This window comes from Phacochoerus africanus, chromosome 2, assembly GCF_016906955.1.
Source record: "Phacochoerus africanus isolate WHEZ1 chromosome 2, ROS_Pafr_v1, whole genome shotgun sequence".
Taxonomy (NCBI): Eukaryota; Metazoa; Chordata; class Mammalia; order Artiodactyla; family Suidae; genus Phacochoerus; species Phacochoerus africanus.
In genome coordinates, this window is record NC_062545.1 from 193,795,722 (window position 1) to 194,372,437 (window position 576,716).

At 45.9% G+C, this 576,716-nt stretch overlaps 1 protein-coding gene across 3 annotated transcripts; it reads left to right on the forward strand.

The window, feature by feature from the left end:
* Nucleotides 1-38,979: 38,979 nt before the first annotated feature.
* Nucleotides 38,980-419,290, forward strand: NTRK3 (neurotrophic receptor tyrosine kinase 3). 3 transcript variants are annotated; one of them, XM_047767504.1, is made up of 17 exons: nt 38,980-39,284; nt 108,324-108,398; nt 108,912-108,983; nt 150,737-150,805; nt 161,191-161,348; nt 161,929-162,071; nt 162,954-163,095; nt 163,557-163,853; nt 172,259-172,282; nt 173,710-173,774; nt 174,857-174,959; nt 267,825-268,013; nt 358,447-358,577; nt 368,454-368,626; nt 372,148-372,391; nt 415,020-415,178; nt 418,221-419,290. In XM_047767504.1, the coding sequence occupies exons 1-17, from the start codon at nt 39,037-39,039 to the stop codon at nt 418,404-418,406; spliced, it is 2,478 nt and encodes an 825-aa protein (XP_047623460.1). In that variant the 5' UTR covers nt 38,980-39,036; the 3' UTR covers nt 418,407-419,290. The 3 variants fall into 3 exon arrangements, with proteins under 3 accessions (XP_047623460.1, XP_047623461.1, XP_047623462.1); XM_047767505.1 differs by lacking the exons at nt 358,447-358,577; nt 368,454-368,626; nt 372,148-372,391; nt 415,020-415,178; nt 418,221-419,290 and adding exons at nt 321,106-321,240; nt 322,646-324,748; XM_047767506.1 differs by lacking the exons at nt 358,447-358,577; nt 368,454-368,626; nt 372,148-372,391; nt 415,020-415,178; nt 418,221-419,290 and adding an exon at nt 322,646-324,748.
* Nucleotides 419,291-576,716: the final 157,426 nt, after the last annotated feature.

Here is a 576,716-nt window from a genome sequence, read left to right on the forward strand (position 1 = left end):
CTGGGAAGATTTATTGTGATTTATTTGAAGGTAATCTTGACGAAACCAAGAGCTACACATATCTGGACATCTCCTGGACATGGTTTATAGTGAGTGGGAAGGGTCAGGAGACCATTGTGAAGGTGACCTAAAACACTAACAATATGAATTTACTTTGGATCTCACTTTTCTTACCTTGAAGCAAAGAAGCAGGATTGGAACAGGGATGGCAAAGATCAGGATGAGCAGTTCTAATCAATCCTGAGTGGCTGTGTGGGACCGGCAGGAAAGAGTCCTATGGCCAATTAGCCATGTCTGCAAAAGAGCGCTGGAGGAAAAAGAGGTAGGCTTGGCTGCCATCCTAGAATCTGAGAAGTTTTAAGGTTTCTTCCAGCCCCAAGTGTCTAAGACCCTTGTTAATCAGAGGTTCGTGCAGACCTAGGATACAGTGTTCCCTGATAGTGTCCTGGAGCCCTGTCCCAATCCTGTGACCTTGGATCACCCAGCCCTTGCACAGCTTCTGCTGTTCCTCTCTCTTTGGCTCTTTCCTTGCCAGCACCTTTACCAGGTCCTATGGAAGCCCATTGTAAGTGGCCCTCTCACTGCTAATTAAGGTGTTTCTTCTGAGCTGCATTGTTCAGCAACTCACATTTCTCTTTATCCCACAGCCCCAGGTTCCCACTAGAATCCAACTCCAATTTCATTAAGATTTGCTCTGTTGCCAGTGGCCATCAGCTGAAGATCAGCATTGGGCTGGAACACTGCTGGAGTCCTTTGAAGTTAATCTTCACCACAGATCCAGTGGGGAATATAGGGGGTAGATTTTTATCTCTTCTTCTCCTTCTTTTTTTTTTTTTTTTTGAAGAGTGATCCTTGTATGTATATGTATGTTTTTTCAAAGAAAGCATTTCAAATGCTCATTAGGCAAAAATATCTATTTTACATACACTGTAATTGTCCTACCTAAGATGAAATATGTTATTTTTCTTAAGTAAAGCTACAGGCAGTTTATTAGCAGAGCTAATTAACCCACAATCAGAAACTAGCTCACCTCTAATCACAACCTGCTTGCATTCTTCGCAGGCAATGTGGTGGTGCTACAGCACTTATATTTATAAATATGTGCAATGCAATATGAACTATATTTATGCAGACAGCATCCATTTTTTAGCCACCAAATCTGACCTACCTAAAACAATGGTGAGAGAACTGGACCGCAGATCTGGGGCTAGAGGCTGAGGTCCCTCATCTCTTTAGCCAGAGTCCTTTTTTAACCTTTCAGCCTGTTAGGTGCCTTTTCCTGGGTGAAGGGTTGTCTTGTGTATTGTTATTGCAAGGTGGCTGTCTCCTTGTGGGTTAGTGTCAGCCTCTCCCACACCTCCCTCAGTTTCTACTGCAGAAAATGAATAGAGGCATCCTGGACAAGGGAGGTTAGTGGAGGAAAGTGGACAGGTTGGCTGGGGCTTGAGCAAAGGTCAAGCCTGAAGGAATTCCTCCAAGCATCCAAGGAACACGGCAGGCCAGGCAGAAGTGTCCTGTTGGTGCCTGACAGCACACATGAGGTTAGAGTTTGATGGTGTATCTGCCAGAGCCCCAGGGAATGCTCATCTTATGACTTGACAGCTGTCCTTTTACAGGATTTTAAGATAACGAATGTGAGTACAGAACTAAAGGGGCTGAAGAAGCACTTTATGATGCTGGACTGATGCTGGGCTCTATGGTAAAGAATATGCCCTAAAGCCCATACGCACATCTTAGGTGTCTACTGGCTGTGGCCAGCTGAACAGAGACAGGCATTGAAGGGAGTCATAGGAGGGGCCCTACATAAGACTTGAGGGAAGAGAGAGAGGAGTGAGAACTCATAACCTCTAAACACACAGTGGCTCAGTGCATGTGAGCCAACCGATGCTCTACATCTGGACCAATCAGATATATCTCTTTCTGGGTAGTGGTGGGGTGGTCATGAGGCCAAGTAGGAAGGAAAATACTGTAGTAGTCTAACAATTCCAGTTAGACTCAGTTATTACTTATTTGAGGCAAAAAAAAAAAAGAGGAATGAAGCAAGGAAGGAAAGAAAGAAGGAGAGGGGAGGAAGAGAGAGAGGAAAGAAAGAAGAAAGTGATATTCAGAGTCTTCGGCCTATCAGGCAATATGTCAAATACTTTTACATTTACCCTTTCACTTACTTCCTCAACCCTTTGAGTAGAACATATTATCCTGATTTTATGGACTTGAATTAAGATAGAAGAACCAAAAAAAAAAAAGAAACATAAACATTTGGATTTGAGTCCATCCAGATCTCTTTGTACTTCTCATTTTTCAAGTGTCCACTTAGGTGGGACGTGTCTGTTTGTTGGATAATGAAACCACGAGTTTCTTCATGTACTTATAACCCAGACTCTTGTTCTTCACATCAGTGGGGCAAAACTTACCTGTCACTTCACTTTGGGGAGTATTATGATCTTGCAGGATTTCTAGTTATATCAGAACTGGCCCTTTGATGAGGCCCGGTTGTAAGTTCCTGGCTAAGCCAAGGGGTGTCCCATAGGGACAGGAGATAGGGTATGGGGATTTCCCTACTCTTGTGCAGTGGGGAGAGACTTCAGTAGAAAGAAATGGGAGCATTGGTAGAATATTTGTACTAGGGTTTCCTACTGTCCCCCATCCCCCCCTGTGGGCCGGGCTTGGGCAGGTGGGCTCTCTGGTCATGTCCATACCCCTTCCCCAGCCTTCGATATTCAAGACTGGGACAGGAAGCAGCTAGGACCCAATGGGGAGTGGGGGCAATGCACGGGGTCAGAGCAAGGGTCTCAGAAAACCATCCAAGGGGATGCTGTGCTAGGGCTGGTGAAGCATCTACAAGGTGCTGGGGACCTGAGACCAAGAGTGGAATCCAAGCTGCAGTAATAACTCACATAGAATCCAGAATAAGCAGTGACTCAAAATGGGTGATCTGGAAAAGTTTCACAAATGGGATGCAGCGTCCTCTGATGGAGTTTATGTGTGTGTCTGTGGTTCGCCTGGTGTGCTTCTCTTGTGGGAGTCTTAGGAACAAAACTCACTTCTTTTTAAGGCCCCATAATCCACTCAGATACGGTTTTATTTTCTGAGGCTGGGACATCACATACTCACCCTGATGATACCTTCTTTAAATCACCATCCTCCAATCTGCTGGAATTTTAGGGTGCTGGACCTAAACTTAGAAAAATAGATTCTCTTCTCTGACCTTCACCTCCCCTAGGTGTGAAATAAAGCAGGTTGGCTGGCCATCTCAGGAAGAACTGAAGCACTGCAGTTAGGTGTCCACAAAAGATCTCAAAAGCTATGTTGCATGGTTGAACCTTAAAAACATACTCAATGAAATAAACCAGTCACAAAAGGACAAATACCATGTGATTCCACTCATATGAGGTACCTAAAATAGTCAAATGCATAGAGACAGAAAGTAGAACAGTGCCAGGGACTGGGGAGTTATTGTTTAATGGGCAAAGATTTTCAGTTTGGGAAGATGAAAAAAGTTCTGGAGATAGATGATGGTGATGGTTGCACAACAATGTAAATGTGCTTCATGCCAGTGATCTGTAAACTTAAAAATGGATTAAATGACAAATGTATGTTTGTATAATCTGCCACCAAAAAAAGCACTGTGTTGCCTACAGTGGACTCACAAGTTCGAGAAACTCACTATGCAGGTCAGACGTGTTAGTAGATAGGTCAACTCCTGACTGAGACAAGGCTCATAATGACCTAAAATGCCACTGATTCTTAAATTTGAAAAATAGAGAAATATTTTTCTTTAAAAAACCAAAACTTGCTTATAGTCCCATTACATTAAACAAACAAGAGAGAGCTCATAACTTAGCAGGGTGATAAGCTAGGCACAGAAGTCACAGTTGCAAAGAGCACAATGGGATCAGCATTTTGTGCTCTAGGGGAGTATACCAAAGGGGAGAGGCCCCGCTGCCACATGATGCTGGATCCCAAACACTCAGAGTCCCACGTTGGAAGGGGAGATAACAGAGCTTTGCACCTACAGCCCTGGTGTGCAGGCTGGGCTTCCATCAAATGTGTCTGTGGCAACAAGGAGGAAAAACCAGGATGTTGTGAGACCTCCCTTGGGGCCTCATCTGCTGGCCCCTTTGGCCTCGGGCAGGATGCTCTGTGGAAGCAGCCTCAGAGATACTCGAGAAAAACTTTCATCTGACTAGTAGACTTTCTGCTTCCCTAATAAGGTACCTGGTTGGCATCAGCTAGAGATGACATCTTCTTTGGTCCTCTTTAATGTACCTGGAGTATCTGGATTAATTAAGACCCTTTGGTTTGCAAGTGACAGAAACCAAACCCAGAGTGGCTTAAACCCAATAAGATGCATTGGCTTGTATAACTGAAAGTTTGGGTAGAGCTGGTGCTAGGGGTACAAATCATGCCATGAACTCTCTCTTCTCTCTCTCACTCCATGACTTCTCTTCCATTTGTCCACTTCTGTCTCAGTCAGGCCCTCTCCACGTGGTGGGCCCTTGGTAGCAATAGGCTCAGGTCATGCTCTGTGGCTTGATGAAGTCCGTTTTTCTCAGCAGGGTTTACTCTCAGGCCCATCAGTGAGCTACTGTCATGGCCAGGGGGATGGAATACTCTTATTGGCCAGGACTGAGTCACTGGCCCACCTCTGAGGCCAGATGTGGAGTCAGCATCCACATCCCCATCCCCCGCCCTGGTCACTGGCTAAACCTGGGGAGGAGTTGGTCCTGAAGGAGAAGCGAGCACTGTTACCAGAACAAGGAGTGAAATCAGACCAGGCAGTGACAACAGACCCACCTTTAAAAGCCCACTCATGATGACTGATGTGTGTGAGGTGAGCTGGAGAAGTTACCCTGGGCTCAGGATTTCTCCCAGCTGTGTCTACCCCCTTCTCCTGCACAACCCTACCACAGGCAGGTCTCACCCAGCTTCTGTGCCTCATTTTGGCTCTTCTCCTGGGTTCCTCTCTAACCCGGGGTTCAGTGACCCTATTTCAGATAGTCTAGTCTGGCCCATAGCTGACCACCCTCTAGACTGGACTTCAGGTGTCCCCCTCTGCACCCAAGGCTGCCCAACCAGACTGCTGGCCTGGGAGTGTGGTCCAGCCCCAGGCCGCAGGGAGCTTGCCCTTTGGAGACCTCAGGCTCGCCTTCCTTGCCCTGCCAAGTCTCGGAGCCTTAAACTTTTTCTCCCAATTCCAAGTTATTTTCTTCATTTGTCAGTGTTGTGATGTGTGGCATTTGTGGTTGGGTGGTGTTGGTTTGTTATTTTCACTCTGCTCTGTGCACTGACACTTCCCAGAGGTGTGGGCACATCCTAAAATAACGATCTCTCCATGGTCAGGAGAACCTGGCCCTCAGCAGGGACTGGAACGGGTCTGGTCTGGTCTTCATCTGGCCCCTGCCCCTTGGGGAGGGGCTAGGATAGGAGAGAAGGCCCTAGGGTGAAGATATACCGGGGCTGGAAGGTGGAGGGGTGGAGTATAATGGGTCCAGATGCTGGGTCTTAGACATGCTGGTCTGTGGGGACACCATCTGGTACCCTCAGGTGAGCTCAAGGCCATCAAGGGCACTGGGCCCTGAGGAATTGTACTCACAAAATCTCTTCTCACCAGCTGCTCCTGAATAGTGAGTCTGATTTACCCTGGAGGATCTGAGCAGGGCAGGACCAGAGTCCCAGATCAGGAAGGTTCACAGGTGAGCCCCTGTCTTGCTAGTCTCAAGGTTCAAGGGATTACTCTATGACTCAAAAGTGGCCCAGAGTTGGTGCTGATGGCATCCGCTCTGCCAGATCCAGCTCTTGTGAACAGGTTCCTGACCCCAGGGGGTCCCAAGTCCTTGCAGGCATTTCCACGGTCACCAGGGAAGGGCCTTTCTCCATGGTAGGCCCTGTGCCTGCCATTCCTGGCCCTTTGAAAACAGTCCCCACCCCCCATTCTTCCTCCCTCTGCCAGCTCTCCACAGGCCTCCCTCCTCTGGCTGGTTCTGGGCATGGCAGTTTGCTCCATTTATAACTCAGTGGCATCTTGTTTAACATACTACAAGTCCCAAGTTTAAGATGAGGCTTCTTGGATTATAATAAAAGATGATATAGTGTCAGGACGAGGATGGACATGAGTGTGAGTTGAATGTGGTCACCAGTCCTGGCTTTACCCCACAGGTTGAGTGGCCTGAGTTATTTAGCTTCTACAGTCCTTAACTTTTTCATCGGCACATTGTGATGACAGATCTGTCTTCTTTTGAGGGCTGTTGCAAGATTAAATAAAGCAAACATTTATTCCCTAGATAAGCATTTACAGAGTGCCTAGTACATGTTGGGCACTGTTTTAGCTCTTTGCAGCACTGAAAATACAAAAAAACAGTTTTAGTGGCTGTAATGTATGTAAAGAACATGAATGACTTGCAGAGCAGCAGATCCTTGATGAAAGAAAGAGGGGTGCCGTGATCCCACCACTCTGCAGGCCATTGCTTTTGGGAGGGTTTCCACTGTGGTGAAAACTGTTGGAGACCCTGCTGCATCCCACCCAGAGGCTGGATGGGACAGGCTGCCAGTAGGTGTGGGACAGGGTCTGCAGCCCCTCACTCCAGTGTGCAGGCAGCCCTGGCCAACCAGAGGGCTGGCTCCCCAGGACTCCCTGAACACCTGTCTCTCAAGCCTATGGGATCTTATTTTTCTAACCAAAGCCAGTGAAGACGATGGCATGTACCCATCAGCTCATGTATGGGTGCCTTCTCTTCCAAGAAGCAGGCTAAGGGTGACTCCTGTAGCTTGATGTGTGGATATATGCATGCACACACGTGCACACACACACCACCCCCCAGTATGGTCCTCTCTGTGGATGTAGCACTGACCATGATCTCACAGCTTAGCCAAGCATGGCTGGCTCAGGTACCCCCGACACTGGCCTGGGATTGTGGGGAGAGGTGAGTGGATGCGAGGGGCCTCCAAATTCAGAGAGAAAAAGAACTAGGTGACTAAATCTTAAAGATTTCTTTGGCGTTCAAACCAATGGATCAGGGATTGGGATGCAGCCTTCTCCTTGGGCCCTGCAGGTGGAGGTAATGCCCTGTTTCAGGCTCACAACTGCTTGCCTGGGTGTCTCCACCTCCAAGGCCTTACTTTGGAGGCAGAGTCTCTGAACCCACCCTCCCCACATTCCCATTAGGAAGGGAGCTGAGATACTAAGGCTGAAGGAGAAACGAAAGATGTGAGGTGCCAGTGGGGGGGCCTGGCAGGAGAGCACTGTCTCCTGGGATGGGATTTTCCTGTTCCTTTCATGTGCCTCCCTAGGAAGCAGGGGGCAGCCTTCTGACCCCGGAGCACTGGGCTCCTCCTGCAGAGACCAGGCCTTTCCCTGCCCTGGCTTGTGCCCCTGCCGTGGTCAGAAATTTGGTTGGCAAAGATTTCCCAGGTCTGGGCTCTGGCTCCTTGGCCTTGTTTCTTTGGCTACAGCTGAAACTGGCCCCTCCCTTCCCTATCTCCTTGCAGATTTCTTGGATGAAATTGATTCTCTTTAAGCTTCTCACCCTGGTGCAGCTCAGAGCAGTGGGGCCAGTGAGCATTCTCCTCATCTGATGAGCAGCGTCTATTAAACCTCAAATGGGGTATGTGTGGGTGTATGCACATGTGCGCGTGTGATGCTGTGTATGAGGGGTAGGAAGGGGCACAGCTCTCTTAAAGAGGTGAATGTGGTGCCTCCAAAGCCAGCTTCTTTCCCTCTGGGACTGGCCAGTGAAGGACATATCAGCAAGCTCTCCCGTGGTCAGCCGCATGGCTTCCCTTTCCCCCTGGAAAACAATGGAGGCAGGCAGAGGAATTGCCATACTCAGAAGACCAGGAATGGATATTTCTAGTCAAAACTCAGGCTTGAAATGTTAAATTCCTCTTCAATTCTCCCCTCTCTATCCCTCAGAGGTTGTTGAAGGGGTATTTCTAATGACTGTGCTATTGGTGTCTTTTTGGCTTCCATGGCTACGAGCATCTTACCTAGTACTGCAGGAACCCACATGCAGTTCCTCTTCTCTTATATCCTGAAATCCTCCAGCCACCTAGAGTTTCTAGAACCTGCCATGACCATGCTTACCTGTGCCTTTACTCACACCACCCTCCAGTGTCCCCTGTCCTTCCTGCATGTCTATCTTCATTCAAGGTGCTGCTAAAATTGTATCCTCTCCATGAGGTCTCTGTTCCTGGTGGTCTAGTGGTTAGGATTTGGTGTTCTCTCCATGAAGTCTCTGGACCGCCCTCTCCCTCAAGCTCTCTACTAATAATTTGCCTCGAGTATCATTTCTCCAATGAGATTGTAAAGCTCTCAGGAGCAGCCTCTGGGTCCTATTTTATCCTAGGGTTCCCAGAGTCTAGCACAAAGCTTCCTAGAGAGAATGCTATGGACAGAATATTTGGACTAATTGGGAGGTGAGGCCTTTGAGGGTGGAGCCCCTGTGCATGGGATTAGTGCCCTTACAAAAGAGATGCCTCAGACCTCAGCCTCCAGAATGATACATAAATATTTGTTGTCTAAGCCACCCAGTCTGTGGTAATTTGTTATAGCAGCCTGAGCTAAGATGGTAAGTGTTCAGTTAAGTGTGATTTGCAGACTTAGGTCTAGCTCCTTCCTACCTTTCTGGGATTTTCTCTCACCAGTTCCTCTTTTCTTCCTAACACTAACCATCCTGAACTCTCTACTGTCCTTCTAGAGCAAATTTCTCAGCTTCTCATCCTGGCATTTTGGGCTGGATTATTCTTTGCTTGGGGATGGGGGTGCTGTCCTGTGTATTGAAAGATGTTTAGGGGAGCTCCCGTCATGGTTCAGTGGTAACAAACCTGACTAGTATCCATGAGGATGTGGGTTCGATTCCTGGCCTTGCTCAGTGGGTTAAGGACCTGGGGTGGCCATGGACTGTGGTGTAGGTTGCAGACATGGCTTGGATCCCATGTTGGTATGGCTGTGGGGTAGACCGGCAGCTGTAGCTCCAATTCGACCCATAGCCTGGGAACTTCTATATGCCGCAGGTACGTCCCTAAAAAAGAAAAAAAAAAAAAAAAAAGAAAGATGTTTAGCAGCATCCCTGGCCCCTACTCACTGGATGCTAGTGACATCTTGAAGTTATGACAGTCAAAAATGTCTCCATACATAGCCAGATATCCTCTCAATGGCAAAATCACCACTAGTTGAGAATTGCTGATTTAAAGCTTTGTCTTTGCTCATATTTTTATGCAACATTTGCAGTTGCCTTTGCTTAGCATTGATTTACCTTGTTCCACCTACCAAATACCCAGTCATCTAGGCCAGATGTACTTTCCTGGGAGGTCTCATATCATCATTCTGATCCCCACAGAGGCCCTCTGCCCTCCTTCCAAACCCCACGTCTCTCCCACTATGCCATACCTCATCATCCCCCATTGCAGTTGTCTATTTTTGCATCACGCTCTTATCCATTGTAATGAGACCTCTTCAAAGCAGAATCTGTGATTTTTTTCACCCTTTTTTCTTCAGCACGTAATATAGGGTCTGGAATATAGTAGGTGGTCAAAATGTGTTGAGTGAGTGAATGGAAGACTTGATGAATGCCTGGGTGATTTGATAGACGGGTGGGTGAGTGAGTTGATAGATATACACTTGTAGGTGGGTGGATGGGAGAGTAGTTGCATGGAAAGGTAAATTGGTAGATAGAAGGACAGATGAGATTTCTGAATAAATTAATAGATAGATAAATAAATAGGTGTGTTGTTTGATGAATGGATGGGAGGGTAGATAGATGAATGGGTGCTTGGAGAGATGACTGGGTGGATAAGTGGGTGGGCGATTAGAGAGATGGGTAAACAGATGAATGGCTGGGTGGATGAATAGGTGGAGATTGGTCTATGTGGGTGAATGGATGTCTAGCTGGTAGATGGGTGGAAGGATGGATAAAATTTATGAGTCAATGAATGGATAATGAATAGGTGCATGGTTTGATGAACAGAGGGGAGGATATATAGATGAATCAGTGAATGGGTAGATGGGGTGTAGATGAATTGGATAGTGGGTAGATAGATGGGTGTGCAGATGAATGGATGTATAGGTGGATGCATAGGTAGATGTTTAAATGAATTAATCTAAAGGATAAAAGGAGTCTATGAATGGGTGGATGCATGGATGGAATGAGAATATGTGAATGAGTCAATGTGAATGGGAGAGGCCATCCCGCCCCCCCCCCACCCCCGGTACTTGTCCCCTCATTTGGACACCTCATTTGGAGGGAGAAGCTGAATCAGTGAGGAAACCTCACAATATAAAATTCCATGTTATATGTATAGGCAGCCTTTCCATATAGAATCTCCTTGAGTTTCCTCTCTTTATAATCCCTTGTATGTTGGGTTAAGACAGACCATTTTAAGGAGGGTTCTTTTGTTCCACTTTGGAGATGGGAACTGAGCCACAGAGCAGGTCAAAGCCACTGGATGTAGATTCCAGATCTCTAACTCCCAGGCTACTACATCTGGAAAAAGATGCCTTGCCTTCTGCTTTGGGGGCTGAAGGCAACCTGGCCAGGGACTGGCCAAATCCTTTATGTACAGTAGGGAAGGGCCAGGAATCGTGGCCAAGAGCACAGTTTCTGAAGTCAGAGAGCTTGGGGGTGATTCCTGGCTCCACTAATATCTTGCTGTGCCATCCTGGGTAAGATGCAAAGCATCTCTGAGCCTCAGTTTCCTCATCTGTAAAATAGGAGCAGTACTGGCTCTCAGAGGATTGATGTGAGAGTAAAATAGAGAATCTGTGTAAAACACAGCACAATGCCTGGCATGTAACACACTCTCAATAAATGTTAGTTCTTCTTTTCTGAATATTATTATTAATATCATTAGCATCTTGGACGTGATCATGTTCATGATCACCCCTTTGTATAAAGGCTCTGTGGCCCAATGTTGAATGATAGAACAGGATGAGGGCATGAGTGGCCATCTGGTCCAGCCTTTCCTATAATGCAGACCCCACAGCTTAGAGGTGAAAGGATCCATCAGGACCCATGCAGGACCCATGCAGCACATGCCTGAGATTCTGCAGTTTCTTTCCTATACCCCTATTGCCTCCCCCGAGAGCCCAAGCTATGCCATCCTGGGATGAGTAACTACTCTGGTTAGGGTGGTCCTGAACTGCAATTCTCCCTTCCTGTGGGATTTCCATGGAGCTGTAGAATAAGTCTCATCCTGCTCATCTCCAGAACTTCCCTCTGTTTTCCAGGATTCAGGACTCAGCTGCTCTTTCTTCTTCTTCTTCTTCTTTTTTTTTTTTTTTTTTTTTGGCTGCCCCACAGCATATGAAGTTCCTAGACCAGGGATCAGATCCAAGCTGCAGTTGTGACCTAAGCTGCAGCTGTGGCAACACCACATCCTTGACCCACTGTGCCAGGCTGGGGATGGAACCCGCATCCCAGCACTCTAGAGATGCCACTGATTCTGTTGCGGCCATAGCAAGAACTCCTCAGTTGCTCTTTATTACTGAGCTGAATGAGGCCTAGTAAATGGATAGGGGCACAGGTGACTTGCTGAATCTATCAGAACCTCAATTTCCTTATCTGTGAAATGGCAACAAGGATATTTCTCAGGGTTGCCTTGAGAGAGACTCTAGCATAGCCCCTGGCACATGGAAGCCACTCAGCAAATGTTAGTTCCCTTTGCTCTTCTGAGAGGCTGGGGATTCAAAGGGGATAGAAGCTTTGGGGCTCAAGGCTGAGCACCCAGAGACCGAGAAATGAAGAAAAAGATTCTGAAAAGTCAGTGGCAAAGAACGGGCCAGCAACAGGGAGCCTGAACCTGGTACTAGACCCTCTGATGACCGGTCTGCTGGCCTAGCCAGGCTCTGTCCAGTCCAGGAGTGAAGGTGTTAATGAATCTGCCTGAATCAGCCACAGGACTTAGATCCATATGCTAGGCTCAAGGCTCCCAGGAACCAGATGAGGAGGAGGCTTCCTAAATTAGAATCAGAGTGCAATGCTGGGGTCACACCTCAGAGCAAGGGTCAAATGGTGGAGCTGCTTCAGGCTGCAGGCGGGCGGCTCGCTCAGGCTGCTATACGCGGCCACCTTTGCCTCTGTTTACAGAAAACAGACTAGAGACCTGTGACCCAGAGGCCACATGTGGCTCAGCCAGGGAACCTCACTCCCACCCACCCCACCCTCAAGGGCTCCTGGGGCCTGGAGCAGAGGCCTTTTTAGTTTCTGGCAGAGCAGGAGAGGGGGAAGGAGGGAAGCCGGGAGGGGACTGACAATTAGGCAGCCTGAGGTGCCAGCAGCCAAGATGCAGGTCCTCACTCCCACTCTGCGCAGAGAGGACCCTTCATTAGCTGCTGGGCTGTTGTGCATCACCTGGGTGCCGCTGGGGAGGCAGGGAGGGACCAGCCTCAGGTGGCACATTAATAAAAACATACTCCATGTAGCCCAGCTGTCTTCTCCAGACATCCCAGGCCCCTTGGCGCCTTCTGCCAATGCTCTGTTCCTGCTGGAGTCCAGTCTCCTGCCCAAGTCAGCTCCCACCCTCCCCGCAACCTTGGGCCAGAACCTGAGGCACCTGGGAGGGCTCTGCACCCTGGTGAGCAGGCAGGATTTGAGGAAGAAAAAGGAGCCCCCAAAGTTATGGTTTCGGTTCCACAACAAACAATGCTGTTTGGAGGGATCTGTTTGAGAAGTGAGGACAGTTTTGATTTTATAGTCTCTATTTTAGGGGATATTCAGGTTCATCACTTTTGTGCATGGATGCATGGTTTACTATTTTTTTGGCAATGAAGTTTAAAGGATATTAATAGAGGCCTCTGCTTGGTGCCTGGGTGGTATGATAGTCTGGGTCCAGGAATATGGCCTCCTTTGTTTCCTTTTATCATCCACCCTGAACCTGAACACAAGGACTGGTCACTTGAAGGGGTGAAAAGAAACCTCGCATGATCCCAGGGAGCCTGGATGTTCTGGAATGGGGGTGGTTGCTCTAGTTCCTGGGCAAATTTAACTGGAGTTTAAACTGCACTTTCACATGTTGGAGGACAGGGGACACTCTCTGTGGACAGATCTGAAGATGAAATGTCCTCCCGGCCCCCGAGGGAGGGGATGTGAGAGGCTGAGGTGCCAGCTCCCCTCAGAGGCGTGGCTGCATGGCCTGTCTCTCCAGACCTCTGGGTCTTCCTCTCCATGTTATAAACATGGACATCTGATACGGAAAAGAACCTAGCAGAGCCCAATGCAGAGAAAAACCTTATGGTGATACTGAGGTCTTTAGGCGAGCCAGGAACCCCTGAAAACAGAGTACAGCATTCTCATGGGTATGTGCATTTCCCGGAGCTAGAGAGCTGTCTGTGCCTTTGTAAGAAGCCTGCATGCAGGACTGTTCAGAGCGGCTGATTTAACAGTGGACCTCTGTCTAATGGGGGCAGGGGTCTGAGGTGCCCACCCGCACAAGATGGGGTGGGAGGGCACCTGCTGCCTGTAGGAGAGTGAAAGGGGACTGGGTCGGGGGAGGGGGGTGGAGGGAGGAGGTGGACACAGCCCCCTCTGGTGAGAGGGCCCCCCCCATCCCAAACAGCACTCCACCCCTGTTGTCCCTCCCCCTCCCACCCCTTGCAGAAATGTAAGGTCCCAATTGATGAGCTGCCTTTGTGGCCAGACCAGAGCCCTTTTGTTAAGCAAACACAGCAGCCCTCCATTTAGCAGAAATAGCTCTGGAGCAAAGAGAGAGGGAGTGTGTCCACAAACCCATTTGCTGTTTAGGTGTCAGAAATAAATTTTACCACTGGAGTCTGTAGCATCTGATTAGTGAATTATTCAGTTGGGATATTGCGTTCCCTCTGACCTCATTAGTAACCCTGAGGTGAGAGGGATGCATTAGAGTAACCACCAGGCTGTCACGGAGGAGCAGAGTGGGGGCATTAAAGTGGATTAAAGTGCTTTACCAAGAACTACAGCACAACTCATAAAAACAGCTCATTGTTAAACCAGGGCTCAGCAAATAAACAGGCAGACGCCACGGGGAGGAAGAGGGGGGACAGCAGGGGGGAGGGGAAGCTTCATAGCCATGTTGGCAGTTCTGCCTCTCTGGCTGATGGTGCTGGGGACTGGTGTCTGGGGACAGTGTCCTCTCCCAGCCCAGCTGAATTTTGTATTTGCATTGAGCCCCTTCTCAAAGCACTTGACTCCTTCTATGGTCACCCTTTTTGCCTATGGGTCTGAAAGTGCTGGAGAGCTGACAAATTCAGAACGAGACCTTAGTGAACATCTACTAGGTTCTGACCTATAACCAGGAGTTTTCCATTTCAGCAAACCTCCTGCCCAGTCCAGGTGACAGACAGTCAGCTGGCAGAACCAGGAGGCTGGGCCAGGACTCCCGGGGTGCCAGCTTTCTTATTTACCTCCAAAGTGGGGAGACCCCAGTCCCCAGGGCTGTGTCTGTTATGTGTCATCAGAGGTCTGGCTGGTCCATGGATTGAAAGGGTGCACTGGGTGGGAATGGGTGGGCCTTATCTTTGCTCCTTCTGAGAAATTCCAGTCCTCTTTAGGAGTTCCTTGGGCATCTATGTGTTCAAAACCCCACTCTTAGCTCTCAAACCCAGCCAAGTTGAGCAGACCTCTGGGTCCTGGACTCTCCAGAGGGACTGGCTCATGGAAGGGAGCATTGGAGGACCAGCCCCAAGTCTCTTTCTCTAAATCAAGGGCTCCCCAAGCCTTCTGACCTTTGTTTCAGGGGATGGAACATGTTCCCTAATCCTTAACACAGAGGAGCCGTGCCTGCTCCCAACATGGGAAGCCTAAGCAATGGATGGATTGGGTTAAACAGGACCTGATTCTGAAAGCTGATATCCAAACCATTGTTACTAAGACAGCAGAACCCAGCAACTCATCTCTATTTATGTCAGAGCATTGCTCACAGACCCGAAGATGTTGGGGGCTCCTTGGAAGGGCCAAGGACAGCAACATAAGTGAGCAAAGGCAAGGAGCTGCAGGGCTTCAGTGTTCAGGCCTGGGTCTAGCTGCAGGGCCCAAGATGGGCTGCTGAGGGCACATCCGCCCTCCTTTGTTTGGCTATGGGGCTCTGGGCTGGAGTTCAAGGCTGTCTCAGGGGACCCAAGCCCCAGTTAGTGACCGGTGTGTTTGTACTTGTTTGTTCAGCAGCAGTCGCAAATGGATGCTAAAAGGCTTTGTGGTTCATTGATGGTCATGCTCCTCTGCAGCCCATTCTTCATCCATTTCTTGGGTGAGCCACAAGCCCTCCACCTTCAGCCCCCACTGCTGCTCTCGCCTGGCGCTGGGTCCTAAGTCCTGCCTCTCATGGCCCTCCGTGCCAGCGGCCCTAGGGGGTAGAGTCCTCCAGGCGCGGGTTTTGCAGACCCTCAACAAGGCTGGGTCTTGCTGGCTTTCCCTTCAGCTTTTGGCCTTCCATCTGAGCTCATGATAACCAGCGGGGCAAGTCCATGTGGGAGCACACAGGCCCCAGTGTAGGAAGTAGTTCATTCAAGGTGCCTCTGAGGCTCTCGATCATATAGGGCAAGAGGCCAGAGAGACAGGCTGTTGGGAGCTCCATTATCACTTTGCTTTGGAGGGTGGCCCCCAAATTTGGGATCTCAATGCCAGTTCCACTGAAGAAGTCATATGTGGCATGACTGTGTGGGTGAAGGCAGTACCTCCTTTTCACACGCTGAGAGCTTATTCCCCACAATTGGGGTCAGAAGTGAGGGAAGCTGGATGGGCATCTTTGGCTTAATGATACCTTGGATGTTATTGACACAGATGAACCTTGAAACTCTTATGCTAAGTGAAAGAAGCTGGTCATAAAGGACCACGTATTGTACAATTCCACTTATGCGAGATATCCAGAATCCAAAAATCTTTAGAGACAGAAAGATTGCTGGCCCAGGCACTGGGAGGCATTGGGGACTAAGCGGTGATAGCTAAGGGTCTGGGGTTTCTTTTTTTGGGTGGCGATGTGTTCTAAAATTGACTGTAGTGACAGGTTCACAACTCTGTAACTACAACAAAAGTCACTAAATGGGATACTTTAAATGGACGAATTGTATGCTATATGAACTACATGCTAATAAAGCTGTTAGGAAGAATCCTTGCACTTTTTTCTCCTCCTAGTGGGTGTTTTCCCCTTTCTCTTCTCCCATTGACATAGGTCCCTAGCTCTGAGCTCCCGCCCATGGGGGAGAAATGGTGGGAAATGGAAAAAGCCTGCAAGTCTCATGGACTTTTATGCTTCCAAAGGCTGAACCCTTAGCAAAGTTAGATGAGTTATGGAGACATGGAAAAAGATGGAAGAGATGCTTAAGGACAAAGAGTCTTGGAGAAGCAAAATGGAAAGCAAGACTTTTCACCCTTCATCCTGGACTGGAAAGAGATCTCCAGGCAGTAGAGAGAAGGAGACAGGCATGAAAGTTCCAGAGCAGTGGGGACTCATGCCCTGTTCCCAAGAGAACCCCAGGGAGAAGGCAAGACCCCAGACAAGTATGTCTGCATGTTGATGCACCTGGTGGCTCCACCACCCTCTCTTGATACATAACAAACCACTCTGAATGTTGTAAAACAACCATTTGGTTATGCTCACTGACTTTGGAGGTCAGCAACACAGAAAGAGCACATCAGGAATGGTTGTCCATGTTGCACGATGTCTGGGGAGAGTTGAAGGCTGGGGGTGACTTGCTGGCAGGGGAGCTGGAACCCCCTGGAGTCTCTTGACTCTGTGTCCAGTTGTTACTCCTGGCTGTCGGCTGGGGTCTCAGCTGGGACTAGTGGCTAGAACACCAACATGTGTCTTCTTTATGTGGCTGCTTGGCCTTCCTCCTAGCATGGTGGCTTAGGTTCCGAGAACAAGCATCCCAAGAGAACCAAGTGAGGCTCTCCCTCCCTTGAGGGTCCCCCACCTCTTGATGGGAGGAGTTTCAAAGTTGCACTGTAAGAAGAGCATGCAGGATGGAAGATGGTGATGAGTCCTCTGTGGAAAATATAGCCTGCCGTGTGGGATTGTATGCAGCCTTGAGAAACTGTCCTTGTCTCAAGTGCTGCGCTGGAAAAGTTGTGAGCCATCCCCGCAGTGTGCCCTACAGAGAGTGATGGGGAGTGATCTGACGGGGGTCATCTGAGCAGAGAGGTGGCTGAGAGCCTCCCTCACACTACCTAGCCCCCCTAATGTCATGACATAGCTAAAGTCCCAGAAGCCTTGACCTAACGCCAGGGACTTTGGTGAGCAGGAAAGCCTCAAGATGGACCAAGATGACATTTCTCCCAGCCAGAACAGAAGGGGCTCAAGACTGGGAATCATGTAGAGTGTTAGAATCAATGTTCACAAATAGCACACTTAGAGTTTGCAACATAAGCTTTCTTCTTGCTCTGCATTCATTCATATCCACAAAGAAGTAACCAAGGGGACAAGGGACAGATGCCCAAATGAGGAGGTAGGATAAGGGCCCAATCAGCCTTTTTACCCCAGGTCTCAACCCCCCATGTGACATTCCATGCTGTGCGACACATAGCACCTCCGTGTCCAAAACATGATGAAGCTCAGTGAACATGCGCCCCTGTCACATCACTATCCTACATCCCAAGCTGGGAGGTGTCCCCTCTTGAGTCTGAGAGAGTTGTTGGTATTCCTTTCCCAGAGCCTCAGAAGATTGGTCCAGCACTACCAGTCTCTGGCCCCACGCAAACAAGCTGCCCACGGTCAAATCAGTGGTTCTCAAAGAGGGGTGATTTTGCTCCCTAGGGGACACTTGGCAAGGTCTAGAGATGTTTTTCATTGTCATAACTGGGAGGGTAGCTACTGGGGTCTGGTGGGTTGATCTCAGAGATGCTGCTAAACACCTGCAGTGCAGGCCAGCCCCTCAACAAAGACTGGCCCAGCCCCCCATGCCCATCATACCACAACCTGGGGCCAGGGATTCCCACAAGAAATAGATCTGAAAGGAAATTTTGGAAACCCTTGTTGGCGTTTCCTCTCCCTATCAAAAAGGCATCCGTACCCTCTCCCCAAGGTGGTGACAAGTTTTTCACCAATTTCCAGAAGGAAGCCCGGTCAGGCAAAGTTCCTCAGAAGTATGAAAGTTGAGTCAGTGGGTGATTTCTTTTTGCCTTTTGCAATTCTTCTTATGCTAAATATAATTTTTTATTTTTAAGGCATCATGAAATCTGCCTTCGTTATAGACCAAAACGTTTTCCAAGGTAACAGTGAGTTTTATAGATGGGAAGCTGTGGTTGCTTGACAAGAAAAAGGATGGCAGGACCAGAGTCCAGGTTACTTTACCTTGAGATCAGGAATAAGGAGTTTGGAGATACTGAAAGGAAAAACCTGGTGTGAGTCATTGATTCTGGTTGTAGGGATTTCCAGGAAGGCATGCTCAGAAGAGGCTTAAGGAGTGGGTAGACAGAGGAAAGAAGGGCCAGCTGGAGGGAGGGTGGGCGGGGCTGTTCCTAGGCCACGTGCCAAAGGGGAGACGGGTCCTGGGAACTGTGGGGACCAGAGGCGCAGGGGTAGCTTTGTGAAGCTTAGAGTGGACCAGAACTTGGGAATGGTCTTGGCTTTCTTGGGTATCCTAGAAGGATCCTAGATGAAAAAAGAACAGTAGAGAAAGAAAGATGAAGGAGAGGCAGAGACAGAGGGTGCTGTCTGGAGATGGGGCGGGTGCAAAGGGGGAAAGTGGTGAGTGGGGCCTGTGGATATTCCACATTTCTGTACATCTGGCCAAGGAGCTTTGTCCCAGACAGGCTGCCAGGGGGTGTGTCTGCTTGGCAGGATCCCTAAAGAAGCAAAGACCGAGGTCAGGGTTGGGACACTGGGAAGAGAGCTTCAAGACCCCAGAAGTGTGGGTGTACTCAGGGGTGCAGCAGGGCTTCTGTGTGAAAGACACAGGGCAGAACCCACAGAGTGCCCTCCCCTCCTCCTGGGGAGCCATAGTCAGAGCCTCCTGGGGAAAGCGGGAGGGGGAGGGAGGCAGGGGTGCAGGGGGAGCCAGGCTGGGGGCAGGGAAGTGGCACTCCTCCCTGGTGCTTGCTATTTTGGACCTATTGAAAGTCTGTTCCTCCTGGGTCTCCCTCAGACTCGAGTGACAAGCCTCTTCACTGTAGCGGTCTCTGTGCTTAACCCCTGTCGCTGGGCCTTCTATTCAGAACTCTGATGTGTGCTTCTCCTCCAAGCCATTGCCCATTATTCAGACTCCTCGCCTGGCACAGACTCCGGGCTTCGTGGCTGGCCCTGCACCACAGGGTAAAACCCAGCCACTTGCTCATGTCCCAAGGGACAGGGATACTGGTGGGCCTGTGGGTGAGCCGGTCACAGCTGAGCAAAGAAATACTAGAGGCCTGGATCCCTGCTCAGCCTCCCTTCAGATCTTAGCTGGGGTCTCACTGCCATCTGGTCCTGAAGCTGGCTTAAAAATGTCTCTCCTTGGAGTTCCCATCATGGCACAGTGGAAATGAATCCGACTAGGAACCATGAGGTTTCGGGTTCAATCCCTGGCCTTACTTATTGGGTTTAGGATCTGGCGTTGCCGTGAGCTGTAGTGTAGGTTGCAGACGCGGCTTGGATCCCGCGTTGCTGTGGCTCTGGTGTAGGCTGGCAGCTACAGCTCTGATTGGACCCCTAGCCTGGGAACCTCCATATGCCGCAGGTGTGGCCCTAAAAAGACAAAAGAAAAAAGACAAAAAAAAAAAATTCTCTCCTTGGAGTTCCTCCTGTGGCACAGTAGGTTAAGAATCTGACTGGAGCAGCTCGGTTGCTGAGGAGGCACAGGTTCCATCCCCGGCCCTGTGGTTAAAGGATCGAGTGTTGCTGCATCTATGGCTTAGGATTCGATGCCTGGCCTGGGAACTTCCATATGCCATGGGTGTGGCCATAAAAAAAAGACCCTCCTCTTAGTTACTGCATTGCCCTGTATTCCTCAGTCACGGTCAGCAGAAAGCTGGGGCTTTTCACATCACACTCCAGTCTTGCTGGAGAGGCTTTGAGGGGCATGGCTTCTTCAAGCTCCAGTAGTCTACTCCTCACCGGGGTCTTAGACATACACTGACCATTGTCTCCCTCAGAGTCCCATTGTCCCATCATCAGGAGAGGCTTCCTAGGGAAGCAATGTAGAACTTTCTCCTGCCATGGGAATGTTCTGTTTCTGCCCAACGTGGCATCTGCTAGCCACATGTGGCAACTGAATCCTGAAATGTGGCCAGTGGGACTGAGCAATATTTAAGTTGAATTAAATTTAATTAAATTTTAACTGACTGAAATAGCATCAGAGCCACGGCCATAAACTTTGGAACTTACTAAAAAGACAGAATCTTGGGCCCTACCCCTGACCTCCTGGGTCAGAATCTCTGGGGGTCATCTGAGGCCAGTGCTGACCCACCCTCCAGGAGGCGCCTGTGCACAGAGGTTTGGGAAGCCCAGGTCATCTCTGAGTACCCCCTACCCCAAGTCACCTGGACCTTGGGAGCCAGCATTCTGGAAGCCAGTGTTCTGCACTTTGGGCTTGTACACTGGGTTTGCTGTCCACACTGCAGGCAGAGAAGGCAAAACTGGCCTCAGCTGGGGCTTCTCACATATACCCAGAGCAGGCACTGGGCCGTGGGAAGTTCTGAATAATGAATGAAGCAGAGAGGGGTGCTGGCTTCTTCTGTTCGCTTGCTGAGCGCCTTTCCCCGTGGGTGAGGTATGCAGTCATCACCCACCCGGGAGCAGTCTTCCCTGTGAGAACAGGCCTGGCCCCCGCCTTTCCTTCCTCACCCCCAGGAAGCTAGGAGCTGGCCAGGGGAGGCTTCCAGCCCTGCCTGATGACCCTAACAAGGGGCTCCAGGGTGCTCAGTGACAAAGTGGCAGGGGATGTGGGGGGGGGGGGGTCGCCTTCTTGTTCCTTTTCTCTAGCTAATCATCCCTGTTTATTATGCTAGGTGGTTGGTAGCCTTACCCTTTACAACAGTCTTGTTTCTTAGAGGAGACTCCTGGGGCTCAGAGAGATTAAGTGACTTGCCCAAGGTCAATAGCTGGCCTGTCTGATTCCAAAGCCTGAGCTTTTACCTGCAGCCCCATATGCCCCCATAGGCAGCAGTTTGGGGTCAACACCTCTCCGGATCCCCAGGAAGAGGAAGGTGTGGGGACCAGCAGGGGTGTCACTTCTGTTAGTGCCCAGGAAGCTCTCTTCTCAGCAGAAATCCCTGAACAGTGATTCAAACCTGAAGGATATTGACTTGAAAATTCATCTTCCACTAAGAACTTTATATATGATTCGTTTAATATCAGATTGTGTGGAAACCCTCACCTGTTCCTTCTCCCTCTGTCTCTTGTCTCTTTCCAAGTTTCATTGCCATCTGCCACCCAATAAAAGTGGGAGATGGACACCAAGAAGGCTCTTCCTGACTTCAGAGGGGTCCCAGGAGCAGTCCAGGCAAGTGCAGGCCCACTTGAAATTAGAGGTTGGGAGGCGCTATCCAGAAAGTCTGGGACAAGAGAAGGGACATTGTCTAGCATGAGGATGCTTTTGGTACCGGGTCTGTGGTGCCCAGAATGTGACCCCTTCTTGGGAACTCAGAGTCCCCAGGAGAGCTCAGTCCTCCTTAACCAGGAAGACCTCACAGAACCCCCATCATATCTGGTTCTAAGCTCTCCTGGGGATGCTGACGTCCCAGGAAGGGGTCACATTCCTGCTTTCCTTTTGCCCTTTACCAGCTCCCTGCTCTGCCCTCTGCCTCATTTCCCCCGCCCTCCTGGACACGGACTATCCTGGGTCTGAGGGCTCCAGATGTCCCTGTGGCCTCCTGTTTTCTCCAGAGTGTCTGTGTCACCTTCACAGGTTGCCTCCTGCCCTTAGGTTGGAGGATAGTGGTCCTGGAGGATCAGGATGAGAAGTGGGTGTGACAGCCAGGTTACCAGTGACTTCAAGGAGCTTTTCCCTCTGTGGCCAGTAGGTGGTGCTAGATGCCAGCCGAGGCCCCACTGGAGTCGTGACTAGCAAACCTCAGCGGCCCTGGCTTCCCAGAAAGGGCCCTGCCTGCCCACCAGCCCTTCTGGGTGGGATGGAGGCCCCTGGGCTGGATCTGGGCGGGATGCAAGGCTCTAGGGCTGGATCCAGGTGGGGTTCTGTGTCTAGATCCGGGTGGGACAGAGGCACCCAGGGCTGGATCCTGGTGGGATGTGAGGCACCGGGGCTGGATGGCTGATTCAGGACACTGGAGGGGCCAGGAGAGTGCAATTGCTTCCCTCCACCCACCCGTGCCCCTTACAGGCTGATCTCTGCTCAAGGAATTAGAAAGGAGTTAAAAGAACCTGCCCCTCCTTTTCTTCCCCAAGGAGGTAAGAACAAGTGGGATCCAGGAACCTGCCTCTAGGCTAGCTGAGTGGTCACTTCATCTGAGTGGGGGCATGCTCCCTCCCCAGGAGCTCACAGCAAGCTTTATTTCACACAGGGCAAAAATGAGCTGTTTCCACAGCTCCCTTCCCAGGGCTGTCAGCTCCTGGGGGTCATTTCTAGTCACCACTGTATCTACAGCCCCTACCCAGCCCAGCACACAGCACACACTCAGAAGGTGGTACCTGACTGAGGGAGTGCGTTGGCGGCTGCCAGAGGCTGTACTTCCTTCCTGCCCCAGGTCTTTAGAACACGGGCCATCCCCCTACCTGGGACGGTGGGAGGGAGGTGGAGGGCAATAGCCTAGTGGGGAAGCAGTGGGAAGGAGGCCTTGGCAGTCCTGGAAGTCAACACCTGTCTCTGGACTTCGCACACATACACTTCTGATGAATAAACTTTATTTCCTTCATCTGATGAACATGTCTCTAAGCAAAGACGCCCCCTCAACAAGAGAAAGGGTAGGGAGCCTGGGCACTGGGCTCCAGGACTTGGGTCTTAACCCTTCAGGAGCATAGACCTTGGGGTTGCTGGATACGGGGGCTGGGCAATTGGAAGATAGAAAAGGAGGTTATCCTTGGGAGGACCTGGGCTGATGGGCTCACGTGCACAGCCAGCATGCAGAGGGAGGGGGCACTGCCTGGGCAGAAGGAGGGGACACTGGGCAGAGGGAAGGGACACTATCTAGGCAGAGAGAGGGGGCACTGTCTGGGAAGGGGGAGGAGACTCTGGACAAAGGGAAGGGGCACCATCTGGGCAGGGACATGAACAAGGACTGAAGTGATCTCAGTGGGTGCTGGCTCCTCACACAAATTTCTTTCTCTCCTTCTTTCTTTCCTTCCTTCCCTTTTTCTTTTTGGCCACTCCCATAGCATGTGGAAATTCCCGGGGCAGGTATGGAACCTGTGCCACAGTAGTGACTAGAGCCTCTGCAGCGACAGTGTGGATCCTTAACCTGAGGCACCACAAGGGCAATCTCTCACACAAATTTCTTTTTCTCTGAGACTCAAACTCTGCAGAATGTCCAGTGTTATTGGAGGCATAGACAAAGTAGGCCAAACAGACTTGTCACTGAGCTGAAATGAGGAAGGGAAAGGTGATTCTCTGGCTCTGCAGAGAGCTGGATAGACAAGAAGGGAAGGATAGATCTATGAGGTGTGAAATAACAAGGGTAAAAATCAAGTTCTTCACTCTGAAGCCAACTGGATGCAGGAAGCCTGGCTTCTGAGTTGCCTGCACGAAGGCTTTGGTGCTTCTAATTAATGGGATTCGGCAGCAAAGCTGAATTCGTGTTGGGAGAATGTTGAGAGTGAAGATCTGAGCACCTGTCTGCTCTGGTCAAGTGCTCTTGGGATGTTCCACTCAGTTCTAGGGAAATTTCCATGTGATCCATTTCATACCAGGTCATGTTGAACCCTCCCCTCTGTTCCTCCTCCCTTTGTCCCATTCAAGGCTTTATTACTATCTTCCACCAAGAGGGGCCAGAGCTGTGTTTTTAAAAATATGTGATGCACTGAAGCAGGCACCAAGGGGTGCAAAACAGGACAGGGAGACTCAAACCACTGAAGGCAGCCGAGCTCTTCGTCATGGAGAGAATCGGGCCTGGGGGCATGAAGCAGTGCAGCCAGGCTGTGTGGGTTGTGATGACCGCTGAGAAGACTGTCAGCAGGAGGGGCTGAGTTCCCTGGAGGTTTGCAAGCTCAGGATGAGGTTGAGTTCGAAACCCCTGAATGTCCCTCTGGGGTGCAGGGACTAAGCCAGTCTCTCTCCATCCCTTTCACCCCAGCACTGCCTTGGGGCCACTTAGCAACAATCTGAAGCAGCTGGAAAGGTCAGTGGCCTCACAGCTCTGCCTCTCTCTTGGCCCTGTGGCTGCACCCAGGGCCAAGAGACTGGGACTTCTAATTGCCATGAATTCCCTGGGGTTTTGGGATAAGGACAGGGGCCATCAGCAGAGCTCATGTGCTCCTGGGTCCCAGAGGCGCGATGGCTCAGATATGAAGTCTTCTGCTGCTCCCTTCTTGCTCCCTTCCCAACGAGGTTTCAAATTCTGGCTCAGTGATCCTGACCAAGTCAGTTGACAGGTACTGGCTGGCCAGGTGGCATTGGCCATCGCTAGAACTCTCCACCTCCCATACTGGAGTATGAGGCCCCTCCCCAGAGACCACTGGGTCCTGGCCTAACCATATCTGCTGGGCTAGGTCAGGTGAGCACCCTGCCTGGTCCACTGTAGAAGGGGGGCTCCTTGGATGCAGGACTCTCAGTGCTAAAACCTGAGAAATCCCAGGCGGAGCCTGACCAGTTGGTTCCATTACCTGGAGCAAGTGATGCTCTGAAGGACAGCTCAGGGATGAGGACCTGTGCTCTGTCTCTGTCTTCAGCTCTGCCTGAAATCCCCCTGCAGCTCAGGAGCTGAGGGCAGCACCTAATGTAGTACAGGTTTGCCCTCCCTTTCTTACTTTTCAACCATTCATTTTGCCCAAGGAATGTCTGATGCACCTTGAAATGAACCTGTTCTTGCCCCTGGTCATCCCATCCCCGGAACAGGTGCCTTGGGCTGTCCGCTGCTGGTAGGAGGAGGGGGAAGGAGGAACTGCTCGCTCAGGCCGACCTTGCGAGGGGACAGCAGCCTCTGCTTTCTGTAGCCCTGTAAACATTCATGGCCAGTGGCCTCTAGAAGCCCGGATCTACTTCTGCCAAACACCCGTTCTTCCAGGACAGACAAAGTAGACCTTGGGCTCAGTACCTGACTTTCCTTGGAGCCAGGAAATCATTGTGGTCACTGGCTCCATTCTCAGATTCTTTGATGTAGGTCGTCCAGAGGTCCTACAGGAACATGAGGCCACTCTCCTGGTGTCTGAGAGATCCCACAGCACTGAGGTCCCTTCTGTAGAAGCACAGACTCTAACCTCACCTCACCCTTCAATTTAACTTCAACTTAAAACTCTGTCCCAAGACCACATTGCCCAGCTTCCAAGTTTTTTCTCTGGGACCCCAAGAAAGGTTCTGCAGGATGGAAGGTGGCAGAAGGGAAAGAATGGGTAGCATTATTTTCTGGTTTAATTTTCTAGTTTAATTCAATGCATATTAGATCAACACAGGTGCTGGGCTCTGTGTGAATACAACAGGCCTGGTTTCAGGGCATCTAGAGTTTGGGGAGGGAGGCAGAAAGACACACGGCCACCTCTGAGCAGGGGGAGCTCTGATCTAGAGCCACTGAACAGAAGGTCCAACCTGGAGGGGGCGGGGTCCTTGCACCCACCTACTCTGCTCCTGTGACAGGCTTACTTCTTGCTTCTCCCCACCAGCAATCCCCTCCCTCTTCTAAACACCTCAGCTGCAACTTCCTTCCACTCCCCCTTATCCTGACAGCTGGGACATTCCTCCCTGCTCTCATCCCTCCGTCCACTAGATCCCACTGTCCTTGGCCTTGGGAGGCAGGACCTTGAAGTCAAACTGAGCTGAGATTGTGCCCATCCTCACTTTGAAACCTCAGTCTCGACCTCTCACAGCTCTGCTTCCTCCTCTGCGGAACTGGATAACCAGAGCGAGCTGCCCTTGTGGGATGATGCTGGCTTTTCAACTGTCTCCCTCACAGGTAACAAGGGTATATTTGGGGGAGCTGTCAGTGTTCATTTCCATCCTGGGGTGCAGGGTGTCTATCCCAGCAAGGTTCTAGCCCATCTGAAGAGGACCAGGCATGGAGGACCACAGGCCAAGGCTGCAGGGGTCATTCCAGGCCAGAGCAAGGCCCCAGGGGACTCCGACTTGTGTCCATCCCCCTGACACACCTGACTGGCCCATATCGTTCCTGGTCAGAAACAATGAGCTACAGACAGGTGGAGACTAGAACCTTCTCCCCAGAATGCCAGGCTTCTGAGCTGAGACCTAGGCTTGCCAGGGGCTGTCTCTGAGGGAGGGTCTTTTGTGAGGACCCTTGGGAAGTGAGAGCTGTCCCTTCTGCTTCTCCTTCTAGGGACTGGGAGGGACCAGAAGCAAGGCTAACTCTCAGAGTCAGCAGGGATAACCAGGGGCACCACAGAACTGCAGGACTTGCCAGGAGAGCTCTGAACTTCAGCTGGGACCCAGCTAGCTGGGTGGCTTAGCATGGAGGAGTTTGTGAAATCCCGCAGTTGCAACCTACCCACGTTACAGATAAGGAAGAGGAGACCAGACTTGGTGACCAGCATCTTATTCCTGCAGCAGCTGTCAAAGGATCTCAGGACCCAGGACTGTGCCCAGCAAACAGATGAATGAATGAATATAAACCAAGGGCAGAACAACTCTCCCCACTCAGAATGAGCCTCTTCCTTACACCCCCTGCTGCCTGCTCTGCTTGTTTTCATCACAGGTGACAGTCTGCTGTCCTCCCTGGCTATGCTGGCAGACCTTGAGAACAGAGCCCAAGTCTGACCTTCCCACCATCCTGCCTGGCCTGTGGCTGGCCCTCCGTAAAGTCTCCAGATCATCCAAGGTTCTTCTCTCTCCTTACTAGATTTCTGTGAGGTGAGAGATGCTGGGAGTGAGAGGAAATTCCCATCCTGCCCCACTTCAGCCCAGGAGTCAGCTGGAGAGAAACAGGCACCTTTCTGCTCACTGGCCCCCAGCACAGAGTCAGCAAATCGGCCATCCTTAGGAAAGGTCAGCTGAATCAGCCCCCCTGCCACAAACGTGCTTGGTATTTTTAGAAGCTTTTCAAGCCTGTGCTCCTGAGCTCAGCAGGAGACACTCAGAGCCTTTCCCATCCAACCCCAGCCCTTGCCCCGGCCCCTGCCTATCTCAGCCCAGCCCCCTGGTATCATAGCTCAGGTTAGTGAAGGTAGCTGCCTCTGCACAGGAGCTGATAGGATCATTCAGTGGGGGTGGGGGAGTGAGTAAATCCTGACCTCCTTCAAACTGTATAGTAGGAGTCCGAGATCCCATCTGCGAGTCACTGCCCCGAATCTATCATGTGACCTTGAGAAAGTCATGCTCCTGTATTATTCCCATCTGAACAATGAGACGTCATTATATTTACCAGCAAATGCATTTTGGAAAGGAGGCTGGATAAATAGGAATCCAATAAACACTGAAAATTGCTGGATTCTGCTGAGTTCTGAGAGATTGTTGTAAGGCCTGAGGAAGGTGGGGTTGGAGAAATTTGTGTTCCTTGGAGAAGGATGCTTAGAGAGATGATGTCATAAAATGCCATGGTGCTAAAAAGGTAGCTTTCCATTTGGGGAGAGAGGTGTGTGGTCCTGGGGGTTGGGGCTGGCTGTGTTGAGACATGAGGTTCTGAGTGCTCCAGAGCAGAATTGGTTTTTATTGTTGTTTTTGGTTTGTTGTTTGTTTATTGTTTGTTTGGGGTTTGTTTGGCAGAGTGGATGCCTTAGAATAGAAGACTTTAGCTCTGGTCCTAACTAGCTGTGTGGGCTTGGGGCTATAACTTAGTCATTGTGGGTCTTATTTTTCTACCTATAAAATGATAGGAATGGGGAAAAGGGGTTTGGATTAAATATGTACTTCTTAAAGTGGTGAGTTTCAGTGTTCCACTGTGGTGCAGTGAGTTAGAAATCTGACTGTAGCGGCTCAGGTCGCTGCAGAGGTGCGGGTTCCATCCCTGGCCTGGCACAGTGAGTTAAGGTATCTGTTGTAAGTTGCAGCTGCAGCTCAGATTCAGTCCCTGGCCTGGGAACTTCAATCCCTGGCCCAGGAAATTCCATATGCTATGGGTGTGGCCATGGAAAGAAAAAAATATATAAAGTGCTAAGTTTCCACTGAAGGTTTTATGTTAAAATCCCAGGGGTCTGTGAGGGCATAGGAATAATACACATGACAGGCATCTTCCAGGGTCACCCATTCTACTCCTCGGAGAGATTTGAAAACATGAATTCACACCAAAACATACACAGACATATTCTGCAATAGAATGACACACTGGCTCAGATTTTAAAAATAACATGTGGGAGTTCCCATCGTGGCTCAGCAGTTAATGAACCCGATTAGCATCCATGAGGACGTGGGTTCGATTCCTGGCCTTGCTCAGTGGGTTAAGGATCCGGCATTGCCGTGAACTGTGGTGTAGGTTGCAGATGCACAGCTCAGATCCCACATTGCTGTGGCTGTGGTATAGGCGGGTAGCTACAGCTCTAATGCAAGCCCTAGCCTGGGACCCTCCATATGCTGTGGGTGCGGCTCTAAAAAGACCAAAAAAAATTTTTTTTTAAATTAAAAAATAAAAATAGCATGTGAAACTTCAAGGAATTTTCCTGCCTGCTGCAGCCCTTCCCCCACTTCCTCCTTTCCCTCCCCCAACCCATGGTGGGGAGGGGTCATTCTCCTCTGGGCTTGGGGGTTCTGGTTAATCTAAGGTTTTTTTTTTTTTTTTTTTCGGATATTAGCATTTAATAATTACACTGTCTGCTGTATTATTATGGTTATCATTTCGGGTATGTGTCGCAGGGTTGGGGGGGGTGAGGTGAGGTTCATGATAAGCTTACCTTATGAAAGATGATTATTTTCTTGCTTCTCCCTAGAGTTCCAGGACTGGAAATTTCTGGTGGACTAAGTTGAAGAGAAAGAACTGGCTTCCTTAGGCGGCAGGGAGTGATGGGAGAGAAAAGTGGGAGTCAGGATGGAGGGTTGATATTTAAAATGTTCTCATCTGCAGTCTTCCTATCTGAGGACTAACAGAGGAAAAGCATGGTTTCTAACCCAATCAGGCACAAGGGATGAAGATTCCCTGAACACCCCTTATTAAGCAGCCTCATTGCCCTCTCCCCCCACCCCAGCAACTGCCTTTACTATCTATCCACCCACGCACCCAGCCCCTGCCTCACCCCACTCCTCATTCCCGCACACATATGTGTGCACCCAGCAATAGTCTAAATGCTCACCCACCCACCACCCACTCCCCCATGTTCACCTGCACAGCCTGGCACCCACAGATGCCCCTGTGGGCTGAGGCTCCTGCCTTGGGTTGAGAGGCCACTCCCACCCACCCCTCCTGGACCCCTCTTTCCGCTGCCTCCCCCAGCCCCACCCAGGCTTTGAGCACACGCTCATTCACCTCATGAAAGATCAAAAATTAGCTCTCTCTGGAAACTGTTCAAAGGCTAATGTGCATCCTCTCTTAATTATTGATTTGTTTATTACAGATGCTTGGGTAGGACATTCAATGTGGCCACTGTGCCAAAGGGTGCACCTCTAGAACTTCTACCTTTGCCAGGAGAAAGCTGAGACAGTGCTCTCCTCTTGGGAAGGGGCTAGTTTGGCATTAGGTGAACCCAGCCTCTAGGCAGGTTGTATACTAACCATTCCCCCCACAGAGCCCACCTGAGCCCCGGCCCAGCTCAGTGACCACAACAGAATCTTCCTCCCCTCGTCTCCTCCCTGTTACCAGGAGAAGAGAAGTGATAGGCAGAGGGCTGTTGAGAGGCAAAAGGGCAGGTGGTCCCTCTCCCTTTCCACATGGCCTCCCTGGGGCCCAGTTTAATGTAGGAGGTGGTTTGGAGCAGTGGGTGTGTGGCTAGTGTTTAAAACTGTGCTCATATCACAGGCCAGCTGGTTGACCCTGGACAAGGAATTTACCCTCTCTGGTTCCGTGTCCTCATCTGTAAAATGGCATTTGTGAGGATTCAGTGAAATTGTTCATGCAAAGAGCACAGAGGAATGTCACACACAGAAGCCAAAGCGTGGTGGTTGCAGTTGTCACCATCTTCATGGCCAGTGTCGCTCTGCTTGTCTTCATCCCTGAAACCCCAGGATCACAGGAGGTGGCCTGATTGGGTCCAGGGTGAAGCTCCCCTTTCAGCACGTGGATACAGCCTCTGGATGGCCCCTGCTACATCTCAGCACAGTGAGGCCCAGACATTAACTCTGTAGGAAGAGACTGGATCCTTCTGACCAGCATGCTGGGGAAGGCTGCCCAGCCCTGGGCGGAGAGAGAGCAGAGCTGTCACTGTGTGCTGAGAAATCAGAGCCTCAGGCACACCAGAAAGGGTCACTGCCATCCAGCCACAGAGTTGGGCTCCTGGGCTCTCTTCCTTGGAGTCCTGAGGGTGGTTCTAGAACTGGACACCAGGAAGAGGGCATCTGGGGGGAATACCAAGCATGCCTGCCTTTTGAGGATCACCTGGCTTTTACCAGTTGGATGAACTCACAATGTCTCTCAGGTCTGCCTCCAGACCATGTTTCTGGGACCTGTCCCCAACGCTGCATCCTCATCTGCATAGCTCGGCCAGGGCTCCCCAGGGCTGGGTGCACCGTCCCCCCACTGTCACCTTCATTCAGTGTCCCACCCCCATCCTGGAACTCCCTGGGCTGGGCTTTTGTTTCCTCGGTTCCCAGGCAGTGCAGCTGGTGCTGTGGGCTGGGGAGGGGGTGGAGGACATGGCAGAAAGCCTGTGGGAGGGAGCTGTCTCCGAGTTCCAAAGGCAAGCATGGCTCCTCAGCCCCCCCCATTATAATGTCCCCCCACCCCGATTCCCACACTGGTATTTCAGCAAAAAAGATTAATTTTCTCTCTCTTTTTTTTTTCCACTTGCTCTTGATCCTTACTTAAATGTGTGTGCTGTTCTCAGCAGTTGTCAGCACCAGAGGACATTGGAACCAGGGTGGTAGTTCTTGCTTTGGGCCCCTGTGTGCTGGCTCTCTCCTCCTCCGAGCCCAGGGTCATTGGGGCCTCACCTCTTCAGCTCTCTGAGCTGCTGGAAGTCTGTGTGCTTTAAAGTTAGAGAAGCCAGGAGGGTTTCCGCAAACACGGAGGGCAGAATTTGTGAGTACCCTAATATGGGGGCTGAACCATCTGCTAAAGGTCGGACCCTCTAAGGAAGGTGAGAAAGAGAAAGAAGGGAGAGAGAGTTACAATATGCCCAACCCTGGGCCAGGTGGCCTCACCCACATTTTATGATTGCATCCTCAACATGACATCACAGGGGAGATATCTCTGAACAATATCCAAGGGTGTGTTTCTCAGGTGAGGAGGAGGAGGAGGCTCAGCAAGGTGACAGAATATGCCCAGGTCTCCAGGTAGTAGGTGCTGGAGCTGCAGTCAGAACTGGATTTGCCTGGGCCGCTCATGTTTTAGCTGCTGATTTGAAGAGGGGATGTAACGCGTAGTGTGGATAGAAGCTGTTGCCTCACGTTTCCTTCTCTCTGAGTTCATCTGGTTGATATCTGCAGGTGAGTCCCTCATGAAATGCTGATGGAATGTGCAAGGGTCCTGGGATCCACTGCCTGGTTAGCAGGAACCAGTGTCTGTTATTTGTGCAGTGTTCAATGTTCACAAGATGTTTTATTTGATCTTTGGGATCCTTGCTGCAGAGGGGTAAGTGGAGGATCAGAGTTAAGTATGCCCAAGGTGATATAGCCCAATAGGCATTTGATACTGCATGAGCCAAGCAGTCCAGAACTAGGTCTGAAAGCCAGCATTATTTGAGCCTGAGCCTGAGCTGGGGAGGGGAAGGTGGGACCTAAGCTTCTTTGGTGAGAAGCAGGTATAGAAAAGGGTGCTGCAGAAAGCCACACCCTTCTCCCCAGCTCCTGGGCCCTCACTACACCCTATTTTTTCTTTTAGCCAATCCAGCGCATTTCCATTCAGCCCCTAGGCTTTGGCTCTGCCTCCAGCACCTCCCATAATACCCACTATGATGATGGGCGATAGGGCCACTGGATCTGGGGGAGGGGGCCTGGTGAGGGCCCAGGAAGTCAGGCATTGACCTGGAAGCTGCAGTTGCCAACCTTCTCTGGACTTTGGACCTGAGAACAGGAGCTACTCATCTTTCTGTTCCAGAAGCCCCTTGATCTTCGCTCTGCCAGGGACAAGTCCATAGCAGCAAGTGTAACTGGGCTGTGGAGGAAGTGGTCAGCTCGAAACACCCACTTCTGTCCCAAACTTCTCTTGGGGACACACATGGCATTTTGGGCAGAATAAGGGCTCATTAAATCGCTCCCTAAATGTGGTGTCCACCCTTGAGCTGACATTGAGGTGGGTCTGGCTCTCTCGGTGCTTACAGTCCAGGGGGAAATAGACACAAGTCCTTTATTTACAATGTATTGAATAGTTCAAAAGTGCAGGAGGGGGGGGTTGTTTAATAAATATGTACAGAGCGTCTATTATGTTTTCAGTATCATTTCAGGGGTTGACAGATCAGGAAATAAAAAGGCAAGGTCCTTGTCTTCAAGGAACTTACATTTTAAAAGCTGGTAAGAGGAAGAACGTTCCCGTGGGAATCAGAAAGGAGCCCAGATGTCTCTGCCCCACCTTGTCAGTGGCAGCTCGCCCCTCTGCCAAAGGAAGGCCAAGGCCCCCGGCTGCCCTCTGGTCAGTAAATAGGTAAATGGCTGGTGTTGTGCAGAGCGGGGTGTGATGTAAGTTCCTGCAGGAGAGCATAAATGGGAAGGTGCGAGGGCTGTGTTTGTGATGAAGGGTAGAGTGTGGGTGTGTCCTAAGGGTGTGGGATGTGGTCTTCCCGCTAGTGGCCAGCAATGCTGGCAAAGCCTTTTCTGATTGCTTTCACATACTTACCTCTCTGGCTCCCTCAATACCTGTCGATTCCTGACACTTTCTATTCTTGAATCCCTGTCTGCTTTGGCCCCTGCTCTCTGCAGGATGTGCAGCGGCCCTGCCCTGGGAACCCCCATGTGCCAAGACTGGTGCCACACTGAATTCCCAGCCTGGCCCAGATGCTCACAGCCCCTGGTTATTTGGCAGGGGTTATCCCCCTCCACAGGCAGACCAAAGCCAGCACCCCACCCTGGCCCCACTCCAGAAGGAGCCCCAGCTGGCCAGGGAACTGGGGGAGGGGAAGTTCCTTCTCAGTGGAGAGGCTCCCCAGTTTGGCCTCGTGCTTCTTCCGCAGGGACCTGGGATTGGGACCCTCCCTTGCCCCTCATGACTCTGGGGTCTAGGAGTCTGGCCAAGAGCATCCACGGGCAGGGCTGAGCCACTCCCCTCCACTCATTGTAATGCAGGACCTTGCCAGGTGAGCTCTTTGGGGCTGTGAACTTGGCTGTGAATGGACAGCTGGTCCTAAGAAGTGGAAAACTCCAGTTAACCTACCGAATATTTGCTGTGTGTCAGGTATAGCTCAAAGTGCTTTACTGTATGATCTCACAATAACCTTGCGAGTTGGATACTGTTCAACCTATGTTCTGCAGATGGGGAAACCAAGGCACAGATAGTGAAGCACGTTGCTCAGGCTCACACACTGCTGGAGGGTAAAGTGGGTTCAGAAGGTCTATTACATGACACCCTATTTAGTCCCCTTAGAGCTGCTGACTCTCTTGGCCCCAAAGTCAGAGCCTCTGTGGTCTGTATGATCTGGAGCCACTCTAAAGGGTGAGTGGGGAAGGACCAGGAGGCTGGGCTCTTTAAGTATGGGGCAGGAACTGGGGATGTTCTGCTCAGAGAAGAGATATGGGCAGCCTCCTGACTGGCCTGCAGAACAGAGGTAAGATTTTCCCTGGCTTCTAGGTGGCAGCACTCATGCCAAAGGTAGACACCTCAGAGAGGCTTCATTATTTTAAACTGAAGGCTGTTCAAGGAATAAAGCTGCTTGAAGACAGGGTGGGAGGCCTTAGGGGGTATGAGCTTCCTGTCCCCGAAGGTGTTCAAGCAGGAACAGGGGTTCGTGGGGATGTTGAGGAAGGGATTTCTGCATCAGGTGGGGTTGCTGGTCTTTGGCCTTGGGAGTCCTTTCCAGCCCAGAGACTCTATGAATCTGTCATCGCGGGTCAGTAGGACACTTAGAGAATCATCTGGACAGCAGCACTGCTGAGGTCCCTTAAGCCCCTCCAGACACGCCCACCAGGACAGGACAGGAGATTCTAGGTGTTCCACAGGGACAGGAGTGAGCAATAGGGGGCTCCAACTCCTGGCAGGTAGCTCCAGCCCCCTGGCAGGTGTGTGCCTAAGATCCTGGCACTTAAGTCAGGTCCTTGAGCTTGGACCTCCTATGCTTAGATTTTCCTGCTTCCTTGGACCATCTTGGTGCTGGCTGTCCCTCTTCATGGGGGGCTTTCATTCTCCTTGGATGGTTGTGATTCCTTCCCTGGATACCATTACATGTTCCCAGACTCCAATTAGCCCTGCCTTTGCCCTTGCATCTTGAGCATGGGCCACCCTGGAAACAGGACCTCCTCAGACCCAAGTTCAAGCCTGTCAGCTCAGGATTCTCTTTGGAACAACAAATTCTTCAAGGCTCAGTTTTCCCTTTGTTCCCCCGCCCTCCTAGTTACTACCCAGTACCACTGTTCCTTTTCCCACTCAGTTAAAGTGGTGGGCCCCATTTCTGCTCAAACTAGAAAGACCTGTAGCCCAGCTCCTGGATTTAGGGTGATATCATATGGGTAGGGTATGGTGGGTAAATCGGAAATGGCTGGGGTCTGGCCTGCATCCCAGTAATGTGGCCACTGACTCGGAGGTCTGAGTTCATTGGGAAAGGGGATGTGGCTGGGTTAGAAAGGCAGATGTGTGGGCAGCAGGCCAGCAGGGGTCTGTAGTAGTGGAGGGCGGAATGTGCAAGGAAGTGATGATTCCCTGGGCAGCATCTTATTTGTATGTTTCCTGAGTCTCCACTCCCTTCTTCTTTTTCTAGGTGGCAGAAATCTTGGCTTTGGGGATAGCTTATAAACAAATAGTAAAGAAGAAATGGCAGGTGTACACACAGTTGGTATATGCCCTTCAGGATGACACAGGTTCAATTTCTTGAGATGTCAGGATGGCTGGACCAGGGTGCTCTGGAAGGCAGCTCCCATTCTGCCTGACTGGTGGGAGAGCACATCAGAATCTTAGGAATGTGATACCAGACAGCAACTGCTCGGCTGTAAACATTTTCTAAAGCTTTATTGTTCACAAAACTTTGCCAGTTCCTGCCTCTTATCGATGAGCATGGGATCCATTGGTCAGTTTCCTGATTTCTAAGTTTGATGCTGGCTGCAAGAGATGGGAGGGATTGTCTGCTGATTGGAAGGATGCCAAGTTGGGTCATGATGGCTCCAGGACCCAGCAACGGGCTGGAGACTCGGAATCACGATGATGTGATAACCATTCTTCCTTGTCAATCAGGAGTTTTTTTTTTTTGGCCCCGCCCACAGCATGCAGAAGTTCCTGGGCCAGGGATGGAACCCATGACAGCTGTAACCATAACTACAGCAGTGTCAATGTCGGATCCTTAACTGGCTGAACGACAGGGGAACCAGGATATTCTTGCCAAGCAGACAAGACACCCCAAATGCTCTATACCCCTACTGACCAAGAGAGGATATCTATGCCTGACACCTTCTCCTGCTTCTTCATCCAAATCTGGCTGCTCTCAGCATTAAGAATTAATGAAGCATGAGTATATTTCCCTTGCACTTGCAGTGACTTCACAGGTCTGTTTTGGACAGGCCCAGGTATCTGAAACACCCAGTTTATTTCATCCTAACTGAATAATATTCTGAGAATCCACACCACGTAGCCTCCTTTTTTCTCACCAGTCCCTCCCACCCAGGTCCATGCAGAAGCAAAGGCTATTCAAGCTGGAAGGGACTTTGGGAGTCATCTCAGTACTTCTCAGACTGTGATGTGCTTATGAATCACCTGGGGAGCTTGTTAAAAGGGATATTCTGGTTTAGTAGGTCTGGTGTGGGGCCTCAGATGCTGCATTTTTCTAATAAGCTTCCAGATGCTATGGATGCTATTGGACAGAGGGCAAGGCTTTGGGCAGCAAGGACCAATCTAGTCATTTTACATACATGAAAGCTGAGGCCCAGAAGCTTAAGCGATTTACCTATGGTCTGAAATAGAACTCTGCTCCCCTGACTCCTGGGCCCATCATCTGCTTTAAAAAGGATCTTCCTCCTTGTAAATTGCCACTTCCTGTTCAGGCCCAGAGATCTAACATAAACAGAATGTTCCATCTTAATCCTATTTCACCGTCAGGATGAAAGACCTCTTGTCCCATCATGATCCCTTGCTTCATAGCCTGCATCTGTACCGTCTCCAAAGGGGTTTTAAAAGTTTTTTTAAAAATTTGTTCTGACTTAGAGATGCCTTCCCTTGTCTGCTGGAAGTGTTAAGAATTATTCTCTTTCTCAAAAAAAAAAAAAAAAATGGGTCAGGTACCTTTAAGACACAACCATCTTAGTTCTGGGCTGGAAAACTGATGCTGCATCCATATGGTGGTGTTTCCTGCTTATCCTTGTAGTGGTCAAGAAAGGACCTCTGTCTTTCTCTGCCACCACCTGCCACCTCCTGAAAAAGGCCAAGTGAGGGCTTTGACAATGCCTCAATTTCCCTGGTTCTCAAATATTCCAGAGCCAACTACAGACTGGGCCTTGTGGTATCCTAAGGGCGATTCCCAGTGGACTAAGGCTATCAGAGATGGCCTAGGGCCAGTAGGAACTGTGTTTGAGAGTCTAAGGAGGTCTTCACTCTCTGTCCCCTCCTGCTGGTGGGAAGGCAAAATGCCAGTCTGGCCACAAGGCCACACTGGCAACTGGGGTAACGCTCTCACTGGGGCCAAGGGAAGGTGGGATGTAGGGGGGAGTTGGGAAAACTGCCTTTTATAGACACGTTCTTTTCTTCTTTTTTTTCCTTACAAGTTTACTCACGGCGACAGTGACACTCCCAGGAGACCAGCCGGTCTGTAATTGCGCGCAGGGTAGGCCAGTGGCACCGCATACCCCTTCCCCCATCTTGCCCGCAAGTTGCATGACCTGCATCGGAATCCACAGGGGGCGGGGGAAGAGTCCTTTCAGAGGCTGGATGCAGTTGAATTCAGCGTGCTCGCTTCCTCGCCCGCCCTCCTCCGAGTCAGCGAGGAGAGCTGTGCTTTCTTTGCGTGTGAATGCTGTAGTGTCTGCCGGCTCGGACTCCCCTAACCCTTTCTTCTCCTTTCCAACAGCGAATGCTCGCATTTTCCCAGCAAACGCCTCACACTTGGCATTCTGACGTTTTATTAAAAAGAAAAATCTCTCCCAAGGCAAAAAGCAGGCACCCTCCTCGTTCCGAGGGGACCCGAGTTCGCGTCGAGGGCTGCACCTGCTCTGCGCCCCTACCAGGAAGGGGTGATCGTGTGGGAGGGAAGGAGGAGGTCCTGCGCCCCCGAATCCGGAGAAGGCAGCCCGCCCGCCCCCTCGCCCGGCAGCCAGCGCAGCGCGCCCGAGAGCCGAGCGGAGGAGCTGGCCCCTGACGGTATTGGCCTGGTGCTTGCCCAAAAATGCCCCTTGCATCTCAATTTCCCTGGCCGTTTCTCTCACACGCACAGCTCGCCCGGGGCCACCTCGGATCTCCAGCGCAGCCCTTTCGGCGCTAGTTCCTGCCTCACCCGCTCCCTGTCTGCCCAAGGACGCAAAACTCACCTCCCAGAAGGGATCGGGGCTCGGGGGCACCAATCCAGCGGTGCTCCGCAGTCCCTTCCCAGGCCAGCCCGGCTCCCGGGGACCCTCGGTCATGAAAATGAGTGTTATTTAGACTGAGCGCCGCGCGTCCGCAGCCCCAGTTCCAGGCTCTGGGTGCCTCTCTGGGGTTCCAGCGCTCTCCCGCACCCCCGGTCGCCGCCTTCGAGCCCGTGTCCCCGACCCAGGTTCGGGAGCGTTCCCCGTCACCTCTGCCGCGTTCATTTCACTTCCTTTCGCGGTCCGGATTGCAGCAAAACCGGGCAGCGCGAGGGCCAAAAAGTGGAAAGGAGAGCGCCTTTCCGCGTCACGCCGCCGGCTCGACAAGTCCCTCTCCCCAGTCCAGACCCTCGCAATCCCAACTGCAACTTTTTCCCTTCCGTGTTGCTTTCCCCTTGGCTGCGGCGAGCGGCCGCTAGGCGTGGAGCGAGCGGGCGGGCGGCCGGGCGGCTGCGGGTGGCTGTGCGGGCGAGAGCCGCAAGCCGGCGAGTGGGTGGGTGGGTGGGTGGGGAGAGAGGAGGGGAGAGGACCGGTGCGGTGGGGGGAGAGAGGGGTGTGGGGAGGCGAGTGGGAAAGGGAGGGAGGGGGGAGATTCCGCTCTCCTGCCGCTCCCAGCCCGGGTGGGGGGCGGGGGGGTGGGGTGGGGAGGAGGCCGCCAGGAGGGAGGGGAGGAGAGTGGGGAGGGAGGGAGCCGAGGAAGACGCTCCGATAACCGGTGCGTTTCGTAAGGCTCGGAGCACTTGTACATTTCTGCAGGCGCGCGGCAAGCCATTCGCGGTGGCTGCTGCAGCTCCGACTGCATCTTCCTCCTCCTCCCGGCGCCGGGTGTGTGGATGTGTGAGTGTGTGTGAGTGTGTGTATTTTGCAGGTGTGTCCGTTTTAATTCTGCCCAGTAGGTGGGACTTGGTGACTTTAGCACCATATTTTCCTTTTTCTTTCTTTTCTTTCTTTTTTTTCCCCCTTGCCTTCCCACCGTCTGTTGCAACCCTGCAAAGTCTCGGAGTCGGAGAGCGCGGCTCGCTTTCTGAGCCCTCGGAGCTGGCAAGCCGGCGAGCGCCGAGCCGGCCACCATGCCAGGCAGACCGCGCCACTAGGCGCTCCCCGCGGCTCCCACCCAGCGGCGGCGGCGGCGGCGGCGGCGGCGGCGGCCGCGATGGTTTCAGACGCTGAAGGATTTTGCATCTGATCGCACGGCGTTTCAAAGGCAGAGGCCCCCCCTCCCCCTTCCCCCCTCCCTCGCCGTCTTTGTTTCCTTCCCCCCCAGCTCTCCCCACTCCCCCCACCCCACCCCCCTCTCCTCTCCTCCTCCTCTTTTTTAGAAGCAGCGATCGGAGATGGATGTCTCTCTTTGCCCAGCCAAGTGTAGTTTCTGGCGGATTTTCTTGCTGGGAAGCGTCTGGCTGGACTATGTGGGCTCCGTGCTGGCTTGCCCTGCAAATTGTGTCTGCAGCAAGACTGAGATCAATTGCCGGCGGCCGGACGATGGGAACCTCTTCCCCCTCCTGGAAGGGCAGGATTCAGGGAACAGCAATGGGAATGCCAGCATCAACATCACGGACATCTCAAGGAATATCACTTCCATGTAAGTCAGGCGGCCGTTCCCCAACCCGCCTCCCCGCTCGCTCCGCGTCTCCTTCTTGCCCGCCCGCCGGCCCGCAGCCGGGAGCCGGCCCTCCACCCGCCCCAGCTCGCCGCTGCCGGTCGCCCGCCGGGAGCGCTTCAGGCTCGCTCTGGCTCGGGAGATGCTCTCGGGCTGCGTATTCCAGGTGACTCCGGCCTTGGCGAGGCGTGATCCGGCGCTGCGTGTGTATGCCTCTCCCCGGAGAGGACCCCAGCCCGCTGGAGGCACCCGGGGCCCGGTTCCCACCCCCACCCCCACCTGGCTTGTTTCGAGTGTGCGAATCGGGTTCTTTGCCCCCTACTAAATAGCAACAGTTTGGTCACTCTCAAGTGGAATAAAGTAGACGAGGTTCGATTCCCTGGAAGCCGCGCCGGCAGCGTCAGCGGCGGCGGCAGCGCTTAGTCTGGAGGAAGGGTGACAGATAGGGACTGCTCGCGATCCAGCCGAGAGCTTTAACTATTTCCTTTTGGAAACAGCAAAACACGCTGTCAAGTAAACAAGTTGGGAGCTGGCTGCTCGCAGGGAGACTTTGGACATGTCGAGGCCGTCATGGACGCCTGCCTCTTCCCTTTCCCTCTCGCCCGCCCTCTCCAACCCCATTTTGGGCATTTCCGAGACACCCCCCCACACCTCCTTTCCCACCCTCATCTGCATCTGGGCGCCTCCAGATCCCGTCCCTGTTGGAGCTTTGATAACTGTTTCAGTAATTCAGTCAGGATGGTGAAGGAGGCGAGAAGGCTTGCGCGTTTCTGGGGTGGTGCTTCTTATATGATCGTGCAGATCCATTTATTTGGAAAATTGAACTCTGACCAGCGTTTGCTTGGTTCTGCCCCATCTGAGTGAGAACTGTGGTGGCCTGTCTTTTTTTTTTTTTTTTTTGGCAGGGATGGGGGCAGAAGCATGGGTGGGGAGAGGGAGATTGCCCAGATTTTCTTCTACTGATCCTGGCCAGGAGCGCCCTCCCCATCCAGAGAAGGGTGTGGATAGCACTGGGAGTGCTCAGGGGATAGGTCCCCTCAAGGTCCCCACCCCTTGGAGACCCCTGAAGTGGGTGGGATGATGAGAAGGGTTGGTACTGAAGTCCTGGATGGGGTTTGAGGGGGGCATTTGGGTGGACTCAGGAGGGGCTGGATTCTGCCCTGGGCGCAGCTCTCCCAGCCTTCAGCCCTCCCTTCGACTCAGCGCCATGGGGCTGCAAAGCCAGGAGGAATTGCAGTCCTGCTCCTTCCAAAGCCCTCCAGCCCTCTTGGCTTAATGGAGACTCTGCTCTTGTCCCTGCAGCTTCAGTTTGAGGGGAATGTAGAGCCCAGGAGGTATCCCTGACTCCTGACCCAGGAGACTAGCTTGACCCATATCTTGGCTCCGCCATTCACCCCTTCACCACATTCAACCTGGCTGGCTCAGGGTGACATGATAAACAGCCAAATGTTGGGGTGGGGGGTGGGGGGGAAAGGCGGGAGAAACAGGATGGACTCAAAGCAGCTTCTCCCACCTGCAGGCCACAGCATTCCAGCATCCCCAAGGATGCAGGGAGCAGGGTGGGAGTGATTGTCAGGGAAACTCTGCCTTGGAAGTGAACTGTGGGGCAGGTGTATGTGTGTGTGTGTGGCGGGGGGAGGCTAACAGTGGAGCTGGACCTTGGGGGCTCCAGGGGACAGGACAGGTGGGCCAAGGGCTGGAGAGATGGTGCCCCAGTGCCCAGTGTGGGTCTCTGGGAGCTGGTGAGCCTCATCCAGCTTGTTCTTGGCTCCAAGGAGATGTGTATCAGTAAGAAGCCTGTGGGAGGCAGGAAGGGTCACAATCACAGAGGCTCTTTATGGCCACACAGAGATGTCCCTCATCTGAAAATGAAGCTCGGGCAAGGAGTTTGATAGGAAAGAGTCGGGTTGGTCTTTCCAGGCAGAGGGTCCAAGATGGGGCTGCTGGAATGGTCAGTGATGAGAGGGGATGGGGTGGCTTCTTGTCCCCTTTGCCACTGAAGGACCCCCAAAAGGACATCTGGAGGGACAGAGCCCAGAAGAGATTGGGACTCCCTCTGTGTGTCCCTATCCTTGTTTTAGGACTTGGACACTGCTGGGAAGCTGAGACTTCTTTCCTTAAACCCACCCAATACCTGAGAACCTGGGAACTGGATTCCCACAGGAGCCCTGCCCAGGGGCAGGTGGGGGAAGGTCAGAGGTCATGGGTCAGATGACCCTTCCTCACCCTGTCTTCTCCCCAGTGCCCTGTTTTATGGATGGCTGGTATTGACTGCACTGGGGAGGCCCAGCCTTCCTGCCCAGAGGCTGAGGCCTGGGAGAGAAGGAGGAAAGTCATGCTCGCCCTGGGAAGCTGATGCCACTGCCCATGTCCTACCCCTGAGTGGAGGCTCAGGTGGCACAGTAACTTCTCGGGGCCACACAGCCCCAGCAGTGACCAGGCTTTGCCCTCCGGCTGTCTGACCTTAAAGCCCAGGCCCCTGCTCTGCAGGGCCACCTTGGAGGGCCGGAAGGAGGGCCTGGAGGGCAGAGCAGAGCCCTCTAGGCAGAGGAGGGGTCTCACTTCAGTGGGACCTGGAAGAGGGGCTTCAGTCAGAGGCTGGGCTTTACTGGGAAGGAGTGTGGTCTTCAGATTTCTGATGGTCTCAGAGATGTGGCATCCAGGGTCCTCAGGCTTCCGCCAGCCTGAAGCTCATGGTGCTGGTGTACATCTGATGGTGCAGTTTGGCCAGACTCTGGGGGATGAGGAAGAGGCAAGGGAAACTGGAGTCCAGCAGGCCTCACTCAGGGAACCCCAGTGGCCTCTGCAGAGCCACCCTCCTGTTCGGGGCAGTGGAGACCTGAGGTCCTTCCCTCAGGTGCCTTCACTCAGGTGCCTTCACTCAGGTACTCACAGCTGAGTATTCAGAGGGACAAGAGAGTCCCTGTGATACTTCCTCTCAGGGGTTAGTGTGTGAGGTGGCTCCTGGATACCCATTGGAGGCTGGCTGAGGGCACCTGTGGTGGGTTAGTCTCAGGGGGAATCGGCTACGAGGCATCAGGGTGAGCCTCCCATGGGGCCCTGCCTTTTGGCCTCTTTCTGTTCCCAATGCCCATTCCTCTTCTGTTGGAGCTCTTGCCACACAGTAACCTTACCTAGAAGGGTCCATGTGGGCCGCGCCCAACCAGGCTCTTACGTCACAAAGGCAGAAGGGTGGTGGCTGGGAGGTGGCCATCTAGGCCAGGGCTGCTGGGCTGGGTTGCAATGGTGCATCCTTTGACTGTTAGCAAGAAGGTCTAGTGGGAGAAGATGCATCTCTGGGCTGGGTCCTCTTGGGCTTGTGATGACCATGGGCTGTTGGCTGTGACTGTCAGGTGCCAGGTTCTTGGTGTTTCTTGCTCTCGGGTCCCTTTATCTCCATCTTCCCCACAGGCCCTCCCCTGGCTGGGTGAAGGATTGTTTGGGGCATTGGCTACCGTTCTGACCCCTTGATTCTTAACTTTTCTAAGGATTGAGGGGAGAGCCAGCCTGGACAGTTGCCAGCGGGAGCTGGGTTGCAGGCAGGGGTGAGCACCAGGCCCCAAGAACATTTTGGGGCTCAGCCAGGAGACTGAGGGAGTTGGGCAGAGGATTGAGGAGCCTTTGGGGTGAGATCAGAACAGAGAGTGGTTATAGCTCTTAGGAAAGAGGTACCTCCAGGAGGAAAGCAGGGGACCCTGGACTGCAGAGGCCCTGAGGTTTTGTGTGGAGGCCAGTCTGTTGGTGGGTGGGTCCCAGGTCTTCCTGGAGGGCCTTCCCTGATGCTGGAATCTGCAGCCCAGGGCAGTCTTCTGAGTCACACTCGGGCCCAGGGCACCTGCTCAGCAGCTCCAGGGGACCGGAGCCCACGACACCTTTGGGTAGAACCAGCCCTGCTTGTCCCAGCCCCTGAGGGTTGAGCCCAGAGCCTAGAAGTCAGCCAGCCTCTTGCCAAAGGCCAACCACCCTGCTGCGTGGCTGAAGTGGGTTGCATTGCCGTGAAGGGGGGCACTGATGTACACTTCACGGGAAGCTCTCCACTCTGGCCCTGATGGTCTCTGCCTGCTGCCTCATGCTCTTCAACTGTAGCGGTGGACCAGGTCCCTGCCCTAGTGGCTCTTTGGTGGGAATGTGGGTAGCCCGTGGCCCTCCCTCAGGATGATGGCCTTTGCCAGTATCATGACATTTCTGCTGCTGCTTGGGGTCCCCATGTCCAGTGGCTTATACTGGGATCACAGACACCATCTCTAACCTCCCTCTGGGGCCTCCAGTTGGCCAGTGGCAAGGTAGGATTAGAGAAAGGTATGGGACACGCGGTCTCACCCCAGATCTACCCCTTACCTGCTGTGGGCCACAGAAGATGGTAGCCTTTCTGAGCCTGGGAATGCAATGATGAATTGAGGCCATGGGGCAGTGGCCCTTCCAGCTTGGACCTATGCCAGCCCAGGGCCCAAGAGCCACCCCCAAGAAGGCCACTTGCTAAGGGCACACCTCTGGGATTGGTGCTGACCCTGTGATGCCCCCCGGAGGAGGCCAGTGAGTGCTCCCTCACTGGCCATTGGCCACTGGCCATTTTCCCTCCCTTCCTTCCCTTTCCACCTCTAGAGAATTCTGGATCACCCGGGTTGGAGTAACTGCCCAGACCAAATGCCACCCAGAGCAAGAAGGTGCTGGGTCTTGCCACCTCTCATGAGAAGCCGGACGCCCAGCACTAAGGCCCTCCCCATTTTCCACCATGAGCTCAAGGCAGGAGGTGTCCTTCTGCAAAGCTTTGGTGTGTTGCTGGAGCCGGGGCCTCAGCTGGGTGTGAGAAGAAAACATTAGAACTTTTTTTTTGGATTATTCTTGTCTAGAAAAGGGAATCTTTAATATTTAATGTATGGATTGAAGATGTATAAGCATATAATTTAATAAATATGAGTGTTTTGGGGTTAGAAGATAAATTTTTTATTGCTAAAGCATACATCATCAAAACAGCTTGGGTGGTTGGAAGGGCCTGAGCTGGAGAGGGAGCCAGGCTGATGAGAGGAGAAGTGGTCCTGAAGCCCCCAGCTCTGCCTGGCCTCTGTTCCAGGGAGGGGCTGGTTACTGGGAGGAGGGGTGGGGGCATGTGAGGAGGGAGCAGGCTGGGTGGCAGAGGGAACCAGACCATCTCACTAAAGACTGGCCCGAGTAGCCTTCTGGACCTGTCCTCTGTCCCTTGGAGCAAATTCTTCTTCTCCGTGATCTTCCCCTGTTCATTTCTTCATGTTTTCCAGTTTGCAGTTGTTGCCACAGCTACCTGAAATATGTAAGCAGGGTTGTTGGCCCCATTTTCCCAATTGACAAAACAAAGACTAGAACTTGAGTCTCACAAAAGAAAGATCTGGAATTGTCTCGAGGCTCTTCCTCTGGTGCTCCATGGCCTCTCTGGTTCCCTCCGCTCCATTCTTTGCCAGGCTGTGTCCTGCAGCTGGACACCCTCTGGCCATTGGGAAGGGAGAGGTAGGCTCTTTTCATCTAGAAAGTTCCTTTAGTCCCAAAGGGCAGCATTGTGGGAGCGGCCCCTCTGCAGGGCCTTGTGAAGGGTGGCCGAGTGTCCTGGCAGTTATGCCTCAGCATGGCCTGGGTAGAGGCTGGCCTTGATCACCCAGAGGTATCAGTGACCATCTGAGTCCCCAGCTCAGGTTGTCTGTCATCCCCTGAGCCTCTTGCCTCCACTTGGAGAAGCACAACTGCTTCTGGGGGCTGCATGTGCTGGCAGCTTCCCTCTGATAATCAGGGATGAAGAGTCCAGAAGCTCCATGCCCTGCAAAATGTTCAGAAGCCCCTTGAGCATCCTCACACTTCTGCTATGAGGATCCCAGGAGAGACATGGAGAGGGGCAGGGACTTGAGGCCCCCCGGGCCCCTGGAGGACGTCCCTCCCAGATGCCTGTGCCGACTTCTCCTATTCGGCTGCAATGCCCTTTCTGGGCATTCTGTCAAAGCCAGAGCCTTGCCCATGACTGTCTCCCTCTGGAGCGATGTTTCCAAATCCAGGGTCCCTAGAGGCAGCAACTATGTGAGGCTGGCAGCCCCAGGGCCCCTCTCAGCCTGCAGCTCACGCCAATTAGAATTGTGCTCCATGAGGGCTCTGCAGAGGTTTATTTACAGACAGGGCCGGGCAACTGTGGGCACAGCCAGCTTGGACCCTGTCCTTTCTGGCCTCACCTCTGTCCCTGTCCCCCCATCGAGCTTGTCCCAGTGAAAGTGTCCCTCGTCTGGGTGGTGGAAGATTCAGGATTCTGTCCCCAGACAGTCACCCAGCAGGGAGAGGAAACCAGTGGCTAGTGTCCCCAGCAGCTCCTCTGGACCTGACCTCTTCTGAGCTTTGCTGAGCCCCTTCCCTCCTCTGGGAGGTGAAGATGACAACAGCTACCTTTGAGCAGCACTTTTAGAGTCAGTGACCTGTGTCACACCCAGCAAAGAGAAAGCAGTGGATACATGGTAGCTTATGATGAATAGCATTTACTGAGCACTTCCTATGTTCCAGACTCTGTTCCAAGTACTTAGAGGCACTATACCGCATTATGGCCTCACACCAGCCCTAGGAGATAAGTCTTGTTATTACTCCCCTTTTGTAAATGTAGATGAGGAAGATGAGCCCAGAGATGGAATTAGACTTGCTTCATTTCACACAGCCAATCAATGACAGAGAAGTTTGACATTTAATGTTAAACTCTATTGTCTGTACTCTTGCTATGTTCTTATACTGGCATACACACACACGTTCAGGAATCTACGACCGTCATGTTGAATTAATAAACTAAAAGGGTAGACATGGGAGTCTGGGTGGATCCTTTATTTTAGAACATTCCAGTTCCCTAGGCGAGAATTGCCCTTGCCAATGAGACAATGATGGGTCTGGTGTTGGCCAGGAGCATGGGCCAGCACTGTCACAGATAGGCTTGAATGGTGAGGAGGCTCTGGATCTTCCTGACCTGTTCCTGGCAGCAACCCCCCCCCCCCCCGCCCCCCGGGCTGTGTCTCAGCCAAGCCCTCTCCCCAGGCCTCCTTGACTGACTTGTGGTGGCCTGGCCCCTGAAGTCAGGTCAGGTCCCCCAGGAGACCAGGTACCATCTGAGGCTGATGGAGATTTAGGAAGCTGGCGGCTGGATCCTGGCCAGCTCCACTCTGGGCTGAGACAGGGTCAGCGGGACAGTCTCTGGTTACCCATAGCCAGGAGAGCCTGGATGGAAAAGCAGAGGGCTTTGGGCATTAAGCTGCCCCTGGATACAGAGTGGCAGGGGGCTGTCTGACATGTCCAGCTAGAGCAGGAGGCCGATGTTGAGAGCACCTATCCTGTTCCTCTGGGCCCTTCTCTTGCCTCCTCCTGAAACAAGCAGCCTTTACTCCCCTCTACCCTCCTTTTGCCCCATCTCTCTGTCCCCACTGCTCCGGTAAGCTCCATCTGTCTCTCCATAGGGATGAGCTGTGAGCATGGGAGTGGCTGTCCCCACGGAGAGCTGGGGCACCCAGCACACTGCTTAGATTGCAGGGCAGGGCTTTGTGGAGACATTCCACATGGCTACTTCTTGGCTGGAAGAATTCATCACATCCTAGGGCCTCTGGCCTCAGTTTCCTCTTCTGGGAGTTGAGGTCACCTCTGGGAATTGGCGCCAAGCTCCCTCTGAGGGTCACAGTCAGATCAGGGTGACCACATACCCATGGGCTCTCCAAGCAATAAGGCACCATGTTGGTTATTCCCATTTCTAGACATCTGGGAGTGTTTTTGAATTAGGGAGGAGATCAAGACTTTGAACCATAAATCATCTGACCTGGAAAGGGGCTCAGAAATAAGTAATTGGGGCCAAACCTAGTTTTACAGGGAAGGGACCCGAGGCCCCAGAGAGGTGTATGGACTTGACTCAATCAACCCCCTGAGTTCCTGGCATAGGGAGACCAGGAGGCCGAGGTCGCCTCTTTATCCGGTTTGGCACCTTTCCTGCCCTGTGGCATCTGCTCTGAGGCTGAGGGCCCTGGGCTCTTCCAGAGACGGGAATGGAGCCCTTTGTCTCCTGCAGAGGGAGAAAGGGGATGAAGGCAGCGACTTTAGAATCGCAGTCCTAATCTCGGCAGCCCCCCAGGGTAAACTGGGCTGTGTGCGATCATCTGGCACGTCTTTGCGCACGCACAACTGCATCTCTGTGTTCTGTGCACATCACGACTGAGGTCTCCGTAAACAAGCCCTAAAGCCTTTGGCTTCCTGCCTGCCAAGATCTTCTGCGACTCCACTCCCAGAGGCCACCAGAGGGCAGTGCTGCGCACGAGACCATCTGAGCCTGGTGGCTGCCTTCCACAGGAGCTGGGGGTGTGACTCTAGTCTGGTAAGACGTACACCCGCTGACCTGACTTTCAGAGCCACTCCTGAGCCAGGGCTGAGCAGGGAGGTCAGCTTTCCCCTTGGCGGGGCCTCTCAACAGAGCTAGCTGCGCTGATCCTACCTGCAGCCCAGGCGTGGGCATCTCCTGGACCTGGGTGTCCCAGGAGGCAGCGTCAGAATGCCCTGGGGGGACGCACATCAGCTGGAGTGCCCTCCTTCCCACCAAGTGGGTCTCAGCAGAAGCAGGAGGAGTCATCACATTTGTAGAGGGTAATGGAGATGAATGAACTGAACATAGTTCCTGCCCAGGAAGACCAATCATGATGAGGCACAGAGAACTGGATAGCTGACTACCCTGCAGGTTGGTGTCCTGTGAGAAGGGAGCTTTCTGAACTCCCCCAGCCGACTGTGGAGACATCTCTCCCTGTGCTCACCCCACCCCATGTCAAGCTTGGGAATTGCTTAGACACCAAGTAGCTGCTCAGGCAGTACAGGGTCCTGATGCAATACCAGCTCTCAACTTCTCTAGACCATCTCTGCTCTCAGAGATACCCATCTGAAGTGATGAGTGTCAGAGTGCCTTGCAAACCAGGGTCCTGGGCTCTGCCTGCTCTGGCTGGTTTTGACTGTTTCCATTCTGTGCATGCTTTGGGCTTTTCTCTGGCTGCTCCAGGCCTTCTCGTCTTTGAGCAGGGGCTGTCTTGTTCCATATCACTTAGTCAGGCCAGAAAGGAACCTTGATGCACTAATTAACCAATTATTTTAACTAAATTAACCAATCAGTTTTGGAGATGGGATCCCTCCACTTTTGGGGTGGGTCCTGAGCTCATGGGACTGAGGCCTGCAGCTCTGCCCTGAAGGCCATCCTGTGGCTGCTGGACCTGGAGCTGCAGGTGGGCCCCTTTCTGCTGTGGTCAGTCTTTCCCCACATACTTATTTCTGATATGTTTTTGAGGCTGGTTCCCTGAATAGGATTGATGAAGCTAACATTTGTGGCCGTTGTTTTGGGCTGGAGATTATTTGCACATACAACCTTGCCTATGGATGGCATGTACTACATGAAGCTTGAGTTCAACCTGCCTCTTCCCAGCTGTGTGACCCTGGTCTGGCTGCTTTTTTGATCTCAGTTTCTTCATGGGAAATAATACTGGTACTGCTAGGTTAATTGACGGTTTTGATGAGAACATGCAAGTGTGTATGTGTGTGTGTGTGTGTGTGTGTGTGTTAAACTCTTAATGCTGGCCTCTCCCTCTTCTCATTACCACTGTCCAGAACTTCATCCCCACAGGCATGGATGCTTTTTATGACTCTCCTCTGTTCTTTCTGATTCCAGCCTCTCCTCCTTCTAGCTCATCTTGTATACCCTGGAAGATTGATCTTTTAATCCAAGATCTTCCATTAGAACAAATCCTGGGCCCCAAGATTTTCAATGTTTCTTTTGTTCAGAAGGCAACTCAGTGTTGTGGGAAGAATAGTGACTTCTTTGGCCAGATAACCTTCACTTTAGATCCTGGCTCTGTCCCTCTGTGAGCTTAGGCAAGTTATTTAACCTCTCTGAGCCTCCATTATGTCATCTTAATAACTGGGCTAACTAGATCCATCTTCCTGGAGTAGTTGTGAGGATTAAATGAGATTATAGTAAGTACCTGGCATATGATTGGTGCATAGAGGCCGCACTGGCAAATGGTGCCATAGGAATTGCTCAGAGGTGAGGGCAGGGGGCATTTCTGGATCCTTGAAGAGCAGGACTAGAGGGGGCTATGATCTGGGACAGAGCTGAGGGGGGCAACAGAAGGACCAAGATGGTGTGTATTTGGAAAAGGTGGCAAAGTGGCTGAGACACACATATCCCAGAAGAGCTGGGAGATTCCTACGGTTCCTACTGGGAGCCTCAGCTGGGAAACCAAGTGGCAGTGTCCAAGTAGAACCTTCCTGCTGCCTGCCTCCCCCCTCCCCAGCCTCAGGAGTTTGGATGCCAGGATCCTCCATGCACAATAACTCAGGGGCACCCAGCCCTTTGTGGGTACTGCTCCCTGTGGTTTTACTGCTCTTCTTGCCTTATGTAGCTTCACTGGGTGATTCTCTTCCTAGTGTTGTAATTGGCTAGACCTTTCAGCTACATATGGGGCTCCAGGACCAGCCCTGGGAGAAAGAATTTGAGACTCCAGTGGGAGGGAGGGGACCTCTAAATCGCCCCAATCCACCCTGGAGAGCCTCCTGTACACGTTCATTCCAGTTCTATATTCTGCCACAAGAGGGCACTAGACCATGGTTTCTGCAGGGAGGGAAAGGCTACTTATCCTGCTCTGTTGGGGTTGTGCCTTTGAACAAAACTGCCCATGGTTTCTTCCCAGATGCCGGCATCTCTGAGGGTCATGTCAAACCAACTTGATTTAACCAGAACCATAACGCGGAGTCTGATATCTCAAAGGGAGTCTGGAGTACCTATTGGAAGGTCATGGAATTTGGCATCAAACTCTGGTTTCCAATCCTTGCCCTTGCCCTCCTCATTGAGTGTTTTTTTTTTTGAACCTTGAGTAAGTTACTTAATTTCTCAGGGTCTCATTTTCTTCACCTGCAAAGTAAGATGTTAATGGGAGGTGCTGCTGTGAGTATTAAACTATATATGTGTGGAAGGTGTCCAGAATACAATGGATTCTCCATGATTGACCATCTGTCTTTTGGTGGAAGAAGGAGGGAGTTAGGACATTGTGCAGGAGATATTTATGGAATTCTATGGGCCTGGTGTGGTCATTTTACTTCTCAAGGAGAGCCTGTCCAGTTCCAATTCAGTGGGGCCAGCAGCGACACCAAGTGGCCATAATGGGGAACAACAGTGTAGCCTGGTCTGGTGGGGTGAAGATGGTGGGCAGAGTTGGGGAGTCATTGGCTATTTTTGGGGCAAATGAGACTGAATCTGCATCAGGCTTCAGAGGATCCATCAGTTGAATTCCTCTCCCCTTCAAATACCAGCAGCTAGAGATGATGCTCTGAGAATGTGGGAGTGGTGATGGCCATTGGGAGTGTTTGTTGCCTAGGCCAATGGCAGGAGGCCACCACTGAAGAACACAGCTGTGTAACTGACTGACTTCACTGCAGCTAACCAGTCCTGGCATCTAACAGCCAGATCCTTTCTGGTGTTTTCCTTGGGTGTTACTCTTCTTGAGATACTTTAACCCACACTCTCTATCTGGTTGGCCTCAGCCATGATACTCTGGATCACAGCATGCTTATCTGGAAATCAGGGCTGGTTGACTGGAAGTGCTCTTCCAGCTTGTATTTGAGTGTCAGACATCCTTTTATATTCTTTAGTTGTGTGTGTGTGTTGGGGGGGGGCGGTGGAGGGTTCACATGGGAGGTATTTACTTCAGGCATTGCTGGTGCAGAATTCCAGCCCAGAGAAGGGAGGGGCCTTCCCCTGGCAGAGGCGTGGTGGTGAGGCTGGACTTGGGATGCCTCTCCCTTCTCATCTCGTGTAGCTTCTTTATTATCCACCTGAGATCCAGGAGGGAACCTTGGCAGATGTGCCAGGCTCAGGAAGTTATTTAATATCAGCTTTGCTCCAGATTGTGTTTCTGACTCCTTGCCACCTCTTAAGTGGCAGTCATTTGAACAAATGTGGCGATGAGATACCAAGTGGGAAATAACATGAGAGATGGGGAGGGGGCAAGGCCATGGAGGAGGGTGTAGTTTTATTCCCTTGGCAGGAACCTTGTCTTTGAGGCTGTCAGAGTGAGTGGGGGCCCCTCCTAACCCCTGGCAGTGAAGGGAACAGCTCAGAAAGAAGTGCAGGCTTCGAGGGGTTATGGTCCAGGGCTGAAGCATCCTCCCCTCATCCATGGGAAGGCCCTGTGTCCTCCAGGGGCGCCTGGCTCCTGTCCCTGGAGCAGGTGTAAAGGGGAGGTCCTGCATCCTGTTTTTTCAAAGGACTGTCTTCCAAGTGCATAACAGACAGCTAACGGGGCCGGGCATTGGCAGCATGTGCCCCCCACCCCCACCCCCGCCCTGTCCCGAGGATGCTGAGCTGCATCTGGGCCCAGGCCTTGGGGTGCCCACTGCCTGACCAGGTCCACCCCAGCATCGGAAGGGTGGGCAGAGGCACTAGCTGGACTGGTCCTGTCCTTCCTTTTGCAGGACCACAGGGGAGGGAGTCAACCCCCTTTGGTCCCAGCTCCTGGCTCCAGCCATGTGCCTGGCATGGTGCTAAGTCTTGGGATATAATGCTGCAAAAATAAAAGCCGCATATCCTCCCTCTTGGAGTTTAGAGTGGAGTCAGTGTGGCCAGGATTAGTCAAGGGATCCATAGCTCAAAGCGCTGTCTCAAGACAAGCAGGGGTGGAATTTTAGACAATGTATCTAATGGAAAGTTTAACAAAAATTGGATAGAGATGAAAATGTAGCTTCCCTGAACAGAAGAGGGTGTAGTTTTTTTAAATGGAGATTTAAGAATTTTAGATTTATCTGCTCTCTAGTCCATCTCATTGGGGACAGTGGAGCTGGCATCAGGGCATGGCCTTGGCCATGACCTTGACTCATTAGCCCTGCTGTTTGTCCACAGAGGCCCCATGGTACCTTAAAGGACAGAATGTATCCAAGGCAAGAGAGGAGAACTATGTTTCTTTCCCTGTCACATTCATGGCTATTGTGAGAGGCAAAGATTTGGGGGTCAGTAGTTTGTGGGGATGGTGATTCCCAGAAGCCTGGGGGAGGGGCGGTGAGACAGGGCAGGGGCGGTGGTGGTGGGGGGACCAAGGGACAGCGTGTTCAGGAGTAGATCCCAAGTGTCACTCCCAAGGCACTGGCTGGGTTCTGTGTTTCTGAGTTTATTCTGCAAGTTGGTTGGAGAGCCTCTGATGGGCTGGCCCTTTTGTGAGAGCTGGGAGAACAGCAGCCAGCGGCCCGATGGGCCTGTTCCCCACCTAGTTACAGGATGTGTAAGGTCAAGCCCTTTCTCTTGCCACCTGGTGTCTACCTGCAGGCTGTGGGGAAGGGGATGGTGCTGTCCCCAGGCCATGCTCCTGGAGGATAGTCCTGGCAGAGGTGACTTGCGGGGAAGTCAGCCTTCCTTTCCCATGGGATGGGGGTACGAGTACCAGTGCATGCCCAGTGCCCAGCCCCTGTCTGCCCAGCCAGCTGTGGGCCTGCCCCTGCCCTGGCCTCGTCCCGGATAGGCCCACCCCTTACCCAGCTCAGACCTGGGGTCCCAAGGGAGCCTTGGTGCAGGACAAGTGACCTTATCCCTCCCTGACCTGCATGCATGCAGGTGTCATTGTCCAGGGTCACATCCTGTCTCCATGGAAACGACTGGTCCTTCCCTGTTCCCTGTCCCACCTCCCCCAGTCCTGGGCTGCAAGTTGTGTCCCTATCCAGGTGACTTGCTGGTCCCCTCACCTGGCTTCCTTCTGTCAGTTACTCAGGGTGCTGATGCCCAGCCTCTGGTCATGCATGTTCTGGCCTTAGGACTCCGCTGAGTTACCTTCCCGGGAATCTGGCCTCACCTGCCCGCTGGGTAGCTGGATGGAGGGGGAGGCTCGTTGAGCATCTCAGTCCAGCAGAAACTCTCTGGAGTTGCACCTATGTGCCCTGAGGGGGTCAGGCTCCTGGACATTTTTTTTTTTTGCTGGTGGGTGTGAGGTTTCCAGAAGGCAGGGACTGTTTTATCCAGTAGACAGCATCCTAGAGGCCACCCCTAGAGACCTGTCCACCAGGACCATCTCACTGCTACCAGAATATCTCGCAGACCCACAGCAGATCCTGCATGGAGGCAATACGTACACCTGCACCTGAGTGTGGGGCATCTTGTTGTCCCCACTCCCTGTCCTGTGGGCCTTGGCCTTGCCTCAGCAGAGCAGCTGCAGGAGGAATCTTCTGGGGAGACCTGACTCATCCTAAGGTGAGCAGATGCTGGGCAGTGACTATCCCCAGTGCTGGGCTAAGGACAGTCTGATTTAACCCCTTTCATTCCCAGCACAATGCAGGTTCCATCCTTCTCCTCATTCTATAGATGGGGAAACTGAGTCACAAAGGGGCTATAGCACTTGTCCCAGGTCACCAGCCAGGAAGTGGCAGAGCACCTGATCACACTGCTGTGTCACAGATGCTCCCTCAGCTCCTGCCACCCCCGTCTGCCTTAGTCCTGGGCTCAGCCCTCCTTCCCAGCCCAGCTACTAGGGCACAATTCAGTGCTGTTCTTTTTCTGACAGTGGTGGGAAGAAGGGGTCTAGGGGTCCAGTGGAGTTTGGGATCCCTGAATTTTGTGGGCATGGGTGTTTCTGGCTATATCTCGAGAATGTCCTCTGAATGAGAGCACTCAGACAGGACAGAGTGACCTCTGGGGTCTGTCTTGTCACTGCCACCAACTTACAGGGTGAGTGTGGGCAAGGCCACCTCTGAGCCTTTGTTTTCTCATATTTAAAATCAGGGGCCTGGAGTTCTCTTTGTGGCTCAGTGGTTAACAAACCTGACTAGCATCCATAAGGATGTGGGTTCGATCCCTGGCCTGGTTCAGTGGGTTAAGGGTCCAGAGTTGCTGTGACCTGTGGTGTATGTTGGAGATGCGGCCTGGATCCTGCATTGCTGTGGCTATGGTGTAGATGGGTGGCTATAGCTCCGATTGGACCCCTAGCCTGGGAACCTCCATATGCTGTGAGTGCGGCCCTAAGAAGACCAAAAAAAAAAAAAAAAATCAGGAGCCTGACAAGGCATTCTGGGGGCCCTTTGGGCTCTGACATCTGACCACTGGTATTCCTACGGTGGGGGAAAGTTGTGGGTGAGGGGAAGGCTAGAGAGCGGAGAGCACTGAGGCTGCAGAAGGATATCTCAGGGCCAGGGAGGGGGGTGGGGGGGGTGGCGGTGGTGGATCCTGTGTGGGGGCAGGGCTGTGGGAACTGTCCTGGTGGTCCTTACACTTGCCTTGCATCCCCCTCATAGGGAGGCCTGGCTAAAGCACAGGCCGAGGGGCCCTGCCCCAGTTCCTGATTCTGATTTGCTGGGGGGCCCCTGACCCTGCCAGTCTAGTAATTACCCAGGTGAGGCAGTCCGGGGACTGCACTTGGAGGATATTGTCACATCAGTGACTTTCAAGCCGGGCTCTCTGAAGCAAGGTGAGAGGTGGTGTGGCATTCTGCATAAGACTGTTAGGAGGCTTCCCAGGACAGCACTCACCCAGCCATGGTGCTCTCTCTGTCTGCTTTTTACCTCTTCTCTCTGCACCCACAAAATGGTGCCTGTCTCCATCCTGACCTTGGCTCCCACTCACCTGTCCCCGCAGGGCTGGACTTGACTGAACATGCTCTGGCCTGTGTCACCTGACCTGTAGGTGAGAAATGAAAGCATAGTTGTTTTTTAGAAGGCCCATCCAGACTCAGAGTTGCCTTGAAAAAACTGAAGGGTGGTAGGGAATTTATTCAGTAACTGCCCCTCAAGAGCCTTAGTTGGGTCTGAATTGCTCCCGGGGCTGAGTACAGACTTCTATTTGTGCTCAGGCTGCAGCACCTCTCCCATCACTGCCTCGCTCCCCGTGCCCCCCCTCCCAGGGGTAACTGTCTGCCCCAGCCAAAGTCATTACTGGGCATTCCTGAAACACTCCCCAATATGTCCCACTCTTTGTCTTCTGGTCAGGCTGTTCCCTTGCTGGGAAGCCCTTCATTCTGTCCACCTGAGCCCTACCTGTCACTCCAGCCCCACCTTTGAGATGGTCTTTGTTGTCCAGACCTGCGTCTATTGATAGCTCTGTGTTCCTGGTCCCCGAAGCCCACAGTATAGCAGCTGCTGGTGTTGAGCACTTGCTCTGGGCCAGGTAGTTTAGGTGGCATCTTACTGAGTCCACACAGTCATGAGTGGAGAGCTACTCTCATTTCACAGATGAGGAAATTGAGGCCAAAAGATGCAAGAGCTTGTCTAAGACCATGGCTGTGAATGGTAGGGTTAGGATTCAAAGCCAGGCTGACAGCAGAGCCTACGGTCCCACGTTTAGTGCACAAGGATGGGGGACCAGCTCACATGTCAGCAGCGGGGAGGGACTGAGGAACCCTGAATGCTGATAGGCTGGAATCCTGCAGAGTGGTTGCACTAGCAACCTTGTTCTCTGTATAGTAACAGAGCTAAACTTTCAAAACGTAATGCTGCTGAAAAAAACAGGTTGCAGGGTGACACAACATGTATATAAGATGAAAAACACTGACCAACGTAATGTATTGTTTATATACATAGATGTGTGGTAAAAATGATGAAACTGTGGACTGGATACAAACCAGTTTCGTGAGAGTCTTGGTTGTAGAAAGAGGAGAGGAGGTGAGGGTAAGCCTGGGGCCTTACCTTCCTTTGGGGTGATTTCCTTCTCTTTTTTGAGATCTTAGCCTATGACAGAATGGTAATATGCATTAATTCCAGGGGATGGACACATAAGTTGTTCAATATCCTTTACTTTTTCCTCTATTAGAAGGACACTTTAAAAACTCTAAGCAGGAGTTCCCATCATGGCTCAGTGGAAACGAATCTGATGTATCTATGAGGATGCAGGTTCAGTCCCTGGCCTTACTCAGTGGGTTAAGGATCCCGAGTTGCCATGAGCTGGGGTGTAGGTTGCAGACAAGGCTCGGGTCTGGTGTTGCTGTGGCTGAGGCGCAGGCCAGTGGCTACAGCTCCGATTCGACCTCTAGCCTGGGAACCTCCATATGCTATGGTGCAGCCCCAAAAAGACCAAAAAAATTAATATATATATATATAAAAGGTCTAAGCAATAAAAAGATGATCATACCCACCAGATTTGTAATTTAAAATAAAAACAATGTTAATCACTGTGCACCTTGCCTTTCTTGATCTGCAAATGGCTGTGTCCTCCCTGGTCCTCATGTGGTCCTCCTTCTGTGTCTATGCCCTAAGCTCTTCATTTTATGATATTAGTCATGATGGATGGGAGCCTGATGACCCCATTTTAACTTAATTACCTCTTTAAAGACCTTCTCTCCAAATACAGCCATGTTTGGAGGGGCAGGGGCTTTTAAGACTTCGACTTGGGAGTTTGGAGGGGATACATTTCATCTCAGAACAACCATGAGGCACAAACATTTGCATGTCTGCTGAAATGGAAACAGAGTCTTCTTTAGACTTTCTCAGTGCAGAAACCTGCAGAAGTTCATCCAAGCTGAATTGTCCTCTTTTTTTTTTTGGTGTCTCTAGCTGTTTTGGTGCCTTAAACATATCTGCTTGTTTGGCCCTTGTGAGCCAAGGAGCCCTGCGAGGGAGGCTACACATTTGTAGGAGAAACTGAGGGGGAAGAGAGGGACACACACAAACCAGTGCAGTTTCTAGGAGGGGCCCTAGTATGGTTCTCTGATGGTCCAATGTTGAGGAGATGCAGGTGGAAACCCGAAAACACCTGCATGTCAAATGCACGGTGCACTCTCTCTCTCTCTCGTTTGTCAACTGATCAATTATTTCAACAGTTACCAGTGAGCACTTCATTTGAGTCACCACCAAGTTATACACCCTGTTCCCCCTCAAAGTGACAGAGGGCTGGGACCCCAGGCTATGGGGTGAGCAGTAAGGAAGAACTTCCCAAAGGAATGGGCCATGATACAAGGTTGGCATCTCTTGCCTTGAGACAAGGAAATAAGTGGTATTCTCCCAATTTGGTTCTACCATTTCATTGTGAAAAATTTTAAGCATACAGAAAAGGTGAAAAATGTACAGTGAATAGCCATACACCCTCCTTCTGGATTCTGCAATTAATATTTCACTCTACTCGCTTTATCTCAGGGTCTCTCCTTCTGTCTGTCCCTCTAGCCACTCACATCCACCTTGTTTTTCTGATGCATCTCAGAGGCAATTGTGGATATTTGTTTACTCCCTCTAAATACTGTAGTGTGGATATCATTAAACTGGAGTTGAGTATTTGTTTTCATTGGAGGTGGTATTTCTAGTCAATGAAATGTGTAAATTGCAAGTATACATTCCCTGAGTTTTAACACATGTCTACATCCGTGGAACCCCAGTCCAGCAAGATCCAGAGCATAACCATGTGCCCAGAAAGTTGCCCCGTGCCCCTCCCCAGTCTCTGCCCTCACCTTCCCAGAGGTAGCCATTATTCTGCTATTTTCCCACAATATATCAATTTTTACCTGACCTACAGCTTCGTATAATTGGAATCACACAATATGCTTAGCCCAATGTTTTGGAGATTCATCCGCCCTGTTGCAGATGACAGCTGAGTCTTCTGTTGCTGAGTAGTAGTTCACTTCATGAAATACCTGAGTTTGTTTCATCTCTTACCTGTTGGCACCCCACAGTTCCCAGTTTTGGACTATTATGGCTACATCTGCTCTAAACGTTCATGTACAAGGCTTTTTATGAACACAAGCTTGAATTACTCTTGTGTCTGTCCCCAGGGGTGGAATTTCTGGCTATATGATATTTAACTTTCGAAGCCACTGCCACATCTGTTTCCAAAGTGGTTGTGCCAGTTCAGACAATGGGGCTGCTTTTGGCAGATCTGGGTTTGGGTAGACAAGGGTGTGTGACTCACCAAAACAGGTGCTGTTGTGTCTTTGTCTTGCTGATGAGGAAATTGAGGGGCGCAGGGGTGACAAGACCGCCCAGCTGGGAGGTGGTGGAGCTGGGATCTGATCAAAGCCTGTGGGGCTTCTGTTGCCAAGTGCTGCTTTGCAGAAGCAGGGCTGAAGCTGGCAGAAGAAGCAGGGGGCTGCTTTTGGGGCACCTTGGGCTGGTGTCGACAGCCCAAGGATGTGCCTTCATGGTTCTCTCATGGTGCCCTCATTCCCTCTGGAACAAGGAAGCCCAGGGCCAGGTGGATATCTGGTCCTCTCTGGCCAGCAGTTGACCTGTTTTCTCCCTGTTCTCCATGCTCTCAGGTCATGCGGCATTGGCTGGGCCTTGGGTTGGCTGGGCCCTGTGTGCAATGAGCAGATGAAGGCCAGTCAACACCCCTGGTTCTGTATTTTCCTCCCGAGATGCAAGGATGTAACTGGGAGTCCTGCTTGCTGAGTGCTCAGACCCACCCACCACGTACTCCTTGGTCTGAGATGTTGCTGAGCCCAGGGCTGTGGCCGCCTGGGCGCCCATCTCTCAGAGCCCACAGATGAGTTGGTGCGATGGGTAAGGACACATACAGACTTATGCGAACACAGCATGTTGATGATGTGCTGAGATGCACAAGATAAGAGTTTCTGGCCTGGGAAGTCAGTGGGCAGGGGTTGATACAAGTCACTCAGGTAATGCCAGAGAGCCATAGGTTCTAGGAAGGAACCAAGCACAGCGGTGTGATGGGAGGCCTGACTGGAGGTGGGAGGTGGGGGCTGCTCCTGGGTGAGGCTGCAAGAGGAGATAAAGCTCTCAACTGAATAGTCAGCTGGGAACAGAGCTTTGGGAATAGCCCCGCGGGTAGAGGTTTCCAGCAAACGCAGCTCTTTGGACTTGAGGATGGACTGGATATTTTGAGATAGAAGGGAGGCGGGGGTTGGGTAGGGGATGGAGTGGAGCGAGCAGGGGGTGGGGCGAGGCAGGTGAGGTTGGGGCAGTCTGTGGACCATGGGGAGGGGTTTCAGTTTAAATCTAAATGAGATAGGAGGTTCCGGAAGGCCTATCCTTTTAAACAGGAGATGACTCAGTGTATATCTTAAATGGCCACAATCAGTGTGTTGGAGAAAGCACAGGGGCTTATGGGAGTCCATGACTGGGGCATGTGCAGGAGGTCCCAGAGGAAGGGACTGCTGAGTTGGAACCTGAAGGATGTATTGGCCCCACATGGGCACATGCAATGGATGCCCAGGTAGAGGGAACAGCAGGAAGAGGCCCTGGGAACCTTAGGAGCTTAAGGACATTCGTTCTGGCTGGAGCGGTGGGGAGGGGCCACAGCAGGCCAAGGCGAGGGAAGTGGGCTTCTCCTTGGTCCACTGGGGGCTTGTTGAGGACTGGGGTCCGGTCTTAGCTTTTTCTTTCTAGTGCTCAGCATCTGCCTTGGCTACATAAATGTTGGGGCAACATAGGAATGAATGACTGGATGGGGGGAGCTCATGCAGGGACCTGGAGGCAGTGGGACTTTGTGGAGGTCGGGAGCAGGGGGAGCCTGGGTCCTGAGAGGGCAGATGTGCTCGGTGGGGCTAGAGCCCATCGCCTGGTAATGCTCAGCCCAGGCTGCCTGACCTGCCTGCCTGGGAAGGGCAGTGATCTGGGACCTCACCTGCCAAAATGTTGACAGGCCACAAGGAAGGCCTGGCCTCACCTGAAAGGCCCTGGGTGCCTGATGGTGGGAGGGAGTTCTCTCTCAGGAGTGCCACTTGCTAAAATAAATTTGTTTACTCAGAGATTTAATTAACATGTTTAAATATTAAAGAGTAAACAATGTATGTCTAGTGGGACTCAACATTTACTAACAGTTTTGACTTATTTAATTATTTGTGCTTCCTAAGCCCTAAGAATCCTGTTTCCAGCTTTGCTCAAGGAGGCCCTGTTCTCCCAGGAGGAGGCTGGGAGGCAGGAAGTTGGGGAGGAGGAGCAGGGGGGCGGGGAACGAGGATGGAAGAGGAGGCAGAGGAGGAGGCAGAGGGGATCAGGGGGAGGAGGAGGGAGAGGAGGGAAAGGATGAGGGAAGGAGAGAAGGGAGAACAGGGGAGAAGGAGGAGAAGGGGGAGGAGGAGGGTAGAGAAAGGAAGATGGGGAGGATGGAGAAAGAGGAGAAGGAGCAGGAAGGGAGGAGGGGGAGGGGAGGAGGAAGTGGGGAAGGGTAGAAGGAGGGGAGGGGGAGGAGGAGGGGGGAGGAAGGGGAGAAGGGGAGGAAGGAAGTTTTCTGAAGAGGTGGCACTGTCCAGGCCAAACAACAAGATGCTGGGTTGGCGGTTGGTGCAGAGGAAAGAGAGGAGTTCTGAGTTGCAGGACAGTGACTTAGAGAGTCTTTGAAGGAATCTCTGTAGCTGGGGATCGGAGAGTCATGGGGTTGCCTCGGATTTGTGTGCTGTCATTTATGGGGGCAGCTCTCTCTCACTGTGAGGTCTAAAGGGCCCTGAGCCCAGGTCGGAGCCCTGGGTTCCTGCCTTCACAGCGAGGGAAGGAACCTGTGGATAATAAGCCCCCAACCTCTACTGCAGGTGCAACTCTGAAACCAGAGGTGCTTTCCAAGTGATCTGCATCAGAATATCTCTGCAAATGAAGTCCTGGATGCTGAGAGATTACACTGGGGGTTATTTATTGGCAATGTGCTCTATGGTTTTAATTTTTTCTTTTTGCTTATTCAGGCTTTAGCTCCAGAGGAAAATAGCCTGGGGTGGCTCCGAAATAGATTCTCTCTGCCCCATTAACTTATTCAGTGAGTTTAATGGTCCTTTTTCCCCTCAGCCTTGAAGCCATCATTAAAAGGCAGAGATTTATAAAAGCAAAGACACTGAGCTTTAGTCAGACTTTCACTCTGGGCCAAGGAAGGGCAGGGTGGGTGCAGCCGAATGCCCCCTTGGCCCTTCAGCTGTAGGTGCCGCCCTTGAGGGTCCTAATCCTTAGACCGAGGTGCCAGGAGGGATGGATGAGTCATGGCATCACTCAAAAGGGTGATGGAGTGCCCCCTGGCTTTTCCCAGATCTCACAGGAAGGGGTGCCTTGGGGTGCTTCTGAAGGGCTGGGGGGCCTCTGGATCCATTACATCCCCCTGCTGCTCAATGACTGCTCTGGTCAGTTCACAGAAAAGCAGGTCACTGCATGGAGAGACCCGTTTGTCGGAAGCCAGTCCCTCAAGTCCAAGTGATAGAGGACCAATGGCCCAACTGACCAAGGAGCAAATGGCTGATCATGTTCAATCCTCCATCATGTTCTGTCACAAGTGATTAGCAACCCATTGAAAGCCTTGCTGAATGGTCAGTTTGCCAAATTTCCCAAAACTTTGATTTAAGGAATATGGCCATGTCAAGCCAGGACTGTCCAGTTCAGTTCAATCCAATTCAATCCACTTCACTTCCTCCATTATTGGAGCATCTGTGGTGTGCAAGGCTAGATATGGCAAGGGCTGCAGCAGAGGGAGAAACTGTTCTGGGGGGAGGCCAGACTAGTGTACCCGCTCTTTTAGAGAAGGCAGGTGTGGGGAGGTGGATGGGGTGGAGCCGGGCTTAGGAAAACTTTGAAGCAGCTGATACAGGAATCACCCTTGAATGCAGGTTGGATCTGGATAGGAGAGGAGAGAAAGGGAGGACATTTTGGGCCTAAGGTGAAGCAGAAGTGGCCGGTGTGTTAGATGAAATGCAAGATTCCCATTCCCTTTGGGGGCCTGGTGTATGGAAGGGGCTTGAGAGATGACAGACGCCCTTTGAGACCAGCCTGGGGAGGCCTTCGGATGCTGGGTGGAGGTATCTGGACTGTAATGGGTTAGCAGTTGGAGTCGTTGAAGGTTTAGCAAGGCAATCTTCAATGAAATTCAAATGGCTTTAGAAAATGAAAGTATGTTTGCTAATAGAAAATTAGAAACAGCCAAAAGTAGAAAATAGACAGTGAAGTCACTGATAGGCCAGCAACCTGGAAAAAACCCCCTACTTTGGTATATTTCCTTTGTCTTATAGTAGGGTCAGTTCTAGAGTCTGCATAAGATAAGGTGGAAAGTAACCTCTGAAACTTTAAAAAAAATTTTATTATAGCTGATTTACAATGTTCTGTCAATTTCTGCTGTACAGCAGATTGACCCAGCTATACATCTACATACATTCTTTTTCTCACTTTATCCTCCATCATGTTCCATCACAAGTGATTAGATATAGTTCCCTGTGCTATACAGCAAGATCTCATTGCTTATCCACTCCAAATGCAATAGTTTGCATCTACTAACCCCATACTCCCAGTCTATCCCACTCCCTCACCCTTGGCAACAGCAAGTCTGTTCTCCAGGTCCATGAGTTTGTTTCTTTTCTGTAGATAGGTTCCTTTGTGCCATATATTAGATTCCAGATATGTGATATAGTATTGTATTTGTCTTTCTCTTTCTGACTTACTTCACTAAGTGTGAGAATCTCTAATTGTATCCCTGTTGCTGCGAATGGCATTATTTTGTTCTTTTTTATGGCTGAGTAGTATTACATTGTGTATATATACCACATCTTCTTAATCCATTCCTCTGTTGATGGACATTTAGGTTGTTTCCATGTCTTGGCTGTTGTGAATAGTGCTGCTATGAACATAGGGGTGCATGTATCTTTTTCAAAGAAACTTTGTCTGGATATGTGCCCAGGAGTGGGATAGCTGGATCATATGGTACTTCTATGTTTGGTTTTCTGAGGTACCTCCATAGTGTTTTCCATAATGGTTTTACCAATTTACATTTGCACCAACCATATAAGAGGGTTCCCTTTTCTCCATACCCTTTCCATCATTTGTTATTTGTGAACTTACTAATGACAGCCATTCTGACAGGTGTGAGGTGGTATCTTAATGTAGTTTTGATTTGCATTTCTCTAATAATTAGTGATATTGAGATTTTTTTCATGTGCCTCTTGGCCATCTGTATGTCTTTAGAGAAAGGTCTATTCAGGTCTTTGTGCCCTTGGTAAGAGGTGCTCGGGAGCTGGGGCCAGCTAGGCATGCAGCAGGTGGATTCGGCTTATTCTGATACAGCTCTCATTGAGGGAAATGGGGGCAGAAGCACCAGCATTTTAAAAATAGTTATTATTTTCCTTCTCACTCTTTTTGGGTGCATAAGCTAAATTTGCATAAATTCGATGTATGGAAGAAAGCACACCATTGTGTGTGTATTTACAGGTGCCTGAGCATGACATTTCAATTGGTGTTTTAAGGAGAAGAACCTGGGTGTTCCCTGGTGGCAAAATGGGTTGAGGACCTGGCATTGTCTCTGCTGTGGCTTGGGCAGCTGCTATGATGAGGGTTTAATCCCTGGCTCAGGAACTTCTGTTGGACTGAGGCACAGCCAAAAAGAAGAATCTGAATGCCATGTGTGCCATGGGTTGAGGAAAGGGAGAAGCAGATGGTAGAAAAAGAAGGCAGGAGGCAGTTTCAGGAACTCAGGAATGAGGGATGTGGGCTGGTGAGAGGCAAAGGGGACAGGGAGGGGATTTCAGAGAACTCTGACTGTACCTGCTGAGTGAGAGATGGGGACTTTGGGGGACACTGAGGTCTCCAGAACTGGGGAGAGGGGAGGACATTGCTGCCTTGAGTAGGTGTAGATGAGAGACTGAGATGATGACTTCTGTTTGAGACACTGAGTCCTTGGGACCTGTGAGAGTTGATTAGCATGCAGGTTGGAAACTTCCTATGTCTGATCAGATCCCTTCTCTGTGAAGTCTGACCAACCAGAGAAAACAGTCAGGATGATTGTTAAAGAAGGGGGTGTGGCCAGATTGTTAAAGAAGGGGGTGTGGCCACTGGCCAGCCTTCTTCATGGGTGTCCAACCAACTGGCTTTTCTTCAGGAAAGGGGCTTTTGCCTGGAAGAGCTTTTTTTAAGAAACAGTGGCTCCAGAAACTTTTTACCTTTGTCTTTATTTAGCAGATCCTTTTGGCTTCCCTGCCCCCACCCCCTGATCTTGCCTCACCTCTTGCTTCTGTAGATGGGATCCTGACTCTTACCTCAAACAGGTAAACAAGGTAATAGGAAGAATCCAGATGTTGGCATTTAGGTAGAATAACAAGGAGACTGGTTTCTAGATGATTATTAATAATAGTAAGGGGGGAAATTCAAATGATAATTATTGACTCACACTCAAATGCATTTTCACAATAACCTTTTACTGCTCATGCTATGAGGCCAGGCCATGTTGTACCATTTTCCAGAGAAGGCAAATGATTTGTCCCCAGTTCTCTGTGTGTTCAGAGGGAAAAGAATCCTTTTCACACTTTCCAGTCTTGCCAGGACCATATTCTCTGACTGCAAAATTGGAACATGTGATCATACCTGTGGGAACAGCAGGATCCCATATGTGGACTTGGGGCCATGTTGGAACACTGGGCACCCTCTTCTCCCCTCTTAGCTGAAGGAGTCCTTATAAATGATGGTAATGACAATGATGGCTTTCTTGATAATACATCACCAGAATTGGGTGCTTACTGTGTGCTGGGCACTCTATTGAGCACTTCTCACTCCATGGCTTTGATCCTCACCTGGCTGAATGAGGTAGCATAATATAGTCCCATTTTCTAGATGAGGAAACTGAGGCAATGGGAACTTAGTTCACATGCTCAAGGTCACTCAGCTAGCAATCAGCTAAGTGGGGGAACATAGGATGTCTGAGCCCAGAGCCCCTGCTCCCATGCCCACAACTGTGGATGCCAGCCAAGCTTGTCCCTGGACTCCTGGTCCAGTATACCCCAGGGTGGCTGGACTACCTCCGCCCCAGCCCTGGACCTCAGCAGCTACCTTATAACTTGGTTAGACTTTCCAAACTTGAGCAAATGTTCCTGATGTCAGTTCAGTGAGAAATTCTGCTCCATGCTCCCTGGGCTACATTGATCCATTCACCTCAAATAAAATAACTGTGTGGGGAATGAGATAAAATATTTGTACCATTGATTGCTTCATTTTGTGGGGTTGAGAGGTGGAGTGAGCAAGTGCCTGTGAGAAGGTGAGGGAGGCGGCACCTCCCTGTGTTCAGAGAGCAACTGGGCAGAGCCTGGGCGACTGCCCCCCACCTCCACCCCCTGGGCATTTCCTGGTGCATCCAGATCTTCTCTGATGAGGGACTGTTAACAGCGCTTGTTACAGACCACAGTAGCCACTGACCAGGACACCTTCTTTTGGATGGGGAGTGATCAGGGCACCCAGCTTAGAGAAAATAGAGCCCTTCCCTTCATCTCTAAGGGGTCATACAGAAGGGGGGTTGGCAAGTGCATGCTCTTTTCACTCATTGAGTCACTCAACAAACACTGAAATGCAGCATGGTGAAGCAGGTCAGAAAGAATCTGGGTTGAAGAGTCAGGCAGATTTGATTGACCCACTCATGGGCTCTGGGATGTTGGACAAGTCACATAACCTCTCTAAGTTTCAGACTCTCATGTGACTGTTACAGTTGAATGAGGTCATGTATATGATCTTGCTTCTGGCTACAAGTACCTGAAAACTGACTTGGGTGGTTTAAACACACAGGAGTGAGAGGTTGGGTGCTGATGGTCCAGCAGCTCAGTTATGTCAAAGGCAGTATCTCTGTAAATCTCTTGGCTTTTCTCCCATGGTTGCAGGTTGCTGCCACCAGTGTGTCCTAGAAAAAGTCAGGAGGGTTGGAGGAAGGGTGAGGAGTGTCCACCAGGAAAGCACACAGTTCCCAAATTTACCCCAGACCCAGACCCCTGTGTGTTTTGGACGTGGCCACCCCAGCTGCCGGGGAGGCTGCGTGGGTGAACATGTGGCTTTCGGGCCTCTAGGGAGAAGGGGAAGTTGAGAGGTGTCTTTTGGGAGCCGGTGGACGACGTGTGCCACTGTATCTCGAGGGCTTGCTAGCGTGGAAATGCTTTCGTTTTCCTTTCTGTGCGCTGAGGCATCATGCCAGGTGCTGGGAAGTAATTAAGGGTGACAGTGACGCTCAGTAGACAGCTGCCATCGAGGGAGAAGAGGGCTGGGGATGGGTGTGGTGGGGCTCCGCAGAGGCTCTGGTCCTGCCAGAGGGTCAGGCAGAATTCGAATCTTGAGTCCCCCTGGACAAGAGGAAGTAGGAGGAGCCAGGCAAGCGCTGGTCAAAACCCTCAGGGGACCAGGTGCAGGCTGGGTGGGGAGGGGTTCTCCATGGACCAGAGGCCAGGCCCTGGGGCAGGGATACTGATCTGATAGCAGTTGGGGAGCAGCAGCTCCAGGGGGGTGGAAATCCAAGTTAGAGGACAAAGTCAGGGTGAAATCAGGGAGGGCTTGGGGAGGAGATGGCACGGGGGTCAGACTGGCAGGCTGTGGGCCGAGGGGGCCAAAGGGGCAGGTGAGGAGTCAGAGAGCTGGGGTTTCCACAGCACAGCCTGGGAGAAGAGGCGTGATTGCCAAGAGACGGAGGCCGGTCAGGCAGAGAGTGGATTGGGAAGGATGCCTCTGGTTTCACACATCAGGCTTGGGTTAGCTTGGGAAACCCAGAGGCACACATCTGACTGGTGGTTGGAATTTCAGGGCCGGCCATGGGCTTAGCTGGAGATTTGCAAATTCTGTGCTGAGAGTGAGAGCTGAAGCCAAGGGTGTGAGTGAACAGTTAGAAGGGAGGAGGTCTGGGGCCAGAACCTGGGCCCTCTCCATTGGGGGAGGAAGTAAGAGCAGCTCACAGCTTGCAGGGACGCAGGGAGCGTGTGTGGTGCTTCCGCCAGGGGGACAAAGCCTCCAGGGCCAGCCAAGTCCATGACCAAGTGAGGGAGGATTGAGGGAGCAGGAGACTGGTCAGGGAGGAAACTGGGATGGAGGAATTAAAGTGAGAGAGTGGAGGATACAAATTGAAGCTGTAGGTCCCAGAAGGCTGGACATTGGCTTGTACAGCTGAGTCTGTAGGCCCTTACTCGATGAATAAAGTTACCCTCTTTCTCTGCAAAAGTAGGGAAAGTGCAGAGGATGAATATCCAGATGCATGAATGAAGTGGAGAAAAGGATGAGAAAGCTGAAATCAGACATCCTAGATCTTCCCAGTGAGTTAGGTAACCTCTCTGAGCCTCAGATTCCTCATCTGTAAAGTGGGGATAACAACAGCACCTTCTCAATGAGTTATTGAGGTGATTAAGTAAGGTAATTCCTGTAAAACACTTTAAAAGTTCTGTGTCAAAGTTATGAATTCTACTGGTAGTGAAATAGGAAGTAAGATCCTTTGCTAACATGAGCATGAGCCTAAGGGCAGGGGTTGGATGATTTGCATTAGCCACTGAGAGTAGGAAGCCCTGGGTACTAAGGGTAGGCTTGAGAGCAGCGGGGAGGGGCGTCTGAGGCTGAACATCCCTGGCCTCCAGATCTCCTGTGGTCAGAAGGATGTGGGGCAACTGACACTCTCCAGGAACCTCTGCCTTCCCACTGGTGGCCATGTCTGGAACAGTTTGTGTCCAGACAGTTTTCTGGGGTGAGAATATAGTACAGCTGGTTGTCCACGTACCCCAGTCCCCAGCCTCCTCAGGTGTCTTAAGGCTTCTTCCATCTACCTGGCACTTCCTGCTGCCTACCCTGAGGGTCTTCTTGTGGCTTCAGCTTCTGCAGTGGGGACAGGAGCAGTCTGAGTAATGTGCTCAGGGCGCTGGGGCTCAGGGCTCTGGGGCCAAGGGCCATCTGTCTGGGGTTTGGGGCCTGAGGGGCTCAAGGCCGAGACAGACACAGCTGGGGGCTGTGCACATCCAGGCAGCGAGTGCCCGCTGACCGCAGCACATCAGGCCCAGGATGGCGTCTGGGCTGTGTTGCCCTGGCCCTTCCCTTGCCTTCCATAGTGTGTGGTGAGCTGGGGCCGTCAGGGGTCCTGGCTTTCCTGGAGAAGACTGAAGATCCAGTCTGCTTGCCTCTGGGTGGGAAATACCGTGTCCGGAGGGGAAGTGGGCTGTTCCCACTGGTTCTGATCGCTGTGATCCCTCTTGATGAACTGAAGCTGCGGGATGGCTGAAAGCAGAGCTGTGGAGAGAGAGGCCTTCCCACGCACGGCAGCCCAGCCCGGGCGCCTCCTGCCTCTTTTCCCTTTTTCTCCCCCCCCCACCCCATTCCTCCCTTCACATTTCATTCATCTGCACCTTGCCTGAGGGCCTTCTCTGAACAGCACTGGGGTTCCTCCTCCATTGACTGGAGCACTCCAGGGGTTTGCAGAGGGGAGGCGGGGAAAGGTCTCTGCAGCTCTGACTGGATCAGGCAGAGGTGCAGCCCCTGGTCTTGGGGAGCCCAGTGGAGAACCCACATCTGCCTGAGCCCTATGTATGATGTTTTCTTTGGAGAAATAGCATCTCTTACTCAAGTGAAACCCTGGCCCATATTGGAAAGAAAGTCTGGTTGGAGGGGTAGAGATCCACTGGGGTTTCTCGACGGGGCCCCTCAGCTTCACCTTGAGGTTCCTTCCCTCTGATTGATGGCATTGCTCTTTGGCCCAGGAGCACGGTCCCCTACAGAGCCCCTGTGAGAAACCCCATCTTTCTTGAGTTGTCTTGGTGGTACTGGATGACATTTAAAAGAAAAAAAGAAAAACCCTAAATACTAAGGGAGAATAAATTGGGATAATTGTAGGGGGGAAAAAAAGCAAACATTATCAAAATAGTGTCTCAAAGAAGAGGGCTGCAGTTGTGCACTTGCTAAGCTCTGCCCCCCCCGCGGGGGGCTGGGGGGGTGCTGGGAGGGTGTTCTCCCTGCAGAGCCCCACTCCAACCCTGTTGGCTCCCTCATGGGGTGGGGGTTTTGGAGGATCCTTTGTGTAGCAGGCTCCCTCGCAAGGTGCGGACTCCTCAAGGTCAGGGGCAGGCTGGTCTGAGCAGCAGTTATCTTCTTCCTAGTGGGTGCCTGGGTCTGCATTCCTATTAAAGCGATGGTCCTGAGAGCTCACTAATGTGATCTTAATAGGATCTGGGCCCTGCTACCTGCACTTTACAGAGATGATCTTAGGAAGTTGGAATTAATACTTTCAATTAGCTCCATTTGACAGATGAGGAAACTGAGGTTCAGAGGGGTTTGAAGGCAATGTGCCTGATATCAGCCAGCTGGGAGGAGAGGAGAATCCCTGGACCTGGCTTTGGGACCCTGCTTGGAGGTTCCTAACTACTTGTTGCTGGGGTCTCAGACTCTGACCTCCCAGCCTGCCCCTCCCCCCAGTTCTAGGTCCTGAGCCCTGGTGCCTGACTCAGGGGTGTCCCTCACCTTGTGGGTAGCTCCTCCTCCTCCCTCTCAGGTCCGATGCTCACATGGGGCCTTGTAACAGTGCGCCGTCCACAGGGCAGGGGTCTGGGGCTCTTGTCTCTTCTGGGAGAGGCTGAGTCTGAGACCCATACAAAGGTGGGCACTAGGGGGCCTCCTAGGTGTGTGGATATGTGGGCACTGCCTGTTTCCTGCAGACTCTGCAGCTCCCAGGTACAGAATGAATGCATCCACCTGCTCCATCCTGTCCTTGTCCCCGCCCTGTTGGTCCTTTGTCCGGGGACCTGTCTCCAGTCTATTCTGGGCTGTAACTTTCCCAGCCCACCCCATTAATAACAATAATGACCTTTACCAAGCATGGCTTCATGCCGAGAGCTCTTAGAGTGCAGTATCTCATTTAATACTCCCATGGCCCAAGGGGGCAGATTCTCCTGTGACGGCCACTTTACACGGAGAGAAACAAATGGAGACTTGGGAAGGCTGGCTGCCTGGAGAGCACAGAGCAGTGGAGTGGGGATGCTGCCCTCGTCCCAGCCTGTCTCCACAAGCATCATAGCTGCCTCGGTACACAGGGTCTCCTCGGCTCTGCTTCTGGGTGCCCAGTCACCCCACCACCCCTGGTGCCGCCCTCCGCCTGCCAGCTGCTCCTCTGCTCAGAAGGGGCTCTGGGGAGAAAGGGAGCAGTGAGGCAGCAGGGGCACAGCTGTGACACCAGCCCCCGCCAGCACTCATGCCTGGTGACACAGCCAATGAGCCCTCCTGGGTGGCCTTGCTGTGACACTGTGCCCTAGACAGCTGGTCAAGGACAGCGCACTCGGCTGATTCTGGGGAAGGTCACTGTGTGCCATGGACGTGTGTGCCGGGGGTGGTTCCAGCTGGAGCTGGTGACATCTGCCTTCTGTTGACCAAACCCCGTCCCCTCCCAGGCCTGTGGCTCAGGCTTGAGGCAGATGGGGAGCGAGGGGTTTCTCACCCTGCCACCCACCACTGCCTCTCATCCCTCCCCACAGTGTGCTCTGAGCCTGGGGGCGCTGACTGCAGGGGAAAGGCAGCCCAGTGTCCCCAAAAGACCCCAGAGGCCCCACAGCAACCCTTTAGTCTCACTTGGGATGTTCAGAGGGTCATGCTGGCCCCCGGGCCTCAGTTTCCTTACCTGCTGTTAATAACAGCACTTACCTCTTGGAACCGCAGTGAGAAGGCTGGTGCCTAGCTCCCTGCCTGGCACCTGCCCTCTGGAAGTGGTGCTCAGCTGTCCATTATGGCTCCTTCCTCCAGGAAGAGGTCAATCCCCATCAAAGCACTGCTATTCAGCCACTCTTGGTCCACAGCAACAGCAGTTTTAGACAGTTCAGCCTAGTAGCTGGACTCCCTGACATGGCAGGCAAGTCTGAGCACTAAGCACCTGCCTCGGTTTCCCTACCTATCAAATGAGGATCATGGGACCTCTCAAGACAAGGACTGCAGCTCTGTGTGAAACGACATGTGAATGCCCTCTGTGTATTGAAAGTGAGGAATAGAAGGGGGGGTATCATTATGATTGTTAAAATTACTCTTTCATTATCCAAAGGCCATTGCAGGGGTGAGAGCACAGGCTGGCACCTGCCTGAATTGGAATCCTAGGGCTGCTCTTGGACAGCTCTGCGACCTTGGATGTTATGGAACCTTTCTGTGCCTCAGTTTCCTGGTCTGTAAAATGGGGATTATTGTGGTATCTGTCTCAAAGGCTTCTGGTGAGGTTAGAGCAACCGATTGTATGCTTAACTCAGAGCCAGGCAATCTTGGGGGAACAGGTAGATGTGTGTGTGTGTGTGTGTGTGTGTGTGTGTCAGCTGGAGTTGGGCTCTTGGATCCATACTGATGGCCTGTAACAGAGGATCTCTGGGTCCCAGCAGCTAGCACACAGCCCCTCCCTACAGCTCCATCCTGCATGCACTCAGAAGTCTGCTTTCTGGCTCCTGCTCTGAGGCATGGCTGGCCTCTGTGGTCAAGAGATTCCAGCTGCATTTACAGTCTGCAAGGAACTCCCACTCAGGTTGCTATCTCTTCAGGGTCACATAAGCTGTATTGATAAATTCATCTTATGTTGTTGGAACCAAACAGCCCTGTAATTTTTCTATTGTGCAGCCTAATTGGTTTCCAGGATTGTGTCACGAGCTTATGTTTGTGATTGGGACTCCCTGGGCTGGCCCTTGCAAGCCATCGAACAAGATCCTGGCCTTGCTTCTCCCATTCACCCATCACTGGGGGCTGAACTAGGTGCCTCTTCATCCTGGCCTGGCCTCTTGGGTGAGGTGTGACTGTTGAGGGGTGGGAGAACACAGAAACTCCTTGGGTGGAGTGGGCACAGTGGTAGGTCGTGGTACCTGGGGCCTGGCCCTGCCCTTGGCATTCGTTAGCTATTTACCTTACTTGCTGTGTTTAAAATCTCTCTGCTTTTTCATCTTTATTGATTTCTCCTATGAATTTGTACGACATTATAAAATACTTAACATAAAATCTAAGTGAAGGAAAGCTAGGATTCAAGTTGTCTATGCATAATGACTTGTCTGCCCAAGAATGAGGATGAGCGAGTGCCCCCAATGCCAAGGGCGGTTACCTCTGGGAGATGTGGTTATGAATGACTTTCATTTTCTTATATATTTTCATTGCCCCCCTGCCCCCCCCAAAGAAAAACTTTCCGCAATGAGTCTATATTACTTTACAACCAGGAAAAGAGTAATTGAAATTAATCAGCATTAAGTTCAGACGTGATTGAGTTTCTTCATTTATAAAATGGAAGGGTTGGACCAGATTCCCAGCCCTGGCTGTCTGTGTCCCAGAGTCCACAGAAGAGCTTGATAAATATGCAGAGGACTGAGTACCATCCCAGGCACTGTGACCCCAGAGTTTCAGATGTGTATCTAAGGTTTAGACCCCTGGTGGATTGGTCTCTTGGGCCCTTCCTGCCATGATCATCCATCCCCTAGGAATGCGTTGTGTTAGACTGTGGGGTGGGAATGGGGGTCCTGTGGCCAGCCAGTCCTCTGGCTTGAGGGAGGTGCCTGCTGGGAGGGAGCTGGTTCTGGTGTGCATGGCTGTAAGCTAGAAATGGGGGTCCACAAGCTTTGTGGGCTCCCAGCACTGCCTGGAAGAGGGGGTACCTCTGCTCAGCCAGCATCTCCTAAGAGCTTTTCAGGGCTGGGTCATTTCTCATTTCTGGTCGCATTTCATCCTAAGTAACTCTTGGGGGGTTATTTTCCTCATTTCTCAGGTATGAGGCACAGGAAAGCTAAGTGACTTGTGCAGCGTCATGCAGCTACTAGTGGCAGAGCCCCAATTTGAACCCCTATCTGTACTTGCCCATCTGTGTCTTTTTTTTCTTCTAGCAGGTTACACTGGGAGCAGGCCAAGAGCTCCCTAGCATGGAGGTCTTTGAGGTCCTAATTGTCCCTCTGGGTAGCAGAAACTGGGATTTTATTTTTGGTTTTTCTTGTGGGCTGTCTCCCCTCTCTTTGCCTTCAATAGGACCCCTACCTCAGGCACAATCCCCCACCCCCACCCCAACAAGTGCCTAAGCTGTTTGCTTGCTTGGGAGCTTTTGCAGTGTCTCTCTGTGTGGCACAGAGCCACCATCATTCTCATTGTCATCCCTGCTGCTGGCATTCTTTTTCTTTCTTATCTCATTTATTTTATTTCCTCTTCTTGTATTTTGGTTTGCTGATTACATCTTCTCTCAAACCCAAGCCTGCTAAATTGTAGCCAGATTTACTTGGGGATTTTCTGCAAGTATTTGGAGTTCTTCTCTCCTGGCCCTGTACAGGTTACATTTTAGGTTGGGCTAGGACAGCCAGAGAGGAGGTAAGGACCTTTCTGGGTCTGAATGCAGGTTTCCCAGGGAGAGCTGTGTGACCTTGGGCATGTGGCCCCAGGGATTCTGATTTCATGATAGGTGCAATGGGAATAAGGCCATCCAACTCAGAGGAGTGTGCAGAGTGAGGTCCAAGAGGTGGGTGCTCAGTGCAGGGCCTGGACTTGGAAGTGCTCAGTGTGTGTCACCACCATCAATGTTTTCTAGTCTTGATTTTGGCCTTAATCAACCCTGGAAACCCAGACAAGTCACCACCCCAAGAACTTCGGTTTCTACCAGAATGAACTATGCTGTAAGTGGAGAGGCCCTCACTGAGGGGCTGGTGGAGGCCTGGGCTCCGGTGACCTTGTCCAAAGAGAATGAGGACTTCTTGCAGAGTTCTGCCCAGGGTGAGGGCATTAGGATTGGTTCTAACTCCTGGGCTTCTGCTTGGGTTCTGTTGCTAAAGAGCACTGAAGCCAGGAGGCCAGGCTGGAAGGGCTCTGGGATCCCAACACGGTTGCTGTGTCCTGGCTGTTCCAGCTGCCAACCTGGCCTCTCCTCCCCGCCCTGCTCCGGGCATCAGGGAGCTGTCAGTTACAGCACAGTTATATCTGACCAGTCACACAGCTGGCTGGAGAGGATTAAACTTAATTTGCTGCAGGTCAAAGGGATTTCCAGCCTCCCTTGTGCTTTTCCCATTGATTATTTCCCTTTGATGTTGAAAGGGGAAGTTGGACTTGGCTGATGGGCCTCCCCCTGTGCCCAGGCAGGTGGCGTGCTACACATGTGTGCATCTCTGGTCCTCTGCAGCCCTTCCTCCATACGTGGCTGGTGGTTGTTTACATATTTCCCATCGGTCTGTGTCCAAGAGGTTGTCTCCTGTCATTGTTACTAGGGCTGTTGCTATGGCATCTGTCATCCAGGCTGTGTTGTGAGTGAGACCAGGTGGGTGAGCGCATGCCCTCTTTGCTGTCCTTGCTGCTAGGCTGGAGAAGAGCCCTGATGGGGACACAGGTTGGGTTTATAGGCAGGTGGGTTTGATGAGAATGAGGAACTCTTAGGACAAGGGAGTCTGGGCACGCTAAATCTCCTCCTCTCACAGGGTTGATATAAAAAATCGAACCCTTTGTGACAAGAGCAGACACTGCACCAGTGCTGCTGGTGACATCATCGAGCTACTGGTCCTGGTGTGGGACAGAGATGTAGCAGTCACATGTGGCCTTGAAATGGAGCAGAACCTTCTGGTCCTCCTCACCCCCATGTCCTCTGCCTGCCTTTTGTCTGTGCAAAAACTGTAGCCAAAGAATAAGTTTAATTGAAGAAGTGAGATTATGCAGAAGCAAAAGAGAGCAAATAGGACAAAATAATACTAGTTTAGTCATTAAACACAGTCAAAGACCTTTAGTTCCTCTTCAAGGGCTATAGATAATATTCTGAGCCATGTCCTATGAGCTGTTTTGGAGATAGTGAAACCCCCATGAGATAAAAGAAGTTATCTAGATGATGACCAGACTATAGCCCTGATATAAGCTGCCATGATTCCAAGAAATGGCCTCAAAGAAGTGGGAACAAACTGAACCTGGAACTGAAGACAAACTGTACTTAAAATGATCAAGATGATGCTTATCAGACACCACATAACCAACTACAACATGACTGTCAGAGCTGACTGTGCCATTTCTTCATGTAGCCTCCTCCCCTCCCTCCACTTATAAAAGCTCTTGCCCACTGATTGTCAGTGGGGTGGGTCAGCCTATGGACCTAAGTCTGCCCTCATCCCAGGTTGCTGGCCTCTGAAATAAAGCAGGCTTTCCTTTCCACAAACCTGCCTCTTTTTTGCCTTTAGACTGGCCACCGGCCAGACCCCATTTTCAGTCATAGCCTGAGGGTAACACCCCCAGAGCTCCCAGCCCTGGGGCTGTGAGCCTGAGAGCAGGCACGTGGGGGCTCCAGCTGACAGCACCAGTGGTTAGAACTCAGAGTAAACATCATCACAGCACCACTTACTGGGTGCCTCCTGTGTGCCAGCCACTCAGCAGGAATCATGGCTAATCCTCAGAACAGCTCTAGTTGATAAGCATTACTGTCCCATTTCACAGAGGGGGAAAAAATCTTGGCTTAGAAAGATCCAGAAAGTTGCAGAGGGTCGCAGAGCTAGGAAGTGGTAGGGACAGATTCAGATCAAGCTGTGGCAGGCTCCAGAGCCTAGGGTCTCTGCCACCAGTGACCATGGCCTTGGAGCAAAAGGCCTGGTTCTCTCCCTTGGGGAAGTTTCTATGGAGGCCTTCTAGAAACATCCATACCTGCTTATACCTCGGGCCTGTGATGTTCTGGGTCCCCTTTGGGAGGAGCTGAGACTCCTGTCCTCCCAGTGTCCTCCCAAGACAGTGGCCCCCTATGTGGCCTGGAGGATAGACATAGAGTTTTTTCCTTTTTCAATTGTCGTAAAATACACATAATATAAAACTCACCATTTTCCCCACTTTCAAGTGTAAATCTCAGTAGCACTAAAGACATTCACATTGTTGTGCAATGGATCTCCAGAATTTTTTGTCTTGCAAAACTGAAGTTCTGTCCCCAGTAAACAATAATTTCCTATTTTTCTTTCCACACCCCAGCAATCACCCTTCTGCTTCCCATCTCTATGAATTTGACTACTCTGGGTACCCCATTTAAGTGGAATCATACAATTTTTATCTTTTTATGAAAAAGGTAAAATTTTTATCTTAGTATACCTCAAGTTACATCCATGTTTTAGCATGGGTCAGAATTTCCGTCCTTTTAAAGACTGAATGATATCTCATTCTAGGAGTTCCCGCTGTGGCTCAGCAGGTTAAGAACCCCACATAGTGTCTGTGAGGATGCAGGTTTGATCCCTGGCCTTGCTCAGTGGGTTAAGGATCCACTATTGCCACACATTGCAGTGTAGGTTGCAGATGTGGGTTGGACCTGGCTGTGGTGTAGGCCCTAGGTTGGCAACGTGGATCTGATGCAGCCCTAAAAAGAAAAAAAAAATCCCGTTCTATGTATACACCACATTTTGTTTATCCATTCACCTCTTGATGGACATGAGTTACTCCTGGCTATTGAGAATGTCATGATGAATGTGGCTGTCTGTACAAAGCTCTTTGTGAGACCTTGCTTTCACTGTTTTTTTTTTTTCTATCTATCCCTAGAAGTGGAATTGTTGGCTCATACAGTAATTTTTAACTTTTTGAAGAACAGCCCTCTGCATTTCCATGCTGGTTGCATCATCTTATATTCTTACCAACAATGTACAAGGGTTTTAATTTCTCCACATTCTGGCAGGCATTTATTCCTTCCTGTTTTCTTGACCATAGCCATCCTCATGGTGTGAGGTGTTATCTCATTAAGGTTTTGATGGCCATTTCCCTACTGATTAGTGATACTGAGCATCTCCTCATGTGCTTGTTGGGCACAAGAGTCAGGTTTTTGAAGATCTGTCAACCTCAGAGCCTGAACTGCTGAGGTTGCCTCATTCCACTGGTACTTTGGAGTCACAACCCTATAAAGTTCTTATTCTGAAGGGACTGTGGGTAAAGACAAGTGGGGCCTGAGGCTCCTTCCCAGACAACACAAGTAGGGAGGGATGAGGGAAATTTCTCAAGAGAGGGGCAGATAACAGATTCTGGAATTCTTGGAGCAGGAGGAGGGTGTGCCTTTGAGATGAGCCTGGGATCCTCTAAGAAGGAGGACGGTAATTCCACTAGCAGACAGCCACCCCATTCTGGGTCACCCCGAGGATGTCACACAGAGTCCTGTTCTAGAGGAGGATGGAGGAGGTGGCAGAAGGCACTTCCAACTGCTGAGCTTGGACTAAGGGGACAGCTTTCCCTCTGGCTGTGCCACGTTCTTCAGCCCCTGCCAGGCCTCCCCACCCACTGGGGCTGTGCAGCACTGCTTCCTCTGTGTCCTGGCACCCATGGGCCGGGCACTGAGCTGCACTGTCAGCCCTGAGGAGGCTGTGTGGGTGCACTTAATGCTGCAGCAAAGGATTCTCTCTTTCTTGGGCTCCAGACAGCCAGGCTTCTTCTCTCTGAGCTGGGACAGGTGTCTGGGGCCTCTCCGTGCAGTTTTCATTCCCCAGCCCGAGTGCCTCCAGGCTGTTGGACCTTAAGTCCTGGGGTATGCAAACCAAGGTCAGGGGGCCCTTTTGATCTCCAACAGTTTGTGCCACTGGGGTGTGTGTGTGTGGGGGGTCAGTAGCTCCTGCCCCAGGTGAGCTGGAACATGGCAGCTTACCCCCAGCCCTCCTTTGACCCTGGATTAAATGGGAGTGTTGTGGGGGTGGGGCTGCCAACATCTTTAAGCAGATCTGTGCTTTACATGTGTTTCCTTATTCAAGGCTCATAACCTGATGAGGGCAGGGGATTGATTCCTCCATTTCCTGACGGGACAGCACAGGGTAGGGTTAAGAACAAAGACCCTTTGCATTAATGTTTACACTTTAAAAATTCTGTTTATTCTTAGCACATATCACTCTTTGTGGGTTCAGCATTCACAAGGTACATTGAAAAGTTGCCCTCCCAGCCACCGACTCCTTGAGGCAGCTGATGGCCAGTTCCTCATGAGGAGTGGTCCGTCTTGTGTTCACGTTGCAAATGCCTCTGAGCTTCCTGTTGCATTAGATCCAAAATTTCCCCATCCCTCATTCTGCTGTTCCTCAAGCCTCATCTCTTCTCTTTCATCCCTGCTGTTAGCCTAACTCTGCTGAGAGCTGTCTTTTGACCCTTTTTCTCTCACAGCAGCTCCCTCCCGGCATCCTGGGAGGTGCAGCTGGCACCGAGCATGGCAGGGGGGAGGGTAGGGGCGAGTAAATGATGGTGGAGTGTAGGTGAATGTGTGCACATGGAGTAACTCAAAGAGGGAGCACGTGATGAGGACCGGGAGATGCCACAGGGCCCGCGTTTGCCCTGGAGCTGGTCCCACTGCTCTGGCCCATCCCTGGTGACAGCTGCTCTCCTTTCCGCCCCCCTGGGTGACACTCCGTTTGAATTTGGATTTGTCAGGGAAGCTGTGAACAAACTGGGATGTTTTCCCTGTGATAATCTGCCATCACCGAACTTCCGAGTTGCTTCCTGAGCCTCAGTGCTAGACGAGGGGGTAGACCAGGAAGGGGGGGTGGGGGGGAAGAGGAAGGACTCAGAGAAGCCTTGCTCCCCACCGCTGAGCCCCTGTTGTGTGCCAGGTGCTGCTCTGGACACCTGGACATGAAGGTGAGCCCCAGGGGCCCACCCTTAAGGAGCTCACCTCCCAGTGGAGGGGCAGACCTGTGCCCAGCTGGTAATGAGGATGGGACGGCCAGTCCATTCCAGCTGGGATCCTATGGAGGTGTGCTGGGGAAGCCGGCCTCACCTGGGAAGGTTGCAGAGGGTTCTTTTGGGGCTCATTTTCTGTCTTGCTTCTCTCTGGTTTCATGGGCTTCTTTATATTTTCCTGGCTTAAGGGGATCCTGACTCTAGTTACTCTTCCTTCCAGAAACAGTGTAGCATGGTGGCTCTACAGGGTTGAATAATGTCCTCCCCAAAGTCACATCCACCTGGAAACTCAGAATGTGAACTTACTTGGAAACAGGGGCTTTGCAGGTGTAATTAGTTAAGATAAGGTCATACTGGATTAGAGTGGGCCCTAAGTCCAATGACTGGTGTCCTTAGAAGAAGGCCATGTGCACCGGGAACTGTATTCCATGTCTTATAATGTCCCACCGTGGAAAAGCATCTGAAATATATGTGTATAACTGAATCACTTTGCTGTGCACTTGAATATTGTAGCTTAACTAAACTTCAATAAACAGAATAAAAAAAGTTAAAGGAGAAAAACTATATGTTCCCTTCCCCCTCATAAAAGAAGACGCTGTGAAGACCCAGACATACACAGAGGGAGGAAGGCAGTGAGGGTGGAGCTGAAGATGGAGGGACACAGTGACAAGCCCAGGAGCATGAAAGATTGCTGGCCACCACCAGAAGTTAGATGAGGCAAGCAAGAATCCCCCCTTGGAATTGGTGGTGTCAGATCTTTGGCCTCCAGACCTATGAGAGAATGTATTTCTCTTTGAAGCCACCCAGTATGTAGTACTTTGTTGTAGGAGTCCTAGGAAACTGTGCAACGGCTAAGAGCATGGATGCCCAGGCCGTACCACCTCAATTTGAAACCTGGTTAAGATGTGTGACCTTAGGCAAGTGACCTGGCCCCTCTTGCCTCAGTTTCTTCACTATAAGATGGAGAGTGTATTTATTTCACAGGGTATGTGACAGTGACCATATGTTAATGATTACAATGCATTTAAAATTGTGCCTGACACATATATCCAGAAAAACTGTAATTTGAAAAGGTACATGCACCCACATGTTCATATCAGCACTATTCACAATAGCCAAGACATGGAAACAACCTAAATGTCCAACGACAGATGAATGGGTTAAGAAGATATGGTACATATACACAATAGAATACTATTCAGCTATAAAAAGAATGAAATAATGCCATTTGCAACAACATAGATGAAACTAGAGATTCTCATACTAAGTGAAGTAAGTCAGAAAGAGAAAGACAAATATCATATAATATCACTTATATGTGGAATCTAAAATATGGAACAAATGAATCTACCTACAGAACAGAAACAGACTCACAGACTTAGAGAACAGACTTGTGGTTTCCAAGGGGGAGGGGGAGGGAGTGGGGTGGACTGGGAGTTTGGGGTTAGTCATACAAACTATTACATTTAGAATGAATAAGCAGTATGGTCCCGCTGTACAGCACAGGGAATTATATTCAGTCTCTTGGGATAGAACGTGATGGAAGAAAGCATGAGAAAAAGAATGTATATATATATGTGTGTATGACTGGGTCATTTTGCTGTACAGCAGAAAATGGCACAACATTGTAAATCAACTATACTTTAATAAAATTAAAAAAATAAAATAAAACCGTGGCTGACAGAGAGTAAGCCCCGTGTGCCAGAACGATTGTTTGACGTTCACCTGCACATCTGCTTCTGAACCACAGAGCCCTCCTCACATTCCAAATGGTGCCAAACTGCCTGTCAGCTTTTGCAAGGGAAAGGCCAGGGCAAACTTGAACAGAATCTCAAGTGCGTGTGCAGGCAGCCTGTCCTGTCCCTCTCTCTGTTTCATTCTGATTTCAGGGACAGGAGATGAGGGAACCGAGTTACCCTTAAAAGCAGTTTGTTCCCTTTGTGTGGGACCTGCCAGCCATGGGACTTTGAGCCAGCTGTCCGGTCCTTTTGGGTTCTCGTGTGTCAGACAGGCACGATGCTCTAGACTTAGACCCTGTGAGATTAGGTGAAGTGGGGTTTACTGCCTTGGGTTGTAGGTGGTTGATAAATGTTCCTTGCTGTTCCCTGCATGTCGGAGGAACCACCCAAGTGAGCGAGTCATGGCATATTTTTCCTAGAGTATACACCTGGGGCAGACAGGTGCTCAGGGCAGGCCACCTCCCAGCCCTGTGGAGGCTGGCCATAAGCATCTGTGTGAGGGATGCTTCTGACCCAGGATGGGGTGAGGATGGAGTTGGGCTCCACATTTGGAGGTTTGCCTGTGGCAGCCACAGCAGTGGAACACAGTGCTGACTGTATGGGACCTGGGGTGTGTGTGTGTGTGTGTGTGTGTGTGTGTGGTGTATGTGGTGCAGGATGCAGTAACCAAAGATGGCTTTGATGAAACTTGGACCAGGTTGGGGGGAAAGTGGGAAGAGCAGAGAGAGGGGAGGGTCAGGGGCAGCCAAGCACAGGTCCTAGAAGTAACAGTGCTGGTGTGATGGGGATTCACAGACATAGAAGTGTCTCATTTATACCCCACAGCTGAACGACAGCTTTCCCTCATGCTTGTCTCATGTCTAAGCTTAAGGCGCTCCGTGTAACCAGTTGTATAAAATATCTGCAGCATGAGCATGTGTTAAAGAACCGTGTGTTAAAGAGATGTGTGCTGAAGATACAAACTGTTAGAGACTTTCAGTGGACGCGTCACGGTTCTTTCCTTGGGCTTCTTCACATTTGATTCATGTATTAAATCAGGCATTTAGCAAAAGCAATATGTCTGGGCTGTATTTTCCTAGCTTTCTCCTACAAAATTGGCTTTATTGAATTACAGTTTAAATGTGTTCACGATCCATATAGAGTTGATTAAAAAGAAAGAAACAAAACCACTCATTTGAAGAGCGTTTCTGTCTCTTGCAGAAATACAAAGAATACGTTTTCCACAATGTCACACACAATCTATTATACAGGGATCCATGTTATGGATGCCTTTTTGGATTTAATATCAGGGAAAAAATATTTATCTCTACAAATGACTTTCAGTAACTTGATTTGTTTCCCTTTTCACCTTGCCTGCCAGGAAACCCATGGATTTCATCAGATTTGGTGCCCGATGGTGGAAATTAGCTCATTCTTGGGTTCTCTTAATGTGCACTTCTTTGTTCCATTTTAAGAGTATGTTTTGCTTATATATCCAGATTTGCTATTTTGTATTATGTCTCCATTATCTGTTCAGTCAGATTCTTCGAAAATAAGTGGAATTCTGGTACATACACAAAAGATATTCAGACAAAAACTCAAACCTGAATGTTCATAGCTGCTCTATTTTAAATAGCCCAAAGATGGAAACAACCCAAATGTCCATCAGCTGATAAGTGGATTAACAGAATGTAGTGTATCTTTATAAGGGGTTGTTATTCAGCCACACAAAAAAATGAATTTCTGATACATACTACAACGTGGATGAACCTCAGAAACCTTATGCTAAGTGAAATAAGCCAGATACAGACATCATTATGTATTGTATGATTCCTTTTATATGAAATTTCCAGAACAGGTAAATCCTTAGAGACAGAAAGGAGACAGGTGGTTGCCAGGGGGTAGGGAGAGGGAAGAGTGGGGTGATTGCTTAATAAATATTGGGTCTCTCTTGGGGGTGGTGAAAATGTGTCAGAAGTAGATAGCAGCCATGCTTGCATGACGCTATGAATGTACTAAATGCCACTAAATGATATACTTTAAAGTGGCTAGGAGTTCCCTGGTGGCTCAGTGGGTTAGGGATCTGGCATTGTCACTGTTGTGGCATAAGTTTGATCCCTGGCCTGGGAACTTCTGCATGCCACAGGTGTGGCCGAAATAAAATAAAATAAAATAAAATAAAATAAAATAAAATAAAATAAAATAAAATAAAATAAAAACTGGTTAATTATATGTGATGCAATTTTTTTTCAATAAAAAAGAGAAAGTATTGCACCAAAATTTTTTCCTCAAATCACTTTATTTAAAAATTTTTTAATTTATTTAGTTGAAGTATAGTTGATTTGCAATGTCGTGTTAATCATAGAAAAGTGATTTGGCTATGCATAGACATACTTTCTTTTTCATATTATTTTCCATTATGGTTTACTGCAGCATATTGAATATAGTTCCCTGTGCTATAAAGTAGAACCTTGTTGTTTATCCATTCTATGTATAATAGTTTGCATCTACTAATACCAAACTCCCAATCCATCCCTCTCCTATACCCCCCGACCTTGGCCGCCACAGGTCTGTTCTCTATGTTTGTAAGTCTGTTTCTGTTTTGTAGATAACTTCATTTGTGTAATATTTTAGATTCCACATATGTGACATCACATGATATTTGTCTTTCTCTTTCTGACTGACTTCGCTTAGTATGGGAATCTCTAGCTTCATCCATGTTGCTGCAAATGGCATTATTTCATTCTTTTTTATGGCTGAGTAGTATTCCATTTTGTATATGTACCACATCTTCTTTATCCATTCATCAGTTGTTGGACATTTAGATTGTTTCCATGTCTTGGCTATTTGCATTGAAATTAAAACAAAAAACAAAAAAACAAGTGGGGGTAGAAATGTACCTGGAATGAAAGAGAAGTGTTGGGGCTCAGGATGGAACCTTTGATTCTCTGGGTCAAGGCAAGGGCGTGCCCCCTCCACTCACTGCTCTGTGAGTCTTTCCCGAAGCTGTTTCCTTTGCATATGATGCCACCTGCCCCCCTCCACTTCCTGCTCCCCTGAGTACCCTGTCTCTGGTTAAAGGAGGCACAGTAATGGTTGTACTCATTGCTGTAATCTCAGGACAAGCTTTTATAGCCATTTGCATAATAAGCTAGAAGACTTTGGTGAGATTGATTGTTGTGAGGGTAGGCCTGGGCTTTCTCTGTGAACTTGATAGAGATGAGCTAGAGGAACTTCTAAATAAAACCAGAGGCAAGTGCTTCTGGGGCTCAGTGACCTTCTGGGCTTGAACAGGACCCAGCAGCACCACATTCAGGGGCATCAGCCAGTAATGTGAGTGCTGCTCCAAACTTTCCCCCTGGCCAGTCTGTGCTGTTCCACATTGTCATGTGCAAAGCCAGAAAAAGGATTTAGGGATTGTAAAGAAACAACTGCTCGAGAGGCAAAACATTCCTCAAGGTCCACTTACTTCTTTCAAAACCCAGGGCTGGGGCGGTTTTGGTTTCATTTTGAGGATTTCTAACATCTTCTGGATTCCAGGAAGAAGGCAGGGTGAGCCATCCTTCTGTTTTGGAACCAGCTCCCTCTTGGAATTGCCTTCCTCCCAGGTGGGCCCCGCAGTTCCATGGTTCTGGGCTGCCTAACCTTGACAGGCCCTCCCTGTTGGGGGAGAACTTTCTCATCCTAGATGTGGCCTCCCTCTAATCCCTCTTTCTACTTTTGTGCACATGGCACACTGAGAACTTGATCATATTCTCATAGCACCATGGGGAAAAATGGAGAGAGTGTTTGCAGCTAGAGGCAGCCTGTGTCTCCCCAGATCCCATGTGAACAGTGTCTGCAGGACATTGGCTGGGCAACTGTACTCTAGGCCAAGATGGACTTTTTGTTGTTTTTGGCTGTGCCTGTGGTGTGAAGAAATTCCCTTGCCCAGGGGTTGAACCCACGCTGCAGCAGAGACCTGAGCCACAGCAGTGATAACACCAGATTCTTAACCTACTGAACCACCAGGGAACTCCTAAGATGGAGTTTGAAGTGTAGGGGAAAGGGATGAGGGGAGGGGTCTGCTCACCCCCTGCTCAGCCTGTGTTGGCCAGAAGGCCAGAATGAACCTGTCACTTGTAAATGCTCAGTTTCCTTCCCAACCCTTAGGGCCTGACCCATGAAGGCTACAGCTCCAGGCTGCTTTGCCCATTGGCTCTTGGCTGGGTTTGACCAATGGGAGGCTTTCGTTGAGTCTGGGTCTGGTGAAGGGGCAGAGGGAGAAGGCAGACACCTCAGCCCTGTCTCTGGGCATCATCTTTGCATCTTTAGTAATGGCTGCCTCTCTCAGTAGTTCCTGCTCCTGCTGGGCGGTCCCCACTCTCTCCAGCCCATGCCAGCTGACTCTGAGCCTGGGCTTTGTAACACCACCTCCTCTTTTCATCCCTATAGCCAGTGGGCTTTCTGCTGTGGCTAATCTCTGAGTTTCACAGTGGTTCCCTGTTTGGTTTTTTCAGCCACTCCAATATGCTACTAGTCTCTCCATAAAATTTCCTCTGTCAAGTAGAAGAAGGTGTTGGCTCTGTTTTCCTTATTGGACTCTGGCTTATGTGGTGTCCTGGCTGCTCCCAGTGGCTTCCCAAATAGCGCCAGCCAATGACAAGACATGTGCATTGGATTGACCTTGTACTTGTGCTACACCTTCCTCTTGTGCCTGCTGCAGCAGTAAGCAGCTGGCCCAGAATTCAGGACCTGGGTCCTGGTCAAGCATCACTCGCCTATGACCAGTAATGAGGAAGAACAGAGGTTTGGGACAGCTACTCCCCTTTTCTGCCCAGAAAACTCCTATTCACCCTTTAAGGCCTAAACATCACTACTTCTTGATCTCTGCCTTTCTTCCCTCTCATTTTTCCCCAGGGTGGATCAGTTGTCTCTTTGTCTGTATTCCCCAAACAGCTTATCTGAATATGCCTTCTGTCACCTTTTCCACTAGAGTCATGAATGGACTTGCTTCCCCCATTAGTGGTTGCATTCACGAAGGCAGGGCCCTGGCTTCGCTCAATTCCACATGACAGTGTCTCACACAGTGTGTGACACCTGGTGTGGAGCAGGCAAGGACATGGTTATGCTGAATTCAGTGGGACCCAACCAGGCTGCATATTAGGATCACCTGGAAAACCTTAAAAATGCAAATGTCCAGACTCTACCGTAGACTAGTGGCACCAATGATGTCAGACTTTCTGAAGGTGGGGGTGTGCCTGGCACTGGCTCTTTAAAGGTGATTTGAATGTGCAGCCAGGGGTGCGAGCCATTGGTTTCATTAACTCGAACTTCAGCATATCACTTGCTGTTTGGTTGATGGCAGCGATCATTAACTAACGTTTAACCTAACACATTTTTGAATGCCTGCCTTGCACCAAGCATTGCGTGGACAGATTCTTGCTACTCTAAGTACATCCATGGACCACCGGTGTCTGCCTCACTCAGCACTTGTTGAAAATGCAGAATCTTGGGCCCCACTCCAGACCTGCTGAGTCAGAATCTGCGTCTTCACCAGCTCCCAGCTGGCCTGTGTGCATGTGACAGTCTGAGAAGCAGTGATGGGATATCACACAAATGTCAGGTTGCTTGCTCACTGTGAACTGTGGTTCCTTCTTGTCTCCTCTATCTGGCTTCCCTTTGGACGGGCGTCCCCTTTCACGTTCCTTTTGCCAGCTAAAATGGCCCATCCCCAGGAAATCAAGACCAGGCAGGAATTAATGAGATGAGGGCTCTTCCTGAGGAAGGAGTGGAATGGGTGATCTTTGAGAGCCAGAAGCCTTTCAGGGCATCCTAAGTTCAGGTGGCCTCAGGGTTGGGCAGTTTAGAAGGAATGGCTCCTGTTTCTGCCATGGCCACTTGCCCGGGAATGATCTAGGCACACTGGAGGGATGCTGTGGCTCTACTGGATGGAAGATAGGGTGTTGCTGGGCTGTGGGCAGGAAGTCAGAGTTGGGGTGAAGGGGCCTCTTATGGGCGGCCCATTGTCACGACTGGGACAGCTTCCCGGTACTGTGAAGCAGCACCCTGGGGACAGGTGCTTAGGGATCCCCCAGGGAGCTGAGGCCACTGTCCTAGCACTTGTCCTTCTGTGAAACTATCCTGATTGAGTCAAACAGGTGGACATCTTCATCACAGAGGTTCACAGGCCCCGCAGTTGAGTAGAGTTATACTAAACCAGTAAGTAGGGATTACTCATACATGCTCTGAAGAGGAGCACAGCATTCTGTGATAATGTAGGCCTGGGGGGCCCTATCCTTGTGTTGGGGGATTTGGGAAGATTCCTCTGAGGAAATACAATTCTCCTGAGACCTGAAGGAGCTGACCAGGTGAGCAGGGGTGTGGAGGGTCCTCTCCCAGGAGGTGAGGAGGGAGCATAGAGTCACGAAGCCCTGCATTGGTGAGTGCAGTGTGGGGCAAAGGGCTGAGGGGCAGCAAGGCCCAGCCCTGTCCCGCTTGCCATGGATTATTCTCAGACCCTGGGGTCCCCAATGAAGAGTCTTACCAACGTGTTTCAAGAGCATGTCTAGCTACTGTGGAGAATGGGTAAGGAAGGGGCCAGGCAGGTCCTGGAGGACAAGGTGCAGCCTTTGCAGCTGGACACCCTTAAGCCATCTCTTCCCACGGTGTCCTCTGGTCTCAGGTGGGAGCAAGACTGATCCTCTAGATGCCTCATGGGAGGCCCTGCATACCCCAGACAGGGTCTGGGCAGGCTCAGCCATGGTCAGTCAGGGTTGGGGGAGACCTCGTTATAGCCTGCGTGCCCTCCCATCCCCGAGTCTCCAGGATCCATCTCTTGCAGCCAGGATCACCATTTTATTTATTCAAGGCCTGGAGAAAAGAGTAGGGCTCAGTAGGGTTGTGTGTGGCTGAGTCACATTTTGGGGCTCTGGAAATCAAGGCCTCTGACTGGATACACTTCCTGTTCCCCTGGATGACTGAGCCAGAGCTCATGTCTGTAGAAGTTTGCAGCCTTCTGAGAAGAAATCTGTGGCAGATCAGATAATAAGTGTCCCTGACCTGCTGGGCTCTCCATCCCGACATGGTTTTGGACGGGTACTCACAGGAGGGTCCCCAAAGGCCTCAGTGAAGAGGGGGCAGGGTCTGAGAGTCCAGACCCGCGTTGGCCAGTCTGGACACCAGACACCTCTTGCTGTTGCCCACATGATCCTTGCCCTGATTCTCATATCACACAGATGCTAAGGCATCAAAGCTGCAGTTGAAACGGGTCTGAGAACCTGAATCAGAATCTGCTATGCTCCTGCATGGACGGAATCACGCGCTCAGGCTCAGGGCCGAGAGAGGAAACTCCTCGTCGTGAAGGTCACAGGTCGGCCCTGACTTACTTCCTCCTTTCTGCTAAGTTACACTTATTTCCCTGCAGGAAGGGATGGGAGGTGGTGAGGGGAGGTAACACCTGGGTTTTAAACTTAGTTTTTCATTAACAGTGAAGCTCAGAGCTGCATGATCTCTGCTATCACCACCTCCTCCCTCTCCTCTCATTCCCCATCAAATGGAGCTCAGTGGGCAAACTGAGTTTGATCTGATGGGAGAGGGGCTATGCCTCCCGGGTGGCCCAGGTGGTCCTGCCTACTGAGAGGCAACACCTGACCAATGTGCTGGTGCCAGAGGCTGTACCTGGCAGGTAGAGGTCCTCGGTGGAGATTTGTTCAGTGCCTGCAGCCTGCTTGTCTTTACCAGTTTGTGGACGTGTGCAGTGATAGAACCTGGGCTGTATGGGGTCCCATGGTCGCAACTTCATGCATTGAATCAGTTCACTCGGCAAGGATCTGGTGCCAGCAGGGTGCAGAGAAGGGGCCTCCCTGAGGGGAGATGAGATTCATTCACAAGGATCTCTCCCGTTAACCAGAATGTGATAGGGCTTGACGAAGAAGCCCAGCCAAGGGTTGGGAGATCAAGGCAAGACTGCGGAGTGAGCAGCATTGAAGGATAAGTAGAAATGATCAAAAGATGACATCCCAGCATCCCCATAATATGTTATAGTTTCATATGGTTTTAGATGTTTCTATATTGGTCCTCTTAGTGACTGAGAAACTGGCAGGGCCTGTTTTATTTATTTATTTATTTATTTATTTATTCATTTATTTATTTGTCTTTTTAGGGCTACACCCTTGGCATATGGAGGTTCTCTGGCTAGGGGTTGAATCGGAGCTGTAGCTACTGGCCTACACCAGAGCTCACAGTAATGCTGGATCCTTAACCCACTGAGCGAGGCCAGGAATCGAACCTGCATCCTCATGGATGCTAGTCAGATTCGTTTCTGCTGCACCATGACAGGAACTCCAGGCAAGGTCTGTTTCCAGTAAGGAGGTGTTAGGGGAGCATAGACCAGGGGGAGGGGGGTACAAGGAGTGGCAGAGAATCACCACATTTCTTAACCTTGGGACATTTGGGAAGGTCATCCAACCTCTGGAAGCCTCCATGTCTTCATTTACAAGAATGGTAAAACCTCTTTTTTTTTAAGGTGGTATTGGAATGAAGTTATGAAGGTAAGTGCTGGGTCTAGCACACAGAAAAGACCGGTGTGTTTTTTGTTTGTTTTTAATTAAAAAAATTATTATAGTTGATTTACAGTGTTGTGCCAATTTCTGCTGTATAGCAAAGTGATCCAGTCATTCATATATACATATATATACATCCACTTTCTTTTTTTTTTTTTTCTTTAGGTCTATACCTGCATATGGAAGTTCCCAGGCTAGGGGTTGAATTGGAGCTATAGCTGCTGGCCTACACCACAGTCACAGCACAGCAATGTGGGATCCCAGCTACGTCTGCGACCTACACCATGGCTCATGACAACACCAGATCCTTAACCCACTGAGTGAGGCCAGGGATCGAAACCGCATCCTCATGGATACTAGTCGGGTTCATTACTGCTGAGCCACGATGGAAACTCCCTATATTCCCTTTCTTATACTATCTTCCATCATGGTCTATTCCAAGAGACTCTGGATGTAGTTCCTTGTGCTGTACAGTAGGACCTCATTGCTTAGTGTGATTTTTCCTTCTTTTAAATGGATGGTTGGGATCTGAGTCATGTGGTAGGATGGATAGCTGGAAAGGCAGATATGGATTCAGCTGTTTAGCAGCTGATGGGCAAAAAATAGATGTCTTAGTTAGGGAACCCCTAGAAGTTGACTCAGGGAGAAATAGTCAAAGGCAAGTAGTTTATTTGGGACAAAATCCATTGGAAAGCAAAGTGGGGGGTGGGAAGCTGAAACAGGGGGCCAGAAGAAGGTATGATGCCAAACCAGCACCCACTATGGAATGGCTGGCCTTTAATTCCAGGGGGAGACTCTGGGGAGGTGGTGTAGGGCAGAAGCCTCAGTGTCATCCTACCTGAAGGGGAACAGATGAGAAGTCTTGGCTCTTTGCCCACCATCCCCCCAGGGGTGGGGCTGCTAGGGTGCTAGTCCCCAGAACTTGGGCTGCCCTGAAGGAAGCTCTCAGGCCAAGATGCAGACACTGGCAGCAGCATGAAGTATGGGATGGTCCAGGGACATCAGGGGGCATTGGACACATAGTTTTGCTCTGAAAAGATCACCATGTCTACTCTAGCCCCTGCCTGGCCATATGTCCCTGCCAGCCATTTGCATGTGTATCTTCTAGTCTCCTGTCTTTAAATCTGTGGTCCTGAGCCATGATTGTTCCAGGCCCCCACCTTGGAGCGGAAATCAGGTCCCTGGGACCCACCCAGCCTCTTGGAGACACACATCACCTCCTGAGATCTCTAGCCACCCTGCAGACATGAACTTTCTTCTTGGCAGCCTCCTCTTCCCCAGGAAAACTGCCATGTGAGAAGCTGGGCTGGACTAGTGATACAGAGGTTGCCCCTGGAGGAATTCTGGGGCAGGAACAGTTATGGGGCCCCAGCTAGTCACACCCTGAAGATGAGCCAGGATGGATCTCTTAGCAAAAAGGGCACCTTTAGCTCCCTCCCATGAGAACCCAGAGGAGCCTGCTGAGGGCCTTTTAGAAACACTGACTCACCCTCTGGCTTCTCTGAGGACTCTGCTTTAGAGAATGGGGCGTTCTGTTCATGGCCTCCAAATATGATTTCAGCTGGCACAGATCAGCTGGCTGGGAGAGGAGAGGCATGATTGAAGGGACAGGTAGGAGTGGGAGGCAGGGGGTGTCCTATGGAAGCGAAGTAGGGAGAAGCTGGCGGGGCTGCGGAGGTGCGGGCTGGTGGGGAAGAGAAGCTCTCCTGCCTCCCACCCGAGGTGAGATTAATGAGAGGAGGACCAGGAAGGCTGGAGACCTGGAGGGTGGCTCCTGTAGGTTTAGTGCAAAAGTCCTCACCTGAGAAAAGCCACGAGGGGTGTTTCCGAATGCTAATCTGTGACTGTTTTCAAATGCAGGTAAATTTGCAAATTTCCACCCTAGTGTAGTCCCTTTTCAGGAAGGCAAATCTATTGGAAATGTGTTATCTTTTACAAAGAAAGAAGGAAGGAGGGAATAGAAGAGGTCAGAATAATTCAGAGGATCACTCACATTTATTTCATTAAGCTACTATCCCTAAGAAGGGCTTGGCATGCCCTCTGCAAATGTTTCTCACACAGAAATCTCTTAGGAGCAGACCCAGTGGATCAGACCCTCTTTTCCAAGCAGACAGTTTCCTTGGTGTCCTGTCCTCCTGTTCTGAAGTGTCAGGGTCCCCAGACACCTGCAGGCAATGGCTAACTTCTCATAGATTTAAGCAGGGGACTAGCAGACTCAGTACCTTCTGCTCCTTGGTGGGCTAGCCAAAGCCACCATTCATGTCCGTTCATGTCCAGATTGCGTGAATCATCCAGAGTGTTTGCTTTCCTCGGGCTCATTTGCACCTCGACCCCTCTGCACATACATGGCATCTATCAAGGGCCCAGGAAATCAGAGTTTGGGGCTACATTGTTGCCCCAGGGTTCTGAACTGAGTACTGACCAGTTTTTCACCTTCAGGAAATTCATCAGCAAATGTTGGGCTGGCCTGGGACCTGCATTCTGGAATTGCATGTGGTGGCAAGGCTTGCGTGGCCCCACCAACCTCTTCTACGCCTTTAGGGACAGGGACAGGACCCTGGGACCCGTGGGTAGTAGATGCAGCTCTTGGGCATTTCAAGTTCCCAGTGGTCTGCTGGTGAAGGAAAGGAAGAAAGCCAGGGACAGCTGAGTTCAGGTCTAAGGGAAACTGACACAGCTGATGGGCTGGTCCTCGGACTATAGCCAGCACTGCTATTCTGCTATATCATGATGGAGTAGGGTGCAGGGGTTGGAGTCTGACCTGGGCTGGTATGGCTGACCACAGGCTCTTATATGAGGGTCTGGGCAGCAATGCTGTGGTTAACAGGAACTCATAATTCTGCAGCTCCAAGAGGGGGTGGACAGGAGTCTACATGATTTGAAATTGGGCCTGTTAACTTTTAGCAAGGTGGCAATGAGAAATGGTGAGCAGAACCTTGGCCTGTCCACTGGGAAAAGGAGGCTGACATGGCCTTTCTGGGTTGTTAGGGCCCAGCCCAGTGGCTAAAATTTGGGCAGGACTCCCATCCCAGCATCTCACTGAAGTGATAGCTGGGTCCTATTGATAAGACACTCACAGTGGGCAGGAGTAGGGGTTGCAGCCTGCTGTCACAGGAGGCCTCTCAGGGCACACCAGATGCTGGCAGCTGGTGCACAATGGGCCCTTTAAAAATGAATTCATGCAGTGGAGTTCCTGCCTGCCCTGTGCTGAGGTTTGGCTTTGCTGGACCAGCCTGAGATGAGCCCTGAGATGAGTGGGTAAAGGTGCTCCCAGCAGAGAGTAGGCAGAGCCATCAAGTCCTTCTTACTGGTGAGATCAGCTGTGCATTATCAGCCCAGCAGTAGAAGCTCTGGCCAGTGCTTAGTCACTGTCATCCTCCATTCTGAATGCCATGGGCTTTGCGTTCCTTTCTCCCTGTGCATGGGACTGGCTGATTGGGGCATTCGGGGAAAATCCCATGTATTCTGGCTGTAGTTCCTGCCCCAGCCTGTGGGTTTTCCCTTTCATGTACTCACTGGGCAGCACCACTACTTTCTGTCCTGTGCCATCGTTCCTGGGCATAAGAGCCCAGGGTGCACAGCCTGCTGAACTCCACTCTGGGAGCCAGTGGTTTGGTTCTAAGCCTCATGGCTTCCTGGGCCAACCCCACTGTCAGCAGCTGGGAGAGAAGGGATGTCTGCAGGGGGTGGGGGGCAGGGGTGTGGCACAAGGGCTGGTTGCCCAAGATGGTTCCCCTAGGTGTTGGGGTTGGAGGACCAGACACCATCTTGACTTTGGGGTTTCTAGCACCTCCAACGAGAGGGTCAGTCCCCAGGGGCTGCCTGTGACCAGACTCCCTAATGGAGCCCCATTGTCGTCACTATGGCATTCAGTTTTCCTGTCCCAGGAGGGGGATGGGGTGGGGTGGGGGGGATGGACTCTGCAAATGGTGCCTTGAGCTCCCTTCACTGGTTTAGGCATGTTAAATGCTCTGGCCCCAGGGTGAAGTTGACAGTTCCGGGAAAGAAGGGCTCCTGCCATACCCATGTGCATTTGTTGAGGGTTTTTAGAGCCAGGTGCCTGGCTTGGTGCTCTGGATGCTAAGATAAAAACACAGTCCTTGCTGGCAAGAAGCTCAATGTCTTGTAGGGAGAGAGGCATGTCAGAGGCTATAGGACAGCACTGTGAGTGTCTTGGTGGAAGCACAGATTCTGGGTGGAGCTGATACTTGTCAGCACGTACCAGTTAAGGCAGGAGGTTGTTATAAAGAAGAAGCGCTTCCGTAGCAGTTGTTAAACACCTGCTGCCCTCAGCTCCCTCAGGGGCCACCTCCCCCCGTCCCCCTGCTCCTCCAGGATCCAGGAACTAAGTAAGCATTGGTGCCAACTTAGGAGGAGGCCCTCAGGGCCCTTATCCAGCCCTTTGCCAGAGTTGGTTTTAATCGTAGTCTGTGCTCTGGTAGCTGTAGCCTCTCCGGAGTATGGGTGCCGGTTCTGCCATGGCCAGCACTGCCCAGGTGCTCAGGACCCAGGAGGAGAGGAGTGGCTGCTGAGCTGAGTTTGAATGGAGGATGTCTGAGGAGCAACGGAGCAGTCAGAATCTCTCTTTGGCTCTGTGATTAGTGCTTGTCTGACGCTTGACATTGGACCCTGGCCCTGCCGTGCACCTGAGGCAGCTCTTCTCTACTGCAGGCTGGAGCACACCTGGTCCTAGTTGAAGAAGAAACTTCCAGGAAGCCCTGTGGACTCTGACCACTCAGTGAACACTGAGCCCAGCATGGGGCCAGAGGAGGGCGACTGAAATAAACTGAGTGGAATTTTGCTGTCGAGGAATTTTCAGGCTCCTGCAGGAAGGCAGGCAAACGATGCCTCCACAGGCAGACTGGTGACACCCATACATCAGCAACCACACAGATGCAATTCTCCCCTAATTGGAGGGTGAGGCTGGATTGCTGATCATGGCAACTGGGTGAGGGTGGTTTGATAAAAGTTTAGGGAGGGAGGAAGATTCAGCCTATCAGCATCCCCTAAGAGATGATCAGCTTCATGAACATTCATTTGGTACCCAGGGGCTGGCTGGCGGGGGAGGAGCGGTCGCTCAGAGGAAGCGGGAGGGAACCAGGCCTGGTGGCAGGTGCTTTGTTGGGCCAACTTGTAAAGTGCAGGCTGTCCTCTTCTAGGGGGTGGAGACAGAGGGGAGAGATGGCAAAGAGGGTCTCACATTATGTGCATGTTACAGCCTCAGCCACTGCAGCTACGAGCATGGTCATTCTCCTGGCCATGGGGGCCCCAGTTCCTGACCTCAATTCCTGTACAGTCCAGTGACTGCTTGAAAAGAAAAAACGCACTCTTTTTTCTCTGCTCTGCTGTCAATACAGTACTTCACTTCTGGCCACCCCATGTGCGATTTCCCCCATATCAACCAATCCTCTAATTCTCTGTGGTCACCAAGTGGGTGTCCTATGCTTCAATTAGATTCTGACACCACCTACCTGGAGAGAGTGTCAGATCCCACAGTCAAAGGCTCAGTCCCACAGGACTATGTCACACCACTACTTGAGATGCCAATCCCATATCCACGTTGCCACCTGAGCTCCTTACTGACCTGCCTATAGACTGGAGGTTCCTGGGGCCCCTCCTTGGGTTTGGTGATTTGCTAAGGTGGCTCACTGAATTCAGAAAGACAGTTTACTTACTGTTTATGATTATTGTTTATTATAAAAGGAGTAGCCAGGTGGAAGGGGTGCACAGGGCATGGTGTGGGAAGGGATGTGGAGCTTCACCCTCTTCAGGGGTGCCACCCGCCTAGCACCTCCATGTGCTCACCAACTCGGCGTCTCTCCCAACCCCACTTAGGATTTGCATGGAAGCTTTAATTAATAATTAATTAAATTATTGTCTTTTGATGGTTAATTCAGCTACACTCAGGTGGGGCTGAAAGTCCCAACCCTGTAGGCACCAGGTTGGTTCCCATGGCTACAAGCCCCCATCCTGACCCTCTTCAGGGGCCCCTGTCTTATTAGCAAACAGAATGGCAGGTCACAGACAGACACCGAACTGGAGATTCCAAGAGTTTTAGGAGCTGTGTGCCTGCAAACTGGAGCAAAGACCCAATATCTGTATTTCTTATGATGTCACACTGCTTTTGTTTTCAGAGGGGAAGATGTGCATTCATTGAGCGCTGGCATATTCCAGACAATGTGCTTGGTCTTGTGCAAACCTGTTTTAATTCATCTTTATGAAGTTGGCATCATTATTCCCATTTTATAGATGAAGAAACTGAGCCCATGGGAGGTTCCCCAGCTAGTCCGTGACAGGCTAGAGATTCAAGCTCATTGCTGAAGCCAAAGCCCATGTTTTTTTTTTTGCTGCATCAAACTGCTCCCCAAAGTCTAGAGAAGAATCAGGGAGGAGAAGGGATAATGAAACCTGACAGTCTGGCTTCTCTGTTGAAGTGAGCACACCTCCCAGACAGAGCTTGACTTTTTATTTTCTGTGAGAAGAGGATGACCAGATAGAAGTGAGTTACAAAAGCCATTCACACAAATCCCTCCTTTCCTCTGAATTTTGATTTGGATTTGAGCCTCAGGGAAGCATTTCAGTAGTACAATGGGTAGGACTCGGGAATAGAGAAAAAGTTGCTTCTGTCCTCAAAAGATCTGTGACTCTTTGTACAGCCCCTTCTCAGTTACAGCTTTCTCTGTAGACTGTAGGCTTCCTAAAAGAAGTTCTGATTTGGTGTGAGAGGCATTTGTTAGCCTTTTGAATGTGGGACAAGTTTAGTGTCATCACTGGGAAAGTAGAGCCTAGAACAAGTTAGAAGGTGTAGGCTGGAAGCTGAAAGGCCTGCTCCTGTTGCCAAAACCTGACCTCTGTACTGAATACTGAATTGAATCATGGAGTTTTGGTAAAGTAGAAGAGAATAACTTTATTTCCCTGCCTGGCAAAGGGAACCACAGCAGGCTAGTTTCCTCAAAACTGTCCTGTCCTGGGAGTGAGGAGTCATAGTGTTCAAGGAGCAGGGCCTGATCAGCTTGTGACATTCTGATTGGTTGGTGGTGAGGTAACTGGGAGTCAGCATTAGTAGTCTTCCGGTTCCAACTGGTCTGGTGTCTGCGTGCTTGTGGGCAGCGTACAGTTGTTTTCTTCTACCTGGTGGGGGTTTCAGTATCTGCAAAACAGCTCCAAGGACGTGGCTCAGAATATTCTCTATAGCCCTTGAGGAGGAACTAAAGGTCCTTGACTTTTGTTTTATGGCTAAACTATTATTATTCTATCTTGCTTGAGTGCTGTCATTTCTTCCTGCTGTTCCTCACTTTTCTGATTAAATTTATTCTTTGACTAAAGTTTTTTTTTTTTTTTTCCCCCAAACAAAAGGCAGGTGGAGGACATGGGTGGGGTCTGTTCTGAGAAGGCCCACAGGGTCCTGCTCCATTGCACTACGAGCTTGTTGTCCCCATCTGGATGTGAGGCTCTCTCAGGTAGGGGCTCTGGAATAAAATAAAGAGAGGAGGGGAGTTATCAGAAATATCACAGAGAAGGGGTTAGTAGGACTAGAATCTAAAAAGGAATGCAAGATATCAAGAGTCTTCTTGGATAGATGTGGTTAATACTGTATTTATGTTGTCCTTCTGTATCATGTGCCCATGGCAGACATCTCTAATCAATTACATGTCTTTTCCCAGCTCAACCACAGACTCCTAAACACAACAATCCATGTTAGCTCTCACCAGCCCTGTGGTACTGCACATAAGTTGAAATTTACCCAGCATCTCTGCTCCAATGTTTCAATTCAGGAGGAGTCAGCAGAGGTAATTTGGGAGAATAAGGAAAAAGTGAGCTGTTCTGTCCACATTTTTGCTCTGAGGTATCCAGGGAAATCCATATTGTGAGAACAAGGAGATAGGCTGGTTGGGAGGTTAGGCATTAAGGCTACAGCTATAGCACTGGAATTCCCACCTCTAAATAGGCAGTAATGAAGTCATGTGAATAGAGAGATGCCTTCCAAGAGAGCAAGTACACGGGGAAAGACAAGGTTCACTGCCAGAAGAAAGGAAACATCTCACGATACTGAAGCACGGAAGTGAGAGGAGTTAACAAGAAAAAAAAACTGCCTTTCTTTCCTGGAACGAGGGAGGCCATCTTCCCAGTTCCCTAAATGGAACCTTTGGAACCTTAAGGAACTACAGTGCTGGTTGCCTTACTGGTTATAAAGACCAATACTGTTGACACCTTCCTCTTAGGTCTCAGATATGAGCCAGTGTTTCCTCCAGCAATGATGGTGATGCTCTGAGGGAGTTTGCCTCCCTCCTTGCAGCCTCCCACTCTACATCCCCTTTCCACTTTCCAGTCTCAGCCCAGCCCACCCTTCCTCCTCATCCTGTGACATCTCTCTTCATCTGCATGGCTTGGTCCCATCCCGGCTTGCCTTTCAGAGGGAGGGCTGGGTATCACCACTGTGATCTTGTCTTCCTGATGGTTACCTTGGCTAATCACTTTGACACCTTGGGTTCCAGGGGTAATTATTCCTGCAAAGTCAAGGACTCCCTTTCCTCCCAGTGACCTGGAATTACCCACTTGCAATGAAAACGCCCAGAGCTTTGGAGTGACTTTTCCGCATTAACTCTGAGGCTGAGTTGCAGTGAGGAAATCTACCCTTTTAATAGGGGAAAATATTGCCCTCGTAAGTCTTTATGCAATGCACTTGAGCCTAATGCTCACTTACCAATTTGCCTTTATAACTTCCATATTGAGTGAATTAAGTCCTCCATGTGGGTAGTTATTAAAGAAGTGATAAGTGCTTTATAATTCAGTAAAGGGTGGCCTGGCTGTTTCATATTTTCCTAAGGAAATTGGCCACTCGAAGGGCAGCACTCTCAGGACCCCTGGGGCCAGCTGAGCTTCGGCACAGTGCTTGCACTATTGGATTACTTTCAAGCCAGCTGCTCTGGCCTAGAGCAGACTTTCCTTTTCCCTCATACTTTCTCCTCTGAGGTCCACTGGGGAGAAAGGGTCAAAGCTAATGTGTCTCTCCCTGCCTCAGGCTGTTTTTGCTCTTGATCAAAGACCTCCTCTTTTTCTCCTAGTTCAAAGCTGAGATGTCTAGTAGGGATGGGAGTGTTTAAGATCAACGTGGTTTGACTCTCATCAGTAGACATGAGGGGACTGTCTCCAGAGCCCACGGAGCTCTGCCTCCCTCCCCACCCCCTGGCACAGCTTGCTTCTTCACACCTTTGTCCCTTCAAATAATGGGAGAAAACACTGGTCCCATCAAGACTTTGGGAATCATGGCCTTTCCATGACTTGCTGCCAGGTCCCAGGGTTCTTTTCATTTATTAATTTGTTCATTTAAATCTTCTACACCAGGAACTGGGCTGAGTGCTATGGGTACAAGAGTGAACAAGATGTATAGAATACCTGCTCTCACAAAGTTTGCATTCTGTTATGGGAGAGAGACAATAGACAAGAAAACATATGTGAGGTAATTATAGATTTTTGTCAAATAATGTTTACATTTGACAAGGAAATCACGTTACAAGGAAATCAGTCTTTACCATGGCACTGTGACATTTTGGATTGGATCATTCTTTGTTGTGAGGGGCTGTCCTGTATTGTAGGCTGTTTGGTGACATCCCTGGCCTCTACCCCCTAGATGTCAGCAGCACCTCCTCGATCACGATGACCAAAAATGTCCCCAGATATCGCCAAGTGTTTTTCAGGGAGCAAAATCCATGCCTGCCTTGGGAACTGGTGACCCAGAGGGAGGTGATACAGAATGACTTTAGCCGGGCTGGTCAGGAGAAGGGTGGGGGAGGAGGATGAGATCTGATTCATGTTACAAAAAGTACGTTTGGGCTTCCTTGTGGAGGATAGGTTTTAGTCAGGTCGGAGTGGAAGGAGTGCTTATGTTCTGGAGATGATCTTTGGGAGAGGTGACGGTGGCCTGAGTGGTAAGAGGTGTTAAGAGTGGAGACTGTGGGGAGTGGGCAGAGGTGATTACGTCCTGTGGAGGTGGACTTACTAGGGTATGGATATTGGAGTGATGAGGTTTGACTTGGACAACTGGGTGATCCCAGTGCCACTTACTGAGATGGAGAAGCCATCCTGGCTGGGAGGACAGCTGGGGCTGGGGCTGGTGCTGCATCTGCTGATGTATAGGGAAGAGCCTGGAGCTTGCGGGTGGGCGTTCTGACTAAAGACACCTTTGGATGCTATGAGCACATGGACGGTGTCAGAGCTGAGCACCCGGGTGAGATCCCTTTCGCCTGGTGGGGGTGAGACCTGGAGACCTGAAGATTCCACCCTTGAAGGATCAGACAAAGACCATGGAACCAGTAAAGGAGACTAAGAAGGACCAGCCAGGGGAGTAGAAAGAAACCCCAGAGAGAGTGGGGTTATTTCTAGAGAAGAGAATGCTTTAAGAAAAAGAGAGTGGTAACTGGCTAAAACACTGGCAAGAGACTGGGAGACTAAATGGCAAGGAAGAATCTGTTGGGTTCGCCAATGAGGAAACCATGGGTAGCCTTGACAGTGTAGCTTTTGTGGAGTGGTGGGCACAGAAGACAAATTGAGACAGAGAATCAGAGGGGGTGAGGCAGAAGTCCTGGGATGGACGGTTCTCCTGACAACATTAGCCTTACATGAGGTGGTGGGTAGAGGGAACATGGGGTCCAGGACATTTTCTTTGAAATGGGTTCTCCTAGACTGTGTTTGTTTGCTAATGGAAAAATCTTGGAATGAGTCCTGGAGGTGAGAGTGGGTGAGGGCAGGGGAAGCTCCATGTGGGGAGCTGGTAGAGGGCTCAACACTGAAGTTCTGCTGCTGATAACTTCATACATTCATCCCATCACTCACTCGAATGTCCCTGAGCATTTGTGTGGCACTGTGGACCAAACTCCCAATCAGTGCCCTCAGGAAAGTCACATTTTCGCGAAGGCTGTCATATGTGGGGAAGGGAGAGATGGAAAGAGGCTCAGGTGCCAAGAGCATTACCACTCGTCTGCTCCAATATTTGGCAAGAGGGGGCCTGCCCACTCCCCCCCACCACCACCCTGACCCTGATGGTGGGCAGCACACCTGAGATTTGGTCCTTGGAGGGAAAGCTGGTCCTCCCCAGGCCCCTGGGACCACCCTGCTTTCTGGGCTCTGTAGTGATCTCCGAGTTGCCTGTCTCCTATTGGGACACTGAATGGTGTGCCCTGGGCCACATTCCTCCTCAGAGATCAAGTTCTGGGTTATCCCTATGGTTGTCTGCAGGTGCTGAGCCTGGAGGACCTCTGGCATGAGGTGGGGCACCTGGGTGGCTTCCCAGGTGGGTACTGATCCTGGGGTAACTGCCCCTAACTTAAGATCCTGGAGTTAAGTACACAGTGAATGAGATGGACAGGATTGCTGTTCTCATGTATCTCACTTCTAGAGTCACGACAAACACGTAATCAAATAATCAAATCAGACCATTACAGCTGGTTACTAAGGGCTGTGAAGGACACAAAACAGGGGCTTGTGCCAGAGAGCAGCTGGCGGGGAAAGGGGGGTGGGCTCACCCAGGAGCCGGCTGGCTTCTCTGAGAAGGTGACCGTAGAGTGGAGGCCTGAGGGAAGAAAAGTGGTGAAGGGCGAGTGTTTCATGGAAGTTCCGGTGGGGATAGGGCCTAGAAAACCAGGGGATTATGTTCAGAGAAGCAGCCATGGAAGCAGCGGGCCGTTAGCTCACTTGGGACCTCGTGGGCCAGGGCCTGGGTTTGGGGTTTTATTGGTAGGACCCAGGGAAGCAGTTGGAGGGTCCTGAGCAGCCAGAGTGCGATTGCTCTGGAGGAGAGACTGCTGAAGTGGAAGAGTGAAAGCAGGGAGGCCAATTAGGAGGCAGTGGCTGTTTGTGCTTCAAAGTGGCAGCTCCTGTTGTGCGATGGGAGGGCATGCTGGATGCTGCGCACACCCTGGGAGGCAGCAGGGAAGATGACGAGAAACAGGTAGACTGGTGAGGGGCAGGTATGCTCACAGGTTGAGGGTCGAGCAGGCCAGCTTGGATCCCCCCGGAGTGGCTGAGTCCCAGATGAAATCTAGCTCCTGGAAGTTGGGCCTGTTATAGGGTGGGTTCTCTGTTGGGAGACGCAGCTTTTCAGCACCTGGAGAGCATAGGTGTGCGCAGGAACATTCCCTGCTCCCAACATGAGCTTGGGGACTGATCAGGAAGCTGATACCGATGCTGCTGTCTCCCGTCTGTTCACTGCACAATCTGAATGTTCCTTTCTGCGGTCCCTGTGGTGTCTGTGACACGGGGCTGACTCACCATGGTCCTTGGTGAGAAGCTTCATGCAGAGCTGGTGTGCAGGACTTGCCGGCCCAGGAAGGCTCCCTCCTTATGGCTGTTGAGGGAGGGGCACGGTTGACCTGGTTGGTGTGCTCCTCCCCAGTCCCCTGGGTGCCCAAGCTCCATGGGGCTGTTGCTCCAGACAGTTTGTTTATAAAGCTAAACATATCAGATAATTGAAAGCTAATGCTTCTGTCTGGATCACTAGACATAATACACTGGATAACAAATCAATTTCCTCATTGCCCTCCTAGGCTGGGAAGTCAGACACTCAGCATACTCTTTGTGTTTGTGTGTGTGTGTGTGTGTGTGTGTGTGTGTACACACTCATGCATAGGAGTGCTCTGGTACCGATCTGCTAGGAAATGAAGGTCTACGCTACTTTTGCCAGGTACCCAAAGCCTTATTTCCTTATGGACCTCTGTCTCAGGACAAGATTCAGGCAGGAAGTGATGGGAGCCTCAGGTTTGATGGGAAACAGGACCACCTGGGGCCGGAGGGAATTCTGTACAGCCTTGTTATCTGAAGCTCTTATGTTCTGTTTTAGAGGAGTGGGATCCTCACATACAAAACGTCTCAGAAGCACCCGTTTCAATTATCTCCTGCCAGGATACACCCCCAAGGGTGGATACACTAGTGCCTCGATACTAGTGGTCGAGCCACCAGGAGAATGTGAAGTATGAATTATCCACAAGAATGCTTACTTTCTGGCAATATCAATTATCCAGAAAAGGGATAAGAAACGAAGTGAGGAAACAAGGGTGCATATCTGTCTACCTATATGTGTGTACATGTGTGAATGCATGTCTGTACGTGTTTCTCATAATCCCTTAGAGTCTTATTCAGATTCTCTTGATGCTTACATAATGCACATTTCCAGTTATACTGATGGAACCAGCTAGGCATTGCACCTGTGCTAGGCCTCAGGGTTGAGGGGAGGACCTGGGCCTCACCTTATCGGATCCTCACAACAGCTGGATGTCCTGTTAGGAAAGTGAGGATGGGAGGGACTGGAGTAACTGGCCCAGGGGCTTCTGGCATCTCAGCACCAGAGCTGGGGGTCATCTCCAAGTAAGCCTGCCTCCAGGGTGCCTGCCCTTGACCTCTGTGCTCCAAGGGGCTGCAGGGCAGACTGGTGACAGCCCATCTGAAGGGAGGAAGGGCCCCTGGGAGGGACAGCCCATTACAAAAGGAGCCAGAAAACTATACAAAATGGAGGCAATAGCCACTAGAATTCAGGAGTGATTTCAGGATAGGATGGTTTGGGGTAGGGGCAAGTTCTGTCTACTTCCAGAGCTTCTGAGGGTGTCTGTGTGTTATAGCTCTCGGGCTTGGTAGGTGGTTCACGATAGTCTAGGATCATCAAGAAAATGGTGTTCTGTCTACTCTGCTTCGAAAGCCAAGGAGGGGTGTAATGCATTTTAGGGGAAAAGAGAAACATCTAGCAAGGAAGTTGAACATGCAGAGGTTGTGTATTTAAATTTGGTTGTCTGGAAAATCTGGTTATGTAGAATAGCTCATTGGTGGCAGTGAGGAATCACAGCGAAAGGAACAGCAATCTAACAGCAAGAGAGGAGAGAGAAGAGGTTGGGAAAATGAGGAAGTTCTGGGCTTGACACATCTAAAGGAAGGCTGCTTTCTATCCCACCAGCCAGTCCTTGACTTGTTGGTACCCAGGTGAGGAGGAGAGTCCTGGTGGTAAAGGGTGCTTGCCCCTCTCATGGGCCTCCCCAGCAACCTTGGTCCCTTTGTATTGGATGAACGTCTCAGTGTGCTAGTTTTCTGTGTTTAGGACTTAAATATTGGAGGTATAAAGAACTCCTAAACAAGTCCACATGGCGTGTTTTTAATTAAAATAGGGACCACAGTCTGTACCGTCTAATTTTTATATGCTTGGAGACTGCCAATTCATTACCATATTGGCCCCAGCCAAACAGAAGGAGGAAGAAGCAGTGTCCAAAAGCACAATTGGATTTATTCTAGCACAGAGGATTTTTATCTTCTCTATGCATGTATTAATTCGTATTTCTCTTGTGCCCTGGCTCATTCCTATAGGGGTACAAAGCAGCTATCTGTGGATGGGGTTTACCTGTTCCAGGACTGGGTGCTGGGTGAGCCACTTCCAGTGGCTCCTTTGTCCCCAAGTCCACCTGGCAGTAACATGTTCTTTGACCACGGGGGCCACCGAGACCTCAATGAGGTTTTCTGAGCTGTAGCCCTAAGCCCGGCTCTGGCTCAAGAGCTCAGCCTTGCTTCCTCCCTCTCTCTGGAAGAATACTGGGCCTGGGCAGAGTCCTGGTTCTGTGGTGTCAAGGGCAGTGGTGAGAGGGTGGGGCTGGGGCCTTGAGCTGACTCTCTGTATGGAACATTTCAGATTTCCATGCAGCGAAGAGGCTTTAGAAATGCCAAAGGGAAACTTTCACTGAAGGAAAAGGCAGCAGGCTGTGGATTCCAGCCAGAGCTTGGTCAGAGGGGACCATGATTGCTTCTAGAATGTGTAACCTGGCTGGGGCCATGGTCCAGTGGGCCAAAGACCCCTGATTCCTTCCTCCGTAATGCCCTTGGCATGAGAGTGTCCTGAGAGCCATAGCTTGATTTTCTTCTCTCACCTGGATCCTTTCTCCTAGAGACAAGCTTTTCAATTTTGGCCCCAGGGCCTTTTGGTGTTTCCTGCACAACAGTTATTTTCAAAACTATTATTGTTGGGAGCCTTGAAAACCTTTTTTCAATGGAATCTTAGGTAGAAGCCTTGTAGAATAAAGCAGGCTTTCCCAACCTCCATTCTATGGCCTTTGGGGCTGGGAATTCTTTGTTGTGGGGATGCTTCCCTGTGCAAATGGAAATGTTCAGAAGTATCCCCAGAGATGCCAGTGTCATTCCTTTTCCCCGGTCTTGGCCACCAAATATGTCCCCAGACATTGTCAAATGTCCCCAGGGGGTAAAACTCCCCCAGTTGGGAACCACTGTATTTATGGAGCCACAGTGGAGATCATTTAAAGTCAGAAAGGGAGGCTGGAGTCCACCTCTTTCTTCTCTTCCTCTCCTCTTCCTGGTCCTGGTTGAAGCAAGGAGCACCCAGAGAACAAGGCTGCAGGGCCTGTGCCTAGGTAGACAGACACAGGGCAGGCAGTCCCTCGGACCTATCTTCCTGGCATCGCTCTGAATTCTTCTCTCCCTGTGATGGGGGTGGGGGTGTGGGATGTCTCTGCAGGGCTGGGCTGGGGGAAGCCTGTGGTCCTGGAACTGGGTGATCAGGGGCTGCCCTGCACAGGGTTCAGAGGCCTAAACTTCCTTTGAGAAGAAAAGGTCATTATTGATAGTTTTTCAAATGACAAAATTAAATGCTCCCTGAAAACAACCTGGACAACCCAGAAAAGCATACAAAAAGGAGAAGTCACATGTACAGTCACATGTAAGGCTGAGAGAAGCCCTGCTTACCATGAATGAAAGCAAAGCAGGCTGCTCTCATATTTTATCTTCTTTCTTGTATTTTTAGAGCCTGCCTTTTCCACTTAAACTCATGGTCTCTCTATTAGCACAAAGCAGCCAGCAGAGTCACCACAACTGACCTCCTGGGGCTGGTACCAAGCAGTGAGTCATGGGGAAAAGTTGGCAGGTGCCCTGGCAATGTCATCTGCAAATGTCAGGCTGCACCTTTGCCGCCCTGCTCTTCTCTGTGAACCTGCTCTGCGCTGCTGTCTGTGCAGCCTCTGAACCTGTTTATAATTTCAGCTTGAACGGTTTTCCTGGAGGTCATGAATGACAGGTTTACTACCCCTCCGCCCTGTTGCTACTTGGAGTTATCAATGACGACTGAGAAATGACAACTTCCAGCAGAACCAGGATGCACCGTTTAGCTTGGAAACTGAGAAGACACTGATCAGCCTCTGCAAAGCACAGGGTTAAAAATAATCTTCCTGAAGACTTACTTTGTGACCCCAGCTGCCCAAAGGGCTTTTTAGCTTAGCCTTTCAATTCTCACATTCTTCTTCTGCCAAAGGTGCTTTCTGTTCCCCATTTGGCAGACAAGGTAACTGAGGCCCACAGATGAGGTAACCTGGACAGGGACACATAGAGGGAATGAGGAGACAGGATCTGTACCCTGGCAGCCTGGCTCTAGGCTGGGGTCAGCAGCCTTTTTCTATCAGAGGCCAAAAAGTCAATATTTTAGGCGGGTCTCTGCAGCAGTTACTTACCTCTATCTTTGGGGGCCAAAGGCAGCTGTAGACAAGAGTAAATGGATGGGTATGAAGGCTGACATGTGAATTATATGCACTTTTCACATCTCATGGACTAGGATTCTACTTTTGATTTTTTTTTTTTTCAATGAAAAACTGTTCTTAGCTCCCAGGCAGTACAAAAAAGGGTGATGGGCTGACCTGCCTCTAGCGCCCCAACTCCCAAGCATGCCATTGCATCATGGCTGTAAAAATGCCATTCCTTGGAGTTCCCCTTGTGGCACAATGGGATCAGCAGTGTCTCTGGAGAGCTGGGTTGCAGGTTTGATCACTGGCACCAGCACCAGTGGGTTAGGATCTGGCATTGCCACAGTTGTGGTGTAGGTTACAGCTGCAGCTCGGATCTGATCTGATCTCTGGCCCAGGAACTCCATAGGCCACGAGGTAGCCAAAAAAAAAAAAAAAAAAAAAAAAAGCTACTCCCCAGTATAGGCAAACTTAGACCCAAAAGAGGATGTAGGGGCTATATTCTATTGACCAGGGAGCTCTTTGCACCCAGGATGTCATTCATCGTCCTGCTCTATCTCAGTGTGTTGCCTAGATGGGGAAGGGCCGTTTGTGGGCATAAGGACAGGAAGGCTGAGAAAGGTAAAGTATTAGAACACAATAATGATGGACAGCTCAGCCACAATAAACACACATTTATGCAGTGAATTCTAATGTGGGCTTAGAAAAATGATTTCATTTATTTAAACAATTCAATTGGGAGCAGGTCTTATCTGAAGCCATGCTCCTGTGAAGGAACTGTTGGTTGTAGAAACACCATGATCTGTTTGGTAGTTTACGAGGACCGAGGACCCAGTGGACAGTCTGGGCAGGGCTGTGGCTGGCACAGGTCATTCTTCTCCTTCTGGCCTTCCTCTCCACCTGGCATGGAGCCAGGGTCGCTGCCCTGGCGAGACCAGACCAAGCACACTGTCCTGGGGCTTGTGCGGCTTCCAGGGAGAAGGCTTTGGAGTTGGAATTCAGTACCGACCAGGCCACCTGGTCCCTGTCCCTAGCAGATGCCAGTGTGTCTGGCTGCTTAGCAGGGGCTCCGAGAGAATGTGGTACAGAAGGGGCTCTTGGCACACCTTGTCACTGTGCGCCTCTGAAATGCTTCCAGAGGCCCTGGCCACCGCCCCCCCCCCATGGCCTTTCTGGCTCTGGCTCCGCTCGGTGACAGATGGCAGAGCTGTGGGTGGGGCAGGGCTGGTGAGGAGATGTCTGGGGAGGGTGGCTGCCATTTTTCTGTGCCTCAGGGACCTCTGATCCAGTGTGAGCTGTCACCTCTCTGCACTCCTCACAAGGAGGATGCTTAGACCTCCAGGGCACCGACAAGTGAGTCGATCCCAGAAGGGCGGTGTGGGCAGTGGGAGGCCTTTTCCTGTGGCCCCTTGGCATTCCCTAGGTGGCCTCTCAGACAGCTCTGGAGCTGGAAAGGACCTGGGTCATCACTAGTTCCCAACCTGGACTCCAAAAGCAGTAATGGAGGATGTTTGTCCCTAGTGTTTTATCAACAAAAAAACCCGGCCAAACCAAAGACATAAATCCATACCCATGACAAGCCCTCCCATGCTAACAGTACTTTACAGTTCCTCTGCTTTGGGTTGAAATTTATCCGCTCAGTGTGTTAGCACTGGCTTTTTCCTGTTGATAAAAGGCTCTGGTTAATGGTGATTTATAACTTTGATTAATAAATCTGAGAAGATGAATTAATTATTACTTAATAAATGTGGTGTGCTTGCTCGACATAAACCTCCCTAAACATGAAGTCTCTCGGGAGAAAGTTCTAAAAGGAGATCTTTGTGAAGAGAAGGGGGAGAAACTGCTGATCTAGGGCAACTCTCTCCTTTTACAAATGAAAACACAGAGGCCCAGGAGCTGAAAGTCTTTCCTCAAAACCACAGCTGCTCTAGTCCCAGAGGTGAAGCTGGAAGTGGGTCCTCCTTTGTGGAATTGGTTCTGCCAGATAAAGGTGTGGATGTTCTTGAACTCCAGATGGATTAGGCCATGATGACCCAAAGGGGACCATCAGTGTCTGGCTCCTGGGGGACCCTGAGGTGGTATGTGTTGCTCCTGAGCTTTTCCATCCAAAGCCATGTTCACTGGCAAACTCCCCTCCCCCACCCTTTAACCACATGACTTTCGTTGTCTTTATGGACAGAAATTTAGAAATGAGCCTGTCCTTTAAAAAAATCCTATAAATAAAAAAGAAGGCAGGAGATTGGAAGAAAAGTAAGTCAAAAAGACCCACAGAGGAGTTCCCATTGTGGCTCAGTGGGTTAAGAACCTGAGTAGTATCCATGCAGACGTGGGTTTGATCCCTGGCCTCGCTCAGTGGGTTGAGGATCCAGTGTTACTGTGAGCTGTGGTGTAGGTCATAGAGGTGGCTCAGATCCCTCATTGCTGTGGCTGTGGTATAGGTCGGCGGCTACAGCTCAGATTAGACCCCAAGCCTGGAAACGTCCATATGGCACGGGTGTGGCCCTAAAAAGACACCAGGGAGACTGGGTGTCAGGGTAGTCTTTCTGCAGGCAAGGGGCCATTAGATGCTGTCCATAGGCTGGGCGTCTGGGATCTCACACAAACCCCATTAGCCAGGTGGTATGAATGGCACTACACAGGGAAGGGAATGGGCTCAGAGATATTTGGTGACTTGGTGGAAAGCCTGGCCCTTTGGAGTTCCCGTGGCTGCTCAGTGGTTAACGAACTTGACTAGTATCCATGAAGATGTAGATTTGATCCCTGGCCTCACTCAGTGGGTCAAGGATTCACTGTTGCCATGAGGTGTGGTGTAAATTGCAAATGATTCTCAGATCTGGTGTTACTTTGGCTGTGGCATAGGCTGGCAGCTCAGCTCCAATTGGACCCCTAGCCTGGAACCTCCATATGAGATGGATATGGCCCTAAAAAGACAAAAAAAAAAAAAAAAAAAGCCTGTCTCCTGAGCTGAGGACTTGGACCCAGGTCTCTGGCACTAAAGCCAGTGCCTTTCCCGTGGCCCCTCCTCTGACCTGAACCTGCCTTTTCTCCCCTCCGCAGACACATAGAGAACTGGCGCGGTCTGCACACGCTCAACGCTGTGGACATGGAGCTCTACACCGGCCTCCAGAAGCTGTGAGTGCCCTGGGTCATAGGCCACGGGGAGGGGGTGGGGGAGATGAAGTGGGGGTCAACCCATAGTTGGGTTTCAAGGCAAGATCCGAACCCAGGTCTCCGGAGCTCATGTTCCTTCTGCAGCCCTGTGCTTGACTGATGTTCCCCATGGAGGAAGAATTTTCAAGCTCTCTCCTCTGGACTCAGTGCGAGTGTTTGCAGGGAATTTGGGGTGGGGGATGGGAGGAGGCCCAAAGGGGGCTGTAGCATTGTAGTCGCTGGATCAGCTTCTTACCCACTTGCCAGGATGGGCACATCCCTCACCGTTGCCCAGGTCCTAGAGGGTTGTGAGCCCAGATGCCCCCCACTGGAGCCCCTCAATCGGATGCCCAGTGAAGACCGATGATGAAGAGATGCATTCAGTTCAGGGGGGTGGCTGTGGTCTAGTCTTGGCCTGATTTGCTGTTGGCCTCGGTCCAGAGTGGAGATGTTTCTGTGCCCCAGAAGCTCTGCTGACTCTCTTTTTCTCTCCAGGACCATCAAGAACTCAGGACTTCGGAGCATCCAGCCCAGAGCTTTTGCCAAGAACCCCCACCTGCGCTACATGTGAGTAGAGCTGGGTCCCTGGCTAGGTGGGCAGAAGGCATATGGTAGAGAGAGTCCTGGGCAGTGAAGCCCAATGCCCGAGATCTGGCCCTGGATTTGCCCTTGTGTGCCCCAGGCAAGTCCCTTCGCTTCTCTGGGCCTCAGATTTTACTGCTTAAAATGAGGCTTTGGGGTTTGGTGATCTCCAAGGTTCCTGTGGGAAGGAAAACCTAGGACTAGTGTGGAGAAGGAGGGTATCCTGCTCCCAAGTTCATTGACAACCCATGATGAAATTTTCAAGTTTATAGGAAAGTAAAAGAGAGGAAATTACCCCATATAAGTGTACATGCGATATGAATACTACACTTTAGAGACCATTTGTAGGTCCATGTGCGTGTGCGTGTGCGTGTGTGTGTGTGTGTGTGTGTGTGTGTGTGTATGCATGCACTGGGTTGGGGCCTAGAAGATGGAATGCAGGGCCAGACCTAGTATCATGTCTAAATGGATTCTGGGTTCAATGGACAAGAGCTTCGAAAAGTGGAGACCCCTGTATGTAAGGTCACACAGCTTTGGGATGAGCTGGAAGTCACATGACTCTGGTGGGGTCCTGTCTGTCTGTGCCTCCCTCCTCCCACCGCCCTCCCCCCTGTCTGATGGTGGCAGGGCCTCAGCAGGCTTGCTCTGTCTAGACCTGTGTGGAGGTGCGGTGGAGGGGGGGGAATCATATGAGCTGGGTGCTTGCTCTCTGAGCCCAGCTCTGGGCTTCAGACCCTGGGATTTGATGGGAGGACCACCTCTTCCTTGGGAGAGGTGGGCATGAAAGGAAGCCCAGGGCGAGTGATTAGGACAAGTGCCAACACACTGCACCCATGCTGGAGGGTTCCTGCTGTTTGCTCAAGGGTTCCTTGCAGATGGGGGCCAGATTAGGCATCTACTGGCCATGTTCTCCAAGAGCAGAGACGACATTGGAACCAAGGGGGTGGCGCCTGTTGTGTTCAGGGAAGAAACGGAGGAATGCTGTGTAGACGAGTCTTCTTTGGCCACTCGAGAGCTGCACTGGCCCAGGCACTTTGCATTTGACCACAGAAGGGTGTCCTCGCTGCACAGGAACCTCATAGGAAGAGGCAGCACCTCCAAGGGAAGTGGAGGGAGGGAGACAAAGAGAAGTGATTGTGGAGAATTGTGTTGGGCCAGTTGTTTTTCTTCTGGGCGGTCTTGGCCTCACCCCCCCAGACCTCTGTGTGTTTTCACAAGCATACAGTAAGTGCTTGATAAATATTTTAAAAATCAGATATGGCCACCCCTGCTTTGTGCTGAACTTTCTTTCTTCCCTCTGGATGTAGCACGCCGTGTGGCCATTGCTTAGGGCCTGATGGAATAGCTGTTGGGGACCGGGGCCTCCCGTTCAGCTGTCTCATTTAACTGTTGCCCCCTTGCCCTAGTTGACCCTCTGTGGGGGTTTCTCCTGATATGTGTTCTTTGCAGCTGGGGGTGTAGCTGGGACGAGAGGAGGGCCTTGGACCAGATGTTTCAGGTGTTTATTTTATTGGGGATTTGAGTTTCAGTGCAAACTATCCCAGGGGAAGAAGCTTTTGACTTCTGAGAAGCCTCCTTTTCATACTAATTCATACAAGGGTCACAAAGCCAAATGCCCACAGCGGACCAGGTGGGGACAGTGGAGGCTGGGGACCATGTGTCACCCCTGGCAAGCAATTCCAGCTGACTGCTGCCATGAGGAGGCAGGGCCTCGAGTTGCCTGATTTACTGATTTTTTTTCAAGAAGAGCTGGAGGTCCATTGAAACCTCTCAACTTTTAAATACCAGTAACTAAAAATAAAACCTCTCAACTTCATGGGCCACACAAAACTACTCTGTGGGCAGAATGACATATGGCGTGCCACTTTGTGGTCTCAAGTCTTACTTGGGGGACTGAAGCTGTTGACATTGGAGAGGCTCTGTCCCCTTTGAGGACAGTGGCTTGGCACTCAGAGCCTGGTAAGGCTCTGTGTCTCAGGGAAACTGAGAGACTTCAGGACCTATGGAGTTTCCATGGGCCACAGAGGTGGGGGGAGGGATGTACCTCTGAAGAGATACAAAGGTGCAGGTATCTCTGAAGTGGCTTGTCCTGGAACCTGTCTCTGACTCACCCTTGAGATTCCCAGAGAGGGTGGTAACCCACTATCACTTTTGAGATGATCTGGATCTGCTGGGTGGTGGCAGTGACAAGCTGGTGGGGCTTTGCAAGATTCCCCAAGCTTTGGGAGCAGGAAGGGTCTGGTTGGAGTAGATGATACCAGCGAGCCTGCCCATGATCTTGGGCCCTGTTCCCTCCTGGACACACTGGCCAGCTTTTGCCACAGGACTTGCTCTTGACCACAGAGGGATAGATCAAGAGTAGGAAAGATGGGTCACCATCAGTCCAGCCCACTTCGGGGGAGAGTAGGAGGCTCAGATCGATGGGAAGAGGTCAACCCTGATCCAGGGGATGTGATAGGCATGAGAAGCCTGGAGATCACCAAGAGCAGAGTCAAGAGCTTGAGGCACAGGCCCTGGCTTCATTGATGGGTTTATTTAGTAACTTTTCTCGTTTTCGAAGACACACCCCAAATCCCAACTGAATGACTTTCCCGGCAGCTTCAGGACATTTTCTTCTGGCAAATGGGCCAGGTTTCTCTGCTCTCTCACATCTTCTATTTCTGTCCTCTAAATGCATTTACAAGTCTTCAGGCCCCAGCTGAGCAATCACAAAATGATCACTTACTCCAACACTAATTGCCAGGCCCTGGCGTGGCGGCGTTTTTTATTTTTTATTTTTTTAGGGTGATGGCTCAGAAGTCTTTTCTTCTCCCCTCTGTACAGAATAAGAAGCAGGAAGTGAAATCATTGCCTTCTATACCAATGTCAAGTTATTCAAAGTGTTCTGATTGGTTCAACTGTCTCCCACCTCTATGCTGCTGTTGCATTAGTCAGTGTAATTCTTCCTTGTGCCAGAAAATGAGGTGAAGACCAAGATGTCTGCCACGAAGCCAGCTGCAGCTTAAGACTCACCAGGGTTTAAGAATGATTGGCCATCTCTTCTTGACTGCTTCTATTTTTTATTGGATGTGAAAAGTGAAATACTGATTCATACACATCAAATGAAATCCTTTTTGAGAGACAGGAATATTTTTGACCCTTATATTCTTTCCCTGATCTTCAGGATTTCAGATTAAGAATTCTTAAGGATAAGGATTTTCCAAATGGATAATTGGAATCACTATTTTCTTGTCTGTAAAATGGGTGTAATAATAAGTATCTATTCTAGTGGTGGGATGTGATAAAGATTAAATGATAGGAGGCACATACAGCATTTAGCCCAATGCCTGGTAAATAGAGCTGAGAGATGGAAGCTGCTAATAGTAATGTAATTATTGTTATTAGTAGTGACTGTGGAATCAAAGAGGAGGGATTGGGTGACCTTGATGGCAATTCTGACCACTGCTTTATTCTGGAAAAGCCAGATTTCGGTCCTGCATCTCTCTGGTGACTAGAATACTGCCATCCACTGTCTCTCTGAGGACTGTCTTTCTCGAATGCTGGTGAATAAGTCCTGACAGATGCTCTGCTGTCTCCATTGAGTCCCCCTTGCCTAGACTGTATGCAGACCCTTCATATGGATGTTAGTTTCGGAAAGGAACCAATGGCCATTGATGAGCTTGTTTCCATCTGATTTTGTGGCCATACCAACCAACGCTAGTGAACGTGGATGATGTGTTGAGTGCTCTAACCTCACCCCTGCAGTTGACTCATCTCTTCCTTTCTGGGGTCCCTTTCCTTTGGGGTGGCTCATTCTGGATCTCCACAGCCTCTCTGGTATAGAAGCCAGACTCTGCCTAGGGTCACGGCCATGTCTTCCATGGACTGCACTCAAGTGGTAGTACTGCGTTTCCTCGGCAGAGCACTTCACGGTCTCAGAGCTCTTTTTTCTATGCTATCTCATTTAATCCTTTTGCCATCCTGAGTAGGGGAGTGTGGTAGGAAGCCTTTTTCTTCCTCTTTTTTTTTTTAAAGTTAAACAATTTTTTTTGAGTTCATGTGGCTCAGTGGGTTAAGAACCTGACTAGTATCCATGAGGTTCAATTCCTGGCCTCACTCAGTGGGCTAAGGATCCGGCATTGCTGTGAGCTCTTGTTCAGGTCACAGAGGCAGCCTGGATCTGGTGTTGCTGTGGCTGTGCTGTAGGTTGGCAGCTGCATCTCTAATTTGACCCCTATCCTGGGAACTTACATATGCCATGATGTGGCCATAAAAAATTTTTTTTAATTAAAGCATAGTTGATTTTCAACTATACTATTGTGCCAATTTCTGCTGTAGGGTGAAGTGACTCAGTCATATATATATATATATATATATATATATATATATATATATATACACACACACACATGCATTCCTTTTTATTTTTTATTTTATTTTATTTTATTTTATTTTATTTTATTTTATTTTATTTTATTTTATTTATTTTATTTTTTGTCTTTTTAGGGCTGTAGCCACAGAATATGGAAGTTCCCAGGCTGGGGGTTGAATTGGAGCTACAGCTGCTGGCCTACATCACAGCCACAGCAGCACCAGATCAGAGCCTCATCTGCGACCTGCACCACAGCTCACAGCAAAGCTGGATCCCTTAACCCCCTGAGCAAGGCCAGGGATTGAACCCAAGTCCTCAAGGATACTAGTCGGGTTCATTAGTGCTGAGCCACAATGGGAACTCCATATATTCTTTTTTAAAAAATATTATTTTCCATCATAGTCAATCCCAGGAGACTGAGTGTAGTTCTTTGTGCTGTACAACAGGACCTCATTGCTTATCCATTCTAAGTGTAATAGTTTGCATCTACTCACCCCAAACTCCCAGTCTATCCCACTCCCTCCCCCTTGGCAACCACAAGTCTCTATGTCCATGAATTTGTTTCTGTTCTATAGATAGTATCATTTGTGCCCTATTTAAGATTCCACATGTAAGTGATATCATATGGTATTTGTCCTTCTCTTTCTGATTGACTTGACTTAGTATGAGACTCTCTAATTGCATCACTGTTGCTGCAGATGAAATTATTTCATTCTTTCTTATGGCCGAGTAGTATTCTGTTGTGTATGTCTACTTCATCTTCTTAATCCATTCATCTGTTGATGGACATTTAGGTTGTTTCCATGTCTTGGTTATTGTGAATAGTGCTGCAATGTACATAGTGGTGCATGTATATTTTTGAATTATAGTTTTGCCTGGATATATGCTCAGCAGTGGGATTGCTGGATCATACTGTGGTTCTGTATTCAGGCAGCATTATTTTATAGCTCAGAAGACAGGTCCAGAGAGGGTCTGACTTGTAAGAAGCAGAAGTATAACTGCACTGAGCTCCTCTGATTCTCTTTTCAGGAATCTTTCTACTGTAGCTCATGGACCAGAAGGGACAATGTTTTTCACTGATGCAATTAAAGGCATTTTCTTGGGAGTTCCTGTTGTGGTGCAGCAGAAAAAAATCTAACTAGTAACTATGAGGTTTCTGATTTGATCCCTGGCCTCACTCAGTGGGTTAAGGATCTGGCGTTGCTGTGAGCTGCGGTGTAGGTCACAGACGTGGCTCAGACCCTGCATTGCTGTGGCTATGGCTTAGGCCGAGAGCTACAGTTCCAATTTGACCCCTAGCCTGGGAACCTCCATATGCTGCAGGTGCGGCCCTAAAAAGCAAAAACAAAAAAACAAACATTTCCCCCCAAAAATGCAGGTATCAGAGAAGAGGGAAGGGCTAATACTGACTTAGAACTCACTACGTGCCCAGGACTAGGCCTGTTGCTTTGGCAAATGTGTTCTCACTCCTCACGATATCTGTCAGTTAGGGTTCTCCTCTCCCATTTCATAGATGAGAACAGTGAGGCACGGAAGTCATGACTGAGCTCCCCCAGGGCCACTCAGCAGTTAGTGGAATAGCCGGGATTTGCTCTCTGATCCCTTTGACTCTGAAGTCCATGAACTCTTCTGCTTCTCAGGCAGGTTTTGTTTCTCTCTCTCTCTCCCTCTCTCTCTCTCTCTCTCTCTCTCATTCTCTCTCATTTTCACAGCAAGAATTCCTTATGGGAGGGGCGGGGGGAGGGTGTCTTTAAAGTTTTATTAGAGAGCGCTATTTCCCCCAGGGGATTTAGCACTATCCATCCTCAAAGAGCTCTGTTGAAAGGGCTCTGTTTCATTTCTTTCCCTATTCAGGTCAAATCCTCTAACAACAGCTCCATTACGACCTGAATATCTCTGTTGTAAAAGCTTTAACACTAGCCTGTAGCCCACTTTCTTTCCAGGAGTATGTCACCTAAGGTTCCAGCAAGCCCAAAGAATGTACGTAATCCCTTAGAGTTGTTGTGGCAGGATCTTTCCTGTGTGCAGTTGCCTGCTTTGCCCCCAAAGCTCTGGGCATCACACTGAGTTACTCCTCAGTGTGAGCAGAAGACGTGCACTGGCTCTTCACCCAGGCGAGCCAGCCCTGAGCTGATCTGGGTGGGAGCAGCATGGGGTGGGAGGGGAGAGTGTCCTGGTTTAGGCGTGATTGTGTCAGCAGTGTTAGGTTCCTGGGGAGAGAAAGTCAGCAATGCTGGGCGGGTAGGAAAAGAGGAAGTGGCTGGAGTCCATGCCCTTTCACGACAGGGCTGTGTCCACAGCACATCTCTCCTGAGACCACTGGGGAGAATGCATGGTGAGGTTGATTTATTAAGTACTCAGCATTCTCTCTCCTTGAAATAACCACCCGATCCTGGGTTCCAAGACATTGTGTGGCTCTTCTATCAGTAGACTTTTGCCTCTCTGTCTGCCCCTTACCTCTGCACTGACTTTTCTCCATGTCCCAAGGAGGTGGTAACTGGCACACTTGTCCCCGACCTCCTCTCCACGCGTGCCCGTCCTCCTCTGTTCTCCATGGAGGCTTGAGCCATTGCACCTGTGTAGCTCACAGGCATGTGGGCTTTGGAGACAGAAAGGCCAGGGTTCAAAAGGACACATGTACATGGATGACTGAGTCACTTTGCTGTACAGCAGAAATTGTCACAACATTGTAAAGCAACTATACTTTCACAACAAAAATTTAAAAAATTAAATAAAAAAGGAAGGCCAGGGTTCAAATCCTAGATCTCCCAAGTCCTATTGTGGGACCTTAGCAAGCTGCTGAGCTTCTGTGCGCTTGGAAGGAAATGCAAGGGTTCCTACTTCATGAGATTGTTCTGAGCTTTAAATGAGGTGATGCTTGAAAAGGGCTTAAGACAGTGTTTTACGTAAGACTCAATACTCTTTTGCTGTTATTAATGACTTTCCCCCTGCTCACTGGTCTCTGATTTCAGAGAACCTTAGATAGTTAAAGTTGGAAGGGACTTCAGAGCTAAAGCCCTACATTTATATTCTTAGCCACTCCTTCTGGCCCTTTGGACTCATAAATCAAACTGCCCCGCTGAGATCTCTACTTGGGTGGCTAAGACACAAGTCAGACTTAACTTGGCCAATACAGAATTCTTGATTTCATTCCACATCCTCACTCCACACCCTCAGTGTTTCTTGTTTTTCTGAGTGGTACCATCCACCAAATTGCAGAGGCCAGAACCCTAGGGGTTGTTTTTGACTCTTCCCATTACCTGCCCTCCTCCATCCTGCCATTCACTCCATTGGGTCCCCAAGATACTTCACATCCATCCCCTTTCCTCTCCCTCCTCATGGGCTGTCTTGGTCCCAGCCACCTTCCTGTCTTCTGGCTCTATGATAATGGCCTTCTAACTGGTTTTATTGCCTCCACTTTGTCCCCTACATTTCATTCCCGACGCAGTTTGCCAGAGTGATATTTTAAACACATCAATCTGATCGTGTCATTCTGCTGCTTCAAGCCCTCCAATTACTTCCCGCTTTACTTACAATAAAAGCTAAGCCTCTTACCGTGGCCACGGGATTCGAGTTGATTTGGTTTCCATTTCCCTCTCCACTTCCCTCTCACTCTTCTTCCTGGCTCTCTGCCGCAGCCTAGGAACATTTCTTTCAGTCCCTTGAACAGGCCAAGCTCATTTCCCCCTTGGAGGTTTCGTGCTTGCTGAGCCATCAGACCCAGCCCTAACCCCGGCCCCAGGATCCCTGCAGGGCTGCCTCCTTCTCATCATCCCCTCCCATGTCTTTCTCAGCAAGGCCTGGCCGACTTTCCCGCGTGGGTGGCCTTTCTGCTCCTTGCACACCTGTCACTCTCTGCTTTGTCATGTGTCATGTGGTTCCTCATTTCCTTGGTTCTTCTTCTTTTTTTTTTTTTGGTCTTTTTTTGTCTTTTTAGGGCCGCACCCATGGCATATGGAGGTTCCCAGGCTAGGGGTCTAATTGAAGCCATAGCCGCCGGCCTAGGCCACAGCCACAGCAACTCAGGATCTCCACCACAGCTCACGGCAATGCCAGATCCTTAACCCACTGAGCGAGGCCAGGGATCGAACCTTCGTCCTCATGGATACTAGTCAGGTTCGTTAACCACCGAGCCGTGATGGGAACTCCATTTCCTCTGTTCTTACTACTTTTGATAATCTGAAAGTATGTCGTTCAGCTATTTGTTTACTTGTTTATACTTGTCTCCCCCACTAGAATGTGAACTTCCATGGAGCAGGGACTTGCTGGCCTCTGCCGTGGTGCCTACAGTAATGCCTGCCCCATGGCCAGGGGTTGTTGGCTATTTGCTGAGTATGTCAATGACTCTACCCTGCTATGATCATTCTATGGAATTTCTTCTCATAAAAGACACCCTTCACACACTCACCTGCACAGATCACTTCTCATGCATTTTCAGGGATTTGCAGACCTACTTGGACCCTGGGTTAAGAACCCTTTCCTAAGATGTCCTAGAGAGAGGTCTGTGGTTTTGGGGATGTCTCTCAGGTCTTAGCTATTTAAAAAATTTTATACTAGATATGGAGTTCCTTGGTGACCTAGTGGTTAAAGATCCAGCATTGTCACTGCTGTGGCCTGGGTTCGATCCTGGGCTTGGGAATTTTCACATGCCGCAGGCAGGGCCAAAATAAAAATAAAAAATGTTATACCGGATGTGACAAATGAGATTTACATTATGCCATATTCTCGTGGGCATCAATGAGAGCCTCCATAGTTATAATCTCCAGTATGCTTAAGATAAGTCAGGAATATGCTGGTACAGTTTCTTTGGAGGATGAGAAAATGTTCTAAAGCTGATTAGACTGATGGTTGTACAACTCCGTGACTATACTGAAAACCTGTGAACTGTACACTTAAGTAGGTGACTTTTATGTGAATTCTATATCAATAAAACTGATGAGTGTGTGTGTGTGTCTCATGTCCCTCCTCAGCAGATGCTTTCAGAGCCCGTGTGTGGTCCATTGTGTCCCTTGCCCTCTGCCACGGGACAGAGGATGTTAATGTTCCAGACAGGCTGTTCCATTAGCCTGTGTCTCACTGGGGAGATGATGGAGAAAAGCCACAGCTGACCTTCTGTGGACATGGAGTATGAGAAAAAAAGAAACTTCTGCTGTGGCGCAAAAACAGATAAATCAGGAATAGCGGTGGCTGAAATCGGTGCACGGGGTGGAGTGCGTACTGACTCTGGGTGCCTTAGTTGCCATCCTGCTCCTTTCAATATCCCAGAGAGGGTCTCAGAACACAGGCAGAGGATGCTCCTGCTGGATGGCTTTGTACCGTCTCTAATTTACTCGTATAAAGAAGAAAACGGTAGGCAAGTGATGGTTCTTTATTAGAGCTTGTGGGTTATTGGTGACAGAGGTGGAACAGCCTATGCCTTTGAAACATTGTGTCTTCCCCAGTCTTCAAGGACAAGGCAGTGGAGGGGCCACTGGTTTAGACTGTGAGTGTGATTGCGGATCAGAGGTGGAGTGCCTGAGGGGCTTCACGAGGGAGGTGGTGGGGGGTTGGACGCTGTATGAAGTGTGGGTTTGAACGGGTGGACAGACAGCCTGCTTATGGCACAGGGGCTGCTGCTCACCGTGGGATGAGTCCAGCCTTTTTCCCATCTTGGAATTCCTCCCAGAACTGTGTAGACACATGTTCATGTTCCAGGCCATCAAGTCTGGCCAGCAGGTAAATGCTAAAAGAATTCCCAGGGAACAGGACTTAGAAATGGAGCCATTTGTCAGGGCAGTGAGATTTTTGCAGATCTAATGATACAGGAGGCTTGAGTTAGGACGTCCCACAGGGATGTGTCTGAGTGGTGGTCAGGAGGGGAGAAGATGCTGGACTTGGGTCCACATGAGTTGGGGGGAGCCTGTGTGGCTTTCAGATGCTAGAGGTACTCTTTGGCTGCAAAGGTGCTGGCTGACCACTCCTTACACATCACTTTGTTCTTCCTCTGTGTTACCCATGACCTTGGATAAGCTATGTAACCCATTTAGTCTGTTTCCATATCTGTAAAATGAAGCAGTGTTATAAATGGTCCAGACCTGGCCTCATTGAATTTAGGAAGGATGGCATCTGAGGCAGTCAAAGGCATGGCCAAAGGAAAGCTGTTTTCAGCTTATTTGGGCTCTCCCCTCCCCCCACTGCCCCGGAGTTCTGAGGACATCATGGAGCGCTGACTCTATGTGAGGCATTCATATACGAACATTACGTGTCATTTTATGCTCACGATAGCTAGTGAACACCATTGTAATCTCCATTTTACAGATGGGAAATTAAAGGCACAGAGAGGTTAAGGGACTTGCCTGTTTACACAGCTGCTCAGTGGCAGGAACAGAGGCCAACCCTGGGTGGGCTGCCTCTAGGGCTCCAGAGCCTGTTCTCTACCCACCTCCACTCTGCCAACTGTTGGTGTGGCCAACTCAGGTCCAGCCTGGGCTAGAGTCAGTTCCCTGAACCAGGTCAGAGAGGGAGTGTAGGCAGTCAGCTGCACAACAGCGCTTCTCAGAATGGGGAACATGTAGGGAGAAAGACCTGGGACACTACTGAAGCAGTCCCTAAAACCAAGTCTGCTTTACACCTGGGGACCAAGGCGATGCCCTTTAGCCCATGGTCTGGCACTCGGGAGGGCCATTAGCGATGGTGATGCCAAGAGCATGATCAACATGCTTATGATGTATGGATGTGGGCAGCAGCCTTTCCCTATACCCATTCTCAGGGAGCAGGGGCTACTTTTTGTGTCACCAGCCCTGGCTGTGTTTGGCTTCAGTCCCAGGCAGAACCAGGTCTGTGGGTGGCAGACCCATGACAAGGTCTGGGTATGGGGGTGGGAAAGGAGGGGTCATGGACCAGATTGGATGAACCCCAAGGCTGTGCTCTGCCATCACATGATTTCATGTCCCATTTGCAATGTCATCAGCTGATAACTCCCAAAGTGCCACCGAATGGTATTATTTCTGTAGATGTGCCTTGATCTCTGCATTTTTCCTACAGTCCAGCTCCTGTGACATCTGACTGTTCCAGGCAGAGCCTTTATTGCCCTTTTTTAAACAGATCCTCCTTACTGCTATTGAACCCCAAATGTGTTTTGTACCCTAGAATTCACCAAGCTCCAGATTTTGAACCTGGAATTTCTCCACTCATTTCTCTTTTGACTCCAAAAACAGTCAATTTCCAATCCACTCACACCCTCAGTCTCCTGCGTGACTGCCTCTCCAGGGACCTGCTTCTTGTTCCCTAGTTCCCTAGGCGAGCTTTCTAAGTTGAGTTTCTTTTTTCTCATCCATTTGTGTCTCTCCTCCAGACTCCCTGTAATCTTGGAATTACTCACATCTTCCCTGTTAACTTCTCTCTGTTCAGTTTGTTTTGTAGATAACATCCTGATCCACCCAGAGCCAACCCAAAGCGACCCAAACTGTGTGGCCACACAGCTCGCTTGCTTGCCACTGTCGGCGATATTTATTTTGCAATGGTCGTAGTTACCGTTGACGAACACAGACAATGTTCTTTCTGATTTCGGCTCTCTCCATTATCTAGGATCCTCTGGACTGAACTTGAAGTTTTCTGTAACCTCACCAGCCCTTCCTCGAAAGATTCCACCTAATGCTGAGTAAACACTCTGGGCTGCGTGTCTCCTAGCCTTGGGAATTAGACCATGTTCCTGTACTTTCCAGCCTTGATTATTCTCAGTAGATTTTCTTTTCTTTTTCTCCCCTCCCCTAAGGCTTCATTACTTCCCATTTGTCCACATCTCTTTTCTCCATTTTTTCTTGTTAAGGACAGATTTAGAAAATGAGATTAGTCTCCTGGCTATTTTGAAATCATCATTAATTTTTGTCCCTCTTCATGCCTTAGCAGGCTGGCAGTCTCGTTGTCTCTTTCTGGTTTCTTCCTGATGGCTTTGTGAAAGTTTTATTTCTAGGTTAACCCTTTTGTCTCTTGAGGCTGGCCTTGGTCTTGAGGAGCCTCTGCCTTTTCTCTGTGATGCAGCCGTGATGACTGTTCTGGGTTCAAAGGGCATCCATCTCACAGAGCAGGGCTAGGCCATGTGCTGCCCCCTGGCTGCCAGTAGGGGCTGCTCCCCACACTCGCCTTGAAACCCACCTGAGGAGTCCAGGTTAGACCTGAAACACACCTTTGCAGAGGTATATCTTCCCCTGTGATGTGCAAGCTCTTAGGAGGCAAAGACTAGGTCATATTACATCACATTTAAAAATTTTAAATGCAGGTTTGAAGAACTGAATGAATGAATACACGAGGGAGTGAATGAAGGAGTGAAAACAGCAAGCACTTTGGAGGTAGACACTGAATCTCCAGCTTTGCCAACTTTGTTTTCTTGGCCAAGGGTCTGAGTGTCAGTATCCTTCCCAGAACTATGGGAGCGAGTTCCTGCCCCACAGGCCTTTTTGTGAGGGTTCAGAGTAAACAGACTGCACCTCCCTCAGTGTCTGCACATGGTAGCTGCTCAATAAACAGTCTACCCTGTATCCCGGAAGCTCTTACAGGAGCTCAGAAGTTCAGTCCTTTTTGAAAGCATTTGGAAGCCCAGACTTGGAGCAGCCACATCTTAGGCTTCTCTGGGATTCTTACCCGGCATACAGGAAAACCAAATACTCAAGGAAAAAGGAGTCAGAAAGCCAGGTTAGGAAGCTGGTTGGAACCAGTGAGCCCCTCCTCTACCCCAGTTCTCTGGGGCAGTCTCAAGGCCATGCACCCTTGCTGGCTCAGAGGTCATAGTAAGTGCATTGTTATTGTCAGAGGTCATAGCAAGTGCATTGTTATTGTTATTTATGCATGTTCTATGGCCATTTTCTTTTTTCTTTCTTTCTTTTTTTTCTTTCTAAGTGGCTTTATTATTATTATTTTTATTTCCCCTATACATTATTATTATTTTTTTCTACTGTACAGCATGGTGACCTTTTTTCTCACATTATCATGCTTTGTCATAAGTGACTAGACATAGTTCCCAGTGCTACACAGTAGGATCTCACTGCTAAACCATTCCAAAGGCAATAGTTTGCATCTATTAACCCCAAGTTCCCCATCCTTCCCGCTCCATCCCCCTTCCCCTTGGCAACCACCAGTCTATTCTCCAAGTCCATGATTATGGCCATTTTCAAAGAGGGAATTGAGACAGAAAAAGGGGTGGTAGTGATGTGGAGCCAGATGTGCAGGGAGATGGAAGAGCCAGATTTAGATTGTGTGACTCTCTGGTTCCTAAATCTCAGCCCTGTGTCCCATCCTTTTTCCAGACAGATGTTTCTCCTATGGCTCATCTCTCCACTTCAGAGTTTATACCAGCATTTCTTTAATGTGGTTAAGTCTCTGGCATGCTCTGTGATTCTGAAGCCTTCACCCCTAATAACTTCTGTCCTGTTTGCATTTGGCTAGGGCTAGTTGGTTCAGCCAGAGGGCTGCCTATGCTGGGGGTGTAAGGCACCCCTAGGGCCACCTGTCTCTCTCTCTCTGCAAGATAGTGACTGGCTGGGTGGGGCTGTATCTGTCTTGCCTGAGCTGGGCCTTTGCTAACAACTAGAGTTCTCCAGGGTTGGGGTTTGGGGAGGTCATTTCTGGTCATTTGACGTTACAGTGTGATGAGGGCCCAGGAGTCCTCAGGGACCCTACAGTGGGTCTGTAGGGAGCCTAAACCCAGAGCCCAAGGATGTGAGTACCAGCCTTTTGAGGGCATGGTGGTCTGGCCTTTCTGCTGCTCCCCCATGCCCAGGCGATGGTCAACATGTTATTACAAGGAAGGAGAAATAGTGCAGATCTGTTCTCTTTAGACAGCAAATAGGTGGCCTCTTCCCCCACACCTGTGTCTTTGGGTTCAATCTTGTTGTCTGCATGTCCCCCATAGTATTGGGAAAGGACTTTGCTGAGTGTGGAACCTGAGCATATGACAGATTATTCAAGGGGAGGCGTTGATTCTGGAATTGATTTGCTTGGTTTGGATGATATGGGGTTGTGGTCTCTTTGCCAACCTCCTGGGAGCCTAGGACCGTGAGCAGACGCTGCCGTGGGAGGCGGTGAGGAGACCTCATCAACCCACTGGATTCTGGGAAAACTTGACCAAAACAATTTGTCTCTTTTAGTGTGGCTAAAAATGGAGGCAAAAAAACCTCCAATGTGACTCTCTCTGAGTTTGGAGATCACGTTCTAAAGACTTTGTAAAGAATGTTGCTGATGCAGATGAAATCAGCACCATCCGGAGACAAGCTTCCCCTCCCTGAGCCTGCCATTTAACCATTGAGGTTTTGTGCCTTAGAGTCCCATGAAGTACACTGCCAGTGGCTTGTGGGGTCATGTGATGTTTTCCTGAGTCATGAGTTTTATGAAGTCCCTCCATATACACCTGTTGAGGTCCTACTGTGTCTTAGGCAAAGCTGCCAAGGTGAATTACCTTTACATTTTTGGCTTCTGGGGTGAGCACCAGAGAAGCAAAAGGTAGAGGCAGCTGCTCTTCCATGTGGTGGGGACCAAGGGCTCCTGAAGGACATTTGGTAAAGGCAGGTGTCGCATCTTTGGTGAGGGGGTGATTGCAGCAGAGAATGCCCCCTGGGGTGAGCACAGACATTCAAACCTGACACACCTGATGGGTGTCAGTAGCTTAAAGTAGCTTGGGGGGCTGGGTGGTGGGGTATTGGGCAAGGACTATTCCAGGCAGAGGGAACTTTGCTCTGTACGTCCAGAGGCTTGGCAGTGACAGGGAAGTAGGATGTGTTTGAGGGACCACAGGCTGCCAGTGAACCTGGAATCAGCTGACGGCATCACTCCCGCTCTCATCTTTCCTTACAGCCCCTATGTAGGTGGTCCTCAATGGTCAGAATACATTAGCTCTCCTGTATCCAGGGTGATCCTGTGATCCAGGATCTCTGTCCTAAGGCAGCAGAGCTCTGGGGGGCTGCTCCTGTGAGGAGAGCCAGGGCTGCAGCGGCAGGGGTCAGGGCTGCAGGAGTAGGGAGCCAGGGCTGAAGGAGCAGGGAGTAGGGACTGAAAGAGGGGGGATTCAGGGCTGCAGAGTAGGAGTCAGCTGCTGTGGGGGGAGTCAGGGTTGCAGGGTAGGGGGAGAAGAGCAGGGCATGGGGCCAGGGCTGCAGGACAGCCCCCAACCCACCAAATGCCCCATTTGCTTCCAGACAGCAGGTGTCAGATGCCTCCTTCCAGAGGGAGGGTGTGTCCTTCCCTGGCCTCCAGCCTCTTACACACCAGGGTCCTTAGCGTTCTCCCCATAGCTGCCCTTCCTAACTCCATCCCACATTTGTGTTCCATGCAGCTGGCCATGCATTTCAATCTGATCCTCATGCTTGAGCCTATGATGCTCTTAGGCTCAGAGCCATGTTCCCTGCCTCTGTCCATTGGGTAAGCGTGCAGCCCAGCCAGAGACCGGGGTGAACAGTGCAGAATGGGCCTGGGACCAGCCTTGGGACCCACTCCAAGGGCTCTCCACCCACATCACCCACCCTACCTCTTCTGCTCTCCACTCCTGCTGCACTGGGCTCCCCTCTAAGCTTCCACTGTTCCATGCTACCTCCCCTCACAGCTTTGCCTGCATAGTCCCTCAGGGTGGAAGGCTTTCATCCACTGTCACCATACATACTCTTTAGTTAGTGCCTAAACCCCCAACTCCAGTGTCAGCTCAAGCGTTGTTGAAATCTTTTCATGACACTCCAAGCCCTGCCACAGATACCGTTCCCACCATTTCTCTAAGGCCCTGGTTCTTTTCCTTCCATTGCACTTGTTGCATAAAATATACATTTGAATGTAATAATTATCTTTTAATGATGGGTATTTGTTGTTCCTACTGGCCAAAGGCTTTCTGAAGATGGGCATCCTGCCTCTCTTCTCTACCACCTGATACCTAGTACTTGGCAAGTGCTTGCCTGTGGCAGACAATCAGAGGATGAATGAGAGGGAACTCGATGGAGGGATGGAGGGATCTTGGATGCGTGATCATTGTTTCCCTTTTCTCCTTGGGTAGACCCGAAGCCCCAAGGCATTCAGTGTGTTGGGCACAGCCAGAGGGCAATGCAAAGGAGGCTTCTGTCTTTGAGAGACTGAACAACCTCCCGCGATGCCCCTTGAGGCTGGTTCCGTACCGTGTCAGTGCTGCTCAGAGCCAAGTGCCCCAGAAATGCCTGCTCCACAGGGGAATTAATGGGGATGACCTCACCCAGCCAGCCAGCCACCCCATTGTCTTCCTTTAAGAATGAAAGGGCACCTTAGTCCCTCATCCTCTTCCACATCTGGAGGGCCTGCTGTGGCCCGGGGGCAGCTAGCTCACCCCTCCGAGTGCCAGCTGTCCATTTGTGATCAGCAGCCTCTGCCAAGGCCAGCAAGGGCGGTGTTGGCAAAGAACAGCCATGTGCTCCTTATTTATTGTGTGGAAAAGAAAACAAATTAAGGTCTTGTAATTATACAGTCAGGCATGTTCTTAAATAAAGCTTAAGCAGACAGAACTCCATTTAGAATATTAATAATTGCATTCCCCAGCAGCCGTCTCTCTTCCTACTTTTTCCCTCTCCTCCCATCTTTCCTTAACTCCTATTCCCCTCTGTCTCTCTCACTGGTGTAGACCTTTGCTTGGACCTCAGCAATTTCTGGAAAGCCTCGCTGGCCAGCTGTCACTGGGCCTACTTGAGAGCCCACTCTGGTCTTTTTAAATACCATCAATGGCATGTATTAAGTGCTTTCAAAGGCACGGGGCTGTGCTAGGATTTTCTTGACCGCCCGCACCGCCATTTTGGTTAAGCCTCAAGAAGTGGCGTAATGTTGCATTAGAGAACCGAGGATTGGAGCCTGTCAGAACTGGGCTCCATTCCCAGCTTGACTGCTGACCAGCTGCAAGGCTTTGGTGAAGTTCATCTAAGCTCTTTGAGCTGGTTCTTCCCCTGGTGATAAAATCATCTCCGTCATAGGCTTGTCTTGGGGCTTGGGTGAGAGAATGCATTTGAAGTCCTAACATGTAGCAAGTTCTTTACAGCTATTAGCTCTTGTCTTTTCTGTAGCTCTACATCATGCCAGAATTTTATGGCATTTATTTCTGTGGTCCTGGACCCATGCTTTCACTGATGTGCCTTGAACATACTAGGTACCTCTTAGGCCTCCCTGAGCATCTGTGAAATGAGCGGCTGTGTCTGCTTGGGGTCCTGCAGGTGGACATAGAGGCTGTCACTGTTGTGTGAGGTGTTCTGTTATGAGAGCCCTATAGATGTGCTCCTTCTTATGACTAATGCCCAATCCTTGAATAATATGCTCCCATAACCCACATGGCCACAGTGCTTAATAAACCACTTCTCAAAAGTACCATCTCATTTCATAGGCAGCATTAAGTCGAAGTGCAATTACTGTCACCCTCGTTTTGTTGATGAAGAAACAGAGACTGAACTGCCCAAGGCCACATAGCTAGCAGTAGTGAAGTAGGAATCAGGACCCAGTTCTGACTCCAGGCTCTCTGTCTTTTCTGCTCCACCTGGCTGTTCCTAAGTCATCACTGATCCCTGGGATGGGACTCACCTTGTTTCTAGACCTCAGGGTCCTGATGCTGTTCTTACCATAGATCTGTCAGCACCTTGCTTTTTCCTTCAGTATGCTTTCCTGTGACATGGGAAGCAATCCCAGTGACTGGTTTTACTGGCAATATGATGGTAGCAGGATAATTACCAGAGGCTAACTCCAAAGTGGTTCAAAAACATTCAGATACTGTTACATTCAAAATCTATATTGGGTGATCATATGGATGATGTTGTGAAGGGTCTTGTTAAATGCAGGTAACAGGTGCTCTGAAAATGTCTCCTTGTGGCCAGCACTGTGACATGGGGGGAGGGTGGTGGTGGGAAGAATAGAGGTACTAGGTCCAGGTATAGTTGGTCCAGGTATAGTTGGAATGTTAAGTCTAGTTGGGAAGATAAAATTAGTTTTCTTAGACCAGACATGTTAGGATGCTAACATCTTCTGTTTGGTGCTGACGGTTGGTACCAGGCAGAGAGAGTGTTGTATTGCAAGGATACTGGGGAAGGAGTCAAGAAGGACATGGATCTTAAGTTTGACCTAAAGGAAGATATGCAGTATTACATAGGGAGAGAAAGAAAACTCATGGATTGTGTGTGCGTGCGCGTGTGCGTGTGTGCTTTTTCAAGCAAGCAGGGAACAAAGTCAAGAGAAAGAAAGAAATATTTGTGTTACGCTCTCTACTAGGCACTCTTCCAACAGTAATCCTACTTGAGTAAGGGACATTCTTCCTGTTTACAAATGAGAACGCTAGGGCTCATAGAGGTCATGAACTTGTCCAAGGTCACACGGCTAAAGATATGGACTTATATCTATAAATGTCTGCTTCAGAACTCATGTCCTGTTTGTTTTGTCATGGTGCAAAGGCCAGGTCACCTAACTGAGGGTGGTCAGGAGCCCAACTTTTCCAAAAGGAATAGTGGAAAGTTGTTCTTGGCAGGGAACCTCTATCTCACTACCACTCTTTTTGCTTACCATATTCTCGGCCTCCACGTCCCGCTCCCTGGGGATTCAGCACCATGGCCAGAGCCCCGGGCCTGAGGCAGCCTCTTTATCTTCGCTCTGGCATTATCACAGATGCTGACCTATGTTCTTAAGTGCCACGTGGCATTCAGGAAAAGCCTAGCACATGCTGTGAGCAGGTGGCCTGCCCTCTGCCAGCCTGCCCGGTGGCATCCAGATGTAAGCAGGGGAGGGAACGTGAGAAACACCTCCCCTTCCAGGCTCCTCTCCTCCGAGGCCCAATATGGAGGGAATGAGGACTGTGATTTATGATTGGGGTGCCATGAACTGGGAAATTGTCCAAGACGGTGGACTTGGAAAGGAACTGGGAAGCTGGAATGGGGTTCTTTCCTCCAGGGCATAGCCTCCAGTGTCTGTCATCCAAGAATGCTATGCTCATGGCTTTAGCAAAGGCTGTTCTGTTTCTGCTGCATGGGAGACCCAAGTGAGTGCATCTGTTATGTGCTTTTTCAGAGGGATAGTCAGGGGGACACACTCTGGGAGAAAAACAGCAGAGCTGGCTCTGTTATGGTGCTGGTGGGTATGTCCTTTGTGAGGACGTGCCTTCTTCATTCTTGGAAGGTTTTCACCTGAATGTGCAAATCAGAGTCCAAACTGGAGATCAGGATAACTTCTGGCTGATGTGCGTGTGCATATGAACACACTCCCACAACACACACTCAGCAGTGTGCTGATAAGGGCACGGACTCTGGAATCAGACACAGTGATTCAGGTGATATTTCAACATCACTAGCTTTGTGACCTTGAACTAGCTACCTAACCTCTAAGCCATGGATTTTTTTAATCTATAAAATGAGATCAAATCCTAACAATAACATGGACCACAAAATGTTTGGGGGAAGATTCAGTGGACTGACAGCTTTAATAGTTAATATTTTTCAGTGATTAGTTCCTGACAAGCACTCAATAAATGTTACCTATTGTTTGTATTTCTAAGAAAATTGTTTCTGTATCCCAATTTTCTTTAGTTTATTCACATGATTATTGTTAATGATTCTAGGAAAATTCCCATAGCGGTAAAAATGATTAGCAAGTTAATTAATTGTTTGCACTTGTCTTCAAAACTCATGCTTTAAATTACATTGAGGCCAGCCATAGTAGTGCTAGGATAGGAAAGAATTAGTTGAGTTTGGCACCCTGTTCAATGTAAGATTTGTGCAATTCAGACTATCAGGTGAAATTTACCTGCATGCTCTTATTTAACAATGATTGCAATCAAAGTGCAAACTATGCCTTATGCTCTATGAAAAGTGTTATCGGCATAAACACAGTTCACAAATGCTGGTGTGGATGGTCATCTGCGGGAGTGCCAGCCTTTGCTGGCACAGGCCCAGGCACCATGTTCTCTTTCCCTCAGTTCCCCTCCCTATGTTTCTCTAAGTCTCAATATCAAATGCCTCGTCTCTATAAGCAAATACCCTCTCCTCCCTGTTTAGATTCCATCCTCACGTAGCCTGGGGGAAGGCGAAGAAACAGCTCCTTGGAGGCCGTTCTACTCCATGTGGAACCAAGTGGAGTGGGGGTTGGCCCTGGAGTCCATAAATTCAATGTGAGATAAGAGTTCTTATCTCATCTCTTCCTCGCAGCCATCCCTGTGGACTCTGCCCGGTCTCTGCAGGAGAGAGAGGCCATGGGGAATAGGAACAAACTCTGCTTTTCTCAAACATTTTGCAGAATTGGACAATAGAGACCAAAAGACAGTGCATGGTATAAATTACAGAAAACAGTGGTGTAATGACATTGTTTGGTGAATAAATTAAAGCCCTGAGTCATGAGGCCAATAACAGCGAGTGAACAAGAGGAGAAGTATAATTAAAAGGAGAAAAGAGATGTTTTCAGCTGATATTGGAAATGAAATCAAGATGGGGGTGGGGTGGGTGGTTAGGGGCAGCTGGCCTCTTCCCATGGCTAGAGGATGTGGCTGTTACATGTGGTTAAGGAAGGTGAGAGGAGAGCAGTCATGTGGAGAACTATAGTAGAAGGAGAGCCAGGTGAGCTGTGTGGAACTAAAGATAGCTGCAGGATCCTGAACTCTGCAATGATTTAGAATCAGCTGGGATGGGAGAGGTTTGTGTGAAGACAGATGAGAATGTGGGGAATGAGGAGGGGGAGCAGGATTGGTGTCTTCGGGGTCACAGGAATTCTGGGGACTGTCCTACTGGGTCTCATATGTGTGGCTCTGGACTTTCTGACTTGCCCTATGTAAGGATTAGAAAAAATATATTTGATGCAAGAGGATCTGACACTCTGATTATGGAAATGGGGGCTGTGGTCGGGCTGACTGCACCTTTCTGTTGGGCCAGAAAGGATTTAAGACAATGGGGAAAGTTCGAATTCTGAGCCACAAGGAGACATTTTCAGACAGGTCCCCTTCCCCACATTCCTCTGGAAATGTAGTCAGCGAACAGATTTCCATGGAGAAGTGTGTCTTGTTTACCCCATGCACCAGTGCCTAGCATTGCCTGGTATAGACTAGGGTACCAAATCAGTATGTGCTGAATGATTAAGGGGATGGGGTTTGCCTTTTAACATAGTACAAGCCAGGATGATACTAAAACTCATTTTGCGGAGTTCCCGTTGTGGCTCAGTGGTTAACGAATCCGACTAGGAACCATGAGGTGGTGGGTTCCATCCCTGCCCCTGCTCAGTGGGTTAAGGATCCAGAGTTGCCTTGAGCTGTGGTGTAGGTTGCAGATGTGGCTCGGATCTGGCGCTGCTGTGGCTCTGGTGTAGGCCAGCAGCTACAACTCTGATTCAACCCCTAGCCTGGGAACCTCCATATGCCACTGGTGCAGCCCTAAAAAGACGAAAAAAGACCAAAAACAAAACAAAAACCTCATTTTGCTTAGAGGATTTGCTTATCTCTTTTGCTCTGTGCTGTAAACCAACCTCCAGAAGAGGGAGTGGCACAGAGTATACATTCAGCAAACTCAATGTCCAAACTGGAACCCTTTTGAGAGTGAAAGGGGAACTAACTCTATGGGATTCTGGGACCATGGACAGAACTGAGACTATTTAGGCAAACCTGAGTTTGTGGTCACCTGTCATCAGTACTCACTGAATGAATGAATTATGTATCCTTGCAGATATTTAAGGAAAAGTGAAGCTTTTATGGGTTTCTGCCTCCCCCTTTTAGCTAGATTACTTCCATTTATTCTTGGGGTCATTTAACAAATGTCTGTTGAGCACCTACTAGATGCCAGGTATCTTGCTTGTATCTGGGACACAAAGAGACAGAGGATGCCCAGTGTCTAAGGGGAAGTCAGACTGTTGACAAACATGGTTTGACAGAGTGACAAAGGCTAAGGGAAGGGATGGACAGAATGCTGTGGAGCCTGTGAGTGGGGAAACCAGTCTATGGAGGAGGTAGTGGGCAGGAAGGTGTCCTAGAGGAGGGATATTTCAGTGAGTCTTGAAGGATGATGAGGAATTTAGTAGGCATTCTGGGAGGAGCCAGATGTTAAGGAAGTTCATCCAGGGCAGAGAGCTTACTCTGGATGCTGCAGTGGAACTGTGACTGAGACTGTGGGCCCTTGATCTCACAGATCCTGAGGTAGATCATCATCTGATCCATCAGGACCGTGAAGTGGGGGTGGCGGTGTGAGCTGGGGGCCTGGGGGCCGGCCAGGTGCTGACCCAGGCAGTGCACTAGGGAAGGAGGAGGCATCTGGATACCCACGTGGACTGTGAAGGGGGATGATGTTTCTCTTTCAGTGTCCCCCCCCTCCCATTTGGTGATGTGGGGTGGCTTTCACCCTGCCCTCGTTCCTCTGGTGTTTTTGCTATGCAAACAGAGTGGCCACAGGACTGGGCAGGGCAGCCACTGCTTGTCTGCAAAGGGGGGAGGTCCAGAGGTCTCCCTGGGCTGCCACAGCATCCGGAGGAGGCTGGGTGGGAGGTGGTGGGTCGACAGGAAGCTGGAGCAGGAGATGGGAGCTGGGGTGTTGCCTCTATAGGGCCCATCTGCCTCACCATCCAGAGCTTTTGAATGTAATATTCAAATGTTCCTCATTATTTTCCTTGGATGGGTTTGCTATCCTGATGATATTAATTATTCTTAAAGGTCAACAGCGCTCTTTCGAATCCCCTTCTGTTCTGTCATGTAATCAGTTAATTAATTGGAAAGCATTTAGCAGTGTCTGCTGAGCGAGCGCGTTGTTGGTGTGAGTTGTTTTGTTTTGCTGCTCCTGTGGTGATGGTTCCCTCCAAGTGCCTGTTTTTTTCTAGGGACTTGGGAACTTGAGTGTGGGCCCCACCCTTCACCCCCTCCACCCCCCCCCCCCCGTGGACCCCCCACTCCTTTCACAGTTGCTTCAGAGGTGTCCTGTCATCAGCTTTGTTCCTTGTGTCTGTGCTAGTAATACTAACCCATTTCCATTGAATGCCTGTGTACGATGGGGGCTGTGTGGGCTCTGATGTGTTAGTGTGACTCTTTTCATCTACTGAGGCACAGATTTTGTTCCCATTTTAGAGCTCAGGGTGGTGAAGAGAGCCATCCAGGAACTACACAGTTAGAAAGTGGCTGAGCAAAGATGGAAACTTCTACAAGCCTTCTGTCCTTCTTTGCTAGCATGCTGGTTGGTACTTCAGAGCATCTGGAAGAGGAGACTGGGGTAGCTGCAGTGGCGTCTTGTTTACAATTCTTCATCCCTGGTGCTCCTGGTTCATTACAGGTACAAGCATGTGATTGGAGGCTGGAGCCCTGCTATTTGTTTATTGAACCTCCAATCTACTCGCTGTCTCTAAAACCTGCTCTATGCAAATGGAATTTCTCAGCAGCTTGAGGGCAGAGCAGAAGTGGGAAGCAGTGCTGGTGGGTTGGAACGCCTCCAGCCCCTGAACATGGCCAGCCCAGCAGCACAACACAGTCACACTGAGAGGCTGATCTGTGCTGGAGTCTTTCGCAGGATCTATTGCCCTCACACCTCATGGAGATGGGCTCCAGGATGCCCCAGCCCTGGGGACAGTGTTGTGTGTATGACTCTGCCAGACCCCTCTCTGCCTGGGGTCTGGGCTGCAGCTGAGGGGGGACTACATAGGTCATCTCTGGTTGACGATTCTCCACACCTTTCCCTGATGCTAGAAGCTGGACCTCCAGCCTCTGTGGCTTTTACACATGGTCCCAGTTAGTTCAGGGGACACAATCAGAAATTTGGCTTGAATTCCTCTTTCAGGGATCTGATGTCCCATCCTCCCAGATGGTGGTTTGGGGAAGAGTTTTCAAATCCTATTAAGAACAGTAGGACCCTGGAGTTCCTGTCATGGCACAGTGGAAATGAATCCGAGTAGGAACCATGAGGTTTCAGGTTTGATCCCTGGCCTCGATCAGTGGGTTAAGGATCTGGCGTTGCTGTGAGCTATGGTGTAGGTCACAGAAATGGCTCAGATCTGGCAATGCTGTGGCTGTGGTGTGGGCCAGCATCTGTAGCTCTGATTGGATCCCTAGCGTAAGACCTCCATATGCTATGGGTGCGCCCCCCCCCCAAAAAAAAAGAAAAAAAGGACAGTAGGACCCTGCCCTGGTGGTGGTAACAGTTGAGGGTCATTGGGAGCCCAGGAGGTGAAACCTCAATAGCACAGTTCCTTCTGCGACTGCTGGCAGGTGGTAAAGGACACAATCTTCAGCCAGACTGCTGGGGTTTGATTCCCCGATTCCCCAGGCAGCAGCTGCTTACCCAAGGCCAGCTTCAGACCTCCTTGTTCCATAATCTTCCCTCTGTCAGGCAGAGAGGATGACAAGGATGATGGAGATTTGACAATGACGATGATGATGGTAGCACACTGCTCAGGGAGTTGTTGCAGTTGGATCTTTTTTTTTTTTTTGTCTTTTTGCCTTTTTGCCTTTTCTAGGGCCACTCTGTGGTATATGGAGGTTCCCAGGCTAGGGGTCTAATTGGAGCTGTAGCTGTTGGCCTACACCACAGCCACAGCAATGCAGGATCCGAGCCGAGTCTTCAACCTGTACCACAGCTCCCGGCAATGCTGGATCCTTAACCCACTGAGCAAGGTCAGGGATCGAACCCGCAACCTCGTGGTTCCTAGTCGGATTTGTTAACCACTGAGCCACAACGGGAACTCCTGCAGTTGGATCTTATATGCAAAACCTTTAAAGAATGTGAGGACCACTGTGCATGTTAGGTACTATCATTACTACGCGCCTCCACCCCCCACCTCCCACCAGCCAGGCATTGAGTACCTGCTATGTGCCCAGCTCTTGTTTGGGGCACTCAATTCACCTTACTCCTCAGAGCTGCTCCTTAAGGCTTCTGCTGTGACTTCTGTGGTCAGGACACAGAGACTGAGACCCAGGGATGCTGGTTCAGTAACTTTTTAGGGAAAGCCCCTGGACTCGGGAGGGCCAGGGACAAGTGTCCAGACTGCCTCTCTGGCTGCAGAGTCAGGGCTCTTTATGACTACACCATACTCAAGGTTCTCACACTTGAGCCAGAGACGGCACCACCTGGACAGCTTGATACAGCACAGGCTGCTGGGCCCACCAGGTCTGGGGTGGGGGCCCTGGGAACATGCATTTCCAACAAGTCCCCAGCAGTGCTTCTCTTGCTGGTCTGAGGAACACACTCTGAAAATCTCTGCCTGCCTACTCGCTGTGGCTTTGCGGAACAGTACCACAGGGACATGATGAGGTTCTTCCGTTAGTCACATGCCTGACCTGGCTCTCCCTGCAGTGTTAGCTGCCCATGCACGTTGTCTTATAAATGAATCTGGGGAGTTCCTGTTGTGGCTCAGCAGTAGTGAACCTTACTAGTATCCATGAGGATTCCGGTTGATCTCTGGCCTCACTCAGTGGGTTAAGGCCGGCAGCGGCAGGTCTGATTTGACCTCTAGTCTAGGAACTTCCATGAGCTGCAGTTGCGGCCCTAAAAAGCAAAAAAAAAAAAAAAAAAAGAATCTGTTACCCAGTTACCTGATCTGTTACCTGATCTCTGTGACCCTAAGCACCAGTGGCCTTCATGTGTCCTCCTGGGCTCTGCTGGAAGGGAGGCAGGTAGTGTCCAGCTCTAGCCTTCAGTTCCTCAGACTCTGGTCTGGGAAGAGGGGCAGGGACAGAGGCTCATGAAGTCCTCAGGCCACTGTCAGCAAAGTCATCTCTGCTTCCCCCTGGTCACTCCAGAGGGTGGCCTTGATCTTCTTTTGGCCCTAGTCAATGATACATTGCTCCAAGCTCCTGAAGGGGACCCCTCCCTCCTTGGGCAGGCAGGAGTGTGGCTTCCCTGGGACGGGGGTTAGGGGTGCAAGCAGGTTGTTCTTCCTGGGCAGTGGTTCTGGTCTGCTGTTGCCTGCCCTCCCCTCTCCCTGCCCAGAACCCTGGCTCAGCCTGCACACAGGCAAACCCCTCCACTTGCCAGGCTCCTCGGCCCTGCCTTTGATCACCCCCATCAGTTTGGAGGCTCTGGTCTCAGTATCTTCATCACTCTCTCTCTAATCCTGTCCCATAGGCCTGTTTCTCCTATAGCAGCCTGGACCACCCTCGCTGCCTCTCACTCTCCCTGATTCCTGGTCTTCCTTCATCCTCCAGGCTTTCCAGACATGGGGCTCAAAAAGGCCTCCTTCTCAGAGGGAGCCCCCATGGGTTTCCCTAAAACAGTCTCCAGGTGGTACAGCCAGGCTCTATAGTCAGAACTCCTGCCGAAGAAGGCAGGGGTGGGTAGAGAGCAAACAGATTCATCCCACAAAGTCAGGAAGCACTTGGGCAGCAGGGCCCTACTTTTTCTTTTTAGTCAATTTCCAGCGTGGTGATAGCCCTTCTCCAGACTTCCTAGTGACATCTCCCAACTGGTGACTGTCCGCCAAGTTTCAGGGGCCCTGGGTCCCCTTCCTGGCTATAAACAATGGCATTTGTTCCCAGGAGCCCCTGTAGCAGCCCCTTGGCTCCTGACAATTGTCTCTTTATATCTGGACACATCACTGTTTGTTTTTTTTCTTATATATTTTTAAAATAAAGTACAGTTGATTTACTACACTTTGCCAATTTCTGCTGTATAGCAAAGTGACCCAGTCATAACATACATATACATTTCTTATATTATCTTCCATAATGTTCTATCTCAAGAAACTGGATACATTTCCCTGTGCTATACAGTAGGACCTCATTGCTTGTCCATTCTAAATGTAATAGTTTGCATCTACCAACCCCAAACTCCCAGTCCATTCTTCTTCCTCCCCCTCTGCCTTGGTAACCACAAGTAGACACATGACTGTTTTATTCTCCTATATATGTATGATCATCCAAACTTTCAGGGCAGACGGATTTGACAGGAACCAAAGTAAACTCATTGGGAAAACAACATTTCACTAGATCAGTGATTCTTGAAGTGAGGTCCTCAAGCCAATAACATCAGCATCTCCTGGGAACTGCATAGAAGTGCAAATTCTGGGTCAGACCTACCGAATCAGAAACTCTGGAGGGAGGTGGAGCTTGGCTCTATGGTTTACAAGCCTCTGGGAGATTCTGACACCCAGAGCTGGAGAACATAGTCCTGGATGCTTTCCTCAAATCCATACCTGGCCCCTGATTCCTCAACCACTCATCTTGAAGAAGGGTTGGGATGTGATGTTGGCCTAATCCAATTTCTTTATGCAAAAGCCCAAAGCAGCTTTATGCTCACAATTTTGTGTTTTTGAAGGAGTCATAGATCTTCCTTGAATCCCAGGAGTAGATCTCAGAGGCCAGGTGCCTTGTCCAGCTAAAAAACAATTAGCAGGAATATGCTTCCTGCATCTAGAAGAGGAACATGGCACTCCTGCCCCTGCCCTTCTCCCTGCCCAGCATCCTTCCTGGTCCTGATGGTACCCTCGGCAGCTGCTTGGGGTGTGGCCTGCACCACACTCACCTCTGGTCCCTCCTCCCTCAATAACCCCACTTTGAGTTTGTTCAGTAAGTCTTCCCTCGACATCATCTTGGGGGATTGTTCCCAGGATGCCCGCCAGATACCAGAATCTGAGGGTGCTCAAGTCTTTACATGAAATGGCATGGGACTGTCTGCCCTCCATATTCACAGGTTCTGCCTCTACGGATTCAACCAATGTTGAATTCCAACCATCGGCAGTTGAATATGGGGAGGTGGAACCCACGGCTTCAGAGGGCAGTCTCTTGACTGTGGTGTTTTTATTTTCCCAGAGACGCTCACCCAGATGCTCTCTGCATCTTTGTTTTCCTCTTGTTGTGACAGCTCTTGAGTTCAAGATGAGTGTGATATCTTGGCCATATCCTTATGGAATCCTTCATGGACTGGAACCCTTCTTGAGGCTGTGGGCTCCCTGGGCCATGACGACCACCCTGGCCTCTGAGAGGGCCACTGCTGGGACGTGCATGTCTGTCAGGCTGTGCCTGCCCAGGGCTCCAGAGACAGCTCACATGCTTCAGGGCGATAAGCTTTCAGTTAATTTGAACAGAAACTCCCAGGGAGCAGCCCCCCAGAATAGTCTCCATAACACTCAAGGTCTGGTACAAATCAGGTGGGTGAAGGAACAGAGCTGACTTTATGGGCTTTTCCGGGACTTTTGGCCTGAACACCCAGATGCAGAGGGACCTGTGACCAAATCTCTGCCATGCAGGCCTCAGAGTGAGAGCTGCTTCTCCTCTGGATCTGTGGGGCCTTTGGGATCCAGCACATGAGGGGTAGGCTGTGATGGGCAGGGCATCAGCATCAGCACCTCTCCAAGGGAGGGATGTGCTACCTGTCGTCTCATTAGAATGGCTTTCCTTATTATTTTGTTGAAATGAGATTTTGTTGATACTGAATTAGGGGCATTGCCTGGGCCTCTGGTGTCTGTTTTAATGAGGTTGGCCTGTTGCAGCTTTGGTGTCTGGAGATGAGCAGATAAGGGAAGAGACGCCATCCATGAATAATGATAGATTGTGTTCATTGAGGGCCAGGCCTTGGACCACCTGCTTTCTGCACCCTGTTTGCTCTACCCCATCTAATCCTGGCCACAACTCAAGGACTGAGAAACAGAGAGGTTAAGGGAGTTGTCCAGGGTCACAGAGCATAGAAGTGGCAGAGGTAGGACTGGCTGAAGTTTTGTGGGAATTCAGCTGAACTTGCTGAACATTTATTGATCACTTACTGGATTCCGGGTGCTATAAAGGATGTCCAACTGAAAAGAAATTGTTGCCTTCGAGAAAAGCAGTCTGGGACTTCTCACTGTAGCTCGGTCAGCTAAGGACCTGACGTTGTCTGTGTGAGGATGTAGGTTTGATCCCTGGCCTCATTCAGTGGGTTAAGGGATCCCGTGTTGCCACAAGCTGCAGTTAGGTCACAGATGCAGCTCGGATCCCAAGTTGCCGTGGCTGTGGTGTAGGTCAGCAGCTATAGCTCTGATTTGACCCCTAGCCTGGGAACTTCCATATTTGCAGGTGTGGCCCTAAAAAACGAAAAGAAAGAGAAAAAGAAAGATGGAAGTAAGGAAGAGGGGAAGAAATAAGCAGTCTGATGGGGGAGGCTGACACATGCACAGCTGTCATTTAAAGTGTAGTCTGAGGAGTTTCCATCATGGCACAGTGGTTAACGAATCTGACTAGGAACCATGAGGTTGTGGGTTTGATCCCTGGCCTTGCTCAGTGGATTAAGGATCCGGTGTTGCCGTGACCTGTGGTGTAGGTCCCAGAAGCGGCTTGGATCCCGCATTGCTGTGGCTCTGGTATAGGCTGGTGGCTACAGCTCTGATTAGCCCCCTAGCCTGGGAACCTCCATATGCCACAGGAGCGGCCCTACAAAAAGACAAAAAAATAAATTAAAAAAAATAAAGTGTAGTCTGAGATGTGGCTGTGCTCAAGGCCCAGGCAAGATGCAGTGGGAGAAGGAGGAGGGAAGGAAGGTTTCAGAGTGTATGACACTGGCCATACATAGAGAACCTTCAGGGTGTGAACAAGAGCATGAAGGGTGTGGAAAGCACCAGGGACAGTGGCATAGAGAGAGGACATGTCAGGAAGCTCCACAGCGCAGCCTGCCTGCTGGGTGATACCATTCTGTTTATGGTGGGTCTTTAGGGTTGGTTATGGGGAGAGGGTGAAGGGTGGAGGAAGGGTGTGGGTGGTGAGAGACTATATGGGAGCAGGAGGTTGAGGTCATCGTGGGAAAAGAATTGAACTTCAAGGTGGAATCTGGGCTTGATAAGATGGGCCAAGCATTATGAGAGTCCAGCAATCTGTGCCCAAATTGGTCTCCCATGCATCCTTCTCCAACACATGAGAAGGACTCCTTTCCTTCCTGTTCTATGCTTCTCCAGCCCAAGAGGAGACTGGCAACCACTCAGGGATGTTGCCATGCGCTTGGGGACAACTGGAGTGATTCTTTTCCATATAGAAAGCTACGTGACTGCTAGATTCTGAGTCAGATTGGCACCTGGGGAAGAGACACATGACTGTGGCGAACTTACAGTTATATTTCTCTACCTGCTGGCTTCTCTTTTCTGCTGAGGATCTCAGTCAGCACCTGGGTTTACAGATTCTCTGGGGCTGCCTTTCCAGTATGGTAGCCTTGAACATTCATGGCTATTAAGCCCTTGAATTGTGGCCAGTCCAAATTCAGAAGTACTGTGAATGTTAGATACACATGGATTTCAAAGACACAGTACAAAAAAAAATATGAAATATCTCATTAGTGTTTCTTTTCCTTTCTTTTTTTTTTTTCTATTTTAGGGCCACACCTGCAGCATATGGAGGTTCCCAAGCTAGGGGTCCAATTGGAGCTGCAACCTCCAGCCACAGCCACAGCCACAGCAACTTGGGATCCGAGCTGCATCTTCGAGCTACGCCAGAGCTCACAGCAGTGCTGCATCCTTAACCCACGTGAGCAAGGCCAGGGTGGAACCTACATCCTCATGGATCCTAGTTGGGTTCGTTAATCACTGAGCCATGAAGGGAACTCCCTCATTAGTATTTTTTTATATAGATCACATGAATTGATGGAATTTTATATAGATTGGGTTAAGTAAAATAGATGAACACAACTAATTTCACCTTTTTCTTTTCAAGTATTAAAATGTGACTATGGAAATTTTCAAAAAGTATACGTGGCTCACATTATATTTCTATTGTGCTGGGCTATCCCAGGGGTTGGTATGCTTTTTGTAGAGGGCCACACACTCAATAATTTAGGCTTTGTGGACCATTTGGTCTCTGTCACAACTGCTCAATTCTGCTGCTCTAAGGCAAAATAATCTGTATTCGTTTTCTATTGGGACTGTAACAAATTACTGTAGACGTTGTGTTTCAAAAGCACAAATTGATCGTCTTACACTCTGTAGGTTAGAGGTCTTGCCCAGGTCTCATGGGGCTAAAGTCAAGGTGTGGGCAGGGCAGTGTTCCCTTCTGGAGGCCCCAGGGAAGAATCTGCTTCATTGCATCTTTCATCTGCTAAAGGTCATGTGCATTTCTTAGCCTTTGATGCCCTTCCTCTATTATATCCTTCTGTCCTCTCTTCCATTGTTGCATCTCTTTCTGATCTCTCTTCCTCCCCCTTTCTTTTTTCCCCATTTTTTTTAGTTTTATAGAAGTATAGCTGATTTTTAGTATTGTATCAATTTCTGCTGTGCAATAAAGTGACTTAGTCCTACATGTATACACATGTTCTTTGTCTTATATTATCTTCCATCATTTTCTATCCCAAGAGATTAGATATAGTTCCCCATGCTGTACAGCAAGACCTCATTGCTTATCCATTCTAAACGTAATAGTTTGCATCTACTAACCTCAAACTCCCCATCCATCCCACTCCTTGCCCTCTCCCTCTTGGCAATCACAAGTCTGTTCTCTATGTCTGTGAGTCTGTTTCTGTTTTATAGATAGGTTCATTTGTATCATATTTTAGATTCCGCATAGAAGTGATGTCACCTTGTATTTATCTTTCTCTTTCTGACTTACTTCACTTGTGTAAGAATCTCTAGGTCCATCCTTCTTGCTGTACATGGCATTATTTTCCCCTTTTTAATGGCTGTGTAGTATTCTATTATACATATGTGCCAAATCTTCTCTTTTTTTTTAGGAATTTATTTTATTCATGTGATTAATTTTCTTTTTTTAAAAAATTATTTCCCCAATACAATTTTTTTTTCTATTGTACAGCATGGTGACTCAGTTACACATACATATATATACATTCTATTTTCTGATCATGCTCCATCATAAGTGACTAGATATAGTTCCCAGTGCTACATAGCAAGATCTCATTGCTAATCCATTCCAAAGGCAATAGTTTGCATCTATTAACCCAAAGCTCCCCATCCATCCCACTCCCTCCCCCTCCCTCTTGGCAATGACAAGTCTATTCTCCAAGTCCATGATTTTCTTTTCTGTGGAAAGGTTCATTGTGCCTTATATTAGATTCCAGATGTAAGTGATATCATATGGTATTTGTTTTCTCTTTCTGACTGACTTCACTCAGTATGAGAGTCTCTAGTTCCATCCATGTTGCTGCAGAAGACATTATTATGTTCTTTTTTATGGCTGAGTAGTATTCCATTGTGTATATATACCACATCTTCCTAATCCAATCATCTGTTGATGGACATTTGGGTTGTTTCCATGTCTTGGCTATTGTGAATAGAGCTGCAATGAACATGTGGGTGCATGTGTCTTTTTTAAGGAAAGTTTTGTTCTGATATATTGCTGGGTCATATGGTAGTTCTATGTATAGTTTTCTAAGGTACCTCCATACTGTTCTCCATAGTGTTTATACCAGCTCACATTCCCACCAGCAGTGCAGGAGGGTTCCCTTTTCTCCACACCCTCTCTAGCATTTGTTATTTGTGGACTTATTAATGATGGCCATTCTGACCAGTGTGAGGTGGTATCTCGTGGTAGGTTTTTTTTTTTTTTTTCCCTAGGGCCACACCCATGGCATATGGAAGTTCCCAGGCTAGGGGTCTAATTGGAGCTGTAACCTCCAACCTACACCAGATCCACAGCAACACCAGATCCAAGCCGCGTCTGTGACCTACAACACAGCTCATGGCAACACAAGCTCCTTACCCCACTGAGCCAAGCCAGGGATTGAACCTGCAACCTTATGGTTCCTAGTTGGATTCATTAACCACTGAGCCACAATGGAAACTCCTCGTGATAGTTTTGATTTGCATTTCTCTAATAATCAGTGATGTGGAGCATTTTTTCATGTGCTCATTGGCCATCTGTACATCTTCCTTGGACAAATCTTCTTAATCCATTCATGTTGATAGATATTTAGGTTGTTTCCAAGTCTTGGCTATTGCGAATAGTGCTTCAGTGAACATAGTGGTGCATGTATCTTTTTGAATTGTAGTTTTGTCCAGCTAACTCTTCCATTTTTAAGGACCCCTGTGATTATTTTGGGCCACAAGATAATTAAGGATGATTTCCTCATCTCAAGGCCTGTACTGTTAATCACATCTGCGAAGTCCTTTTTGGTGTAGAAGTTGACCTATTCTCATATCCCAGGGATTAGGCTGTGGACCTCGGTGGAGGGCTGTTATTCCACTCAGACCACAGACATAGGCAAGGTGTGAATAAATGGATGTGACTGTGTTATAATAAAACTGTATTTACAGAAACAGTGGTGTCCCACAGGCCACAGCTTGCTGACCTACCTCAGAACCCAGTGATGAACAATCTGCCCCCAACTCCAGTGAGGGGTTTTTTGCTCCCACAGCAGTAAGAGATCCTGGATGCCATCGGTGTCTCTCAGAACAACTCAATTCTGACTCTCTCTACCCAGAGAGGGTGTCATATCTCACAAGTTAAGCGACCGCATAAGACCACCCTTCACTTCAGATGCCGTTGAAAGTCTATATTGTCACCTGGGCTTCTGACCTACTGGCTATAAATCAGAGGTTCCATGACCCCTTCCTCAGTTTGATTCATTTGCTAGAGCAGCTCATAGATCTTGGGAAACTGGCCTACTCACTAGACTACTGGCGTATTAAATGATTATGAATCAACAGCCAGATGAAGAGATACATAGGGTGAGGTCCTGACCAAAGGAGCCCTTGCCCATGTGGAGTTTGGGGCCTGACATGGTGGCACGTGGGTGTTGTGGTTCCCCAGCCCCCAGTTCTCTCCTTTGGTTTCTATGGGGGCTTCACTCTGTAGGCATGGTTGATGGAATCATTGGCCATTGGTGACTAATTCCCTCATTGGAAACTCTTCATGGTGGGCTCCTCTGGCAATCAGACCCCCTTCTCTGGGGGATTTTTAAAAATCACCTAATTCTCTGAAGTGATTTCAGGAACTGAGGATAGGAGACTAAATGTTAAGAAAAGATGCTCCTGTTGCTCTTATCCTTCAAGAAATCTCAAGGGTTTTGGGAGCTACGAACCAGGAACCATGGACAAAGACCAAATATGTATTTCTGATTACGATGATCATTTCTCTAAGTATTTTGTGCAGGGGGATAGTTTTGCTACAGGATACGGGGAGAAGGTTCTGTGATCCAATGTTTGAGAGACTCCGTGGGTGAGATCCTTCACTTGGTAAAGGCTCTGAGAAGTTCTGCAGTGAATAGGCCTGTTTAGTTTCATTTGGTGCCACCTTTTTCAAGCAATATGACATTTTTCCCCTTGTAATACCCACTAGCATCCGCAGATGTCAGATTCCCAGGAACATTCTCTGGGAAACCCTGGTTTTTCTCAGCACAGGACCTTGTGGGGAAGCTGCCTCCAGTCTCCTGATCTAAGGTCGGGACACCAGTCACGTCACTTGAGATTTGATTAGAGAAAGCATTTGGGCTTCATTAAAGTTCATTAAATGAGCCATCCAGTGTAATTTAGCTGAATAAAGATGGCTCAGATGGCTTTAACCCACACCCCCTTTTACAGCAATTTAATTGAGGGAAAAGCAAATACATCAATGATGTAGAAAAATATTTTTTGGCCTTCACGAGGAACATTGGGCGGCAGCACCTGCTTCCTTGCCACAGGCGCTGAATTTAAGGGGTTGACTCAAGGGACCATGGGGGCTGGCAGCAGACCTTGGTAATGAGATGGCCTGGAGCTTCCTTCCTTCCCACTGGCTCAACCCCAGGAGATTGACGGCAGCCACCCTAACTGCCACTCATGGGGGGCTGCAGGCATCCCTGTGGGGGGCTGATGTGTGCAAAGTCCCAAGCTCAAGGTCATGTGGTGTAAGGTCCATGGCTCTTGGAGAAGCAGGCAGTGGTCATCAGCCTCCTCCTTCTCCATGGTTTGTTCCTTTTCAGCAAACCCTCTGTTGGGTTGGTGCTCCATCAAAGAACTCCCCCTTCTTGACTTCCTCCAGATCCTGTAGCAATGTCAAAGGCATTGCAGTGTGGCATGGCAGGGATTGTATTAGCTATCTCCAAGAAGACCGGGGAGATAGTTCTTTCATGGGGAAAATAGGAAGGGGAGACATAGTGGCCAAGGGGGTGTCGGGTCTTCAGGAAGGAAGGATTGCATCTTTCAAATGCTACCTTTGTGAATGGAGGAAGTAAGGTTTACAATATGAGGGTGGCAGTCTGCAAGCCACAGCCCTGGGAGCCTGTGAGAGTGGGTGGGGCTGAACCTGTGCTCTAGTCTGGGCAGCTGTGCTTGATGCTCTGAGTCTAGACAGGGATTCTTAGAATAGTGGTTTCTCTAAGCAGCAGTGTGGATCCACTAGGGAAAGTCAGAAGCTGAGGCCTTCACCACAAGGACACTGGGCACACCCCTGGGTCTGTGTCCTCTTGAAACCATCTTGTTTTTTGTCTTTTATTTTTTCTTTTTAGGGCCATACCTGTGGCATATGCAAGTTCCCAGGCTAGGGGTCAAATCAGAGCTGTAGTGCCGGCCTACACCACAGCCATGCAACACCAGATTCGAGCCGCGTCTGTGACCTACACCATAGCTCATGGGAACACTGGATCCTCAACCCATTGAGCAAAGCCAGGGATCGAACCCGCAACCTCATGGATACTAGTCAGGTTCATTACTGCTGAGTCACAAAGGGAAATCATCATAACAATCTTTTGAAGGAGACTGATGTCTGCCTGGGGCGGCAGTGGAGGGCGGGGGCTGGCCAAAGGGAAGGAGGCCAGATTGAGTCTTAGTGGCTGGATCCTAATTGGGAAACTGGTTCCCTCGAGTGATAGGACATAGGCAGAGTGAAGGAGGAACAGGACATCGTGACTTGGTGGCTTTCAGGGCTCACAGCTAGGCAGCCACCATGGCTGTCAGGCCTTGGGGCAGAAGAGAGGCTGAGGAAGGGGTACTAGTCTGCCAGGGCAAACATAACAGACACTGAAGACGGGGGACTGAAGCCACAGAGATTACTTCCTCACTGTTCTGGAGGCCAGTAGTCCAAGCTCAAGGTGTTGGCAGGGGTCCCCTCTGAAGCTCTCATCTTGGCTTGTAGAGGTTGACTTTTCCTCCCTGTGCCTTCATGGCATGCCCCTCTGTGCATGTCTGTGTCTTGATATTTTTTTAAAGGACACCTGTCCTATCAGATTAAGGTTCAGCTCAACGGAGTCATTTAACCTTAATCACCTCCATCAAGGCTCTGTCTCTAAATACCAACACATTCTGAGGTCATGAAGGTTCCAGCTTTAATATATGAATCTTGAGGCGAGTGCAGTCCATAGCAGCAGAAGAGAAAACCCAGGTGGCAGAGACCGAGGAGATGCAGAAGTGGAGCTGAGTGGGAGCTGAGCTGCTCGGCAAAGACCTGCAGTGTGGACATGAACAGGGGATGCGGGGCTGAGCAGTGCGGGTGGGGGCAGGGACAGCGTGGCTCACAACCAGGGATGGGCGGGGTCCCCTGCCACCCACAGTCCCTTACCCACTCGGTTCCTAACGCGGCTCATCCCCTGGGCCTGCCTCTGCTGATAGAAGAGAGGGCACTTCCAAGTGTCAGCCACACTCTTGACCTGGGAAATCCACAGAGTCTCCGTCTTCAGGATCACTTTATGGATGGAAACTGGTGTCTCCTTCTCAAGTGCCAGTCCCAGAAGACGGAGGCCCTGTGGCATGTCAGGGCAACAGAGGAGTCCCTGGTTGGCTTCTCTTGGCCGCAGAGCCCTATCCTGGCTGACCCGCTTGTTGGACAGCAGGGTTCAAGGGGCAGAGGGTGACATTCTCCCATCCATGGGGCTCTGTCCTGCTGTGGTGGATGCCCCTTTGGGGGGCTGAGGGACTGCTTACCATGCTCGCCACAGGGCTAATGCACAAGAGGCCATCTCAGCCTGTCCTTCCTCAAGGTCAGAATTTGGCCACCTGTGTGTCTGGCTCCCTGTTTCCAGAGCGCCTGGGAGCTGTGTTATCATTGCTCATTATTCTGCGCCCCCAGTCGAGGCCATTAGGGAGCCGGCAGTGCAGGACAAGGTGAATGGCTTTGTGTGGTATCTCAGATGAGGGATACAGGAGCCATGCATGGAGCTTGATTTGGGGAAAGTGTTTGATGCGTCATCTTGTTCACTGAATTATTTCCAGTGGTCAGGTGCCTTGGAAACTGGCCATCGACTCAAGCAAAAGTCAGAGATGGGTAATAATAGATGTGTTAGGGAGGAGGAGGCTTAGCTGCTTCGGGGCCCAGAGACAGGATGGTTCTTAATTAAACCTTTGTCTGATGAGCAGGGTAACAGGCCCATCAATAACTGATGACAGGTGAATGAATACAGGTGAGGCATCAACTAGAAGGAAAATCAGGGGCAGTGAGTCCGGGAGGTACTTTGGTTAAAGCTAGTGTCTCAGCTTCCAAATTTGCCCTGCATGGTGAGTATTCATAAACGCCTCTGAGGGCAGGGTGGCCAGACATGTACCATGCTTGCCTTGTGGGGGTGTCTGTTTGCCTTACTTGTCTTTTGTGTGTTTGTTTATCCCCAGGGCTGGATGCTTCTACTATGTGTCTCTAGCAGGGAGCTGTGTACAGTTGCCCAGGTTGTACGCACTGCACCCCTCCTGGGACTTGTGCAGCACAGAGTCGCTTTCTCTGGAGACACACTCTGGGTTGTGTGTATGTATATGTGGGTGTGTACATGTCTGTGTATTAGTTGCAAAGGTTCCCGAGTATGCCACCTGTTGCTTCTTGTCAGAGTCTTTATGTTAAAGCTACTCAGAGCTGTTCAGCTTTGGTCAGCAACCTCCGAGCCCCAGTTTCTTCATCTCCCTCATGGAGATAATAGCAATACCTGCCTTGTATGTTGGCTGCAAATATTAAGTGAGGTCATGGACGTAGATGTGCATAACACAGTAGCTGGTGCCTAGTAAACCCTCGGTGAGTGGCAGCTGTTGATTGTGGCAGTGTTGGTGGGAGCCCGGGTGGGACTGAGACAAAGAGAATGTCTGAACAGCAGAAGGATAAGGTGATCTATTCACGTCGGGCAGTCAGGGAGAAGGGGGTGGGCATCATGGACAGAACCGCTCCATCTGGCCAAAGAGCTAGAGGCGTCGGAGGGCCCTTTCTCCTCCAGGAGTGGGGCTTGGCTGTCGGGGGAGGGGGTGTAGCTGCAGATGAGACACACTGGGAGAGCAGGACCCCCCTTACAGGTGTCCCAGACCCCTCCCCTCTAACTTGTAATAAGGAGATAATGCTATTGCTTATTCTTTATTTGCCCAGAATGCCTGTTATTTTCTTTCTTTCAGAATCCAATTTTCTCTTGACATTTCTGCCTAATGTAGCAAAACATGACCTTTGTGAAAGGACGTTGCTGGCAGCCTGCTCCCTGCCTGGGGCCCCCAAGAAGTCCTGGCACACTCCTGGGCTGCTCTTCCCTGAGACATGGGCCTGGGCCCCCACTTCACCTGACGCTCCTGTGTGCCCCGGGGTGGGGGTGGAGGGTGTGTTTCCCAGGGCTCAGTGACCGCCTCTCACAGGAACTGGTGCTCAGCTTTGGAACAGGGGCCTTTGTTCCAGGCAGGACTGGCGTCGGGCAGAGAGCTCCAGGCCCCTGGGCCTTGTCTGATTTCTGCTGCCATTGATGCTATTGTGTGTAGACAGTAAACCAGGAAAAGTCAAACAAAACAGGAAACGTCTACATGGATGGGTCCCTCACCTTTACTGAACCATCATAGAGACACATAGAGCAGTGCCGAAACCTGTGATCCTTGGCCCTGAGTGCCAGCTCTGGGTCCACTCACTGGTGTCAGGTCAGCGACTTTGATGAGGGTGTATGTTTGATCCCCTACTCTTCCCTCCCAAGAGGGAGATGCTTACTGTCCTCAAGTAGCTGTCATTCAGGTCTATCCTCCTTTCCTTCTGATTAATGGGGGGATGAAGCAGTTGGGAATGAGACAGGCAATTGCTAACATTTTATAAACCTCAGCAGACGAATGGCTAGAGGTTGGTAGGTTTTTAGTGGGAGCCTTTGTTGTCACAGCCTTGCAAGGGGAAGAGGGGGATCTCCAGCCTGTGAGGATCTCCAACCCTGCAGGAGGGAGTGGGTGACAGTGCTCTCCTAGAGAGGCTGTGTGGGTGCAAGGACTCTGAAAGGAGAGAGTGTGACAGTAGACCTGGGGGACACCTACCTGGACACCTTCCCTTGCCTCCGGTCCCCAGCACCTTGAGAATGGAGTCTCTTCCCCCACCCCCAGTCATGGGCTGTCACCAGAGATAGAGCTGCAGTAGATGAGGAGGGGCAGCTCCATCCCTTAGGCTGTGCTCAGGTTTGAATGTCTGCTCCTAGGGTGAGCTGTCTACTCTCTGCGATCTCACAGCCTGAACTTTCCCCGTGAGCTCCAAATCCAGGCATCCAATAGGCTGGTTCATTTCTCTCTTTGGAGATTCACAGGCATCTCAGATTTGGTATCTGCTCTTGATCCCCACACTGCTCCCCAGTTGATACCCTTTTGCAGCCTTCCTCTGCTCACTAAAGGACGCTACTCTCCTGGTCACTCAGGTCTCTTTACCTCCTCTGCCCAGTCCTGTACAACAGGACCACACCCAGCTTGAATCCACCCACTTAACTGTCTCTGTTCCCTCTTCTTGCCTGGAATACTGCAACTGCTCCTAATTGTCCTGATGGCTTCCGATCTTGGCTGCCTATTTGAAAAAATGGTAATTAGATTATGCCACGCCCCTGGTTAAAACCATCCCGTGCCCTCTGTTGTTCCTTAAAATAAAATCTGACTTCTTTACATTGGCCAGCAAGGAGGATGTGGTGTCCCCCTCTCCTACTCATCCCAGACTACTCTTCTGCTTCCTTCCTCACTGGCCCCCTTTCCAGCCATTCTCACTCGTCTGGTCTCAGCTCTCACGTTCCCTTCTGGGAGGGCACTTCTGGAAGCATCTTCTCACGTAGTCCTCTCTCTCTCCTGCATCAGTTAACTTGCATCACTTTGGTTACACCCTTCCTTCTGCTCATCACAAACTGCACTTCTCTTGCTTATTCATTTGTCACGTGAACATAAGTTCTGGAGAGATCTTATCTGCCATCCACCCCCTCCTTCCTTGGAGTAGCCTATATTCGGCTCTCAACAAATATTTGTTGTAGAAGTCCTCTAAATATAGGTGTACCTGGAAGCATATGCAAATGTGTATAAATAGGAGTCCATGTTTGCATTGATTACCTACATATTTAATAACCATAAATATACACGTGCTTGTGTGCATGTGGATAGACGTTTACCTAAGTGCAATTCTCACAGCTCTCCGTTGTCCTCAGCAGATGAGTACACGGTTCCTGGGGTGCCACTTCAGCTCTAACGACTCCAACTGCTGCCCTGAAGGGCTGTTATCACATCAAAAGTTGTTTGTTGAGCCTGGCAAAGTAATAACTGTGGGTGTGTTTCTTCTTTTATTCAGAAGACTAATGACTACTCCTTTTCCCCTGTACATCCTAATGAGAACAATTAAATAGCCATTAGGAGGAGAACAGAAGTGTGAACAAAAAGGCTGATATCTTGATCACTGATGGGCAGGTTTGCTCAGTGGAGAGACTGGCTTGAAGGAATTGTAGGTGATCTGCAGAGTTTTGTTCTACTTGTGTCAGTAATAAGAATGTTGGTAACTGGGCACAATAGTTTCATTTATGCAAGGTGAACAAGTCCTCGATATCTACAGGACAGAGTAGCGCATAGTTAACAAGACTGTATTGTACTTAGAAATTTGGGAAGAGGGTGCATCTTATATCAGATGTTATTATCACCAAAAAAAAAAAAATCAAGAGGAAAGAAACTTTTAGAGATGCCAGTTAAGTGTATGACACTGTTTATGGTGATAGATTCACAGATGTGTATTTATCTTCAAACTCATCAAGACATATATATTAAATATGTACAGCTTTTTTGGTATGTTAATTATACCTCAATAATAAAAAAGAGAGGATAAATAAGGAGTTTGGGATTAGCAGATACAAATTACTATATAAAACAGATAAACAGCCAAGTTCTACTGTACAGCACAGGGAACTATATTCAACACCTGTTATAAACCATAATGGAAAAGAATGTGAAAAAGGATATATATATTTCATATATATGAAACTGAATCACTTTGCTGTATACCAGAAACTAACAAAACATTGTAACTCAACTATACTTCAATTTAAAAAAGGGAATACTTGCTGCTTATGCACCCTGAGAGTTCTCTGTCCTCCTATTGGGAGGGTGGCTTTAAAAAGGCTTTCTGAAATTTTATGGTGGTGAGAAGATATGGGAGAATGCACAAGAAAATTTTATTTATTGATTTGATTAGATTTGTAAAAACCTTGCCCTTTAAAAAGTCTCATCATCCTTTCCAAACTTGATCTGTGGCCTTGACAACTGGCAGATACGTTGTTAGCTGAATGGAGCAAAGGAGGAGAACAACGAAGCCAGGATCTTATGAGATGACCACACTCACTCCAGAGAGCATGCATTATGCTAGATCATCCTTTAATTACCTTTTTATTTGTTAATCTTGCAGAAACCTGTCGAGTAACCGGCTCACCACACTCTCATGGCAGCTCTTCCAGACGCTGAGTCTTCGGGAATTGTAAGTTTGGTTTTGGAGACTGTCCAAGTCAGTGGAGTGGTGGTCAGAAGTTGGGTGGAGCCACCTGAGGCTAGGAATATACCTGTATACCTGAAGGGGCTTCTTGGGTTGGATGACATGGGTGTACCATGTTCAGTGAGAGCGAGCTACCAAATTCCTTAATTTCTGTTTTTTTAAATTTTTATGAATATTTTAACTTTATTTATTTATTTGGACACCCATGGCATTTGGAGTTCCCGGGCCAGGGATCACCTGTGACCTATACCACAGCTGTGGCAACACCGAATCCTTTAAACCCACTGTGTGTGTGGGCATGTGTCCCAGTGCTCCAGAGATGTCACTGATCCCATTGCACCACAGTGAGAACTCTGCCCTTGATTTCCGATGCTCTTTCTGGCACAATAATTTCAGAAGACAGCAATCTCATCTCTTAGCAAGACCTAGTTTTGTGATCTATTAGTAATTAGTTATAACCATATATATATTTATAATGATAAAGAATGATTTTCAATTTATAATAAATAACACTTGTAATATATAAATGGATTATTAGGTGTGCTTGCATTTACATGACCTTTGATTTACCACAAGCATCATGAGAGATAGGTATTATTATACCTCCCATATAAAATGTGTCTCTACACTTTGAGGTGAGGGTCCTGAGCTCCAGAAGGGCATGTGAGACACAGCCAAGATGGCATTTCTGGGGATTGGTAGAGCTAGGACTTGACCCCATGCATCTGATTTCAGATTGCATGTCTTTTCTACTCATGATCTGTGTCCACCTATTTGGCTTGGGGGTAGGCATCCCAGAGGGGCTAAGGCCATTTATTTAGCCTTACTACATTCCAAAGCTGATCAATGCACTCCTACCCCAGACAGCCATTTTGCACAAATGCATGTTGTATGGATGAGTGAAAGCTCATGACCACTGTGGAAAAAATAATTCATGTTGATGTGTTAATCATTGGGGTCATCTCTATTCATGAAGGATGGCATATTATGTTAAGGGAATGAATCAAAGAATAAATTAAGAAGAAATTGAGGCATGGATGGAGTTAGGGAGTCAGGATTCCAGAGATACAGCTTATGTGTGCTTCCTGTTACTTGGTGACTCAGATCCAAATCCACTGAATGCGGATTGCTTGCCTATCTTTACCAAGGGTCAGTGATTGGCCTTGGATCCCTGCCTATGCTGTTGGCCTTTTCAACTTGTTCTCCCTCCACCTAGGTAAGATCTGAGTTCAAGGATGAGTCATACCTTTTCTGACCAGTTGGGCAGAGAGGGGAATATTTACATCCCGATGCAGTCTTGTGTATACCCTACTCATCCTCATGGACCCAAGTGCCTGTGGGTCCATGCTTAAATATGATGCTTAAATGGGCCATTCCAGGGATGGGAAGTACAGAGATGGTCTCTTTGACAGCATAGCAGAGTAGAGAACAAGATAGCTGTGGGGTGCTCTCCTTCCTTAGGCTTTAGCCCTGCCCCCACCCCCCAACCAGGCTTCTCTTCTGCTATGAGCACAATAGGTATAGTGACCAGAATTCTTTAGGCATATAGGGCTGCCATCCAGATGTGCACCAATAAAAACTCCTACATGAGCTTGGAGAAAGGTAAATAGACAATTATTTGTTTATAAAACACTGAAAAATTAGACAAGGTCACAGACATTTCCATGTAGACTGTTACCCTTAATGCATGTCTTCATTCCCATCTTTATAGTTGGGAAAGACATTAGAGGTAAATTAACATGACTATTTCAATTATCACTAACACCGATTTCTGTGCCAGGCCCCATGCCAAGCAATCTATTGATTTATGTAGGTTATTTAACTTAATCCTTAAAACAATTCTCTCAGGTCAGAACAACTACTGTCACTGCACATTCAGGGACATGGGGGTACTTAGCAAACTTAAGTATCTTGGTTAAGGTCACCCATTAACTAAGCGGTGGCATAGGGACTCAAGATCTTGATCACTGTGCTCAGTCATCTCTCAACTTTTTCAGTCTGCTTTTAATCCAAGGATCTGTTCTACAATAATTTTCCCAAAAAATGCCTGATGGCAATTTTTTCTTACATTGTCCTAGAACTGACCAGCGGCCCTGCTGCAAGGGAGCTGACTAGGGGCGCTCTTTCTCAGGAGTCTGGCATTTGGTTCTCTAGGGACACCTGCCCCTTCCTTTGCAGGAGGCCAGGGATAGTGTCTCTCTGGGGACCATCTGGGTCTGCACTTGGCTGAGTTATTGAGAAAACGTTCAGTGTTCCTTCTAAAAAAATCACTGGATGAGAAATCAATGGTGTGCTGCCCTGGCGACCTGTTTCATGGAGTTTTAGAAACAGTTGTTTCATGGATATATATTTAAGGAAAATGTCAGATTTCTCCCAGAGGATCATGGGAGTCTGCGTTCGTCTTTGCCAGGATCAATACACCCGTGAGCCAGATGTGACTTACGGGGGAATGAAGACGTTCTCTCCCTGTGAGGCAGTGTGTGAGAGCCACCAGGACCAAGGAGGATTTTATTTCTGTCATATTGTTAAATAAGGAAAAAATTACATTGGAAAATAAAGAAGCCCCCCTCTGAGGAGCAGTTGCCCCAGTAGGGGTCCATTTTTTTGAGGAAGGATTGAATGTTGAGAGTGGAAAATTTATCTTTTGGCCGGAGGGGCCATGCCTTGGCTCTTAGCTGTGACTGTGATTAAAATCCAAACAATCCCGGTTCCTGGCAAATGGAACAGGGGGGAGTATTTTCTTGTCTGACTTCCTGATTAGTCCACATGGCACCATCTGCCATGAGCCCTCGAACCCGCCAGGGATCTGCCCAAAGGAGCCTGTGGCTTGGGGTGTCGGGATGGGGCGGGCATTTCCAGGAAGAAAGAAGTTTGGCATTAGAGGCCAGAGGACAATGGCCCTGCACGCTGTGGCAGCGGACGGTCACAAGGGCAGAAGTGTGAGGCTTCAAGTGACTTTCTGTGGGAACAGAAGGAGCAGACTAGGGCAGTCAGCAATTTCTTAGCATGTTTTGTTCCATTGTTGAGGAGCTCTTGCTGCTCCAACCAGCCCCTGCTCTGATCCTTGCTATAAAAACAATGCTGTTGGGATTCCTCATCAGAAGGGCTGAGTGTCTAGGACTTTTCCAGTGGCAGAGAAGGAGAAGGAAGAGGCATGTACTGAATACCTAATGTATATGATATTCCATCTCTTCTCTCTTCCGCCCTTCCTACAAGGATAGTGTCCTTAAACTCAGACAAAGGGGGGACTGGAGGCTCGGCCAAGTGAAATAACTGGTTCGACATCCCATGGCAAGTAAATGGGAACCAGTATTGTGCTGACCAGCATTATAGCCACCCAGGCCTGCTGCTTTCAAAGACCAACAACACAGCTCAGCAACACAGCCCGCAGGCTTTGCATCTCCTTCCAGAAGCCACTCTCAAGATGGCAGCTCCTCTGAGTGGCATCAAAGGGGAAAAAAAAGATTAGAATCTCAGAGCCTTTGCCACTGGCTGGGACTTCACTGGTTCCTTGTTTACTTTTGTGAGAGAAGAGTATGGTCTTGGCTGAGCATCTGGCCCATTACCTCTCATCCAACTGGGCTGTGTTCCTCTCCCTAGAACTGGAGGGATCTTTTGAGATGCCCTTCGGAGTAGCCAGCACTCTTTCAGTGGCACGGATTTGAAGACATGTGAGTGGGCATTGCACAGTGCTCCCTAAAGTTTCTGGTTATGGCAGGATGGTTTTTCCTTATAGAGAGGACTGGAACTTCAGTGCAAGGATCAAAAAGATTGTCTGAGGGATAAAGAATGAATTAGAAAGAAAAGAAGCTTAGATTTTGAATCCCATGGTATAACTTAGGCAAAGGCAAGAGACACCAGAGGATATGAACTCACAGCACAGAAACCTTCCAGAAATACCCTGAGGACCATTAGTGTATCTTGAACAGGCTTCTCTTAATACCCTGTGCACGCAGAGCAGACATGATTAAAATAGATTGGAATATTTCATTTTCTTAAAGCGAAATGATAATTGCCCCTGGTATAATTTGCAGATTGAATCGACTTGGTAAAATATTAACTAGGTATCAGGGACAGGCTTGGGCTGATCATGGCACTTTCCTTTCCCCATCCTGGCCCTGACCACTGACTCTCAAGGAAATCACTGGACAATCATGATAATAATACTGTTATTAGAATAATCATTTCCGGTCTCTTAATAGCCCCTTTTACTTCACACACCGTATTAATATATATTATCTCTAATCTTCGTGATCACTTTGTGAAGAGGGAAGCTTGAGCACAATCTCCCCCATTTCACAGAAGTGAAAACAGAGCTGTGGAGAATTAAGTTATCTACTGTGTTCATTTCCTAGGGCTCCTTTAAGATATCACCCTGAATTTGGTGGCTTCAAGCAGCAGAAAATGACTCACTGGTCTGGAGGCTGGGAGTCCAAGGTATCAGCAGGCCTGCACGCCCTTCAGAGGTTCTAGGGAGAATCCCTCTTTGCCTCTTCCAGCCTCTGGTGGCTCCTGGGCTCCTTGGCCTGGGGCTGCACCTTCCATTTCTGCCTCCATCTTCACGTGGCTGCCTTCCCTGTCTCTGTCCTTGATCTCCCCCTTCTCTCTCTTAGAAGTATACCAGTCACTGGATTTAGGGTCACCGTAAACCCAGAATGACCTCATCCCGACTTGATTATATCTATTTCCAAATAAGGTCACATTCACAGCTACTAGGCTTAGGACTCTGACACATTTATTTATTTCCTGGGGGTTGGGGAGGACGCTCTTCATCTCCTGTATTCACCCAAGGTGCTATAGCTGGCCCAACTCAGATATTTTGAGTGCATTTTCTCCCCGCCCCACCTTTGTTTTTGCTGTGCCCTCAGCATGTGGAATTTGCCGGGCCAGGGATAGAACCCTCTCTGCAGTTGTGACCTGTGCCACAGCAGTGGTAACTTGGGATCCTTAACCTGCCACGCCACACAGGAGGTTCCTGTTTGGATGCTTTTTCTAGTATTGGACTGTGGGTGTCTCCAGATGCCCTTGGGGCGTGCTTTCTTCTGTGAAACAGACTTGGGTCACTTCCCTATTTGCCACCCCCTGGCCCTGAGGTTGCAGCACCAAAGCTGTGGAGGGAGGAGAAAACCAGCATGACTACTGGCACGGATCAGCATTCTCTAAACCCCCAGGCTTGGCCTCGGCTGTATGCAGAGACTCAGAGGGGCTGAGTTAATCCACTGGGAGCCCCAAGGGCCCTGCGATTAGGCCCTGGGCCATCCTGGGGCCAGGGCTGGGTGTTGGTAAGCTTTGCCCCAAAGCAACTGCTGCTGTATTATTCATGGGGCGCCTGCATTATTGATGGAGCAGGGGAGGGCTTGCCTTAGGCTCCTTGACTCTGCCCCTCAAGCCCTGGCAGAAGGCTCCTCTGCTGAGACCTGATGTGATGAGGAATGGGCAGCATCATCTAGACCTGGGGCTCGTCCTTCTCTGCTTCTGGTCCACCTCACTGTTTGATCCTCTTGCCAGGGTATAAAGGCCATGGTGGATTTGTTCAGTGAGATGCCCAGGCACCAGTGTCCCGAGACTCCAAACACTTTCTTGCCATGTGTGTGTCTTGCTGTCTAGGAGCAAAGGCCAGAGGGCTGGGGAACAACTCAAGGTTCTCCTGCAGTTTCCAGGAGACTCTAGATTGGAGGAAAGGACCAGGTCTTCTTTTGGATCAGGTCCTGGAGGAAAAAGATGGAAGGAAACAAACAAGCCATCAGCGTGCACACGCCTGGCAGGGTCTTAGAAGGGTCCTAAGTGTCTCATCAGATTCTCCCTCCAGGTGTCCCCGGGGACACTGAGCTCTGTCCACCTTTTTGTGGGACCCCTGAGATGCTGGGATACGCAGCCGGGCAGGCTCAGACAAGAGGCAGAACTGAATAAAGCACGTGGTGTAAAGCAGCCCTGCCAGGCCTCTCACTTGTATAGTATTTTCCAGCCAGGTGGATAATTTGTATTTTTACAACTACTTAATAATGAATGACCACATCTTGTCAAGTAAGCATCTGGGAAAATCCAGGCTGACCTGGTTCAGTTTGCATATATTCCAGCATCCAGACCCTCAGGACCTTCCAACTGGGCGGCCAGGCCTTTCCTCGTAGCCCCGCTGCAGGAATCGAGACTGTGGCTCTGCCTCCCTTTCCCCCACATGCGCTGGGCGGTGAATTTGACCTTCTGTGTTTCCTGAGGAAGCCATCGATATCCATTTCCCCACGCCTCCTCCTTGTCCTGAGGGTCAAAGGGAGTGAGGCATGTAAGGCATTCAGCATAGTATTGGATCCAAAGTTAATGCGGTGCAAATATTCTTATCTATCTATATTTTTATTACTTCTCTCTCATTTTCTGCTGTCTACCTTTCCCCTCTCCGTCTTATTCCTCAACTGCAGAGGCATCTTGCCTTAACCCCAGGGCAAATCACTGCAAGGGTCTTGGATCTCATACCTCACTGTCCTGCTCCAGGACCTCACCCCACCCCCACCCCTGGCCCTGCCCTGACCCCGTTCCTAATATATTTACCTTCTTCCCTTCCACTGCTTTCTTCTCTTTGTTTTTAACCAGAGACACTTCTCTCTTCCATTGACTTCCTCTCCCCTGGAATTTAAAAACTTGGGGTCATCTTTTACTTTTTCTTCCTTTTTTTTTTTTTTAAAAAAAGAAGTATAGTTGATTTACAATGTTATGTTAGTTTCGGGTGTATAGCAAATATATATATATATATATATATATACACAATTCATTTTCAGATTCTTTTCCCTTATAGGTTATTACAAAATATTGAGTGTAGTTACCTGTGCTATACAGTAGGACCTTATTGTTTCTCTATTTTATATACAGTAGCGTGTATCTGTTAATTCTAAACTCCTAATTTATCCATCCCTCCCCCTTTCCCCTTTGGTACCCATAAGTTTCTTTTCTTTTTTTGCCTTTTCTAGGGCCGTTCCTGCAGCATATGGAGGTTCCCAGGCTAGGGGTCCAATCAGAGCTGTAGCCACCAGCCTACGCCAGAGCCACAGCTACGCGGGATCCAAGCTGCGTCTGTGACCTACACCACAGCTCACAGCAATGCCAGATCCTTAATCCACTGAGCAAGGCCAGGGATCAAACCCGCAACCTCATGGTTCCTAGTCGGATTCGTTAACCACTGTGCCACGATGGGAACTCCCCATAAGTTTATTTTCTATGTCTGTGGATTTATTTCTGTTTTATAAATAAGTTCATTTGTTTCATTTTTTTAAGATTCCACATATAAGTGATATCATATGGTATTTGTCTTTTTCTGTCTGACTTACTTCACTTAGTATGATAATCTCTAGATCCATTCATGTTGCTGCAAATTCTTTTTAAGGCTGAGTAATAGTCCATTGTATATATGTACCACATCTTCTTTATCCATTCCTCTGTCAATGGACATTTAGGTTGTTTCCATGCCTTGGCTATTGTACATAGTGCTGCTATGGAGTGTGTGTATCTTTGCAAATTAGAGTTTTTCTCCAGCAATGGGATTGCTTGATCATATGGTAGTTCTATTTTTAGCTTTTTAAGGAACCTCCATACTGTTCTCCATAGTGGCTGCACCCATTTACATTCCCACCAAGAGTGTAGGAGGGTTTCCTTTTCTTCTACTTCCAATGAGGCACCAAACACCTCCTATCTTCCTTTATAATGTTGCATCATCTCCAATTTTTACCTCTCTTTTCCAGGCTCTTTTTAACTCAGCTGCAGTTTTCACATGGTAGTCCTGGGTCCCCTGAGGATCTCCAAGATCCTTGGAGGGAGACCACAGGGTTAAATCTATTTTCATAATAACGCTAACACAATATTTGCCTTTTTCACCCCCATGTGCAGTGGAGTTTCCCAGAGGCCATGTGACATATGTTAAAGATCATTCCTATGATGATTGATGGCGTTTGTGCCAATGCATTCTTATGTTTTAAAATTTTTTAGTTTTAATTTCTAATATGATAAATTGTGGTAGTTATATTTCACCTAAACAGTACTTGGAGGCCCTTGGTCATTTTTTAAGAGTGAAAAGGGTTTCTGAGACCACAGTGAGAGCACTGGCCTGGATCCTACCAGGCCAGGTGGTGCCTGTGTGTGAGTGGGTGGACAGAGCCCTGGGCCAGGGGCCAGGTCTAGTCAAGGACTGCAGGCGTGATCCCATCCCTCACTCATCCCTTGGCTGGGTGCTTTGAGACATGTTCAGACCTCACACTGCTCATAGTGTCCCTGTCATTATAAGACTTCCTCACCAGCCTGCCAGTCTCCTGCTCTCCTCCTCCCTGGCTTATCTTGCTCAGCATTGCAGGATTACTCTTCTTACAGCTTTGTTCGCATTATCCTCCAACGACAAGGGCCTCGGTGGTCCCCAGTGTCTCCTGGATGCATTTCAAGCTTCCTGATGTGATAGTAAAAGCCCTGCACCATCTGGCTTCCACTCACCCTTCCAGCTTTATTTCTCAACTTTGTGCTCCTGACACAAACTCTCTGCTGAAGCTCCACCTTTCTTTCCTGTTCCCCAGCCCAGCCCAAGACATCCCCTCTAACTGTCCCCTAGTGTCTCCTTCCTTAGGGCCCGAAGTCTGGGGCCCTGCTTACTTGCTTCCCATGTAGCAATGTCTTGAATGATAGATGGCAGGGAAAGCACATGGATTTTGGAGTCCAACAGGCTGAGGTTTGAAGCCCTGCTTTGTCACACACCAGCAGAGGGTCCCTGAGCATGTGACTTGACCCCACCAAATATAAGAGGGGGTCCCTCATCCTTATGATGACAAGACTGGCTGTCTCCTTGCTTGATAAAGGTTAGTGCCATGTCCTTTGCTGCTTTTGGAATACAAAGAATAGTCACAGGCACTTTTAGAGCAAGAGGATAACATGCAGGGCTATTTGCACATTTGACCAGCGTTGTCCTATTGGCTGAAAAACACGGATTCCTCCCTGAGGGGCCTTACTTTTTTTCTGAAATCTAGTCAGTGCTGATGCATGCTTTACTACTTTGGAATTTTCCAGTTGTCAAAATATTCTGGGTCTTAGTGCAGTTTCCCAAGTGCCCCTCCCTCTGGGCACCAACAGAGTCATCCCCTTCCTGGTCCAGAAAGAGATCTGTGCATTCCAACTTATCAGGTGCCCTTGACATTAGGACTTTCACATCAGGAAATGCCCTCCAGTTATCCGCCTGATGACATAACTTCCTTCTAGAGGGGAGGGGACTTGTTCTAAGTCACCAGGAAACCAAGTGAAAGAGGAGGGCCCTGAACTTGAATCTTTCTCCATCAGACATTCTTCTTCACCAGGACAAGGGCTCCTGGAAAATAGGGACAGATTATTCATTTTTATATCAGCAACACTCAACCCACAGCCAGACATGGGATAGGGGAAGAGTTGTTTATTGAGGATTGTGTTGAATTTATGAAGGAAGAAATTTGGTTCCAAGACGGGCTTTGAGAAGATATTGGAAACAGCTACCCACCTTCTCCCCAGGGAGAATAACTCCTGCCTGCCTTCCTTCTCTCCTTCCTTTTTCCTTTTATTCATTAAGCAGGTATTTATGTGCTAGGCTCAGTTATAGGTACTGGGGTTACAGCATTGAACCTAATAGGCAATGTCTCTGACTTTGATGAAACTAAATTTGTATTTTGGGAGATAAACAAGCAAGCAAATAAATATTTGATGTGATGCTTGGCAGTGACAAATACTTGAAAGGAGAAAATAGGGCAACACACTGGGGAGAGTAGGGCAGGGGTTGGTGGTAGTGTCTTATGGTGTGTGGTGGGGATCGGAGAAAGGACATATGATTCTTTAATGAAGCGATGGAGCCAATCTAGCGGCTCAAATCTAGCGGCTATGTCCTGGGTCAAAACTCTGTGGGAAGAATGGACAACAAGTGCAAAAGTGCTGAGGCAAGAGCTTGCAGGTCCTCCCAGTGAACTTGTTGCACATCGAGGTCAGTTGGCTGAGGAAGAGGAGGGGAGGGTGAGGTAGGCGATGAGGTCAGAGAGGCAGTGGAGGGCGGTGCAGATCCCTCAGGCCTTTGACACTGACTTTCAGTGAGTTGGGAGGCTGCTGGAGCCTTCTGAGAAGAGGAACGTCTCAAGCTGATGTGTTTCAAAGGCCTCTTTGCCAAGCGAGTTCAGCAGAGTTTATTTAAAAAAAAATGACTTTATTAGTTTAAAAACTAAATAAATTCATGGACTTATGTAAGTACTTTCTTCTTCTTTGGAGACCTTGCTAAACCACTTCTCTCCTTTAGTCCCAAGGAGCAGGTGGGGGCCCTTGGCTTCACAGCCTGAGGGGGAGCCTGGTCACCTTCGGCTCAGGAGTTCCCTTCCCTTGCTTCTTGCCCACAGGAGATTGGAGCAGAACTTCTTCAACTGCAGCTGTGACATCCGCTGGATGCAGCTGTGGCAGGAGCAGGGGGAGGCCAAGCTGAACAGCCAGAGCCTCTATTGCATCAGTGCCGATGGCTCCCAGCTCCCCCTCTTCCGCATGAACATTAGCCAGTGTGGTGAGTGAGCCGCCCTCACAGAGGGGCGCACAGAGAATCCCTGACACCTGCAGACGTTGCTGCCATCAGCCCTGAAAACCAGGGCCTGCCTTTCCCCACTGCCCTCCCTCCCTAGAACTCTGCACTGAGGGCAGGTCTGGCTCACCTCTCATTAGTCATCCTGTCCCTTCATGAGCCAGCCGTGGGAAGACTGGTTCCAGGGATGTTGAAAGGGGTTAAGTGGATCAGAGTCCTTTCTTTCTGTGAGTTCCTTGTCAACCAGGCCTGAAGGGTAGTGTATCTACAGGCATGGGCGCTGGATCCTGTCTGGACCTCCTGTATCAGGAGCACCTAAGGTGCTTTGAGAGAAGCAGACATCTGGGCCCAACCACACACTTAACGAGAGAGTAGAATGTCTGGGGATGAGCAGGGAAGTCTGAATTTCTAGAAAGCTCCCTGTAGAAGTCTGAAGCAGACCAAAGTTTTGAGAACCAGTGCCTGAAGTGGAAGATGCACTTGACTTCAGTGCTAGAACTGCGTGAACAAAGTTTTGTTAGTAAGTGTTTGCCTGTCTTTTCACCCACCCTGTCCTCCCTGCCAGACCTTCCTGAGATCAGTGTGAGCCACGTCAATCTGACCGTTCGGGAGGGTGACAATGCTGTTGTCACCTGCAATGGCTCTGGATCACCCCTGCCCGACGTGGACTGGATCGTCACTGGACTGCAGTCCATCAACACCCACCAGGTAGGTGTCCTATGTTTAGGCCCCAACACCTCTCAGTTTTAATGAGTTAAATCATGAATAGAAGCAAGAGGTGTGAACCTAAGGAAGAAGAAGAGGGAAAGTTCATGGTCCTGTCTCTATAGGAATAAACACACAGCCTGGGATTCTACCCAGCTGCAACATTTTCTAGCCAACCTGATCTGAAATATGCTACTAAACATCTCTGTACCTTACTTTCCCTCATCTGTGAAATAGGTATAATGCTACCATTCACCTTATAGGGTCAGTGTAAGTGAAACCTATGTTCTTGACTATAGAGAGCTCAGCCCTTGATCAATGTGCCTTCACTGGAAAGGCCTCCTTCACCTTCTTCGCAGCTTTCCTTTTGTTTGGGGGTTAGGTGGGGGAGCCGCCCTTGCAGAAACTATTTGATTGTCTTTTTTTTTTTTGTACCATCATCTAATTTTTCTTTGTTTATCCTTTTAAAAATTTTCGTCATGATAAAATATACATAACTTAAAATTTACAATCTTTTTTGTTTGTTTTTCCATATGAACCTGCAGCATATGGAAGTTCCCAGGCTAGGTAGGGATCAAATCTGAGCTATGGCCTCTGCCACAGCCACAGGAATAGGGGATCCGAGTTGCATCTGCCACCTACACCATAGCTCACAGCAACGCTGGATCCTTTAACCTACTGAGCAAGGCTGGGGATTGAACCCATGTCCTCATGGATACCAGTTGGGTTCATTATAGCTGAGCCATGATAGGAACTCCAAAATTTATAATCTTAAACATATTTTTTAGTTCTTATCAAATGTTAGCTATATTGTCCATGTTGCACAATACATCCCTGTTGCTTATTTTATGCACATGATTGTTGTCTTTTTTATGGGGCTTTTAGACAAATCTGAATTGGACCAATGTACATGCCATCAACCTGACACTGGTCAATGTGACAAGTGAGGACAACGGCTTCACCCTGACGTGCATTGCAGAGAACGTGGTGGGCATGAGCAATGCCAGCGTCGCCCTCACTGTTCACTGTGAGTGGACACCGTTGTGGAGGGTGGCTGTGGACCTGGGGATGCCAGCAAGGAGGTGGGGGCCAGGTGAAGCCACAGCAATGGGCCTGGTCCACCAGGAGGGGCAGAAAGAGTCTCATAGGGCAGGGCTGAGCAGGTTAGCCCTTGGCTAGTGACCCCAGAAAGGGCATCCCTGTCTCTTAATTTGCCTCCAAGGCAGCGATGCCTTCACTCTGGAGCTGGCCCAAGTCTGCCTTCTGTAATCTCTAAGAGTTCGTGCAAGGCACCCCTGCAGCTGTGGCAGGTTCCGGGAGCCTGGGTGAAGATGGCCATCTCTTCCATTCTTTGGGTTGGTGCTGGGGGAGCTCCATCCTTACTGAGCTGTGTGGGGAAGCTTTGGGATTCCCACTCCAGTTCCTGGAAGGCCACTCTGGGACACAGTGGGCTCTGTGTTCTGGGCTTTAACGGGCCTCTCCCTGCAGACCCCCCACGAGTGGTGAGCCTGGAGGAGCCAGAGCTGCGCCTGGAACACTGCATCGAGTTTGTGGTGCGTGGCAACCCACCGCCCACGCTGCACTGGCTGCACAACGGGCAGCCGCTGCGTGAGTCCAAGATCACCCACGTGGAGTACTACCAGGAGGGCGAGGTCTCCGAGGGCTGCCTGCTCTTCAACAAGCCCACCCACTACAACAATGGCAACTACACACTCATTGCCAAGAACCCCTTGGGCACAGCCAACCAGACCATCAATGGCCACTTCCTCAAGGAGCCTTTTCCAGGTGAGCACAGGGTGTGGTGGCTGATTCCTTCAGGGAGCTCAGGGTGGGTCGGGATGGCTTGAGAGGCACAGAAACATGAATCATGAATCCTCATGGGTAACCACACACACAGGCAGAACACATTCAGCACTGTCAGCCTTTTGGGTAAACTAGACAAAGTCTCTGTTTTTCCATAGCTGTCACAGTGAAAACCAGGAGCCCCTCAAAAACACAGTTGTGCATATAAAGGTGTTATGGTAAAGAAAAGAGGGCTTGAGAGTTGGATGAGAGTGGGAGAGAATCTGGACCCAGGCCTTTATTTGTTGGGAGACTCTGGACATGATCATTGCCTCAATTCCCATCCGTGAAATGGGCATGATTGCACTGCTTCCACGGGAGTTTTTTAAGTGACTCAAAGGAGACAAAGCACATGTCACAGGCTATAGCTCCGATGGTTCGATGACCTTCCATGGCAAGGAGCTTCAGGGCCCATCTGGTTCAACCTCACATTTAACAGATGCATGAACAGAACTTCTTTCTATTTGCCAGACAGTAGCAAGGCCTTTCCTGGGGTCCTGGCTTCCAGGTCTATGGCTCCTTTTCCTCTCTAGCTCTGGGGTGAGCTGGGGGGTGGAGGTACTTGATGCTGTCAGCCTGTGATGCTGCTGAAGTCAAGTGGCTTCAGAAGGTATTCCTTGAAGTAAGAAAGAACTTCGAATATTTGGGAGGGGATCCTTTCTTTCTCTGGGCTGGAATACTTCAGCTACCTTACTGAAGTAGGAGGAGAAGAAAACACCTCAAGAGTTTAGTGGAAGTGGTTGCAGCATTTCTTGGTGGTGGTTTCAGCAGCTGATAAGTTTCGGTCAGTGAAGCCATGTGTCTTTGATGACCTTGGTGATTTCTGCTGGGTATGGGCTGGGTAATCTCTTGGACTTCAATTCTTAGAAATCTGGGGTTCTTCTTTTGAAAGCTTTTATTGGAATATGGTTGAGTTGGAATGTTGTGTTCATTTCAGGTGTACAGCAAAGTGAACCAGTTATACATATACATATGTCCATTCCTTTTCAGCATCTGTGGTTCTAATGAGATAAGGGGGAATATAAAGACTGATATTACACACATTTGCATGCGCGCGCACACACACACACACATGCACATACACACACTCAGAAAGGTGGGGGATAGTGAGAGCCAGCACCATGCAGCCTCCCTTATGTGAAGGAGACTTCATGGCATGCAAATAACCAGGGGGTAGTGGGTCTAAAAGGCCTTTTTAATTGCAGTACAAGGAAACTGGAATCTTTGAGGCTTTGAGAGAATCTCTGGAGAGATGAGTCTCCTGGGAAGCTAAATTCTTGCCACTCTTGCCACTGAGGTCTAGGGGATCCCTCAGGAGAGGCCTGAGAATGTGCTTCCATTTGAGACCCTGAAGTCCCACATGGCCCAGCATTTCCAACATCGTTCCCAGTGTGCCCAGATAAAGGTCTCAGGACATTGCCCACTGTGGGCAACCCTGGGCTTTTTAGGAGCTGGAAGAGTCTTGGCTAGCACTTCAGAAGCAGCAGCTTTTAGATGCAGAGGTACTTTGCTCTGAGGGGTCACGGTCAGGCTAGACCTTGTTGGCATAAGGGCTGGGGTGGCCCTTTGCTCTGCTTGTGCCCATCTGGTGATTAGAGAATGGACTCAGTTTTTAAAGAGGAGACTCTGTCCTCCCTGGTGGGCAAGGAATGAAGGCCCCTGAAGTAATGCTTCTGTTTCTAAAGGGAAGCTCAGGGGTCTGGAGAGAGTGGAGAGCCCTAGGGTGTTTGGGGGGAGGCCCACTGGCCCCTCCAGACAGAGGGCGCCCTGTCCGCGGGGCATCAGGAGCAGTGGGGTGGCACAGCGGGCACGGCTTTTCCTTTGGCCTCCCTCGCCTTGGGAGGGGAGCGGCTTTCCGCATCCTCCCAACCGTACAGTCACCTCCCCCATCCCCAGGAGACACAGCAGCCCTTCCTCCTCATCTCTGAAGACCCGTCACCTTACCAACTCTGCTCAGGACAGTCGTCCTCAGCATGGTTCCCAACCAGTAGCATCAGTGTTGCAGGCTGATTTAGAGCATGAGTTCTTCAGGCCCACCCAGACCCAGTGAATAGGATACCTGGGTTTTCCGGGGCGGTGGGGGGGTGGTACCCAGCAGTCTCGGTTGTAACAAGCCGACGCAGGCGGCAGATGCACCTTCATTTGCCATCTGCTGCAAGTGGGGTAGCGTTTGGCAGAATCCGGCCTGTGGAGGCAGGAGGGAGGGTAGAATCAGTCAGAGGAGCTGGAAGGCGAATGGCCCACCTGAAGGGCATTCCTTAGACCTGTCTATACCCTGCCAGGGCCATCCCTGTGTGCAGGCTTGTTTGCTGTATGAGCTTAAAGGAATCAATGGATGATGAAAAGGCGGTGATAGGGTAAAGACAGGCCAGTTGTGTCAAGTGACAAAATCTGTAGGCATTCAGCAGAGTAAATTGTCCAGAGGAACAGGCAGTAAGCCTTGCACCTGCCGAGCCTTGCTATCTATGGACTCCGCTCTTCTCTTGCTGTGATGGTGTGGGGATGTCATATTTGTCACATGTACCCTGCTCACTCCTGGGCAGCAAAGCATAAAGATAAAGAGCAGCGGTTCTCAGATCAGACAGACTGAGGTGCACATCCCATCTGTGGCCCCACCAGACAAGAGGGCTTGTTTCTGAGAATGCTGCTGAGCATGTGATGGGCATGAGTGAAGGACGATCACTACTCGGTGTCTGTTTCTTCATCTGTGAAATGGGAAAGGTCACTACAGCTCCTGCCTAGATTTCCCTGAGGATGAAGTGATGTCTGAAGTGATGTTTAGCTCTGTGTCCAGCCAGAGGACAGTCTCCTCTGGCATTGGCTCTGACTGGGGTTCTTGAGATGGAGCGATTTGAGCTTAGGAACCCTAGAACCAGGAGTCACTCTGGTTAAGCAAGGGAATTCTGACAGTCTTTATGCCAGGGTAGCAGTTAAAGTCACAGTGCCAGGGTTCAAATTCTCACTCAGTTGCTTATCTGCTCTGTGATTTCAGGCAAATTACTCAATCCCCCACTTCTGCTTTAAAGGTTGTGATGAGGATTAATTCCCATACAGTGGATCAGTCCACCTAAAGTATTTCCCACAGTGTTTGGCACGGAGTAGGCACAGAATTACTCTTTGTTTTTTATTAAAAAGAAATACCTGGGAGTTCCCTTTGCAGCTCAGTGTTCAACGAACTCGACTAATGTCCATGAGGATGCAGGTTTGATCCCTGGCCTTGCTCAGTGGGTTAAGGATCCAGCATTGCTGTGAGCTGTGATATAGTTTGCAGACGTGGCTTGGATCCCCCATTCCTGTGGCTGTGGTTCAGCCCCTAGCCTGGGAACTTATATGTGCCTCAGGTGTGGCCCTAAAAAGCATAAAAAAAAAAAAAAAAAAAAAGCGAAAAGAAAAGAAAGAGAAGAAATGAAAAAGAAACACCTGTGGGCAACTGAAAGGGGATTTGTTTGGGAGTGAAAAAAGCAGAGCTCTGAAGGTGAGGGTATCCTTTCCTGACTATTCATGGGCCTGGAACCCATGGGAGAGATTTAGCTGGACTGAATATATTCAGGGGAGCGGTCTGCACATGTAGAGGCTTCCACCAGAAGGATTTTCTCAGAGCAAGACATTGAAACGAACATGTTCCAGAAAAGCTTTTTGTAAACCTCATGTGCTACACAAGTGATGTTTGCTTCTGCATTTCCAGAGAAGCAGTAGAATGACCAGCACGGCATTCAGCCTTAGTGTGGGACCCAGTTCCTAACAAATTGGTTAGGGAGGTTTGTTCTAGAAGCACTGAGTCCTCTTTGGTGTTCCAGGACCTTAGGGGGCGCTGTCAGAAGGGGTCTGGACCTAAAAACAGTAGCTGTGAGGAGTCAGGGGTCTGAGTGTCGGGGCGGCTGGGGTCCCATCATGGTCCAGGTGGCACCTGGAAGGCCACCATCTGGGGTCCTTAGATGATGATGTGGTAGGAGGAACATTGCCAAGGGCTGTGTGTGTGTGTGTGTGTGTGTGTGTGTGTCTACACCTGTGCAACAAATATCTGAGAATACTTGACAAAATAGTTAGGAATTAGTCAGCTGCCAAAACTCTTGAATTATCTCTCTCTCTTTTTTTCACTTGGCCAGGAAGTCTTTTCAGCATGATCTTTTTTTTTTTTTTTTTATTACTAAAGTATAGTTGACTTTGCAGCATTTTGGCAATTTCTGCTGTACAGCAAAGTCACCCAGTTGTGCATATATATACATTCCTTTTCTTATATTATCTTCTGTCTTAGTATATCCCAAGAGACAGGATATCCCAGTTCCCTGTGCTGTATAGCAGGACCTCACTGCTTATCCCTTCTAAATGTAATAGTTTGCATCATGAATTTTTGACAGTAGAAACCAGAATTCCCTCAGGGCCCTGAGTACAAACAATGGGAAAAACCATTGTCCCAGTGCCTTTAGGTGCATCAAGGCTGATTTCCTTTTTTTTTTTTTGTCTTATCTAGGGCCATTCCCACGGCACATGGAGGTTTCCAGGCTAGGGGTCTAATCGGAGCTATAACCGCCGGCCTCCACCACAGCCACAGCAACGCGAGATCCAAGCCACGTCTGCGACCTACACCACAGCTCAGGGCAACGCTGGATCATTAACCCACTGAGCAAGGCCAGGTATTGAACCCACAACCTCATGGTTCTCGGTGAAATTCGTTAACCACTGCGCCACGACGGGAACTCTAAGGCTGATTTCCTTTCCCTAAGAAACTTGTTGAGACTGGAGTGTGGTCCTAAACTGCTGGAGCTGTGGGGGAGGGGTGGCCTCGTTTCTCTCCACGTTTGGCCATCCAGCAGCTGCTTGTGGCCTTGTGTGGGGGATGGGCAGAGCATGTGGACCCCTGGCGCCGCTCCCTCCTCCCTCCTCACATCTGAAGCCAGGGCATCTCTTCTCGTCATCACTTCTCAGTGCATCTCTCTCTGTCTGGACACAAGCTGCTGCCTGTCTTCTCCCTTCTCTGAACCTCGCTGGATTTTCCCACTGGGCTTTTCTTGAGGAATTTGGGGCCTGGAGGAGACACATGCCTTGTATTCATGCCTGGCCCCCCTTTGGATTCAGTGGCCATTGGGCATCCTGGTCCAGCTGCCCTCCTAGCCTACTGGTGGGGGCAGAGGTGAGGACCACCCCTGGAGTGCCATCCTCTTCCAGGGTGAAGTTCCAAGACCTCCCACAGGTTAGATGAGAACTCAGGGGGTCTGGCTGTTCCCAGGATTGTGTGCTTTCTGAGTGTATGCACGTTCCCAGGCTCCTGCTAAGGAGCTAAGTATTGGTAGGCTAATTGAGAGATTGCAGGGTTCACAGCTTGCCCAAACAATTGGCTGATGTGAGACTATTCTCTAATAAATGAGAGCCTTGTGAGAAATACACAAATTGGTGTTAGTATGAACTGATCTGGTACCTCTCTTTTCTCAGGTTCCAAAGCCCCTCTGAGAGGCTAAGAACCCCTCTCCTCCATCCTCCCTCCAGATCAGACACTTTGCCACCTGAAGTTTAGAAAGGGATGAAGGGTGTGAAGGTCATGCTCAGGAATTTGGAGAAAGCTCTGTTGCTCTCCCCTAAAACAACGCAAGTGAACAATGAACAAGCAATCTATTAACAGTGCATTCCTGTCAATAGGACTTGCGCTAAAGGACTAGCTCTTTATAGAAAGCATCATTTCCCCCACAGGTAGAAAAGAATATTTGCTGATGCATAGTTAATAGAGCTATGACTACAGTGATTGTGAAAGCTTAGCCAAGGGCCTGAAATAGAAATCCACAAGGAAGGAAGGAAGAAAAGAAGGAAGGAAGGGAGGAAAGGAGGGGAGGGAAGAAGGGAGAGAGGAAGGAAGGAATTGTTCTCATCTTTCAGGGTGTGGTAGGCTTGTGGCAGGAAGGGGTGTAGTATCATGCAGTGGTTCTCAAAGGGACTAGGGCCTTTAGCGTCACCTGAAAACTTGTTAGATATGTAAATACTCAAGACCCACCCCAAATCTCTTGAATCAGAAACCTGTGGTGAGGACCAATAATCCATGTTTCATTAACATTTTTAAAAGATTCTTAACTTTTCATCTTGAAATAGTTTGAGATTTGCAAAAAAAAGATGCTGCAAATTAGTACAAAAAGCATCCTTATACCCTTCACCCAGCTTCCCTCACTGTTGCCATCTTACAGAACCCTGGTGCAGGGGTCAAAACACCAAGAGAGTAACACTGATGCAACCTTACTACCTAATCTACAGACTTTAACTCTTATCAGGTGTCCCACTGCTTCTTTTCCTTCTCTAAGATCCCATCCAGGATTATACATTGCATTTAGCTGCCATGCTTCCTTATTCTCTTTGAATCTGGGGCAGTTAGTCTTTCTTTGTCTTTCATGATCTGCACACTTTGGAAGAATCCTCACTAGTTATTTTGGAGACTGTCCCACCATTAAAGTTCGCTTGCTGTTTTCTCACCACTGAATGGCAGTTTATGAATTTTGTCAAGAACACTGCAGAAGTAACACTGTGCCCTTTCAGTAGATTGTGTTGAGCATACAGGATGTCTGTACATCCTATTACCAGTGAGGTTATGTTTCTCATTTGGTCAGGATGGTGTCTGCCAGTTTTCTCCCCTGCAGAGTGATGCTTTTTTCCACCTCTGTAATTAATAAGCACACTATTCTGAAGCTTTGTAAATATCTTGTTTCTTGTCATTCTTTCCCATATTAATTTTAGCATTCACTGATGATTCTTGCCTGAAACAAATATTACTGTGCCATTTGTCAACGGCGATTTTTCTATTTCTATCATTTCCTCTACATTTATTAATTGGAATTCTACTGTAAGGAAGAATGTGATTTTTCTTCCTCATGTGTTGATTAAATTACTTATTTATATCAATGTGGACTCATGAGTATTTATTTTATTGTATGAATTATAATCCATGTATTAATTTGCTAAGGCTGCCATAAGAAAGTGCCAGAGATTGGGTGGCTTAAACAACAGAAATTTATTTTCTCATGGTTCTGGAGACTGGACGTCTGAGATCAAGGTCTTAGTGGGGTTGGCTCCTTGGCTTACAGATGGCCGTCTTATCCCTCTGTACTCACATGGTCCCCCTTCTGGGTGTGTCTGTATCCTAACGTCCCCTTATGAGGACACCAGTCCTATTGGATTAGTGTCTACCCTAATGACTTTATATTAACTTAATTACCTCTTCATGATCCTATCTTTAAATACAGTCAATTCTGAGGTTGTGAGGGTTAGAGCTTTAATATATGGATTTGGGGCAGATGTAATTCAGCTCATAAAAATCCGCGGCTGTCATTATTTGCTTTGTTGGTCAAAGTGTCCCCAGTTTGGCCATTGGAAACTCCTTCACAGTAGCTCCTGTGTCCTTTCTTCATGCCCCCATTAATTTTCAAGCAGTCTCTTACTCTCTCTCACTCCCAGAGCCTCTAGGAATTCCAGGTGTATCTTGCACTTTCTCTGCCCCAGCTCTGGAAGGCATGTGTTGCTCCAGGGAACTCTCATTCTTTTGATCGTAGGATGGTAGCTGTCGTTCCCCAGATGCTTCTGTGGCATGCTGAAGTTGGAGCCTCTCTGACAGAGGGGTTGGGAGCCAAGACTTGGATTTGAATCCAGCTCTGTTGCTTCTAGGACATCCTATTAGTTCCTAATCTCTATGAGCCTGTTAACCTTTTCTGTTAAAAGGGGATAATGCTCCCCACCTCTGAGGGTGGTTGTAAGGATTGAATGATATGTTACATAAAGCATTTTGCATAGCATTTGGCTCATAATCGATGCCCCCAAATGATTGGCTGTCATTATGAGGTGAGACATTCTGAAAGCCAAGATCAAATAATGGGAGTGGGCATATTCTAGGGGGTTTCCCAAGAACAGCTCAGTGACCTATAGAATAAACTCTACATAGCTGCTTGGGGAATTGTTTCTTGATATCATAGCTGGCATTTTCAAGGAAGGTCCAAGGAAGCCCATCCTGTGCCATCTCTTGTTGTTGCCAACATCCCCAACATTCTCAGTACCTGAAGAAGGGAGGGCTGTGGGCAAGGTGAGGAGTCTGGGTTTAATTCCTCATCTCCTGGCTTGGCTTCTAGTCTCCAGGTAGGCTAGCCCACCTCCCTCAAATCCAGGAGTTTTAGCTTTGATCCCTTCTTCATTTGGAAGATCATCTTCTAAAGACATAGTAGGGTGTGGGGGAGGGGTGATGTGACAAGGATTTTATTTTTCAGTTTCTGGGGCAACAGGGGATCAAGGTGAGCAGGAGAGCTCATAGTCATTGGTAAGATAGAGAGTGACTATTCTGGGTTTTACTACGTTTATTAATGATCTCTTTGTCTTTTTTGCAGAGAGCACGGATAACTTTGTCTCTTGTAAGTCTTTTTTACCTTTTGCTTCAAAAGTGATTTATTCTGATACTTTTGGTAACTACTCAATCCAAAGAGCCTCTTGGATTCCTCTTCCACCACCGTTGTCCCTGTTCCCGTGGCAGCTGAGAGCATCTGAGTGAACCGTGCAAGGGAACTGGGGGGAAGAATTACTTCCTGAGCAGATCCAAGCCTGCGCCTCTTGGGCAGTCTGTTGGTGTCTCAGTTTCCTCCAGAGTTTCTAGGGTTGGACCCCATCGTGGCTCTTCCTCCTCAGTCAGAGCAGGGTGGTGTCAGGGAGGATGTGGGTTTCACGGGCCCCACTGGAGCCCATCTCAGCTGTTCTTGCAGAGCGAATGTGGAGCCTCTAAACTTGTTAGTGTTTGTCACCTGCTTCGAGAGCCCGGGAATTTGGCTGGGGCCCACCTGGCAAGCAGCTGTGACGGCCCCTGATAGTCTGGCTTGTCCTCAAATAAGATTATTGAAGCTCAGTTTGTAAGAGATTTGAGGCTAAGAGTAGATGATCCCAAAAAAATTTGCTCATGGGCTGTGGGGAAACCCAGATTTGTTCCTTTTCCTTTTCTCCTGTGTGGGAGAAAACAGTGGCTGTGGAGGCCATTTCTGCTCTCTCTGTGGCCCAAGACGGTAGACTGTCCTATTTAGAACACCCCTTGCTGCTCGGCATAGATCTACACATCTTCTGTCATTCCTTTATGTGTCCTCCATCTCAGAGGACTGATCACCTCTCAGAACGTCCCTCCTGTGCCTAGTGAGCTAGGGCCGTGTCTGGACAGGGAGGCAGTCCTGGATGGAGAACTGTCAGATATTTGGCTTCTCGTCTAGGCCTTGCAGGGAAGAGGTGGCGTCAGAGTCAGATAAACTCGCTGTCTAACCCAGGATGCTGCCATGCTCTGAAATCTGCCTCAGGGGAGCTGAGAGGGGGTGGTTTATGGCGCCACAGCCCTCCTGGATCTCACTGAGAAGTGAAGAGGGGAAGGGGAAGGCCTGGGAGGGCCCAGGACAGGAAGGGAAATGCAGAGAGGAGCCGAATGTCTCAGCAGGTGCCACTGCTGATAGAATGTGCAGAATCCAAACCCCGGCAGTGGTCCCAAACCATTTCCCCTCTTAGCTCTCCAGTAGCCCTGGGCCCACATTGCCCATTGTACATTATTCACTTGGGGGGTGGGGGTGGGGATGGGAGTGAAGGTTCCTTATACCTACAGAGCCTGTCCTTGAGCTGTCAACACCTGCCAGGCATGGGATCCTGGCCTCTGGGGACCCTGCAAAGCCTGGGGAGGTCAGGCAGGCAGAGTCTGGCTTCAAGGTGATGTTCTCAGGCAAGAATTTTTGAGGTGTCTTGGGAAGTGGGCAGGGACTGTGATGGAGGCTCTTCTGGCCAATCAGCTCACTATCTTTTCTCCTTTGGTTTTCAGTCTATGAAGTGAGCCCCACCCCTCCCATCACTGTGACGCACAAGCCAGAGGAAGATACATTTGGGGTGAGTCTCTTTTTGGTCAAGAGGAAAGTGTTTCCTGATGCTGTAGTTTTCAGTAGCTCATTTTTCCAAATACTGCCTGGTTTGGAGTTCCCATTGTGGTGCAGTGGAAATGAAGCTGACTAGGAACTATGAGGTTTTGGGTTCGATCCCTGGCCTTGCTTAGTGGGTTAAGGATCTGGTGTTGCCATGAGCTTTGGTGTAGGTTGCAGACGTGGCTCGGATCTGGCGTTGCTGTGGCTGTGGCGTAGGCTGGCAGCCACAGCTCTGATTAGACCCCTAGCCTGGGAACCTCCATATGCCTCAGGCGTGGCCCTAGAAAAGACAAAAATAAATAAATAAATAAAATAAAACAAACACTGCCTGGTTTGGAACCCCATTATGGGTGGCAGAAAGAAGCCGTGATGAATGACCTCCTTTCAGGTGGTGGAAACCTTACTTGTTTGATGAGAATAATTCATTGTTTGAGGAAGTCTTTGAGGATCTGCTTTAAGCCCAAGGGCTCAGAAGAAAGCAGTTGGAGAATTCCCACTCCCGCCCCAGCTGGGCCTGATTCGAAGGGACTGCAAACAGTACAGCCTTTGACGACAGTCACATTTGCCCAGGGCATCTCCCTCCCACCCACAACAATCTCTGAGAGCCTGAGGTTTCTCTGGGGAGGAGAGGAAACAAATCTTTTTAGAGTCCAGATCTTCTAGAATTTTCTGGAGAAATATATTATGCAAAGAATATCAATGGGATGATGCTTGCTAGTTAAAACCACAAGGAAGCAACAGACAGTGGCCTCTCTAGGCTTCCTCTTGCATCTCTTAGGATGGTTCCCAGATGAGAGGGGCTCAGACATTGAGTCACAGAACTTTCTCTAATCAATTTGAGTAGCTTATTTTTTTGATGTTCTTAGAGTCTCATGAATGACTTCTTCTCAAGGCTTTATCCAGTCTGGGAAGTTCTGGAGTTCACTAACATTCTGAGAGGGGTGCAGTCACTACGTTATAGGACTGTTTTCCTCGGAGCTCGCGTGTCACTTCATGCGGCGCGAGGATTTTCACAACGGTGTCCAACTGTCTGTTTTTGGCTCCTAATAGGTATCCATAGCTGTTGGACTTGCCGCTTTTGCCTGTGTCCTGCTGGTGGTTCTCTTTATCATGATCAACAAGTATGGTCGACGGTCCAAATTTGGAATGAAGGGTAAGGTGGGATTTTTCATTTTCGAGGGTCTCACGGGGAGTCATGGCTCCCTTTGATCAAAAGATGCTATTTTAACCTCTATTTCCTCTCTGAGAGGGCCTCTGGTGGTGGGCTGAGGTGGCCCTGGTGGAAACTCCTGTCTACACCTGTATTATGGATAATGATGGATTGAAGGCAGTGTTGGTATGTGTGAGGACCTAACGGTGGGTCACAAAGTCTTTCTGTGACTGTCAGAAACAGTGCTTAGCTGAGCTGGTACAATGAAGATGATTTGGGAAGGAAACTGGATTTTGAGGGCAAATGAAGAGAACTTAGGTGTCTTTTCATTATTGGTGGTAAGGGGACTCTGAGTAATTTGGTTTATCTATTGTCTGCACCGTTCTTAGAGTTGTAATAAGAAGGTATTAGCATAGCTAGATGTAGGTGGTGGACTTGGGCGTTGAACATTTGCCCCTGCAATGGCATCTTGGCATGTAGCTCTACACAGAGTTCTAGAACGGATGCCATGAGCAATAGGATTGCTAAATCTGCTGGTCAGTTTCCATGACACAGAGCACTCAACCCCATTATAGGCGGGGTGGGGTGTGTGACGTAGCTCTACACTAAGCTTGGATAGGGGACTGGCATGAGAGGGGTTAACATGGTGAATTAGCATCCATCTGCCTGGTTCCAGGATCGATCTAACCAAATGGCTAGAGGGAGGGTGGGGACCAGTTCTTCAACAGAAACTTGAATTTCAAGACACCCTCCCAGCTGGGGTTTCCATTTATGGCTGATGTTCGTAGGAGACAGGTGGGGAGGGAAGGTGAAGGGTTTGGTGGGCCTTGAAGTTCCTGAGATGGGGTCCAGATTGGAGTCTTCTGGTGACATTACAGGGTCCAGAAAGACAAGTTTCTATGATTTGCGCACACGAGCTGGTATCTGTGGTAGGGGTCTTGACCTGGGGGGTCCAGAGCTGAAGGGAGGGGAGCGCATAAATGAGATTCACAGGGGATAGTGGTCCCTTGAACTTATATGCAAATGTTTGAGTGTTTGTACATGGCAGGGGATATGCGGTTGGAAAAGAGCTACTCCATAGCTTCAGTTATAGTCTGAAAAGAGTCTGTGACTTCCCTACAAGTTTAGGATACTGATAGGTAGCAAGAGATAGAAAAAAACTAGAAAGGTAGAAATCAGGGGCAGTCTGCTAAGCTCCCCAGAAACCTCTGCCTCTGCCCTCTCTTTCAGCTCTTGGTTAGGCAGAATAAGTCCGAGCAAGACAAACCAGGTCTTCTGGAAGCATAAGTACTCTGACCAAGAGAAATATGCATATAGGCAAATAATAAAACTTCTATATAGAGAAGTTTGGCCCAAAGCCAGATGACTTAAACAAGAGGCACCCACAGCCAGGCACCTTGGTTGGAGATGTTTAATCTGCCAGTAGCCCATGTGCCAAATAGGGCTTCACAGGTTTGGAAGATCAGCAGCTACCACGTGAGCTCTGAGCCTTCAGTCTTAGCATCAACCATGGGCATCTGACTTTGAGGACCTGGCACTATTACTTGTGCAAATTTTTCCTACTGTGAGAGGAACTTTCCTAGCTCTTCCTCTTTCCACCTAAGAAAATATCAGGGCCTTGACTAAAGGGAAGAATGGGGCATTATTGCTTTCCCCCAGGAGGCATGCCACCAGCTGAGTCCCTGCAACAGGCTTGGCAGCACCATGAGAGCAGGTTTTTCTTATTAGTTGCCATCCGGTTTCTGGAACAGCGTGTCACCATGTCGGATGGATTAGGCAGCAGCCAGGGTGCTGCCTTCCTTCAGCTGTCCTCAGAGCCTCTCCCAGGCAGAGCTGCCTTCCTCGGCCCTGCTTGGGCCCCAAGAACACATCCATGAGGTTGGAAGTGAAACGTCCCTTATTTTCAAGTCGGGCAACCCTTAAGAAATCCAGCCAGAGTGAGAAGAAGGATGAGATGGTGCATCCAAGCTGCCCTTGCTTAGAACTGAGCCTGTATCTTTCTGATCTTTATTATGCCGATTGAATCTGGTCCTCTTCTGAGAATGGAATAGCACATGCCTCAGGCAGCACATACCCTTGATCTTTTATTGCCAGTGGGCATCCCACTCCGGGAAGAACAGCAAAAGTGTGGGCACCAGAAGTCCTCAGCTCTGACCCAGGCGAACCTCCATCTCTTCATAACCACCCCTTTCTTAGCTGTGCATTTTCAAATCTGGGTTATAATCTAAGACCACTTAATTGCTCTTTGTTTCTATCAGAGTTACTTAACTTCTCATGGCCTCTATTCCTCAGGTTCAAAATGATGGAATGATACCTCCTCCCTTGTCAGGTTGCTCTGAGGGCTGGGCTCTGTATGTAATTGACATTTAAAAGGGTCCCTGTGGTTGTAGTTTTCTTTTTCTTTTATTCATATTTAAACCTTTTCAGGCTCCTTTTATTGTCCTTCCCAGGCCTTAATCATGCCTTCTTGTGTCCCATACAATATTTAGCAAAAATGTTTTTATTCTACTCTAATCCTAGTGCATTGTCATTATTTTTCTTGCACGTCATCTGTCCTTTTAGGCCAGGAGTGACTTGTGGCAGAAACCCACGATCTCTCAGCTTGGATTGCCTGAAACATTGCATAGCATTGGACAAATGGTTGTTTAACTTAGAAAAACACAGCTTGTTCATCAGTAATGGGCTAGTTACGGCTCCTGTGGAAATCTGGGATGTCTGGGCAGTGAGAGGTATAGTGGTAATGGTCTGAGAAACTCATAAATAATTTCCACCCTCCATATCGGAGGGCCTGGATCATGGTGTGTGGATGAGGAGGACTTATTAAATGAAGTTCCTTCTGAGAAATAAAAAAATATGGAAAAACATGAAGATTAGTTTCACAAACACTCATTCTTGCCACTCAGAATAAGCTGTTGTTATTTTTTTGTTTTATGTTGCATCTAATGTTTTATTCCTATTACTGATAAAACTAAAATGACCCTACCTGTCGCCTCTATTCCCGTTTCTGCTCCCATTTCTATAGGCAGGTGTTAACCTGAGTTCATTTTACATCTATCAGTCCATGTGCTTTTGTCTCTCTCCCTATATCTCTCTTTCTTTTTAATCAATTTTATTTGGATCAGAGAACTTGTGTCCCAGCAGTTTTAAACAGCATGACTAAAGACTGAAGCACCACCAAGAGTGGTCACATATATGTACAGTATATGAAGAAATATGTACATATGCATTTACATGTATACATGCATGAATACATTTATAAGATTCATTACTTTGTGTACCTTTTAATTTAAACACATGTTTATGCTCTGAGCACCCTTTTGCATCTTGCTTTATTTACTTGTCATGTGTTAGAGATCTCTCCCTGTTGGTATGTACAGGTATTCCACTGAGCACCTATGTTACAGGAGCTATATCAACCAGAACTTATAGAAGTGAACTGAGAAATGCATTGCCTCAAACACTTTTTTACTGTTATCATCTGCCATCCTGTTGATCAAAATTCTGCCTTGGGGAGGGGTTCAGATTTATGCTCGTCTTCTCTTGCAATCACAATGGTTCTAAAATGGGGCCAAGTGTCCAGTGGGATTTCTCCGGACTGTTGACGAAGCCCTAGGCTGTAGAGTGGCAGGGATGATCCTGGAGGTATTTAATGTGGTATGGGCACTGAGCAGTCAGGACAGATGCTAGTCCTCTTGCTGGAGCAGGGACCTGGAGGCTCCCTGCTGTGCCAGGCACTAACTCATGGTCGTGTGGATCTGCGGTGGTGGGGGTAGGTGATAGGGAGGTTCAGGGCAGGGGTCATTTCCTGGGAGGTGCAGGAATGTATAAAAGTATCTCAGTATTTTAACAACTAATTGTATTGTGTCATTGCATTCTGGGCTCAGATTTTATACTATGCTTCTCCTCATGTGATATTTTTTAAGTAGACATCAAATGATAATGCTGATGGTATGGCCAGTCCTTCCACTATTTACAGAAGAGAAAATGAGGCACAGGAGGACCCAGAAAAGAGGTGACTTTGTCTGGTTTCTCTGTCTGGTTAAACTGAGTTGGATCTAGACTCCCCTACTGTGCATTCTCACCACATTTATAGCCACTAGAATGACCTAACTCTTGGGTCGAATCAGAGCTACAGCTGCCAGCCTACACCACAGCTCACAGCTGCACCATATCCCTGATCAGGGCAGGGATCGAACCCATGTCCTCATGGATACTAGTTGGGTTTGTTACCGCTGAGCCACAACAGGAAGTCCACATCTGCCACCTTTATTTCACATGGTTATTAGAACAATAACTGGGTAGAAGATGCTAGTGTGTCTTTAAATAATTAATTGTGTCCTCAAGCTTTCATATAAGGGGACTATCATTATTATTTAATGGAGAAAGAAGCAAATGTGTGGAATTTTTGCAGCCTGTAAAAAGAGTATACATTATTTGGTCTCGCTTACTTGACTACTACTGAAGCATCTTTAATTTCTTCTAGATCAGAGAAACTGTGAGAGTTAGTTTCATCCTCCTTGGCTCCTTCTCCCCCAATAGAGGAAATGGAATAATGGTTTATTAGAGTTGAAACAGACCTTTGACTTATTAGGCCAATGTCCCTATTGTACAGGTGGGGAAACAAACAAGAAATGCCATGCTGAAACACATAGCTCGCTAGAGCAGTGCTGGCTGCTTTGCCACAGACATGGTGTGTGCAGAGAACCCAGAGAGTTTGGATAATGAACAGAGATTGTGAATAAGTCAGCTCCATTCTTCCAATGCTTTATCTTATCCTCTTTGACTGATGTTCCACTTGAATGGGGCTTTCAAAAATGTTTCTTATTAATCTACCTTTCTCAAGTTGGGACACTCCTTGCCTGGAGAAAGATGGGAGCTGATGGAGGAACCTTGCTTCCCAGGTGTGGAGAGCTTCCTTCATCTCTTTCTAGACACATTGGAGACTGCATGGTAAGGCCACTGAAGCCAGAAGGCTGGGAAGGAAGGGAGTCAATATCTTAAGTGCTGCATCTGCTTCCCTTCCATCCTGATGGTTGGACCTGTGCTGGTGCCTCTTACTGGCACTCGGGATTTTTCCATTGCAAATTGGCATCAGTTAATAGGTACTTAAAGTAAAGTGGTTGCCTATTTGATTTTGATTGGGGGTTATTAACATTTTTTTTCAGTAAACAGATGGCCACTGTCTTCTGAGTGGATTATAGAATCATGCCAGAGTCTTGATCTGGAGGGGCTGACTCCTGCCAGAAGACCTTGGGGGCCGACACCCACGCTGAATGGCCTTCTCCCTCTGGTGTCACTGTTTGGTTAAAGGGATGATTATATTGGGGAAGGAGTCACTTCTGTCCCCCATTCTAACCTGGCAACATTAGACTGACAGACATTTCTCACAGCAGGATGGCTGTAGGGCAGGAAGGTACTTCTGGCCTTAGCAATGACCCTGTGCTTGGGATTCCTGGTGAAAGATGATTCTTGGAACATAATCTTGAGAGTGGGGTTATCCTCAGGTCTTTGGATTCTCCAACAAGACTTCTCATGCCAGTTCCCTCTTTTCTGACTCCTTGACAGATCTCCCATCCCCTAGGAATAGTCCTAGCATTTCTTTAGGTCTAAGCAAAATAGATGAGGTGTATGGCCAGTCCACCTGCAGGACATAGTAAGCAAAAGCTGGGAGTGTTCTGCTTCCTTTCTTTTTTCCTTTTTTTTTTTTTTTTTTTTTTAGGGCCACACCCGAGGCATATGCAGGTTCCTAGGCTAGAGGTGGAATCAGAGCTGTTGCCGCTGGCTTATGCTACAGCCACAGCAAAGCCAGATCTGAGACCTACACCACAGCTCTCCGCAACGCCAGATCCTTTAACCCACTGAGCGAGGCCAGGAATCGAACCTGCGTCCTCATGGATGCTAGTCAGATTCGTTTCTGCTGAGCCACGGTGGGAACTTCTACTTCTTTTCTTATGTTTTGGATTTCATTTTGAGTGAGTTTCTGGTTGCAGATGAAGTCCTATCCCACTTGGTGACTGAGTTCTAGAATGTAGTACCTGGAGCTTTGAGAAGGAGGCTGGAGGGCAGTGTGTATTTTTCTGGTGTGCCTTTGCTGCGCTGTCTTTGTGGTTCCTTGCCAGTGTGCAGTGAATGGTCCTCGAAGTGCCCATGCTGTCCCCATTGGTCATGTGAAGGCTGCCCTGCTTCTTTGCTCTCTCAGGGCTCCAGGGAATCAGCTGTTCTCTAGCACCAGCACTTCTATTTGAAGAGAAATCCCTAGAAATCGAGTTTGAAACAAATCTTATTTCTCCTCTGTTGCTAGCTGGCTGTTCTTGGCGGGCTCCTGCCTCCTGTACAACAGGGCCCAGCATGGCCAATATGCTTGGCTCCATAGCCAAAGCCATTGCCTCTCTGATGCATTTGAGTTTGGCAGCAAAAGACAGTTTTTAACCAATCCTTGCCATTGACAAGGTTCCCACAGGGTTAACAACCCTTTGATACCTCAGATTAGAAGTTCTCAGCCTTTTGTCTCCTGCTTCCCATGTGACAGAAGACCATCAGTCATATGCCATGTATACTCCTGCAGATGTCACCAGGCTTTAGGACAAATGTTGGCCCTTGCAGTAGCTTTGTACCTAAGAAAAATATATCTGAATGTAAATTAGCAAATGAGATTTTTAAAACTAGGAATAAAATCAAATCCACACTAATGTTTGCTCTTAAAAAATTCACGAACTTTAGTGTTTTATGATTCATTCAAAGTCCCATTGACACACTCCTGCCCTGGCACAGACATGGAACAGGCAGCCATGGCATTGGGATGGAATGCTGGAGGGGGAGGAGCTGCCAACTGCAGCCTTCTCCCATGTTCCTGGCACAACATGGTTTCACCCCTGCAAAGTCAAACTGCAGAAACAGCTCTAGCAGAATCCCGTCTTCTCACAGTACAGTCTTTCCAGCTCTGCAACTTCTCCTGTTGGTCCTGGGAATTTTCACTTCTCAGAGGAGGAGGCACACTGGGCTTTGACTAATGAGAAGCTTCCACATGGCTACAGCACCTGAGCCCTGGGTTTACATAGCCCATCCTCCTGCGGACTCTACAGAGGCTTCAGGATGTCCAAAGAACGGCCCTCAGAGCCACAGGCAGCAAAGCAGGGAGATCAAAACAACTGTTGATGGGTAAAGGCAACTTTGGACTAGGAGAGAAAAGCCACACAGTGAAAACAACATCAGACAAGGGAATGGCTGCAAATTCCTAGCCTCTTCTCACTCCACTACCCTGCGTGCCCTGCACCCATCCTGGGGAACGAGCTGGACCGGGATGGGGAGGGGTGGAGGAGAAAGGGCATAGAGCTGGGGCTCAGCCCTCAGGGGTGTCTGACACCTGTTCTGGCCAGGAGCTTTCAGAGGAAAGAGGAAGAACTTCCAGTTGGTCTTTTCCTGGCTCTTTCTCTTAGCGAGTCAGTGACACCTGCTTTTCCTCCTTTCCCTAGTATGTTTAGTTTAGAGAGCAATTCACCAAGTCACTCTGGGGCTCACCCCCTTATCTTTTTCTCCTGTATTAATTCTGCTGCCACAAGCTGTAGAGGGATTTGCCCGCATCCCTCCTCCCTGACAGGACCGGCTGCCTCATTTGTGGGACCCAGTGAAAAATGTTCAGAAAGTACTAGAATTTTAAGATGGCTACAGCCGAGAGAATTATACACCAATCGTGGGGCTTTTCTGTGAGTGGAGTCAGGACTCAGGCCTGCGAAGCCAGCTCTGCTCCCTGAATACAAACTCCAATGTGGTTGCAAGCCATAGCGCCTTTGTCTTTTCCTGAATGGTGATGAGAGAAACCGCTATTTCTATGCTTCCTTTTTAGAGGGAAGCTGGGATTTGGGGTAAAGATAAGAATATCAACTGATTTTTTGCTTCTGATCATAGCAAGGGAAAAGAATAGTGGTCTCTGGGCATTTATGGAGTACCTGCCATGTGCCAGCTGCCTAACATACTACGTGATATTTAATCTTCAAAAGTGGATGTTCTCCCCATTGTAAAGATGAGAAAGCTGCCCAGGGAGGGGAAATCGCCTAGTGTCATGTGGCTGGTGAGTAAGAAAATGAGGTCACTCCAAATCAATGGTTCTCAATCTTAGCTGCACATTCCAATCACTTGTTAAAATCGTAAGACTCCCTCAGCCCAGGGTGCACCCCAGACCAATTAAATCCAATTCTAGAGGTTAAACTCAGGCATGGGTGTGCTTTTTGAACACCTCGAGTGATGCAGTCATGCAGCCAAGGTTGAGAACTAGCGGTGTACATCCAAGATGCAGCTCCACGTTTAATTAGATGCCCAGGTCATGTAGTCAGTCTGTAGGGCAGTGCATCTGATTACCTTAGGAGCCTGTGAGATGTGCAGGAGCCTGAGACTCACTCCACACCCACTGAGTCAGACCTAGGGTGACGGGGGCCACAAGCAGTTTCTCTAGGTGCATCTGTCACTCACCAAAGTTTAGGAGCCACCGTCTTAATCCTGTACAGAAACAGCAGCTGAGAATATGGGCTTTTCAAACTTTGACGTACCAGTGAATTTAGGGGGATGCTTGGGATCTTGAGAAAATGCAGGTTCTGATGGAACTGATCTGGAGAGAGCCTTTCTAACAAGCTTCAAGAGGATGCTGTTCTGGGGACCGCTGTTCAGGTAACAGGAAGCTAAGCCACTGGAGAAAACCTCAGGCCTATGACCTGGGAGTGGATGTCACATCTCTGTTTTCCATTTCTTGCTGTGCATCATTAGCAAAATCAGCCTGCCTCAAAGGCTTCCTCCACTAGCTGGAATAATGTGACTTTAAGATTATAAAATAGAACCACTACGTCTGAGCCATTTTAGTTCTACCCTCTTTGGGTAAATTAGCCTCGCTTCTTTCCTAACACAGCTTCTGTAGTGGCTTCCTTGGTTCATACTGACCTGCCATCTCCTTCCATGCAAGGGCAGGATCAGGAAAGCACCATTTCTAGCGCAGAGTTCTTCATGCTGCTAGAGCAGGCCTTCTTCGCCAATTCTAGAAATTTCTGTGCCATGTTTGTTCTTCCTCCCATGCTGATCTTGGAGGTAATGTTGGGGGCTGTAGGAAACTGTAGGAACTTGTTCAGGCCCTAGAGTGGATCAGGGAATGTTCTTTCCTGGAAGAAGCCTCATGGGCTAAATCAGTGGCCACCCAGGCAGGCCCCTGGCCTCAGAGACACTGCCCTTGGTGGTTGGAATTTTGTTCTTCTCAGCCTGCCACTCCAGTGGTCAGTGTTTGCACTGGATGCCTCCCTGCCCTCCTAATTTACCTCGGAGAGTCAGAGGTGGCACAGACTCTAAGAGTTTCCTTATCAGTCCCGGATATGAGTAACCTTCCACCTGACAGGCATATTGAGTTCAGAGGGGCCTCTGTGCAGCCATAGAAACCTGTTCCTAGGTGGGAGAGAAGAATGCCAGTGTCTCTCTCTGCCAGCAGAGCCTGAAAAAGCCCCTAGGAGGGTGTCCAGGTGGTTCTAGGAACTGCCTTTCAAAGTGAATCCTTCCAAATAAACTGAGTTCAGTGGGTTGGCCTTGGACCTGTGGAGGAGTGCCAGTGGGAACCCCATTGCTGTCTCAGCCTTTAAAGAAAGCTGGCAGGAGTTCCCGTCGTGTCGCAGTGGTTAACGAATCCGACTAGGAACCATGAGGTTGCGGGTTTGATCCCTGGCCTTGCTCAGTGGGTTAAGGATCCGGCGTTGCCGTGAGCTGTGGTGTAGGTCACAGACGTGGCTTGGATCTGGCGTTGCTGTGGCTCTGGCGTAGGCTGGTGGCTACAGCTCTGATTCAACTCCTAGCCTGGGAACCTCCATATGCCGCGAGAGCAGCCCAAGAAAATGGCAAAAAGACAAAAAATAAATAAATAAATAAATAAATAAAATTAAATAAAAATAAAAAAAATAAAGAAGGCAGGCAAAGGAATTCCCATGTGGCTTAGTGGTAACGAACCTGACTAGTGTCCATGAGGATGTGGGTTCGATCCCTGGCTTCACTCAGTGAGTTAAGGATCTAGTATTGCTATGATCTGTGGTGTAGGCCACAGACTTGTAGGCTTAGATCTGGTGTTGCTATGGCTGTGGTGTAGGCTGGCAGCTGCAGCTCTGATTTGACCCCTAGTCTGGGAACTTCCATATGGCACAGGTGCGGCCCTAAAAAGAAAAGAAAAGAAGGCAGGATCTGAGTACTATTATTAGCCATCATGGGCAGAAATGGCTCCAACACTACTAGCTGCTGCCTGGGCTTGCTTTGCAGGGCTATCATTAGTAAGTCTACAAATAACAAATGCTGGATAAGGTGTAGAAAAAAGGAAACCCTCCTATATTGTTGGTGAGAATGTAAACTGGTACAACCACTGTGGAAAACAGTATGGATATTCCTCAGAAAACTAAATATAGAACTACTATATGATCCAGCAGTCCCACTCCTGGGCATATATCTGGATAAAACTTTCATTCAAAAAGATACATGTACCCTTGTATTCATTGAAGCACTATTCACAATAGCCAAGACATAGAAAAACCTAAATATCCATTGACAGATGTATGGATTAAGAAGATGTGGTACATATATACAATGGAATACTACTTATCCATAAAAAAGTACAAAATAATGCCATTTGCAGAAACATGGATAAAACCAAAGATTCTCATATAAGTGAAGTAAGTCAGAAAGAGAAAGACAATTACCATATGATATCACTTATATGTGGAATCTAAAATGCAGAATGAACCTATCTACAACAGAACAGAAAGAAATTCATGGACATGGAGAACAGACTGTGGTTACCCAGGGGGAGGGGGAGGGAGTGGGATGGACTGGGAATTTGGGGTTACTAGATGCAAATTATTGCATTTGGAGTGGATAAGTATATAAATGGGTCACTTTACTGTACAGCAGAAATTGACAGAACATTGTAAATCAACTATAATAAATTTTTTTAAAAAAAGAAAAAGAAGGTGAGAGAGAAGATGCCATAAAAGAGGACATTACATTAGGTGACAATCCATTTCAAAAAATAAAAATAATGAAAACACGCAGAAGAAAAAAAAGAAAAAAAGATGCCCATGTCCCAGAAACTCCACTTCTGAGAATTTTACCTGAGATAATAATCTCCTATATTGATGTGTATGGATGTTCATCCCACTGTGACTTATACAGTCAGCTTGATACACCAAGAATGGCTTAAATATCTAATAATAAATGGCTAACTAAGCATATTATGGCTCAAACCTGATGCAATTCAATGAAGACATTAAAAACCACAATTTTTAAAAGCAAGTTTTTAGTGTTCTGAAAAGATATACATGCAAACAGTAAGCAAGCCCAATAATATCAAAGAGAATGCGGTAAAAGTAAGTCCCAATCTGCCGAATTTCTTGCTCCTGGGGCAATAACTATTCAGAGACTCTGTGCTTCTTTGCCAAGAGAGCCAGTGTTATACAAGCAGAGATGTTTCTGTGTTGCTTTTATATAAATGTCATCTTGTAGTCCCATGGTCTGGACCACATTATTTTCAGTAACTATCTTAGAGATGATTTCCTATCAGTTCATGGAGATCACCTGCATTCTTTTTTCCCCTTTATTTCCAGCTTTATTGAGATATGACATACAATGCTGTGTAAGTTTGAGGTGTACTATGTGATGGTTTCATGCATGTGCATATTTTCTGCATTTTTTTAAACAGTTGAGAATTAAGAATAAGTTTTTAGAGCAATACTTTTTGACATGTCAAGATGTTGACAATATATTTTCCAGTGAGTAAAGACTGGAAGCAGCTTCCCATTTGTTTTTGTTGTAATGTAAGGAAAAATATTTTCATATGCATACCTGGAAAAATACCGGGATCATATAAACTGATAGATCACAATGTTAATGGTAGTTACCTTTGGGTGGTGGGATTATGGATGCTTTTTAATTTTATCCTTTGTGATTTTTGTTTTCTTTGTCTTCTGAGTTTTCTGCATTGAAGCTTTAAACAAAGCAAAGCAGACGGCTGCTGGTGAAAGAGGGTGTGGGCTGTCTTTTCTTACTAGATGCAGAGGTCTGACTGTCCCCCACTCAGGTTCCACCTGCCCCTTCTTAGGGACAACCTGGGTGCCAGTGTCATTTAGCAGAGACCAGGGTTCCTCCCAGTGTGTCCTCAGTCCACTTGCATCAGAATCATTGGTGATGGTTGGGTCTGATTAAAATGCAGGTTCTTGGGCCATGTCTCCTGAATCTAGTGCTCTGGTGGTAGGCCTTGGGAATCTATATTCTTAAAAGCACCCTAGGCAGAGTTGTGGTGCAGTAGGTTAAGGATCCGGTGTTGTCACTGCATGGCTTGGGTTGCTGCTGTGGCATAGGTTCAGTCCCTACACTGGGAACTTATATATGCTGCGGGCACAGACTAAAGAAAAAAAAAACAAACCTAGGTGATTATGATGCTCATTAATGTTTGAGAAACTTGGGTGTAATCAGAAATCAGCAAACGTTTTCACTAAAAAGACAGATAGTAAATAATTTAGTCTTTGCTGGCCATATTGTTTCTGTTGAAACCACTCAACTTTGCTGTTGTAGCAGGAAAACAGTCATAGACAATATGTAAATGAATGGGCCTGCCTGTGGTACAATAAAACTTTATTTACAAAAACCCGGCAACAGATTGGATTTCGTCTATGGGCCGAAGTTTCAGACCCCTGCTGTAGACTGACCTCGTACCTTGAAAAATTGATCAAAAGATGGAGGAAACTGCCAAGAGCTCTTTCTGTTTGGAGAAGCAGATCATATTATAAATAGGGACCATTAATAGAGTGCTTATTATACGCCAGACACTTTTCAGACACATGCTAAACCTTAAGACATCTCTGCACAATAGCTATTATCTGTAGTGTACTGACAGAGCAATTAAAAGAATAAGAATGGAAAGAACATGATTAGCCCAAGATCACATGGTCAGTTGTGGCAGGTCTGCAGAGCTGAGGAGGAAAGTTGTAATACTACAGTTGTAGTTCTCTCCAGCCTTTGGGAAAGAATGTTTTGAAAATCTGTTCTCAGCTTCAGATGTCCCCAAGTCCCTCTGAATTCTCCAGCTAAGGAGGGTTAGGCTCGTCTGTGTACTTGGTGATGGTGCAAGCCCTGGGATCGCTCTGCATCTCACAGATGCCATGGTAGAGCAGGGTCCTGAAAAGTCTTGTGAGGGGCTTTCTCCCCCCGCCCCCATCAGCAGGTTTCCAAACAGCTGATGCTAAACGTCCACCTGCTTGGAGCCCCTGGAGAGAGGCTGATGCCAACCAGTCTGCTCAACGAGAGGGAACCACGTTGCTGGCGGGCAGACCAAATGCCATCTGGGCCCCTCTGTCTCCCCAGCCCAGCCTGCCTGAGCACCAGCCACTTCCTTGACTCAAGGGGAAGCGAAATCCTTTTGGGTGGGGTTGGCTTTTGAGGCTGGTGGTTCAGCCTGAAAACCTGGCCAGGTAGTAACATGGGTGGGTTGGTACTCTCTGAGGTTATTCTCATAAAAATACCAATAGCTAGCATTTTGAGAGAGCCCAGTTTGCCTTGATCTCAACATAAAATATTGATGGTTTGGCTTACTCATTGGATGAACTGAAATTGTGTACATAAAACAGAAACTGTAACCTAGAACCCAGGACCCATAGCATAATAACTGCTCAACCAAATAGCTAATTATGTAATTACTGCCATTATTTTGACAATCAGTAATCTTCTGAGGTCAGTATTATCATCCTGATTATATAATAAAACATCCTGATATTTACAGATGAGAAAAATGGAATTTAGGGAATCCTGGTGGGGTCGTTGAGTGTCTGACTCCAAAGTGGTGTGCTCCAGCCGTGACTGTGCATTTGAAAGTCAGGGTGGAAGAGGCTTCAGGGCTGCTGGGAGCTTCGGAGGGTCCCCGTCCCAAAGGACTGCAGCAGCCCCTTTGTTTCCCTCCATCATCTCAGAGCCTCATGCTTGCTCACACACCAGGGACAAGTTCCCCAGTCTAACGGCTCCTGACTTTCCACTTATTATTAATAAGCTACTTATCCTGCCCTGAACCCAGCTGTTTATTCCAAGCCCCCACTGCCTTCTGCTCTCTCTTCCTCTGTCTCTCCAATTGTGCAACTCTCGGAAACAACGTTGCACACCCTGGAAGAAACCCCTTCTCCAGATTCCACCTGAGGTCATGACTTCTGGCCTGAGGGGTACTTGGCCCAGGTTCAAAGGGGTGGCTGAGAGAGGCAAAAAGCAGCAGTCTCCGTAGATGCCTCAGCCATCATGCCTCAAATTGTGCAGAGCAAAACCTTCCCCATCATTTGTGTCTCAGTGAATGTCCCATAAGCTGGAGATGTGGGCATCATCCGTTTCTAGCTCACCTTCCTCTCCTTTCAAGTCCCCGCCTGCCGTCCCCACCCACCCTGCCCTGGTACAGCCTGGGTCCTGTCCAGGTCACTTGCTACATGGCCTCTGAAGCCCCCTCTTTCTTTGCACACTGCCCCCCTCCCCATCTCAGGGGCTCCCACCTTAGTTCTAAGCACACCTCCCATATCCCCCTGGCCCTGGCCCTTTGGTGTGCTTTCCACACTGCAGTCTAAGGATCAGAGTCACACTTTGTGTAGGAAATTTGCTCACGCCCCACTCTCTGCTCTACATGCTCCATGCTCCCTCTGCCCCCACCCCAGAGAGATGCTGACACGTCTGACAGGGCAGCCCAGGCCAGCATGGTCTGGCCCCTCTGCTGCCTCCCTGGCCTTGCCCCACTAGAGTAACAGTGCTGCCAGGGGGCCTTGCTCTCCAGTGTGTTCTGTGCTCCCTAAGATAGCTGTGCCTCTGCCTGGACGGCCTCAAGGGCTCCCACTCTGCAGCTTCTCAGGTCCCAACTGGTCTCGCCCCACCAACCCACCTTGGCTACGGGGAGCTGGGAGCCCCTGTTACTGGCCTGCACAGCCATATGTGCCTTCCTTCCAAAGCACTTGCAGTTATTCAGGGAGGGGGGAATCTGATGAAGGCTCGCCTTTTCCAGCAGGTGGACCATGCTGGGCTATTAATGCCAGTGGGCTGCCTAAGGCAAAGGGCCAGCAAATGCCTTCTGGCCACCTTGGGGCTGGAACCTAGCACTCCTCCTTGACTGCCAGCGCCCCCAGTATTGTAGCTACTGTGATGGAACGAGTGATCTGGTATGTTTTCTTTTGGCCCCTGTTGATGGCCTGTAAGATTGGGATGAGAATATTCTCCTCCAGGGGACAGCTCTTCCCCCACACTTTCCTCCTCCCACTGCATGCACAGCGGCATCTCATGGACTGGACAGGAAGGTGCTACGTGCACCTGCCTTTCCTAAGACCACACTGCACTTACCTCATCCTCTCTTTCCCCCTCTCTTCCTTTAGCTGCCACCTTGTGTCAAATTGGATCAGTTGTATGGCTCCTTCCTCCACCTGCCCTGCTGAAATCTTCATGAGCCACGCACCAGGTGCCCATCACAGCTTAGGGTCAGACAGGCAGTGGGTGGAGGTGTGAATCCCTCCCCTGCTTGGGAGCTGTGGCATTTATGGTGACTTATTAACTATTCTGGACCTCTGTTTCCTCAGTGGGCAAATGAGAGGTATAGTTCTTACTATACAGGGTTTTGTGAGAATTAAATGGAATTATGCATATAAAACAATTAGCTTTGTCCCTGGCCATGTAGTAATCACTAAATTAATGTGGTGAGGGGAAAAATAATTAGGACTTTTGCTCTGTTCAGACAAGCGGTGAGTAATCCACAGATCCCTTAATGGCTGTGGTTTGCAGCCTTGGTCTTACATTAGAATTAACCTGGGGATCTTTTATAAGTTCCAGTGGCCAGGCTGCTCCCCAGACTGATTATGTTAGAATCTCAGTGGATGGAACCCAGATTTTAGTAGTTTCTGAAGCTGCCCAGGTAATTTCAGTGGGCAGCCAAGACTGTGAACCTGCCTGGTGGCCTCCCTTGCCTCTTTCTGATGGAACACAAAGCCTGTGGGACAGAAGGAGATAGGAGGATAGAGGGATGGAGGAATGAAGACATGACAGGAAAGCTCTTGCTTATCAGGCCTGGGCTGTGTCAGGCACTGTGCATGTTTTTCACCATGAACTTGTGACACACGAATTATTGTCCTGCTTCTTGCGTGGGTTTCAGGAAGGATGAGTGGCTTGTTTAAAGTCAGGTATCAGCTGGCTTAAGGATGAAGGCCCCAGAGATTAGAATGACCCAGTTATATATATATGTGTGTATATATATATACCCTTTCTTATATTATCTTCCATCATGTCCTATCCCAAGAGACTGGATATAGTTCCCTGTTCTGTACAGCAGGACCTCATTGCTTATCCATCCTAAATGTAATAGCTTGTGTCTACTAACCCCAAACTCCATGTCCATCCCACTCCCTCCCCCTTGGCAACCACCACTCTCTTCTCTGTTCTGTCTCCTTTGGGTTTGCCCCTTCCCTCCCTCCTTTGGTGAGGTGATAGGGTGCCCTGGTTAGAGCCCCCTGAGTGGGGCTGGCTGCCACACCTCTCCAGCTGCCACACCTGTCCACTTGCAGTGTTTAATGGCCCAGCCCTCTTGTGGCTCCTCAGGGCCCTCGCCAGTGATCTGCCACCTGTTCCTGTGCAATTGGTTCTGCTGTTTGCTTAAAGGAGAGATTTAAGTGCCTTGCGAAGGCTCCCAGTAGGCGAGGAGAGAAGCATCCGCTGACTAGAAATGAGAGCATTGTTGTTGTTTGGTTTTTATTGCCACCAATTTCCAGGCCCTCTCTTGGGCTGGGGACAAGGAAGGAACGGGGTGGGCATGAGAGGGAGGAAGTCTTTCTTGACTGGCTGTAGGCCAGATGAACTCGCTCCTTTGGAGTGTCTCAGACTTTCACGTGCCTCACAAGAGGATCTTGTTAAACCTCAGGCAGTGACTCAGTAGCTCTGGGGCAGGGCCTGAGAGTCTGAATTTCTCACCAGCTCCCAGGCCAGGCTGCTCGTGCTGTTCCGTCAGCCACTTAGCTTAGCAAGGCTCTAGCTTCCAGAGTGGGCGCTCGGGTCTGTTTTCTAACCCCTGTGGTTTTTATTTTGGGAAGTGTCATGGAATAGTTTAGAAACCTGGGTTCTAGAGCTGGCTAGAATTCATTTTGGGGTATTATGTTGGGTATTTATTATCTAGTGTATCTTGGTTATCTTAGGAGCCTCATTTTTCTCCTCCACAACAGGAAGGGTTTGAATTAAGTGGCTTCCAAGGTCCCTCATAGTTGTAACATCCTGTGATTCATCAGTGAATGGAAGAAGGAGGTGAGGCTGGATTAGAGGGAGCGTGGAGTGAGGAGGATGGGGACTCCCTGGGGGAAGGAGTTGAGAGGAGTGTCCATTGCATAAATCGGTTTTTCCGTTGGGATTAGCAGGTCTGAATCATGAGAGATTAGGAGTTGAGGGAAACAACCAATGAACTTTATTTTGTGCTGTGTGTCCACAACCCCAGGGTGGCCTTGAATTCCTGGCAGGTAGGGGTGGTGGCTCTTATTTCCTCACTCATGTGCTTGGCATCTCCGCATGGCAGGAGTGTGTTTGGGGACATCTTCCATTCTGCAGGGCCCATTGAGGACCCTTTCTGTGGGGACACAGATCTAAGCACTGAGGGATGCAGGCATGAGCAAGACACTCTTTGTCCTCACCAAACACAGGGTGTAAGGGATCTGTGTATCTTACAGAACCAGAGTCTCACTCTTTCATTTAGATTAGCATCCCTCTGTCTGATCTATCAGTGATGGGCTGTGTGCCCACCAACTGGGATTTCTTCCATTGGTTATCCTGATGCCATGATGGAGAGCCCCATGGCCAGCACCCCTTGCCTGCTCCCCTCCTCTCTAGGGTACCACCTGCTTGCTGCAAGGGGCTCCTCCCCTAGGCCACACCTGGGATGTTCCAGCTGCTTTCTCTTTTCTACTTAGTTGACCTGCTGTAACCTCAGGTGACCTCTCCCACTGCCAGCTGGGACTTAGTGATGACACTACACTTTATCTGGTGAGTTCAGCTCTCAGATTATGTGATATTTTCATTCACCACTGTATCTACTCTTCCCAACTGGATGTGTCTATCTGCCAGTGGATGGACTGGGCTCCTGTGTCTGTGATTGTTCTTGGCAGACCAGGGAAGGGCTGTGATTGGACCAGGGAGGCTGTCAGGGCTGGTTGTTGTTGCTGCCTGGCTTCCCTAGGGAGCCTGTGAAACTGTGGACCGACTCCTGGTGTGGCAGGATGGCCCCCATTGCCTCTGGAGTCCTGGGCCAACAAATGCTCTGGGAACCAGGGGTCCCATTCATATTGTAGCCTCAGAAAGGCTCACAGTGCTTTTATTTTGTATTTTATATTTTTATTTTTATAAAGGGATTGTAACTAGAAAATCATGGAAAATCTAGAAAATACTGAAAAAAAAAACCCCAGTGGTAATCCTGTTATATGTGAGTACACACACACACACACACACACACACACACACACGCACATGGATCTATATAACTGTTGATCTATGTACCTAAATATCTATAGTCACATTTACATTTTACATATATTCTTATTTTTTGTTTTTGTCTTTTTAGGGCCGCACCTGCTGCATATGGAGGTTCCCAGGCTAGGGGTTGAATCGGAGCTGCTGCCACAACAGCCACAGCAACTCTGGATCTGAGCCGCATCTGTGAGCTACACCACAGCTCACAGTAATACTGGATCATTAACACACTGAACCAGGCCAGAGATCAAACCTGGGTCCTCATGGATGCTAGTCAGATTCATTTCCGCTGAGCCACAATGGGAACCCCATGTTTAAATGAAAAGTCTTGAACAAGTCATACAGTTTTTTTGACCTATTTTTTTCACTCAACAGTATTTCTTAAACATCTTGCCACATGATTCAACAGACCCATGTCTTTAGCTTTTATATTCTCTGCAAAGCTTATTTTTCTTGCTTGCTTTCTTTTTTCCTTTCATGTTGCCTGTATATTATACCATTTCATCTGGTTAATTCAGAATTTAATCTGTTTTCCCTTGGGCTACATGACAAAGGGGCAGAGGCTGCATTTATAAACCGTGGATGAGTGTCAGGAAGACACAGACCAGGCTTTCTTGGTGTCTCATCTCCTCTCAGCTCCCTCTGTGTGTGTTTCAAGCCTGGCTCTGTCCAGGAAGCATCAGGTGTAAGAGGCTTGGCAGAAGCAAAGCTAGCTGTCATTACTCTAAGAGGTGGATCTGAGAAGATTTTGGGGCCGTTTATGTCAGAGAGTGTTTGACCTATGTTTTCCTCTAAGAGTTTTATAGAATCTGGTCTTATATCTAGGTCTTTAATCCATTTTGAGTTTATTTTTGTGTATGGTGTTAGGGAGTGTTCTAATTTCATTCTTTTCCATGTGGCTGTCCAGTTTTCCCAGCACTGCTTATTGAAGGGGCTGTCTTTTCCCCATTCTTGCCTCCTTTGTCATAGATTAGTTGACTGTAGGTATATGGGTTTAATTCTGGGCTTTCTATCCTGTTCCACTGATCTATATTTCTGTCTTTGTGCCAGTACCATACAGTTTTGATGACTGTTTCTTTGTAGTATAGTCTTAAGTTAGGGAGCCTGATTGCTCCATCTCCATTTTTCTTTTTCAGGATGTCTTTGGCTATTCTGGGTCTTTGGTGCTTCCAAAAAAATTTTAATATTTTGTTTGAGTTCTGTGAAAAATGTCCTTGGTAATTTGACAATAAAACCAAAAATAAACAAATGGGACTTAATTAAACTTAAAAGTTTCTGCACTGCAAAGGAAGCCCTAAGTAAAACGAAAAGACAACCCACAGAATGGGAGAAAATCTTTGCAAGTGAATTGACTGACAAGGGATTCATCTCCAAAATTTATAAACACCTCCTAACACTCCATACCAAATAAACAAACAACCCCATCCAAAAATGGGCAGAAGATCTAAACAGACAGTTCTCCAAAGAAGACATACAGATGGCCAAAAATCACATGAAAAGATGTTCAATATCACTCATCATTAGAGAAATGCAAATCAAAACCACTATGTAGTACCACCTTACACCAGCCAGAATGGCCATCACAAAAAGTCTACAAACAATAAGTGCTGGAGAGGGTGTGGAGAAAAAGGAACCCTAGTACACTGTTGGTGGGATTGTAAATTGGTGCAACCATTGTGGAAAACAGAATAGAGATTCCTCAGAAAACTAAAAATAGAATTATCATTTGATCCAGCTATCCCACTCCTGGGCATCTATCCAGAGAAAACCATGACTTGCAAAGACACATGTACTCCAATGTTCATTGCAGCACTATTTACAATAGCCAAGACATGGAAACAACCTAAATGTCCATCGACAGAGGAGTGGATCCAGAAGATGTGGTACATATACACAGTGGAATATTACTCAGCCATTAAAAAGGAATGAAATAAGGGCATTTTTAGCAACATGGATGGACCTAGAAATTATCATGCTAAGTGAAGTCAGTCAGACAATGAGACACCAACATCAAATGCTTTCACTGACATGTGGAATCTGAAAAAAGGACAGACTAAACTTTTTTGCAGAACAGATACTCACTCACAGACTTTGAAAAACTTACGGTTTCCAAAGGAGACAGGTTGGGGGGTGGGGGGATGCACTGGGGGTTTGAGATAGAAATGCTATAAAATTGGGTTGTGATGATCATTGTACAACTATAAATGTAATACATTCATTGAATAATAAAAAAAAGGAGTTCCCGTTGTGGCTTAGTGGTTAACAAATCTGACTAGGAACCGTGAGGTTGCGGGCTTGATCCCTGGCCTCACTCAGTGGGTTAAGGATCCGGCGTTGCCGTGAGCTGTGGTGTAGATCTCAGACGCAGCTTGGGTCTGGCGTTGCTGTGGCTCTGGCATAGTCTGGCAGCTGTAGCTCTGATTTGACCCCTAGCCTGGGAACTTCTATATGCCGAGGGTGAGGCCCTAGAAAACCAAAAAAAAAAAGAAGCCAAGCTAATTTTTTGTGGCTGCGGCAGCCACTAGCCTCAGTCCCCATGGACCCCCTCCCTCTATGGGGCATTTCAAAGGCCTTGAGGGACATGGCCCTCTGTGAGCTGAAGCCAGTGTGGAGGCTGGGGTGTGCGCAAATGAAACATGTCATCTCAGCAGTAGCGTCCTTAATTGTGTGCGCTCATACCCCAGCAAAAGCTGAGGAGTGAGATGTTAGCCGTGGGAAGTGGTGGCTGGGGGCACAAGCTCTGGGCTAAGACTAGACCTGGAGTCCCAGACTTGACACTTGCTGTGTGTCTTAGACTCTCTGAACCTCAGTCATGCTCCTTTGCAAATATGAATGAATCGCACCAACTTGGTAGAGTTTTAAGAGCATTAGCTGGGTTCCACGAGGGCAGTACTTGGTGGGTGCAGTGACTCCCACGTGGCCACTGGCATATTTTTAGGGATCTCAAAGGTGGGAGGAAGGCAGTGCTTCCACATGTGTGTGTGCACACATGTGCTAGTGCTCCCATGCGTGTGCACGCTCATGTGTGTGTCTTTTTCCACTCCTGAGGTCCATTTCTTTCAGTGAGCTTAAAGTACTTTATGGATTTATTTTTCATTCAACCTCAGTATGAAGCACAGGGAAAAGATACAGCCCTGCTCTCATGTTGCACAAAGATGAATTCAGACCCAGGGAAGCAGTAGAGCGTTGGGCCAGAGCTGGTAGAGGAGCATCAGACCAGCACAGGGGGGTGTGGTTCCTCCTCTTGCCTCTGGCGCTGAGTGGCTGTGTAGCCTGGGTGGTCTCTGCTCTCTCTGACTCCTAGTCCATGACCAGAATGAGCCAGTTGGTTGGGCCACCCTATTGCTGAAGCCTCTCCAAGGTCAGCCCTCTGACTCTAAGGCAGCAGTGGCTCAGTAGCAGTCCCTCCTTGAGTGGTTCCCTCATTCTGGGTGGACATTTCTGGGGCACTTAGCGTGGAGGGTCAGGCCAGTGCTAGTGTCAGGAGAGCCATGATGTTTGCCTGGTTTGACATGTCCAGAGTACGCTGGGGAAGCCGTGATGACAGTTGTGTCCACTGCCACCATGGAATGTGCTTTCTCTCTCTAAGGGTAGCTCAGTTTATTTGTGATGCTCCTTCCTAGTCATTTGGGAAGACAAACAAAGGCTCAGTAACCGGAACCTTGGCACAGCCTTCTCTTGGCTAATGTCTATTGGGATGGTCCATCTGGCGCTGCAGGACTGGAGAATTTCAGGCTTGCCCCTGAGTTGGGCAAGAACCAGCAGAGATTTCCCAGCCTAAGTGGTAGCCCAGCCTGCAGAAACAGAGTAAGTTTACACATTGTGGTCTAAATAGAAAAGGGGGGAGTTCCCATCGTGGCTCAGTGGAAATGAATCTGACTAGTGTTCATGACACAGGTTTGATCCCTGGCCTTGCTTAGTGGGTTAAAGATCCAGCATTGCCATGAGCTGTGATATAGGTCTCAGGTGTGGCTTGGATCTTGTGTTGCTGTGGCTGTGGTGTAGGCTGGCAGATATAGCTGCTTTGACCCCTAGCCTGGGAACCTCCATATGCCACAGGTGTGGCCCTCAAAAGACAAAAACAAACAAATGAACAAAAAAAAAAACAGAAAAGGGGGAGTGAGTTGAGAATGGCTCCCTTGGCTCTGGCCTCTTGGCCCCTCCAGGTAAATAACTTCCCTTCCTCCACATTCAACTCCTATCATCTCCCTGCCAATGCCTCAGGGCTGTTGAGAGATGCTTTATCCTCACTCTGCAGCATTCCTGCTCAGAGCAGGGAATTCCAGGAAATGGGAATGATGAGATGACTTGGAGCTTCAGGGCTCAGAGTGCAGAAAGGGCGGGAGAGGGCAGTCAGCCAGCAAAGGAGCGCGCGCGCACACACACACACACTTCAAAGCAGCTGAATCTCTCTGTTGAAGGCTGGGAAGTAGCAACAGCATGAGGCTGGGAAGTGGCAACAGCACGAGGCTGTCAAGGGAAGCTCATGAAAAGTCAAAACATGGTGCTGATGACAGAGTGGGAAGCCAGTAGCTGTAATTGTCATCCTCATGCCAGACTGTTAATGAAGGAACAAGTGACCAAACATTGTGAAGACACCATCTCAGGTGGAAAAGATGGTTCTGAGGAAATGCATATCTTCATTAGAAACAGTAAAATGGATTTCAGAAGGAGGTTAAGAAATATCTTTTACCTATAAACGTAGCCTATCCATGTCTGAGCTTGGAGGAATCTCGTGCAATCCTTCTCTTCCATGTACCTACACGTGACCAAAAGTTATCACCTTTCAGTGTTAAATATGGTGATTTGTGCCTTACCCCTCTCATCAGACCCTGCTGTGTTGAAACTGGCCATATTACGTTAGTGTTATTTGTGGCTGAGACATTCTGTTGGAGGCAGAGTAGGTGTGTTCTTCCAGGTGCGTGACTGGTTGGAGAAGGAGAGTGTCCCTTAGAATAGAAAGACTAGACTGGAGAGGAAATTGGAGCACAGTAAACCTCAGTCAGTAGCCAAGTATGTAGCAGGTGTGTCTGTAGTCTAGAACTGTCCATGGGTGTCCTGTGGCATGGGGTCCCAGCTGTGCTATTCCAGCCAGGGCCTCTGGGATGCCTCTAGAGTCTCTGTTACACTTTGACTCTCAAAGGAGCTGGAGCCCCTTGTCCCTAGTTAGGGTGGGGGCTCTGAGGGAAAGGGGGCTGGGAATGGATTTCTGTGTGCCTGCATCTCTCCCACTGAAGACTTGTGCCCTTTGAAAGTCACTGTCTCCTGCGATTTACCTCCCAGTGGTTTTATCAAGAGTGGATCTCTTACCTGGGTAGATGGGCTTTTGATACAAAGAAGAGAAGAGGTTTTTATCTTTGTATAATCTAAGGTCTTCCTGCTTCTTCAATTCCTGGGCAGTACTGAAGTCTTTTCATCACTTTTTCGAATCAGAAAAATCGCACTCTAATCTGCCTCCTCATGCCAGTAGGTGATTATCTACCTACCTACCTACCTACCTGCCTATCTATCCATCCATCCTTGAACAGCACAAGTTTGAACTGCAAGGGTCCACTGATACTTAAGTTTGTTCAGTGGTAGATACCTTAGTACTATATGGTCCATGATTGGTTGAATTTGTGAATACAGAACCATGTACACGGAGGGCCAACTACAGGTTACATGGGGTTTATTGACTCTGCAGAGGGTTGCCACCATAACCCTGGAGTTGTTCAAGGGTCAACTGTGTATATATTTGTGTGTGTGTGTGTGTGTGTGTGTGTGTGTGTGTGTAGTTATTTTAAGTAATTGACTCACACCATAGAGGGGGCTGACAAGTCTGAAGTCTATAGGGTGGCTGGTAGGCAAGAAACTCAGGAAGGAGTTAGTGATACAGTCTTGGAGCGGAGTTTCTTCTTGGGACACCTCAGTTTTTTCTCTTAGGGTCTTTTGACTGATTGGACAAGACTCACCCACATTATCATGATGTCTGCAAGGTGGCCAACACTGGGGCTTGAAATGGGGACCACGGGGCAGAGAAGAGTAAGGAGTGAGCCTCAGGGAGTTCAATGTTGATCCTCCATCCTCCTCGCTGGAAGAATAATTCACGGGTGCACACAGTTCAGTTAGGCATTGTCCCTTGGGGGATCTTCGGGACGTAGAGTTCTCACAGGACCAGATGAGTGCTCAGTGCTCCTAGTCAGCTCTGTTCTCCCCTCTGCAGATCCTGAAGCCTGTTCAGTGGGTGCTTGTGGCACTAGATTCCATGGCATGAGCTGTCGACAAGTGTGCAGGTCACCCCATTGGAAGGTTCAGTTTCTTGTTTCCATGTTTACTCCCTATTCATATGAACACAACAACTGTTAGATCAACATGTGATAGACTATGAGACAAATGTTTTTAAGTTCTTTCATCCCCTCTTCTTGCAGCAGAATTGGGGACTTGGCAAGAAATAAAGTGACTTCTTGGAGAACAGTGTTGCTTGGAGCAGAGCTAGACTACAACCCAGTCTTTTGACCCTTGACTCTATGTTCCTTCCACTGTAGCAATGTGCACCCCTGTGAACTTAACTTCTGGCCTCCTTGTTTCTTAAGATTTAAGAATTTCAGGAAATACTTGGGAGACTAAGGGATGGGATAAATCAATAAAATGAAGGACTCAAAATTTGAATTCCTGTTCCTCTTTAGAATAGTCACCTCTGAAGTCTTTACTCTCCCTTCTCTCTCTTCTCTGTGGTTATGGACCATGTCATTTCTTAGCAGCCACTGCAGCCAAGGCTCCTTGTCTCTCCCACGTGCTTTCTCCAGATTGTCTTTTTTTTCCCTTTATCAGCTGGGGCATGTTTTTCCCTTCCACTTCCAAGTTTAGTCATGCTTCACACTGTGGCTGCTTTCCCTGGTTCTGTGAACCCCCTCCAAGTTGCTGCCATTTTCTGCTAATAAGCTGCCCAGCATGCTTCTACTGGCCACCTACCCAGAGCCTCTCAGCCCCCTTGATGGTCCTTGGCCCTTATTCTGTAATGTCCAGGGCTTATCTCCCTCAATACATGCTCTGCATTTTCCACCCTGTGTTCTCCAACAGACCTTTGCTCTTACACTTGTCATTCACACAAACCCCTCCCCATTCCTGAGTGTCTTTCAGGATTAAAATTAGGTGTGTGAGATTTGGGGCGCAAAATTTAAGAGAATGCCAAAACCTCCAGTAATCAAGGTTAAAAAAAAAATCAATGGTTTTTGTTTTTGTTTTTGTTTTTTTTGGTAGGTTTTATTTTTTTTTTTGCATTAAGATTTTTTTTTTTAGACTACTCCATTACACTATTATTTCTCTTGATTACTTAGTTTTTGGCACCTCCTGAAATTTTGTGCCTGAGATGAGGGCCTTGTTCATTTCACTCTAGACTAGACCTGTCATTCCCATGCCATCTCACCATGTTCCTTTTCTTTCTAGCCACTTTGTTTTCCTCCTAGCCACTTTCTCCTGTTATCCCTCTAGCTTTCTGGCCCTTACCAACTTATTCCTTGTGAATTAATGTTCTGTTTACATCTTTTTTTTCCAGATGATTAATTAAGATGTTAATTCATTCTCTAGGCCTCCCTCCAGCCTCTCCATAGCCTGCATGCTAGCTGGGGCCTCCACTCCAGAAAAGAAACTGCATTTTGTCATGAGTTCTGTTATTGACCATCTCGTTGTGAGTGTTTCCATCCCACCTGGGTCTCTGTTATCCTCGACCAGGCACCTTCATGCCTTATGTTCCAGCGACTTGCTGAAGCCCCACAAGTGGCTCGAGAGATAAGCCCTTGTAAATAAAGCTTCCGGTCCTTGTGACTTTGGGGAGCTGACAGCATGCATCCTCCAGCCAATTTGGATTAATTTTTCAAGGAAGATTTGGGTAGGGGCCATGTCAATAGCTTCTCAGAGCCAGTCTCCTTGGCTCATTTTGATCAGTCTGGGAAGGACTTGGCTGCTGTGGTCAGGTGTGACTTGTTCTTTACAAACCCAGTTGTTCTCTGCTAAAGTCTGCTGGCCGTACAGCAGAAATCATCACAACATAGTTTATCAACCATATGATAGTTAAAACTTTACAAAATAAAAAAAAAAAATCTCCTGGACGCATATGAAATGTGCTTCTTCTGTCAGCCTGCTTGTTTCAGAAGCAGTTGGAACTAGATTTACCTTTGTTTCTTTTTGTCGGAGGAAATGATAAATTTTATAACATACATTGGCTTTTGCTTATCTTTTGAGAAGGATACTGTCAAATGATACATCCTTTGCAAACAAGCAGACACTTTTAGCAGCTCAGATGTTCAAGAAGTTTGTCATTCTCTTTGTTCTTCCTCAAGTAGAGAATGCCCAGAAAATGAGCTTGGGAAATAGAGAAGAACGTTAAATCCTAACCCTCAAAAATAATCATAGGTTTATATCTTGGCCCATTTCCTTTTTACATATTTATATGCTATAGATACAGTTTTATATCTTTGCTTTTATGTAGCCCAGTATCATAAATAGTCTCCACATGATCATTGTCACCATCATCTTAAAGGATCATCTGCTTTATAATCCATGCAAATCTCTTTTAAAATTTAATCATTTGCCTTTTATCGGTCACTTAGATTATAAACAGTAATGGCTCAGTGGAAACGAAACAGGCTAGTATCCATGAGGATGTGGGTTTGATCCCTGGCCTTGCTCAGTGGGTTAAGGATCTGGTGTTGCCATGAGCTCTGATGTAGGTCACAGACATGGCTCAGATCCTGTTGCTGTGGCTGTGGTGTAGGCCTACAGCTGCAGGTCCAGTTCAACCCCTAGCCTGGGAACTTCCATATGCCTCGGGAATGGCCCTAAAAAGCAAAGCAAAACAAAACAATAATGAAGTGAACATCTTTGTGCATATCATTTTCCTTAGTTAGGATTAATCCCCTAACTTAGATTCCTGATGATGGAATTACTGTATTAAGGGGAAGGATGAACATATTGGTAAAAGGTTTTACCCAGGAGTCTGACCAAGTGACAAAACCACTATCAGCATAAGGGAGAACCTCTTCATCCTGTTCTTTCACTGGGTAAGAATAATTCTATGCATGAGTTACTGTTACCCTAGGAGATCCTCAGCTTGACATAGAGATAATCATGCACCTTTATAGTCCTCTGGTCCATTCATTCTATCATGCTAACAGCATCTATTATGGTAGCATTAAGACCCCAACTGTTAACTGACATATTCCTTCACCAGCAGTGTCTGATAGAAATCCATTCGAGCTGTGTAGATATTGTTAAATGTTCCAGTAGACATGTTAATCAAGGTAAAATCAAACAGGTGAAAGTGATCTTAGCATTCTATTTTATTGAACCTAATATAGTCAAAATCTTCTGAGTTCAGCTTGTGGCCCTAGCCATGTTTCAGGTGTTCCGTAGCCACACAACCTTCGACCAAATAAGCCAAAGTGCTCTGTCCAATTCTCTCTTCTCTATTTTATTTTATTTTATTTATTTATTTGTTTTTCTTTTTTAGGGCAAAATTTAACCCGCATCCTCATGGATCCTAGTTGGGTTTGTTAACTACTGAGCCATGAAGGGAACTCCCCTCTTTCTTATTTTAGGTGGGCTGTTATTGTCTTTTCTGTTTTCTAGCCTTGAGTTCAGGTTTACCCCAAAGCTGACTCTGAGCCAGGGACCTCATGTGCAGGTCATTTATGGGACATGATTCCAGGAAGCAAGTGGGAGGAGATGAGAAAGCCGGGGACGGGCGTGACAATGAGCAGGTCTTGCTGTGGGCACCTGGAATGTAACCCTGCTGGGGACCATCTGAGAATCTGGGAGGGACGAGCCTGGAACCTGCCCCCCCAGTGAAGGTCAAGGGACTGGGCACTTACTCTCTGATCCCTGTCCTCCCTTCATCAATTGTGCTTGTCCCAGGGCTGTTGACTCCCTCACACTTCCGTGTGGTACCTGCTTGAAGCCAAGCATACTTAGAGAAAGCACACAGACAGTGAAGAAAGATGCAGGCTTTTGAGGGGGAGTGGAGACTGTGTGCCAGAATCTCTAGTGAACTCTGGTGGGCCAGGGATGCGGGATGGAGCCTCAGCATCATATGCCCCTGAGTCTACATCAAGGGATGCCGGGATCTTCTTGAATGGGCCCAACCCAAGTCAGGTCATTGCCAGGTAATAGTAATCCTGGGTGATTCAGTCTGTGTTGCTATATACAAGCGACAACAGGTAATTGACGGAAGGGCATTGAAGACTCCCAGGATGTACCAGGACCAAGGAGGAGGATGCTAGCCAGGTTTGGAAATGAAATAAGATTTTGTTCAATGATGAAGTAAGCCGGCAGCATAGTTAACATCCTGTAGCGGAACAGAATGGTTACAGTGTCCTACGGGTTCCTTGATTGTTCTGAGTCGGGGGAGTAAGGTCACTCCGTTTTTTTTTTTTTTTTTTTTCCAGAAGGTCACCATCTAAAATTATCCTCCTGTTTATACCACATACAATGGAAGAAAGATGATGCCCCAATAGGAAATCAAGTTGCTATTAGGGAATAAATCTGGGCAGCTAAAAATGGACAAAGGACACTGCAAAAGGGGATTGGGCTTTTTGGTGAAATCTGAGTGAGGTTGTACCAATCGATTTCCTGGTTTCAAGAATGCACTACGGTTATATGAGATTCACCACTGGGGGAAGCTGGGTGAAGGGTGTGTGGAACCTCTTCTGGACTATTTTTGCAACTTATTGTGGGTCTATAATCATTTCACAATAAAAAGTTAAAAAAAGACAAGGGAAGGGGAATCGACTTGGAAATTTAGATCTTCCTTTGGAGGAAGATTTGGGGACATTAGAGTGACTTAAGGTCACCTTTACTCCCAGCCTCATCCTCAAGGGCACCAAAATCACTGAAGCCAAATATTTAGACCTAAACCTACTCTGCAAGCCTTCTAAACCTGGGGAGACTGAAACACCCATTTATTGGGGGTTCCAGTGGGATTCTTGCCCTAGTCAACTGATTCTGTTTTTTTTTTTTTGAAGTTGAACTTGGAAGATTTGATGTTGACCTACAGTTAACTGAGTAAGCTAGCCAATGGGTCTCAAATAGGACTGAGACTTTACAATGCTGGGTTTGTCTAACTCTGGGTTCTGTGTCCATAAGACGAGCGTGTGGCAAGACCGCTTTTGCTGAGACATTCCTCCAAGGGGCAGGTGATGCTTTATGTGCCTTCCCAGCCAGAGAATATGCTAAGGGGATTGTTAAGTTCTAGAAGGTGACCACTGGTACAAAGACAGTCAACCCCCTAGAGAATGTGAGAGGCTTCAGTTCTTCTTGCTGTGGTCTAATGTCAATGGAATGAGGACATCTGCTGCATCCCATAGGTTTTGGAGTGTCGTTATCTTTGTTGTCATTTGCTGCCAGGAATTTTTTAATTTCCTCTTTGATTTCTTCAGTAATCTATTGGTTGTTTAATAGCATGTTGTTTAGTCTCCACGTGTTCGTGTTTTTTTGCAGTTTTTTTTTTCTTGTTGTTGATTTCCAGTCATATAGCGTTGTGGTTGGAAAAGATGTTTGATATGATTTCAATTTTCCTAAAGTTACTGAGGTTGGATTTGTAGCCCAGGATATGATCAATCTTAGAGAATGTTCCATGTGCACTTGAGAAGAATGTGTATTCTGTTGCTTTTGGATGAAATGTCCTATAAATGTCTATTAAGTCCATCTGGTTTAATGTGTTATTCAGGGCCTGTGTTTCCTTATTGATTTTCTGTCTGGTTGATCTGTCCATTGCTGTAAGTGGGGTGTTAAAGTCCCCCACTATGATTGTGATATTGTCAATTTGTCCTTTTAAGGTTGTTAGCAGTTGCCTTATATATTGTGGTGAACCTAAGTTGGGTGCGTAGATATTTAAAATTGTTATATCATCTTCTTGGATTGATCCTTTGATCATTATGTAATGTCCTTCTTTGTCCCTTAAAATATTCTTCATTTTAAAGTCTATTTTGTCTGATATGAGTATTGCTACTCCAGTTTTCTTTTGATCCCTGTTTGCATGAAATATTTTCTTCCATCCTCTCACTTTCAATTTGTATGTGTCCCTAGAAGTGAAGTGGGTCTCTTGAAGACAGCATATATATGGGTCTTGTTTTTGTATCCATTCAGCCAGTCTATGTCTTTTGGTTGGGGCATTTAGTCCATTCACATTTAAGGCAATTATTGATACGTATGTTCTTATTGCCATTTTATTAATTTGGATTTGTTTTTGCTGCTCTTTTTCCTTTCCTTCTTCTCTTGTTCTTTTCTGCCTAGAGAAGTTCCTTTAATATTTGTTTTAAGGCTGGTTTAGTGTTGCTGAATTCTCTCAGCTTTTGCTTATCTGTGAAGGTTTTGATTTCTCCTTCAAATCTGAATGAGAGCCTTGCTGGGTAAAGTAATCTTGGTTGGAGGTTTTTTCCTTTCATCACATTAAGTATATCATGCCACTCCCTCTGGCCTGCAGAGTTTCTGCTGAAAAATATGCCAATAACCTTATTGGGGTTCCCTTGTATGTTATTTGTTTCTTTTCCCTAGCTGCTTTCAAGATTTTCTCTTTGTCTTTAATTTTGGTCAGTTTGATTAATGTGTCTCGGGGTGTTCCTCCTTGGGTTTATTTTTTATGGTACTCATTGTGCTTCCTGGATTTGAGTGAGTGATTCCTTCCCCATGATAGGGAAGTTTTCGGCTATTATCTCTTGGAGTATTTTTTCTGTCTCCTTCTCTCTCTCTCTCTCCTTCTGGCACCCCTATAATATGGATGTTGGTGTGTTTCACATTGTCCCAGAGTTCTCTGAGACTCTCTTCATTTGTTTTCAATCTTTTTTCTCTTTTCTGTTCTGCATCCATAATTTCCACTAATCTCTCCTCCACCTCGCTTATTTGTTCTCCTGCCTCTTGTATTCTGCTGTTAGCTGCTTCTAGTGAATTTTTTATTTCAGTTATTGTATTTTGCATCTGTTCTTGTTTAAGTTTTATATCTTGTATCTCTTTGGTCAGTGTTTCCTGTAAGTTATCCATCTTTGCCTCCAGTTTATTTCCAATGTCTTTCATCATCTTCAGCATCAACAATCTAAAGTCTTTTTTCTGGAGGCTAAGAATCGCCTCATGGCTTAGCTGTTTTTCTTTTCTCCCTCATCTGAGTTATAGTTCTCTGTCTTTTCATTTTCATAGGTTTTTGGTGTGATGACCCTCTTACAGATAATAGAGTTGTAGCCTCTCTTACTTCTGATGTCTGCCCCCCTGTGGCTGAAGTCAGTATGGGGGCTTGGTGTAGGCTTCCTGATGGGAGGGGCTGATGCCTGCCCCCTGGTAGGAGGAGCCGATTCTAATCCCTCTGGTGGGTGGGGCTTAGTCTCTGGATGGGATTAGAGGCAGCTGTGTGTCTGGGGGGTCTTTAGGTAGCCTATTTACTGAGGGGCGGGGCTGTGATCCCACCTGGGCTGTTGTTTTCCCTGGGGCTTCTCAGCAGCTGACTGACGGGTGGGGGGTGGGGCCAGAGAAAGGCACTGCTGCTGAATATTCCCGAGAGCTTTGCTTTCAATGTCCTTCCCTCACAACAAGCCACATTCACCCCTGTTTTCCCAGGATGACCTACAAGAACTGCAGTCAGGTTTGACCCAGATTCCCTTGGAGACTTTGCTTTGCCCTGGGACTCAGTGCACATGAAAGTCTGTGTGCACCTTTTAAGAATGGGGTCTCCATTTCCCCCAGTCCTGTGGAGCTCCTGTGCCCAAGCCCCATTGGCCTTCAATGCCAGATGCTCTAGGGGCTCTTTCTCCCCGTGCCAGATCCCCACACATGAGAGTTTGATGTGTGGCTCAGAACTCTCACTCCTATAGGTGAGTCTCTGTGAACCAGTTAGTTTCCAGTCTGTGGAGCTTCCCACCCAGGAGGTATGGGGTTGTTTATATCGTGAAATTGCCCTTCCTACCTCTTGATGTGGCCTCCTCTTTTTCTTCTGGAGTAGGGTATCTTTTTTAAGGTTTCTGGTCCATTTGGGTGAAGAGTGCTCAGTCTTTAGTTGTAAATTTTGTTGTTTTTAGGAGAGAAGTTGAGCTTCAGTCCTTCTATTCCGCCATCTTAATCCCATCTCTAGAAGTCTCAACACTCTTTACTTCTCTTCTATCATTTGTCACTCTCAAGCTAATGTTGCAGATTTGGGGGCTTGGGGCTTGATTCTCTGAGGACAGGACCTGTGCTCCACTGGTCTTTGCCTTCACTGGAATGAGGACATCTGGGCCCCTGTAGCAGGTAGTGCTAATGCAGCTCAGGGTGCCATCAATTTCAGTCTCTCTACAACTCGCAGGTAATGAGAGCTGGAAGCCGTTGCTTGTCTAAACAAGATCTAGGAGTCTTCCACCCTCATTTAGCTGTAAAATTTCTACTAATAATTCTATAATAAGCGTTGAGCCAATCAGACATTCCGTTATGATGGGTTTAGACAGATTTAATCTAAGCAATAATAATAACTCATAATGAGAGAAAACACTGAGCCATAATCTTTCCACTGTCTAAGTTATCCCCTGGGAGTCAGTCAAGTGGTGTTTAGGGAGGTGCATTCATGTCTGCAGGGCACTGGGACTTTTCTCAGGCAGCAAGCACAGGGGGTATGGAAGGGCCCCCAGGGCCTGGCCCAGCCTGGGGTAGGATGGGGGCTCACAGTCTCACGTCATCCTTCTTCCCTGGAAGGCAGAGTCTTTTATGGGGATGATCTCAACCCTCCTCCCAGCATGCTCTAGAGGCTGGGCAGGGTCTGCTTTGGGTATGCTGCTGGAAGATTCCTTTCTCCCAAGACCACTTCCACAGCTCACTTTCTTCTGGAGGCTTCAGCAAGAAGAGACCACTTCACCAGCTCTTTCTAAAGGGTTTCCAGGGAGCCACTCAGTATCTCCAAGAGGAATGAACATGCACCCTCTCCTTGTGTCCCTGGGGGTGGGGAGGACTCCGTATGATTCCAGCTCCACCAGGACAGCGGCCTTGCCCTCCCCAGGCCTCAGTTCCCTGTGGGAATACAGAGGATGAACCACCTGGTGCTGTCGAGACAGTCAGTGAATAATTGCTATGCATGCAAGATAAGCAGAGGGCTCATCTTATTGTTAACTTTATAACAAAAAACACTGAAACCCAGAGAAGGTTAAGGGGATCTGTCCCGTCAATAGCAACAGCCCTGCCTTCCAGTCTAGGGTGCCCAAGGAGGGCGATGCCTGTGTTGTCTTGGTTACGGCCCTGGCTCCAGGATCGGAGTGTATGACTGCCCGTATGATGGTCATTTGCATCATCAGAGACAAATAAGCTGTGGTGACTTTTAGATGCAGACAGAGCCTGTCTATTCAAACTCTCATCTTCTGCTTCTGAGCTGTGGGATCTGGGCCAGCCATTTGCCTTTGCAGGGCTGAGCTTCCTCATCCATTAGGTAGAGGAGCAAATGCCCACCTATAAGGCTGAGAAGAAGAGGAAATGCAAATAAAGCACCTAGCAGGCGGCCTGGCCTATAGTAGGTCCTCTGTACATGTCCCTTCTAGATCCTTCCCTTCTCTGCTCCCCAGCCATGCTGCCCATCTGCTGGTGATATGAGAATACCCTTCCTTTCTTCCTCCTTTGTTTCTGATTCCCTCGAGAATTGACTTTTTCCGGAAGAATAGATGTTTGTGATCCAAATAGAGGTTCCTTCTTGCCAGAAAATGCTTCCCCATCTGTTTGTGATTCCTGTTAAGGGGAAAAAGTTATGTTTACACTGAAGTAGAGTGGCATTGGTTTTACCTCGTGTGGTCGGCAGAATGATGCCATCTTCACCCGCCCCCAGCAAAAATATCAGGTCCTTGTCCCTGGAACCTGTCAATGTTACCTTCTAAAAAAAAAAGAGTCTTTCCAGATGTGATTAAATTAAGGGCTTTACGATGAGGAGATGATTCTGGGTTATCCAAGAGGGTTCTAAATGAAGTCAGATGTATCCTTTTAAGAGAGAGGCAGAGAGATTTGACCCCACACAGAAGAGAAGGTGATGGAAGGATGGAGCAGAAAGATATTTGAAGGTGCTGGTCTTGAAGGTTGGAGTGATGTGGTCACAAGCCAAGAAATGCTAGCACCCACTGGACGCTGAGGCCAAGACCAGTTCTCCCCTAGAATCTCAGTAACCAGAGCCATGGTCCAGCCCTCAAAAGTTGACACTACGGGGATTGTTGACAATCCTGCCTCACCTGACCTGCCTGCTCTGATTGCCAGAGACAGGTTGTCTGTCTGTTAAGAAGCTTGAAACTGCTGGGTCTTGGCTGTGGGCAAAGTAGGCAGGGCTGCTCAGGAGGCTGCACCTTGGCTTCCTGCATCTGTGCAAGGACTTCTTAGAGCCATAGTTCCCACTTGCCTCGTTGTGATGTATGATCCACTGTGAGATGGGATGCATATTGTTAGCAATATTAAAACACTGACTTTTGCAGAAGCTTCACTTTGTTCAGTAAGTTGGGGCTGATTCACATTGCCTTCACTCCCTTGTGTTCTGATATGCTCTCTTGAGTATGGCGGAAAGGGATGGAGTTTTAGGTGGCACACTAGTAATTGCTCAGTTTGGGTGACATGCATCTGGTAGGTGAACCATGGAGATTAAAAATAGTCTGAGAGCCATGACTAAAGACCGTTTGCTCCTTTGTCTAGTGCACAAATGTGGGTCAGGTATATCAGCTCCCCACCCTTGTGCTCATGGCAGACATTACTAATTGATCACAGCATTATTAAATTTGGACTCAGGCACCGAATCTTTCTTAACATAGGGCTTTGGTTATCCACTACCGACTGATCAGGATTGACATTTGAGATGATGTACATTTGTCATTCCTGCTAATTCATTCCCCAACATTAAGATGCCATGAATCCATCCTGGTTCCCAGCAGTCATGCTGGTCTTTCCAAAGCCCCCTTTTAGGCATCCATTTAAGAAGTCATCTAACCTCCTTTCTTTGATGAGGATAAGCTGCAGTAGTAAGGCCAGTTTCCAGTTGACTGTGGTTCCCCTTTCGGTGCCATGGCAGATGTCACAGTAGAGATAGTGCCTCTGGCTTTTCTCTGGATCGCAGATGACAGAGGAGGCATGGGGACTAAGTTTAGAAATCGGCAGCTCTTCTGTGATGGGTGTTAGCTGATTTTTTTTTTTTTTTAGGTGAGAATCTTGGTCAGATGCCTTGAGCACTGCTGTGCACAGGCACCCAAAGGGGCAGCGAGAGGAGGGGTGTATTCAGGCTGTCCTGAGAACCAGACTTTCTTTCCCTAGTATCTAGGGCTGGAGGTTGGGGCGGGCTGCCTGAGAGAGGCCATAGGAAGGGACAGCAGTGAGGACCAACCAACCTAGCATTTGCCTTGTTTGCCCCGTGGCTTTGCCAGGGTCTGCTGCCTGGGACTGTGGGTGGGTCAGTGGCTGTGAGATCCGGGGTACGGTGAGAAGGAGAAGGAGAGAAGGACAGTTTGAAGCTAAGCCCTGAAGGTCAGCAGTGGGTTGATTTGTGAACTTGTTTATCTCTTTGGCTCACACCCCTAGGAGTGCCTGGAGAGAGAGATTGCTGTCAGTCATTTCTAAATGGGAAGTGACCTCAGCTGGATTTGCATTAGGGGTTTCCTACCAGGGTTGCCCAGTAATTTTCTAATAGGTTCTGAAAGGATCTTACTCCTTCCCCTTCTTTAGGTAGATACGGATGGAAGAACAATTCTTTGTGTGGCTTGGGGAATCCCCTCCCTCCCGCCTTCCCTCCCCACCTCAGCAGTAAATAACAGTCTCTGCTCTGCTGAATCATATATGCCGTATATGCTCATGGGGAAGGGCAGAGGGACAAAGCATAAACCACAAACACAGAACATGTCAGGTGGTGATAAGGGCTGAAGAGAAGTCTGAAGTTGAGAAGGATGAGCCAGGTGGAGGGGCTGGGCAGCCTCTGGAATAGGGGCCAGCTGAGCAGAGAGGGGACGCATCCTGCAGACAGCCCGGGGAGGAGGGTCCTAGAGAAGAAACAAGAGGAGAGGCCCTGGTGGCTCCAGGCCCCTGAGGTGACAGGAAGTCATCTACAAGGAAGAAACAGGTCTGGGTCAGGAATAGAGCACAAGGACCAGCCTGCACCCCTGGGGGGGTTGGTGGGATGAAGTGGAGTTTTAGCTCTGGAGGAAGGCAGGGACTTTGCTTTGGATTTTACTGTTAAAATGGACATCACTTATCTAAAAAAAGATACAAATGAGAGTTCCCATTGTGGTGCAGCGGAAATGAATCTAACTAGGAACCATGAGGTTGCGGGTTCGATCCTTGGCCTTGCTTCATAGGTTAAGGATCTGGCATTGCCGTGAGCTGTGGTGTAGGTCGCAGACAGGGCTCGGATACTGCATTGCCGTGGTTCTGGCGTAGGCCGGTGGCTACAGCTCCGATTTGACCCCTAACCTGAGAACTTCTATATGCCGTGGGTGCAGCCCTAAAAAGACAAAAAGACAAAAAAAAAAAAGACGCAAATGAACTTATTTACAAAGCAGAAATAGACTTATAGGCAAATAAAGCAAACATAGTTACATGGGCCAAGAGGATGGAAGATGCATAAATAAGGAGTTTTTAGGATTAGCAGATCCAAACTATTATATATAAAATAGATAACAAACAGGGATCCTACTGCATTGCACAGGGAGCTGTATTCAATATCCTGTAGTAAACCACAATGGAAAAGAATACAAAAAAGAACATATATATGTATAACTGCATCACTTTGCTATATACCTGAAACTAACACAATATTGTAACCAACTATATACTTCAGTAAAAGCAGTAGCATCACTTTAGTCTCTTTTGTGATCTCCAAAATGATCCAGACACTGATCCACCTTCCTTAAAGTGCCATGTCTGCCACGGGAAGCTTATATTTGCCACATGGTGAAGTCAACTTGAAATACCCATGGAAAACCAATGCCATGGCTTTTTTTTTTTTTCCCTTTCATTTTAAAGTACATGGTCATGGAGCAGTTTTGGAAAATACTGAAAAGCACAATAAAAGAGTAATAATTCTATGCCTTCCTCCCACTCAAGAAAATTCCTATCAGTGAGTTGCTTTATATAAAATCAATATTGTAGTCTATCATGCCCACTTCATTCATTCAACAGAAATTTATTTAGCACCTGTTATGTACCAAGAACTGCTTTCAGCATTGGGGATAGAGCAGTGACCAAAACAGACCAAAACCAAAACACAAACAAAAACAAAACCCTGCCCTTGGGGATCTTCCTTTAGAGGAGGGGGAAATGGACAAGCCAATAAATAAGCAAAATACATAAAATGTCAAATGGTGATAAGTGCTAAAGAAAACAATAGAGTTGGGGAGGGGGGCAGAGTATGTTGGGGGAGGCTGCTATTTTTGATAGGCTGGATATAGAAAGAAGTCCTGATTGAAAGGATATCATTTGAGGTATTTGAGTAAAAATGACAGAGGTGAGGTAGAGAGCCACCACGTAGGTCTCTGGGGAAGAGCATTTCTGGGAGAAATGCATAGTTCAGAGGGAACTCCCAGAGCAAAGAATACTGTGTTCAAAGAACACTTGGGACAATGTGGCTGGAGAGGAGGGAAGGAGTGGGAGGGTAGTAGAAGATAAATTTGCGGAGTTCCTGTTATAGCACTGTGCCAAACTAACCCAGCTAGTATTCAAGAGGATGTGAGTTCAATGCCTGGCCTCATTTAGTGGGTTAAGGAGCTGGGGTTGCCACGAGCTGTGGTGTAGGCTGAGGATGTGGCTAGAACCTGGTGTGGCTGTGGCTGTGGCCAGCAGCTGTGGCTTTGATTGGACCCCTAGCCTGAGAACTTCCATATGCTGTGGGCGTGCCCCCCCAAAAAAAAAGGAAAAAAAAAAGAGGAGGATGAATTTGCTGAGATGGGCCCACATCACATAGGGTCATAATCTCTTCTGAGCCACTGCAGAGACTCTGACAGCTGTTCTCAGGGAGTACGGGGCTTGTGAGGAGGTAAAGCAGGAGAGAGATGTAAGCTAACTTGTGTTTTAGAAGGGACTTCAGTGTGGGATAAACACTGGGGTCCAGGGTGGAAGCAGGAAGGGCTGCTGTGTCCAGCAGTGCAGATTGCGCCCTGCTCAAGGGCAGAGAGTTGAGGCTGGAGTGGGGTCAAGCAGCAGTGTCCACTAGAGGGGAGCATCTTTCTCGAATTCATCCGAGGTGCCCCAAGACTAATGGTGACTTGGCCAGTTTTGTAAACCACTCTTTCCTCTTAATAAGATGTCACAAGCATTTCCCCTGTGTCTTTAAATGTCTTTGACAACATGGTTTTTTAATGGATGAACAGTATTACATCATTTGGATGTTCCATAATTTAATTAATCTCCTATGTTAGACATTTAAGTTATTCCCAGTTATTCACTATTTTTGAAATGTGCCGATGGACGTCATTGTACATAAATCTCTGATTATTTCCCTAGGCTAAATTTCTAGAAATGAAATGATTGGGTTAAATAATATGCATTTTTAAGGCTCTTGGTTATTAAAGTATTTTTTAGATAATGGAGCAGAGCTCAGAAAGGTTGAGTAACTGGCCTCCAGGCGTGTAGCCAGGAGGTAGTAGAGTGAGATTTGAATGCAGGCATGTTGGTTTCCAAACCATTTTCCTCCAGTCATATCACACTAAGGACAGCTCAGATGTCATTCAGCCCATAGCCAGGGCCCATGTGGCCTCAACCTTGATGATGATGACGGCTGCCGAGGAGATAAAACTGGCCAGCCTTCTTTAATCAACCCTATGCCAAGAACTGTGCTCTGCACAGAATGTGAATGGTCTCACTGGATACTCAGAGAAACCCTACGAGGCAGTAAAATAGATACAGTTCCAGCTTATACTTGGAGACACTGAAGGTCAGAGTAGTGATGCCATCCACCTGGGGTCACACAGATAGAAAGTAGGAAAGCCAGGACAGAGCCCTATCTACTACTTGCACCTTCAACTGTAGAAGGGCCTTCAAGACAGGAACCATGTCCAAGATCCCTGAATGATCAATTCTAGCACATGGGGGCTGCCTGTTCATTTCAAAGCCCACACCTGGCCTGACAGCTTCCATGCTGCTCTAGCTTTAACAGTAAACATCACTGTTATTATTAATATATCACCTTAATTTTATTATTAAATCAAAACAAAATTTTTTATGGCTGTATCTGTGGCATATGGAAGTTCCTGGGCCAGAGATTGAATCTGAGCTGCAGCTGCAGCAGCGCCAGATCCTTTAACCCACTGTGCTGGGCCAGAGATCAGACCACACCTCCGCAGTGACCTGAGCCACTGCAGTCAGCTTCTTAACCTACTGCACCATGGCGGAAACTCCTATTACTAAATTTTGTACTATTATGGGAATACGTTATCTATGCCAATATATGTGTGTGTGCGTGTATATATATGTATGTGTGTATGTATATCATATATATTACATCATATATTAACATTTATATATTTATATTACTATTACTACATGCTCTTACTGTTACTACTGTTGCTATGTTCTTACTCTCGGTACTATATTACTGCTCTCACTATGCTCCATGTTTCTCATTCTGGGGCCCTGACTGAAAGGATGGAACATATTCTTCTCAGGGCAGGTGGCAGGGACACAGGAGGATGAGCAGAAATCTGTCGTTATTGCTCATGGTACTGCTGTACTTATTATTACTATGATAATAATAGTCATTGTTATTATCACTGTACTAAACACAGGAGTTGATGTTGCCAAGTTGGCCAGTGGACTAAGTGTGTCACTGGCTTTCCTCCCAACTACCCCTGGAGGCAGGTACTTTTATTGTCCTTGTTTTACAGCTGGGGAGACAAAGCCCAGAAGGTTTCAGGACTTATCCAAGGTCTCAGGGCTCAGCACTGATATTTTTAAATCTGGAAATACTCACGTGGTGTGATGTGAGGTTTTGACATTGTATGCACTTGTGAAGCTATCGCCATGATCAAGGTCATGACCGTTTCCTGAGTCTGATGGTCCTGGGCTCTGATGATGCTGATGTGGGGTATTTTTTTGGGGGGTGCCCCCATCAGTCCATGTATGTTGCTCACCTTGGGTTATTTAGGGATGTGCCTTTAGCAAGGGGGGGGCTCTGTTGGGGTACAGTGCAAGGAAGATGAGACCCTGGGAGGAGAACGTCCCCTCCCGGGGACTGCCCCTCACCTGAAACTCCCCTGGGGCCATTTGGGGAATAGAAGCGCCCAGGGACTGACCCTGTGAAGCTGGTGAACCTTGCTTCCTCAGTAGGACCAAATCTTTTGCTTTCACATGTGAATGCATTTCCTGACTCCCTGGGGTACACTCTTTGCCTCTGGGGAACTTACTGTGTCCAGTGAATTGTTATATTATCGCCCTTCATGTGGCTTTCAGTTAATATTCAGATGAACCGCTTGGGCAGAATGATTTTAAGGTGTGTGTGTGTGTGTGTGTGTGTGTGTGTTCGTGTGTTCCTCTCTGGAAACCTCTCTGTGACCTAGTAACATGATGTGCTGGGTGTCCTCCGGTGCAGAGGTTAAGAACCATGCAGTCAAGAAGTGCAGGGCTAGAACAGGGGGTCTGGCTCTAGGTTAGCTTAGGCTTGGCCTCTGTAAAACCACTCTCTGGATGGACATGAACATGCTTGAGGGAGACTGGGAAATCAGCCCACCAGGGCCTCAGGCTGAAAGAAAATGGGTTGTATGGGAAGAGCTGTGAGGGGCCAGCTGTCTGCCCTTGAGGACCTAGGATATTGTACTTGTCATGGTTGATGGTGACAAATAGTGACCATATCTGTCTTCCCACTGGGGGGCCATGCCTTTTCCCTGGCATCTTGCTAGAACAGGAGTCCCTGCATTTGTCTGCACATGGAATCACCTAGGGAGTTTTAAAAATGCTGATGCCCAGATGCTTCTCCCTGGCATTTGATTTCATTGGTCTGGGGGGTAGACTCAGCATTAGAATTTTTTTTTTTTTAGGGCCACAACTGCGGCACATGGAGGTTCCCAGGCTAGGGGTTGAACTGGAACTGTAGCTACTGGCCTACACCACAGCCACAGCAACACCAGAACCAAGCTGTATCTGTGACCTATACCACAGCTCATGGCAACCCTGGATCTGTGACCCACTGAGCGAGGCCATGGATCGATCCTGCATCTTCATGGATACTAGTTGGATTTGTTTACACTGAACCACAATGGGAACTCCAGCATTAGAATTTTTAAAAGCTCCCTGGGGGAATTCTCCTCTGCAGCCTCATTTAGGCCTAGAGTCTAGTACAACACCGTCTTATTGAAATATAATGAGAGTCACATATGTACTTTTCAGTTTTCTAATAGCCATATTTTTAAAAAAAAAAAGTGAAAAGAAACAGGTGAAATTAATTCTATTAAGGTATTTTATTGAACCCCATATATCTAAAATATTATCATTTTAACCTATTTCTGATCTTAAATCCCTTTTTTTTTGTACTCAGTCTTTGAAATCCCAGTGTGTTTTTACAATGACAGCATATTGCAGCTCAAACTGGTCACCTTTAAAGTGCTCACTAAAGAAATGGACAGTGCAGGTCTGGCATGTATTAGGTGCTCAAGGCAAAAGTTTTACATACAGGAATGAGAGAAGCAGTCATGGCCAAGTCTATGCTAGAGAACCTGGGCAACTGCTCCAAAGGTTTGAAAAAGTGTTGTTCATTGGCAGAGTCCTCCACAAAGAATAGTCTCCCTTATTTCTTAGGATTCAGGCCTCAGAAGCCAATTGTACAATGAAGCCTTTGCCAATCACCCTTTGTCCCACTCCTGCACTTCACTCCAGACTGTAGGTGGGTGTACCTCTTAGGCTGCAGAGCATCCATATCCTAGGCTTATTCAGTCTTTGCCATTGCCTCTCTTCTCTGTGTGTCTGTCTGTCATATAACCTATAAGCTCCTTGAGGCCGTGGTTGTGTCCTGATTAATCACTGTATTTCCAGTGTCCAGCCTAGTTTGTGGGATGAAGTAATAAACTAATAATAACGTAGATGATGGATTGCCATGGAGACCAGTCTTATGGAGGGACACCGGGCCAGGGCATAGCTTGTATAGAAGGCAGAGTTGACCCAACTGGTCATTAGAGATTATAATCATGTGTCTTAGTGAGCTATTCCTGTGTAATGCTGGGTAACAAACATCTCCAAACTCAGTTGCTTCCATTAGGCATTTATTTCTTATTATGTGAGTTTTCTGGGATTTGGCTAATGCCAGCTGGGCTCAGTTGAGGCTTGCTCTATGCTGTGGGTTAGGTCCTGTTCTGGTCCACAGTTCTTATTCTGCAGTCCTGGGCTGAAGGGGTAGAGCATGTTCTTCTAGTGGCACATGGCAGGAGTGCAAGGAAACATGCTGTTCCTCCTAAAGCCTTGACTTGGAACTGTCACCATCACTTTCCCTGAATGTCACTGCCAAAAGCAAGTCACCCAGAGTCAGTGGGGCAGGGAGGGAGAGGGAAGAGAATATTAATCACCCAGATTACACACACTGTAATAAACTTTCCTTTGTCCCACACCTGCATGTCACTCTAGGCTGTGGGTGATGGCATTCCAGCCTCTAATAACCCCATCCCTTATTTTGCTAATGTTCAGCTTTAAGCCTGTTTCTCAATGTAAGAAGAGAAGAGGTTTAGGAGTTTTATCAGCTGGAGCTTCTCTGCTGCGCTAAAGTTGCCTCTGCTTTATTTGACATTGACTATCTTGTTTTCTACCCTTTTGACCCTATGCATTAGTTAACATCAGAATTCATGCTAAGTTCTCTTCTCGCTCTCTAGGGAAGCAGTTAAGGATTGTCAACCCTGAAATATAGGTTATCCAACTGTGCTGTGTGTGCAGACCATGCACGTGCTGTGGATGCTATGGTCCCCTCGTTGAAGAGAGGATGTGGCTGGCCACGGGCCGGTCAGAGCTTATGGTGGCTCCCAGCACATCCTTCTCAGATTCCTTGCCTCATTTAAAGGCTTTGCTGAGGTTTAAGGAAATCAACCCACTCATTTTCTGTTGCTTTGATAACCTTCGGCTCTGCTGGGCCAGGAAAAGAGGCATCTTTTTGTACGTGAAAACGCAGAGAAGACTTTGGCGAGGTGAGGGGCCACGGGAGGGGGAGGGGAAGCCAGAGCGGTGTGTCGTTCTTCCATCCATCTGGTTTGGACCTGTCAAGTTCACTGCCGTTCCAGAGACCTTGCCAAAGCCCACGACTGAGCTCAGTGCCAGGGGCCCCAGGGTCATTTGCAGAGGAACCTGCTTGTAGGGATTCTGTTTTGAGTAAAGATGCTACTTCTAATGAAGCAGAACGGAACTCCTGGCTGGCTTTCTCTCCCTCCTGCAGCCTGCAGGCCTCTGTGGGCTTGGAGGAGCACAGCCTTGGCTGTGAACACAGCAGTGTGACCCTGACATTGCCCAGGGCCGCTTCTTTATCCCCGCTTCTCCAGGTCTGATTTGGCTGCTTTTAGGATCTCTTTCTCCCCTGGGGAGGGTAAAGGAAGCGAGGGGGCAGCGGACACTCTTCCAGTTGGTTGGAGTCTCCTGGGGAAGCAGCGGCTTTGAACCCAATTTGACCCTTTAAGGGTTCAAGTTCCTGTTCTCTTGGCGCAGGATGATTTCCTGTTTCGAAGAAACAAAACAGGGTTTTAAGAGCTTTTTTTTAAATTTTACTTTTCTTTTCTCTTTTTTTTTAAAGGCACTTGGACACAAAATGGCTCTTACAAAACAACATGTTGATGAATTTAGTATAAATGAATCAGAGACATATGGATTAAATTTCCCTTGCAATCCACAGGGGCTTCAAAATTAGGGAAAGTGTGTTTGTCAAAATGTGTGTCTGTGTCCCACCAGAGTCTGGGGCAGAATCAGACATGGAGGATCGAGCCACGGCCCTTTTGCTCCTCATTGAATTGCTCCCCACACATCCCCCACTCTGCCTTCAATGGGCCCACATCTAAATCCTGCAAAGACCTTGAGCCTGTGGAAGGAAGAGGAATTGACATGAGATGAGCCCCTTTGACATGTAGGATATGGGTGCTGCTCTTGGACTGTGACCATCCCACGCTAGTCCATTCTCCTTATAACCTTCCTTGGCAGCAGAAGTATCTGTTATTGTTCAGAAACATCACCCCTGATGGCCAGGACCTGGGGCCCCATGGTGGGGATGGAGCCAGGGCTGGCAGCTTAGGTCTTAGATTTCCCAGGTACCATCCTTGCTGTGGGAAGAAGGTGGGGGAGGGTCTCATGATAGGAATAAGGGAGGATGGGCTTCTTGAGGGAGATTGGGCTTCTTTTTTCACCTGGAATCATCTGGATACTCCAAGTTGGCCTTGGTGTTTTTAATCTAACTTCTATCTCAATTTTTGACCAAAGAGCAGAGGCACGTGGTGTATTTGGAGAGAACCCAAGCGGCTTCTCTAACAGTGTTGTTGTTGTTTTGCCTCAGAACCCTTTAGGCCAGAAAAATATTAATGGAAGCCTCCCCGTGTAGACCAGATAAATAGCCTCAGCAGAAGGCCAGAGGGTAATGTACTCCCCAGTTGTATCCCTGGCCTCTCCCTTGCCTGATCAGTGGGACTCTTCATTCCCTTTGGAACACTTTTAAAAGCTCAGGCACTGTTCTAGAATAGGAGGCACTTAAATTCTTTGGCCCTTAGTGTCAGCAGTGAAGTTATTAAATATCTCAGGGCTGTCATGTTGAGGGAAAGAAGCCAGACACAAAAGAGAACTTGCTATGAATTCCATGTAGATGAAGTTCAGGAGTAAGCAAAACGAATCAATGCTGATGGAAGTCAAACAGTGGTCATTTCTGGTAGTGACTGGTAGTGACTAGGCATGAAAGAACTTTCCTGGGAAATGTTCTGTATTTAGACTTGGCTGGTAGTGACATAGGCGTACACCTATATAAGAATTTCTTGATCTGTACACATAGGATCTGTGGACTTGAGGCTCTTAATTATATGTATATGACCTGTTAAACTAAAAAGTAAAAAAATCGTCACCTCCCCTCCCCACCCCCGAAAGTTTAGGGGCTCCACTGTCAGGTCCACACACAGCAATTGAGAGTCTGGGCTTGGAGTTCGCTGGTGCAAGGATGAGGGTAGCGCCTCTGTGGGGTGAGACATGGGGAAGGGTCAACTCCAAAAGCACACGCAGGGTCTCCTACTCCAAGCAGGGCCACGTGGTGCGGGGGGAACCCAAGTAGGCTCTGATTGAGTAGCCTCAGCTCAAAGGTGAAAGTCAGAGTGAGGCTGTGAGTGGGGTTGCAAAATGGCCATGCAAGTGGGCCCAGGAGCCAGCCCTGCCTCAGGTGTTCTTGCCAATTTACACGGAGGAATGAGCTTAGCCCCTGTCTTCACCATCTCCATATGCGGAGGACTCTGGGGGCTCTGAGGAAAGGGGTACACTGTCTCCGCAGCCCTCATCACCCCATTCTTTCAGATTCAGAGGTACTTGGTGAGTTGGAGGCATACAGGAGAATAGAGTGTCCACGGCCAGCTGGCCAGGCTCTCAGAAAGGGGCTGTGCCTGTCACAGGCAGTTGGGAGGCTGCTAGAAGAGATGGAATTAGCCTTGTCAGAATAGCGTGTCAGGCTATGGTTTGGAAATTGACCAAACAATTGGTCAGTGGGACTGAGGAATGTGGCCTGGACAAAGTGTAGCGGCATTTGGCATAGGGTCAAGGCCCCGATGGGGACAGGGGGCTCATTGGCCTGGTCCTTGGTCATCCAGCAGGTGTGGGACACTCTCATTACATCCCAGCCAGCCTCACCCCACCTTCTCTCCCTCTGAGCCTCTGCACCCATCATTGGATCCAAGCCCTGAGGCTTTCTGTCTCCTTTTTAGGGTCCATATGTGGAGGCCTGAACCTCTGCCAGGCCAGGCACACTCGTGCAGGGAGGAGATCTCAATTCTTTTTTGGAAAACAGTTTTCCTTCCAACCCAAGCAGCTGCCCTCTGCCAACCCGTGCTAGAAGTGAACTATGTACCACTCTGCTTTAAAATCACCCTCCTGGCTAATTCATCCCAGGCTCTCAGTTTAGTGCTAAGGCAAGGAAACCAAACATGGTAATTCTCCAGGGCTTCCATGTACTGACACTTTCATTCTGGAGACATGAGTACTTTTTTAGAACTTGGCTGGTTGGACCAACTGTGCCAGTTCTATCTGTATGTGCCCACCTCCTTTGCTTTCTATGGAGATACAAAACGCCTGCCACACAGAGGCTACAAGTGCCATGCCTGGGTGTCCTACACAACCTGTTGTGCCGCACCCTGGCTCCAGCTCCTCCCTTCACCAGTCTGGGGTCCTTTGGCCTCCAGGTTGGAAATGCCATGTCAATATGGGGTTTAGCCAAACATCCTGGGACTTTCTATAAGTGATGAGTGGTCCTCAGGCTCAGGATAGCTTTTGCAGTAACTTTTCCTTGTAAATTGCCTTTGGGTCTAATAAGCTCTCAAAAATCAGCATGAAGAATATAAAAAAAAGGAAGGAACAGGCAATTCCCAGAATTATAAAAAAAAAAAGGAAAATGGCTAATAAACATATGGAAATTTGTTCAGCTTAAGTAGGGATCAAAGAAGTACTAATTAAATCAGTCACAAGATTCTTCTTCCCCCTATTTAAATTGGAAAAAATAACAATACGCAGTGGTTTAGCTGCAAAGAAATCGGAGCTTGTGTTCCTGCTCTGGGGATATAAACTGGTACAAATTTTCTGGAAGGCTGTTTGACAATATTTTTTAAAAACTTAAAAATAGATATTCTCTTTGACTCAGCAATTCCGTGTCTTGGCATTTCTCTTACCTTAAGGAAATAATCAGATATCTTCGTGAAAGTTCATGTACAAGGTTGTGTATTGAAGCATTATTTGTAATGATGGAAAATTGGAAATGACTGAAATGTCCAACAATACGGAATGTGTTATGTAAATCATGGTTCATTCAAATAATGAAACACCATGAAACCATTAAAACATGTTGTAGAACAATATTTGATGGCATGAAAAATATTTACAATATTTGCTACATGGAAAAAGTCAGATTGTAAGTCAGTATATTCAGCATGATCCTAATTTTATCTTCAACAACAAAAAATCCATGTAGATGAATAGAAAAAAAGTTGGAAAGATATATACTTGCAAGTTCATTATGGTTATTTCTAGATATGGATATTATGGGTGAATTTTATTTTCTGCTTTGTGGGTTTTTGTTTTTTTTTTTTTAGGGCTGCACCTGTGGCATATGGAGGTTCCCAGGCTAGGGGTTGAATTGGAGTTGAAGCTGCCAGCCTATGCCACAGCCACAGCCATGCCCGATTTGAGCTGTGTCTGTGACCTATACCACAGTTCATGACAATGCCGGATCCTTAACCCACTGAGTGAGGCTAGTGATTGAACCTGCATCCTCATGGATACTAGTTGGATTAATTACTGCTGAGCTACAATGGGAACTGCTTTTTTATTTTTAATTTTGTGCTTTTATTTTGCCATTTTTTTTGTGGCACCCATGACAAGAGGAGGTTCACGGACAGGGATCAAACCCATGCCACAGCAATGACAATGCTGGATCCTTAACCCACTGAGCCACCAGGGGACTCCTCTTTAGCCATTTTAAAATTAGGAATTTAATGCATCCTTGATTGTTTGAAATGTAGATTGTTTCCAGATTTACATTATTGATAATGCTTTGGTGAATGTCCTTTACTTACATATTTTGTAAAGACTTCTGTCAACTCATATAAAGTGGAATTTGAGGAATCAAGTGGCCTGCCCATTAAATTTGTATTACTTCTGTAATTACACACAAAATTAAGTCCGTGGGGGGAAAAAATGGAGTTCCCATTGTGGAGCAGTGGAAACAAATCTGACTAGGAACCATGAAGTTGCGGATTCGATCCCTGGCCTTGCTCAGTGGGTTAAGGATCTGGTATTGCTGTGAGCTGTGGTGTAGGTCGCAGATATGGCTCGGATCTGGTGTTGCTGTGGCTGTGGTATAGACTGGCAGCAGTAGCTTTGATTAGACCCCTAGCCTGAGAACCTCCCTATGCTGCGAGTGCAGCCCTAAAAAGACAAAAAACCAAAAAAAAAAAAAAATCCATGGAGAGTTTTGTGCTAGAATACCCTTGCCCCCTCACCAGCACCTATATCAGCTGGCCTTCCTCTTCTGCTCTCCTTTTAAGCTGTGAGCTGAGCGTCTGTGACTGTCGGTGCCTTGGAGACAGGATCTGGGCTCTTCCACACCCTGCCCCTGGCGGTTTTCTCTGTATCCAAATGTGCCTCCTAGACCCTGGACCCTGGAGCCATTGTGGATGTCCTGCTCCTGGAGCATCTTGACCGCTGGCAGGTGGGGTCAGGAAGGGAGAAAGGCCAGGATGTATATTGAACATCCTTTGTGCTAGGTGCTGGCCAAGATGTTATCCAGACCCTGGATCATCTTTGGCGACTTTCCTCATTCCGCAGCTAACCCAGTCCTCTTAGCTTTGCCTTTAACTGTGTCACGAGTCTCAACGTTTCTCAGCACCTCCAGCTGTGCCACTGGCTCCCACACCATCCCTTCCTGCGACGCAATAGTGATGGCTTCCCCTAGGCCCCTGTGCTCCCCCTCAGCCCCCTGTGCTCCCTGCTTGGCCCTTGTGCCCCCTCCTCAGCCCCGTGCTCCCCCATGCCTCCCCCTTTGCTCCCCCTTGGCCCCTCATGCTCCCTGAATCCTAATCTCTACCCAGCAGCCAGGGGGGCCCTTTGGGAACACACCGCCAAGCTCTTTCTACTCCCCCACATCCACTGTGGTTTCCATTTCAGGCAGCAGAACACCCAAGGCCTCTATGTTCTGACCTAGACGCTGCCCTCCTCCGCCTTGCTTGTCTCTCGGCCGCCCTGGACTGCCTGCTGTTCCTCAAACATCCTGAGAACATCATCCCTGAGGTCCTGCACCCCGTTTCCCCCTCTGTCCCCTCCTCACTTTGTCGGGGTCTCTGTTCTGCGGTCACATGATGGTAGAGACCTTCTCTGACCTTGCTCTCCCCTGACCCTGCTTTATTGTCCCTGTAGTGGCTGTCATGCCTTCCACACCAGATCTTTTCTGTTTCTTCCCAGTTAGAACGGAAGCCCCCTGAGAGAAAAGACTTAGCTGCATTGTCACACTCAACCCTCAGAACCGACCATGGAGTGTAAATTCTCCCAATAGTCCCAGAGCTGCGGGGCTAGGACGACAAAGCTGAGGCCCAGAGATGTTCATAGGTCCACCTGTTCAAGATCACAACCTTAACACGTTGCAGATCTCAGCTCTAACTTTTATGAGAGGTTTTCTCTCTCCTCCCAGAGGCCCAGCCCCTGGGCTGGGGCTGCTCTCCTGGCTGCCTTTCCCATGCAGTGGGGACCCCAGTGGATCCACGCTGGGGTGAGCTCTGAGAGTCCCATCGGTTCTGTCTTTCTCCTTTGCCACCCACCTGAGCCTGGCCTCTGTTGGCATTGCTGTGTGGTTGTTGGTGCTGATGTTTCCACATTATGGATGTCAGGGAAGGACACTTACCTGCTTTTTACCCATTGGAGTAAAGTTTCTTGCCCCCATGTGAGAGTCCGGCCAGGGCTCTGCTTTCAGGGCGCTTTGAGATTCAGACTGAGAATGAAGCCTCACCCCAGCTCTGTGTGCAGGAGGGACATTTTTGCAGAGCTTTACCCCATCTTCCCAGTTGCTGGCTCCTCCCCGGGTGATTTATGACCTGTTGAGTGCCCCTACTGTGTTCAGCGCTCCAGCAGACATAAAGTCCTCGCCCCCTGCCCAAGGCCCTGTGGTCTAGCCAGACAGATGACTCAGGCATAAACCACCCTCCCCGAGAAGCTGCTCACCTCTCAAGGCGCCAGGTTTCTTGAGGTTTTCATTTGCACGTGGCTTTCCAATTTTAAACTCTCTTGGAAGAAAGGGGGACAACTCTGAGGTGAGGGCGAGGATGGGGGAGGCAGGGCCGGGGGGGCAGAGTGGGAAATGTTGTCGGTGAAGGGTTTTTGGAGAACGAATAGCCTTCCAGGAGGCGTTTCCAAGGCAGGCAGTTCGTGACTCCAGACAGCTTTGAGGTGCGGCCAAGACGATGTTGAGAGTCAGAGAAAATGAAGGCAAAACCCCAGTGATCAGGGGCAGGTACGGGATTGAGGGACCAGAGCCCAAGTTTGGTAACTGAACGTTCGGCAAAAATGTTCACATACATCTAACCATCCACTGCTTCCTTCATTCAGCCAATCCTGTGACATATTCTGTCTGAGCTGTAGTCTCTGCTGGGTCATGGAAACTGGCTCTTTGCCTACCCCTCCAGGAACTAAAAATCTACCTGCAGAAAAGCAATTTCGTCCTCCAGTGTCTTAAGACCTGTGATTCTCTGACTGACAAGACTCTGTTAGGTCCTCTCTTGATTCCCTCTTGTGCGCTAGACTCTTCCACCAGCACATTCATCCTTATATTAAAGGATTTTTGGTGTCCAATATATATGCTGTATATATCTGGCTCCCCTTCCATATGCTTCATGAGGATAAGGACCTATCTGTTTTCTTTATGCATCCCTGGACTGAGGGTAGTTTTTAGCATATGTAGGCATTTGATAAATATTAATTGAATCAGGAGTTCCTCCGTGGCTCAGGGAACCATGAGGATGCAGGTTCAATCCCTGGCCTCACTCCGTGGGTTAAGGATCCAGCATTGCCGTGAGCTGTGGTGTAGGTGGCAGACGTGGCTCAGATCTGGCATTGCTGTGGCTCTGGCGTAGGCCGGCAGCTGTAGCTCCAATTAGACCCCTAGCCCAGGAACTTCCTTATGCTGGGTGTGTAGCCCTAAAAAGCCCCCGCAAAAAAATGTAATTGAATCAATGAATCCATGAATGAATGAAGTAAAGAAAGCCTCATATGGTAAAATCAAGGCGATTGTATTGGGGAATGAGGAAGGGACTCAAATGGGGAAACTACTGCTAACTATGCTCTCTGATGCCTCCTGGGTGATAACAGCTATGGCACCCTCAACAACAAAACCCATTTCCACCATATGCCGAGCCAGGCCCTGAGCTAAATTCTTCACATACATGATCTCATGTGAAATGAGTATGACTCTCCCTATTTTGTAGGGATGGAAACCGAGGCCCAAGGAAGGTGAATCATTTGTCCATGGGCACATCAGCAGCAAGGCTGGGACTCCCATAGGACCTCCGCCCCTCCCCACCAAGATGGTCCTCAGTGTCCCTCAGCTTTATTGCCTGTAAATTGGTGTTGACAGTTCTTGCAAACAATTATCACAAGATTGAAGCTAGAGAGATTTAAGCTGGATAGAAGGAGCTCTGGGGTGCATGGGTGCTCTTCAAGAGAGAGGAAGACTTGCCCCTTGGAAACTCTTAAGGAAGTACAGCAGGGCTAGCATCAGTGGTTTGGCTGGGGGACAGAGAGGGGCTGGAGGTTCTCCCGGGGGCCCCTTCAGGGCCGTCTCTCAGGACCACTACATTGCTAATGGAAAGTGACAGCACTTGACATTTGGTAATTAAAACATACACTGACTGATTAATAACTTTTTTTTGACAATCATACTTGTGAAGGCAAAATTAATTTGATTCTAGACATCCTCGTCATGGCCTTGGCTGGACAGTGGCCTGCGTTGTGGGAATGGAGTTGCTGCAGTGGAAGGTCCTGTCAGGTGGCCTCAGCTCAGGACAAGCATGAAGGAGCTGGTGTGGCTCAGGCCTTGTGGGGAGGCCCAGCCCGTGTGGGGAGACCTGGCTGGTTCAGGCAGATGAGAGGGGCAGCTGGGCTGGGGGAGTATACAATTCCTTGTGGATTTTGGGCACTCGCCCTAGAAGGCATTTGGGGAAATGCTGCTTCAGGCAGATATGTGAGGTGCCTTATAATCCATGAATAGCCAGCACCACTCCCTGAAGATGGGAAGCTTCTTAGTCTTAGAGGAATCCTGTAGTGGAATATGGGGTGAGGGGAAAGGGTATAATGTAGGGAGTAGCTTACATCATGCATCTGTGCGTTTCATTCCACTAACCATCAAGGGTTATAATTTTCCCCCATTCTGGCAGATGAGGAGATGGGGCTTCTAAGAATTCAGTAGCTTGCTTAAGGCCATCCTCTCATTTAAGGACTGGGGTTAATTTGTGTTTTTTGTTTGTTTTGTTTGTTTTTCTGTCTTTTTAGGGCCACACCTGCTGCATATGGCGATTTCCAGGGTAGGGGTCCATTAGGAGCTGTAGCTGCCAGCCTATACCACAGCCACAGTGACTTGGGATCTGAGCCACATCTATGACCTACACCACAGCTCACAGCAATGCTTGATCCTTAACCCACTGAGCGAGGCCAGGGATCAAACCTGCGTCCTCACGGATGATAGTCGGGTTCATTAACTGCTGAGCCATGATGGGAACTCCAGGACTGGCCTTAATTTGTGATGAGGACTGGCCAACTCTAATCCTGGGAAACCTTTATGACAAGATGAATTTCTCTAGTGTGACAGAGGGATGCAGGTGGCCTAGGAAAAGAGAGATTTGCTTTGCCAAAGCCATAGGAAAGCCAGGTCTTGAACAGCCATTGACATCATCATACATCAGCAAGAGATACTGGGTTAGAGCAATCTGGGCTAAAGGATTCTTGCTACTCGGGTCTGTGACCAGGGCCAGTGCTAGCATTCTGTCATCACATCTCTCAGAGCTTGAATCATCTAGGGGATAAGGATCAGCCTGCAATCAGAGATGGGATTCATTATCAGTCTAGGTCTGCACCCTCCGATACAATGGCCACTAACCAAGTGTGGTTATTTAAATTGAGTAAATTCAGTACAACTTAAAAGCCAACTTCTCAGTAGCACTGGCCACTCTTGAAGGGCTCAGTAACCACACATGGCCGGTGGCTACCATTACTGACCAAACACTTCCCTTCTTGCAGAAGTTCCCATGGACAGTGTGCACCCTGCTCCTGGCTTACTAGCTGTGAGACTTTGAGTAAAATGCTGCTTTCAGAGTTCCCATCATGGCTCAGTGATAATGAACGGGACTAGTATCCATGAGGACCAGGGTTTAATCTCTGTCCTTGCTCAGTGGGCTAAGAATCCGGCATTGCAGTGAGCTGTAGTGTAGGTCACAGACACAGCTCAAATCAGGCATGGCTTGTGGCTCTGCTATAGGCCAGCGGCGGTGGCAGCTCCAATTTGACCCCTAGCCTGGGAATTTCCATATGCAGCAGGTGTGGCCCTAAAAGACAAAGACAAAAAAAAAAAAAAAAAAAACCCGTTTGCTTGCTTTCTCAGAGCCTCTGTTTCTCCCACTGTGAAATGGGAAGATGGGGCCACCATGAGATAAACTGACTGTGGGTGGAAACCATGCCTGTGGTTCTGGGCATACAGCTGGTTGGTCACGAGAGGCTGGCACTGTCTTCACATCCACAAGAGACAAAGTCCACTCCTTTTGGTCTGGGATGTTTCTTCTACAAACTGATTCCCATTTGGTGAATTTACCTGAGGCCACCCATCTTTCTGCTCTTTAAGCCTAATTGCTTTTGGAATAAATATCACCAAAACAAAAGAAAAAAGAAAAAAATCCACCTCATTGGATGTACTTATTATGTTCTCAGTCTTCTCATGTGTGAGTGTCCCTGTGTCCATCATGCCAAATCCCTTCACTTCTCGTGGCCTCGGCCTCTGGACCTGGCCCTGTGACCTGCATCTTCCGGTTTTTCTCTCTGTCTTCTTGCCCACCTGCCCTCCATGCACCTGTGACGAATTGAAGTATTTCATTCCAGGTGGCTGTTAATTAGTGACAGAATGTCCATTGTTTTGCGCTTGGACAAGCTAAGGATCTCTGCTATTACCCCACTTTACTGATGGGGAAAAGGCAGCAGGAGGGAAAGCACTGAGTGGTTCTCAAACTTGGGTGCATGTTGGAACCACCCTGGAAGGCTTGTTACACTGGTCCCAGTGGGGGGGCCCTGCCCTGAGTTTCAGAGTCAGTAGGCCTGGAGGCAGGGCAGCAAAAGCTCGTATTTCTACAAGTCGCTGGGTAACTGTGATGCTGCTGGTCTGGGATCACCACACTTTGGGAATCACTCTTTTAGGCCACGCTTGCCTGGATGCTGAGTGCCCTTGGAGAAAGACCTATATCAGTATTACCTGGGGGCTTATTAAATACAGATCACTGGGCCCCATCCCCAGAGTTTCAGACTCATTTCTGGGGAGGGATATAGAGGCTGAGAATTGGCATTTTCCCCAAATTCCCAGGTGAGGCTAATACTGCTGGTCTGGAAACCACACTTTGAGAACCGCTGGTGTCTTTATGCCATCATCAGCTCTGGGATCTGTCAGGTATGAAGTCAAGGCCTATCTCTGCCACCCTGTGAGCTAAAGCTCTCTGAGCCTCAGTTTTCCCATCCATCAAATGGAAATAAGGGTTAAGAATCAAACAAACCATTAGTAGGTGCTATATAAATGCTTGATTTCTTCTTCCCTAAATGTGAGCTGTCCTGGCTGGGATGCAGTGAGGCTGCCAGGAAGAGAGCTTTCGTAGCTCTGGATGTGCCCATCTGTGACTTTCTGCTGTCCCCTGGTCAGCACTGCCCTCCCTTCCCTGCACCACCCCACCCCCTGAGCCTGGCAGTTCTCATCAGCCTGTCCCCACACAGCCAGGCTGCCAGATCACTCAGCTGTCAAATGAACACCCCACCTCTGCCTTCTTACTAGCACTTCCTCAGACTTCCCAAACAAATTGTATGTCCCATCAAATTATGCTTTAACTGTGTTACAATAAGAATAAATTGTCTTTATTTCTCGATGACCTGGAGTTTTTGGCTGCCTTGCCTAATTGTAACTAAAAGTGGTTAAAAAGGGGGTGTGTGAGAAAATGGAAACCAACAACAGAAAGTGAAGAAAGTGGTAACTCCAGCCTGATGCAAAGCTCTGGAGACTGGACCCCCATCCCCCTGCAGTAAACTACTTACTGCCTTGCACTGTCCTGCTCTGTAGTGGAGCCAGAGAAAACGTGAAGCATCCTTGAGCTGAGCCCAGCTGGGGCACATGGCCTTTCTCTGAGGCTCCCTGAGAACCCCCTGGGGGAGTGGGAGGTGGAGGGTTGGTTTTGTCCTGGGATCTGAGAGAACCAAGCCATTCTAGGATGCTCCAGGACGGGCTGTTTGCCGGGCTTCTCAGGATCTGAGGCTCAGAGTCAGGATTTGAAAGCCAGGCAGAGGCTGGAGAGTGTGAGGCCTTATAGTAGAGCAAATACAACTGTAAGGATTATATGTCTGCTGACTTCTGCTTATAGCAGAATCCTGGTGCTTTTTGCATAGCTAGTCAATCCATTTTCTCCAACATTCTGTCATCAGGAACATCCGTGCTTTTCAAGCTATGTGATTTGGGGGTACGTAATTTAGTTTTTCCCTGGCTTCTGTTTTCCGAGCTCCAGAATGGGCATAATGGCATCTTAACTTGTAGGGTTGCTCTTCAGACTAAGTGAGAATATTCATAAAGTCAGGCAGCATGGTGCCTTACCCATTGTAGGTGCCTGATAAATATCGGTTCCCTTTTCCTCATCTCAGCTGTCTTGGAAGCCCTGCTCCAGACATTCAGAGATGAAGGTGGTGATCTTGAATGCAATGGTTTGTGCTGACCCACATGCTTCTCTGGCACCCTGGCCTTGGCCAGCTTGGACAGATACAGTGGCACAGAGACCCAAGCAAAAGGGAGGGGTTGGAATCTTCTAAGCAGTGAGCCCTGGGGTTCCCGCAATTCCACCTGCACCACGTGTGCGGGCACAATGGCAGGTGGGCTGGAGATGGTGCCCCAGGAGGGCTGCTGTCTTCGGAATCAGTCAGGAGGAAAACAGCATCCGCCCCTCGCCAGCATCACTAGGGTGGGGTGAGGCCTGGACCATGCAACCCCCAGCTCATCGACCCAGGCTCCATCAGAGCTGCCTTCTGCATGACCGCTATTCATCTTCCGGAGGCAGCTGAGTCTCAGTGAAGATGAGTTAGGACATGAGGAATGTGGTAAGATTGAACCCTAATCAGATCATTACTGCAGCAAGAGAAAAAAATCATGCTTGGCCAAGCTGATGTCTCTTTCTGTGTCTTTTATTTATTTTCTAATAGCCTCTGTGTGTTTTTCTGCTAGAGGGTTAGGAGTCTCCTTCTCCTCCTTTTTCTCTGGCCCTCCTTTCTCTCTCCTTGGCTTTTATTTGTAGCTTTTCTTCTTGGGCCCCAGTTAAGAGTGGTCCTTAGACCCCCGGTTACTAAGAGCATAATATACTGACTTCCAGTTCGGGACAAGGAGACATGTTGCTGCGTCCGTGGCTCAGGATCCTGTTCCCGGCAGCCCCACAGACCTCAAGTGGACTCCGAGTGCACAGGTGGATGGGCTTGGGTCTCATAGGATGGGGAGGAGTGGGGTCCACAGGGAGGGTACTGGTGATTAGGGAGAGAAGCGTCAGGGAATACAGAACTGGAGTTAGAACAGGAAGAACAAAGAATCCTGGGAAAAAAAGGCCATCTGAATTTAAGCATACCCCTCAACAGGACCTCTTTTAACTGCAGGAGGAAAGCAGAAGTTCTCTCTCTGCCTCCCTTGTCACGTTTCTCTGCCCCTTTCACTACATCAGGATCATCTGTGATCATAAATGGCAGCCAGGAGGAGCATCCACAGCTATCTTAATGTCCTTTCCATGAGCACCACACCCCTCCTCGCTCTTCTTCTGGGCTTCAGTTGGTGGATGATGGAGGCAGGACCTGTGTAGTCTGGCACACCTGGCTCAGGTCATCCTAAGGAAGCTGCCCAGGCAGGTGGACCCCAGGGCCCTGAAGACTTCTTCTCCCAGTACTAAGCTTTTCTCCTCCTCCCCCTCCTTTGGACTTCTATTTGGATCAGGGTTCCCCAGGAGAGGCCAGTATTCTGTTGAATTTACCTATGCGGTTTTTATTTTTTCCACTGACAGCTCTGCATCACATGGCAACACTCAGAATGATGGGGAGGGAAGAGGGAAGCGGGACAAAAAAGGCCACAAGGTGGGAAGGGGGCAGCTGAAGCTGGAGTGTGTCTTATGGTAGTGAGTATGGCCCTCATGTCCTGGATTTTTCCAAGATTTCTCTAGATTCTAAACAGCGCCCTATGAATTCCGGCTTCCTGGATAGAAGCCAGAGAGTAGGCACTTTGCATTTCTGAGCTTGTCTGAGTGCTGAGGTTCCTGGCCTTTTCACCAAGCCAACCTCCCTAGGTGAGGTCAGCAAATGTATTTGGATGGGTACCATATAAACAGTGAAATAAAGGAGAGGCTGAAAAGAGGCAGATGGAAAGCTGTAGCTGGCATCTGGCAGTTTGGAAGCAAAATCCTGCATGTTCTGCGCCAGCTTCCTCCATGGCGTGGCCCCATCTGTCTGCCAGCCCTGTTAACATGGGCCTGGGCTACTCTGGGTGCTGAGTGTCAGCATCCTGCTTCTTACTGCTCACCCCTTGCACTGGCGTGACTCCACAGGGAGCAGGCTTCTTCATGGGAGAAGCCTGCCCACCTGGTTCCCTTGATACACCACTGCCGAGTCATTGGAATCCCAGGTGACTGTGTGGCCCTCAGTTCCCTGCCTGGCATGCTAGATTTGGTTAGCACCTTTTAATTTTCCCTCTTCTAGGGAACTTGTGCAGAGTTGAATGTGACTCATAAATGCTGTTGTAACACCAGGATGTGGAGAAATCATCACAGATCCTCAAGATGCTCCACTCTGAGCTCACTGACAGCTCCTTGCCTGGTGCTACCCTCTGGCACAGAACAGACAAGTGGGACAAGTGGGACTTGCCCAGAGGTCATTAGGGTGGATCTCTTTCTTCAAGGTTGTTCTGAAGTCTCACGCTTCTGCTGTAGAGTGGCACTCAAGTTCTGAGGTCGGACACAATGTTGAAGACCCTTGACACTCCTTTTCTCCCCATGTCATTGACCCCTTCCTTGTCAGTGACCTTGACTTCCTCTCAATTTCAGCCTTGCAACAGCAGGACCACTCCTTGGCTGGCCCTATGGCTTATAATCCCCCCCAAGTTCCAGACCTACCTCTACCTCTCCTCTTTCCTTCTTCCACTGTACCTCTCCACTGTACCTTCTCTTTATATCCTACCTTGATGTCCCGTCTCTGGCCCCCTGTGACCTCTGAGTGTTCTTGCTTCCTCATCTAGACCAGGCCTGTGGCCAGACATTCACGGCATCTTCCCAGAACTCTGGGCTTCCTCACCTCTTGTAGGAGCCCTCTTAGTGACATGTCTATCCCCCGACTCAGGAATACGGAAGGTAACAGGCAGACTGTTGCTGTCCTTGCTCAGCCTGCTTTCACAACCCCTATGCTGCTATCCCTATCATGTGATTTTTTTTCCCAGGCCTGAGTTGCTGGGAAGGACAGCACTAGATCCATGCTAAGTGGGTCCACTGCAAATCTAGCATTCAAACCCCAGCAGGACTCCCCACCTCAGTTTTTGGCAGGCCTCTGGTTCAGCTCCTGCTCACCCCCTAGCAGCTGTCCCAGCCTTTGCTCATCCCTTTTAAGCCCCTAGCTCAGCTCCTTAACGCTCAGTGAAATATTTGCATTCTTGGTTGAGCTTGAAGCTGCCCAGGTCTGGCATTTGCACAATTTTTCCTTCCAAACCTCGCTGTTGTTCTGCATCCTCACCTACCCTCTCCTGTATCACTTAGGGAACATGCCAAGGTAGGTTTGTCCATTTATTAAGTGTTTGTCTGTTATCTACTGTATTCCTGAGCTGGGAGTATATGTATCACTAAGTCTCTATCCTGAGACAGTTATAGCCTACAAGGCCTTGATGCTCATAAAAACTACCAAACAAGGCATCACAGCATATTGTGGATAAGAACAATTATTATGAGAGCTATCATTTTTATTAGTGAACATTTAGTCTACATCAAGCCCAGTGTCAAAAACTTTTCATGGGTATCACACTTCATCTTGATCCCAAGCCTATGAGTTAGAGACATACAGGATTCTCATTTTATAAAAGAGAAGATAAGGCTGAGAGCTTAACTAAGAGCTGGAATCGGGATTTGAACCCAGAATGCGCCTCTTCCATCCTTGCCCTCTTCTCTCCCATTCTCCTTCCTTGTGGGTGGGCTCACCCTAGGAGTCTCCAGGGAGGCTGAAGCCCCTCCCACACCCTCTGTGCCCCCTTGGCTTTCTGAGTCTGGGCCTTTCTGCTGAACAAGCACTGCTGCTCTGACCCACCACACATTGAGCTGCTGAGCACGTGTAGAATCACATCGTGCTTTTAACTGCAGGCGAAACCCATCCCCCTGGGAACTGTCCCAGTTTGAGGATTAAAAAAAAAAAAAAAGGCAGTCATGTTAAAATAGAGATAAATACTATAGACAGAGAGAGACATGAAAATAGATCCAGGAGGGCTGGTAGATACCCTATCTAAATAGATCCCAGAGATAAATACATGGAAACCGTAGATAATTATTGCAGGGAGTTGTGCTCCATGGGAGGCTCTATGGATAAATACACAGACCAAGGATAGAGGAATCCTGTAGAGGAAGTGAAATGAAAACAGTGTGTAGGAGTCCGCAGCTCTGAGGCCTGTGTTGAATGGGCCCCAGCCCTTCACTATCACGCCTTCGATGGAGCTGTTCCAAGACCAGATATGAAATCCGTGGGTGACTGCAAACTCCCAGAAGCCATGAGGCATCCTGGGTAGAGTGAGTGATGGGGCTTAACTAAGGGTTGTCTGAAGGGCCGAGAGTAAGGTGGGGGATACTGGGGCAGACTTGGGAGTCAACCAGGGTGGGCCTTGTAAGCTGACATGGGGGAGGCGAAGGCTGCATAGAGCCTGGGAGGTGAGGGATAAGCTGGAAAGGGGAGTGAGACCCAGGCCCTTCCAAGGACCCACCATGTGAGGGTCGGGGCTCCAGACCTTGAGGACGTCCAGAGAGGGGAGCCAGGCCTCCAGGCAGTAGGTGAATCAGCAAAACAGGCTGTCTGCACAAGCCTGGGGTGGGTGTCTGTAACCGCCTCCCAATGTCATAATGGCGCAGAGACACATTCATCCCCGGGTGGCACTGTTCTGGCACTTGACAACTGTGGTTCTCTGATGATTGGATGTGGGCTGGGCTCGGGCTCTGCCCATAGGAAGTCGGGGACATTACGGAAGCTGGGGTGAACTTGGGACAAGCAACCTCTCACATGTTCTCTTTCTCCCCATCCTGGTCCCTGCCTCATCCCCCCTCCATCCACCCACAACTCCAGGGTTTTGTTGGATAAGTAGTCCCGAATGTGCTGTGTGGCTGTAGCATTTCTATTCAAGGTCATAGACAGTGGCCAGGAGAAGTGGCTGTGATTCAGGAAGGCAGGGCAGCGTTCATCTCTTTATGGACATCAGTTGTTTCTCAGGATGACTGACTCAGAAGGAGTCAGCCATCACTAGGTGTGGACTTTCATCCCAGACAGTAATCCCACCTTTCCATCCCACCCTCCTTTTCCATGGAAGGGAAGAAGTGGTTGCCCACTGTCTTTGTGGGGACCTTCCTTGATAGCCAACAGCCCCTTGCTCCCCTGTGCACATCTGCAGTACCCACCACTTATTTCACCTTATTCTGGGGCAGCTTATGGATTATGGAGCATAGGAAGGTGAGGCCCTTACCTTTCAGGAGTCTGACGTCAGAAGAGTTTATGTCAGGAAGCCAAATCCTGGCCCTCTCTGTGCTGAGAAAGAGCCCAGATGCTTGTTTCTTTTACATCAGGAGTTTTGCCTTCTCGGCATGATTTAGCTGCTGCAGTGTTATTTCAAATGTCATAAGGCCCAGATGTCCTTTGTCAGGGATTAGCCCTGACAGTTGGCCATTCTGGCCAAGTCACCTTCCGACTCTGCATCAGGGTCTTGGCCCTGCTGGACAAGAATTACAGTGTGTGAGGGATACACTGGAGAAATCCAGGGAGTCTTAAAGCTGTCCGACTAGAGAGATTTAGTTCAACAAAGAACTTGGGGTACTACCTCTGTTGAGTTAAAATTCCTGCCTGCTTGTGTAGGAGAGAGGCCTGCATAAATAACAAGGGAGTAGCTCCAAGGAGAATTTTTCTAATAGGAGTCTGGCTAATCAAGTCTCTAGCTGCTCTTGTCCCCAGAGAATGCATGAGAATAAAAATTGAGAAGACAGCCATCCAAGTGGATCTGGCAGGAGCGTAGTTTCTGCTACAGTGATATTCTGGGGCGTCTGCCCAGTTCTGGCCGTCTGCAACACCCTTCCCACTGTTCCAGGCAGGGGGGGTCCTAGAGAATGGGCAGCCCCGAGAAGCCATCTGGTCACCAGGCAGAGCCTCAAGCCACCTGACTCGGGGACAGGGACCATATGGGCTCCTCAAGGTTCTCCCTTGCTTACTTTTGACTTTAAAGTCCTCTGAACTGGAAACAAGACTAAAGAGAAAGTTTTCTGCTGGAAAGCCAGATGCTAGGGTTGCCATGGCATTTTCTTTTTCCTGGTCATGGGAGGGGCAGACTGGTTGGCAGAACGATGGTCCAACAGTAGGAGGATAGGAATAGGACTGGAAAAACTGGGCTATTGGCTACTCATCAGTAGTGAGAGGCTGAGATGATACTCCCCTCCTCTACGGGGAGAGGAAATACAAGCACGGAGCTTGAGTCTGTAAATTCATAGATAACACTTAGCTGTGTCATTATAGTAGTCACAGTTATCTAGTTGTCATAGTCCCTTAATTCAGTACAAAATCCTTTATCAAGCATATGCTATGTGCCAGGTGTTGGGGAGACCAAGAAAAACAAGATGAGGTCCTTGCATGTAAACAATCTCTAAAAGATATTTTTTCTCATCCATGACTCCTTCTTGACCCTCAGGAAACCATGCGGTCCACTGCTGTGGGTGAGGGTGAGGGTGAGGGAGACGCCGAGTCCCAAAGTAAGGAGCTACACAGAATCAAGGATGGGATTGGGGTTCAGCAGCAGAAACCCCAGAAGCCTGTTTTAACTAAGTTTTGGTAGGGCTGTGGGGTTCTTGATCTAGACACTGAGTCTCACTGCCATGGAGGGGGCCCAGGAGAAATGATGGCATAGTAGTTAGGAGCATGGAGCCCAGACAGACTTGGGTGGGAGTCCCAACTGTGCGCCGTGGAGCAAATGACTCACCTCCGTAAAACTTAGATCCCTCATCCCTAAAATAGGAATAATGAGAGAACCTACCCCATGAGGCTGTGGGAGTGTTAAAAGAGACAACGCCTGCATCTTCCCTGGCATTTTAAAAAGAAGAAAGGATGAACAGCAGAGGATGTGGAGGTTGTAGATGTGAAGTTTAGAGCGGGAGCAAGGAAGTGGGTGGCCTTCATGGACTGTCTCTAAAATCAGCTGGTTCATGCCTAGGTGACTGGATTGGCCTCCTGGGGCTGACACCACAGATCACCACAAACTTGATGGCTTAAAACCATGGGCATTTATTCTCTCAGAGTTCTGGCGGCCAGAAATCTCAAATCAGGTGTCTTCAGGGCCATGTTCCCTCTGAGGGCTCTGGAGGAGAATCCTTCCTTGTCTCTTTCAGCTTCTGGAGCTCCAGGCACTCCTTGGCCTGTGGCTGTATAAAAACAATGTCAGCCTCTGCTTTCACACAGTCTTTTTCTCTGTGTTTCTGTGTGTCCCTTTCTGTCCCTTATAAAGACACATGTCATTGGATTGAGGGCCCAGCCTAATTCAGTCTGATCTCATCTTGAGCCTTACGCTCATTTCATCTACAGACACTATTTCCAAGTCAGGTTACAATGGGAGGTTCCAGGTGGGTATCTCTCTCCCTCTCTCTCTCTCTCTCTCTCTCTTTGGTGGCAGGGAATGGGAGCACTCCTCAGCCTCACAACAATGACCGAGACAGAAACTAGGGATATTCTTTTTCTTTCCATCCAAGTCATCAGTTTCCTCCCTCAGGACTCCTGGTTACCTGGACTTGCGTGACCAGAGAAAAGAAGCTCTAGGAAGCAGTTCACTCACCATCTGCCCACATCAACAAGTATTTGTTGATCACTGCTGGGTGTGAGAGGGATGCTATGCCAGTCATTGGAGCATGGGAATAAACTAGAAGAACAGCAGTGGGCTGCGAATGATTGGGGGCCAGCCAGGGGCCGCCCTCAGGCTCGGTGCTTGGTGCAGAGCTGAACTCCATGCTCCCCACCCTGCAGGGGGCACTCACAGACTTCAGGGAAGACAGGCAGGTCATGAGTCAAAGACTAGCCAGAGAACTGAGAGCTCTGGCAGCTACCAGCCCAGAGCTCTGGGGGCACAGCAGAGACACCTGGCAGAGCACAGGATCACCGAAAAGGCTTCAGGAGAGGAGTGGCACCCGAATGCAGTCTTCAGGGACATAGCAAATCCGATAGCTGGAGGAGCTCTTTCCAGACAGATTGGAAATCTGCCAAAACAGGAGACTTGAGAGAACAGGTCAGTTCAGAGCCATCGACAGCTCTGTCAGCTCTGTCTGGCTGTAGTGTGCAAGTTGGTGGTAGGGAAGCAAGAGGTGAGGCTGGACAGGTGGGCCTTCTCCTTATCATTGTCATCATATCCTCCTCAACATCACTAATGTTTATGGAACTATGGGACCTGCCTTTGAGCCCCAGTCTAACGGGGCCTTTCCCTGCACCACCCACCCCAAACAGCGGATGCGTGTGTATGAGGGATATGCAAGGTACCAGGTACCCCAATCCTGAAACCCCTTTGTATGGAGCAAGTAAGAGAACAAGGAGTTTTAAATGCCTGAGATTTCTGGCTATGGAGAAGAGGGGGCCTTGGACCTTTGACAAGTACATGGAGAAGGAAAGGGAACCCAGGGCCATCTCTCTGTAGCCCAAAGAAAGGAGGTTCCTTACCTCTCTACCAACAATAGTACTGAGAACAATGATAGTAATGATAATAATGATAGAATTGGTTTGGCTATGAGTAGCAGAAAATCCCCCCAAAATAACAGTGGCTTTTTAAAAATTGACATTTATTTTTCTTTTGTGAAAAAGAAGTCTGGATGTAGGTAGTCCAAGATTGTTACTTTGGGTCTGTGATCCTCAGAATATTTTATCTTGCTGCTTCACTATCATTACTATGTTGCTTCATGGGCTAATTTGGTGGCTAGGGCTCCAGCTATCACATCAGCATTTCAGGGCCAAGAGGGAGAAAGAGCAGACTCCCTAGAACTTGCCACCCAAAACTTCTTTGGCCAAAATGGAGTCACATGTCCATTCCTAGCTGCACAGTTAGCTGGGAAAGATAGTCTTTATGTTGGGAAGAAATTTGCCCAGCTAAAAATAGGATATGCTATGAGCAACTATTAGTTCATGCAGAAACTATTATCATATATGGGATACTTTCAGTACAAAACACCTTCATCTTTACAAGACTGTTCTTTGGAGGTAGTGTTATTATCACTCCCATGTTGTTTATGAGGAATGCGAGGCTCAGAAAGCAAATAGAGTGTGAGGAAGCAGCAGGGCTGAATCTCAAACCCAATCTCAGTGTCTCCAAAGACTGCAGGCTCCCCATCAAGCTCTACTGCATGACAGCCAACTCAGGAAAGTGGTTTGGGTGTGGGGCCTCGAAGGCCTGGAACCAGTCCAGTCTGTGTGAGGTCCACTCTGGCCTGGATTTACCACCCTGCCAGGTGCCAGCTGAAGAAGCAGGAAGTGAGAAGGACTGGCCTTATGGGCCTTGGCCCTGATGGGGAGTAGAGTGAGCAGGCCCTACCCAGGTCTTACCCAACCGGGCATGCCGCCATGGACTTGGGCTGCTCTGGGCCACTCCTCTTAATTGACATCACTTTGTTCTGACCTGTTGTGAGTGCTGAGTGGAGGGCATTTAAGATGCCACAAGCTGACCCTCCATGTGTCCTGGGGAGGGAGGCATGTGTCCCTTTGACCTTTGCAGGTCATGTAGGGGATCTGTCTTTGATGGGGAGGCCTTGGTAGGGCTTTGTTCTCCGAGCCCTGTGATCACTGAGCCTTTAAACTTGACTATGCTATTTTACTGGAGCATGCATTTCATGGTTGGGTAAAAGTTAAATTTATTCATTTTTTAATCTTTATTAAAGGCATCTCTAATGACTTATTGATTTTTTCACTAGTGGGGGGAAAGGGAAGCTCACGTTCTCGGCAAACAAATTGTTACCTGATGCCAGGTTTGAGAGCCGTTAAACAAGGGGTCTATTTTTGAAATATTAAAAGGAATATTTCAACAAAAAAATCAATAAAGGGACATGAAACAATTGAAATGGATGAGCAAATTTAAAAACACCTTCTTTTTTTTTTGTCTTAATGAAGATCATTTTAAATTTAAAAAAAAAAGAAAAGAAAGAAAAGGAAAGAGAAGCATTGCAGTTCCCTGTCTGATGCCGAGATGCGAAAATGGCCCTCTGTGAATATGTTGAGAATAGATGATAACCATGGCCAAAGGTAAATATTCTTCAACAGAGATAACTTTGCACACTTGGGGCCACTCCTGTGGCATATGGAGGTTCCCAGGCTAGGAAGCTGTAGCCGCCAGCCTTCGCCAGAGCCTTAGCAACACGGCATCTGAGCCTCGTCTGCAACCTACACCACAGCTCACGGCAACGCCTGATCCTTAACCCACTGAGCAAGGCCAGGGATCGAACCTGCAACCTCATTGTTCCTAGTCGGATTTGTTAACCACTGCACCATGATGGCAACTCTGAGACAGCCTTTGAATGGAGGCTGATGCCTCGCCTTTTCTTCCTGACCCACAGTCCCTGCACACACAGTGCCCGGGTCATGTGCATGAGGCTCAGGTCCGATAGTGCCAGTCCCCAGTGTTCAGCCCCAGAGGGCTGCTCGCATGTGGAGAACAGAGAACACACTCTTTTCCAAGATCCTCGTGGTCCCGGTGGCCTGGCTCCAGCTGCCCCTCCTCCCGTCTCCCCCCTCACATCCATCACCCATAGCCCTCTGGGCTCTTCCTGATCTTGCAGCAGGGATCCCTGTATGGGAACTCGCTTCCCCAGTTGGGCTCACAGCTCCTCTCTGGCTGCATTCAGGCGTCTGCTCCAATGTCACCTCCTCCGGGAGGCTTCCTGACCACCCTCCATGTCTCCCCTAGGGTGCTATGTGTTCACTCTTTCCTCCAGAGCTGGGTCTCACTGGCTGGAATGCATGCCCAGCCTGGCAGGGACTGGGCTTCTGTGCTCCCAGGGCTATGCACCCAGCACGTGCTCCCTCAGCAGTTGTTCATGACCCAGTGGCTCTATCTCTCCATCTTACCATCTCATGGAACCTCACCGTAACCCTGGGAGGAGGCCAGGACAGACATCATTGTCCCCACTTTTCTGAGGAGGAAACTGAGGCCCATAAGGCAGAAGCTGGATGGCGGGACTAGACCCAGGGTCTCTGATGCTCAGGCTGGCTCTCTTCCTTCGCATCCTGTTTGGGACGTCACACCGGAGACCCAGAATTCCTGCTGTGCCTGCAGCGGCGGTTCAGGGGACAACATGGCTTGTGGGCCATACCCTGGGCCTGACGGGACCTTGCAGGCTCCTGGCTGGCACCAGACATTCCCCAGCACCTCCCAGCATGGAGCCTGGAGGAGCAAACAAATGCAGTCAATATTTGTGTAACTGAATGGAACCTAAATTATCGTTGAGATTAAGTCAGGGGCTTGTGTCCCAGCTCATTGATTAACAGGATTCCCTTAAATCTTTCTGAGCTTCAATTTACTCAACTCTAAAATCAGGATGGTAGCTGTGCTTACTTGTATAAATGGGATTGTTTTGGGCGCTAAGTGGGTTAATGGATCAAAGGTGCTTAGCACAGTCCTGGCACCTTGAATGTTTCAAAAGAGCTAGTCATTTTTGTTATCCTTCTGTGGTCTTTGGATGTTCTCAGATGCTCAGACCTTGCTGCTGAGTTGGGCTCCCATGTGCCATAGCTGTTGTGGAAGTAGCAGCAGGAAAGCTTTGACAGTTCATTCTAGTGGGCAGACCTTTTTAACATCCCTGTGGCCCTTGGTCATTACCATTGAAGACTGGATGGGTCATGATGACAAGTGTCCCTGTGCAGAAGGTGACACACACTTACTGATGCAGGCTGCCCCTCCTCTGTGGTGGCTGTGTAACAGCCCAAACACCAGATCCCACCTGCCTTGGTGTCTTAGTTTGCTAGGTCTGCCGTCATGAAACACCATGGACTGGGTGGTTTAGACAAGAGAAATGTATTTTCTCATAGTCATGGAAGCTGGAAGTCCAAGGTCAAGGCATTGGCAGGTGAGGTTTCTCAGCCTTGCTTATGGTTGGTCATCTTCTCCCTGTGTCCTCACAGGATCTTCCCTGGGGGTGGGTCAGTGTCCTAGGTTATCTTATTGGATTAGGGCCCACACTAATGGCCTCAGTCTAACTGAACTTTCTCTTTAAAGACTGTATTTCAAACACAGTCACATTCTGGTGTGCTGGGGGTAGGACTTCAACAGATTTTGAGGGGACCCAGTTCAGCCCGTAACAGGCTGTGTCTCCTATTTCCTCTGCTCTAGTTTAGAGTGAAGGCAGCTCTCTGCCGATGGGGTGGGTGTTCTGGAATGTGGGTGCAAACATCTGGCATGCTCATTTTTGCCCATTGTTTGGGATGCATTGGGGTGCTCGCCCAGGGTGTGTGTATGTACGGTTGGAGCTATGCACAGAACAGAGAGTGTGTGAAGCATGTGCAGATGTGGGGTACATGTGGGCAGTGTGCATATGGGGCTGTGATGTGCATTCGTCTGGGGCTTATGCGCATCACTCAGGTTTAGGGGCCATTAGAGAAAAAGGAGCGACAGAGTAATGAATGGGTGGAACATGTGTGCTGCTGACCAAGTGAGACCCTGTTTCTCGGGAGACAAAATCTTTCTATTCTGGACTCTTCCCTCCCAGCAGAACTTCCCCTGATCGAGTTACAGAGTCACTGGCACTGACGGGATAGCAGAACCCATTTAAATAAATAGCTCTCTAATTTACATTTTACTAAATAGCTCTCTAATTTATCAAAGGGCTTATTTACACGGCTGGTATCAGACGCTCATCAAATTCTTGGAGTGGTGCAGGCCCCTCTCCTGTCCCTTGACCGGGGCGGCTGGAAGATTTATTTTTTTCCAGGAGCCGAAACAGGTCTCCGATGGAGGGGAGGGCCACGCGTGGGTGAGATAAAGGGCCCGTGCACCTCCCGTGGCCACTTGCTGCAGGCTTGCTGATTCTCTCATAGATCAGTAATCAGTGTGCTGCTCACCACCAAAGTCTGAATCCTTGAGGAGAGGCCAGAGCCCTCACTTCTCTCTGCAGCTCAAAGAAGAGAAGGGAGGGGGTGTTCACTGACAGCCAGACCCTTCTCTTGCCATCCTCCTGCATGAGATTGAGATTTCTGGAATCTGACACCGTGGTTCTGGAGTTGCTCTCTGAACATGACCTCCCTTCCCTTCTCCAGCCCTGTGGGTGGGGTCAGGTCACAGAAGGATGTCATAGTTGGGGATGCTTGTGTCTGAATGCACAGGAAGCCTTCTGCGAGTTAGCTGGCTGGCTGTCTTTTGAAACAGGCACTGGGACATTGTGGAGTTTGGCGATGCCAGGGTTGGTTTGGAGTGAGATTTGGGAGAAAGAGGTAAAAAGCAGCAGTGCTATGGGTCCTTCAGGAAAGCAGGGAGGCTCCAAGACAGAACTCTCCTGTTTGACCTTAGACTTTCACTAACCTCTGACCTTTGGGAGAAAAATGTTCAGTTCCACTTACGATAATAACCTAATAATTATAAACACGTTTCATATATGAATTCATTTAAGGGTGGCTTTGGCTGTCTTATGATTACAATTTGGTAGATGAAAAACCAAGAGAGAAACTAAATTTCCTCCCCAATGCCACTCACCTAGTAAGTGGAGAAAGTGGGATTTGAACCCAAGTTCAAATCTATCTGATGTCAGAGTCCTGGTGCTTAATGGCTGTGCAACCTTTCCCCTTTGCCCAAGGCAACCTAAGTTCCTGCAGACTCACTCTGGACCCTGTCAACATCCAAGGCCCTGGGCTGTGCTCTCTGCCATCTGCTGTCCCTTCCTCTTGCCAGAGGGAGGGATGGGTTTGGAGAGCAGTGAGAATTCACCCAGAGAGAGCAAGCGTTGTCACCCTTGGCTGCTGGGGTCCGAGCATCTGCTTCGTTCTTCATCCCTGGCCCTCCCTTTCCCTTTGCAGATGATTCACTGTGTCAGTGGTGTGTCAGCCCCATGCTGGCAGCAGGCATCTCCCAGCACTTTATCAGAGAAAGAGCAAGATGGAAGAGGTTGATCCTCTTCTTCCGGAAAGATACTTGGAGTTATTTTGAATGGGCTTGAAAAAGGGCTGGGTGGTAGCCTAAAGTTGTCACCTGAGCAAGCTTGGGTGCAGCCCTGGCTTGCTAGAGGCGGGAGTCAAGTTGTGCCTCCCAGGTGCTCTCCTGAAGTTGTAGTTGCCCGCAACATAGAAACAAATTCACTTTTCCTTGAAGGTCACCTGGAGTTTCCTATTCCTCCTCCTTCCAGGACTGGCCAAGAAACTCAAGTACATGCCCTTGGTTAGGACTCACGTCTTTCCGCTTTTGATGGCATTTGAAGGAGGCCACCACTCACAGGGGGCGATAGTCAGAAGGGACTTGGTCCCTCCCGAAGCCCATGAGCCTGGAGGAGAGCCCTCTGCCTTCTGTCTAGAGAGGTCCTACTATGGGAGGATAGCAGGAGAGGAGCCAAGACTCTTCCAATTAGAGATTTTCTGACTGTGAGGATGCATGCTAAGATTTTGCGCAAGTCAGTGCAAGTGAGTTTTGCATTTTCATGAAAATGCTGTCTCGTTGTCATATTTGAAATTTGTGTGAGATTATTTTAATTCTTGAAACAAGAATTCTTCCCAGCTCCAAATTATGATCACGATGTCAGGTTGAAGCAGTGGATTTGTTCCCTAGTGGAACCGAGGCCCTGAGGCAGATGATAAACTATATAAGTATTGCCAACTATAGGTAGAATATTTACCATATTTATTTTTCTAAATTTGGACCGTGAAGAAAAAAAATAGAGAAATGCTATCACCTCCCTTTATCTCCAACCTTATGCCCCCAAAATTTACTTATTATTAATATTTAAGAGCTGTCACTTTGTATGACTCATTGGCTATAAAAAGATATAAATTTCAGTCTATTTCCATTTTATACACATATTTCTTCAACTCTCTACCATATGATGGAGGTTCCACATTAAAAATACATATACAGGAAAAGAGTCTGTGCTTGTAGTGTCTCCCCCACCATGTCTGAACTCATCTCTTCAGTTGAGAAAACTGGGAAGATTTTACCAGTGGAATCAGGTGCTGCCACTCTGTGTTTCTCTCTCTCTCTCTCTCTTTTTTTTTCCTCATCTGCCTACTTTCTCTCAGTTTGACCGTCGGCCATGCCTTAACCTACATTCACTGGCACTCTGCTGCCGGGGCACTTTTCTCTGCTCGTTTCAGGCTTCAGCAGCTTGACTGTTTCATTTCAGTGATGATGGGGAGATGAGATGGGAGCCCTTTTCAATCCTATCTTCCCTTCCGTATCAAGGCAACCTGAATTCAAAATTTCTTCCCACTGCTGGAAGCAGGGACATGTTGACTTAGGATTTAAGGTACTTGGTGGGTATCCCATTTAATGGCTCACCAGTCCTAGGAAGTTTTGCGGATTGGAATCTAAGTGTGGTGGGACCGCAGCTCAGAGATCCTGGCTTCTCATACTGGCTGATTGATGGAGCCATCTTGGACAATCCACTGGGTCTTAGGTTTGTCAGTGGTTAGAAGGGCAGGACCTTACCTGCCTTATTGTCACAGGGTCATTGGGAGAGGGAAGCAAATGAGCCAGCGAGTGTGAAAGTGCCTGGAATCATTAAATGCTGCCCACAGGTAAGGAGACACTGTGATGCAGATCATAATGACAATGATGATGATGCGTCCAGGGGGCATTGGTTTCATATATTTTCTATTTCCAGGAAATATGCTATTTGGTTGTTCTTATAAAGTTGCATTATTAGAATCTGAGCTTGAGCCCAATCCAAAAATGGAGACGTGCTTTCTCTCCCAGAACTGCCACTGATTCCACCAGTGTGCTATTGGCTGGATGTGGTCGCTGAGACGCCACACAGCTCCATCTGCCTACTCCTCCCGCTTTAATTCTTTAAGTGGCACAGATCTCCTTTAATCTCTTTCCTACAGAGAGATGGGGAGGGCTAGAAAAGGCTGGTTGGCAAAGAGCTTTGAGTTGTCTACAGAATTCGGAAGCCCCAGGGCTCTGCTGCGGGGCCTTGGATGTGCATTTAGAGCCAGAATCTAAGCTCACAGAATGCATCACACCCTCAGCCCTTCCACCTTCCCCACCCTCTGCCACCTCACAGCTTTGTAAAGCCCAGGAAGTGTTCAGGCTCAAGGTTAGACATATACACACTGCAGTCCTAGCTCTATGAATTTCCACCTGCTTGATTTGGGGCTAGGGACTGTGTATCTCTGAGCCTCAGCTTTATCATCTGCAAAAAGCTGATATTAATAATACTTAGCTCATAGAATTGTGGGAATCTGGGGTGGGTGTGTGTGGGGTGCCTGCAAAGAGCACAATGCCTAGAACGTAGTATGCTCTGCTATAGTTTCAGAAGCTAGGGGCAGCTCTATGTATCCTACTGACCTAGGAGGAGATGCAGCCCCAGGAGTATCCTGGCTGGACCCCTGCAGTTGCCACTGTAAAGTCAACTACCAGGTACTTTGCAGAAACTCCAGAGCTGAAGGACGAAGTGCCACACTACCTGGCAGTGTCCATTCATTCAATTATTCCTTCTTTCTAACGATATTGGATGCCTGCTGCTGTACTGCTCATTTATGCTCATGGCCATGACTCTCCCTGCTCTGGAGGCCTGTAAAGAAAGGACACATAAAGGCCCTGTCATCAGCAGCAGGGCAGGATGCACTGTGGCCCATACTGGGGCTGGGCATGGATGACAAAGAAGGAGGGGCCCCTTCTGCTGGAGCGGGGCGGGTGAAAGTAGCAAGGCCCTCAGACCAAAACTCACAGGGGAAGGGCTGTGAGCCGGGTCAAGAAGGTGTATAGAACGCCATGCCTGGCTTGTATTAAGTTCTCAACAAATGGTGGCTATTAATGTTATTATTTAATGCTTTGCTCACAACGGGAATTCAATATATATTTTGGATTGACTGACTGCCTCACTGGCAGAACAAACAAATGAGGCAGGGTTTATTATTCCCATTTCTTTTTGCCTGGAAGGGCCTCACGCTTTTACTGAACTGATGCTCCATCAGTCGTGGGGGCGGGGCCTTGGGGATCTCCAGGCATGGGATATTCTCGGCCTGATTTCCCCTCTACAGCAGGGAACATGCCAGCTACCTTGGCACAGAAGGGGGCAAACCTCTGTTCTGTCAACTTCCTGTAGAATCAAATTAAAAAATCAGTGCCCTTCTGCAGAGCCCCGTCTCAGAGAAGAGCACATAGGGCAAGTTGCCAAAAGACATGAAATTCCAATCCTGAGCAGTTCCGTTCATCACAGCCTTTCATCTCAACAAGAGATCCATATCCATACACACATCCACACTTAATAACTCTCTTCATAGCAGTTCATATTTATTTAGCCTCTACTGTATGCCAGGTACTGGGATAAGTATTGTCCAGACATTTCTTCATGTAGTTCTCACCACAGTCTTAGAGGCTTGTAAGGTAGGGGCTATTATTTCTCCTGTTATTTGGGTGGGGATCTGGAGGCAAAGAACAGGACAAAGAGCCTGCTCAGCTAGGTCCAAAGAGCCTGGACTTGAACTTGGAGGAGCCCGTCTGTAGCCCTTAGCCTCAACCAGAGTCCCTACTGGCCTCACTGGATGTTGGGATCGGATTACGACTGACTGGCTTTTGTCAACTCTGGGCGAAAGGCAGGCACCTGGAGTTACAGGTTTCAAGGACTGTTCCTGAAAAGTGCACTTTACACAGATCTCATGTCTCAGCCCCAGGAACCTGCCCAAGCCCCACCTCAGCTCAACACTTCCACTATTTATGAGGTCCCGGGTCACCTGCCTTGCTTACCTGGTGAAGCACCCAGGTGCTGAATGCAGGGCAGGTCCTTTGAATCCCTATCTATAAAGTTAGCTTATATTGCTGCCTGTCTCTTTATGGCTTTCATTCCTATCTGGCATATAGTTACTGGTTTACTCATTCAGGCTGTCACCTTCTCCAGAATGTGAACTCTATCAGAGAGAGGGGCTTTGTTTTGCTCACCTTTGTTTCATTCCCTAGAACAGCACTAGCACATCAGAGATGCTTAATAAATGTCAAATTTGGTGAATGGACCCTCTTAATACCTAGTTTTACCAATGAGGAAACCAAAGCTCAGAGAGGTTAAGCAACTTATCTTAAGCCACACAGCTGACGAGGCTCCCAGATTGTGTCATCTCATACCCTTGAGCCCAAAGTATCTTTTTTTTTTTTTCTTTGCTTTTTAGGACTGCACCTGTGGCATATGGAAGTTCCCAGGCCATGGACTGAATCAGAGCTGCAGCTGCCGGCCTATACAATAGCCACGGCATCGTGTGGTCCCCCCACATCTGCAAGCTACACCACAGCTCACAGCAATGCTGGATACTTAATCCACTGAGTGAGGCGAGGGATGGAACCCGAATCCTCATGGATTCTAGTCGGGTTTGTAATCTGCTGAGCCACGATGGAAACTCCCAACCCAAAGTTTCTTTAATTTCCAGGTCCATGGAGATCAGATACCTGGAGTCTGACAAGCTGTACCATGGGGGAGTGCTTCTGTGGCTGGGATACCTTGGCTGCCGTGTCTCCTGGCAGCTTTCTGCACATAGCCTCCCTCCTTACCGCCCCCACCTGGCTCTGTTGCCCAAAGACTTTTCACTTTCCCTTTTCATTGCTCATTGATTTATTAGCATAAGCCATTTTTAGCTCACGATTATAATAAATCTGTTAATTCCTAGTGATTACAATCAGCCTTGATTACATTTAACTTAGAGTATCATACAATGCTTGGCTGCAGGGGTTCCTAACATGACAGCCCTGAGACTTTTGGCAGCAGAAGCCCAGATGCCCCCTCAGAAGGGCCCATGGCCTTTCATATGTTAGGGTTACAGCTGTCACGTGCCTGACCAGAGACTAGAGGAGTGGTTTTTAAGTCCAACAGATGTGGATTCATTTTGACCTTTCCCCTTTCTAGCCAGGTGTGCTTACCCCCCTGAACCACAGTTCCCTGTCACTGGAGATTATGAGACAGCACTCAGGTTCATTCAGGACATGATATGGGGGGAGGGGTCTCCACCCTGTTCTTTGAGTTATTTCAGGTATTATTAGATCCCCTTACTCCGCACGTCCCCTCTGTGTATGGAAATGAAAGAACAGCAGGCAGCACTGCCTCTCATCATTTATTGCATCCCTACCACATTCCTGGATAGGTGAAGAATCAGGCTGAGTCCATGGGAGCCAAGAAGAAGCAGCCAGTCTCTCCATTCAGATCCTCCCTTCCATCTCGAACAAAGCTCATTTCTTTTTTGTATCATTAAGTACTTTTTCTTTGATCAGAGATGAGAAGCATTGGTTCATTCTAATTCTCTAGCATGCAGTGGGAGACTCTCAGAAATGCAAACACTATCATTAGTGGCCATATTTAAAAAAAAAAAAAGAGGCTCTCAAATTAATAACTAGTGTGCGGGTTAAAAGTATCAACAGCACCATTCTTGAGTTAACTAAGTGCCATTTGTTCTTGTTTTTACTTTATCAGCATTATTATGAACATTTACTGAGCACTTATACCACGGCAAGTGGTTTACATAAATATTTACTTTAACTCTAACAGTAGCATGATGAGGCCGTAACTATTATTAACCTCATTTTACAGATGAGGAAACACATACTTAGAGAGGTTAAGTGACCTTACTAATTTCATAGGAGTTAAGAAAATAGTGGAAATGTGCTCTTGACCTACACAGTGTGATAAGCACTGTTGTCTTTCCTCAGACGAGGAGAATAAAAAGATGGTGTGAGAACCAACCCTCCCTTTTAAAAAGACTTATCCTTGGGGTGCAAAGAATAAGAATCGATAGGAGACAAGAGAGTGACAGGGAAACCTTGGTTTTTAAGAGATGCTGCAAGAATTTTGAGAAGGGAGTTGTGTGGGTGGGATGGGGAGAAAGCAGACAGAGAACAAGTTTCCGGAGAGGCTTCAAGGCAGTGGTGGGAATTGAGCTGGCTCCTGGGTTTGACGGGTGAACTGGAGGCATCGGGGAAGTGACTTGGGCCGGGACACAGGTGTGACAGGGCTAGAAGTGTAGATCGTTTATATGCTGAATAACGAAAGTTGGATTTTTACTCAATAGTAGGAGTTGCGGTCCATAGATAATGATATACTGATGGGCTTTGAGTGTCAAATCTAAATTGCACGTTTATGAATCAAGACACACCTCAATAAAATTAGAGAGTGAATTTGAGGGAAATTCTCCATCAGCCTCAAGGAAAATGCCAATTCTCATTCTTCATATATATTTTAGAAGGTTTTCTTGAAATTATAGTTTGTGGCGGACACAATGTTAGGGGATGAGGTGAGGACCCCTTGGCATGAGGTGGCCTTCAGTTTGAATTCAGCCTCATCATGTATCAGCTGAGGGACTATGGACAAGGTGAAAAATAGCTCCAAGCCCCTGTTTCTTCGTCTATAAAATGGAGATAATCATGGCAAGGTTTTAAGCGTTAAATGAGGCAATATTTGTAAATTGCTTGGGACGATTCTCACCCATTGTAGTCACTCATCCAAGAGTAGATATTAAATGAGAGATGCAGGAAAGCACAGGCCGGCACCTGGAGAGTAGAGGACGCTCCATAAATAACATCTAGTTCATTGGTGTATGGGGTGCAGTATATGTGTGTCTATGTCTACATACCTCTATGTAGTCTCTATGAATCACTCAATCTACCCAGTGAAACTGAAAAGACACATGCATCACATCGGAAGTCAAAAACATTCTACTTCTAGACCCTCTGTAACCCATGGTGTGTCTAACAAAACTTGTTTACTATCTAATATTTTCTGACCATTTTCTTCAGCAGTTCCAGAGGTGATGGGTCATTGATTCTGAACCATCTTTGATTAGTAGAAACTACCAACACTTCAAGCTTCTCTACCCTAGCTCCTCTTTCAGCTGGTTAATGATCTTAAAAGACCCTCTGCTACACCACTGTGCCTTTAAAGGGCCTTCTGTTTAAAGGCACCTTGGGAGGAATCCTCTGATTCACACATTTGCATATTAGGCCAATGTTCTGAGTGTGTATGGGACACCAGCAGTTCCAGGTAATATTGACAACATTGTCCTGCCCAGGGTTGACATTACCCAGCTAAGGCTTACTTCTTATTGGTCTTTCCCATATATCGACTGCTTAGGTCCATGTCAAGATCAGTTAATTCATATTGGTGTTCGCCAACCCCATCAACAAATGTATTCTGAAATGGATGTTTTAATATAAGGTGAATTTTAAATTCCATTGTGAAACACTGTGGGGGTTTTTAATAGAATGTAACAAACAATATTGTTAAACAATTAAAAAATAATAAAGCAAACCTGCTTAAATAGCTATAACCTCACAGGCTCAAAATTATGCCTGTTGCTCTGGGAACAGAAACTCATGAGAACCAGGGGAAGTAAACTCTTAAGCTAGAGGCTTTCAAACAGCCCAGGCACATTAGAGAAGCTGTGGGAGCACCACTTCCATGCTTCTTGCATGAGGTTCACTTGGCAGGAGACAAGACTTGCTTTTCTCTCTCTTCAGTGCCCCCATCCACTGCATCCTCAACTCCAGGGGTGCTTCTTTGCATCTTCTGTCAAACACAGAAAAAATAAAAAGCAATTTATACACATGTTGCCAGGTCTTAAAGAATCTCTGATCCCTCTGTTGCCCTTGGAGCTGATGGCATTTCATGTCCTCACAGAGTTGCAAGGCAGTAGGAGGTTAGGGTTGACCTTACCTGAGGCCTCTGGAGCCCTGAAGAAATGATGTGGCTGGTTCCTGAGTGCAAGCAGTTGTATTCACAGCAAGGCTGGGCTAAGAAGTTGGATTAGAACCTGGACCCGCGTGGCCTCCATCTGCTGCTCTCACCTTCCATGACAAATCTCCTCTTCTGCTAGGATGGTTTGACTTTTACAAGATCTTGATTTCCATTTTAATAATCCCAAGACTTCCCTTGACTCTGCAAAGGAATTAAATTTAAATACGCAGCCTACATTTTATCTTGACATTTTCTTTAGAAGGCAGGAAAAAGAAAAAAGGAAAAACTGGGGCCAGATATTCTGTCTTCCCATCACGAGAGCAAAAACCCTTTTGTTAGAATCGTTTGCTTAGATTCTCTTGGGAGAGGGGTAAGGCCAGGGCTTCTTTGCAAGCCCCCAGGCTTTCTAGTTGCCCCTGGAGACATCAGGAAAACTCTGCATCCAGTGTTCTAATGTCTGTGGGGAACGTACAGTGTCAGCATTAAGTGCTATGGCTTAAAGATAGGCTTGTCAGTCTAATTGATCTTGAGTCATTGCCTTTCCTGTCAGAGCTGTCTGTCTCCTCACCCATAATCCTCATCACTTTGATGGCCCGTCAGGAATATGGGATGTGGCCCAGCCTTGCCTTCATCCAATAACATTATGAAATTGATACTGACACTTCCATTGGCACTAATTTCTCTAAGAGATTGGAGCCAGAGGACAAGTGGTTTAGCTTCATTGCAGTTAAGCTTTCCAAGTAGATCAAGATGGTCTAGATTGATTGACCTATACCCCAGGGCGGGGGGGGGGGTGGGGGACAGAGGGAAGAGGGGATAGAAAAATCAATGGCTGCATCGTCATCATCAAGTGATACTTAGTGACTGCCCAAGAAGGACAGTGTCCTATATGGATATTCTGAGGTTACAGGCCAGGCCCCTCCAAGATGCTTCAGGGAGAGTTTAGAAAGTTAGGAAGGAGTTGGCTGGAGTGGTTCACCGCCCCACCTGTGGTATTGCCCCCTTGTGTCTGGAGTTGAAATAGCAGCTGATTCCACCATGACTGTCTTTTTTCCATCCTCCACTCCCCCACACAGGAGGGCCAAGTTATGTTTGATTAGGGTGACTTATCTTTTATCGTTAAGTGAGGCAATATTAATAATTATGCTTGAACAACAGGTATACATGAGGATTGTCCTAGGAAAATCAGGATGTGTGGTCACCCACCTTCCAATAATAAGAACAAAGCTTATCTGAACTGAATGAGGGGATGTGCCCTTTCTAGCAGGGTTTCAGTCCTTACTGAACCTCCTTTATGCTGATGGATTCATCAGGAAACAAGGTTTTGGTGAGGCAGCCCCATGAAAATGCAAAGTTTCTATGAATTGGGAAGTTTAATAATATTAGCTAATCTGGATGTCAGTACATGAATAACACCTTAAAAGTGATTGCAGGAAGTTATAAAGTTGAAGAGGAATGGGCATTTTCAGCTAAATGGTTAGATCTTTGGATTTATTTTCCTTTGTACCAATCTGGCTCATGTGTCCATCTTTAGAAAAATAAAAGGCTAACTTACTACTATAAGAATCTCCCTCATCACCCCTTTTTGGGGTATTTGGTTTGAGTGTTCAGTGTCCTGGATGTATTATACTTTATTGTGTTATATACATTACCTGGGGAAATATTATGTCTAGCGAGATGGAGAAGAGATGAAATTGTGAAGAAATCAAGACGAATAAGTCTCCTTACACACCTGTTTAATGACCAATAAACTGGTGCTGTTTTATGCATGAGCTCACATGTATTCTTGCTCAGGAGCACACCCAGTGTGTGTGCGTGGGACTTCTGGCATGTTCACGAGGGTCTGGTGGGGAGCATACGAGTGACATTATTGCCTCACCCTCTGTGGCTAAAGGGGCTTCTTAGAGGACAGGGAAGCTGAGTGCTGGCCTGGCCAGGGGAACCCTGCAGGGCCCGGAGGCAAGTGTGTAAACAGGCATGGGTGCTACAGTATATAAAGCGTGCCATGCAGGGGAGGCTATCCAGAGCTGATATGGTATTATTTCGATTGATTTTGATGTCATCTTTATACCTTCACATGCCAGCCGTCAGTGGATCCTCTGCACCCTCCCCAGTGCCTGGGGCAGCTCTGCTCGAATGAAATGCTTTTATCATTTTTATAGCTTGTCTGTGGAAGGAGAGAGTGAGCCAAGAGATGAATAGGGGCTTCGGAGGCCTTTGCTCAGCTGCTGCCCAGGTGTGTGGGGAGGAGAGGCAGTGGCCAAGGTTCAAGGTGTCTTGGAGGTGATGGCCACCAAGCATCTGTAGAGCAGGAAGGAGGCGAGGCCCTGGGAAGGGGCAGTGACTCTCTGTGGGGATGAAGCATGATGGGGCTCCAGGCTAGAGGCTACCATGTTTGAAGGGCTGGGGTCCTTCTCCGGGCTGCCTTCCTTGCTCTCCTGTCCTGATTTACTGTCTCCCATGTGCCACCCCACTGCCATGGGCACATTTGTATCATGGTTCTAATCCCATGTATGTGTCCTTTGGTTTATTCTGTGTCCCTGATGGATACCTGGGTGGGGGGAGCTCTTCTTCCGTTCCCTAGTCTGTGGCTCAGGGTCTGGCCCATGAGGCAGTATGTGGTGAAGATGTGGGTGGGAAGGGCTGATTTGGAAGATGCAGCATCAATCAGGAACTCCTGTTAGGACTTTGGAATGGACTTAGTGCTGCAGTCCCTGGAAGTTGCCCCTGGAAGGTCAAGTGCCTTGAGAGTGCATTCCCAACTCATCCCAGAGCCTGAAATTTCTCCAGTCTTATCATCGTCCTCATATAATGCCCTTTCATCCCTTATGCCCGTCCCTGCCATTTGGACCCTGTGCTGAGAGTGAGACAGATGGGAGATTTGGTGGTTGAAGGTTGAATGGTGTCCTGGAGTCTTAGCCACTCTGGTAGCTGTGAATGTGATCTTATTCAGAAATGGAACCTCTGTAGGTGTAATCACAATGCATGTTAAGATGAGGTGATGCTGGAATAGGGGAGACCCTTAATCCAATTGGACTGATGGCCTTATAAAAAGAGAAGAGGCCCAGAGACAGACATGAAGGCCATGTGATGTCAGAGGAGTGATCCATCAACAAGCCAAAGAATGCCTAAGGATGGCCATCCACTATCAAAAGCTAGCCAGGGGCAAGGAGGTTCCACCTAGAGTCTCACAGCGAGCATGGTCATACTGAGACTTCTAGCCTCAGAAGTCTCTCAGCCAGTACAGTCCTCATGTTCTAAGCTACCCAGTTTGTGGTATGGTGTTACTGCAGCCCCAGGAAACTAATGCACTTGGGGAGTTGGTGCTTGTGGACATCTGGGATGGCACTCAGATAACATGCATTTTCTGATTGCCTGCTGGATTACAGGCATTTTACTAAGACCTCAAAGAAATCAAAGATATGCAGGATGGAGTTATTGACATTTAGAAGTTTATGATCTAGAGACCTCAGAACTAGTGGGGCAGCTTGAATTGGGAGGAGCAAGGAGATGGGTCATTGTTGACCCCAGGACTCTCTAAAAAATGTAAGGGTCAAATAAAGATGTGACTTCCTCATAATTTTCTAAGGACACAGTGGTTTTTATGAAAATCATGATACAGATGATCCCTGACCTAAGGATGGTCCCCCTTAAGATTTTTTGATTTTATGAAGGTGCAAAATTAATACACATTTTGTAGAAACTGTACTCTGACTTTTCCCAGGCCAGCCATATTGTTACGATACTCTCCCCATGATGCTGGACAGTCAGCTACGTGATCAGAAGGGTAAACAGCCACTTATATCCTTCTGCACCTGCGCAGCCATTCTGTTTTTCACTTTCAATACGGTAGTCAATAAATGACATGAGATATTCAGCAGTTATTCAGCAGTAAGATAGATTTTGTGTTAGAGAGTTTTGCCCAGCTTTAGACTCATGTAGGTGTTCTGAGCTTATATAAGATGGGCTAGGCTCACCTATGATGTTCAGTGTATTAAATGCATTTATGATATTTTCAGTGATGAGTTTATCAGGATGTAACCTTATCATAAGTTGAGAAAGACCCATGCAGGTCAATGGCATAACCAAGTTCAAGGTGAAATTTCCCAGGACTGCTCAGTGACTTGTCAGGGGGATACCCTGGCCATGGAAGCAGAGTGAAAGGCTCCAGTTATGGAAGCCTGAGTCCTGGATGGACAACCCTTTTGGAATTCTCACCTTGCAGCTAGCTGGGCCTGGGAGATGTGTCAACCCATGTGCGCAGGTTCCAACCCCGGTTCAGCAAGCAATTGATGAGAGGCCACAGAAGGGTAGGAAGCACCAGAACCCATCAATCATTTCTGCAAGGGCAGGGCCTCTGGTCCTGAGGATAGAGGGTCAGGGCACGCATAGCCTTCAGCACAGTGGTCAGGAATGGGTGAGCTCTGTGGACACCAACAGAGAACGCTGATTCTTCATCTGGAGAACACAGAGACCAGGCTTGTCTGACAGCCTTGTAGTGTCTTCCAGTGACTGTGTTCTGTGGGATAGTTTTGCTGGACACTCGTGGGGCTGCCTTTGACCTTGCACCCTCCTTTTTGAGGCAGTCACTCCTTTTGTCTGGGTTTACAATGCTTCTCTTTCATGTGCCTTGCCCTGTGGTTTCTAAGTCACTCTCATGGGTTTCTAATTTTAGAAGAGATTCACAGCCAAACTCATGAAATTTCCAAATGACGTCTGCAGAGATCCATCTGCTAGGGAGTCCTCACAGCTCCCAGAGATAGACCTTACTCTCCAGCGGGGGAGTTGAGGTTCATGGCCACTCCTGACATTTCCGGGGGTATTAGGTTTGATGTGAGCTCCACAGAACGCTGGATAGGGAGTCAGAAGAGCTGGGTTCAAGTCACAGCTTTCCCCTGACTGTGTGGTAGGTCACTTCAGCAGTGCTGAGCTTCAGTTCCTGCATCTGTGAAATGGGAAACTGAGTCCCTGTCTTGAGTATCCCATTGGGATGCTGTGGTGAGTGACTGAGTTCATGGGTGGGAATATATCTTGGAGCAATCATGTGTCACATGGATCTGAGGGTTTCCACCACTATTAGAGGATGGATTTTAATGCACCAAATCCTGAGGTCTCTGTTCTAAAAGGCCCTAGGGTCTCTAACTCTCATTGTCCTCCCTATCTGGGGCTCCTGGGAGGTCTCAGTGAGCGTTTTCTAATAAAGGGAGAGACGTCTTGCTGTCCAACATAAGGTGATGGGTGATGCGTTAAGTCCGGGGAGAACTGGGTGTGAGCCCTCAGGGGTCACAGGGTTTGTGATTGAGTTTACAATCTCAGAATAGTCTGGAAGAAGCCATTGGACTTTCACAGTTTATCTCCAACCTAAATTCAGGCTTCATTTCAGCATCTTCAGTTTAGGGTCACTGTAGTTCCAAAGTGTTTTCATTCTAGACCTCACTGGTTTGAGGCTATGTTATCATATACCATGAGGCAGGTAGGGGAGTGATTAAGAATATGGACTCAGAGTTCCCATTCTGGCTCAGCAGTTAACTAACCCAACTAGCATCCATGAGGATGCAGGTTCGATCCCTGGCCTCACTCAGTGGGTTAAGGATCTGGCATTGCTGTGAGCTGTGGTGTAGGTTGCAGAGGCAGCTCAGATCTGGTATTGCTGTGGCTGTGGTGTAGGCCAACGGCTACAGCTCCAGTTCAACCCCTAGCCTGGGAACCTCCATATGCTGCAGGTGCAGCCCTAAAAGACAAAAAAAAAAAAAAAAAAAGCATATGGACCCTGGAGTCCTACATCTCCAGCCAGAACCATGAGGCTGTCACCTGCCAGCTGTGTTATCTTGGGCAGACTACTCAACTGCTCTGACTTTCATTACAGGACCCATTTCACTGAACCAGCATGAGCCTTGAATGAGACAGGACAGGGCCTAGTGGTCAATAAGACATTAGCTATTTTTATGGTGTTTTTTTGGAGTATATAAGGCCATCCCTCTGCAGAAGAAGCAGGGTTTTCCATAGGTGGCAGTATGCATGGTGCCACTCCACATGCAGTCAGAAATACTATGAAGGGGGTTTCCCCCCACCTACTTGGAAAAGCTGTTGCTTAGAAAGCATGGTACATTACCCAGACAACTGTGGGAAGCTGTTCTAGTGGGGAAACCCTCTCTGAGCTAGTGCCTGTAAAGCCCCAAGTTTCTCCTGAAAAGAGTTTTGTCTCTGTCTCTTCTAACTAGTCATGTCCCACTTTAATTGAAAGAGCCTCATATTGAAACCATCTACAGGTCAACCAATGGGGTTTTAGCTGTTGTTTCCCACTTGTGAGCCAGGTAAAGTCAGAGGCATTTGGATGCTCATGTTCTTGGTCTTAGTGTTGAAATCAGAGTATGCAGTATAGTTAGCTTAGTGAAGAAAGTGACACAACTGAGTGGGTGAAGGACATGGGGACACCAGTGATTCAGCATGGCAACACCTAGTACAGCATGCTCAGAAAAGATGCTTTCTTCTCTTTACCAAAAGGCCCCAAGAGGATGGGGGGAAATCTATGGATAAGGTTTTATTTATTTATTGACTTATCTTTTGGCTGCACCTATGGCATGCGGAAGTTCCTGGGTCAGGGATCTAATCTGCACCACAGCTCTAACTAGATCCACAGCAGTGACAGTGCAAAATCCTTAACTCATTGATCCACAAGGGAACTCTAGTGGATAAGTCTTTAGAGAAAATAAATGCCTCTATTGGGGGTAACACTGACTAGTCACAGTTCAGTGGTTAACGCTGAATTTAGAAAAGTTGAGACTTGAGCGATAATCTTTTTGGACAGAAAAAACAGCATTTTGTATTGTATTTAGTGTATACCTGCAATTGGAAGATGATTTTCACTTCCTGTGTATGCCTGGGATGCTCTGAAATACTATCTATATAAAGAGTCTTTGGAGAAAGCTGATGACAGCTGTCTTCCCTCTAGTTAGTTCTTTATTCTCAGGCCCCTTGCTGCCTGCCATTCTTCTGTCTATGAACTCCTGGTTGCCTCTGCCAGCTATAACCCAGTACACAGGTGGTGGGTCTAAAGTTCTTGAAAATGTCATGAGCTCCCCTCCTGAATGAAGCCAGTTCTCTTACCAATGGGTCTCAAGGGAATAAAAATTGGGCATGAGAAGGAGCTGTGGTTTACCCATCATAACTCACCCCAGTGTCAGAAGAACAATGCTGGAGGGTCAGGCAGCATGGTGCAGTGAAATGAGCCCCAACTCTGAAGTCAGGTTATTAGCCCTGTGAACTTGGGCAAATGTTGAAACCTTGAGCTTCAATTTCTTCCATTGCATTACTGGCACAATAGGATCGTCCCCCAGGGTTGTTGTAATGATTAACTGAGATAAGGGAAATCAAGTGTTTGGAGCATCCATCCCAACTTCCCTTTTCTTAAATGGTTGTTTGGGCAGCATCATTTTCAATCTCGGAGCAGTACCTCCAAGCTATGAATGCTACCTGGCATGAACGAAGCCTTTGGTTCCTGTAAGAGGCTGGGAGGGAACTGGAGCTAGAGAATAAAGCTTATCTTTTGGGAAATGACTCAGGCAGAGAAGCGCAGAAATGAGGAGAGCATGCCTTGTTGGGCAGCCTGAAGGACCTGGCAAGCTCCGGAGATCACAGGGGCAAAGTCTTTCTGGAAGCTGAAGGAGGTGGGGAGAGGAGCGACCAGAGGAGCTGGGCCGGGAACAGGCACTTGGGAACTTGTCCTCAGGTAGGCTCTTGGGCACAGCCTGTATTCATTTGGCCTCTGTCCCACATCTGCCAATAAAAATTAAGAAACTGATTTTCCTTTGTTTGCCTCTGAGGACTAAGCTCTTTTTATGAGACTGTAAATGGAATCCCTCTCTGAGCATGGTTGGATTTTTAATTGTGTTTGTTGTGTTTTCACTTATTCCATTTTATGAGTTCCCGCTCCCAGATTTGTTGATACAAAGCTCTCGCCCACCAGGGACACGTCAATGTTTGATTTTTATCAGCAGGAAAAAGGTTGAAGTTTTTAAAAAATCATTTTCTTAATCCAAGGGTTGGCTTGTTTGCTTCATTCTGACACATTTAAAAACCATGAGACCCATCCAGGTTTGTTTTCTTACACTTTCCAAGTCAGATCGAGGTAGGGCGGAATTGTTTTCAACAAAGGAGGCCATGATCTGGCCTTTAGTGGAACCAGTTTAGATTAGATTAGAGCTCAATTTGGGTACAGAGAGTTGAGAAGAAGCATTTTAGAATGAATCACATCATAGAGGACAATAAGCCCATCCTTTGCATAAGGCATGTTTGTAAAGATTTGTTGAGGATGATGTGAAGGATTAAAGTAACATTGTAAATCTGAGATGACTTCATTCCTACATTAGTCAGCATGAATCAGGTTATGCTGTGATAACAAACAGCCCCCTGTCAATCTCAATGACTTAAAACAACAAAGCTGTACTTCCAACTTATGCCACATGTGCACCAGGTGTTGGCTGAAGATCTCAGTAATTTGTTGGACTCACTCAGGACTGAGGCTGCCTGGGGCTCTGCCTCATGCTTCCCCAATTGCCAAGGCAGGAAAAAGGAAACAGCACATCACACACTGGATTTTTTTTAAATTGAAACATAATTGACATATGACATTATGTTATTGTATTAGTTTCAGGTGTACAACATAATGATTTGATATTTATGTGTATTGTGTAACATGCATCACAATAAATGTATTAACATTCATCACCACACATAGTTACAATTTTTTTCTTATGATGAGATCTTTTACGATGTACTCTCTTAGCAACTTTCAAATAACATGATACAGTATTATTAAGCATAGTCACCATGATATGCATTACATCCCTAGGACTTGTTTCTGTTTGTTTTTTAAGATTCCACATATGAGATAATATAGTATTTGTCTTCCTCTGACTTATTTTATCTAGCATAATGCTCTCAAGGTCCATTCATGTTGTTACAAATGATAGGATCTCCTCCTTTTTGATGGCTGAATAATATTCCATTTGATTTCATATCATGTTTTCATTTCCTGTGGATATGCAGTACCCCCCCCCCTTATCCATAAGGGTTACATTCCAAGACCCCCAGTAGATGCCTAAAACTGTGGGTGATACTAAGCCTTTTATTTACTGGGTGTTTCCCTATACATACCTACATGCATATCTATGATAAAGTCTAATTTATAAATTAGGCACTGTAAGAGATTAACAACATTGATAATCAAATATAACAATTAGAATATACTGTAATAAAAGTTATATGGGTGTGATTTTTTTTCTCTAAGTGTCTTATTATTCAAATTTAATGCCTTTTCCACCTTAATCAAGTACTTACCATGCTCTGCCTTAACTTTTGCAGTTTGAGGTACCACAGCAAAACTAGCATGAAATTCTTTTTCCTCCTTCACAATTTCACTAATAGAAGATTGGTTTTTTCTTTAAATCTTGGCAACCTTAGTACACACTCTTTTCTTTCCTTACCAAGTCTTACTAAGTTACTAAGAACTTTCACCCTTTCAATTAAAGGAAGCACTTTACAGCTTATCTTTGGTGTATCTGAATTGCCACATCTCCCCTCTTGCTGTTTGGGTTCGTCATTAAGTAAGTTAAAGGTGACTTGAACATAGCACTGCAGCATGACAGTAGATCTGGTAACCCAAATGGCTACTGAGTGACTCATGGGTGGGATGCGATGGACAAGGGGTGATTTACATCCTGGGTGGGATAGAGTGAGACAGCAGGAGATTTTATCACATTACTCAGTTTGGTGCACAACCTCAAACTTAGGAGTTGTTCATTCCTGGAATTTTCTATTTAATGCTTAGACCTTGGTTGACCACCAGTGACTGAAATCACAGAAATCAAACCATGGGTAAGGTGGGGGTGGGCGGGGTGGCTATTGTATTTTAGGAGTGGAGTTGCTGGAACCTGTGGTAGTTCTACTTTTAATTTTTTGAGGAAAGTCCTTGTTTTTTCCACAGTGGCTGCAGCAATTTACAATCCCAACAACATTGCAAAAGGGTTCCTTTTCTCCACATCCTCACTAGCATTTATTTCTTGTCATTTCTTTTCTTTTCTTTTTTATGGCCATGGCATATGGAAGTTCCCTGGGCTAGGGATCCAATTGGAGCTGCAGCACAGGCCTACACCACAGCCACAGCAACACCAGATCTGAGCCACATCTGTGACCTACACTGCAGCTTGGATCCTTAACCCACTGAGTGAGGCCAGGGATCAAACCCACATCCTCACTGAGACAACGTCTGTTCCTTAACCTGCTGAGCAATAATGGGAACTCCCTGCTATTTCTCATCTTTTTGATGCTAGTCATTCCAACAGGTGTGGGGTGATATGTCTTCAACACACTAAATCTGGAAGCTGCCATGTGGAAGTGATAGTTTCCTTCACCCATTTTCATTAAGTCAAAGAAAGTGACAGGGCACTAACTTCAAGGAGCGCAGAAAACTGCAGTCCTATTTGGTGTCTGGAAGAACTTGGTGACAGCAGTCACAATGACCACAGTTTCTAAGATGGTCTTCTGAATTGCCAGGTGAGATTGCCACCCCATCTCCCCCTGCCCCGCCCCCACCACCACTTTAGAAGGAAGTAAAAGGATCAATGAAGAAATATAGGAATGGATGGATTCTGGATCCAGGATTTTATAATTTAGCCATAAATTTTGGCCTTGATTGCCCAGAGCTATCTTACATGGGTTGGTCCAGGCTTGAAAATATTTGGTGGTCTGTTCCTAGGTGCTTTGGTTCAGATGCGATGTTTTGGCTTCTTTTATGGGCTCATGTTCTAGCTATTTATAAAAAAATACTAGGGTGTAAGCCAACCTGTTGAGAAAATGTGTAGTTTGGTGGGAAGAGGAAGACCTTTGGAGGCACACATAGGTTCAGATACAGGCTCCGTCACTTCCTGGCTAAGTGATTTTTAAAAAATCAAACTTATTTCGGTTTTCCAGTTGATTGAATGGGAATAACAGTATTTTTGGGAGGACCAAATGAGAAGAGAACAAAATGCCAAGCAACATATCTGGCCTAGAGTAGGTGTTTAATAGAAGTTAGTTTATCTCCCCTCCCTTTTTCCTTTTGTTATAGCCACATCCTTGGGACTCTGAGTCATTGAAGATTTCCAGTTCCGTGGATTGGCTGGGCAAATGCCAGCATGTTGAACCAATGACTGGGTATTCTTGGGGTCCAGTTTCTGAGACTGGTTAGTGCTTTGTAAATTAGGGAGTTGGTGGAACAGAGGGACTTTAAGGGACAAGGGCAGGACACTGGGGGGATGGTTCCAGGAGGTCCTCCCTGGAACTGGGTTATGCATCAAGGAGGCTGCTGCTCCAGCCTCTGTCACTCTGTCACCCCATCCTCCTCCTCTATATACTTCAGACCCTGGATCACCAGAGCCTTCTGCAGGATGCCATGTCCCTTCAGTCCTTGTGGTGGCTTGAAGCCCCCAGCTCCCTGTTCATAGGGGCCCTGCCTGCCTGGGTCAGAGCTACTACAGTGACTTTCCCTCTCATGTTCCCATCAGAGACCTTTGCTTCCTGGAGGAACCTGAGCCCTGCATTGGCATCAACCACTGATGAAAATCTAAGCCATTCCTGGCTCTGCTCCCTGTTTTTTTTTTGTTTGTTTGTTTTGTTTTTCCCCACATATAAAAGGAGCAGGAAAGGAAAGAAAAAGATGATTCTGGCAAGGCAGTTTGGACCATCCTGCTGGGAAAGACACTCATCAGGCTTTCTCTAATTATCCATTGGTTCTATCATGGGATGATTGGAAGTATAGAACCCACCACTGTCTGAAGGGATAAAAATAAGGCACCTGTTTGGGAAGAGAATTGTGATGTGAGCGTCTTTCCTTCCACCTCTCTCAGAATCTTGAACTTACCAGAAAGCTTGTAAGTCTGTTTCTTTCTTTTTGTTTATTAGCACCGCAGAGCAGAATAATTGTGTAATTAGGGATGGAAGAGTGACAGCAGAGAGGCCAGTGACAGGTACCAGACGGTCTATGTGTGTGATGAGAGGTAGAAAATGGCAAATTTGACTCCTCCTGACCTGCCTTGGGGCTCAGAGAACAAGAAAGCTCCCCAAACAGCTGAGATTCCCCCTTTGCTTGTCCCTTCTTTGAATCTTAATAAATTCTTCTCCATGGAACTTAAGGTAAAAAGAAATGCTTCCTTTCCCAGAGGGGCAGCGGGTCTGTGGGTTTTCTCCTGAGGCAAATGGAAGGTAAATTAATTCCTGGAGTGAAGGCTGGTGCCTGTATCAGTGGTTCTCAATCTGGGGCAGTGCTGTCACCCCAAGAGGTGTTTGGAAATGTGTGTCTTGGATGGAGAGACTTTTTTCTTTAACATTCTTTTAACATTTCTTTAACATTTAATTTTTTTTTATTGTTGGAGTTCCTGCTATGGTGCATTGGGTTAAGAATCTGACTGCATTGGCTCCGGTTGCTGAGGAGGGTCAGGTTTGATCCCCAGCCCAACACAGTGGGTTAAGGATCCCATGTTGCTGGAGGTGCAGCTTGGATCCAGTCCCTGGCCAGGGAACTTCCATATGCCTCAGGTGTGGCCATCAAGTGTAAGGGTTGCACAGTCAAAAATGAAGAATCATAAAACAAGGAGTTCCCGTCGTGGCTCAGTGGTTAATGAACCCGACTAGGAACCATGAGGATGCGGGTTCCATCCCTGGCCTTGCTCAGTGGATTAAGGATCTGGCATTGCCGTGAGCTGTGGTGAGGGTTGCAGAGTGGCTCGGATCCCAAGTTGCTGTGGCTGTGGTGTAGGCCAGCAGCTGTAGCTCTGATTCGACCCCTAGCCTGGGAACCTCCATATGCTGTGGGTGCATCCCTAAAAAGACAAAAAAAATTTTTTTTGAAGGAATTTGCACAGTTATAATAATAGTACGAGGTTATTATAGAGAACTATGCTCTTTCTGATTCCTGTTCCTTTCGAAATGTGACTTGTCCTGAAATTGACTTTCCTCCTAGAAGCTCTTAGCATCTTTATCCTCAGGGTCCTGGTATTTCATAATTTTGTGACTGTGTGTGTGCTTTCATGTATGTGTGGGAACTGGATAGATAATATTTGGGGGAAATTTTCCCGTATTTTTTAATTCTCCCTTCCATCTTTTCTATTTGCTTTTTCTACCTCTCTGTCTTTGTCTCCTCTTTTAATCAGGTGCTGAATTTGTAGATCGGGTCTTTAATTACATATATTTCCTTACCTTTTCCCTTTTTGTTTGACTTTTTGGAACATTTCCTTGACTTATTTTCCATTCTTCTTTGATTTTCAAATTTTGATAATCATAACTGACAAGGATTCTTTCTTACCTTCTTAATTGTTCACATTTTAAATATCCTCTTGTTTTCTGGATGCAATGTCTTCATTTATCTTCCTGAGAATATTAAAAAAAAAATCTGCTCCCTGAATTACTTCTGCTTCCTGCAGGTCCCGGATTGTCTGTGTGTCTTGTGCTCCCTCTTTCATGATGCAGCTTTGCTGAAATGTCTGGTGATGCTCAACTGTTTCCTCATATTTAGGAATCGAGGTCTAGAAAGCTAATAAGATCCTGCTTCGTGGGCATGAATGGGGCTTGTCAACTCTTCTGCTTCACTAAGGCATGATCACATGTAAGGGATTTCTCTGTGAATAAACCACTAGACTTTGGCAGTGTGGGGGTGGGTGAGGTGATGGCCGGGTGCCTTGTTCCAGCCTGAGCCTCACCCCGGACCTCCCAGGTCCTCTGTCCCTTCAAGTACTGGGCCTCCCAACTGTCAGGATTCCCCACCACATACCCAATGGTCCTTTCTTCCTTATCCTCCTCCTCTCTGTAAGTGAGCTTTCTCCTTTGCTTTTTCATCTTCTAAAATGTTGTTGAAACACCTCATTTCCTCTTCTCTCCCCTTTGCCTCTTTGTGCACAAATACTTCTTTAATTCCTCCATATGTTAGTAGCATTTGGGGAGAGAAGGCTAGAGACCAGTGTTTAACTGGAAATCAATATGAAGTGTTTCAGAAAAGTTTACAAGGTGTTTCCAGGAACTGGCCTCTTTTCGCAAAGGCACATGATGACTGCGAGTGTTTGGGGCAGTCGCTTATGGCTGTTTTTTCACACGGTCTTTGAGCACAGTCAGACATTTGTCACAGGTTGGAATAAACCTGTCTGTGCTGACGGAGTGGAATTCGGGGTTCTCAGTTTGCATTTACTCGTCTTCCATTTAGTTCTGCCTCATTGGCGCTTCACCTGGCTACCTGATGGGAAATATTCTCCCCATAAACTTCAGTAAGATGTAATGGGTTTCTGCAGTGGAAATATTGTTCAAGCTGCAAAACCAAATCACAGCAGGCACTTTGTCTTGGGACCATGTGTCTTGCAAAGCAGCCATTTCAAACACCACTTGTAGGAAAAGCCACAAACAGTCACAGCAAATTCACTTTACAGGAGTTATATTTGTACATGTGGGAGAATCGCACCACCAAACAATATCATTGCTCCACCACGATGGAGCATGAATTATCTTTTTACTGGGTTTCTTCTTTGGATTAGAAAGTGGTGGCATTAGTGTTGGTGAAGATGGCAAATGGTTCTTTGATGCCGTCAGGGCAAATAGGAAGCTGTCAAGAGTGGGATAGCTGGCCTGGCAGCCTATAGGCTAATAGTGTTGCAGTTTCAGTACTATCACTTGTGAAAGTGGCTCAGGTTGGATCCACATCCAGAGTGGGCCTCTCTCTCTGTGGGAGGGGAGGGTGGATAGCAGAGTCCAGTAAAGGTTTCTTTGTACTCCTATGGGAATCTGCCATCCACTCTGGAAAGGTTCTCATCCTCCAAGGCCCTAATGAAAGATTCTAGGGTTTCACTGGACGTGGGACTCACATGGAAGCTCTTTAAATCCAAATGCCCATGTTGCATCTCCAGACCAAGTGAATCAGAATCTTTGGGGTGGGACCTGGCATTGATAGTTTTAAGAGCTCCTAAAGAAGGGCTGGGTCCCTTTTTTTTTTTTTTTTTTATCCTGTTGCTATATAAGCAAAGAAATGCATTTAAACTTTTTATTATTTTGAACTAATTTGAATATGGAGAAAGTGTAAATAATTCACGTGCTAGTCTTTTGAATTCACGCCCTTATTTTGCCATGATCCCATGGTGTGACGGGGTCGATTTTTCTGTCATGAAGAAGAATTAAAAGTTTTTCTCAATTCAGAATCCAGAGCATTTGGGGAACACTCTTCCAATGGATTTTTCTCCTGTGGAAAAAAGGATGGCAGAAGGGTGGAAGGGTCTGTGGGCAGGGCTGGGCACTGGCCAGGTGTGACTCATGGCTCCCGTGTCTCTCCTGGGCTGTACAGGTCCCGTGGCTGTCATCAGTGGTGAAGAGGACTCAGCCAGCCCACTGCATCACATCAACCATGGCATCACCACGCCCTCGTCACTGGACGCTGGGCCGGACACAGTGGTCATTGGCATGACCCGCATCCCAGTCATTGAGAACCCCCAGTACTTCCGCCAGGGACACAACTGCCACAAGCCAGACACATGTGAGTACTGCAGTAGAATGTTGTCCCTTCTGGTGGGAGGGGAAGGGTGGCGAGGCCGTAGACCATGGAGCTGGGGTTCTGGAACCTTCTGGGATGACCTGCTATCTGCTAACCTCCCACTCTCTAAGAGACCCTCCCTCTTTGTCTCGAAACTTGGAGACTAGCCTGGGGAAGGGGACGCCACTGGGACAGAGTCCCCTGGGAAGAGCTGGCCAAGGAGGGGAGCAGCCTAGAGGCAGGAGGCCCCAGCCCCACCTGGAGAGGTGTTCCCAGTAAGGCAGGGGCAGGGGCACTGCTGGTATCATCTGTGCGCCTGGCCTGTCTTTCGGGAAACATAACCTGACTGTCCAGACAACAGCCACGAGGTTGTTCAGACCCTCCATCCCAGCCTGCACGAGGGGGAAGGGAATGAAGGGCGGTGAGCACCTTCTGAATGGAAACACCTCGCTAGCTGCCCCTCCAGTGCCCCGAAGTGTATGTCCTGAAAATCAGATCATTCCCTGAGCTAGGACCCTTCCCCGCCGCACTGCAGAGGTCTCATTCAGATCAGCGGGCTCAGGGCACCTGTTTCCTACTCTCTTATCTCCCATTGGCTCAGCCCCTCCCTTTGTATTTTTGCCGATCTCTGCTAGGGCTTCTCTCAGCTTCTGGAGTTTCCATGGCCTGGCTTCCATCTAGCAGGTGTTCCCCAGGCTGTGGCTTCAGGTTCCACCTAGGTCCAGCAACCCCAGCACATACCCCTCCACTGCCACTGCTCCTGCCCCCAGGAAATGGTCCCCTATTTCAGGAGAGGGGACAGGGAAGAGACCACAAAGACTGCCTTAGAGCTGAAAGGGACAGAAGGGGTGGGCTAGGTTAAGGCCTCCTCATATAGAAAGGAAGCCTGAGGTTCTAGGGGGCTGTGAGCCCCCTCCCCTGCCCTCAGGCTTCTGCCAGTTGTCTTTTCAGCTCTGGTCAGCTGGTCCCAAGTCAGCCTAGGAGGAAGTGTGTCTGGTCTTGCTCTTCCCCAGTGGAGCTATCTGTACTCAGACCACACTCTAGGTAGCTCACAGAACTCTTGCTGCCCCCACTGGTTCATCTGATAGCAGAGTGCACATTTGACGACGCCATCCACCTTTGCATCTGTTTTTCTGGCTCTGAGTTTTAGTGGGAGGATGGTCTCTGTGGGAGAGACCAAGCTTGAATCAGGATAAGTTCATCATTTGTCTTGCAACCCTGAGTGTCCTCCAGAATCTGTCTCAGTGTTTATCAGACTTCCCCCCATCAGCACTCATGAGAGGAAGGATAATTGGTGTCTGGACCAGGGGTGGGTGAGAGAAGGGAGACACCTGTGTCAGACGAGCAGTGGGTAGCACAGTACCAAGGATGGTTCTATTCTGACTGAAGCTCTTGCCTCAGATCAGGTGCATCCTGGACAGACCTGGGTATGGGCAGGAGGAAAACCCTCTGAGATAGCAGCTGGGGTCCAAACTTGATCTCAGGTTGATGTTGCTGAGTTTTCTAGAGTGATGTTGGTATTTGAATAGAAACTTGGCATTGCTGTGTTGAATATATAATCAATTCTCATTATTTGAAGTAATGTTCTGTAAAGTCACTATGAACATTGAAATTAACGAATCCTGGACCATTGCTCCTAGGGGCAAATTCAGGGTTAGGTTGCTGGAGCATCTGGTCACAACTTTTTTAGGGCCACACCCACGGCATAGGGAAGTTCCCAGGCTAGGGGTCAAATCAGAGCTGCAGCCTCTGGCCTACACCATAGCCGCAGCAACGCCAGATCTGAGCCTCATCTATGACCTACACCATAGCTCAGGCAACACCAGATCCTTAACCCACTGAGCGAGGTCAGGGATCCAACCCTTGTCCTCATGGATACTAGTTGGGTTCACTACCACTGAGCCACAATGGGAATTCCTGGTCACAACCTTTTTATCAGCTGATCAAGACATAACCCGTTATTATGTGTGCTTCTGTTTAAAGGCACCCTAATATGTATTGCTGGTTCATTACCATTGAACTCATAATGGCCAATGGCACCATGCCTCACACCTGGACGAGGCTTATGGAACACACCTCTTTTCTCCATAAGGCTCATCACAGTCTTCTTGCTTTTAGGGATACTGGACAGAGCTTCAATGCTATGGTTGGGGGTTGCTTTAAACGGCAAGCTCACCCACAAAAAGCACAAATATGCCAAAAAAGTGGCCTTAAATAGATCATGCAAGGGATGCTCGTTTACAGTTTAAGAGCCAAAACAGGAAGGCAGAGATGGCCTTTTGACCTCATCTGGGAACATGTACAAGGGGTGACTCAAATTTGTCATCACTCTCGGAATGTCTGTGAATGACCACGAAAGCACCGTGAGTACTGACGGTGGGACTACACATGAATTCTAGTGAGTGGGTGAATTCGTAAATACAGAATCCAGGAATAATGAGGATGCACTGTACTCTGTAGTGGAAGCTCTGGGCCGCAGGGTGGAGTTGGGTCATGTGGGCTCCTGGTGCCAGGTTATGGCATAGTTACCAGACGGGGCAAATCTGGCACATGGGAGGGAGTTTCCTCTGGGCCATGGGGATGAGCGGGTACCATGCAGGGACCTGTGGGGTCTGAGTGTGCCTCAATGTCAGGACCCAGCCCCCAGCCCTGGAGCCGTTGCCCTAGGAAACTGTGAAGAGGAGCATCACTGCTGCTCTTTGGGTTTGAGAGCACAGGTCCAGAGAGCACTTCTGTGAAAATACGAAGGGGTTAGTGGAGACCGAGGGAGGCAGGTTCAGTGACAGGACTTGAGGTTAGGGAAAGATTACCTCATCAGCGCCAAATCCCCCAGGACCCCAGGTTGTCAAAACCTCAGATATTCGGGCAGGTATCCTTTTAAGGGAAGCAGAACGTTTTGTCCCCTCAGTAGAGGGCGGATGGCTCTTAACTGTCTTCAGAAAACACGTGTAGCAACGACACACAGTGTGTGGGAGCCCTGTAACCGGATTTGGCTGATGTTCCCTCTGCAAGTGGTGGCTGAGTCACACACAGGCGGGGAAGCGAGCACCCGGCCCTCTCCTCACTGAGATTTACTGGCAGGGAAGCCACGGGTCTCTGATTACAGAGTCTTCATCAGCCAGAAAGGACTGCAAGACACAGCCCATGTGCCCTGAGACACTATCATAAATAATTAAAGCCACATGCGCCTCGGCGAATAAATAAGCAGTGAACATTTATGACACTGCAGACAGGGCCGGGGTCACTCCATTGGGGGGAATGGCAAGAAACAGAGGATTAAGGGAGGAGAAGTGCTCAGATCTTGGCGTCCTGGGGCTCTCCAGTCTGATCCCCTTCCTCATCCCATTTAACGGGCGTGCACTGTGGGAAGACGCGGCTACCTGACTTCAGGCCTCATTTCCGCATGTCCCTCAGCAAGGGATTTAGCACAAAAGTGCTTTTCTTTCTTTGCCCACATGTTTATCCTAAGTGGTGGGCCCTTCCTGCCTGCAGTGATTGGGTGCTGCTCCCCTCCCGGCGTCTCACTTTCTGTCGGTCTTCAGTCTGGTCCATAGTGTTTGTCATTGGGCATCAGGGCCGCAAGGATGTTTGGAGATCATGGAGTACCGTCCTTATCAGATGTTTTGTGCTCTGTGTGGTATGGTCTTTATTCTCCATGCATTCAGCCTTTCCTGGGGATTCTGAAAGAGTTGAATAAAGATGCTTCTACTGGGGATGTCTATGGAAGCTGAGGTCTAGTGAGGCCTCTCTCATTGTTTATTAAAAGCCCCCGAGTGCTTGAGAGCATCAGGAAGTGGGGACTGCCTTCCTTGTCACACAGCCGATTTGGGGTGAGGTCTTTTCTGGATGGGATGCCCAGGGGCCCATCCAGATGGGTCACTGAGGAGAAGTGATGAGGTCTCTGGGCACCCAGTTACTTCTGTCCCGCTTTGTGACAGCTGCGGGCCACCCTGGTGCACGTGCTGGTGCAGGACTGTGAGCTGCTGTGTGAGGCGTAGGGCTTTGGCTCTTTCCCATTGCCCACTGGAAGCCTTCTTGGCTCTGTTCAAGGTCCTGGGGTCTGTCTTCATGCCCTTTTCCAAAGCCCATTCTCAGAAAACAACTTTACTTTTTTTCCAGCCACGCCCATGGCTGAGGAAGTTCCTGGGCCAGGGACTAAACTTGCACCACAGCAGTGACAACGTAGATCCTTAACCCACTAGGTAACTAGGGAACTCTGGCGACTTTGCCTCCTGGTAGAGCGAGCAGAGGTCACCCCTTCCCCTTGCCCTCAGTCCCCAGGCCAGGCTCCACCTTTATTCCCAGGTTATTTCTGTCGCAGAGGAAACAGTACCCCTTCTTCCCAGCATCAGCTCACCTAGGCTCCCTGTCCTTCTATCTGATCTCCCTCCTCCTGGGGGCCTGCTGTCCAGGGACCCTCCCCATGCCGGTCACCCGTCCTTTCCTCTCACCTCCCCTTCACGCTCCCTGACCCAAAGCGCCGTTGCCACAGGAGCCCCGAGTTCTCACCCTTGATCTCTTGTTAACACTTGACCATATTCCTTAGGGTCTGTCTTCTTCATTAGCTTCCGAGTCACTCACGCAGTGCTGATTTTTCTTCCTTTTATCTGTTCAATAAATATTCATTGAGGGTTTGTGTCATGCCTTCTTTTTGGCTCTGGAAACAATGGGAAACAGGGCACCATGGCCCCTGCCCTCAGAGGCTGACTGCCACCATCGCTGATCTCTAAGATGTGGAATGGCACCCTCTGCTCCCTTGGGGCTGCTCACAGGGCATGTGCTCTCACCTTTCTCCTTTCTGCTGCTGATTCACCAGCCTTTATTACCCCTAGTCACTTCCTTCCAGTTCTCTCTCCAACCCCACACCTCTGACTGTTAACTGTAGTGTAACTCCTGCTTGAAATGCCAGACTCCCCTCCCTGCATCACCTCACTCCCTTTTCTTCCTCCCCCACCCATCGCTTCACATCTGGCTCATTTCCAACTTCCCATAAGTTCTTCCTAGGCCCACACTATTGCAAAGTGACCTTTCCCTCTTGGGAAACTGTGTGGGTTCCCTCCAACCCCTTTTTCCCCTTTATTCTTCAGTCAGTCAACAAGCATCCATTGAGCTCTTTAGTGTGGGGCTCTCTGATGTGGGCCTGGGGATATAGGGTGAAGGGGCCACCCTTCCTTACTGCTCTTTGGCTACATTGCAGATGTTTGGAGGACCTGGCCTCATTATCTCTTTCCAGGGCAATTGCTTGATGCAGCCCTTTATCATACCAGCCTAAAAGGGGGGGACTTCCATAGAGATGAGCAACACTGGAAACGCTAGATCTGTGACTGTGTCCCTGTAGCTGGGGCCAGTGGTCCCTCCTTCAGGTGTGAGCCAGTGGCTAGCCTCTCCCTCCTCTTCTTGGTCAGTCAGCAATGGAACTGGTCTTTTGCGGAAGAGGATCTATGGAGGCCAGATACCCAGCTCCAGTGGGGGGCTCAGAGCCTGTGTGCGTAGTGTGGTATTAATCCTGCATCGGCACAATGTAGATTTCTGTCACCTTCTAGACTAACAAACATTGCTTAGTGCAGGGTGATGATGGGTGTTTATTCCCCGCCACTTAGCTCAGCATAATGGACTTGCAGATGAAATATGGAGAATGGGCTCCTTTGTCTGGGAGCTGCCCTCCCCCCACACCCAAGACCCCTTCCCAATCCAGGAGCAGAGGCAGAGGCTGAGGCAACAGCTGCTGCTACTGAAGAATGTGCCTTTCTAGGTTTTTCTCTAGCAGAAGTCCTGCTGGACTTGCCTGATGGAAAGCAGGGGATCTGGTTACAGGCCTGGACTCGGGCGCTCCTCTGGGAGTGGAGCTGAAAAGAGGAGGCTGGCGTGCAGGGGCTGCTGTTTTCTCCCAGTAGTTGGTTTAGGAGGCAGGCTTAGCTAAATGTGACAGGGAGAGACTAGGACCAATGCGGGGGAGCCATTCTGATGCTCCTCCTCCTTTAGTCTGCTGGTTGGTTCTGGGCCGCTCCATTAAGGGAACTGTAGGTTGAATCTTGGTGAAGGTGATAGTGATATTTTCCCTCAACCTTTTTCACCAGATGGGTCTCTCCAGGCCCAGGTAGTCTTTAATGGAACTTTTTTTTTTTTTTTTTTTTTTTTGCCATGCACACAGCATATGGAAGTTACTGGGCCAGGGATTGAAGCTGTGCCACGGCTTCTTTCTTTCTAGAAAGAACTAGATGACTCCAGAATGGGTTATCTTGGGAGCCAAGGCAATAAGTCCTTGTCCTGAGGGTTTCGGTCCCTGGAGATTAGCCTCTATTAGGTTCTGACACCCCCCAAACCCTTAGATCCAGACATAATCTAAGTGTGGCATTTTGCCACTTTTTTTTCCTATCCCAGGAAGAAGAAAATCAAATGATGCCATTTACCCCAAAGTATCTGAAAATGCTAGACATTTTTGATTGAGCAGGTCCTTTGGAGCTGTAACCAACTTGTCCAAAGGGATAGGCTCAGGTCCATCTCCCTGAGCTAAGACAGCCTGCCTTCCTATTGAGTCCCATGACCTCATCTGTTCTGTGCTTCACTGCCATAATCACATACTCAAAGTTAGTAGCTGCATGCAGTCATGCTAATTAAGTAATTAGTATAATTATGCTCACTGTAAATACACCGTAATTGGCTTAAAAAAAGTACTTGGGGGATAAGCATGTGCTACATGGTGGAGGAGGTGGTGGAGAATGAGAAGACCCCCAGCCAGCCTGGAGAAGTGCCATTCTGTGGGGGAACCTACACCCAGGGGAAGGCACATCCAGTGGCTGAAAGTGAGTAAGGTGTGGAGCGGGTCCTTTGCTTCCTGTCCAGAGCCTGGCGTGGAGGCAGAAGAATACTCATCTTCTTGGCAAGTTTTGGCCTCAGTCTTGTCTTCAAGGAGGGGAGGATTAACTTCCCTCCAGCTAAAAATTTCCCAGAGGTTTTCTCTCTTTTTCCTTCAACTAGATTCAGGCATCCAGTCTGGGAGTTTTTAAGGGTGATCATTCTGAACCAGCTGAGAAATCCACACAGGGATCAGGTAGGCATCAAACATTGGGCTTTATTGCTAGGTTTAAGAAGGTTGCTTTGGCTTAAAGCCAAAATGGACTTCGTGATGCCTCTCCCAAGTCCTGAACTTGGGGTACAGAGACAGGCATTGGGTCTGCAGAGCAGATGATGTCTGAGTAGTTGCATGGAAGGTCATGGTCTACTTCGTCTTCTGTAAGTCATGAAGCTTAGGAGCACCTTGGAAGACCACACATGCAAGGAGAGCCTCCCTTTTCTGCATTAGCCCTTCCTGGAAGAGAATAGGAGGACAGATGGTGGACTCTGCCCACCTCAGCCATCAGATAAATCACTCATTTCTCACAGGGAGGGGCCCTGCATGCAGGTCCAGGGAAGAGCTGGGGGTTCCTGCGTCTTTAAAGAGATGAATATTCCTATTTTGTGGGCAGAGGCTAAGAGGCAGGAAAAGGCAAAAAAGACTCCCCACACCATCCCTAGAGACAGCAGGGGGCTGTATTGTTAGTGGTAGTACCTATTAGCTTTCTCTTTCTAGAAGCCCTTTTCCAGAAGAAAATGATCCTTGTGTTCATTTCCTATGAATGAGCGCATGAGTCATACTCCTGATGGGAGATGCGCCAAAGAGCAGGGGAGTCCTCTTTCCCATTGTGCTATCTTCTTAATGTTCAATAATGACAAACCCAAGCTCTGCCCACCTCTTTGCCAAGAAGTGCTAAATCCACCTGCCCTTCCGTCTTCTCCCCAGCTGCCTTTAAGGAGAGATTTCCCAAGTTGTGTTCTGAGGGATGTTAATAGGAATTTTTCAAAAACAATTTTTTGTGGTCAAATATGTTTGGAAAAACCTGGATTGAATCCTTTTTGTTTGTTTTTTACCGTGGGATTCTGAGAACTTTTAATGGTAAATGTCATTGCAGTTTTGCAGGAGAATCCTTGGATCTGCAGCATCTCCCAAATTTATTGGGTCCTTGAGCTAGGTTTCTGAGTATACCTGTTACTATCTCTGTGGACACAGATGTTCGATGGATCTCATTCCAGGCTGTAATGGGGGTTTGGGGTTCTGTTTTCGCCTCCCTAGCAGATGTGGTAACTCATCTGACAGAGGGCCCAGATGGGCCTGAACAAGTTTGGCATGTGCTCAGTCCCATTTCTTCCCAAGCATCTGGGAGGGACAGGAAGTGGCGGAGTTCCACGGGAATGCCCAGGCCTGGGGTGGTGGCATTCTTCAGGATTTCTGGCAGAGAACTAAGTGCCCTTCATTCAAGTGGATCAGGGGTCTTTGTCGGTTGTTCTCTGCCTTGAAGCTCTCACAGGTGCCTCTAAAACTTCCTAAACCCCAAGATCCGGAGTTGCTGGTCAGGGCCAAGTTTTCACTGCATTCCTCGTTTCTAGGCAGATATGCCCCTTAGGATTGGAATCTTGGGGAGCTTTCTCTAAGGGAAGATGCACGGTCCAAGGTGCAAGCTGTGGCTCCCAAGCCACTGTCTCCAAATCATGGTATGGAAGGTCAAAACACCTCTTTGTTCCAAGAAGGGGATGTAATGCCTTTGGCATGGAGTTGGCCGGGGTAGAGTCTAGCCAGTTCAGAGGGGAACGGAACCCTTGGTTATAGGGGATTCTTTTTCAGTAGAAAAGGGAAATGAGAATGGGTCATCCTAGACCCTGGGTCCCACCTTCCAACTCAGAAACCACCTGACAACTCAGAAACCACCTGACTGTGGGCAAGGAAGCCAACCTCTCTGAACTTGAGACCTTAGCTGGCATTTTTTGACATGATTTGGCATGGGAATTGGGAATGGCTCTGTGAACCTGCCTAAATGGCATGTACATGACCATCCTCACCTTGACAACAGTTTTAGTGGTGAAGGTCATGGCGATTTTTCAGGAGAATCCTTGGGTCTGTAGCATCTCCCAAATTTATTGGGTCCCTGCACTTGGTTTCTGAGTATACCTGTTAGAACCTCTGTGGACACAGGTGTTTGATGGAGGTAATTGGGACTTGGGGTTACAAACAAAACTCATGCCTCAAATATGCTGTTGGGGGAAACCAGCCTGATAGTGTCAAAAAGGGAGGTTTGTCAGAGCTGGACATTATTTTTGAAAATATAGGAATCTTTCCCTCCAATGATTTCTTTTCCCCCCAACTTTAAGAAATTGCATTTTATCACCCAGTTCTGCAGTCACAGAGATGCTCTTAAGAGTCAGGACTGTAATATGCTGGTTGCTAGGAAATGATTGATGTAGATGAGCAGAGGGCTCAGGCCAATTTCCTTTTGGGTTAATGAGACCGAAAAGCTGTAGACTCAACTAGGGGATAGCAGAGAGAGTCATGGTGAGATTTTCTTGTTTGCTTGTTTTATTTTCTTTGTTTTACCCTCCCCCAGTCAGAAAACATTATTTTCTTGAAAATGCAATGCCCCTGCTCTGCCACATACCTGTGCAAATCTCTTACATTCTTTCTTAGCTGACCTATACATGGGAACTTCAAACACAAATATATGTGTATATGGATCTTGCTCACATCTATGCACACATGTCATGTTTTAAACACTGACCATATCATGCAAGATATTTTGGCTCAAACTACTAGAGAATCCTGACCCACTGCGCTTAAAAAGAGGGAAATTGGTCATCACAAAACTCAAGTAAATAGGTAGGGAAGCTTCCTGATAAAGTACGCTAGGGCTCTAGTTATGCTTTTCTGGTTCTCTTGCCTCTGCCTTTCTGCATTCGGTTTTACCACCAGATTGGCTCCCCTCATGATTACGAGATGGTTGCAGCAGCTCCAGGCATCACAACCGAAGACATGGACCAAGGCCAGCCCAGAATTGTCTCTTCTTATGGGTTGATTGAAATTGAGAAAACCTTCTCTCGAATCCCCCAGCAGCCTTTAACTCCTATCTCATTGTCCAGAATTATGTCATCTGTTTATTCCTAAACCAGTCACCCACAAAGAAAATGGGATAGTCACAGACACCTAAGCTCCTCCAGATTCTTCCCTGGGCTTGGGGATGCAACTTACTTCCCTGAGTCATAAAGCTCCCTCGAGGGGCGTGAATCCCTCCATAGAATCAGGGTCGGTTGGAAGGAAGAAAGGGGAAATGGCTTTGAGAAATGGCACTGCCCACTACCCCAGTTCCTCTCTGAGGTTCAACTCCTGTCCCCCTAGGAGTAAGCAGAGCCCTCTTGGGCTAGAAGTGGCAGGAGGAAGAAGAGAATATAGATTTCATGTAAATGTTACTTCTTCTGTGTCTCCTCTTAGAGAAAGCGAGCTGGTAATTTGCGGTTGCCATCAGGGCTCTTCTGGTCTGGGAAATTTTCCTGCTAATTTTCCAGAATATACTTATATGCCCCAGTGAAGACAGATTTCTTCATGTGGTTTTAGCCAGATCCGATTATCTCGGTTGAGCAAACTGTGTGAATTCCCAGGAGCCGCAGTGCGATCCCTTTGGAAGCATCATTTCTGGAAAGTAAGTGGGAGCAGGAGCTGGTAAAGAGAAGACAAGTAACATTTGATCAATATTTCTCAATACCTACTCAGGGCTCAGCTCTGAACTTGAAGCACGTGAAGATGATTATAAAGTCTTACTCTGCTTGCGCTTATTGTTGGCACTGAATACAGTTTAAATGTGATACATTGTTTAGTCCTTACTAAACCCACGGAAGGCAGGTGCTATTACTCTCCTCATTTCAAAGATGAGGGAGGTGATGCATGGGGGAGGTTTAGTCATTTCCTGGAGTCTCCAAGCTAGGAAATCACAAAACTGTGTCGTGATAGAGTCTGCCACCCTCTCTTCCCCTAATCGTCCCTCTCTCTGTGTTCAATTAGTCTGTCATTGTGAGTGTTCCGATCGATCCCCAGTTCATGGCTTAGGAAACTCAGGCTCAGGGAAATTAAGGAACTTGCCCAAGGTCCCTCGCTGGTCAGTGATGGAGCCAGGATTCAAACTCAGGGGTTTAGGAACATGCCTCTTGCCCTGGCCCTGGGCTGCCTCCTCTCACTATCGGCTGATCTTCACTTCAGCTGTACCCCACCTTTTGGGAGGCTGAGGATGATCTGGGAGATTTTCAGACAGATGGCGGCTTGGGTGACCCATAGTGCCTACCATCCCAGTAGAAGGATGTCCCTTTCTAGAGCTTCCATGGTTTCCTTCAGCAGCCCCCTCCGCACTTCAGCAGCTCCACCCTCCTCACCCCAGCAGGTCACCAGAGTTTCAGACAGGTAGGTTTGAAGAGTGGGGTCCAAAATCGATGGGCAGTGGATTGGATGCAAGGGCTCCAACTGGGAGAAAGACAGCGACAGTCCTGGGGGCAAGTTGGCTTCTTTTTCGGCCAAGCTTCCTTTTGTCCTATTCCTGGTGGCTGTGGAGCTTAATTTGCCACCAGATGGTAGCCAGCTGGGCCTCTCACCAGGCGCTGTGTTAGCTTCTGTCCCCAGACCTAGAATTGCTGGTGACACAGCAACTCTTCACGTTACATTCTGCTGAGTCAGGGCGGCCCCTGACTGGTGATGAAGAAGAATTTGGACTAAACTCCTAATGGCTCATTGATTGGTTGAATTATGCTAGGTGTAATTCTGAAAATAGATTTTTAAAATGTGCTTGGGGATTTGTGGGGACTTGCTACAAGGAGCGTTAACTCAGTCGTGGCTGGTTTGACAAAGTCATCAATGCCAGTTGTCTGGGTCCTCTGGGACAAGGACAGCTTGCCAGGGGGCAGTGTAGACAGGTCGGAAAGGCCCTCTTCTTTTGCTATACAGCCCTTGGCAGGTCATCGGAGAAGGTCACCTGGTTGAACCAACCATTGCAAACCTCTCTGTGTGCCCAAAGTGGGCAGGAGGTTCACATAGATTCTGGATTCTCCCCTTGGCTTCCTCCAAAGTCAGGAAGCAAAGAAGTTGCTCTCTTTATAATTCCATGTTTTTGCATTTCCTGGAGCTGCTACTCAGGGGAAGAACCAAAAAGAAGCCTCAGAGGCTCAGCATTCTCTGGTCTACTTGGCATCTTTGAATCCCAGGAGTAAAGGGGGAGGGTATGAAGGGTTTCTCGTCTGGGCCTGGGCTTCCCACATCCACGTTTTTTTTTTGGTGAATGCCAAGTTCATTTGGAGACATTCGAAAAGCCAGTGAATGTCCCTCTGTGAGGAAGTAACCAGCTGCAGATAGAAAACACAGAGACCTCCCAACACACTGAAAAATCACCTTCCTTATATATTTCTTCTCTCTAGTCTCTCAGGGACCTAAAATGCCTTCGATTTTTGATGCAGGGTGGGTCAGAAACAGATGAAGAATATCATAAATGAGCTTCCACGAGGTGAAATGGGAAGGTTCAGTACCACCTTATTTCTGAGGGGAGATTGGTCAGCAGTTCCTTTTTTTTTTCCCCAAGAGCTTTGCTTCCATGGCTCCGTGTTAACCTCTGGCTGAAAAGCTGTATTTCCCTATACCTTTCCCTGAGGTACTTTATACCCAGCCACTCATGAGGAAAAAAAAAAAAAAAAAAAAAAACTATCCCCAGGGAAGGGAGCAAGTAAAAACAAAACGTGGAAGAAAAGAAAAGAAAAAAAAAGACACGCTGCTCTAATAAAGAAATTACTGGCGTTCTACATTATGAACTGTATTAATTTTTAATGGCTGAGAAAGGATTTGATTTATAATGCATCCTTCTTGGCTGCAGTGCCTGTCCCCAGCTAATAAATAAATGACAGGTCTCTTGTATTAAAAGTATCCGTCATTTCACGTTGTTGGACTGTAAATGGTGGAAGGCCCTGAATGAGAGGCCCCTGAGAGCCCTATGCCCTGCTGGGCCCAGCTGGAGAAGTGGCCACAGCGATTGGCCTCATTCTGCAGCTGGAGTTCATCTCAGTCCTTTCTCCTGGTCTCAGTGAAATGACCCAAATAGCTCCAACTCCTGTGGGCCAGGCGAAAGTTCATAGGAAGGGGTGATAGAATGCTTAGGAACACTCAGTGATGCAAATTTTGACACCTGGTCCTTAGTGAAGCAGATTTAGATGGCTGGTCCTTAAGCAAAATTATCTGTAGCTTCCACCCCACAGGTCCTGACCAGCTACCTGGGAGTTACCTGCTCAGTAGTTGGTCTTTTGTGATGTACGACTTACAGTAGTTCACCATTCTTTGCCTCTTAAGAAAAAAATAAATGAAGCCTAATATTTGCTGTATTTCCGAAGTAGTATATGCTCATTGTACATATTTGGGGGGAAAAAATCCAGAAAAGTACAAAGAAAAAAGAAAATAAAAATTACCCCCAAGGCTGCCCTCAGTGCTGAGTGCTGGGAACATCTGGGGGTACGACCTTCAGTCTCCCCTGACTCGCTGGCCCCTTACACATTTATAACAAATCACACAGGCATAAATGCCTATGCTAATACATACGTATGTATTATGCAAAAACGAGATCATATTCCGGTATACAGCTTTATCATCTGAATTTGTCATTTAGCAATATGGCATTGACCTTTATTTCATATCATTAGAAATCATTCAGCTATTTTCAGTGTCTACCTACACGTAGCCAGGGCCATCTGCACGTGGGCACCGTGGTTACAGAACTGGAATTCAGAATGCCCTGCTTTGTTCTCTATCACAATGCTGACTCCAGAGTAAACACAGTGCAGGAGAAAAATGAGGACAGAAGATGGCTTTTGCATAGAGCTCATAATTATGGAGCAACTACTGAGCTGAGGAGTTATGTTGATGAGCCTGAGAGAGGAACAGAGTAACAGCGGCATCGTCCTGCCTGAGGGAGTCACACGCCAGCTAGGGAGAAAGGCTGTAAAGGGCTCCTGTGATCCAGGCATAAGGAAACTGTTGGAGGTGCTGTCACTGAAACCCCACAACCAAAGGGCCAGGTGTGCTCAGTGAGCACCAGCTTGTTTAAATTAGGGGAACAGAGGCTGGGGTAAAGTTCCATGGAGAAGGGAGGGTTTGAGCTTTATAGAAAGCTAGGGAGGGTTTAGATGGGAAGAGACGGAAGGTCAGGACAGCTGCAGTGGTTGGAACCAGACAGGGGCTTTGAAGAGGTAGGTTGGAGGTCACAGGTAAGGGGAGAAGGCCCTGAGGCATCCTGTTGACATATTGCATAGGATGGGTTACTGAAACAGTAATGATGCATTTATTCCTAGAATTTGCACCTAAATGGTTGCAAGCTTTGTTTACCACACTTGTCATTGTTATCAGTGTCTCAGAAGGGAAGTGACGAAAACATTGCTAACTAGCTATGATGGAAAAAATAAAAATCATTAAAAAAGAAAGAAAGAAAGAAAGAAACCATTGATATAATCAAAAAGGTCAAACAAAGTAGGTAATTCCCTGTGAATGTAGGAACAGTTTCAAGCAGACCCATCCCAGGTCCCAGAAAGAAAAGAGATGAAACAGTCTCTGCATGTACCTTTCAGTACAAGGAATGTTATTTAGAAAATGTGAGAGATATAGCTATTACTGCCAGCAGGTTCAACTCCTTCTGATTTATTTATATTGTCTTCATAGGCTTATAAAAATGGAATTTTGCCTGGATTTTAAGACTAGCATTTCTGCCCTTCCACATATAAATTTATTTCTTGATTTGTTGTGTGCATTTCTAAACATAGATAGACCAATGCCTTTTGCTTTTGGAAAAAAAGTAGGAAAGTCTCTGGAGCTCATAAGAAGAGGCATCAGAGACAGTATTTCTGTAATGAGCCAGCTCCTGTGTTGCAGGAGTGATGTGCCAGGCAGAGTCCCAGAAGCATTCTTTCCTGAAGGACCCAGGAGAGCTTGTATTTTTGCCATGTTGAAAAGTGGCAACCCAAGATCAAGTCTGAGCTGGCCTTGGTTTTGTAACCAATCGTAATTGCAATATGATCCTTGCTCATATTTTTGCTTTCAAATCTTGGAGCCAAAATGATTCCAGGAATAGGACTTGGCTGAAAGCAAAATTTTTCCTTCCCTGCTCTTTAATTCTTTCACTTAACTTCCTTATAGAACATAGTTTTTTTTGTTTTTTGTTTTTTTTTTTAATCTGAATAAGACCTAAGAGATCCATTAGGATCAATCTCATCATTTCATAGACAGGGAAACTGAGGGCTAGAGCCATAATTCTGGGACATAAAGCCACATGATTACTTGTAGGCAGGATGGAGAGATTAGGTCCAATGGCGATTCTCTCTTGATGTTTCTCACTTCTCCTGTACCTCTAAGTGGAAATGCAATCTTTTCATTTCCCCCAAAGAAGTTGATTTTGTCTGGGCCATTTAATAAGGAGTGTCTGACAAAAGCAAACTGTCTGACTCAAGTGCAGTAATTGCTGCAGAAATTGGTTTTAGTGTCTTGGGGGAATTCTGCAGTTGAACCCAGAAGGCATCCTTATCAAGTACAGTTTGTTCCAACACTTCCACAAATTTGAAACACCTCAAATATCACGGTTTCTCTTCAGAGCAATTCTTTGTTATTTTGATAAACTTCCAAAGGGCATTGCCATGCTGCCCCATTGACTTCCTGGTGAGACACAGTGTTACTCTCTTAGTATTTTCTTTAGCTTCTTGAAGTCAGGTATGGCAAGAGTCCTTGCACATAATCTGAGATGTCATTTGCATGTGGTAGATTTTTTTGAGGACTGTCCGGGTTCCTATTGGCATTAAAGAGTAAGCATTCTTGTGGTGAGGCATCTATTTGATTCCTATGCAGCTTTCGTGTTATTTAACGCATTGGTTCACAAAGAGAATTCATTCCTACTCAATTTCTTCTTCTTTTTTTTTTTTTTTTGGCCATGCCCATGGCATGCAGAAGTTCCTGGGCCAGGGATCAAATTGGTGCCACAGCAGTGACCTGAGGCACAGCAGTTACAGCACCAGCTCTTTAACCGCTAGGACACCAGGGAACTCCTCTACTCCTCAATTTCTACATGGCCTCATGTGATTTAAAGTTGACTAGGAGCACACTGAGATTTTGCTTTATTGTTTCTGTGGAAAACTGGCTGTGTTAGCACCACCAAGCCAAGTCTCCCATCCACAAATGCTGACTGATGGCCCACTCTGTGCCATGCTAGGCAAGCACCATGTTTTCATTCCATACTTCCATTGCTTGGTTAAACTCTGACTCAGAGGAAGATGGTGTTAATGATTTTTAAGCATCCTATCCACAGTTGACAGTGGAATTTCAGGAAGCCATCATTCCTATAAGAAAATGGTTCTCAAGAGTGGTCCCTAGACCAGCCACTTCAGCATCAACCGGAAACTTGTTAGATATGCAAATTCTTGAGATTTTTCTACAGACCCACTGAATCAGAAACCCTGGGAGCAGAGCTCAGCAATTTGTGTTTAATTGATCCCTCCAAGCTATTCTGATTCACACCAGAGTATGAGAAGCACAATATAAGACATTAATGGCTGCTTTCTGTCCTTCCATCTAAAATATTTGAGGAAGTTGAGATGGATATCCATACAATTGTTGGTAGTATTTTAAAAATGTTATCCATTAAGCAGACATTATTTGAGCATTGGCTAATTTCTAGTTACTGTGTTGGGTACTGGAAATACAAATAAATAAACAAATAGGTCATTGTGGTGGTTTTGATATGAAGGAGTAAAAAACACTTCTCTATGTAACAGCGATGTAAACAAGAGACCCTCATCCTTTTTCCTCATAGCATCTGTGACTTCTGTGCTGTCCCAGACCACCCCCCAAATAGGGAACTCGGTCAAAGCTCAGTGTCAGAGTGTCATGAGAGTGAGAAATGAGGCAAACATGGTGTGGGGAGGGATAAGGGATGGGGTAAGAATGCCAGCTTTGCATTTATTTGGGAATAATAAGAATGCAAGTACAAAGGTTGTGTTTTTAAATGGTGTTAAAAGGCATCCTGTATATCCAAACCACCACGTCCTGCAGCCCGTGTCACAATGGCTGCATTGGATTGTCTCAATCCACCTAGGGATCCAGTGTCTTGTGGGTTTGTGGATGACATGGAGATGGAAGGATAGAAGTCAGATAGCTGAGTGTGGACTTCCTCCAAGGACAGTGGATGCTGCCCCTTCCTGGTCTCCCAGCCCATCCACGTAGAGGCTTGGATGGATGTTGGAGCTTGAGCTTGCTGCTGTGTCATCTCCCTGTCTCTATGAGAAAATGGGAGGACCTGCCTCATTGGGTGAGACACATGCAAGAGGCTTGAAACAGCTGCCTACATTTGGAAAACTGTCACAAAATTCTAACTACTAGGTTGCTGGTACCATAATTACTGTCTGCCTTAGTTACACTATTTCTCTGAAATGTTTTGAGAACAGTTCTGACCTACCAGATCATCCTGGGAGTATTTGGTCAAGCAGATTTGGTTTGACATCATTGGAAAGTCACACTTTCTCCTTGGTAGAGCAATGCATGGTGGGAAGTGTCTCCCCAGGTCTAAGCCAGTGTCACATTACACTGAAGTAGTTCAGTGACTGACTTATATGTCCACAGCTAGAGCCTGAGTACTTCAGTCCTGACTATTCCTCCCAGTTAACCGCGAATCATGACCCATTCCCAGAACTTCGCCTCCTTGCCAAGGTCAAGGAGGTTTTTGCCAGGAAAAATAAGATTAGTGAAGATTTAATTATGATTTCCAAAAGTTCAGGAAATGTACCAATTCAGCAGGTGTCCCTTAAGGTGTTGAGTTTAGATACATCTAACCTCTCCTTGTTCGTATTAGAAATAGATGCTCTTTGTGAGTCCTTCACAGAATTCAGAGTAGAGCCACATTCTACTTATTTCCCAGCTAAACCTCCTCAAATTCCTCTCTATTTTGATTTTTTGTGTGTGTCTTTTAGGGCCACACCTGCACCATATAGAGGTTCCCAGGCTAGGGGTCGAATTAGAGCTGTAGCGGCTGGCCTACACCACAGCCGCAGCAATGCCAGATGCAGCAATGCCAAATGAAAGCCACATCTTTGACCTACACCATAGCTCATGGCAATGCCGGATCCTTAACCCATTGAACGAGGCCAGGGATCGAACCTGTGTCCTCATGGATACTAGTCAGATTCACTTCCACTGAGCCACAATGGGAATTCCCATTTTGATTTTTTTAAAAGCAAGCCACAGACTGAGCTTTCTGTTAGGGAATGCTTACTGATAAATAGGAAATATTGGCAGCAAGAGTTGAGAGGCCCCAGGCAGGATAAATGGCACCTGCAGAGGTATGGAAATGTGTTCTGGGGAGAATCAGTGGTTCTGGATGAGTGGGGTATAAGTTATGTGCAGAAGCCAAGAGTTAATGGCCTGGGTACTGTGCATGTTTAATGCAAACCATTTGAAGCTAATACTGGGGGGACAGGAAACCCCTCAATAAGCTATGGTTCAGCTATGGTGCAAGAAGAATATTTTCCAAAACGATGGATTTGTTTTTTCCTTTCTTGGGTAGTGTAAGCATGACAGTATGTATGATGGCAGGAACTCTGAGTTAAATGTTGGCAAACTCAATCCAGGTAACTACCATTAATTTAATCCATGGTGAGGTATCAGGTGACTGCTTCAGACACACTGAGTTGTGTCTCTGAATGATTCAACCAGACCTGTTGGTTTCCCAGATTATTTCTAGTGTGACAATACTTTGATATGATGTTTGTGGGAGGGATGGGAAGTGGGTGAGTGAATGGATGTGTATAAATTCTAGCAGTGCTGGACATATATTTTGCTCTTTTTTGCTCTTACATTTGAATCTTAGTGGATAAAAATGTAATGTGTATTTTATTTTATTTTATTTTATTTTATTTTATTTTATTTTATTTTATGTCATGTCATGTCATGTCATGTCATTTTATTTTATTTTCTTTTGTCTTTTTAGGGCCACATTTGCGGCATGTGGAGTTCCCAGACTAGGGGTCTAAATCAAGCTACTGCAACTGGCCTATACCATAGCCTCAGCAATGCCAGATCCGAGCTGCATCTGCTACTCACACCACAGCTCACGGCAATGCCAGATCCCAAACCCACCAAGCGAGGCCAGGGACCAAACCCACAATCCCATGGTTCCCAGTTGGATTCGTTTCTGCTGCGCCACGGCAGGAACTCCTAATGTGTTTTAACTAAAACTCCTTCCTCAGTAAGTTTATTAAATTGTTTATAGGAGTAAAATCTGTTAGCAATATATGAATATCTTCAAGATATTAGTCATTATTTCTAACAAAAAAGGATGGTTTAATTCTTCTCAAACTTTCCTTTTGCTTCAGGAAAAAAAATTGAAAGTTTAGAGAGGAGACTACCACTTTATTTTATATCATTTTTTCTCCTTTCCCCAGGAGGTTCATATCTTAAACACAATCAGGGATCAGGGTGGTGGCTGGAGCCTTGAGAATGAAGTGATGCAGGATGAGAAAGCACAGACAAAGGAAAGAGTCGGGCTTGGGGTCATATTTTAGGGTGAGATAAGGAAGGGAGACAGAGATGGAGCAGTGGCTGCTGGAAAGGGCTGCTGCATTGAAAGATGGAAAGAGTTTGCAAAAGAAGGGTGGTGTCAGAAGCAGAAGAGTAGACAGAGACCAAGCCACCAGATTTGGAGAGGAGCTGAGTCCTTGAAACCTAGAGCCAAGGGATCAAATTGGTCCCCACATTGCAAAGATCAAGAGAGGGCCAGTGAGCAGGGGGAGGGGGCAAACAAGCCAGAGGGCAGCAACATGACGATGAGAAATGGACATGATGCCTTCTAGATTTTCAGGCAACTTGGAGCCACCTCCCACCCTGGTCATTTGATAGAGGATTTCTTCTTTCCAGAGTGGATGCTTTGGCTTGGATCCATGTGGTGACTTGGAGGGCAAAGGAGTCCACACTATCGTTGGGAAGAAAAATCATTCTGCAGTGTGTTCTTTCCCAAATGGATTGGAGGAGGCTCTGAGAACAGGAGCAGAGGTGCTCCTTAGAACATGAGCCGTCATATGTCTTAGTAGAAAAATCTGGACTTGAGTCCCAACCTCAACTCTAGCACCTACAAGCTGTGAATGCTTGAGTCATTTAACTTCTCATCTGCAGAATAGCACCTTGCACGGTGGAGGTGAAACCCAAGGCCACAGGCCACCTGCAGAGGTGTGTTGCTTGGCCCATGCAGAGCATATATATTTTTTTTCTTTGCATTGGTTGCTCCGTTGCTAACAACCCAAACTTGGGAAAGTTAATATAACAACTTTGCCTTTATAGTTTCTCTTGAAACATGGAAGAATCTGGTGACACTGGCTTGCATTCCTGCATGGCAGCAATTAGCTACAACCTCGGGGTAGCAGCCTTTTCTAGAGAGTGAACTTTCCCTCTTTTGCCAGAGTGCCCTTCACTCCCTGTTGGCTGATCCCAACTCCTCCCATTTATTTACATTGCTCACCTGCCTTTTGTGGCTATTTTAGTTTGTGACCCCCTTTATAAAAATGTAAATCGTTTATCTATCAAAGTATAAATCAAGTGGACAAATTATAAATGGACCCCCATGTAAGGAGCACCCTGAAAATCTTCAGATGTCCTTTAATCACTGCCATTCCACCCAAGGGCAACCAAGTGTCCCCCTTTTATCACTATATGTTAGTTTCCCCTGATTTTCAATTTTGTGTAAATGGAATCATGCTATATGTATTCCTGGGTCCAGTTTCCTGAATTCTCAGTTTATTTCCAAGATTTATCCACTTGTAGTATGCATTTGGAGTTAGTTTATTCTCACTGCTTTTTTGGAGTCCAGTCTGTGACTATACCACAATTACACATCCTACTGTTGGTTGACATTTGAGTTCTTTTTTTTTTTTGCTATTCAAAATAATGCTGAGTGTGGACATTAAGATGCTAAAGCATATTTTTTTGCGTGAATATATAAACACGGGACCACACACACACGAGAGATGTACTTATGACTGAAATGACTGGGTCTGTGGTTATGTATATATTCAGTTATAATCATTTTTTAAAATAAGGAATAAAGGGGATATATTCAGAGATCTTGGTACATAGTCATAGCTCTATCAATTGAATGTTAGCTAATATCATCATCATCAGAATTATCATATTTTTTTATGACACAGAGAATTAAACTCCTTGAATATGCCACTGAAGTTTCTTCCAGAAATCTTTTTTTTTTCATCTTTTTAGGGCCATACACTCGGCATATGAAGGTTCCCAGGCCAGGGTCTAATTGGAGCTGCAGCTGCCAGCCTACACCACAGCCACAGCAATGCCAGATCCTTTAACCCACTGAGCAAGGCCAGGGATCAAACCTGTATCCTCATGGATACCAGTCACATTCGTTTCCACTGAGTTGTGCCAGGAACTCCTCTTCCAGAACTCTTTACCTGTATATCCTCACAAATTTATGGGCAATGACAGCTCTCTTTCCACTAGGTTAATCCCTCTCTATGGACCGCAAGGCAGGCAGAAAAGGGCCCCGGGAGTCTGTCCCCCTTTAGCGGAGCCTTGACATCCCTCCAGTTCAGTCCTTGGTTTCTTCTCTGAGCCCAAGAAGGGGCTGATCTGCAAAGTCTGGGATATCTGAGCTGCTGCTGATGCAAAGAGAATCTTCCAGCAGGGAGAGAAAAGGGAGATGGTGCTTGTGGAGGTGGATCTTATTTACTCCATTTCCCGGTAGTGGTCAAGATAATATTTCAGTAATTGATATGACTTTATGAATAATGGAGCATGGATCAAGGAGACTGTAGCATCTGTTTAATATGAAGAATTGATGGGGGCAGAGCCCTGGTTACTCTCCATCATCACTCTGCTGCCACCAGGAACCTTGCCTTGAGTGCCAAGAGCCTGGGGCAAAGATGGGAAAACAGACTTACTTGCTGGAGTCACAGAGTTTAAAATGTGAAATGCAGAGTTCCCATCATGGCTCAGTGGAAATAAAGATTCAGGTTCAATCCCTGGCCTTGTTCATTGGGTTGAGGATCCAGCATTTCCATGAGCTGTGGTGAAGATCGCAGACAATGGCTTGGAACTGGCGTTGGCTGTCGCTGTGGCATAGGCCAGTGGCTACAGCTCTGTCTTGATTCCTATCCTGGGAACCTCTGTATGCCACAGGTGCGGGCCTAAAAAGACCAAAAAACAAACACAAACACACACACAAAAGTGAAGTGCTTAATGGTCACCTAGTTTCATGGATACCAAATATGTGTCCTTAGATATCTACACTGGAGTCACCCGGGAACTTTTAGAAACCATTGTGTCCTGGTGGTCCCCTGAGATCCTGCTTGGCAGTCTGAGTGTCAGCTCACAGGGTTCAGATACATAAGTGAATCTGTCAACTACTGATCCCAACCAATCTTGGTCTTTACAGACAAGAAACTGAAGCTTTGAGTGGTTTGGACGCTTGTCCCAAGAGATTTTGTGGCCTTGGTAGAATTAGAACCAGATGCCCCACCTTTCTTTTCCCCTTAAATTTCCCTCCTAACATCCTACCCATGGAACTGCTCCCAGAACCACCTCTCTTCCTCTCCAAGGTTCTGGAAGTAAAGTCTCAGCATTCTGCATTTTGGTTTTTTTTCTCCTGGGGAGGTCCAACTCAAATTAATTTTAGCTTCTTTCTTTCAGGGGACACTTCCCTTCTGAATGGGAACCTCTTTCTTTTAGTATATAAGAATGTCTTATTTCCCTTGGATCTCTGCATTTCTGGAGAAAAGTAGCCAAGTCATTCTAGTTGACAATTCCATGGCAAATTCTCTGCTCCCATGATGCTGGAGGGCTTCAGTCATGACAGAACAGTTGCCTGATAACCAGGGACTCCTGGAGGAGCAGCATGCTAGGGCAGAAGGATCCCTGGGTGTCCCATTCATCCTTCCATTGGATAGATGGGGTCACTGAGGCATAGAGAGCTTGGATGGCCCAAGAAACACAGCTGGTATATGTATGGAAGACAGTTAGAATTAAAACTCAGGTCTTCAGATTCCTTCACCCAGTCCTTGCCTTGGTTCAAATGAGCACATCTTTTTGTTTGTTTGTTTTTGTTTTTGTCTTTTTAGGGCTGCACCCACAACACATGGAGGTTCCCAGGCTAGGCACCATTGGGAGCTGTAGCCACCAGCCTATGCCAGAGCCACAGCAATGCTGGATTCAAGCTGCATCTGCTACCTACACCACAGCTCATGGTAATGCCGGATCCTTAACCCACTGAGCAAGGCCAGGGATCGAACCTGTGTCTTCATGGATGCTAGTTGGGTTTGTTAACCGCTGAGCCACGACAAGAACTCCCTCAAATGAGCACATCTTTAAAGGCAGAATTTCACATATCTGGAAACAGGATGAAGGCTGGAAAAAGTGGTTCCCTAAGTACAGGCTTTTTCTTATTTCTTAACAAAGATGCTATCTTAGAAAATTTTAGGATTAGAGGAGATATGAGAGGTGTTTCTATGGCTGAGTGTCCTTCACATCCCTTGCAATTCCTTCTTCTAGTGACCTTTTCCCAGCGTAGCCAGCCCATGTGCAGGCATAGTGTGACAAAAGCTTCCCTATTGTTGCCTGGGCCTCAGCATCCCAGGGGCCCACTCCCTGGACCACATTCTTCTGCCTGGAGCAACTCAGCCAGCGGTACTGTGACAAGAGCAGGCTCTGGCTTTGACATTGGCTTATAGTTCTACTCAGCCAACTAGCAGTTGCTTGTCTTGGATAATCCACTTTAGTTTTCTGAGCCTTGTCTGTGGAATGGGGGAGTTATGGTGAATATCTGTCAGGTACAGCACCCACATACCTTATAGCCCACCTCGCACCAGGCAGGCCTGTGGCTCCCCGTGGCTCCTCTATTGTGGGAGGCCTGAGGCCACGCTGCCCTCTTTTCATACCAAAACTTCATGCATCCTTCTGTTGCTCCTCATGTGGCACCCATTGCAGTGCTCCATATGCTTTTTTGGGAGTCTTCATACAGGTTTCTTAGCTGAGCAGATTCTCCAAGATGTGCCTTGGTTATTGTCCCCTGCATGAGAAAGGGGATGTGAAAATTCCCTGTGGCAAAACTTCACGCCTCTAAGGCAGAGCTGTATTCTAGAATCCGCAGTTTGGAGGCTGTCTGCACTGGGCTGTGTATGTGTGAGTCTGTGTGTGTGTGCATGTGTAGGCCCATGCATTCAAAAATCCAGCTGTGTGTCTCTGCGTATTTCTCTTCACATGTGCACACGTGCCTGTGTTCACGTGCATCTCCCCATAAATCTCTAACAGGAAAGCCTCAGGTGTCCTGGCCCATTTTTCACATCAATGAGATGCCCACCGTTTCTTCAAGTCCCAGGATCAGGCTGTGCTATGGGACAGGGCTTTTTGATTCATCCCTTTTTCACCTGAATCCACATGAGCTGTGTGTGTGTAGAGGGCTGTGGCCCCCCAGATAAAATTCCCAATCTGCCGAAGCCATCCCTGGCTGTGAACTGTCCCTTTTCATGTACCCTGGGCATGGGCATGATGATCATTCTCACTCTGTGGTCCGCAGGCTTCTGGCAGGGCAGGGCAGAACATCACACAGGCCTCCATGAGCAGAGCCACCTCAGTCACTAATCTGAGAAGCACTTTACCATGAACGACACCTGAGCTGTGTAAGATATTAATAGCTGCAGAGGTTTCTTCCCTGTGTCATTTATATCCCCTTCCTGTGTTACAGTCTTATGGAGGGAGTGAGAAAGAAGGAGAAAAAAGCCTAGAATAATTATAAGAGGTATGGAGAAACATTTTTTTAGATGATTGAAATATCCTTATTTAATCATCCCCCCTTGCCTGCAGGATTTGAGAATTAGCATTTTTATTTTCTTTAAGTCGGGGCTATTTGGACAGCTCCAGATATTAAGTGTGTTCTGAAGATCACTGCTTCTGAAGAAGGGGTTCCTCTGAGAATAAGTTTGGGAAATGTCCACCTCAAGCAAATCTTGGTGCCCATCTGCATATTCAAGGATGAGAGGTCCATCCTTGACACACCTGTTTTGCTCCTGTCAACATTGGATTTCCCAGATGTATTTGAAGAAAAGACCCTTCAAAATTATCACCTTATGTCTGGGATTGTGAATTATATTTACGGGTGAAAATCCTAGTTGTGGGGAAAATGGGGTGAAATGAGGTTCAGACTCTGCAGCTGTGGTGAGAGATGTGAAGGTTTAGGTCTCGGACCTGTGTCAGAGTGGCTGATTCCCACTAGCGTCTTTTTCTGGTGCTCTGTCTACATGTTAGGTTGCAGGATGAGAGATACTAGGCATCTCAGGATTTGGAGAGTAGCAGAGGCCCCTTCAGGGTTGAAATATTAACTAGAATTGAGGTAACCTCTTCTAGTCATGGAGTCTAAAGGTTGTGCAGATAAAGGGGGACTTCCCACAAATTGCATGCAAGAGGGTAAGATAAAGTGACTTTGTAAAGTAATTCATGAAAATCAGTGTGACTTTAGGGTAAAAAAACTCTAAGCTTTAAGGACAGACCCATTGCCAGACTCACTGATGGATACTGATGGCTGTGTGTGATGATGGTCCAAGGAAAGCTGTCCCCACAAGGCTTTTGTCTTAACACAAGCGTCTTCGGTGTAACATTATTTCTTCATGGACCTGTCTAGAGCCATCAGTTATCTTGACTGACCTGTATGTCAAATACATAAGGTACCTGGTTCTTCCTTAGAGAAACATAGTGGCCTACCCTCTGGTGGTACCAGTATGTGTCCTGAGAGCATCAGGGAAAACCAGTATGATGTGTCCTGGTGAGCAAGGAGCCTAGGATCAATGGAGAGAAAAGGATGCAATAGAGAACCTTCAGAGTTAGACAAACGTAGTAGGTTTAAATCCCAGATCTGCTACAATATCTGCATGATGTACTTACCCTCACTGGACCTCACTTTTCTCATCTGAATGATGGGAATCATAAATGCCATTGGAAATATTCAGTGACATGCCACTTCACATGTGGAATGTGCCAGTGCTGTGACAAACTCCTTCCATTCCTTCTGCTGCCCAGATTGAGAGGAGTTGAACGCTGGTGAGACCATCACTCACTTGGGTCCATCCTTCCCCTGCGTTGACACCTTATATGTGGTCACGTTCACCCCTGTATTTCAAGACTGAGTCACATCGAGCTTCTAAGTTTGACCTTTCACCCTCTCTAAATACCTGCTAAATTCTTCTAAATTTTTCCTCACCCTGTAGAAAGGCAGCAGTACACGCACTGCTGTTGATGGAAATGCTCCTTGAATTTGCGCAAGGGTGGGACATGTTCCTTCTCTAATAGCTGTTTTGATAATGCTTGGCAGTGTGTTGGTATTTTTGGCCAAAGTAGCACATATTCAGACAATATCTTCAAGGAATACTTTTGAATCTGTCCTATATTTCTTTTCTAGGCTGCATAGTTTAGATTGTCCATCGATAGGAAGCACTCTCCCTTTTCTTGCCCACATGAAAGTTTATCTGCTCATTTTCTGGGCCCAAGCCACCTTCAAAAAAGTCTCTTGGGGTCTTCCTGTGCTTTATGCCTTTTGTTTTAGCATTATATTTCCTGAAAGAGCTCAGGGTCATTTAAAAATCAGAGGTACTGTGGTTTAATTCCTCTTGGAGATCAACGGTGCCAGAAGGTACACTGAAGTTGGAGATGCAGGCAACGAGTGAAGGAGCTTATGATGGATGAGGTGTGGCCATCAGAGCAGATGGTGGATGGCACAGATGCTGAGTGACAAGACGGATAAGGTAGAGCCCAGAGTCAGGTTGGGGGCAGAGCAAACAGCGATCCCCCAAGAAACCAGATAGTCCAGAGAAGATACTCATTATCCTGTCTCTTTTTTCTTATGAGTATGTGTCCCTGAAGCAAGAGATTCTGCTCCTGACTGGGGAAGGATTTCCAAGGGGCTCTGACCAGTTCCCCATCCATGACAATGTATCTTCTCAATTACCATGGAGATTTCCATTTTAAAAATAGCCATTGGGTGGATAATGTTAGCGCAAAAAAATTCCAAATATATCATAGCAGTTGGATCTCCACACCCTTATGCCTATTTACTCCCTTGAGGATTTTCATCAGGTTTGACTTTTCCTTATGGGGAAAGTGTTTATTCCTCCATATGTTATGTTGGCTTACACAGTGAGTGGTTCCCTGGTTGAAAATTTGTTACATGGTCCTCTTGGTTCTTGGAGGATCATAGTGTGGTTGTAGTTAGGTGTATGTGTGCTGGAGGAATCTCACCTAGGTTCCAATCTCAGTTCTGCCTCCTAGTGACTGTGTAACACTGGGAGAGTCACTTAACCTTTCTCTGCACCTCCATTTGCTCATCAATAAAATTAGACCAATATGAAACCCACATCTTAGGTTTATGTGTATGTGTGTTTTTAAATTTTTTAAAATTTTTAATCATGATGGATTTACAACGTTCTGTCAATTTCTGCTGTATGGCAAAGTGACCCAGTCATACATACATATACATTCTTTTTCTCACGCTATCTCCATCATGTTCCATCACAAGTCATTAGATACATAATTCCCTGTGCTGTACAGCAGGATCTCATTGCACATCCACTCTGAGTGCAAGAGTTTCCATTTACTAACCCCAGACTCCCAATCCATCCCACTCCCTCACCTCTTTCCCCTGGTAAACACAAGTCTGTCCTACTTGTCCATGATCTTTTCTGTTTTGTAGATAGCTCATTTGTGCCATATTTTAGACTCCACGTATAAGTGATATCTTATGGTGTCTTTCTCTTTCTGACTTACTTCACTCAGTATGAGAGTCTCTATTTCCATCCATGTTGCTGCAAATGGCATTATTTTGTCCTTTTTTATGGTTGTAGTATTCCATTGCCTGTATATACCACATCTTCCTATTCATCCATCAATAGTTTGTTTCCATGTCTTGGCTATTGTGAGTAGTGCTACAATGAACATATGGGTGCATGTATCTTTTTCAGTGAAATTTTTGTCTGGATATATGCCTAGGAGTGGGATTGCCGGGTCATATGGTAGTCCTATATTTAGTTTTCTGAGGTATTTCCATACTGTTTTCCATAGTATTTGTGCCAATTTACATTCCCACCAACAATGTAGGAGGGTTCCCTTTTCTCCACATCCTCTCCAACATTTGTTATTTGTGGACTTATTATTGATGGCCATTCTGATTGGTGTGAGGTGGTACCTCAATGGAGTTTTAGTTTGGATTTCTCTAATAATTAGTGAAGTCCGCCATTTTTTCATGTGCCTGTTGGCCGTCTGTCTGTCTTCTTTGGAGAAATGTCTATTCAGGTCTTCTGCCCATTTTCAGTTGGATTGTTTATTTTTTTGCTATTGATTTGTATGATATTATATATTTTGGAGATTAAATCTTTGTCAGTTGAGTCATTTGCAAAAATTTCCTCCCATTATGTGGGTTGTCCTTTGATTTTTTTAAAAGGTTTCTTTTGCTGTGCACAAGCTGTTGAGTTTAATTAGCTCCCATTGGTTTATTTGTGTCTTTATTGTCTTTATTCTAAGAGGTGGATCAAACAAGATGTTGTGATGATTCATGTCAAAGAGTGTTCTGCCTATGTTTTCCTCTAGGGGTTTTATAGTATCTGGCCTTACATTTAGGTCTTTAATCCATTTTTAGTTTATTTTTGTGCATGGTATTAGCGAATGTTCTAATTTCATTCTCTTACATGCAGTTGTCCAGTTTTCCCAGCACCATTTATTGAAGACACTATCTTTCCTCCACTGTATGTTCTTGCTTCCTTTGTCATAGATTCATTGACCATATGTGTTTGGGTTTATTCTGAGGTTTTTATCCTGTTCCATTGATCTATATTTGGTTTTGTGCCAGTATCATACCGCTTTGGTGACTGTAGCTTTGTAGCAGAGTCTGAAGTCAAGGAGCCTGATTCCTCCAGGTCCGTTTTTTTTGTTTGTTTGTTTGTTTGTTTTTTCAAAATTGCTTTGGCTATTCTAGGTCTTTTGTGTTTAAATAAAATGAATCCTAATTGGAAAAGAAGAAGTAAAACTATCACTGTTTAGAGATGACATGATTCTATACCTAGAAAATCCTAAGGACACTACTGGAAAACTATTAGAGCTCATCAATGAATTTGGTAATGTCACAGGATACAAAATTAATACACAGAAATCTATCGCATTTCTATATACTAACAATGAAAGATCAGAAAGAGAAATTAGGGAAACAATCCCATTTACCACTGCATCAAAAAAAAAAAAAAAGGAATAAACCTACCTAAAGAGACAAAAGACCTGTACTCCGAAAACTATAAGACACTGATAAAAGAAATCAAAGAAGACACAAATAGATGGAAAAATATGCTGTGCTTTTGGATTGGAAGAATCAATATAGTCAAAATTACAGTACTACCTAAGGCAATCTACAGATTCAATGCAATCTCTATCAAATTACCAATGACATTCTTTACAGAACTATAACAAAGTATTTTAAAATTTGGAGTTATGTGTTTTAAAGGAACTAAAACCTGGCAGGTGCTCGGAATAGCACCTCGTTTATAGTAAGTCCTCAGAAACTTCCAGTTAAGATTTTTTTCAAGGCTTCTCTGAAGTGCCCTGGCATCCAGTTTCCATAAATCATATGAATGGTTTAGGCAGCAGGTCCACAAGTTCACAGAGTTGCTTCAAAGCTCAGATGTGGCTACTTCTAGACCTTCCAATTTATCTATGTAGAGTTTGTGAGTTAGATCCAGAGCATTCTGTTCATGTTCCACATCGGTCTGCTTCAAAAGATGAGGGAGTGGCTACCATTTGATTGTCTCAGTAAAGAATTTGGCAGATAATTTGGTGATTTTATTCCCTTTGCCCTCTTCTCTACTCTAAGCCTACCTTTTGCTCTGTGATTGTTGGGTAGAACTAGAAATCACATCCTGGATGGTGCACTTGGCAGATGTCAAGTCTTCTCTCTGGCCTTGAAGGGCTTTGCAGATTGTTACCTGAGTGTTTAGGGCTCATTGAATGTCAAGTTTGGGCTTTTTGCTAACAAAACTTCCTGGGCTTCCTCCTGTTCTCTTTACTTGGGGAGGGTGCTGTTTTGTTTGTATTTTTAATTATGCTCTAGTTGTTGTGATAAGTTGAGGTTCACCTGTTTAGCCATGCTTGTTTCCATTTTTTGGTTGGTTTTTAGGAACCTGGTTATTTTGATTCATAAGAGTATTTTTTTTTCCCCTGAGATTCCAATAAGTTGTTATTGTTGTTTTTTTGCATAGCCTCTTGGGTTTTGCTTGGGTATTCCTTTTGTAAAACTGTTTCTTTTCATTTCAACACGATGTTAGCAACAAAATTGTACACCTGTTTGTCTTTTGCTTTGCTATTCCAGGATTAAAAAGAAAATCTAAAGGTTAAAGCAGAGACCCATAGATTCCTCAACTGGCAGCTCCTAGTTTGGTGGTAATTGGGAATTTTGATTGGGGTAGGGCTCCCCCACCCTCCTTGTAATTCTTGGAAATCTCAGTCTACAGGGATGAGGGTTGGGGCATGTAAACACTATCAACAGTGTCACCATTTCCTTGAGGGCAGAGTCAGGTTGTTGGTGGAAATGTCTTGAACAAGGTCTTCCATTATCCATCCTTGACTGAACTTATGTCTGTCTTTTGAGATTTTATGCTGATGTAGTTCTCATGTATGATCCTGAATGCTTTTATAGCTTGAGGAGTGGAGAAAACTCAAAAAAAGTCCAGCTCTTAGATCTTTCACTTTGACAGGAATGATATCACTCAAATAGAGAAAATCCTGTTTACATTGCACCTGGCAAAATTTATCAACCTTCTGTATAAACACTTCTAATAATGAGAAGTTCACAGCCTCCTATGGACCATTATTATATTAATACATAAGTATTTATATTTTTTAAACTTACTTTTTAAAAAAATGTTATTTTCATTTAACAACTGGTACAGTTTATGGATTGGAAGAGTTAATATTGCTAAGATGACCATACTCCCAAATCGATCTACAGATTTAACATGATCTCTATCAAAAACCCAGGTTGCAACTTTTTTTGCAGAAATTGACATACTGATCCCAAAATTTATATGGAAATGCCAAGGGCTCAGAATAGGTGAATAATCTTGAAAAAGAATGAAGTTGGAGGGCCTGAATCCCTCAATTTCAAAACAGTAATTGAGATAGTGTGGCACTTGGCATAAAGATAGGCATATAAGTCAATGGAATAGATTTGAGAGTCCAGAAATCAGCCCTTACATTTATGTTCAATTGGTTTCCACAAAGTTTCCAAGGTAATTCAATAGGAATAAAATAGTATTTTCAGCAAAAGGCACTGAGACAACTAGATATCACATGCAGAAGAATGACATTGAACCCCCTACCATACACGAGATAAAAAACTTAATTCAAATGGACCCAAGACCTAAATGTAAGTATTAAAACTGCTCACCTCTTAGAAGAAAAACTAGGTGAAAAATCTCTGTAGGCTTGGATTAGTTAATAGTTTCTTAGATATGACACCAAAAACATGAGCAAAAAAAATATATGTGTGTGTGTGTGTATATATATATATATATATGCACTGAATTTCATCAAAACGGAAAGCTCTTACATTTCAAAGAACATCATTAAGAAAGGGAAAAGACAATCCATAAAATGGGAAAAAATATTTGTAAATCATATCTAATAAGGGAGATATATCTAGGATTTATAAAGAATATTTACAACTCAATAAAAAGACAACTCGATTGAAAAATAGGCAAACTGGGAGTTCCCATCATGGTGCAGTGGAAATGAATCTGACTAGGAACCATGAGGTTGCAGGTCTGATCCCTGGCCTAGCTCAGTGGGTTGAGGATCAGGTATTGCTGTGAGCTGTGGTGTAGGTCGCAGATGAGGCTTGGATCCAGTGTTGCTATGGCTGTGGCATAGGCCTGCAGCTGTAGCTCCGATTAGACCCTAGCCTGGGAACCTCCATGTGCCACAGTGTGGCCCTAAAAAGCAGAAGAAAAAGAAAAATAGGCAAATGATTTGAATGGATACTTTTTAAAGAGGATATACAAATGTCCAATAATAATGTAAAAAAAGATCAATGTTATTAGCCATTAGAGAAATGCAAAACTATATTGAGATATCACTTTACACCCAATAGAATGGATATAATCAAAAAATTGGACAACAATAAGTGCAAGTAAGAATGTGGAAAAAATGGAACCTTCATAAGTTGCTAGTGGAAGGTAAAATGGTATAGCTATTTTGGAAAACAGTTTGGTATTACCTCAAAAGAGTAAAGATAGAGTTACCATGTATCTACCAACTCCACTTCTAGTAAATACTCAAGAGAATGAAAATATATGTCTATGAAAAAGACTTAAGCATGAATGTTCATAGCAGGATTGTTCATAATAGCAAAAAAAGTGGAAATGATGCAAATGTCCATCAACTATAAAACTGATTTTTAAATATATGGTATATCTATCCAATGAAATATTATTGAACCATAAAAATAAATGAAATCCTGATGCGTGTGGCTATGTGGAAAAACCTTGAAAACATTTTACTAAGTGAAAGAAGCCACACTCTAAAATCATATGTTTTATGTTTCCATTTATATGATTTTTCCAGAATCAGCTTATCCATAGTAACAGAAGATAGATTAATGGTTGATGGGGGCTGAGGTGAGAGAGGGATGGGGAATGACTGCTAATGGGTATGGATTGTTTTTCTGGGTTTTTTTATTTGTTCATTTTGGTGGGAGGATGGTAAAAATGTTTAGGAATTACATAGAGTGCTAGTTGTACAACTTTTTGAATACATTAAAAACCATTGGGTTATACAGTTTTAAAAAGTGAATTTTATTGTATGTATATGATACCTCAAAAATATTATGAAAAAAAATCAGACCTACATGGGTACTGCCTAGTTTAAACAGATGGCTACACCATACCTTGCATGGAGTCCTGTTAATGATCTGCAGAGATTCTCAGAGGAGGGGCTAAGGGCTGGCTGAACAGTGTTGAAGTTCTGTATACTCAAGGCAGTGGCTAATTACCAATTGGTATGGACATTCTTCAGGGTTTGAACAATAAACATACTCATGCACATCCACTGACTGTTAGCCCTTATGTTAGCCCTTAGCTGTGCCTTGTTCCTGTGAATTCCATTCAGGGCTCCTCTGTTACCCCACTGGAAGCAACAGAAAGCATATATACCCATCACTCCAATAGGACCATCGTAATAGCAAGAAATGTGAGCTCTACATACTCAGAATCCCCAAGTCTGTGGATCAGGAGTCAGTAAAACCAGCATTTCAATTGACACACACACACACACACACACACACACACACTTGCTTTTGAGGGCCACACCTGCAGTATATGGAAGTTCCCAAGCTAGGGGTTGAATCAGAGCTACAGCTGTGACCTACACCACAGCCACAGCAATGCTGGATTCCCCAACCCACTGAGTGAGGCCAGAGGTGGAACCCACATCCTCATGGATACTAGTCAGATTCATTTCTGCTGAGCCACAATGGAAACTCCTCAATTGATATTTTTGAGTAGGGTCTCACAGAGGATGGTGGAAATGTGTCAAGTTCTGTTGAATCACATTATGATACAGTATAAAAGCTTCTCTCTCTCTCCCTCTCTCTTTCTCTATGATAAGGGTCATTTGTATTCTCCAGCAGGCCTCTTGTCTATCCCTGTGTCACCGTCCTCATCTGAGTTCAGAGTTATGGGAGCTTATCCAAGGCATCAGAGATACGATCTTAGAGGCAGGCTCTCCCACTTCAGGGCTGTCTTAAGCTATTCATCAAGCCCAGACCCACAGCAGCTTTACGTGATGAGACCCCTATGTACCTCCTAGGGAAAGCTCTATGTAGCTCACTGCATGGGAAATGAAATTTACATGGGAGAAGGGAAGACGTCTGCATGTTATTCATTCAGTGACATCCTATCTCATTGTAAAAGGTGTTTGAGGTGGTTTTCAAAAATATACACAGGCAAAGCAAGAAGATGAAAGAAGGAAATGATAAGTATAAGGAAATAAAGTAAAACTAGTGGCAACATTAGACTATTAAGTGCCTGATGATAGAAGGCACTTAATACAATGATACAAATTTGGCTCCTGGCATCCTAGTGGCCAAAGCAGAGAGGTAAGTGAGCATTATAGGTTTCAAGCTGCTGTTCAGAGGAAGAATAACTTTTGCAAATGTTGTGGTCTAACAGAAGCTTCTCCCATAGCACCACATAAAGAGCAGAGTGTGGGATGCAGAATTACACTCACCGGCAGCCTGAAAATAGATCCCATGGTATACCTCTTAGGAGTGTTGGTTAAAATATCCCTTGATGCAAGCTGGTGGCTTCATGCCCAAACCCACTTCATAAAGTGAGGGGGTGGAGGAGAGAAGCTTTTAGAAATACCCACAAGAGCCTGGTCTTACTCTGGGGGAAGCCCCGATGTTGGTTGGAAATGAGGGACCATTGGGGAACCCCATTGCTGAGGATGGATGGAATTTCCTTCTCCATCCCAGTACATCACATCTGGGATCTTACAGGTCAGCTTTTGCAGCCAGCAGCATGCTTTCCACCCCACCCCTGCCTCCGGCTAAGGCTTTTCTTCCCAGACTTATTAGAACTTGATCATGTGAGGCAGTACATCATTGAAATCCATAACAAATCTCATTTGACATTTTTATCTTGACTCTTCTGGGGGTCTTTAATTAGCAGGATTGCAGTGTGGGAGATCATGCCAGTGGAATCCGTATTGCTCTTGGTTGGCATAATGACTATTGAGGGTTCTCTAGTTTCTGTTTCTGGTCATCTAGGAAAGACTATGATTAAAAGTGATTAAATCCCTTAATATGCTATAATAAGGGGTGGATGGCAATGATTTTATGGATTAAAAATTGCAACAGAACATGAACTCATATTGTACTGTACTGAACTTACTCCTAAGAGTCTAATATGGTTATTTGCCAGCCTACTCCCATGGCCATGGGGCACACAACCACTGTGTAAGCATGCATTCCATGGCCACTGCCCTGCAGCTTATGCTTTGACCACATAGCCTGTGGCCATGGCATACACATTCACAGCAGGCAGCAGTGACCTTCTCAGCCCTATTAATGGTCTGTGGCATTGGGAAGCATCAGAGTATGTTATGACTGAAGACAGAATTTTAGGTGGCATTAAGGGTCCTGATTCCTCTAGATCCTGCAGAGTATGGTGAAATCCTCTACTGGTATATACTGTGCCGTGGCACTGGTTTCCAATGGGGCTGACTCTGCTCCCCTAGGGGGTATTTGAGAATGTCTGGAGACATTTTTAGTTGTCCAAGTGGGGTGGAAGACGCTATGGACATATAGTGATTAGAGGGATGCTAAACATCCTACAATGCACAGGACAGCTGCCCACAATCAGGTGTCACTATGGTGGAGGCTAAGCAATACTGCACTCTAACTTTCAAAGCAGACCCCGACATTATTTTATTTAAAGTTCATAATGCCCTGGTGAGGGAGAAGGTATAAAAATTTTATTCCCATCTTACAAATTGAAAAATCTGAAGCTTAGAGAGGTCAGGAGTCTCCCCTGCCCTCAAGGGTCAGGCCATCTGACTGATTATCTTGATCTCATTCTACAGCCATGTGTACAAATTGCATGAGACAATGTGAACCATTGTCCAAAAGGGGTACAAGTTTTCTAAGTGCTTATGGCTCATCTCTGGATAAACCACGACCCCAGGTTTCTTATGTATGAAAAACACCCCAATTTCGTATCTTTCCCCTGGATTTTAAAGAACATGTATCCTTCAAAAAGTACTAGATTTTAAGATACTGGTAGGACTTGATCACATTTGATACTTGGGGAGGAATAATGTTTTTACAGAGAGAATTCGCAAAACCTGATGCTAGTTCACACATTCAAATGCTTTGGGGACCATGGTGGTTACATAAAATGTGTCATGGTCTGTCGTGACAATAGGAAAAGGTGGTGTTTTGGGAACTGAGAACACATGATCTGCCAAAATGCATTCATGTAAGAAAAAAATCATGCACCCTTCCACTCTCTGGGAAGTGTATATATTTGTAGGTGGAATACCTTCCAGAGCCTGATGATTTAGTGGAATAATAAAGCCAAGAAGGGTCACCCAATATGATAAAAATACAACTCATTGCTTGGGACACTGCCTGGGAATTTTGAAGGATTTGTAGGAGGAGGAGATTCTATAATGGAATTCAGAGCAAATTTCTCATCATTTAACTGCTTTGTCTCTCTTCCTAGGGCATGTATGGCTGCATCATTGCACATTGTCTATGGGTTACATTTGAAGTTAGAATCTAATTCATGCTGCTTGTGCCCAGGCACTGCACTGTGCATTTCACTTACACGTTCTGTGAACCTTCGGGCCTCCAAGGGAAGTGCAGTTATCCCCATTCGACTGTGGGAAGCCTGACCTCAGGGGGTGACATCACTTGTATGTGACCCACACATCACTTGTATGTGACCCACAGAAGGTTCATGGCAGAACTAGAGGTAAAGTTTAGGATTTTCTTATTCCCTTTACCATGTTGCCAGCTTAAACAATCAGGGCAGTTACACTCTTGTCTCCTCAATGGATAAAGATGATCCATTAAATCAGTGGACTACACTGAGAGTCTAAAGTCTAGAAATCAAGTCTCCTGCCTCCTGAGGCAACTGGTATGCTTGGGGGATAATAGACACAGGGAGATTCCTGAATAATACATCCATGTGCAAAGTTCCTGAAATAAATTGACCTGACGTTAGTCTCAGTTCTTCCACTGACCATATCATATCTCTAGCGGCTCTGCTCTGAGTGGAGTTGACTGCAGGGCTCAATGCTGCAAATTTTTCTGTGTGCTGTAGTGTGCTACTTGAAGAGCACTAAGGGAAACTGTCATGCTTTGGGTTTGATGGAATAAATCCAAGAGCCTAAGGTTCCTAATTCCTATTCCAAGTGTTGCCACACTTCCTTTAGCGGTTACAGGATGCTCTTCTGAGTTTGCTCTGAAAAGTGTCACCTGCTCTCATATACCTGCTCCTTTTCAAAGGTTGCTGATGGTCCTATCATAAGTCACATGGAGAGCCCTGGAGCTGCCCAGACCCCACCTCCTCTCCCACCACCTACATTTAATGAAATACAAAGTTGCTAATTTGCATAAGATATCTTTGCATTTCTCTGGCATCCCTCTTCTTAATTCTCCTTTCATGATCCCAGCCCTAATTGACCACTGCCCACCTGCTTCAGTCACCCTTTAACCCAGGAGTCTGCAAGCTATAGTGGGCCCAGTTGAGCCCACCACCTGTTGTCATACAGCTTGGGAATTAAGAATGGTTTTATTCCTAAACAATTGGAAAATATCGAAAGAACTATCATCTTTTTTTACACAGGAGAATGATATGAAATTCAAATTTATGTGTCCATAAATAAAGTTTATGGGAACACAGCCACGTTCATTCATTACATATTGTCCATGGCTGCTTTCAGGTGTCAATGGCAGAGTTGAGTATTTGCAACAGAGACCATGTATCCTGTAAAGCCAGAAATGTTTACTATCTGACCCTTGACAGAAAATGCTTGTGGACCCCTGTCCTACCTGGTCCAACCACCACTCATCCCCTCTCTCACCTCCTTACAGACTCTTCTGAAGTTCTTTCCTCATCTGCCCCAAGTTAATTGTCTCCATTTATTCTCCAATAGAAACTCCTTGTGCTCCTTAAATGTATTTTGTCCCTCTCACAAAGACCATCACTCAAGTGGTTCTTTCTGCTGGAAATAACTTTTTCTTCTCATCTTCTTAGAAACCTCTTCTCTCCTTCCAGACTTAGCAAATGCACTTGCTTCTAGGAGGTCATCTCCCACTGTAATTAGCTCCTGGGAATGCCCTAGTGCTCTTCCATGAGGTCCTTTCTGTTACACCTGGTGTTTCACCCAGGGTTCCTAGGGGCCTAACTATGGGTGGTCAGCAAGGGCAGAGGTGTCACACCACTGTCGCATAGAGTTGCTAAGTGTGGGCCAAGTGTGTCTGCCTGAGCAGGGGGCCCCCAGGCATACAATACTCATACATTTATGGGACTTTTATCTTCCCAAGGCTATGTGACATTGTTTTGAAAGTGGCAAACAGAATTCAACATTTAGAAATTGATTTTTAACACTGAGTAGAAAGGTCATTGTCATTCACTCATGCATCGTTTAATCTAAATCTCTTATCCATGTGTCTACCCATGCCATATCTATTGATTTGTCATCAGTCTTCATTTAGCTATCTGTCTTCAGCTATCTGTCCATCAATTTCTGAATTCTTTTCATAGTGCAGCCCCACTCCAGTCACTTGATGGGGGTGTCACATTGTTATGAGATTACTCACAAATAGCCCCTGATGCTATTTTCTTAACCTCCCCTGCTGAGCTGGCTCCCCATTTCTCCCTTACTCCTGCTTTATGTTCCAACCAAATTATACTCTGCTTTTCTGGGGGAAAAAATCCCTGTTTTTAGTTTTCTAGGGCTGCTGTAACATAAACTTAGTGGCTTGGAACAATAGAAATTTATTGTCTCACAGTTCTGGAGGCCAGAGATGCAAGATCAAGGCGTTGGTAGGGCCATACTCCCTCTGAAGGCACCAGGGAGAGACCTGCTCTGTGTGTATCTCCTAGCTTCTGGTACTTTGCTGGCAATCCTGGGCATTCCTTATAGAGGCATAGCCTGAATCTCTGCCTTCATGTTCACACGGCATTCTCATTGGTGAGTGTGTATGTCTGTCTATGTGTCCACGTTTCCCTTTGTTATAAGGACACAGTCATATTGGATTAGAAGCTGCCCTAGTGACTTGATCTTTTCCTAATCTTCTGTAATGATATTGTTTCCGAATAAGGTGACTTCTGAAGTACTGGAGTTGTCTTTTTCAGGGGCACAAATCATCTCATGACAATTCCCCATTTGCTATCCTTCAATGTTATGCTCCCACTATTTGCAGTGCTCCCCCATGCATCTCTGCCTAGTGACCATCTTTCTCACCTCCTCTCTTCCCCTCACATGGATTGTGCCCCCACTGAATTCCCACAGCTCAGGGTGGGAACCTTGCTCTTGATATTTACTAAACTAGATCTTGTATTGTAATAATTTGTTTTAGGACTCTAGTTGACTGTAAACTTCCTTTTTTTTTGCTCCTGGAAGATTGATACTCAGGTATTTGCAAAAATTGTTGCTAGGTAAGCTTAGAAAAGTGTAGTCTTCACATTCTTGGCACTGGGTTTTAAGATTCTCTAGGGTAGTAATGGGGTTTTATTCATCCTGATATTCCCTTTCCCAACTCTGAACTTAATGCTAATGAGTACTGTAGGACCTTACCATGTATCAGCAATTTGGATATTTGGAGCACAATGAAAGCAGGGATTTTGAGTCTGCCTTTGTTGCTATCTGCCATAGAGTCTGTCATTGCAAAATGCTGATGCTTTGTGACCAGTACAGTATGTATCTACTACTCTTAATATGGGTCTTTAGCTAGACCATGACACTTTGATTGCCCAAAACGAATGAGTCTTTTGTGTGTATGTCTCTGTATATGAGGCTTTCCTCAAATTATAGAGAGCAAGCCCCAAGAAAGGTTAAGAAAGGTTGCTCTATACAGACTTACAGTGGGACCCTTCTTGTCTGTCTTCATTTCATCTTTCCCTTTGTCATCATTTTCAGTACCTTCACCATATCACTGACGATAGGAATTCTGAGTCAGAAAAGCAACTCATTTGTTTATATTATTTAATCGTTAGGGCTATACATTTAGAATGTGCCAGCTACCTGATCCTCTTAGCCATATCCTGCTTTAAGATAACCTGTTTAAAATTGATACCACTCAGGGATTTGGACTGTATTGATTACATTTCTTGCTAGACTCAGGCCTTTGGCTTTTGCTCACTGGATCCTAAACAAAATGGCCATGATCTTGAGGGAGGTCAGGCACCCTGGGAGAGCAGATAGACTTGGGGTCTTTGGTTCTGGGAGGGCTGCATGGTCAAGTCAGGGGTAGGAGGCATTGATGTTAACAATTGTTTTTCTTTCCTTATCTCACAGGGTTATTTTAAGGCTCACATAATCACTTAAGGTTTGGGGAGAAGAAATGCTTTGTAAATGTCAAGGTACTATAGTAGAACTTCAAAATAGTGTGGCATATTGTTATACAGATTCATGCACACACACACGAGTCATATCACATGGTTCTAAAAAATAAGTTTTCTGTTCTCTAAAATGCTGGTCTTTCAGGTGAGAAACAGGGAGAGCTGTCAGATGTGTTTCCTGCTTGGATTTCAATATAGCAGAGGGTTCAGTGCATAAGAACTGGGATGAGAAAGCCTAGACTCAAGATGGCACTGCATGCCATTCCCAGGGAAACTTGGCACATGTTACTGAGCATCTTCACCCCCTTTCCCCCCTCATACATAGACTAGGGACCATAATAGTTCTCCCCTCATAGGGATGCTGTGACGGTTAAATGAGGAATGACCAGTACTTTGTATAATTACCTGAGTATATCTAAATGCTTATAGATATATTTGTTGTTAGTTTTTTTAAAAAAACAATCTCACTGAGAAATGAAAAAATAGATCCATGAATAGATTCACTGCAGTATGTATATTTAAAACAGCTCCAGATAACAGAAGTATCATATAGAAAATCACAATTAACTGCCAAATGATTTATACAGATAGTGAGATTTGAGCTGTTATTGAAGAATTGCTGGGAATTGGATGGGGTAAATAAGTTAGGAGATGAACATTTAGGACAGCAGAATACCATGGAAGTGGAAACAGAAGCTTAAAACTGTAGGGTATGGTCAGCTTAGAGCTTACCTGAACCAGAGATTGTGAGTAGGGGAGGAGTGGGTGACAAGGCTAGAATATTTGGCTGGAAGCAGGGAGTGGCAAGACCAGGAGGGCAGCCTAACTCATTTGGAATTCATACAAAGGCACTTTAAATCAGTGTTGGCTCCTGAACAGGGTGGTGGATTGCTGAATGTGATGTTTTAATGATAATAATTTGACAATCATGTGTCAGATAGATTAACCTAGGGACTAGAATCAGAGGAATATATTATGAAGCCCCAAAACAGTGGCCTTAAAATTGAGGTGAGAGTTGAGGAGGCCTAAACCAATACTTAAAAAAAAAATTCATCGCAGATGACTTATTTTATTTTTGAGTTCTCCTTTTATGATTTTTGGATTTTTTTAATTCTATTGTAGTATAGTTGACTTACAGCATTGTGTTAGTTTCAGGTATACAGTAAAGTGAATCACATACATATGTCTATTCTTTTTCAGATTTTTTTCCCATATAGGTTATTGCAGAATATTGAGTAGATTTCCCTGTTCTATACAGTAGGTACTTGTTAGTTATCTATTTTATATATAGTAGTCTGTGTATGTTAATCCCAAACCTCTAATTCATTCCTTGCCCCTAAATTTCCCCTTTGGTAACCATAAGGTTGATTTTAATATCTGAATCTGTTTCTGTTTTGTAAATAAGTTATTTTATATTATTTTTATTCAATCCCACATATAAGTGATATCATATGATATTTTTCTTTCTCTGTCTGACTTACTTCACTTAGTATGGTAATCTCTAAGTCCATCCATGTTGCTACAAATGGCATCATTTCATTATTTTTATGGCTGAGTAATATTCCATTGTATATGTACCACATCTTCTTTATCCATTAATCTGTCTATGGACATATGTTGCTTCCGTGGCTTGGCTATTGTAAATTGTGTATCAATGAAATTTGTGTTTCAAAGAAAAAAATGTATCTTTTTAAATTATGGTTTTCTCCAAATATATGCCCAGGAGTGGGATTTCTGGATCCTATGGTAGTTCTATATTTAGTTTAAGGAAACTCCATACTGTTCTCCACAGTGGTTGCACCAGTTTACATTCCCATCAGCAGTGTAGGAGGGTTCCCTTTTCTCCACACCATCTCCAGCATTTATTGTTTGTGGACTTTTTGATGATGGCCATTCTGACTGGTGTAAGATGATACCACATTGTAGTTTTGATTTAATCATCTAATGTGTTTCATATGCTGGGCTCTGACCTGATTCTTTTTTGTTTAAATAACAATAGCACCTGTGAAATAGATAATGATATTTCCCATTTACAAAAGGGGAAATCAAGGCTCTGAGCATTCAAGTAATTTACTTAAAGTTTTAAGGTCATATGTAGGTAGTAGAACAGGAATTTGATAGCCAAAAGTCTCTCTCCAGATCTTTCCTCCATGCTTTGCTAATGTGAGGAATCTAGGAAAAGGATATGTACGAGAGGTACTGCAAACAAGTATTGAAACTTGATGTTTGAATAGATATGGAAATTAGGAAGACATTGACAAGAAATGAGGATGGCTTCAATAGTTTGTGCCTGAGTAATTATAAGGGTGGTAGTGATTTTAAAGATGTGGACTGAAAATTGTTTGGGATGGGGATTATAGAAATGTTGGGTTTGTGGTTGTGATGCACAATAATGGAAATGCCAAGTAGCCAGTTGGAACTGTGAGAATGAGACCTAGAAGACAGTTTGCGGCTAGAGTTAAAGGGCTAGAGGTCATACCCTTGGATGTGGATATAAATGAGTGTTCAAGGACATGAAGAGAAAGAGGAGAAGAGAGTTAGAGCTGCATTCCTACACCTTAATCACCTGAGGATTCTTTTAAAACACAGATTTTGATCCACTAGGTTTGGGGTAAGATCTTGAGAATCCTCATTTCTAGCAAGCTCCCAGGTGATGCTATTATTGCTGGCCTGAGAGCCACACTTTGAGTAGTCAGGGGTGGAAGGACTGATCCTTGAGAAACCATCATAGAGTACAGGTGGAGGAAAAGAAGCCAAGTAGGGAAGAGGAGTAGAGAGTTCCTGTTGTGGCTCAGTGGTAACGAATCCGACTATTATCAATGAGGATGCAGGTTCAATCCCTGCCTGCTCAGTGGGTTAAGGATCTGGCATTGTCGTGAGCTGTGGTGTGAATCACAGACATGGCTCAGATCTGGCATGGCTGTAGCTGTGGTGTAGGCCAGCAGCTGCAGCTCCAATCAGACCCCTAGCCTGGGAACTTCTGTATGCCCTGAGTGTGGCCCTTAAAAAAAGGAGTTTCCATCATGGCTCAAAATGGTTAAAAAATCTGACTAGTATCCATGAGGACACAGGTTTGATCCCTGGCCTTGCTCAGTGGGTTAAGGATCCCGTGTTGCTGTGGCTATGATGTAAGCCATCAGCTACAGATCTGATTTGACCCCTAGCCTGGGAACCTCTACATGCCAAGGATGAGGCCCTAAAAAGACAAAAACAAAAAAACAAAAAAGAAAGAAACAAAGAAGGAAATAAAGAAAGAGTAGAAGGTAGAAATATGACACAGTATTGTAAGTGCCATGGGGGATGTTCAATGGTCAAGGTGAAGGGGAATGAAGGACAATCGAGTCATGGAGTAGCCACTGGTAACCTTCAAGAGATCAGTTTATGTAGAGGGACTAGAAGTTGGATTATGGGACTTTAAACATTAATGACCTGTAAGATAGTGGAGGTTATATTTGGAAATGAATCATGAAAAATGTTTGTACCCAAAGGAACTAAGGAAATGGGATGATAGTAAATGGTTTGTAAAGTGGAAAACATTGCTCCATCATTTACTAGTTGAGAAACTGGAAATGTGGGTACACAGTGGCTTGATACATGGGCACATTCCAAAAGATAAAGATGGCCATATGTAGATTTCTGCAGAACAGAATTTATGGAAGATGCTGGAGAGAAAGGAAATAATTGAAGAAGGAAGTTGCAGATAGGATTGAAGGCACTGTTAAAGAAAAAAAGGAAATATATTTTTCTCTAATATAGAAAGAAAAGTAATCAGGCTGTGGTCAAGATGTTGCAGTGAATTCATACTTTAGTGCACTTTCTCTGCTCCAAACACATAGCAATGACAGAAAAATATAAGAACACATAGCTGGGCCTAAAAACATGATAAATAACCTGATGGATCAGAAATGGTACAGAAACAAAAGGTTGAGAGAGCAGAGCTACATTCATTCTCAAGCTGAGCTCCAAGTCTGGAGGCGAAAAATAAGGCCAGGAATTTAGCTCTAGAGGATCCCGTACAGCTATATATGTACTCTGCATTGTCAGGGGATCAGGGCTAGAAAAGAGTCTGAAAAAATAGTGTCGCCAATACCTACCTGAGAGTACAATGAGCAGGAATCTAGCCTAAAGAAGTAGGGGAGAGAGATAAAGATGCAACCGTTGAGGTGATGGACTGACTTAAGGCACTCAGCTAGCTGAAGACTATTCTGCTCTATCCCATTGCAAATCAGTATGAAAGGGAGAAACTATTCAACATGAAGAAAAATAAAGTTATATTATTACCTCATATCAGTCACAAAAAAGTTATAAATTCTTGTTTAAATTTAAAAGTAGAATTTTTATTTTTAAGCAAGCTTTTTATTTTCAAATAATATTACCCTTTATGGACCCCAAGCCTTCATTATAGAATGGGTTTGGAATTGAATTTCTAAGAGCCTTGATGGAGGCAGCAATAACAACCACAACACCGAAAACATTAAACAGTGCTGACTGAGCACAAAAGGAAAAGGAGAGAAAAAAAATCCTTCCTATTCAAAATAAACTACAATCCAAAATTATGAGCCATGGGGGGGGGGAAGCAAACAACAACTATCAATAAGGCTATTTATTAGCCTGACTTTTTTTTAAATTTTTTAAAAATTTTTTTTAATTTTCCTCAGCAATGTTCTGAGATTCTACCCAATGCAATAACACAAGAAAAGAAATATAAGAATTGTGGAATGACTTATGACTATCTTTTTGTGATGATATGATCATCCCATGTACAATATCAAAAGGTATTTATAAAGCTAGAACGAGTTAGAGAATTCAGCAAAATTACTAATATGAGATCAATAAACACAAATCAGTATATTTCCTAAGTGCCATTAGAAGATTTAGTAGAAAACAGATCACATTTATAGTGGCAAAAATGAAACCAAAAAAAGGCAAAAATATAAATTCTATAAAGGATATATGGTATCTTCTGGAAAATATAAGACAGCATTAAGAGTATAAAAGAAAAATCACTCTATCTTGTTCTTAAAGAGGGAAGAGCCAATTATAATAACATGTTGTTCCTCCCCCAAGCCTGTAAATTAAAAACACTCCTAAGAAAAATCCCAGCAGGGTTTTTAAAGGCACTTGCTTGATAAGCTTATTCTATAATTTATATAAAAGAATGAAAGACAAAGAATAACCGATAATTTTTTTTAAAGAAGATAAATGTTGAGGAGTTTTGCTCTTATAGACAGAAAGACTTAGAGTAATCAAGACATGGGAGACAAATAGGCTAAAGTATAATATTTTTCTTAGCACTCAGAAAACATACATGGCATATATAGATAGACAAACAGATAGATGTGTGTGGGTATTTTGGATATGCCATTGGAAACCAATATGAAAGGAAAAACTTATTCAATAAAAACCACGTGAGGGAAAATATTTTTATCTAACAACAAGCATACAACAAGTTATAAATTCTGGGTGAAATTTAAAAGTAGAAATTTTTGCTTTAGATAAGGTTTTTATTTTAAAATACTTTTAGATATACAGAAAAGTTGCAGCCAGAATGCAGTTTATCCCTCTCACCCAGTTTTCTCTATTGTAATCATCCTAAATCACCATGATTTACATTTATCACAACTAAGAAACCAACTTTGGCATGTTTCTCTTAACTAAATTTGATACTTCATTCTGATTTCACCAGTTTTTCCTCAAATATCCTTTTTTTTCCATTTCAGAATTGCACCCAGAACACTACATTACATTTAGTTATAGTGTTTCTTTAGCCTCATCTGAGCTGTAACAGTTTCTCAGACTTTCCTTGTCCTTGATTACCTTGACAGCTCTGGGGAGCAGTGGTCAGATTTTCTGCAGAATGTCTTTCAGTTTAGGCTTGTTAGTTGGGGGTGTGAGTTTGGGGAGGAAGTCCACAGAGGTGAGTGCCATCTTCATCACATCACCTCAAGTCTGTTCTTATGACATGGTGTCACTGAATATACTAGCCCTGATCACCTGGCTGAGGCAGTGTTGGTCAGGATTCTTCACTGCAAAGTTCCCTTACCATACTCTTGGGAAGTAAGCTGCTCAAAACAGCACACTCCCAGGGTGGGGAGTTAAGCTCCGTTTCCTTAAGTGAGGAGTCTCTGTATAAATTATTTGGAACTCTTCTCTTCTCTGGATTGTTAAATGTAGTACTTTTAGAGGAAAGGAGTATATTTTTTGGCTTTGAGGAGGAAAAAAATCTCAAGATACAGACTATAAATAACATAAAGAGGAAGATTAATGCATTTGACTACATTAATTTAAAAAAAACTATATGAGATACCATATATAAAGTGAAAAGATAAACCATAGACCGAGAGAATATAATTCCAACACATATACCCAGCAAGAATTTGCATGTGCAATAAATAACAAACTCCAACAAAATAAACAGACCAGCTCTGTGTATATATGTGTGTGTGTGGGTAGACACACATATGTAATCTGTATAATTATAACATGTATACATTATATATAATATATACATTATTTGTGTGTGGCATGCATATGTACATATTATATATTATTATATATGTAATATAATCCATACATACCCACATAATACATATAATATACACACATACATAGACACACATTCAATGACAAAAGTATAGGAAGAGACAGTTCACAGAAAACAGGAAACTCCAATGGAGCTGATGTGGACCTCAGCAGTAATCAGGGAAATGAACCTTAAAGCTAAATGAAAATAATATCTATCACGTAATAGATGTCAGAAATGGAGATATGATTAAGAAGTTCACCTACTTAATGATCATAGGAATGTGAGTTGGTACCATCACTTTGGGAAAACATTTAGCAATAAAATGAAAGATTTCTATACATTTAGTTATAGGGATATTCTCTAAAGCCATTCTTTTCAAACACTTTTTGTGCATGGAACTCACCGGAAGAGCTGTTCAAATGAAGACATTGATGCACTGGAGCCTGAGAGTCTCCATTGCCATCAGATTCCCTGTTGATGCTAATGTTGGTCCATGGTTGCCCTTTGGATAAGAAGCTTCTAGAGTAGAATTCAGCAAACTGTGGCCCATGGGCCAAGGGCCAAATCTGGTTCCTATTTGTTTTTATCAATGAAGTTCTATTGGAACACATTTGTTTCTGTGTTGTCCCTGGCTGCTTTCAGACTACAATAGCCAATTTTAGTAGCAGCAACAGAGACTGCATGATTGCTATAAAGCCTTAAATACTATTTATTATCTGGCCCTTTGCAGGAAAAGTTGCCAACTGCTGCTCTAGAGAAACTAGACTGTGTAATGATATTTACTGCAACTTTTTTCCCCCCCAGAATAATGACAAAATGGAAATAAGTGTCAGTTGGTAGAACAGGCAGGTAGTTTGTAGTATATTCACATGGTGGACTGCATCCATTAAAATTAATGAATGAGGGGAGTTCCCATTGTGGCTCGACAGGTTAAGAATCCGACATAGTGTCCATGAGGATGTGGGTTCAATCCCTGACCTCACTCAGTGGGCTAAGGACCTGGCATTTCTGCAAGCTGCAGTGTAGGTCACAGATGCAGCTTGAATCTGATGCTGTCAAGGCTGTGGCATAGGCCTGAGCTGTAGTTCCAAATTGACTAGTCTAGAACTTCCAAATTCTACAAATGTGGCTGTAAAAAAAAAAGTAAAATCAATGAATGGGAACTACATGTCTCAATGTGGATGAATCTAGAAAACATTCCCAGTTTTAAACTTTAAATTTGGGCAAAAAAAAAATACTGTAATTCTCTTATAGATATATACCTATGCAACCAAATTAGTAAAAGAAGCCTGGAAATGATACTAATCTAGTTCAGGGCAGTGGTGAGGAATTAGCTTAGGAACAGCATCATGGATGGACTCACGTAGGTTCACAACCATCTGTGTCAGATGTTACTGCTCTCAAAAATTTGGAAAAGCATCACAACATAATGAATTGTTATTACTGGGTTGCCGGTGCCCAGTTTTGACCATCTCTACATATTTCAAACATTTGAGAAGAATAAAAGGAATCAAAAAGGGAAAAATTATGCTGGATATGAAAAACAAGTATTTTTCCTACTGTACAGCACAGAGAACTATATCCACTCTCTTGGGATAGACCATGATGGAAGATAATATAAGGGAATGTATATATATGTATGACTAGGTCATTTGGCTGTACAGCAGAAATTGGTGTAATACTGTAAATCAACTGTACTCTAATTAAAAAAAAAGTATTTTGAAGTGCAGGGAGAGAGGTGAAGATAGATGAAGTTTACTCATACCTGAGGCCCTCTTTCTTCTTAATTAAGAAGAGGACATGTCCCAGGATTACAGATATCCCTTCCCTAGTTTGTTTTGAGAATGGTAAAGAATTTTGGCCAAGTGGCTAATTCTCCTCCATGGCTGATGAAGTGTTTTGATGCTAAGAGGTCACTTCATCCCTGTCCTGAAGGTGGCAGAGATTTCCCTTTGAGCTGACATCAGTTTACTGCTTCGACAATAGTAATGCCAAGGGCAAGCCCCCAGGCACACCCTCCTTTTGCTGCAGGCCTTGCCTTATTCATCAGGGAAGAGTTAGAGAGGCTTCATGATTCCTGCAGGGAAGGGCCTTTGCTTTTGTCTGAGATCTCAGTGTTCTGTGCCCTTTGATCTCACCCAGGGAGAATGCCCTCCCACTGTGACTTCCCCTGGCAGGGTTCCCTGAGCTGTTCCCTGAGCTAGCTCACACTTGGGTTACATTCAGCCACAGACCCCTCCCTCAGAGCATCTGCACACAGCTGGAACCAGACATTGCACGTGGGCCAGGACCGGTCTCGTCATTGATTTTCCCAGCAGTATCAAGGCGACTTTGCAGGAAGAGGTGCTGCATACTGAAGCAGGGGGTCTCAGCTCTACACTCTCAGCCACGAAACGTGCAAGAGGGACGTTTCAGTTCCAAGTACATTTCAGTATCCTATAGCAGCCTTTGTAGCGTTTTTGTTGTTGCAGGGGTATGGGAATACTTTGGGTCAAACTCCATGGAATTTAACAGCTGTATTTAAAACAGTCTGCTAGCTAGTGCTTGATAACCTTGGTCAAGAACCTCATACGTGTCAAGGAAAGTAGAAGCACGATCGGCTGATGAAACAAATGACATCTTCTCCCCCAAGAGTAGCATAAGTGGTCTCTAGCATATTTTCTTATTGGGAATCTTATTTCTGAACGCAAAGTCCTCTTACCCATATAGTTCAACTCCTGAGCTGTCTCCTCTTTCACAAATAGCTTTTCCCTCTGGTGGAGCTTTCCAGCCACTATTCCCAGAGGGAGCCTAAGTTTGGTCATTATGGGGACAGTAAGCCTCGCTGAGATGGTATTCCATGGTCTTTAACACACAGCCTCTAACCTTGGGCTGGCTTTATGTTTATTGTGAAATTTTAAACTCAAATGCTAAGACAGACCATGCAGTTATTGTAAACAAGTGAAGGGAGCAGGTGGAGGATAATAGTGGCGGGGCACATGGCAAATTGGAGAACACATGCCCTTTTTATATGAAGTGGCCACCACTTTGTTCTAGCTGGTTATCATTGTGCAGGAATGCTGACCCAGAATTGACAGAACTCTCAGATTTTCAAGAGAAGCTAGAAATAGGGATATTGTAAATGTGAAGTTTTCCAACTTTTAGATGTTGGCAACTCGGTCAATTTTTTTTTTAATTGTGCTGGAAAAAAAGCCACAGATGGCCCATAGGTTAGGTTTGCAACCTCAGAATAACAGAGGAAATGATCTGAGAGTTTTAAGCAAGCTATTTGGTGGTAAACAAGTCTAAGCTTTAGGGTCTCACCCACATGGGTCAGTGCCACCAGCCTATTAGTGACTCTGATGGCAGGGGAAGAAAGAACTTAGATTGGAAAAAGCAGTAGTCACATCAGAAAGCAAAGTTACAGAACAAGGTAAACCATGATAACATCCTGGGCACACTAAGACTCTTTGATAACCATCTTCTCATGACCTTAGAGAGGCCACCATACAGGCAACAAACTAAGCAAGTGACATTCATGAGGGACATTTTCTTGGCCATAATGTGCCCTTTTCTACCACTTCTTGTTCACTTAGTGGCCCAGACGGAGGGTGCTGGGGAGAGAGAATTCTTCTGGGCACCATGTTGGCTTGCCAGGAGGATTCTCAGACCTTCCACAATCTTGCTGTAGGTGTGACTATGTTCTGCATCATTGCCCTTCTATCCCAGCCCATTATGATCTCTCTTCCATCAGGTTTACTTTTCATCCTGTCTAAGCTGAATTTCTAGAAGTAATATCAAAATGAAGGGGCCAATATCCAGAAGTAATATCAAAATGAAGGGGAGTCCTTACTTGGAAGGTCCCAATACAAGCAAAGTGTTACTGTAAGAGTGTAAGTGTGGCAGGCTAAGGAGTGCAGAAAATGAGGCAGCCTGGGAAAGGGCTAGACTGGGCATCTGTTGCAAGAGGGCAGTGGCAGGGCATGGGGGAGGGTTGGCTCCCTGGCCAGGGAAGCCGTTAGTGAGGAAAGAAGACTCTAGCTCTGTAGCCGAGCCTTGCAGAAGGAGCCTTGCAGAAGGATGGAGAGCCCTGCATCCCCTAGGGAATGTCCCATCACTGCTGCTCTGATCTCCATGTCTGCCTCCTTTCCCTGTATATTGATTTCCAACAAATGGGAGCCATTCAGCAAGGTAGTTAATGATAAGCACTTTAAGGTTATGAAGAACCTGATTCAATGTCCAATATCAGACTCTGCCACAGAGTGAACTTGGGTTTTCTGTTTTTAATATATCACTGAGCCTTTGTTTTCCCACATGTCAAGTGGAGTTAGTAATATCAACTTTTAAAAGATATTGGAAACAGTGGATGAACTGTAAACAGTGCTTAGACCACTGCTAACTTAGAAAGATCTTCGGAGTTCAGGGTGAACAGGGATGTATCTGATGGTAGGACCATTACGGCCTTTGCTTGAGGCTCCCTTCTTCAGCCCCTGCCTGCCCACCACATGCTTTAAGACATTGCACGTCCTCTCACCTCTTGAGGAATGGCTGTGTGGCTGATGGGGGTGGGGTGCAGTGCAGGCCCCCGCGACACCGACATCTATCCTACGGAGCCCTCCTGTTCTCACTCTCTCTCTGGACAAGCGTCTGCATTGCTGTGCGCTTCCGGTTCCCTGTGGTTACACCACTGGCGACATCAGTGCCAGCACTCCTGTGTATTTCAACTCCTCTTAAGAGCCAAGTGCCTTTCTCACAGCCAGTGCTATGGAAGTGCTACCCGTTCCTGTGATGTAGCAACTTTAAGATGATGAACAAATACATTTGAAGAGGAGACAGGCACTAATCCCATAGAGCTCAATTTGGTAGTGGGCCTTTTATCAAGGTCATGACCTCAACCACTTTAATGGAGTTTGGTAATAAAGTTACCACACCAGGTAACAAAAGGAAGAAGCAGGGGCAGAAAGGGAGCCCTTGAGAATCCAAAGTCGGATGAAGAGCATGTAGGCAGACGATGCAAGAAGTCCTTCCGGGAAGGTGCTGGGAAGCTGGTAGCTGTAGATTCCCAAGGCCGGGCTAGGGCGAAACCCCGGAGAGGACGAGACGATGAGGCTCCATGAGACTGTCAGAAAAACAGAGAGGCTTAAATGTCTTTTGAGCTGCACAGCCATGGAGGCCAGCCCTGCTCTTGCTACAGTGAATACTGAAAAACTGGCCCTTGAAGATTGAGCCTGCTTTGGGCCCAGTGGAATTGGCTCCGGAATCTTCCATCCAATTATCTGGGTGCTTAGCACCCCCCTCGCCCTAGCCTCTTCCTTCATGCTTCCCTCCCTTCCCCACATGAGTCCAGAGTCTCTGGCTCGCATCTCAGGAAACCTATACCTAGGCAGTCCCTGAAGCCTGGGCTCTGTTCTGAATTACAGAGGGCCTATGAGTAACTCTGTGCTGGATGATTTTGGGGAAAGCTGTTGACAGATGGAGGAAAAGGTTAGACGTGGGGGGCCATGGGCCACTGGTGGGTGAGGCTTTCCTCAGAGGTGCATTTGTCCCCCTTGGGCCTCCCCTCCACCCATCTGTCCCTTTCTCAGTCAGTGTCCAAGGTGGTCCTGATCACCCCTGCTCCCCTCTTCCCAGCAGATGCCTTTTCCTTCCTGCTCTGGGTTGTTCTGAGGAAGAGGGGGAGGAAAGGAGGATTTTGGAGCCGTGCCTCTTATGCTATCAGGCTTCAGCATTTAGAATCTTGGAAAGGCTCCACCTGGGAGAGAGTTCCAGAGAAAACAAACTTCAGATCCTGGCTCATATGGGAAAAGGCTCATGTTCACGGAGGCAGCTTCAGGGACCTTGGCAGAGGCTTAGGCAGCCTTGGCCTCTGCCTTGAATAGATCCGACACAGAGCTTTCCAGGGCCCACGATGCCGCATAGCCTCCAAAAGAGATTTCACTCTCAAGTCATAAAGATTCCTCTTTCATAGGAGTTAGAGTCCTTGTGTCTCCAGGGAACCAGCAGCTTTTATTGTCCTGACAAATCTTTATGCCCTGAGGCAAGACAGATTTTCAGGGGACAAACACCCCTCTCATTCCCTCTTCATCCCCCCTTGTCAAGCTGTTTCTCCCTTGGAGAGTAACTGAGTGTCTCCTATGGAAGCAGAGGAGCCCCAAAGAGGGTCCTGAGACCTGTAAGATCATCACCCATGTCATAGGAATCATCCTTCCAACCCCAGAAATGGCATCCACTAAAGCAGTAATGGGCACAGTGATGGGCACATTTCAGGGCCCCCCTCATCCAAGAAGAGGAATAGGGGATATGCGTAGCAGGGCCAGGTTGGACAGAGTTCATGGTCATTCCCCTGTGCAGTTCTTTAATGGCACTGCATGGTGCTCAGATGATCCTATATCTAAATATTATGCCTAAAATAAAGCAGGCACCCCTACAGGTAAAGTAGTGTGAGTCTGGGAGCTGGGAGGACCTGAATTTCTGGGTCTGGCCTTGTGCACTTAAGAAAAATGCTTCCCCATGTCTTTGCACTTGGGGCTCAATACTGACCATTAACTCCCCCATGTCTGCCTCTTCTGCCAGGGGTCTTTTCAAACATAGACAATCATGGGATATTAAACTTGAAGGACAATAGAGATCATCTAGTCCCATCAACTCACTATATATATGAGGAACCTGAGGTCCAGAGTGGGGAAGTGTCTTACCCAAGGTCACATGGTGAGTTATCTCCTTTGACATCTTTGTACACAGGACAGACCCCCTCCCCTCACCAATTTTGATTCCTAAGATCTTAAGACCTCATCATATCTCCATGTGTCCCTGAGGGCTGGGGCTGGGGGGTGGCCAGGTGCCCAGTGTGGGGCTGGAATTAAAGTCCCTTAGGTTAGAGGAGTCTTCTAGGAGAGGGTCCTTCACAGGACCTGGGTGAGGGATGTGGGAGAAGTAAGAGGGGGACCATGGCCTGGAAAGAAACAGCAGTGTCACAGGTATCATAGAACTTCTATGCAGACTGTCCAGACTAATGGCCTGCCCTCCACCTCAGACCCAAGTGAGCCTTTTCCCCAGGTTAGCCCAGTGGAGCTCTCACAGAAACCAAGCCTCCCTCTGAACATGACCTCATAGGCAAGGAAGGCTTCCCTCTTACTCCACAACTCTGATCCCTCTCCCTACAGACAGAGGGTTCCCAATACTCAAGATGACTCAACTCTGTTTTGAGCCTAGTATGGCCTAAGAATGAGGAGGGGTGTGTCTCCGTGCAACCAACTCAACCTCTCCTGTAATGTCCTCAGCATCCAGCTGCCCATTATCACGTCCACACACCTGCACACGGCTTTCATGAGAAGATAGGCCTACTTCTCTCTGGCCTGCAGCACGCACTCGTAAACAGACCCACACTCATCACCGACGGGGCTTTATAGACTTTATTTTTATCTGGGGTTGATTGAAGCACCTCCTTCTGGAGATGTGATCGGGGACACTCACAGCTCTGGAGCCCAGCCATTCATTTCACTGACTTAGTGAACTAGGGAAAAGTCAGTGAGCAGGTTTCTGGTTCTGGAAGCACTGTGCCCTCACCTGCCAAACTGGTGTGGTCGGAGGTGGTCCACACTATCCCAGCTCTTAGGATTAGAAATGACCCCCTAGCGTTCCCAAGGAATTCGAGGTCTGGGGAGCATCCTCCTCCCCTCTGTCCCCCGGTGACCCTAGCGATCATGCCCTGCTGTTCCCCCACCTTCCTCGCAAGCTCAAGCTCATCATCAGGACCTCCTCCTCCTTAGATGAGGCTGCACTTCCTCTTCCAGGACAACCCAAGGCCAAGTCCCCAAGTGTTTTGCTCGCTCCCCACCCTCGGTTCAGTGGAGGCTGCAGCAAAAGTGGAGTGTTTCCAGGTTCTCCGTCCACCCGTGCTTGGTTTTAAGTTAATCCCCTCCCCATCTCCTTCCCTTTTGCTAAGCATTCATTTGGCGTTCCCAATATATCCGTGTCTCCAGTCCACCCCTCCCTTTCCAGCTCCCTTTCTGCTTCCCCTTCTAGTTTTGATCTTCTTTGGGGGTTTTGGTTTTTACTTTATTTTGCTTTTTTCTGTTTTTCTGTTTTTTGTTTTTGTTTTTGTTTTTTATAGGTTTCAGAGAAATTATGTTGAATCCAATAAGCCTTCCTGGACATTCCAAGCCTCTTAACCATGGCATCTATGTTGAGGATGTCAATGTTTATTTCAGCAAAGGACGTCATGGCTTTTAAAAACTCCTTTTAAGCCTCCCTGTTTTGATGTCACCTTGGTAGGCTGGGCCCTCTGAGAGGTTGGAAGCTCTAGGCATTCTTCTGTCTGGATCCAGGGATGCTAAGTAGAAACCACATGAGCCACCGGAGCCCCCGCACCCTTTAACCACCAAGACGGGGTGTTTCCCCCCATCCACCACTGGCAGGGTTGCCCTTTCCTTCCAATCATCACTGTGCTCCTTTTTTTCCGGCCTCCAAGGCAGCTCCTGCCATCATCTTTAGAGCCAATAAAGAGAATTAAAAACCTGTGCGCCAGGAACCATCTTTTAAACATCCTAGCCATTCTCTTGCTTTCCAAAAACAACCCAACCACCACGAGAAAGCCTGATGAAGTCCAGCTGTGCTCCGGCCTCCCTTTCCCTGCTCGGAAGTGTGGGGTCTCCCCGGCCCCCCCAGGACACCGGGCTGTCCACTTAGGGACCTCGTCGTCCTGCAGCCTCCCGTGGGGAAGAACATCTAAGCAGAGGTGGAGACGGCGCGGTGACAGGAGGGGGAGCCAGGCCCAAGTCCTGGCACCAGATTAGGTCTCAGAGGAAAGAATGGAAACCAATCCGTTTCTATAAATATATATATATATAATTATTATTATTATTATTATTTTTGGTGGAGAAAACCGTACCTTTTTTTGGACACACTTCCCCCTTGCTTCCTCTCCTGTCTGGAACTGCTCACAGTGAGTGTGACATTAGGAAGCCCCGTGGAGAGGAGGACCTCTCTAGGGCTCCTCAACCCCTAGACCCGCAGCTTCGACACGCTTTGGCTGCAGGAGGTCTTGCCTGTGGACTGGCCTTCCTACTGGGACCACAAGGGACCGAGGGAATCAGGGACCGAGGCCCTTCCTGCTGGTCCACATTCCCGGGAGTGGCTCTCTTCCCCCACTTTTACTTACTCTTGACTCTGAGAACTTTCGGAACCCAATGGAATCAGCATTTCAAGGCCAAGAGGAACTGAAGGGGAAGAGAAGTAACAGTTGGTTCCTCCAGCCCCTCTCATGGCACCTGTGGAAGTGTCTTCCTGTTCTCTGGTCAAGATCTGTGTTTACTTTGCTTGCTTTGACCTCTGCCTTACTCCATGGCCACCCCTTCCCATAGAGGGCGTGGTTTCCCCCATCTTCCACTCCATCCATGGATAGAGAGACGGGGGTGCCCCTCCCTGCCTCAGTAGGAAAGAGACAGTGTAGGCCTGAACCGCTCCCAGATTTGCTGCCATATGGCTGAGGCGCCTTGGCCCAGTCCCCCCACCCACCCGACATCCCTCTGTCACAGGGGTTCAGCACAGGCGCTCCCCTGGAGGGTGGAGCCCGGAGCAGAGGACCACTCTTAGAACAAAATGGTGGTGGTCTGATCCCACTCACAAAGTTTTGGAGCGATGATGCACGGTGATAGATGACAGATTCTCTGCCTTTGGCAACTCTACTTGGGGGCTAAAATTCCCATTTAGGATTTTACATCCTGAGTCCTGTGGGTGGTGGGATTTCCAGCTTGTTTCTGCAGGCACCTCCACAGGGTTTAAGACCACAGAGCTTTCCAAGTTCATGCCCAGTACCTGGGGTGGCCTCCTGGGCACCTGCATGTCTGGAGTATCGCCGGAGATTCGGGTTCTCTCCAGGGCCTTGAGGTGTGTGTCTGTGTAGCCTCCCAACCCTGGCTCCCCACCACCCCGTCACTTTGTCAGGCTGTTTTCCATCCTGTCCCACCAGCCCCCTAAGCCAAGGCCTCCTACCGAGTGTGGCTTTAAGGAGTAAGCTTGAGGATGATTTTTTTTTTTTTAATTATTGTAAGTCATTACCTCATTTCCAGCCTCCCAGACTCCATCCATCTCAGCATCTTTTATTCTGCCATTTTCTTCACCTTGTGCTATGACAATGGGGCGTTGTGTTTCCACAGAGACTTATAGGAGTGTTCAGTGTATAGTTTCTTAATAAACACTTTATTTTCTAATGAAATGACTGGATCAGACCTCTTATTTGGCAATTTTTCAAAGATTATTAAAGATATATAGAAATTTCAGGCTACCCCTGTTTTGTTTTTTAATTCCTCCCCCCATCTTACTATGAATCTTTTAAAGACATTGCTTAGCCAAGTCCTGTTTGCAAAGGTGTTGCATTGATTGCTTTCACTGAGACCTCACCCACCCACCCCCAGAAACAAGTTGAGTCCATACAGCAGAGTGTTTCCCCATTTTACTGAGGAGGAATTAGAGGCACAGAAAGATTGAAGCGTTCTCACTTGGGGTCACACAGCACAAGAGGCAAAAGCAAGATTCAAACTTGACTCCTCCAGATACAACTCAGGCTACTGAGACCTTTGCTTCCTAAGTGGCCAAGGGCTGTTTTGTTGTCTGAGCAGCCCAAGGCTAGGGATTCTGTCTTCAAAACTGATGTGTTGGGGAATCTGGTATAGGGGGCAGGGGGCATTGAGGGGTCCTTCACCTTTGGTGCACCAGCAAGCCAGTGTGGTTTTCCCTCGGTAGGAGTGGTTTTGTGTCTCCTTGGATCTTGGGGAAGTGACCTTACCCAGAGGAAGATGGGGCTCTGGGCTTATAGGTCAACTTGCTGATCATCAGAGACACTCCCCCCCAACACAAACACACACATGCACACAGACACATACACAGACACATATACACATAGACACATATGCACTTAGATGGGCCAAACTCCCATGGCAGGTTTTGTGTAGGCTGCCAGGAGAGGAGAGGCAAAGAATCCTGGGGTCCTGCTGAAACTGAAATGCTTCAGTGGGCTGGGCATAGCTGTCTTCCCTTGGTTCTTGAGACGTGACACAGCTAGAAGGGTTGAAATGCCTTCTGTAACTTTCAGTATCTCCCATTTAGAAGGAAGGAGTTCTGTGTGTAGGAGACTTGGAGCAAGAGAGGAGGCTTTCCAGGGCTGGGGAAGACTTCCTGGGAGGATCTGGATGCTTTCCTGGGGCTCAGGCTTTAGGGGAGCTCTCATACTTAGGAAATAAAGATGGGTGAGTAAAGTAAGATGGGTGAGCTCAGGGTGGAAGTCCAACAGGGGTTGATAAGCTGGTGGGTGTTTTTTTTTACTTAGCCTTATTCACTCAGTCTCTTATTTAAGTCTAGTTTGATTTGAGGCCCTCCCACCCTCACCTCACCCCACATGGAAGCTCCTCTTCTATAGAGTGCCCTGGGCGGGGGGTCACCCCAGTTCTGTATTCTGCTGTTCTCAGTGGTTCCAGGATCAGACTGGGGACTCCTCGGAGTTGAGACAGTTCTGGGGACCATCAATCTGCATGGATTCAAAGGAGAATTTCATTATTAACTTATTAGAGATCTTTACACTTTGTTTTCTTTGGATACATAAGAGTTTACCAATACATGGGAGAAAAGATGATGACTAGAAGGGGTCTCTGAGAGTTTGGGAAAGAAAAGCACCCATCTTGGAGTTCCTGTCATGGTGCAGTGGTTAACGAATCCGACTAGGAACCTTGAGGTTGCGGGTTCGGTCCCTGCCCTTGCTCAGTGGGTTAACGATCCGGCGTTGCCGTGAGCTGTGGTGCAGGTTGCAGACTCGGCTCGGATCCCGCTTTGCTGTGGCTCTGGTGTAGGCTGGTGGCTATGGCTCCGATTAGACCCCTAGCCTGGGAATCTCCATATGCTGCAGGAGCGGCCCAGGAAATAGCAAAAAGACAAAAAAAAAAAAAAGAAAGAAAAGAAAAAGGAAGGGCTAGCATCAGCCGCATGGACAGAGAATTCTCCCAGTTAGTAGGAGGGAAGAGGAAAAGAAAGGGGTTTAGAGATTTGGGGTGGGCAAGGAAGTGAACGAGTTCTCATTTGGTGGCTTCCATTTTGCCTATAAAGTGTAATGCAAGGCCTTGTGCTACAAGTGACAACTTGTCAGAGCATCAAGAAGGTCTGAAGCAGCGGAGGAACCCTTGGCAGGTGGCAGGAAAGCGTGATAAAATTGCCAGGAGGAATGGGGACCTGCTGAGACTGGAGAGCAATGTTTCATGTCCAAAATTCTGTTTCCCATGCTTTTCTGCTGGGCCCTGAAGTCCCCTGGCATCTATCCCAACATGAGAGGCTCCAGGACAGTCAGAACTGGCACAGGGGAAGGGTGGAGAGCCGAACTCAGTCCACTAAGGCTGCTGGCTTCGTGCAGGGTGCTCAGTGGACCAGCATGACCTGTAGCTCCCTGACCTTCTGGGGCTGGAATCTCACCCACGGGATTTGCTTTCTCAGACTTGAGCTCACAGTTTGGTCCTAGGGGATTTCATGGCAGAGATTTAAGTCATGAACCCAGTGTGCCTGCCACATGCTGTCTAGATTTTTATTCTGCAGGGAGCAATGGGGCAGGGGGGTCTGGTTCTGAACCCTGTTCTCAGAAGCTCGAAGGGTGGGGGATTCACTGTAGCCAGAAAATGCTGTAGGACAGTGGTCAGCCCAGGGGCAGAGCCTTTCAGAGACGTGTTCTGGAGAGGAACTAAATCTTTCACTAGGCTTGTGTGGCCAGATCCTGGAACTGGTTGCCAAGCTCCAAAGAATGGGCCTTCCTGGGGAGCATGAGTAAGAATCATTACGTTGAATGCAGGATGCACCTGTGCAGGGCAAGGCACATGTTACCCATGAGGAAGCCAAGGTGCAGAAAGAGTAGAACTCACCAGGCCAGGTTTTCACAGCTGTGACTGGGAGACCTGGGACTGGCATGGGGTCTCCTTGACCCCTAGGGCTTTTGGCTGCTCAGCTTCTGCTCTGGCAAAGCCGCAGTGCCCTCGGCTACCCAGATGAAACCTTTCAGGAGTCTTTGGGGCTAGATGCCATCCTGAACTTCCTTCTGGAACCACTGGAACAGGGGATTTTGAAGGGCTCTCAAGAAATAAACATCTGCCACGTACTTTTACCACCAATCTGGCACTTACTGCCCCTGGATGCCTGGGAGTGCAGTTGTTCTCAGATCTAAGATGATCACCTGGTTTTCAGTTGGCAAGATTCCTAGACAGACAGGGGTGGCATCTCTGATGCTGAGGAGGGCTTGTTGGCTGAGACATACCTGACGCTCAAGCTGGTAGGTGAGGCTGCCCAGGTACGGGCAGGTGGGAGCAGCTTTAGACAGGAAAGAGATGGAAGGGAGACCTGACTTGACCTCTCAGCCCCAGTTGAACTTCCTTCCGCCTGCCTCAGGGACCTCCTAGTGTGTGGAAGCTCAGCCCTGTGCTTCTTACACAGGGAAAGAACAGATGCCAAGCATGTTCACTGCGGAAGCTGAGAAGCTGGGTTCTGGGCTGCCCTGTCTCTTCTCATGTGGGGGTTCCTTTCTATAGCCAACCTCCCAGTGGCCACATCTTCCTCTCCACTTCCTGGACCACAGGTGTGACCTCAGCATGACTGGGCGGTGACACTTTCCTAAGCTCAGCCCAGCCCCTTGCAGGTCAAGCCTGGGCCCGAGCAGACACCCACCTGCCTCAGATACAGGAGTGAGACATCAGGGAGGGTTTCATGCTGCGGAGGCAGCGCAGGCTCTGGCAGGTCAATGCAGGGTGACTTCACTGTGAAGTTCCTGGACTGTGCCAGGCGTGGATGAGGCAGAGAGCCTTTGCTTCCTCAGTGTTTACCAGCTGCCTCTGAGCCCCAGCTGCACTCCCAGGGGGCTGCTACATGAGTCTGAAAGGGAAGTGGGGGGATGAGGGTAGCAGTGAGGGAGGGACCAGGAGGCATGTCAGTGGAGGGACACCCGGGCAGCTGGGACAGTGGGGGCTTCAGTGGAACTGGTTTGCATGGGCATTTTCCAGGAGACCTGGGCTCCCCTCTGCTGCTCTCCTCCTCTGCCCCATCCCACACCCCCATTCTACTGCTGGGAACATGGGCAAAGCTTCCCGGCTGCCAGTTCCCTTAGATATAGCTCTGGTTCTGCATTTTGGCTTTAGAAATCCTTTGCCGTGCACTTCTCACCTCTCAAGAAAACCTCAGCCTAGATCTGACAATATATCCCCAGAGATAAGATTTCTCATCTGCTTCTTCAGGTGGTTTGGAAATTCCGTCAGGATCCTGAGGCCCACTGGGATAGGATTTTAATCCAAATTCTTCCTACTCAGTGGATAAAACTCCTATAAAGTGACTCCCATTTCCCCTTAGGACTAATGGTATGCTTGCTCGAAGAAGAGATCTCTGCAGGGTAATGAGGCCCAAGACCTTGTGCCTTTCTGTGTCTTTCTATCAGGACACTTTCCCTTCCTGGGTGAAAACCCCAGGGCACTGGCCCTTCCTCCCCACCCTCCTTGACTTCCAGGTGACATTGCTTGGATGCCCAGCATGTCTGGGGGTGGGGAGGGGTGAGAACTGGGGAAGGTGAGAGGCTACTAGGGCTAGCCTGTGACCACAGCGTGCTTGGCTCCCAGAAGCGAGGGGAACAGGAAGGTGGGAGAGTCTCTGAGCAGCACAGGTCCTCCAGGGACACACAGAGTACTGATGGCTTCAATTATATGTCAAAGTCGAGGCAAGACCAGGTCCGTGTGGGTCCACTTTGGGAAGGAATTTGGAACTGTTTGGGTAAGGAAGGAAGGCAGGATTACCAGATTCCCAACGAACAGCCAGAACTATTAGGGAAATCCTGACTGAAGGCTTTGGTGAGCCTCTGAAGCCTAGAAAGCAGGAGATGCATGAGCTTCTTTCTCAGAAAGGAGGCAGCCTCAGGACCACAGTGTCTTCCCATGATCCTCTGCAAACAGGATCCACTCAAGGCTTCCACTGTCGATGAACCTGACTTTGATTTGCCTGAGAGTGGAGAGAGGTGCATGTGGCATAAGGCAGGAAGAACGGAGCTTGGCTTTTCTGAGAGGCAAAGATCAATTCCCTCTCCACCCCTTATCTAAGGGCGATAACAAGTGCCATCTCAGAGTTCGGAGGATGGATAGAACAGCCCACTCAGCTATGGAGAGGGTTTGAAGACCAGGGGTGAGGCTGCTCAAAGGTGTGAGTTCCAAAGTCGTGTCCCTGATGTGTGGTTTCATCCAAGTTTAAGGAACAGAGCACCATGTCATCTCAGAAAATCCAGCCAAGCCTGACAAGGGTAAGTAATGGCAGAGGCCTTGGTGACTCACAGTGACACCCAGCTTGTCAATGGAGGTCTCTGCTGTTACCATGGCAGAAAAATGAAGCTTGGGTCTGTCTTTGGGGACCTCATTGGAGCAACTGCCCTATTTCCCTTAAAAAGATACACTCCCTGTGTCCATTCTGCAGTGAGAAGAGCAAGGACCTAACTCTGGTAAAATGACTTCACTGCCATCAAATAGGACCCAGTGACACTTTAATAGAACTCTGAAAGGCCACTTTCTTATTCTGAAACTCACAATAACTTTGGTCTGTTTTGGTCTTCATGATATTGTTTTAAAATTGCCGTGCAATGCTTTTTCCGTTTCAAGGCTTGCAAAAGCCTTTGGCCGAAGGTCATGTGGGCCTGACTCCCAAATGGACTTCTCAAGGGAAGAGAAGACATGGGGCTGGGGACCAGGCCTCAGAGCTCATAAAGGAATGATGTTGGTCTACAGTCTTTCCCCTGGTTGTTAGCAGATGTACAGGCCTAGGACAACCCCACTGGTCACAGCCAGGTTGTGAGCAGGGTGTCAGGAGCCCTAAAGTTTGTGTCCCATGGGCAGCCAAAGGAGGTGCCTCTCCCAGGGCCTCCTACATGCATCTCTGGAAGAAGGAAGGTTCCAGAATGCAGGCTGGATGCCAAGTCCAGCCTATGTATTATGTATATGCCGATGTGTCAGCTTTTTCTTGCTATTAATTCTGGGAGAAAACTCACATGACAGAGAATCTGAAAGGAGATCCCAAAGCAATTTTTGTTGTGAGCATTAGGTCTCTGAAAACTCACCCTGGCTGAAGGGGCACAGCCAGGATCTCAGACTCTTTCTGGTGGCTCCTGTCTGAGGGCCTCAGCTCTGGACAAAAGCCTTTTGCTTCTGAGGGAGCCAGGTGCAGAGCTGGCCAGGGAGAACTTGAGTCAGGTGGGAGTAGAGGAGCCACCACAAATATAGAATAAATTCTGAGAATATCCTTCCTGGGAGAATTTAAACGTGGAGTCCATGTTTGGATGACTTATGGAATCATTCAATCTTTATGGCTGTCAATTTAATGTTTCTTGGTATCATAACAGGCAATTGCTGCATGGTGTCTCTGATACCAAATGGCCAACCTGGTCATTAAAAAGACTGAATGACACCACTGTGTATTTCCAAGGTGGTATCTTTGGCCTTCTTGGTGATTTTAGTGGGTCAACCGCTTGACCAATTATTGTTCTACATGGATTGATCAGTTTTCTGGCAGGAAGCTGCAGCAAGAGGGTTCTCTCTTAATTTGAATGCCCAACTTGTTACTAGATCAATGAGATTGTGAGGATCAAGTACCCCTCATCATTGGCTGTGCCAGTGCTTCCCTTTAGTCTCATGAGACACTAAGAGCCCATCAAATAACTGGAGAACGTTGTATGGTATAGCCAACCTCTCATAGACTCACCGTGCATATTAGGGTACTAAAGTCTCCAAGAAGTTCTGCTTTAAATAAACCTTTTTATCCTACAACTGTACCAATCTAATTGAACATGAAACACCTTTCCTTTAATACCCATTAATGGACTCATACCCACTTCAGGTAACATTGAGTCACAGTGTAGTCAGAAGCTTTTTAAAGAAGAAGAAAGCAGGATGTGTTGATCAACCACTGACCTCTTTAATCAGGATGAGCAACAACACCCCAACACCTTTGCCCAGCTTTAGACCAGATTCCCTCACTTCTGCCCTTGGAGGCAGAAATGATTCTGGGAGCTATTGGGTAGGTACCCTTGTGAAGCACAGGAAACCTTTGTCGTGATAACTCTGAAGAAAATGGTAAGTCTTTTCACATAAGAGCTTAAGACTTCAGCCCTAAACCTGGTCACCCCACCAGGTTGGTGGAGGTGACACCATGATAGGTAGCACACAGCAATGAAGAGCTGACAATCAGTCTTGGCAGTACCGCTAGTGAAATGACTCTGGTAAGTTACCTTTCCTTGTTCTCTACTTGTCTCTGAATTTGCTGTTTCTACCCAGACACATGTCCCAAATGGTATGTCCCCATGAGTCACTATTGTTACTCCTGGTGGGGGGGCATCTCTGGTTCTTGGGTCCATCCCTCTCTGTTGAGGAGCATGGTGTGTCACATGGGAAGAGTGACCTCTGTCCCCTCCTGGAGTGTGGAGAAGCGGGTAAGAGGGAGGATGGCTGCCTTTCTGGGTGAGGGCTGGTGGTTTCTCTGGATGAGGAAGGAGGCAGATGCTTGGAGGTTAATAGACCCTCTCTGTCACAGTTGGACAGGGCCAAGCGGGAGTTCTTGGCAAGATTTTCCAACTTTGATCTTGAGAAGGCAGCTCTGCCTAACAAACAGTCTGAAATGTCAAAGAATAAATGTTAAAGCTTGAGGGGTCATTCTCCTGGGAGTTGCCTGGGCTGGCTGGGGGTGGGGGAGAGGAGGGAGAGAGGGACACAGCAGAATCCTTCACATAAAGATTCTGACTTGGTTTTGTGATATTTAAGAAAAAAAGAAAAACTCTGAATTATTTATAGCAGAGAAGATGGAAGTAGGCTGCAGAGAAGTGGCCGGGCTGAAGATGGTAGTTCACGTTCCATTTCTTAGCTGCCCCAGCATTCAGCTGGTACAACTTTTCTATTGGTGACCTGCTATTGACATGTCCTTGAGTTATCTGTTGCTGTGATTTCTGCTATTGTTAATTTAATAAAGAAAACCCACGGCCTTTGCCTATGGAGTTGGTGGAGGCAATTTCTAGAAATGATTTTTGCAGAAAGCAAGAGTTGTCTCTCTTAAAGGATCTCCAGCAATCCCTTTACCATCTCTTTCCACCCTCGTCAGCTTCCAAGGTTATACTTCTTCAAAGGAGGATTCAGGGGACTCCTGTGCCAGGATGGGTAGGAAGGACCTTTGTTTTGCCCTGGCCACCACTGGCCATGTTGATCCAGGAAGGCGGATGTCATGTGTCAGTTGTTCTACTTGAAAACTGGAGCTACTTGTCATATGCCTCTTCTGGGTATGCTGGGCATGTGACTGATGCCATGTGTTCAGAATGCCTTGGCACTTGGGTGGGGGTGGGCTGCAGGAAAATAGCATCTGGGAGGCAGGGAGGAAGTAAGGAAATTTAAAAAGGGAAACTCATAAGTGATGGAAGAACTGGTGTTAAAGCCAGAGGGAATGGGGCCATTCATCTGTTTATTTTGGTCAGGGATGTTGTTTAGATATCAACAAAAATGCTTCTGGTCGATAATACAGCCTGATTCTATAGTGTGGGTAATGGAAAACCACTGATAATCTCAATATGGCAGTTAAATTTACAATGACATGTTTCAGAGGGTATCCCTTCCTCCTCCACAAATAATGCAAACTTGGTTGCAGTCACTCTCCCTCTAATTGTCTTTGCATGCCCTTGGCGGTCTTGGGATGCCAACAAATGGAGCCAATCTCCAGATAGGTTGGGAGTGTGTGAGATTAGGCTAGTCCAAGTGCAAGTCAGATCAACTTCCATTCAAACAATATTGTATTGGGGTGTATTTCTTTTATTGAAAATATTAATACCTCTGCTTTTTTTCTAGACTTGTTTTTTTCCACTTTGAAGAACCTAGAGAACATTTTTCCATTAAAATGTCACAGTGACACTCAAGTTATAAAATTCAGAAAATGTACTTATTTTTACATTCAGTAACTTAGTCTACCTCTCAGAAAGGTCTTCCAGATATGTTTTTCTCCACTTCCTACTTTGAATGATGCTAAAGTATGAGTAGCATTACTGTTCTAGGACAGTGGTTCTTAGACTTCCTGGTCTTGGGACCCCTTTACACACTTAAAAGAGGACCTCAAAGAATTTTTGTTTATGTGGGTCATATCCATCTACAGTTATTGCAATTAATATTAAAACTGAGAAACATTGGAAAACACAAGCACACAAGCATTTTATTTAGCCTTCAGAGCAATGATGCCGTCATATGCCAGGAAATTACTGGAAAATGAGAATGAGAGTGAAGATAGGCATAGACCATCTTGGAGTTCCCTTTGTGGCTTAGAAGTAACAAGCCTGACTAGTATCCAGGAGGATGTGGGTTCAGTCCCTGGCCTTGCTCAGTGGGATAAGGATACAGCTTTGCCGTGAGCTGTGATGTGGGTCACCAACTCTACTTAGATCCTGCATTGCTATGGATGGGGTGTACGCTGGCGGCTGCATCCTCTATTTGTCCCTTAGTCTGGGGACTTCAAAATGCTGCAGGTATGGCCCTAAGTATGTGTGTGTGTGTGTATATATATATATATATATATATATCATACTATGAGCAGACATTGGTTCATTGATCATCCTTCAAATAGTTTCTGGTCATCTGCTCTACACCTTGAACTCTCCCACGAAATGCAGTTTTATTTCCTGACCTCAAGAGTTTCATAGTCTATTGCACTGGTTCTCACCGGGGGCGGGGTGGGGAGGCTATGATTTGTCCTCTAGAGACTTAGGTTGTCACAACTAAGGGTAGATGTGACAGCCCCCACCACAAAGAATTATCTAGCCCCAAAAGTCAGTAGTACCAAGTTCAAGAAATTCAGTCTAGTGGGGATAAAAATTGGTATCCCTTAATCTTGGGCAAGAGGGTTTTCATACTTTTTGGGGCGGGGGGGCCTCTCTCAGCTGCCAGAGGTCCAAGAACCATGGGAAGTGACCACCCAGAGCCTCCACTCAACGCCCATCCTAGCTAAAGCTGTTGTTGCCTAAATCAGAATCCTTACCAGAACAGCCCTTAGCCCACATGCGGGGGTCTCCATTGGACTTTTCTTCTAAGGATGGGCTGCACTGTAGGTACGTGCACTGCTAAGCCTAAGAACCGGCCAACGGGCTGCGGTTTGGGGGTCAGACTTGGGTGTGAGTATGGGGCGGTGCAGGCTGGGTGTGCCTGGGACTCTTGCTGTGTGATGGAAAAGGGGAGCAGGCTGGGAGCCAGCTCTCTGGCAGGACAGGTCCCAACTTGCAACTCCAAGGAGCCCAAGATGTTTAAATTTGCACCTGGTTCTGCAGGTCATTCTGAGGATATATTTAACCGAGTAGGAAGAAAGGATGCACCATGTTTAACAGTGCGTTAGCTTGATTTATGACTTCCAAAGTTTTGGCCATGTGAGATGTGGCCTTCTAATTATTCTCTTGTCACAGGCCCTGCAAATGTAAGGGACAGGGCTGGCGCAGACAAGTGAGTAATTATGAAGCAATATGATGATGAAATTGTGCATGAGGTAAGCATAGAGGAAGGACACTTAGGTCTTAGATGTAGTTCTGGAAAATACTGAATCATGACATCTGTTGGCAGCTGTATACACAGAAATGGCAGTTCAGGGAACCCACAATCAGGATGATCCCTTCAGACTTTCATCATTCCATCATTTAGAGAGATGTCTGCCTCTTTCAGTCTTGGGAAGCCTGATCCCATTGCCACATAGATAAATACCATGGTCTTTTGGCAACCTCTGGCTGTTGGAGGCAGGCATTCTTCCTGCTGGACCATCTCCACGCTGGGCAAGTGCTCATAGAGTGTCATGCCCTTGTCAGGTTGCCATGGAGACTGATCTCGAGGTCTCGAAAACCAATTGGTATTTATTGGGGATCTTCAGTTTTCTGGATGCTGTGACCAGCATTAAACAGGGGCAGGGGAGAGATGGGCTGCTCTCTCCTAATTGCGGACTTTGGGGAGGGTATTTTTCTGCAACAGAGAGGTAAAGACCTTGGAGAAATTGAATGGAAAGGAGTTTTTTTTTTTTTGTCTTTAATAACATTGTGGGTTTTTTTCTGATTACAAAAGTAATTTATATTCACAGTAGACAATTTGTTGAAATACAGAAAAGCATACAAACACATAAATTATCCACCATCCCATCACCCAGAGACAACACTGTTAACATTTTAGCTCTCTGCCTTTCTAATCTTTTTTTATGTTCTTATTTAATTATTTAGCAGAATCAAATCACTCTAGGCGCACATGCACACACACCCGTTGCTTTGCTACTTCCTTTTTTATAAGATTGTTTCCTATGCCATTTAACGAGTCTTTTGCAATATTAAAGATTTTTGTGTAGATAGTCTGGTCACATGGTTCAAAAATATAAACACACACAAAACTTGTATATGAATGTTCATAGAAGTGTTTTTCAAAGTAGTCAAAAGGTAGAAACAACCCACATGTGTATCCACTGATAATGGGATACACAAACAACGGAGTACTATCCAACAATAGAAAGATGTGGTGTGCTGACACTGCTACAAGATGAAGAAATGTCAGAAACAAGATGCTAAGTGAAAGAAGCAGGACATGAAAGATCCTATTTTGTATGATGGTATTTCTGTGAAATGTCCAGAAGAGGTAAATTCCCATAGACAAAAATAGCCTAGTGGTTGCCTAGCGCCAGGGTTGGGAGTGGGGCTTACCTGCAGGTGGACCCAAGAGATCTGATGAAAATATTCTAAAATTGAATTATGGTGATGGTTGTGCCACTGGTAGGTTTACTGAAAATCATTGAATTGTACATTAAAGTGGGTGAATTTTTTTCTTTGTTCTAGTGAAGTCTTTTTAATTTTTAAAATTTTTATTGGGGTACAGTTGATTTGCAACATTGTGTTAGCTTTAGGTATACAGCAAAGTGAATCAGCCACACATATACACATATCTATTCTTTTTTCCCATATAGATTATCACAGAACACTGAGCAGACCTCCCTATGCTGTACAGTAGGTCCCTGCCAGTTAATCTACCCTATATATAGCAGTGTCCATGTGCCAACACCATCTTCCCCGTTCACCACCATCACCATACAGGTAACCACTATTATCATATATCCTTATGAATTATAGCTAAACAAATTACATATAAACAAATTTTAATATATATCTTGTTTTCCCTTCATTTTGCACGTATAAACTGTATCATGACGTATAATTATGCACTTTTTAGTACTCCCCCTGCCAGCTTCTAGGAACTCTGAGAGAAATTGCTCATTCTTCTTTTCAGAGGTGCATACTATTCCACTGCATTGGTGTATCCAAATTCATTTACTGTCTTTACAATAATTTGCTCTTATAAATAAATTCAATGGATTGAACATAAGTATAGTAAACTTAAATAAACATGGTTGAACCTAAGTACAGTATTAATGCAGGACCGAATAACCCCCACAGGCTACCTGGTACACCTCTTCTGTCATATAACCCACATGAGGTACTACCAATGTGTGCCTTCAGTAATAATATGTAAGAATGAGGTTCCCCACAGCCTCATTTAATAAACGCGGGGTTGCAGCATGATTGTTAATTGCCTGGACAATGTCCCACTGTGTGGATATATCACATTTATTTCACTAGTCTCCTATATTTGGAAACTTGGATTTTGTTTAATTTGTCTACTTTTATGAATAGCACAGCAGGTATCTGTAGCTAAGCTGAGTGAAGACGACTGCTGAGTGACAGCGCCCACTAGAGGCACAATGTGTCTCTCCCTCCTGGCCCATTGCAGAACCCCTGGGTATTTAGGGACTCCCCAGGCAAGTAGCCAGTGGGCTTTCCTTATGGCTGTCCCCTTGTAATTGAGTGCTAACTTAGGGCCAGCCATCTCCTTCTGGAACATGATGCCCTCAGAGCCCAGGAGCCAAAGCTGGTGAGTGTAAGTGTCATTGCCTCTTTCCAGGTGGCCGCAAAGTGCTGCCAGTCTTCCCATGGTGTTGTTCTCCAAAGGAATCTTCTGGCCAGAGCCTCGCCACATTTCAGGGTTGGGAATTCTGAGCTGCATAGTCCATAAATGTTAATGGGATTCTGAGTGAAGCCTCTAATCTCCTACGTCGTACAGATGGCTAACCAAGCGTGGCAGCCTGACTTTCTCAAGGTCAGGGTGAGGGTTGGGGGCAGTCCCCATGTCCCCTGACCTCCTGCCCTGGCCTTTAAGCAGGTGGCCTCCTGGGAATATACTGAGTAGGGCCGGGCAGTGGAGACTGACACTGGCTGTGAGAAGGGCCACAGACAATTCTAGCCAACCCACCAATCTGTGCTAGGGCAGCAGAGTGGCCCAGGCTAGAGAAGAGGCAACTAGCTGGAGGGGGTTCAAGGAAATGAGCATGGGAAAAATGAAGGGGTGGAGAGATTGATGATGAGATCATCTAAATTTGCTGCTTTGGAGGCCAAGCCATAGCCATGTCTTCTCAGTTGTCACTCTCAGTGGTGACAGCAGAGCCCTGCTGGGATTCCAATGGGTCCCTCATTCTCTAAAAGGACCCTTAGTGTCCCTCTGGGTGGGCATGGGACTGAGGCTGACTAGGAGAAACTGACCCTCCCTCTTCTGTGGTCCTGGGCTCCTATCTGCAGGAAGGGACATCCTGGGGACGGGAAAGGTACATGGACAGCACAGCAGATAGTCCAGAAAGAGCCCAAACATATGAGGGTGCTGACAAGCCTAAGGGTTGTTATTAAGGACGCAGATCGGGTGGCAACAGGGAAGGGAGAAAAACACTGGGCTTGGGAGGAGCATTGAAGTCGAGACCAATGAGTGCAATTAGGTTTGTGTCACTCCCTACAGCCCGAGCAAGCTGGCTGTGGGTCATCTGTTAGAGGCGGCTGCCAAGATGCCATGTGTATTCCAGGATCCCTGGCGCTAGTCCTTCCTACTGCCAGGCTCAGGGAGGGAGCGTGGAGGCCAGCCCTGGAAGTCCACACAGGCATGTGTGGGCTGCCATATGAGGCTCTCTGGCATCTTGCTGGAAGCCAGCCCACCGGGGAATCAAGAACAGGATGGAAAGAGCTCTGAGAAACTGCCCTTCTTCCTCCTTGCAGCAGGATTGCAAAGAAGCAGTGGTAGGCAATTGGAGCAGCAGTTGGCCTCTGATGCCCAGGCCACAGGGGGCCTGGTGTCCATTCCTTGCTGATTTCAGCTCAGGAAGCAGAGCGCACTATGCACACCCAGGAATCAGCCTTGCCGCTGCAGCCACTTCAGACCTGGCTTGCTTCCCGCCTTCTATCCTCCCCCCACCCACCCCCTTCCCAGTTCCTGCTGCAGCTGGTGGGCCAGTCTGCAAACCTGCTAATGCTCCAGTGCCCAGCACAGTGGGTGCTTGATAAATAGTTGTTCATTTTTCAAAAGTTATTAACTAAGGCATTAATTAAATGCTCCTTTCCTTTGGAAGATCTCAAAGGAAGAAGTCTTTCCAGTTTCCAGGAAAGTCCACCCATATGACTCACTGAGAATTTTTATACCTCAGGGAAACACGTTCTCTTAAGGACCTTCTGGGATTGAGTGAGTATCTAAACCTGATTCAAATCACAGGACTATGCATCAGGGTTGCGAAGAGGATTCCAATCTGGTCACTGCTTCAAGGGAGAGGGCCATGCACGTGAGGTCATACACAGTGTTGTGAGAAGTACCTGTGTATTCTGGGCTTCCTGGAATTCCACAATTCTGATAATGTCTATGTCTGACAAGATAAGTGAGCGGCCCTAGTGAGGTGCATGGTAGCTATTGATGAGAGAGCTTGGTGGGGACCTTGGTCAGACTGAAGGACTTGCTGTATTGAATGAAGACTAAGAAAAACCTGTTGGATTTGGGCACCAGGAGAGCCCCATGACTTTGGGACAGATAGGTCAGGGAGTAAAGTGGTCAAAGTAAGAGTGTCAAAGCTTGAGAGATAAATAGGGAGCTGAAGGTTGGGAGGTGGGGAGGACAGGGAAACTCCCTGTCAATGAGTCTGGTGATGAAGGGAGAGATGGAAGTTTCCAGGGGAGGTAGAGTCGAGGAATGCTCTTTGTTAGGATGGGGAAACTTTATCCTGTAGGTGAGAAGTCAGTGGGAAGTAGAGATTTGTAGCATCAGAGGTAAATACTAGATGGGACAACATCCAAAAAGTAAATGGAAAAAAAAATTGAAGATTGGAAGTTCCCATTGTGGCTCAGTAGTAATTAACCCAATTGGTATCCATGAGAATGTGGGTTCTATCCCTGGCCTCCCTCAGTGGGTGAAGGATCTGGCATTGCTGAGAGCTATGGTATAGTTTGCAGACTCTGCTTTGGATCTGGCATTGCTGTGGCTGTGGCTTAGGCTGGTGGCTGCTGCTCCAGTTCAACCCCTAGCCTGGGAACTTCTGTGTACCATGGGCACAACCTTAAAAAAAAAATTCAAGATGAAAGCTTAGGTGGAGGACGTTAACCTTGAGGGGAAAGAAACTATCAGTTCACCTAAGATAAGAGGGAAAAATTAAAATGAGGTAAGTAGAGTTGAAGAGAAAGGAAATTACAAAGTCACTAAGAATGAGTTGGTTTTCACTGGGATCATTCTTCTGTGATTCCTCTGGAAGGAGGTCCTGGGTCAGTCTTGTTTGGGAAGGGACTCAGATACTGATAAACTTACATTCATAAAGGATGCTCAATGCCATCTCTTTCCAGTGCCGTGAGTTTTAGGTGAACTCACTTTCTTTGCACACTTGATTTTGGCTGCATCAGAGCCAAATTTGGGGTCTGCTGCTCACTTCGCCTGGTGGGGTGCAGCCAGGAAAATACTGAGGGTAAAACTCCTTCATCTTCAGTTTCAGCCGTGACTGAATACACTAGCCCCCCTCCATGTATTGAGTGAGGGTCCATGCCTGGCCTCCTCCTAAGCCATTACCCTTGGAGAGGCTCTTGGAACCTACTTAACCTCAATGCAGTTCAGGGCTTTTGTGGAAGAAATGGCCCTTTTTGGTCTTTGTTCACAGTTTAATGAGTTAATGCTGTGGCCCAGCCCTCGCCTGGGTGGAAGGCTCAGGTCCAGGAGAAGGGGGATTTCAGGAGATGGGGAACCCGAGGTTCTGGTTATCAGGAACTTGGACATTTCCGTGTTTACTGGTGGAATCTATGCTCAGATAACTGTGGCGTCAAGCTTTCTGTTAACTCAGAGCTGAGATTGCCCCCGCTGCTGGGCACTGCCCTGCTTTAATAGCAAGCACATGTACCTTGGTTTTAGAATTCAGTTCTGCTGAAGCTGCTGCCGCCCCTGGTGGTGCTGGATCCCCATTGCTCAGTGGAGGTATTCATGCCTATGGAATAATGATAATAACCCCTCACCCCCCACCCCTGGGCTCATCTACCCCTTGAGCTGCTGGGTCCAGTTCTCACGGAGACACAAAGCCCCTGGCTCTCATGGAGCTAGCATCCACTGGCGAGACCAGTTGACAGACAGACAGACAAGTCAGGAAGACAGTTATCTGAGGCAGCAGCATTGTATGTAAAAGTTTAAACAGTGTCCTGTCATGGGAGTGACCCCTTTCAGTTGAATGGTTGAGAGTGGGCTTTCAGTGACAGGTAGTCAGGGCTCTTGCAGGGCTGCTGATAGGGCTGTAAGGTGGCCCTGAGCTTGGAATGTGTGAAAGAAAAGGAGGGGCCATGGGGTAGAGTGGAGGGGCTTGGTGATGAGGTCAGAGCGTGGGCTGGATCAGGCCACATAAGCCATGATAACATGAGTTTGGCTTTCATCCTAAACTCAGATTTGAAGTAGGGAAGAGATAGCAAATTTCCTACTTTCCTTTTGATTGAAGATGACCCTGGCTGGCTGACAGTGTGCCAAGGAAAGGGATGAGGGGTGGGGGAAGAATGGAGACCACTGCCCAGATGAGGAGGAGGGTGGCAGCAGGGCGGGAGAAAGTGGGTCTTTTGGGGATGTGGACACATTTGAGAAATGTTTGGAGGCTGGGATCCACAGGAGTTATTGATGGGTTTGGTGGCACCATGGGGAGCCATCAAGGAAAACTATTGGCTTAGGGGCATGTGCCACCTAATGGGAGGAAATGCATTTCTCACCCGGGGAGGCTCTGGGAGGGGCAGGTACTGGGCTAAAGAGTGAACATTCTTGTCTGGCTATGCTCCTGTGAAGGACCCATGCTGAGATGTCAGGGAGGGATTTGGACAATGAGGATGATTTCCCAAGCCAGATGACAACTAAGCATCCTTCGCATGAAATTTTTGGAGCCGCAGCCCACTATACATTCCAGTCTGTCTTTCTAAGGATGCCCAGATTGGATAGGCTAAGGATGCTCTTCTAAACCTTTTCAGCTCCTGCTCTCACTGGAGGGGTGAGTTTACAGACTGTCTCAGCTTTCATATAGACCACTGTCCTCCTGCATTTTTATCCCCAATATGTGAAACATGTCTTTTGTGTCTTATGCTCAGAATATCACAGAGAGTGGCTTTCATTATAGTTTTGTTGGTACATGGGAGGTTATATGGTAGCCACACAAATTACCAAATATTGAATCTTAGACATTTCTGTTCCTAAATGGCCCTCCAGCCATCCTACCATCAGTCCCCCTCCATGCTGCAAGGCCTCTTTCCTCTGTTCCAAGTTCTCCTCACTCATATCCTCCCAAGGAAATCCAGGTACCATGCTTCACTGTCCAGAGCAATTGGGTTCTTTCCTTACTCAGCGCTGAGGCTGCCTGTTTATTTGCACAGGCTGATTCATTTGCTCTGCTAAACCAGGGCCAGGGGAGGGGGCTTTGACTTCAGGGCCAACTTCCAGCAGCAGGAAGAACTAGCAGGAGCTTAAAATGTTTCTGTCTTCTTCCACAGCCTCTGAGAGGCAAAGGAAGCAGTAAGATTTACTTCTCACTTCTGTGAAGGGTGTTGTCCCTTCATGAGGGACAGAGTCATTCCAGTTGGATGAGATGTAAACCTCGACTCCCTCTGTGTTAACCTCATGGGCACACAGCTATGACCCTTCTCTAAGAGCCCTGATGGCTGCTTTCCATATGTGAGCTCATTTAATCTTACAATGATGCCATAGAATGGGTACTCTTATTAGCCCATTTCACAGATGAGGAAGTTGAGGCTCAAAATGACAACACAGCTAGGGATGGTGGAGCCTGGGTTTGAGTCAAACCTAACCAACTCTTTTTTTTAATTGAAATATAATTGATTTACAATATTGTGTTATTTTCAGGTATATAGCAAAGTTGTTCATACATATATATGTATATATATGCATATGTATATATTCTTTTTTAAAAATTCTATTCCATTATAGTTTATTACAAGGCATTGAAGATAGTTACCTGTGCTAAACAGTAAATCCTTGGTGTTTATCCATTTTATGCATGGTCGTGAGCATCTGTTAATCCCATACTCTTATTTTATTTCTTCCCCTGCCTCCAAACCCAAGCTCTTAATGACACCACACAAGGAGGGTGCCTCCAGTGTCAGTGCTCTCTCTGTGGGACTGTGATCATCAGAATGATGAAGATACTGATTATGAGGAGGAGGACGACGGTGACAGTGATGATAGCTGACATTTAACGACACTTGCCTAATATAGCTACTTTCCTAAGTATTTTGCACATACTAACATTTATACTCAGAATAATCCTATGAGGTGGGCACTATTATTATAGCTAAAATTTTTTTTTACAGATAAAGAAAGTGAGGACCAGAGAAGCTCAGTAACTCTCCCAGGATCTCAGAGCAAAATGATTGGCATGGGCTGAATTTGATCGCAGGCCGTCTGGTTAGTCGTGTTGATCAGGGTTAGTTGGAGAAAGCAGGTAGGCTAAGGAGGTAATCAAAGCCTCCTGTCTGCCCCAGCAGTGGGAGATTTCTGGGCACAGCTGAAGGATTGAGGTGTGGTGATCAGGGCAAAGCCAGTTTCCTGGGCAGCTCTCCTCCAAATAACCTCCCCCCCCCACTCAAAAACAGGGCGGCGCAGTCTGTAAGTATCTGGAATAACTTGCAGCAGGTTATCCTGGCATTTTTATTGCTATTGTGGGTGGATGACAGAACTAGAGCACTTTCTTCCTGACTTTTGTGAAAGTCATTTTTACATATATTTTCACATTTATACACAAAGATATGAGTCTCAGAGAAAGTAGATAGTTTTCTTACACAGGTTCCTGGATCCCTCAAGACCTAGTTAGATGCATCCCCAGGTGCCCAGGAGTCTTTGCCTTGCCCCCTGGCAGGGCTTATCATGCCGTGTTAGACTCATTTGTCTCAGGTCTAGGTCAGTGGGCTCCTGGAGACCCTGGCCGTCTTGTGGTCCCTGCTGTGTCTCTGGCATGTAGGGAAATGTGTTGTGACTTCAGTGCACTTTGTTGACTGCATCATAGATTGGATGACTATGTGATCCCCAGCAAGTGCATGGGAGAGTCCAGGGTAGGGAGGATGGTAACCCAGTTTCCATCCCTGTCATAGTGACATTTTTTTGTTGTACTGGGAGCTGAGGCAGGTCAATGGCTATACCTTCTGGGTACATTTGGAGCAAAGTTCACTTAGAGGCTCTGTTGTGGGTGCACATTTTCTAGCTCTTTCCATGGTCTTAGCCAGGATGCAGACACAGAGCCATTCACTTGCAAACGTCCCATACAGCTATGCCTATGGCTCCATATGACAATGTAGAGTTTACTCCAAGTGACTTCTACTTCCTGTGAGCTTATCATGTGTCACCTGCTGCCCCCCAGCTTCCCTGTGCCATACCTTGTCCCTGGGTCTCCTGATGCCCCTGACAGTGGATGCCAAACAGCTTCCGTAAGCCAAGCAAAGGGCTTGTGGGAAGACCAGTGGCCTGGAGCAATCAGAGTTTTCTATAACTGAAAGTGGCAGGCAGAGGCTCCTATGGATCAATTCCTGTGTTAGGTAGGCAGGTAGAGTGCGTGTGCTCTTACAGAAGGGAGGACCTTTGAATGCATCCTTCTCTCTGTGACCACAAGTGCCAGGGTGGATGACTACCAGGCAGCCCCCACTTAGCAAAGTTGACTAAGACAGTGGAAATGGAGCTTAGTGCTCACTAGTTGCCTGGTCCTCTGCTAAAAGGTTCACAGACCGATATGATCTCATTTACTTACAAACATCTAAGGTAGTCACACTTAGCAGAAGAGACGTTATCTCAGAGAGGTTAAGGAAGATGCCCGGTGTCATACAGCTAGTCAGTAGCAGAGCTGGGTGCCTCTAATGCCAATGATGCAGCTTTTAACTGCTGCAGTTTAAGAAGTGCTTTTCCACCTCCTGCCCTTTCCATTCCCACAGGACCAGAAACCTGCAGCATCTCACGCTTCATTCTCCCGACCACACGCCTGGGAAATCTATGACCAAAAAAATTGCACATGAGCAGTGAAAAGATTTATATAAATATATATTAAAAATCAGCCCCCTTGAGATCAGTGTAGCTGTCAGGGAACTTATGGATGCACTTACAGGTGGTTTTATTTATTAATCTGTTTATTTTGAACATCCACAAAACTAAAGCAGAACAGACAGCTCACCAGGTGAAGAGCACGACATGGCTTTTCACACATGTTAAATTAGTAATCATGAGTGCTGCACAACAGATTCTATTTATCAAACCCTGGTCTGCTTGAGACTTTTTTTTTGGTGGGGGGGGGTTCCTCATTTCAATGAGACATTTATCAAGCAGTTGCTCTTTTGCAGATAACATCTTTTTCCATGACTGGTCTTCAATCCAAATATTTAATTCCTTCCTGATTTTATAACTTGGATTTCCTAAATCATTCTGCCTAAGTCATGATCTGGAGTAATTGGAGATTCACATACGTTTGATCCAAAATCTCACAGATATGGAAAAGTTATATAGGATGACATCCATGTGTAATTGACAAAAGATACATTTACAGGAGAGGGCTGTCACTGCTTGCCCTTTCAGCTTCTGTACTTTTGGGGCTGAAAATGAGAAAATGGATAAGTTCCCAGAGAAGAGTCTTAGAGGGGAAAGGTAAAGGAGCTGGTGTGGGAAACATCTTATCTCACATAATTCCTCTGCTTGCAATTGGTGGGGCCAGGAGAGGCGGTGCCAAGGGAACTGAGATCAAAGGCTGACCTCACAGGGAGCTAGCCAGGGGCACGGCAGTCCAGGCCTCTGCACCCTGCTTGAGTTTTGCACCAGAGAGGTTCAAGGAGACTTTCCTGCCTGCCTGGGGAGCCTGCAGTGTAAATCTATCTCAGAGAAAAAGAAAGCACACACGTGCACACATACACGCATGAACATATTCAGTGCTAAGGTCGGATGGGAGCAGAGCAGCTGCAGAAAGAAGTAAAGAGCAAGCCAGCAATGAAGGCCAATAACCCACCTGGATTAGGTGGGCAAGGGGTTAGGGAGAGCTTGTTGTCAGAGAAGGCGATGCAGTGGTGGTGGGGGTGAGGATCAGTAGAGGGAGGTCTGGTGAAGACTGCCACAGTGAACAGTGTGTGTAGACGTTGCCACATTAAGCAACATCTCCTATGAAGAGTGAGCAGAGAGCAATCCCCAGCCCCATGGGAAGGGGAATTGAGGTCCACTTGCAGGGGTGAGAACATGGCCTCTTGGGGGCTCCTGAGTGTGTCTTCTGTGGGTTCTTGAGGCTGATGCTCTTGGGGGCCACCCAGAGGCATCCGGACCAAATAATGAGAGATGCCCACCTAGCAACATGGTCCTGGGCTCTGTGATATTCAATGATGTCTTTCCTTTTCTGATTTTCCACTGACATTAGTCCCTGCATCCACTTAATCCCCAACTTCTGTGATCTTCCAAAGCACTGGTAAGAAAAAAATGAGTCTGACATTATTCAAAGCCCAAACTTCCACCTGGCTCTGTTTCCTTGGGCCCTAGGAGAACTAGAAAGAATGATCTTCTGATTCAAGGCATCATGAGAAGTTTTGCTGATGCTTCAGCCAATGCCTGAGAGGCAGCAAATTTGGATCTTGCTGAACTTGATTAGACCTAGTCCAAACTGCCAGGTTCACAGAGGGCTTCCAGGGGCACCCAGAACCCTCCAGTTCAAACTTTTTTTTTCTTTTTTTGCAAAATTATAGGTAGGGGGAGGTTCAGGAGACAGGCCAGGAAACCACCGGCCAGTGCGTTTAACATCTGGTGTGGGGGAACTCTTGGAAGTCAGCTCAGAGGATGTGGTGGGAAAACACCTGGCAGATGGAGCGGGCGTCCACACGGGAGGCTGGGATCCGGGATCGTGGAGGCCGTGCGGAACGAATCTGCTGGCTGTGCCGAGCTCAGGCTGCCCACGCCCAGGGCCTGTGTGGCCGGGACCCACAGGCTCCAGCATCTGACCTTGAACCCTATCAGATACAGGGAAGAGAGTGAGGACCAGAGCGGGAAGCTTAGTGAGGGGGAAAAGTGACTGGAAGATGCCTCAGCTCTGGGAGTGGGGGCTGGAAATGGGAACCTGGCCTTTGGAAGGGGCTCAGCCACACACTCCTGCCTCCCCCCCCCACCCCCACCCAGCCTCTGCAGTCTGGGGAAGTGGGCTTCATGGGCCTCCCACAGACTCTGGAAGAACAGGATGCAGACCTAAGGACAAAGGAAGTGAGGCCGGCCAGGTACAGTGGGCTGGGCAGTGGGAAGCCTACAGCAAAGAGCACTTCATGTAGGTGGGGCTGACAAGGAAGCAGGTAGGAACCCAGCCCAGCTGGGAGGAGAGAGGGTGCTGTGGGCCCCTGAGGAGGGAGAGGATGTGGGGATTAGCAATCACCACCACCTCTCCACACAGCAGCAGCTAGGGGAAGATGGGAAGCTACCCTCCACACCCTGGGATGACCAGAGCAGCCCTGCTTCAGTCTCCCTTTGCCCTAGCAAGAACCTTCATGGAGGGCAGGCATATACTTATACGGTCCCATTAGGTCCCAGTTCAAGTCCTGCACAAAGAAGTGGAAGGTGAGTCTTTCTTGCAGACCGACCCCCAGGGCCCCATGTGGGGGTGTGGTTTCTAATTTTTCCTGGTCCTGAACTGGGTTTCCAGCCTTCCCTTCAGAACCACCCCTCACCTTCTGCCTCCTGCTTTGGGGAAGACCGAAGTTAATGGGTCCTAAAGAAAAGCCTCCCAGGCTCTCAGGTGGGATCCCTGGCCTCACTGGGTGATCTGTTCACCTCCCAGGGTTCTTTGTGCCAGAACCAAAGTCTTCATTAAGGTCACTGCCGAGGGAAGGGATGAGAGAGAAGAGACTTCTTCAGGCCACCAGGCAGTAGCCAACTTTTGCAGTTGGTGAATGCAGGAGGTCTAAGGGCTGGGCTTCAGCCCACAAATAACTTGGATCCTATGCCCTGGTTTGCCCAACATGTGTAACAGAACCTGATACTGGTCTTTGCTAATGCCATTCTCTCCAAGGAGGTAGTAAGTCTGCTTGCAGTGGTGTAGTGGTGAGCATAGCTGCCTGCCAAGGATGTTTAGAGGTTTTCTCTGAGTCGTTCCAGGATGAGTTGAATTTTTGTAGTAAAGTAAGCAGAGGTGTTCTCAGGACACCTGTTCTTGCACTAGGAATAGACATTTTAAAATGAACCTATCTATAGAACAGAAACACACTCACGGACATAGGGAACAGACTTGTGGTTTCCAAGGTGGAGGGGGAGGGAATAGGATGAATGGGGAGTTTGGGGTTAGTAGATGGAAACTATTGCATTTAGAATGGATAAGCAATGAAGTCCTACTGTACAGCACAGGAAACTGTATCCAGTCTCTTGGAATAGAACACTATGGAAGATAATATGAGAAAAACAATATATATGTATAGCTGGGTCACTATGCTATACAGCAGAAATTGACACAACACTGTAAATCAACTCTAATATTTTTTAAAGTTTTCTTTTTTTTTTTAAGACGATTGAAAGAAGAGCTTACAGAGAACTAGGCATTGGAGCTGATCTTGGGACACTGGCCGATTCTCCTAGTGGAGGTGGGAGGAAGGACCCCAGATGGAGGAGCGTTGTGGGTACAGCTATGTGGGCATGAACTCAGGACCTGGGCTCAGAGAACAGTGGATGGCCAGCCTCTCTGTCTGTGGCACTTATTTTATGCATTTCTATAGAGAATTGATGAGGAGGAGACCTGGGAATTTGGGCCATGTTATCAGAGTTCTCAAATATCAAAACTAAGATTAAAGACTACCTTAGAGCACTTATACTCTAAGCTAATGTATATTGAGCACCTACTATGTGCTCCTGCACTGTTCTAAGCATTTAACACTTCTGACCTCATTTAGAGATACTGCAACTCCATACCGTAGGCCCTTTTCTATCGATCTCCATTTTAGGAGTTCCCATCATGGCTCAGCAGAAAATAATCTGACTAGCATCCATAACGATGCAGGTTTGATCCCTGACCTCACTCAGTGGGTTAAGGATCTGGCATTACTGTGAGCTGTGGTGTAGGTTGCAGATGCAGCTCAGATCTGTAACAGTTGCACAGTTAAAAATGAGGAATCACAAAACAAGGAGTTCCCGTCATGGCTCAGTGGTTAACGAACCCAACTAGTATCCATGAGGATGCAGGTTTGATCCCTGGTCTTGCTTGGTGGGTTAAGGATCTGGCATTGCTATGAACTATGGTGTAAGTTGCAGACACGGCTCGGATCTGGTGTTGCTGTAGCTCTGGCGTAGGCTGGCAGCTACAGCTCTGATCCGACCCCTAGCCTGGGTACCTCTGTATGTCGCAGGTGTGGCCCTAAAAAGCCCCCCCCCCAAAAAAATAATCTCCATTTTACAGGTGAGGAATCCGAGACTTAGAGAGATGGAGTGATCAGGGCGACCACTGAAGCGTTGAGTAGGGGGTGAGTAAAAGGAAGAAACCGGCATATTCCTTTATAAACCTTAACAGCCATGAGTTCATTCAATGTCCCTCAAACACATCACTCTATGCACATAATCTCATTGAATCCCTGTGACAATTCAGTGAGAAGAACATTTTCTTTATCTCACTTAGGAAAACAAAGACTTGAGACTGGTTTAGCAAACTGTCCAGTGCCAACTGCTGAGATGGGTCATTAACTGTGAATCTGTACCCAGGCCTGCCTCATTCCAAAGCAATGCTCTTCTTCACTCTCCTTGCTCTAATACTGGTGTCTTTTCTTCCTTTTGTATTTGTTGTGCATATTCAAATGTATTGTTACCTCTGACTACATAGGTCTCTGAATGCCCATGTCTTCTCCTGCCTGAAGGGGTTCCTTTTTTTCTTGGATCCAAGGTAGCTGGTAATCATCCTGGCCAGTGGCATGTCCCATGGATGGATGACTGGTCCTTGGTTGCCTGTCTTCTGGTTCACGCTGTGGTTCTTCTAGGCATTTCTGCTTCCTGATCCCAAGACTCCCTGTGTGGAGATGCAGCCTCTCGGCTCCACTGTGCCCTGGAACTGGTGTCGTGGCCCATAGCTCCAGAGCTGGAGGAGCACCTTTGACTGGATTCCACTCTGGGTTTGCTCTGAGAAACCATGATGTCACCAGATGGACCTGGGGGCAGAGTTAGATGCTGGAGATGGGAGGCTGAGGCAGCTGCTGGAGAAGAAAGGCCTCTGGGGAGACTGGGAGGCAGCACAAACCCCTTGTATGGGCATTTTGAGTGAGAGGTTGACACTGTCGAGTTGGAAAGGGAGCATCCAGGCCAGAAGAGGGGGAGGAGGTGGGAGCCGGGCAAGTTGTTGAAGGGACGGATTCCCAGTCAGAGCCTGAGCTTCATCTTTCAGCACCTAACCTTCGATTCCAGATGCTCTCCTTGGGGAGTTCTTTTGCTTTTTACTCTTGGCTCATCAGTCCATGTTTAATGAGAGCCAGAGGGGTCGTCTTCCCTGGGGGAAGAGCCAACAGGGCATGGAGATGAGGAGGTGGATAGGAGAGAATGGACTTGTTGGGGGAGGATGACATCAGACGCCCGTGATGTCAGTACACATCTGAGATCATGGTGGATGAGCTCGGAGCGGTAGCACGAGGGGCAGAGACACATCTGAACTTCTTGTGTTGGGGAACGTGAGCTGGAAATCACCCCAGAACAGACAGTCCTCTGCTGATCTTTCTCTTTCCTGCTTCCAGAAACAGCAGGGTGTCTTGTTTATTTATTCATCTTGGTGGGAACGCAGTGTCTTGGAGTCTAAGGCCGCTACCTTTGGCCTAAGGGTGCACATGTGCCCCAAAGTGGGGACCTGGTGGCTGCTGAGCTCCAGCAGACCCAGACGTGCAGGAGCCCTGGGCTCAGAAATCTGCGGTGCCAGAGCCTGAGTATTAGGATGTGGGGCTCAGAACTGTCCTGGTTCCATGTAAGCCTGGTTTCTGGGGCCAGTCTTGGAGCTGGGACATAAATAACTTTGCTCTTTGGAACTTTCTGGATCCTTTCCCATTCTCACTCATCTTTTTTTTTCTTTTTACTATTCCCTCAGCATCTCTCCTTCCTCCCTCTTTGTAGTGTTTTTTTTTTTTTTTTTCTTGCTGAAGTCTCTGGCAGTGCATCAGAGGTGCCTTTTAGTTCATTCATTCATTCATCAAACATTTACCCAGTACCTATTGTGTATTGGGCCCTGTGTGAGACCCAGTCTACAAAGTCAATAGCACAAGATATTGCCCTTTTAACTTGAACATCTGCTAGCACCCTCCAGAGTCCCTTTGCAAAGCCATCAAACTTTGAAAATAGCATGGGGCAGGGGAGCAGAGCCTTGGGGTGGGATACAGGCCAGCTTGTAGAAACATCAGGTTCCTAGACAAACAATCCTGAGTCAGCCTCAATGCGGGGCAGCGATAGCAACAGACAACGCTGGTATTCCTTCAACCAGGAATTCTTTTCCACATCATTATTACCTCCATTTGTTTGGTAATTGGGGACTCATTTAGAAATCTAAACCTCCGAGAGAAATTCTGCAGAGTTCTCTAGCCTTTGAAATGTCTTCCTTGGAAAATCTTGGCATGGACCCAGGAGGTCCTCTTGTTTTCCTAGTCTGTAAATCACCCACGGGTAGCTTTGCAAGAGCAGCTATTGCAGCCATGCTCTGCTCTGTCCAGGTGGAGAACTGGAGGGGTTGGCTGCAGGCCACTACAAAGGGTCTGTAGCTGGTTGGGGGCACATTTACCTGGTCATGCTCTTATTCAACACCAAAGGGGAAGTTAGCTCTATCCCCTGCCTGCCACGCAAAGGCATGAGGCAAGAAGTGGCCAGTGGGGCCAGGAGAGGGGGCGGGGGCAGGTCTGCAGCCGTGGGCGGACATTCCCACCACTAGCAAGGCAGGGGTCCTGCCCTTTTGGCGGTCGCCTTCCCTCTCAAAGGTTCAGAGCAGGCCTTCTAGCTGCCTCCTGCCGCTTCAAAAACCCACAGTTGGAGCTCCAGGAATGTTATTCTTTTCCATTTAAAGGCATTCCATTTCATGTGTAATTAAACGTGTGGTATTGCATTAATGTTTTCTTCTGAGCCTTTTTGGCAGCCTGAGACTCCGGGGTCTGGCCTGTGCAAAGAAAACACACTTCTCGGAGCTCCTCCCTTCCTCTTCCCGTCCCCCTCCCCCCTTTCCTGCCAAAAGCTCCCTCCTCCTTGGAACGCAGTTGCTCTCAGGACTCACTATATAATTGGAGGACCCCCGAGGCTGTGGAGACCCTCTGTTCTTCTCTGGAGCACCAGGGTCTCGGATTATGCCTCTGGTGCCACCTTGGTCTCTAGCAGGCATCCCCATGGCTCACGTGGAGCTCAGGTGGTGACAACCAAGGGTGGCAGGATTGCGTTCATTGGAGAGGATTTTATCCTTATGGAAGTTGAGAGCTTTTTGGGGGTAGGAATCACCGAGGTGGGCTGTGCTGACAATGGCTCTGCAGCACAGTCTGCCTACACTGGAGTTGAGGGTCTGCTGGGCCACTTCTAACAGCTGGGGCGTCTTGGCCAAGTTACTTAATCACCTTAAACCTCCACTTCCCCACCTATAGTGCTTGGATGGCACTGTGCCCTGTTTAAGGGAGTTGGGAAGACGAGTGAGACAATGTGTGTCAAGGGTTACATGGCACAGTCCCAGGCTTGGGGTAAGTGCCCGATCAATGGCAGTTATTTTTATTATTAATAAGGGCCCAAGGGAATAACAATAAGCTAAAAGAGACAGGCACAGAGTGAAATAGGGTTGATGGGGGAAAGATCAGAGATGCCTTAGCAGGGAGCCTAGGAATCAATCAGGAACTGGGTATTACCGTGGGCAGAGGGAGAAGGAAAGCCAGGGTGGCCAGGAAAACCTACCAGGGCTCAGCTGAGAGAACTTGTGGCCAGCCCTTAGGGGTTCTGGGAGGCCTGCTGCAGAGGCCCTTAGGTGACAGGCTTCAGGGAAGGGCAGTCTCAGTGCTGCATGTGCATCCTTGGCCTCCAAGGATAAAAATTAGCTCAAGCACTGGGCACGGGGTGGGGGGGGGGGCGGGGGTGGGCAGGGAATCTCTCTTTGTGCATTTTGAGTGTGGCGGAGGGAGCATGCTGGTTTGGGGGGCTGACATTACATTTGACGTACTGTGGAGTCAGGATGGCCCTTATTTATAACTGCCGACCCTGGGAAATCTGGTTTTTCTCTATCGATCAATAGCAATCTTTAGTAGGTGGCTGTCTCTGCCTTTGATGTCTTTATTCCATTGTCTGACAAACCTCCTCCCGCAAACTATTTTGGACCTGAAGGAGGAGGAGGTTGTACATCAAGGTGACAGGCTTGGCTAGGCGGCCGGTGACCTCCTGAGTCAGTGTTGGCCTGTGTCATCTTGTGCCATTTTATTTCAGGTGAATGTCACCACTCTTCTCCAAGTTTCTTTCCCAGCCACTATTTTGTTCATAAGTAGCTTGAGCTCTTAGTTAAAATCAACATCTTGCAGAAAAGAAGGAAACATGCTGTTGTTAAATGTCCATGGCCCTTCAGATATTTCCTATTAATAATTTCTGTTACCTAAAATTTAAAAAATCAGTCCCCTTAACAACTCTGCCAAGTAAATATGGAGTGCTTCCATTCTGCAGATAAGGACCGAGGGCCTGAACGAGGATAAAGCACTGTTAGTGGCAGGTTCAGGATTCAAATACAGAACTGTCTCCTTCCCCAAATCCTCACTCTTCCAGCAACACTATTTTTTCCTGGGTTTTGTTCTTGCTCCTCATCCCTGATCAGCACAGATGAGTGAGTAGTTGATGGCTGCCATACCTCTATTCTCCTAGAACACAGAGGTGAAGCTAACAATTGCCACCTGGGTCCCCAGCCATGTCTATGACCACTGGGTCTCTGCATGTCACAGAACCACTTCAGGAAACCTCTACCTCCCAGGACGAGGCAGTCCAGTGGGCAGAGTCAGGGCAAGGGGGTGACCACAGCCTATCCACAGACCTCTCAGGACTCTGAGGTCTTCTGCATAGAGGTAGTTGGTAACCTCCTTGGATGGTGATTCTGCTTCAGGTCAGGCTTGCTCCAGGCCCTGAAGACCTCCCAGCAGTAAATCCCACACATGTGGAATGAATATCCTGGTGCTCATTCTGCATTTGTCTGCTGAACCAGCTGTCCTATGGGAATAGGAAGTTCTACAGGTGGCTTCCTATGGGGGACCCCATAAGTGGCTCTCCAGGAAGGGGACCTCAGGAGGAACCAGGCTAGGAGGAGCCAGGGTCATTTCCATTTCCCAAGCACAGTCCTGACTGGATACCAGCACCTTGTTCTCCCAGCAGTGCCTCTGTGCTGGAGCCTGGGAGGCCTTCCCATGGCCAGGGCTGTGCATCCTGCCTCTCCTCCTCCCCTGACAGTGTCCCTGGCATCTGAGTCTTGTGACCCAGACTCTGCTGGGCCGGCCAGCCAGGCAGTAAAAGGAGATTGATGCCCTGGCCTCCTAGGAAAATCCATCACTTTTTGGCGTGTGGGTCAGATGGCTCCACCAGAAGCAGCTCTTAGTGGTGCTGTATGAGCTAAAAATAAACGCAAAAAGAGACCCAAATAGAGTGTGGATTTCAGGCATGGAAATGCCTCACTCTCGTCACTCTCCAGGGCTTGAGCAGTGCCCTTTCCTCCCACACTTTCCCCAACCCACATCCTCCTTCCCGGGGCCTCCTAGGGACTGTGGGGGGACCCCCTTCCCCTGGGAAGATGCTGCATTAGAGTCGGTGGATGAACAGGTTAGAGAAGCTGGGGAGGAGGAGAAGAAAGAGGAAGACCGAGGGTTGAGCATCTGTGGATAGATGGTCTTGGTGGCCGCACAGTAGGGGAGGACCGAGGAAAGGCAGCCTTGATGGATGGAAAGAAGGCAGACTCAGGAGCCAGAAAAGGGAGAGAGGCCTTCTTTGGCCACATGTTAGCTCTGCAAACTTTGGAAAGTCACCTCCACCTCCATTTTCTTGTCTGTGGAAGGGGTACAATCACGAGAACCTCTCAGGGTTATTGTAAGAATGGCATGTTGGATGCATGGTAAGATTGGGCTTAAATGAATCCCCTTTACCTACTCTTCTTACTTTGGTTCAAGGAAAGAAGCTGCTCAAACCGTGTTTTGGAGTCTAGCATCTTGCAGGTAACAGGGAAGTGGAAATGATTTGCTTTCTGCATTCGGCCCTGGTCCCACCTCTCTGAATCCTGGCTCATGGTTACCTTGTGGAGTTCTTATCCCCATGGTTGGGAGGAAGTTCTCCCCTGGCAGGGGGGATTTATGGTGGGATGGAGTCCGTTTTTATTTCCATTCCTTCTGCTGCCCCTTCTCAGATCTCCCTAGCCCATGCATGGATGCAGCTCAGGTATTGGTCTCAAAACATGTTCCCCAGCAGCCAAGGTAGAGTGAGCCCTGTTTCATCCTGAGACACTGGGTGTTTCCATGTCTCTGAGAAAGATCTATTTGCAGATTTGGGGAAGATAATTTAGTGGGTGTGAGGCTTCTGTTACATGCTTGAAGAGAGCAGACAAGTTCCCAGTATCACGGTCACCTGCCCCCCGCCAAGGTCAAGGCCCACAGCGGTCTAAGCGCTGACCTTTTGAAGCTGGGGTTTGCAGCTGCCCCCAGGCTCTTAACTCCTGAGGTGTGGCTGGAGGGACAGGAAAAGGCTCTCTGGACACTGCTGCCATGTGGCTTGTATGTACCTTTCAAGGTTTGTGATTCTTGCTGCCGAGGGTGGGAGAGGAGATGGAGAGCTCTGAGATGGGATCAGGCCCAGCAGCTGAAGCAGTGGTGCCCTGTTCCCCATAGAGGATGCCCCTTCTCCTTCTGGACTCACTGAATTGCTCTGGGGGCAGCTGATGAGGTCACCCCGCCTGGAGTTGGACTTAGCGAACTGGAAATGTATATACTGCTGCCCTGCCTTTGCAGAGGTGTGTCCTGAACATACGAAGTCGGAGGGGTCGTGATCTCCATTGTGAGGCTGCATGGTTGGGACTCTGAGATGGAGCTTGACTCAGCCTAGGCCCCGCAGGCAAGTCAGGACTGCAGGCCTCCTCCTGGTCTTCCAGCTCTGATGCGTGACTAATATACGTGTGGGCATGGGATTTGTGGAGGCCAAACTGTTAAGGTGAACATTGGTCATCAGCCAGCTGATTTCTCACCCCACCAATGTCAGCCTGTCCCACTGGTTCTCAAAGAGGGGTGTGGGACCAGCAGCGTCAATACCCCCTGGGGCCCAGTGAGAGAAGCTGGTTCTCCAGTCTCCTGCTAGACCTCCTGAACAGGAATCTCTGGGAGAAGGACCCAGTGATGGGTTTTCACAAGCCCTCAAGGTGATTCTGAGGCAGCTCAAGTTTGTTCTGCTGAAGCATTGCCGGAGGGAGCCTGGAGTTTCGGGGAGTCTGGGGCCACAGGGGGCCTGGCTGCCTTGGCCTGTCCATGTGCTCTGGATTCTAGCTCCATTTCAGCTACCAGCTGCCAATTCTTGACTTGGCCCTTGTTTTCCCTTCTTGTAAAATAATATCAATAACGATGAAAACACCAAAACATGCACCATCTCAAAGGACTTGAAGGTCTACAAAGCTTTTATACAGTCGCTCATGTAGCAGGTAAGTAGAACTTATATTACCCTCCCACACCCACCTGACACGGGAGGAAACTGAGACTCAGAGTGTTTTGTGAGGTGAGCAAGCCCATAGTGGGAAGAACTCAGATCCTGAGCCAGATGCCCCTGACTGATCCCATCCACTCACCAGCCCCATCTTCACACTGAGGCCATGCCAGGAACCCTGGCGTCCTCAGCAGTCACCTGGGAATGATTACAGAACCATGAGTAGATGGCCTTCCTGGAGAAAACCTGACCTCTAACCTTCTCTCAGTGGGGGACCCCTAGCCTTCTCCTTCAAGGCTAAAGTGCTGTTCCTCAGAGACTGGGCAATAGCAGCAGAGTGTGTGAAAAGGGAACTGACCCTAATGCCCCTATAAAGAGGGGGCTAAGCCTTGCAGCCTGCAGCAGCTCCCTAGCAGCCCCGAGCTTGGGTGGCTGGGAGGAGAGAGTAATGGTTTGTAAACACTTCTGCCCACAGATCCTTGCCAGCAGGTCATCTGGGACATGGTGGGCTACCAAGAACACTGACAGAAAAAAATTAAAAAAAAAGATCTGTGTAGTCTATTAAGAGAAGAATCTCTAAACCAACCAAAATACTAGCCAGGGCCCTGCAGCCACACCCCTCTGTCCTTGTCACATGTCCCCTTGCTCACGGGGACAGTCTACCATGGTCCTCTGCCTCCAGCTTTCATATTTGCCAAGGTCATTTGAGACAACCCTCTCCCTGCCTCTGCGCTGCTCCTCATAATGTTAATACAGGTATTTAATTGGCTTCTGCCTGTTGAACGATTAATGGAAAGGTCGGTGAGTAATCTCCGGCTCGCTCTTTTCATCACCAGCCCACTTCTTGTACAATTCCTTCGAAGCATTCTTTCCAAATAGGTGGGAGGGCTGAGGTCACCTCTTTGCTTCCTCCTGGCAGACAGACTTTAATTAGGTCACTAAATTAGGCAAGGCCATGGCAGCCCTCTTCTTTGTGCAGACCCTTGTTCTGGGGCGGTCTCTGGACTTGCTTTTGTGATTTTGTTGGTTTTTCTCTCTCTCAGAGGAGATGGATTTGTCAAGTAGAGACTTCCCCTAGATAATTGTAACTCCCACTCTGTAGTCTTTATCATGGACCAGACATTGCACTAGAAGCATTGGAGCCATTATGTTATAACAAGAGCCAGTAGTGTGGTATGTGTGTTGGGGGGAGTGGCACTGGGCCAAACACTTTATATGGATTATCTCACTTAACTTTGGAAGAATTCAGGGAGTAAGATATTGGTATTAATCCCATTTCATAGGTAAGGAAATTGAGGCTCTGGGATGAAATAATTTTCCTAAGCTCAAAAACTAGCAGGGAGAGGGAACAGGATTCAAATCCGATTCTTATATACCCAGTGCAGCCCATAGACCTATAGTGCACAGACGTCACCTGGTCATCCGAGAGTTTACTGGAGACTCAGATTCCTAGACTCACAGGATCAGGATCTGCACACCACCTGAGAGTTTACTAGAGACACATATTCTCATACCCAGTGGGTCAGGATCCACGCAATGCCCGGGGTTCCTGTGCACAGCAATCTTTGAGACTGCTTTGTAGTCTCTCCAGCAGCTACAGCTAATTATGCCCGAATCCTGTGTGTGAACGATCACTAACCCTCTCTTCCAGCTAAGGCAGCTGTGGTCGAGAGAGGTGCATGGCGAGTCAGGGGCAGAGCTGGGATCTGATTCAGGGTGGGGCTCTCAAACCACCACGTGGTGACTGTTTTCATCCCTAAGGGTAGGTTCTGGAGCTGGCCTGTCCCTGCTGTGGGCTCAGACTCAGAAGTCCCTACTCTCTTGTTCCCCTGAGCCTCTAATGAGGACAGGTGCCTGGGACTGACCTGGCCGCTCTCCTCTCTATCCCCTCCTGCAGATGTGCAGCACATTAAAAGGAGGGACATCGTGCTGAAGCGAGAACTGGGCGAGGGAGCCTTTGGGAAGGTCTTCCTGGCCGAGTGCTACAACCTCAGCCCCACCAAGGACAAGATGCTCGTGGCTGTGAAGGTAACTCAGAGGCACGTGGGCTCACGAAGGAGGATGGGTGGCTGGGGCCAGGAGGTGGGAGAGAGGGACCTGTTCCATCCTGGAAGAAGACACAAGTCAGTGTTATCACATGTAATCCGTGGGCCCTTGCTCTAAGGTCAGCAAAGTTTCCTCTGGACCAAACCAACTTCCTTGGGCTTCAGAGGTCAAGAGCTATGGCACTTAAGAGTTTGTGCCTGCAGTGAATCTGGAGGGACCAGTGATGCCTGTGATGGGCCCTGCTTTTATTCTGGAGGCCCCAGCTCACCCGCATCTCCAGCTGGCCCTCCCCCTTCCTCAGTGACTTTACAGGATGTGCTGTCCATGCCTGGCAAGTCATTTGACCATTTCTCAGTAGAGTTGCTTGAGGGGTGGGTGGCTCAAGGAGGCCCTGGGAGCCCCTGCTCAAGGCAGCAGATGTCCCTGGGGTCAGTACTGAGCCCAGAGGAGGACCCCTCCCCATACAGATCTAGGTTCAGACCCCAAGGGCCAGCATCCTTGCAGGTTACTGCCTCCTGGCAGCTGCTGAGATGGGTCCATTAAACCACAGGGCTTTTGTATTACTGAGACAGCTGTGCACATTTGCAGCTGGACCTCAAGTGCTTGGAGCAGTAGCAAAGGGACTTTGCTATGACCAGTTACCCTGCCCCCACCTCTTCCAACAGCTAGCAGCTTTTGTCCATAAACATTGTTCACATCTTTGAACATGATTGGCACCAGCAAGAGTCATATAGCCTCACTGAGGCACCCATAGGTCTCAGAAACCTGGCTCTGGAGCATGAGGTGGCCTCTGTGGGTGTAAGTGGAACAAACAGGCCTCTGAGGGCAGTGTGAATTCTACATGATGCTGGGCGGGGAGAGGGAGATGACCCTCCCCATGAAGACTCTCGTCTGGGCCCAAAAAGGTCCATCCTTAGCACTGAGGGCTCTGATCAAACCATCCTCATGATAGCAATTCCAGATTCTGTTACTTTGGGGTCTCTGTATTCATAGCCCTGTGTGACTGCAGAAGGTAAGTGCTGCTGTGGATGCTGGCAGTGCTGTGCAGGCTGCAGACAGATCATAGGAACCATAGAACTGGGTGGAAGCCCAGCCATCGTAGATTAGCTGTGTGACCTTGGGCAAGGTGCTTTAACCTCATTGGGCCTTATTTTTTTTTTTTTTCCCTGTATAATAGGAGCTATCTCCTCCTTAAAATTTTAGTGATTATATTATATAATATATGAAAAGTATTTAGTATGCTACTTGGGGCATAGTAAATGCTTAGTAAAGAATTGTTGGAGAAAATAAAAAATAAAATAAATTTAAAAATAAAAAAATTCAAAAACCTGGAGTTCCCGTCATGGCACAGCAGAAACAAATTTGAACATGAGGTTTCATGTTCGATCCCTGGCCTCCCTCAGTGGGTTAAGGATCAGGTGTTGCCATGAGCTGTGGTGTAGTTTGAAGATGTGGCTTGGATCTGGTATTGCCGTGGCTGTGGTATAGGCCAGCAGCTGCAGCTCCAATTAGACCCCTATCCTGGGAACCTCCATGTGGTAAGGGTGTGCCCCTAAAAACAAAAAATAAAAACTAAACAATCATTGCAATTTGGTTTTATTTTATTTATTTATTTATTTATTTATTTATTTATTTATTTATTTATTTATTTATTATGGCTGCACCTGCAGCATATGGAAGCTCCTGGGCCCAGGATTGAATCCTAGCCTTTGCTGTGACCTATGCTGCAGCTTCGGCAACAGTGGATCCAGGCTGGGCCAGGCTGGAGATCTTGAATCTGAGCCTCTGCAGCAACCCAGGCCACTGAAGTCAGATTCTGAATCCACTGCACACAGCCCCAACTCCCCTTTGTTTTTATTAACATCCTTGTTGAAATTACTGAATGTGGTTAAGCACATCATATATGACCTTCCAAGCTTGCACTGAAAATCTAATAGGGGTTGCCTAACTTCTCTGAAAGGCCAGAGAGTAAAAATTGAAGGTTTTGAGGACCATACACTCTTCCTTACAGCTACTCAACTGCCCATCCAGTGGGAAAGCAGCCAAAACCATACAGAAGTAAATGAGGCTGGTGGTTGTCTTCATATATATATATGTTTTTTATTAAAGTGGTCATTGTCTGTTGACCTCTGCCCTAGAAAATAAATCACCCCATAAAAGGCTAATGACGATTATTGCTGATATCCCGTGAATCCATGTGCTCAGTGTGTCTCCATAGACATGGGCTGATCAGATGAGTGAGGGTGTCTGAACAGCTTGGACCAGGGATGTGGAAATGTTTCTAATTTTATCCCTAAACTTAGAATCTGCCCTTCCCTAGAAACTTGCATTTATAGGATGACACAAATCTACTGGGTGTTCCAGCATCCATCTGGGGACTGGTAAATGAACTGAACATTTTTGCTCTTGGATCAGGAAATGAAATGATGGCCTAAACCCTGGGAACCGTTTCCTTCTGAGTGGTCTGGCGTTTAGGGGCAGTACCCAGACTGGGTAATGCATAAAATGTGTTTCTGTTTTCATCCTTTTACGAGGGTTCCCTTCATTTCTTGGAACTGGGAACCTCAAGGAGATGAGTGCTCTGAGATTTTACACCACTAGCTGCCCAGCGGAGCCACCCAGCAACCAGTCCCTGGAGAAGATGGTCATCGCCCCCCGGGACAGTCAAGAAATGGCACTTCCTGCTTCTCAGCCTCTTTGGATCTTATTCCTTTTTGCAGACCCCTTCTTGAGTTTGTTCTCAGGTCGATGCAGGGTAATTGTGAACTTCCAGAGACTACATCCAAGTCTAACCCCAAATTAAGTTCTCCAGCAGTTGTGGTTTTAAAGCCATTGGCAAGATTTTTTTTTTCCCCTGTATTTTCTAAGGTGGAAACAAGGAGCAGAAATCACAGCCTCTGTTCTGAAGACACTTGCAGTCTATTGGGGAGACAAGAGATGCCCGTGGAAGAAATAGAGAGCAGGACAAGACAGAGTGTAATGTGTATATGTGTGTAGTGTATGAATGACATTAAATCATGTAGTTCATGATGTTTTTAAATAGGTGGTGCCACTTTTAAGTGGTTATTTAACAAACAATAGACTGCTCAGAAGATCTCAAAAGAGTCTCCTCTAACAGACGAATGGCTGGAAATAATATGAGAAAGGTGTCCGAACTTATTAATCATCAGAAAAATGTAAATTGAATCATAATGATATACTCTGTACACCAAGAAGAATGGCTAATTAGCAAATTTAGCAAAACCAAGCATCGACAAGAATATGGAGCTGAGCAACTTTCATACTCTGGTGGAAATATAAAGTGGTCTAATTGTTTTGAAAAACAGTTTGTCATTTTAGAATATTAGCATCTGTGCGACTCAGTACTTGCACTCTAGGCCTAGACCCAGCAAGTATCTATCTATATATCTGTCTATGTATCTATTTATCTATCAATCTATCTACCTATCATCTATCAATCTATCTAGCATCTCTATCTACAAAGAGACATGTTTCAGAATGTTCATAAGCATTCTTTATAACAGCCAAAAGCTGGAAACAACACCAATGTCCTTCCGTGGAAACATGGATAAATAAATGTGCTATATTCATATTCAACAAGAAACGTTTCCACCAGGAAAACGAATGAACTACAGCTACATGCAACAACTTGGAAGAATCTCAAAAAGACAATGTTGAATGGAAAAAGGCAGATATAGAAATATTCATATGTACATACATATAGATGTATGCATGATTCCACTTATTTAAATTTCCAAAAACAAGTAAAACTAAGCTCTAATGTTTGGAGATTCATATTTAGGTAGTATAAATCATTTTTAAAAAGCAAGGATAGGAGTTCCCGTCGTGGCTCAGTTGTTAATGAATCCGACTAGGAACCATGAGGTTGCGGGTTCCATCCCTGGCCTTGCTCAGTGGGTTAAGGATCTGGCGTTTCCGTGAGCTGTGGTGTAGGTTGCAGGCCGGCGTCTACAGCTCCAATTAGACCCCTAGCCTGGGAACCTCCATATGCCTCGGGAGTGGCCCTATAAAAGGCAAAAAGGCCAAAAGCCAAAAAGCCAAAAAAAAAAAAAAAAAGGCAAGGACATGAAGGAGTTCCCATTGTGATGCACTGAGTTAAGGATCTAGCATTGCTGGAGCTGTGGTATATGTCAAAACTATGACTCGGATTCAGTCCCTGGCCTGGGAACTTCCATATGCTGCATGGGGGCCAAAAAAAAAAAAAATGCAAGGACATGAATTTCATAATTCAAAAGGACATGGAGGGTGGGGCATTTCTGGGGAATCAGCAATATTTTATTTTCCACTTACATCAAAAATGCACTGGCATTAGATTTGTGATAAATCAGTGTGCTAGAAAAGATTTTTCTTTCAAGGATTTATCATATTCTTAAACTATGCTTAATTTATTCATTTTATAAGCATTTATTAAGCACTTACTATGTTCCTGGCATTGTATGATGTACTGAGGTAGAGAGTGATGGAGTTCACATCTGAGAGTCAGAGAATATTAGAGCCCAGAAAGGATGTTTAAAGAGGAGAAGGGGTGATGATGATGATGGTTAAGGTGATGATGATGATGAGAGCATCTAACAGAAAACACATATCAGGGTGCTCACCATGTACCAGGCTGTGCTGTAATTGGTGTATGAACAGTAGTGTTTCATTCTCACAAGAACCCTTAGAGTTAGACAATGTCACTTGCCCCATTTCACAGGAGAGGACCTGGACCACACAGAGAGGTCAAGTAATTAGCCAAAAATCCCACAGCAAATCAAAGGTGGGGTTGCATACATATCCAGGCAGCCCCTTTTTTCATAGGTGAGGGAAGCAGAACCTTGTCACTGCTTTTCCTGTTTTCCTCTCTCTTTCCATGCTCTGTTCTGGGTGAACCTGAGCATTTTGCCAAGTCCTAAATTCTTACGGTTTTATCTAGTGTAAGGCTTGTCTTGTCTCTGGACGTTTTTGTACTAATGCCAATGACCATATGATTTATTTCCAAGATATCTAATTAGTTCTTAATTTTACCATGGTCTTAATTTTATTTCTCTCTCTCTTTTTTCCCCCTGCATACCTCCTTGGTTTTTTAAACTATTTCTTCACTCCTTGGGGGCATTTCCTTATTGTAATATCTTGTCAACTTCTTCCTGTCAAGTTAGCATTATCAGCAGGAAATTCCTGTTCTGGTAATTAATAATTTTAATCATTTGAATTGAGTATTTCTTCCAATATGTCTGAACTGCAGCTCTCAGGTTCCTTTTGGTTTGGAGGGTTGTTTTGGTTTTGTTTTGGGTGTTCATAATACCCTGTTTCAGTTACTTTAAGTTGGAGCAGGAACTTAAAACATTTGTGAAAATAATATAAGTGTAGAATCTCAGGATTTTACTATTTTCTCAATTTTTGAAATAGATGTTCCTCCCATTTTTAACATCTTTTAACCACTGACTTTTAGCAAGTCTTTCTAAAGTATTCATCCTAAGTTCCATAAAAGCAGCCCAGTCTTTGCACTCATATTTCATTGGTTTTTATGACATTTCATTCCATTAAGTGATGACACTAACACGTTTAACTGTCCTAGTGAATTTGGGAACAATGACAGTAGACTGTTAGTAAACTCTTCTCTGGGACAGAAATATCTCTCCGGGTATCCAGCCAGTGGTGACTGTTCAAGATATTATGGACACCTGTCCCTCTGCTTTGCAGAAGTCATGGGCAGGGCCAGCTAAATGCCCAGTGCAATATATACACATGGCTCAATTGAGAGGGTTTCTGGCCAAAAGAACAGCACATGCAAAGGGCCTGAGGCAGATACAAGCTTGGAGTGCACAAAGACAGAAAAACCAGTAAGACTGTGGTGTAACTGATGAAGGGAGTGCGGTGTAAGAGGAGAGGAGGTAGAGAGTTATGAGGGGATCAGGCATTTAGAGCTCATGACTATGTTAAGGAGTTAGGCTTTTATCCTAAAATCAAAGGGAAGCCAGTGGCCACTTTTAAGCTAGGAAGACAGATCTGAGAAGGGCATCTGTGTGTGTGTGTGTGGTAACTACTCTTCTTCCCTCAGAAAATTGTTTGAGAGTCTCAAAAGGCAGAAGTGACAATGGATTTTGACAGAGAGAAAGACAATTTTCATACTTAAAAAGGATTGATTGGTGTGTGTGTGTGAGAGAGAGAGAACACGCAGAAGTTTGAATGTTTGGGAATGTGTATTATCTCTGCACATATAATAAAGTGCATTTCAGTATATTAATAAAATCTGAAATGGACATCCATTGAAATATCTCTCCTCCAAATAAAAGAAAAGGAAATGGGAAGCAGCAGAACCCCTGGGCTGGATCTGATAAAGATGTAATGGCTAGAGTTGCTGGGAGCAGTTGAGAAATTTGAGTGTTCTTCCCATCTGGACTGCTTCCCTCCCATCAGACTAAACAGCCTCCCTGAAGCCCAGGGCTGGCGTGGATGTGTGACCTGATGTATATACAGGGGAGACCAGGAAGGGCCATGCTTCAGACTTCGGGGTAAAGAAGGCGATGGGAGGGCAAATCCCAGATCTTCCCTCTGCTCTGTGATTACCTCTTGAGGGGCCCAGACAGGAAGCCCTTGGCTTCATAGAGCCCCTGGTACCCCATCTCCCTGCACCAACAGTTGGCAACCGTGAGAGCACCAGTTCTGTCCCATGCCACTGGCTGGTGACCCGCTTTTAAGTTTCCAGCTCCGAAGAAGATGTTGAGTATGGACTCTGCTGAGAGGTGCATGAGAGTCTTTAGGCTGATTTTCCTCAAGATTCTTCTCCTGTCACCTCTGTCTCAACTGCATCAATCCCTGGGGGCCTGGTCCACTTGCAGCTCCAGATGCCAGATGCCGCAAGAGACCCCCTCTGCCAATTACATAGGAACCTCAGGTTTAACCCAGCAGCTGGAAAGCCCATCATGAAGGTGAAGAGAGAACTGGAAGGAGAAGGGATGTTGGAAGACTAAAGGGGACAAAAGTGGCTTTGTGCCCCATCTCCCAGATGAGGAACCCATATCTGCCTGCAGTGCAGAGTGCCAGTCCCAGGGATGCCGACTGGCACTGCTCTGCTCCAGGGCTGAGAAGGGAAATATCCCATGGCTGCCACTGGCGCCTGAACTGTGTGAAAGAATGATTTACAGAGATGGAGCGAGGCCATTTGGCTGGCCCCAAATTTGATCTACTTTTCTCTCTCATAAATCTAGCATTCACATAAATCTTTGTATTCTCTCATCCCACCCATGCTGGGCTCCTTTTTTCCCTTTCTTATTCTTCATGAAAATAAATAAATCACTGGCAGTCATCCTATACCCACGCCCCAGCCCATGCAGCTGGGGAGCTGGGTCACCGAGAGGCTCCCTCTCTCCATGACTCTCTGCCTTCTTCTACCCAGAGCAAGAAGGCTGTGTTCTGACTGGAGGTGGATCCACGGCAGCCTATGCCTTTATTACCAGGTAGCCTTTCCAAGGAGGTAGCCAGAGGTGAAGGGCAAAGCACAGGAGATCAGAGCTGGTGAAAATCAGCTGTGGAACAGTGGACCTCCCACTTTTCTTCCAGCCTTGGTCTGTCCTGTAAGCCTGGCATCCTTGAGGGACCCAGCCACTCTCCTGACAGCCCACATGCTTCCCTTTCCTGACCCCCTCCTCTGCCCTTTCAGGTCTTTTAACTTCTCTGCCCACCATTCCTTTGGGGACCTGTCTAGTGACTAACTCATCTGATCACATAATTCAAGCAGATGTGCTAGACAGCAAAGAATACTGGGCTCCAGGCTCAAGCTATTACTTCTCTCATGATCTTTGGCAAATCATTTCCTTATTCTGGACCTCAGTTTTCCCATCTATAAAATGGGAAAACTATATTAGATAACCTCCAACATTTTAGTCAACAGTAGGGTCATTTACACTTTTTTGGAGGGGAGGGAACCTCCAAATTTTGAAAAGAATAAAAAGTGGTGCTTGTTGAAGTTGGAGTGGGGCTTGATCACTGCCTGAGAGACCATGGCCTGAGAGCCATTGCCATTGAACTTTGAGGCACCAAAGAAGCCTGGCACCAAGAGGTTGCCAGGGTCCAGTTGAACTCAAGCTTCTATCATTTAAAATGTGTGAAAGCATGATGATCCCCAAACAGGGCTGGGTCTCAGTTTTTCCAGCTCCAGAAATGAGAAGGTGGAAGCAGATGATATCCTGGGCCCTTTTAAAGCTATGAGTTCATCACCTCTAATGTATGCTAATGACTGATGGAGGGGTAATGGGCCCTCTAGATATATGTTTCCCACATTCATGTTCCTGCCGTGCTGCAAGCCAAGGCAGCCTTGCGGATTTCAGCTCACAAGGGGTGTGGTAGCACTGGGAAGACCTCTGGCTAGGGAGGCTTTTTTTTTACTTTTTCTTTCTTTCTTTTTTTTTTTTTTCTTTTTTTGCTCTTCTGGCAGCAGCATGTGGAAGTTCCCAGGGCAAGGATCAAATGCACCACAGCAGTAACCCCAGCCACAGCACCGATGACACCACATCCTTAAGCATCTGAGCCACCAGGAAACTGCTAAGGAGGATTTTCAATTGAAGCAGGACTATAGAGAAACTTAGTCTGCTTAAATAACCAGAAAGAGCCAGGTTCTGGCAGAGGTGATGCAAACCAGTTTCCTGTCCAGATGTTCACTACCCTGAGAATGGCACATAAAGTACTCGTCCCCTCAGTGCCTCATGTCCTGTCTAAGGTGTTGACTAAACTGGGTCATTTGAAGCATGCGGATGTTTGGCTCCATTTGCCTTCTGACATCATGAGGTTGGGTGGGGGCAGGCCGAAGACACATGTGAGCACCTGCCTGGGCTGCTCCTTCTGCAGAAATAACCCTCCCTTCCCAGTTCATCCCTCCCAGTGGCTGACATGGCTGCATCTCCATGCAGTGCTCTGGTCACAGTCCGTTGGCCCTGCCAACCCCTTCTGGTCTAGAAAGCCCACATTCATTGACCCTCCTTCTGGCCATTGTTCTTCCATTGACCTCCCTGGGCCAAAGGGCAAGCAGCCTGGTCTGGTGCTTCTCCCTCACACCAGGGTTTCCCACTCCCATAAGAGCTGAGTTGTGACATCTCTGTGGCCACCAGATGCCCACTGTCCCAGCCTCACCCTAGGACTTTGTGACACTGTACCAGGTCCTGGTCCTGGCTGGATCCTCAGGCTTTTCCATTATCTGCTGTTCCCATAGCTGTGGTCCCATTTACACCCCAGTGTGTCCTTCAGCCACTTCGATGAGTTCAGAGGTGCCCTTCAGAAACCACAGTATTCATGTTTCTCTGCAAATAGATATTCTGAGTGTGTGTGTGTGTGTGTGTGTGTTTCCCCACAATCTAAAATCAAGGATGCAAAGAGCAAGGAAACAATTATGTCATCGGCCTGATTTGGGCTGGGCTGCGGACATAAGCTAATTTACCAAGTTAAAGCAATTAGGGCAGAGGTTTCCCCACTGGTTATATCAGTTGTGAGACCATTTCTTTAAGGCAATCTTAGGGGCAAGGGCCTTTGTCAGGCCTCCCACCTCCCTTCTCCCTACTCTGCCTTTTGTACTGATGTCTGAGGCAGGCTAGGGCTCTGAGGTGAACAAAGTTTGAAATCACGGACTGGCGGATGGGATGTGGGCATCAAACTTAGTTTCTGTTTCTATAAGGGTCAAAATGCTGAAGGAAGTAGAAGGTGTGACTGCTGTGACTTAGTCTCATGGTCTTTAAACCTGGATTAAGATCTTACTTCTTGGGAATCAGCATTGTCCTTATAATGGGCACTGGGTTTCTTCCCAAGAGGAGCCAGACAAGACTCTGCCTCTAGTTGCTGAAAAAACAGTGCCCATGTTGTTTCCAGGCCCTGAAGGATCCCACCCTGGCCGCCCGGAAGGATTTCCAGAGGGAGGCTGAGCTGCTCACCAACCTGCAGCATGAGCACATTGTCAAGTTCTATGGGGTGTGCGGCGACGGGGACCCACTCATCATGGTTTTCGAGTACATGAAACACGGGGATCTGAACAAGTTCCTCAGGTAAGTAGGCCTGCCATCCCCAGCCCGAGTCCCCCACCAACCCCCTGGGTCCTATGTGGAGCCAGAAGTCGTATCACTCCTCGGAACACTTAAGTCTTGGGATTAGAAAAGAGAAACAACCCTTCCTTCTCTACATGACCTCCTGAGTGGCAGGATTCAGGCCTTTGCCCTGATTTGGGGGATGGGGGGAGTGATTCTCAGGTAGACTGAGAAGAAGGGTAGCACCTAGAGGGGGTCCCAAGAGGGAACCTGGGGGCCCGCCAGCCTGTCAATTCCAACCCAGGGTTACAGGGTCAACCCTTCCCCCAATGCTGTGAATGGCTTTTTGACTTTGTGCCTTATGCTGTCACTTGCAATGTGAAGCTAATACCTTCCATGCCTCCCCAAAACCTCCTTTTCTTTTTTTCAGTCTTTTTTTTTTGGCATTTCTTGGGCCGCTCTCACGGCATATGGATGTTCCCAGGCTCGGGGTCTAATCGGAGCTGTAGCCACCGGCCTACACCAGAGCCACAGCAACGCGGGACCCGAGCTGCGTCTGCAACCTGCACTACAGCTCATGGCAACGCCGGATCCTTAACCCACTGAGCAAGGCCAGGGATCGAAACGGCAACCTCATGGTTCCTAGTCGGATTCGTTAACCACTGCGCCACGACGGGAACTCCCCCCAAAACCTTCTTGACAGAGACTTTTTGGTGACGCATAAAAAGGTACAAGGTTACAAACTCATCGGGACACAGAGATGGTTGAATAAAACGGCAGATTTGGCCCCTTTATTTATACATTTATACATTTATTTATTTATATATTTATGACTCTGCTATCCAGTACAGTAGCCATATGTGGCTATCTAAATTTATAATAACTAAACCAAAATAAAATTTAAAAATTCCTCTGTCTCACTAATCACACTTTGAGTACTCAATAGCTATATGTGGCTAGTGGCTACCATACTGGGCAATGCAATATACAGCATTTCCATTCACAGAAAGTTCTGTTGGCTAGCACTCTTCTAGGTGCATTGGATTTTTTTTTCTTTTCTTTTTTTATTTTTTTTTAAGGGCCACACCCTTCCATATGGAAGTTCCCAGGCTAGGGATCAAATCACACCATCAACTGCCATCCTACACCACAGCCACAGCCACGCTGGATCCTTAACCCACTGAGCAAAGCCAGGGATCAAACCTGTATCCTCATGCATACTAGTTGGGTTCATTACCACTGAACCACAACAGGAACTCCAGTTTTTTCCCAAGAAGTGTTTCTCTAAGTCTGGAGCAAGATCATCTGGATTTTGAGGCTCCTGATGGAGCTGGTAAGAGACTGGAAGTTCTAGAAGTTCTAGAAGCAGTTATAGCAGAGGTTCAGAGAAAGTAAAATTCACCTTCTCCAGAGAAGGTAGCAATCTCACTGGTAGGGAACAGCTGGCACTTCTCTGCTTCCACATTGGCTGCCTCCAAGTCAGGCCCAGATGTGGCAGGAGCAGTCATGTGTGAAGTTCTGTGGAATCATAGTCCCGGCAAACGCACTGGCCACTCAGGCCCTGGATGCTTTTAGGATGTGTTGTTGGCCACAGTCAACATTTGAATTCCCTAGCTGGGAATGAGATTTCCAGAGCTCAAACGTGGATTATGGTAAAATCTAGCACACTCACCAAAACTTGATAAGCATCTCCTTAAAGTGGGACATTCAATGGAGTGCTGGGGTTTTGAGGAGGGGATGGAAAGTTTTGGTAACAGGTTTCCAAAAGTGGCCCCAGAGGAATTGAAAATATCTATAGGCTGTTCTCAACCTCCTGAACTTGGTTTCACAATGAAATTTGCTCCTTTCCTAGAGAATTGAGTCCTTAACATAAGACAGCCTTGAGTTCATAGCCTGAATTTATCCCAGCTTAGTGATACAACCTGAAGAAGTTAATGACCCTTAATTCTCCCTCCTGGAACACAAGACTGTTAATAACTGCCTCACATGTTTGTTGTTATGGGTACTCAGTGACTATATTTGCATGGCTCCTGGACAAGTTTCCCACGGAGCTGGGTGTTCAGTCAGTGGCTGCTGCTATTAAAATTATTACAATGATTATTTTGGGGGGACCAAACCATGGTAGTTTCAAATACAGAGAGCATCCTTTCATGACCTCCCTCTCCCTCTGCTTCCATTCCCTGAGGCCAGAGGCATATGGTCCATTTTCCATAAAGCCCTTCCCATAGGCTCAGTGGTGCCTTAAGCTCTAGATCCCACCAGCAAGGCTAAAGAGAGGTCTTCGGTATCTCTCTGTACCACCGACATGCCCGCTCTAAGGGAAGAGGAAGAAAAAGAAAAATGCTCTCGCATTTCCCAGGTGGTGGGTTTTGGGGACAGGCTGCAGTGTTTCCTCCTAGTAGACAGGAGTGGGCTTATCTGCTGACCCTTCTTCCTTATGAGCTGATGCAGTAGCTCTCCTTTGGAGGCATGAGGTAGGCAGAGCCACAGAAGATAATAAAATGAACACGTTTGTGTTTAACAGTACCTTTCAGTGGAAATTGGAAAAACAGTAAAACAGGCCGAGGCCTTGCTGTACACTAGGGCTCCTTGGCTCACAACTTCATAAATAAGGGCCCTGGGTATAGTTATGGCTCACTGGGCTTTCTGCAGAAAAGACTGAACACTAAAAGTGACTGATATGACAGGGCAGGGTGTTAGGATAACAAATCTGGGCCTTGATTTGGGACACGGGGAGTGCTGTGGCTCCCCAGACCTCTGCCTCAGGGTCCAGGGTTTCTTCATCTCATCCTGCCATTAACAGAAGTTGTCCAATCCCAGGTAGCATGGTGGAGAGGTTAGGATATAGACTGAAGAGTGTTGCTGGTACCCAGAGCCTGGATTGCAGCAGTGCTGGAAGCATCAGTACTGGGAACTTGTTGGCTATGCATATGAATGAGCTCTGCCGAGCCAATCAGAATGGGGGGGGGGCGCGCAGAGCAGGGCCCAAGAACCCATGTTTAAGAATGCCTCTGATTCTCCTTAAAATTTCAAGGTCTCCTCCAGAGCTACATGTAATCCATGTGGCCACTCTGGGACCTCTGGGACTTCAGTGATCTGATCACTTTATGCTTCAGTTTCCTTATCTCAAAATAAAGGTGGGAAGATTAAATGAATTAATATATTTAAGATACTCAGAGCAGTGTGTGGAATGTAGTAAGAGCTATGTAGGAGTTAATTGTTGCTTTATTAATTGTTCTACAGTAGGCACCTAGAACTTGGGAAGCCTCTGGATGACAATAAAATATCCAAAAGAGTAGGTTTATTCTCTGATTTATTAAAGCATGTCTGCTGTCATCTTAGTTGGGAATCTTGTTGTAGAGTTTCACCATATCCATACTCACATAGTGTAATTTGAGGTAGATAGAAATATGGCCCTAAGTAGGCTGAGAAAGAGATTTTGTTCATTTCCTCGTGCGTTCCAGAGAACAGGGAATTGAGAAGGGGCTTCCCCTTGATCTCCTGAATTCTCTCTGCCCCTCCCTTCTCCCCCACCCCTACAGGGCCCATGGGCCAGATGCCATGATCCTCGTGGATGGCCAGCCACGCCAGGCGAAAGGCGAGCTGGGGCTCTCCCAGATGCTGCACATTGCCAGTCAGATTGCCTCTGGCATGGTGTACCTGGCCTCCCAGCATTTCGTGCACCGGGACCTGGCCACCAGGAACTGCCTGGTTGGAGCCAACCTGCTGGTGAAGATTGGCGATTTCGGCATGTCCAGAGATGTCTACAGCACGGATTACTACAGGGTAAGGTGGCCTTCCCAGATGCAGCCATCAGTGGCACAGCTAGCTCTGTCCTCACATGTCTTTGTCTTTGTCCATTAACCCTGTCACTCTGGAGCACACACTGACACGTCCCTACCCAGATATACCCTTGGTGCATATCCTTTGGCTATTCCTGCATTTTGACATACCTGTTAATTATCCTCTTGACAGCTCATACCTGCCTTCCAGCTGAATAGGGATACTCGACTGTATCCTTACACTGCACATAGGCATTGTGTTCTTATTTCCATGAATGCTCATTCTTCATGCAAACGGATACAGATATCTATCTATATAGATATATCTATATCTCCCCAATGCACACCTGCACAAGCTCAGCTCAGAGATACATTTTAACATCTTTCAACTCAGTTCTCCATCCAGCCTCACCCACAACACATTTTATTCTTTAAAATTATCTGGTGACCATAGAGGCTTGTTTTCAAAGGTAGGTCTTGATAAGGGTCAGAATCCAAGCTAAAGTAGCAAAAAATGGTTGCGATGTTGCTGAGAAGAATTATCCAAATAGTGTAGGAAAGATGAAGGAAGCAGCAAGTTATTGGTGCCAACTTTGGAGAGAGGTACAAGTTGGTTCTTTGATTGTAAGAGGAGATATCACATTTAATTTCACCTTCTTACAGTTGTCTCCATAAATAGGTGTCTTACTTGGCTCTCCCAGTTTTTTCCCCCCTTAGTATTTTGGAATCTTCTTCTCATGGATCATGGAGTGGTTCTGACAGTGTTATTATTGCAAGGGAAATGACTGGTGAGCATGAGTGTTATTTATGCCCAACAGGGGAAATGGGGGTACAGCCTGAGATACAGATAGGATAACTTATGCAAATTGCTTGGGAGGCAGATGCCTCAAAAATAGGGAAGATTTAGTTCAGGGACTTTGAATGAGTGAGGAATTTGGATGGATGTATAAGGAGAATGGGCAACAATGTTTTGGAGGCCAAGAGGCATGACAGCCATTTCCCTCATCTTTGTACATAATGAATGATCATATTGTGAATCAAAGGGCTTAGATATGATTGTTGTTTGGGTCTGAGCATGGTGGGTCAGGAGGCTGGCAGTTTGGAGTTGGCATCTGCAAATCAATTCTATCTGGCTACTCTTTTTTTCTGTCTTTTTTTGTCATTTCTTGGGCCACTCCCATGGCATATGGATGTTCCCAGGCTAGGGGTTGAATCGGAGCTGTAGCCACCAGCCTACACCAGAGGCACAGCAACACGGGATCCAAGCCATGTCTGCGACCCACACCACAGCTCATGGCAACGCCCAATCCTTAACCCACGAGCAAGGCCAGGGATCAAACCTGCAACCTCATGGTTCCTAGTTGGATTCGTTAACCACTGAGCCACGACGGGAACTCCTGTCTGGCTACTCTTGATGGCTTTGCCTAAACAACATTATCCAGACAGTATAACTGATCACATCACTCCAAATAATTTATTTTAGCCACAGCCTGGGGAAAAATGTGATATTTGAGAAATGCCCTTTGTGGCTACAAATTGACATGCTCATGGTACAACCAGAGGATGTCTGATGATATACCATCATGAAAATATAAAGCAAAGTAGACTGAACAGCAGGGAAGGTAGAATGTCTGCAGAAAACTGGGCAGTTTCTCTCACCGCTTGCCCTGCCCAACATGCCTAGATGTGGAAAAAAGGAGCACAATGATGGCCAGGGAGGACTTTCCAGAAAATGTCAAACTGGAGTCTTTCTTTAGCATCTAGGCCAAAATTTTTTTTTCAGTCACATCCGCGAGAGGCATTGGTGTGGTTACTAAGAGCCCATGGGTCATAGATTTCTTGAGTCTAGCTGGAACTGGCACCATTTAATTGCCTCTGCACTCTGTGTAATGGGGTTTGCTGGCCTGTCTGGCTGAGCTCAGATTTATGTTGGTGTTGATAAAAGCAAGGGATGGATCATTGTTTTTCTGTGTGAGGCAGATTATACCAATCTGGTCTCCACTGGCTTCATCAGGGTCTTGGGAAACTGTATCTGACCAGAATGTGTGCAAACTCAGCTTTCAAACTCGCTTCAAGGAGTACACTTAATATTTCTTCATTCTGATTTTAAAAAGAGAGAGAAAAAAAGAATACATCTCCCAATGATCCTGCTTTGCCCTTGCTCGAACAGTTGTGAACCGCTGCTCTTTGCTCTCGGGAGAGCTGCAAGAAGTAAATCCATCTCATTTCTGTGGGCTCAGGGCAGATTGGAATTCAAGAAGAGGAAAATGAGGTGGGAAAATGTTCCCACTCCAGGTATCCGCAGTTCCCTCTTCACAAGTTCTAACCCAGGTGTAAGCTGAGGCCAGCTGGCTTGAAAATGTATGTCTTTGGTCCCATGGAAGTATGAAGTTTAAAAAGGATAGCAATTGCAGTGGAAACAGAGTGCACCATTGGAGAAGTGCATATTCCACAGATGCCGGGTAGATATTATGTATTCTAGAAAATGTCCTTCTTCAAAGAGTTTCTGTCATTTCTTTACATTCGGCTCACGTGCTCACAACATCCTCAAGTGGACGCAACTCCCCCTCCCTCCCTTTCTGTAAAACAAAAGGGAGAAGTAGATTTGGCCTAAGGTCATATCAATAATCAACCTGAAGTCTTATTATCCATATTGGAAGACACCAAAGTGACAAGGGAATTGTGCATTGGGCCCATTCTTACCTGTGCTCACATTTGAACATCACCATTAGCAGCCATGGGACCTCAATGCACTTTTGTGAAACCTCTACTGAATTTTCCCATTTTTCACATGAGGACCAACATAGTCTCTCAACCAGGTTATTTTGATGTTAAACAAGTTACTTTGTGTAAAGAGCCTGGGATATACTACTTACTGGATGAACTCGTGTTTATTGTTTTCCTTAGTCCCCTTAATACCCAAGGCAGGAGCACCTTAGGGATAATCTCATTTCCTGATGTAATTCTTGGGTCAGAGAGAAGGACCTCCCGGCCATTGAAAATAAGCTGGGATCATGCAGCTGCCCAAGTAGAGCAGAGACTTTGCATTGGCCACCTCTGGAAAGTGTCTTTCCCAAGTTTCCATCTTAGATAGAAATACTCAGTTATGAGTACTCGCCCAGTCTTCTGGTCAGTGTTTAGATGGTCCTGCTGATGAATCTTAGAGTTAAGTCCACGTTCAGTTGATTGATGAAAGATTTTTGTTTTGGTTTGGTTTGGTACAGTGTCTGAGACCTAGGGGGGAGGCCAGGATTTATGAGATGGTAAGAACATTGAAGCATTCTCTCTGCAAGCTGATACTCCGGCCTGGTTAGCACCTCTTCACTACTGTGTTACTGAAATCTGTTGGGCCCATGAGTTTTTCTTGTGCTTAATGCATCAAAATGCAGAGAATCCAGGCCTCTGTGTGTGTGTGTGTGTGTGTGTTGGGGTGGGGCTCCCCTGCCCAGTGTAGATTCCAGAATGTATATACCAGGGTGGGAGCTGAGGAGAGGTGGAGATAAACTCCTCCTTATAGCCTTTCTTTTTCAATTTCTTAAGACAAAGAGGTGCCATCTGGTTCATGCACAAGTGATAGGAAAATGATGTACAAAGGTGAACTGCCTAATTTCCTGTTATACATTAGATAGAGAAAACAAACATCTCTGCACCAGAGGGAGTGCAGAGCAGTTTGTTCTCTCTTCTTAAGCCTTTGCCCCACAACAGGTCCATTTTCCATGAGTGAGTCACTGAATCATATATTTCTACGATTGCCTCTTGACTGGCTGTGACAAGCAAACGTTTTGGGAACCATTATATCTTTCTTAGAAAATCAGACAACACTACGAGCTTAGAGGTCAGATCTGGAATTAAAGAAAGTCCTGAGGAAGAGGAGGTTGAGATTCCAGGACAGACATGTTTTCCGATGCTGTGATTTGGAGGGGAGGTGGTCTGCTGAGATTGAGGAAGAATGGGAAAGAGTGATGGAAGGGATTAATGTTCTGCCCCAACGGGTCCAGTGGGCTAGGAGTGTGCTTCCCTGTTCACCCTACCATGCTCTGTGTCCGGCATGGGACCTAGGACTGAGAAGACACCCAATAAAAATATGAATGAATGTGTGGATGAATGAAGGAAGTCAGAATGGGAATTCCAAGTTAAGCAGGAAGTGAATTAGACCAGACTAAGAGGAACCTGAACAGGCAAACTGATGCCCACTTAGGTGAGGTGAGCCTTTGGAGATGATGTGGGGAGTTGTTGTAGAAGCGGTATCTGGGGACAATGTCTAGAGGAGGCAGGTGAGTGGAGGTCTGGGTCAGGGATGACTTGCTTAAAGTCAGAGTGGAGTCTTGGTAGGGAATGGAGCCAAGGGTCCAGGAGGTAAGAAGGAAAATATTGCAAAATCTAATGTGGAAGACAAGGCGGGTCTGGCAGCTAAAAGCAACGCCTTTGGTTCTAAGCTGGAGATTATGGGTCAGAGTTCCTAGGAACCCCAGAAAGGATGATACCAGTAACCCCTAGGAGTGGCACAATTCAGAATGAGCTGATCCAACCAGCAGAGAACTTGATTTTGTAGATGTCCTTGGGTCCCCATGGCAGGGATGACAAGTGCAGGCTCTTGGAACTACACTTTCTGGATTTAAATCTCAGCTGCTACAATTCTTGGCTATACAAACTTAGGCAAGTTATTTAAACTTTCTCTGCCTCTAACTTTAGAATGGGTCTAATGACCCCCTTCATATGTATTTGCCATGAAGGATTAAGAGTTAATAAATATAAATGTCAACTGTTATTACTGCTTTTGGAGCTAAAATACAAATGTCTATCCCAATTCCAAAATGAGCATCTGAACAAGATTACCAGAGGGTATTAATGAAGGTAGACCAACTTCTATAGGAAGTAGATGCAAATATATATAAAGTTTCTAACACCAAGAGAAACCTATTTCTAGGTTACATAACAGTAGGAGCAGGTGAACCTCTTGAAGGATTAGCCTTCTTCTCTGCAGTCATTCAGGCTGATACACTCTACCCTCTTCCTTATATGGTGTCCTTGGTCACCTTAGGTGGCTATCCCTATTCTAGCTGGCTGTAAGGGGAAATAGGCATGAAGGGATGCAGATAGTTAATGGGCCTGACCTGTAACTTCCCTTCATGGCAAGACCCCAATCACAGGCACAGTCTCACTCTTTGTAAGAGAGGTTGAGAAATAGGGTAGAGCTATGTCCCCAGGTAGAAGAGAAGGACACAGGTTGTCATGAACAGCTGGCAACCTCTTCCACTGTATGGGTGGAGGAAAACTTCTCTTCCAACATTCCATGCCAACCGTGTATCATTTCATGTCTAATGACTTATCGGAAAAGTTAGGACAAGATATCCTTGTTTTAAACAGCTCCTCCCATCCTGAATGTAGAGATGGTTGTCCTGTGATGTCCCCTTTGACCTTCTCCTTGTAAATGCTGGGTGTTATATGACATTTGTAAGCAAAGAGGTTGCTTGGTCTCACCTGACATCTTGATGCTTTGGTTCATCCACCAGGGAAACAAAAGAGCATACCCTCAAGAAAACACATCCCATGAATTGGGTGAGGAAAAGGGGAATGTTCTGAATCCAAAGGAGTCTACGTAATAAAAAACACATCCAGGAGAAATACAAATGACCAGCAGCTTCTATTCGAAATCCATGGTGGTAAAGGGGAAATCCAGAACATACCCCAGATGCCAGCTGAAATCCACCCCAGGCTGTTTAGATAAAGTTTAGGTCCTAAAAGCCCAGATTCTCAGCCAGAAGAAGATGATCCCTACAATGGGCTTCAGGAACTCTAAGACTTCCTAATGTTCTATGAATAATGATGCATGTGAGCTCTTTATTGTGGTCTTGGTTTTCGGGGCTCAGAGCTTTCAAGAGAATCCAAAAGATGGCTAGGTCCCATGGACTAACTGGAATGAGTCCCCTAGCATGTCAGTCCTTAGATACTAAGACAGAGATCTAGAGACCAAGGTTGGAAAGGGAAGCCCCCTGACTAGTCAATCAGGACCTAAGGTTTGACCAGGGCTGAGATTTGATCAGATGGCCTTTAAGTCTCCTCCCATTTTTATGACTAGCAAAAATGTTGACTGATTACTAAGTCATCTGATCTAAGAGTCTGAGGCTCCTCAGTCTTTCTGGCTACCCAGTTAGTCCTTGGTCACAAGTAGGGGGGACCCTCAGGTAGAAGCCAAGTGGCTGACAGTGTGTTGAGAAGACCTAGTGGATCAATTAAATAACTTGTAACTTTTACCTTTGAAAGCTAGTGATGGCCATTTAAGCCTGTGATCCTGAAAGCCATCGTGACTTTCAGGATCATGAGCTGCTACCAATGACCCTTGCTCTTTCTTTGTTGGGGTTTTGGAGAGACCTACTCAGTAATTGGCACTCTTCTTCTCAAGCAGATCTGAGTTCTGAGCCCATCAGAATGGAGACATCAAGCAGCTGAAGATTATAATGTGCACTTGAATACTGATAGGACAGTAGCGTGTGGTGGCCTCATGGTGCAGCAACATTGAGCTTCTTCATACTGAATCCCCAGTCTAGACTTTGTAGCCCAGTCATGGCAGCCTGGGAGTATTGCAGAGTTTTCCCTGTTAGGGCCAGAATTCTTGCTACTCATTTCTGCTCCTGTAGGTAGGTAGGTGTCCATCATCAGGGGGAAAGGGTGTGGCCACATGACAGCCCCTTCCAATAAGAAAGATGCATGGAAGGAAAGGATCCTAAAGGAAGGATGGAACCACTATGGCAGCTCTTGAAAGGCCAGCTGTTACTATGTGAGCAGCTGAAGGACAGTCACAGGAAGTTTGTCATCTGTTTTCATGTAAATGAGGATGTGTGAGGACCAGTCATCATCAGACAGTGGCACATAGGAGAGATTGCTGGGAACTGAAGCCACCGAAGCTGGCCATGGCAATGGTCCAGGGAAGTGGCAATAAGGCTGTTTGCCATGGTGGTAGCACAGGGGTAGGGAAGAGAAGCTGTGGGAATCAGTGGGGCTGAGAAGGGTGAACTGAAGACAAGGGCTTGGGAACTCAAAGCCTCTTGCTGCTTTGGATCATAACCTTGAAAAAAGAATAACAGTGAAATTGAGGGTTGGGATGGATTTTTTACAAATGCATCTTTTAGGCCACCTAGTCCATTCTGCATCCCTGGAGTGTTAGAAACAGATGAACAAATGCCAAATCATTCAATTTTAAAGAAACATGAGGCTGGAAGGAAGCTTAAATGTCATCTATTTCACCCCCGTGGCCCCAGGCAGAATAGCTTCAAAATCATTCCAGACAAATGGTTTGCTTGCTCTATTCAGGCATATCTCCCGGGATTCCGCAAGCTCTCCCTTATTCCTTCCAGCTATAGCAAAGGGAAGCTATCATCAGCAGGAGATTTATCTTTTTCTTTCTAATGTGTAACACCCTTTTGAAGTGGGAAGTTCTCAGTTATGTCTAGCCAGAATTCTACCTGCTGCAACATAAGTCTATTTGTCCTATATCCTTAGAGGAGATAAATATGGTTTATATTATAACACTAAAGACAATGCTAGGAAGAAGCTCAGTGAGACCAAAATGGCCTGGTGCTTTTCATAGGTGGTATTGTATTTGTATTTTATTTATTGGAAGGAATCAGTGGGATAGAAACATCTTCCTCCCTGACATGCCAAGAAATAACATCCTCTTTCTGAGAGCAGTTTCCACGGGTCTCCTGCATTTGGTTTCCTCTCCCTTATGTAAAATTGAAATCTAATTGTTTTCTTTTGTCAGTGACAGTGGTGCAGGCATTGGATAGATGCTGCCCTAGTCAGCCTGGTCTTGGCTGATATTGGGGGAAAAAAAAATAGTGAGAATCCTCATCAGAAAGTTTCAAGAACTTGAGGCATGTATGTACTGGAACACAACCTCAAGAGAGTTGAGAAGGCAGCGACAAGAGGCATTGAATTGGGTGTTGATGCGCTCTATCCCCTTCTGCTCCTGTGGAAATGCAGCGTTTCATGACCTGACAGTGGAGAGGGTTAGAACAGATTTTTGTTCCTCAAACATAAAGGCCTTTGGCGAGTTCTCATGTGGCTCTGTGGGTTCAAGACTGAGCTTTGTTACTGCCGTGGCTCAGGTTGCAGCAGTGGCTTGGGTTTGATCATCCCTGGCCTGGGAACTTCTGCAGCCACAGGCCCTGTTGCACCATACCTCCCACCAAAAAAAAAAAAAAAAAAAGGAGGAAATGTAAAGGGCATTTTACTGAATATGTAACATACAAAGTTACATAAATTTCCATACAAAATATCTTCTTTTACCAGCTAATTAAGATATTTGCATGTAGAGAGATTCCTCCTGCTTAGGAATCCTATTTCTCTCCTAATCCTCAATGCCCAAGACTTTGTGATCTGAGTCTCAACAGGAGGAGGAGGAGGAGGCAGAGGACTGGGTCAATATGGCATTTGAAATTCAGAATTTTAAACACAGCTTTTACTCCTGGTTGTTTATTTTTCAGGTTTAGCTAATCCCACAGGACGAGGCGGAGGTGGGGATGGGGATGGGGGTGGGGAGAACAGGAGAGAAAGTGGGCAACATTCCCACTGCTTCTGGAGTCAGGAAGGTGGATGGGCCTTTGAATTCTGAGCTTCTGCTTCTGAGTTATGTGACCTTAGGAAATTTTCTTAAATTCTTTAAGCCTTAGCTCCTCATCTGAAAAAAAAAATGAGAACAATTTCTTCTTTTGCGCAGATTAAATAAGATAATGTATGCAAATTGCCTGGTACCTATTAGGCACTCAATACATGGCAGTTATTATTCTATGTAAGTGAATAAGGTAGAAATTATATACAGATATTTCTCGACTTACGATGGGGTTACATCCCAATAAACCCATTGTAAATTGAAATATCCTGAGTCAAAAATGCATTTAATACACCTAAGCTATTGAACATTCTGGCTAAGCCTTGCCTGCCTTAAATTAAAGGTGCTCAGAACACTTACATTAGCCTGCGGTTGGACAAAATTGTCTAACACACTGCATATTTGATAATAAAGTGTTGAATGTCTCATGTAATTTATTGATTATTGTACTGAAAGTGGAAAACAGAAGGGCCATCTGGGTACAGAATGATTGTGAGTGTATCATGGCTTGACCAGAGCTGAGGCTTGCAGCCACTGCTTAGCATTGTGGGAGAGTGTCCTGCTGCATATGGCCAGCCCAGGAAATGCTCAAAGTTCAAAATTCCAAGTAAGCTTTCTACTGAATATGTATTACTTTTGCACCATGGCAAAGTTGAACTATCGTAAGACTATCTGTGTAAGAAATTGTAAATAATTTACAGTTGAAAGCCAAGGCATTTCCTAGTATGGTCTTTGGTGCTGGATACCAACACTGAAGGGGAGGAGAGACCGCTGAAGGGAACTCTAGGAAATGAAAAAGCAAAGCCAGATTTCTTGTTGTGGCTCAGCAAGTTAAGAACTGACATAGTATCTGTGAGGATGCAGGTTCAATCCCTGGCTTCACTCATTGGGTTAAAGATCTGGCATCACATAGGTCACAGATGTGGCTCAGATCCAGTGTTGCTGTGGCTATGGTGTAGGTGGGCAGCTGCAGCTCTGAGCCTGGAAACCTCCATATGCCATGGAGTGGCACTAAAAAGACCAAAAAAAAAAAAAAGCCCCTCTCTCTCTCCCAGGACTGATTTGGACCATTGGATTTGGTTTGCTGGAAGCCTACCAGGAGGAAGTTGGTCATGGGAAGTGCTTCCCCATTTCGGATTTGGTAGCTCCAATAACTTTTGATACCTGTAGACCATGAATTCACCTTGGTGGTGGACAAAGGCCTTCAGAATGAGAGCCCATCTTCAGGCTTCCCAAGTGCCTGTGGACCCTGGTCACCCTCTAGGAAGTATTTCAGGATATGTGCCCTCAAGCCTTGGGGGTGGAGCCAAAGCCCGTGTAAGCCCAGTCCTCTCTCCCTTCTCTCTATTATTACCTGCAAGTTGATGGTCACTGCTCATTGTTGTGCATAACTCGAGATAATGGCTATTCAAGAGCTTTGGGAACTGTTGGCTTGGGTGCCACTGCTTTTGTCACTGCCACCTCCACCATTATTACTACCATCACCAACAGTAGTCAGCTTAGTAAATGATCATGCACACCCTGGAAAAATGAGTCAAGTTCAGCAACGTCCCAAACTTGATTGGCAGTGGTTGTCAGCGTGCCTTCTGTTCTACTCGGCCAATCATCATGACAACCTTGGCCATCCCGCCTCCATTGAGTCACCCTCTCCAGCCGCTATGGCCAGGATGGAACCTTGAGCTATAGCCCAGTTGGTTCTTGAAGTTGATCCTTTCCTAAACCAGTGGGTCAATCCCCAACTTGACTATCTTTGTATTTTTTTATTTATTTGGTCATGCCCTTGAGTCATTTGGGCATGCATGTCATGTAGCTCTCCACAGCCTAAATTCCCTTGAGGGCAAAGGAACCCACTCCATTTTTATCACAGTGATGTTTCACATAAAAGGTGCTTAATGAAAGTGCTTAATTAAAAAATATATAGCCCTGGAGTTCCTGTCGTGGCGCAGGGGAAATGAATCCTACTAGGAACCATGAGGTTGTGGGTTCGATCCCTGGCCTTGCTCAGTGGGTTAAGGATCTGGCATTGCCGTGAGCTGTAGTGTAGGTCACAGTCACAGCTTAGATCCTGCATTGCTGTGACTGTGGCGTAGACCGGCAGCTGTAGCTCTGATTCGAGCCCTAGCCTGGGAATCTCCATATGCTGTGGATGTGGCCCTAAAAAGCAAAAAGAAAATTATATATATCTATAGTCCTATGTCAGTGTTTGTAACAGGTGAGGAATAATGACCAAAACATATTAAAATATCCCCTAGAGGCCCCAGTTGCTAGACACCTACAGTCAGTGTGTGAGGAATCTGGGTAGGTATATCTGGAAGATGGAGTGGTGTCATCTAAGAAAAAGCCAGCAGGATCTGATTCTCTACCAAAGGCCCAAACATCTGCTTATCAGTGAAAAGGCCTGAGAGAATGTCTCACAATAATTAAAACACCCATGAGACTGCAGTTAGCACCAGGAGGACAATTTATTAATGTACACAGGGGATCAGATTATTAAAAGGCTATGTGATCAAAGCATTCACTCACAGCAAGTCAGCCTGTACAGAAAGCCTGATCATATTGAGAAGGTTGCTTAAGGGGGAAGAAATCAGAGCAAGGGAGTCAGATGAATCAAATGGTCAGTGTCATCCAGCTAAAAAGGCTGGTACCTCTGGACTGATCTAATAACAAGGGCTTCTTGGCTTCCCATTCTTCTGTCTGAATCATCCTCTCTCCCCTGACTGAAGCTAGGAGGGGATGGACATTGTCACCCTCCAATTTCACAGCCATCGCTTTGCATGTCTCTAAGATCATATTCTTTTATTATCTACATCAATTAGTGTACAACTGAGCCATGATGCCCTGGAAGGTGCCCAGGCTTCTTCCAACAACCTTGGATTACACCATGTTTTCATCCATTTTATGCTGATGTTAAAGAGACCAATTGAGTTTTCTTTATTTCCAGATACATGGAAGGAGTCACTTTATAGTCAGACTGGTCTCATCTTTCTATGTCACTGAATTCCCTTTATACCTTAAAGATGCCTCCTTTTGCTGCTTTTAAGTCTAGTTGCCTTGATACCAAGTGTTATATGCCCTAGGGGTGGCAAGTGGCTCTGAGGTAAATCTATCATGACTGGTGGTGATGCTTGGAGTGGAATGATAAGAAGAGCTTGGTGGCTGCATCTAGAGTCAGTGAAAAAGCATGGGGTAGGGTACTGGTCAACAGGTGATATCTACCAGGTGTATAGGATAGGGGATGCTGTTGCCTGTGTCATATTGTTCCTTTCTTGGACTATCCCACCCCAGTTAATGCTCGCAATTCAGTGACTCTACTGGTTGCTTTCAGTCATGCAATAACCTTAGCTTCTCACAGTGGAAGGACTGTAATGAGGCATAGATGTGAGTTTATGGAATGCATTGGTCTTTAAATATCATGTAAGGAGTTCCTGCTATGATAAAGTGGGTTAAGAATCCAACTGCAGCAGGTTGGGTTGCTGCAGATGCAAAGGTTAGAATCCCCAGCCTGGCACAGTGGGTTAAAGAGTCTGGCAGTGCCACAGGTGCAACATAGATTGTGGCTGTGGCTCAGGAACTTCCATATGCCATGGGTGCAGCCATAAAAGAAAAACAAGGATTATGTACAGAGGGAGGGGTTTTCCAGGTGCCAGGTAGGCCTGCATTACTGGGACTAACAGGTTTATTTGTTCAAGTTCACATCAATGGGACTAGCATTGCAATATCCTAAATTATCTTCTACTGGCCTTTTATACACACTTCACTTTAGCATTTTGTGGTTGTTGTTGTTTTAGAACTTATGTGCACCAAAAATACCCAGTTAGTAGATTTGGTCCTGTGTTCTACTCTGCCGAAGTTTTTGTGACCTAGATACAGTTTTTCCTTCTAGTTCTGTGTCACCGGCTTCTTTGATCAATACACCGGTGAGGACTTTAAACACATTTTAAGTTTTTTTGAAAGTTGAATGATTCAAGACTTGGGTTTGCTGCTAGAGTCCTTCTCTCAGGCACACACTGATTCAATTGTTGGCATCCTTTGAATATATAGTCATTCCATGGTTATGACTCTACCTAATTGGAACTCTTCTACATCCATTCACCTCTTTTGTTCTTAAGTATTTTGTGAGGGCCCTTGATAAATGTCAAGAAATTTGGGTAAGAAATATACACTGGTAAACTTGTGAAATCCTGGCTAGAAATGAACTTGGAAGTCAAACCCACTAATTTGACATATGGGGACAATGAACCCCAGAGAGAGAGTGCAGGTATTTCTCAAGTTCATGCATCTATTTGGTAGTAGAGTCAAGACCAGAGCATTGGTTTCCCATCTCACAGGTCTAGTGCTTCTCTTTGACCATCATCAAAGGATTTCAAGGTCGACCAGGTCAGTATTATTATTCATACTTACAGACTAATTAACCAAGGCTAAGAGAGATCAGTTGGTATTCCTCAGATGGCATAAACAATTAGGGCAGGGCACGATTGGGTTGCATATTTTGATTCCTAAGTAAGGTTTGTTTTTGCTTGTTTGTTTGTTTGTTTTTGGTCTTTTGTCCTTTTAGGGCTGCACCCACGGCATATGGAGGTTCCCAGGCTAGGGGTCTAATCGGAGCTGTAGCCACTGGCCTACACCAGAGCCACAGCAACACCAGATCTGAGCCGTGTCTGCAACTTACACCACAGATCACGGCAATGCCGGATCCTTAACCCACTGAGCAAGGCCAGGGTTCGAACCCGCAACTTCATGGTTCCTAGTTGGATTTGTTTCTGTTGCACCACAACAGAAACTCCCTAAGTAAGGTTTCTTAAAGAATGCGAGGTCATTTGTGAATAGGAGTTTTAAGTGGTCTACAAGTATAGTTCAGTCTCCATAATGTTAGGTAGAGTTCAGAATTAGAAATTTGACCCTACAATAACCAGTTCCATGATTTTTTTTCCCCTAGGATGGCTTCGTGGTAAAGATGAAAAAAAAAGGCAGACAGTTGAGGTGACTCAGGGTTAAGCAGCACAGAAAACAGGGAGACCCTAATTCAGGGAGTTTGAGGTCTCCAGGGTGGTAATAAACCAAGAAACAGCAAGGCGATTTGAGCCAAGTGTAGTCCCAAAAAAGTAACATGGATTGAGTGAAGTTGAAGAGTAAGGAAGGGATGCCAGGAACAGAGGAGATGGTGAGTGGAGATGAGGAATGCTGCCCTAGGATGTCTACACATGTTGTAGCAAGTGAGATTCTAATGTATGTATTGTCAAAATATATTCCTAAAACATCCATTCACCCATATTTGTTCTTAGCAGTGTGGACTTTCTGAAAGGGCAGTATCCATGCCTTATTTTACCAATCACATATCCTTATGCCTAATACTATACCTGGTATAGGGTAGGCAGTCCATAAGTGTCTGCTAAGTGAAATAAGACAGGTGTACCTCTTGGTGCATGGCTCATCTTAGATGATGCTCCAGGGCACTGCAGTTTGGGACAATCAGACATCACAAAACCATATTTCATCACATTCACAGACAGGCTAAGGGATTGTCCTCCACTGTTTGGTCTGCTAAGATGGGCTCTGTAACACAGTCCCTTACCTAATTCTAGGCTGGTGAAACTCAGTTACCCTTCTTTTACTAAAACAATGGACCACCGTATAAGGTAGTGGATTCTCCACCCACAGTGTTTTTCCAGAAAATCCAAGTAACTTCACTTTAGAGATACAAACTGCATTTGAAACATATAATAGAGATACATGCCTTGGACACGAGGTTGCAGTAGATGACCTCAAAGTTTGTTTTTTTCCCAATTCTCAGATTCTAAGAATCAGCTCTGTGATGGAAAGTGCTTAGACAGGTGCAAAGTAGCAGAGTAATTTAAGGAACTGTTATTATGCATGTGTAAGGCATGGTGTCAAGTATGTATTTCCGAGATGCTATGAAATATTAGGCCAGATTCACCCTTTCCACATCTACAGATTCACACATCTGCATTCTTTCTCACCTCCTTCATATCTTGCCATTTGCCACCTGCCCTGTCTCTAGCCCACCTCTCTCTGTGACTGTGTTTATTTCACTCTAAATGGAAGCCTTTTTTCCTCCTTTCTATCCCCGAATCCAGGATCTCTTCTACCTTCAAGAAAAATCTTCATTTTTTTTTCAACTTCTAACTTTCATTTGCCTCCTCGACTACTGGAATAGGTCATGTTCTTCTTCTGTCTTAATTTGGGGGCTTCTGATCTTACCCCTTCCTTGACTGCATTTGTGGGGCAGTCACTAATTATCTCATTATGGCCAAAATCAAATGCCTTTCCTCTAAAAAGTGTAGTCTTTTTTTGAACTGACATCATTAATAAGTGCCCCATTCTTTCTCCCACCCCTCCTCTCCCCCGCTGTTTAACACCCTTGAACAATGCCTTAGTGACACCTCACTCCATGATCTATTCCCCCTTCTAGGCATTCTTGACCTCTTCCATTGGTTTCTTTCCTTCTCATTGGAGGTTCCAGGACTGCCATTTTAGACACCTACTTTTAGAACCTTACATACTCACATGGTTATAATCCCTTCTTGCTTTTATGTGGAAGCTGTTTGAATTTAGCCTCTACTTCTTTTTGATCGCTTAATCTGTAAGACTATGGAGAGGTCATTGGCAATTAAAACTTGGCTTGTTGGAGATAAAACTCACCAAGTTGATCTACTTCTCAAACAGGTACTCTTTAGCAGTCTGTTGGCGTGAACAAAATCTTTTGGGGAGGTTCCCAAAAGAACCTGAACCTGTCTCTTCATCATTTATAGGTAATCCTCACCAAATCCTGCTGTGTTGCTCTTCTCTGCACCTCAGCATCACTTGTTCTTTGAATGTTGGCAAGAATGGTCCTAATTCACACACTGATCAGATCAATGCTTGGACCAGCCCCTGCACCTTCAGTCCCAGAGGCATCCAATCCATCCTCTTCAAACTTCTCATCATTCCACCTGCTTTTTTAAAGCCTTGAGAAAATACTCATTTCTGAAAAACATGCATTTCTCGCCCTGCCCTACAAGGCCCTTGAGCATTCTGCCAGTCTTCTTCCTGGCCCCTCCCAGAAGAAACCCCCAAAGTCCCACCCGGACAGCCTGTCTCCCATCCCACAGTGGCACCCATCACACAGTGGCACTTGCTCACTTCCATTGTTACATGAGACCCTCTTCATCAGGTTGCTAGGGCTACCATAACAAAGTTCCACAGAAGTGCAAGGTTAAGGTGTCAGCAGGGCGGGTTTCTTTGGAGGCCTCTCCTCCTGACTTCTCCCTGTCTTCACATCCTTTTCCTCTGTACATGTCTCTGTTCAAATCTCTTCTAAGGACACCAGTCCTATTGGATTAGTGCCCACACTGATGATCCCTTTTAACCTTAATTACTTCATTAAAGACCCTATCTCCACATCTAGTCATATTGTGAGGTACTGGAAATTAGGACTTAAACATAAGAATTTGGGGAGGGTGCAGAATTCAGCTCATCACATCTCTTCCCAACTTCACATGTGTTCTTTCTCTTATCTCTCTCTCCGTTTTTTCTCTGTCTGTTCTTCACTGCCATCAAAATCCAGTGGTGCCCATTTCATTGTCTTCACAGGATAATTTCCTTGGCATCACCCTATTGGTTTACACACAGGTGTGTTGCTTCATGAATGTGCTTCTTCTTCAGGTCATTCCTATGCTTCTCTGCCTCTGGTTTGACTGAGAGCAAGGACTATGTATTTTGTCCACAGCTCTTGATTTGGGATGTGCTTGAGAAATGCCATTGCTAAGTTACCATAAATCTCTTCCGTAAGGCAGTCTAACACACCCCTTCCTCTGACTTCTCAAGAGCCCTTTTGAGGGAAATGGCTTTTTCCCAAGTAGTACTAGGGGAGATCCATGGTGATTCTGTTGACAGCAAGAAGGAGGAGGGTGAGGCTCCACAGAGATGACATCCTGCCTGCCTCCTTTCCAAATTGGAACAGCAGTTTAGGGCATCTGGGAGAGGAAACACTAGAATAGTGATGAATTCAGGGGGGCTTCTTCTGAAGACAAATATTTGTTCAAAAGCTCTGGAGAAAGTGCTGTGTCTTGGCCTGGAGGGAGAGCAGTTCTAGATAAGTTCCAGAGTATCAGTTGGCTGGGAGGCTCATCTTGTGAGGAGTAGAACCTTGGAGGGAAGCCAGCTAGATCTTGGAGGCTCACAAAGGAGCCGTGTACAAGGTATGGTGTGATGTCGTGTCTGCCAGCCCATGGACTCCTGGGGGAGGGCAGCTGAGAAGAGTTGACATGGTCAGCCTTTCTCCCTAGTTACTCAGGAGAGGTGTCTGGAAGCTGTGGCCAAGAGAGATGTGTGGTTCAGTTAAAGATATACCCACTTCCCTTCTCCTCCCATCTTTCATCCTTCCATGCTTCCTTCTTGTGCCTTCATCCCTTTCTTCTCTCTTCCCCAACCCCCTCTCCCCCATTCACTGTCAGGAAGGGCCATGCCAGAAGGGCCCACTCAGCGTGTCATGGCAGCGACAGAGGCTAGCAGCATCGGCGGCTTCCACAGTGAGTCTGGATTTCGTTTCTGGGGTCAGGGGGCTGGGCAGGGCAGTCCATACATGAACTGACAGCTTGCAGGCTTTGGAGAGGAACTTCCATGGGTTGGGGCTGCTCCCTACCCCTCCTCCCCTGCCTCCTACCATGGGAACATCATTCAACCTTGATGGAAGTTTCCTGCCAAAGCTGATGATGTGCTTCAGAGGTTTCGTGGGCAAGAAGCATGGTGGGGTGTGGAGGGGCCATGATCTGCTAAAATTGGGTGCACATCTGGGAGAGCCACCTGAGTTCAAACGGCTGCCAGGGATTCTGTCCAGGCCTGCGTGCGTAGTGGAGGCTGGAGGCTCTGCATGGAGTGGTTTGGCTGCTTTCTTGCATTTCAGGAAGTGTGACCTTGAGGTTTGAATACATGTTGGGTACCTTTCTCCGTAAGAGACTCCTCTTAAGGAAGTAAGAGTACCACATAGGCTAAGGGTCCAGAAAACTGGAGGTCTCCCCTTTGACTTCAGATGAAGCTTCATCTAAGACCCATGATGCTCAGGACAATTATTACAGAGCTCTGCTGCTGAGTCATATCCCTGAGTATTTGGTGTGGGGGGGGAGGTTTTTTCCCCTCCCTGTTTTAATTTCTATGGTAATTTCTGGAGTGGAGATGGATAGACTGCCGAGTTAGTCAAAGTTCCATCTATCTTGCCTTGATCATCAGACAGAATTGGATGGCTTCCTTGCAGTTTTTTTGCCTCAGGGTGTAGGGAGGCTGTTTCCTTCCCTTTGGGGAGTAGTCCACTTGGGAAAATAGAAGCACAGAATTGGCCTGCCCAACCTTAAAAATCCTGTCCAGACAAGGCAGACACAAGTCCTTCTTACCACCTGGAGAAGCTTTCCCAGAGGCCAGATGCTGTTTGCAAACATTCACTTGGTATGCTTAGTTCATTTGAGTGAGAAGCCTCTGGTTTCTATTACATGACATTATCCTGATGGCAGCCTTATGGGCAGGTGCACAGGGATGATTTTACAATTCCATTCGTTTCTCTCGTGATTTGGTTAGAGAGGTAAATTAAGCATAGCCTCCCAGGTCCTCTTAGGATCCTGTTTTTATAGGTATCTCTTCTTGGCACTGTTACCAGTAAAGGCATTAACATTTAGGATTTTTCAATGCTAACAGCTGTGTAGAGCTAGAGTTTATCAGAATATATTTGCCAGTCTTGTGAGAATTTTGAAAGCAGGACTGTTCAAAGAGATTAATCACCCTCTTCTTGTGCTTTTAAAACATTATATGTGTTTCATTCACATCAGGGTAAAAGCTTGGTTTCAGGAGTTGATTGGTTTAATTAAACTATCAAATTGGGCAAATCTACTAATTAAGTTCAACAAGCATTTATTATTAATCAACTGTATGTATTTGATTGTCTAACCTTGGACATCTCAGAGAATGAGAAGAGAGGCTACTAATAATTAAATAGACATCACAGGCATAAACTGGGACCTTCCCTGAGAAATTGGGACATATGGTCACTCTATTTATGTACTGTGAACTGCTCTAGGTGCCAGGAATATAACTGTGAATAAAACAGACACAAATCTCTGCCCTTAGTAAGGGAGACAGAAAATTAAAATAAAGTAAAATATATTGTATGCCTGAGAATAATAGGTCCTTAGGAGAAAAATAAAGCAGAGCAGAGAAGAAGAAATATTTGGTGATAGTAGTGGGGGTAGGTGTTGTGTGTGTGTGTGTGTGTGCGTGTGTGTACATGCGCGCACACACATACAATTTTATATAGGGAGGTCAAAGCAATTGAGTTTCCTAGACACTATAATGTATTTCAATTTATTTAGTTTGTTTAATTTAACCAAGGAAGGCATTAATGGCCTGGCTAAACTTTTTATGAAACAAGTCAGATCTGGAAATTTTGTGTCCAAAGCAAGGGAAAATACAAACTTCAGAAAGACCAAAAAAAAAATAAAAGAATTGAGGAGGGAGAATCAATGGCATTGGAGGCATACCTTGTCTGTTTGATAGGTTTCATCTCAAACTAACATCACTGAGAGGGCATCAGGAGGTGAATAAGGCTGTGGCTTTATCCTCTTGGGGAGCATCTTCATAGAAAGACCCTCTATCTGTGACATACTGGCCACTCAGGATAACTCAAGCCTTTCTCTTCCATCCAGTGTACTTGGGGTAACAGTCAGGCACTTTGAGTTAATTTATTTAATCTATACTGCTCCCATGAAAAAGTGATCATAGTCTTACTTTAGGGGTTAGAACACTGATGTATAAACATGGAACTAGAGAAGAGTGCAGCCAGGATTTAAACCCAGGTGAAACTAAATCTGATATCCTGCCTTTATCAGTTAGCCTTTGTATCCATCCATAGATATCAGTTAGCTGGAAGTCATAGAAAGAAAAGGACTTGCTGGGTTACCCCAGGGTCCTGAGAATAGGCTGATGTGCATGGCTGGATCAGGAGCAGAACGTGTGTTGGTTGGCTGTCAATGTCTTTGCTGATTGTGCATGAGAGTACAGCCACTTCTGCTGCTTCTCCATATGTCATTGTCCTGGGGAATGGGGATAGGCACAGGGCCATTGGGAGGGCATGAGAGCAAGTCTTCCTTTTGTGGCATCCATCCTAGGTCAGGTAGAGCTTGACCTCAGTGCGTCCTGGGCTCCTGGGTTTCATGCACGTTGGAAGGAGGGATGGTGCATGGGTCTCTGTATGGATCATGGGGTGGGGAGAAGGCATGCAGACATCTAAGACCACACAAAGATTTTTCAACAGGGGTTTGAGTGCAGAGTTAGTGTGAAGAAAATCCTTAATTCCCTGCCTGCCTTTGTGAATGGAACCCACAGACTGACCATATCCAGTCATGGGACTGCTATTAGCAAGAAGCAGGGTGTCTCAGGACCACATCTTATTATGGTTATACTTAACATCGATACTATACTACTCTGTGACCTTGTATTTATTTGTAATGTATGTTTACATACTGTCCAGAAAAAAATTAAGTAGAATCTGATTTTATACATAAGACAGGCTCTGGCTAATGTTCTGTGGCAAGCAAACTACTGATTATGAGTACCAGAGAGAGCTGCTGTAGCAAAGTGAGGAGTTATCTGGGCATAGCCAATAACCCTCTCCTATTTTCCGTTTATGCTAGAGGAGGATCTTCCTACCTGTGATGCAGTTATTTCTTTGGACTTCTGTAAAATATTTATCCAGAGGTCTCAATCCATGTCAAGGCAATGTCTCTTTAGTTTCACAATATGTGTCACACGGATAGAGAGAAGTTATTACTCTGTCATTTACCACGGATTTTCTTTACCATCACAATGTCAGCGTCACTTAAGAATATACTCCAGGCACTTGACTGTCCCACACTGTGGTCTTGTAGCTATTGGATTACGGATGCCCCCATCAAATCCTGGTTCTTTACTGCTTATAGCCTATTATCTAGTTTCCCTCCATCACTCTGAAACTCAGGGGCTAAGGAGAAAAGCATCATTCATCTTCCTCCATAGGACACTCTTCTCTGACTTATCTCTGAGTCCCCTCCCTGGCAAAAAGAAGCAAGCAAACAAACTACTTTTTCTTCTAAAATATTAACCCGTTTCAGCATCAAATGACTTCTCTATTCTGCATCCATGTGCTCTGTGGAGTATCAGTTTGAAACGGGTAAAGATTAGGAATGTCTACTTATATTTTAAGCTGACAAGGACAGTCCATCTTTTCCCTGATTATATATGGCTCACCCTGCCATTCACACATGTGAAATATTTTATTTTATTGTATTTTATTTTATCATTTATTTTTGCTTTTTAGGGCCACACCCCAGCATATGGAGTTTCCCAGGCCAGGGGTCAAATCAGAGCTACAGCTGCTGGCCTACACCACAGCCACAACACCAGATCTGAGATGCATTTTCAACCTATATCACAGCTCATGGCATTGCCGGATCCTTAACCCATTGAGCAAGGCCAGGGATTGAACCCACAACCTCATGGCTCCTAGTAGGATTCATTACCCCTGTGCCATGACAGGAACTCCAAAACATTTTAGAAGTGACTTAATTGCTGCAAGAAGGACATTGCCTAAATCTGAGAGGGTGCATGATCACAGGTGGGTCCCAGTCCAGGAACCTGCTTAGAGACCCCAGGCACCCAACTTTTACATGCTGGGAGCCTGAGGGCAGATTTCCCAAACGAATGTGATTTTTCTTTTCTTTTTTTCTATTTTTTTAATAGAGTTGATTTACAAAGTTGTGCCAGTTTATGCTATATAGAAAAGTTACTCAGTTATACGTATATGTACCTTCTTTTTTAATATTCTTTTCCATCATGGTCTATCCCAGGAGATTGGCTATAGTTCCCTATGCATAAGTCTGTACCCAATTTTTCTAATTAACCCAAAAACACGTACTTGTCTCTTGGCATGCCCAAGATACACAAGAAGAATTTTTTCACCTTCTCTCTACATGTTGATGTTTTTAGCAATCATGGGTGGAGGTCATGGATATTCTCTAATATCCTAATTAGAGAATATCCTAAATGGCACTAGGACTTTGATGGAGTCTAAATACAGCATAGTTTAACAGCCTGGAAATTGTGGGATGTGATTTTCCACCTCTTCCTTGCTATCTCAAATTTTGCAACTCAAGAGAGCTAAGATTAGCCTTTGAGCAGGGAGCCTAATACCCTCCCTTTTGGGAATTGCCTCAGTTATGCAGCAGCTGCTGTCCTCCTAAGTTCAGGGAAACTTCTTGTGTTCCCAGAGACAGTCCTGCAGATTTATCAGGAGATAGGGACTCTACTCATTAGAAGGTAAGTCACCTTTGAGCTCCTAGTTCCCTTAGCATTTTGCTCTCTGATGATTGGAAAATAGATGTGTCTGATCAGAGAAATCCTCCAGAACAGTATACTGAGAGTTGCCTGAAATGGGGTGGGACGAGGGCTATGGGAGCCAGAGGGAAGAGGACAGAGAAGGACGGGAAATCATCTGGTTGTGCCATCTGGGACCATTGCTCTTTAGGAAAGAGGCCCTAGGAGTTCCCATCATGGCACAGAAAAAACGAATCCAACTAGGAACCATGAGGTTGCGGGTTTGATTCCTCACCTCACTTAGTGGGTTAAGGATCCGGTGTTGCCGCAAGCTGTGGTGTAGGTCACAGGTACATCCCACATCTGGCATTGCTGTGGCTGTGGCATAGGCCAGCGGCTACAGCTCCAATTAGACCCCTAGCCAGGAACCTCCATATGCCATGGGTGCAGCCCTAAAAAGACAAAAAGACAAAAAAAAAAAAAAAAGGAAAGAGGCCCTAGTCTTTGTGATACTCCTTGTTCTGGATCTTTCTGGATCTTATCTCCGAAGTTGACCAAGTCCATTTATTTCCACAGTTCTTTGGGGACAAATGATTCCTGAGAAATCCATGCATCTGGAAGGACTGTGACAGTGCCTCCTGTCTGGAGAGGCTGGTGGCTGTAACCAAGTTTCTGCCATCTCCATTGCCTGTGTCTGCTGGGCTGTTCCTACCTCTCTTGAGCAGTAGCTAGTTCCTCTGACTTTTGCCACCTCCTCCCATGCTGGCACTTGTGGCCAACCCAATGGAGGGTCCATGTCTAATGTGACCTCCTGCAAATGCCCTGGTATCTGGCAGGTGTAGCCCCGCAAGGAAAGCTTTCCGTTCAGGTGCTGGTCTCAGAGCTGCACGTTTGTAAACTGTGTCCCTGTGATGTTTTGAGGCTGGTGATGCCCTGTCATGTGGGTGCCACCACGCAGAGCAGGAGAGGAGAAAAGAGAAAAAGCACTTGGTGGGTGAGAGAGAGAAGGCATATTGTGATTCCACTGTGGCTGGGAGACTGGTTTCTACCTGGGTCTCTGGGATCTGTCGGAGTCTTTCTTCTTAGGTTCATTTCTAGAAACAGACATTTTATTCCTAGAAATAGAGGAGAACTTAAGAGTTGAATTTTCCAGCGTTGGATCAAGATTCTTTCAGCTACAAGTGACAGAAAACTTAATCCAAAGCAAAGAGGCAGCATATTGTCTCAATAATCACAAAATCCAGATTTAGGACTTATTTCTGGATGACTTCATTCTAAGACCCAGCTAAGTCACCAGGCTTTACATGTGTTCCCAGCTCTCTCCCTCCATCCTTCTCATCTCTGCTCAGCCTTCCCCCCATCCCTCCGTTTCTCTCTGCCTTTCTCTTTTTTCACTGGAGACAATGATCTTGGAGAAAGAGATGTTAATGGGAAATAGATTTTCCAACAATCAAGGCTAACAAATTTTGAAAATCATGATGATGTGTGCTGTAGCAGCTGAACAGATTATCTGGGACCTAGATGGTCACTAACAAAGTCTAGTCTTCGTCAGGAAGGCCTTTTCATGGGGAGCCCAGCTGAAATAATCAGTGTCGCCTCTACAGGAATCAGGACAGGCATCACCCAGAGTAAAGCTGCAGAGCGAAGACCGATGACACAAGCTCATGACGAACTGCTTTTTCCAGTTTGTCTACAAGGAGGAACATGTCATTTTTATGAGCATTCTCTGTGCCCAGGTCGGCTCCCATCTTCCTTTATGGCGTGGGCAGATTTACATATTTCTGAATGAAAATCCTCTTGACCTTTTATGGATGTTTTTATAGAAATCAAATTCTGGGATTTCTATCACCTTTTCCAAAATGTCTCACAATTTTTATGCCTTAAAACTTTCTTACCAGTGAGTTTTCCTTCAACTTGGAAATGCCTAAGAATACACTCTGACTTGGGGATGCAAAAGAACCTTGGTTTTAGAATCAGAGTAATCTAGGTGTGAGGCTTGGATCTTTCACTCTTCAGCCTTTTAAACTCACGTAAATTGCTTAACCTCTTCCTCCATCCCTCTATCCCTCTCTTCATCTATGCAATGCTTTTGATGATAATCATTTCCAGAGCCAAGGCACATTAGAAGAGTGGATGAAATGGAACATTTTAACTCATTTATCATAGATCCTGGTCCAGTGTAAACACTCAATAAATTGTTATTCTGTATCTTTGTTCACTGGGACAAGGTTACCATCTCAGCCCTAACCTTGAAAAACTGGAAGAATCTCTAACTCTGTTATAGCGAAGACCAAAGTTTTAAATAAACTAAGACAAGGGCACTGTTCTTGAGGCTCTGCTTTGGGGGACTCACCAAATGACCCTGAGTAAGATATTTCATCCCAGTCTCATTAGCCTAGAAACAATAAGCCCACCTACCCTTATCCTCTTTCTGTGCTTTTGGAAACATGAATGCATGCAACTGAGTAGGAAGCCTTTAAAAACAAAAAACAAAAAACAAAACAAAACAAAACAAAAACATTCAACTGTGATTATTAGTTTAGCATTTAAGACTTTCTCCTGGGTTCATCCTCAGAGCAGGCTTCCCCCTCCTTTTGACCTTGAGGGAAAAGCCAAGAGGTAGGGCTTGTTTATAAAGGGAGAAGGAGCAGCCCACAGCTGCAGGCCTCAGATGATGGCCTGGGATGCCAGATGCTGTGTGGAGGAACAGCTTCTCCATCCCTTTCATCTGAGATTATCCTTGGCTCACACCCTGCTCTGCAAAAGGCACCCCAGGATCCAGTTGCAGAGTGGTGGGTTGTGTGGACTAGTGGGTCTCAGAACTCTAACCTTCTCCCAGAGCTGGGAGGGGCATCCAGAGGTTATCCAGTCTTTGTTTCACCGAATCACTGCGTTTTGGAACTGGATGACACCTCCAAGTCAGCTAGCCCAACTCTTCGCTCACTCTACCACTTTTATAAATGAGAACAGGGATGAGCCAGGTGGTATGATGTAAACCTAAGGCAGGGCCCTAGAGCTCCCAAGTTCTGGCCCATTGCTCTTCTTGGCCTACATGCAACACACACACACACCTCACACATCTCTCCCAAGGCCACTGATGTTGAGAAGGACCTTGAGATGAGCTTTTGTTCAGAGCTCTTGGTATATTGATTCAGATTTTAAAAATGTTTTATTCTGGGTAATCTCACGTAATTTGCAAGTGGAGAGGAACTTAGGAATTCTCTGGACTGACTATGTCTTTATTACAGATGTGAATGTTGAGACCAAAGGGAAGCCCAGGTGCCAAAGCTGAAGGGTGACACAGTGGTAGAACTGGGACAAAAACTCAGATAGTCTGAGTCTCAATCCAGTGCTCTTCCCTCTGGATTCCAAGGCTTCCCTCAGTGTCAGAGCTTTTTTCCCACTGCCTTCCTTCCGGGATGCTGGAGAGGACCCTAGTTACTGAAAAGGCTGTGTGGCTGGGTTAATCAACATTCTTTTCCCCTGGAATTTCACAGGGAAAGGGATAACTAAGGCCACGTGAAGCATAAAAATAGTAGTGGTTATAACTTACATTGAGAATCACTTTGCAGTTCACAGGGTGATTCAGCTGCCGCAGGCTTTCCTGAGAACTTAACCCTTTGACTAAGTTGAATCCCCACCTTTCAATGGAGGATTTTATCCACCGTTTCATATTTGTGGTCCTTGAAGAGATCTAGCAAGGGGTCTGTGAGCTCTCTCCACTCAGGCACTAAATGTCCTGCCTTTAGAGTTGAAAGATCTTATTTTATGACTCAGAAGAATCCCACTTTCCACAGGGTAAAAAGGGACATTCAGTTCTCCGGAAAGCACTGGGTGTGTGAAACATTGCATAGTGTTCACCTTCTTGCTCTAGTTGGAACTGCTCCAGCTGTTATTCAGTGGAGGGATTGGAAGTTGAGCTCCAGCTCAGAGAAGTGAGATAAGGCAGCCTCTAGTCTAAGGAGGGGTTGCATATTTTTTATGTCAGGTCCCATGAGTTTCTTCCAAATTCCCTTTGCCTAGGGACCTAGCCATTGATGGTAGGTTTCTGCTCTGGTATGTATTGTTTACTGAAGTAATTAAAATATGCAAAATGTTCCCTGTCCCCCATTTTGTGCTTCTTCCCCAGCCACTTCTGGCATTTTTTGTTGGCAGTTAATAAAACAAAAGGGGGGCCCAGAGGCCCAAGTCTCCCTCTAGCTAGAATGATTAATTTGGAGTGGTTTGGAAGTAGCAGATTTTACCTCGAGCTACAGCCGTGCCTTTCTGGCTGATCTGTTCAACCTGCGCTAAACCCTGTAACCCGTTTAGCAAATGCTTTATTAAAGGCACAGGGCAAGTGGAGGGAGGGAAGAGAAAGAAGGCAAGGGTTTGGTTTGCATATTATGGCAGCACAAAACCAAAAAAAGACTCCTTATTTCAGGGAAGCCTTGCACTGAAAGAGCAATACTTAAGAACACTTGAAATTTACTTCCTAATCCAGCTTAATGCCTTTTCACCACCAATACTCCATCTAAACCTACACATAGAAATTCAAAACCTACTTATTCCCCTATATTATCTAAATCCTAGGTGTTAAGGATGCTTCTTACAAATATTTATAGATAGCAATATTACTAGCACAACCGTAGCAACTATTGGGACGTTACTTGCTAACATGTATTGAGGTTCACCATGTGCTGGGCATTGTGGCTAAATGCTTTACGTGGATTATTTTATTTAATCCTCAAGGTCATTTTAGGAAGTAAATACCAGTGGATGTTTAACATATGGGGAAAATGAGGCTCAGAGAACTTAAGTGATTTCCCGAGGTGACATGGCTATTGTGACTTTGTGTCCGACCCTGTGGCAATGTTATACATCTTTGCTGTAAGTTCTGGTTAAGGGGAGAGCCACCATCTGTTCCCTTTGTGGGGACCTGTTTTTGCACCCAGCAGCTTTTATAATGGGAGATTTTGTTAGAGTGTGCAGAGTTTGTTAGAGGCTTCAAGGCTTGCCTCAATTTACCTCTCCACCAGCCCAGACACACAGCTAACCTGCATTTTCCAACCTGTGGCCCAGATAGAGGAGAGATGCCTGAACCACGCACGCCATAACCCAGCAGTTCTCATAACAAAGGATAAGGGGAGACCACAGCTGGTGAACCTCTTTTAGAGACAGTTCATAAGCTGCCCCTAATGATGGCAGGTGTCAGACCAGCACAGAAATCCCATCTTCGTGGGAAATGCTCCATATCAGCGTTTTCAAGGGTCGTCTCCTGCTACTGGTTAGGCTTTATAAACATGCTATAATTAGTCCTTACAAATTCTGAGATAAACAAAGAGAAAGAGCACCAAACAGAGGCTATTTGAAGATTTTTTTTTTTTTTTTTGCAACAGCTGATTTGGGACCCCAGCAATGGATGGTTGAGAAGTTTCTCCCATGACCAAGGCATACATGAGAGCTTCACAAAAACAGACTTTACAAATGGCAGGTCAAGTGTGCCCGGCTGTTGGAACCTTATAATTTGAGGGGTAAAGTCTTCAGTTAAGAAGGCCACATAGGAGTTCCTGTTGTGGCGCAGCGGAAATGAATCGGACTAGTATCCATGAGGTTAGAGTTCGATCTCTGGCCTCCCTTAGTGGGTTAAGGATCCAGAGTTGCCATGAGCTGTGGTGTAGGTCGCAGATGTGGCTCAGATCCCTCGTTGCTGTGGCTGAGGCATAGGCCAGCAGCTGCAGTGCCAATTCAATTCCTAGCCTGGAAACATCCATATGCCATGGATGTGGCCCCAAATAACAACAACAACAGCAGCAGCAACAATAATAGTAATAGTAATAAAAAGAAGGCCACATAATATCTCCATTCTTAACGTGTATATACACACACATGTACACACACAAACATAATGAGAGAAGGGAATGTGACAAGATGTATTATAACAAGGTTTGTATCCAGGAGGTGTTTTATGGTTGGATTATCTTCATTAGTTGATTCTAACTGATTACATATTACTTTCACAAAAAATAAAACCAGTCTCATTTCAAAATTCAAAAAGAAAGAAGGCTGCACAGTCTCTCCTCTCATTCAAAGCTCAAGAAGGGAGCATTCAACCTGAGCGTGTCTAGAGATAAGGCCTCAGTGCTTTCCAGGGAGGATGTGCCAGCGATTATTAGAAAAGCTCTTTCTCACAGGGAGCCATCGTGTACATCTCTCTGTTCACCATGGCACTCGGATGGAAGGCCCAGGCTCAGAAGATGACAGAATAAAACTAGAATCATGATTAAAGAATTCAATGCTCTTGTCTTAGGGCTGGTGGGATATTCAATCAATAGGAACTATTATTGCTATTGTTATTAATGTCGCTGAGAAGATGGCTGGAGGGGACAATTTATAGCTCTGTTTGCTTTCCGAGGAAAAAGATCTCATCTTAGTCTTTGATTTTTAAAATTCAAATCATCTTTTTTTTCCTCCCTGTCAGGAGGCCTCTCTTCTAGGCTATGCAGCCACTGAGCCCAGGCCATAGGAGAATGTCTATTCTAACTAACTCGACTTTGTCTTCCCTGAGATCACTTTAGGTGCACTTCCTAAATGTCTAAACCCTGGTTTTGTAAACAGCCAGATATTCTGAGGATCCAGGTTGGTGGCCATGCTGCTCCTGGAAGCCCCTTTAAGCTGCTTCCAGTGTTTGTAGGTCAAATTGTCTTAAACCCACAAAACTCCTAAAAAGAAAGATTTGGGAGTTCCCGTTGTGGCTCAGCAGTAATGAACCCAACTAGCATCCATGAGGATACAGGTGTGATCCCTGGCCTCGCTCAGTGCGTTAAGGATTCATCATTGCCGTGAGCTGTGGTATAGGTCGTAGATGTGGCTCAGATCCTGCGTTGCTATGGCTATGGTGTAAGCTGGCAGCTACAGCTCTGATTTGACAGATAGCCTAGGAACTTCCAAATGCCATAGGTGTGGCCCTAAAAAGAAAGAAAGAGGCAAGATTTGGAGTGTGGCAGTGGATTAACTTTTGACTTGGCTTCTACCTACCACAGACTTGCTGACATCCCATTCTTGAGCTGGTTTCCTTATCCTTTAATCAATAATAGTGCCTCTTTGTTGTAAGGTCTTTAAGCAGAATGTCGAAGCCCTTGGAAAAATTGAGAAATACTGTTCACTCATTAAACATAAACATTGAGGGATTTCCCTGGTGGCTCAGGGGCTTAAAGATCTGGTGTTGTCACGGCTATGGTACAAGTTCTGTCCCTGGCCCAGGAACTTCTGCATATGGTGGGTGCAGCCACAACAAAACAAAACACAAAAAAAACACAAACATTGAGAAATTAGCATCTTCCAAGAAGGATTTAGGTTCAAAGTCATATGCACGTGTGTGTGTACGGAAAACCTGCCATGTCTCTGTTTCATTTAATAGATCATTTAGTTTCTGTACATGGTATATGTAGATACACTATTATCCCCATTTTACATACTAAGAAGCTGAGTCTTCAGAAGCTAAATACATCCCCTAATGTTGCTCAGCTAGTAAATGGCATTGGCCAAGTTATAAATTATCCCTTTTGTTCTTTTGATTTTTGATTCCTCTGTTCCTTATCCTATACCTACATTTTCAATATCAGTTGATGTATTTTGCAGATTTGGGGGGACATCTACATATTTTAGCAAAGCCAATCCTGGTTGAGAGGGGTCATCTTATTTTTGCTAAATAAGTTTGAATCTAACTCAAAACTTATCAGTGCCTGAGCTATACAGGTAAATTAAAAATCTAGATTTATCACAAGGAGGCTTTATTCTCCTGCCTTTCTTTACCCATTGATGTTGAGCAAGAACTTGGGGTCTGAACAGATTGGTCTGGATCTACTATGATCCATCCATCTGAGCTGACTGAGACCTCCAGCTCTGTTCAGCCCATTGAGCTCTTTTAACAATATCCCTAAAGTCTGTTTCTGCAGGAAGATATGAGTGCAGCCAGGAGGCTCCACATCTGGGCATCTGGAGAAGAAAATAAGAGCCAAGTCGTTTTTCAACCCATATCTTTGGACTTGCAGTGTAGGCTCTCTAAAAATATATATTGCTTGAGGGCAGTAAAGGACAATGAGGTCTTGGAATGAGTGCCAGCATTGAGACAGGATTTAGAAAGGGGAAAACAAAAGGGGAAGTTATAAAAGTATGCATTGCTGGGGTGTCCTTCTGAGAACTTGCTTCTGGCAGATGCAGCTCTAGGTAAGAGAGTTGGGAAGAATCACAATGGGTCTCTTTATCCTCTGGGCTCACACTGCTGAACAATTTGGCTCTTAAACTCCTTGTATTTCTGGAATGCTCCAAGGGATTTTCCTGATCCTTGCTGGGGCTAGAGGCTCAGCCTGAAATAGCCATTCCAAGGGGAGTCTAATAAATGGACACCTTTTGCATAAAGCCCCACTTTGAGGGAGCCATGCTATAATGGTATCTTTGTGAGTTTCCTCTGCACCTTCCCTCCAGAGAATTCCTAGTACTCACTAGACCTAGGGCTGTGAACTTCAATTTGTGTCTACAGGAAGCTAGGTAACCATTTGCCCTACTTTATTGGGAAGAGGAAGAGAGACCAAAGAAGGCAAGCCATTCTGCTTTATTAAAGCACAAGTCTGATATCCCTGCAGAAAGCCTCAATCTCTTGTGTTAAGGTTTCAACCATGGAATTTCTACAACTGGGGTGAAGCCACAGACACACACATATTTGTGAGTGCATGCACGCATAGATTGTAGGTCTAAACCAAAAACACTCAAGCTAATATATCCCTAAGGCACACACCATCACAACCAGGGGAAACACTTGATTTGTACCCCTTTACACATGTATGCTCTCCTCCAGTGAAAAATTCACACTGAGAATAAGAATAATACTCTACAGGATTTTAGTGCTATTTCATTTACTCTTCTTAGTGATCTTGGACAAGTCCCTGCCTCTCTTCCAGCCAGGGCTTCAATGCCTGGAGGGGGATTAGGTATCTTCCAAGGCCCTTTCCAGCCCTATATGTTCATGAGCTGTAGCTTTAGTGCTGAATCTCTCCTTTCATACCTTGGATTGTGATGAACTTGAATTTGGGGAGCTGGACAGTGTACAGTCACAGGGCAGACTGGCCCCCTACAGATGCACCAGAATCCAGATGGCTCTGGAGGGAAAGAATATAGGCTCAGACACCAAAGAGGCATATGACTCGTGAGTGATCAAATTCTAGATTTCACCTCTAGGGAGGTGAAAAGCTGATTGAAAATATAGCATCCTCAACTCAGAATAGCACACTGGAGAAAAGTGAGGGTAGGAAGGAGTAGAGGCAGGAGAGAGAGGTTAGAACCAAGAGAGTTCCCAGAGGGCAGACGGCCATTTCCAAGGCTCTGGGGCCTCTGCTACATGTAGAGAGGGAGCTGTTAGGAGAACCCATCTGTTGGAGGGAGGTGGCCATGAGAAAGGTTAATTCCAGGAAGGAGGGCTCTGCCATTCTGCAAGTTCTAAAGCTGTTAGCAGAGCTACTTAACTGGTTTAGACTGAAACCATTTCTTTTTGCTGCCTTGGAGACAGGATTCATTAAAAAAAGGACTTTGGTATATATATATACACAATGGAATATTACTCAGCTAAAGAAAAAAGAATGAAACAATGCCATTTGCAGTGACTTGGATGGACCCAGAGATCATCATACTAAGTGAAGGGAGACAGAGAAAGACAAATACCATATGATATCACTTCTATGTGAAAGCTGAAAAAAAAGTGGTACAAGTGAACTTATTTAAAAAACAGAAATAGACTCAAGAACAGAAAACAAACTTACAGTTAACAAAGGGGAAAGCGGTCTCACTCTGGATGTGAGGATGTATGTGTGCTGGATATAGCTAGGACTGATGTGCAGCCTGTGTGGATAAAAACCCCAGACCCTGGGGGATAAGAAGGGCAGTGATTTTAAAGACTGTGTTTGCTGATTGCTGGGCCTGCTGCCAGGGGCATGTTCAAGGTGACTGCCAGCTCTGGCTGATGATCCTCTCAGCAAAGCCACTGGGGCTTGTGGGAAACCAGGAGACTTTCCGGGGACAAAGAAAGCATATGCTAAACCTTTCATTTTTCTTCATCCATCTAGAGACACTTCTATGTGCTAACACATGCAATCAAGAAAGATTAAAATTGAATAAATAAAAAATGACACTTACCATAAATTACAATCTTTATGGTAATCTCCCAATTAAGGTATTTTGCCATTCACATACATTGCAAAGTTTCTACAACTCTTCAGAAAGCAACTGCCTTTCTCATCTACTTTAACAGATTTTGACTTGGCCCATAGAGATGAGTAATTACAGAGGAGTCTTAAATCCCTCCATTGGTATCAAAAATGCTGTGCCCTGTGAGTCCGTGTTTGCTCACTTTTGATGGGTCCTGGTTTCTTTATCTGGAATATATGGGTCACTTTGTGTCCTTTATACCTTGTCAGAGTTCTCTGAGGATAGAGGTTTCAAACTTCAGTGAGAGAAGTAGGCTTTCATAAGTCCATTGAAAGAGCTGCCTCCTTTTCTGCCTAATTAGAAGCAGAGACCTGAGTGCCTTCTACAGCCCAGCTGAGTTTCTCTTGAACCCAGAGCGGGAGGGTGGGGCGGGGGGGGCGGGCGGGCATCACCCTGTGGAAATAAGCAAGACAATTCCTTGTTCAGGAAAGACAGGTTGCAAAGAGAAGGGAGGGCTGTGAAGAGATGGGGAGGTGGGAGGTTCACCTGCTGCCAGAAACACTCTGCCCTCAGCAGGAACTGGGACCTGGCACCCCCTGCAGCCTCTTGGCCTTCCACACCATCAATCCCACTTACTCCTGGCCCTTGTGAAGGCTTGAATGAAAGACATGGGGTTGGAGGGCTTCAGGCAGGCATAGAGGCTGCAAGTGAGGCTGCTGTTCTTAATTTCCTTGGTTCAGTTCTCTCCAGTATCCATCCAGCTGCAGGCCTGAGGATGGGTGGATCCAGCCTTGGGGAATATGGAACTGAGCCAGAGAGAATCTGCCCTTTCCATGCTCAGTCCCTATACCGTAATCTCCAAACTTTAATGCCCCTAAAAGAATTTTGAAAAACCGTATATGCCCCTTTGCACATTTTAAGTTGCCATCTAAAATCTCAAATGCACTTTTTTTTTTTTCTTTTTCAACTGTACCCACAGCATATGGAAATTCCCAGCCTGGGGACTGAATCCAAGCCAAGGCTGTGACCTATGCCACACTTGTGGCAACACTGGATCCTTTAAGCCACTGTGCTGGGCAGGGGATTGAACCCACTCCTCTTCAGTGACCCAAGTCACCTCAGAGACAACACCAGATCCTTAACCAGATGTGACACAGCAGGAACTCCTTCAACAGACTTTTAAATATGCCATTTCCACAACATTGTAAATGTTGACATTAAAAAAAAATACATTTCTGGAGTTCTCTTGAGGTGCTGCAGGTTAAGGATCTAGCGTTGTTGCTGCAGCAGCTTGGGTCACTGCTGTGACACAGGTTCTGTCCCTAGCCCAGGAACTTCCACATGCTGCAGGAGTGGCCTAAAAACAATACACTGCTCCTTTAATGCATCTAATGAAATTTAAACACCAGAGAAATCTGATCTATCATCTATTAAATACGTGAACAAGTACTTAAACACTTCGTTTTGCTTGATTCCTTATTCTTCTTGAATTTATATTTTCATTCCAGTTTCCCTAACAGATTTTATCCTTATGCATTCTATTTTTATGCATGAAAGCCTTTTACTGGCCTTTTTGTCATAATTTAGTGTGACAAAAATATGTATGAAGACAAATTTAATTTTTAATGCCCAATGACCATAAGTTTCTAGACATTAAGAGACTTTAGAGTTATCATTACAATTATTAGTAATACACAAACAGTAGTCAAAATAATGTACACATACCACAACTTCCAATGAATATGAAAGATAGAATGTATAGTATTTTTGGAAATGCATCTTGTATTTTTCAATTAGTCAGTATTAATTGGTGAATATTATTTATTGCTAAATAAGGAAGCTTCAGGATCAATTCTATTCCAGTTTTTTTTTTTTTTTTGTCTTTTTGCCATTTCTTGGGCCACTCCCACGGCATATGGAGGTTCCCAGGCTAGGGGTTGAATCGGAGCTGTAGCTGCCAGCCTACGCCAGAGCCACAGCAATGCAGGATCCGAGCCACGTCTGCAACCTACACCACAGCTCACGGCAATGCCGGATCCTTAACCCACTGAGCAAGGGCAGGGATCGAATGTGCAACCTCATGGTTCCTAGTTGGATTCGTTAACCACTGCGCCACGATGGGAACTCCCTGTTTTCATTTTTATAAATATAAGAACTGAGAAACATTATTCCCAATAAACCAATGGATGTTAGAGGAAAGAGTTTGATGACTGCAATTGTACTTAATTCTTTGAACTATCATCTCATTATTTGTGTAAAATCACATATCGGTCTCATCAAAATTTATTTTTAATCTTCTCTCAGCTGATAATTCTTTTAGGTCTGTTCCTCTTTAGCAGTTCAAAAAGAATTGGAAACCATCTTACTTGCAAAAGAATTTATTTCCCAGTCACTGGAGACATTCATTTTCACTACCTGTACCAATATTTCATAGAGTTTATTGGTTTGTCCTCTGTAGGTTCTCTCTCCAGAGATTTAGCAGGAGTGAGAGATTTGTTTTTCCCATTGAGAGTGGCAGGGGTGTGTGTGTGTGTGTGTGTGAGAGAGAGAGACAGAGAGAGAGCATGTGCATGCACAATTGGGCAAGGAAATTATTGGGCCACAGGTGGTTCTCAGTTAAGTGTTAGAAAAAAAAAACATATGGGAGTTGAGGATCTACATGATCCTTCACAACTGTCCTTGCCTTGGCACCCATTGGAAAGACTCCTTGTATCTCCACAGTTATGTGGATCCTGGATTGAAACACTTCCATGGTCACTGCCATCTCTTTCTGCCTTACACTGACTGGGAATTCTAGGCTCTAACCCTTTAGGGGAAGTGAGCATCGCCTGAGATGTACCTAAGAAGTGCATGTCCCTATTAACAGTAACAAAAGAAGGGAAATAACCCAAGTCCTGTCAATAGTAGGTTGATGGGATAAACTGTGTTTCAGTCATGCACACGGAGTACTATCTAGCTATACAAGGAATGAGAGAATCCCAGTGGAAAAAAGTAAAGTATATAACAGGTATGATATGCTACTTTTATCTAAGAAAGTGAGGAAAATGAATACAATCCATATTTGCTAATGTTAAAAACCATAGAATAATAAACTAAAAACAAGCGAGCAGTGGTTACCTCTGAGGGAGCAGGAGATCAGGATGGGGAGAGTGAACAGAGTGGAACTAGGCTTACGGTTCACGTACCTTGTGTTTTGGTTTGACTTTAAAACCATGTAATCTTCTTCTTATCACTATAAAGCATTACACCAAATGGGACTAAAAAAAGCAAAACTATTCTTAAAAATCAAAAGCAAAAAGAAACAAATAAACCTGTGTATTAAGTTAGTGACTTCACTACTCAGAAAAATATTTCATGTCACTTTAATATATAACAATGTTTTAGGTATGTTCCTGGTAGGGTTAGCCTAAAGATGAAGAAGAATTGCAAAGATTGTAGATAGCCTTCAGTAATCACATTGTTAACAGTGATATTTGAAACAAATTTGAAATATATATATACATATATATTAGGATAGAGCAAATAAGTAAGATTATTAATGTAGGACTCAAGATTTTCATCATAAGAAAAAAAACAGAGATATAAAATCCAAGCAGTTAAGTGAAAGTTATATAATCCTAATTTTGAGTCAGAAAAGTCAATATGAACTCATGATGTATTTTCTTTTAAGATTAAAATTTTTTCCTAGTTATGTGGACCACAGTTATGTGTCCATTATAAGGACCTAGAAATACTGACCAACCCAGTAGTAACAAGCATTCCTGGCATCCATAGTGTAGTCTCTAAATTCCATTGTCCACCCAGGGATCCTTGGAGAAATGACTGATTCTAGAGCCAGGGAAACAAGTGGACAAGATGAGTGTAGGGTATTTTTTTAGTGTCAGGGAAGCAAGGATGTTATCAAAGACATTGGGGTTTGGTGAGAGGCACCAACTTGAAGAGGCTGCTACTGGCCAAAGATGGAACATTAAGCATCAAAAAGATCAGTGATAATTGATTGGAACACATTAAGTGTTCACACACACCACACACACACACACATACACACACAGAGTTGATAATGCATCTCAAAGGCAAACTAATACAAAAGAAACCCCTTACTGGTCACCTTTGGAGGATACTAGTGAAGGAATTCATTATTCAAAGAACTGGTAAGTAAAAGGAGTTTCTGTATAAACTGTTCTCAGTATAACCAAATAGTTCACAAACAAAAGTTTTCAATCATAGAAGATTTCCAGCTAATATATGCAGAGAGAATGCGGGAATTAGAATGTCACCCTTTTGCAACCACTAATGAAATCACAGATCTAGGCAATGACCATCAGTGGCTGCTGGCATCATTAGGTGGAAGGGAACTTTATAATGGAAGATCAAGCTGAATCCACAATAATAGAGGTGGCTGAAGGTATTACTCACGGTAGTGTAACTCAAAGATCCCCAAGTACTTTTTTTTTCCTCTGGAATCATTCTTGGGATTTTCCCCTTATTTCTCTATGTTTCCTGTTCTAAGGCTCAGCCTTCAGATTCTTAATGTACCTCAATGAGAGGTTGGATCATTGGCTAGTATTTCTCAGGCAGTGCCTAGGCAAGTTACCTTATCCTCATCTGTGAGATGGGAATAATAGGGGGGTTCTACCACACAGGATGAGAGAGAGAGGATTAAATGTGGGGGTGTGGAACACCCAGTGGCTGATATTCAGTGTGCATTAATTAGTATTATTCTTATTAAGATTATTTCAGCTCACTGCTTGCCTGGCTAGTTTTCACCATGGAGCTATTTGTCAATATTTGTATTTTTTTAACCAAGGAGGGATTTGACCACTACCTTTCCCAGACTGGATTGCTCCAATGTGGGAAAAGGATGTAGGGATGGATTGAGGTAGCTCTGAAGGAAAGTCAGTACAATCTAGATGGATCTATGGGAAATATGGCAACTCTGGGAAATCAGGTTTGTTCTGCTGCTCACTGCACACAGGGAACAGTCATTGCCTTTTATGTGTATGCTTTTGAATGTAGTGATGCTCAGTATTTTTATGTACATCATCTCACTTTGGACATGGCCTTTGCTTAACACCTATGTTGAAGATGAGGAACTTGAAATTCAAAGAGATTAAGAGCTTGTCAAAAGTTACATCAGAACCCAGGGCTTCTGACTTCCAATTTATTGCCTTTTTGGTTATAGCACAGGCCAATTGAAATATTTTAGTCCACTTCTGGAGGAATACCGTATAAACTTCACCTACACTGCTGGTGCTGCCCAGTGAAAATCTTGATAAAATTCTTCTCAGTGGGACTTCTATGGCCAATTAATACCCTTTTCTGTGTTCTGCCCAAACTCTTAAGCTCATCAAAGTTTACACTAGCACACTCAAATTTCTCTTTTTGTAAACTTGGAAATCTTCATTTGGAACAGCTCTTCTAGAGAGCATATAAAATCATGAAATGTGGCAAACAACCAGCATCAATTTGGAGGAATCTGTTATTTACCATTTTTCATTAAGAGAAATGTCCCTATATTCCTAATTTCTTTCTCTTTTTATTCAAAGAACCAGGCACAATAAGCCATTCTCCTCGATTCTATCAAAAACCTAGTTTCTTAAAAACAATTTTTTGATTTAGAACTTAAATTAGGTCCACTGGTTTTCCTTTAGTCATATGTTTATTTTTTTTCCTTTTACTGTTTTAAATTTTTCAAAGGTAGTACATGATCATGATAAAATCACAAATAGCATAGAAATACTATAGTAAAACATGGAATTTTCTCTTTGGCCAATTCTCACTCTCACTTTCCTCTCCAGAGGAAACCACTGGTTTCATGGCTATTTTTCTGGATCTTTTACTGTGCCTTTACAGAGTTATACTTTATTGCCTCTTAATATATTTGCTTATACACACACACTTTTATAGAAATGAGTACACTAATATATATTTTTAATATTTTGTGTTTTCATTTCATATAGCATAGACATATTTCCATATTACTACACGCAATTCTACTATGTTCCTTTTAACTGCTGCATATACATTTTACGATGAACAAATTGCTGCCCTTAAAAACAATGAAATAAAATATCTTCAGCCAAGTATTTCTGCACACATGAGCCAGTATTTTTCCAAGATTCCTAGAAGTGAAATTGCTGGATGAAAAGGCACTTAACATCTTCAGTGTGGACAGATTCTGCCAGGCTGCCCTCAGAAAAGACTGCCCCAACCTTAGCAATGAAGAACTCGTCCCTCATGGCCTCCCATGCACTGGATGGTACCAGTCTCTTCATTTTTCCCCACGTGGTACTCAAAAGTGTGTCTCTTTCCTGTTCTAACTGACATCTCTTCATATGTTTGTGGCCATTTGTTGCTCTTTTGTGAGTCATTCCCTCTTACCTTCAATTTATTTCACTGTTGGATTTCTTGTTTTTAGCTAATTTAAAGTACTTTATAATATATGGAATTTTAATTCTTTGTTACATATATTGTAAATATTTTCTCTGTCATTTGTCTTTTAACTATGCTTATTTTGTATTTTACCATGCAAAAGTTATTTAATTTTTACTAGTGGTTATCTCTGAATTCTGTCCCTTACGGCTTCTTGAACATGTGTCTTATTTAGGAAGGCCTTCCTCTCCTGAGGTTATACAAATACTTTTCTAAGTTTTCTTCTAATATTATTATTGTTTTGTTTTTTATGTTTAGCTCTTTAATCCATCTGGAAATGATTTTTGTATATGGTGTGAGGTAGGTATCTAAGTGTACTTTTTAAATGAATAGTTCATTGTCCCAACACTGATTACTAACCTATCATTTCATATATTAAACTCCAGTATTTACATAGGTCTGCTTCTGGACCCTATTTTGTTCCATTGATAAATGAAATTTGTCTATTCCTATATCAATAACACATTGTGTTCATCCCTGCAGTTTGATAATCCGTTTTGCTATCTGATAGAGCAAATATCCCCTGTTCTATTGCAAGCATATCTTATTTTTTATCAAATATTTGCTCCTCTGGATGAATTTTGGTATTATCTTGTCAATTTCCATACATCATTCCATTGAGGGGTTTATTTACATTGTGTTGAATTTTAGACTAGTTTTAGGGAAAAATGAGAGGCTTATGATATGAGTCTTGCTATCCAAGGAAAAGGCAGATCTTTTCATATATTCAGTTGTTCTTTTATGTTTTTCTTTATATAGATCACATAAATTTTCTGCTAAGGTCTGTGCCTAGGAATTTTAAATATTTTTGTTGTTATTGTATTGTGCAAACAAATTTATTTTCCAATGAACTTTGAAATCATTGGTACTGGTGCACTGATTTTTTCATATTCATCTTATGTCCAGGTAGCTTACTAAATCATGTAATGGTTCTAATTGCTTTTTAGCTATTTAATTGTCTTGAACTGTGCAAACAATTCCTCCTTTTCAGTATTTTTACCTGTTTTTATTCCTACTTTATTGCATTGGCTAGGACCACCCAGAGAGTGTTCCATAAAATCAGCAATAGAGGATACCTTCTATACTTTTTATATTTTATCAGTAAATATGATATTTTATGATATGTTAAATAAAAGAATTTCTATTTACTTATGAGCCAGGGCTTTTAATCAGGAAATGGTATTGGTAATTTTTGGCATCTTTTGAAAGAATTTCTTTTCTTCTTTTTTTTTAATACCTTATGTTTACTTTGTTTTTTCTCTTGGAATTTCAAATTTCCTTTGACATACAATATGTGATTGATTTTTATAAATGCTTTTCAGATAATCAAAAATAATATACAACTTTTTAGGGAGGCCGAAAGACATATCATTCATATTTATCAATTAAAAGTCATTATTTGTATTTTTAATTTTTTTAATTTTTATTTTTTATTGAGGAATAGTTGATTTGCAATGTTATATTAGTTTCAGGTGTACAGCAAAGTGATTCAGTTGTACATATACATACATCCATTCTTTTCAGATTCATTTCCCATAGAGGTTATTACAGAATGTTGAGTAGAGTTCCATGTGCCATATAGTAGATCCTTGTTGATTATCTATTTAATATATAGTAGTGTGTATATAGTAATCCCAAACTCCTAATTTAAATGTATCTCCATTTTTGTTGTCTTTTGATATGTCATTTTGCAAAATAAGTGTTTTAATTTTCCACTGTAATTGTGACTTTGTCAATTTTCCTTTATTTATAACATGTTTTATTTTTATGCATTTGTGTTGCTATACTGATTGGAGCAAAAAATTTCATTGTTCTCATAATGGAAAATTTTACCATCTTCAAATATAATGTCAACCACTTTGTCTCCATTTAGTTCTTGACTTTCTAATGTATATTAGAAATGTATATTTCTTTTCTTATGTATATTCAATTTTTAATACACTATATATTGAATATATAATATTCAATGTGCTGCATATTAATTATATTTTCAATATAGGTTGTTCATATTGAATATTACATATTCAATATATATTATATATTCAACTATCTATTGCACTATATTATTACATATATTAAATATTATACATATTATATACTCAAATTCTTTTACTTTGTTGTATTTTTTAATTCTTTCATTTTTCAGTATATTCTGATATTTCCTTTCCTGGTGTCTTTTCTGGATAATGTGCATCTCAATTTTTGAACGTAATTTTTCTCTTACTTAAGAGGTAGTAGAACCCATTTGTTCTTATTGTCTATAGTAATATTATTTAAACTTTTTTTTCATTTTTTGCTTGCTATTCACCATTACCCCTCCCCCCTTTTGTGGTCTTTTTAGTATTGGTTAGAGTTTTTTGGTTCTATTTTCCTAAAACTGGTTTGGCAGCTATATGTACTATTTCTGTTCTTTTAGACCTACTTGTGGATTTTAGCAAACACATTTAAATTTAACCTGTTATAATCAACAATTGATGACTGTCTGTAAGCTCCCTTGTTCTACCTTCTAAAAGACAAAGTCTTTATCAGCTTTTAATTATTTCTCTACCTACTTTTCTGGGTATTTATTGTTGAAATTATCTGTAAGTTTCTTTTCTGAATATTGGTAATAGTAGCAATTAACATTTTATTAATTGTACTATTAACATTGCTAGCTAATATTATTTACTTTATGTCTCCATTTTATAGAAATCCTTTATTAGTAATTACATTACATTCTACTACCACATTAGTGACCATTGTTTAGATTTAACTTGTGTTTTTGTGGCTTATTTTCTTTGTACTGTTTATTATGTTCCAAGTCATTGTACATTTTAGATTATTTTTTTCTGTTTTTTTTGAGTACATCCTCGATTAATTTTTGTCTTTATTTTTCTGAAAAGCTGTGAGTTGTAAACTTTCTGAGTCTTTGCTCATCTAAAGGAAACATCTACATTTGTCTTTACACTGGATACAGAGCTATCTTGATTATAAAATCCCTGGTTGAAAATAATTTCTACAAATCTATATTATCATTTATCTTCTAAAATACTTCAAGTGAGGCATGTATGATCTCTTTTTTTAAGAAGCAGGAGTGCCCATCTGCTAACAAGTCACTATTTCTTAAATGCTTATTATTATAATTCCTCCAACTGACCCATCATAGAAATGAGAACATTTGATTAATAGTTCATCAGGACGTTTATAAAGAGCTCTTTTTAAAAAATCAGTGGAAAACCATTTTCTGACAAGTTTCATATATTAGCCAAAAGTTCCACTTTCTAAAGGTCTATTTATGAATGATGCAGTTAGTTCCTGAATTCTAAAACATGCTTCCATTTATGCTAATAATGTCTCTAACCTGCTGGGCTGTGAGGATTTCCCTAATCTTTTTTCTCAGGAAATGGTACCCTGCATGCCGTTCACTTCCTCTGCCCTCGGCTCTCAGAGCTGCAGACCCACAAGTGGTTGATGTCCTCTTTAGGTTGTTTTAAGACACTCTTCTTACTGGCCTGTGAGATCTTATTAAGAGCCGTTGTGAAGTCTCTAGAGAGTCCACCTGAGTTATTAGCATGCAGTATTCTATATCCCCTTTAATCAAAACACTGAGTTCTAAATTGCAGTGAGAAATTCAGGATTGTCAAACAGAAACTAAAGTTGCCTTTCTGCAGATTAGATGCACCTGGACCTTTGTGTGCTTTACCCTCTTTGGCCCAGGAGTCTAACCTAATGTCTGCACAAACTCTGATCCTTGGTAGTCTGGCTCGGTGATTCTGTGACTTCCCTCTGGATAGCCTCTCAAGGGTGACTTGTATTGTAGTACCCCGTTCTGAGACCTCCTGTCCCACTTCAAATCATCTTGGGATCTTTCTTTACATTCCTTGCCAAGGAACCAACCTTCCCTTAGGTGTTACCTCTAACTCTACCCTGGCTGCCTCACGTATTGTAGGGCTTGGGTGTCAGTGTCTCCACTGACAAAAGTTTCACCCCCTTGAGGTTATAGTAGAGTGGGACGTGGGGAGAGTGCATCTGCCTATGAGGAGTGCAGACTGCTGGGACTGATCCTGCCCTCTGTGTGCCTCTGTCTCCACGCTTCTAGGTAGGAGGACACACCATGCTCCCAATTCGCTGGATGCCCCCTGAAAGCATCATGTACCGGAAGTTCACTACTGAGAGTGACGTGTGGAGCTTCGGGGTGATCCTCTGGGAGATCTTCACCTACGGAAAGCAGCCATGGTTCCAACTCTCAAACACAGAGGTACAGAAGCGGGCAGAGGTGACCCCTGACCTGGGACAAGGCTGATGAGAGGTATCTCAGGCCAGCACTCAAACGTGGTGTGCAAAACCTTAGGTGCGGTTTGGAGCCAACACAACAAATGTCAGGCTGAGCAGGAGGAGAGACCTTCTTAGCATGAAAAGAAATTATGGCTGTAGGAAATGTTCTGTGATTGTCAAGAGAGCATGAAATCGGCTGTCAAAATTGAGATGCGAGGCACGGTTCTGTTTGCTCTGCTACACTTAAAAATCACAAATGTTTCGCTAAGACAATGAAAACAAGGAACAACTATGAGTTTTTCAATTGTGCCATCTTGTGGAAACACCTACTGCTTATTATGCCCAAATCACCTGGGTCCCCAAAGGCTTTCCGCATGCCAGGCCCAGAGACGTGCAGGCAGGGGAATTGGGAAGGCAAATTACATGCTATTGATAGAGCTATGAGTGGACTTCCAAGAATAAGATGAATCATAATAGTAAATGTAATAACATACACATTACATATTTTTATACCTTTGATTTACAGTAATAATAAAAATACTCATCACCAAATGTTAATAGTAGCTAACATTTCATGCCAGGCATTTTTCTAAGCATATTAGCATATGTTAACTCAATACTTTTCACACGAACACTTGTTGAGAGTCAGGAAAAAGGAAAAGGAGCTCCCGGGGGGAGACTGGTCAGGTCTCAGAGGTGAGAGCTTCAGCCAGGAGAAGGCTTGGGCCCTGGTCCAAAGCAAGATGCATCTCAATGACCTCATGTTGTCCCAGAGAACTCAGTCCAGTGTGTAGACAGTCAAGGGCTCCATCTCCCAACCCAGCAGACCCATAGAAAGATTAAAAGATTGCAGTTATGTCTATGGTCTTCTGTTTTCTGGGAAAATGTGAACACAGGGACTTTAAAATATTAGAATCCTAACTGAATATTCCAGAAAGTATCTTTCTTCTTGGCAGCTATGTTCATTTTTGCTTTCTTTCTTTCTTTCTTTCTTTCTTTCTTTATTTTTTTTTCTTTTTTCTTTTTTTTCTTTTTGAGGCTGCATCTGCAGCATATGAAAGTTCTCAGGCTAGGGGTTGAATTGGAGTTGCAGCTGCTGGCCTACACCACAGCCACAGTCACAGCAATGCTGGATGTGCCACATGTGCAACCTGTGCCGCAGCTCACGGCAGAGCCAGATCCTTAATCCACTGAGCGAGGCCAGGGATTGAACCTGCATCCTCACAGACTCTATGTTGGGTTCTTAACCCTCTGAGCCACAACGGGAACTCCATCTTTGCTTTCTTATACCCTGACTGTTTAATTAAGTGAATGTTAAAGACTCAAAGGAAGGCATTTTTTTTCAAATCTGCAACATCTCATCATTTGCAAACTGAATGGGTCCTGACCACATTTCCCAAAATAGGACAAAACATTTTAACACCCTTTAAAAAATATGAAAGTGTATAGATCAGAACTCACTTATTATGGTGCTTTAAAAAATTGTTGCTTTCCTGGTAGCGGTAAACATACACACACCTAAACATGCATGTGTGTACACACACTCACACATTTGCATGCACACAAGCACAAAGTGCACCCTGAGACAGCTCCTGTGTATTTTGGTGGCCCTAGTAAAGAGGGGACTCTGGGTCTTAGCAGAAGATCTGTCATAGATACCTACACTGTCTCAGGGTCGCTAACAATGTTCTGTGGTCATTCCTAACACTACTTGGTGAGGGATTGGCCTTGAAGGGGCTTCCTACCCCAGCCACCTACTCCAGCCCACCCACCCCAACAGCCACGTTCTGGCAATCACTGTAATAATGAGTTTCTCTATGGAAATCAACAACCTGGACAACGCACTTGGGAGGGAACACCACCCAGTACTTTTGGTCTCAGCATCAGCAGCTGCTATGCAGTCTGAGCTGGAGCCCTTTTCATGGAGGTGAAATTAATGGAGGGTACAGACAGGGCTCAAATAAACACAGGGAACATGAGTTGCTGTAGATCTGTCAGGCTGGCCAAGGATTGAGCCTAGTAGGCTTTTGCAGACTGTGGGGACAAGAACCAAGGAAGTGCCGACACAGTGCCCGTTGGAGTCCAGAGTCAGAGTGACATGAGGCAACTCTCAAGACAAGGCACTGCTGGGGGCAGCACAGGGAGATACAAAGAGGGAAAAGGGCCCTTCTCTTGCCCAACTACAATATAGACCAATGGTAGTAAAGGGGGCTAATACCATTTTTCATGTATTCAACTAGAAATGATTCTGCGTATTTTTATCATCACAACCTATCTTCAAATGAGGAAACTAGTTTAGGGCACGTAAGTTGCCCAGGGCTACACAGTAGGAGATTAGGGAGAAGTCGAGAACTAGAAACTGGAACCTTGCAAATTCACGTAGTCAGTGTCAGCAAAGAAGTGCCTTTGAGGAAGCAGAACGAACCACAAATTACATACGAGGTCCTGAGGGGCCAGCTGGGGTTGGTCCAGATGCAACACACTTTTTTTCTTTCTGCTGCTCCCTCTGGCCTCCACTGTGGGACATTGGGTCTTACAGTCATTTTTCTTGGCCTCATTGGTCGTGACAGCAGTCCTAGGAGGTAGTCAAGGGAGACATTTGATTCCCATCTTACAGATGAGGATGCCGAGATCCTCTGAGGTTAAGTGACTTTCTCTGGACACCCAGTTGGACAATGGTGAATCAGGCAGTTAGTCCTAGTGTTAAGTACTTGCAAAGAATACATGGTTTAGTGCAAAGAGCAAGGAGGATGCCTCTCCCTTAGGGAGGCACTGATGTAGTGGTATAGAGGTAAGTGTGGCCTTGTGCACAGAGACTGTGACAGGGAGTGGAGCTTGCCAGGCAGTGGGACGTCCTGAGAACCCATGCACAGGACACATGAGAAACTTCGGGCAAATTCCAGCCTCAGCCTGTATTTTCGGGGACCCCGACTCACCGGTGAAGTTGCTGCCTTGTGCTGGGCATGAGCCACAGGGCCCGTGCTGAGCTTTGGACATGACTTCCTCATTCTCTTCCCCTTTTCAGGTCATTGAGTGCATCACCCAAGGTCGCGTTTTGGAACGGCCCCGGGTCTGCCCCAAAGAGGTGTATGATGTCATGCTGGGGTGCTGGCAGAGGGAACCGCAGCAGCGGCTGAACATCAAGGAAATCTACAAAATCCTCCATGCTTTGGGGAAAGCCACCCCCATCTACCTGGACATCCTTGGCTAGTGGTGGCCGGTGGTCACGAATTCACATTCTGTTGCCTCCTCTCTCCTGGCCTCTCATCCTCCCTTTTCCACCTCACAAACTCTTTTCTTCCGTCCTTGACTGAAGCAAACATCTTCATATAAACTCAAGTGCCTGCTACACATACAACACTGAAAAAAAAAGAAAGAAAGAAAAAACCCCGTAAGGCAGTTTTTATATATCTATCTATCTATCTATATCTATAGAAAGATACTTTCTCTTTACACAGAGAAGCTGCTGATGCAGAAACCACAAGACTGTCACAACGACTCAGAAAATCTTAAGTATGATGAACGCAAGTGAAAATTCCCTTAGACTTAGGCTGTGGCCCATGCTTCTTCCGCTCCAGCTTCTCAGAGCAGAAGACCTTGACGATGCAGGGAGACAATCTTCATGTTAGGACGGAAGGAGCTGGGATGGAGTGCCAGTCACTGCTGCACAAGTGCTTACCTGCCCAGGTGTGCTGTCCCCAAGCTTTGCACCGGTGCATGGGCGGACCACATCAACTGGCTCAGCAAGAAAAGAATTCTGGACCAGGGGTCTCTGAAACACTTCACACCTCCCCTGACCATCACCTCCATGCGCCTTCCCGCTTTCCTCCACCTCAAGATGATTTTCTAATTTGTCCATTCTAGAAAGTATTGTCCTGATGCTTTTGAGATTCAACAATGGCGCCTACTAAACACCAAACAAACAACGATGACAATGAAACACACAACTACGACGACAATGGACAACGTCTATCTTGGTGTAAGCCATGCTCAAGTTCCTTCCTAAATTTGAAAGAGGTGTGTCATCTATCCTCTGAACTTCAAGAACTGGACTTTCTGGTTTAAAGAACTACAGAATTAAAAGGTGAAATCTGAGCCCTGCCAAGCTATCTTAGCCCCACCTCCCACATTCAGGCTATTGGGAAGTTAAGGGGGATACCAGACATCCCCCTTGTTGTCTGCCAATGTGGACACAGCAGGGTTCCAACAGTAGGAGACTTAGGTCCTTGTAGATCTTAGCAAGTACGCCTTTTTGGGTCCTCTGTTTCCCATCCGCCTCCCCTAGACTCTAGCACTCTCTTCCTGGCCTCTGCTAAGTCCTAGGTACACCCCTGCGTGGGGGAGAGGAGCCTGGGCCAATGAGAGGCCGGGGCAGTGCTGGTTCCCCCTGGAGCCAGGATCAGAGAGAGAATTGGGCAGGAGACAGCAGGAGAATCTCTCTGGCACCTGCACCGGGCCCCTTGGCATTCTCCTCACGTCCCCAGCCCCTGGAAGGATTGATGCATCTGCCTTTGAGCTGCTGAGAAAATGCAGGAGCTGAGAAAAGGCTTTTGTGGACTGAGGGCAGGGGGAGGGGCCGAGGCTGCTTGGGGAAGTGTCCCATGCTTGGCCTCAGCCACAGGCCTGGCATCTTGATGAGGACAGAGCCCTGAGCAGGGAGAGAGAAGGAAGCCTCTGAGCTGGGGCCAGCTCCCTTGCCTGAACCAGGAGAATCACTGCCTTCCCACTGCTGCCATCAAGCACCACGCCAGGGCTGATCTCTGTCCCCTGACACATGATAGCAAAGTGGCCCTGGAAACTGACTGCCAGGCCCACAGAGCCCTCCTCTTGTGAGGAGAAGGTGTGCCTCTCCCAGGCCACTGCCCTCCCTCCCCACCCCCACCACCTCACTCCAGCAGAGAGCTACCCAGTGAATGGGGCTTTGCCCCATTGGAGCCTCCCAGGTCCCCTGAACCCACCCACTCTTCCAGCTCAAGGGTCAGTCAGCTGCACTGTGCGTGTCCTATGTGGGGTTAGGGGCCAGATTCTGTGTGTGTGGTTTGGCTTCTTTTTGTAGACCCACAAATATTTTTATTTAAAGAGGAAAGAGTCATGCTGGGACCAGAGGCCTCCAGAGGGCTTCCAGGATCAGTGGGCTGCTGAGCTGGAGGTGGGGATTCAGGGACCATGTGTGGGGTTTCTCTGTGCGGTGCTCTCAGCCCTGAGGACTTTGCAGGAGTGCCTGGATGGACCACTCAAAGGTATTCCGGGCTCACCTGTGGCAATGATCCTTCTCCTCCCACTTGGGGGCCCTCAGTCTGTTCTGGAGCTGTTCACTCTGGGTTGAACTGGGCAATCTGGCTCCATCTAGGTGATGAAGGGAAGGTATTCAGGGAGGGAGTGTCTGGAGGGTCTGGGGTAGTGTGCCCCAGCTGGAGATGAGGGTCCAAGGCTTCTGTGGCTGCCACATCCCCCCCACCCCAAGCAGACAGTGGGTGGCTTCCACATTCTTGGCTATGTTCTCAGAACCTTAGAGCCTGTGATGGTCTGGAAGAAGGGGAGGCTACGAAGATGGTGGTGGGCAACTGGGGATATGGATGTGGCAGGGTTTCCACTCAGGGCCCTGAGTCATCATGCCCTAATGGAAAAAGCCATTTCCTTTGCCAGCAAGGAGACTGGTGTTGGCAGATCGCCCTGGTCTTAGTCCCACAGGCCTCTACGTTGGCCTGAGGTCATGACTGCATCATATCCATCAGAAGCAGCTGCCTCCCATAAAAGTCCACAATGGAGGGTGGCAGGGCAAGGGGAGCAGAGGGGGAGGACCGGCTTTCTCACTGCCCCATGTCCTCTCTGCATAGAATCTGCGTGCTGACTTGTTAACCTCAGCAGGTAGAAACAAAAGTTTTTCTGGCATGTGAAGGAGGCCGAGGATGGGGCTGTAGGAATGGCAGGGGTCCTGGGGGCTCTGGGGTGAGCAGATAGATGGTTCCTTCTGAAGAAGGCCAGGAACTCTCTCCCCTGCATCTCCATTTCTCTGTCTGCAAAGTGAGGGGTTGTACCTGGTCATCTCTGGTCCCTTCTAAGCTCTGGAATTCTTAGACTCTAATGGCACTGAGTTTCTGTGTCCTTATCCTCAGTACCACTCTGGAATGCCAGGACAGCCCTCTGCTGACCTTGGGGGTTGGGGGGCAGTATCTTTGGGGTGGGGGTGTGGGGGGAGGGTGTTCCAATAAAACTCCCCTCTCCTCTTCTGCAGTCACAGCAATGCAAGGGCTGACGTGCCTGAGGTTGCTTTAGCCCTAGAGGGAGCATCTGGTCTCCTTCACCCTCCTAGTCTTCCTAATACCCAAAAAGCTCAGTGAAGGTTCTTGATTGATTAATTTTTAAAGAGCCTGCTGTGGTTAAATGGGTCTTGAAATGACACCCCATTAGCCCATATGAGCACTCCAGTCTGCTTCACTCTTATGGCCCCTACTGACTCCACAGCATAGAGTCCAGGCCAGAGTGACCCAGGGCACAGTGTCATTGGACCTCCTTTCTGGCTGTGGTGGATGCTCTGGGTCTCCCAGGCTGGTCTCCCTGCCATGCCACCCTCCCCAGTCCCCTCCTGGACTGAGTGTGAGAGACTTGCTGTTGGATGCTCATCTTGGAGTAGGGCGCCACCGTCAAGGGTCTTCCCAGGTCTTCTTTACCTAGGATGTGAACCAAATTTGGCCCTCTACTTATATCCCTGACCTTTGAGGGGATCTTGAAGGTCACTAAGCCTCCATTAGTGAACAGACAGAAGCTTGATGCTTCCTCCACTCAGAAAATTGTGCACAAATCATGCCTGGAGAGAGGCTTCCTGCTGGAGGCAAAGGAATCCTGGTCCTTCGGGGTTCAAGTTGTACAGGACTGTTTTTCTCTGGTGAGGCTTACTTTGCGGAACTACACTAGTGCAAGTATTTTTGGTGCTAACTACGGAAACCAACACCAACAGGAGAGCGGACAGCCAGTTTCTGGGGCTGCGTGAGACTCAACTCAGAAGCAAAAGTGAGTCAGTCATGCTTGGAGAGAGAGCAGGATACACAGGAAGTTAGGCACCAACTTGGGTGGTGGAAAGACCATTGAAATTCCTGGCTTTGCTCACGTTACTCAAGTGACCTTGGCCAAGTCAGCTAATCTCTCGGATTATCAGAGTTTTCATCTGAGACATTTAGAAGATTAGAAGAGATAGTCGTAAGGTTCCTTTTAGTTGAAAAATATTGTTTTTGTCATACACTTTTTTCTTTTAGCTTGCTTGTTATTAATAAGAGAGAAAATAAAAGACAGGTAAGGGGGGGAGTGATCCATGGTGAGAAATTGATTATAGAAGGCAAATAAGGAAGGTTCAGTGACTGTTAAGTCTGAGGATTATTAGTGGGGGGAAGCCAGGGAGACAAGCGAGGGACCCTACTTTTTTTGCTCTTCAAGGGAGGCTGCCACGCAGCCCCTTTTCTGACTTTTTCCAGCCTGTCCTCCTCAACTGGCCACCTTACTCCATTCAACACCAACCTCCCAGAGGTGGCATAAACTATTCCAAGACATGGAGACAGGCCTGCCTACCTTTCATGCAGGCTATTGGCAATCTGCGCTCTGGGCCAAAATCCAAGAGATTTTTACATTTAACTGCTAGTGAGGGGCTAGGATGTTGGAAAGAGGGCAGTGTTTTAAGTTGCAGACTATTCACCAAGTTTTTCTCCATTTGGGAATGATGAGTGGCTTCCTTGCTCCACTTTTCCAAACCAAACAGCATCAGCATTATTTTGACTCAAGGTACAGTTATTACAATGGACAGTCTTGGGCTTTGGGGTCTTCCTTGTGCTTTGCTCAGAGTCTGGAGGAGAGGAACATTTGTAGATGTTTGTGGCATCAGCCCAAGGGCTGGAAGTCTAGAGAGCTTCCCTCTAGATTTACTGTCAGCTTTGGTTGGGAGCCAATCTGCTAGAAACCTCCATGGCATTTGCTTTAAAACAAAATATGAAGCTCTAGCCACTATGCTTTTGGTCCCGGGAGCACCAGTATTCTTTGATACCAAATACATTTTTTGTTTGTTTGTTTCAAAGGAAGATTACAAGTTTTTGTATCACCATTAACATATCAACATAGACTTCAGAACGTATTTTGGGATTGCTTAATATCACTGGGGGTGTCATACTAAGAAGAGTATTGTACACGTCTCTCCACATATTTCATTGAAACAGCTTTAGTGAAGATTCCCTTGGAGTCAGCAAATTGATTCACAATGCTATAATCTCTGAGCCCTACATTTCTCAAGGATGAGATATCCAGAGATGGACTGGCTTAAGAGACAGTTAGAAAGGTCCTGATGGGATATATATCACCTTATAAAGTTTGATCATCTGGTGTGCCCTGAATTAAATTATGCTGACAACAACATTCTGAGCATCTGAAAGTCACTCTTCCGAGTTGTCTAATAGATCACACAGGAACTGACTCTTTTTACCACATCACATCCCCTTTGGGAGGTGGTATGGAATTCACCAGCACTGCAGGTGAAACCAATACCCAGGTGGGACGGGACAGAGAAAATGTGAGATGTTGGCCATTGTTTGCGCCTTCTGAAAGGCACTGCTGACTGTGGTGGATGTGAATATTTGTGGTGCCGCATTGGGTATTAGGACTTTTGCTGTGAGCATAAGCTGTTTCACCCTAAGGATCTGGTGTCTAGGCTCTGACAGAGTCTCTGTCTCCTTTGCGCATTCTTCCTAATCCATAGTTCCCCTGACTACATAAACAAACTTTTTTTTTTTTTGCAACAAGAAATCCTCTGGTCTAGATCTCAGTGTGCCAACACAGACACTTTCCTATTTCACCAAGAGATCCATGAAGATTGGGGTGGGGGTGGGGAGGGGGTACCTTCAAAGTACTTGGAATTCTTGGTCACAGTAAAAAAAAAAAAAAAGTCGGAGTCCCCTTCCTCTTTAACTGAATTCCAAATTTTAAGCAAGACCTGGTCTGATACTTACAGTAGGTAATGATGTCTTAAGATAGTGTGCCGGGGAGTCCCCACTGTGGCACAATGGGATCAGCAATGTCTCTGGGACACAAGTTCAATCCCTGGCCCAGCACAGTGGGTTAAGGACCTGGTGTTGCCACAGCTGCAGCTTAGGTCACAACTGTGGTTCAGTTCTGATCCCTGGCCAGCAAATTCCAGATGCCACAAAGCAGCCAAAAAGGAATAAAATAAAACAAAGACGGTGTGCTGGATGCTCTCCCATCATACAGAGGCAGAACAGTAAGCTCTATAAAGTTTTCCTGATTTCCAAAGTAAACGTTGCTTTGTGTACTATGTCATAGCCCAGGATCACAGCTTGCTAGAGATACTTGTGGCCAGCAGAACTAGAAGTTTCTAACAGAAGATGTATCAAAAAAGTGTGGCTGCAGAAAGGCCTGCAGGATTCTCCTTCTGAGAAATGCCTTGTCATTCAGGTCTTCAGTTTAACTTCTTGGGAGGGGAGCTGGTTTCTTCCCTCTTTAGGCTGTGACAAATTTAGATAACTCCTAGAAAGCCCAGAGGGAGATTAAGAGCCTGGATCTTTTCCGTGTACTTTGACATTCTTTTGGATGCAACATCTCTAACGACCAATGAGAAATACAAATACCTAAGTCTAAGTCTGGTAGTTATTTCTTCATTTAAGAAGAGTCCGTGGGAGTCATAAAAACCAACAAATTTTGTAATAAGTCAACAGGTAGGACATACTCAAATGAATAGCCTGCTTAAACCTTTCATTTTTTTTCTTGGGGAAGTATTTGCATCCCATCCCCATTTAACATGACAGCTTTCTGACATTAGCTGACACCTCTGAGCTCATCTCTGGAGAGAATAAATAAACCTGGTCCAGGTGATTTGATTTCTGCTTTCCACAGCAGAGAAGTAAATCTCAGTTAAAAAAAAAAGTCTTTAATTTTTGTTCTTTTTTCTTTTTCATCTTTCCCCTTTCTCTGGTTTCCTAACCTCCTCCTTCCATGGCACTGACGATCCAGCTTCTCAAACTTCGTGAAAGTCTTAATACAAGGTGAATCCCAGGACCACAAACAGTTTGGACTTCAAACAGTGAGAAAATTGGCACTGAATGATTCGGCACACAAAGCAGAAAACTTTCATTTCCTGTAGGCAGGATGGAATTGACTGTTGTATTAAGACTTCTGAAGGAGCCCTGCCCTGGAGTAATTTCAGTGCTGTCAGACAACGCTGACATCTAGATTAACCTCTGTGCAGTCAAGTTTACTGCAGAGCTCATTGAGATGCATGTGGTGGATCTCTGCAAATCCCATCTGGAACCCTTGGTGGCCCACCTTCACCACCCCCCTTTCCATTCCTCACCCACAGCTTTCTCTATCTATGAAATTTTTAGCCTCTAGGACCAGGGGAGCCATGGCTGGGCTCTGGCCCCAGAAGAGGGCGTTTTGACCTCTCTCTGACCATGTGCTGAGCAAGGCTTTCTGCTCTGAAGGAGTGACAGTGGTTGTCATCATACTGGTTTTCCCCTCAGGGGACTACAAACCAAGTCAGGAAAGCCACTCGGCTGATGACAAACAGTTTTGCAGCATATCTTGATGCTGCACAAAGTGAAGTGGTTTATGAAGAATTAGCATGACCTACATCCCTGACCACTGATCTGGGCTTCCCAGCTCTCTGGCATCTCCCGGTTCAGGCGTGACAGGTCCTGACAACAGCCCGGTGGTTAGGTAGGGATGGTGGTTCTGATGGACAAAGAACCTTATGTCTGTATAGGTGATCTCCATGGTCCTCATAAAAGAGGAATCCCAGTTCCTTTTTCTCTTGTTGGGACAAAGTACATAGCCATCCCCTAAGTCCAGTTTGTCACCTCTCTCCTTATGGGGTGGTGGGCTCCAGAATGACCTGAGCCCTTTCCAACTCACTCTGTGTGCAAGTACAGTGGTCAGCAAAAACCTCAAAGCTAAAACCACAACTTATCTGCAAACTGGAGCCAGTTATCACATCAAAAGTCTTGAAAAAAAAGTCCTTTAGCTTAAATGCACCCAAGACAAATTTCTCTGGGGTTTTACTGATTTGGTTTCTCCCTGAAATTGTTTTTCCTACTTTGCCTCTTGTCTTTAATATGAATAATAAGAATCTCCTTATATTTCTTAGAGATTTCTTTAGGAGAAATGAAGGTTGCCATCAAGGACATTGTGTGTATTGACAGGGAAAATAGATTTCTGGGCCAAGTAATGTCACAACCATACAGACGCAAATCTGATGACTTTATTTAAAGGCAATTACCAGTGTTATATTTTGTTCTGGTTACTCAAGATCACATAGGGCAAACTACATTCATCTTTCTATCATTATTTATACTTGTTCACCTGCATGCACACACACATACACACACACACACCACACACACACGCGCACACATGCCTCTACATTTCTACTGGTCCCAAATGGTCCAACAAGCAGTGTGCCTGTTTGTGTTTCTCCCACCAATCTCTATGCACATGTGTGTGCAAATAAGTGTGCTTCAAGCCTGTGGTTTCTTAAACTTATTATGGCTCAATTTTTCTTTTATTATCAACACACAGCCTTTGACTTTCTGACTTTCGGCACTGTGGATCATTTATGAGATTAGGGCATTTTCAAGGGAGAGGTTTCAGAATTGTCATATTTAAAGGCTGAACTAGTTTTCTCAGAGAAAAAGAAAACTACGCTGAACATTTATGAAGATTTTATTTAATTAATTTTCGAGGTGGGGAGGAGCACTGAATTTGGGCCTGAATGGTATATGTTAAGTATAAATATAGACATAATTTAGCTAAAGCAGACTTTATTGAATCTGTTTTGGGGCTGAAACAGTTAGGTATCAAACACAAACACTGACATGGAATTGGAACCTTAATGGAGAAGTGTTAGACTTTCCTTGGGAAACTTGGTCATTTCAGGCAAAAAGGACAGAGCACTGGGCTGGAGGTGAGCTGGCTGCGCTGAGTGTGGCTTGGCCAGGTGACTGCAAGTCACGTCAGTTCTCTGGGCCAGCGTGCAGGGGTCCTTAGTCCAGAGTGGGCAGCTGGAAGCCACCTGCATACTTTGGCCCCTTCCTTGATTGCATCGATGGGGCAAAGCGAATCTACACCTTGTGTGTTGCTCAGATCAGTGCCCAGTGAAGTGTATGTTCTCATGCTCTCTCGTAGAGCAAGTGTGCAAACGTCTCCTCACTGAACTCAGTCCCGCTTCCACCTTATGTTCAGTGCATCTCTTGCAGCTCTCTTTGAATGCTCTCCAAACTCTGACTCTTACAGTCCACCCATTATCCCCCATCCCATCCCTAAAGGCTGGGTTTTGTCTCTTCAAAGTCAGGGAAAGCCCTACCAGCCCATCTCCTTCCTCTCTAGGCTGAGCATCAGTCAGGCTTGTGATTTAGCCTAGGTTTCCGGAGAAGAAGAGAGTGTGCTCTCACAGCCACTAGTTAGTTTCTTTCCAGCTCTTTGGACCAAGTGATTAGTTCCTCATTAGCGCCTCATCGGTCACTTTTGCATGATGCCAGGACAACAAACCTATAATAATGCCCTGTTCTATCTTTTTGAAGTTTTCCATTCCTTCTGTCTTGATTAAGAGAAACTTGCCATTTCCTTCAAATTTCTTTAGCTTTTGTTCTTGCTCTTAAATATACTGATAAATGGTAAACCATGGTTTTCTTTCTTTTTTTTTTTTTTGGTTCTTTGTTTTTAGCCTCCTATCAGTGTGGATGTGCTCTGTCCCTATGGAATAGGAAAAACACCACATGTCAGCAACATGTTTATTTATTTAGCGGAGAGGCTATCATATTGACATGCAGATTTGTAGCAGCATCCAAATCTTGAAGGGGATAAAAGAGTCTTTTTCAATCAAATGAGAGCTTTACTGTAATGGCACCAGAAAGGTTTGTACCTTAAGAACAGAATTGAATCTGATAACAGGCTCTCTTTTTAGGGAACAATGAGGTGGAAGAAATTTCCCCAAGAGCTGAGAGACTAAATCTTCTATTCCACAAATCGTTCTGTATCAATAGATGCTTTAGCTCAGTCCCTCAAATTTGCTCTGGAAAACAAGAACAAACTAGAATCAACCACCCACATTTACTATTAAAAACAAATGCATTACCTCTAAGTGAACCCCAACTTAAAAAAAAAAAGCATAATTTTTTCTCCTCCTAATTCTGGGGATGGTTCAATACTGTTTCTTTTCTTGGTCTCTTTTAATATTTTCAATGAGATTTCTAATTATTTTTCACTTTTATTTTGTTAGGAAGGACATGGATTTTTTAAAAAATTCTGTCTGCAATAAAACGACAGGACAGACTGAGAGTGGGGTGGAGGGACAGTAAGGAGACCAGGAGGCAGAGGGCTTATCAGCTGCTATTTTCTACTGGGTGATCTTGGACGAAGCATCAGCCCTTCTGTGCCTCTGATACTTAATCTACAAAAGAAAACTGCTAGCACCCCACCCGCGCCCCTGCCTGCTCTGAGGGTTAGTCTAACCCTCAAATGACATCGTAACTGTCAACTCGCTCTGTGGGCTCCACAGCCCTCCTCACAGGAGTGGATCCCGCCCTCTGGGCAGTGAGTGTTGCGCGAATCTTCCTGGATACTGAGCTGCAGGCAGCTTTGGGGATGTGCCATGTTTTGAGCTGCATCCTTCCTCACTCCCTCCTGAGGTCTGGCGTCTAGATTTTGTCATTGGCATTTTCCTCTTTGAATCACCATCAATGCTGGAGGGCTAGAAAACGCTTTTACGAAAATACAAGCAGAAAGAGGATGTTTTACCCTTTTGGCTCTGTCACTGAAAATGCCTGGGTTTTATTTTCCAGCCTGGAATTCTGAACATTTTGTAGCAAAATGGCATCTCCTGCTGCACTTAACACCACGTTATTCCTTGTTGCTTTCATGAGGTTCTGCAGATTGAAACATAATGTTTTTTGAAAAGTAGGACTATATGAAGTTTCCTCAATAAATTGGGTAGTGAAACCAATCTTAAAGAAAGCCCCCAAAGTGATAATGATCCTGAAGCAATATCACCTTCTTTCTAGGGCCAGCATTTTGTATGTGGGGAGATAATTTTAAGATGGAAAAAAAAAAAAAAGGCTTGCTGGAGTGAAGGCCGAATGCTAAACCACATTTGTAAAAGCCTTGAGCACTAACAAACAGGTGTGATTGGGGTGCCCACTGAGAAAGGGCTCTGATTGGAAGTGAAACCCCTGACAACACATCCTGAGGCCAGATTGCCCAGGTTACAATGGTGATGTCATTGACAGCCCCTAAAAACATCCAAGGTGTTTGTGACGCCAAGCACTATTTGCAGGGGTGACTGCTTAGTGTGTTACATCTTTCGGATGTAATTTCCTTTAGATTTTCAAGCAATGATCAGGTGTGATGCAACTGACTAAATGCTGTGCATGTTTCTTTTTGAAGGATTTCTTACTCCAGAGAAAAATCGGATTAATACCAAGTACCTGAAATCCTAAGACATTCACATATATTTTGCTCAAGTTCAGACTACCTCAGCTTCTCTTTCCTCTCTCTACCTGGGGTTCAATTTTTGTTTGTCTTAGATAGAAAAGCAACACCTTTGTTCTGAGGCTCTGTCCCAGTGATTCTCCCCCTGCAGCTGTCCAGCAGACAGAAAACATTTCAGCTTTCTTTGAAATGAAAGTCCAAATTGGGTTATGACTAGGCTTTTAAATTATGATGTGAAATTGGAGAAGGCAGGCTGGTTCAGGGAGATGTTCCATAATTCACTCTGATAATCCCAAGGAGATGACCTCCCTCATAGCACGGTTTAGGGCCTGCCTTGAACAAGCCATTTCCCCCTGTAACTTCCCAGTGACAAGATGGTTATTTAAGGATTTCAGGGATATCATTTGAGAAATAACTCACTGGATATGGGAAATCTGATTTAATATGTTAACAGGAAAAACAAGAACTTAGTTGAATGCTTTTTTCCTTTCCTCTCGCTGAGCATTTAGCCTTCTGGAGGCCATTGAGATATTTCCTTTTCAAGGTTGGAGAAGATTGATTATAGTTCATATCTAAGAGCAAAGGCTCCCGCAAGCCCTTTGCAGTTGGAGACAACCCAAAATGACCCATGTTAATCTTTTGTCACCCTGCAGAATCAGGGACCCTTCTTGGTTATGTTTATGGGCCATGGTGGGTGAGCTCTAGGATGTTGTCAAAATAAAATGAAAAGAAAGCAAGTTGGGACAAGAAAATAATCAGTTAGAATGTGACAGAAAACAGTGGTCCTGCTCTCTCTGGCAAAGATTCATGTACTGCTGAGGGAAGAAACAAGGTTTTTTTCTCAAATAGATTTTACTTCCTGAGATTTTTTTGTGTGTGGGTGTATATGTGTGGGTGTGTATGTGTGAGTGTGGGTGTGTGTGTGTTAGCTGGGAGAGGAGTTGGAAACATTAGGAAGTAGTTGTTTACAAGTTTAGTCTTCCTCTGGAGCATAATAAAAGCTCTGCTCAGTTTCTCAGAATGTGACAATAAAATTAGGAATGGAGAGGACTTCAGAGGCCCATGTTTGAGTATATGGTATATTTTTACCCAAAGACTTCTTTCAGAAACATTTAGTCCTAGCAAGCAATAGCAAGTCTATGTCTGCAATTGGTATCAGGAAAAGGAATCAGTGAATAGGTAGTTTCTGAAGACCCCAATGTTGCATCCATTTATAAGCTTCTTTCCTAAGAGTTCAGGTTCCTTGACTTACATGAGAGAATTTGCCAATAGGGCCTACATGGGGTGGGGGGCTGGGTTTGAATGAGCTGCTCAATCAGTACCATGACAATGCATTAACTCTCTGGCACCCAAAGCCAGCCTCTGCTGAAAGAGTTTTCAGTTTAATAGGCAGAATTTCTCTCTTCTCCCATCTATCAGTGATTTGGGGGGGGGGGGGGTGGTATCTGTTTTCAGCACCAGGGACAGCAAACACCTCCCTCAATTGAACCAATGTGCTCTATCCTGATTGACCTGCCAGTCAAGGAAGGGAAGGGCTTTTCTTTTACTCCCATCCCTTGGGGCCTCAACCTGGAAGGTTTTATCCTTAAGTTCAGGTATTTACACCTTTTATTTATTACCAAGCTTGTTTCTGTCACATTCCAGATCTGCTAATAAATGATAGGTGTTGGCCCGACAGGCCCAAGTCTCCTGGCTCAAAGCAGTGGAAAGAAAGACACTTAGACATCAGTGGAGGACACACTTGGCACAGGAAGCCACTGCACATTCTTCACAAAGGCACTGTTGACTTGTAAACTCCCAAATGGAGGATTGCTTTTCGGCAATCACTTGGAAAAACATTTCTGCACATTTCCCACAAAGTACAAGTCTATGTTTCACTCTGTGGCATTTGGAGGCAATATTCCACAGGAGTTGAGCAGAAGCTATTAGCTTCAGGGGTAGAGAAGGGCCCCAGTGATGCTGCTGTTTGGTATTTTGAAGACTCAGGGTGGGGGCCTGGCTTTGAATGCCAGCAGCCACTCTTCAATTCTGAACGCTGTCTAGCAGCTAACTTTGCCTTAAACAATCATTTTAAAAATGAAAATGGCTCCTTAAAGTCTCCATCAAGCTTGACTGAAGGGGGTGCACTGAGAAAATGCATAGCAGAAGCACATGTTTTCACTTTGCTTTGTGATGGGACAGTTGCCATAGAGCACAATCATACCTAGATGTCACCTTAGAGGCAACATTGTTTTCTCTTAACTAATTGGCTTCATTTTCCTCACTCATGTCAGGATGGATACTGTGCTGTGAAGGCAAGAGAGTTGCTGAGGATCTCACCTTAAAGATTGTCTTGTATTTCACAGATGTGAGATCAATTCCACCTCAATTGCCTCTGAACTATCTAATTAATAGCTTTCAACACTCCATCAAACCCTCTCCTCTACTTTCTCCCCCTATCTTCAGTTTGGCTTAGCATAATTCATGATATTTAGTAGTGTAAGACATAAGGGATCCTTTTTAAGGATAAATGAGGTGGAAGAACCAGACCAGAGCCAGATCTCAGAGGAGCAAGGACAATGGAGTTGTGACATTGAACTTTGGAATGGGTCTAAGGAAAATCTACTGTTTCCCTCCATTCCTCATCCTCTTGAGGGCAGCCCCCTCCAGTGTTCACACTTGCCATGCAAAAAAGGCATGGCAAGAGTTTCTCTAGATTATTTATATGAGGAAGGTGGGAGGGCAGGGTCTCAAATTCTCTATTAGTGTCCTTTGGAATAGAGGAGCTTTGTTTTATATCAAAATCAAGGAATGATCCTAGTTTAGAAAGCACATACCCATGAATGACTGACAGCTGGAATAGAGTGTAATAAGACAAATTCTTTCCCCTTAAAACACAGAAGAAGGAGGTGCAGATTAACCGGTAGGAAACAAAGGATCTATCGGCTAGAGGGGAAGGAGGTCTGAGATGGGGATACAGAAGCAGTCATCTTTAGAAGTGGAGGTGATGCCCAGGGAAACCTCAGGAGAGGACAGGCTGGAGGATAAAATCCTATAGAGGTTCTCAGAACTTTTTCTGCAAAATTCCTAAAATTTCCAAGGGCACTTCTAGCCCTCTGACTCTTTAGAGGTGAGCTCAGTTCTACTTCTGGGCTCTTAAGGCAAATGCCCTATAAACGCCAAAGTCTTGTATTTTCCACTCTCAGCTGACACTGACTGTCCAGAGTGGGATTGTTCCCCTTCCCTATGTGAAAGGGACTTGTTTTCAGGAGAAGTGTCCTTTAAATATCCAGCTAAAACTGGAGGTAATTTTTTGCATGAATGGCTTTTTACAGCTAGGTCTAAAGCAGAACAAAACTTGTATTAAACTAAGTGCTACTTTACATATCTTATTTCAAGGGAAATGAAGGATTTATTGCCGTGTAAATGATATACACTGATTTGTTTCCTACTGGACATCACATGTCCCTTTATCTTTAGGCTGATGTTGTGCAGCAAACTTTGAATATCTGGAAAATCAGCAGGTACCTACTTCAGTGCACTAGTTGGGTATTATGTTCTCAGAGAGGAATTTTGTGAATGAAGTTTGGGTGCTCTTATAACTGATTTCCAACCCTATTCCTAAGCTTTCTGTACTAAATATATGTAAAGTGATTATATCTTGTCTGATCCCATGTGTTTGTGTGTGTTTTCCAATGTTTGTGTAAATATATCGGCCATCTGAAGGGTTAGTTGGATTATGGCAACTGCTGAGCAATGGTGTATAGGGCATGTGAACATATGATACACATACACACTTATTTTGAGGCCAAGCTAATCGTACAGAGTTTAGAAAAGAACCAATGTAGCATGGCTTGGGAAAAGTGTAATAAGAGATATAGGTATTGCCAAGCCACCATTCGCTGGTGCAGGCCTTGGCAGCAGCAGAGTTGAGGTGTGCTCAACTGGATTTTACATCATTTATGTTAATTTCACTTGATAGCCCCTTGGTCTGTTTTATGACTTAGAAGTATTTTTCCATGATGCCTGTTCCTTTTTTTCCCCAGGCCACTGGAAATGGCTGATTCTTGCTTCCCATGATTTGGATACCCAATGTGTTAACTTAAAATGGGTGGCTGAGGTTTTAGTAAAACTGGGTTTTACTAAAAGTGCCCTTTCCTTGAGGTACCATTTCTTCCATTTTTTTTTTTCTTTCTGACAAATATACCCATTGGCTATGCTAAAGTTATTGTCATCCTGGCAAGTCTTGGAGACTCAGTTAAAGTGATGACTGTATTTGCCTTTGGAGAACAGGCTCATGGTCTAAGTAAAATTCTTATGTAAAGGTGTGCTTTAGGCAAAAAAAAAAAAAAAAAAGAATGAAAATGTAAAAACAGATTCTCATTTGGTGAGCTAGCCTCAAGGGTAGGGGGATGGGCTCTCAGTTAATATTAAGGGATGTGTTGAAAAGGCAAGTGCCCTCCCTTTCTCTATTCCCCACTCCACCCTCCCTTCCTTCCCAATCTCAAAAGAAAACAGAAAATTATTTTTTTAAAGTGTATTAATAATTTATGTTTAATACAAAAAGGATGATTGAATAGTATCACCAAAGGTCATTTCTCTCATTGTGCATGTCCTTCGCTCTCAGCCCCTTCCCCATCACCCCATTCTCCGCCCTCACACATCCATCCCAAGGCAAACCTGTCTTCATCGGAATCTATCAGTGTTGGAGTTAATGTGGGGCAGAGATTTAACACCATGACACTAATGAAAACCAACCATTCTTCACTTTCAAATGGTTAGTCCTACAGGAAGGCAAACTCTTTCCTTGGTCTTTGCTTAAGAACATTTTATACATATATATGTATATATGTGTGTGTATGTATGGGCATATGTATGTATATGCACATGTACATGTATATATGTATATACCCATCTCCAATATAAATATATCATATGTGAGAGTTGTAAATACTCCTGATCATACGTCTGTCCTCCTCATGGTATCATATCTTCAATGTTATGTTAACAAATCCATTTATTGATTGATGAAATCGTGTGTAGACCTGTATCCTCCTGACATAGTTTATGTAGGGTCTCTTCTCAAATAAAGTATAAAACATCAATGTCCTTGTTTTATTTGGATTCATTATTTAATAGAGGAATGTGTTGAATTTAAATGTAGGTTGGAGTTCCCGTCGTGGCGCAGTGGTTAACAAATCTGAGGTTGTGAGTTCGATCCCTGGCTTTGCTCAGTGGGTTAAGGATCTAGCGTTGCTGTGAGCTGTGGTGTAGGCTGCGTACATGGCTCAGATCCTGCGTTTCTGTGGCTCTGGTGTAGGCTGGCATCTACAGCTCCGATTAGACCGCTAGCCTGGGAACCTCCATATGCCATGGGAAGCAGCCCTAGAAAAGGCAAAAAGACAAATAAATAAATAAATAAATAACAATAAAGGTAGGTTGAAGTTTGGGAAAGTCCAAATGTGTGCACAATTTGTGGGATGCAGTATCATCTTGAGAGCTAGTTAGCTGAAGGTCAAATTGCCTGCATGATGCTTAAAGAAACCACTAAGTTGGATATTGGGTTGGGATGAATAGTTCAAGAAGAATATACACATATTTATTATTTGAGGCAGGGCCCAAATAAAGGATCACTACGTCCAGTTCTAGGTCATGTTATTCCACATACGTTGTTATTCAACTTCCTAGTGACAATGATTTCAGTTACGTTCCTACAATGGGATAAAATATGCTCCTTTAGATTTGTTTTTTACCCCAAAGATTTTAGGATTTTTAAATTACACTAAAACTCCTTTCTCTTTCTCTCCCCCTCCCTCCCTCTCTGTTTACTTTTCAATTTCCTTTCTCTAGATATTTCTTTCTTCTTTATACATAAATGTGTTTCTTTTAATGAGAGAGACTTGTTTCTATTAATTTATTTCAAAAGCACCAGTGAGTTGTGGGAAAGAGATGGGGGCACAGGTTGTAATTTCATTAAGGAGAGCTCAAGAGATGGAGAAAGAGTTAGGGTAGGGTCCCCTACCTCGTCACTTGACATTTTGGACCAGATTCTTTGTTGGGGGTTCACCATGTGCCTTGTGTGATATTTATCACATTTTTTATTAGGGAAGTAGTACTTCTCCTCTGTCCCCCTCCCAGGTGTGTCCACCAGAAATGTCTAAAATATTGCCACATGTCCTCCTGGGGTGTGGCAAAGATCGCCCCTATTGAGAATCCCTGGTATAAGGGTTGAAGTCTTACCACGCAGCATCATAGAATATTCAAAGAGGAATTTCATTCAGGAAAACTAAGAGCCCATGTCCTGCCCCAGCCCTTTCTAGACCAGCTGCTTATCTATACTTCACGGTAAACTTGTCCCCTTTCCCCAAGCATAGCTCCCATCAAAGCCACCACTAAGGGTTGAGTGACAACACCACTTGTCAGTTTCAGACAGCAATAGAAATCTCTTCCTCACCTCCATATCTTAACCATGCTGTTATTCCTAGAATACCTGTTTATATCACTTTTTAAAAACTATGTGATTTGTATAGCTGTGAGTGTGAAGAAATCCAAATAGCCTCTTTGAAGGTTGTATCCCTGTGAAGGAAGCTTATATACCTAAAGAGGAAAAACCTTTTGTTCTTCAACTGTCTTCTGTATTAAGTTATATTTTCACCTGGCTCTTGCCACATGGCCAGGTAAAATTACAAAGTAGAGATTAAACCCCCCTGTAGGCATGGGACAAAACTCTCCAGTGTATAAACTCCTTTTGATGAGTAAGTGGAACTTGCATTAAGTTTTCCCAGGCAAGGGCTAATGTTCTCTGTGCAATGATATGTGTCTCGTATGTACTTAATAGACATGCGTTGCATTGACCTGGAGTTCTTATTCTCCAAGGACCATTTGCACAGAATTCAAAGTGCTACCGCTATGCCTCATGAGCTTCACATGTGGAAATACTCAGCATCTGGAATTTGAACCACCTGCCAACATGGGAGTTATGAGTAAATCCCTCTGCTCCCTGGCATGTAGCTGCTTTTGCATCAGGGTCTTTCTATGGCAGCATCTTTAGCAGAACTGAGCTGCCAAATGTCCATGTTTTCCAAAGTAAGATATTTTTCTTTCTTTTTAGGGCTGCACTCATGGGATATAGAGTTTCCCAGTCTAGGGATTGAAACAGAGCTATAACTGCCAGCCTACTCCATGCCAGAACCATGCAGGATCCAAACCACATCTGGGACTTGGCAGGATCTGTACCCCAATGAGTAAGGCCAGGGATTGAACCCACATCCTCATGGATACTAGTTGAGTTCTTAACATGTTGAGCCTCAACAGGAACTCCCAAAGTAAGATTTTAAATGTCCTCTGAAGTCTCGGCTGGGTGGCTTGGCCTATTTATTGTCTGGTCCATTGATGGCCAATGATGGAAGTACAGTGAAAGACAGCAGGTTCCACCCCACATACATGAGACCCTCAACCTCATCCTTCTTGAGATACTCCACACAAAGGCCAGGGAGGCCCTGGGCTCTTGCATTTTCAGGACGTCCTTGCTCCCAGGGGACTTGGCATTTATTTTGGAATGATAATCCAAGGACTGGATAATGTCAAGGGCTTCCAGGTTTGGAAGATCTTTGGTTGATAATCTCATTTAACCACTTGCCTGAAGCCAGGGTTCTCAGGCAAACAAAAACTGGGACAACCTCCCTGTAGAAAGCATCTTCCAATGCTGGAGGGCATGACTAATACTGTTGTCTTATATAAAGATAACATGCTCTAAAAAGCCATCACCGTGGTGGTGACACCAAGAAGCAATGATCTAACAAGAAACCTCAGAAATAGCATTTGGCTGTTCCTGAGAGTAAACCTGGAGGCTGCCCTTGAGGCCATCGATAGCAGACGGGACAGGAAGGCAATCCTTGGATTTGAGTAGATCCAAAATTTATCAAAGTTGATGTCCTAGATGTAATTTTTGCATAGACTTTGGAGCTCCTAGGAATTCTATTTGAACTCCTCAGAACCCATTCCTCTAATGTTTTAGGGCACAGAAGGGTACCTTGCCCTGAGTCACGCCGTATTCCTTGCTCCTATTGAGATGCTCAAGGTTACTTAGCTATTAGCCAGAGAGATGTTCTATTTTAACTTCTCTTTTTCCTCCCATTACCAAGGTTTTCAATGTTCTCAATTATTCAAATCGCCAGTGTAGGGCTCAGCAGAGGGTCTAATTACTGCCCTGTTTGCCACTTGCTGATGAGCTGCAAGGGCCAGGGAATGACTTTAAAGTAGTTAAGTAGGGAGAGGCAGCTTCTTTGGAAATATTTCTGGGAGTTTGGTTTTATTAGGGAAAGCTTGATGGTATAGCCTTGGAGAGCCTGTTGGATAAGGCTGTCTCCTGATTATAAATCATTGTCAGATACCCATGCCTGAGAGCAAAACATAGAACTTGTATTAAATCAGCCAATCTCTATGAGTGTCCTAGTCATGGTCCTTTCTCTTCAGACTTTTGGAAACATTCACATGCCCCCTTTGTCACTCAAGCTCAACTAGTCTTAGCAGACAAATACTCAAATATAAAGGTGAGAAGCCATGGAAAAAAGAAAATGCCAAGACATGATAATGGGCATTGATATTTAAGGCACACATCCCTATTTGCCCAGCAAGCTCTCTGCAAGTGCTCTGTATGAGTTAGTTCTTTTAACAGGGACAGACATTACTATTTCCATTGCATAGAAGTGCTAATCCAGTCTTGAAAGTTTAGATAACTTGTCCAGGCTGCCCAGTTACCTGAGGCAGAGTCAGGGTCTGACTTCAGCCACTGAGTTTAATAGACAGGGTCTTAAGTATGACTCAGTACTTCCTATCACTTGAATTGAAGCTTCTGTCTAAGACCACAAAGGAGGGATCTATATTAAAAAGCCAACAAGTGAAACAATGGGGAAAAGCCATTTAGAGGACATCTCATGCAGGACAATCTTTCATTCATTTATTTATGTAATAAATTTAGGAGCAGTCTTATAATAGAGATATCACCATGTGCTGGAGCCTGAAGACATAACGGAGATCAAGACCCTCTCTCTCCAGACCATATCACTCTTTGTCCTACACCTTGGATCCCACAGTGAACAGAAGATCATCTGGGATGCTAAAATCAAGGGTATAAGAAGATTCAGAGAGAGCTCAATGGAGAACAAAATTTCAGTCATGATTTGGATGATGGCGAGAAGTTTTTGATGAGAGATTCCCCTGGTTTCTCTTAGAATAGAGCCACCTTCTTGCTCCTTTAACTCGTCTCCTGTGTATGCCAAGGTCTAGTGCTTTGCCATCTGCCTAACCAGAATTCAGTGGAAGCCTTGACCTTCTCCTGTGTGTATCACTCCAGGTGGGAAGCCAGCACCCTCTCCAAAGCCCTGATGCAAACATCAACCCAGAGAGCAGGGCAATGTCTCATTCATAGCTTGACACCCTTAAGTCACTGCTCCAGGGACACCCCAGCATTGCTCATTTCCCATCTCTGTGAGATGCAACAAACCACTGTCTCCTGCTACATAATGGAAAACCCCACTGGCAGAGCTATGCACAACGGGGCTGATCATAAATATGATTTATGGAGTTAGTTCATTTACTGCCTCTGATGCCGGCCCCAGCTGCCAAGAGTTTGACTGACAATTTTTGTTTATTTATTTCTCACTATATAATACCTGACTTCACATTATAAATTCTTCTGATTGGAATTTTGTGGCATTTGGTCTGGGTATTTATTGATGGTACACTCATCAGGGACCATCTTTGGTCTTTGAGGGGATAAGCTTAGCCCTGAGCCCCCAGTTCTGTCTGTCAGGGTGTGGCTGGGACCTTGACACCCCAAAGCGAGAAGACTTTGTTACCTCTGTGCCTTGTGACAGACATCTGTGGGTGTGCTAATGGTATGGTCACCTGTTGCAAATGTCTCTTGTGATTCCAAACCAGCAGAAATAAATGACAAAGAGTAACTCACAGTCAAAGTGGTGTTTGACCACTTGAAAGAGGTCTGGTGGGTAGCATTGGGCACACAAGATCCTGCCCCTGGATTATGACTACTGTGTCTTTTCCCTATTCCTCTTTTCTAGTTCACAGGTAGAACCCAATGATCACTCCTCTTCAACCTTTGGATGGGGTTTAAGTTCATGCTGAGAAGAGAGCTGGACTCACTCATCCTGAGCTGATGCTCTCCTCACATCTAAGTGTCAATTATTTAAGCATAATCAGAGGAGTAAGGGTGAGAAGTCATTCTAAAATGTCCAAGGAGATCCCCATACTAAATCAGGAGAAGTCAAAGTTTGGTTAAAAGACCCAAGGAGAGTTTTGGTAGTGTTTTTTCTCATTCTGTAAATGCAGGGTTTTTTATCCAGAAATAACAGATCAGCAAATTTCCTTGAGACAAATGAAGTTAGTTTTTTTTTCTTTCCAAAAGACAGTGGCATCTCTTTCATAAGAATTTTATATTTTTTTCCCCCAGAGGAATGAGACCTGTTTGTATCATGGCTCTTTGTAGTTTTCACCCAGTGTTATACCCACAGGTAGAACTTCTCTCTGTTTTACTGTCAATCAGCCCTGACTGCCCAACACCTATAGTCCAGTTGCTGCTGAGCCCATATGGGCTCTGACCTTGAGCTTTCCCTGTTTTGGCCCCTCATCTGGGTCCTTAAGAAGGAAGCTACTTTCATTGGGTGAATATTGTGCACCCGATAAGCATCCCATCAAACCTTCACTGAGCCAGTAAAACCACCCCCTGTGACTTATGTAATCTTCATATTTCTAGATAAAGAAACTGAGGCTTGGAAAGGCTGAATCTCAGAGAGGTTAATTTCCTTGTCAAATGACACAACCGAGTATGAAGCAAGGGAAAAATTCAAGCGTATGTCTGATGAACTGCTCAGCAGATTCTATTTCAGTTGGTACCACCTGTGAGGTTTATCCCCTAAACAACTAGGAAGGGAAAATATCTTTCATTTTCTCAAAGCCTTTTTCATCCATTAATCACCTGGGACCTTCAGCAAGTAATTTAATTTCTCTGGGACTCAGTTTTTTTCATCTGTAAAAGACACGTAGTCATATATGTTCTGTTGTTATAGTATGGAGTCTTGCAAGGGCATGTGCAAAGTGTTTGGTGCAGGGTCTTGCACCCAAGAAGCTTTAAATAGGGAGTTTCCATCCTGGCTCATTGGAAACAAATCTGACTAGTATCCAAGAGGATGCAGGTTCAATCCCTGGCCTCGCTCATTGGGTCAAGGATCTGGCATTGCCGTGAGCTATGGTGTAGGTCGCAGACATGTTGCTGCGGCTGTGGTGTAGGCTGGCAGCTACAGCTCCGATTTGACCCCTAGCCTGGGAAACTCAATGTGCTCTGGATGTGGCCCTAAAAAGACCCCCCCCCCAAAAAAAAAGAAGCCTCAAATAAGTCATAGGATTCATTGTTATAATCATCATCACCATTATCATTGTTATTAGTATTTTCATCACCACCATCATCTCTATCAGCATCATCATCACCATCAACATTATTAGCATTGTCATCACCACCACCCCCGTCACCATGATCCCCACCATCATATCTATTGCCACCATCATCACCATGATTCATCACCAACATCCCTACCATCACCATCACATCACTATCATTGTGATGATGACCATTATTTTTGTCATCGTCATCTACACCATCATATCATCATCACCATCTCACCATCATTTTTCTCACCTTCTTGAGAGGGGTCTCCACCTCTCCCCGCTCTAAGAACTAAAAGCCTCCCTGACTGGGCTTAAGTTCTCTTTGGGACACTTCCTCTCTGTTGAAGTAGACAGGAAAGTCCCTGGCAGCATTGAATTACATTATTGATTTTTGCCTTCCAAGGCCAAGCCCTTTTGAGATTCATTAAATCAAACAATAAAAGAAAACCCCAGAAGTTAGACATTTTTCCAAGCATTGCCCAAATTCAGTCCATCTCTCCTCAGCTTCTCAGCCTGGTCATGGCTATTTGTTTCTGACTGTCACACAACAAGAAGGTCACTGGCAGTCGCAAATGGTTCCAGGGATAGTAACAACTCCCAGAGCTTCAACACAAGTAGAACATATATTAAAAAAGTAAAAATTTGTCCTGCTGTCAAAAACTGAAAGATAGAGAGGGAGGAGGGACAAGTTTAGCATTTAAGGTTCATCTGTTTGTTTCTTAGATCAGACCTTATTATTCCCATTTTCCAAATGGGAACACTGAATCACAGAGAGGTAAATTGACTTGCCTAATGTCACCCAGCTGGTAAATTACAGAGATGGAATTTGAATATAGATTCATCTGACTTTGAAGCTCTTGCTAGATCCTCAGTATTCTGCTGTTTTATAAACTCACAAGGACATGTAGACACAGGTACACCTGCACATGACTGAATATTCATTGCAATTTTGTCTGAAAGCTCTTCTGGGCCAGTTGTTCTGATCTGGTTAAACTTGCAGAGCCAAGGAGTCCAAGGTCAGAGCCACCCATGTGTAATCTTTATGGGAGTAGAAGCTCTTTCCAAGCTCTCAGCCATGGTGATATTGGCTTGAGATCTTAAGAACAAGGAAGGAAAGTCTGGAAAATGTGTCTGCCTCAGGGTCGGGTCACATTATTGCTGGCCAGGTATCTTATGCCATCTACTTTACTGGTCTTAAGATAGGAGCATCGCAAGAAGACATTCTGTATTATTAACCCGACAGTGCATCAGACCACCAGCACTGGGCATATTTAAACCATGGCCGCTTTCTATCAATAATATGTTCTAACTTTTGTTTTGCAGCATCAAAGTCAGAATTGTTACCAGGGCTCCTCTGAGCTAATGTGTAGGTAAATTCTCTGGCCATGGTGCTGGAAGTTGGGCTTCCCTAATACTTTTATCCTGGTACCAGAGTTTCCATGAGCTGAGACTCAGTTTCTTACTTGTAAAAGGCAGAAATTGGGAAAATCTCTAAGAATCACTCCAGCTCTAACCTCCAGGTGCTGTCCACAGCACTAAGGATACAGCTGAGTGAATGTGGAGGATGTGTATACAAGAGGCATTTACATTAAAAAAAAAAAAAAGCAAAACACATACTTGCAATTAAAAAAAAAATGCTAGGGGAAGCCGTTTTTCCCTTAAAAGGCCAAGGATTCTTTAAAGAGGGGAAAAAACAACCAAAAAAAAAAAAGACCAAGGCAAGTTAAAACAGCAATAATCAACCAAACAAAAAACAGTTGAAATAATAGGAGTTAGTAAAAGACAGTGTCACTCCAAAGTGAATTCTACTCAGTCTGCAATAATTAAAGGGCAGAATAGGTGAATAATTGCTTGCATTTATACAGCTGTTCAAAAAATGACAGTTTTACTACTAATAATAATGCTGATAAAAATAATGAAAACTATTATTATATCACTATGATGATCATTAAAATCTGCCATCTAGTAACTGTCTTGGACAGATATTATTATGCCCATCTTAAAGACAAAATTAATAAAGTTCAGGGAGGTTAGAAAAATTGTTTGAATGCACTCAGCTACTGAGGCAGGATTTTTCAACCTCTTCACTGTTGACACTTGGGGCCAGGTGATTCTTTGTCGTGGGTGGCTTTCCCTTGATTATGCGAGCTGGAGCCAGATTGTACCACAAAGCATATTCAACAGCATCCTTGACTTGGAGGCCAGTAGAAACCCCTAGTCATGATAATCAAAATTCCTTGGATATTGTCAAATAATTCCCTATGGGGACAAAATTGGCCCTGACTGAGAACTACTCTCATAAAGGATGGAGTTGTGTTCACACGGAGTTCTGCAGACTTTCTAAACCCAACACCATCCTGCTGCTTAAAGGAATCATAAACTTGGAGTTTCTGTGTAAAGACAGTGAAGTTAAGCACAAAAACAGAATTTTTCCTTCCCAGTAATTAAAAGGGATCAGAGAAAGAATCTGAAAACAATGTACTAGCAGGAAACAGATAAGGACTAGTGTCTCACCTTATGCCATAAACTTCAAAAAGCAGTGGCTATAACAATAAACACTCTGATGGACTTGATATGGTTCCTCCTCCTCCCTCAGCCCCCAGAAGTGATGTTGAAGAAACAATGTGAATTGAAAAAAACGCAGATAAGTAGCTGAGCAAATGTAGCAAAGCTGAGGGCAAACCTTTGGGTGTAGAAGATTTGTGAACATCTCACCAGAGGTGGAAAGTTGATTAGAGGTCCCCAGGGCTCAGGGCTCAGCTCTGTCTGGGGAGCAGTCCAAGCAAACCTCCAGGGTATCTGGCCGTGGCTGGGATATCAGCCAGATATCCCATCAAAGGGCTTGTCATCCCACCCTGTCCTTCAAAATCACTCTCACTGGTGGGCAGTCCCTCTTTCCTCCCTGGATTTTTTCCAGATGTATGTAGAAAAACTGATGCCACACAATGCTCAACTCTCAAAGTCCTGCTGGTGGAGAAAAGTCTCCATTTAAGTGAGAGGAGTGTCTAAAAGAATTCCCCCATTCTGGATCAAAATAAATGGAAGGTCTGAACATAACAGCCCATGGTAAGAACAACCTAATAAAAATGCAGTGATGAGTGATAAACACACACACACACACATATACATATACTTGACATAATAAAACCTAGTGTAAAGTAACAAAAGCTGATGGGAACCAGTGTAAGAATTTCTCCATTTCTCCCATGGGATATTAGTCTCCTCAGCATATGGAGGTTCCCAGGCTAGGGGTTCCCAGGCTAGCTCTAATCGGAGCTACAGCTGCTGACCACAGCCACAGCTACAGCAACACGGGATCCAAGCCCTGTCTGCGACCTACAACACAGCTCACAGCAATACTGGATCCTCAACCCACTGAGAGAAGCCAGGGATCGAACCCGCAACCTTGTGTTTCCTAGTCGGATTCGTTTCTGCTTCACCATGACGGGAACTCCATATTAGTCAATATTATATAAAATGAAACAAATAATTAAAAATAACTTCAACATTTTAAAGCTTTTCATATTTTTATATCAACAGTCAATTAAGTTTTTATTAATTATTGTTTTGTATGGTGAGTAAACCCTAGTGGGAAAACTCCAGCCTTTACTCAATACAATAATTTTTATCTAAAATAGAAAGTTGGCTAGAGGGCATTAAAAAGGTTACTTACTGAATATGTATTGACAAAGGCTTGCAACCATGCTTATTTTGTGGAAATATTATTTCTAGGTGGTGAGATATTTGGTGAATTTTTTCAACCTTTAATTTTTTCTATATGGTCTAAATTTTACAGTGGGTATATGTCATGTTAACAAATAAGAATAAAGTTGTCTGATACAGTATAGAATTGAGGGAAAGAAAAAGAGAAAGAAGGGAGGAAGGAAAGAAGAAAAAGGAAAAACAGAAGGAAGGAAGAGAAATCGAGAGAATGTGAAAGGGAGATAAAAGGACAGGAGCAGTACAGGGCTAATGTAGGTGGGAGCCCACAGGAGGATATGATCCATTTATTCTAATTGGGGGCGACAGTAAAATACAGTTGTTAAGTGTAGAATATATATTGAGTCATAGAATACACATTTGGAGTTTTAGAGATCTGGGTACATTTGCATCTGCCACTTAACTGGAAATTCCCTAGACAAGTTCCTTAATCTTAAGTCGAAAATCTCCTCATCTATAAAGGGAACAATTACACTTGCTTTTACAAAAATTGCTTTGCTTTTCTGATGGCTGTGTGCCAGCCCAGTGTCTAGCACTGGATAATCCCTTAAGAGATGCCATCTTCCTTTTAAAGTGCCTCTGGTAATTCTCTCTCAATCCATGCACGCCCACCCATCCATCCAACCATCTATCTATTCATCTATCCAGCCAACAAGGAACTTTTATGGCACAGCTGTTTACTAACTGCTAGTAAAACTCAATATGGAAAGATTCAGTCCCTGACCTTGGCTGAATGAGCAGGCCAGACAGGATGAGAAGACAGAGACCCCTGAGCTTTAGGGTCAGAAGATGCTTCTTCAGAGAAGCCCTGATAAACGTTCATTAACCATTTTCTGCAGAGGTCTCCTGCACCTTTGCTTGGCTGGGCAGCGTGGCATTGTTCTGGGACCTCAGGAGCCAGTTGGAGAACTTGTCATTTTAATTTCTCTTCCACCTCCTCTCTGCCTCTGCTCTGACTCCCACCGTTTAGTGTTCTGGCTCTTTATCATGGCTTTGAAATTGAGAAAGACACTTTGGAATTCAATTAGCCACACAGTTGCCACAGCAACAAAAACATATAAACTTAAATGATTTATACGCACAGACAACCCTTCAGAAAGGAATAAATTTAATCCTGCAGCTGGGAATGAAAAGGATCATACAATAAAAAAATTGTATTCTTCCCTCCCCCACGAGAGGCTTCCAGATCCTAATGTGATAGCAGGGAGCCCCAGGGCTGTGAGAAGGAGGCAGGTGCTGAGCAGCTCACACCCACACCCAAGGTCAGTGTTCATAGGGAGTACTCAACCTTGCTCTGCAACTGCCAGGCATGCTGGACCAGCAAAGCCAGGCAGGAGGGTGTGTATCATTCCATTGACCATAAGCATAACTCTCATAAGGGCATCTTCCTCTCTTATCAGGGTTGCCTATAGGTTTGTGAACATCCATACCCATGGATCTTGAGATCGGCAGCACACTGATAATGATGGGCTAAGGAGTGCTTTTTAAAATAGATTAATATCTACCTGGATATAGCTATAAACAGTCCAGGTAGATTAGATATTCATCCACTTCAAAGGTACAGTATATACACACACACACACACACACACACACACACTGTATACACACACACCACACATTATATATAGTTATTTTGTATGTATAGTTATATATATTATTTAGTTATAAAGTAGTATATGGAACTACTATATCAGGAATTATAGACTTAAAAAATATGCGCAACATAAAAGTGGAGAGTTAAGTTTTATTTGGGGAAAGCATTTAAGAGAGTTCTTAAAAACATCTAGGAGGAAACATGGGGAGCTAGGATACAGATGAGTTTTGCCAGAAAGGGTGGGTAGTCTGAAAGTCAAAAAGATTATTGTTAATGAAAGACAATATCTCAAGTTAAGGAATTTATCACTTTTCTGTGCATGGGAAGATACAAGAACCTGGGGCACTGGAATCATTCCTTTGATATGCACCTGCGCTATCTGAGGCCAGCATCCTGTGTTTTCACATCCTGAGGGCTCACCATGGGAGTGGCTACAGTCTGATGGCCTCTGAGTGGCAGGTCTTCTCTGTCCCCTTCCTGAGTTCCCTCAGGGCTCACCTGAGTAAAAAGTGGAGGTGTTTACAATCTCTGATGACTGTGACATCCTTGGTTTACTGATATGGCAGGGGCAGGCAAAGTTTTATTTCTCATTGCTTTTTCTGCTTTAAGATAATGTTTAGACTTCATGGGAAATATGTGTAAAAACAAATGGAAACCAGTGGTATCTCGAAGTCATTATCCTTTACTTTCTTTCTTTTCCACATTTTATGTATGCTGACTTTGTAATCACCTAGAAGAGGAGTATGTGAATTCTCTCTCACTGTGCATACCTATTAGTTGAACATATATGTATGTATATACTTATAGATACATGCACTACCATTGATCCATATATACTCAAAATGAATAAAGCATATTTTATATCATTTTTGAAAAATGTATTGAAGTTTTAATATTTTATCTCAAACCAAAACGAATCATCTTCACCCCAGTCTGGAAACCGGCGAGCAGGGACATATCCTCATTGCTTCAAGACGAATTAAGGTGGTTAAAATAGGAGCCACATAGAAGAATAACTCCACATAAATTTCTGATACAAGATCTTGGGGATCAAAATGGAAGGTGATGAGGGGCCCGGGTGCTGTGGGCTCCACAGTGATACCTGGGGAAGGATACAGCTGGTGGGTGCAGGCAATTCTAAGCTCAGTGTTCTCCACCTCTCAGAGGACTGGAACAGGGAGGGGAGAGGAGATCATGGAAAGATCCCTGTGCTGCTCCTGGTCCTTGGCGCTAGAGCCACTGGGACATAAAACCAGTCTTCCCTTGGTTCCCCATTAACTGGATGGTCAACATGGCATCCCGGCTCTAGAACTCTTCGGCAAGTAAGTCCTCATCTTTAGACGGCTGTCCATTAACAGCGACTGCAGAGGCCCCAGAGTCATGCAGCTGACAGAGACCACCCCTGCTCCCAAGACTTTGCTGAGTCCATTCAAACTGCCCCTTCTGGAGAGCTCCATCTTTAAGAGCCCAGGACATTGCACTCCCCCGGTCACATCACCCCTGAAGAAATGGTGCAGGGGAGCCCTGATACTCACAGGTGGTGGCTGTGCTGCTGGAACTCAGCCTCTGGTCACCTGTGCTGAATAGAAACCAGAGACCAGAGACAGAGTTTTGGGTGAAGGAGAAAAAATAGCTTTATTGCTTTGCCAGGAAAAGGAGGGTTACAGCAGGCTAATGCCTTAAAGGCTAACGTTCCCCCCCCCCTTAGGAGAAATAGGAAGGTGGTTTTATAGTTTGGGAGTGAAAAACAGGGCCACAGATAAGGATCAGGGTAGAGGCAACCTTGCATTGTTTTCAAAGCTGGTGTTCAGAGCTCTGGGTGGTCTTCTTTCTGGAATGAAGAATGTTTCATTAACATCATCCATTTGTTGAGGGTTCTAGTTCTGCAGAAGAGCTCAAATATATTGTTATGTATATTCCTTGAGGAGGAACCAGGACCCTGCCCAAGGCTGTGCTTTGGTCTCTGGATGGCTCCTCCCTGGTCTCTGCATCCCCTCCCTTTGGATTAGCAAATATTTGAACCTTTGGATTAGCAAATATTTGAGTTCCAAAGGGGAACTCAGGGAAGGTCTTGGAGGCTGAAGCTGATTTCCTAAAAACAAGCAATAGGGGACACAGAAAATCTTGTGTGCCCAGAAGCTCCACAGGGCCCTGCTGAGTTTCAGCTGCATGCAGGGGGAAGCCTAGGAGCATTCCGTGGTAGGGCTGGACGGCGATGGAGCACATCACGAAGATCTTACTAACTGGCCTCTGCTAACTCAGCATTGCTGAATTCCCATGCTAGGAGGGTGTCTGAGGCTGGTTTTTCTTTGCAAATATTTTCTTTCAGTAGTGACCATGCATACCGCAAATCAGCACACAGAAGCTCAAATTCCAAACAGAACCTTAGCACTCAATTTGTATGTAATGTTTAACATCTAGGAGATTTTAATATCAGGAAATATTCCATTTGTCAGTTTTCGATAATGGATATGGGGCGGGGGGAGGGAACTCTGCAGTAATTTATTCATACACTATAATTAAAGATTTTCCCAATTTCAGACCGTTCTTCCCCTGGGTAGGTGTAGACTTTGAAGCTGGATAAAGGGTTTGAGTTCTGGCGCTATCACATAGCAATTGTGCAGTCTTGGGCAAAGCACTGAACCTCTGAGTTCAGTTTCTCAGGCAGTAAAATACAGATGACAATACTACCTTTGCTGAATTGTTAGAAAATGCATCCATAGTCAAAAGCACCTTACTTCATACCTAGCACACCAGGACCACTCAATCTGCAGCTACTCTTGTCACAGTAACTAGTGTGAAGATAGGAGTTTTCCCCTAGGCCCCATTCACATGTCTATGTTTCCATGGATTCATATGTATACTCTTTCCTGTGTTCAAATATATGTTTCCCTATAGGTACTGAATAACTCTAAGTCTGAGAGTGAGAAGGGTGGTTGGGATTTAAAGGGACAGACACCCTCATTACTGCCCATTCCTTGGGGTCAGATTATTCTAGGCCTTGGGTAGAGTTTTAAGCGAGATTAGCCACAGGACTAAGGCCACTGCCTCCCCTTCTACAAGTGGGGACAAGTCCCCGCAGGGCCATCCAGGTAAAAGTTGTTTTTGTTTTGTTTTGTTTTGTTTTTATCTTTTTGCCTTTTCTAGGACCTTTCCCGTGGCATATGGAGGTTCCCAGGCTAGGGGTCGAATCGGAGCTATAGCCGCTGGCCTACGCCACAGTCAGAGCAACACAGGATCCAAGCCAAATCTGCGACCTACAGCACAGGTCATGGCAACGCCAGGTCCTTAATCCACTGAGTAAGACCATGGATCGAACCCACAACTTCATGGTTCCTAGTCGGATTCCTTAACCACTGAGCCACGACGGGAACTCCCTCCAGGTAAAAGTTTTAAAATCTTTGTATTTTATGGTAAAATACATACACATAACTTTTGCTGTTTAACCATTTCAAAGTGTACCATTCCTTGGAGTTCCCGTCGTGGCTCAGTGGTTAAAGAATCTGATTAGGAACTATGAGTGTGCGGGTTTGATCCCTGGCCTTGCTCAGTGGGTTAAGGATCCGGCGTTGCCCATGAACTGTGGTGTATGTAGGTCGCAGAGGCGGCTTGGATCCTGCCTTGCTGTGGCTGTGGTGTAGGCCGATGGCTACAGCTCCGATTAGACCCCTAGCCTGGGAATCGCCATATGCTGTGGGAGCGGCCCTAGAAAAAGGCAAAAAGACCAAAAAAAAAAAAAAAAGTGTACCATTCCAGGTATTACGTACATTCTCAGTGTTGTGTAAACATCACTGTTATCTAATTCCAGACGGTTGTCACCATCCCATGCCAAAGCCCAGACCCCATTCAGGGGAACTCTCTGTTTTGTCCCTTCCTGCCTAACACTGCTCTTCCTGTCTTCATAGATTTGCCTATTCTCATTATAAATGAGACCGTAGAGCGTGTGGCCCTTTGTGACTTCTTTCCTTTTGCATAATGTTGTCAAGGTTCATCCATTCTGTAGCATGTGTCGGTATTCATTCTTTTTTATGGCCAGCAATACCCCATTTTGTGGACTTACTGCCTCTTGTTTATCCTGCATTTTGTTTTTTTAAACTCATCAGCACATGTGGCCATCATGTTTGGCAACCCTGTCTCGGGTGCTCACCTGTTCTGAGACTTTGGGTATGGGTCTTAAGCTCTCTGGCTGCAGGTGCCCCACCTGTGAAATGCAGGTAATGATAATCATCAGGGTTATTGAGACTATGAGTGAGATGAATGTATGCATATTAGCGTACCTGGCAAATGGAGATATCTTAATCCATTTTTGTTTTCTTCCAATTTCTTTAGCTTCATAAACTGTCTTGAGTCTTGATGAAATAACTACTATGGAGAGTGAGGGCTCCCAGTGTGGGGTGCATGCCTTGGCTTTGGATCTCACTCTTGCCCCTGGGGCAGGGATGGCTCCTCTGCCAAGCCCCTGGAAGCTGCCCCCTTCTCTATCAGTCCAACAAGTCAGCTTGTTCTTCCTTTGCATCCTGCTTCTGGAAACTTCCTAAAGCTCTCATCAAGCACCGAGCAGCAACCTCTGGGAGGCTGACATGGGGTAAGGGGAGCAGCCTCAGCCCTGGGCTGCCACCTGCTGCTCTGACACTCACCTCTCAGGACTAAGCCCTGGAGGCCAGACTGTATGTAGCATCCCCACATCTGTGATGGTCCAGCATACAAGTGGCCCCATCATTTCCTCCCCACAGGCATCTGCCAAGGTCACATCGAAGGGCCCAGGGAAGGGATGCCTCCAAGGAAAGAGCTACACTGAATAACCTTGGCTCCAGATCACCCGGCCCTGGCAGGCGAATGGATGGCCCTCTGTTCCACTCTGATTCTCTTTTACTCCAGCTGCTTATTTGAATGCTGGCTCTGGACTTCCCCGCTCTGGCCTCCTGAACTTGCTTTGGCCAACTGGGCTCTGGGTCACACTGTAGGCTGCAGTCCCTTCTTGATGTTGCCTTCCTCAAAGCTGCCTCATGATGGGGCCACTTGTGTGCTGGACCATCACAGATGTGGGGATGCTACCTCCAGTCCCCAGCAAACCTTCAGACTAGGGGCATGAGCCAGGCCGGATGCTGGAACTAGTGATGCCACCAGTCACTGCCAGGTCAATAGATATGGAATATGTTTTGTGGAATGGAGTGAAACACGGTACCAGGCCTGGCTGCCAAGTAGGGCAGGTGTTATTGAAGGTGTGAGAAAGTCAGCCCACAGACTGTATGCACAGTGATGGAACACAGGGTGCAGGGGTCAAGGTCAGCCAGGGATGGATGAGTAGGTCTAGTGCAGAGTCACAGGGGCCCCAGAAGGAGGCAGTGTGTGACAATGGGAAACCCACTCAACCAATCCAAAGCTGTCCAAGAGGCCGGAAACTGGGACCCACCAAAATCCAGCAGGTGGACTCCGGCCCTTAAGGGAGGTTAAGGGCAAACACTGGTCTTGGTGGTCAACTGGTAAGAAGTTATGGCAATTCTGGAGGTTGCCTGCCAGGCAGAAATGAAATGTCCACCCCTGGGCTCTAAGGGATGGGTGGCACTTGGTGTCCCAGGAAAGGTGAAGCCCCAGGTACCGAATGGGCTGCCTTAGGTTCTCAGACCCTGCCTATCTGAGGCCAAGTTGCTCTTAAGGCTCAGGTGGTGCTGAGTGTCAGCAAATGGGGTTGACATGAACTAGGGCCAGGGCATGGCCATGGGCTAAGAGGGTTCATCCACACCTTGATTGATTGATTGATTCATTCATTCATTCATTCTCCCAAGACACCTCTTCTCTCTGCTAGGTTCCTACTGTGTTCTTTTTTTTTTTTTTTTCATTTTCCATTAGTATTTTATTTATTTATTTATTTTTTATTTTCCCACTGTACAGCAAGGGGGTCAGGTTATCCTTACATGTACACATTACAATTACATTTTTCCCCCACCCTTTCTTCTGTTGCAACATGAGTATCTAGACAAAGTTCTCAATGCTATTCAGCAGGATCTCCTTGTAAATCTATTCTAAGTTGTGTCTGATAAGCCCAAGCTCCCGATCCCTCCCACTCCCTCCCCCTCCCATCAGGCAGCCACAAGTCTCTTCTCCAAGTCCATGATTTTCTTTTCTGAGAGGTTCATTTGTGCTGGATATTAGATTCCAGTTATAAGTGATATCATATGGTATTTGTCTTTGTCTTTCTGGCTCATTTCACTCAGTATGAGATTCTCTAGTTCCATCCATGTTGCTGCAAATGGCATTATGTCATTCTTTTTTATGGCTGAGTAGTATTCCATTGTGTATATATACCACCTCTTCCCAATCCAATCATCTGTCGATGGACATTTGGGTTGTTTCCATGTCCTGGCTATTGTGAATAGTGCTGCCATGAACATGCGGGTGCACGTGTCTCTTTTAAGTAGAGTTTTGCCTGGATAGATGCCCAAGAGTGGGATTGTGGGGTCATATGGAAGTTCTATGGATAGATTTCAAAGGTATCTCCAAACTGTTCTCCATAGTGGCTGTACCAGTTTACATTCCCACCAACAGTGTAGGAGGGTTTCCTTTTCTCCACAGCCCCTCCAGCACTTGTTATTTGTGGATTTATTAATGATGGCCATTCTGACTGGTGTGAGGTGATATCTCATGGTAGTTTTGATTTGCATTTCTCTTATAATCAGTGATGTTGAGCATTTTTTCATGTGTTTGTTGGCCATCTGTATATCTTCTTTGGAGAAATGTCTATTCAGGTCTTTTGCCCATTTTTCCATTGATTGGTTGGTTTTTTTGCTGTTGGGTTGTATAAGTTGTTTATATATTCTAGAGATGAAGCCTTTGTCGGTTGCATCATTTGAAACTATTTTCTCCCATTCTGTAAGTTGTCTTTTTATTTTCTTTTGGGTTTCCATTGCTGTGCAAAAGCTTTTCAGCTTGATGAGGTCCCATGGGTTTATTTTTGCTCTAATTTCTATTGCTTTGGGAGACTGACCTGAGAAAATATTCATGAGGTTGATGTCAGAGAGTGTTTTGCCTATGTTTTCTTCTAGGAGTTTGATGGTGTCCTGTCGTATATTTAAGTCTTTCAGCCATTTGGAGTTTATTTTGGGGCATGGTGTGAGGGTGTGTTCTAGTTTCATTGCTTTGCATGCAGACTTTCTTTTTCCCATTTGATGGTCTTGCCTCCCTTGTCAAAGATTAATTGACCATAGGTGTCAGGGTTTATTTCCGGATTCTCTATTCTGTTCCATTGGTCTGTCTGTTTTGATACCAGTACCACACTGTTTTGATGACTGTGGCTTTGTAGTATTTCTTGAAGTCTGGGAGAGTCATGCCTCCTGCTTGGTTTTTGTTTCTCAGGATTGCTTTGGCGATTCTGAGTCTTTTGTGGTTCCATATAAATGTTTGGATTGTTTGTTCTAGTTCTGTGAAGAATGTCAGGGGTAATTTGATAGGGATTGCATTGAATCTGTAGATTGCTTTGGGTAGTATGGCCATTTTTACAATATTGATTTTCCCAATCCAGGAACATGGAATATCTTTCCATTTCTTTACATCTTCTTGATTTCTTTGATTAAATTTTTATAGTTCTCGGCATATAGGTCCTTTACCTCCTTGGTCAGGTGTATTCCGAGGTATTTGATTTTGTGAGGTGCAATTTTAAAAGGTATTATATCTTTGTATTCCTTTTCTAATATTTCATTGCTGGTATACAGAAATGCAACTGACTTCTGAATATTAATCTTATATCCTGCTACTTTGCTGAATTTATTAATCAGTTCAAGTAGTTTTGGGGTTGAGTCCTTAGGGTTTTCTATGTATAGTATCATGTCATCTGCATACAGTGACAGTTTTATCTCTTCTCTTCCTATATGGATGCCTTTGATTTCTTTTGTTTGTCTAATTGCTGTGGCTAGGACTTCCAAAACTATGTTGAAGAGCAGTGGTGAGAGTGGGCATCCCTGTCTTGTTCCAGATTTGCGTGAGAAGGCTTTCAGTTTTTCCCCATTGAGGATTATATTTGCTGTGGGTTTATCATAAATGGCTTTGATTATATTCAGGAATGTTTCCTCTATACCCACTTTGGCGAGAGGTCTTGATCATGAATGGATGTTGGACTTTGTCAAATGCTTTTTCTGCGTCTATTGAGATGATCATATGATTTTTGACTTTTTTTTTTTGTTAATGTGGTGTATGATGCTGATTGATTTGCGTATGTTGAACCATCCTTGTGAACCTGGGATGAACCCAACCTGGTCATGGTGTATAATTTTTTTGATATGTTGTTGGATTCGGTTGGCTAAGATTTTGTTGAGAATTTTTGCATCTATATTCATCAATGATATTGGGCGATAGTTTTCTTTTTTGGTGGTATCTCGGTCTGGTTTTGGAATGAGGGTGATGGTGGCATCATAGAATGTCTTTGGGAGTATTCCTTCTTCTTCAACCTTTTGAAAGAGTTTAAGGAGGATGGGCACCCATTCCTCTTTATATGTTTGATAAAATTCACCTGTGAAGCCATGGTCCTGGACTTTTCTTTGTAGGGAGTGATTTTATGACCTCTTCAATTTCATTTCTAGTGATCGGTCTGTTCAGTTGGTCTGTTTCTACTTGATTCAGTTTTGGCAGGCTGTAAGAGTCTAGAAAATTGTCCATTTCTTCCAGATTGTCAAACTTATTGCCATATAGTTGTTCATAGTATTCTCTTATGGTTTTTTGTATTTCTGCTGTATCCGTTGTGATTTCTCCTTTTTCATTTCTAATTTTGGTTATTTGGGTTCTTTCTCTCCTCTTTTTAGTGAGTCTGGCCAGGGGTTTGTCAATTTTGTTCACCTTTTCAAAGAACCAGCTCTTGGTTTTATTAATTTTCTCTGTTGTTTTTTGAGTCTCTATTTTATTGATTTCTTCTTTGATCTTTATAATTTCCTTCCATCTGCTGACTTTAGGCCTTTTTTGTTCTTCTTTTTCTAATTCGTTTAGGTGCAGGGTTAAGTTGTCCATTTGGGATCTTTCTTCTTTTTTCAGAAAGGCCTGTATTGCTATAAATTTCCCTCTGAGCACTGCTTTCGCAGCATCCCATAGATTTTGAGCGGTTGTGTCTTCATTATCATTTGTTTCAAGGTAGTTTTTAATTTCCTTCTTGATTTCCTCATTGACCCATTGGTTTTTTAGTAGCATGTTGTTTAGTCTCCATGTAGTAGGTTTTTTCTCTTTCCTTTTCCCATGGTTGATTTCTAATTTCATGGCATTGTGGTCAGAGAAGATACTTGAGATAATTTCTATGCTCCTAAATTCATTGAGGTTAGCTTTGTGTCCCAATATGTGGTTGATTCTTGAGAATGTTCCATGAGCATTTGAGAAGAATGTGTATTCTGCTTTTTTTGGATGTAGTGTCCTGAAGATATCAATGAAGTCTAACTTTTCTATTGTTTCCTTTAGGATCTCTGTTGCTTTATTGGTTTTCTGTCTAGAGGATCTGTCCATTGATGTGAGGGGGGTATTAAGGTCTCCTACTATGATTGTATTCTCATCCATATCTCCCTTTATGTCTGTTAATATTTGTTGTATGTATCTGGGTGCTCCTGTATTTGGGGCATATATGTTGACGATAGTAACATCCTCTCCTTGGATGGATCCCTTAATTATTAAGTAGTGTCCTTCTTTCCTACTATGTTCTTTTGTGGATGACTGTGGTTGTAGGACTTATAGGACAGCGAGGTCCCCCTGTTCTATGGATTCAAGTACAATTCCTCCCAACTGCTCTATATCCAGCTCTTTGAGGGTGCAGTCAAGGTCTTAATAATAATTGTATTTCTAACAACCAGGCACACCAAAGGGTCAGTGAATGTTTATTGAAATAAAAACAGCTTATTTAGTTCAGCCTCTTCACTTCCCTCCTGATCAATCTTAATCCAATTTCCAGTCAAGGTTAATACCTTCTCCCAACCTGTCCCTAGCCTCATTTGAGCCAGGCACACAATGTACCACACCACACACCACAGAGACACACATACCCCTGCCACATATACACACACCCTGAAAACTGGGTCACTTGAATAATTCTGGTTCTGGGGCACATTCATCCAGATCGCTGAGTTTGAAAAGGCCATTTTGATCCTAAATAAGTATTCTCTCTACCTCGTGTCTCAATTTTTTTTTGTCTTTTTCTAGGGCTGCATCCATGGCATATGGATGTTCCCAGGCTAGGGATCGAATCGGAGCTGTAGCCGCTGGCCTGCACCACAGCCACAGCAACACCAGATCTGAGCTGCATCTGCTACCTACACCACAGGTCACTGCAATGCAGGATCCTTAACCCACTGAACAAGACCTGGGATTTAACCCTCAATCTCATGGTTCCTATTCGGATTCGTTAACCACTGAGCCACAACGGAAACTCCTCATATTTCAATTTTACAATGGGTATAATTACGTATGTTTTATCATGTCTATATACAGGTATTATTTTATAATTTAACTTGTAAAATGATTAAGCCTAGATGGACACCTATGTGGAATATAGGTGTATGGATATTTTAAATGGTAGAAAATGCTAAGAAAACTCTACTTTTCCACAGTGAGGTTGCAGTTTTGAGGCTGCCCTCCCAGCTGCACAGGTCCTGTCTCTGGGGAGGGAAGATGTGTCACAGCCCAAGTCCCCACCTGGAATGTCCTGAGAACCCACTGAGCCCCCAGGAGAGCCAGTGTGCCAGTGTGATAACATCTGCAAAGCAGAGGCATTTAGCAAGGCACAGGAGCATAGGTTCCCTTTCCTCAGAGACAGTGACTGGATCTTGTTCATCCATGAGCTCCCCAAAGTGTCCAGACCAGACCTTGCACATAGAAGTGCCCACTTAAGATCTGGGGTGTCGACTAAAAAAATCTACAACCTGAAAGTTGAGAGTTAAGTTATTTGGGGTGAAATTAGGACTGAAGCCTGGGAAATGGCATCTCAGGTAGCCCTGAGAAACTGCCCAGAGGCAGTAAGGGAGGAACTAGAATATATAGGATTTTCTGCAACAAAGGACAGGTAGAAGGAACAAAAGAGGCCTGGCCTCACTGAAATCATTCCTTTGATATGCATCTCCACTAGCAGGGCCAGTATCCTGAGTTTTCACAGCCTGCAGGACTCAAGGGGCTCTCACCCTTGGAGGTGACTGCATTTACAGATGACTGTGACATTCTTTATATAACTACAGACTGAAATACCACTCAAGGAGGAAAAGGGGGAATATCAGGATAGGATAAAGGTGAGGAGGAGGTGCATGCAGCATACACACATTTTACAAAAGTTTGTTGCTGATTTCCTGAAGGTTACTACCAGTCACATGAAGCAGACATCACAGGAAGGATTTTAGTGTTTTTCTAGGTATGAGGAGATGCAAGAATTGGGCAGATAAAATCTAAAAATGTCTATCTGAAGGCCTGTTCTGACAGTTTTCCTAGAGCACAGAGTGCCTCACTCCTGGTCTACACCCTGAGCTCCACTCAGGAGGTGCTGCGGGTTTGTAGCTGCAGTGGCTCATATTCTACTCCACGTAGAGGCTGATGGCAAGTGCCTAACTTCAGTTCACAAGGGGAGTGAGGTGAAGCCACAGACCCTACCAGCTGAAGGGCCAGTCCTCTATCAGCACAGACCAGGTGAACTTCAGTCTTCTCTGAAGTTCAGCCACAGAGTGGGCTGGGGAAAAGGCTGCCCCAGGAGTCCTTGCCTTTAAGAAATGCAAAAGGTGAGGAAGCCCTGTACAGCAATAACCTTGGGAGCAGGTGTGGGTGGGGGGAGGGGGAGCGAGGGGGGCTGGGGGACAGAGGGAGCAATGAGGGGGGTGGGGAGGGGGGTATCTCCAGGGAGGCCCAGGGGCCCACCGTGGGCAGGACTTAATGAGGGCCTTGGTACTAGGCCAGTGACTCTTGGCCAGTTCCCTGGGGCTGCCCTTGCTGACTCTTCCTGAAACAGGCCTGGCTCTGCTGAAAATCAAGGTTGCTGAGTGCACTCAGCTGGGCAGTGAGTCATTGGATCATAAGAGCCCTGGGTGAAGCAAGCCCCGCAATGTAGCCAGTGTGGGGGTGGCCACACTCCAGGGCCTTCTGGCTGCTTCCTGTGTGGCCATCACCTTGACGGCCCAAACAGGCAGCACAGGGCTTCCTTGGTTTGGGTGTAAATAAGGCCACAGATAGTGAGCCTGGAGCATGGCTATTTCCCTGGCAAACACAACAGGCTCACAATGCCTCCTCTGTAATTCCGAAAGAGCTCAGAAAATGGAAACTTTTTTCATAACTTAAGTTTTTCATAACTTAATTAGTCTGACCTGAGCTGAACTCACTTGACTCCAAAATATGACCTTACCTGATGTGAGGTTACCCCCTGTAAGTATGAATATTCATGTGTTTCACTGAAGGAATATTTATTGATTACAGGTGCTGCCTCTGATGAACCTGCTGTGGGACTGGGGAACAACGTGCAGCACAGGCTCCCATTCCTTTCCTCGAGTGGGCAGACGTCTGAAATGCAGCCACCCTGAGGATTCCAGAAGAGGGTCTGCACCAGGCCTTACTATGATCTGTAACTTCTCATTTACACCCCAGACTTTCTAGAATCAGCTTTAGTTGGTGCCTTCTGGACACAAGGATCAGAAACCTCAGGAAAGGGAGTTTGTAGTCCAGTGATGTGTTTCATGCTGGGTCATCAGAAATGGAAACAGCTTTAGGGTTTTGGTTTTTGTCTTTCTCTTTCCCCCTCTCCTGCTTTCCCTCCCCAAGGTGATGACATGGTACTTGTGCTCTTCCCTTCCTTCCCACCCCACACCCCTTCCTCCTCTTTCCTCTCCCTTCTTCTTTGCTCGCCCCCTCCACCCCCTCTTTTCTTCCTTCTCCCCCCCACCCCTGGGACAGCTGCTACCCTCTCTCCCCCAGATTCATCATGTTGGGAAAAGTGACTCTGGCTCCAATAGTCAGTGTCAGAAAGTAGGGCACATGAACAAGGGGAGATCCCGACAAGGCTCTTTACTTCTGCAGAAGGGCGTGAGTACTCAACAAGCACATGCAAGAGGGAAGACCCCCCTCCCTATTTATCCCTAACGCAGGGGGTATATCTGTCCCCTTCCCACTGGTCAGGTCAGAGCACATATTCTTCCAGGTTGGCTAATTGAAACAAACTGTTCCTGGGAGAAGAGGGAAAGAGGGGGGTGGAGGAGGGTGTCTCAGATGAAGCAGGAACAAAATGGAGTAACCAAGACTTCCTTTGATAGAAAAGATATATGTTAATTGTCACACTCAGCTTCCTCATCATTGCTGGTCCTCCTGAGTCTGGCTCCCACAAAGCTCATCGGACTGGGACTGTATTTCTACAAGTTGTGTCATCCTGCTTCCTGCAGCGGCGTGCTTCATCTTTCTGTGTCACAACTGGACAAGGAGAATTCTAATTGTCTCAGCTTGTCTTTTCATGCCAGGCCTACGGAAGGACCACCCCTGTTAGGTGCCCACCCTAGAGCAATCAATCAGTCGTGTTAAGGGGACGGTATCCTGTGATATGAAATATGGTTTCCTAACCTGCTCCTTGAGCAGGTGAAGCACCAGTTTCATTTTGAAGGGGCTGTGACTGGGCAGGCTCCAGAAGTCCACTATGGTTCCAATGCCAGTGTTGCTGGTAGATGCCTAATAGGACCAGAGACTAGACAATATTTGAGCAGTTTTTAGAAGCCCTAGTTGTATCCTTCCCTTTTTGCTACTCCAGCCCCCGCAGAGGCACAAATATTTCCTACCTCTTTGCCCTAAGTTGACCAGGCTCCTCTTTTTAGCTGGTGCAGAGTCACATGCCACCCAAACTCCCCTTTACAGATATTCTCCATCCCTGGGTCAGTGCTTGTCAATCCAGTCCATCCCTAATGTACCTATACTTCCCATGGCAAATGACACTGAGACCAGAGCAAGCTCAGAACGTGGCCTTCTCTACAGTAGCTGACGAAGACGTGCTTGTTGAAGTCATTTGGATGAATACACCCCAAAGAGTCAAAGACACAATGAATGATGATGTCTCTGTGACCACAGCTTTGGTGTTTCAGCGCAAAAAAGTGGGGAGAGTGGGTTTAACTGATGGAGTGAACTTTGCTGGAGTCCTTTAACAGCGTATTTGGAGGTGATTCTTCTGTGCCAATATGTGAAGCCAAAGCCCAGGAAAGTGGGCTTCCTGAAGTCCCAGGCAGCCTGATGGGAGAGCATCCTGGGTCCTTCCTCACCCTTTCCCTGCCTTGCAGGCAGACGTGGAAGACCATGGGCCTGCAGGGCTTGGGCAGAGCAAGGTCAGGGCTGGGCATCTAGAGTCCTGAGGCCAGCTGTGCCATCTTCAGAAGGGGAGGCAGTCCTCCATGGAAGGAAAAGGCTTGCTGTGTCAGAGAGAGCCCAGTAAATAGGTCCCCCTCCCACCCCCACCCCCGCCCCCGCTGGCAGGGAGCTAATGAGGTGCTAACACAAGGGTGGGGGAGGGAGGAGCTTTCTGGAAGAAAGAGCAGATCTGAGGACCTCAGCCCTGCTTCAAAAGTGCTGAGGTAGGAGGCTAAGAAGGCAGCCAGGCCCACCTGCCTTAAGTCACTGGGTGGGAGGCGGGGCGTCTCAGATCAGAGAACTGCAGGGCAGGACAGCCAAGGGCTCTGAGAGCAGGTCCTCTCCTGCTCTGTCTCATGACTTTCAAGTCCTCCTCCTCTTTTTTTAGAAGCCATAGTGTAACTGCTGTGTTCAGGACCAAGTCCCATGTTAGACCTCCCGCACTCGAGGGTGGGGGTGGGGGTGGGTGTGGGGGTGGGGATGCATTGCCTCTCATCCCTGGCTTGTCTCTCATCGTAGAGTTGGGCTCTGGGACTTGTTTCTTCTCAGAAATACTCCATTCCCTGGGTCCCGCTCCTTCCTTGCCTGGGGAGGCTGCAGAGGGCACACACTCCCAGCCCTCCTTCCAGCTGGATTAAAAAATTTTTTAATTATTTAAAAATTTCTCTTCTGCAAGGCTAGGGAGGTTTCTTTGTTTATGTCTCTCCATTTTAAAGACAAAAAGAAAAAAGACAAACCAAAAAAAGGCAAAATGAATTGGCATTTAATAGATCAAACTCTATGAAAGTCCCATTTTTGTAGGTTGGAAACAATTTTACATAGGTTATGTCACATTGTTCAAACTATTACTTCTGCCCGGAGCTGAGCAGACTGGAACTCAAAATGCTGGGAGTTCTCAGGTTGTGTACGTGCGCACTGGCTGTGGGTCGGGGTGACCTGGACTTGGACACAGAGGAAAGGAATAATGCTTCTGCGCCTGTCTTGAGCCCTTATCCCATTCCATAATAAGAGCTTTCCTTGTTATAACTCATTTAATTCTCACAACATCCCCATGAGCTAGTTATTGTGCAGGTGGGGAACTTAAGTCCCAGGGAGACAACCAAGTCACACACCCAAGATCACCCATGAAGATGCCAGGATACAGTCCAGACAGAAGTGCCCCAGAGGCTGGGTCCCCCCAGCCACGAAGAAGAAGAAGGAACAGCAAATACCAGAGGCATAATGGAAGCCTCCCCGCTTTTCCCTGGCTGTAGGAAGTCCAGGTATGGTCTGGGGTGTGGAAAGCACGGCCCTTTAGATGTTAGAAAAGCCTGGGTATATTGGCTTTGGATACCAGCCATGCTTTAAGCCAATCAAATGTCACTGGGTGGGAGAAGCCCTTCTACCCATTGCTTCAACAGCCCAGAGACACAACTTGACCCTATGCACTAGTTACCTAGGGCTGCTCTAACCAATTACTATGACCTCAGTGCCTTAAGAAAACAGAAATTTACTCCTTCACAGTTTTGGAGGCTGAAAATTCAAAATCAAGGTGTCTGTAGGGCTTTGCTCCTTCTGAAAACCCCAGGGAAGTGTTCCTTCTTGCCTATTCCTTGGAATTCCTGAGCTTCTGCCTGAGCCTTCACATGGCCATCTTGCCTCTGCATGTGTCAGAGTCCAGATTTCCCTCTTCTAAGGACACTGGTCACAGGATGATGTCCCATCCCAATCAAGTGTGATCCAATTTTAACTTGATTCTATCTCTAAAGATTCTATTTCTAAATAAGTCACATTCTCAGGTTCTAGATGGATATGAATTTGGGGGAGGACGCGCACGATTCAATCCAGCTCACCCTGCTAGCCATCAGCTTCTACTCAACACTAATTCATTCATTCATTCAGTCAATCATCTGGCAAACACTTAGTGAGCACCCATGCCAGACACAATGTTAGATGCTGAATAAGTCAAGGTCATTCTTCATAAGGACCTCACCAAGTAGTAGAAGAGACAGGTGAGTCCACAAAGAGGTTCAGTAGAGATTTATAGAGCCCTCCATCAGACCCCTGTTCATAAGGCTTGGGGGAATGTCCAATTGGCAGAGAGCACTGGTCAGGAAAGTTTTCATAGGAGAGGTGATACTGGTCGAGTCTTTCCTGAAAGGAGTTTGTAGAATGGACAATGTAGGAAAGTGCTCTAGGTGGTGGGCATGGTATATGCAGAGGCTGGGGCACCTTGAAACTGCCTCTTGTGTTTGGGGCTCTGCAGATTCTTGGTCACTGATCCCAGAGCAGGAGTGCAGAACCCACTCATAGGGAAAAGGCCTTGTAGGAGAGGAATCGACTGGCCTGAAGGTCAGCAAAGTGTCACATCGTGGTGCCAACACAACCCAATTGAAGATAGGGAAACAGGTGGTTGAGGCGCATCCTGTCCATTACTTTTAGCATCTCCCACCTGGCCATACTGCCCTAAGAAATATAAGAAAGAACAAGAGAAAAAAAAGAGGGCACCCTCTGTAGATCATCACAAAAATCCCATTTTATAGGTGGAGACATCGAGGGACAGAGCTGTTAAATGATTTACCCTAAATGACAAAGCAAATAAAAAGGATTAGTCCAGAATAAGGAGAGATCTCTGCTTCCAAAATGGAATGAGGAGCAGAGGAAAATGTTCTGAAGTGAATCAGGCACAAGAAGTCAAGGGTTCAAGTCCTAGCTCTGACTAACTCTCTGGGTAGCCCTGGGCAAGTTCTCATGCTTCTCTGGATCTTTATATCCTCACCTTGATTACCAAAATTTACTCAGTGAATTGTCCCAGTGTTCCATGCTGCCTTCCAACGAAGACAGAAAAAAAAAAAAATTCACAGTTATCAACAGGCCAATTAAAAGGCAGTTATTTTTATTATATAACAGGTCTTTGGGTTACCCAGAGATTTGGCACAGTCACAGAGTTATGTTCAAATAGCAACCATCTAATAACAGCCTCCCCCCAGCAGCTTCTTTCCCTGGGTATTTAAATGTGCCCTGATAGATCACAAACCGCTTATTTTAAGGAAAGAGAGTAGAAACCAAAAAGCCAAAGTGTTAAAAGCTACCACCAGTTAAATATCCATCAGAAATGAAGAGGCATTAATTAATGCTTCCTGGGAATTATAATGGAAGTCAATGAAAATGTGATTTCATTAAAAACTCCTATTTGTGTTCACTGCAGAAGCCTCTTCCATCAAAGCAGCCACCCTAGCAACCCCTCAGTGTGAATTCTTAAAAGGGAGCTTTGGACTCAGAGCATTTGTGAATCACATTTTCATCAGAGGTGGGCATTTTTCAGAAGCAGAGCCCTCAGGGAAAGCGAGGCAGACTGTCCCAGTGATTGAAATGGCAGTGACTCTCTAAGAGTCTAGCAGCTTCAGACATGTGGTTGTGTGGGCAGAAGGAGCTTTGGCTGCGATTGTTGATGTGGTGGGGTTACCTCCATCCTGGTTGAGACCCTAAAGCCCCCAAATGCCACTTGAGACCCTTGGACGCTTCAACCAAATTGAGAGGGCTGCATGTACCATGACAGTCCCAAACTGGATTAATCCAGAGTGGGGAGAACTCAGAGTATTCCAGAGGAAGGAAGGGCCTTTGCTTCCCAAATGAAAGGCAGAGGAGAAGAAACTGTTCTAATGTGATTCAGGCGTGAAAAACCCTGAGTTCAAGTCCTAGCTCTGTACTAACTCTCCAGGTAGCCCTGGGCACGTTCTTAGGCCTCTCTTGATCTTTATTTCCTCCCTTGTAAGATGAGCACGTAGGTACTTGGATTAGGCCTTCCATGCTCTGACATTTTAGGATCTCTGACCAGAGAGACATGATGTCTGAAGACACCACAGGGAGCAGCTGACCTGGGGCTGAAGCCCCATCTAGGTAGGACTGCTATGGAGGCTGTGGGCCAGAATGGAACACAGGCTTCTGCAGCTTTGAAAACTTCAGCAGCGGCAGGAAGTGATCGATACAAGTCTGATGGAAAGGACATGAGCAGCAGGGGACGTGTTATTGGCAAAGGGAGACACTTAAACTCGTGAAATTGGAAACGATAAGGCAAGGATGAGGAGGCCTTGACACAGGCCAGTGTGTCCTTGGCTGGCTGTGCCCAGCTGAGCTTCAGAAAAGATGAGCCTTTGTAGGTGCAGGGGGTTTTAACCCTCTTCCTGTTCAGTTGCCAAGGGGTGCTCCTCTTAAACTTCCCTGCGCTCCAACCCATGGCTCCCTGCCTCCCAGCTTTTGTCACAAACACTCACACACACACACACACACACACACACACAAACACACACACACCCAGATCCTCAATGGAATATTACAGAGTACGTGACTTTCTGTCTTAAACGGAAGACATTGTCATTATTGGAAACTCTGCTTCCCTGTGATTCTCAGTAATACAGGGGTGGAAGGGAAGGGCTTGCTTTTAGTGAAGCCCATAGGCCAATTCCAGAGTCAGAACTGACTGAGAACCTGTTCCAAGGGCACCTGTAGGAAAACTGAAGAAGCTGACACACAGGTATGATTGCTATCAGGTCCAGCGTCCAGTCACTGTGTCACAGCTCTCATCTGCAGATGCTGCTCTGTGCCACGCCTGGTGCTGGGTGATTTCCATTTGTGGAGGGAGTGGGGGTGCCATGGTAAAGGCAGCCTGTGCCTGCTGTTCACAGCTGTGAAAGAATCCTGTTAAAAATAAAAGAGGCTTTTTTTTTTTTTTTTAAGGAAAACACTTTAATGGGGTTGCTGGTTCTGAAATAGTGCTTATCCAAGAAAGAATGGGCAGAGAATTAGGAAGAGTGAAATTACTCTACTGAAAAAGTGACAGGTGAGGGCAGAGGGATGAAGGGTAGGGTATACAGAAAGGAGGGATAGAGCCAAGCTCAGAAGAAGCATCTGGGGCTCAGCCCAGTAAGTTCTGCTGTTAAGTATCAACCTGTGTTTGTTTTCCCTTATTCCACAGTCCAATCCCTCCACTGTTGCCTCAAAAGAAATGCTTTGCAAGGGCAGGCAATTTTGTCCATTGTCCATTTGGCAATGTCATCTGGAGACATTTGGGCTTGTCATGGTCAGGAGTTGGGGGGGCGCTACTGGCATCTAGTGAGTCATGACCCAAGGATGCTCCCTGGGAGAGGTCAGCTTCACAACAAAGAGCTATGCAGCCCCAAATGTCACGGGGGCTGAGGGTGAGAAGCTCTGCTCCAAACCCTCAGTAAACTCTGCCACATGCCAGCCTTGGGTCAGCGGGGATGTCGTGGTGAGGGGAGAGGGGGGCTTCTTCTGGCTGAGGCAGAGCTGGGCAGAGACCAGAGACGGGACAGCAGCCACAAGTGTAGTTTGTCGGCAGGATGACTGGGGATTCACCCAGAGGGAGGACATATGGTGCAGGAAGTGACAGCAGAATCTAGGAGTCCCCAGCTCCAGGATCCTCGGAATTCTGGAGTAGCCCCAACTTCCGTTCCCCTGTGGGTGGGTGAGCTTAGCCATGTTTTCTCTATTAGTGGGAAGGGTGACTCCTGCACGCTGCAAGATTTGAGGACACTGTCTCTTGATCTTTACAAAGCACGTTGTGAGTACATCTGTTGGCCCCATTTTATGCTGGAGAAAAACTAAAACTTAGTGTAGTTAAGTAAAATTGTGAGCTCTGGGCCAGGCTGTGTCAGAGCTGGGATATGATCCAGGCTGAGCTGCCCCCTACCCCATGTGGTCCCCGGGGCTTGAGCAGTGTTCCGGATGTCAGAGCACGCTGGTCGAGAGGGAGTTTTCAAATCATTATCACATCTGGCAGATGATTTAGCAAGATTTTTTAGAAATATTTCCTAAATGGGGTTATTATGAGACCAACGGATTGGTTTTACTTTGATGTTTATGTAAGGCTATTATTTCTAAATCAAGTTCCTTTCTTTCCTTCTATCTCTAAATTATATTTCACCTTCCTGGAGTTGGGAGCCAGGTATGTATTACTAGGAAGAGGATGCTCCCACCAGGGCGAGGCTATGAAGGGCGTTCTTCTTTGAGAGAGTGCTGTGTGTGCTGACTGGGGTCAGGGCGGAGGCCAGCTGCAGAGGTGGGGGGAAGCCCTGCCCTTTACACTGCCAACTGGGCTTGGAGTCCTTTTGAGAATCTGGAAAACCAGCCATTTAGAATTCTCAGACTTGCTTATCAGGATAGAGTCTAATTTGATATCAGAGTTAATCAGAAAAAGATGTCCACTAAGTCAAATCAGGGCTGCATTCATTCCCTTAGGACTGGAACTGCACAATGTCTCCAGGACTGGTCATGGCTCCATATTGAGTCCAGTGAAATTCTGGACACTACCCTGGTTATAAACTTCTCCAAAATGCTTATAGGTCAGTAGCAGTCACCCTGATCTGCTGTCTTAGTGATTTAATTCTTTAAGTCACTGACTAAAAAGAAATACAATGCCAATGCATGCAGGAGTGTTTTAAAATGAAATTGTATTTTACTGATCACAACACCAACCCCGACTCTTTGAAAAATTGTAGCACATGTATGCGTGCTTTTGGATTTTCAGATCTCTGGCAGAATGTCTTTGCCACGGCCTTCTGCCCTCTCTGGTCTCCAGTCAGCCTTCACAGTTTGAAGACCGGGGAGAAACCCTGTGAGTTTTCAGCCCAGAAACCCTGTGTCTCTGTCCTTCATCCAGAAGAATGTGGGTGGTAGGACCTAAAATTCAAATGGCTGCTTTTCTGTTATTTCTGCTTTAGGACACCAGTGATAAATGGTTGTCTTCAAACTTCGATTCTTCTTGATTCCTGTGGGTCTGGTTTAGTGTAGTTTAGTTTTGTTTTTAATAGCATCAAAAGGAAAGAGAGCATCTTCTAGAATACTATAGTGAGATGTTCTAAGTGTTAATTCAGACACGTTCCTCATTGCCTCCTCACCCTGCTTCCTCTGCTACCTCTATACAACAGAGCAGGGTTTCTTTCTTTTCTCTTTTCCTTTTACAGCCACGCCTGCAGCATGTAGAAGTCCCTAGGCTAAGGGTCTAATTGGAGCTGCAGCTGAGGTCTACGCCACAGCCACAGCAATGCCAGATCTGAGCCACATCTGTAACATATTGAACAGCTTATGGCAGTGCTAGATCCTTAACCCATTAAGCCAGGCCAGGGATTGAACCTGCATCCTCACAGAGATGTCAGGTCCTTAACCTGCTGAGTCACAACAAGAACTCCCACAGTGCAGGATTTCTCACCCTGGGCACTCTTGTCAATTTTTGGCCACATGCTTCTTCATCGTGGTGGACATCCTGTGTGGTGCAGGGTGTTTAGCAGATCCCTGGCCTTTCCCACTAGATGCCAACAGCACCTTCCCAGTAGTGATAATTAAAAAGTATTTCCAAACCTCACCAAATGTCCCCAGGGAAACAGAATCTCCCCACAGTTAAGAACAGTGCCATAGTGGATCAGCCTTTTATTTATTTATTTTGGCTCAGCCTTTTATAATCACCTCTCTTATATATAAGTCATGAAAACTATGCCCTTTTAAAAAAAAAGTCTTTTTATTTAAAAATTTTTTATTGAACTACAGTTTCTTTATAATATGTTCATTTCTGTTGTACAGCAAAGTGATTCAGTTATACAGATATATACGTTCTTTTTCATATTCTTTTCCATTATGGTTTACCATAGGATATTGAGTATATTTCTCCGAGCTATACAGTAGGACCTCATTGTTTATCCATCCTTGATATAATAGTTTACATCTGCTAACCTCAAATTCCCAGTCCATCCTTCCCCAACCCCCTTCCTCCTTGGCAACCACAAGTCTCTTCTTCATGTCTGTGAGTCTATGCAAACTAAACCCTTTAAATAAGAGTTTAAAATTTCTGGAGTTTGCAGACCTAAAGGCAAAGTGTTATGGTATGTGAGGGCACTGGACTTGGAACAAAACCTATGCTTGAATCTGGATTATGCCACTTATTCATAAAGTAAGTTGAATTCTCTGAATTGCAGTTACCTTATAATAAGTTGTGGATGATATTTGTCTTATAAAACTAAATTTGGAACTGGATTTATTCCACTGGACATGGTCCTTGCCACCATTTTTGTTTCCAACACTGTGCTGGATGAAATGTGTTTAAATAGTGTATGTTAAAATAATTGAGAGAAATTGGTTTCTAAAGACTATTATTTCAAAGTGAATCTGAAAACTCCTAGTCTCATATAGAGAATTAATGATGGGAGTAAACAGAGGAAATTTAGTTGGCTAAGTCAGGTTAAGTTAGATTATATGCCTTGGGAAATTCCTTGAGTTAATGACTGACTGACTTGGGGATAATACCCAGCCCTGCAGATGACCATGACCTTGACCTGCATCTGAACATCTCACTATATGTTCAACCCTGGAGCTCTAAGCAGTATAAGAGGAGAATGCTTTGTGGGGTGACTCACTTCACTGGTAAGAGCATCCTGGAATAGGCCCACTGCACTTAGAGAGCTTCTGTGTCAGCTCTCATCCCAAACCTTCAAAGTAAAAGATGCCTTTTGTACTTTCTGGGGTTTAGAAGCCTCAGTTCTGTCCTATAGCACAAGGAGGTCATATCTCTTGGGCTGGCTTCCTAGGCACAAGCCTGGCCCATTTGGGACCTAGGGTGGCCTTCAGTGCCAAAACTGTGAATTGGTGCTTCTTTTATTTTATTTATTTATTTTCTTACGGCTGTACCCACAGCTTAAGGACGTTCCTGGGCGAGGGATTGGATCTGAGCCTCAGCTATGACTGATGCCGTAGTTGCAGCAATGTTGGATCCTTTAACTCACTGTACCAGGCTGGGGACTGAACTCAAACCTCCACAGTGACCTGAGCTGCTGCAGTTGGATTCTTAAACTACCATGTCACAGCGGGAACTCCTGGTGCTTCTTTTAATAGTGAGACCAGCCCAAGTCTCCAGTCTGAAGTTGGTGGACAGAGATATGGTGTAGATGCAGAATAGTCACACAATACATGACAAAGATGAAATGCAAGGACCATGGATTTTGGAGAGAGGCAGACATAACTTCGATGTTGACTGCACTGTTTACCGGCTGGGTACCACTAACTCAATCTGAACTTTAGTTTCCCTGTGTGTGAGGCTGACATTAGGGTGTGTTCTGATGCTGGGAATTACTGCAATTATTAGCATGTGACTCAGCACATGTCTAGACAATGTAGGCATTCAGTAAATAGAATTTTCCAATACTACCATTGCCATATCCAGTGATTGTGTTTGGGAAAAAAAAGCATGAAGCCTGCTTAAAAGCCGTTTGGTTTTTTTTTTTTTTTTTTTTTTTGGTGATGTGTTTATGTCTTAATATGAAAGACTTTCAGCAAACATATCTAGAGGATGGAGGAGCTGTACACTGACTGGGCTGCCTTTAACCAAATGAGCAAATTCCTGGAACCGAACAGGAAAATCTGGGACTCCAAAGCAAAACCAACCCAAGAGTTCATTAGAGAGCCTTTGAAGTCAACTTGGTGGGAACATAAATAGTGCTGGCTCTCAACCTCTGTCTCCTGGTAGCCTTTCCCTTCTACCTTGGATTTCTCCCTGCAGCCCTTGTGTCAGCATCTTCAGATCCCCTATTGCAGAGAATCCTTTTACAAAGACTTTTATCTCCCAGAAGTGGATCATTCAGTCTGGGAGCATTAATGGATGGATTGGAGGTAAACTCCAGCTTTCCATGTACATCTGATATTTTTTTAACGACCGCAGGTTATTACTTCTGAGAGCTATAATTGACTAGTTCTGTCAAAGCACAAAATATCTCAGGCTTTAGCTTTTCTCTTATTGTTGACAGAACGGCATTTGTCAAATTCCACATACGTTTGTTTCTCAGCTTTTCGGTACTATCCCTCTTACGAATTTGAAGGCATAAATGAATGCTTAAACATTTGAGGAAACCATTGTATTCTAACTCATTTTACAAAGGAAAAGGGTCCTGGAAAGGAAGAGACCCTTTTGTCTGACTTTATAGTAGCTTTGGAAGCCAGCTGAGCCCTGCTGCTTCTTTGGTCCCCAGGGTCCTGGTGGGGCTGGAGCAACCAGGGCTTCTGCAGGGTTCAAGGTTGAGAACTTTTCCTAGATGGCAGTTTCCTCTTCTTTTCCTCCTCCTCCTTTTTTTTTTTTTTAGCATAAAAAAAAAAATAACCGCTACCATTTATTGGGTGTATCTCTAACCAAATATTACACTGAGTACTCAGCATACATTGTTTCAGTCAGTTCTGCAGCCATCCCATGAGGCAGGTATAAGGCGAGTGCAGAGAAAAAGAGAATGAGCCGGGTGTTCAGGCAAAGAGAAGCAAATTTATTAAAGGGAAAGGAGAAGGTGACTGACCCTTGAAAAGAGCCAGCCCCCTGCCTTTCTAATGGGTCCTTCTTATATCCCATGGATGGGAAATTGGATCCCCTGAGGGGATGGGGGTTAGTTTATCTTTAGCCTGCAGCTGGACTCTGGTGGTCATGTAATCTTGAGAAAGCAGGAGGTGTCCCATGGTAGGGTGGTCTCGTAGTCTTGGGAAAGTAGGCACCAGGGGCAAAAACAGGATGAGCAAGATGGTCAGTCTCATAGGTCACTGTGACCTCATATTTTGTTTTCAAGGTCAGCACAAGGAGCCATTTTAACAAGAGCCCCCATGTAGCTTTGTTAGATTGTTATTTTAACCAACATAGCCAATCAGCATAACTGGGATTTGCTTCCTTCTCTAGTTTGACTCCAAAATCCATGTTTCACACTATATATCACTTCGAAAGAGTGGGTCAAAACCTCAGTTCTGAGTTGGTATCTAAAACAACAGTATGTAGAGTCCAGCCAGCTGACAATCCAGCGCCCATGCCAGAGCCAAGGTGAGAACAGTTCTTATGGGCTCAGCTGTTTCACAGGAGAGGGCTATTCTTCATTGCCCTTCCTTTTAGCATTTTATTATGAAAAGTTTCAAGCATATAGCAAATCTTAAAGAACTTTGCAATGAATACGCACATACCTACCATCCAGGTTCTACCATGAATATTTTTATGACATTTGCTTTATCAGATATCTATCATTATATATATATTTTATCAGATATCTATCTGTTCATCCATTCTTCCACCCACACACTCATTTATCTAATTTTTAATGCATTTCAAAGTAAACTGCAATATCAGTATACATGCCCCTAAATATTTCATCATTCATGTCATCACCTGTAGTTCAATATTTGTTTACAAGTTCTTTTTCCTTTGAAATAAAATTAACATACAACGAAATGACAATTCTTGAATGCACACAAATTTTGACAAGTGATTACCCTTGTATATCCCCAATTTCTGTAAAGATTCTGAACATAAACATCACCTTAGAAAGTTCCCTTGTCAGGTCAATCTTTGTTCCTACCCTCCAGAGGAAATAACTCTTCCAGTTATTTTCTTCTATGGATTTTGCCTGTTCTTAGAATTCATATACATGAAATCTCATAGTGTGCACTCTTTTATATAAGACTTCTGTCATTCAGAATAATGTCTTTAAGATTCATCCATGATGTTGTAGGTATGCATAATCCATTCCCTTTTTTGCTGAGTATAGGTCCATCATAGGACCATATCCTGTGTACTTATTGATTCTCTTATTGATAAACCTCTGGACTGCTTCCAGTTTAATATTATTGTGAATAAAGCTGCTATGAATATTATTATATAAGTCTTATTGTGTATAAATATTTTCATATCTCTTGTGTAAATACCTAGTGATGGAATTACTAGCTTGTAGAATATGTTTATGTTTTCAGGAAACTGATAGACCTTTTTCCAAACCATTGTAGCATTTTATATTCCTCCTAACATTGTATGAGAATTCCAGTTGTTCCATAATCTTTCCAAAATATGGTGTTACTAGCCTTTTTAAAGGGGACCACTTGGGCAAGTATGTAGAGGTATCTAATTGTGGTTGTAATTTTGCATTTTTTGATATTTAATGATCCCAAATGCTTTTACATCTGCTTTTGGTCCTGCATATGTCTTATTTTTTTAAAGTATCTTTTCAAATCTTTCGTCAGTCTTTCAAAGGTGTTGTTTAGGTTCTTTATATTCAGGTTACTGGCTGTCCATTGTCAGATATGTGATTTAGAAATATTTTCTCTCAATTTGTAGCTTGCTCAAGCGTTTCTTTAATGACACCTTATAATAAGCAGAAGTTTTTAGTTTTGATGAAATACAATTTATTATTATTGTTGTTATTATTTTTGCTTTTTAGGGCTGCATCTGGGGCATATGGAAGTTCCCAGCCTGGGGGTTGAATAGGAGCTATAGCTGCCAGCCAACACCACAGCCACAGCAACGCAGGGTCTGAGCCTCGTCTGCAAACTACACCACAGCTCAGGCAACACCTGGATCCTTAAACCACTGAATGAGGCCAGGGACCAAACCTGCAACCTCATGGTTACTAGTTGGATTCGTTTCCGCTGCGTCACAACAGGAACTCCTATTTTTTCTTTTATATGAATCATTTTCTATAAACCAAGGACTTTCTGCCTACTCTGAAATTTTTTATGCTTTCCTCTAAAAGCTTTACAGTTTTATCTTTTATATCTATGTATATGATCAATTTTGAATTAACTTTTATGTTTGGTGTGAGGTATGGATTGAAATCTATTTTTTTCCATGTGGGTATCTAATTATTCTGGAATCATTTGTTAGAAAGATCTATCTATCTCAATTGTCACCTTTGTTAAAAACTAAATACTTGTAAAACATGAGTCCATTTCTTGGCTCTCAATTCTGTGTTCTCCATTGATAATGCATGAATTGAGGTTAATTTCTTTCTTTTGCATGTACATATCCAAATGTTTCTGTTCCAATTGTTGAAAAGACATTTAATTGCCTTTGTACATTTGTCAAAAATCAATTGGCCATGTATGTGTGGGTCTATCTCTGGGTGTTCTAGTTCAATCATGGTCAAAATGTGCATCATTTCACCAATATGACACTGTCTTTATTACTGAAGATTTACAGGAAGTATTGGTATCAGGCAGTATACATATTTCATTTTTTTCTCAAATTAGTTTGGCTCTCCTAAGACTTTCGCATTTCTATTTAAACTGGAGTCAGCATGTCAATTTCTACAAAATAAAAAAAAAAATACTGCTGGGATTTTGACTGGAAATTGTATTTATGGATCAATTTGGGGGAAATTGACATCTTAATAATGTTGAGTTTTTTAATATATGTACATGGCATACCTCGATTTATTTGTATTCTATAAAGTTTCTTAGTTTTTTCTTACTTTTCAGCGTACAGATCTTGCATATCTTTTAAAAAATTATTGCTAAGTATTTTGCATGTTTTAATTCACTTGTAATTGGAATTTTGTTATTTTGATATTTGCAGCTAGAATATAAAAATACGGTGGACATTGTATGCTACCTTTTATTTTGTGATCTGTGTAAATTCACTTATTAGTCTTACTAATTGGTTTTTTAATATGACGGATTTTGTGTGTCACCTTGAGATTTTATGCATAACCAATAATGTCATCTACAGTTGAGGCACATTTACTTATTAATTTTTATTTTTATGCTTTTTATTTATTTTTCTTACCTTAGTACAATGGCAAAGACATTGCATTGAATAAGAATAATGTGAATGTCAGACAGAGAACAGACTTGTGGTTGTGAAGGGGGTTGGGGGAGAGAGTGGATGGACTGGGATTTTGACGTTAGTAGATGGGAAACTATTTCATTTAGAATGTATAAGCAATGAAGTCCTGCTGTACAGCACAGGGAATTATATCCAAGCTTTTGGAATAGACCATGATGGAAGATAATATAAGGAAAGGAATGTGTGTGTGTGTGTGTGTGTGTGTGTGTGTGTGTGTGTGTGTATACACACACAAATATATATGACTGGGTCACTTTACAGTACAGCATAAACTGGCACAACATTGTAAATCAACTATACTTTAATTTTTAAAAAAAGTAATGTGGATGATCCCCTTTTCCTGGTTCCTAATCTGACAGTGGAAATGTTCACTGTTTCATGATTAAATATGATGTCAGCTGTTAGTTGTTTTGCAAATGTCCTTTATCAGATGGGAGGAGTTCACTTCATGTTCTAGATTGCTGAGAGTTCTTACACTAAAAGGCTTTGAATTTTCTTTGTACATTAACTTGGAGGTTGTACCTCTCTCACACTCCCTTTTCTGGGATTCTGTCGTCAATCTATTGGGTGAGAAAATGTTTCATGCCATTCGTTTTATTGTCATTTAATTGATTACTTGGGACATTCAACATATTTCTCATATTTACTAGCTACTTATTTTATTTCCTCTTCTGTGAATTACTGTTAACACCCTATGTCCAGTATTATACTGAGTTTTTTTTTTTTTTAATTGGTTTTGGAAACCAATACTATATTATAGATACCAAATTGTCCTTCCATGAAAAATAAATATTCCTCAAGTCTCCTTTTTCTTTTAACTTTAAACTTTAGATTCTTTTAATATAGATGTCAAATTTATCAACCTTCCCTTTTATGGTTTGCCTAACTTGTATCTTGTTTTAAAAAAATGTTTGCTTTGGCAAGACTAGAAATGAAACCTAACAGGTGTATTCTGTAGAATACTTGTGAAATGTGACTAAATAAGAGCCAGAGGAGAATCTGTAGCTTTAAGTGCATTTGTTTGTCAATAAAAAAAGATTAGATATTAATAAACAAAGTTTCTCACTCAAGAAGCTGAGAAAAGAACATCAGAGGACCAAGAAACCCTCCTCCTCATAGAGCAATAACTTGATCAAAACGGCAAGCACAACGGAGTTCCCATTGTAGTGCAGCAGAAAGGAATCCGACTTGGCCTTACTCAGTGGGTCAGGGATCCAGCGTTGCTGTGAGCTGTGGTGTAGGCTGGCAGCTGGATCTCCAGTTAGACCCTAGAGTGGGAAATTCCGTATGCCTTGAGTGCAGTCCTAAAAAGAAAAGAAAAAAAAGGAAAAAAAAAAGGTGAGCCACAGAAAAAGTAAATGTGGTCAATAAAAGCAAAACCAAAAGTTCTTTCTTAAAAAGACCACTTAAAGAGATAAATTTTTGGTAAGTTTGTTTAATGACAAATGGAGTATGACATAAATAAATAACTGAATTAAAAAAGCTACTGATGAAAGTTGCAAGTGGTGAAAGGAGTGAAAACATGAAAATATTAGAAAAATATTCACATAAATCCCCACACTAATAGAAAAAGGAAAAATTCTTTGTTTATCCCAATTCATGTAAAAAAAAAAGTACTTATTAAAATTTAACATTTATACCAAAAAAAGGAAAACCCCAATAATCAAAAGAACCCTCTTAGAAAACCAGGACTAGTGAGCAACTCCCTTTCTGGGATAAAGCGTCTGCTGAAACATCAGCACTGCACTTGGGCCCTATTCAATTAAAGAAGATAAGAAAAATAAAAAAGGTTATAAATATCAGAAGAGCAGAGACAAAAAACTCTACTGCAAACAATATCATCTCCTTCTTAGACTTCTGACAAGTATTAGAACTAATATAAGCATTTTAGTAAAGTAAGTCAGGCTAAATAAACAAAAATCATTTCAAAACCCGGTATGTACCAAGTGTACTTTGTGAGAAATGCAAAACTTTACTGAAGGGCATAAAAGAGGCCTGAAGGAATGGGCAGATATAACTCATTCTTGATGTGAATATTTAGTATTAGAGGAATGAAAACAGTATCGAAATTTACGATAATTTCAGTGCAATCCCAGTAAAAACCTAATGGTGTTTTTCATGGAACTTGACAAGCGAACTCTCAAATTCATAGAAAAGGGGAAAACGTAGCACCAAGGCAGCTTTTAAAATAGGCAATGAAGGGAATCATTCTCTACCAGCAGAGATGAATTTATCTGAAGCTTTTGTATTTATCATGAGGTTGAAGCTTCACCTCAGGATCCCACTCCTGGGAGGAGCCTAACTGCATCCTGATGTGGTAATAGGTTTTTGTGAAAATTCCTAACCACATTTCTCTTGCTGCGCTACCTCCTCCTCTTTCACATTTCAACTTGTGTTCAGTGGTATTGTGGCAGTAATAGGATGGGTTCAAGGTAAGGTCATGGGCACAGAGGCCATTGCTAGAGGCTTTTGTTATACTGGCTTGGTATTGTAATAACCAAACCATACACAGAAGTGACTGTGAACCTCACTTGTCTACTCCAAACTCAACTCACCTTTAACCAGCACCCCAAAATACACTACTAAATCTTTTCAATGTGGTTACAAATATATTTTCAGGACTCGAAAATTGATTTCGAAAAGAGAGAGATTGAAAAGAAAATGAGATGCAAAATGAATTTGTAAAGTTGATAAAGCTTGAATACACTCTTTTAACTCAATTTGGAAAGAAGTTTTGGAACATTTTAATAAAATAGTGAGAAATTATAGACTTCTGATTTGGATGAATATAAAAGGTAACTTCTTTTGTCATTTTAAAATTTATTTTTTAAAGAAGAGATAAAGAAGTCAGAGGGAAAAAATGAAGCAGGAAGCCAAAGCAATAAAAATGAGTTATAAAATTAATAGAAATTGTGCAGACATTGAGAAGAAAAGTACAACAAAAATTTGCCAAAGTATATCAAAAGGCATAATTAGCAAGAAAAAGAGACACATTTTAAATGGAAGTTATGAATAAGCTCATAGATTGATAATTTAAGTCATGAAGTTGATAAATCACAGAAACACGCTGGAAAAATATTTACATTTATTGTTGGTTTGACACAATATGTTGATAGCAACAAAAGTAACTTAAATCTATAATTTGACACTATAACAAGAATATTGACATAGAACTGGATAATAATATCATATTCAAAGAGTCCTTCAGCTTTATTACAGCACAGGAATATTTGAAATGCCCTGAAACCTTATAGCTTAGGCATAAAAGAAATTAGCTAGAGGAATTCCTGCTGCAGCACAGTGGGTTAAGGACCTGACTGCAGTGGCTCGGGTCACCATGGAACTGCAGGTTCGATCTCTGGCCTGGCATAGTGGGTTAAAAATCCAGAGTTGCAACTGCTGTGGCATAGGTTGCAGCTGAGGCTCGGATGCCATCCTTGGCCCAGGAACATCCATATGCTGCGGGTGCAGGTTTTTACAAAGTTTAAAATAATCTTAAAACTTTGTCATTACCAATAACTGTGTGTTATGCCTAAATAAAAATTTTAAAGCTATCAATAATGAAAAACTAAAATTTTCATGGAGGAAAGTTTGAATGACTTTTATGCTCCCTGTAGTTTTGGTCTTAACGAGGAAGGTGATAAACAGCATATAGTCTGGAAAATGGAGGAGAAACTATCACAGAGTATGTCAACTAATTAATACAGATAGTACATTATAGAGAGAGTATACTATTTTTCTGGATTTTGTAAAGTTTTTAGAGTTTGAAATTTTTTAAATATGTTAATTTGTTATCTTTTTCTCACTCTCAATAAATATTTACTTTTAAACTAATTTTCTGACTGTAGGTTAGTTTTCTTCTTTTTTAAAGAGGATCTTCCAAATTATATAAGCTTTGGGCCCCAGAAAAATGGAATCCTCTTCTGCCTAGTAACAAAACATATAAAACTAGAGTAATTTAAGCAATGCTATATTGGTTTTGGAATAGATTAGGGTAAGTAGACATTTTCTTTTTCTTTTTTTTGTCTTTTTGCCATTTCTTGGGCCGCTCCCACAGCATATGGAGGTTCCCAGGCTAGGGGTCCAATCGGGGCTGTAGCTGCCGGCCTATGCCAGAGCCACAGCAACGCGGGGTCTGCTGCATCTGAGACCTACACCACAGCTCAAGGCAACGCCAGATCCGTAACCCCCTGAGCAAGGCCAGGTTCTTAGTCAGATTCGTTAACCACTGAGCCACGATGGGAACTCCGGTAAGCAAACATTTTCTGTAAAGAAGAGTAAATATTCTCAGCTTTGTGGTAATATGGTTTCTGTTGCAGCTACTCAGCTCTGTTATATGAAAATGGCCACACACAATAACATTTAATTTATGGATACTCAAATTTTAATTTCATATATTTTATAGTCTTTTTTTGATTATGTTTTTAAACAATTAAAAAAGGTAAAACCATTCTTAGCTTATAAGCTGTACAAAATCAGAATGTGGGCCAGATTTTTACTCCTGGGCTGGAATTTACTGACAAGTAGGCTAGATAAATATATCAACAGCATAAAATAGTAAATTCTCTAAAAGTCTGTATCGATATTTTTTTCTGTGATAGATTCTGCATTTTTTAAATGTGGGAGAAAGATGGAGGTGATTGACTCTCCATTTTGAAAAAAAATGGTGAAGGTAAATCCCAGGTTGATTAAAAATTTAACAACAAACACAATTTTTAAAGTATCAAAAGGAAACGTAGGTGGACAAGTTCGTCTCTCTATCCTGTAATTTCCTCCTTTGTCTTTCTTTAGCCAACCCCCAACAGTCCTAGGCAGCAACTTGTTTAGACAGAGTAATAAGGGGTGTTGTAAATGCAGCCAACAACAACAACAGAATATCAGAGTATAAAGAGCAGATTAAGAGTTGAAGCACCAGTTAAAAGACTTTAGATTTTTATTGCAGACAAAAGATTTTGAGTTGGAGAAAATCATGGTTAGATCCAGGCTTTGGAAATAATCGGCACTTGTCTGGCGATGTGGGGATAGGTTGGGGGAGTGGGGTGTGGGGTGTAGAAGGAGGCAGCCCTCATTATCCATGGCTCTGGAGGACAGGCTGGAGGCAGGGAGCAGAGGTGTATGGGGCACCCAAGTCTTGATGGATCTGAGCCTGGCCTCATGGACTCACCAAGGACACGCATCAGTGTCCCTATCCCTCTACTACTGGCTGCCTCTGGATGTTCTAGGCTTAGCCCAGGCACTCTGAGGTCTATTTGGAGGAGAAGAAGGCTTCAACAGAAGAAATCCCCGAGGTACCATGAAAGAGGTCTAAGAAGGGGAAAGGCAAAATCACCAGCAAAATACCAAAAACTTCCTGTGCTGAGAAGGGGATCCCTCTTGTGAACCCCCAGATCCTGGGACAAGGAGCTCCTTGTTCTTGAGAAAGAGTTTCCAGAAATCCAGGGCAGGCGGGCAGGGGAGGCTGAGAGCAGATGTGGGATCAAGGTGGTCCACAGTGGAAGAGGCAGAAGTGATCCCCATCATAAGGAAGAGGCAGTGGTATTCCTGTGCTTCCTCCCACAGGTACTCACAGAACCAGAGGTTCTCAGGAGCCCAGCCAACAGGGGGATTTGAACAACACCAGGGCACTAATACCAGTGAGCACTTTGCATCTGTTTTCCCCAGGGGGGCAGAATCTCTTGGCTGGGTTTCCATTCTTATCCCCTCATCACCATAGAAAGGGCCCCCAGGTCCTTATGTGTCTGGTCACTCTGGCTGCAGTCAGACCTCATTCCTTCCTCTCACCAATCTCCTCCCAGGTAATCTTGCTCCCTCCAGGGCTGCAGCACTGGCCAGAGAAAACAACCTGCCACACTCTGTAGCTGGGTTGGGAAACCGAGATTGGCAGTGTTATACCAGGCTGTTTATGACAGGCTGTTTTGTTTCAGGTGAACTTGATTTAACCTTCCGTTTATTTAGAATCTATGAAATCATAAACTCTGCCTATTGTATTTGCACTCAGCAGATGCCTGGGGGAGAGTTTCTCTTGAATGTTTATATCAGGAGGCTCCAGGGCTCCACTTTGCTTCGTGCATATCCACTCGCAAGTCTGCACATGCATCCACATCCCCACCTGCCCACCTGCCTCCCCACCACAGACACACTGCATGTAACTCTGTGGTTACTTGTTTATCAGCTACTCACACACACATTCTCACTCCCTTTTCCACTCTGCAACCTACACTGGTCCATTGATCACAGAAACACACATATAGATTCTCCCCAAACAGCTCATCCTCCAACCCACATATACACACACATTCACACGTACATACATATATACCCAGAAACACACCAGCCTAGCAATCGGCAAATCCCGGGAACCCACCATTTCTTCCTGCTGAAACTCTGATTTCTTATAGTTGTTTAAAGGTTCCTTCATTTGGAAAATATTTATCTAGACTGATGCCTAGAAGATTCACATACCCCAAGGTAAAGGAATCTTAGTGGTTAGTAACTTCATTGAGGGACCTCCTTAAGCGAGGCTGAAGTGGTAAGGTGAAGGCAATGCCTGAGTTAAGTTCATGGGCACCCAGACCTGGGATTCCAATTTCGTTACTATCAAGGCACTTTTTATTATGTTCTCCACATAGACCCCATGCCTTGAAATAGTTTGTCTAATGAGCAACCTGCATGTATAACTAATAATTTCTCCTTTATTATTTAACAAAGGCACACATACCTTCCAATTCCAATTTCAAATCAACAGCTGATAGCTGAAGCTACACATTGAACTGATAGCATACAGGCAGAAAGCTTAGCAACTTGACATTTTAGTTAGCCTATGCAGCCTTATCTCAGATAATATACAATTTCTGTCAGGCTTTTGGAAATATTGAAAATAGCTCAAAGACCTCCACTCCTCCCTTCACCGATCCCTACAGGTCTAGAGATCTCAGGTTGGGAACCGCTTGAACTAAACCTTTGACCATTTTGCCAAAGTGAGTAACAATGTAAAATGAAAGTAGGGGAAAATAAAAGGATGTGATTAATTTTAGAACCTATGTGGCTTCTGGGAGGTAGTCAGGCTGACTGAAAAAGCTGTACAGAATCTTGCTTGTAAAGTCAAAAGCCTCACATTGTGAATGGAAATGTGCTCATCAGGTTCTATTATGATGCTAGGTTTGTGAACCATGCCCACTCTAATTAGAGGGGAGAATAGGTTGCCTGACCTCATATGAACAAAGGAAGGTGGTCAGAGGCTTGCCTGGCCATCAGTGAAGAGCAGTCTCATTATTCATTGTTAAGAGATGGGGGGCGCAGCCCAGGACTTGAGCTTTAGCCAAGACATTTAGAGTCTGTGTGAAATCTAAACTGTGGCTGAGTTTCAATTTGGAATCCTAGCATAAATGGACTGAAAGCAATGTGGAAACCCATCCAGTTAAAACAATACTCTTTGTGTGAGACTCAGAGACTGGAATAACTTGGCCAAAGACACAGAACTAGGATCATGCCAGAGGTGGTACTAGAACCCAAGTCTATGGATGCCTTGATCCTTGGGAAATTCCCTCTGAGGGGAGATTGGGGAGGAATTTGCTATCTACTGCTACACTTTGTGGGGATCACTGAAGATAAGTTTCCATGGGTAGCTCCTCTTCCTCTGTTTTGAATTATAGATGTCACAGGCGCTACAGATATGGTGCTTGATTCATACTTCTTAAAAATACAGGAAGTTGAAGGGGAAACAAGTTCAACCACCCCAGAACTTTCCCTGGAGATAGAACACCCCAGCCTGGCCATTCACTGGAGTTACTCTGGGCCAGAACTGAGTGTCACCAACTATTCAAGAGGATCCTGGCTGCTAAAGCAGGTACCTGGTAGGGTGAATGGCCAGGATGAGAGAATAGTTGTGTTTCATGGGTTTATCCAGCTAGAGGGATCTCAGAGGGCAATTGGCCATGACTCCTGTTTTATTAGTAGGAAAAATGAGACTCACAGGTAACTTTGAAGCCACTTATATGTCCCCAAGGGTCACAGGGGCTACAGGTAGTAGAACCTCCTCTCCATGCAACAATCAGAATTTGAAAGTCTCTCTCAGATTTTGGAGACACCAGTGTGTCAGTGTTACACCAGCATCATGAAATGGGCCTTTAGCTTCCTTTCCATCACTGTGCATGGATCAGATGTCTTTCACTCTAAGAATCCTGACATTCATGAAGGTCTCAGGACTCCACGCTTTCATGAAAGATAAAGGCACGGAAGGGTGCACATCATATAGTTAATATTGGTGGCACATGGAGAAGGGAATAGAAGACTACCAACTTTTATTTCTGCATCTATGAGTGATTTATTTGTTACAATAAGCATGTGCATCTAGACTAGAACATTTTAAATTAAAAAATGTTTTTCTACAGAAGAAAAGTCCTGATCCACTTATTGAGCAGGGTGGTTGGGACAGGTAATCTAACCCATCTGAACTTCAATTTTCTCCTTTCAAAGAATGGAAACCATAATTCCCATCTCTCTATGCTCAATGGGTGTTCTGAATGTCAAATAGGAACTCTGGCCATTATAGACAATAAGTGAAACACTACTATTACTGGGAAGAACCCCAAATGCTAGAATTGTAAGGGATGTGATTGCATGGCTTCAGCTTTTTCCTCATCCTTTTAATCATCTTTGCCACTTTTTTCTAGCCAGAGGTCTAGTTTCATTGCTTCCACAAGGATTTATGTGCTTTATCTGGAAGGCTCTCTGGAAGATTAGAATGGTAGAGGTCACCCTTGCACCCTTATATTATATCCATTCTGATTGGAGAGACCCAGAGAAAGAAAGCAATTTAGGATAAAATAGAAATTGCTATAAGGGAGCCATCAAGCAGACTAACTCCTCTAATAGAAAGAATTCTAGTTGATTTGTAGGTTTTGATCAAATTTGCTTGGTCAAGTGGTCATTCTTTTTTTGGGGGGAACAAGATTAGAAAAAAGAGATGGGACACAACTATACTGAATGCAGAGGGGGAGAGTTAACCCAGGTAACTTTCGAATACCATACATATATATATTTATCTTTTTAGGGCTGCCCCTGCGGCATATGGAGGTTCCCAGGCTAGGGGTTGAAGAGGAGCTATAGCTGTCAGCCTCCACCACAGCTCACGGAAATCCCAGATGACTGAGCAAGGCCAGGGATCGAACCTGTGTCCTCATGGATGCTAGTCAGATTTGTTTCCGCTGAGCCACAGTGGGAACTCCTTGAATACCATATTTTGACTCTATATCCTTAAGCTAAAGACAGAAAGAACTGTAAACAAATAATAATTAGTAGGTCTCGTCACATAGGGGTTAGCAAATATAAAATCTAAATGTCCTTAGAATTGAGCAAATACGTAAAATATAGAAAAAAGAGAGAGAGATCTTAACATGAGGAAGAAAGGAAAGGTTAGAATGAACTCTGGGATGCTGGATTGGAATTGGAGGTGTCAGTATGCACTTATGTATTTTAGCATATATAGATGTACATAGAAATAGATGATAGATAGGTAATTACATAGAGACTCTGTGTGTGTGTGTGTGTGTGTGTGTGTGTGTGTGTGTAATGAGAGGGTCCTTTAGCAATAAGCATATTAGATAACCTGATTTTAGCTTCTAAATATTCCTCTTCTTTTTTTGTCTTTTTTAGGGCCACACCCACATCACATGGAGGTCCCCAGGCTAGGGGGGGAGCTGTAGCTGCTGGCCTACGCCATAGGCACAGCAACGCCAGATCCTTAACCCCCTGAGTGAGGCCAGGGATTGAACCTGCGTCTTCATGGATGGTAGTCAGATTCATTTCTGCTGAGCCACGACAGGATCTCCTAAAATTATTCTTGAATAAAAGTAAGCCGGGCCGGGCCTGTCAGGAAATGACTCATTGCCGGCCGGACTGGGATAGGGAAAGTACAAGCTGAACCCAGAACATAACATGCCAGAAGGCATGGGCATGCTCAAAGAATGATGGGGACAGGTCAAAACACCCAGGATCAGGAGCCAGGTTGTAGGGGCTCCCATTGGCCACATCTTGGACAATTTGAGAGTCAAAGACAATAATGTAACAGATTATAAGCCATTGAAAAGCTAGGAATCCATGAGTTAATTCTGACTATGGTAGGCAGAGGAATAATCCTCAAAGATGTCCACATCCTCATTCACAGAAGCTGTGACCACGTAGCCTTAATATGTTTCATGGCAAAAGAGACTTTGCAGATATGATTAAGAAATGCAGATATGATTAAGAAATGTGAGCTGGGGAGATTATCCTGGGTTATCCAGATGGGCCTGATGTAATTGCAGGGGTCCCTGTAAATCCAAGAGAGAGGCTAAAGAGTCAGAGAGGATGTGATGATGAAAGCAGAGGTTGGAGTGGTGTGATTGCTAGAAAGGGATAATGAGCCAGGGAATGTGGACAACCTCTGGGAGCTGGAAAAGGCAAGGGATGGGTTCTCCCCTAAGGCCTCTAGAAGGAATGCAGGCCTGCTGACAACTTGAGTTTAGCCCTAGAAGACCTATTCTGACCTTGACCTCCTGAACTTTAAGTCAACAAATTTGTGTTTGTTTTTTTTAAGTCACTAAGTTTGTGGTCATTTTTTATAGCAGCCATAGGAAACTAATACACTGTTGTACTTACATACATACATACAAGCATACATACACACATTTAAACATATGTACATAAATTATGGAGGATAGAAACTCTTCTTTCTGGCAGAATTCCAGTTAATGAATGAAGAAAGAATGATGAAATTAGAAAATTACCATTCTGCAGCCACCAGTCATAATTTCTTCAGGCAAGTGTTATGAGTGTAGGCTCAATTTTGGCAAGTGAAATTTTTGTGAGAAATAAGATACCTCCATAGTTTCAGAGCTCCTCTCCACAAGGCTCTGATACATTATGAAAGAAAATTTTCCCTTATGGGGAAAGACCTGATGGACTTAAATCTCAACCAAGTTAATATTACCAGTCCTGGGACAGACAAATGTCACATGCTCATGATGCAATGTGCTGAGAACATGGAGTCCTTCCTGTGTTATTCTATCAACAATGCACAACTTGAGCCACATCAGAAGGAAACATTAGATGGACCTAAACGGAGGGGCTATCTGGGAGAAAAACATCCTGTACTCTTCAAAAATATTAAGGTCACTGAAGATAAAGTCAGAAGAAGTCTTTCAGATTAAAAGACACTGAGACATGATAACTAAACGTTAGATAGGGTCCTGGATTGGATTCTGGACCAGAATTTTTTTTTTTTTAATTTGGCTATACGGATACTAGTGGATCAGCTTGTAAACTTTGAGGAATGTTTGAAAACTAGATAGTCATACCCGATGAATGTTAACTTGCTGGTTTTGAGAACTGTACCATGGTTATATGGAAGAATATCCTTGCTTTTATGAAATACACGGTGACATTTAGATGCAAAGGGGCTATCTATGTGTCTGAAAATTACTCTAAAGTGCTTTATAATATGTATGCATAAATCGATGTCAAGAGGAGGTTGAAGCCAGTGAAGTAATGTTTTCTGTTCTCGTTGTAATCATCCTCTTCCTCTTCCTCCTCTTCTTTCTTCATTCCCTGGTTTGTCTTTCACTGATTGATTTCTGAACCTATTCTGGGTAAGATTTGTTCCTTTTCAATTTTTATTTCTTATAGAACTGACACCCTAATCTCTGTGTAGTCTCATTCTCTAGGTCTACAATTCGGTGTTTGAAGCGCAGATTCTTTCTATTTGATGATTTCTGTTGGCCAGGAGGTTTGACTCCATTTTTAATTTTTTTCTTTAAAGAGTTCATGGCCCCATAGGGCAGATGCTGAAAAAAGCCACCTAAAGAAGCACATATCCTGCGATTGTTATGCATTTCTCTTCCATGAGGTGTTTCAGTGAGATCTGTAAAGCCCACAGGCGCCTGGATAATTTAAATCATATTTAGTATATAACTATAGGGAAACTTGGTCCTGACTTATATGAAGAGAGTTGATCCATGGGTTTTATGGATATGTGAGTGGTAGTTAATGAGCCCTTATCATAGTCCAAGTGTTGTGTGAAGCTTTTTATCCATGTTTTAACATTCTATCCTCACAACAATACTGAGGTTTTGTTTTATTATATTTCAGACAAGGAAACTAATGTTTGGAAACTAAGGTTAGGCTTCAAGTTACACAACTGGTTAGTAGTAGTTTGGATTAGAATACAGATGTTTTTCACTAAAACACCAAAATCATTCCACTACAACAGACTTTAAATTTAAGATGTCTGGGATAGAGCTCCAAATTTGCACTTACTTTTTTTTTTGTCTTTTTGCTTTTTCTAGGGCAGCTTCCACAGCATATGGAGATTCCCAGGCTAGGGGTCTAATTGGAGCTGTAGCCACCGGCCTACGCCAGAGCCACAGCAACACGGGATCCGAGCCGCGTCTGCAACCTACACCACAGCTCACGGCAACGCTGGATTCTTAACCCACTGAGCAAGGCCAGGGATCGAACCTGCAACCTCATGGTTCCTAGTCGGATTCATTAACCACTGCGCCAGGACGGGAACTCCTTGCACTTTTTTTAAAAAAATGATGGCCACATCCACAGCATTTGCAAGTTCCCAGGCCACAGCTCTGACCTATGCCATGGTTGCAGCAAAGCCAGATCCTTTAACCCACTGCACCAGGCCAGGAACTGAACCCATGCCTCTGTAGCAACCCAAGCCACTGTAGTTGGATCCTTAACCCACTGCACCATAGCAGGTTCTCCAAATTTGCATTTTAATTAGTACTCCAGAAGATTCTGTGGTTAAGCATAAACTGTCTTAGAAGTGCTTCCTTCCAGAGAAGCATAGACGAATAATGACTCAGCAATCACTATGTATAAGCTCTATAAGGCATGGAGGTATACGCAAGTACAACTATTTATTTCTGTCAAAGATTTTTTTTTTTGGTCAAGATAAGATGTGAACAGAGTAAAACATCTTACTAACTAGCTAAAATGATGTAAATGTTCACCTATTCAGCAGAAGTGATATCACAAGACCATACATGATTCAATGACAAATAAAATACAAGGACACTACTTTCCAAAAGAAATCAGAGGGTAATTCAGACTGGGGTGTCAGGGAAGGCTCCAGATGCGAAGAGGGAGACGAATGGGATTTTGGAGAATGAATGGACCCAAAATCGGGGAGCATTTGAAGGTGTGGACAGTAACCCCAAGAAATCTCTTGCCCATGCACATGGCTGTCTTTGCATCAGTGACATTCAAAGAAATAGCCAAAAAGAAATTGTATGTAATTTCAATCTTTCAAAAAAAATTTTGTATTGTAGTTGATTTACAATGTTGGGCCAGTTTCTGCTGCTCTCTCAGTCTTCTATTATCCTCTTTTTTTTTTTTTTTGGTCACACTGGTGACATGTGGAAGTTCCCATGGACAGAACCTGAACCACAGCAGTGACCTGAGCCACTGCAGTGACAACACCGGATCTTCAACCTGCTCTACCACAAGGGGACTCCTTCTATTACCCTTTTTCTTTTTCTTTTTCCAGAGACAATATCATCCCAATCTTTACTTGCAGCTGTCAAAGAACATTAAAGGAGAACAACTTCCTAAATCTGCTCTTGGGATTGTGTGGCCAGCTGTCCCAGTTGTGAACGTGGGAGTCTCATTGTTAAAATCAGGAAATTACTGGGCAAACAGGGACAGACTGGCCACTTTACTTGGGATACTTGAATTCCTTGTGATTGAAGGATCAGAGGAAGGGCAGATTCTCTGGTAGACCTGATCCCAGCTTACACACAGCACCAGGGATAGGGTACCACTTGGAGATGCCCGGGAGGACTCCACAACAAATACTGCAATCTTGAAGCCCGGAGAGGACTTCCATTGCAGTCAGTAGAGAGGAGAATTGCGAGGAGCATCTTTGAAGCTCAGAACAGGGGTGCTTGATATCCTGACATAAAGGAGGGAGTGGCATTGACAGTAGCATTGGGAAGCAGAGGGAGAAAACTGTGACCACCATGGACCAAGAATCGGGCTTTTTTCTCATTAAGCTCAGGAATTCTTTTATGATCCAATGGAGGGGGAGAAAGAAAGACCAGTCATTTTGTAGTCTGCAAGTCTCCACAGCCTTGCCAAGTGAGGGTTCAGAGTTGGCGTTTCTCTGAGAGGCAGTATAACATCATTAAATATCTGGGGTTGAGTTCCAGCTCTGCCACTTTACTAGCAGTGTAACCTTGGGAAAGCTATTTAATCTCTCTGAACCTTGGTGTCTTCTATAAAGTGGGACTAGTTAATAGGCCTGTGATGTGGACTAAATAAGTTAATATTTTAAAAGCCCTCAGAACATTGCCTGACATATTGTAAGCCCTCTATAAGTGTTTGCTAAGTGAATTTAGAAAGAAAAATGTGCCTTTCTCGCAAGGACTGGGAAAAACATTTATATCTAGGAAATCATGGTAAAGACATTGACTTTGTGATTAGGAGGGCACTGGTGACCAAATGCCTGCAGGGGGCAAATTGCAATGAGTTAAGACAGAATACATGGGGAGTTCCCGTTGTGGCTCAGTGGAAATAAATCCGACTAATATCCATGAGGACATGGGTTCAATACCAGGCCTTGCTCAGTGGGTTAAGGATCTGGCTTTGCCATGAGCCGTGGGGTTGGTTGTAGACGCAGCTTGGATCCCATGTTGCTGTGACTGTGGCATAGGCTGGTGGCTACAGTGTCAATTCTATTCATAGTCTGAGAGCTTCCGTATGCTACAGGCGTGGCCCTAAAAAGCAAAAAAAAAAAAAGGGACAAAATGCATCATCAGTAGTAGTGTTCCCTTTTATATACGAGACATTGGCTGCGAAGGAAAGGAGAGAGTGGGTGGTGGATTCAAGTTGCAGAGAAAGTGTGAAGACTCCTGTGGTTCTTCTCCTGCTGGGACCATGGATTCCTCTTCCCTTCCCTTCCCTTCCAGCTCCCTTTTCTGTTTGCCTGAGCTTCCAAATGAACAAAACCTCAGTTGGGGCCAAGCTGGTGTGGAATCCAGCCATGATCTCCATGTCCTGTATGTATACAGCAGCTTAAGTTCTTATAGACCAGAATAGGACCTTATATGCACCTCACAGACCAGTCACAGAGATTCTGCTTTCCAGGTCAGAAGCACCGTTTCCCTATTGATTTCTATTTCACCAACAGCAGGAACAGTTAGGAAGTTGGCTTCCCACTGCCCAGTGCCCACATAATGAAGATCTTAAGAACAGGGCTCTGGTCACAAAGGCAGGCAGGATTCTGGGGTGCTGGTGTGGGGGGAGCCCAGATATCAACAACTGCCATTTGTTGAATAGGTACCACATGTAAATATTATGCAGATATGTAAATTGTATACACATCATGTATACATAATTATATATACACATTATGTTTTATCCTGACCCCATAAAACATACACGTTATGTTTTATCCCATTTTTCACGTGGGATAACTGAGTCTCAGGGAGGTGAAGTAACTTATCCATGGTCACATGGGATCGATTATTATTATTATTATTATTATTATTGAAAACCTCTGTTCTATCCATTCTAAAGTCGAGTTTCCAAACAGTGGTCTGTCCATTGGCTTTCTGCTGGACACAGAGAGGGCTCATTGGAAACAAATGAAATACATAAACTCTCCCTCAGGGATCCTGATTGGTAGCCCAGGAGGGACCCAAGAATCTATGCTTTTATTTTTTTATTTAAAATTTTTTTTGTCTTTTTCCCTTTTCTAGGGCCGCTTCCCATGGCACATGGAGATTCCCAAGCTAGGGGCCTAATTGGAGTTGTTGCTGCCGGCCTACACCAGAGCCACGGCAACACGGGATCCAAGCCACGTCTGTGACATACACCACCGCTCATGGCAACAACCCCGGATCCTTAACCCACTGAGCAAGGCCAGGGATCGAACCCGCAACCTCATGGTTCCTAGTCGGATTCGTTAATTATTGCACCATGACGGGAACTCCAAGAATCTACGCTTTTAAAAGCTCACCGGGAGATTAAGTTATGCAACCACAATGGAGAAGCCCAGCCCTGGGCCATCTGAAATATTTCCAAATCTCCAACTTCACAAGGACCCTGGAAGAAGGAATGAGCAAGCCATCCCTCACCCATCTCAAAGAAAAGAAGAAATGAAAAGGAGCGGGGAAGGCCAGTGGGAGGGAGGAAGGGGAGCAGAGACTAGAGTATAGGGGCTGCCCCTCCCTGTGCCCGTGTTTCCAGCTTTGAGAAGCAGGCACATGCCATGTTCTGGGTTGAGTTGGCCGGACTCATGCCAGTGTGAGCCAAGGCAAGCAGAGGGCTGGTCTGAGAAGCAAAAGTGAACTTAGCATTTCCCAATGGACTGGAAACCCGTATTCTAGCTACAGCGGCAGCTACGTGCTACTGGGCAGTAACTCATCCTCAGCCTGTTTCCACCACTATCCAGAGTGAAGGGGCCAGAGTGGGTGACTCCACTGGGCTCGCCCATCTGGTAGGTTTTGATCCTGAGATTCTCAGTCAGCAAGAGGGGCTGTGACTCTCCTTCTCAGACTCCAGGGAGATAGAAAAAAAGAGAAGAAGGCTGGGGAGAGGGAAACAGACAGCCTCAGTCTCCATGAGTGAGACCCCACACTGTCCAGGCAGCTCAGGGCTCAGTGAGAGGATGGGAGCAGGGCCAAGTGGTGACAGATCCACCAGATGATATTTCTCAGGTGACAGAACTCTTCAGAGCTAAAGGAAAGTAATTGAACTTAATGTCCAAACACAAAATCCGTCCATAAATCCAGGTGCTGTCTATTGGAAATTTCAGAAGGGGCTCTGCTTCCCTTAATCTTATCTCTGCCAGACAGTTACTATGTTCTTGATGTAATTAGAGTGATAAAACGATGTGACACAACTGCTGGTTTCTATCATGGCATTGCTGCCATTGACTCAAATGACAAGGTAATAACTCTATAAGAGGCCCTTTATTTTTATTTCTCTCTCCTTCATGAAGGGGGGTTTTCCACTGTGGGGCAAATCTCTCCAGATAAGTGTGCCAGACACTGTAGGCAAAGGCTGCTTCGTTCACTACCATTTACTCAAGTACTTACCTCTCCCGAGGTTCAGTTGAGATTGTTTTCGTAGTTGAACATCACAGAGCCAGCTAGGGATGTTCAGAACGATAGCACATTTCCTGCAGAGCTGGGTAATCTATATGCATCCTTCAGAATCAGCCCTAGAAGGAATAAAGCTACAGTATCCGACTGGTTCCCAGCTCTTCTATAAGAAAGACTAGATTTGCCTAGAACCTGAGCCCTCAAAAGAAAGAGGCCCAAGTGGCTACAGCAAGAAGACAGATGCTCCTGACCCTGGGGTCAGACTCAGAGAATTAGGACAGCCGTGTTCTTAGTAAGGAGTGGAGACAGAGATCTAGTTTTATGTGTGAAACTTTTATCTGAGTCCATGGAAAAACTCAAACTGTCTTTGGAGATACAAAGAACCCAAGGCCATGACTGGGTCCAATTTGCTTTTCTCTGGGAAGGCCTTTTGGTGGCAGCATGCACACCAGCCAGAATAATCATGGGCTGATGATGAAGTCTCTTCATCAAAGCTAAATCTTCGGCATGGAGGCCTAACATTGTCCTGTCAAGAATAAAATGTAATGCATATATGCCTCGTTTAATTATTTGCATGTCTCACTGTACCTGGTTTCTACTGGATGTGTTTTCAAGGGGGCCTTTTTCTAGCCCCTGCACACCTTGGTGGCTGGAAGGCTGAGTGTGTAGTCACACAGTTTAGGGACAAGAGCAGTTAGCAATCTACCTTGAGTCAATCTCCTTTTATTTCAACTCTGGAAAATTTTCCAGTCTCACTCCATATGGATGGCTGCTGCTCCTCCATTTCCCCAAAGAGCTGGCAAGGAGAACTTTTTTACATGCCAGGAAGGGATGCCAAAAATGCACAAAGAAATGCAGAGGCCCAGAGACAAGTGGTCTTCTAGCTTGGAGCACTCAGAAAGGCCAATTACCCACTTAAAGCCCAGCAGATATCTGTTGCTCTGCCCTGATGGCCTTTTTAGAATTTTCAACTAGGACGATAGCGTCCCATGGAGGAAGGAGGGGGAAGCTCTCATGAAACCCATTCACAGGGATAAAGTGATGATCAGACATCCAACAAGGCCATTCGTTACTATAAGGAAGTCAGGACTTAAGGATGAAGGGCCAGGTCTGCAACAGCTTTATGAGATTCTAGGACCCTGGACCTTTCCTCTGTCAATTTCCTAAAGTGAGAACTCCAGAAAACCTTTTAAACTGGAAGGATTCATGGCTTTGTCTTTAAGTGCTGGCAAGAAGTAGAGAACCTAGGCTAGCATGCTCCAGTCTGTGGGCTGAATAATCCCCACAGAGAGGGTGGTGTGACCCTGGAGAAAGAAGGGTATTGAAAACCCCAGGGGGTCATGGAAGAGGAAGGGAAGGGAGCCCAGGGAACTGGCCTGCATGTTAGGAGATGTAGAGCTGGACCTGACTCCCTGAAGCTCTTTCCCATTAATTTCAACCACTGAGAACCATTTGAAGAGATTGAACAACTCCCCATAAGTCTTTGTGTTTTTAAATTTATTTTTTAAATGTTTTCGGCCAAACCCTCAGCACATGGAAGTTCCCAGGCCAGCAATCGAATCCGAGCCACAGTTGCAGCAACACCAGATCCTTAACTCACTGCTAGGCTGGGGATGGAACCTGCACCTCAGCAGTGATTGGAACCACTGTAGAGACAATCCCTAACCTGCTGGATCCTCAACACAGTGGGAACTCCTCCCCATGAGTCTTCCTGAGGATGATTTCCCAAGTTTTATTTGATGGGGGATACCACATAAATCACTCCTTCTTCTTCCTCTTTAAAAACTTATGCCTGCCAAGGACACCTTTTCACATGTAAAACTGGGCTCAGAGACAAATACTAGGTCACTGAAGCCCTGATTTATACTAATAATTATTGCCATTTATTCTGTGCTGGACATCAGCTAAACACCTGGTGTACCTTAGCTCATGTAATTCTCCCAACAGCTGGAAGAGATGATAATTGCTCTTATCCCCCTTTCACATATGAAGAAACCAAGGTTTGAAGAGCTTAAGTAATTAGCCCAACATCACCCAGCTAACCAGTGATAAGTGACAAAGGTAGGACTTGAATCCCTTTCTGTCTCACTACAAAGTCCATACATATTGTTTGGCACGCCATCAAACTGATAAATCTGTGCAGTGTCTACTAACCTCTAAGACTGCTGGAACTTGTAAATTTCCAATTTACCCTTTAAAATAATTTCCCAAAACTTCTGAAATGAACAGAATCACCATCATATCCAGACGAGAGCAATTTGAAACTTGAAAAAAAAACATCTATGTGATTTCTCTAAATTTAATCAGAGGACAAAGAAAAATCTGAACTGAACAGTTAAAGGTTATTTGGTGAGGAGATAATCTTTATTTTATGCAAATTTGTCCAGGGGGGAGGGGGAGAAGAAGAAAGCTCCAAATATGTTTTTTGTTTTGTTTTGTTTTTTTTAGAATAAAAGTCTTTTTCATCAATGGTTGCTTGGCAGGTGGTTGTGATTTCCTGTGCTCCCAAGAGGCGGTGAGCCTAGGGTCTTCCTGTTCCTCCATCTTGGCTGCTCTTTCTAGAGGATAAAAGTCAGACAGGGATTTTATAACATGATAATTGCCCAATCATATTCAAGAAACCAGATGTGAAAAGTCTTAAAGACATTCACAAATAAATTTGAAAATGAGATATGAAAAACCAAACCAAACCAATGTGAGCTACATCCCTAGAGTCCCAAAACTGGCTTAGCATTAGAAATTCTATTAATCTCATTCACAATATTATCACACTAAATCTTAAATATCATATGATTATCTCTAGAGATGCTAGAAGAAAGCTTTGGAGAAATGTGATGATCTATTGATGACTAGAAATATATCATATCCAACTAATAAAGGAAGTAACCTTCAACACAACAGTACCTACCAAAAATATGTTAACTGGTGATATTTATAAGTGAGGCCATTACCATCAGAGACAATTAAAGGCTGTTCTTTCATTATTACTATTCAACACATACTGAAGGGCTTAGTCAATGCTCAAAGACAAAATAAAGAAATGAGATAAAAGGATTATAAAGAAGGAAAAAATTTATTATTTGCAGATACATGAATGATTGTCTACTTAAAAATATAAGATAATCCACTGAAAATTAAAATAGATGTGAAAATGATGGATATAAGATCAACAGACAATAGCTAATCAATTCTATATTCTACCAATTAGATAAGTTTATTCACAGTAGCCACAAGAACTGTAAGGTGACAAGGGAAAAATATGGAGAAATTTATAGAACTTTATTAAAGGATATAAAAACCTGATTAAACCTAGAAATATGTCATAGTCATGAATGGGAAGGTACCATGTTATAAAGATGTGAATTCCTCAGACAATAACCTATGAATTTAATAAAATTCTAAACAAAATCCACATAAGACTTTTCATAGAACTTTTGATATTAAAATTTGATTTGAAGTATATATACCTAAGAATAGCTAAGCCAATTTTAAGGTATAGTAAGGAGGGGGATTTGTAAAAGAATTTGCCTTATCTTGTATCAATACTTATAAAGCCATAGCAAGATTTCCTGGGTATAATAGGTTGAGAGTTGAACAATGTGACCAGTATTATAGGCAAATCCAATAGAATTTTCTATAATGATAGAAATATTCAAACTCTAAGCTGTCCAATATGGTATCTGCTGGCCATATGTGGCTTGTGAGACTAAGAATAATAAAATTTCTTATGCATATATATGTACACTGGGTCACTTTGCTGTAGAGCAGAAATTGGCACAACATCGTAAATCAACTACGCTTTAATAAAAAGAAATAAAATTATAACATTATGTAATTTTAATCAATTTAATTGATTAATTACTATTTGGGCCACAGGTGCAGAATATGGAAGTTCCCAGACTAGGGGTCGAATCAGAGCTACAGCTGCCAGCCTACACCACAGTCACAGCAAGGTGGGATCCAAGCACCACAGCTCACGGCAATGCCGGATCCTTAGCCCAGGTGGGCGAGGTTAGGAATCGAACAGGCATCCTCATGGACACTAGTTGGGTTCGTTTTCCACTGAGTCACACACAACAGGAACTCCTGTTTAAATTTACATAGCCACATGTGGCTAATGGATACCATATCTGGCATCACAGCTTTATAATAAAGTTCTTATAAGCTGACAAAAACAAATATGATAGTATAGTATCAGACTGAAATGCTGTTACAAATCAGTGAGGAAAAATAAATTAGCTATTTATAGGGAAAATATATATTTATATAAATTGAAATGCCCATCTTACCCCATCTGCACAAATAAAGTCCAGATGAATTAAATCCAAATTTAAAAATAAAAACTTTAATAAAGCTTTTGGAGATAATACAGTAGAATACTTTTCAGATCTTATGACAAAATTTCTTAAGCAGGACCAAAAAGCACAACTCTTAAAGGAATTTGTCAATAAATTTAACAATATTAAAATTAAAAACTTCTGCACAACCAAAGATATCATAAAATACAACAGAAGAAATTTGTCACATATAACTGACAAAAGATAATTATCCAGAATATACAAATGACTGCATATCAACATGAAATAGCAAATAACTCGGTGAAAAATATAAACAAAATATATGAAGAATGTTTTCCAGAAGAGGAAACTCAAATGGCCAATAAAAATGTGAAAAAGATATTCAAAATCCGAAGTAATAAGGAAATGCAAATGAAACCAGAAGCAGTATACTTTTCATATTCATCAGGGTTTCAATGTAATGGATATTTTTCAAACTTGCCATTGAGCATCTAAGCCCCCTTCTTATTTGGGGGGAACTTCCTCACTTTTTTTGCAACTGCTTTTCTAAGCCAGCTTTCTCCTAGGAAGCTAAAAAGGCTAGATGCTAGGGGTCGCAGTTTCCTTGACAACATAAGGCATGGGGCATGTGATGTGGGCTCCACCAATCAGATGCTGCTGACTGTGAGTAATTCTTCCCTCAATAGAGTGCTGGGTCCACATGGAAATGGTGACAGGGTCCTCTAGCCAGCAATGTTAGGTATGTAAGTGGTTTAGGAGTTGATGGCAGCAGACTAGTTGTACCCTCACGGGACTAGACAGACTGTCATGGATACACTAAGCTGAATATCTGTGAATCTGGTTCCCAGCCTTCATAGCAGTGGTTCTGTCAACCCTTCAAAGCCCTTTCCCTAATGATTTGTTTTTCCTACTTGAATCAACAAGAGTTTGTTTCTATTTAGTATAACATCAATAATAGCAAACATTGGTGAGGAGTGGGGAAAATGGATCTGCCATACATTGCTGGGAGATAGGACATTAGTTACAGCTACTTTTGGGAAACGAAGTGTATCTTCTTTCTTAAGTTTTTATATCTTATATTTCTTTGCTCAGTGTTTCCTGTAAATTATCCATCTTTGCCTCCAGTTTATTTCCAATGTCTTACATCATCTTCAGCATCAACAGTCTAAAATCTTTTTCCTGGAGTCTGAGAATCTCCTGGTCACTTTAGCTGTTTTTCTGGGTTTTTTTTTTTTCTTGCTCCCTTATCTGAGTTATAGTTCTCTGTCTTTTCATTTTTATATGTTTTTGGTGTGGTGACTTTTTTACAGTAATAGAGTTGTAGCCTCTCTTACTTCTGGTGTCTGCCCCCCTTGCGGCTGAAGTTGGTACGGGGACTTGCTGTAGGTTTCCTGATGGGAGGGACTGATGCCTGCCCACTGGTAGGTGGAGCTGATTCAGATCCCTCTGGTGGGTGGGGCTTTGTCTCTGGATGGAATTAGAGGCAGCTGTGTGCTTGGGGAGCCTTTAAGCAGTCTGTTTACTGACGGGCTGTGATCCCACCTGGATTGCTGTTTGGCCTGGGGCTTCTCAGCACTGGCTGATGGTTGGGGCCAGATTTTCCCAAAATGGCCACCTCCAGAGAAAGGCACGCTGATGAATATTCCCGAGAGCTTTGCTTTCAATGTCCTTCCCCCACAACAAGCCACATTCATCTCATTTTCTCAGGAGGTCCTCTAAGAACTGCAGTCAGTGCTGACCCAGATTCCTGTGGAGACTTTGCTTTTCCCTGGGATCCAGTGCACGTGAAAGTCTGTGCGTGCCTTTTAAGAATGGGTTCTCTGTTTCTCCCAGTACCGTGGAGCTCCTTTGCACAAGCCCCACTGGCCTTCAACGCCAGATGCTCCAGGGGCTCTTTCTCCTAGTGCCAGATCCCCAGGCATGGTGACTTGACATGGGGCTCAGAACTTTCACTCCAGTAGGTGAGTCTCTGTGAAACAGTTACTCTGGCTTCCCACCTGGGAGGTATGGGGTTGTTTATATTGTGTAATCGCCCCTCCTACCCCTTGATGTGGCCTCCTCTTTGTCTTCTGGAGTAGGCTATCTTTTTAAAAGTTTCCAGTCCATTTAGTTGAAGATTGCTCAGCATTTGGTTGTAATTTTGTGGATTTTAGGAGAGCAGTTGAGCTCCAGTCCTTCTATTGCACCATCTTAATCTTGTCCTTGAAACCAAGTGTCAATACAGAGTGAAGGTGAAGATTTGGGTATCCCATGACTTAACCTTACAATTCTAGGAACATGCCAGATAGCGATATTTCCTCTTATTCCCATGTGGATGTGTGCAAGGATTTCGATTTCAGCAATATTTTCAGTAGTCTATAATTGGAAACAATTTTCTTTAGTGGGGAAATAGATATCTAAAGTGTGGTTTATTTGCACAATAGATTTAACATTGATTGTAATAAGGAAATTGATCCATATGCTTCAATCTAGGTGAACGTCACAAAAATGTTGACTCAAAAGTTTCAGTATGATACTCAGAACATATTATTATTTATGTACATGTACACCTCATATAAAATAATAGTTTATGTGGTTTATGGGTAAGTACTTGTATGTAAAATTATTTGTAAAAAGAAACAAAAGGAGGGAAACAAGTGTCAGTAGAGTGTTTATCTCTGGAAAGGGTAGGAGGTGGTCTAAGAAATCTGAATTGTGTCCACTGATTTGAGGCAAAGAAGCACTTATAGGTCTCAAGTGTTTTTAGAGGCTTTTTTTTTCCCTTTTATTCGTTCCAATTTTGCAGTCTTCCCCCCCCCCCTGCTTTTTAGGGCCACACACACGGCTTATGGAGGTTCCCAGGCTAGGGGTTGAATTGGAGCTACACCTGCTGGCCTACATCACAGCTCACGGCAATGCTGGATCCTTAACCCACTGAGAGAGAGCAGGGATTGAACCCACAACCTCATGGTTCCTAGTCAGATTCATTACTGCTGTGCCAAGACAAGAACTCCCGTCTCAAGTATATACTGTTCTAGAAGCTTGACCTCCTTAAGATGAAATCCAATATCAAGAATTTGAAACAAATTAACCTGTATGGAGGGAATGTAAAGAACATTAGGTAGTTTGGCCAGAGCATTATTAGAGCAGCCTGCTGAATTGCAACATAATTTTTTTGATGTGTTATTTCAGGCAGTTTTTAAAATTAAAAAATATGTTAAAGTTTTGATGTTTTAAAATTCTGGGTTGAGTATATGAATGCCTGTTATACTCCTCTCTCTATATATCTCAATTATTAAAGAAAACCCCAAAGCTTTTGAGTTAAAAAATTTTAAATTCTTTTGTCTCATTTTCATACTATTCAAGTTACACTAATTAATTTTCATATATTTACTGTGTGTTTAGTATTTGTCAGGCACTGCATTAATTCTATCTACATGATCTCACTTAAGACTTTGTCCAAGCTTATGAGGTAGACCAGTGGATAATTCAAACCACATGGGGAAGTTTGAAAAAGACCGATGCCTGGACCCCATTCCTGGAGTTTTTTCTGGTCAGATCTTGGGTGTTTTTAAAACTCCCTCTGTGACTCTAATATGCAGTCAGGGTTAAGAACCTTTGAAATAATTTATAGATTTGTTTCCCAAACTCTACATGATTGTAAGAGCCACCAGGGGCTTGTTCCAAATACACATTCTCAGTTTCCCATCCCAAACCTACAGAATCAAATTCTTTAGGGAAGATGCCAGAATATGAGTGCTTTGATCAAGTGCTTAGAAGACCGCTCTGATCAGACAGGTTTGAGAAACCTGGAAGGCCTTGGTCATCCCAGGCCCATCCCCCTTTGGCTTCACCTGTCTCATGGGGATTCTGATTCAGGAGGTCTCAGTGAGACCCATAAAACTATTTAAAAAATTTCCCAGGTGATGACCAGTCCCATTGAGGGCCCAATGAGGCCACACCTGTAGCATATGCAGGTTCCCAGGCTAGGGGCCAAGTTGGAGCTACAGCTGCCAGCCTACACCACAGCGACAGCAATGCCATATCCGAGCTGTGTCTGTGACCTACACCACAGCTCAACTCATGGCAACACTGGATCCCCAACCCAGTGAGCAAGGCCAGGGATTGAACCCCCATCTTCATGAATACTAGTCAGATTCATTTCCGCTGTGCCATAACAGGAACTCCCCATATTATTATTATTATGGATGAGTAAGGAGAGACTTATAAATGGGGAACACCAGCTTGGCCTGGTTCCAAAGCTCACGCTACTTCCCACACTTATTCTTTTGATGCCCCTGTGCTTGGAGTTAGTTTCCCCAGGCTCTGTCTCTGTGCTAACCTCAGCTCACATTTTCCTTTCTACTGGGACACCCTGGGATGAAAAACAAATATGGAGCCTCCCCGTTAATGGATGGAAATGTAAGCTGTAGAATCCAGCCCCTTGGGGGGTACTGGTAGGATCTTCACTCTGAAACAGGGCCACAGCTAAACAGGCTGTGCTGTGTGCCGAGACGTGGCTTCTGGGAGGAACACACAAGTGGCACCACCAGTGTGATGCTGGGCCAGCCCATGCTTATCAGGGGGAAGTGTGACTCACTGAGATGCTGTCAGTGTAGACTCCGTCCTGGTCCCTTTAGGCTCAGGAATGTGTATATGCCTTGGGAAGATGGGGATGGACAGGTAGAATCTGCAGAGCAACTGGGAGGAGCTGAAGAAAACCAAGTCTTTTCTAATTCTTCCTTCCAATCCAGGACCCCCTCCATCACCAGATGAATCATCCTAAAGGTACATTTTCAAAATGTGTTTTGCAGAACATGAGTCCCACGAGTAACTTTTTGGCGGGAAAAAAATGTGGGAGGGTTTCTATTGGAAAATTCTGCTCATCATATGCCCCTTTTGGAGATTCACAATGCCCATTAACATTTAAAAGTCCCTGAGAAGTCCTTCAGTAATCTATTTCACTTGGTATAACTCTTCTTTGTTAGAGATGCCTCTTAAAACTTTGTAGCTCTAGCATTTTCCAACCACATTTTAGTATGTCTGTATCCTGGGGTCACTAAGGAATGCCTCTAATAAGATAGGATTAAAACAACAACAACAACAAAAAAAACCTTTTGTCAATCATGTTAATGACACTTAAATTCTCTTGCTTGGCATAATTTTTTGACCAGGTAGGTATCTACCTATAGTACCTCAGTTGTTTTTATGTGCCATATATTCATTCTGATTTTTTTGTTTGTTTTTAACAGTAGTTCATTTTCTGGGGGAAAGGGACTTTCTCACACCCTGATTTTAGTCTAGCAGTCCAGAAGGTTGCTGTACATGATTTATGCCTGGCAGTCAGACATTCCATCTTCTCAGCTGGGCCAGGTATGGACAGTTGACCTATGTCAAGTTACAAAAACTCAGTTCTGGGATTTTTTCACTGTTGAGACAGGAGAAATTTTTTTTTTTTTCTGGTATTTCTGGTTATAACAAAACTGTATTTGAAATGTTTGGGTTACAAGTTACAGAATGTTTACCTCGGGGTGAAACTAACAAAGGAGAAAAAGGAGCTTGGAAATAGAGAAAGAAAGTTGGGCTAAGGGCCGATAACCTTATTTAAGCCCCTAAATTCAGCTGTGCCTGAAGCCCACACTTGCTATGAAACTTCCAGTTTCAGTGAGCTAATGACTTTCTCTCAAAAAAATTTTTTTTCTTCCTTAAGTAAGCTGGTGGTAAGCTTGCAGTCATGGTTCTCAAAGTGCAGTCTCCTTACCAGAAACATCAACTCACCTGTAAACTTGTTTTCACATGTACATTCCTCTTATCCTCCACTTTACTTGCCTGAGGGCTAGCTTGGGTGACCCCTCTTGAAACCATCTTAACCACATGATCACAGTAGTGTTTTTGACCTTAATATTGCCTACTGCAATCTGTTTATTACTTGCCCTCTGTATTCTTTTGTCTCCTAGAGTGTGAGACCTCGAGCCACGGATGCTGTCTTATTTATCTCTGGTCCCTTCCTACACATGCACACACACTGCACTGGGAACAGAATCTGGAAAGTGGTCAAGAATTGCTTAAGATTTCCGATTTGTATTTTCACAGTCTTGTCTTCAAGGGTCCATTTCAGAAGGCAAACCTTCTTAATGAGAGCTGTTAGCACCCAGAAGTATGTTTGCAGAGCCTGTCTCCCTGGGAGAATTTAAGGTTATGAAATGCAGGCCCTTGTTAACAGCTCCTGCGAAGCAGTTGTCCTAACTTCTAACATGGGTCACTATAATAAATGGTGCAGGAGAAACACAACTCAGGACCTTGCTAATTGTTCTCGCCTCATTGAGTTAGACACTACCTCTGCATGACCAAAGGTTGATGGAATGAAATGGTCCCTCAAGGAAGCTAATAGAAAGTCAATGATTTTGGCCCTTTAAACTGCTTTTGGAACAGACCCGAGCCGGGCCTTGCAGGGAGCTTTCGGCACTTGGCTCGGATGAGTGGGTGGAGAGCCCTGATGATCATTCTGGGGCCAGCTTCATGCTGTATCAGGAAGCTCCCCTCTATCCAGCACCATAAACAGCCGCATCATCGTCGCAGGCTGGGCTGCCCTGGTCAACCCCTTGCTTTGAATCAAAATCAACAGATGACTAGTGTGTTTTGTAGGCAGGTTCACCTTAGCCAGGATGGACAGGAGGGCTGTCAAGGGTCTTGCAGAAGTGAGCAGGGCTCATCCATGTCTGAACAGGCTGCTCAGTCAGGCCCCCCCGCCAGAGGGACTGTGTGTGTGTTGGCGGGGCAGGGGGGGGAGTTTATTAGCAGGTGCCTCGGCCCTACTTCCTTATACAGACACCAGGGAGATTGGCTCCCGGTCTTCTGTCCAATGCAAGAATGTGAGGCCCACAGTCTTGGCTGGTCCAGGCTCCAGGAAAGGTGTGGCTCTGGTTGTATTTTTGTGCTGTTGAGCTAAGTGTGAATAGCTTCTTGTTTCAACACGAGCTCCATACGCCAGTCTTTTGTGTTTGGGGAAATGCAGCAAAGCAGTTTGGAGATACAGTTTCAACCTTTGGCAGAAAAGCTCTCACTACCCCTTCAGAGAAGTAGGAGGGGGCCACCCAGAGGTTAAAAGGGCAGCGTGCTCAGCATCAAGCCCGAAGCAACGCCCAAATGGTTGTAGCCTTTAATTAAGAAGGAATTTGCACTCTTGGAGGTATGGGGGTTGGAGGCAAGGAAAGTCGTTTTTATTTCAATCTGGCTGCGAACACCCCAACTACAGTGTCTCTGCCTCTTTTCTCAGCCATTGTGTCTTTCACGCTTCAAGCCAATTAGGGTATGTTCTTTTCTTTCTTTCTTTCTTTCTTTTTTTTCTTTTTGGCGTTGGGAAAAAAATAACTGAGGACTATTCAGAAGCTCAGAAATAAAGGGCCATTGGGGAAGTTGGAATAACAAAGAGGTGACTGAAACTGGTTTTAGAGATGTGACAGATCTCAGAGAGTTTTGGCTGGATGCGAGTTTAGGGAGGGAAAAATGTGGGGCATGGCTCTGCTCAGGCTTCCTGCGGAGACCTTCTAACAGCTTCCTTCTCACGTGCCTGCAAAGGGGGAAGCACCCGGAGACCCTGGCAGGAAGGACTAGATGAGCCTCTTGTTCTCCCAGGTTCCCTCCCAGTGAACCCAGGCAACAAGAAACAGATCCCTGGGAGCCCTGCCCATGTGATGCATCCTTTTCTCTGGGTTTCTCAGGTCAGGTGGGCTTCCCTTTGCTGCTGCCCTGAAACAGTGGTCCACCCTGAGAAAAGGAGGTCTTGGCTGCCTCTTTGTAATTTTAGAGTATATTAGGCTGCTCTTTGATGGCTTCCCATGAAGCCTTGTCACTGCATGTATGCATCCACATAGATGGTCATGCACGTCTGAGATGGGCAATGAAGGGTGACTCTGGACAAGGAGACCTTGGCCCCTCCCTCCTGGATCTGTCTCCTGCCTTCCTTATGCCCCCATTTCCATCCCAATCTTAGAAAAGCAAGTCCCTTTGGGAGGGACTCTCAAGCACTTCTATTAAGTAAGTGAGTATTTCCATCTGTTGTCTGCTCTCTCCACAGACTAGGTAGATCAGGGGAGATTAGCAAATGTCACTAGAACTCTCAACTGTTATTTTTTTCCCATGTCCCAGAATCAGTGGTTCACAGGTAAAGGTGGACCAGGTACCAGAAGGAGAAGAACCCAGATTTAATGATGCTGGTTGGAACCCCTCAGATTGACTGCTTCTGGCCCCTGGACTTTCTCTCTTCTTCTTTAAACCAGGAGCTGAAACATTTGGGGAGAACACAAGTGACTCATTACATGTCAGGTCCGATACTGCTTCCAGTTCTTATCAGTGGCAGTGAACTTTGCAGAACCTTTAAGTCTTTTGCTGTCTGCTTGGGTCACCTTCATGCACTGAACCTTCCACATGCAGGTTTGGATTCCAGACATCTCAGTCAGGGCATTTTAGTTCTGCTGAGCTGGGACCTTGAGGCTGACAGTGTAGACAAAGCCACCTACTGATCTCCTGCCTATTGATGGACAAGGAGGTAACCAGGGGTTGGAGCTGGGAAAAAGCATTCAGAATGAGGGTTAAGAATATGGACAGGGAGTTCCCATCGTGGCACAGTGGTTAACGAATCCGACTAGGAACCATGAGGTTGCGGGTTCGGTCCCTGCCCTTGCTCAGTGGGTTAACTATCCGGCGTTGCCGTGAGCTGTGGTGTAAGTTGCAGACGTGGCTCTGATCCCGCGTTGCTGTGGCTCTGGTGTAGGCCGGTGGCTACAGCTCCGATTTGACCCCTAGCCTGGGAACCTCCATATGCCGCGGGAGTGGCCCAAAGAAATAGCAAAAAGACAAAAAAAAAAAAAGAATATGGACAGGAAAGATCAAGGGTGGAAATCTTTTCCATCTGCCCTTCAGGCTTGGTTTGGACCCCCCCATGTTCCAGGGTATAAGTTGAAAGTTGACAGACTTGGTCTGGAGATGCCCTGTGAGTCTCAGGGCCCCAGAAGTCTGCATTCCAGCTATGCCTCCAAAGTGGCCAGATTGTGGGGGAGGCTATGGTTTCCCTGCAGAGAATTGGAGGCCAGCCCAAATTCCCGAGGATGAGGATGTAGGGTTCAGGAGGAGGGGCAGCAGGTCTCCCTCCGCAGGGAGCCCCTCAGTGGTTCTCAGGCAGTGGGAATGGACAAATGGTGGAAGAACATGACAGGAGGACAAGCTCTGGCAAAGACAGCTGTGGATTACTGTGTGGGCATGTGCACAAATCTTTTTTTTTGTTTGTTTTAGGGCTGCTCCTATGGCATATGGAAGTTCCCAGGTTAGGGGTGGAATCACACCTGCAGCTGCCAGCCTATGCCACGGCCACAGCAACGTGGGATCTAAGTTGCATCTGTGACCTATACCTCAGCTCATGGCAATGCTGGATCCTTAACCTACTAAGAGAGCCCAGGGATGGAACCTGCATCCTCAGGGAGACAATGTCTGGTCCTTAATGGGCTGAGCCATGATGGGAACATCTGCCTGTAAAAATCTTTGAGAGACCAGTGGATACTCTCCTGTTTGGGCACGGGGATGGGTGCTCCTTGAAACCACTGCCATCTGAGGACAGATGCAACCATGAAATGACAAACTGGTGAGACACTACACACCTGGCCACGTGTAATGACCAGAACCAGGAGAATAGGGGCCCCAAAGGAGGCCAGCAGAGGGGAGCAGTGAAGGTGTCCTGTGAGTGGCTTCACCAGCAGGAATGCCTGGGGCTGCTGGGATGCTGGCTGCCTCACCTGGCCTGGCAGGTTTCGGGGAGCCCAGGATGGGGTCAGGCTGAGGAGCTGGCCCTGCCTACTGCTTTCTGAAGGATGTCATTTCATATATACATCTACATGCCTATATTTATACATATATCATGCAGCATTACTTTTTGTTAAAACTGTTGTGACAGATGCTGTGAACAATTTCTTTAGAAATTCACACTTATCTGGTTGTATTCTGATTAGAATGAATCCTCTTGACTGTAATGTGAGGTCTTTCTACCCCAGCCACCACTTCTCCCTTTCTGGCCTTGTATTATTTCTTTTTTTTTTTTTCCTTTGGGCCACGGGTACAGCATATGGAGGTTCCCAGGCTAGGGGTCAAATCAGAGCTACAGCTGCCGGCCTACACCACAGCAACACAGGATCCAAGCTGCATCTGCGACCTACACCACAGCTCACGGCAACACCAGATCCTTAACCCACTGAGTGAGGCCAGGGGTCGAACCTGCAACCTCATGGTTCCTAGTCGGATTTGTTTCCACCACGCCACGATGGGAACTCTGAGGCCTAGTCTTATTTCTGTGGAACTTCCTTTCTTCCTCTGTAGCCCTTCTTTTCGTACCTCCTGCGAATCAATGCTGTTTCATCTTGTTTTGGATTGGCTTTCAGGATGTGTCAGGAAAGCTGGGTATGCAGGGCTGCCGTCAGCAGTGGTTGGGGGCACTGTTCACCTAACAGCCATTTGTCCTCTTCTTTGAAAACCTCATTTTACAGGAACCTCAGGGCCATGTCCATGGTCCACAACCCAGCTCTATGCCATGACTCATCACTCTGAAGTGGTCAATTAGATTATCTCTGCACTGAGACCATGAAACTTGGAGCAGAAGAGTCAGATGGCGGAGCTGAGCCACTGAGATGGCAGTGCAGAGGAGAGAAGGTTCATGATAAACTCCTGCATTGCAGCGGCTGCTGCAGCTGTGGGCTCCCACGCATGCCAGGCCTGGCTGGCGTAGAGATGAACATGCCTGTTACACTGCACTGAACAGTATGATGTTGTATTAGAATGGACTGTGCTGTGGTAAAAACACAGACCCAGGCTGAACCCTCAAAGGCTGCACACAGTGAAAGTTTATTTCTTGTTTACCTAAGTCATAGTGGCTGGGCAACACTCTAGAAGCTTTCCTGCTTCAAGCAGTGACAGAGATCCTGATGGCTTCTAAGGGGCAGACATGCCATCTGGACCCTGTGTTCCCCTAAGTTGCTTCAGCAGGGAAAGAGAGAGGGAGGGACACATCAGCTGTTCGTTACATGGAAGATTCACACAGAAGTGTTACCTGTCACTTTAGCTCCTATTTCATTTGCCACCCCAGCCATGAGGCCCTCCTGGGGACCGCACAGCAATGCATGGGCTGTTCCATGAATACCACCTCTCTCTGCCACGTATTTCTTGGTAGACGAAGAAAAAGAAATATGAAACTCTTTTCAAGCATGCTGAAATTTCATGTGATAACAGTGGCTTTTGAAATAAATGGTTTAAGGCCAACAGAATCTTTAGGGTGAAGTAAGATCTAAGATGACAGATATTATTTTGTTTGAGTTCAAATGTGCCAGAAAAAAGGTAGCCACTACCCCATCCTTCTGGTTGCTCAAAAGACAGCTGAGGAGTTCCTGTTGTGGCTCAGCAGAAACAAATCTGCTAGTATCCATGAGGACTCAGTTTCGATCCCTGGCCTTGCTCAGTGGGTTAAGGACCGGTATTGCCATGAGCAGTGACGTAGGCCAGCAGCTACAGCTCTGATTTGACCCCTCTCCTGGAAACCTCCATATGCCGTGGGTGTGGCCCTAAAAAGACAAAAATAAAAAAATAATTTAAAAAGACAGCTAAGCACAAAACTGCGAAGGCTCCAACCCTACTGAACTGAGTTTAGGATACTAGATGAAGTCAGTGGAGCGCTATTTTTTTAAATACAAATATGTATTTTATTACTCAAATGAATTTATCACATCTGTAGTTGTATAATGATCATAACAATCTGATTTCACAGGATTTCCATCCCACAGCCCAAGCACATCCCCCCACCTCCCAAACTGTCTCCTCTGGAGACAGTAAGTTTTTCAATGTCTCTGAGTCAGCATCAGTTCTGCAAAGAAGTTCCGTCTGTCCTTTTTTCAGATGCCACATGTCAGTGAAAGCATTTGATGTTGGTGTCTCATTGCATGGCTGACTTCACTTAGCATGATAATTTCTAGGTCCATCCATGTTGCTAAAAATGCTGGTATTTCGTTCTTTTTGATGGGTGAGTAATATTCCATTGTGTATATGTACCACATCTTCTGGATCCACTCCTCTGTCGATGGACATTTAGGTTGTTTCCATGTCTTGGCTATTGAAAATAGTGCTGCAATGAACATCAGAATACATGTGTCTTTGTTAGTTGTGATTTTCCCTGGATAGATTCCCAGGAGTGGGATTGCTGGATCAAATGGTAGTTCTATGTTTAGTTTTCTGAGGCATCTCCATCCTGCTTACCAGAGTGGTTGCACCAATTTACAATCCCACCAACAGTGTACTAGGGTTCCTTTTTCTCCACACTCTCGCCAGCACTTATTGTTTGTAGACTTTTGGATGATGGCCATTCTGGCTGGTGTAAGGTAGTACCTCATAGTGGTTTTGATTTGCATCTCTCTAATAATGAGTGATGTTGAACATCTTTTCATGTGTTTTTTTGGCCATCTGTATGTCTTCTTTGGAGAACTGTCTGTTTAGATCTTCTGCCCATTTTTGGATGGTATTTTTTGTTTTTTTGGTATGGAGTGTTAGGAGGTATTTATAAATTTTGGAGATTAATCCCTTGTCAGTTGATTCACTTGCAAAGATTTTCTAGTGGAGCACTATTTTAAGTCAAAGGTCCTATCTGTTTCCATGGACCAAGGAGGATGCGTCCTGAATCATCAGGCAGCTGTCTATACCCCAACTGAGAGAGGAGGCAGGAAGCCCGAGATAGGAGGGTGAGGCAGTCAGAGGAGCATCGGGGGAAGGTTTGGGTTGGGGAGCTTGGAGGCTGGGGGTACTCCTTGTATAAACCTGCTATAGCCCAGGAATAAGTGGGACATTGTGGAAGGATGTCCTACCTGCTGACTCAGAAAGAGACTGATAGAAGTTTGGTGCACCTTACCCTCTTTTCTGCCAGCCTCTTGCCCATGGACCATGGATTATAGATGCAGGACACCCCGAAGAGACCACAGATTCTCCTCTGTGATGTCCACTTGGTTCACTGCCTGGAGCCCCAGGAATTCAGAGATGAGGGCAGTGCCATCTTCTCTGAAGATTTATTTTGTGTATGTCTTGTCTTATGGTCCTTGCTGCAGAAAATGCTAAAGCAGAAAAATAACAAAGATTTTCTTCAATTCCCGTTTAACTAAAAGAGGAAAGAATTGAGCTCAATAGCTAATTGTGTTGCTGAAAGTTTCAAAGGATATTTTTTAAAATTCAAAGGGAGACTCTACTCACTAATCTAGGTTATTTATTTATCTTTCCCTTAAAGGGAAATTGCCTTCTGTTGCACCCATGGCTCTTTTTTTTTTTTTCAAACCACTGATCATTTCTTTCTCATATTTTCAAGTTATATTGAATAGAGTTGATTTACAATGTTGTATTCATTTCTGCTGTACAGCAAAGTGACTCAGTTACACATAGACACATAGCCATTCTCTCTCAGATTCTTTCCCCATAGAGGTTATTACAGAATACTGAGTGGAGTTCCCTGTGCTATAGGGCAGGTCCCCGTTAACCATCCATTCCATGTACCAGAGTGTGCTTATGTAGCCATAGCTCTTGATACGCTGGCAGGAGAGGCATGTGCCATGAAGGTATTCAGTCTCTTTCTCCCCTCGCCACTCTGTGCTGCCTGGATGGCCTTGCTCTCCATCAAGAAATAACGCCTTTTGGGAGTTCCCATCTTGGCTCAGTGGAAACGAATCTGACTAGCATCCATGAAGATGCAGGTTCGGTCCCTGGCCTCACTCAGTGGGTTAAGGATCTGGTGTTGTCGTGAGCTGTGGTGTAGGTCACAGACATGGCTCGGATCCTGCATTGCTGTGGCTATGGTATAGGCCAGCAGCTACGACTCTGATTCAAACCCCTAGCCTTGGAACTTCCAAGTGTTTTTTTAGGGTGTGGCCCTAAAAAGACAAAAAAAAAAAGAAAAAGAAAAAAAGAAATAACACCTTTTGGAACAGACCCTGGCTTTCGGCCCTCAGGGCACAATGGGTTGAGTGGGCAACACAGCATAGTAGGAGCACATAGTGCCAGTCCTTTGTAGACCCCTGAGTTGAAGCCCTGGCTCTGCCCATAATAAACTTAGGGTCAGAGACTTCCTTCCTTTGCACGTTCATTTTCTCACTTCATCTCTTTTAGGGACTCCAGTGGCTAAACAAAGCGCTTACAGTAATCTCTGCTGCACAGTGGAGACAAAAAAAATTGAAGCTAACGTTACCATTATCTGGGTGGTAGTGGGGGATGGGGCTTCACAGCAATTCTGGAAACCATCCATTTTCTTTCCAGAACCATTATTTTGGATTTTATCTGAGTCATTGACTCATTAAAAAAGCAGATGACTTTTCCTCAGAAAAAGGAAATGTGCAGATGACACAAAATTTTACAGGTTGTTATTGATTGCTTCCCGTAGCTTAGGGGTTCTCAACCTGTTGGGCGTGGCATGTCCCTTTTTAATGGCAGTATTTTCTTGCCTTTTTCACCCCTCCCCCATCCTGATCTTAATGGCACTTCTCATCTGTTGACTGAGAAAATACCTAATGACACATAGCGACTGAATTCTTTAATGCTTTCAAGAGATTCTGCATTTCGTTAATCACAACATCTACATGGATTTGAAAGGAAAAGTTGAAAATATATCTATAGGCTGCATGATTGATTCCATCTGTATTCAAGGCCTGGTACCCCTGTGGATTTCTCCATTATTGGAAACCTCTCCAACAGACAGGTTTATGGAATCCTAGACTGGAAGGAAATCAAAGGGCCATTCAATCCAGCTCCATTATTTTGCATAACACAGAGGTCGAAGGAGGAAAATCCACTTTTTAAACAACACACAGCCCCATGATACCAGAGAGGAGACTGGAATCCATGATTCCCACAGCCTAAGCTACCTGAAGCTTTCTTTGGCAGTTCTGGGTTGGTGGAAATTTTTCCTTTTCCACCAGTGGCCAGTGGTCTATAGGGTGTGAATTGGGAAGTTAAGCTTGGTGAGTCAGTGTGGTCTCAAAGCTAGAGTGACAGTATAATTTATCTTCCAAACTGGGACATGTTTGAGAGTGAAAAGAAGCACTATTAATAATTAAGCCAGGGCAATAGGTATAAACCAAGACTATTCTGGGCAAGCTGGGGCATGTGGTCATCTTGCTGAAAGCTGCCCAAGACCTACCAAGGACCTATTTCAGAGCACTTTAAAAGCTACCCAGCAATAAGGATGACTTACTTGAAGGAATCTGGGCTAAATGTCACCCTTCCTTCTGGCCAGCTTCATGTCTTGAAAGCACAGCTGAAAAAAAAGACTCGAAAATCTGGAAACTCACTAGGAATTGCCAGTCTCTTACTGGAAAGAGGTTTAGCCCCCTACTATTCACCCCCATGCAGCAGCACAGTCTGCCTTTCCCCAGTTCTTTCTCATCAGGAGTATTAGCTCCTCCTAGCCTCTATGCTGGAAGACTGCAGGCATCTTCACGGCAGCTTGAGTCATCACATCATCAGTCCTTATAGATGTACTGGGAGCATAATAGTGTCCTGGAGAATGCTTGGGATGGGCGCCCTGCTTGATAACCTCACGAAATCCCTTCTTTTCTCCTTGGTTTCCTAATCTATGAAGTTAGAGGTGGGGCGTTCCCATTGTGGCTCCGTGGTTAATGAATCCGACTAGAAACCATGAGGTTGCGGGTTCGATCCCTGGCCTTGCTCAGTGGGTTAAGGATCCGGTGTTGCCGTGAGCTGTGGTGTAGGTTGCAGACGTGGCTTGGATCTCGAGTTGCTGTGGCTCTGGCATAGGCCGGCGGCTACAGCTCCAATTAGACCTCTAGCCTGGGAACCTCCATATGCCTCAGGTGCAACCCTAGAAAAGACAAAAATACAAAAACAAAAAAACCAAAAAACAAAACTAGTTAGAGGTGGGATTAATTCACTGCTGCTCTATGTTAGTCAGGGTGGGCAGGGTGGGATGAGTTGTGCTGTAGTAACAAACACTTCCAATTCTAAGTGACTTAGCACAAAAAAGATGTATTTCTCAGCAAATACCATGTGATATTGCTTATATGTGAAATCTAAAATAAGACACAAAATGAAGACACAGAATGAACTTATTGACAAAACAGTAACAGACTCACAGACATAGAGAACAGACCTGTTAAAATGCAGGGCAGGGAGATTGGGAGATAGGGATTAGCAGAAGTAAACTATTATATATAGAATGGATAAACAACAGGTCCTACTAGAGAGCACAGGGAACTATACTCAATATCCTATAGAAAACCATAATGGAAAAGAATATGAAAAAAATATATATGTACGACAATCATTTTGCTGTACAGTATAAATTAACAGCATTATAAATCAATTATATTTCAGTAAAATAAGTGTTTTTTTTGTTTGTTTTTTAGGGCTGCATGTGTGTGTCCCCAGGCTAGGGGTAGAATCAGAGCTGGGTAGAACCACCAGCCTACACCACAGCCACAGCAGCACCAGATCTGAACCACGTCTGCAACCTACACCACAGCTCACAGCAACGCCTGATCTTTAACCCACTGAGAGAGGCCCAGGATTGAACCTGCGTCCTCATGGATACTAGTCAGGTTTGTTTCCACTGAGCCATGACAGGAACTCCCATAATAAGTTGTTTTTTTTAAAAAAAAGATTTATATCTTACTCATGCTTTAACATGGGTGGGTAGGGATCTCTGCTCTTTATAGCTTCTCAGGGTCCCAGGCCCCATGGCATGGAAACAGAAAGTGGAATTCAAGCAACCATCACAAAATAGTTTCATCTCAAATAACATGTGCATTCATATCTCATTGGCCCCCACCAGTCACCAGGGCCACACCTCGCTTCAGGGAGGCAGAGACTAGCTGTCCCAACATGTGTCCAAGATTTGGGAAACCAGAGTATTTGTAAATGCTCCCATGGCTATTCACACCATTGTCAACTTTTTTCTAATTTTAAATTTTAGAGTAAAATAATCATTTTCTGCTGCCTCCCACTCACCTTCAGATAGAATCTAAATGAGAAGCATAAGATATAAAAGAAGTAGAACCAAAGATGATCTGGTTGAAATGGAAGTTGATGACTTAGATCTTCACCCTTTGGTGGCAATGTCATCATTGCTTTATTTTAGGACAATCACTTAATAACCTTGTAGATAATAGATTGAGGTAGGGGACATAGATGAGACCAGTAAAGTGGCTCTTTAGAATTTTCTAGGCAAGGGAGAATGAGGGCTGGACAGAGGATGAAACAGGAGGGTGTGTATTACTTATGCATTGTTGCATTAAAATTACTCTGAACTGAGTGGCTTAAAACAATCATGTTTTTGGAGTTTCCTGATGGCTCAGAGGGTTAAGGATCTCATGTTGCCACTTCTGTGTCTCTGGTCACTGTGGCACTGGGGTTCAATCCCTGGCTCAGGAACTTCTGCATGCCATGGCCAAAAACAAACAAAAAACCAATATATCTTTGCATCTCACAAATTCTGAAGTTCAGGGATCCTGGCATGGCTTAGCTGGGTCCTTTCCATCAGGGTCTCTCATAAGCCGCAGCTTAGGTCGGCCAGGCTACTTTCACCTTGAGGCTCACCTGGGGCTGGATCTCTTCCCAAGATCTCTCGGTGGTTGCTGGCAGATCTCAGTTGCCCTTGAGCTAGTGGACTGGAAACCTCAGTTCTTTCTGGCTGCTGGTGGGAGACCATCCTCAGTTGCCCTGACCTCCCTCTAATAGAAAAAGGTGAGAAGAACCAGAGAGAGAGAAGGTAAGAACATGATGGAAATCAGAGTCTTTTGAAACCTAATGATGAAAGTGACATCCTATCACATTTGCCTTATTCTATTGCTTAGAGATCTCTAGGACCAGCCCACAATCACTCAAGGAGAGTGGGTTACAAAAGGCTGTGAACACAGGAGGTGGGGAATCATTGAGATCCAAGATAGAAGCTGCCTATTGGAGTTCCCGTCGTGGCACAGTGGTTAACGAATCTGACTAGGAACCATGAGGTTGCGGGTTCGGTCCCTGCCCTTGCTCAGTGGGTTAACGATCCGGTGTTGCCGTGAGCTGTGGTGTAGGTTGCAGACGCGGCTCGGATCCCGCGTTGCTGTGGCTCTGGCGTAGGCCGGTGGCTACAGCTCCGATTCGACCCCTAGCCTGGGAACCTCCATATGCCGCGGGAGCAGCCCAAGAAATAGCAACAACAACAACAACAACAAAAAAAGACAAAAAAAAAAAGAAGCTGCCTATTACAGGAGGATAGAGAGGGGTTGGAAACCTGAACCTACAGGAAGGACACTGATGGGGTGTGGGTTTCAGAGATGAGGAAGGAGCAAGTGATGCTTCAGAAATGAGAAAGGAGCAGGTGATGATTCAGAGATTTCATTTGGATAAGGATGATTGGTGATGTTGTTATTTGAATGGGCAAGGCAGAAGGGGGAGTTAGATGCACTGTTGGGCTTGTGATATTAAATGCCAGTTGTGGGCACAGGTTAGTCTGGGTCCGAAGACACAGAAACCCATACAAAGGGCCTTTTGACTCCTGACTGGGCACCCACATCCATCCTGCTTATTTTCTGTTACTCTGTGCTCTGCCTTAGAGTTCCAGCTGACTAAAGGAATTCAGGGTGAAGTTTATAGAAAGTAGAGGTGATTGAAGTGGATTTAACATTCCAGTTCTTTCAGTGGAAATTACCAGGCTCTGACTTCTGCTCGGGTATCCCTCCCCCTCCCCATCTGCAGTTAGAATTGAGCCACTAAAGGGCTATAGAGCCAGGATTTGCATGAGGCTTTAAGAGAAAATGAAAAAGACACAAGGGCTGTACACAGTCAAGCCTGCTAAGCTTGGCTCTCTTTGAGGAATAGGCATGTGGCTTATTTAACTTTTTTTGTTTTTTTCATGTGTGTGTAAATTTCCTAAAAGGTTGACCTAAATGAGTTCTTACCAAGATCTGATAGCCCAGGACAATGGAATAATCCCTTTTAATAGGATTACAGGCTGTGCTAAAAGAGACTGGCAGCTTTTAGGCTCTGCATTGTAATATGTGCTCAGAGAAGGTACAGGAAAATGAAGACAGAAACCAGGTTTCCTGTGTTGTTTTATACCCACTAAACTGCTAACATCTTCAGCTCACAGGATCCTTGGCTGCCCAGACAGAGCCCATCCAGGATCCTCTTCCAGTATCATCTCTGGTCCTTAGGAGACTCTGGGCCTCTGTGAAAGGTGACGATGAGCCAAAGGATCCATCAAGGTCAATAAGTAATGTCTCTACCTGTCTCCATCATTTCAGGTTCTTTATTCCGTGGGTCAGTGGGGAACAGACTGCAGACCTGACTCAGAAGGTCTCCAGATGAGGTGCTGGGTGTTGGACATGGGCTTTGCATGGGGCTGACAACCCCAGGCTTGGGTGTTTATTGATGAGAAGTCTAGCTTATTTGGGGAAGGGGTGTGTATAAAGGGTTTCTCTAGCCTGAAATGCCCCTGTGAATGCTTCACTTATACTGGGAGAAGGAGCGCTGGCAGACATGCAGGAGGACCTGATCTGAATACTAAAGGAGTTTCCTTCTAGAATAACGTGTTCTGAAAAATGGCAAGGCCAATCAAGGAAAAAAAATTAAATTCCATCCTCACAAAGGCAGGTGAGACATGTGTCAGATCAGTAGCAAACGTTAATTATGAAAATATTCTGCAAGAGGGACCACACTCACTGCAGCAAAATGCCTTAAGTTAGCCCTTTAAAGGCAATACAGCTAAATTTGAAAATAGATTCATTGAGTCATAATGAGTCAACTAAAAAATATTTTGTCAAAATTTCATCCAGTTACAGAAACACAAAGAGGCTATTTTATTTTATTTTGCCTCTTTTTTTTTTTTTTTTTTTTTTTTTTAGGGCCGCACCCACTGCACATGGAAGTTCCCAGTCTAGGAGTTGAATCGGAACAATAGCCGCTGGCTTACACCACAGCCACAGCAATGCCAGATCCCAGCCATGTCTGCAACCTACACACAGCCCAGGGCAACCCTGGATCCTCAACCCACTGAGCGAGGCCAGGGATTGAAACTGCATCCTCCAGTTAGATTAGTTTCCACTGAGCCGAAACAGGAACTCCAAGAGACTATTTTATTAATCACCAGCCTCAATGTTCTGTGTGTGTTTTTAATAAATTTTTTATTCTCATTCAAGCACTTTGTATGTCTATCAAGTTCATCAAGATGCAATCTACTTCTTTGAAGTTGTTTACTTATTTACTTATTTTGCATATAGACCTCACTTATATTAGATCGTTTCCCACTCACAATTGGATGGCTCACACTTTGGATTTTTCTTGCCTTGTCTGGGAGTGGATCACATTCTGCTTTACCCAACGCCCACTGTCAAAGGTGGATTTTTGGAAGAAGACTGAGGTTAGAAGAGGAATCTGAGGAGGTCTCTTCGTGGCTCAGTGGTTAACGAACCCAACTAGGATCCATGAGGATGCACTTTCCATCCCTGGCCTCACTCAGTGGGTCTAGGATCCTGAGTTGCTGTGAGCTGTGGTGCAGGTCACAGACACAGCTCAGATCTGGTGTGGCTGTGGCTGTGGTGTAGGCCGGCAGCTGTAGCTCCAATTCAACCCGTAGCCTGGGACCTTCCCTGTGCTGAGGATGTGGCCCTAAAAAGAAGAAGAAAAAAAAGTGGAACCTGAGGCGGGGGGTAGAGGTAGGGGACAGGCAGAATTTGGTGCGAAGGTTAACCAGTTAACCAATGGGCATTTATTATTTAGTGCTTGTATGCACAGGGTTACAGAAGAAACCAGAACCAGTATGCCTGCCTCTCAACTGGCTTTTAGGGAAAACAGTGTTGATCCTCAACCTCTGGAGGGCAGGGACTGTGCCTGGCTTTTTTGTGGCTGTATGTCAAGTTTCTTGAGTGGTACATGGCTTTATAAAAACTGTTATTCAAATGATGAAATGTAGAAAGATAAAGGTAAACAATATTGAGAAAAAGGAGACACTGGTTTGGGCTCAGTGGCCAGAGCATGCCCAGAAGGGGTAAATTCCCCAAGAGTACCCCTCCCTGTGTCTGGAGTCATACTGTTCCTGCTTCACCTAGAAATGCCCTCCCAGCTTTTTTCTGCCTACTAAATGCATCCAATACTTCAAGCCTCCTTTGGCATTTTCTTCAAGTTACTTTCCTTGATCTGAAAAAGAGAGAGCTCCCAACACCTTAGAACTCCAATGCAATTCTATTTCAAATGGTAATAAGGCATTTATAAGGCATTTATCATACATTTCAATGGAGGAAGGTGGGTAAAAAAATGAGCCAAGCTCTTTTTGAAACTATCTCATTTAATCATTAAAATAAGTCCAGGGAAAGGGTACTATTATTCTCTCCCTGCCCCTCAACAGTGGTAAATACAGGCACAAGACTAAAGAGCTTACTGAGGAGCCCAGAGCTGTTAAGGCATGGGTCTGGAATGATACTTAGGTCTGCTGGGCTAAAATTCCATCTCACTTTCACCAATTCATGCTGCTCTCCCTTTCCTCCTTTATCCCTACTGCACTGGTCCTTCCCCTGTTATCGGCTTGGTCCATAACTTTGAGGGGGACAATGGGCTTGGTGTGTCTCATTCTGCATGTTCACTGCTTTTCAAACAATAGTTACCCAAACTTGTCTGCAAGATGGATTGCAACTGTGGGTCCACAAGTCTGTATGCTAGCCCAGACTGGAGGCTTTCCTGCTTCTGTTGTCTAAGTGAGGCCCCTGATTGCCTCCACTCTTGCCAGCCACCCGGTCTCAGCTGGAAAGGAAATCCAACATGGGAGGCCAGGACTTAATGAAGTGGGGCTCCATGTGTGATAGATCCATGCGGTTTGATGCATAAAACTGATGCAATAAGCCCAAGGTTATGAATATTTTAGAATTCCAGATTTAAGTCCAACAAATATTAACTGAGCACAGTAGGCAGAAATACAAAAAAGATTAAAAGAGAGGTAAGAGAAGTGAAAAAAAAAAATCCTGTGACTTCTTGGAGGATGGAGGAGTAGTGAACATGACTCAGAAATAAGGCTGGATCAAAAGGCTGCTGAAGGCCAGTTTAGCACCAGGACCCAGGTTTCCTGGGCTCTAGAATGTGATGCCCAGGCGCTGCTGGTGTGGAAGCTAGTTTGCTGGTTTGCTGAAGGTTTGCTATCATTCCTACCCGGCAACCTGAACTTCATCTTTCCCAGGAGGGGCATTTAGGCACATTTGAGGGATGGCTTCTCAGTGTTCACAGCTCAGATGACATGACCTGGCACAGGTGTGGTTGAATTCCAAGTCTTGGCTTTGGAATGTATATATATATATATATACATTTTTTTTCCTTTTTAGGGCTGTACCTGCAGCATATGGAAGTATCCAGGCTAGGGGTTGAATTGGAGCTACAGCTTCCAGCCTACACCACAATCACAGCAACGTAGGATCTGAGTTGGCATCTGTGACCTACATCACAGCTCATGGCAATGCTGGATCCCCTAACCACGGAGTGAAGGCAGGGATTGAACATGAATCCTCATGGATATTAGATTCATTTCCTCTGCGCTACACAGGACCTTCCAACATTGCATCTTTACATTGCAAAGATGGTTTCCAAATCAGTTGCATTGTTTTTTAAACCATTGTAGCCTTCCACTCATGGTTGACTTGGTCTCCTGGCTGGAAGAGGCCCTCTTTGACCTAGCCATGCTTGTTTGTTTGTTATACTTCAGCTCCTGACTCCAAACCATTGCTTTAGACTTTATGTTTTGAGAAGGGATGCTAAAGCTGGGAGTCCTGTCCCAGTTCAGCTGCATCCCCTGTAATTACTGCCTTTTCCAAATCTCCCTTCCTGGGTGCCCAATACCTTTGTGAGCTAGGCCACTCTTCCTGCCAGTCTTGCTCACCACCAAGCCTGCTCTGCCCTTGAACTATTTTGCTTGGGTCATCAAGAAAGAAACCTTTGCTGCATTTCAATTCTCTAAGTCAAGTTTGCAAAGAAGCTGCTGGGCTCCTTCTCAGTGATGATTTATGCATGGCGAGTAGAAAAGCATGCTGTTTTCATTTCTTTTAAAACCAAGCATGACTGAGGGGGAGAACATTATATCTGTATCTGTATCTGTTCCTTTCTCTATAGCTGTGTCTTTTCCTCTATCTAAATCTATGTATGTCCATCTATATTTGTATGTGGATGGATACAGTGGCATGACTTTAGTAGTCCAGCAGTGCCTGGAGCCTCACCATAGCATTGTCTATTACTTATATTTGACCTAGTAGAATCTGACACTTATTTGCAATGCAAGATGCAAAGTTGCGTCATGCCCTTCAAGAAATACCAGTGTAAATATAGGCCAAACCCTTCAAGTGAAGTAAAATATCTGGTGTTTGTCTTTGTGCTGTGGAGATGAAGATATTCAAATCATCTCAGGATAATTCTCATTGGGAAAATGAGAAGGACCACTAACTGAATGACCTTGGGCATGTTCCTCCAACTCTCAGAGCCGTAGATTCTCCATTTAGGTAAAGAACGAAAGACTTAGACCAGGTGATCTCTAAGGGAAAGCCAGCTCCTATGATAGAGAAGCTTTTGATGTTTGACTGACATTTTTAATTTAATTTTTTAAAATTAAAAATTTTTTTTTCTTTTCGTCTTTTGAGGGCCACACCTGCAGCATATGGAGGTTCCCAGGCTAGGGGTCCAATCAGAGCTGTAGCCACCAGCCTGGGCCAGAGCCATAGCAACTTGGGATCTGAGCCGTGTCTGAAACCTACACCACAGCTCACAGCAATGCCAGATCCTTAACCAACTGAGCGAGGCCAGGGATCAAACCTGCATCCTCATGGACGCTAGTCAGGTTTGTTAACCACTGAGTTACGATGAGAACTCCTTGACTCGCATTTTTAAATAAATTATTTTTACTCCAAATCTGGTCTTAGAGATTCTCCTTAAGAAATTACAATTGCAGGTAAGAAAGGTATTCCTGGGTCAGAATGATGTGTCTGTCAGGGTATAGTTAGGAAACTCATGCCAGGTAGTTCAACAGAGGAATTTGATACAAGGAACTAGTGACCATGTGTTGGGGGCACTGCAAAGCCAAACGGGATGATGAAGAAATCCTGGAATCAGCACTAGCAGGGATTCACCTCCACCCTTGGGCTTCAAGGGCAAAGCCAGATGGGGGTGTAGTCAGTGTACGGGGTCCAGGGCTTCTACCTGGAGATGATCCAGAAGAGGGAGTGACACACTGGTGAGAGCTGGAACCACTCTGGGATGCAGTTTTTGCCACTAATGCTACTCAAAGCAAGAGAGAGGGGTACCAAGATTCTGGCTTGTTTTTGCTCTTCAGCTGCCAGTGGATCCTGGACACATGGAAGCCTTTACAATACAGGCTGGGGTGAGGGCAGGCAAGCTGCTGACTGGCACAGGTAAGCTAGGGCACTGCCTTGAAAGCATTTAGGAATCCCACCCAGCCTGGCTTTCCTGGCGACCTGAGATGGGGGCTCAGATGTGCGAAGATGTTCTTAGGCCCTTTCAACCCCTCTTACCCCACATTGGAATTGATCTAGCAAGCAAGTTCTAGTTTCTCAGTTATAACACATTTGTGAGATTTCCGATTAGTAACTGCAATTTCGCATTTCCTGCTATGTGCTAAGCAGTCTATATGCAATGTCTCTTTCTCTCCTTTGATTAATCTGGCTTGGAAGATATAAACATCCATATTTTATTTTTTCATTTATTTATTGACTGTGCCATGGCAGGTTCAAGTTCCTGGGCTAGGGACTGAACCTGCACCACCGCAGTGACAATGCCGGATCCTTAGCCTGCTGCATCACAAGAGAACTCCAATAAAGATCCATATTTTATGGATGAAGAAAGAAGTGTCGGCGAGATGGAGCCACATGCTCAAGGGCTACTGCTGGATGTGTAGGAGGCAGGATTGAATCCAGAGCATTCTGTCTGTAAAGCACCTTCTCATATAGGGGCAAGGTCAAGTTAGGGGAGCTCACCATTTTATAAGGACTGTCAGTTTGATTTCTGGAAATGACAGCTTTAAAATGCCAGGAAGCTCTAGTAGCAGAAAACATTCAAGGAGTGAACAACCACCAGGATTCAAACTTTCCAAAAAGTATCTTCCTGGAGGACAGAGCCCCTGCCTGCCTGCCCCTGCCATCCTAGGGGCCTCAAAGTTTCTGAATTCTTCCTGGAAGCTTGTTGGACTCACACACTTCTTGGCCCCTATAACCAGATTTCTTTATTTATAGAATCTCACTTGGCTGGTAAGTGTGGCTGTGGAAAATAGGATATTACAGATGCTATTTAGAAGAAGTTGCTGAGTAAGGCCATCCAAGCCAAGAGTAAAAATGAGGTGGGGGAAATAAGTGGATTGTTTCTCCCCCTCTGAAGAGCAAGAAGCCTGGTGACACCGACAGTGAACAGCAGGGGTGTCAAGCTGCTGAGGGAAAGGAATTGCCCTGATGGAAATGGAATATTACTAAATGGGAGATGCAGGAGAAATGAATGAAGCCCAGTGGCTGGTGGTCTGGGAGGTAAAGGCAAGAGGCAAGTGGACAACTGCCTGGAATCCCAAGAACCCAGCCTCCATGGGCTCATGCACCCTCTACTCTGCAAGAGAAGCTTGTTGGGAATGCAGATGAGGGCTGGGCTTGGAGAAAGCATCCAGGAATATTTAGGAAGACTTAAGGAAGCATTCGGGAATTTGAACAGGGGTCGATGTTTACTGGTAGGGTCCCTAAAAAGAGAATACCTCGCCTCCCGGATTATTTTCCAAATTGATTAATGGTGTTAACAGCACTTATTTCATAGGGCAGAGGTGAGGATTTAGTGAGATAACTGATATGCAATTGTTCCATTGATTGATTAAAAACTGTGAAGGGTCATTTCTGAATATATTGCCCTCACACTTGCCCTAAAATTACTTCTATTAATGGTGTTTAGAGTGTGGGAGGTGATATGGTTAGACCCAAATTAGCCCTTGATTCATTTTATAAGAGCTGTGACCAAGCTAGAGGACATGTGGAGAGCTTCCCAGCTGCAGTGGTGAGCTCAACAGTAACCAGGGCACAAAGACCAGGGGCGTGAAGGAACTTGGGTCAGAGTAGAGAGCTTGGTGGGATTAAACAGTCTGTGTAGCTACAAAGGACACAATTATTACAATGCTCAAACATTTCACAAAAGTCAATTTTAGTGCCATCAAAAGAAGACACTGATAATTTGAATCACCCAAACACTGGGTGGGGCACCTTGTGAAGCAGTGAGTTCCGCACCATTGGAGGTATGCAAACAGAGGCTGAATATTATGGAAGAGAGAGTTATCTATAGCACTGAGCTGTCTAGATGGTATTGGAGACCCTTCAATTGTGCCTTACTGGGGTTCTTTTGGACTCTGCCTGAAACACGACTCACTTCCCAGTAAGCCTTCACCTTGATGGGTAGGAAGTGATCCAGATAAAGAAGGGATCCCAAAGGAGGTCCAATTTGTTCTCTAAGAGCAGCCTAGAGCTTTTAACTTACAGGCAAGACCAATGACAGTGACATACCTGGCTGCTGGGACCAATGAAAAGAGCTTTTCTAGCTTTCTGGTGCAATGCTCTCCCCCTACCCCATCCCCACAATAGCTTTTAATGTCAACTATAACCTTACAAAAGTCCTAGGGAATAAAGATGGCAGAGTCATATTCTTATTTCACATGTGGGCAACCAGGGAGCAGAAAAATGTATGACTTCAAACTGTGGGTTGGGGCTAGCTGGGATCTGAGGAGGTTGGTTATTCCAAAGCTCTCATTTTATAGATTGGAAAACAGGCCCAGAGAAGCAGCCACTTGCTCACATTCACACTGTGATCAGTACCAGGGCCAGGATTGAATCAGTCTTTGGTCCTGTATTGCACAATTTCCCACAGTTATCACTGTGGACTTGAGGGAAGGATTTCCTATGGCTCTCACTGGAGCATTCACATTAAAGAGAGACTATGGACCCTAGTTCTCAGCCTGATGTCCTATCCCAAGTTTTTGTGGGAAGTGCTCCAGATCAATGGAGAATTTCTAGAGCCTGGCAGAATTTAAGGTCTGATGGAGACGCAGCCCTAGAGGAGCAGATTGACCACCAGCCCCGTCAAAGACACTTTCTTGTTCTCCATGAGGAGGTAGCCAAGCCACAGATAATGCTCTCTGGCCTGTGGGGGAGGTTGGAAAGGCAGAAGGGAGGGGACAGGCAGCAGCAGCAGCAGGCTGGGGACAATCTGCCATGCTACACAGCGTTATTTCTGTAATTACACCAAGAACAAGTTTTCTATTTGAAAAAGAGCTGGAGTACAAGAGGCAGCTCCCGCCCAAACAGCCCTGTTGGCAGCACCTGCTACTCCTGCTGCTGCTGCTGGTGCCCTGGTGTCCTGGCCCATGAGTGGGCTTTGTGGACCCTGACCAGGCATCATGAAAATGACACTGCCCCTCTGCTGACCCCAGGACTATACACAGGAGGTAGGTTTCCTTTGGTCACTTTCCAGCCTGATAAGAAAGAGAGACAGATGGGAGTTCCCATCTGGCACAGTGGGAATTAATCTGACTAGAAACCATGAGGTTGTGGGTTCGATCCCTGGCCTTGCTCAATGTGTTAAGGATCCTGTGTTACCATCAGCTGTGGTGTAGGTTGCAGATGCAGCTCGGATCTGGCGTTGCTGTGGTTGTGGCATAGGCCAACAGCTACAGCCCTGATTAGAGTCCTAGCCTGGGAATCTCCATGTGCTGCAGGTGTGACCGTAAAAAACAGAAAAAAAGAAAAAAGAGAGAGAGAGACAGAAGACATAGGAAGGTGAGAGGGAAGGGCAACTGTATACGTATTCCAGAGAGACTGGGCACCCCCCAGAAATGCACTATTGAGGAAGAACAAAGCGGAGTTTCTATCTTGAGATTGTGAATATGCAGGAGAGAAAAAGATGTTATCCACAATATACTTTACATTAATATTTTATATATACTATCCTTTTTCTTCCCAGAATGAATAAATAACTTCAACAGGATGCACTGGGTCTAAGGGAGGCCAAGCACTGAGAGGAGGTGGGAGGGGGCAGGGTGGGAAGAAGGCCAAAGACAAAGATTCTGCTTCCTTGAAGCAGTACAGCAAGGGAGACAGAGCCCAGGATTAAGAGTTGGGAGACTTGGGTTTGACTCTGGCCTCTATCACTTACTCCCTCAGTGGCCAGGTATTTAAACTCTTGAGTCCTGGTGTGTTCACCTACACGGCAAAATAATTCAGTTCTGCTATTTATGTTACAAGGTAGTTGTGAGGATGGAATAATATATGGCATGCAAAACCATTTTCAGAGCGTGTACATAGCTTGTTTTATAAGTATTATAAAATGTATACAACTTTGTTATTATCAAAGTTTCCTTCTCCCAATTGGATGCAATTCAGTTCACTGAACCTCAACATGTATTAAGGACCCACCTTGTGCAAATCATCTTGCTTTGTCCTGTGAATCATGCCAGGTAGAAAAAGCTGGAAGGACCTGGTCCTTCCCTTAAGAGGCTTAGCACTTAGGGGGTGGCCTCAGGGGATGCGACCGCATTGGCAGCTGACCATAACAGTGGGCAGAGGGTGACCACAGGCATAAAGAGCCATGGACACAAAAAGGTATGGGATAGTTAAGGAGGAGCTGAACCTGAAACGATGGGATGAGGAAAACTGGATGGGCACGGAGTTACCTGAACTGGCTTTGAAGACTGAGGGAAAAGCACTGGCTCTTAGGTGGAAAGAATTCCGGATGTCAGAAGGGGTGGAGCCACAGGCTGAGGTGGGCGGAGCGCAGCCAGGTCCTGTGGCTGGGAGGGAAGTGGAAAACTTACTGGCTCTTCAGCTTCTCCCCCCTATCTTAGTGGCGGCTTCTCCCCAGCCCTCCTGACCAGGGGTAAATGTGGAGGGCATTCTGCTCTCCTAGGCACTGTGGACATTTGAGACCTGACCTGGGTAAGTGAGATTCCAGCTGAGTCCCTAGGACCGAGGTTTTGTATCCTGTCTCTGCCTCTTGCAGACTCTCTGACTCTGGGACTCAGTTTCCCCTCCTGTCACCCATACCTAACAGTTCTTGTCGTAGTGATTAAACACATAAAACACGAGCACACATATAAAGTAAGTGCTGCCTAAATGTTAATTCTCTTTGAGAAGACCAGAAATGCAGACTGGAGAAACTGTGTCCCAAAGAACCATCTTCCTCAGTTACAATTCAAGCTGCTTTTATACTTAAAGGGGAGGGGTTGGTTGCTGCAAGCCTCTTGGTGCCAGAATCTTTTCTTGCCACTGTCCCCATAGATCCCCTTCACAGTACTCCTATAAACTCCCAACAAGTCAAATGTTATTTTCTGTTTTGCAACTTTTTGTCTCTATAGAAATGGAAAAGTGTTATACTTTAAAGGTCAGTGCCCTGAGAATGGGCTGTCCTGTATATTTCATGCTATAGGCGACATTCTTAACTTATAGCAAAGGCAAAATATACAAAGATTAAAGTAAAAGAAACAGATTCAAGATGGAGTCAGATTTGTTCTCCCCTGTTATAAGGCTCCCATACCTTGTTATTATCAGGAAGGCACCTACAAGCTCTTTTTATTGTTCACCTAGGATTCTTTGCTGTATGCTGGGAGTTCTACCTCTTAGTTTAAGGAGAAGCTGTTTAGAAGGTGAAATTATTTGGAAAATTAATTTTGAGCACTGGAACTTGTTGCCAAGGACAATATAAATGGGGAGGTGGTTATTTTTTTTTTCCTCTTGTGATGTTTTGAGGGCAATTTGCAATGGATGAGCATTTTATTTAAAAAAGGGAGCAGTTACTTTTCTCTCATCCGCAAACTCTGCATAGGTAGCAAAACGTTAACTTCTAGGCCGTTGTGCAAACGCAGCAGATAACTTGCTCTAGAATTCCATGCACATCAAGCTCATCTCATGAAATTTCCCTACCAGCTCTGAAAAAGAGAATAAAGAGGATCCCAAACTGGCTCCTGGATCCTGTCCAAGATATTTCAAGTATTTGATATGACGTAATATGAGTAGGTTGTTTTATTCTCCCAGGATTCGGAGGAGGGAAATTCCTGACCATATAATTATATTCTGAACTCCTGAAATTTACCCTGGTCTTGTACTTTGCATAGGTAATGATGTTCTTTCACTCTTGATGGGGAGCCTTGTTTTGGCTGGAAGGGAAAAAAGGAGATTTCTCATTTTAACCACTTACCACTGGCTAAGGTTGCTGTTTTTATTCTAACAGTGGCAGTCCTCTGTAACTTTTGAGGATTTGGGGCAGCTTTTGTGTCGGTTGTTACACATACTTGGCATTTAACTAACTGTAATGGAGCAAAGCAACAACACCCTGGTGAAATGAGAGCAGTCTTGCATGCCTGAAACGCAGGCTGCGAATCAGGACCAGAATGTACATATCAACAGCACAACTTGTCCAGATGTAACAATTGCAATTTCTAGAGTCAAGTACCAACTGGGCTGGAAAAAGAGGTGGAATTTAGTTAAATAAAGGGTTAGCTGCTCTTGCATTTGACTGAATACGTCCTGTTCTTAAAATAACTATGAAATTGAGTTTGAAATTTTTTTTTTAATGTTTGGTTTTATTTACACTGGCGGTTTTTTTTTCTTCTAGTAGTGCTTTCAAAGGATAATTTATGCCTGTGATTGCATCATTGACAAAACTGGCTAATCATCCAGTTAAAACAAACATTTCAAAAATAGGTAAAGTGAAAAATAATGTTGTTTTCATTACCACCTTAGATTGTTCAGTGAATAACTCCTGAGACCTCTGTAAGACAAATGCACTGTTTTTCCGGTGGAGAAAGAGTCCCCAGAAACAGAAAGCACACACTAACAGAGCTCCATCAAGCCATGCTTTTGGAGTCTACAGATTCTTCAATATTAGGGGGCTTTTTCTTTTCTTTTTTTTTCTTTTTTTTTAAATTAGGCATTAGTTTCTCTGACTTTGTTTTTAAGTTTTTAGTATGTTCTAAATATATTTTAAGAGTAAGTCGTATGCCCAGAGGAAACCAGTGTTCTACATTTCTTCAATTTCTTCTCTAATCAGGATCCTCTCAATGGAGCCAACTATCATATTCAGTTTAAAGACTGTCCTTCCAGACTTTTAACAGACCTGTAGTTATTAAACCTGTAAACTGCACCTATTTTGCAACTTTTTTCATTTAATGATACATGTAGGACTTCTTTCCATGGCAAGACAGGGAAGGTTTACCTCCTTTAAACAAAACAAAACAAAAACAAAACAGTACATGGAATTCCATGGTCTAAATAGACCTTAGTTATCAATCACTTTCTTATTGATGGGCTTTTATAATGTTTCAAATTTTTCATACTATAATCATGCAGTGAAAATCCTTGTCTGTGCCATGTTGCAACAATGACAAGCATTTTTCCAGGTTAGGTACCTAGAAGGGAAATTTCTGGGTTAAAGGAAATGCATATTTTAAGTTTTAATAGAAACTGCCAAACTTATCTCTAAAAGCATTGTACCTATTTACACTCCCATCAGAAGTGTATTTGAGGATGTGTTTTTGTACACCTGAGCCAATGCTTGCTATCATTACTAATTTAATATTTTATAAACTGATCACTACAATAAGTGATTTCTCATTGTTCTTTTAACTTGCCTTTTAATTTGTTTACTAATGAGATTGCACAACTTTTCATTTGCCATGATCTCTTTGAAGCTGAATTTTTAAATTATATTTATTTTAATAAACTAGCATATATCCATAGTATAAAAAGCCAAATAAATGCTAAAAAGGTTGTAATAAAAAGAGAATATTAGCCCTCTGATTCCCTCCTTTTTCTACTGTTTCTCCCTCCAAAAACAAAACCTTTAAGATTTTATGGTTGTTTCTTCTGCTTTTTGCTTCCATATTTCTAAATAGTGTGCATGCATCACTGTTTTTTGATTCTTCATTTTTATGTTACTCATTTTTACCTCTGAAGCAAGTTTTCTAGCCTTAATTTATTCTTTCTTTCTTGCTTAGCAGCAGAGGGATAACTAAATCAGAGAATTGTGTTTTAAGCTAAAGAAACATGCTTTCTTGCCTCTCTTACAAATAGGGTTGTTGATGATTCGCACACAGAATTTATTTAAAAAGAAAAGCTCTTTAAAAGGAACTGACTTATAGGTAAATTTTGACTTTCTTCCTTTCCTTCTTCTTGCTTGGAACACAGATGTAATAGCTGGTCTTGAGTAGTTATCTTGTGACCATGAAACAAAGTAGAAGATTGAATTTTCATACCAAAAATAACAGAGCAGAAAAACACAAGAAATCTGGGCCTTTACCTTCCATGGAAATTCTCAGCTTTGACTTCCTTAAACTCTGTTGATCACTTATTAATTTTCTATCTGCAATTTCATCTCATGAGTAGATGGAGAATTTCCATGGAAATTCTCAGCTTTGACTTCCTTAAACTCTGTTGATCACTTATTAATTTTCTATCTGCAATTTGGTTTTATGTATTATGGCTCACATTTAAAGATGTTCCCTAGTTTCATGGATAATGGAGGTTTTGGTCCTGTTACATTTTCTTCATGTAGTTTTGGGATTATTTTTTAGAGGCTAAAGACAAAATTCATTTTCAGCACAATCTTAAAACTAGAATTTTGGTATATTTTTAATGTTGTTATTGTTTTAAATTGGTTTCTACAAAGGTTGCATTTTTTATCTTCCCAGAAATTGTGTATTAACCTGTCTCTCTTAACTAATGCTATCAACATTAAATATCATCATTTCACAAATTAGCCAAATTCATGGGCTAAAATGGCATCTTTTAAAAATTTATTTTATTATTAGTGAGATTTAAACATTAAAAAGTCTCATTATTAATCTAACATTTCTTCTTTTGTGAGTTTTATATTTCTCTCTCTCTCTTTTTTTATTTTTGGTCTTTTTAGGGCCACATCCATGGCATGTGGAAGTTCCCACACTAGGGGTGGAATCAGAGATATAGCTGCTGGCCTACACCACAGCCACAGTAATGCCAGATCCTCAATCCACTGAGCAAGGCCAGGGATCAAACTTGCAGCCTCATGGATACTGGAATTCCTTATATCATTTATTCATCTATATTTTTACTTTATACTTTTTAATCTTTATTTTCTTATTAATTTTTAAGAAATGTTTGTTTCATTAACCTTTTTCTTATTCATTTTTTTTAAACAGCAAGTAAAATTTATTGTGGAATTCTACAAGTTTTTTTTTTTAATTATTCTACATATAGGTATTCAATGGCTTTTTTTTTAAAATATCTCCATAGGATTTATTTTTTTCCATTTTTTTATTACTCAAATGAATTTATCACATCTGTAGTTGTATAATGATCATAACAATCTGATTTCACAGGATTTCCATCCCACAGCCCAAGCACATCCCCCCACCTCCCAAACTGTCTCCTCTGGAGACAGTAAGTTTTTCAATGTCTCTGAGTCAGCATCAGTTCTGCAAAGAAGTTCCGTCTGTCCTTTTTTCAGATGCCACATGTCAGTGAAAGCATTTGATGTTGGTGTCTCATTGCATGGCTGACTTCACTTAGCATGATAATTTCTAGGTCCATCCATGTTGCTAAAAATGCTGGTATTTCGTTCTTTTTGATGGCTGAGTAATATTCCATTGTGTATATGTACCACATCTTCTGGATCCACTCCTCTGTCGATGGACATTTAGGTTGTTTCCATGTCTTGGCTATTGAAAATAGTGCTGCAATGAACATCAGAATACATGTGTCTTTGTTAGTTGTGATTTTCTCTGGATAGATTCCCAGGAGTGGGATTGCTGGATCAAATGGTAGTTCTATGTTTAGTTTCTGAGGCATCTCCATCCTGCTTACCAGAGTGGTTGCACCAATTTACAATCCCACCAACAGTGTACTAAGGTTCCTTTTTGTCCACACCCTCGCCAGCACTTATTGTTTGTAGACTTTTGGATGATGGCCATTCTGGCTGGTGTAAGGTAGTACCTCATAGTGGTTTTGATTTGCATCTCTCTAATAATGAGTGATGTTGAACATCTTTTCATGTGTTTTTTTGGCCATCTGTATGTCTTCTTTGGAGAACTGTCTGTTTAGATCTTCTGCCCATTTTTGGATGGGGTTGTTTGTTTATTTGGTATGGAGTGTTAGGAGGTGTTTATAAATTTTGGAGATGAATCCCTTGTCAGTCAATTCACTTGCAAAGATTTTCTCCCATTCTGTGGGTTGTCTTTTGTTTAGGGTTTCCTTTGCTGTGCAGAAACTTTGAAGTTTAATTAGGTCCCATTTGCTTATTTTTGTTTTTACTGTCAATACTCTAAGAGGTGGGTCTAAGAAGATGTTGGTGTTCGTTTACATCAGATAGTGTTTGGCCTATGTTTTCCTCTAGGAGTTTGATAGTGTCTGGTCTTATATCTAGGTCTTTAACCCATTTGGAGTTTATTTTTGTGTATGGTGTTAGGGAATGTTCCCATTTCATTCTTTTATATGTGGCTGTCCAGTTTTCCCAGCACCGCTTATTGAACAGGTTGTCTTTTCTCCATTGTATATTCTTGCCTTCTTTGTCATAGGTTAGTTGGCTGTAGGTGCGTGGGTTTAATTCTGGGCTTTCTATCCTGTTCCACTGATCTGTATGTCTGTCTTTGTGCCAGTACCATATGGTTTTGATGGTTGTTGCTTTGTAGTATAGTCTGAAGTCCAGGAGCCTGATTCCTCCAGGTCCATTTTTCTTTTTCAGGATGTCTTTGGCTATTCTGGGTCTTTTGTGCTTCCAAACAAACTTTAAAATATTTTCTTTGAGTTCTGTGAAAACTGTCCTTGGTAATTTGATAGGGATTGCATTGAATCTGTAGATTGCCTTAGGTAGTATAGTCATTGTGGTAATATTAACTCTTCCAGTCCAAGAGCATGGTATGTCTTTCCGTCTATTTGTGTCATCTTCGATTTCTTTCATCAGTGTCTTACAGTTTTAAGAGTACAGGTCTTTTGTTTCTTTAGGTAGGTTTACTCCTAGGTATTTTATTCTTTTGGATGCGATGGTAAATGGGATTGCTTCCCGAATTTCCTTTTCTGCTTTTTCATTGTTAATATATAGAAACGCTGTCAATTTCTGTGTATTGATTTTGTATCCTGCGACTTTGCCAAATTCGTGGATGAGCTCTAACAGTTTACTGGTAGAGTCTTTAGGATTCTCTAGGTATAGTATCATGTCATCTGCAAATAGTGATAGTTTTACTTCTTCCTTTCCAATTTGAATTCTTTTTATTTCTTTTACTTCTCTGATTGCTGTGGCTAGGACTTCTAGAACTATGTTGAAGAGTAGTGGCAAGAGCGGACATCCTTGTCTTCTTCCTGTTCTCAGCAGGAATTCTTTCAGCTTTTCACCATTGAGAATGATGTTTGCTGTGGGTTTGTCCTATATGGCCTTTATCATGTTGATGTAGGTTCCTGTTATGCCCACTTTCTGAAGGGTTTTTATCAGAAATGGGTGTTGGATTTTGTCAAAGGCTTTCTCCACATCTGTTGAGAGGATCATATGGTTTTTATTCTTCAGTTTGTTAATGTGGTGTATCACACTGATGGATTTGCGGATATTGAAGAACCCTTGCATCCCTGGGATAAATCCCACTTGATGATGATGTACAATCCTTTTAATATATTGTTGGATGCGGTTTGCTAGTATTTTGTTGAGGATTTTTGCATCAATGTTCATCAGTGAAATTGGCCTATAGTTTTCTTTTTTTGTGGAGTCTTTGTCTGGTTTTGGTACCAGGGTGATGGTAGCCTCATAGAATGAGTTTGAGAGTATCCCTTCCTCTGCCATTTTTTGAAATAGTTTCAGAAGGAGAGGTGTTAGCTCTTCTCTAAATGTTTGATAGAATTCGCCTGTGAAGCCATCTGGTCCTAGACTTTTGTTTGTTGGAAGTTTTTTAATCACAGTTTCAATTTCAGTTCTTGTGATGGGTCCATTCATGTTTTCTATTTCATCTTTAAAATGAAGTGTATTTTAAGGGACAAAGAAGGACATTACATAATGATCAAAGGATCAATCCAAGAAGAAGATAAAACAATTTTAAACATCTACACACCCAACACAGGTTCACCACAATATATAAGGCAACTGCTAACAACCTTAAAAGGAGAAATCGAGAATAACACAATCATAGTGGGGGACTTTAACACCCTACTTACAGCAATGGACAGATCAACCAGACAGAAAATCAATAAGGAAACACAGGCCCTGAATGAAGCATTAAACCAGATGGACTTAATAGATATTTATAGGACATTTCATCCAAAAGCAACAGAATACACATTCTTCTCAAGTGCACATGGAACATTTTCTAAGATTGATCATATCCTGGGCTACAAATCCAACCTCAGTCACTTTAAGAAAATTGAAATCATATCAAGCGTCTTTTCCTTATATATTGTGGTGAACCTGTGTTGGGTGCGTAGATATTTAAAATTATTATATCATCTTCTTGGATTGATCCTTTGATCATTATGTAATGTCCTTCTCTGTCCCTTAAAATACACTTCATTTTAAAGTGTATTTAGTCTGATATGAGTATTGCTACTCCAGCTTTCTTTTTATCCCTGTTTGCATGAAATATTTTCTTCCATCCTCTCACTTTCAATTTGTATGTGTCCCTAGAAGTGAAGTGGGTCTCTTGAAGACAGCATATATATGGGTCTTGTTTTTGTATCCATTCAGCCAGTCTATGTCTTTTGGTTGGGGCATTTAGTCCATTCACATTTAAGGTAATTATTGATATGTATGTTCTTATTGCCATTTTATTAATTACTCTGGATTTGGTTTTGCTTCTCTTTTTTCTTTCCTTCTTCTCTTGTTCTTTTCTGCCTAGAGAAGTTCCTTTAATATTTGTTTTAAGGCTGGTTTAGTGTTGCTGAGTTCTCTCAGCTTTTGCTTATCTATGAAGGTTTTGATTTCTTCTTCAAATCTGAATGAAAGCCTTGCTGGGTAGAGTAATCTTGGTTGGGGGTTTTTTCCTTTCATCATGTTGAGTATATCATGCCACTCCCTTCTGGCCTGCAGAGTTTCTGCTGAGAAATATGCCAATAACCTTATTGGGGTTCCCTTGTATGTTATTTGTTTCTTTTCCCTAGCTGCTTTCAAGATTTTCTCTTTGTCTTTAATTTTTGTCAGTTTGATTAATATGTGTCTTGGAGTGTTCCTCCTTGGGTTTATTTTTTATGGTACTCGTTGTGCTTCCTGGATTTGAGTGAGTGATTCCTTCCCCATGATAGGGAAGTTTTCGGCTATTATCTCTTGGAGTATTTTTTCTGTCTCCTTCTCTCTCTCTCTCTCCTTCTGGCACCCCTATAATATGGATGTTGGTGCATTTCACATTGTCCCAGAGTTCTCTGAGACTCTCTTCATTTGTTTTCAATCTTTTTTCTCTTTTCTGTTCTGCATCCATAATTTCCACTAATTGCTCCTCCACCTCGCTTATTTGTTCTTCTGCCTGTTGTATTCTGCTGTTAGCTGCTTCTAGTGAATTTTTTATTTCAGTTATTGTATTTTGCATCTGTTCTTGTTTAAGTTTTATATCTTGTATCTCTTTGGTCAGTGTTTCCTGTAAATTATCCATCTTTCCTCCAGTTTATTTCCAATGTCTTGCATCATCTTCAGCATTAACAGTCTAAAGTCTTTTTTCTGGAGGCTAAGAATCTCCTCATGGCTTAGGTGATTTTCTGGGGTTTTTCCTTTCTCCCTCATCTGAGTTATAGTTCTTTGTCTTTTCATTTTCATAGGTTTTTGGTGTGATGACCCTCTTACAGATAATAGAGTTGTAGCCTCTCTTACTTCTGATGTCTGCCCCCCTGTGGCTGAAGTCAGTATGGGGGCTTGGTGTAGGCTTCCTGATGGGAGGGCTGATTCCTACCCCCTGGTAGGAGGAGCCTATTCTAATCCCTCTGGTGGGTGGGGCTTAGTCTCTGGATGGGATTAGAGGCAGCTGTGTGCCTGAGGGGTGTTTAGGTAGCCTGTTTACTGAGGGGTGGGGCTGTGATCCCACCTGGGTTGTTGTTTGCCCTGGGGCTTCTCAGAAGCTGACTGATGAGTGGGGCCAGATTTTCCCAAAATGGCCACCTGCAGATAAAGGCACTGCTGCTGAATATTCCCCAGAGCTTCGCTTTCAATGTCCTTCCCTCACAACAAGCCACATTCACCCCTGTTTTCCCAGGATGTCCTCCAAGAACTGTGGTCAAGTTTCACCCAGATTCCCTTGGAGACTTTGCTTTGCCCTGGGACTCAGTGAAAGTCTGTGTGTGCCTTTTAAGAATGGGTTCTCCATTTCCCATAGTCCCGTGGAGCTCCTGTGCACAAGCCCCACTGGCCTTCAATGCCAGATGATCCAGGGCTCTTTCTCCCTGTGCCAGATCCCCACACGTGAGAGTTTGATGTGTGGCTCAGAACTCTCACTCCTGTAGGTGAGTCTCTGTCAACCAGCTAGTTTTCAGTCTGTGGAGCTTCCCACCCAGGAGGTATGGGGTTGTTTATATCGTGAAATCGCCCCTCCTACCTTTTGATGTGGCCTCCTCTTTTCCTTCTGGAGTAGGGTATCTTTTTTAAGATTTCTGGTCCATTTGGGTGAAGAGTGCTCAGTCTTTAGTTGTGAATTTTGTTGTTTTTAGGAGAGAAGTTGAGCTCCAGTCCTTCTATTCCGCCATCTTAATCCCCTCCTCCAAGTTTTTTTTTAATTCAATGAATTTTATTATATTCATAATTGTACAGCCATCATCAAAACCTAATTTTAGAACATTTTGATCCCAAACCCCCACTCTATCCCTCCCCCACAACCTGTCTCCTTTGGTAACATAAGTTTTTCAAAGTCTGTGAATCTATTTTTGTTCTGCAAATAAGTTCATTGTATCACTTTTTAAGATTCCACATATAAGTGATAGCATGTGATTTTTGTGTCTCACTGACTAACTTCACTTAGCATGATAATTAGTAGATCCATCCATGCTGCAAATGTCATTATTTCTTTCCTTTTATGACAGAGTAATATTCCATTGTATATATGTACCACGTCTTCTTTATTTACTCCTCTGTTGATAGACATTTAAGTTGCTTCCATGTTTTAGCTATTGTATATAGTCCTGCAATGAACATTGGGGTGCCCGTACCTTTTTGAGTCATGGTTTTCTCTGGGTAGAGGCTGAGGAGTGGGATTGTTGGATCATATGGTAGTTCTATTTTTAGTTTTTTAAAGAAAACTCCATACTGTTTTCCAGAGTGGTTGCACCAGTATACATTTGCACCAACAGTGTAAGAGGGCTCCCTTTTCTCCACACCTTCTCCAGCATTTGTTGTTTGTGGACTTTTTGATGATGGCCGTTCTGGCTGGTGTAAGTTGGTACCTCATAGTGGTTTTGCTTTGCATTTCTCTAATAATGAGTGAAGTTGAACATCTTTTCATGCCTTTTTTTTTCTTTTTTTTTGGCCATCTGTATATCTTATTTGGAAAATTGTTTAGATCTTCTGTCCGTTTTTTGATGGAGTTTTTTTTTGGTATTGAGCTACAGGAGGTATTTATGTATTTTGGGGATTAATTCCTTGTTAGTGGCTTCACGTGAAAGTATTTTCTCCCATTCGCTGAGTTGTATTTTTTTTTTGTCTTTTTGCCGTTTCTTGGGCTGCTCCCGTGGCATATGGAGATTCCCAGGCTAGGAGTCTAATTGGAGCTGTAGCCACTGGCCTATGCCAGAGACACAGCAATGCAGGATCCGCATCTGCAACCTACACCACAGCTCACAGCAACGCCGGGTCATTAACCCACTGAGCAAGGGCAAGGACTGAACCTGCAACCTCATGGTTCCTAGTTGGATTCGTTAACCACTGCGCCACAACAGGAACTCCTAAATTGTATTTTCATTTTGTTTAGGGTTTCCTTTGCTGTGGAAAAACTTTTAAGTTTAATTAGGTCGCATTTGTTTATTTTTGGTTTTATTGTCATTACCCTAAAATGCGTATCTAAGAAGATATTTCTGTGGCTTATGTCAGAGACTGCTCAGCCCATGTTTTCTTCTAAGAGTTTTATAGTATCTGGTCTTATATTTAGGTCTTTAATCCATTTTGAGTTTATTTTTGTGTATGATGTTAGGGAGTGTTCTAATTTCATGCTTTTACATGCAGCTGTCAAGTTTTCCCAGTACCACTTATTGAAAGGACTGTTTATTCTTGCCTCCTTTGTCATAGATATTAGGTGGTAACTGTAGGGTGGAAAAGAACTGAAATGTGGCAAAAGCCAGAGGGCCTTGGGAACAAAATGAAACACAAAGCTTCAAGACAAAAATAGCTGGAGAAACTGTTAAATTGTAACAAGATAACTTTTGTCTTCCCTGTTTCTAACTCTATCAAAAACCTGTGCTAAAAATAGAAACTAACCCTTTCCCTATATGACTAGCTTTTCCGCAATAGGAGGGGAGCCTTAGTTCTCTCTGCTCAGTGCTCACTGACATCTCATAAACCTGCTTGACATCTCATTGCTCCAGTTTCAACCTCCTTCCCAACCACCCCGGCATTTTTAGCAGTAGATTAGTTGACTAGATGTGTGGGTTTAATTCTGGGCTTTCTATCCTGTCCCACTGATCTATATTTCTGGTTTGTGTGTGTGTGTGTGTGTGTGTGTGTGTGCGCGCGCGAGCACTATACTATTTTGATGATTATAGCTTTGTAGTGTAGTCTTGAGTCAGGGAGCCTGATTCTTTCAGCTCCATTTTTCTTTATCTGGATTGCTTTGGCAATTCTGGGTCTTTTGTGCTTCCAGATAAACTTTAAAAATATTTTGTTGTAGTTCTTTGAAAAACGCCATTGGTAACTTGATAAGGATTGCATTGAATCTATAGATTGCCTTGGGTCAATTTTTTTTAATAAATATTTCTCTCCAGTTTTTCACTTGTGTTTTCATTTTGTCATTGTTTTTGGTATGTGCAAAGTTGCATTTTTATATAGTTAAATTTGTTAGTATTTCCTCTGTCTTTTCTTCTGTTGATTCTTAGTTTAGAAGACATTTTTCTCATTCAGAGAGCTTTAAGATATTTATGTACATTTTCTTCTAATAATTTTTACATTCAACTCTTTAATATACTGGAATTCACTTTGATATGTATACATGGTTTCTCAAATAGTTTAACATTTTTTGCTGTGTCTTTTAATGACTGATAAAACCCTTCTATATTTCCTTATTGTTCCCCCTCTAACAATTACTAACTTTTCACTTATTTTGGGGCTGCTGATTCAGTTTTCCTGGGCTGTCTCTTTGTTGTTTGGTCAATGCCATGAGCAGTAAATGATCACAGCTTTTTAATATGTTTTAGTATCTTTTAGAGCAAGTTAATACCTATTATTCCTCCTCCCCACAAATATAGCTATTTCTTTTCTTGTCTCTAGAGCACTTTAAAATAATTTTGGCAACTATTCAAAATATCTATTTGAAATTTTTATTTAGGTTGAATTAGTCTTATTGCTTCCTTTCATGAAATGTTAACATGTTGGACAAAATCTGTTTTCTCATTCAGGAACATTATTTACTCAAATCTTTTGTCTCCAGTTTTATAGTTTCCTTTATGCATTTTTAGTCCTTGTATAACTTTTAGGGGTTTTTTATTGTTGTTGTAGTTGATATTTTTTGCTTACTACCACAAATATAATTTTACTTCCATTATATCTTTTAAATGATTATTGCTGGCACATAGGAAATCTGATTTTGTTCTTATATTTTTCACATTTTTCCATTGCTTATTACCACTTATGAAGCTCTAATAAATTCTGAGAGTTTTTAGACTGATTCTCTAGTGTTTACTGGAATATAATTAGATTTCAAATCTGGTTATCTTTTAGCTTGTAATAGTTTTATTAATTGCTCCTGAACTGTATATCTGAATCTTTTTTATACTGCCATACTATTGTGCAGGGTGGGGGCTATGGAACTGTCTTCAGTGAAGCCCTTATCGAGAAGGACAGGCTAGAATTAAGTCTTGAAGGAAGATTAAAATGCTGCCAAGGTAAACTGGCTGAGCTCATTCCAGGCAGAGGAAATAGCATTGCAAAGACACAAATGCAAGAAAAAGCCAGGTATTGTAAGGAGATTGTCAGTATTTTGGTATGGCTGGATATGGGGTATATAAATCAGATTTACATTCCAAGTGCAGTCTATCCTTCCCAGCCTTTTGCGCCTTTTCCATTCTGGTCCCATCTCCCACCACTTCCCCACATATAATCCATGAGCTGGCCACAGCATGCTTCTTGCTATTCAGATTATCTTTCCTGATCATGTTCCTACTCAACCTTGAATGCTCTGCTCAGTTGTTTTCTGGGTCCCAAGTGCTAAAAAAAAGCAATGATAAGTAAGTACTATGGTAACATACTTTTTACACATTTTAACATATTTCTTTCCTATCCTGACCTGTGTGTAAAAACTTTGCCTTGCTTATCTGTCTTTTAGCATCTAACAAGTGTCTAGCACATAAAAAGGCAGAATTAAATAGAATTTGGGGTTTTTAGAATTAGAATTTCCAGGTGCCTATTCTATGCACATGATATATCTTTCATAGATTTAGTTGCCCTGATTGAACCCCAACATTTTATATGACTTTTTGTTATTCCTCTCTAGTCTTCTTATCAAATTCATGTTGTTTATGGCATTGCCCATTGTTCATCAGACACTGGCTTCTGAAATGTTGGTTCTAGCCTGTAAGGTAGAAGGAATCAGAAAAAGTTCTTATTGTTTTTTTAAATATGAGAGGTATAAGACTCATGTATTATGGAAGCCAGAGAGAAAAAGTTAATGAACTGTCTATCCCTAGCATGGAGGGGAACTCATTACAGAGCACTGGGAAAAACCAAAGGGCTTTGACTTTTTTATTTTTCTTTTAAAATTTTTGTTCTTAGGAAGGAGTTTAACTTTTTTAGGTAACCAAACTGAAGGCCACATGTGAAGCAAGAGAAGTATTTTATTGAGGATTTCTTTAAGGAGTGATAGTTCTAATCAATTAGTGATGACACATACACTTGAAATTCTACAATATCGTGTCTGCAATTATGGGGGAAAATAAAACTGAAAGGTCTAGTTGAATCAAGGGTATATCTGTATTCATATCATCATTTTAAAGATGATAGTTGGCATTATAGATGTGTCTAAATGAGATAACATAGATTGGGTCAAAATAGATAAATTAAATCAAATGATTGTCACCTCCATCTTCTGCCTAGGAACAGTTGGGCTGGATATTGGATTCAACCTGACATCTGGTTTGGAGTTCATCTAGAGGGATCTGGCTTGACTCTGATGCTGGTTAATCCTTCCTCCTGGGAGGCAGGGTAGGACCAGAGGTTGCTGGCTTAGTGGACCATTGTGGGAGATGGAGGAGTGAGATGGTAACCTGGGGTGACCAGATGCAGATGTAACCAGATACTGAGAGCAAAATTATGCCCACAGAGGAGAAGCACTACCAGAAACAGTGAGGGGTGAGGAGCACGTTTTGGGAAGACATGGGGACCAAGGCTTCTCCTGGGGCCCCACAGGCTCTGGCTTTGAATAGAAAAATGATGTCTGATGCCTGGGCAGATTGATGGGCAGGATCTTAATTCTTCATCAGACCCTTGATGAAGATGTTAAATCATATCAGGCTCAGGGACTCATTCCAAGGGGCATTACGCTATTTAAACTAGATGACAGGTACTTCCGTTTATTGTACTTTGGGTGTTTACCCAGCTGCTTCATGTTAATTAAGCTAACAAAATAAAAGGAGGCAAGAAGGGAGGAATGTGGACTCACCTTCTTATCAATTTATCCTCAGTTTTATCCACAGTAGTCACCTGGGTGCCACTGCTGTGTGCTGGGCTGGTTATAAGCCACTTTTCCGTGGGGATGGGTTATCTTATAATCAGAGCAAAAGTCTAAGCAGTTAGCCTGATGGAGACCAAAGACAAGAGCTATGAAAGGAAGCCACATGTTCCTAAGAGGCTCTCCCAGGACGTGGAGGAGAAGCAAGCAGTTTTAGACTTCAAAGGCTGTCATGAGATCACTCTATGACCTCACATGTCATTTATTAATAGCCATGAGGATTGAAGACACTTAATGGATGCTTATTATATTTTGCATGTATAAACTGTTAGTCTTAATGAAATTCCACAGAGTTAGTTACTATGATTTCATTCTACAGGGAATGAGGTGCAGGGAGGTTAAGAGCCATGTCCAAAGGCACACAGCTGCTAAGAGATCAAGTTAGAATCAGGCTCTGTGCTGAAAGCTTTTGATATATCTCTTTATTTAACCATCTCCTAAGAGAGGTAATAGTATATCCTCCTTTTGTAAATTTGGAAATCAAGATTCAGGGATGCAGTGGAAACTTCAAGCACCCACAGAGAAAATAAGATGGTGGAGCCAGGAGTCAAAACCAGCACATTCATTTAAAAATTAAAAAAAAATTATGATTTTTATTTTTTCCGTTATAGTTGATTTAGTGTTCTGTCAGTTTTTACTGTACAGCAAAGTGACCCAGTCACATATACATGTACATTATTTTTCTCACATTATCCTCCATCATGTTCCATCACATGTGACTAGATATATTTCCCCGTGTTATACAGCAGGATCTCATTGCTTACCCACTCCAAATGCAATAGTTTCATCTATTAACTGCAAACTCCCAGTCCATCACACTCCCTTCCCCTCCCCACTGGCGACCACAAGTCTGTTCTTCCAATCCATGAGTTTCTTTTCTGTGGAAAGGTTCATTTGTGCTGTGTATTAGATTCCAGATATAAGTGATATCATGTGGTATTTGTCTTTCTCTTTCTGCCTTACTTCACTAAGTATGAGTGTCTCTAGTTCCATCCATGTTGCTACAGATGGCATTTTTTTGTTCTTTCTATGGCTTAGTAGTATTACATTGTGTGTATTTTCCACATTTTCTTAATATAGTCATCTGTTGATGGACATTTAGGCAGTTTCCATGTCTTGGCTATTGTGAGTAGGGCTGCAGTGAACATACAGTGCATATATCTTCTTTAAGGAAAGTTTTGTCCGGATATAAGCCCAAGAGTGGGATAGCTAGGTCATACAGTAGTTCTATATTTAGTTTTATAAGGTACCTCCATACTGTTTTCCATAGTGGTTGTACCAATTTACATTCCCACCAACAGTGTAGGAGGGTACCCTTTTCTCCACACCCTCTCCAGCATTTGTTATTCGTGTACTTACTAATGAGCTTATTTTTGTGCATGGTGTGAGGGTGTGTTCCAGTTTCATTTATTCACATGTGCCTGTCCAGTCTTCCCAGCACAACTTGATGAAAAGACTGTATTTTTCCCATTTTATATTCTTGCCTTCCCATTTTATAAATTGACCATAAGTGTCTTGGTTTATTTCTGGGTTTTCTGTTCTGTTCCATTAGTCTGTATGTCTATTTTGTTACTAGTATCACACTATTTTGATTACTATAGCTTTGTAATATTGTCTGAGGTCTGGGAGAATTATGTCTCCTGCTTGGTTTTTGTTCCTCAGGGTTGCTTTGGCCATTCTGTGTCTTTTATGGTTCCATATAAAAATTTTGGATTAAAACCAGCACATTCATCATCACTTATGTTGTATTTGGGCCAAATGCATAACTTGAATGTAAGCCTGTGTAGACAGTCAGGCAAGTTCAGACTGAGGGATGTTCAGCAAACAACTTGACCAGACTCTTCAAAAGCATCAATGTCATGAACAACTGGAGCTGGGACTCGAGATTGAAAGCATGCAGAAACACATCAGCTAGATGCAGAGTTGATTCTGGACTGAGCCTAAAATTATTTCATATATCAAGCACAGCATTGGGAAAATCTGGAATATTTGAGTACTGACAGTTTATAAGAAATAGTATAGTAGTCTCATAATGTTTTCCCAAGTACAATGGCCGTTTTGCAGTTTTATAAGATAGTATTCTTATGACTTTCTGAAATATTTAGGAGTTGAGGATCATGATGTCCAAAATTACCTCTTAAATGGGTCAGGAAAAAAAGTCTGTGTGTGTGTGTGTGTGCGTGTGTGTGTGTGTACATGCATGTCGATATATGCATCTATCTATACGTATAAACACTCATGTTTGTGGAGAGACAGGAAGCAAATGTGGTAGAATTTTAATTGAATAAGTGAATTTAGGTGAAGAGTATATGAATGTTCATTGTACTACACTTTAGCTTTCCTGTAGGTTTGGATCTTTCACCATATAAAACATGAAATACCTTTTTTGACCCTTCCAACTCCACATCTTAACCTCTACTCTTAAAGTGTCTGCCAAAGTCAATACTTATCATCACTTTCAGTAGAAAGATGGACCATTATCACCTCTAATGATCATGAACATCACTTAATATCTACTATATATTCAACGAGCCAACATTTTATTGAGCATTTACTGTCTGACAGGCATCCTCTAAGGCCTGAAAATAAAATGATGATAAAACAAAGTCCTGACTTGATGAAAATGGGAAAACCAGGGTAGCAGACAGAAAATAAATATTTCAGTGAACAAATGTTTAGTATTATTTCAGCCAGAGATAAAGTACAAGGAACTTAGAAAGTGCTAGAGAGAAATGCAAGGATATTTAGATAAGAGGGGTCAAGGAAAGCCTCTCTGAGGAGCTGGTTGGGGGCTGAAACTTGAATGAAATGAGGGAGAAGGTCTGAGGCAGGTGTGGAAGTGGTGTGTTCCAGGTAGGAGAGAAGCAAGCACAAAGGCCCACAAAGGAGACTGGCCAGAGGTATCCTAAGTACTTTGCATCTCATTTAATCTCACCATCATCCTTCCAGTTTTTGGCTTTCTTTTGTTTATTTTTCAAAAATGTGTAATATACTTTAGCAACATTCCCTGGGAAAGAGCATAGAATGACATTTTCCCTTAAAATGCAATCTTTTGTCTTTAAGAAAATGTAGGTGAAGAAAAAGATGTACTGTGGAAAGACACTAAGGTGCAGGAAAATGTCACATTTCTTTCCTATTTAAAACTAAAACTAATAGATTCTTTCCTCTTATTCCAAGTTCAAAGAAAAATATAATTCCAGGCTCCTTTACCAGAACTGTTCTAATCCATTGGATACTACAGAATCTAGAGACTCACGAGCTGCAGGCCACTTGGTGTGCCTCTGCATTTGTGTCACCTGCCATCTACTGAAATGCCTTGTCTTTTTTCTTTTTTAAGGCTGCACCCTTGGCATATGGAAGTTCCTAGCTGAGGGGTTGAATCAGAGCTACAGCTTTCAGGCTACACCACAGCCACAGCAACACTGGATCCCTAACCCATTGAGTGGGGCCAGGGATCGAACCTGCATCCTTGGATACTAGCCAGGTTCATTTCCACTGTGCCACAACAGGAAATCCTGTGAAATGCCCTGTCTTTAGGTCTGCCCCTCCACCTTTATTGTACTGATTTGAGAGAGCACTTTAAAGTTAGTCAATTGTATCTATTACAAATATACTCCCTAATCAGTTGCTGGTCATTCAGTTTTGTCTGTTGTGATAATTACTTCATACACTGGTTTTATTTTTTTTTAATTTATTTTTTATTTTTGTCTTTTTGTCTTTTCTGGGGTTATACCTGCGGCATATAGAGGTTCCCAGGCTAGGGGTATAATCAGGGCTGTAGCCACCAGCCTATACCAGAGCCACAGCAACATCAGATCCTAGCTGCATCTGTGGGTTAAGGAGCTCATGGCAATGCTGGCTCCTTAACCCACTGAGCAAGGCCAGGGATTGAACCTGCAACCTCACGGTTCCTAGTTGGGTTCGTCAACCACTGAGCCATGACAGGAAGTCCTGGTTTTAATTTTTTTTTTTGAATCTTAAAATTTTATTGAAGTATAGTTGATTTACAATGTTATGTTAATTTCTGCTGTACAGCAGTGTGATTCAGTTATTTATATACATATATTCATTCTTTTTCAGATTCTTCTCCCATATAGATTATCACAGAATATTGGGTAGAGTTCCCTGTGCTATATACATCAGGTCCCCTTTGACCATCCATTCCTTAAACATAGTGTTCATGTGCCAATCCCAAACTCCCAATCCAGGCTTTTCCCTTCGGTAACTGTAAGTTTGTTTTTGAATTCTATGAGTCTGTTCTGTTTTTCAAATAAGTTCACTTTTGTCATTTTTTTTTTTTTTTTTGATTTCACATATAAGTGGTATTATATGATGTGTGGCTTTCTCTGTCTGACTTACTTCACTTTGCATGATAATATCTAGGTCCATCCATGTTGCTGTAAATGGCATTACATATATATATATGCATTCTTTTTCATGTTCTTTTCCATTATAGATTACTACAAGATATTGAGTATAGTTCTCTTTGCTGTAGTTCTCTGTAAACCCTTGTTGCTTGTTTATTTCATATATATGCATACATTGTTTTGAATTGTATGTTCTAAAATTTACCACCTGTTTGTTTTGTGGCTTTAGCTTTTGACAACCTCCTTCTAAGAGCATAGAAATAAACACCTATGTTTTTTTAAGAATTTTATATTTGTATTACAACTAAATCATACTTTTTTATGGTTAATGTTGGTATATGGTAAGAGACACAGATCTAACTTTATTTTACTGCCAAATCCCCCACAAAGTTTGTTGAGGATCAATAAGGACAAATGCAGAGGAATAGAATTTTTATATTCCAGCCTCTTTAGTCGTGAATGCCATATTCCCAACAAAATCTTGTATAAGGAGAATTTGTGGTAGTGTAATTTATGTTTAAAGACATAAGGCCTTTCCAAGGAAATGATGCTTCGGGCCTGTAATCGTGAGTGAACTGGACACAAATAGTTTTTATTCCTTGAAAATAAAGCAGTAAAGTAAGGAGCACTAAGTAAAGAGACAATCAGTGACAGTCTACACTATTAACAAGTAATAGAAGACAGTCAATTTTCCTTTACTCTCCTTTGTTGCCTAGAAACTTTTCAAGACTTCTATTCTTTGCAAATTTAATGAGGTGCTTGTAATTTTTTTTAAAAACCATTTAAAGATATTATGCAGGGTAAGAGACATTATTTTATGGGCCTGGTCCTATATCCAAATTTTCTAAATATTTTCTCTTTTATTTAAAAAGTGTTTTATTTATTCTTATAGCTACTGCAGTACACATTCCGTGGAAATCAATATAGGCTACAAATGCTGGAAGATAAAAATGGCTTTATATTACTACCATTCAGAGATAGTCAATGTTATTCATTTGGCTTATGTCCATCTAATCCTTTGTCTATGTACATTTGGTTTTACAAAAGCTTGATTATTGTTATCATTAGGTTTTTTTAAATGAAGTAATGGGTTGGGTCAGTGTAGTGGGCAGGGGTGGGAGGGATGCTGAGAAATCATTGTACATAGTATGACTGATGAGAGTGTGTGGTCCATGTTAATGGGATGGAAGAGAAAAGATGCTTAGAACTTTTACTTAAAACTATCCATGGCTGGAGTTCCCTGGTGGCCTAGTGTTTAAGGATCCAGCACTGTCACTGTTGTGGCTCTGGTCGCTGCTCTGGTATGTGTTCAGGTCTGGCCTGGGAACTTCCTCAAGGCCTGGGCAAAAGAAAAAGAAAAAAAAAACTATCCATGGTATATGGCTTGGCATGACATGATAGAAAGGAACTATGCTGCTTTGTAGCCTGAATTCTTGTAGAATATGTGTTTTTTAATACTCTAATAGTCATTTTTGTGTGTCTACCATATATATGCAGGGCATTTTACACACATTAGTTTTAAGCCACATAACAGCTCCCAGAGTAGGAAAATTTATACCCCCCTACCCCTTGCTGTTATAGATAAGAAAAATGAGATTTAGAGGTTAATGATAGCCTATTTTGCTACTCTTAGTGGCAGTGTTGAAAATATTTAACAACTTAATGTTCATTCAAAGCCAGTACATAACCAATCAGCATGTTGGTGACTAGTCCACTGGACTACTGGACGAAGCTCAATACTGCCACCAGGACCTACCGATCATCATTTTGTTGATTATGTTTTCTATACTATTTGCTAATCTTTTATTTACCCAACTCAATAGTATGTTGTGACACCTTTCCAAGTTATTAGATGTCATCTTGTATTTCCATGCATTTTTATTTAATAACTCAGAAGGCCTTGTGACTTTTATGTTCTCAGACTGCAGTTCTCTCTAATGTGTAAAAAGTACACAGAATTAAAATCGCATATACTAGAATTTTACATAATGAGAATTCGCAGTAGGGAGGGAGTATTGTAATGGAAATTAATGGATACTAAGTAGATAAGGAAACATTCTAAAGGCTGAGCACTTCCCATTGAAAAAACTTTTCCAGTGTTTTTTCTTTACAAAAAAGAAAGTATGTGTGGATGTATGCAAGTGTGAGTATACCTGTGTTTGTAAACAAACTACTCTTAAAAACTAGGAGTTGCCATTGTGGCGCAGTGGAAATGAGTATGACTAGGAACCATGAGGTTGCGGGTTGGATCCCTGGCCTTGCTTAGTGGGTTAAGGATCCAGCATTGCCATGAGCTGTAGCGTAGGTCACAGACACAGCTCGAATCTGGCATTGCTGTGACTGTGGTATAGGGCTGGCAGCTGTAGCTCTGATTGCACCCCTAGCCTGGGAACCTTCATAAGCCATGAGTGTGGCCCTAAAAAGCAAAAATAAAAAAACAAACAAAGAAACAAACAAAAGACTGCCTGCTGCTCTGGCCTAGATCCTCTATAAAAGAGTATGAAAAGAAAGGAAAAAAAAAAAAAAAAAGCAGAGTAAGGCACTTTTGGAGGAAAAAAGGGATTTGGTATTGAAAATTGAGCCCCCTAACAGAACAATGCTGTTTAATGACAGAAGGCTGAGGGGAATTTAGGAATTCCTAAAAGGCTTGTTTGTATCTCACCTAATTGTAAGATAAAGTAATACATGACTTAAGTTGTAACAAGAGAGAGTTCAATTAGGCATAAGAATAAAAATTGAATCATTAAATTCAGTGCCTAGAATCTTTATCTGGAAAATTTTAAAATTAGCATCTACAAATAGGAATCTTTACATTTTAGATCCCTAGTTGTTTGAGTCATAGGCCAGACAGCAACCTGTGGAAATAGGTACGATTTACATGTTTACTTTAGAAACTACAGAAAATTTGGACATTAAGAACTAAAGTGCCCAATCATACAGACCTGTTTCGGCCAGTATATAGACTCTCCCACGAGAAATTCACAGCACATAGATTTGACTAACTCCATCGTCGTTATTATTATTATTATTATTATTATTATTATTAATGTTGCAGTATGTCATGGGAATTTCCTCTATCTTTATATATATATATATATATATATATATATATATGTTTGTCTTTTTTTGTCTTTTCAGGGTTACACCTGTGGCACATGGAGGTTCCCAGGCTAGGGGTAGAATCGGAGGTGTAGCCGCTGGCCTATGTCAGAGCCTCAGCAGCCCCAGATCCGAGCTGTGTCTGTGACCTACACCATAGCTCATGGCAACACTGGATCCTTAACCCACTGAGTGAGGCCAGGAATTGAACCCACAACCTCATGGTTCCTAATTGGATTCATTTCCGCTCTTCCATGATGGGAACTCCTTTAAATACTTTTTGAGAATCAATTTTGAACAGCCCTTTGATTTGCCACTTAGGTGTGGGTCTTGGGGTTAGAAGGTGCTGGTGGAGGAGTTTGAGAGGGTTCTGGTGTTGGTGTCTGGAGGACCATCTGCCCATAGGTGTGACCCTATCTCTTTGACACATTCCCGGACAGTTCCCAGAGCGAGTGCTGTTTTTAAGACTCCTTGGTTATATTCACAAGCCTGTATTTTGCATTCTCTTGGGGAAACCATTAAAGATTAAAAAAAAAAAAGAAAGAAAGATTCTGTCTTAAGTGTGGTCTCAAAGAAATTGATGGGGCTTTTGAGAATGCGAATGGTTTCAGATGAGCCAATGATTTCATCTCAGGATGAGCCTCCCTTTGAACCATGACCACTCCACACAGGCATTCTATATTTTCCAAGACCAGTCTCTAAAGTCACTTATTTGCTTCTGCTGTCTGTGCACGTAATAACAAAACTCATTGTTATTAAGAATCTCCATATTCAGGTTGTTAATAATCAGCTACTTTCTGAGCTGATTCATTTTTACTTTAGAAACTATATAAACTATATTTCATGGACTTTCCAGGCTAAACAAGGAAGGGGAAAAAAATGTGGTCAGCTGAGAAGCCACTGGCTAAGCCTCCACAGGTCCTAGGATTTGATGATGCTGTTTCCAAAATTCTATAGCAGGACTTTGCCAACATTAGACACACCTGCCTTTTTTGCAGTCAGAGGGAGAATGCAGGTGTTTCCTCCTTTATTAAGATTCAAACATCTCTTTAAAGGACAAGAAAATGTCCCACTTATCCAGCTTAATGGTGTTTTGAATCTTTGTTGTACATAGGGCCTTGGACATCTAATTCAGCTTATAAATAAGAATCTCACATGACTTTTTTGGAGAGGAGGTGGTGCATAGAGTATGGTGACCCTAGGGTCCAGTAAAAGGAATTATACCCAAAGCTTATGAAAGCAGCGTGATCAGACAAGACTGATCATGGGCAAGGCATTCAGAATTGATTTTGAACATTAAAATGATAACCAGACATGGAAACATAGTTGAGGAACTTATTTGAACTATAAACAATGGTTAATTCAGGATACATCTTATTTAATGAGAGGAGTTTGTGTATCCCTAGAGCCAGCATATTACAGGACACACAGTAACACAATGCATGTTGATTTGAATTGGATTCTCATGTGTAAATCAGTATTCAGAAAGCCAAAGCTGCTGCCCTGCCTCTAAATTGATCTGTTTCTGAAGCTCCACTTTTCTCATTTCTTCCACAAGGGCTTGGGAGTAGATCAGAGTTTCCTGAATAGAAGTTATAAGTCATGCTTGTTTTTTTCCTGCTTTAGAATCTTTCTGGAACTTTATTTATTTTGCTTTTTAGGGCTGCACTCATGGCATATGGAAGTTCCCAGGCTAGGTGTTGAATAGGAGCTACAGCTGTTGACGTACACCACAGCTCACGGCAACGCTGGATCCTTAACCCACTGAGCAAGGCCAGGGATCAAACCCACATCCTTATGGATCTTAGTGGTGTTCATTAACCACTGAGCCACGAAGGGAACTCCTCTTTCTAGTCCTTTAGAAAGCAATTACCAATCAATAGAGTTGGCTCAAGTTGAAGTCAGTTTCCCAGCTCTAGACTATGTCAACTCAATGGCCCCTTCCATCACCTTCTTTTTATGATCTGTTGCTTGGAACCATAAATCCCCATTTCTTGTCCCAATATTTTGTTCATTGGTCAGTTTTCTAACTTTGGTGGGGGAAGGATGATGCCTTCAGTATCTCAAAAGTATCTTCTGAGTTCTGGACCCAGGGTTTTTCTGGAGAGACCAGATGTTTCTTTATTTCTTTGTTCTCCACTTCACCCTAGTGATCTCATCCTCCATCATAATCTAGGTCTTGATGTTTATGTGTGTTACTGTAGGATAGTGAGTCTCAAACCCTGAGGGCATGTGCTGGGATTCTGGGAGCCAGGCTTAAGAGGTTCCCAGCTAAAATGAAATAATCCCATGTACTTTCTAAGAAGAAATAAATGAATTGACTAGATAGAATTCCTTAGCAATTTTGAGTACTCCTGAAAACTGTAAGACACTGATGAAAGAAATCGAAGATGACACAAATAGACGGAAAGACATACCATGCTCTTGGACTGGAAGAGTTAATATTACCACAATGACTATACTACCTAAGGCAATCTACAGATTCAATGCAATCCCTATCAAATTACCAAGGACAGTTTTCACAGAACTCAAAGAAAATATTTTAAAGTTTGTTTGGAAGCACAAAAGACCCAGAATAGCCAAAGACATCCTGAAAAAGAAAAATGGACCTGGAGGAATCAGGCTCCTGGACTTCAGACTATACTACAAAGCAACAACCATCAAAACCATATGGTACTGGCACAAAGACAGACATACAGATCAGTGGAACAGGATAGAAAGCCCAGAATTAAACCCACGCACCTACAGCCAACTAACCTATGACAAAGAAGGCAAGAATATACAATGGAGAAAAGACAACCTGTTCAATAAGCGGTGCTGGGAAAACTGGACAGCCACATATAAAAGAATGAAATGGGAACATTCCCTAACACCATACACAAAAATAAACTCCAAATGGGTTAAAGACCTAGATATAAGACCAGACACTATCAAACTCCTAGAGGAAAACATAGGCCAAACACTATCTGATGTAAACGAACACCAACATCTTCTTAGACCCACCTCTTAGAGTATTGACAGTAAAAACAAAAATAAGCAAATGGGACCTAATTAAACTTCAAAGTTTCTGCACAGCAAAGGAAACCCTAAACAAAAGACAACCCACAGAATGGGAGAAAATCTTTGCAAGTGAATTGACTGACAAGGGATTCATCTCCAAAATTTATAAACACCTCCTAACACTCCATACCAAATAAACAAACAACCCCATCCAAAAATGGGCAGAAGATCTAAACAGACAGTTCTCCAAAGAAGACATACAGATGGCCAAAAAAACACATGAAAAGATGTTCAACATCACTCATTATTAGAGAGATGCAAATCAAAACCACTATGAGGTACTACCTTACACCAGCCAGAATGGCCATCATCCAAAAGTCTACAAACAATAAGTGCTGGCGAGGGTGTGGACAAAAAGGAACCCTAGTACACTGTTGGTGGGATTGTAAATTGGTGCAACCACTCTGGTAAGCAGGATGGAGATGCCTCAGAAAACTAAACATAGAACTACAATTTGATCTAGCAATCCCACTCCAGGAAATCTATCCAGAGAAAACCATGACTTGCAAAGACACATGTACTCCAAAGTTCACTGCAGCACTATTTTCAATAGCCAAGACATGGAAACAACCTAAATGTCCATCGACAGAGGAGTGGATCCAGAAGAGGTAGTACATATACACAGTGGAATATTACTCATCCATCAAAAAGAACGAAATACCAGCATTTTTAGCAACATGGATGGACCTAGAAATTATCATGCTAAGTGAAGTCAGCCATGCAATGAGACACCAACATCAAATGCTTTCACTGACATGTGGCATCTGAAAAAAGGACAGACGGAACTTCTTTGTAGAACTGATGCTGACTCACGACATTGAAAAACTTACTGTCTCCAGAGGAGACAGTTTGGGAGGTGGGGGGATGTGCTTGGGCTGTGGGATGGAAATCCTGTGAAATCAGATTGTTATGATCATTGTACAACTACAAATGTAATAAATTCATTGAGTAAGAAATAAATAAATAAATAAAAATTTTTTGAGTACTCACCAATTATCTTAAAACTATGGTACCTTCTACTGTTTGTTTATGCCCAGTATCTAGTATGAGGGGGTTATAATTTAATTTACCACAATAATATCTATTTGTTTATTATGAGTTTAATACGTTAATGTCTAAAAATGTTCCCCAAGGCAAATCCCAGGTATTTGAGAATCATTCCCCCAGATTTTTTGCATTTGGAAAAGCAGAGGCCATGGTTGGATGATCTTTGAACCAGTGTGAGCATCATAATTCTTCCAGTTGCTCTCTGCTTGACAGTGGGCTGACCTCCTATCTGGAGGTTTTGGATTGGGACTGGAATGGGAGGAGGTCTCAGAAACTGAAGCGATGGATCCAGTTCAGTCTCTGTGACTTTCCTGATTATAGAAGTTATGATGATATCTCCAAAGTAAAGATTACTGGCAGCCCTAGCCAGGTCATGGGTGTCTATAGAAGGGGCAATCACCTCCAGGTTCAACTCTACACAAATCCTGAGACAATGGGAGATGATCTCTTCATATCCCATCACTGTGGTGAAGGATGCGGCCAGTAGCCAATAATGCTGACATTCGTGGTCTAGGTATAGGAGTTTAGGCTCTTAAACCTTGGCAGGAGGACAGAATCAAGAGTATGCTCTGATTTCTGTCATCCGTGATCCTTACTACAGGTATTTATGAAGGTTTCTTGCCCAAGCCCTGGATACTATCCAGGAAAATCTGTTACAAAACTGAAGAGCATGGCTTTCTCTTCTGATGGTTCAAATATTTTGTTTGCTCATTTTGAAAACTATTGAATATGGATTTTTTTCTTTCTTATAAGATAGAACTTATTAGGCTTGCCCATAGGTCCTGACTGGTCCCCAGCTACCATGACCAGCTTGGATGTCTGTAGCATCCATGGGAGGAAAGTCTGCTTCTGTTCTCCATTCTTTTTTTCTCCAGCACATTTTTGGCACTAAACCTTTTCATGCCTTCTCCAGGTAGGCATAACAAATAGGTCATATGTGGTCAACATGGTCCTAGGAAGACGAAGAATTTGTGCATGGGAAGAGAAAGTCAGTTCAGGAAGGTAACTAGCAACTAAAGCATGTCAGTCAAGTGAGCTGGACAAGTGTAGACAGCCCTCTTCTTTTCTCTTGGCCACTGTAATACATTTTGATCAGCTGAGGAGCCCCTGCAGATATTGAACTAGTCAGCTACTGGGACCACCACTTAAAGCTTCAGGCTGCCATCCTTCAGTTGTTTTCAGATTCTCAAATGCCCAGGGATTTCCCTTTCAACTCTCTAACTTGAGACACAAACAGAGGTCATTTGGAAAGGAGATCTTTGGAGTTCCCCTGTGGCTCAGTGGGTTAGGAATCTAACATTGTCACTACTGTGGTGTGGGTTAGATGACTGATCTGGGAACTTTCACAAGCTGTGGGTGCAGCCAAAAAAAGAAAAAGAAAAAAAAGAAAAAAAAAAAGATCTTTGACCTCTGAAGGTCAATATTCCCCTGATTTTCCCTTCTGAATACCTTCTTCAAGCTCCCTGTTAGTAAATACTGGAACAAATGCTGGAAGAAATGGGCCCTGAGAGTGTTAGGGACTCTCTCCTGCTGAAAGAGCACACGACAGATCTAGGACACTCCCTCTGGTTATCGCCACATGCATTTTCCTTTGTTTAAAATATGGAGCATGGTAGACTCTTTCTCCTTAAAGAAGGGTACTCTGTTTCAACTTTTTATGGAGGGCATAGATTCTACAGGAAAACATCCCCTCTGCCCTGATTCCACTCAAGTGTTCAAGGGAAACCTTGATCGTTCCTCCCCAGGTAACTTTACCTTCACTAGAGATGGTCACAACAATAGCTAATATTTATCAAGAATTTCACATGTGCCAGGTGCTCTTCACAACTGTTAACATGCACTATTTTCTGTAGCCCTGGGAGGAATTTTTGTTTTATGAATGAAAGGACTGAGCTACAGTGCAATAAGGTCACTCTCCCAAGGTCACAGGGCTTGGCAGTAGAAGAGACAAGATTTGAGTCCTGGACCCTTGAACCCATTCTTGGAACTACCACCCACACCTGATATATCTTCAAAAGTGGTTCCTATGGAGTTCCCATTGTTGCTTAGTCAGTAATGAACCTGACTAGTATCCATGAGGATGTGGATTTGATCCCTGGCCTCACTCAGTGGGTTAAGGACCCGGTGCTGCTGTGAGCTGTGGTGTAGGTTGCAGACGCGGCTTGGATCTCTCATTGCTGTGGATTTGGTGTAGGCTGGCAACTACAGCTCCAATTTGAACTCTGGCCTGGGAACTTACATTTGCTGAGGGTGTGGCCTTGGAAAAAAAAAAGTGGTTCTTGGATTGGTTTTCTATGGATGGGACAATGAGGGGAACCTAGGGTAATTGAATCCCACTTTGTTTTTTAAAAATTCTCATCACATTCTCTCATGCTTGAGAGGATGCACTGCTCTCTGTGTGTCATTGTCACTATTCCACAGCTGGGCAACTTCCCAGGAGATGGCTAGGTGGACATATCCAAAGGCACAGGCTTAGAGAATGGCAGAGGTAGGTTTTGAACTCAGATCTATCATGTGTTAAAAAAGCATATATTGCCTCACTGAGGAGAAAAGGAGAGAAGACAGGATAAGCTTGTTAGTCTTTTCCTACAAGACCTTCATCCTGTAATTCAACAAATGCTTATTGACACTACAAAGGGCTGGTACTCTCTAGGTAGGTGGGTTGTACTTTTAATGGCAGAATCTCTGTGACTAAGTCATTTTCCCTTCACAATAGAAAAAAAAATTGCAACTAAGAGCTGTTCAAATAATATGTTAAGAGGTTCTTTTTAAAAAAATTGTAGTTGATTTACAATGCTATTGTAGTTTCTGGCGTATAGCAAAGTGATTCAGTTTTAAGGAAGTGAAATTGTGGCTGGTTCACGAGGTGGACAGAACTTGACCCTGTTCTGGGGGTGGAGGGAAATGAACCGTGTTCCCCAGAATCCTTCAGCTGTGTCTCAGAAGACAGAGAGAACCCTGGGATTTCTGGTCTCCCTGGTGCTTCCAGAGGGCAGCTGTTGTCAGGATGCGAGTGATTTCACTCCCATTCCCCGGATCTGAGTCCCCTTTCTCCACATCTCACATAGTTCCTCAGCTGGGCAGCACTCCCATGATATTCCACCACTGAAGATTTTGGGCTGTATTTTTCTCCGAGAGGGAGGGGCTGTAGAACCAGGGTGAGGGGGAGTATTGGCTGCTCTCCATGCCCTAAGCCCTCAAAAGGCAATGACTCCCACACTGGGACATGTTTATACACGAGCCCAGGACCTGCGTGGATGCAGCTCACAGACACTCTAGCTAAAAACACACAGAGACCGACAGATAAGCCCTCTGATCACGAGCACGCGCAAACATATAGACACAGACAGGCACTGCAAACAATTATGTATGGTTGTTAAAGGCACCCACTTGCTCTTGGTCATTATTTCTCCCAGTCTTCCTAAGCTTGGTAAGAGGCAGAAAATTCCCGTGGGTGATGGAAAGAAATCCCTCAAGTGTATCACCTCTTTTGTTCACCATCAACGTGGCTGCTTGTTATTTGGTCGTTATTTTTGTTTTCATTTTCCATCTCGTTCAGGCATTGGTGGAAAGTAGTTGCTGTTCTTCAGTCACACCTGTCCCCAATCTGGGGGGACAAACAGACACCTGGGCCAAGCCTCCCTTTCCCTTTCTGTCACCACAGGCAGGGAGCCACTTTCACCAGGACGCGCAGCAGATGGCTGTTCATCCCACCCCATCACCTTCACCCTCCTGAAATAAGCACGTGAACGGGTCTGGAACAGGCTTGAGAATCTTCTTTTCCTTCAGGTGTCAGGCAGCTCCAAAATGGCAGAGACCTGCCCCAGGCATTTCATAGGGCCATGCTCCTCGTCCAGAGGCCCTAGCCCAAGGGTGAGGTAGGGGAACAGCCCCGGAGACATCCCATCTGAGGCGGGTGGGAGCCCTGGTCTGGGACAGACCTGCCTGGAGGCCCAGATGATGTTTTCACAGCTGTGGCTGGGAGGCTGCCCCCAGGCTCCTTGCACACATATTGGCCTGCACCCCAGCAGCTGTGCACACCAGTCATGACCCCAGTCTCACAGGGAGGGGGTGGCCCAGCCTGAGTACCAGGGATGAGGACCCACTTGCATCCCACCTTCCACCTCCTGGAGGCTGCATCTCACTCTCCTGACCCACTGAATTAACAGGGGTAGTAAGGGGTTCTCACATGGCCTCCCTTGCCTTCTAGAATGCCCCAGCAGCGGACACAGCCTTATTAACTCCAAACGATTTCCCATGGTGATGTTCCACTTCTAATATTAATCATCAGCATATAATATAAACAAAGAGAGGGGAGATACAGATGGAAAAACCCTCCTGCTTTGCCCCTTTCCCGCTTAACACCCTGGGGCAGGCGTGAACAATGCCACCAGGAGCCCCAGAGTGGTTCATCTCTTGCCCAAGACACACAGGCACCTGCACATACAAGCACACACACGCACATGTGTGCACGAACCTGTCTGAGGAACTGTACTTCATCCCTCACTTGACCAAAGTCAGGCTTAACCCCCCCTCTGTCCTCCCTGCCATCCCCACCCTTCAGGTCCCCATCTGCCCATCAGCAGCAACTCTCCTAGTCCAGAAGCATATTATCAACTGCTGTCTTTGGCAGCAGGGAGGACAGAGGGGGGCGTTGGCCCTGGTGTTGCCTTTCTCCCCCTTCCTTCCCCTCCGTCAGACCCCCGTTCATAAGACAAATGTCTCCCTCCTGCCACAGAAGAGGAGAGTGGAGGGAACGATGTAGTTAATTAGATTTACTCAAAAAGAGCAACTCTCATGATTAGGAGCTGGGTTGATCGCCACTAGAAATAAACAGGGCTGGGGAAGGCAGGATGGAAGAGAAGGGGGTAGGAAGTGGGTGGGGAGAAAAGGGACTCAGGGCTTTGGCTCCTTGAATGCTGGGCTGATATAAAGATCCTGGACATTGTGAAAGATCTCAGCAGACAGCTGGCTCTCCTGGGGACCTGGGGAGGTTTTACAGTAACAAACAATCCCACCTGGAGGGTGAGGGGCTGTTCCCTTTCTGGGTGCACAGAGGTTGTAGGAAATGGAGTTCTTTATGGTGAGAAGTTTGGTGCTTCACTTCCTCCCACCACCCCCCAGCTGGCAGCCCACACTGCATTCTCTCCCTCTTCCTCTGAGCTGTGCAGACTCTAAATGGAAAGCTTAGTGGAGAGGTTGTACAGGCAGGCAGCTGTGCTGGAGGAAAAGTGCTCTATGGATCCTACCTTTCCCACCATATTCCAGACCCTGCCTGGCTGGGCAGCCTCTCTCCTTTCTTAGAGGCGGAGGAGCCTCCTGGCTGGGGTCCATTGGCTAAAGACACGTGGATGTCTTTAGAGAGTCACTTGACCAGCTGACATCTGTAGCCTGAAGAAGGGATCCAGAAGTGCCAGCTTACTCTGGAGTTAGTGATCAGATGGTGGTAGCTTTTTCACTTTCCCTGACCTGGCACCAGCTGCCCTCTTATGGCACAGCTTCTAGTCCTTCCTTAAGATCCTTCACAGATGTCCCATCCTCCGACTCTTCATCACCAGTTCCCAAGTCAGAGCCAAACTCTCTGTCCTCTGCTAGATCAGCACTAACTCTTACCATCACATGCTGTGCCTCCTTACTCGCTCCCTCCTCAGTCCTGGCCATGGGGAGGGTACAGACCACGTGCCTTTTCCTCTTGCTCTTCCTGGCCCCTCATGTACTGCTCCAAAGAGGAGCTCAAGGGGGTTGAGACCTTGGGGGTGGGGAGGAAGGTGGGCAGCGTCTGTGGCCAACTGGGTTTACATTTTGGTTCAGCCACGGGTGGGCCTGACACCACGGAGCCCCAGGAGTTCATCCAAGTGACAGTGACTATTGTCACAGGACCTCCTGGCTTGAAAAATGACTGTCACTCTCCTATTCTCAGTTTTCCCCTGGAAACATCCAGAGAATAGAGTCAGTGCCTTTCAGATTAATTTACTCATCAAAATGTCATTCTGCAAAAGCTATTTGTTAGCTGTGAGCCTCTCTAAGTCTCTTTTGCTATGAGCAGGAGGCCTGCCTTCCTGTGTTAAATGTAACCAGGTAGGGATGCTGGGACCTGGGACCTGAGTTGGGGGTTCAGACTCCCCAGGGCATAGGTGGCACCCCTGGACCAAAGCTCAAGTTTCCAGGAGTGCTCCATCAAGGCATTCATTTGTCATGTAGATCCCTCTCTCTGGCAGGCAGGGCTAAGAACAGAAGGCAGAAAAATAAACTTTGACAGGGAGAGAGAAGAAAAAAAAAGAATCACTTCTAATGGAGAAGAGTACAGAGCACATCAAAGTTAAAAAGAGACAGACATAAGCTCAAAAAGCCGTCATTGACTAGGATATTAATGTCCTTACTTTTTAATTTCTTATATTTAACATTTGAGGGAAACTGGCAATGTAATAAAGCTGCACTATGGAAACGCCAGGGCAAGGCGGAGGCAGGATGAACAGGGTTCCTTAATCACACAGTCGGCTGCTCGCCGTCTGCCTCTCAGTTACAGACATGTACCTAAGGGCAGGGTCTCTGAGCCCTTGTCCGCTCTTCTGCAGAAATCTTTTTTTTTTTTTTTAAAGCAACAACCAATCTCACCTCCTGCCCCCATGTTGGGCCTATTCCTTCAGCTTTCCTGGGGAGCATCAGACAATCAGGACACACTGAAACACAGCCTCTCTGAATGCTGTAATGCTTTCTGGACCTGGAGAACAGGCCAAGTGGCTGTCAGACTTTCTCCCATCCTAGAGACTTCTCCTCAGTCTCTGGTTAGGAATCTTGGCCTCATAGTCCCAGTAAAATTAAGGCCTTGTCACCTGCCTTCTTGGCTCTAGATACAACACCCCCATTTAGGAGAACTGCCTTCTGCAGCCTCCGCCTTTGCATCGGGCATTGTTATCCTCAACGTGTGTTTGCCTGCCTGTGTATGTGCATCGAGCATGCAGAAGGCGTAGTGTGCTTTCAAGAACCCCGAAAGAGGACGCAGCGATCAATAGGCCTGTCTAAACAATTAGAGCACCTAGAAAGAGATGTTTCCGAGGGTCCTAAATCTGGCTGACATGTGTGAGAGGCATGCTGTCAGACAGCTGCCATTAAATAGCTTCTACGTAATGCAGAGACAATCAGATATACAAATAAGCAATTCAGTGTGGGTGATTGATCATTGGAATCATGCTTGTGCACCCAAGGCGTGACATTTCCAATCACATCTCCTTTTCATTTCTTAGGCAGTTATGATCTTTCCATCTCTCCCTGTGAAAAGCTTTCTCTTGGCTGGAGGATTTGGGCATGGGCTGGTTTTCTTGGCTTTTATGATTGACTGTCCATCTTGGTTGAATGTTCCTTGGACCCATGAAACAGGACTGACTCTTTTGCTTCCTTTTTACAGTATGGAAAGGCCACCAGCAACGGGCAGCATTTTCCCAAAAAAAAGGTAGAACACATGTTTAGGAATCTTTCTAGGTCAAGATTTTGCAGATGACCTGAATAAGACTTGGCTCTCTCACTCTCTGTCCAACTGGGTTCTTTAATGTCTATAGCTCCTGGAAAAGACATGAGATAGCCCCAGGGTCCTGCAGTCCTCACTTTTTAAAGTTTTATTCCAAAAGGGTCCTAATATAGTAAGAGGACTCCATAAGAGTCAAGACTAAGGCATCTCTTCCTCCAGGAAGCCTTCCCTGATGCACTTCCCAACTCAGCTTGGCGCTCTGCCTGTATTCCCAAAGCACCTGTGGTTGTTTTTGCTCAGCCATAAGCAAGATCCAACTTCTCTGGCTTCCCTGACAGATTGAGAGGCTCTCAGGATCCACATTATATTAATTTGTGCTGCCAGCACGGTGCCTAAACAAGTACAGCTACAGAAAAACCCAGAGAAGCTATGGAAGCTGGCCCAGGTGACATAGGAAGAGACAGGTAGGAGCAGAGACCCAAACTCAGTGACTTAAGCTTTCAAGCTTACACATTGAATCATTTCACAGTAGTGAATACATACGGGAGATCGTTTAAATAGGGAATTTTTAGAAAAGGAAACAAGAACTCTGGCAGATAAATGCCTCTGGTAGGAGAATTGAAAAGTGGGGGACAGGAAGTTCTCGTTGTAGCTCAGAGGATTAAGAAGCCCACTAGCATTCATGAGGATGTGGGTTTGCTCCCTGGCCTCACTCAGAGGGTTAAGGATCTGTGGTGTTGCTGTGGCTGTGGCATAAGCTGGCAGCCCAGCTGCTGATTTGACCCCTAGGAAAAAATAAGAAGAAAAGTGGGGGACAGACTTGGGAGGAAGATTTGATTTCCAGTGAGCGTATGCTTTTTAGTATCTCTTGATTTTCTTTTCTCACCATGTGTGGATCATATGCATTTGAAAACATAAATACGTAGTTTTAAAGGGACTAAGATACTAGAAAATCATCCTACTGTAACGTTGCCTCTCCTCTCTTGGGGGGCCCAATGGCTCCAGATCCAAAGGAAAAATTCAGATGACTTCCAGGATGGCAGAGGGAGCCCCGCAGGCTCTCAGCAAAACCCTTGTCTTTCAGGCCGAGGTTTCTCCCCTCCTCCCCCGCCAGGGCCCCAGGCCCTGGGGACAGAGAGAGGAACACTGCACCACTGTCTGAGAATTCATTTCTCGTTCAAAGAGAAGTTTGCACTCGAATAGATTTTTGCCTTTTGCAATTATGTCATTAAAAGCGTTCTGAACTTCAGACTTGAAATGAACTCCAGGAAGGGTCTGCCCTTTTAGCTTTCTGGCTTTACATAATTTATGGGTTTGAATCTTATTGAAAAATGCAAAAGGGATTCAGAAAAGGTTCCAAGCAGACACCCGCAGACGCACATCCCTCTGTCCCTCCTGGCATAGTCTTTATAAAATTTCTCCCCACCATGGGGGCAGGGGCATTGTCTTTAGGACTAGAGGGTCTCAAAGTGGGTCATGGAAAGAATATAGCAAGTGGAAATTGTAACTCAGTCTGCCCGTTTTGGCGCATCTGTTAGCAGCTGTGATATTCCTCTCACCCTCCCTCTCTTCTCTTCCCTTCTCTTTTCCCTTCTTTTTCTCCTCTCTTCCCTTTCCCATTAGTCCCCTGACCCCAACCCTCCTCTGACTCACCTGACCCCTGAGTGTCACTTAGCATTTAGGGGCATAGATAAGACCAGAGGTGAATGGGATGCTCAAGTCAAGTTGCCTGTTTTCTGCTCCTTGCTCTGCCACTTCTCAAACTTGGGTCTGTGGACAAGTTGATTTTAACTTTTGTAGCCCTGTTTTGCACATCTATGAACTAAGACTAGTAATTACATCTAACTCTTAGGTTGTAGCTTGATTAAAGGACACACTGAAAGTCAAGAACTTAGAGCTAGGTTTGCCTACGGTAAGTGCTTAAATATTGGCTTTATTATTTGCGGAGGGGGGATGATGTAGGTAAGATCTTATTCTCTGGCAGCAGCCTGTTTGAGTTCGAATCCCTACTCTGCTGTTTAATCATTGGGTCATTTTCAAGGTCACGTCTGCCTTCTGAGGTCCGTTTCCTTATCAGTGTGATGGGACAGAGATGCCATTTATCTGTAGGTTCTCTGTGGGAGAAATAAGATGACACACGTAAGGCGCTTGGCACAGGGACTGGCACATTGCAGACTTTCAGTAAATGCAGACTCTGGGTCTGGAAATACTGTGCCAAGTGTCTGTGGAGAGAAACGATCAATAAGCACATTTCTCGAATCCCCTGAAAATTATTGCATCTGATTAAGAAAAAGGGTAGCCTCACCCTAAGCCAGATTCTTGGATGTCAATCCAACCCTGGGCTCAATTCACTGGCCATTGGCTCTGCTGCCTGCTGGACAAGGCTGTCCACCCCTGGCCTCTTACATTTTCAGGGTGAAGAGGATGTTTGCGTTTTCACTGGCAATCTCCATCTCTCTCTGTATTCCTCTAAATTTCTCTCCCTCTGTGGTCAGACCTCCCCCATCCCCTGCCAAAGGTCCAAATAAGAAGGGCAGTGACTGGGGATGTGTGTACAAAAGGTGGGAGGTTGGAACAGGTGTAGCCAGTGGGAAGCACCTAGTCTCTGGTCATCTCGCAGTCTGGGACAAGCTCTGTGGGGACTGTGGCTTTCAATCCAGGCCTAGAACTTGGTTCTTTCTTTTCTGGCTCAGAAGTAACTCAGGCCCAGTTACTTAGCAGGTCTCAACTAGCCTCAGATCTCAACTGGGAAACTGGAAAAACAACAGTTGCTACTGAAAAATAATGCCTGTGGAATAACTGGCTCAGCAGATGGCTGAAAGATTATAATCGGGATACCCTTGAATGGTGGATCCTCAGAAGAGCCAACAGAGAGTCCAGGTGGGTAGGGGCCCCCGGTTCCATCATTTTCTTTCTTTCTTTAATTTTTTTTTCCTTTGGAGTTTCCAATGTTGCTTAGTGGGTTAAGAAACTGACATAGTGTCCATGAGGATTCGGTTTGGATCTCTGGCCCCACTCATTGGCTTAAGGATCTGGTGTTGCTATGGCTGTGGCATATTCTGGCATCTGCAGCTTGGATTCAACACCTAGCCTAGGAACTTCCATGTGCCACAGCTGCAGCCCTTAAAAGAAAATATTTTTTTTTTCTTTTTTTTTTTTTGAAGTATAGTTGATTTACAGTGTTGTCTTAGTTTCAGGTATACAGCAAGTGATTCATTTATATATACAGAGACACAGATTCTTTTTCAGATTCTTTTCCATTATAGGTTATTACCAGGTATTGAACAGAGTTCCATATACAGTAGGTCCTCGTTGTTTGTCTATTTTATATATAGTAGTACATATCTGTTAACCCTAAACTCTTAATTTATTCCTTCCCCCTTTCCCCTTTGATAACCACAAGTTTGTTCTCAAAGTCTGTGAGTCTGTTTGTAATAAGTTCATTTGTATCATATTTTAGATTCCACATATAAGCGATAGCAGGTGATGTTTGTCTTTTTCTGTCTGACTGGCTTCACTTAGTCTGATAATCTCTGGATCCAGCCATAGTTCCTGATCTGAGGTTTGCAGTGCAGTCTTTCCTCTTTGCACTTGCTTCCCTCGCTGTTGTCCTTCCAGACACAGTGGGAATGGTCCAGGGCAGGCTCCTGGCAGAAGGAGGCCCAGGATGGGGCCAGAGAGGCGGGACTGAGCTCTGGCTGCAGTTGTCCTGGAGATGGAGAGATGTTGGTGGCAGGGACTGTGTCAGTTCTGCCTGGCACAGTGCTGGAGTCCACCACCCAGCTCCAAGAAGGTTCAAAACTCTCTACCTTCACAAGCTCTGAGTTTCATCCCCTACTTTTATTTTGGGAAAGCTTTAGATTTCTGTTACTTTCAGTAGTCCCTGGAGCAGAATACAGAATCGTAGATTATCAGAGCAAAAAGATACCTCAGTGATCATCTCTAGAGATGATAAACTTATAGCCCAGGGAAAATCTGACTCACAACCATATTGTTTAGTCCACACAGATTTTTTTTTTTTAAATGATGACATGCCAACATTTAAAACCTGAGGAATTTCCTTGGATGTCCAGCTTCTCTTGCAAAGCCATCCATCTGGCAGTGCTGGCTTGCATTTCAGCATGGCAGCAATTGGACAGATAGGGTCATGGCAGCCCCATTTGTCTGCTGCCTGAGCTCTTACCTGCCCCAGTCCCTCCCATGCCCCATCATGTCACACTTGCCCCTTTGGTTTATTTCCTTATCTGTGTGGCCCCGAGTGGCATTTGAGTTTGCCTGTTCTAATCTAGTCAAACTCCTCATTTTACGGATGGGAAATCTGAAGCCTGGTAGTAAGAAGTGCCTCTGCCAAAACCACCAAAAGATAAGTGCCAGGAGTGGGAGTTGATCCCAGATCTTTTCTTTATAGAAGCCTAGCTTATGAGGATCTGGAGTAGCCCATGACGACAGCGTGCTCCTTTGCACTGATGCTCTCTGGGTGACCTCCTGGGGTTGAGTCCTGCCTCTCTGGTCTTTGTTCATCATGAGTCATTTGCTTAGGTTGGGGTGTCTTTGGTTCAGGGCAGGGCTCCTGAGTTTGATCTGATGGTCAGAATCAGAGAAAGAGGCCCGGATACAGTGTCTGCCTTCCTACTGCATGTCTTGCTGGTCTCACTCTGTCATCTGTCCTGTGTCCTTTTCCATCTTCCCTATTAGAGAAGCCTGGCCTAATGTTCTCACATAAACTGGGGTCAAGAGGGATGGATGACTGTGGTGTAGGGTGCTCTGGTCCCAGAGCTCTCACTGCCTCTCAGCCCTATTTACCAATGTGGGCACCAGGCCCCCAAAAGGTAACATGATGTTGGCTTTGCAGAGCCAAGGTCATGGCTGGACTCTAGCTCTGCTCTTGGCACTTAACCCCTGGAGGTATATCCGGTGGTGCCATGAATGACCAGAACTGATCCCAGATAGGCTGAGAGGAGGCTGGCCAGTGGCAGCCACAGTGACCACTGCCTCCTCCCACCTCTGCAGGCTCCAGTGCCCTTCAGAGCCTGTGATAACAGGCGAGGGGTTTGGTGGGAAGGGGAGTCACATCTCAGGGATTGTCTGGTCTCCAGCATTAATACGGGGGCCCAGAGGCCATGGGTTCTGGTGGGGGCCAGCCCTGCATTTCCATTCTCTTCCATCAGCTGCAAATCCCTGTTTCTGAAAATGAAATTAAAAGGAGCAGCTGGGAGATAATACATACAGTAGATCCAAATGTAAAATGCCTCCCCAGCCGTCCGATAAGGCCTGTCCTAGGACAAGCAACACGGATTACACAGTAATCTTATTATACAGGATCTGCCAAGGGCAAAGAAAGGGCCACTCTTCAGTGCCTGGTAGCTCCCCCACCCCCCTTCTCCAAGCTGCAGGGGAGGAAGGCACATCTGTGCAGGTGCCTGGCTTCCTTCAGACCAAAGGGGTTTCTGGGTGCCGCCCCCCCCCCCCCCGTGGTCTCAGGATGGCTCACGGGCTGAGACTAACCACTAACCTCTGCCTCAGATGCCTGCCCCCCGAGTAACTAAGTATTAGGAAGCCACACCTGGCCCCTGCCTAGCTTCCTCCTCCTTTACCAAGTCATTAAAATTTAACCCTACCTTCTTTACCTGTGGATCATAACTCCGGAGAAGAGGGTGCACAGTGCCAGAAGAGGGAGGGATGTGGCCACTGGCATTATATACCTGAGGATGGGAAAATACACAGATCTGGATTAGTGAAAAGTAGCATGATCCAGTACTTACATAGATTTTTATGTGAAAACCCAGGGTGGTTTAAACTGTTGTACTCAACTTTGTTTGCTGTGCCAATGGGGGGGGGGAAACATCAACAATTTAATAGATTTAGATGTAATAGCGGCATCCAGATCTGTGCTTACATTGCATGGAGTGATGTTCTGTGTGCTCACATTTCACAAAGCCACCTCCAGCTGTGGCATGATGACTTGAACATAGCAGGATCCCTGTGAAGACTTGCTAAGTGAATGAATGAGCGATACTGTCATCGGATAACTAACATACCCACAGAGGCACAGATGCTGAAGCCCTTTGAAGTATTAAGAATCATTTGGACAAGGATGGATCGTGATTTCCTTAGACTCTAAACTGGGAGTATGCAAACTTTTTCTCTAAATGCCCAGATAGTAAAGGTTTTCAACTTTACAAGCCAGAAGGTCACAGTTGTAACTACTTAACTCTGCAGCTGTCACACCAAAGCAGCCTTAGATGATACAATCAAATGGGTGTGGCTATCTCCGATAAAGCTTTATTTGCAAAAGCAGGTGGCAAGCTGGATTTGGCTTCAGGGAATGTAGTTTGCCAACTCCTGATCTAAACCTTTGGTAAGTTCTGATATGCAGAGCTATGTTTAAAAACAAATCTGACACTTCAGTGAAGATTGGCCATGGAGAGAAAACTGGACCCTGCAGGTTACCATGAAAACAAGCATAAATCTGGTTGCCAGGGAAACAGGATGCTTTCCCGTTTGACTTAGAATGAGGTCCAAAGAAAGCCTCCCTTATCTCAGCCTCAGTTTCCTGATGAATGAAGTGAGGGTTTACCTCAGAAGACCTTTAAAGCCTTTTTCAGAACTTTTCTGCACCCCCGCCATTTTTTTTTTAACCCCCAATGAACTTTTAGAAGCTGAGCCTGGATCTCAGGGGAAGAATTAGAGTTGGGAGTGTGGTATGGAAGAGAAAAAGGCAAATGTGTTTACATTCTGTTTCATAAAAAATAACCATTTATATTGTAAAGTTTGTTCATGGTGCCACTTTACTTTTGGGTCTAAAGTACATGTATCACTGCCTTTTTTTTTCTTTTTTTTTTTTTTTCCTTTTTAGGCCCACACTCAAGGCATATGGAAGTTCCCAGGCTAGGGGTCGAATTGGAGCTACAGCTGTCAGCCTACATCACAGCCACAGCCACACCAGAACTGAGCCATGTCTGCATCCCGCACCACAGCTCACGGCAATGCTAGATCTTTGACTGAGTGAGGCCAGGGATTGAACCTGTGACCTCATAGATACTAGTCGAGTTTGTTACTGCTGAGCCACAACAGGAACTCCCTATCACCCTTTTTGGTGACCTAATATCTCAACACTGTCCCTACAACTGAGGACTCTTTCCTGGCATGCTTCCTGTGGGAGGCAGTGGCAGTCCTTGAAAGCTAGGATTCTGGCACAAGCCGTGGATTAAGAAAATTTAGCAATCTCACTCCATACTGTGATTGAGAAATGAGGCAACAGCACAGGGCTTTCAGAGAAATCATTCAGAGATCCAGTGGCAGTGAGGATCCAGTGGGGAATCAGTGGGAATCTGTTAGCAACAGCATCATCTTCTAATGACAGATGATCCTAGCCAGGCTCTTCATTCACTAGACAGTGGCTCTGGTTCTGGGACCCAGTTACCCTTGGCTTCTGCTTGTTATCTAAGTCAGAGCCTTTCCATCCATTCCATGTTCATATCCTTCCAACAAATTTAGTTCATGCTTTGGTTCAACACAAGTGCCTTCTGTTGCTTACAATCGAAACCCCTGCCTGAAACACAAAAGATATAATTCTCCATTTCATTTTCATCATTTAATTATTCTTTCTAAAGTTGGAATGACCTCTTTCCAAAACCAGGAGTCATAGATCAGTTACATAAACTCTAAATTAATACCCTTGGGGTGGTCACCTTACTGGAGGAAGCCTCCCATTTTCAGGGGGAAGATTTACTTTGGAGCCTACAGCTGAAAACTGTGTTGACCTCAGAGCTCTCTAAAGGGCTTCTACTTCACTGCCTTCATGTATTCATTCATTCATTCATCCACTCACTTAAATGTTTATTCCATCATCATTTATCTAGAACCTACTACATATTCAGTAATGCATGGGCCACTATCCTAAGTGAGCAAAGCAAAAGGAGCTTAACTTTATGGGGAGGACAGACATGGACAACAAATTATTATTTGATTTGATTTGATTTGTTTTTTTTCTTTTTTAGGGCCATACTTGCAAGGCATATGGAAGTTCCTGGTCTGGGGTGGAATCGAAGTTACAGTTGAGGCCTACGCCATAGCCATGGCAACTCCAGATCTGAGCCAAATCTGTGACCTTCACTGCAGCTTGTAGCACCTCTGGATCCTTAACCCACTGAGCAAGGCCAGGGATTGATCCCGCATCCTCATGGATACTAGTCAGGTTCTTAACCCACTGAGCCATGGTGGGAACTCCCACAATGAATTGTTTAATTTCACCATTTTATAAGAACCACGGAGAAGTTTAGGATGCTTTTCTTTCTTTTTAATTTAGTTTTTATTTTACACTGGAGCATGGTTGACTTATCATGTTGTGTTAGTTTCAGGTGTACAGCAAAGTGATTCAGTTATACGTATACACATATCCATTCTTATTCAGATTTTTTTCACATATAGGTTATTACAGACTATTTTTTCTTTTTTATTAATAACTATTTTTTTATCAAAGAGTTGATTTACAATGTTGTGCCAATTTCTGCTGTACAGCATAGTGACCCAGTAATACATATATATACATTCTTTTTCTCATACTATCGTCTATCGTGTTTTATCCCAAGAGATTGGACACAATCCCCTGTGCTATACAATAGGACCTCATTCCTCATCCATGCCAAATGTCATAGTTTGCATCTACCAACCCCAAACTCCCAGTCCATCCCACCCACTCCTTTTCCCTTCCCCCTTGGCAACCACAAATCTGTTCTCTATGTCTGTCTGTTTCTGTTTTGTGTTTGGATTCATTTGTCCCATATTTTAGATTCCACATATAAAGTGATACAACCACTATGGAAAATAGTGTGGAGTTTCCTCAGAAAACTAAATATAGAACTACCATATATCCAGTACAAAACTCTACTTAAAAGAGACACATGCACCCGCATGTTCATTACAGCACTATTCACAATAGCCAAGACATGGAAACAACCCAAATGTCCATCGACAGATGATTGGATTTGGAAGATGTGGTATATATACACAATGGAATACTACTCAGCCATGAAAAAGAATGACATCATGCCATTTGCAGCAACATGGATGGAACTAGAGAATCTCATACTGAATGAAATGAGCCAGAAAGACAAAGACAAATACCATATGATATCACTTATAACTGGCATCTAATATCCAGCACAAATGAACATCTCCTTAGAAAAGAAAATCATGGACTTGGAGAAGAGACTTGTGGCTGCCTGATGGGAGGGGGAGGGAGTGGGAGGGATCGGGAGCTTGGGCTTATCAGACACAACTTAGAATAGACTTACAAGGAGATCCTGCTGAGTAGCATTGAGAACTTTGTCTAGATACTCATGTTGCAACAGAAGAAAGGGTGGGGGAAAAATGTAATTGTAATGTATACATGTAAGGATAACCTGACCCCCTTGCTATACAGTGGGAAAATAAAAAAAAATAAATAAATAAATTAAAAAAAAAGAACTACCATATAATCCAGCCATCCCAGTCCTGGGTATATATCCAGAAAAAACTAAAATTCAAAAGGATAGATGCATCCCTATGTTCATTTAAACACTATTCATAATAGCCAAGACATGGAAACAACCTAAATGTCCATCGACAGATGAGTGGATTAAGAAGATGGTACATATACACAATGGAATACTACTTAGCCATAAAAATGAACAAAATAATGCCATTTGCAGCAACATAGATGCAATTTAAGATTCTTATCCTAAGTGAAGCAAGTCACAAAGAGAAAGACAAACACTGTGGTACAGAATATTGAGTATAGTTCCCTACGTTATTCAGGAGGTCCTTATTGATTATCAGTCTTATATATACTAGTGTGTACATGTTAATCTCAAACTCCCAGTCCATCCCTCTCTACCAGCTTTCCTGTGGTAACCATAAGTCTGCTTTCAAAATCTGTGAAGGGTATTTGGAACAGGAGTGCAGGGAGAGGAAAGCCTTGCCAAGGAAGTAACATTGGAGCTTTGAGCTGAGGGATGAAGGGGCATGACTGGCTGAAACAGGGAAAGAAGCGGAGGTGATAGGGTGTGTGAAGGGCCCAGGCAGGCAGGAGCAGCCTGCTTTCTCAGGGGTGGAAAGGAAGCCAGGGGGTCTGAAGCTGAGTCCAAAGGACAGGAAAGTGAGCTGAAGATGAAGAGGGATTTGGACCTTGATGGCCAAGGTAAAGATTAGGGATGTTTTATCTCAAGAGCAGTTAGAACCATTGGGGGGGTTTTAATTGGGTGAGAAAAATGTTGGATTTCCATATTTTGAGAATCATGCTGATAGAGGCATTAAAGAGTGAAACAGAGGGTCTCAAGCAGGGTGATGAGAAGGGCAGGTGGGAGGGCATTTCAGCGCCGCTGGCAGAACTCTGGAGTCGGGTGAAGGTGGAGAGAAAAGGATGACTTAGAGAATGTATGAGGCATAGAACAGAAGTCCATGGCTGGTTGGTGGAGAGTTCCCATGAGGAATGCAGGGTGGATGGAGGTGGTAGTTACTGGTATGTGCGGTTCTGAAGGAAGAAGGATGGGTTAGGAAGGAGGGTTTTTTTTTTTTTTTTTTAGTCATACTGAGGTTTGTTTCTACCTCTTGGACCCTGTGGACCCTTGATTTCCCAACTTGGCTGAATCAGTTAAGTCAGTTCTCATAATGTGTGTTGTTAGTGTCCCCGCTGATACTTTCTTAGGAATACACACTGTACTACATGCAATGGCATTGGGTCCCTCTGTCTCTTACACAGTTGGTTCCTCCATTTCTGAATTTCTTGGTGTGAAACCTATGGCTGTTTATCCTCTTGGGAAGCTAAGGGCAAACCACCCTTGCTCTCTTCCTTCCTGGTCATCTTTCTGCATTGCCCTGGGAAATGTCTACATCTCCTTATGAGCAAAGGAGGCTCCTTCCAGACTCCTCTGTTTTTCTTTACTTGGGAGTTCAATTAATTCTGACCTTCTAGAATCTTCTACATGGGCTGTTTCTCTTGAGTCTATTGTGAACTTGACCTTCATTAGGTGTGGATCAGACCCCAAGGTATGATAAATATGCACATAAAATTTTTCAAAAATTCAGGGCTTATTATCCACTAATTTCTCTGACTTTTATCTCTTTTTGCTCTTTGGGTCAAAGTCCTGGTCATTCCAGTGCTTATAGCACTACAACTGAAAACAGAGAAAAGTTATGAAGCTTGAACCATGAGGCTGTTAAGATTACATGGTTATGTGCCTTCTGGTTGACCTGTGAACAGTGTTTCTCTGCTCTCTCTCTTTTTCTCCTTATCTGTGAATAATTGGGGCTGGCTGTCAGGATTGAATCGATGACCGTGATTGCCAAGCTCTTAGAAAATGTCAGATACCACATATGAGAATAAATTTCATCCAGGAAAAATCTAAGAGTTGCTCTGAGCTTTGGTCTCTACTCTTTACAGAAAACCTAACTTCAGAAAAATCCTATGGAAGTTTCTGTTGTGACTCAGTGGAAATGAACCCATGTAGGTTCAATCCCTAGCCTCGCTCAGTGTGTTAAGGATCCTGCATTGCTGTGACTGTGGGGTAGGTCGCAGACGCAGCTGGGATCCCGCACTGCTGTGGCTGTGGTATAGGCCGGCAGCTGCAGCTCCGATTATACCCCTAGCTTGGGAACTTCCATATGCATGGGTATGGCCCTAAAAAAGCAAAAAAAAAAAAAAAAAAAAAAAAAAGAAAAGAAATGGTGCAGATGAAGATCCAGACCTTTCCCTCCTTACCTTAAAGCCCACAAACATGATATCCTTTCATTCCACTTTATTTTCCAGTTTTCCCTCTATTAGGAAGGTTCTTATGCTGAAAAAAATAAAGCCTGGTTGCATCTGAAGGACACAGAAAAGAAAAAAAAAATATCCCACAGGCAGAGGAGGGAATGGAATGATTAAGTGCATTAAAACATTGTGGAAAGTCCAGAGGAACAAGGAAAAATCCCATCAGTGCAACAGTCCTGGATTATTTCACTATGTGACAGTAAAAATGAACAACACACTAACCAATTAGTTTTTTTTTTTTTTTCCTTCTCCATGACTCTTAGTTAGACTGAGAACATCTGGAGTTTGGAGTCAATTGTCCAGAACTAGCTGCTGTGCTAATTAATATTTATTCAAATAGTGTTCCACCAAGGTGTCCCTCTTGCATCTCTGTTCCCTGCAGGCACCAGTGCTTTCCCATAAACTTTGTCCATCTTAGGAGGATTCAGGCCCCAGCCAGTACAAGGAGGAGGGAGAGTAGAGGGTGATAAAAGAGCCTGAAGCGTGCCCTTCTGTCTGAAACAATATATAGCCCATTGGATGAAGGGCTGGAGAACAGCTCAGGTGGAGGAAGAATTCTGCTGAGTGTGAAAAGGGAGATTTAATCAGCAGGACTGCTCCCCACCCCTCCCGCACACCTGCATTGCCCCCCGCTGGCCTCTGGCGTGGAAGAGGATGAGGCTCAGAATGATTTCAAGGTTACCTCTTGTCCAAAGAGGGCAGGGTTTAAGACCCTTTTTTAACTGTAGACGATTCTGGCTCAGCCACAGTTTCTCTTGTTCGCGATGAACTGGTATAAATGTTAGAATTATCTAGGAAATTCACTACCTACAAGAGACTATACAATTCTGAGCCTACCTCATTGGGCTCTGTTGATAGCTTGCAATAGTCTTTTCTTCACTTTCACTTTGCCATTCATGATTTAAAAGGACATTGGCTTAGATATTAAAGCCCCTTCATCCAGTGCACCGGCTTGTTGGTAATTCACTTTGCAGACCTGCACTGGCCAAAAATGGTAGTCAATTGAAATGCAATTGGCTTGAATTGAGTTGTGCTATAAGTTTCAAACACCTCATATGAAACAAAGAATGCAAAATATCTCATTAATGATTTTTATACTGACTATATGTTAAAAGATAATATTTTGCATATATTGGATTAAATAAAATATACTGTTAAATTTCTTTCTACCTTTTTAATGTAACCATTAGAAAATTTGAAAGTATATATGTGGTTTATATTGGTGGCTTGCACTCTATTTCTATTGGACAGTGTTGATCTAGAGTCTTAAACCTCAACTGATGGAATTGACTTCAGCTCTCTCCAATAAAACAACTGCTATTTACTGATAACCTATTGTGAAGCAGCTACCATGGCCTCCTCTTACTTAAGGCACTTGTCCATTATCTTTAGTATTCCTGGCAATCCTACAATCTAGATATCACCAACTTCCTTTTACAGATGAAGAACATGGGCTAATAGAGGACATGTGATTTCATGGATCCATTTGACTCAAGTCAACAGCATTGACTGGGCACTGATTGTGTGCTCTATATTGTGCCAGACACTGGGAGTCCCAGGTTTGAGGAGTTGCCACTCATAACTGACTTGATTAAAACCCAGGTCCTTTTTCCTGTATACTCTGTGATTCCCTTGTAGTTTCTCAGTGTGAGGAAGGTGGCAATTTCCGGTCACTTTCATCATTTCATCTTCTGCTTCCTTGACATGAGTACTGTTGGTGAGGACAAGGCAATGGGTAAAATGAAAACCAGCATTTTCATATGACTTACTGGAGCTCTCTGCCTATGCAAAGCCTTTGCAGCACAAATTGGCATTCCCAGTGGTCTACGAGTTTGATATTTATATATGTCAGCACCGGGCTAATTCAGGAGGAGCCAGGGCATGATGAACTATGCAATCTTGGGCCAAGAGATTGCATCTGGAGACCGGGGTTGCGGGGAAAGGATAGTGAGATGTAAGAATATGTGGTCGCTATAAAAAGAGAACACAAGAAAAAGTGGCTGTGAAAAGGTAATAGCAGAATGTGAGACTGGGCCACTTAGAATGGTTAAGGGGTTCAGGCTCTGATTCGTAAGCTGGAGGCTTGCAAGCCAGTGCCAGCAGAATGTGAGGGCCTCTGAGTGTACAGGAGTTGTTCCTTCTTACGTGAATCTAGAGCCTCAGTTTGCTTTGATATAAATTAAGTGACTGTCTGACTTTAATTCTTTCTAGACCAGATCATCTAATTAATCTCTTTTGTTTTGGTAGATCCTGCTGTATGCTGATCCATTCATTCTATCCCTTATTAACCATGGTTTATTCAATAATCTTTCAGTGTCCTTCTTTAAACCAGGAACCCAAGATGAAAACCACCAAAATATATAACCAAGATTTGGTATAAATATATGATGGTTCTCTTGCTCTGGTATAGCCCTTTTTCTTTTTTCCCTAGCACTGCCTGTGTTGTTGTTTTTCAATATATGTCTAAGGGCCTTGGGGTGGGGAGTGGTAGTCTATGGAAAAATTCTTGAGAGCTCTGAGTTCTCTATCATATTTAAATTTTGTGATTTTATAGATCTCTGCAAAATTATATATTGTAGGCATTTGTTTTTTCTTTTTACAGCTGCACCTGCAGCATATGGAAGTTTTCAGGCTAGAGGTTGAATTGGAGCTGTAGTTGAAGTCTACACCACAGTTACAGCTACACCAGATCCCAGCTGCATCTGCCACCTATGCCACAGCTTGCAGCAATGCTGGATCCTTAACCCACTGAGCGAGGTCAGGGATTGAACCCACATCCCCATGGATACTATGTTGGGTTCTTAACCTGCTGAGCCACAATGGAAACTTCGGTATTGTAGGCATTTTTTAAAGCCTTAGCACGACCACTGTTTAGAAAATACTGCCACCCTTTCAGTTACTACCTCTATAGTTTCTTTACAATCACATCAAAGCCAACTAGTATTATTCCAATTGTTTGAGTAAAGGAAGAAAGAATAGAGGTAGATTAAAGCATAAAAGATGTTTTCTCTTCAAGTGATGTCGCTGCAACCTGAATCAGGGATGGTTTTTCATGAGCTTGCAAAGGAAAAAAAAAGTAACAGGAAAATTGAGTCATCACAGAGCCCAGAGCCCACATTAGTATTAGCATGCTAAATTCAAAATAATTTATTCCACAGTAGTCAGTATTATATTTGCATTATGAGCTGAAATTTAGTTTTGGCAAAAGAGCCATATCCATCACATTAAATTAATGTTGTTAATTTAAATACTATTGGCTTTGTTTGTGTTTGATTTGTGACTTTGTTTTGATTTTATGGTTGTATATGAGTTATAAGAATAAAGACTATATACTTAGTTTTATGTCTCTACATATTTGAGTGTTTCAGGAATAAAAGAGAGAAGTGTAAATACTCACTGTCTCTCCCTGTCAAGCACTACCTAATAGCACCCTACCCTCCAGTCTCTCTGAAGTGGTCTCTCTAGGTGTCCCACTCCTGAAAGACATGGAACTGTCTGAAATTAGGAAGGCTTCTCTCTTTTTAGCTGCCCCCGTGGCATGTGGAAATTCCTGGGCCAGGGGTTGAGCCTGCATCACAGCAGTGACCCCAAGCCGCTGTAGTGACAACACAGGATCCTCAACCTCCTGCACCGCAAGGGAACTCCCAAGGTTCCTCTTTTGGACCACTGGATGGATCCAGATTTGGGGCACGAACCACACTCTGCAGGACACAGTTTTAATGGATTCTATGTGATAGAATAAACTCTAAGGATTCCATTGCAGATAGGTTTATAAATGGGTTGAGTTTGACATTTGAGGATGAGCCTGCTGACCTCCAGCATCATGGCCCTAGAGGATTTTGCCCTGTCAAAGAAATACTAAAACAAACCCCAGGACAGTCATCAGAAGTGAAAATTGGTCCCATTGATAGTTACAAAGGTTTGGTTCAGGAGCACAAGTTCTAGCCACGGGCCCCTCCCAACCTGATACCAAAGGTGGGAGTTGTGAGTGGTTCCTAGAGAAAATGGCATTGCATTCTAGATCTCTAACTATCATGAGGGACAAGATAGAATGGACATTTCTGCCTTCGCTAGACAGTGGTCTCAGGGCCGAAGTGATGTGCATTTCTGCACATTTACCACGGGAGCCAGTGTTGATGCTGATACCTGGGTCATTTCTGCCACTGGCTTTGTGACACATGTACAGAAGAAAAGGGGAGTGAAGGAGTCTGAGTGAGCCTATTTCCTGGACATCACACCTCTGAAGTTTATGTGTCTTTAGATGAGAGATGGAAGGAAGACACTTGATAGAAAGGATGGGGACTAGGTAATAATGTCAGACTCATGCCCAGAGGGCTTCCCCTCCTCATGACAGATCTAGCTGGACATGATCCCAGCCCCTGCAGCCCTAGCCCTACCTCTCTCTCTTCACTTGAGGGATATAAGCCTGCTCTGGACCATTCCCCTGACTTTCAGAAGGGATGACAATTGGAAGGACCTCCACAACAGGGACTCCTCTACCCCTCTCTCCTCCAGGTTTTGAGACCTGTGTCCACATGCTTGCTGCACTTGGGGAATGCTTAGAAAGGAGGGAGTGTGCATGTTTCCACTGTCACCCCTGCCTCTGTGTACAAGATGCCAGCCGTGCCCCCACCCCCAGTTGAGGCAACCAAATGTGTTTCTAGACATTGCCGAATGTCACCCCGGGGTCACAGAATCTTCCCTGGAGAACCACTGATAGAGAACTAGATATCTTTGCTTTTCCACCTGCAGGAAGGTTGTAATGAATTTTCTTCCATTTACCTGCTTCTCCAGGTACCCTAACTTTTAACAAGTATGCTTCTGCATAGATCACTGTACCTTTTCCAAGCAGATCAATATTATAAATTGGTTTTGATGTTACCTCACCCCAGATCTCACCAGATGGCAATAAGAAGCAGGAGTTCACCAGATCAGACTTCCAGAAAATCAACAACGTAATCCAGAAAACCCCATGTTTGTTGGGTTTCTAGTAAATGCATTCACTGTATTATCTCTAACTCTTTTAACTCTCCTGCAGGATTAGGTGTTAATAAACCCATTTTATAGGTAAAAGATGTGAGGCTCAGCAGTTAACTTAAGAGAGGCAGCTAGGATTTCATCATAGCTAGAGTTTGCTTCAAGCTCACATGCCCCCCTCTTTCTGTGAGCACCCCACGATATTCCTGGGGAAGGTGGGCCCCTCACAGCTCTGGAGTAGCTTAACTCCGTGCTGCTGTCACCACTGCAGCCACGCAAATTGTGCCACACAGATAGGACTCCAGGCTTCAGTGGGCCATCAGCAGGCAGGGGTCTGTGCCATTGCTCCCAGGCTGACCTTGCAATACTGTTTGGATTCCCCTGAAACCTGAGCACCACTTTAGAGTGCTTTATTGTCTCTGGATATCAGCCAGACTTTCTTCCATTTGTCTTATTTGAATTGTGATTGTGATAAAAATCTTCCTCCTTCAGGGAATGAGGTGGCCTGATCTGAGCTCACTATTCCAGAAGCACATTCTGAGAAGTTGTGCCTTTGAGATGATCTTTTGTCATTTCAATGCCACTGGTGGATTTGCTTCTCCAGAGTCCTCAAAGTTTTGGAGGTCATATTGCTAATGTAAACTTAAAGCAATTACATGTAAGTTCCAAACAGAAGTCTCAATGACCTATTTTCAAAAGCCCTGAAACGTATGTTGTTGGGGGAGAAAAAAAAAAGACAGCCTCTTCCTCGATTGTTAAAATCCCCATGATGATGTATATTTGCATCTCACTTTCCTGTCTACTTTAGGCTGAATTCTCTTTGCCCCAAATGATGGCATAAAACTGAAATATGGTTGTGAGAAAGTCTGGCGAGTGATTTCAGCTACGGCCCCTTTAACAATTCGGTGTTTTCTTACCACTTTTTTTTTCTTTATCACCCCTTTTCCCCTGCCTTGGGCCAGCTTCCCAATTCTTCATGGTTTTTTAATAATTTGTAACTCTGATCCCTGTAAGTGGTTCAGGACATTAGCCAATTTCCTTAATACTCCAGGAATCGTGTCATCAGAATATACTGATTTGTATACATTCATATTTCCTAGGCTTTTTCTTACCTGTTTTTTGACAATAGCAATTTAGGTAGGGATTTCATTACTTCCTAATTGCTCTGTCCATCTACTTAAAGACAAATTTAGAAAATAAGTTTCCTATCTCAGCTTTTTATTCTCGCTCTTCATCCTTTGCTCCTGCCTTTTTTAT

Bases quoted from the DNA above. Each gene is read 5' to 3' on its own strand.
- NTRK3 (XM_047767504.1), top strand. From the start codon at position 39,037: ATGGATGTCTCTCTTTGCCCAGCCAAGTGTAGTTTCTGGCGGATTTTC. The intron at 162,072-162,953 runs GTAGGTGTCCTA...TGGGGCTTTTAG, and splicing joins AGTCCATCAACACCCACCAG to ACAAATCTGAATTGGACCAA. The intron at 372,392-415,019 runs GTAAGGTGGCCT...CCACGCTTCTAG, and splicing joins ACAGCACGGATTACTACAGG to GTAGGAGGACACACCATGCT.